The 576716-nt window shown below is 36.9% G+C and overlaps 4 protein-coding genes, 1 long non-coding RNA gene and 6 pseudogenes across 22 annotated transcripts; 6 read left to right on the forward strand and 5 right to left on the reverse strand.

Moving 5' to 3' along the window:
- Positions 1 to 30487: 30487 nt before the first annotated feature.
- Positions 30488 to 182124, reverse strand: LOC101707766 (uncharacterized). Of its 2 annotated transcripts, none has more exons than XM_087214228.1 (5): positions 181313 to 182124; positions 147726 to 147783; positions 32948 to 33065; positions 31903 to 32028; positions 30488 to 30800 (listed from the first exon to the last, which is right to left on the reverse strand). In XM_087214228.1, exons 1-4 carry the CDS (start codon positions 182122 to 182124, stop codon positions 31952 to 31954), a joined length of 1065 nt encoding a protein of 354 aa, XP_087070354.1. In that variant the 3' UTR covers positions 30488 to 30800; positions 31903 to 31951. The 2 variants fall into 2 exon arrangements, with proteins under 2 accessions (XP_087070354.1, XP_087070357.1); XM_087214231.1 differs by having other exon boundaries at positions 32922 to 33065.
- LOC110344516 (uncharacterized) lies at positions 83353 to 87252 on the forward strand. Its single transcript, XM_021238813.2, has 4 exons — positions 83353 to 83495; positions 84169 to 84312; positions 85299 to 85424; positions 86497 to 87252. The coding sequence occupies exons 1-4, from the start codon at positions 83367 to 83369 to the stop codon at positions 86971 to 86973; spliced, it is 876 nt and encodes a 291-aa protein (XP_021094472.2). The 5' UTR covers positions 83353 to 83366; the 3' UTR covers positions 86974 to 87252.
- LOC101707407 (charged multivesicular body protein 3 pseudogene) lies at positions 142949 to 143415 on the forward strand (annotated as a pseudogene).
- St3gal6 (ST3 beta-galactoside alpha-2,3-sialyltransferase 6) lies at positions 179317 to 252880 on the forward strand. Of its 11 annotated transcripts, XM_087214239.1 has the most exons (13): positions 181729 to 181830; positions 201123 to 201216; positions 205843 to 206012; positions 217848 to 217947; positions 220886 to 220963; positions 223388 to 223491; positions 224463 to 224526; positions 241191 to 241286; positions 244268 to 244306; positions 244449 to 244635; positions 244733 to 244870; positions 247384 to 247536; positions 248939 to 252880. In XM_087214239.1, the coding sequence occupies exons 4-13, from the start codon at positions 217859 to 217861 to the stop codon at positions 249023 to 249025; spliced, it is 1035 nt and encodes a 344-aa protein (XP_087070365.1). In that variant the 5' UTR covers positions 181729 to 181830; positions 201123 to 201216; positions 205843 to 206012; positions 217848 to 217858; the 3' UTR covers positions 249026 to 252880. The 11 variants fall into 11 exon arrangements, with proteins under 11 accessions (XP_004858012.1, XP_004858014.1, XP_021094452.1 ...); XM_004857955.4 differs by lacking the exons at positions 181729 to 181830; positions 201123 to 201216 and adding an exon at positions 179317 to 181358; XM_013077079.3 differs by lacking the exons at positions 181729 to 181830; positions 201123 to 201216 and adding an exon at positions 181240 to 181420.
- LOC147830416 (serine/threonine-protein kinase 38-like pseudogene) lies at positions 224543 to 236488 on the forward strand (annotated as a pseudogene). Its single transcript, XR_015452368.1, has one exon. The product of XR_015452368.1 is annotated as a serine/threonine-protein kinase 38-like pseudogene (transcript).
- Dcbld2 (discoidin, CUB and LCCL domain containing 2) lies at positions 236773 to 345988 on the reverse strand. 6 transcript variants are annotated; one of them, XM_087214219.1, is made up of 16 exons: positions 345478 to 345988; positions 327197 to 327424; positions 295155 to 295292; positions 279345 to 279396; positions 277265 to 277337; positions 276847 to 276980; positions 274989 to 275029; positions 273533 to 273748; positions 272388 to 272512; positions 267601 to 267751; positions 266502 to 266588; positions 266241 to 266366; positions 263202 to 263295; positions 259365 to 259414; positions 258368 to 258505; positions 236773 to 237429 (listed from the first exon to the last, which is right to left on the reverse strand). In XM_087214219.1, the coding sequence occupies exons 1-16, from the start codon at positions 345674 to 345676 to the stop codon at positions 237377 to 237379; spliced, it is 1905 nt and encodes a 634-aa protein (XP_087070345.1). In that variant the 5' UTR covers positions 345677 to 345988; the 3' UTR covers positions 236773 to 237376. The 6 variants fall into 6 exon arrangements, with proteins under 6 accessions (XP_087070345.1, XP_087070348.1, XP_087070333.1 ...); XM_087214222.1 differs by lacking the exon at positions 236773 to 237429 and adding an exon at positions 253665 to 254291; XM_087214207.1 differs by lacking the exon at positions 236773 to 237429 and adding an exon at positions 253665 to 257570.
- On the forward strand, positions 293253 to 294194 carry LOC101705590 (solute carrier family 25 member 36 pseudogene; annotated as a pseudogene).
- A 140-nt stretch (positions 345989 to 346128) lies between the features above and the next one.
- On the forward strand, positions 346129 to 350929 carry LOC110344517 (uncharacterized). Its single transcript, XR_002387122.2, has 3 exons — positions 346129 to 346364; positions 349525 to 349739; positions 349899 to 350929. It is a non-coding gene; the product is annotated as an uncharacterized LOC110344517 (long non-coding RNA).
- Positions 350930 to 399809: 48880 nt separating this feature from the next.
- On the reverse strand, positions 399810 to 400716 carry LOC110344521 (large ribosomal subunit protein uL18 pseudogene; annotated as a pseudogene).
- A 31391-nt stretch (positions 400717 to 432107) lies between these two features.
- On the reverse strand, positions 432108 to 434471 carry LOC101708134 (elongin-A pseudogene; annotated as a pseudogene).
- Positions 434472 to 531109: 96638 nt separating this feature from the next.
- Positions 531110 to 532261, reverse strand: LOC101708478 (vacuolar protein-sorting-associated protein 36 pseudogene; annotated as a pseudogene).
- Positions 532262 to 576716: the final 44455 nt, after the last annotated feature.

The following is a 576716-nucleotide window of genomic DNA, read 5'->3' on the forward strand; positions in this document are numbered from 1 at the left end:
CCAGGAGCAGGGAATGTCTGTCCATTTTTTGATATCATCTTCAATCTCTCTTTTCAAAGGGCTATAGTTTTCAGAGAAGAGGTCTTTGATTTCTTTTTTTAGGTTGATTCCTAGGTATTTCAGTTTTTGGATGCTATTGTGAAAGGAATTGTTTGACCTGTTTCTCTCTCAGTGAGTCTGTCATTCATGTAGAGGAAAGCTATTGATTTTTGTGTGTTGATCTTGTATCCAGCTACTCTATTGAATTTGGCTATTAAGTCTAGAAGACTTTTGGTGGAGTTCTTGGGGTCTTCTATATAGAGTATCATGTCATCTGCAAATAAGGACAATTTGACTTCTTCATTTCCTACCTTTATTCCTTTTATTTCTTTCTCTTGTCTCATTACCATGGCTAATGTTTCCAAAACTATATTGAACAAGAGTGGTGATAGTGGACATCCTTTGATTTTAGTGTGAAGGATTTCTGGTTTTGATCATTTAGTATGATACTGGCTTTGGTTTTTCATAGATGACTTTTTATCAGCTTGAGGCAGAGACCATCTATTCCAATTTTTTGTAGGGTTTTTATCATAAATGCATGTTGGAATTTGTCAAATGCTTTTTCTGCATCTATGGAGATAATCATGTTTTTTGTCCTTGGCTCTATTGATATAGTGTATTACATTGATTGATTTGCATATGTTGAACCATCCCTGCATCCCTGAGATGAATACCACTTGATCAGTGTGTATGACCTTCTTGATCATCTTCTGCAGTCTGTTTGAGAGTATCTTATTAAGGATTTTTGCATCTATGTTCATTAGTGAGACTGGTCTATAGTTCTCCTTTTCAGTTGGGTCTTTCTCTGCTTGGGGGATCAAGGTGAAGCTTTCTTCCAGGAATGAATTTGGAAGTATTGCTTCCCTTTCAATTTCATTGAAGAGTTCAAACAGTAGTGGCAACAGTTCCTCTCTAAATGTCTTGTAGAATTCAGCAGTGAAGCAATCAGGACTTTTCTTAGTTGGTAAGATTTTAATTACACTTTCAATTTCATTGGTTGATATTGGGTTGTTCAAAATTTTTAGGTCTTCTTCATTCAACTTTGATAATTCATATGTGTCTAGGAATCTGTCCATTTCTTCTGTGTTGTCCATCTTATTGGTGTACAGGTTCTGGAAGTAGGTATTGATGATACTCTGGATTTCTACTGGGCCCATTGTAATTTCACCCTTTTCTTTCCTAATTGCATGGATTTGGGCCTTTTCTTTCCTTTTTCTCATAAGGTTGGCAAAGGGTTTGTCAATTTTATTTATTCTTTTGAAGAATGAACTCTTGGTTTCACTGATTTTTCTGTATCATTCTCTTAGTCTCCATTGCATTGATTTCTGCTCTGATCTTTATGATTTCCTCCCTTGTATGAGCTTTGGATTTGTCCTGCTCTTCTTTTTCTAGAAGCTTGAGGTTTGGCATCGGGTTCTTTAATTAGGCTCATTCTGTTTTCCTAATATGCATATTCATTGCTATGAATTTCCCTCATAAGATTGCTTTCATTGTGTCCCATAGATTCCGATATGTTGTATTGTCATTGTCACTTAATTGAAGGAACTGTCTGATTTCTTCTTTAATTTCCTCTGTGACCCATTGGTTATTCAGAAGTGTGTTGTTCAATTTCCATGTGTTTATGAAATTTTTTGAGTTTCTTTTGCTATGGATCTCCAATTTCATCCCACTGTGGTCTGATAATATACAGGGAATAACTTCAATTCCTTTGCACTTACTTAAACATGTTCTATCCACAAGTATGTGGTCTGTTTTGGAGAACAACCCATGTGCAGCTGAAAAGAATGTGTATTCTGATTTTGTGGGGTGGAAGACTCTGTAAACATCTGTTAAGTTCATTTGTTCAAGAGTTCGATTGAGTTTTAGTGTTTCATTACTTATTTTTTGTCTATTTGATCCTTCTATTTGTGACAGTGCGGTGTTGAGGTCCCCCACTACTATTGTATTAGTGCATATATGACTTTTCATGTCCGTTAGTATTTGTTTTATATAGTTGGGTGCATTAGTGTTTGGTGCATAGATATTTATGATTGTCATCTCTTCCTCTTGGATTCTTCCCTTTACAATGATGTAATGCCCTTCTTTGTCTCTCTTAATCTGTGTTGGTTTGAAATCTACTTGATCTGCAAAGAGGATAGCTACTCCTGCTTTTTTTCAGGTTCCTGTCACATGCAGTATTGTTTTCCACCCTTTAACTTTCAGTCTACGAGTTTCCTTTTGAATGAAGTGTGTTTCTTGTATGCAGCATATTGTTGGATTTTGCTTCTTGACCCATTCTGCCAGTCTATTTCTTTTGATTGGTGAATTGTGACCATTAACATTGATGGTTATAACTGATATGTATTAACTTACCACTGTCATGACTTTTTCTTTTTGTTGGATTCTCCCCCTTTACATTTAATTTCTTGTCATAACAGATGGGTTCATTCTGCTGTGATTCCTGGGGTTGTGATCAATCCTCACTGGGGGGATGGTTTGGTGTTCATGAAGTTCCTAAGGTGCTCTTTGTCATAAAAGTATCTTATTTCTCCATCAATTTTGAAAGATAGTTTTTCAGGGTACATCAGTGTGGGTTAGAGGCTGCTTTCCTTGAAGGCTTTGAATCAGTCACTCCACACTCTTCTTGCCTTGATGGTTTGCATTGAGAAGTCTACTTTGATTCTGATGGGCTTTCCTTTGTATGTGATTTGTTTCTTTTCTCTCACTGCTTTTAGAACTTTGTTCTTCTGTTAAGTTCCTGGAATCTTAACAATTATATGCCTATATGTAGATTTTTTTTTTTAACAAGGCTATTTGGAGTCCTATATGCCTCTTCCCCAACTTATTTACAAAAAAATTTGTTTCCATCTTTTCTTCTTTTTTTTTCTTTTTCCTTTCTTCCTTCCCCCTCCCTAGTTCACCTTCCAAATTGAACATTTCTTCCTATATCACAATGTCTATTATACATTGTGGTCCTTATTTACACTTTTGGTTTCTCACATCACAGAAACAATGATATATTTACACATTTGTGTCCAATTTATTTCACTCGAGGATGCCCTCAAGGTGCATCCATTGGCAGACAGGCAGGTCTTTGGATGCCCTACTGAGGTCACGAGTCACACAGAACCTGCCGAATCAGCCTACACCCTGGCAACAATCCACTGAACACCCCAACCCCCCTACCCCCACTCCTCTGTACAGCTACCTGGTTCCACACTGCAAAGCTACAAAGACGTAGAGGACACTGGACCACGAGACCATAGTACTGAGCCCTGCTACTCCCAGCCCAGAGGTAGGGGGCTTCTGAGACACCATCCCACTGCTCCTGGTCCAGAGGAAGGGGCTTCCTGGCCACCATCCCTCCCGCTGCTCCCAGCCCAGAGGAAAGGGCTTCTGGGCCACATTCTGTCCCACCGCTCCTGGCCCAGAGATAGGGGCTTCTGAGCAGCCATCCCACTGCTCCTGGTCCACAGGAAGGTGATTCCTGGCCAACATCCCTCCTGCTGCTCCCAGCCCAGAGGAAAGGGCTTTTGGGTCAGCATCCCTACCGCTGCTCCCAGCCCTGCTCAACCTCTCCCAGCTCAGAGGCGGTAATCTGTGCAGATGCCAAAAGCACCCCCCCAGTTGAAATGAGAAAGCACATAAATAAGTCTCAAAACCAGACTTCCAGATCACCTACAGCAACCTCAAAGGGAAATGAGATGGAACACTCTGATACTCAACCACCTGGACCCAATGAACTGGCAACAAAAGGGGATCTGGAAAAAATGAAAACAGAAATAATTTCTCAGATAACAGGAGAAATTGTGCCCCTAGTGCAAGACATGATTAATAAATCTAGAGAGGAGCTGAGGATCATGATGGTATCCCAACATAGGAAACAGATGGAAATAGATTTCCAGGACAAGAAAACCTCTACTGAAAGTCTACACAGCAGAATGAGCCAATGTGAGGACAGAATTGCAGATATAGAAGATAAGATTGCAATTAGTGACCAGGAAAAGAAAAATTGCTTCAAAATTGTGAGGGAACATGAGAAATCAATCCAGTAGCTGCTAGATGATGCAAAGAAGAATAACATAAGACTGATTGGGCTCAATGAAGAAACAGGAGAGAGTGCAGATGACATAAAAAATCTCTTCACAGAAATAATGGCAGAAAACTTCCCAAGCATGGAAAAAGAGCTTGACATACAGATAAGTAAGGCATATAGGACTCCAAATAGCCTTGATAAAAAAAATCTACACATAGACATATAATTGCTAAGATTCCAGAAACACAACAGAAGAACAAAGTTCTACAAGCAGTTAAAGAAACAAATCATATACAAAGGAAAGCCCATCAGAATCACAGCAGACTTCTCAACACAAACCCTCAAGGCAAGAAGAGCTTGGAGTGACATATTCCAAGCCCTAAAAGAAAACAGCCCCCAACCCAGATTGATGTACCCTGCAAAACTATCTTTCAAAATGGATGGAGAAATAAGATACTTTCATGACAAAGAGCACCTTAGGAACTTCATGAATACCAAACCAGCCCTCCAAAAAATTTTAGATAATATCCAAGGAAGAGAAAATGAGGATCACAACCCCAGGAAGCAAAGCAGAATGAACACATCTGGCATGACAAGAAATTAAATGGAAAGGGGGAGAACCCAACAAAAAGAAAAAGTCATGGCAATGACAAGTCAATGCATTTCAGTTATAACCATCAATGTTAATGGTCTCAATTCACCAATCAAAAGAAATAGACTGGCAGAATGGGCCAAGAAGCAAAATCCAACAATAGGCTGCATACAAGAAACATACTTCATTCAAAAGGAAACTCATAGACTGAAAGTTAAAGGGTAGAAAACAATACTGCATGTGACAGGAACCTGAAAAAAAGCAGGAGTAGCTATCCTCTTTGCAGATCAAGTAGATTTCAAACCAACACTGATTAAGAGAGATGAAGAAGGACACAACATCCTTGTAAAGGGAAGAATCCAAGAGGAAGAGATGACAATCATAAATATCTATGCACCAAACACCAGTGTGCCCAACTATATAAAACAAATACTAATAGACATGAAAAGCCATATATGCACTAACACCATTATAGTGGGGGATCTGAACACCCCACTGTCACAAATAGATAGATCAACTAGACTAAAAATAAGTAGTGAAATACTAGAACTCAATCAAACTCTTGAACAAATGAACTTAACAGATGTTTACAGAGTGTTCCACTCCACAAAATCAGAATACACATTCTTTTCAGCTGCACATGGGTCATTCTCAAAAATAGACCACATACTCACACATAGAACATATTTAAGTAAGTGCAAAAGAATTGAAGTTATCCCCTGTATATTATCAGACCATAGTGCAATGAAATTGGATATACATAGCAAGAGAAGCTCAAAAAATTTCATAAACACATGGAAATTGAACAACACACTTCTGAATAACCAATGGGTCACAGAGGATATTAAAGAAAAAATCAGACAGTTCCTTCAATTAAGTGACAATGACAATACAACATATCGGAATCTATGGGACACAATGAAAGCAGTCTTACGAGGGAAATTCATAGCAGTGAATAATCATAGTAGGAAAACAGAACGAGCCCAATTAAACAACCTGATGCTGAACCTCAAGCACATAGAAAAAAAGAGCAGGACAACCCCAAAGCTCATACAAGGGAGGAAATTATAAAGATCAGAGGAGAAATCAATGTAATGGAGACTAAGAAAATGATACAAAAAATCAATGAAGCCAAGAGTTGGTTCTTCGAAAGAATCAACAAAATTGAGAAACCCTTAGCCAACCTTATGAGAAAAAAAGGAAGGAAAAGGCCCAAATCATGCAATTAGGAATGAAAAGGGTGAAATTACAACAGACCCAGCAGAAATCCAGAGGATCATCAATACCTACTTCCAGAAACTATATGCCAATGAGATGGACAACACAAAAGAAATGGACAGATTCCTAGATACATATGAATTGCCAAAGTTGAATGAAGAAGACCTAAAATTTCTGAACAACCCAATGTCAACCAATGAAATTGAAAATGTAATTACAAACTTATCAACTAAAAAAGCCCAGGCCCTGATGGCTTCACTGCTGAATTCTACAAGACATTTAGAGAGGAACTTCTGCCACTACTCTTTAAACTCTTCAATGAAAGTGAAAGGGAAGCAATACTCCCAAATTCATTCCTGGAAGCAAGCATCACCTTGATCCCCAAAGCAGAGAGGGACCCAACTGAAAAGGAGAACTATAGGCCAATCTCACTAATGAACATAGATGCAAAAATCCTTAATGAGATAATGGCAAATGGACTGCAGAAGATGATCAAGAAGATCATACACCCTGATCAAGTGGGATTCATCCCAGGGATGCAAGGATGGTTCAACATACACAAATCAATCAATGTAATACACTATATCAATAGAGCCAAGGACAAAAACCGTATGATTATTTCCATAGATGCAGAAAAAGCATTTGACAAAATCTAACATGCATTTATGGTAAAAACCCTACAAAAATATTGGAATAGAGGTTGCTACCTCAAATTGATAAAAGCCATCTATGAAAAACCAACAGCCAATATCATACTAAATGGTCAAACACTGAAATCCTTCACACTCAAATCAGGAACAAGACAAGGATGCCCACTATCACCACTCTTGTTCAGTATAGTTCTGGAAACATTAGCCATGACAATTAGACAAGAGAAAGAAATAAAAGGAATAAAGATAGGAAATGAAGAATTCAATTTGTCATTATTTGCAGATGACATGATATTCTACATAGAAGACCCCAAGAACTCCACCAAAAGTCTTCTAGACTTAATGAGCAAATTCAGTCAAGTAGCTGGTTACAAGGTCAACACACAAAAATCAATAGCTTCCCTCTACACACATGACAGACTCACTGAGAGAGAAATAGGGCAAATAATTCCTTTCACAATAGCATCCAAAAAATTGAAATACCTAGGAATCAACCTAACAAAAGAAATCAAAGACCTCTTCTCTAAAATCTATGGCACTCTGAAAAGAGAGATTGAAGATGATATCAGAAAATGGACAGACATCCCCTGCTCCTGGGTAGGAAGGATTAATATAGTGGAAATGGCCATACTTCCAAAACTACTATACAGATTTAATGCAATTCCAATTGAAATCCCAGCAGCATACTTCATGGACCTTGAGAAAATAATCCAAAAATTCATTTGGAACAAGAAGAGACCCAGAATAACAAAAGCAATTCTAGGTAACAGAGACATGGCAGTGGGTATCACAATCCCCAACCTTCAACTATACTACAAAGCTACTTTGATAAAAACAGCATGGTACTGTCAAAGCAACAGACCTGAGGACCAGTGGAACAGATTAGCAGATACAGAAACAATGCAGCAACAGCCATCTCATCTTCTATAAAGGAGACAAACACCCTCACTGGAGGAAAGATAGTCTCCTTAATAAATGGTGCTTGAAAAACTGGGCTTCAACTTTCCAAAGATTAAAACTAGACCTATATCTCTCACCATGCACTAAACTAAAATCAAAATGGATTAATGATCTAAATATTAAAATAGAAACTCTGAACCATTTGGAACAGGGGTTAGGTAGAACAATTGAAGGCATTGGTGTAGGAAAAGATTTTATGAACAAAACCTCAGTTGCCCATGAACTAGCACAAACAATCAAAAAGTGGGATCTCTTCCTATTAAAAAGCTTCTGCACAGCAAGAAAAACCACTAGCACTGTGAAGAGACAACCGACAATGTGGGAAAACATCCTCACCTTCTCTTCCTCTGACAAAGGTCTACTATCTTGAATCTATAAAGAACTTAAAAAGATCGACCTCCCAAATTTAAAGACCCAATCCAAAAATGGGCATCTGAAATGAACGGGCATTTCTCAGACAAAGAAGTAGAAATAGCAAATAAATACATGAAAAAATGTTCACCATCACTGGTCATTCGAGAGATGCAAATGAAAACAACACTGAGATTCCACCTCGCTCCAGAAAGAATGGCTGCTATCATGAAATCAACCAATAACAAATGCTGGCGGGGCTATGGGGAAAGAGGACCCCTGCTCCACTGCCAGTAGTAGTGTAAACTGGTGCAACCACTGTGGAAATCAGTATGGGGATACCTCAAAGAACTAGGACTGGAAATCCCATTTGACCCCGCTATTCCACTGCTCGGGATCTTCCCCCCAAAATTAAAAGAATCATACCACAGTGATATATGTGCCCATGTTCATAGCAGCACAGTTTGTGACAGCTAAAACTTGGAAACAGCCCAAATGCCCATCAGCTGGAGACTGGATAAAGAAAATGTGTTGTTTTTTTATAAAATGGAGTACTACTCAGCCATAAAAAATGGGAAATTAGAGACATTTATAGCTAAGTGGATGCACATTGAGGCGATACTCAAGTGAAATAAATAGGGCACACATGAATAAATACCGAATAGTTTCTCTGGTGTGAGAAACTGAAAGTGTAAATAAGGACTAAAATATATAATAGGTAATGTGAAATAGGAATAAAAGGGACAAAGGGGAAGGAAGTGGGAGGGCTAGGGGAAAGGATAGGAGGGAATGGGATTATTATGAGAAAATGAAAAAATAGGAACAAAATCTTTGTAAATAGGGAGGAATGGAGGGGTTGAAGGGAGGGCTGGGCAAGGGTGAAAAATAAGAACCAAGAGAGATTATGTAAAGTTGCAAATTTCCAATGATGAATGTCATTATATTGTATACCTGAAATGTACCAATGATTAGAATGAATAAGTGATAATGCAAAGTAGGAAGAAAAAGTCCAAAGGGGTAGGGGTAGTGTGAGGGGCAGGGGAAAGGAAAGAAGGGAAAGGAAAAATGATGAAAAATGGAAAAAATGGAAATAAAATCTTTGTAAATAGGGAAGGGTGGAGGGGGTGAAGGGAGGGCTAGGAATGGGGACAAAATAAGAACCAAGATGCATTTTGTAAAGGTATAATTCCCAATGAGAAATGTAATTGTGTTGTATACCTAAAATGTACCAATAAAAGAATTTATCCAAAAAAAAGTGCATCCATTTACTGAGAAATATCTCATGTTTATCCTTCTTTATAGCTCAGTTTATCCATTCATTGGTTGATGAGATTTTCAGCAGTTTCAAAGGTTTAGGTAGTAGAAACTATGCTGCTATAAACATGGGTGTGCATAGCTAGAATATAAAAAGAACTCAAAACAATCTTACTCCCCAAATTTATAGGCTCACTCCAAATATAAGCATCTGAAATGAATATGCTTCTCAGATGAAGAAGTGCTAATGGCAAATAAATACATGAAAAAATGTTTCACATCAATGGTAGTTTGAGCGATGTAAATTAAATCAATACTGAGATTCCATCTCACTTTAGAAATAATGGATATTATCAGCAAATTAACCAATAATAAATGCTGACTGAGCTGTGGGGAAAAGGAACCGTTTTCCACTGTTGTTGGGAGTGTACACTGGTGCAACCACTGTGGAAATCAGTGTGGCAATTCCTCAAAAATCTAAAATTAGATATTCCATTTGTCCCAACTATTCCCTTTCTTTAATTCCTAAAAGAATTAAAAGCCTCATACCACAGTGATACATATGATTTTGCAAAATTTGAGGAGAACCAATCAGGCATTTCATATAAAGTCCCTCAACTAGAATTTACCTTGTGGGACTGCAAAACCTCATAATCGTAGAATTCTTGTAGCCCCGACAGTAATTAAATGTGAGTTAATGATTAAAAAGCTTGTTAGTTCTGGGAAGCTAGATAAAATCTGTAACAGACATGGAGTTATAAAAGTAAATTACTCAACTCCTTGTTTGTCCGGAGAACGGATGTTCCCAGACCCACTATCTATAGGACAATCCATCAGTACGTGACGGTCGTGACCATTAGTGTGTGTGTGTCTGCCGACCATCAGTAAGTGACGGTCGTGACCATTAGTTTGTGTGTCTGCCGACCATCAGTGTGTGACGGTCGACCACTAACCTTTGTTCCTTTTCTCTCAAATCTACATGTTAACTTCCCCCTCAACCCCCTATAAGAACAGCCTCAGACTCTGAGCCAGGTGCCTCTCTAAGCTACTGTGCTTTGGGAGTGCCATCTGGCCAGACTAATAAAGGTCTGTTTTTCTTTCCAACTTGTCCAGTGTGTTCCCTCCCAGGTGTTCTTCGCTGCAGTCAGCTCCTCGGAGCGTTTGGTAAGGCCCATGGTCTTACACCTTGTTTTTCTTGTTATTGGATTAAAATAATGGATTTTAGAGAAGAACACCACAGAGGTAAAATCCTATTTTCATCACATTATATCAATAGTAAAAAATATCACAACAAATAATAAATGTTGATACTGATGGTGACCATCTGGCTACCTACAGTAGTTATTAGCCAGATTTCCCAACTGTAATATAATCCACCCATTTTGCACATTGTAGTAATGAATGAAGTCTCTCTCCAAAGCTCATATTTAAAGAGTGAGGAGTTACACACCAGTTCTTTAAAGGCAATTTACCTATATCAGTTATTTTGAATCCTTCTCCATAGGAACTTTATTTATTCATCCCTTTTCATTTATTTTTCCAAAATTTATTATCTTGATCTTCTGGACATACATTTTATGTCTTTGATTTTAGCCAAATATTAACTTGCTAATTTTCTGGCTCTGATCTCAAAAACTTCACCCACTTAAAGAAAAAGAAAAAAAAGAATCAATGCTTGGCCTATGTTTTAATTGATTTATTCAGGGCACTAGATTTTGGAGTTGAATTTACCACTGAGTACCCAAACAAGCAAGCAGATAGTCAGATGATAAAGGATTTGGTGAAAACAGAAAGGTCTGGTGTCATGTTCAGGGAGGTGATTGTGATTAAATCCAGACCTGCATCGCATTATTGAAGACTGTTAAACACGAGCCCAACAGAAGTTAAAATGATGAAGGCAAAGTTAAATCAGTAATACTGAAATGGGGGAAGAGAAACTCCAGTACAGAACTGAGCTCCAATACAGAATACATAAGAAGCAGAGAGGTAAGTGGATGGAAAATACTAAGAGGAGACACTGAGGCAGGGGAGAATTCTGGCTGAATCAGAAGAGGGCATGCCAAGGGGTGATTCACTGACTGTGGGGAGGAATAACTGGTAGCAAAGCTGATCGGGTATTTAAAGTGGAGATTCTTGAAAAACAATTTATAGCATTCATTGCAAAAACTGAATTTTACAAAAAATGTACACAGAGGAGCTTTTGAGAAGATTTAGAAGCAGATAAAAATTTTGTCAATCTAGAATTTCATATGTATTCCCTACCAATTATATGTACAATACAACATATATGCTTGATGACATAAAGACATGTAAATAATACTTTAATAAATATGCCAAAAGAACAAAAAAATTTCTTTACAGTCATATAATCATTTTATTCATGAAATTTAACATCACTTACTATTTACTTCATGTAGCAGACACTCCTGTCTAGTATTAGCAGGCTATAGTGGCTTAAGCTTCTCGCCCCTCCATAATTCGTCTGTGTTACACTGGAAGTAGCAGAACTTGGCTGAGTTCACTCCTACTCAAGGTCAACTGACTCCAACTAAATTTTTCCCCTCTGAAATAACCATTTGTTCTCTTTAGCAAAGATATGCCTGTATCCTCATTTTACAGTCCTGCCTGCTTGATACTTGCTATCCATAGGTGTCCCAAGGCCTGCCCAGCTTCCCCCACTTCCCACACTTGTAATGAATAAACACTGAATGTCCTGGAAGTTCTTTGTCTTTGCTGCCCAGAGCAGCTTAGATCAGGCCAAGACTCAGTTTCTGTGTGCTTCTTTTAATTCCCACTTTCCTATCTCTTGGAGGTTTTACTGGCTTGCAGGAGGCCAGGACCACTGCAGGGGTCTCTGGTAAGGTCCCCTTACCCTCTCCCTATAACTTCATATTCAAATTTTGTCAATGATCCTGAAATTGCCTCCTAGAGTCATTAATTTTTTATCTAGTATTCAATTACTGGTCACTACTTTTATTTATAATCACATTTTGCTTCCCATCAAGTAGAAGAATCCTCTTTTCTTTTTGCCTTTACCAGTAATTAAGTTTTAGTGTTTGATCAAGTGTTTCATAAAATATCCTGTAAGTATATATCTTTTTAACATTTCCTTATAACCAGAATCAAGTTAAATATGGCAATAGTAGGTGTGCTATGTCTTTGTACACCCTAATAGACTCCTAATATCATTGTTAGAGCAGATTCTCAGGTTCATAACTTCATTAGACAGTGATCCATACATCTTTCCATGGTTGAGATAACTTGTTTCTTTGCCGATTAAAATTGAATCCATAGGGTGAGACACTGCTCTGTGAATTTCCTGCTCATCAGTAATTATTAAGTACTACTGAAAATATCCATTGGCAAGCCTTCCTTGACTCAAAAATTACATTTGGAGGTAAAAGAAGTGATATTTTTTCCAATTATTATATGATTTTATTTTAAAAAGAAGTTTTCCCAGGGTCTTTTTCATCAAATATGCTTAAAATTTTACAACAGTTTCCGATATGTAGAAAATTACAAAGTGTAATGCATTCTCACTCATCACAAACCATTTCCATATATTATTGATATTTTAAGTTCTTACATTAATTGTCTTTGTGAAAATAATAACCCAATACTGATAGGCTGTTAGATTCTAAAGTTTATAATTTATTTTAGTTTCCATGGTTCATATTTAATATTCTTTTGTTAGACAATTCATGTGGAATATCATGTTATATCTCATAATATCTATTCAGATTCCTCTCTCTTTTTTTTTTTTTGTACTGGGGATGGAACTCAGAACCTTGTGCTTGCCAGTGTCAGACTTTATTGATGATTATAGGTTTTTGGAAGGTTTTGAAATCAGAAAGTATAGATCTCTCAACTTTGGTCCTTTTATTCAAGAGTGTTTAGGCTCTTGTGAATCCCTGTAAATTTTAGGATCAGATTGTTAATTTCTGTAAAGGAGCAAGCTGAGATTTTCAGAGGGATGACACTGAGTCTGTAGGTCAGTTTGGGATATATTGTCATTTTAACAATATCAAACCTTCTGATCTATGAATACATATATCTTGCCATTTATTTATATTGTCTTTAATTCCTTTGAAAATTTTTTTCTTTAAATTTGCATTTATTTTGTTAAATTTGTCCCTAAAATCTTTTGTCTTTTTGATGCTACAAAAAAGTGAATGATTTTCTTAATTTCATTTTCTGGTTTATAATAACAAAGATATAAAACACAAATTACATATCCTGCAGTTTTGCCAAACTTGTTTATTAGTTTTAATGGTGTTTTAGTTGCCTCCATAAGATGTTCTATACATAAGACTATGTCTTCTGCAAAAAGATATTGTTGTTTTTCCATCCAATATGGATGTCTTTTCCTCCACATTCTTCCTAATTGTTCTCTCTAAAATCTTCACAGTACAATGTTGACAGGAAGCTGCAAAGGCAGACATGCTTGCCTTGTTTCCCATTTTAGGGGAAAAGCTTTTGGTCCTTTTACCATTGATTTGATGTTAACTGTGTTTCACATACTATCCTTCATCATATTGAAAAAGCTTCCATGTATAACTAGCTTGTTTCATGTTTTTCTTGTCAGGAAAAAATGGTAAATTTTGTCAAATACTTTTTCTGTATCTTTTGATATAATCACTTGGTTTTGACTTTTAGTGTGCTGGTATGATATGTTATGTTGATTGCTTTTTAAATGTTCATTTACAGACTTGTATAGCAATATTGGAATATTTTCTACTTGGTTGAGGTTTAGAATCCTTGTAATAGTTGTTGCATTTTGTTGGCTAATATTTTTTAGGGTTATGAATGTATGTTCATAATAATTACTGCTCCACTATTTTCCTGTTATTTTTATCTAATTTTGATGTCAAGGTGATACTGTCCTCATTAAATGAGGTGTAGGTATTACAACCTTATAATTTTAGAGAGAGTTTGCAAATAATTGATGTTTACTCTAAAAATCTTTGGTAGAAGGCATTGGTGAAGTCTTCTTGGCCTAGTTGTTTGCTTGGAATATCTTTTAAAATTCTGATTAAATCATTTTACCTATTATGGGTATATTCAGATTTTTATCCATTTCATAGCTTTTTCATTTTGCTGGCAAGGACTTATTCACAGTATTTTTTTAATGTGCTTCATTTCTGAAGGATCAAGAATAATGTCACCTCTTTTATTCCTCAATTATTTCAAAACTTCTCTCTTTTTTTCTTTGTATTCCTAATAAATGATCAGTCTTATAAGTCAATTTTTGGGCTTATCAATTTCCACTATTGCTTTTTTATTCTCTGTCACTTTAATAGTTATTTTATTCTTTTTCTTTCTTTGGTTTACTTTGCCCATGTTTTATTTAATGGAAAGTTTAGCTACTTTTTTCAGCTTTTTCTCTTCAGAACATAGTTACACTTATAATGGTAAATCCCCCAATCAGCACAATTTCTCCTGCATCTCATTTGGTAACTAGGTGGTGCCTTCACTTCCTTCTATCTAGGACTGCGTCAACCTTCTTGTATGATTTTTTCTTTGAAACAATGATTATTTAGGAGTGTATTGTTGGATTTCCACATATTTGTGAGTTTCTCATTGTTTTCTACTACTAATTTCTAATTTTATTCCGTTATAGTCAGAGGACATAGTTTTTCATTCAAAATTTGAGTGTCCTTCCTATCTTCTGTCTAATTTTTGTATTTTCAGAAGTAGAGCATTGACGTTTCCAACCATGATTATAAAGTAGTTTATTTCTTCCAATTTTTCCCATCAATTTTTCATGTGACCATTAACAAAAGAGTAGAATTAGGATAAAGGGACCTAGTGAAGGAATACTGATAGGTACAAGGCCCAAAATGAAAAATAAAAATTAATTATTCAATGAATCAAGAATAGAAGTGCTTGAGGGCCGGGGATTTAGCTCTGTGGTTTCGCCGCCTGCTATGCAAGCGCAAAGACTTGAGTTCGATCCTTGGTACCAAAAAGAATAGAAGTGCTTGCTTTAGGGATAGTACAAGAAGATAAATGAGTTCAAATGATGAAGAAGTAGGAATATCAATGTTAAGTAATTGCTGTAGTTTGGACCCTCCATGTCTCCCAAAAGCCAATGTATTTGTATTAGAGTTCACCAGAAAAACAAAAATCAAGATTTTAAAGATACACCATTATTCAAAGTATTTATTAGGTAGGCTTATATGTCAGAAGGGGAATGATCCCAGTGGCTGTCTGAGGAAGCAGAGGCAGAAGAATGCAAAATGGCCATCTGTGCACTAGAGAGCTGGAAGATGCAATAGCAGTCAAAGGTCCAAGACCTGGAAGCTAATTGTAGTCACTGCTGTGAGTCTATGTTAGAAGACCAAAGACTGGAGACCAATGCCCAAAGACAACAGTGAAGACTACAGCTCACCCACTTTTCTCCACAAAAAGGGGAAGATTTACTTCTTTCTTCCCTTTATTTTCTGTCCAGGCTACAAGCTTATTTTGTTTTTTTGTTTGGTTGATTTTTGCTTAAATTCTTTTATTGCTACATTTTAGGTATACAATACGTTTACATTTATCATTGGGTGCTTGTATCTGTACATGATGTATCTTGGTTTTTATTTTTTCCCCATTACCTGTGTGCCCCTCACTCCTCCAACCTTCTGTATTTACATAGACTTTGTTACCATTTTTTTTCTTTTCTCATAATTTTTCCTTTCCATTCTTTCCTTTCCCAATCTCCTCCCACCACCCCTACCCCTTTGGACATTTTCCTATTTCAAAGTATCAATTATTAGTTATTAATCCTTTTCCTCCTTATTTACACTTTCAGTTTCTCACACTAGAGAAACTATTCGGTATTTACACATGTGTGTCCTATTTCACTTAAGAGTATGGCCTCAATATGCATTTATTTAGTTATAAATGACTCCAGTTTCTCATTCTTTATGGCTGAGTAGTATTTCATTTTATAAAAAAAAAAAAACCCCACATATTCTTTATCCAGTTTCCAGTTGGTGGGCACTTGGGCTGTTTCCAAACTTTAGCTATTAAAAAACTGTGCTGCTATAAACATGGGTGCACATATATCTTTGTGCTATGATTCTTTTAATTCTTTTGGGGAAATACCCAGCAGGGGAATAGCTGGGTCAAATGGGACCTCTAGCCCTAGTTCTTTGAGGTACCTCCACACTGGTTTCCATAGTGGTTGCTGCAGTCTGCACTCCCACCAACAATGGAGAAGGGTTCCTTTCTCTCCACACCCCCACCAGCATTTGTTATTGATTTATTTCTTGATAGCAGCCACTCTTTCTGGGGTGAGGTGGAATCTCAGTGTTGTTTTCATCTGCATCTCTTGAATGACCAGTGATACTGAACATTTTTTCATATGTTTATTTGCTGCTTTTACTTCTTTGTATGAGAAATGTCTGTTCATTTCAGATGCCCATTTTTGAATTGGGTCTTTAAATTTGGAGGGTCTGATTTTTTTCAGTTCTTTATATATGCTAGATAGTAGCCCTTTGTCTGAGTTACAGCAGCTGAAATTTTTTTCCCACATTGTATTTTGTCTGTTAGCACTGTTGGTGGTTTCTCTTGCAATGCAGAAGATTTTCAATTAGATGAAATCCCAGTTGTTGATTCTTTCAGCTAGTTCCCATGCTACTGAGGTTTTGTTCATAAAGTCCTTTCCTATGCCAAAATCTTCAGGAGTTCTACCTAATTTACCTTCCAGCAAGTTTAGTGTTGCTGTCTTAATATTTAGATCTTTAATTCACTTTGATCTTAGTTTAGTGCATGGTGATAGATATGAGTCTAGTTTTTTTTTTCTTAAATTCTTTTATTGGTACATTTTAGGCATACAACACATTTACATTTTTCATTGGGAACTTGGGCCTTTACATGATGCATCTTGGTTGTTATTCTTTCGACATTCCTAGCCCTCCCTTCACCTCCTCCACCCTTCCCTATTTACAAAGACTTTATTTCCATTTTTTCAATTTCTCAGCACTTTTCCTTTCCCTTCTTTCCTTTCCCCTGCCCCTCCCACTACCCCTACCCCTTTGGACCTTTTCCTCCTATTTTGCATTATCAATTATTCATTCTAATCATTGGTACATTTCAGGTATACAATATAATGACATTCATCATTGGAAATTTGCACCTTTACATAATCTCTCTTGGTTCTTGTTTCTCACTCTTTCACAGTCCTCCCTTCAACCCCTCCATTCCACCCTATTTGCAAAGATTTTGTTCCTAATTTTCCATTTTCTCATACTAATCCTATTCCTTTCTTTCCTTTCCCCTAGCCCTCCCACTTCCTTCCCCTTTGCCCCTTTTCTTCCTAATTCACATTACCTATTATACATTTTAGTCCTTCTTTACACTTTCAGTTTCTCACACCAGAGAAACTATTCGGTATGTATACATGGGAGCACTAGCGTTTGGTGCATAGATATTTACGATTGTCATCTCTTCCTCTTGGACTGTTCCCTTTACAAGTATGTAGTGCCCTTCTTTGTCTCTCTTAACCAGTGTTGGTGTGAAATCTACTTGATCTGCCAAGAGGATAGCTACTCCTGCTTTTTTTCAGGTTCCTGTCGCATGCAGTATTGTTTTCCACTCTATAACTTTCAGTCTATGAGCTTCATTTTGAACTAAGTGTGCTTCATGTATGCAGCCTATTGTTGGATTTTGCTTCTTGACCCATTCTGCCAGTCTATTTCTTTTGATTGGTGAATTGAGACCATTAATGTTGATGGTTATAACTGAAACATATTGACTTATCATTGGCATGACTTTCTTTTTGTTGGGTTCTCCCCCTTTACATTTAATTTCTTGTCATCCCAGATGGGTTCATTCTGCTTTGCTTCCTGAGGTTGTGATCCTCAATGTCTGTTCCTAGGATATTGTGTAAAATTCTTTGGAGTGCTGGTTTGGTATTTATGAAGTTCCTAAGGTGCTCTTTGTCATGAAAGTATCTTATTTCTCCATCCATTTTGAAAGATAGTTTTGCAGGGCACATCAATCTGGGTTAGAGGCTGTTTTCTTTTAGGTCTTGGAATATGTCACTCCAAGGTCTTCTTGCCTTGATGGTTTGTGTTGAGAAGTCTGCTGTGATTCTGATGGGCTTTCCTTTGTATGTGATTTGTTTCTTTTCTCTGACTGCTTGGAGAACTTTGTTCTTCTGTTGAGTTTCTGAAATCTTAATAATTATATGCCTGTGTGTAGATTTTTTTTGATCAAGGCTATTTGGAGTCCTATATGCCTCACCTATGTGTATGTCAAGTTCTTTTCCCCTGCTTGGGAAGTTTTCTGCCATTATTTCTGTGAAGAGATTTTTTATGTCATCTCCACTCTCTCCTGTTTCTTCATTGAGCCCAATCAGTCTTATGTTATTCTTTTTTGCATCATCTAGCAGCTGTTGGATTGATTTCTCATGTTCCCTCACAATTTTGAAGCAATTTTTCTTTTCCTGGTCACTAATTGCAATCTTACCTTCTATATCTGAAATTCTATCCTCACATTGGCTCATTCTGCTGTGTGGACTTTCAATGGAGTTTTTCATGTCCTGGAAATCTATTTGCATCTGTTTTATGGATTCCATTTCTTTCCTGTTTGGATTCCATCATGTTCCTAAGCTCCTCTCTAGATTTATTAATCATGTCTTGCACTAGGAGCACAATCTCTATTGTTATCTGAGAAATTATTTCTGATTTCATTTTTTCCAGATCCCCTTTTGTTGCCAGTTCAGTGGGTCCAGGTAGTTGAGTATCAGAGTGTTCCATCTCATTTCCCCTTGAGGTTGCTGTAAGTGATCTGGAAGTCTGGTTTTGAGACTTATTTACTTGTCTTCTCATTTCGACTGGGGTGGGGGGTTTCCTGTTGGTGCCTGTGCAGCTCACCTTCTCTGACCTGGGAGAGGTGGGACAGGGGCCGGGAGCGGTAGGAGGTATGCTGGCCGGGAAGACTCTTCCTTTGGGCCAGGAGCAGTGGGACAGTGGATAAGAAGCCCCTTCCTCTGGACCAGGAGTGGTGGGATGGACAGTGGCCCAAAAGCCCTTCCCTCTGGGCCAGGCGTGGTGGGACAGAGGTGGCCAGGAAGCCCCCTCATCTGGGCAGGGAGCAGCCAGCTGGATGATTGCCCAGAAGCCCCTTCCTCTGGACCAGGAGTAGTGGGCCAGCAGCTCATGGGTCTAGTTTTAATCTCTGGAAGGTTGAAGTCCAGTTTTTCCAACACCATTTATTAAATAGGCTATCTTTCCTCCAATGAGGGTGGTTGGTTCCTTTGTCAAAGATTACATGCCTGAGTATGTCTGAAGTGATTTCTGCATCTTTTGATCTATTTCACTGATCCTTGGGTCTGTTTCTTAGCCAGTACAATGCTGTTTTTATCACAGTAGCTTTGTAGTATAGTTTCAAGTTGGGTATTGTGATACTGCCAGCCATGTCTTTGTTGGCCAAAATTGCTTTTGCTATTCTAGGTCTCTTCTGGTTCCAAATGAATTTTTGGATTGTTTTCTCTAATTCTGTGAAGTATATTGTTGGAATTTCAATTGCATTGCATTAAATCTATATAGTAGTGTTGGAAGTATGGCCATTTTCACTATATTGGTTCTTCCTACCCAGGAACAAAGGGTGTCTTTCCATTTTCTTGTATCCTCTTCTATCTCTTTTTTCAGAGTGCTGTAGTTTTCAGTATACAAGTCTTTTGTTTCCTTTGTTAAGGTGATTCCTAGATATTTCATTTTTTTCGATGCTATTGTAAAAGGAATTGTTTCCCTAAATTCTCTCTCAGTGAGTCTATTTGTATATACGAAAGCTATTGTTTTTTGAGTGTTGACCTTATATGCAGCTACTCTACTAAATCTGTCAATTAAGTCTAGAAGTCTTTTGGTAGAGTGTTTTGGGTCTTCTATGTAAAGTATCATATCATCACCATGTAATGACAGTTTAACTTCTTCCTTTCCTATCTTTATTCCTTTTATTTCTTTCTCTTTTATTGCTGTGGCTAATATTTCCAGAACTAAATTGAACAGAAGTGGTGATAGTGGGCATCCTTGTCTTGTTTCTGATTTTAGTGTGAAAGTTTTAAGTTTTTGACCATTTAGAATGATGGTGGCTGTTGGTTTTTCATAGATGGCCTTAATCAGGGTGAGAGAAAGACCTTGTATTCCAATTTTCTGTCTTGTTTTTAGCATGAATGGGTGTTGGATTTTGTTGAATGTCTTTTCTGCATCTATTGAGATGATCATATGGTTTTTGTCCTTGACTCTGTTAATATAGTGTATTACATTTATTGATTTATGAATATTCAACCATCCTTGCATCCCTGGGATAAATCTGACTTGGTCAGGGTGTATGATTTTCTTGATAACCCTCTGTATTCTGTTTGCCAGTATCTTGTTGAGGATTTTTGCATCTATGTTCATTAGGGAGATTGGCCTGTAGTTTTCTTTTTGGGTTGGTCTTTCCCTGGTTTTGGAATCAAAGTCACACTTGTTTCCAGGAATGAATTTGAAAGCCTTGCTTCCTTTTCAATTTTCTGGATGAGTTTAAAGAGTAATGGTGATAGCTCTTCTTTAAATGTGTAGAATTCAGCAGTGAAGCCATCAGGACCTGGGCTTTTCTTTGTTGGTAAATTTTTTTATTATATTTTCATTTTCACTCATTGTAATTGAGGTGTTTAGAATTTCTATATTTTCTTCATTTAATTTTGGCAATTTGTATGTATCTAAGAATGTGTCGATTTCTTCCATGTTTTCCATTTTATTAGAGTACAGGTTCTCAAAGTAAGAACTGATGATCCCCTGGGATATCTGCTGGATCTGTTGTGACTTCACTGTTTTCATTCTTAATTGCATGCATTTAAGCCTTTTCTTTGCTCTTTTTGATAAGGTTGACTAAAGTTTTATCAATTTTATTTATTCTTTCAAAAAACCAACTCTTTGATTCATTAATTTTTTGTATCATTCTCTTAGTCTCCATTGCATTGATTTCTGCTCTGGTCTTTATAATTCCCTGTCTTGTATGAGCTTTGGGTTTGTTATGCTCTTCTTTTTCTAGGAGCTTGAGGTTCTGCATTAGGTTATTTATCTGAGTTCTCTCTGTTGTCCTAATATGGGCATTCACTGCTATGAATTTCCCTCGTAGAACTGCTTTCATTGTGTCCCATAGAGTCCTATATGTTGTACTGGCATTATCGTTTACTTGCAGAAACTGTCTAATTTCTTCTTTAATTTCCTCTGTGACCCATTGGTTGTTCAGGAGGGTGTTATTCAATTTCCAGGTGTTTGTGGGATTTTTGCACTTTCTCATGTTATTGATCTCCAGCTTTATTGCCCTATGGTCTGATAATATACAGGGACTAATTTCAATTCTTTTTTTTTTTTTTTTTTTGGTGCTGGGAATCGAACTTGGGTCCTTGCACTTGTGAGGCAGGTGGTGGAACCACTGAGCTAAATCCCCGGCCCAAATTTCAATTCTTTTACATTGACTTAGACCATCCTATGAGCTAGCACGTGGTCTACTTTGGAGAATTACCCGTGTGCAGCTGAAAAGAATGTATATTCTGATTTTGTGGGATGGAACACTCTGTAAATATCTATTAAGTCCATTTGTTTAATAGTTTGGTCCAGTTCTTGAATTTCATTGTTAATTTTTTGCTGGATGATCTGTCTGTTTGTGACAGTGGGGTCTTGAGGTCCCCCACTACATTTGTATTAGTGCTTATTTGGTTTTTCATGTCAATTAATGTTTGTTTTGTATAGTTGGGGACATTGGTATTTGGTGCATATATATTTAGGATTGTCAACTTTCCTCTTGGATTGTTCCCTTCACAAGGATTTAGTGACCATCTTTGTCTCTCTCAATTAGTTTTAGTTTGAAATCTACTTCGTCTGCAAATGAGATAGCTCCCCCTGCTTTTTTCTGGGTTCCTGTCACATGGAGAGCCATTTTCTATCCTTTTACTTTCAGTCTATGAGTTTCTTTTTGAGTTAGGTGTGTTTCTTGTATGCAGCATATTGCTGGATTTTGCTTCTTAATCCATTCTGTCAATCTACTTCTTTTGATTGGTGAATTGAGGCCATTAACATTGATACTTAAAATTGATAGATATTGACTCATCCTTGACATGATGTTTTACTGTTGTTGGCTCATTTCTTTTTCCCCCTTTCCCTTTAGTTTCTTACCTTGCTTGGTGGCTTCCCTCTGTTGAGCCTCATGGAGTTGTGACCTTCATTACCTTTTTCTAGAATATTGCTTAGAATTGTTTGGAGTGCTGATTTGGTGTTCATGAAATTTCTCAGGTGTTCTTTGTCATGGAAGTATCTAATTTCCCCATTGATTTTGAAAGATAATTTTGTAGGATACAACAGTATAAGTTGGAAGTTATTTTCTTTTAGGGCTTGAAATACTTGTCTCCAGGCTCTCCTTGAGCTGAGAGTTTGTGTTGAGAAGTCTGCTGCGATTCTGATGGGCTTTCTTTTATAGATGATTTGTTTCTTTTCTCTAACTGCTTGTAGGATTTTGTTCTTCTGTTGGGTTTCTGGGATCTTGACTATTGTATGTCTAGGTGTAGATTTTTCTTGATCATGGCTAGGTGGAGTTCTATATGTCTCATTTATCTGTATGTCCAATTCTCCACTTGTATCTGGCAAGTTTTCTAGTATTACTTCTGTGAACAGATTTTTAATGACAATTGTACTTTCTCCTGTTTTTTGATGGACTCCTATCAGTCTTATGTTATTCTTCTTTGCATCATCTAGCAGCTGCTGGGTTGATTTCTCTTGGTCCCTTACTATTTTTAAGAAATCTCTATTTTCATGGTCCTTCACCACAATCCTGTCTTCTATATTTGATATTCTATATTCAGATCCTCTTAATCTGGAGTGCATACTTTCAATGGAGTTTTTAATCTCCTGAATATCTGTTTGAATCTGTTTCATGGGCTCTATTTCTTTCTTATGTTGGTCAGTCATGTTTTCCATTTCTTTCTTATTCTGGGCATTCATGGCTTCCAGCATGATTCTGAGCTCATGTATTTTTTTTTTTATCAGTTTCTGTTCTAGAGCCTCTAATCATGACTTTCTCTCTGCTCACCATCTCTTTAGTTATCTGGGAGATTATTTCTGCTTTAAATTTTTCTAGACCTCATTTATCTGTTTTGTTACTTCCTGTCCTATCAGTTCAGGGTGTCCAGGTGGTTGATTATCAGACTTTTCCACCTCATTTTCCCCAGAATTTGCCTTTTGTGGGGTGGAAGTCTGAGTTTGTGACTTGCTTAAATGTCTTCTCACTTTTGGGGGGGCACTGTCCTTGGTTTAGTTCATGGGTTGATACTTTGAAGTTGTTTATTGTAAGTATCTTTGTTGATGTATTAAGAACACTAATGGAATGAATATTTCTCAGAGGTGTCTTCCAGATATAGCTGGTCTTTAGGTTTTGGGTCTCTATTGGTTCAATGTAATACACTCTATCAATAGAGCCAAGGACAAAACCCATATGATTATCTCCATAGACACACAAAAAGCATTTGACAAAATCCAACATGCATTTATGATAAACACCCTACAAAAAATTGGAATAGATGATCTCTACCTCAAATTGATAGAAGCCATCTATGAAAAGCCAACAGCCAATAACATACTAAATGGTCAAAAACTGAAAGCCTTCACATTAAAATCAGGAACAAGACAAGGATGTCCACTATCACCACTCTTGTTCAATATAGTCCTGGAAACATTAGCCATGGCAATTAGACAAGAGAAAGAAATAAAAAGGATGAAGACAGGAAATGAAGAAGTCAAATTGTCCTTATTTGCAGATGACATGATACTCTATATAGAAGACCCCAAGAACTCTACCAAAAGTCTTCTAGACTTAATAACCAAATTCAGTCAGGTAGCTGGTTACAAGGTCAACACACAAAAATCAATAGCTTTCCTCTACACAAACAACAGACTCACTGAGACAGAAATAGGGCAAATAATTCCTTTCACAATAGCATCCAAAATACCTAGGAATCATCCTAACAAAAGAAATCAAAGACCTCTTCTCTGAAAACTATGGCACTCTGAAAAGAGAGATTGAAGATGATATCAGAAAATGGACAGACATCTCCTGCTCTTGGGTAGGAAGGATTAATATAGTGAAAATGGCCATACTTCCAAAACTGCTATACAGATTTAATGCAATTCCAATTGAGATCCCAGCAGCATACTTCATAGACCTTGAGAAAACAATCCAAAAATTCATTTGGAACAAGAGACTCAGAATAGCAAAAGCAATTCTAGGTAACAGAGACATGGTAGGGAGTATCACAATCCCCCACCTGCAACTATACTACAAAGCTACTGTTATGAAAACAGCATGGTCCTGGCAAAGAAACAGACCTGAGAACCAGTGGAACAGATTAGAAGATGCAGAAACAACTCCAGACTCACTCAGCCATCTCATCTTCAATAAAGGAGCCAAACACCCTCACTGGAGGAAAGATAGCCTCTTTAATAAATGGTGCTGGAAAAATTGGGCTTCAACTTGCCAAAGATTAAAACTAGACCTATATCTCTCACCATGCACTAAACTAAAATCAAAATGGCTTAAAGATCTAAATATTAAAATAGAAACTCTGAACCAGTTGGAACAGAGGTTAGGTAGAACCCTTGAAGACATTGGTGTAGGAAAAGATTTTATGAACAAAACCTCAGTTGCCCGTGAACTAGTACAAACAATCAACAAGTGGGATCTCTTCTTATTAAAAAGCTTCTGCACAGCAAGAGAAACCACCAGCAGTGTGAAGAGACAACCCACAATGTGGGAAAAATTCTTCACCTGCTCTTCCTCAGACCAAGGTCTACTATCTTGAATCTATAAAGAACTTAAAAAGATCAGACCTCCCAAATTTAAAGACACAATCTGAAAATGGGCATCTGAAATGAACAGACATTTCTCAGACAAAGTAGAAATAGCAAATAAATACATGAAAAAATGTTCAACATCACTGGTCATTTGAGAGATGCAAATGAAAACAACGCTGAGATTCCACTTCATTCCAGAAAGAATGGATGCTATCATGAAATCAACCAATAACAAATGCTGGCAGGGCTGTGGGGAAAGAGGAACCCTGCTCCACTGCTGGTGGGAGTGTAGACTGGTGCAACCACTGTGGAAATCAGTATGGAGATACCTCAAAGAACTAGGGCTGGAAGTCCCATTTGACCCCACTATTCCACTGCTGGGGATCTTCCCCAAAGAATTAAAAGAATCATACCACAGTGATATATGTGCACCCATGTTCATAGTAGCACAGTTTATAATAGCTAAAAGTTGGAAACAGCCCAAATGCCCATCAACTGGAGACTGGATAAAGAAAATGTGTTTTTTTTATAAAATGGAGTATTACTATAGTATAATGGAGTATACTACAATGGAGTACTATATGGAGTATACTATACCAATGGAGTACTAATGGAGTATACTATAATGGAGAACTAGTATACTATAAAATGGAGTGCTACTCAGCCATAAAGGGGTTGAAGGGAGGGCTGGGCAAGGGTGAAAAATAAGAGCCAATAGAGACTATGTAAAGGTGCAAATTTCCAATGATGAATGTCATTATATCGTATACCAAAAATGTACCAATGATTAGAATGAATAATTGATAATGCAAAATAGGAAAAAAAGGTCCAAAGGTGTAGGGGTAGTGAGAAGGGAAGGGGAAAGGAAAGAAGGGAAAGGAAAAATGCTGAGAAATTGAAAAAATGGAAGGGCTGGGGATTTAACTAAGTGGTTCTGGTGCCTGCCTCACAAGCCCAAGGACTCAAGTTCAATCCCCGGTACCAAAAAAAAAAAAAGAAAAGAAAAAAAGAAAGGAAAAAATGGAAATAGTGTCTTTGTAAATAGGGAAGGGTGGAGGGGGTGAAGGGAGGGCTAGGAATGGGGAAAAAATAAGAACCAAGTTGCATTATGTAAAGGTACAATTCCCAATGAGAAACGTAATTGTGTTGTACACCTACAATGTACCAATAAAAGAATTTAATAAAGTGAAAAAAAACCCATCAGAGCAGAAGTCATTGCAATGGAGAGTAAGAGAATGAAACAAAAAAATCAATAAAGCAAAGAGTTGGTTCCTCAAAGGAATTAACAAAATTAACAAACCTTAGCCAACCTTATCCAAAAAGGGAAAGAAAAGGCCCAAATCCATGCAATTAGAAATGAAAAGGGTGAAATTACCATAGACCCAGTAGAAATCCAGAGGATCATCAATACCTACTTTGAATACTTACTTTGAGCCAGTAAGATGGAAAACACAGAAGAAAAGGACAGATTCCTAGATACATATGAATTACCAAAGTTGTATAAAGATGACCTAAAAGTTCTAAACAACCCAATATCAATCAATGAAATTGAAAACATAATTAAAACCTTACCAACAAAGAAAAGCCCAGATCCTGATGGCTTCATTTCTGAATTATACAAGACATTTAGAAAAGAACTATTGACACTACTGTTTAAACTCTTCAATGAAATTGGATTGGAAGCAATACTCCCAAATGCATTCCTCAAAGCAAGCATCACCTTGATCTCAAAGGCAGAGAAAGACCCAACCAAGAAAGAGAACTACCGGCCAATCTCCCTAATGAACAAGAACACAAAAATCCTCAATAACATACAGTCAAACAGAATCCAGAAAATCATCAAGAAGATCATGCAACCTGACCAAGTAGAATTCATCCCAGGGATGCAAGAATGGTTCAACATACACAAATCAATAAATATAATACACTATATTAATACAGCCAAGGAGAAAAATCATATATCTCAATAGATGCAGAAAAAGCATTTGACAAAATACAACACCCATTCATGAAAAAAAAAATCTTCAGAAAATTGGAATAGATGGTCTTTATCTCAACCTGAAAAAAAAGCCATCTATGAAAACCGACAGGTAGCATCATACTAAATGGTCAAAAACTTAAATCCTTCACACTAAAATCAGGAACAAGACAAGGATGTCCATTATCACCACTCCTGTTCAATATAGTTTTGGAAGCATTAGCCACAGCAATCAGACAAGAGAAAGAAATAAAAGGAATAAAGATAGGAAATTAAGAAGTTAAATTGTCATTGTTTGCAGATGACAAGATATTCTATATAGAAGACCAAAAAACTTTACCATAAGTCTTCTAGACTTAATAACAAAATTCAGTAGAGTAGCTAGATACAAGGTCAACACATGAAATCAAAAGCCTTCCTGTACACAAACAACACACTCAGTGTGAGATGAACTGGTAAAACAACTCCTTTCACCACGGCATCCAAAAATATGAAATACCTAGGAATCAATTTAACAAAAGAAATCAAAGACCTCTACTCTGAAAACTACAGCACTCTGAAAAAGGAGATTGAAGAAGATATCAGAAAATTGAAAGACATCCCTTGTTCCTGGATAGGAAGAACCAATACAGTGAAAGTGGCCATACTTCCAAAACTGCTATATAGATTCATTGCAATCCCAACTGAAATTCCAACATACTTCACAGACCTTGAGAAAACAATCCCAAAATTCATTTGGAACAAGAAGTGACCTAGAATAGCACAAGCAATTCTAGGCAACAAAGAGAAGGTAGGGGGTATCACAATCCCCAACTTGAACCTATATTACAAAGCTACTGTGATAAAAACACCATGGTACTGGCTGAAGGACCAGTGGAACACACTAGAAGTTGTAGAAACAACTCTAAATATACTCAGCCACCTCATCTTTGACAAAGGAGCCAAATACCCTCACTGAATAAAAGATAGTCTCTTTAATAAGTGGTACTGGAAAAATTGAGTTTCAACTTGCCAAAGATTAAAACTAGACCTATTTCTCTCACCATGCACTAAACTAAAATCGAAATGGTTCAAAATTCTTAATATTAAAACAGAAATACTAAACAGGCTGGAAGAGACATTAGGTAGAACTCTTGAAGACAGTGGCATAGGAAAAAATTTCATGAACAAAACTTCAGTCACATGTGAACTAGCACAAAGAATCAACAAGTGGGATCTCTTATTAAAAAGCTTCTTGCACAGCAAGAGAAACCACCAAGAGTGTGAAGAGACAACCTACAATGTGGGAAAGAAATTTTACCAGCTGTTCCTCAGAAAGGTCTACTATCTAGAATATATAATGAACTAAAAAAAAATCAGACCTCCCAAATTTAAAGACGGAATCCAAAAATGGGCATATGAAATGAACAGATATTTTTCAGACAAAGAAGTAGAAATAGCAAATAAACATATGAAAAATGTTTAATGTCAGTGGTTATTCGAGAGATACAAATGAAAATAATGTTGAGAGTTCACGTCACTCCAGAAGGAATTACTGCTATCAAGAAATCAACCAATAACAAATACTGGCCTGATTGTGGGAAAATGAAACCTTTCTCTCCTGCTGGTGGGAACGTAGACTGGTGCAATCACTGTGGAAATCAGTATGGAGATTCCTCAAAAAACTAAAACAAAAATATTTGACCCAGCTCTTCCCCTGCTGAGTATCTTCCCAAATTATTTTGGGAATTCTTTTACAAGAATTATACCACTGTGATACATGTGTACCCATGTTTGTAGTGGCACAGTTTGTAATAGCTAAAACTTGGAAACAGCCCAATTGCCCATCAACTGGTGACTGGATAAAGAAAATGTGGGGATTTTTTTTATAAATTGGAGTGCTACTCAGCCATAAAGAATGAGAAACTAGAGACATTTGTAGCTAAATGGATGCATATTGAGGCCATACTCTTGTGAAATAAATAGAACACACATGTGTAAATACTGAATAGTTTCTCTGGTGTGGGAAACTGAAAGTGTAAATAAGGATCAAAATATAGAGTGGATAATGTGAAATAGTAAGATAAGGTCCAAAGAGGAAGGGGAAGTGGGAAGGGTAGGTGAAAGAAAAGGAATATATATGAGAAAAGGAAAAAACAGAAACAAAGTCTTTGTAAATGAGGAGGGGTGGAGTAGTTAAAGGGAGGGCAGGGGAATGGGGAAAAAATAAGAACCAAGATATATAATATAAAGGTACAAATTCCCAATGATAAATGTCAGCATATTGTATACCTAATATGTAACAATAAACTTAATGAAAAAAATAAAAATAAAAATAAAGTGAGGCTATTATGTCATCTGCCAAATAATGGCAAAGAATGCTCTGGAGCTTAAAAAATGTTTTTCCATTTATTTTTTATATCTAGGTTTGAGGTGAAAGCTGTTATTATTCTATGAGTTTTACATTTTTTGAAACTAATATCTTCTACAGGGAACTTTCTCAGTGCTCTAAAATTTTACAGTAGGTCTAATTTTTCTTTCAATTTTTGTTCTTCCCTGGAGCCCTTTTTCACTCTTCTTGCTAGAACTACATTTCTTAACATTTTAAATACCATTTCTTTATTCTTTTGGCTAAGAATTTCTGACAGTGCTTCTAGATTGCTTCTAGCTGTGCTCATTTGAATATTCTGTTTGTCAACATCAACTTTTTCTAAGATGATTGACAGGTTCTTTCTTAAGACCACATGTCTTCTTTCAAACAAGATTCACCTTTATGTCTAAAGACATTAATTATAATATTGTGCCTCAATTTCAGTGAATGTTTTCTTATTGGAAAGGTTTCATACATGTTTCCTCTCATCAAGTTTAAGAAGTGCCACTGTTATAAATTAACAGAATATACGAAAAAGCGCTTCTCTAGATAACTTACATGAATTAAGTCACTTAAATCTATTGTTCATGTACTATAAACATCACTTTACAGAGTATTAAACTTGGCCAGTAAAGACATAAAAACACACTCATGTCTGTGGAGCTAGTAAGTTTTGGAACCAGAACAAAAGGATTGTTCTGTACTTCCCAAGTGCTACCCTGAAAAACCTGAGCTAAGCTTACAAACTCAGTGTTTTCTGTAGAAGTAATTTACATAAGTATTTGCTAGTTGGCTTTTAGTAGAAGGGTTAGGAAAGCCATCCACTAAACTGCAGTGCATTAATTGCTTCTGAGTACAATCCGACCTAGGATTGTACATTTATTTCTACCTAGAGCTATGAAAGGGCACCTGGGTTGCAGCTGCCCATCCATTTTGCATCCTTCAAGCGAAGGTTACATTTCTATAACAAGAACTTTTGTAACTTTTCTTTGTATTTAATTTAAAGAAAACCTCACTAATTTGTAAGCTTATATAAACAAATGAGGTAAGAACATTGAGATTTAATGTGAACCACATAGTTTATACCGTATTCATTTGTCCTGGTTGAATTTACCAAATCTTGAGTATCATCTGAGTTTGGGGGGAAAAAGGAGGGAACTTTTTGTTTCTTTATTCATTTATGTCTAATGTACCTCCTCTCCCTCAGGTGGCTTTCTTCAATCCCACATTGGTGGAAATAACCATTCTCTTACACGTAATTTTAATGCAACACGTATTTATTTTTATGGACCATGAAAATTAGGAAAATAGAAAAGGAAGTAGTTTTTGGGAAAATGGAAATGATAAAGACTATTATACAGCCAACTTGGAGGTAGAATACAATGGAAAGACTTGCTGTGCTGCCCCCCGATGTTAAGTGTCTTCACCAGATACAGATGCCCCAGCAGGATTTTCAGACTGTCTTCTCTGCCGGCTGTATTCTTCTAATTTCTTCTGAGTTGAAATATGGCATTCCAGAAATTTTTTGCACTTTTCCTGTTTAATCAACAACTCCTCAACAAATTCTACAAGCTACAGAGGGAAAGCAGGAAAGGTGCCATGTTAAGGAACAGGTGTGCAATGAGAAGCAAATTATCCAATCTGTAGCAATTGACTGGACTAGCAGTCCCCAGAACATGTCAAAAATACAAAATCTCAAAAATTCTATCCAAGACATACTAAATCAGTATCCGCATTTTAAAAAGAGACTAGAGGTGATTCATATGCATATTGAGATTTCAAGAGCTCTGATCAAAGACACTCAAGACATCTAGGTGAAGTATAGGCTTTCATTTTCAATGAATGGTCAGCTATCTCATCAAAAATATGGATTACTTTAAGAAATAAGATATTACTACATTGATTTTAAACCTGTTTCTTTGAATCATATTGAGATTATGCTGAGCTGCCATACACCATTTTCAAAGATTTAGCTATAAGTGGTCTGCCATAAGACCTCAGTATTTGTATCTCTTCAGAGCTCCTTGGAGAGTCTAATTTCTAATAAATACAGTTGAGAACTTTTGTACTATGGCATTTTACTTACTTTGACTTCCTGAGAAGCTAGTGAGCTGTTGCAAAGGTAGTTACCACTTTGAGCTGGAGTGTTGACCACCAACCAGGAAGGCTGCACAGCCGTCTAGTATAGTAGGTGACCATGCATATCTATAGTCACATTCTAAGACAGTGAATCTCACACTGTGCTAACAGCTAGCAGCAGCAGTACATTGGAACTTATTAAAAAGGCAAATTTTTCATCCATAAACAAGCAAACAAATCAAAACCACTGTGAGTAGATTCAGCAGTTCATTGTAATAATGGCTCCTTGTGATTCTGGTGCTCAACAAGTTTAAATATTTCTGGGCGAGGAGACCTCCAAGCCAGCAGCAGAACATTTACTTTGTTCAATCTTCCAGAGTACATTATTCTTAGAAAGTTTTTGCTATCTTGTATTGAGTTGAATGTTTCCTTACAAAGAACCCTCACATCCTATCCTCAATCCACATCTTGAAATAAGTTGCTGTACTTGCTTGAAGAGAAATAAGCATATATTGGGTTACCCACTGTCTTGGACCTATTTTCCAGAATCACAATGTTGAAAACTGACATAACCTATTAAAACCAGTTTACTTACATGAGTTTCACCAGCCTGAGAAGCTGAGGTTTTCAGGTCTTCTATGCTCCTAGTTAAGTCTTCCTCTAGATTCAGAACATATGTTAGACCTTCTTCTGGAGTTCTCAGGTGACCTATATTGGCCCTCTGTTGAAAAAGACCAGGAAAGTCAATTTCCTATCTTGGACACAGGATTGTTACATCCTACTTCCTCAGTGGATGAAGACTAGGTTAGTTTCCAAGTTTTACAGCAAGATGGCATCAGCTAAAAATCTTAAACACCAAATCCTGAGTCCACTGCACATTCTCTGAATTAATTAATATAAGGTAAGTAGTGAACATCAGAATTATAAAAAGATTCGAGATAAATTTTATGTGCTACAAAGCAAAGCTATCAAGGGCATATATATATCACATCACAATTGTGTATACACTCTTTCCATTAAGGTGGTGGCTCAGTTCAGCTCTTAGCAGCCATTTACATCTATTCATAAAGCTGAAGCTTAATAAAAACTTTTACATAAGCCATCTAAGCAATGATGCAGTACCTCTTAGGCTCCGATTTGGGTTTGTTTTTTTTGGAGTGTCTGCTACAGGAAAAAAATTTGGACCTTGAAGAGAAAGGAGTATTAAATACTTGTACCTCAACCTGATTAGTGATTGGAAGTAGGATGCAAATGGCTCTGGGAAGAAATCATGGTTGTATTCCTTGTCAAACTATACAACATTGGAGCTTGAGTTCCACTGACAGAGGATCTGATTCAATAGGATTGGAGTGGAATCAATAACTTTGCATTTCTCATCATCCCCACATGTTAATATTGCTGATTCAGAGAGTACACTTTGTTTAGGTCATTGAGAAGAGTCAAAAACATTTTTTGCCTAAATTTAGTCAAATACATGTTGATACTTGCATCCTCTAAAGCTTAGTTCTAAGAAGCTCACATAAGACCATGGGTATCCTAACAAGTTAGTCAAGAGTGAATTATTTTTCAGACGTGACAATGGCTTCATAGAGATCACAGTAAAATTATAGTCACCTGAATAAATGGAATACTGTCCATACCCGTACGTCTTCTTAGAAATGTGAAGAAGTCCCTTGATTGATCTCTCTTCATTTCAGATACATCCTCAAAAAACATGGCAAAAGGAGGCATTCCTGTCGGTTCTGTGAAGCAGTGGGCCTGAGACAGAAATCAGAATGAGAGAAGGAGACTGAGGTGAAGGGAAGGCAATTTTTAACCTGGGAACCCTGCACAGGCTTACTGTGCTCAACCAGTGCTTATCCAGAAAGTGACTTTTGTGGGTCATTCTCAGGTGCTGTTTGTCCTTTGACCCAAGAAGGCTCTGACTGTTTTCCTGAACTCTGATTACCTCAAAGATCAGTCACCCAGATTCCAGGATCATAATGTCTAATCTTTGCAAATGATTACACTTAAAGGGTCAGATTTAATAACCTACTTGCTAGCACATCTATCAGTAATTGTGTAGATTCATAAAACCAGCAAAAAATAAGTGATATTTTAAACAATCTATTTCACTAATTCTAACATATTTACATTAATTACGAAATAGCATATAGATTTACATTTGTTTGTTCTGTCTGCCACCACTCTTTGATATGCATAGAATTTGTGGTACACAGTGGAAGAAGTGTAAGTCTCTATCATAGCTCAGAGTTGAAAGAGCAATTGTGCCACAGATTGGGAAAACTTAGTCACTGAGTTGTTGTTACACCTTTAAGCAGACCACGGATATGGTCATGACAACTTCTAAGGAAATAGCAAGTGTAGCATCACCCAGATCAGAGCTAAAACCTCCCTGAAGGTTGCTCAAGAGCCCATACTAACCAGAATTAAATACACATCACCGATATACAACTGGTAAGCTGCTACATGGTTAATACCACTTTCACATTCTGCAGGAAAGGGTTTGTGGCGCCGAGGTGCCATTTCAGTTTAGGAAAATCCAGACGTAAAATGTGCCACCCACTGACCTACAGGACTTCTTAAATACTAAAAACAGATAGGGAGACCACTTCCTACTGCCAGATGAAATTTAATCCAGCTGAGATTAACAGCTAGTAATCTACCAATGAGAACCTTGTTTTTGAATAAAATAAACATTCTCACCAGAGAAAAGGATGTTTTTAAAAAGAAGAATGAGGAGCTTAATCTTTCTAATTACCCTACTCAGTAGTCTGTCTTCTCATCATTTTTCTGACTATGGTTTGGAAAGGCTATGATATACTTCCAGAATGCAGAAAAATATCAACTGAATAGATACACTACCTTTAATTTTTCCCTTTCTTAAAAACTATCATACAAACCATGCTAGAACCCATGTTGAATCTAAAAGGATGGACTAAATTACAATCTCTCTTTATAAGGGATCTACAACCCCTGCATAATATCGCAACACAAATAATTGATCTTTAGAGAGGATACAATGGAGTTGTGAAAGATCAAAATCATTTTATCTGAGAGAATTAGAACAGATTTTATTGATGAATTGGAATTATTAAAAATTGGCCTTGAAAGGTAGGCAAGAATATAGGAAAGTGGAAATGGAAGAAGCATTCCACTCAGAGACAAGGCACACAGGCTGCAAATACAACAGGAGATGGTAGTTTCTCTAAATTACAGTCAGACTGCTCCAGCTGGGAACATTGTGAATCCTTCCTGAAACAATCTCCCAGAAATCTCTAGATGATGTTACTTGCCTCTTTGGGGAGCAAGAATTTTTTACCTATTTTGGTATTCCTAAAGCTCAAAATGGGCAATATGTAGATAATATGTGCTGAATCAACGTTGATAAAATGAAAACCTATTTTACTTTTAAGTACTGCATAAGATTTTCCATAAATCTGGTGGATCTCTGCTTTGGACCAACCCAAGTGTGGTTCGACTGAAGTAGAAATTACAGGTTTCCAAAAGTCTCTCTAAGAGGTAGTGAGGAGGGAAGCAGTCTGGCAAAGGAGAGCTCATCCTAAGCAAAGGAGCAAGGGATTTAAAGTTTGCAACAATCAAAAAGATGAGGTCATCAAAGGGAAGGGAAGACTATAAAAATGGCCTGTGAGTTGTCATTTTTACTTCTGGCTCCACACAGACCCTTCCCCCAACTTAATTTATGTCTTAATCTCAGTAAGAAAGGAGTGTTTTAAGACAATGCTTCTCAGACCTTAGTTTGCATATGAACCAACCACCTACATTTTAGTTAAGAAAAGTTGGGCCCAGCATGGTGCATTGATAGCTATGCTGCCAAATGGTGCCTATACAGGGACTACACCTTAAAAATCAGAGTTTAAGTGTATTCATAGAAAACTATTTCAGTAAAATGTATGTAAGACACCAATGGCTGTGCCAGGGCAGCTGTAATAAGAGAAAAGGGGTAATTCTTCAGAAACATTTGCATTGTCTTTATGTTCAAGCTCTGTGGGACTCTTATGGCCACATCCTAGGGGACCCTCTATGCTGGGGCCCTCTGCAATATCTAACCTACAAAGTGCAGAGCAAACAAAGAGGTAAGAAAATGATAACAAATCAGGTATTAACTGATTTTTCTCATAGCATGTGTGAAACTTAGCCAAACTTCTCCACCCCAAACTATAACAATCTTTTTTAGACTACCATTATCCATGAGCAAGAGGGACATGTGCCAATAAGATCTGGATTATTGAGATAGGGCGTGGCTTAGACTGGGTGGGAAAGAAGGTATGGCACAATTCCACAATCTAACCAGAATGCCTCTTCAAACCCAGTATGTGGAGTTCACTCAGGTTCCTACCACGTGTGGAAGAAATGAAAGGAAATGAAGTCGTTGAGAACACGCCATCATGCCTCTTTACAGAAGTCTGCCCACACACTTTGGCTTTAGGGTGTACTTTTATTTTATTTTGTTTTTCATTTTTCCTCTCTTTTGCTCAGTCCAAGCTAACTCTGCAGAATCAGTTTCTCCCTTACCTTCATTTTTAGTTTATCCTACTTCAAGTAAATGTGAAACTTTGGCACCATTTTGCTAATATCTTTTAATTCTTTGTTTGACACAGAAAGAACCTTGAAACTCCTAGATGTCAACACTCCAAACCCTAGTTATATTATGACTGTTACAATGACAGAATCTATAAGATGGTAAATCTTTAAGTATATATTTTCTGTACTGGGACATATTCTGACAGTTTGGATATTTCTGCATAATTTATAAGATGATTCTATGCAAACATTTAATGATTTCACCATTCTATATGGGACAAACACATAACTGAATGCATATAAATGAAATATTAGTGATATTGTGGTAAAATATTAAGAAATACTGCTATGTAAACACTTAACAACTACTTCAGCAATATGTAGAAAAAAGAAAGTAAAGAAATGCATTATCATTAGTAGCAGTTGTACTAGTGTTGTTACCAGAGTTTTAGGGCAAAAGCTTTGGTTCTTGGAGTCTCACAATACCAGACTTGGCCACCCATCCCATAATGCCAATCAGGAGATGAGCAGAGATGAAGGGCAGGAAAGGAGTTTTAAATCAGCCTGGCCATTCTGTGTAGCACAGATAAAGGGATTACAGTTTGTGTTTAGAGAGCTGACTGAATCTTTAGCTTTACAGAAAAGGAGGCCAGAGGCAAGGTTTGGGGGTTTGCAGAGTTGCCAGGTTTGCATAGCTAGTCCTGTAGGTTAACTAAAGTCTGCACAATAGGTACCTCAGTACTAGTTCTGTGAGTTTCTGGGAGATTTGTCATTTCCTGAGAGGGCAACTCAGTTCTGACAAAAAGATGAAGGCTTCTAGTGTTAGGAGGAAGCCTCAGTTCCCATAGGGTAATTGTTCCCCCATGGAGGGGAGTGACCTCATCATGGAGTGGACTGTGAGGGTCTATTTTTCCTGAAAATTCAGGTGACTTCAAATTTAGGAAGATGACTGAAAACTTCTAAATACGACTCTTGGAATATGGAACTGGATGTTGTAAGATCTGGCAGTTAGATGTCCCTTTCAATTCTGAAAATTACTTTCGGTGTGCTCCTCTTGGTGTCCTCAATCTTGAAATGCCTATAACACAGACACTTCATAAATGATTACATGGCTGCATTCACAGATGAGCAGGTGTGTATCCCAAAGTTTTAAAGTAATCAAGGAGATATATAAAATGAAAGCAGAGATAAATAAATTGAAGGCAGAGTTGTGGAACTTTATTCCACATTTAGTTAGTTATGCACTGGGCAGCTACAGGCCTTTCCCCTAAGTTGCTGTTACAATATGGTAGCTTTACAAATGATTTTTTCGTTTCTTCTATTTTCCCTATTTTTCAAAATTTATATATATATATATATATATATATATCATTTTGAAAAAGGAATTTACTTTCTAAAGAAGTAGTACAATGCCTCACAGAAGCTCTACAGATGAATTTACGATGTATACTTTGTTCTAATTACAAAGGTAATGCATAATCATTATAAAATATTCCAATATTAAACATACAATTTGGAAAGTAAATACCTATGGAAAACTGCTCCTCCCAGATAATCAAGAGAATGAAACTAAGGAAGCTAATTAGTCAGTTATTAAGCCCTCTGCCCCTCTGACTGCAGATCTGGAATGATGGCAGACTCCCCCCTGCCCATGGCCCAATCTGCACTAACATATTGCCTAAGGGAGGTGGCTGGGGGTGGTGGGTAACAGCTTTCCTAATGCAAATACAAAATGAGAATGGGATTCATGCCCTCCTACAATTTGAAGTCTACAAAGAGATCTGAAAGAATATCAGAGAAAATGAGCCAGCTAGCCCCTTTACAAAAGAGCTGATTACTGCTTTAGCTAGTCAGTATTGCATGGCCCACTGGGATTGGAATGCCTTAGCAAAGACCTGACTAGAAGCCTTTCCATATTTGCTATGGAGAACTGAGTTTGATGATCTTTGTGAAGAATAGGCTGCTCAAAATATGTTTGCAAGTGTACAAATCACTACTCAGATGCTACAAGGAAGAAGGCTTACACCATTGTTCAGGCCCAGCTTTCTTCCCCACAACAAGCTTTGGAACAATGCACTTTTGTCGAATTACAGGACTGGGATGGCATTCCTGACTCCATCCAGCCCCCAGGGTCATTTGTAGAGATCAAGCAGGGCTTATAGGAGCCCTTTGTGCAATTTATTGACAGATTACAACAGGCCATCTGAGGTAGGTTAGCCATCTACAGGCCATGGATATTCTTTCACTTCAATTTCCCTATAAAAATGCTAGTAGGGACTGCTAGGATATTAAGAAACATATTCATGCTCAAGCTCAGGCTGTTAGGGATCTCAAAAAGGCATGTCAATTGGTGAGTACAAAAACACATAAAGCTAGGGATTTTGCTGCCACCATGTGACCTCCTCCTAATAAAAGGGAAAATGCTGCTTGCTTTCAATGTGGAAAACCTGGTTACCTTAAAAAATGATTACAGACAGAAGAGAGGGGGATCTCCACCTGCTGGGCCCCAGGCCTTTACCCTTGCTGTAAAAAAGGGAACAACTGGGCTAATCAATGTCATTCTAAATATAATAAGGATGGCAAACCCTCTCTCTTCTGGGAAACCCCCAGTGGGGCCTTACCCAGGCCTCACAAATAATGGGGGTGATGGCCTTCTATCAGAGGAAAAACAACCATCCTTTTACTCCGTATCAACACTCTGAGAAGCAGGGAAGTATCAGATTGGATTCGCTCTTTAGAATAGAAGGTAGATGGAGAGGCCCCTCAAAAGGTCCCCATGGGAGTTTTCAAACCCCTTCCAACTGAGACAATAGGATTCATTTTGGGAAAGTCTGGACTAAATGTTTGAAGAGTAATGATAATTTAAGGCATTATAGGTGCAGATTATCAAGGAGAAATTATGGTATTAAAGTAAGGAGAGGGAATATAAATTTTTACTCCTGGAATAAAAATTACTCAATTCCTCCTCTTGCCATATGGGGTTCATCAGCCTAAAGAAAAGGTGAGCAGAAATCAAGGATTCAGTAGTTTTAAAGGTATGATTGGGAGATGAAATAGAACCTCTAAATGATACAGAGGAAATATGATATTTCCAACCTGTTAGCTACCTGATACACCAAGGTCGTATTCTCTACAATCAAAGAATGAATTCTAGAAACAATGGGAGTTAATAGTAGGAAATGTTTATTGAAAGTATTATAGACAACTAAGTTAGTTAGAAAATATTATAACACACTTAGGTAGGGCTGGGCCCTCAATACAGAAGACATATTTACTAAAGGCCAGGACTCAAGAAAAAGAGGAATTACTATACCCACATACATCCTCTAGGGATGGATAGCTGTGATTGATTTTCTACATAGGTATTGATCACCTTGGGTGGGAACCAAACCCTCCCTAGCCCATTGCTTCCCAGAAAATCTTTGTATGCTCATGCCATGTACACTTGCTACATGACTTGGTTCTTCATTTGATCCCCATTTAATCAATATTACCCAAGCAACTATATTTGTAATATTATTGGTTGACCATAGTTTTGTTCCACCTCACACCCACCTTGTGATTACACATTGGATGAGTATTACCTGAGTGAATATGCTCTCTTGTTTTGGTACTGAGGATCAAACTCGGGACCTTGTGCTTGCAAGGCAGGCAGAAGAACCACTGAGGTAAGTCCCCTGGCCCAAAAATACTTTTAATCTTATTAGTTGATGATAGTGTTGTTCCACCTTGAACCCAGCTCACCTAATAGCTTTGCTCAACGAAACACCCTTGAGAAGCTGGGTTGGAAGGCTAACCACTTTCTGGACCCACTTCTGTCTCTGTTAGAAAGAAACTATCTTTCCCTCAATAAGTTCTTCCTACTCTTAACCTCCATTTCAATTTTAGAGAACACAAACTTGGCATTTCAGATATTTAGCAGATTGGGTGTTATAACATTTCCCTTAGGTCACACAGAACACGCCAAATCAGCCCACTGCAGATAGGCAGGTCTGTGCACACCCTACCGAGGTCCTGAGTCATGCAGAAGACACCAAATCACCCTGCTGTAGACAGGCAGCCACCTGGTACCACACTACAAAGATGCAGAGGACACCAAACCACTAGACCAAGGTACTGAGTCCCGCTGCTCCCGGCCCAGAGGCAGGGGCTTCTGAGCCACCATCCCACTGCTCCTGGTCCAGAGGAAGGGGCTTCCTGGCCACCATCCCTCCTGCTGCTCCCAGCCCAGAGGAAAGGGCTTTTGGGCCACCTTCTGTCCCACTGCTCCTGGCCCAGAGGAAGGGGCTTCTGGGCCACCATCCCACCCACCACTCCTGGCCCAGAGGTGGGGGCTTCTGAGCCACAATCCCACTGCTCCTGGTGCAGGGGAAGGGGCTTCCAAGCCACCATCCCTCCCGCTGCTCCCAGCCCACAGGAAAGGGCTTTTGGGTCACCATCCCTACTCCTCCTCCTGACCCCTGTCCCACCTCTCCCAGCTCAGAGGAGGTAATCTGTGCAGGCGCTAATAGCCCCCACCCCAGTCAAAATGAGAAAACAAGTAAATAACTCTCAAAACCAGACTTTCAGATCACCTACAGCAACCGCAAAGGGAAACGAGATGGAACACTCTGATACTCAACCACCTGGACCCAATGAACTGGCAACCAAAGGGGATCTGGAAAAAATGAAATCAGATATAATTTCTCAGATAACAGGAGAAATTGTGCACCTAGTGCAAGACTTGATTAATAAATCTAGAGAGGAGCTGAGGAACATGATGAAATCCCAACATAAGAAACAAATGGAATCCATAAAACAGATGCAAATAGATTTCCAGGACATGAAAAACTCCATTGAAAGTCTACACAGCAGAATGAGCCAATGTGAAGATAGAATTTCAGCTATAGAAGATACGATTACAATTAGTGACCAGGAAAAGAAAAATTGCTTCAAAATTATAAGGGAACATGAGAAATCAATCCAGCAGCTGCTAGATGATGCAAAGAAGAATAACATAAGACTGATTGGCTTCAATGAAGAAACAGGAGAGAGTGGAGATGACATAAAAAATCTCTTCACAGAAATAATGGCAGAACACTTCCCAAGCAGGGGAAAAGAGCTTGACATACAGATAAGTGAGGCATATAGGACTCCAAATAGCCTTGATCAAAAAAATCTACACATAGGCACATAATTGCTAAGATTCCATAAACCCAACTGAAGAACAAAGTTCTCCAAGCAGTCAGAGAAAAGAAACAAATCACATATAAAGGAAAGGCCATCAGAATCACAGCAGACTTCTCAACACAAACCATCAAGGCAAGAAGAGCTTGGAGCGACATATTCCAAGCCCTAAAAGAAAACAGCCCCCGACCCAGACTGATGTACCCTGCAAAACTATCTTTCAAAATGGATGGAGAAATAAGATACTTTCATGACAAAGAGCACCTTAGGAACTTCGTGAATACCAAACCAGCACTCCAAAAAATTTTACACAATATCCTAGGAACAGACATTGAGGATCACAACCTCAGGAAGCAAAGCAGAATGAACCCATCTGGCATGACAAGAAATTAAATGGAAAGGGGGAGAACCCAACAAAAAGAAAAAGTCATGGCAATGACAAGTCAACACGTTTCAGTTATACCATCAACATTAATGGTCTCAATTCACCAATCAAAAGAAATAGACTGGCAGAATGGGTCAAGAAGCAAAATCCAACAATAGGCTGCATACAAGAAACACACTTCATTCAAAAGGAAACTCATAGACTGAAAGTTAAAGGGTGGAAAACAATACTCCATGTGACAGGAACCCCAACAAAAGCAGGAGTAGCTATATTCTTTCCAGATCAAGTAGATTTCAAACCAACACCAATTAAGAGAGATGAAGAAGGACACTACAACCTTATAAAGGGAAGAATCCAAGAGGAAGAGATGACAATCATAAATATCTATGCACCAAACACTTGTGTATCCAACTATGTAAAACAAATACTAATGGACATGAAAAGTCATATATGCACTAATACAATTGTAGTGGGGGACCTCAACACCCCACTGTCACAAATAGAAGGATCAAATAGACAAAAAATAAGTAATGAAATACTAAAACTCAATCGAACTCTTGAACAAATGAACTTAACAGATATTTACAGAGTCTTCCACCCCACAAAATCAGAATACACATTCTTCTCAGCTGCACATGGGTCATTCTCCAAAATAGACCACATGCTAACACATAAAACATGTTTATGTAAGTGCAAAGGAATTGAAGTTATCCCCTGTATATTATCAAACCATAGTGCAATGAAATTGGAGATCCATAGCAAAAGAAACTGGAAAAATTTCATAAACACATGGAAATTGAACAACACGCTTCTGAATAACCAATGGGTCACAGAGGAAATTAAAGAAGAAATCAGACAGTTCCTTCAATTAAATGACAATGACAATACAACATATCGGAATCTATGGGACACAATGAAAGCAGTCTTACGAGGGAAATTCATAGCAGTGAATACGCATATTAGGAAAACAGAATGAGCCCAATTAAACAACCTGATGGTGAACCTCAAGCTTCTAGAAAAAGAAGGGCGGGACAAACCCAAAGCTCATACAAGGGAGGAAATTATAAAGATCAGAGGAGAAATCCATGCAATGGAGACTAAGAGAATGATACAAAAAATCAATGAAGCCAAGAGTTGGTTCTTCGAAAGAATCAACAAAATTGACAAACCTTTAGCCAACCTTGTCAGAAGAAGGAAAGAAAAGGCCAAATTCCATGCAATTAGGAATGAAAAGGGTGAAATGACAACAGACCCAGCAGAAATCCAGAGGATCATCAATACCTACTTCCAGAACCTATATGCCAATAAGATGGACAACACAGAAGAAATGGACAGATTCCTAGATACATATGAATTACCAAAGCTGAACAAAGAAGACCTAAAAATTCTGAACAACCCAATATCAACCAATGAAATTGAAAATGTAATTAAAAACTTATCAACTAAGAAAAGCCCAGGCCCTGATGGCTTCACTGCTGAATTCTACAAGACATTTAGAGAGAATATGCTGCCAGTATTCTTTAAACACTTCAATGAAATTGAAAGGGAAGCAATACTCCCAAATTCATTCCTGGAAGCAAGCATCACCTTGATCCCCAAAGAAGAGAAAGACCCAACTGAAAAAGAGAACCATAGGCCAATCTCACTAATGAACATAGATACAAAAATCCTTAATGAGATAATGGCAAACAGAATGCAGAAGATCATATACACTGATCAAGTGGGATTTATCCCAGGGATGCAAGGATGGTTCAATTTAGGAAAATCAATCAATGTAATACACTATATCAATAGAACGAAGGACAAAAACCATATGATTCTCTCCATAGACACACAAAAAGCATTTGACAAAATCCAACATGCATTTACGATAAAAACCCTATTTATGATAAAAAATTGGAATAGATGGTCTCTACCTCAAACTGATAGAAGCCATCTATGAAAAAGTAACAGCCAACATCATACTAAATGGTCAAAAACTGAAATCCTTCACACTAAAATCAGGAACAAGACAAGGATGTCCATTATCACCACTCTTGTTCAATACAGTTCTGGAAACATTAGCCACGGCAATTAGACAAGAGAAAGAAATAAAAGGAATAAAGATAGGTAATGAAAAAGTCAAATTGTCATTATTTGCAGATGACATGATACTCTATATAGAGGACCCCAAGAACTCTACCAAAAGTCTTCTAGACTTAATAACCAAATTCAGTCAAGTAGCTGGTTACAAGGTCAACACACAAAAATCAATAGCATTCCTCTACACCAATGACAGACTCACTGAGAGAGAAATAAGGCAAATAATTCCTTTCACAATAGCATCCAAAAAACTGAAATACCTAGGAATCATCCTAACAAAAGAAATCAAAGACCTCTTCTCTGAAAACTATGGCACTCTGAAAAGAGAGATTGAAGATGATATCAGAAAATGGACAGACATCCCCTGCTCCTGGGTAGGAAGGATTAATATAGTGAAAATGACCATACTTCCAAAACTGCTAAATAGATTTAATGCAATTCCAGTTGAGATCCCAGCAGCATACTTCATGGACCTTGAGGAAACTAATCCAAAAATTCATGTGGAACGAGAAGAGACCCAGAATAGCAATAGCAATTCTAGGTAACAGAGACATGGCAGGGGGTATCACAATCCCCAACCTGCAACTCTACTACAAAGCTACTGTGATAAAAACAGCATGGTACTGGCAAAGAAACAGACTTGAGGACCAGTGAAACAGATTAGAAGATGCAGAAACGCCACACACACTCAGCCATCTCACCTTCAATAAAGGAGCCAAACACCCTCATTGGAGGAAAGATAGCCTCTTTAATAAATGGTGCTGGAAAAATTGGGCTTCAACTTGCCAAAGATTAAAACTAGATGATGCACTGAACTCAAATCAAAATGGATTAATGGTCTAAATATTAAAATAGAAACTCTGAACCAACTGGAACAGAGGTTAGGTAGAACCCTTGAAGACATCAGTGTAGGAAAAGATTTTATGAACAAAACCTCAGTTGCCCGTGAACTAGCACAAACAATCAACAAGTGGGGTCTCTTCTTATTAAAAGGCTTCTGCACAGCAAGAGAAACCACCAGCAGTGTGAAGAGACAACCCACAATGTGGGAAAAAATCTTCACCTGCTCTTCCTCAGACAAAGGTCTACTATCTCGAATCTATAAAGAACTGAAAAAGATCAGACCTCCCAAATTTAAAGACCCAATGCAAAAATGGGCATCTGAAATGAACAGACATTTCTCAGACAAAGAAGTAGAAATAACAAATAAATACATGAAAAAATGTTCAACATCACTGGTCATTCGAGAGATGCAAATGAAAACAACACTGAGATTCCACCTCACTCCAGAAAGAATGGCTGCTATCATGAAATCAACCAATAACAAATGCTGGTGGGGCTATGGGGAAATAGGACCCTGCTCCACTGCTGGTGGGAGTGTCGACTGGTGCAAGCACTGTGGAAATCAGTATGGAGATACCTCAAAGAACTAAGACTGGAAGTCCTATTTGACTCTGCTATTCCACTGCTGGGGATCTTCCCCAAAGAATTAAAAGAATCATACCACAGTGATACATGTGTGCCCATGTTCATAGCAACACAGTTTGTAATAGCTAAAACTTGGAAACAGCCCAAATGCCTGTCAACTGGAGACTGGATAAAGAAAATGTGGGTTTTTTTATAAAATGGAGTACTACTCAGCCATAAAAAATGGGAAATTAGAGACATTTATAGCTAAGTGGATGCACATTGAGGTGATACTCTTAAGTGAAATAAATAGGACACACATGTGTAAATACTGAATCGTTTCTCTGGTGTGAGAAACTGCAAGTGTAAATAAGGACTAAATGTATAAGAGGTCATGTGAAATAGGAAGAAAAGGGGCAAAGGGGAAGGAAGTGGGAGGGCTAGGGGAAAGGACAGAAGGGAATGGGATTAATATGAGAAAATGGAAAAATAGGAACAAAATCTTTGTAAATAGGGAGGACTGGAGGGGTTGAAGGGAAGGCTGGGCAAGGGTGAAAAATAAGAAGCCAGAGAGATTATATCAAGGTGCAAATTTCCAATGATGAATGTCATTATATTGTATACCTGAAATGTACCAATGATTAGAATGAATAAGTGATAATGCGAAGTAGGAAGAAAAGGTCCAAAGTGCTAGGGGTAGTGGGGGGGTAGGAGAAAGGAAAGAAGGGAAAGGAAAAATGCTGAGAAATGGAAAAAATGGAAATAAAGTCTTTGTAAATAGGGAAGGGTGGAGGGCGTGAAGGGAGGGCTAGGAATGGGGAAAAAGTAAGAACCAAGATGCATTATATAAAGGTACAATTCCCAATGAGAAATGTAATTCTGTTGTATACCTACAATGTACCAATAAAAGAATTTAATACATTTAAAAACTAAATAAATAAATAAAAGAAAAGAAAAACTAAAATAAAATTGAACAACACACTTCTGAATAACCAATGAGTCACAGAGGAAATTAAAGAAGAAATCAGACAGTTCCTTCAATTAAGTGACAATGACAATACAACATATTGGAAACTATGGGACACAATGAAAGTAGTCTTATGAGGGATATTCATAGCAGTGAATATTCATATTAGGGAAATAACGTAAGTTCAAGTAAACAATTGGATGCTGAACCTCAAGCTTCTGGAAAAGAACAGCAGGACAAAACCAAAGCTCATATAAGGGAGGAAATTATAAAGATCAGAGCAGAAATCAGTTCAATGGAGACTAAGAGAATGATACAAAAAATCAATGAAGCGAAGAGGTGGTTCTTTGAAAGAATAAACAAAATTGACAAACCCTAAGCCAATCTTATCAGAAAAAGGAAAGAAAAGGCCCAAATCCATGTAATTAAGAATCAAAAGGATGAAATTACAATGGACCCAGCAAAACTTCAGAGGATCATCAATACCTACTTCCAGAACCTATACGCCAGTAAGATGGAAAACACAGAAGAATTGCACAGATTCCTAGACACATATGAATTATCAAAGTTGAACGAAGAAGACCTAAAAATTCTAAATAACCCAATATCAATCAATGAAATTGAAAATGTAACTAAAACTTACCAACTAAGAAAAATCCGGGACCTGATGGTTTCACTCCTGCACTCTATAAGACATTTAGATAGGAACGACTGCCACTACTGTTTGAACTGTCCAATGAAATTGAAAGAGAAGTAATATTCCCCAATTCATTCCTGGAAACAAGCATCACCTTGATCCCCAAAGCAGAGAAAGACCAAACCAAAAAAAAGAACTATAGGCCAATCTCACTAATGAACATAGATGCAAAAATCCTTAATAAAATACTGGCAAATAGAATGCAGAAGATCATCAAGAAGATCATATACCCTGATCAAGTGGGATTCATCCCAGGGATCCAGGGATGGTTCAACATATGCAAATCAATCAATGTAATACACTATATCAATAGAGCCAAGGACAAAAACAATATGATCATCTCAATAGATGCAGACAAAGCATTTGACAAAATCCAACATGCATTTATGATAAACACTCTACAAAAAATTGGAATAGATGGTCTCTACCTCAATCTGATAAAAGTCAACTATGAAAAACCAACAGCCAACATCATGTTATATTGTCAAAAACTGAAATCTTTCACACTAAAATCAGGAAGAAAACAAGGATGTCCACTATCACCACTCCTGTTGAACATAGATTTGGAAACATTAGCCACGGCAATTAGACAAGAGAAGGAAATAAAAGGAATAAAGGTATGTAATGAAGAAGTCAAATTGTCATTATTTGTACATGACATGATACTCTATACCCCAAGAACTCCACCAAAAATCTACTAGACTTAATAGCCAAATTCAGTGAAGTAGCTGGATACAAGACCAACACAAAAAGATCAATAGCTTTTCTGTACATGGACACCAGACTCATTGAGAAATAGAGCAAACAATTTCTTTCACAATAGCACCCAAAAAACTGAAATACCTAGAAATCAACTAACAAAAGATATCAAAAACCTCTTCTCTGAAAACTATAGCAGTCTGGAAAGAGACATTGAAGATGATATCAGAAAATGGAAAGACATCCCTTGTTCCTGGGTAGGAAGAATCAACATAGTGAAAATGGCCATACTTCCAAAATGGCTATGTAGATTCAATGCAATGACAATTGAAATTCCAGCAGCATACTTCATGGATCTGGAGAAAACAATCCAAAAATTCATTTGGAACAAGAAGAGACCTAGAATAGCAAAAGCAATTCCAGGCAACAGAGACATGCCAGGGGCTATAACAACCCCCAACATGAAACTATACTACAAAGCTACTATGAAAAAAACAGCATGGTACTGGCAAAGAAACAGACTGGAAGACCAGTGGAACCGATGAGAAGATGCAGAAACAACTCCAGTCACACTCAGCCACCTCATCTTCAACAAAGGACTCAAACACCCTCACTGGAGGAAAGGTAGCCTCTTTAATAAATGGTGCTGGAAAAACTGGATTTCAACTTGCCAAAGATTAAACCTACACCTATATCTCTTACCATACACTAAATTAAAAATTGAAATGGATTAAATTCTAAATATTAAAACAGAAATGCTGAATCAGCTGGAACAGAGGTTAGGTAGAACTCTTGAAGATATTGGTGTAGGAAAAGATTTTATGAACAAAACCTCAGTTGCCCGTGAACTAGCACAAACAATCAGCAAGTGGGATCTCTTCTTATTAGAAAGCTTCTGCACAGCAAGGGAAACCACCAGAAGTGTAAAGAGACAACCCACAATGTGGGAAAAAATTTTTCACCTGGTGTTCCTCAGACAAAGGTCTACCATCTAGAATCTATAAAGAACTTTTTAAAATCAGACCTCCCAAATTTAAAGAACCAATCCAAAAATGGGCATATGAAATCAACAGCCTTTTCTCAGACAAAGGAGTAGAAATAGCAAATGAACATCTGAAAAAATGTTCAACATCACTGGTCATTCAAGAGATGCAAATGAAAACAATGCTGAGATTCCACCTCACCCCAGAAATAATGACTGCTATCAAGAAATCAACCAATAAAAAATGGTGTCATGGCTGTGGGAAAGAGGGACACTGCTCCACTGCTGGTGGGAGTGTCAACTGGTGCAATCACTGTGGAAATCAGTATGAAGATACCTCAAAGAACTAGGGCTGGAAGTTCCATTTGACCCAGCTATTTCCCTGCTGGGTATCTTCCCCAAAGAATGAAAAGAATCATACCACAGCGATATATGTGCACCCATGTTCATAGCACCACAATCAGCCCTATTGCCCAGCAACTGGAGACTGGATCAAGAAAATGTGTTTTTTTATAAAATGGAGTACTACTCAGCCCTTAAAAATGAGAAATTAGAGACATTTATAGCTAAATGGATGCACATTGAGGTGATACACTTAAGTGAAATAAATAGGACACAATTGTGTAAATACTGAATAGTTTCTCTAGTGTGAGAAACTGAAAGTGTAAATAAGGACTAGTGTAATAGATAATGTGAAATAGGAGGAAAAGGGGCAAAGGGGAAGGGGAAGTGTGAGGGGTAGGGGAAAGGAAAGAAGGGAATGGAGTTAATATGACAAAAAGAAAAAATGTAAACAAAGTCTTTGTAAATAGGCAGGGATGGAGGGGTTGAAGGGAGGGCAGGGGAATGGGAAAAAATAAGAACAAGGAGAGATTATGTAAAGGTCCAAATTTTCAATGATGAATGCCATTATATTTTATACCTAAAATGTACCAATAAAATTAATTTTAAAAAGACTTGGGGAACAGGATTCACTGACATTTTCCAGGTCAATCTTCTCTATACAGAAAAAGTCAGGCCTGCTCTGACTCAGTTTCCTTTCTGGTCTGATCTTGGATGCAGGAGCAAGTTGTCTCACTAATTTGCCATGAGCATGAGAAAAAAAGACCTCCTTTCCTGGTCTCATTTATGATCTTTCCCTGACACTTTACACTTTCCTTATAGAGGCATTTAAATTTAGAGAACAGAAGGATCTCTAAAACTGCCCCAACCTTTTCCAACTATCCCCCTTTAAGCCCATAGAAAATGAGCATTTTGTTATCACTGAACACAAGAAATTATCTTAGGTGAAGAATACATTCAGTTTAAGGGAGAACTTGAACTTTTTCTCCCTCCCCCCCCTTATAGGTCTGGTTTTCATCATTTATTTGTGTAGGGGAAGAAAATATCTTCACTAATAAATTGTGGGTTTTAAAACTTTTACTATAAAGTTTTAAAAAAGGACCCGAGTTCAATCCCCAGTACCAAAAAAAAAACCTATGTAATGATATGGGGGTTGGGTAGGGAGCTTAGGCTTTTATTTGGACTTTTTCTCTCTCCTGGTAAATTACAAACTCCCCCTAAGCTGTTTTCGAATTCACTGGGAGTTAATTTTAGAATTACCTTGTAGTGAGTTCCTCCCTCTAGGAAGTCAGGCTGAGGCAGTTTGCAACAGTTTGCCTTTCATGAAGGAAAGTAGCAATCAGCTAGTGATTTACACTTGTATTTTGTATACACTAGTTACAATGAAATGGGCTTTTAGCCTTTCCCTTATTTGTGTGTGTGTGTGTGTGTGTGTGTGTGTGTAGGAAACTGATAAATATGCCTTTACTAACATTTGAACTTTGGCTGCTAGGCAATGAGTATAATTTTAACCTGTGAAGCTTCAGAAACACAAAAATTTTAGATTAAACTAATCTAAGTGAAAGGACTCACTGGAGATTGGGTAACTATTTCTCACAACCCTTGGGCTAAAACAGGGATGGTTTTCTTCTTATACATTCCTTTTAATTATGCCTAAAAGTTCAGTTCCCCTCCTGAGGAGAAATATTTTATCTTATTTAAATGTTGTAGTTTTCCCCAAGTCACTATTTTACACTATATAGTCTCTGGGGGCATGTTTTGTGAAAGATTAGAGATTCACTCTGGGCAAAGCTCTTGATCTTAATCATCTTTCTGCACCTGAGATGGTTATGATTTAGTTCTCATTCCATAACTAGAGTTACTCTTCTGTCTTTTCTCCACTGCCATGCCCCTGAGAAATGCAGTTTTCAATAGTGTTTGGACCAAGGAAATTCTCTCCTCTATGACTGCTCAATTTCAGGGCCAAGCTTCCAGAATAGTGAGTTTCCCTTCCCTGAGACCCTTCCAGGGTGAAGCTGGCCTTCACTTATCTCTGGACCATATTTTAAAAACTGGTCTAGATTTAATCCTGAAACTGTCAAAGAATAAATGTAAAAGTTTTAGTCCATGTTTATCTGCCTTTCAGTCCCTAGGCAGAACTAGAGATTAACTCCTCTTATTTCCCTCTCCCCTCAATAATAATGTTGATGGTGTTTATAGCACAAGGCAGACTTATTTTTATAAAACAGATAAGTTCATTGATAGAATGAAACATTCCTAGGGAACTTCATGAGTTTAACAACAATTTTAAACAAAAACAGGTATTAAAAATAGGCACAACCTCAGTCCCCAGAGGACTGACTCTCTTGCCCTGATTTCTCTTCAGAACATCTTGCCAGCTGGTCATTATTCTCAAAGATATGTTAACTGAGTTTCTGAAAAGAAAAGGCCTGTAGCTAAGTATGGTCCAAGAGTCACAGGCAAAATGGGAAAAACTGTCATAAGTAGACATCTGCAACAGGACAGATTAGACCCTTGGCAGGCCTTCTTTGCCTACTATTTAGAATACATACTTAGCTCCAGAGTGCCACCTAGTCTCTTTCTACACCCAAACCTGGCTTACACACCCACCCCTAGAAATAGTTAAAATTACACTATAACCATCTGTGCCTCTAGAGGGAACAATTACACGTGGCTATCAATACAGCAGTTTTGCCTATCAGCAATGACTTTCCAACAACTCTGGCTATCAAAACAACATTAAGGGGCCTATATAGCTAGATATTTCAATCCGATAAACCAACAGCCCAGGCAGGGCTCATCTTAAAAATGTCTTTGCTTTCACAGACGTAAAAGATTTTTATTTCCTCTGATTCTTATTACAAGACATCTCTGTTAATTGACCTACAAAAGTTCTGACTAGTCTTATTTATAGTTACAAACCTAAAAATTGTGAAAGGTTTATTATAATTCAACTTGGCCAAATACATCCAGGTGTACTCTTGCTTTACAAACAAGTTGTTTTATATGTGTTTGTCCATCCATCTGTCCAATCTGTCTTATGGCTGTTTTGTTTGAGCTCAACAATTTTTTCTTTCTTTCTTTTCTTTTTCCTTTTTTGATTTAAAAATATTTGCCTATAACTTAAACTGACTTATAGAAAAATGTCATTGGAGTTAAAGACATGGTTCCACCTAAGTGCTAGCTGATCAAAATGATGTCAAGACTGGTTTTACAAATGCAATGCATATTGGTGTGTGTGTATAATAACTTGGGAATCTTTCATTGGTCAAGAATAATGTGTTAATTGTTAGGATCTATTTCTCATGGGTCATCTAAAAATTTGTTGTTAATTAAATGGGGACCTTTAGGCTTAGAGAAACTGCTGGACCAGACTCCTCTTGGTAAATAAAGGAGCAGCTACCTGGAAACATTTTGTTCCAGCCTTTGGTGACAAAAGTGGCCCCAGCCAAAAAAATCAAAAAAAAAAAAAAAAAAGTGGCTCCAGTAATTTCCATAGTTTCATGGGACATTCACTCCAATAAGAAGTGCTAAACATATTGTTGTGATATGTTTACATTGGGCATTGTCAAAAGGTTTTGTTTTCTGTGGGTAAAACAATAAGGTTTTATTAAAAGATGCTCAGTAAAAAACTGAATTAAGGCACAAAGTATTTCATATAGCTGTGATACTCATTATTGCTAATTTCATGATATACTAAATGTATTCATGCCTTCCAGGTGTACAGGTCTTCTAAGATATAAAACCAGGTTTATTTATGTTGATAACCTTTTTTGAGACTCAGATATCTGTCTTTCTCTTGTGCTCCAACTATTTGTGATAAGAGGTAAATGTAAAGCCAGCATGACATCACCAATTTTTCTTTAAAAATTTATGTGATGTGTACATTATATGTATCACTACACTTAGGGATGTTCAGGCATCAAATAGTCCAAATAATGTCACACACTAAAAATTAGAGGCTAGACATTATAAACTTCTAAGGTACATTCTCTTTAGATGGAATTCTATTTAAGGATAACAGATTAGGTGAGAGTTTTCTTTGTGTCACTTAATATCCTGTGATCAGACAGAGATGTTTGACTAAAAAGGCTATTCTATACTAAGACAGACATTTAAGTGTGTTACAAAGATAATGTCATTGTGATTGTCATGCTAAAATACTGTGTGGCTCTTGATCTCAAATTTTTTTCATAAACTTTATAACTGTTGTCTGTTAACATTCTGCAGAAATTCAACTAGTAAAATAACCATGGTTGATAAGAAATAACAGTCATCTAGCTATATTTTATATTTCAAAGTGCTTGATATCCAGATAAAATTATAATAGTTAAGCCCACTGCCTCCACTGTAATAATAATGTCACTGATCTTGTCTTCTGGCTGTTCAACAACTAAAGTTTAGAGACCAGAACTAGAAAGGAAACTAGGTTAAGAGGACAGCTGTGGTCCTGGCCCTCCAAGGTCAATGAGAACCCAAGACATGAGAAAATCTTTTCTACAGGGTCCTATGACTTTGGTGAGTAACTTACCTCAGATAAGACAAGAAAGGAAACTGAGGCAGAACAGGCTCAACATTTGCTCTAGAATGTACTGGAGGATTGGGCCAGATTGCCTCAGTGAAACCTCTCCTCCAAATCTTAAGAATGGTTGCTGGCCTACAGCCTTTTAATTGGCAAATGGAGTCCCATGATTTATTAATAGGCATGTAAATATTTTTTCTGGTACCAGGAATTGAACTCAGGACCTTACACCTGCCAGGAAGGAATAGCGCCACTGAGCTAAACCCCCAGCTCGACATACATTTTTTTTGGTACCAGAGATAAACTAGATTTCATAAAAAAAGACCCATTTTATAGCATTTTCTAAATTTACCCCGTAGTTAGTATCAAAGTCCACCAGGTGGTGCTCTAAAATTAATTTTTTCCTAGGGCTGTTTAACCACAGAAGTCACAAGTCAAACAGGTCAAGTGAGTCTAAATGCAGCATATACAAAACGGAAATAAAATATCACTTTCTCTGATGGGACACATCCTCCAATGTTGTCAACTTAAATAACAAAAGACATGCATAAAAGAAATAAGGCATTAAAAACTCAAGACATTAGTAAAGACTCAAGCAATTAGTAAAGGCAATATATAAAATTTAAAGATGATGATTTTTGATTACCTGAGGGAGTCACAATGCAGAATTTGTGAAACAAAAGCAAACTTACCTCCTTCCAATTATCTCTTATTTCGGTGGGGCATTCAAGATGATACAGGGATGATGTAGGAGATAAAATAGGACCTCCAAATGATATAAAGGAAATATTATAATTCCAACATTTTACCTGTCTGATATGTCAAGTTCGTGTTCTCTAAAATCAAAGAATCAATTGTAGGAACAACAGAGGTTAAGAGTAGGAAATGTTTATTGAGAGGACAGTGCCTAAAAGGCAGGAGGGATTCCAAATGGGTAGCTGAGGACCCCACTTTTCAGGGGAAGTTTTATAGAGCAAACACCACATTGGTACAATGTAGGTTAAAGCTATGAACAACCAATGAGGTTACAAATATAGTTGCTTAGATACTAGTGATCCAGTGGGGGAACAAGTCACTTAACTAGTGGACATGGAAAAAAACCAGAGACTTTTTCTAGGAAATGATGGATCCAGAGGTCTTGGTCACCCATCAGGGTGACTGATGTCTATCTAGACTTCATTAGGCCAGGTGTTATCATTTATCTTATCCTTTGGGGAAATATGCAGGCCTGGTTATTTCATATTTATCTTAAGGCCTGGTCTCCAACAGATGCATCTCTAGCCAGGGTTATAATGTGTTTTCACCTTTTGTGCTGCCTCTGTCAAGGGCCAAGCCCTATCTTACTGCCTATAATATTTCTACCTAACTTAGCTGTCTATAACAGTAGCACTGGAGATCTGGGGGTCTATTGGGCCCAGTCCATCACAACCTCTAGACCTACTTTGGCTTTTTAGATAAAAAGTAAAACCTTCCTAGGACTCCTGGACACGGGAGCAGATGTTACTATTACTGCAAAAACATAATGGCCCCAAACTTAGCTTTGCCAAAGAACTTCCACTGGGTTGATGGATGTTGAAAATCAGTCTTTCATGCTCCAGAGCAGTGCCGTTCTTTCTGTGACTGGCCCAGAGAGAAAGACAGCACTCATCCAACCATATATGCTTATGTACCTATTAATCTTTGGGGCAGAGAACTACTACAACAGTGGGTTTTTTCATTAAGTAATCCATCTTTTCTGTAGGTGCCACTGCTGTTACTCCTCTTTCCCTCATCTGGCTCATGCAGGAGCCAACCTGGCTTGAGCAATGGCCACTAAAAGGGGAGAGATTACACCAAGCTCACCTCTTAGTAGAGGAGCAATTACAACAGAGACATAGAACCCTACCAGAGTCCTTGGAATTTGTCATAACAAAAATTCAGGGGAATAGGACTATTGCATGATCTCCATGCGATCAATGCAGTCATAACCTATGAGGGCTTTGCAGCCTGGGCTCCTTTCCTCATCTATGATTTCCTCAAGACTACCCATTGATAGTGATTGATCTAAAAGATTGTTTATTTACCATTCTTTGGTCCCTTTAGGTTGCTAAAATATTCCTTTCACCCTTCCTTCTATCAAAAACTCAGCTCCCACTCAGAGATTTCATTGGAAACTGCTGTCCCAGTGTATGCTTAACAGTATTACTATATGTTAAACTTTTGGGGCTCAGGTACTAGCACCAATCAGACAACAGTGGCCTTAAGCAATTATTTTTCATTTCATGGGCAATATCTTGTTGAGTACCTCAGACACCTTGGAGCTTTTAAGGTTGTACCATCAACTGCTAGAAAAGTCCAAAGTTTTAGGCTAGTTGTAACATCTGATAAAGTACAAAAAACCTCCCCCTGAAATTATTTGCATTGCATATTAACAGAGCATACTATCAAGGCCCCCAAAGTACTCTAATAGGAGGGACCAATTCATACTTCAAATGTTTTTCAAAAAATTCTAGGTGATATTAATTAGCTTTATCATGGTTTAGGGATTCCAACTCACCAACTGACACACCTATTTAATATTCTTCTGGGTGATCTTACTTTGTCTTCCTGTTGTACCTTAACCCCAGAAGCTGAAAAGTAATTATGGCTAGTGGAACAAGCTATTTAACAGCATCAACTGGATCATATAGATCCACAATTTCCTAAACTACAAACTCATTTTTAAAGGAAATGAAAAAACTAATGCTTTGGTTGTGTTTCCTGCTTTTGATGAAGCTCATCTCTCTCATGAACTCTTGGAGCAAAACTGGTATGCTCTTCATAAAGATTTTGCTTTAACAAAGATTCAAGCCCAAAATATTATTCAAAAATGCTCCTCATGCCAAAGGGTGGGGGCCACTGTCCTCCACAGGGGTTAATACCTGAGAATTGAGACCTAATCAAATTTGACAAATGGATGTTATTCATGTCCTTTGTTTTGGTCTTCTATCATATATACATGTCTATCCTGATATTTATAAGGCATGATACATTCAACTGCACAGTAGGGAAACTACTTGTCATGTTATTTGCCATTGTCTTAGCTGCTTTGCTCACTATAGTCTCCCTAAGAAAATTAAGACAAATAATTGCCCTGCATATGCTGGTTCCTGTTTTCAGGCTTTTTGCAAGCAGTGGAATATTTCCCACACAACAGGTATCCCTTACAATACCCAACATCAAGCACTTGTTGAAAGAGCTCACCAAACCTTAAAAAACATGCTAAAAAAACAAAAAGGGGTATTTTATGGGGTTACAACAGCAACAACAAATGAGAATACATAAAACTATGATGACTCTTAATTTTTTCAGTCTTAATGATCAAGGTCACACCCCTGCAGAGCAAGCAAGGGACAATATATATTACCCAAGGTCATGCCTCCGTGACCCACACAGACATACCCAGGAGTGTGCTAAACTAATCTGTTTGGCATTTCTTAATGCAATAAAGTTGAAATACCAGGATAAATGGTCACAATATATTCCTTGTCAATGTCACACTCAAACACCCTCAAACATTGAAATCATACTGAATCACCAAATAGGGACAATAGTAAGTTCATAATTTCACCTAACATAATACTACTATCCTGTTTACAATGAGAAACACAATATACACTTCTCCAAAGTCTCAACAGTTGAACATTTGTCCAAGTCTCTTCTGAGGCTCAAGGCAAACACTTAGCTGTGAAAATGTAAAAATCACAAACAAGTTACTTAATCCCAAGATACAATGGCACAGGATAAACATTTCCATTGCACAAGGGAGTAGAAAGGGGATAAAAAAATAATCCAAAGCAAGGCTGAACCCAGCAGGGCAAACATTAAGCCCTATAACTCTGTGTCTGCTACTCAGGGTTTATCATGTTGAAATGTGAGTTTCAGAGGGCTTGGGCAGCACTAGCCCTACAGATTTGCAGGTTGCAGATTATATGGTCTCTTCCTTGGGCTGGCTTCATTCTCAGGTTTCAGCATTAATCAGCTGACTTTCCATGTTTCTGGCATCTCTGACTTCCTGTGGTCTACATTGAACATTTAGCTTCATTCCGAAGCCTCACATAGTGTCCTCTTGGGCACTACTTCCCAAGCTTCTCTGGCTTTCCTTTAAAATTTAGGTAGAAGCCTTTCTAATTCCCTAACTCTTAAATTCTGCATACCATAAAACCAGCATAATGTGAATGACACCAAGGTTGGCTACTAGCTCCAGCAATAGCTGGGCCCCTTGGGACCATGGCTGCAGCAGCTTCTCTTTGCCTGATGGCTGAACATGGTAAGGGAATACCAGGAAATTAGTTCCCTAGGAGGCCCTTCTCAAGCAAGCTTCCCAAAACTTACTTCTCAAGTGAAAGGTTTACACTTTTGCAACCTTAACCTGAGAAGGATAGGGTCATCCCTGCTGATTCCTGAAATTTCCTCAACCCATATTTCTTCTTGTTCCTGTACAAAGTACTTGCTTTCATTGAATGGTATTCATCTCTTTAGAAGCCATACCTACTATGGCCCCAGCTATACACATAATTTCTCCTGGGCCAAAATTTAATTTTTTCAAATTTTCTGCTCTGTCTTTTGCCACAATTCTCATTATAAATCTGGCTAAAAGCAGCCAGCAGTACCTATGCCACAGCCTGAATGCTAAGCTGTCTTGAATTTTTTTCCACTAGATTAATTAACACACTACCCTTGATATCAGTCTCAAACATGGGCTAAACATAGAAAAATTTTCTGTCAAAGTGTAACACACATGGCCTCTAGTTCAAAAGCTAATGTAGCTCTTGTTCCCCACTGAAACTTTCTGAGCATGGTTTTAACTGTTCACATTCTTATCAGCACTATAGTCATCTGAACTCTTACCAGAATCATGCATTTTGCTCTGCCCACTTTAAGGCTATTCTGAATCTTTCCAAACTCCTCTCACAAACCAGTTCCAAAAGCTTCTAAACCACAATCTCAGGTACACTTTACTGCAATGACTCTACCTTTCTGGTTCCAATATTCTGTATTAGGCACCTTTCTTGTTGCTTGACAAGATACCTGACACTTAACAACTTAAAGAAGGATAGATTTAATGTAGCTCATTGAGGGGATTCATCTTCAGTCAGCTGACTCTAAGGCAGGAGCGTCATGGTAAAATACATATTCAGTTCAGAGTGGCCAGGTTGCAGAGCAGACAACAGCACCAGAGGAGAACGGGAGATATAGTACCCCAGGCCACCTCTCTATTGTCTACACAGACACACTCAAAACCATGATTTTCCAATCTGCTAGGCATTTCTTAATCTGATGAAACTGATGTCAGGATTAATGGTCACAGAAACACACAATTCTATAAAATTAGTATGTATTAAAAATTGCCATAAGTTATTGGGTTGTTATTAAAACAGAGAAGCTGATTATATAATTCACATGGGGACAAAGAAAACTAAATCAGTGTCAAAAGAGAACATGGGAAAATTTTATCTATTGTGCATTAAAATTTACCATAAACCTGCAGACACTAACAGTGAAGTGGTGGGATAAAAACAGACAGACATATAATTAGAGCAGACTATAATGTGCAGAAATAGTCAGTGAATTGATAAACATACAGTTCTGATAAAAATGGAGCTAAAGTTAATATGGATAAAATATGATCTTCTTAATAAATAATGTTTGGTTAATGAACTAATCATTCTGACAAATAACCAAAAATTTAGTGAATTACAAAAAATATAAATACACTACAATTATTTCAGAATTTAACACAGGTCTCACACAGCTAAAATTGAAATGTTGAAAGAGCTGAAAGCTTTAGGAGAGAATCACTTCCTTACCATTCCCAGATTTGGCAGGCCACTTATCTTTGCAACAATAATCCACATTAACACATGACCCCACTTCTCTGTATTTTCAAACTCAGCAACACTGTATCTAGCTATTACTTTCTAGACCCATCTCCTTCTTACCATATCCTAGAATGGTTTTATAAATTTAAAGGTACTTTTTTTTGCGGGGGTGGGGGTTACCAGGGATCAAATTTGGGGCCTTGCACTTGCGAGGCAGGTGGTGGAACCACTGAGCTAAATCTCCAGCCCCCTAAAGACACTATTTATTAGATTGGGTCCACTCTAATACTGCAAGATAACCTCCCCATTTTGAAGTCACATCAAAAGTCTTTATCACTGTGGAAGGTAACATACTCACACTTTCCAGTGATTAGGGCAGGGACATTTTTGTGAGCATATCATTCTGCCTACCACACACAATTATTCATTCCTACACAAAAAAATAGGAAATATTCCCCTACCTCTCATACACACAAGGGAATTCCAGTTGGGCTGTAATTGTAAATGTGAAAATGAAGAATAAGGTTTTAGAAAAATATCTTCATGATATTGTGTTAGTGAAAGATTTCATAATCATAACAAAAAATAACAATGAGAAATATTTTTAAACATTTAAGATTTAAAAATAGACTTAGATTAAAGCCAAAATTTTCTTTTCATCAAAAGATCCTATAAAAAGAGTGGAATGCAAGCCATGAAATGGGAAAGGTATGTGTTGAATACACCATCAGTGAAGAAACACATCCAAGTTTTAGTTCCCCAGAAAGAAGAACTCAGAAAAGGACTTGGGTGGAAGAGCTTTTGGGGATTCTACTCTGTGATATACTTCATAATGAAGTAAGTAAGTAGACAGCCACCAAATATAGAAAAAAGAGGTCTGAAGAGTAACGGCTAATATTTTTTTAATGTTTTCTAGGCATAAAGCTTGGTGCTAAGCATATTTTTTATATCAGTTAATGGTTAAAGCAGGCACAAGAAATGGAAGCTACATTCCTTGTGTCTAGACAAATGTCTGTAACTTAATAAAGTGGCCAAGAGAGGATTCAAATCTTGAATGCTGCTGCTAAAGCCTGTGTTCTTACTTGTGACACTATACCACTCATGATCTCCCTTACATAATTTCCCTTATTTAAAACCTCCCATTTAGGTTCAAGAAATAATAATTAAGATAATAAATACATGGGAAAATAAAAAATAATTACAAAACTTCATTCATCAATCTAGATTTCATAGAGGAAATGGTGATGGGAGAAATCAAAGGGCTAAAGAATGTTTAAAAAAACTTCTCTTCACCACAGTACTTACTCAAGATCATATTCCTGCTGCAGCTATCAAGCATTTTAGAGTTTGGCAATGAAATGTACAGATTACAGGACCTCACCTTCATGATCCTTCTCTCAATATCCAAATGTAATTCCTGAATGACCTTCTTCTAGCTGAAGGACAAGTTGGTTTTGCTTGTTAGATTAGTAGTTCTGTTTCTAGCCACTGGATCAATCAAACTGAAATCAAACTGAAACCATGTTCCTTTATGAAGCAGACAGCAGGAGCCTTCACACTAGAAACATAATTTTTTCCTACATACTACAGCAGCTTGTAGAATCAGGAAGAGATGATCAAGAGATGGCCAGATTAGACAACAGATCACTACAGAAGTTTTGTTGCTCCTGCAGTTATTTTTGTTATTGCTGGCTGTGTCATGGTAGTGGTAAATGCATTTATGTGTGTGTGCACTTGAGTGTGTGTGTGTGTTTGCAGAAAATATGTGTAGGAAACTGCAATGGTATGCTCTCATTTTAAGAAATGATTACCTGTACCAATTCATAAAATATGGACACTATGGTCACTATATTTTTCTTTCTTAAATTCTTTTATTGGTACATTTCAGATATACAATACATTTACTTTTATCTCTGGGAACTTGTACTTTTACATAATGTATCTTGGTTCTTTTTTTTCCCCATTCCCCTACCCTCCCTTCAACTCTTCTACCCCTCCCTATTTACAAAGACATTGTTTCCATTTTTTTCCTTTTCTCGTATTTTTTCCTTTCCTTTCTTTCCTTTCCTCTACCCCTCCCACTTCTCCTTCTGCTTTGGACCTTTTCTTCCTATCTCACATTATCAATTATTCATTTTAATCCTTATTTACACTTTCAGTTTCTCACACCAGAGAAACTATTCAGTATTTACACATGTGTGTCCTATTTATTTCACAGAAGAGTATGACCTCAATGTGCATCCATTTAGCTACACATGTTTCTAGTTTCTCATTCTTTACGGATGAGTAGTACTCCATTTTATTAAAAAAACACATCTTCTTTATCCAGTTTCCAGGTTATAGTCACTTTTAAGAAAACACAATTTCCTTTCTCTTGAAAGGACAATTTTCTTTCTCCTTGCTATAGGGTGGGCAAGAGAAATATTAAAAAATATTATTCATATATTTGCTTTGGCATGTGTATTTAAATGGACCAAAAAAATCAACATTTCTTAGCTGAAACTTTACAAAGGGCAATAGAGGTAATAATGTATTTACGAAGAATTTTTTACATTTGCAATTAGGACTCCTGGAAAACTATTCAGACAAAAATACTAATAAATTCCTATCTCTTGTTCATTTTATTTTCAATGAAATATATTATGAATACACATGCTGCTCTCATCATTTTCGTATCACTGGAACAGAATACCTGACACCAAACTTAAAGAAGGAGTGGTTTATTTTGGCTAACAGTTTCAGTGGATTCAGTACATAATCAGCTGGATCCAGGACAAAAATGGCTTTGTGGAAGAACCTGAAGAAGAAAAATTGCTTACATCAAGGCTTTCAGAAAGCAGAGAGACAATAGAGACAACAGGTACAAGAATACACCTTCGCAGTTCCCACCCTCAGTGACATATATCTGACCAGGCCCCACCTCCTAACAGCTCATTCAACTACTGAACCATCAGTGGGTGAATACACTAATGATAAATAACATCTCCATGATATAATCACTTTCCATACACATGAGAAATTTGTGGGGCATTTTAGATGAAAACCATGGCAATATGTAGTCATTACCAAGTGAAATTACTATGCTCACTACTTCACAAAGCCTATTAAAAGTGAGTGATATAGACGTGTGCCATGGCTCCCAGCATAGAGGAGGCTTCTGGGTAGGTGTGCCACTGCTCCCAGCCCAGAGGAATCTTCCAGATTGGCGTGCCTTGGCTCCCAGGCAGGAGGAGGCTCCCAGGTAGGCATGCCACAGATCCCAGTTTAGAGGAGCTTCTGGGTAAGCATGTCATGGCTCCCAGCTGAGAGGAGACTTCCAGATTGGTGAGCCATGGCTACCAGGCAGGAGGAGGCTCCTGGGTAGGTGTGCCACAGCTCCCAGCATAGAGGAGGTTTCTGGATAGGCATGCCATGGCTCCCAGCCCAGAGGAGGCTTCCAGATCAGCATTCCATGGCTCCCAGACAGGAGGAGTCATCTGGGTAGGTGTGCTGCAGCTCCCATAACAGAGGAGGTGAGCCTTGCGGGTGCGAGGAACACCCCCCTCCACATCAAAATGAGAAGACAGGTAACAAGCCACAGAATCAGACTTCCAGATCACTTACAGCAACCCCAAAGGGAAACGAGATGTAATACTCTGATACTCAACCACCTGGACTCAAAGAACTAGCAACAAAAGAGGATCTGAAAAAAATGAAATCAGAAATAATTTGTCACATAATGGCAAAGATGGTGCCCATAGGGCAAGACATGATTAATAAATCTAGAGAGGATACAGATGAAATGATAGAGGAGCTGAGGAACATGATGCAATGCCAACATAGGAAACAAATGGAATCCATAAAACAGATGCAAACAGATTTCCAGGAGATTAAAAACTCTATTGAAAGTCTATGCAGCAGAATGAGCCAATGTGAAGACAGAATTTCAGATATAGAAGACAAGATTGCAATTAGTGACCAGGAAAACAAAAAATTCTTTAAAATTTTAAGGGACCAGGAGAAATCAACCCAGCAGCTGCTAAATAATGCAAAGAAAAATAACATAAGAGTGACTGAAGTCAAGGAAGACACAGGAGAGAGTGCAGATGATTTTAAAAAACTGTTTAAAGAAGTGATGGCAGAAAACTTCCCAAACAGGGGAAAAGAATTTGAAATACAGACAAGCAAGGCATATAGGACTCCAACCAGCTTTGATCAAAAAAATCTACACATAGGTATATAATTGTTAAGATTCCAGAAACCCAACAGAAGAACAAAATTCTACAAGCAGTTAGAGAAAAGACACAAATCACATACAAAGGAAAGCCCATCAGAATCACAGCAGACTTCTCAGTGCAAACACTAAAGGAAAGAAGAGCTTGGAGTGATGTGTTTCAAGCCCTAAAGGAAAACAACCTCCAACCCAGATTGATGTACCCTGCAAAACTATCTTTCAAAATGGATGGAGAAATAAGATACTTTCATGACAAAGAGCACCTTAGGAACTTCATGAATACCAAATCATCACTCCAAAAAATTTTAGACAAAATCTTAGGAAAAGAAAATGAGGATCACAACCCCAGAAAGCCCACCAGAATGAATCCAACAGGCATGATAAGAAATTAAAACCAGAGGGGGAGGATCCAACAAAAAGAAAAAGTCATGACAATGATGACTCAATATGTATCAGTTATAACCGTCAATGTTAATGGTCTCAACTCACCAATCAAAAGAAATAGACTGGCAGAATGGGTCAAGAAGCAAGATCCTACAATATGATGCATACAAGAAACAAACTTAATTCAAAAAGAAACTCATAGACTGAAAGTTAAAGGGTGGAAAACAGTACTCCATGTGACGGGAACCAAAAAAAAGCAAAAGTAGCTATCCTCTTTGCAGATCAAGTAGATTTCAAACCCACACTGATTAAGAGAGACAAAAAAGGACACTATATCCTTGTAAAGGGAACAATCCAAGAGGAAGAGATGACAATCATAAATATCTATGCAACAAACACTAGTGTGCCCAACTATATAAAACAAATACCAATGGACATGAAAAACCATATAAGCACTAATACAATAGTAGTGAGGGACTTCAATACCCCATTGACACAAATAAATAGACCAACCAGGCAAAAAACAAGCACTGAAATACTAGAACTCAATCAAACTCTTGAACATATGAACTTAACATGTGTTTACAGTGTTTCACCCCACAAAATCAGAATACACATTCTTTTCAGCTGCACACAGGTCATTCTCCAAAAGAGACCACATACTTGTTCATAGAACATATTTAGGTAAGTACAAAGGAATTGAAGTTATCACCTGTATATTATCAGGCCATAGTGTGATGAAATTGGAGATCAACAGCAAAAGAAACTGCAAAGACTTCATAAACACATGGAAATTGAACAACACACTTCTGAATAACCAATGGGTCACAGAGGAAATTAAAGAAGAAATCAGACAGTTACTTCAAATAAATGACAATGACAATACAACATATTGGAATCTATGGGACACAATGAAAGCAGTCTTATGAGGGAAATTCATAGCAGTGAATAATCAGATTAGGAAAACAGAGCGAGCCCAATTAAACAACCTGATGCTGAACCTCAAGCTTCTAGAAAAAGAAGAGCTTGACAAACCCAAAACTCATATGAGGGAGGAAATTATAAAGATCAGGGCAGAAATCAATCCAGTGGAGACTAAGAAAACAATACAAAAAAAATCAATGAAGCCAAGAGTTGGTTCTTCAAAAGAATCAACAAAATTGACGAACCTTTAGCCAACCTTATCAGAAAAAGGAAAGAAAAGGTCCAAATCCATCCAATTAGGAATGAAAAGAGTGAAATTATAACAGACCCAGCAGAAATCCAGAAAATCATCAATAACTACTTCCAGAACTTATACGCCGATAAGATGAAATACACAGAAGAAATGAACAGATTCCTAGACACGTATGAATTACCGAAGTTGAATGAAGAAGACCTAAAAATTCTAAACAACCCAATATCAATCAATGAAATTGAAAATGTAATTAAAAACTTACCAACCAAGGGAAGCCCGGGTCCTGATGGCTTCACCACTGAATTCTTTAAGACATTTAGAGAGAAACTATTGCATCTACCTTTTAAACTCTTCAATAAAATTGAAAGGGAAGCAATACTCCCGAAATCATTCCTGGAAGCAAACATCAGCTTGATCCTCAAAGCAGAGAAAGACCCAACTGAAAAAGAGAACTATAAGCCAGTCTCACTAATGACCATAGATGCAAAAATCCTTAATAAAATACAGCAAATAGAATGCAAAAGATCATCAGGAAGATCATATACCCTGACTTAGTGGGATTCATCCCAGGGATGCAGGGATGGTTCAACATACACAAATCAATTAATGTAATACTATATCAATAGAGCCCAGGACAAAAACCATATGATCATCTCAATAGATGTAGAAAAAGCATTTGACAAAATCCAACACGCATTTATGATAAAAACCTTAAAAAATCAGAATAGACAGTCTCTAACTCAATCTGATAAAAGCCATCTATGAAAAACCAACAGCCAATATCATACTAAATGTTCAAAAACTGAAATCCTTCACACTAAAATCAGCAACAAGACAAGTATGTCCACTATCACCACTCCCCTTCAATATATTTTTGGAAATATTAGCCACAGCAATTAGACAAGAGAAAGAAAAAAAAGGAATAAAGATAGGAAATGAAGAAGTCAAATTGTCATTATTTGCAGATAACATGATACTCTACATAGAAGACTCCAAGAACTCCACCAAAAGTCTTCTAGACTTAATAACCAAATTCAGTAAAGTAGCTGGATACAAGGTCAACACACAAAAATCAATAGCTTTCCTCTACACGAAAAACAAACTCACCAAGCGAGAAATAGGGCAAGCAATTCCTTTCACAATAGCATCCGAAAAACTGAAATACCTAGGAATCAACCAAACAATACAAATCAAAAACCTCTTCTCTGATAACTGTAGCACTTTGAAAAAAGATATTAAAGGGGATATCAAAAAATGAAAAGACATCCCTTGCTCCTGGGTAGGAAGGATCAACATAGTGAAAATGGCCATACTTCCAAAATTGCTATATAGATTTAATGCAATCCCAATTGAAATCCCAATAGCATACTTCATAAACCTTGAGAAAACAATCCAAAAATTCATTTGGAACAAGAAGAGACCCAGAACAGCAAAAGCAATTCTTGGTACTAAAGAAAGGACAGGTGGTATTACAACCCCCAACTTGAAACTATACTACAAAGCTACTGTAATAAAAACAGCATGGTACTGGCAAAGATGCAGACCTGAAGACCAGTGAAACAGGTTAGAAGATACAGAAACAACTCCAGACACACTCAGCCACCTCATCTTTGACAAAGGAGCCAAACACCCTTACTGGAGGAAAGATAGTCTCTTTAATAAATACTGCTAGAGAAATTGAGTTTCAACTTGCCAAAGACTGAACCTAGACCTATATCTCTCACCATGTACTTAACTAAAATCAAAATGGATTAAAGATCTAAATATAAAAACAGAAAGGCTGAACTGGCTGGAACAGAGGTTAGGTAGAACTCTTGAAGACATCGGTGTAGGAAAAGACTTTATGAACAAAACCTCAGTTGCCCGTGAACTAGCACAATCAACAAGTGGGATCTCTTTTTACTAAAAAGCTTCTGTACAGCAAGAAAAACCACCAGCAGTGTGGAGAGACAACCCACAATGTGGGAAAACACTTTCACCAGCGGTCCCTCAGACAGAGGTCTACTATCTCGAATCTATAAAGAACTTAAAAAGATCAGACCTCCCAAATTTAAAGACCCAATGCAAAAATGGGCATCTGAAATCAACAGACATTTCTCACACAAAGAAATAGAAATGGCAAATAAACATGAAAAAATGTTCAACATCACTGATCATTCGAGAGATGCAAATGCAAACCACACTGAGATTCCACCTCACTCCAGAAAGAATGGCTGCTATCATGAAATCAACCAACAACAAATGTTGGCGGGGCTGTGGGGAAAGAGGAACCCTGCTCCACTGCTGGTGGGAGTGTTGACTGGTGCAACCACTGTGGAAATCAGTATGGAGATACCTCAAAGAACTAGGACTGGAAGTCCCATTTGACCCCGCTATTCCACTGCTGGGGATCTTCCCCCAAAGAATTAAAAGAATCATACCACAGTGATATATGTGCACCCATGTTCATAGCAGCACAATCTGTAGTAGCTAAAACTTGGAAACAGCACAAATGCCCATCAACTGGAGACTGGATGAAGAAAATGTGGGGTTTTTTAATAAAATTGAGTACTACTCAGCCATAAAAAATGATAAATTAGAGACATTTATTGCTAAATGGATGCACATTGAGGTGATACTCTTAAGTGAAATAAACAGGACACACATATGTAAATACTGAATAATTTCTCTAGTGTAAGAAACTGAAAGTGTAAATAAGGACTAAGAGGTATAATAGATAATGTGAAATAGGAAGAAAAGGGGCAAAGGGGAGGGGGAAGTGGGAGGGGTAGGGAAAAGGAAAGAAGGGAATGAAATTAATATGAAAAAATTAAGAAATGGAAAGTCTTTGTAAATAGGAAGGGATGGGGGGGTTGAAGGGAGGGCAGGAGAAGGGGGAAAAATAAGAACCAAGAGAATATGTAAAGGTACATATCTCCAATGATGAATGTCATTATATTGTACACCTAAAATATACCAATAAAAGGATATCCAAAAATAAACAGTGAGTGATATAAGTTTTCCTGAGAATGCAGTAAGGTTGCAGTCATTGATTCTTTATTCAGTCAGAAGTCTGTATTCTGTTTGAAAATTCTAGCTTTACATGCTTTATCCAAAAATATATTCAATGAATTTCAGGTGTGTAGAGAACAATTTAGAAAAACTGCACATTTCTTAAATTTAAAACACAAATTTCAAATAACTATTTTGTTAATTTAATATTATTTACTTAGTGCATATTTATAGTCCATAATGACTACATTCATTGTGGGAAGTTGGTATATATATATATATGGCAGATAATATATATTTTCCTCTTCCCTTCTGCCTGTCCCCAAACTATGGGTCCTCTTCCCTTTTGCAAAATATCTATCTCCATGTCTCCATCTATCTTTAATTTGCTCTATATTACTTATATTTTGTGTTTCTCATAAAAGAAGTCATATGATATTTAAGCTTGTGTGTCTGATTTATTTCATTTAATATTATATCAAAATGTGCATCCATTTTCCTACAAATGACTCCAGTTTATCCTTCTTTAGGGTAGAGGAGTATTCCATTGTGTATAAATACCACATTTTCTTTATCCATTCATTTAGCTATTATAAATGTGCTGCTATAAACTTGAGTATGCATGTATCACTGTAATGACAACTTTAACTCTATCAGGAAGATACCTATCACAAAATAGCTGGGTCAAATAGAATTTCTAGTTTTAGTTTTTTAAGAATGTCCATATTAGTTGGGCATGGAGGTGCATGCCTGTAATCCAAGCACTTGGGAGGCAGAGGCAGGAGGATTGTTGTGAGTTCAAGGCCAACCTAGGCTACATAGCAAGACCCCATCTCAAAAACAACAACAATAACAACAACAAAATAATATGCACGTTGATTTTCATACTGGTTGTACTAGTTTCCATTCCCCCCAATGATGTAGAGGAGGTCTTTCTACTTACAACCTCATAGTGTTTCTATTCTTTGATTTATTGATGATAGCCATTGTTTCTCAGTAAAATGGAATCTCAATGTTATTTTCATTGGCATTTTTCTCTATTATTTTTGCCAGAGATGTTAAATAGTTTTTCATGTATTTATTGTCCATTTGTATTTCTTCTGTGAATTGTCTATTCATTTCAGTTGCCAATTTTTTGACTAGGTCTTTTATATTGAGGGGTCTAATTTTTTTGAGTTCTTTATGATGCTATTTCTTTTCCAATTGGGATTCTGTTCAGAAAATTCTTGGCTATATAAAATGACTGCAACATGTTTACCTCTTTTCCCTTCCAGCAGATTCAGTATTAAGTTTAAGATTAAGTATTTCTGTTTTAACATTTATTTATGTTTTGAGACAGGATCTCACTATGTAGTTTGGGCTGGTCTTCAACTCAGGATAGCCTCAAACTCATGGTGATCCTCCTGACTCAAGCTCTGGAGTGCTAGGATTACACGCATGTGTCACCATGCCCAGCTTCTTTTAACATTTAGATCTTTGATTTATTTTTATTTTAGTTTAGTAGATGATGAAAGTTATTGGTCTAAATTCAATCTTCTGCCTATGTATAGCCAGTTTTTCTGGCACCATTTATTAAAGAGGCCTTCTTTCCTTCGTGATATATATTTGGCCCCTTTGTCAAAGATGAACTGATGAATGTGGCTGGAGTTGTTTCTGCATCATATATTCTGTTCTACTGATGCAAATGTATGTTATTGTGCCAGTACACTTTTTGTACCAGTCATACTGTATCTTTATAGTATAACTTGAAGTCTGGGATTGTGATGTCTCTTGTTTTGCTCTTGTTATCCACAATTAACTTTGCTTTTCTGTCTCTCCTGGTCCCAATTTTAGAATTGTTTTCTCTATTTCTGTGGGTAATGGTCTTGGTATTTTCATTGGGATTGAGCTAAATTTATATTGTTTTATAATTATGGCCACTTTCACAATATTGATTCTGCCCATCCAGAAACAGGGCATATCATTTTATTTTCTGGTGTCTTCTATCTCCCTTTTCAGAGTATTCTAGGTTTTGTTACAGAAGTCTTTCACTCAGTTGGTTAGGCTAATTCTAAATATTTAAATTTTGTTAATGCCACTGGGAATGGCATTGTTTTTATCATTTTCTTCTCTATGGCTTCTTTCTTGGTATACAAGAACCCTAGTGATTTTTGTATGTTGATTTTATATCCTACTACACTACTGAATTTGGTTGTCAGTTTTATGAATCTCTTGGTGAAATTTTTGGGTCTTATATGTACAGGATCATGTTATCTGCAAATATAATAATTTGGGTTTCTCATCTCTACATATATCCCCCTGATTTCTTTCTGTTGCCTGATTACTCTGGCTAGTACTCTGAGTACTATGTTGAAGAGGAAGGATGATTGTGGAATCCTCTTCTTTTTGTTGATTTTAGAGGCATAGATTTTAGCTTTGACCCTGCTTCTGTTTGTGAGATGGATTTTACTTACTGATTTAGGTATGTTGAACAATCCTTGCATCCCTGGGATTAAGCTTACTTCCTCATGATATGATTTTTTTAATAATTTGTTGCATTCTGCTTGACAGTGTCTCACTGAGAATTTATGACCCTATGTTCATTGAAAAGAATGGCTTGTAGCTTTCTTTTTTGGTTGGGTGCTTGTCTGGTTTTGGATTCATGGTAATGCTAGCTTCTGTGAATGACTTTGAGAGTACTCCTTCCCTTTTAATTACATTAAATGGTTTGAACAACATTGGCATTAGAATATCCCTATAGTTCCTGTAGAATTCAGTGGTAAGTCCTGGACTTATAGTAGTTGGTAGGATTTTTATTACTACTTCAATTTCATTACATGTTATGGATGTTTGTTGATTTTTTTTTTTTTTTTTTTTTTTTTTGGTACCGGGGATATGGGCTTCACAGCTTTTAAGTTCCTTCTTAGGATTACTTTTGTTGTGTCCCATAGGTTCTAGTATGTTGTAGTGCAATCATCATATGATTTTAGAAACTGTTAAACTTGTTACTTGATTTTTTCTGTAACCCATTGGTTATTCTATAGTATATTATTAAGTTCCATGTGCTTGCATAATTTCTGTGGTTTCTTTTGCTATTGATTTCTATTTTCATTGTGCTGTGGTATAATAATATGCATGGGATAATTTTGATTCTTTTGCATTTACTTAAGCACTCTCTATGGGCTAGTACTGGTCTATTTTAGAGAAAGTTCCATGTTCTTCTGAGAGGAATGTGTATTTTGTTGATTTGGGGCAGCAAATTCCGTGGATATCTATTAAGTTCATTTGTTAAAATGTTTGATTCATCCAAAGTTTCTTTGTGAATATTTTATCTAGTTGATGGATTTGTGACAGTGGGGTATTAAGGTATCCCACTACAAGTGTTTTGATGTTTATATGATATTTTAAATCTAGTAGTGTATTTTTTAAAATTAAGTTTGTTGCACTGCTGTTTGGTGGATATATGTTTATAATTATTATCTCTTCCTGTTGAATTGTTCCTTTAACCAATATGTCATGTCCTCTTTGCCTCTTCTCATCAATTCTGTCCTGAAGCCCACTTTGTCTGAAAATAGGATAACTACTCCTTCTTCTTTTCAGGCTCCTGTTACATAGAATATTGTTTTCTATCCTTTGATTTTATTCTATATGTGTCTTTTTGGAATAAATCTTTTCTCATTTACAAGTGAATTTTGTTTTTGATTCATTCTTTGAATGTGTTTTATGATGGGGGAGTTGAGACCATTCACATTGAGAGTTGTTACTGAAATGTATTAATTAATTCTTGTCATTGTATTATTTTCCTGCTGTTGATTACTTTGTTACCCCTTCTAATTAACTAGTCAATGAGACTTGTGTATTCATTCTGTTAGATTCTTTGGCATTCTTGGTTTCATTGTCTCTTTCTAAAATATCTGTGAGGATTTTTGGAATGCTGGTTTGGTTGTCAAGAATTTCTTGGTGTGTTTTGTCATGGAAAATCCTTACTCCTCCATAAATTTTGAAATATTATTTTGCAGGATATATCAGTCTTGGTTGGAAGTTCTTTTCTTCTGGTGCTTGAAACACTTCATTCCAAGCTCTCCTGATTTTTAAGATTTGTGGTGAGATGTGTAATTCTAATGGGTTTACATTTATAAATGACATTGCTTTTCTGTAGCAACTTTCAAGATTCTGCCTTGTGTTGGATTTCTGAAATTTTTGACTGTGATGTTTTGTGGAAAAGTTCTTTTCTGATCATGGCTATTTTTGGTTATACATGCCTCACTGATTTACACGTTTAATGCTTTCCCCATATTTGGAAAGTTTTCTGCTATTATTTCTGTAAATAGGTATTTTATGCCATTTGTGCTATGTTCTAATTTTTCACTAATTCCAACTGATGTTTGGTTAGTGTTCTTTGCATCATTGAACTGTAGTTGGATCTATTTCTCACATTCTCTTATTGTTTTTAAGGTATATTTTAGTAATTGGTCACCAGCATGAACCCTAGTTTTTAGTTCTGACAGTCTGTCTTCACATTGGTGACTTCTGTTGCCCATGCTTTCAATAGAAAGTCACTCCTGCTCTATGACTGTCTCCTGTGGTCATCTCCCATCCAGTCCTATAACAGGGTAACAACAGAAACCCAGGAGTACAGCCTATCTGAAGTTGCTGTAGGCTCAGTAGCAAACAATTAACCCCTTCCCCAAATAGCTTCTGATTAAATACTCTCAGATATGACAAGAGCTGTACTGGACTTCTCCCCAAACTCTAGCCAGCCTCATAGCAAGAGTCACTTTGAAAGTAAAATGCCACACTCTTTTTTCCATTGTAATGACTTTGGGCTTCTCTTGAAGACCAGCACTTCCAGCCTGATCTGATGTCTCTCCCAGCTGCTGACCCTCTGGTTTTTCCCCACATCAGTGGAGGTCAGTAACCCTCTTAGGAGCTGGGGTGAGCCTTCCAGACTGCCTCATTCTTTTTTCTCTGCTCTACTCTATCTCTCCAGCTTCTTCACAGTTTCTAGTCTTCTCAACAACCCCTTAACTCCCAGAGATTCAGCTCTTTCCTTCTCTTCACCAAATTGTTGTCTTCCAGGCATCTTGATTTCAGTTTCCAGGGAAGTTACACTTTGCTGCCAGTATAGACCTGGCCATCTTTATCTTGGTCCCTAAATGAAAAATATTAATAATATAAATAAGATTATTTGCTATTTATCTAATTTTGTATTTTGTTCCATATATCTTTATTTTTCACTAGAGAATATCCCACATAATAATTACTTCTGTTTTTTGTTTGTTTGTTTGGAAGTGACAGGGATTACAAATAGTGCTTGATGCAGGCTAGGCAAGTGCTACACTCTTAACCCTAAAAGTCATTTAATGTAGAACTTTATAACCCCAATTTTAAAATACATAAATCTCCCTTTCATACAATTATACTATAGCTTGTAAATATTTCCAAAATATGAAAATAGTCATAAAATGTAAATATGATGAATTATTAGGAAAAATAGCTCCTTGAGTTCTTAGTCACATCTATTATCATGTACCATTGATCACTTACATGGTAATAGATAGTACACAGCCATGAAATGTGGCCTCAGGCCTGAGAATAAATATACCATCAGACCTGAGACCAACAAATAAGTCTTCCCATCTCTTGTCTGTGTATAGTTGTCCAAAAAATTATACAATAAATCATTCAATAAAACTACACTTTGGCCTGCCATGGGGTGGAAAAATGATGTGAACTGGCTTCTCTGTTAACTATCTGCTCAGAGTGAGCATTCAACCAATTTACAATCTATATCTTTTTTACATGAATTACTATTTAATAAGATCTCCATCTTTTGGTTTATGGCTAGTGGTTTCTTGAACTGACATATAGGAATATGAATTTATTTCTTATTACATTTTATCATTTTAGTTTCAGGTAATTTAGCCATCTGAGTTCTGTTGACAGTTGGTTCTGTCATACAGTATACTAATTAGCACTTCCAAACTTTTATTTGCAAATTTGATAAAAATGTAAACTCTATTCATGCAAATCATTGTCTTACAATAGATAAAAGAAAAGAGGATATGCTTGAATACAGTGAATACTATGTTTCTAAAATCTTTTGCTAAGTTGAATCCAATCCAATAAATGATGCTTGAATTTCAGGTAGCATTTGGCCTAACTATATTACCCAGTATAAATTTCTGCACCTTTCCTCCAAGATTTAAAAGTATTTAATTGCATTTTGGAATATCTCTACAGTATTTTCTAAACCATCTCAATAGTTTCTCCTCAATAGTTTCTTCTGGAAAGCTTTATTTCTTTTTCTTTTTTCCTGATATGGGAGGATTGAACCAGAGGTCTTTGTACTGACCTACATCCCTAGCCTTTTTTATTTTTATTTTTTATTTACACTATATTGTTAAGTCACAAAACTGTACAGACTGGGCTCCAACTTGCCATCCTCCTGTTAAAAATATGTTCCAACACATCTAAAAACAATTACTTATTTCAATAAAGAACAAACTCACCTAGGCATAACCACATACTCTGATCTACATCATCTATGTATTTTTTATTCAGTACCACTCTACTTCAATTTACCTACTACTTCTTATTACTCTGCTAGTCCACATAGGTTTGTCTATTAATATTTGAGTTTCGTTTATATATATTTCTCTTCATTATACAACTTTAAGTATTCTGTTTTTGCTCTGTCCTTAGTTAACATTGCACTTTTTGTCCTATTAGTTTGTTTCTCTTACCCTACCTTGTTTTTCTTGGTCAAAAACTTCTTCACGATGTAAACACAACATATACTTCTCTCCCTTCAGATTCTTTTTTCTTAGTCTTAGCTTAAATTAGCATACACAGAAACAAGGCCAAGATAGCTGAGTCCCTACTGGTCCTCACAATTTCCAAATAACCCGAACTGTTTGTTCCTGGGGAAGGCCACAGGTCCTGATTCAAGTTTGAGGAACTTCTAGGAAATCCAAACCATTGAATCACCCCACAAAACATCCCAGGCAGTGTTGTGCTTGACTCCCCCCAAGCTATAGATGCACCATGCAGCCAAGGAGCCCTGTCCACTCACCATTCTTTAGCCTGACAGTTACTCTGACCCAGGCACAAGTGTGACCTGGCCTCAATGTGTTACTCAAACATTGAGAAATGCCCCTCCCCTGCTGGGGGGGAGTACCTCAAAACATCCATCTAGGCCCTTCAGAAGGACCTAACCCTGACGTGGCCCTCAAAACTGCTAATATCCTTAACCTCCACTACTGGTTATGCTTCAATTTACCCACAAAGGGTCACTAGATGGACGCTGCCAGCTTGCAACCCACAGAAAATTATAGACAGTCCATGCCCAAAGTTGGGAGCTTAATGTTCAGGAATGTTTGCCAACAATCCACCCAAGAATGCTACATATCAGCTATCAGAACAATCACAAATAACCCTGAACCTTAGGCCTACAGGGACTGCTGACATTGATTAAAGTTGAGGAAGGAGGAGGTGGGCCTCTTGGGCCATGGTATCACTGTCCCAGAGCACCAAGGAGCAGAGCTCTCCCAGTGCCGAGGAGGTGAGCCATGGGGGTGCCAGGACCCCCCCTCCCCCATAGCTATGCCAAGCCATTACCTGGATCCATACCAAAGAGTTGCAGGGGGTCATAAAGGACATTGTTCTGAGCTCCAGAAGATAGAGCATAAGTGAACAACAGAAAGAGGGCCTCTCAGAGGCACCTTGATGAAAATTAAAGCCCACCAGAAAACTGAAGAAAATCTCTGCAATAAAGATACACCAGACCACCTTAGTTGGAAGAGCAGTGATGTGGACCAGAGCGATTTGGCTACAAGCAGATCCTAGCCAGGGCTCTGCCCCAACACCAGAGCTGGGGCACACTGGCCCAAGCCAAGGGCCTGCCTGGAAAAGAGCTGCACAGACACACAAGCAACAGCCAGAGATTCACCCCAATATCATCAGTAAGTGCACAAGACCCTATCCAGAAGCTTGCTCACACAACAGGAACTAGGGTGCACAGCCCCCAGCCAAAGGCCCTCCCAGACAACAGGTACATATGGGCCCTAGCCAAAGCCACACTTAGATACCATCCCAAGTGTGCACAGGTCCCAGCCAGAAGCCCATCCAAACAACAGGTCAGCTCAGGGATCCAGAAGGCCACCTTTTTGAACCTAGGAATTAGTATACTGGTGAGCAGCAGAGTAAAGGCTATTTGGTGGCTTCCTGAGAACTGAAGACCACTGGGCGAGCAAAAAGTTGCCTCAACAAAGGCAAAGTAGGCTGCATCTGTTGAAATGAGAAGACACGTAAATAAGTCTCAAAACCAGACTTCTAGATCACCTAAGGCAACCCCAAAGGGAAATGAGATGGAACAATTGGATACTCAACCACCTGGACTCCCTGAACTGGCAACGAAAGAAGATCTGGAAAAAATGAAATCAGAAATCATTTCTCAGATAACAGCAGAGATTGTGCCCATAGTGCAAGACATGATTAATAAATCTAGAGTGGACAAAGATTTAAAAAAATAGAGAAGCTGAGGAACATGATGGAATCCCAACATAGGAAACAAATGGAATCCATAAAAGACATGCAAACAGATTTCCAGGAGACTAAAAACTCCATTGAAAGTCTATGCAACAGAATGAGTCAATGTGAGGACAGAATTTCAGATATAGAAGATAAGATTGCAATTAGTGACCAGGAAAAGAAAAATTGCTTTAAAATAGTAAGGGACCATGAGAAATGGATCCAGCAGCTGCTAGACAATCCAAAGAAGAACAACACTAAAAAAAGAATAACATAAGACTGATTGGAGTCAAAGAAGAAACAGGAGAGAGTGCAGATGACATAAAAAAAACTGTTCACAGAACTGATGGCAGAAAACTTCCCAAGCAGGGGAAAAGAACTTGACATACAGATAAGTGAGTCATATAGGACTCCAAATAGCCATGATCAAAAAAATCTACACATAGGCATATAATAAAGATTCCAGAAACCCAACAGAAAAACAAAATTCTACAAGCAGTTAGAGAAAAGAAACAAATCCCATACAAAGGAAAGCCCATCAGAATCACAGCAGACTTCTCAACACAAACCATCAAGGCAAGAAGAGCTTGGAGTGATGTATTTCAAGCCCTAAAGGAAAACAGCCTCCAACCCAGACTGATGTACCCTGCAAAGCTGTCTTTCAAAATTGATAGAAAAATAAGATACTTTCATGACAAAGAGCACCTTAGGAACTTCATGAATACCAAACCAGCACTCCAAAAAATTTTACACAATATCCTAAGAAAACACAATGAGTATCACAACCCCAGGATGCCCAGCAGAATGAATCCGTCTGGCACGACAAGAAATTAAATGCAAAGGGGAAGAATCCAACAAAAAGAAATCATGACAATGATAATTCAATATGTATCAGTTATAACCGTCAATGTTAATGGTCTCAATTCACCAGTCAAAAGAAATAGACTGGCAGAATGGGTCAAGAAGCAAGATCCAACAATATGCTGCATATAAGAAACACACTTAATTCAAAAAGAAACTCATAGACTGATAGTTAAAGGGTGGAAAATAATACTCCATGTGACAGGAACCTGAAAAAAAGCAGGAGTACCTATGCTCTTTGCAGATCAAGAGGATTTCAACCCAAAGTCTGAAACACTTCTGGTCCCAACAATTTCAGATAAGGCATATCTTATCTGTGGTAATATCCTCTAAATCTTGATACTGTAATTTAAAAAGTGTAAAATTTATATTGTGTAACAGGAAGAAAAGGTCTAAAGGAGTAGGGGAAGTTGGAGGGGTAGAGGAAAGGAGAGAAGGGAAAAGAGAAAATATGAGAAAAGGAAAAAATGGAAACAAAGTCTTTGTAATTAGGGAAGGGTGGAGAGGGTGAAGGGAGGGGAAGGGAATGGGGAAGAAAATAACCAACATACGCCATGTAAAGGTACAAGACCCCAATGATGAATGTAACTGTATTTTATACCTAAAATGTACCAATAAACTTAATGGAAAAAATATTTAAGAATAAATAAAGTTGAGGAAGTTACAAGGACATTCCACTGAGTAGTAAAGGCATGTCAGAAATTCTCATAGCTCCACATCTTTCCTTAGGCTGCTCAAATCTCAAGTGAAACTTCCCAGCCTGGACCAGTGGCAGAACACAGTATATTCAATGGAAAATGTACACGAATATTAGAAAACCAGTGACCATATCCTGTAATTCAAAAGTAAATTCATCTGGTTACCAAAGGTGATACATCAAATCACTTTTGGAGATCCTGGAAAGCTTGTTCTGCACCACTAATGAAACACAGAAAGCAGTGGGTGACTCTCCTGGCTGATTTGGCCTGGAACATGGTGCAGTCTCAGTTCAGCTCTGTGGAAACCCAGATGTGTGCCAAGTTGCACAACTTCTAAAGGTGAAGCCTATGTGTGGGTGGTGTTTGCCATTTCCTCCCAGACTTAGGAAATGGGGAACAGGGATAATAGTATTAACTCTGTTGAATGTAGACAATGATGCAGTTGCCTAGGTTCTTTGTGATTCTTTGCCTTTTGTACTTATAAACACAAAATTATGTATGGATATGAGTGTATTATAAAATGTAAGCTGTTGGTCTGAAAATATTTTCATGTTGCCTACAATATCCCTTTCATAGTTGGTCTATCCTATGTCAAACACATTCAGTCATTTAGCTGAAGCCAAGCTTCCCAAACTTCTCAAATCTTCAAATTATTTTAGCCCAGTGTAACATACATAAACTGTTCTAGACAATGTTTCTGTGATTGAAGACTCCTGATCCTGCCCTTGCACCTTGCTTTGCCATCTCTTCACTGAACACTGAGGTAAATCACAGCTGCCTTAGGTTTTGCAATGGTTTTTTGAAGTCACTGCCATCCTTTCTCATGAGCTATCTCTGATGCCAGTGTATAGTTCATCCCACACCAGAGGTTTCTTGCTGTCTAGAAAAAGAGTGGCAAATACTTTGCATAAATTATCATCTTCTAAGAAAGAGCAAGGCATTCAGACCCTGGGACATGGGTGATGAAATCATACCTGTCAGTTCATCCCAGGGTGTGTTCTACTTTAATAAGAACAAAATCCTTCCTTCCACTCTCACACCACCATAAATCCAGAAGATGTCTATGACTGAAGGTGTGGGGTTTCTTTAACCCAGAAAGTGGTTGTGCAGCAGGCACCAGCTGGGTCACCCGTGATGTGATTCAGTTCTGACACTACCTGGAACCCAGTCCTCCAGAACATCTAGCAACCAGCTCTAAACTGGAATTATCATGCCCCCCTCTTTGAGTTCAATTAATTTGCTAGAGCAACTCACAGAACTCAGGGAAACACAGTTCCTGGTTTTGATAAATGGTACAGATGAAGGAATGTGCAAGGTGATGGATGTGGGGCACAAAGTTTCCATGCTTTCAGGAAGAACCACCCTCTGGGAATCTCCATATGTTCAGCTGTCTGGAAGCTCTCTGAAACCTATCGTTTTGAGCCTTTTATGCAGGCTTCCCTATACATGCATGATTAGTTGAATTATTGGCCCTTGGTGATCAACAAAACCTTCAGCCCCTTTCCTCACCCTAAAGGCTGTTGGAGGGAAGTGGAAATGTCCCAGTATTCTGATCACACCTTGGTTTGCTTTATGATCAGTTTCAACCCAAAGCTACCTAAGGACTGTCAGACATTAGTGACCTCAGTACCATGCAAAAACAAAAACAGCAATAAAAACACTTATTCCAGAGATCACAAGGAGTTTAGGATGAGTGTGTGATAATGGTTGTCATTATCATATCCACAAGCAGGCCGGGGATTTAGCTCAGTGGTGCTGCTGTCTGCCTCACAAGTTCAAAGTCCCGAGTTCAATTGCCAGTACCAAAAAAAAGGAGGAGGAGGAGGAGGAGGAGGAGGAGGAGGAGGAGGAGGAGGAGGAGGAGGAGGAGGAGAAGAAGAAGAAGATATCATACCCACAAACATCCTGCTCTCCGTAGTAGGTCAGGGTGAAGCTCCAGAGCTACTTCCTATAGTGTGCCCACAGGCTGCCTCTGAGTGTTGTCCTTCCTAATATTGAAAAGGCAGAAAAGAACACTCCTGTCCCCTACCCCCAGATTTCACTACTTTCCACTTCTAAATTTTACCAGGCAAGGATGCAATCTAGGATTAATTTAAAGTGGCTTTTTGTTTTCATCCACCACTCATCTTTTCCTTGAATAAGGAAACACATTGCCCAAAGATATGTTTTATGCCTTGAGGCTGATAATTATAGAATAGATTCATCCAAAATATGACATTCTGCATATTGTTGTTTTATTTAAAGAGTAGCAGTCTTCAAAGAAAATAAAGAAGATGAACATAAAGAAGGTAAAAGAAAGGAAAATCACCAATATTTTCTGTGTTTTAAGACAAGAGCAAGGTCAAGTACGCTTTGCCAGCTCTTTGTATTCATTAGTTCCTGACTACTTAATAGTTACCAGCATTCAGAAAAGTAAGAATCAATGCAGCCTGCAAAATCTCTAAGTTTACCTTCTAAAATGCTGCTCTTTCTCTGGCACTTGCTTGTGCTGCTAATGGCCTGATCCTCAAAATATAATGAAAGAAGGGGACTAATGATTCATTAAAGTAAATTGATGGTTTGCTACTAATGCTTATCCAATAGATCTTATACAAAAGAACTGGTAATGAATGGATTAATAACACCAGGAAGTTAGACAGACTTAACCCCCTAGATAAGTGTTTTTTAGTCACAGTTGCCTAGAATATGTGTTTCAAATGTAAAGCCTTAACTTAGATTATTATTGTTTTAGAATTGTCCTGCCTTATGGGCAAAAAGCTGTTTAAATCATAATAAAGGAAAAATCCATTTTATTTGGGACTTTTTGTATATATAAATGGTTTGACTTATGGCTTTAAACATTTTTTTATTTGTGTGAAAATGTTTGTTAATCTAGGCAATAGTTATCTACAGAAAAATGGAGCACATAATTGTTTTTCATATAAAAGAACTATTTTCCTCCCACAATTTAGTCACCTGAATTGTCCTGAGATTATTCATAAAAACCAAAATCTCATGACTAAAAAGAAGCTAGTATTCTAAAAATATATTTATTATATATTGTATAATATATATATATGTTTTATATAATATACATATTATGTAAGTTTTTCTTTTCCTGAAGTGTGTATATATTGTTTTGGTGGACTCTGTATATATGAACTACAGTGTTTGGCACAGGCTTTAGGTTGTACATTATATATATAATGTATATACATCTATATATTACATATATAATATATAAACTATATATATCTACATCTATATCTGTAATGTTGGAGTATTTTATAATAATCATCTACTATATTTATAATTAGAGAAGAAGAAAATATCATAAAGGCAGTGAAACTCCTATGAGGGAAAGGCTTTGTGTTAATTTTCTATAAAGGTATCTGATAGGTTTCTTTTTAAAATGAAAAAAAAAATATGATTATATATTATGGAAAATAGAAAAAGGAAAAAAATTACTTCTAAATCTACCATACTAGCACAACTATTACTGATGATGATGTAATTCTTTACTTTTATCTCTGTATATTAGTAAAGTTATTTTTAAATGGTTAGATAGAAACATTTCTTAATAATATTTTAGCACAAGAATGTTAATATTTTCTGTATAGGTTTTAGTTGTATATTTTTGCCTAGATGGAATAGTAGAATTATGGAATATTTGCAATGGAATAATATTATAGATCATCCAGAATATCAAAAGTCCCGTATATCTCTTATTAAGTAAGGCATATAGGTTAGAAATTTAGTATCTTATAGACTGGGTCATAAGTATAATAATAATCCAGATTTTATTGGTACTTGTCCTTATTGCCCATGTAGACTATACCAGTCTCCTTAAAAAATCCCCATAATGTAGGAGGAACAGGACTTTGGCTAACATTACACACATACTATGAGGAAAATCAGTTAATTTTATGCTCAGTTATTATTTTCTTTCCTCTTTCCTGCTCTACCCTTCCAATGCTAGATTGTTACTCTCATGCTAGATGCTGAAGAGGCCCCAGCACTGCAGCCACCAAGAGGATGCTGCCAGGAGGGTCCTGAAAGCTTAGACATCAAGGTATTATGAATGCTTCCTTTTTCTCTCCCTATACCACTTCTCCAGCACTACCATTGCTGTCTTACAGAATTTTTAATGAAATAGCTTTTGAGGAATGTATTAAAATTTGTTACTCAAGATGTAGTTCTTGGATAGGTAGGATTTGGCAGAACAATTAGAAATGCAAATTCTCGGGCTCCACACAAAAGAGTAAAATTTTTGGAAGCCTCAGGTGATTTATATGCAAACTGGCTTGAAAAACAAATTTCTTGGGCCGGTGATTTAGCTCAGTGGTTCTGCCACCTGCCTTACAAGCGGGAAGTCCCTGAGTTCGATCCCCAGTACCAAAAAAAAAAAGAAAAACATAAATTTCTTAAAACATCTCTCTGTTTCTGAGATTTATGCATAAATTCAAATTGAGACAAGGACTCTGTTGAGTCAGAAATAAAAAGTAACAGCCCGTCTTACATGCATCCCTTCCCTTTGATGTCCTCATGTTTTTGACTCTTTTAAACTTTAGATGCTCAGCTCCTTCATTAGAAAGATCTCCCTCAGCTGGCTCCTCATTCTACATTGTCTTTTACAGAGACTTTTAGACACCTGTCATTTCTCCTTCAGTTCAAACAGAGATGGTTCAAAGCAAACTAGAGCTCCACCAGATTTATGGGAAATCTTGTGCTTTACTCATATGTAAAATACATTTTTATTTAATCAGCATTGATTCAGTACATATTACCCACAAGCATCCTATCATGGGATACAAGTAAAACAATCCCTACTTTCCAAGGAGGCAAGGGAAGGGGCATGCATGAGACATGTAGGGACCTCTGAGAGAAAGTTTGAGGAAGGAGCCCAAAGTTCTTCAGCTGGAGCAACCTGGCTGTAATTTAGGGAAACCACACCTCCTCTTGCATTTGCAGCTGGTGAGGCTATTTTCCAGGTGGAAAGCCTTCCTCCATTTCCAATTATTTACCTTCTTCCCACCTTCCCCTCTAAGGCCAATTTAAAGTGCTAATTTATCAATGAAATTTGCCTTAATTCCCTCAGCTGTTATGATTTTGGTACTTCAGAACTCCATCCTACCTCTCTTAAGATGGAGTATGTGTGTTAAGATCTCATAAAAGACAGGAGGGTCCTCATTAATAGAGTATATTTTAGCCAGTTTTCTTAGATTCACCAGAGTCTAACATGCTGTGCCATCATTTTTAAAGGAAGGTAAAAAACACAGATAATACTGTATATCCATTTTCTTAATGCTTTACTATTTATGAATAATATCAGATTTCTCAAATCTTTCTAGAGAGAACATGAGAAGGAACACTGTATATTGCCTGGGACAGTTAGCAAGATTAAACCCCAGCCCTTTTCTCTAACATCCTTTTCAAATGTAGGATTATTTTATCTAGACACAATATCCTCATCTACAGATTAGTGGCTGTTAATCTCAGGTGGATGGGATTTTATCTCATTGTAAGAAGTGGGTTGGTGATACTAATGTTAGTATTTAAGAAGTCCTCTACATAAGTGGATAGCACGCTACGTAAGTCAATAGCACTTATTATGGCTGCTTCTTCCATAACTGAGATGGAATACGATGAGGACCTAGGACCTATTTCTGAAGAGTGTACAACTGCTATTAACCATGTAATATCTTACCAGATGTTTATCAGTGATGTGTATTTATCCATGGTTAGTATGAGTTCTGGAGCAACTTTGAGGAAGGTTTTAGCTCAGATTCAGTATTGATATATTTACTATCTTCTTAGCAGTGGTCATGGCTGTATTTGTGATCTGTTTCGAGGGATAACAGCAATTCAGTAGCTAGGGTATTGCCAATTTGGCACAATGATTTAAAATTGTGATTGTACATTATAAAGTATGATAGAATTACAGTTCTTCTAGTGAATTTCCAAAATTATATGGAAATCTGTGGTGGCAGATAGAATAAAAAATTTTACACCTTTGTGCCATCTTATAATGAATGTAGATGTGTTAGGTTTACTGAAATAGATTTATTTTACAGTTTTACTTAAATTAGACTGTATGTCTGTTATTGATCTACACAATTGATGGATAAAATGCTAGCATATAATTTAATAAATTTGACTTTTCAGAAAGTCATAATATGTAAACATTAGACACTAGTGTGTTAGAATCTGGATGGCTGGTCTTTAAGGTTATCTGTGCTCAGGAAGACAGCCACATACTTTTGGGGTTTAAGGGACAAACAGAACACCCAACAATGACAAAAGGAGGTACTTTCTGGACAAATATTGAAATAGCAAAGTGAATTTATGTGAGACTTTTGTATCAAAAACAAGCCTTTCTTACCCCATTTGCTCTTCATTCTAACCTCTCTCAGGCTTGCTCTTATGCTGAAGAGAAGGAAATGCCTAATTTTGTCATATTCTTTGAGGACCAGGCTGAAGTGAGGAGGTACCAAGCAAAACGGTTCCTAAGATATCTAAGAAATCGTAAGAGTACTATCTGCCTTCCGGTTATTCAGGTGACTATAATGTGCTGTGATGTGCTCCATGAGGCCTTTGCCAAATATAGAAAATAATTAATGTCTATCTAATTTTTTAGAAAACTCATGGTTGTACATGGGCTCCTTAGCAATTGTGCTTGAGCTCAAGCATGTGCCAGTATCTTTTTGGGTAAAGTTTTGCCACTAAATACATACTTGGCTTTTCTCAATGAGCTACAAACTGATGGTCCCTGAATCAGCAGAATTACTACTTGGGAATCAGGAGAAATGCAAATTCATGGATACTGCCCCAGGCCTATGGAATGAAATTCTCTGTGGGTAGGGTCCAGGTAGTTGTGTCTAACAAGATCTCTGGATGAGAATATTCTGTGTAGTTTCAGAAGCACTATTTGCATAACTTCTTTCCAGAGCTGTTAGCACCCTTTCCAGATCACTAACTTAATCCAGGCACAAGTTCTAGTATTTAATATAAATCTCACCTCAATGTCCTGAAAAAAATTTCATCATTGGGCTGATACTCCAAAGAATCAATCTGTATTTCAGCAGGGAAAATTAAATCCAGAACAGCCTTACTTATATAAAGTTTTTTTAAATTCCATCATCATTACCAGACGTTATACCTGTTAATAATAGAATTGAACCATTAGAGAACTCCAAAGCTAATGACATGTGTGTATATCTCTCTCTCTCTCTCTCTCTCTCTCTCTCTATATATATATATATATATATCATATATATCATATACTTATAATATACCTTTGGTACCTTTGCTTTGTAGTAGATTAAAATCCCCTGTGGATCTTTAAAAACTCCTAATGCCTGGGTCACAGACCATCCAAACTAGTTCAGAGTCTGCAATTGATCCTGGTATCAGACTTTAAAATTCTCCGTCAATTCCAGTTCACTACAAAGTTTGAAAACCAGTTGACTGTGAACTTACTCATCATTCTACTGGAAGTAGAATGTACCAATGTAAAACTGAATCTTTTACTCCTCTCCAATAGGTGCCTTATTTAGATAAATGGGAAAATGATGAACAAGCCCTCAAATCTGCCCTGAAGGCAGAAATTGAATTAACAAAGATTCTGGAAGACCTGCAGACTGCAGCTTCTCAGGCTGTAGATACTCATGTGAGTTATCTTGGTTTGACAAGCAAAGTCATTTCTCACTTCTGGATTCTAACTTGCTTCTGGGAAATGGGCCTGAGGTAATGAATCACCCAATATGTCCTTATTTCTCTCCAATCAAGTAGAGGAAATTATTTCAAGAAATGGGTTTGGGATGGGGGTGGAGGTGTTAGGGATCCAGGTAAGGAAAAATGCAACTTTATGAACTCAAAGCAGGACAGGAAAATCTTCCCAGGAGTAATGCATCCTCAAAGATTGAATGAAATAGTTCTGTTGTGGACTTGGAAGTAACCTTGACTAGAAATATTTAAGCTCAATGTGCACCAGAATCATTTGGAGCGCTTACGATAACAACTATTGGGATCCACCTTCAGAAGGTTGATTCATTTGTTTGTGTATGGGAACCAAGATTTGTGCTTTTTACAAGTTCCGGTGAAATGATGCTGCCAGCTGGGACCACAGTTTGAGGTTCATGGCCCTGCATTATGAAAGCAAAAGTAGGTATTAATGAACACCTACTCTACTTTAGACTGCTATACAGTCTTCCTGGTTATTGGTGAACACTCCATCTCAAAGCTTCCTAAGAAATCAAAATGAAGAATTGCCCTAGTAAAAAAATTCTGAACCCTAGTTAGACATTAGACTCACTCAGGAGCTCTGAAAAGATACAAATGTCTAGGCTTTATGCCAGGCCACTTGTAGCTAAATCTTTGAAAATAAGATATAGCAACTCTGCAAAATCTCCAAAACATTCAAACAGGTTGCAGAACTATTGCAATAGTAGCTTGTTTCTTGAAGAAATTTGTGCTTTTGATGAGAAACCCTAACATTCATTGAGAGTAAATGCTTGTATTCCCCTTCAGGTCTTGCTTGAATCTTTGATCAGAGCTCTTGCAACAAATATATATGAATCACCTTGCCTCTTTTTAAATGGGAATGGTTACTGAGTAGCCATAGAGCTAAAGATTCTGTAATTTCTGTAACATGTTCTCAGGAATGCTGGTTATTGGATTGCAATTTGTCTCATTACAGACTTTGTCCTTAATGTGGATGTTTTTCTATTTCATTTCTGTAGCTCTTAAAGTTCGTGGAGGGGTACCTGATCAAACAGAAAAGAAACACCACTTATCTGGAACGTGAAATCACTTATCAGAAGCAATTAGAAGAGCTGAAGGAACAAGAGCTGAGGGAGCAGCAGATGAGGGAGCAACAGATGAGGGAGCAGCAGATGAGGGAGCAGCAGATGGGGGAGCAGCAGATGGGGGAGCAGCAGATGGGGGAGCAGCAGATGGGGGAGCAGGGCCCAACAGCACAGGAGATGGGGGGACAAGGCCCAGCAGCACAGGAGATGGGGGGACAAGGCCCAGCAGCACAGGAGATGGGGGAGCAGGGCCCGGAGCAGGGCCCGGAGCAGGGCCCAGAGCAGGAGATGAGGGAGCAGGGCCCGGAGCAGGGCCCAGAGCAGGAGATGAGGGAGCAGGGCCCGGAGCAGGAGATGAGGGAGCAGGGCCCAGAGCAGGAGGTGAGGAGCAGGGCCTGGAACAGCAGTTAAGGGAGCAGGATATGAGGGAGCAGGGACCAGAGCTGGAGATGAAGGAGCAGCAGAAAAGCAGCAGAAAAGCCTATCTGGAAACCTTGCTGGAGCCCCTGGCATAGGCATGTCTAAAGACATTTAACTTCTGAGGGCAGCATTGGAAGTGTTCCCAATGAAGTTGGTCCCCAAATTGCCTATTTAAGAGTCAATCATTTCCATCTGCCCCCAAACTGTTTTCCTTTCTATTTTCCTAATGTTCATTGCTGTGCATGAAAATAAATCTGTTTTGCATGACAATTACGTGTACAGTTTACTGAAAGAAAGATTAATTCCACTGGTGTGAGATTGGTGAAAGCTTCCCGAAGCAACATAGGTGACATCGAATTTTTTAAAAATCTCCTACCTTATTCTGTCTCTCCAAACAGCAACTGAGTTTTTGTAAATTTAATCAGGTAAAGGTAAGTATAATAGAAATTAAGTTGTGAAATCTTAAATTTCAATGTTTTTCCCTTATTTGTGTGTGTATTTTAGTTTGCAAAGGAGTGTTTTCTTCAAATTAAACATAAGCATTCTTGATATAGAAATAGTGACCACCTGAAGGATGGAAAATAGATGTGCAGCTGTATTCCAGGTGCCCTTCTGCAGCCCAAGGTGGACTAAGTAGACAAGAAGATTGTAAACAGAGGCAATTAATGTACTACAGCTTGACACCCCTCGAGCCTCTACTGTGAGCCAACTAACAACTACCTGAGTAATTCCATAGCAACTAATGAGCTTGCAAGCTCAGGTCAGACTTCTCAGAGCAAAATGTGGCAAGTAACATCAGGAAAGAAATGGGGGTTCTATGGCAATGTGTTCTGGCTCCAAAATTTACTAGTTTTATGGCCATGAAAAATGACCTTTTACTTTCAAGTTGCCTCTGTTTATTAATCTATAAAATAAGGCTAGTAGTACTTCAGAATTAACAACAAAATTGAGTAATAAATATTTTTGTTGCCTATTGTGCATCCTTTTTTTAAGTAATAATGCAAAATAAAATGGAAACACAAACTTACTGACAGACTTCCCTCCAATTTAGGTTGGCGGTTGTATATAATAGCTACCTTCTTTCCAACATCCCCCTACTCCCACCAAAAGAGTAACCTAATATTGCTCTCCTCCTAGCAACTAGTGATGTCACAGGCTCCTCCAGCCCCTAGCCACTACCTCACTCAACCTCACCTCAGCTCCTACAAGCTCCACCCCCACTGCTATAAAAGGCACTTGCTGTTGTGGCCATATCGCTTTTGTCTCCCCTTTGTTCAGAAACCACCTGGCAGTTCTGTTCCCCTAATAAAAGCTTGTGGCTTGGTCTGGAATTGGTTTTCAGCCCTTTTACCTGACACTTACAAGAAAAAAAACTTTAATTAAAAAGTAGGAGGACACACGCCTGCAATCCCAGCACTCAGGAGGCTGAGGCAGGAGGATCGCTGTGAGTTTGAGGCCAGCCTGGGCTCTATAGTGAGTTCAAGTCCAGCCTGAACTACATAGCAAGACCCTGTCTGAAAAACAAGTAGGGGGAAATGGTAAGGGACCTTGTCTTGAGAGTATAACAAAAGAGTAGAAAGTAGGAAAGAACTCCAGCTTGGGCAGCTGGAAGGGCCACACTGGTGAAGAGGATCAGACTGACCCATGAACAAAGAGAAGGGATGAGTTTTATGTGTAGGTGGTGGGGTGGTTCTGGTTGATCATTATCTCAGTCCTGGTTTCAAAACTCTGGAATCCTAATGGCTTGAGGGATGGTTCTGTTTCTACAGAATGATTGTCTGTCTGTAGTGGCTTCTGTCAAGTTTATACTTTTCCTGGAATCCAGGTGACCACAGCTTCGGTACAATGGCTACTGACTTCTGGGCATAGTTGGGCATCCCTCCATGTTTTGGTGTCCTCAGTCTTGAAGAGGGATGAGATCATGTGAATCTAGGGTTTATCAACCTTGTTTTGCCAACTTTTAGACAGACAATCCCCAAATGATTAACATAACTATATGCAGAGTTGAGAAGGGATTTGAACCAAAGTTTTAATTTAACAAAATACAAAATAAAGGTCATAGTTTATTCTACTTTTAGTTACCTGTTGGGCCTAAGGGAAGAGTTGTGGTTTTGTACCACAAACAACCTTGAAGTAACTGACCATCCCAGAAGAAAACACAACCATGATTTCAATGATTAACAGGCTATGGGCCCAGGAGTCTGCTCATTCCTCAATCCTATACTGGTTTGTCTAGAATAGTATCTGCCCATATTATGTGTTGTCAGTTTCTATAATAATGATACTTCTTAAACCTGAGGGAAGTCAATACGAAAGAAATACTACTTCCAATAAGGAAACAGCTCACTGACATTAAGGCAGAATCTTAAAATATTTACTATCTTTAAAAAGAAAGAAAAATCTTGGAGCCAAGCACACCGGGAGGGCACCAGAGAGAGGTACTGAGTCACCAGAAGCCCCGTCCCATCCAGCCCATGCCAAACACACCCTCAGGGAACAGCCAGAAGGTGAGGATCCCTCACCACTGGCCACAACCACTTCAGTGATCCACTTAGCCACATGGGTGCCTGCAGGACACCCCCTGCCTCTGGCCTCTTGGCTGTACTGCTACCTGGTTCCACACTACAAAGACACAGGGGACACCAGACCACCAGACTAACATACTGGGTAAGTTGGAGGGATCATCACCTCCCATCAGAACCTGAACTATCTTCAGGGGAGGGGCAGCTGGAACCTGCAGTACAACCTTGCAGAGTTCAACCCTACAGAAGGACAGGAAGCTCCACTTGAGACTTGCAGCCAGAAATCTGCTTGAATCTCATGGTTCTGTGACTGGCTTGCTAAGACTCATTGAATTATAACTGCACACTGCTCCCCACGTTGTCTATTGTGACAGCAGAGACATACCCTGAAGGAGTAAAAATTTTCTCTGAAAATTTTCCCTGACATACCCTGAGGGAAAAAAAATTTTCATTTTTTTTTTTAATTTCTAAAATTATTATTATGGGGGTTTTTTGCTCTTATTTTTAATTTTTTTCCTATCTTTTCAATTTTTTATTTTTCTCTTCTCTTTTTCTTTCTTTTCTCTTTTGTTTTTCTCTCTCTCTAACTCACTCTCTTGCTGTCCCACATTGTTCTTCATCTCCCTTTTTGTTCCTGTTCTGACCCTAATTCAGATATCGTCTTTATTTTTCTTTTATTTTCTTTTATTCTCTTTTCCTTCTCTCAACTGTGTCCTCTGGCTGAACTGTTAACCTTCCCCTATCCTTCTATCTACTTATCCCTCCCTCCCCAACTCCTTCTAACTTCCCATCCCGAAAGGTAAAGTTGCTATATTGAAGAGTTTATTCACTATAAACATATGTTGGGTTGGTCCTCAATTTTGATTTAATTCACACAGTTAAAGGTGATAGATTAATAACTACCACAAAATGTCATTTTCTAAGAGGTACTTGATGCTTTGGGGTTGCTGATTGTATAACTTGGGCTAAGGCATTGTTATTGATCTAGTCAGTGGTCCTTCCTGGTATAATGAAAATGAGACAGCCTCAGAGGCATGAGACTCAAAACCTAAAAACCAGCTATATCAGAAAGACACCTCTGAGAAACAATCATTCCATAAGGGTTCTAATTACAAGCAACAAAGATACTTACAATAAGCAGTTTTGAAGTATCAACCCAGGAATTAAACCAAGGACAGTACCAAAGGCAAAAATGAGAAGACATTTAAGCAAGATACAAACTCAGACTTCCACCCCACCAAGGGTAAATTCTGGGGGAAACGAGGTAGAAAAGGCTGATAATCAACCACCTGGGCACCCTGAACTGACAGCACAGGAAGTAACAAAACAGAAGAATGAGGCTCTAGAAAAATTCAAAGCAGAAATAATCACCCAGGTAATTACAGAGATGGTGAGCAGGGTGAAAGACATGATTAGAGGCTCTAGAACAGAAACAAATAAAAAAATAGATGAGCTCAGAAACATGCTGGAACCCATAAATGCCCAGCATAAGGAAGAAATGGAAACCATGATCACCCAACATGAGAAAGAAATGGAATCAATGAAACAGATTCAAACAGATATTCAGGAGATTAAAAACTCCATTGAAAGCATGCACAGCAGATTATGGGAATCTGAAGATACAATATCAGGTATAGAAGACAGGATGAATTTAAGGACCATGAAAACAGAGATTTCTTCAAAATAGTAAGGGACCAAGAGAAATCAATCCAGCAGCTGCTAAATGATGCAAAGAAGAATAACATAAGACTGATAGGAGTCCAAAAAAAAGCAGGACAATGTACAATTGACATAAAAAAACTGTTCACAGAAGTAATAGTTGAAAACTTCCCAAAGATAGAGAATTAGACATAAAGATAAGTGAAGCATATAGAACTCCACCTAGCCACGATCAAAAAAAATCTACACCTAGACATATAAGTCAAGATCCCAGAAACCCAGCAGAAGAACAAAATCCTACAAGCAGTTAGAGAAAAGAAAAACATCACCTATAAAGGAAAGCCTATCAGAATCACAGCAGACTTCTCAACACAAACCCTCAAGTCAAGGAGAGCCTGGAGTGAAGTATTTTGAGCCCTAAAAGAATATAACTTCCAATCTAGACTGTTGTATCCTGCAAAATTATCTTTCAAAATCGATGGGGAAATTAGATACTTCCACAACAAAGAATACTTGAGAAATTTCATGAACACCAAACCAGCACACCAAACAAGTCTAAACAATATCCTAGAAAAAAACAATGAGGGTCACAACACCATGAGGACTAACAGACTAAAGCCACCAGGAAAGTCAAGAAACTAAAGGGAAAGGGGGGAAAATAAGAAAAGAGCCAACAACAATAAAACATCATGACAAGGATGAGTCAATATCTATCAATTATACCTCTCAATATTAATGGCCTCAATTCACTAATCAAAAGAAATAGACTGACAGAATGGATTAAGAAGCAAACTCCAGCACTGTGCTGTATACCAGAAACATACCTAACTCAAAAAGAAATACATAGACTGAAAATAAAAGGATGGAAAACAGTTCTCCATGTGACAGGAACCCAGAAAAAAGCCGGGGTAGGTATCTTATTTGCAGACAAAGTAGATTTGAAGTCAAAACTAATTAAGAGAGACAAAGATGGCCACTACATCCTTGTGAAGAAAACAATCCAAGAGGAAGAGATGACAATCATAAATATATATGCAACAAATACAAATCCCAACTATACAAAACAAATATTAATGGACATGAAAAACCAAATAAGCACTAATACAATTGTAGTGGGGGAGCCCAATACCCCACTATCACAAATAGATCATCTAGACAAAAAATTAACAATGAAATTCAAGAACTGAACCAAGCTATTGAACAAATGAACTTAATAGATATTTACAGAGTATTCTATCCCACAAAATCAGAATATACATTGTTTTCAGATGCACATGGGTCATTCTCCAAAATAGACCACATGCTAGCTCATAGGACATGTCTAAGTCAATGTAAAAGAGTTGAAATTACTCCCTGTATATTATCAGACTATAGGGCAATAAAACTGGAGATCAATAACATGAGAAAGTGCAAAAATCCCACAAACACCTGGAAATTGAATAACACCCTCCTGAACAACCAATGGGTCACAGAGGAAATTAAAGAAGAAATTAGACAGTTTCTGCAAGTAAACGATAATGCCAGTACAACATACAGGACTCTATGGGACACAATGAAAGCAGTTCTATGAGAGAAATTCATAGCAGTGAATGTCCATATTAGGACAACAGAGAGAACTCAGATAAATAACCTAATGCAGAACCTCAAGCTCCTAGAAAAAGAAGAGCATAACAAACCCAAAGCTCATACAAGACAGGAAATTATAAAGACCAGAGCAGAAATCAATGCAATGGAGACTAAGAGAATGATACAAAAAATTAATGAATCAAAGAGTTGGTTTTTTGAAAGAATAAATAAAATTGATAAAACTTTAGTCAACCTTATCAAAAAGAGCAAAGAAAAGGCTTAAATGCATGCAATTAAGAATGAAAACAGTGAAGTCACAACAGATCCAGCAGAAATCCCAGGGGATCATCAGTTCTTACTTTGAGAACCTGTACTCTAATAAAATGGAAAACACAGAAGAAATGGACAGATTCCTAAGTATATATGAATTGCCAAAGTTAAATGAAGAAGATATAGAAATTGTAAACACCTCAATTACAATGAGTGAAAATGAAAATATAATAAAAAAATTTACCAACAAAGAAAAGCCCAGGTCCTGATGTCTTCACTGCTGAATTCTACACATTTAAAGAACTATCACCATTACTCTTTAAACTCATTCAGAAAATTGAAAGGGAAACAAGGCTTCCAAATTCATTCCTGGAAGCAAGTGTGACTTTGATTCCAAAACCAGGGAAAGACCTAACTCAAAAAGAGAAATACAGACCAATCTCTCTAATGAACATAGATGCAAAAATCCTCAACAAGATACTGGCAAACAGAATACAGAGGGTCATCAAGAAGATCATACACCCTGACCAAGTTGAATTTACCCCAGGGATGCAAAGATGGTTCAACATTCATAAATCAATAAATATAATACACTATATTAACAGAGTCAAGGACAAAAACCATATGATCATCTCAATAGATGCAGAAAAGGCATTCAACAAAATCCAACACCCCTACATGATAAAAATGCTACAGAAAGTTGGAATAGAAGGTCTTTATCTCAACCTGATTAAGGCTATGAAACACCAACAGCCAACATCATAATAAATGGTCAAAAACCGAAAACTTTCATGCTAAAATCAGGAACAAGACAAGGATGCCCACTATCACCACCCCTGTTCAATATAGTGCTGGAAATATTAGCCACAGCAATTAGAAAAGAGAAAGAAATAAAAGAATAAAGGTAGGAAAGGAAGAAGTTAAACTGTCATTATTTGCTGATGATATGATACTTAACACAGAAGACCCAAAAAAACTCTACCAAAAGACTTCTAGACTTAATTGACAGATTCAGTAGAGTAGCGGATATAAGGTCAACACTCAAAACACAATAGTCTTCTTATACACAAATAGCAAACTCACTGAGAGAGAAATTCGGGAAACAACTCCTTTTACAATAGCATCCAAAAAAATGAAATATGTAGGAATCAATCTAATAAAGGAAGCAAAAGACCTCTACACTGAAAACTACAGCGCTCTGAAAAAAGAGATTGAAGAGGATATAAGAAGATGGAAAGGCATCCCTTGTTCCTGGGTAGGAAGAACCAATATACTGAAAATGGCCATACTTCCAAAACTACTGTATAGATTTAATGCAATGCCAAATGAAATTCCAACAATATACTTCACAGAACTAGAGAAAACAATCAAAAAATTCATTTGGAACAAGAAGAGACCTAGACTAGCAAAAGAAATTTTAAGCAATGGAGACATGGCAGGGGGTATCACAATCCCTAACTCGAAACTATACTACAAAGCTACTGTGATAAAAACAGCATGGTACTGGCAAAAGAACAGACCTGAGGATCAGTGGAATAGATTAGAAGATGTAGAAACAACTCCAGACATACTCAGCCACCGCATCTTTGACAAAGAAGCCAACCACCTTCACTGGAGGAAAGATAGCCTCTTTAGTAAATGATGTTGGCCCCAGAAAGAATGGCTGCTATCAAGAAATCAACCAATAACAAATGCTGGTGTGGGTGAGGCAAGAAAAGAACCCTTCTCCATTGCTGGTGGGAGTGCAGGCTGGTGCAACCACTATGGAAATCAATATGGAGATACCTCAAAGAACTAGGACTACAGGTCCCATTTGACCCAGCTATTCCCCTGCTGGGTATCTACCCAAAGGAATTAAAAGAATCATACCACAGCAATATATGTGCACCCATGTTTATAGCGGCACAGTTTGTAATAGCTAAAGCGTGAAAGCAGCCCAAATGCCCATCAACTTGAAACTGGATAAAGAAGATATGGTTTTTTATAAAATGGAGTACTACTTAGCTATAAAGAATGAAAAATTAGAGTCATTTATCACTTAATGGATGCATATTGAGCCCATACTCTTAAGCGAAATAAATAGGACAACCATGTGTAAATACCAAATAGTTTCTCTATTGTGACAAACTGATAGTGTAAATAACGCTTAAAGTGATTAAAATGAATAATTTGAAATAGGAAAAAAGGTCCAAAGATGTAGAGGTTAAGGGAAGGGAAGGGGAAAGAAAAGAAGGGAAAGGAAAAATTATGAGAAAAGAAAAAAATGGAAATGATGTCTATGTAAATAGGGAAGGGTGGCAAGAGTGAAGGACACACAAGTAATGGGGAAAAAATAAGAAGTAAGATACATCATGTGACTTCCAAAACTGCTATATAGATTTAATGCAATTAAAATTGAGATCCCAGCAGCATACTTCATAGACTTCGAGAAAACAATCCAAAATTTCATTTGGAACAAGAAGAGAATGAGAATAGCAAAAGCAATTCTAGGAAACAGAGACATGGCAGGGGGTATCACAATCCCCAACCTGCAACTCTACTACAAAGCTACTATGAAAAAAACAGCATGGTACTGGCAAAGAAACAGACTTGAGGACCAGTGGAACAGATTACAAGATGCAGAAACAACACCAGACACACTCAGCCATCTCATCTTCAACAAAGGAGACAAACACCCTCACTGGAGGAAAGATAGCCTCTTTAATAAATGGTGCTGGAAAAATTGGGCTTCAACTTGCCAAAGATTGAAACTAGACCTATATCTCTCACCATGCACTAAACTAAAATCAAAATGGATTAAAGATCTAAATATTAAAATAGAAACTCTGAACCAGTTGGAACCCTTGAACACATCGGTGTAGGAAAAGATTTTCTGAACAAAACCTCAGTTGCCCGTGACCTAGCACAAACAATCAACAAATGGGATCTCTTCTTATTAAAAAGCTTCTGCACAGCAAGAGAAACCACCAGCAATGTGAAGAGACAACCCACAATGTGGGAAAAAAATCTTCACCTGCTCTTCCTCAGACAAAGGTCCACTATCTCGAATCTATAGAATTTAAAAAGATCAGACCTCCCAAATTTAAAGACCCAATCCAAAAATGGGCATCTGAAATGAACAAACATTTCTCAGACAAAGAAGTAGAAATAGCAAAGAAATACATGAAAAAATGTTCAACATCACTGGTCATTCGAGAGATGCAAATGAAAACAATGCTGAGATTCCACTTCACTCCAGAAAGAATGGCTGCTATCATGAAATCAACCAATAACATGCTGGCAGGGCTGTGGGGAAAGAGGAACCCTGCTCCACTGCTGGTGGGAGTGTGGACTGGTACAAGCACTGTGGAAATCAGTATGGAGATACCTCAAAGAACTAGGACTGGAAGTCCCATTTGACCCTGCTATTCCACTGCTGGGGATCTTCCCAAAAGAATTAAAAGAATCATACTGCAGTGATATATGTGCACCCATGTTCATAGCAGCGCAGTTTGTAATAGCTAAAACTTGGAAACAGCCCAAATGCCCATCAACTGGAGACTGGATAAAGAAAATGTGGTTTTTTGATAAAATGAAATACTACTCAGCCATAAAAAATGAGAAATTAGAGACGTTTGTATTTAGTGGATGCCCATTGAGGCAATACTCTTAAGTGAAATAAATAGGACTCACATGTGTAAATACTGAATAGTTTCTCTGGTGTGAGAAACTGATAAGGTAAATAAGGACTAAATGTATACTAGGTAATGTGAAATAGGAAGAAAAGGGGCAAAGGAGAAGGAAGTGGGAGGGCTAGGGGAAAGGATAGAAGGGAATGACATTAATATGAGAAAATGGAAAAATAGCAACAAAATCTTTGTTAATAGGGAAAACTGGAGGGGTTGAAGGAGGGCTGGGCAAGGGTGAAAAAATAAGAACCAAGAGAGACTATGTAAAGGTGCAAATTTCCAATGATGAATGTCATTATATTGTATACCTAAAATGTGCCAATGATTAGAATGAATAATTGATAATGTAAAATAGGAAGAAAAGGTCCAAAGGTGTAGGGGCAGTGGGAGGGGCAGGGGAAAGGAAAGAAGGGAAAGGAAAAATGATGAGAAATAGAAAAAATGGAAATAAACTCTTTGTAAATAGGGAAGGGTGGAGGGCATGAAGGGAGGGCTAGGAATGGGGAAAAAATAAGAACCAAGATGCATTATGTAAAGGTACAGTTCCCAATGAGAAATGTAATTGTGTTGTATACCTACAATGTACCAATAAAAGAATTTAATACAAAAAAAAAAGATACATCATGTGCAGATACAAACTCCCAATGATAAATGTAAATGTATTGTATACATAAAATGGACAAATAAAAAAACTTAAGGAAAATAAAATAAATAGTGTTGAAAAAACTGGATTTGAACCTGCCAAAGATTAAAACTAGACCCATACTTATCACCATATACTAAACTAAGATCAAGTGGATTAAAGATCTAATAATTAAACCAGAAACACTAAACTTGCTGGAAGATAAGTTAGGAAGAACTCTTGAAGACATTAGCATAGGAAAAGACTTTATGAAAAAAACCTCAGTAGCCCAGGAACTAGCATAAAGAATCAACAACTGGGATCTCATCTAATTAAAAAGCTTCTGCACTGCAAAAGAAACCACCAACAGAGCTAAGAGACAACCTACAATGTGGGAAAAAATTTTTACCAGCTGTACCTCAGACAAAGGACTACCATCTAGAATATATAAAGAACTGAAAAAAATCACACATCCCAAATTCAAAGACCCAATTCAAAAATGCGCCTCTGAAATGAAGAGACATTTCTCAGACAAAGAAGTAAAAGCAGCAAATAAATATATGAAAACATTTTTGAAATCACTGGTCATTCAAGAGATGCAGATGAAAACACCACTGAGATTCCACCTCACCCTAGAAAGAATGGCTGCTATCAAGAAATCAACCAATAACAGATGCTGGCAGGGCTGTGGGGAAAGAGGGGCACTGCTCCACTACTGGTGGGAGTATAAACTGGTGCAACCACTGTTGGAATCAGTATGGAGATACCTCAAAGAACTAGGGCTACAGGTCCCATTTGACCCACCTATTTCCCTCCCTTCTGGGAATCTTCCCCAAAGAATTAAAAGAATCATACAACAGTGATATATGTGCATCTATCTTTATAGTGGCACAGTTTGTAATAGCTAAAGTTTGGAAACAGCCCAAGTGAACATCAACTGGAGACTGGATAAAGAAGATGTGGGTTTTTTTAAATAAAATGGAGTACTACTCAGCCATAAAGAATGAGAAACTAGAGGGATTTATAGCTAAATGGATGCGTATTGAGGCCATACTCTTTTTTTTTTTTTGGATTAAATTCTTTTATTGGTACATTGTAGGTATACAACACAATTACATTTCTCATTGGGAATTGTACCTTTATATAATGCATCTTGGTTCTTATTTTTTCCCCATTCCTAGCCCTCCCTTCACGCTCTCCACCCATCCCTATTTACAAAGACTTTATTTCCATTTTTTCTATTTCTCATCATTTTTCCTTTCCCTTCTTTCCTTTCCCCTGACCCTCCCACTACCCCTACACCTTTGGACCTTTTCTTCCTATTTTACATTATCAATTATTCATTCTAATCATTGGCACATTTTAGGTATACAATATAATGACATTCATCATTGGAAATTTGCACCTTTACATAATCTCTCCTGGTTCTTATTTTTCACCCTTGCCCAGCCCTCCCTTCAACCCCTCCAGTTTTCCCTATTAACAAAGATTTTGTTGCTATTTTTCCATTTTCTCATATTAATGTCATTCCCTTCTATCCTTTCCCCTAGCCCTCCCACTTCCTTCCCCTTTGCCCCTTTTCTTCCTATTTCACATTACCTAGTATACATTTAGTCCTTATTTACACTTTCAGTTTCTCACACCAGAGAAACTATTCAGTATTTACACATGTGTGTGCTATTTATTTCACTTAAGAGTATTGCCTCAATGTGCATTCACTTAGCTATAAATGTCTCTAATTTCTCACTTTTTATGGCTGAGTACTACTCCATTTTATTTTTAAAAACCACATTTTCTTTATCCAGTCTCCAGCTGATGGGCATTTGGGCTGTTTCCAAGTTTTAGCTATTACAAACTGTGCTGCTATGAACATGGGTGCACATATATCACTGTGGTATGATTCTTTTAATTCTTTTGGGAAGATCCCCAGCAGTGGAATAGCAGGGTCAAATGGGACTTCCAGTCCTAGTTCTTTGAGGTATCTCCATACTGACCTCCACAGTGGTTACACCAGTTTACACACCCACCAGCAGTGGAGCAGGGTTCCTCTTTCCCCACAGCCCTGCCAGCATGTTATTGGTTGATTTCATGATAGCAGCCATTCTTTCTGGAGTGAAGTGGAATCTCAGCATTGTTTTCATTTGCATCTCTCGAATGACCAGTGATGTTGAACATTTTTTCATGTATTTCTTTGCTATTTCTACTTCTTTGTCTGAGAAATGTCTGTTCATTTCAGATGCCCATTTTTGGATTGAGTCTTTAAATTTGGGAGGTCTGATCTTTTTAAATTCTTTATAGATTCGAGATAGTGGACCTTTGTCTGAGGAAGAGCAGGTGAAGATTTTTTCCCACATTGTGGGTTGTCTCTTCACACTGCTGGTGGTTTCTCTTGCTGTGCAGAAGCTTTTTAATAAGAAGAGATCCCATTTGTTGATTGTTTGTGCTAGTTCATGGGCAACTGAGGTTTTGTTCAGAAAATCTTTTCCTACACCGATGTGTTCAAGGGCTCTACCTAACCTCTGTTCCAACTGGTTCAGAGTTTCTATTTTAATATTTAGATCTTTAATCCATTTTGATTTTAGTTTAGTGCATGGTGAGAGATATAGGTCTAGTTTTAATCTTTGGCAAGTTGAAGCCCAATTTTTCCAGCACCATTTATTAAAGAGGCTATCTTTCCTCCAGTGAGGGTATTTGGCTCCTTTGTTGAAGATGAGATGGCTGAGTGTGTCTGGCATTGTTTCTGCATCTTCTAGTCTGTTCAGCTGGTCCACAAGTCTGTTTCTTTGCCAGTACCGTGCTGTTTTTATCACAGTAGCTTTGTAGTAGAGTTGCAGGTTGAGGATTGTGATAACCCCTGCCATGTCTCTGTTACCTAGAATTGTTTTTGCTATTCTGGGTCTCTTCTTGTTCCAAATGAATTTTTGGATTGTTCTCTCGAGGTCTATGAAGTATGCTGCTGGAATCTCAATTGGAACTGCATTAAATCTATATAGCAGTTTTGGAAGCATGGCCATTTTCACTATATTAATCCTTCCTACCCAGGAGCAGGGGATGTCTGTCCATTTTCTGATATCATCTTCAATCTCTCTTTTCAGAGTGCCATAGTTTTCAGAGAAGAGGTCTTTGATTTCTTCAGTTTGGATATTCCTAGGTATTTCAGTTTTTTGGATGCTATTGTGAGAGGAATTATTTGCCCAATTTCTCTCTCAGTGAGTCTGTCATTGGTGTAGAGGAAAGCTATTGATTTTTGTGTGTTGACCTTGTAACCAGCTACTTGACTGAATTTGGTTATTAAGTCTAGAAGACTTTTGGTGGTGTTCTTGGGGTCTTCTCTATAGAGTATCATGTCATCTGCAAATAATGACAATTTGACTTCTTCATTACCTATCTTTATTCCTTTTCTTTCTTTCTCTTGTCTAATTGCCATGGCTAATGTTTCCAGAACTATATTGAACAAGAGTGGTGATAGTGGACATCCTTGTCTTGTTCCTGATTTTAGTGTGAAGGATTTCAGTTTTTGACCATTTAGAATGATATTGGTTGTTGGTTTTTCATAGATGGCTTCTATCAGTTTGAGGTAGAGACCATCTATTCCAATTTTTTATCGTAAATAGGGTTTTTATCGTAAATGCATGTTGGATTTTGTCAAATGCTTTTTGTGTGTCTATGGAGAGAACAATATGGTTTTTGTCCTTGGTTCTATTGATATAGTGTATTACATTGATTGATTTGCATATACTGAACCATCCTTGCATCCTTGGGATGAATCCCACTTGATCAGGTTGTATGATCTTCTTGATGATCTTCTGCATTCTCTTTGCCATTATCTTATTAAGGATTTTGGCATCTATGTTCCTTAGCGAGATTGGCCTATAGTTCCCTTTTTCAGTTGGGTCTTTCTCTGCTTTGGGGATCAAGGTGATGCTTACTTCCAGGAATGAATTTGGGAGTATTGCTTCCCTTTCAATTTCATTGAAGTATTTAAACAGTAGTGGCAGGGGAGCAGTTCCTCTCTAAATGTCTTGTAGAATTCAGCAGTGAAGCCATCAGGGCCCGGGCTTCTCTAAGTTGATAAGTTTTTTATTACATTTTCAATTTCATTGGTTGATATTGGGTTGTTCAGAATTTTTAGGTCTTCTTCGTTCAACTTTGGTAATTCATATGTATCTAGGAATCTGTCCATTTCTTCTGTGTTGTCCATCTTATTGGCGTATAGGTTCTGGAAGTAGGTATTGATGATCCTCTGGATTTCTGCTGGGTCTGTTGTCATTTCACCCTTTTCACTCCTAATGGCATGGATTTGGGCCTTTTCTTTCCTTTTTCTGATAAAGTTGGGTAAAGGTTTGTCAATTTTATTGATTCTTTCAAAGAACCAACTCTTGGCTTCATTGATTTTTTGTATTGTTCTCTTAGTCTCCATTGCATTGATTTCTCCTCTCATCTTTATAATTTCCTCCCTTGTATGAGCTTTGGGGTTGTCCTGCTCTTCTTTTTCTAGAAGCTTGAGGTTCACCATCAGGTTGTTTAATTGGGATCGTTCTGTTTTCCTTATATGCATATTCACTGCTATGAATTTCCCTCATAAGACTGCTTTCACTGTGTCCCATAGATTCCAATATGTTGTATTGTCATTGTCATTTAATTGAAGGAACTGTCTGATTTCTTCTTTAATTTCCTCTGTGACCCATTGGTTATTCAGAAGTGTGTTGTTCAATTTCCATGTGTTTATGAAATTTTTCCAGTTTCTTTTGCTATGGATCTCCAATTTCATCGCACTATGGCCTGATAATATACAGGGGATAACTTCAATTCCTTTGCACTTACTTAAACAAGTTCTATGTGTGAGTATGTGGTCTATTTTGGAGAATGACCCATGTGCAGCTGAGAAGAATGTGTATTCTGATTTTGCAGGGTGGAACACTCTGTAAACATCTGTTAAGTTAATTTGTTCAAGAGTTTGATTGAGTTCTAGTATTTCATTACTTATTTTTAGTCTCGTTGATCTATCCATTTGTGACAGTGGGGTGTTGGGGTCCCCCACTACACTTGTATTAGTGCACATATGACTTTTCATGTCCATCAGTACTTGTCTTATATAGTTGGGTGCACTAGTGTTTGGTGCCTAGATATTTATGATTGTCATCTCTTCCTCTTGGATTCTTCCCTTCACAAGGATGTAGTGTCCTTTCTCATCTCTCTTAATCAGTGTTGGTTAGAAATCTACTTGATGTGCAAAGAGGATAGCTACTCCTTCTTTTTTTCAGGTTCCTGTCACATGGAGTATTGTTTTCCACCCTTTAACTTTCAGTCTATGAGTTTCCTTTTGAATGAAGTGTGTTTCTTGTATGCAGCATATTGTTGGATTTTGCTTCTTGACCCATTCTGCCAGTCTATTTCTTTTGATTGGTGAATTGAGACCATTAACGTTGATGGTTATGACTGAAACGTATTGAATTGTCATTGCCATGACTTTTTCTTTTTGTTGGGTTCTCCCCCTTTCCATTTAATTTCTTGTCATCCCAGATGGCTTCATTCTGCTTTGCTTCCTGGGGTTGTGATCCTCAATGTCTGTTCCTAGGCTATTGTGTAAAATTCTTTGGAGTGCTGGTTTGGTATTTATGAAGTTCCTAAGGTGCTCTTTGTCATGAAAGTATCTTATTTCTCCATCCATTTTGAAAGATAGTTTTGCAGGGCACATCAATCTGGGTTAGAGGCTGTTTTCTTTTAGGTCTTGGAATATGTCACTCCAAGGTCTTCTTGCCTTGATGGTTTGTGTGGAGAAGTCTGCTGTGATTCTGATGGGCTTTCCTTTGTATGTGATTTGTTTCTTTTCTCTGACTGCTTGGAGAACTTTGTTCTTCTGTTGAGTTTCTGGAATCTTAACAATTATATGCCTATGTGTAGATTTTTTTTGATCAAGGCTATTTGGAATCCTATATGCCTCACTTATCTGTATGTCATGCTCTTTTCCCCTCCTTGGGGTGTTTTCTTCCATTTTTTCTTTGAAGATATTTTTTATGTCATCTCCACTCTCTCCTGTTTCTTCATTGAGGCCAATCAGTCTTATGTTATTCTTCTTTGCATCATCTAGCAGCTGCTGGATCGATTTCTCATGTTCCCTTATAATTTTGAAGCAATTTTTCTTTTCCTGGTCACTAATTGCAATCTTATCTTCTATATCTGAAATTCTGTCCTCACACTGGCTCATTCTGCTGTGTAGACTTTCAATGGAATTTTTCATGTCCTCGATAATCTATTTGCATCTGGTTTATGGATTCCATTTGTTTCTTATGTTGGGATTCCATCATGTTCCTGAGCTCCTCTCTAGATTTATTAATCATGTCTTGCACTAGGTGCACAATTTCTCCTGTTATCTGAGAAATTATATCTGATTTCATTTTTTCCAGATCCCCTTTTGTTGCCAGTTCATTGGGTCCAGGTGGTTGTGTTTCAGCGTGTTCCATCTCATTTCCCTTTGGGGTTGCTCTAGGTGATCTGGAAGTCTGGCTTTGAGTCTTATTTATTTGTTTTCTCATTTCAACTGGGGCAGGGGCTTCTTAATGGCTGCCTGGGTTACCTCCTGTGAGCTGGGAGAGGTGGGACAGGGGCCAGGATCACCACTAGGGATGGTTACCCAAAAGCCCTTTCCTGTGGGCTGGGAGCAGTGGGAGTGTTGGTGGCCGGGAAGCCCCTTCCTCTGGACCAGGAGCAGTGGGATTGTGGCTCAGAAGCCCCTTTCTCTGGGCCAGGAGCAGCGGGACAGAAGGTGGCCCAAAAGCCCTTTCCTCTGGGCTGGGAGCAGCGGGAGGGATGGTGAATGGGAAGTCCCTTCCTCTGGACCAGGAGCAGTGGGATGGTGGCTCAGAAGCCCCTAACTCTGGGGCTGGAGCAGTGGGACTCAGTACCTTGGTCTGGTGGTCTGGTGTCCTCTGCATCTTTGTAGTGTGGAACCAGATGACTGCCTGTCTGCAGTGGGGTGATTTGGCATCTTCCCCATGACTTGGGACCTCGGTAGGGCATGCTCAGACCTGCCTGTCTGCAGCGGGCTGATTCGGCATGTTCCATGTGACTTGAGTCCTCGGTAGGGCATGGGCAGACCTGCCTGTCTACAGCAGGGTGATTCAGCATGTTCTGCATGACTTGGGACCTCGGTAGGGCATGCACAGACTTGCCTATCTGCAGCAGACTGATTCAGCATGTTCCTTCTGACTCAGGACCTTGGTAGGGCATAGGCAGACCTGCCTGTCTGCAGCGGGGTGATTCCTCCCCTGATCTTTATAATTTCCTCCTTTCTATGGGCCTTGGGTTTGTCCTGCTCTTCTTTTTCTAGAAGCTTGATGTTCAGCATCAGGTTGTTTAATTGGGTTCACTCTGTTTTCCTAATATGAGTATTCACTGCTGTAAATTTCCCTCATAAGACTGCTGTCATTTTGTCCCATAGATTCTGATATGTTGTATTGTCATTGTCATTTGATTGAAGGATCTGTCTGATTTCTTCTTTAATTTCCTCCATGACCCATTGGTTATTCAGAAGTGTTTTGTTCAATTTCCATGTGTTTATGAAATTCTTGTGGTTTCTTTTTCTATTGATCACCAATTTCATCACACTATGGTCTGATAATATACAGGGGATAACTTCAATTCCTTTGCACTTACATAAATATGTTCTATAAGTGAGTATGTGGTCTATTTTGAAGAACCACCCATGTGCAGCTGAAAAGAATGTGTATGCTGATTTTGTGGGGTGGAACACTCCGTAAACATCTGTTAAGTTCATTTGTTCAATATTTTGATTGAGTGCTAGTATTTCGTTGCTTGTTGTTTGTCTAGTTCATCTATCTATTTGTGACATTGGGGTACTGAGGTCCCCCGCTACTATTGTATTAGTACTTATATGATTTTTCATGGCCATTAGTATTTGTTTTGTATAGTTGGATGCACTAGTGTTTGGTGCCTAGATATTTATGATTGTCATCTCTTCCCCTTGTTCTCTTTACAAGAATGTTGTGTTCTTCTTTGTCTCTCTTAATCAGCGTGGGTTTGAAATCCACTTGGTCTGCAAAGAGGATAGCTACTCCTGCTTTTTGTTGGGTTCCTGCTGCATGGAGTATTGTTTTCTACCCTTTAACTTTCAGTGTATGAGTTTCTTTTTGAATTAAGTGTGTTTCTTGTATGCAGCATATTATTGGATATTGCTTCTTGACGCATTCTGCCAGTCTATTGTTTTTGATTGGTGAATTGAGACAATTAACATTGACTGTTATAACTGATAGGAATTGAGCTGTCATTTTCATGACTTTTTCTTTTTGTTGGATTTTCACCCTTTGAGTTTAATTTCTTGTCGTTTCCAGTGGATTCATTCTGCTGGGCTTCCTGGGGTTGTGATCCTCATTGTCATTTCCTAGGATTTTGTCTAAAATTTTTGGAGTGATGGTTTGATATTCATGAAGTTCCTAAGGTGCTCTTTGTCAGGAAAGTATCTTATTTCTCCATCAATTTTGAAAGGTAGTTTTGCAGGGTACATCAATCTAGGTTGGAGGCTGTTTTCCTTTAGGGCTTGAAATACATCACTCCAAGCTCTTCTTGCTTGAGGGTTTGCATTGAGAAGTCTGCTGTGATTCTGATGGGCTTTCCTTTGTATGTGATTTGTTTCTTTTCTATCTTTGCTTGCAGAATTTTGTTCTTCTGTTGGGTTTCTAGAATCTTAACAATTATAGGCCTTTTTGTAGATATTTTTTTAACAAGTCTAGTTGGAGTCCTATATGCCTCGCTTATCTGTATGTCAAGTTCTTTTCCCTTGCTTGGGAAGTTTTCTGCCATCACTTCTGTGAACAGTTTTTTTATGTCATCTGCACTCTCTCCTCTTCCTTGACTCCAATCAATCATGTTATTCTTCTTTCCATCATCTAACAGCTGCTGAATTGATTTCTCATTGTCCCTTACAATTTTAAAGAAATTTTTCTTTTCCTGGACACTAATTACAATCTTATTTTCTCTATCTGCAATTCTGTCTTCACATTGGCTCATTCTGCTGCATAGACATTCAATAGAGTTTTTAATCTTTTGGAAATCTGTTTGTATCTGTTTTATGGATTCCATTTGTTTCCTATGTTGTGATTCCATCATGTGCCTCAGGTATTTTTTTTAATCTGTGTCCTCTCTAGATTTATTAACCATGTCTTGCACTATGGGCACAATCTCTGCTGTTGTGTGAGAAATTATTTCTGATTTCATTTTTTTCAAGATCGTCTTTTGTTGACAGTTCAGGGAGTCAAGGTGGTTGAGTATCAGTGTGTTCAATCTCATTTCTCTTTGGAGTTGCTGTATGTGATCTGGAACTCTGGTTCTAGGGCTTGTTTATGTATCTTCTCATTTTGACTGGGGCAGGGGGAGTCTGGTCCTGGTGGCAACTGTGTGGCTCACCTTCTCTGGGATGGGAGCTGTGCAACACCTACCCAGATGCCTCCTCTGCACTGAGAGCTGTGGTATGCCTACTTGGAAGCCTCCTCTGTCCTTAGAGCTGTGGCACATTGACCTGGAAGCCTCCTCTGTGCTGGGAGCTGTGGCACACCTACCCGGAAGCCTCCTCTATTCTGGGAGCTGTGGCATATTAACCTGGAAGCCTCCTCTGTGCTGGGAGCTGTGGAACACCAACCTGGAAGACTCCTCTTTGCTGGGAGATGTGGCACGCCTACCTGGAAGCCCCCTCTGCACTGGGAGCTGTAGGATCTTAGTATTGAGAGCCTGAGCTTCACTTTTTTCAGAGAAGAAGTCAAAAATTTTGCTTTTAAAAATTTAAAATGGAATTCATAATCTACATTATCAAAAAAGGTTAATTTCTAAAGGTTGAGAGAGGAGTGGCCTAGTCTTGAGACAGGGCTGTGGTAGAAAAGAATGCAAATGGGAGAGCCTGGAAGGAAGCTCCCCCACTGCCATCCCAAGCTCCTAGGACAGAGAAGCTGAGCCAGTCCAAGCACCCAGAAGGAAGCTCCCCCACCACCATCCCAAGCTCCTAGGGCAGAGAAGGTGACCCAGTCCCAGAACCCGGAAGGAAGCTTCTCCACTGCCATCCCAAGCTCCTAGGGCAGAGAAGCCAAGCCAGTACCCGCACCCAGAAGGAAGCTCCCCCACCACCATCCCAAGCTCCTAGGGCAGAGAAGGTGAGCCACGTGGGCACCAGAAGCACCCCCTACCCCCGTGGAAATGAGAAGACACATAAATAAGTCTCAAAAACAGACATCTGGATCACCTACAGCAACCCCAAAGGGAAACAAGATGGAACAATCTGATACTCAACCACTTGGACTCTGAACTGGCAACAAAAGAGGATCTGGGAAAAATGAAATCAGAAGTAATTACTCAGATAACAGCAAAGATTCTGCTGATAGTGCAAGATATGATTAATAAATCTAGAGAGGACACAGATAAAAAAAATAGAGGATCTGAGGAACATGATGTAATCCCAACATAGGAAACAAATGGAATCCATAAAACAGATGCAAACAGATTTCCAGGAGATTAAAAACTCCATCGAAAGTCTGCACAGCAGAGTGAACCAATGTGAGGATAGAATTTCAGATATAGAAGGAAAGATTGCAATTAGTGACCAGGAAAAGAAAAATTGTTTTAAAATTGTAAAGGAACATGAGAAATCAATACAGCAGCTCCTAGACAATGCAAAGAAAAATAATATAACACTGATTGGAGTCAATGAAGAAAGAGGAGAGAGTGCAGATGACATAAAAACACTGTTCACAGAAGTGATGGCAGAAAACTTCCCAAGCAAGGGAAAAGAACTTGACATACAGATAAGTGAGGCTTATAGAACTGCAGCTAGCTTTGATTAAAAAAAATCTACCCATAGGCATATAATAGTTACGATTCCAGAAACCCAACAGAAAAACAAAATTCTACAAGCAGTGAGAGAAAAGAAACAAATCACATACAAAGGAAAACCCATCAGAATCACAGCAGACTTCTCAATGCAAACCCTCAAGGCAAGAAGAGCTTGGAGTGCTGTATTTCAGCCCTAAAGGAAAACAGCCTCCAACCCAGATTGATGTACCCTGCAAAACTACCTTTCAAAATTGATGGAGAAATAAGATACTTTCCTGACAAAGAGCACCTTAGGAACTTCATGAATACCAAACCGGCACTCCAAAAAATTTTAGACAACACCCTAGGAAAAGACAATGAGGATCACAACCCCAGGAAACCCAGCAGGATGAATCCACTAGGCATGACAAATTAAATGCAAAGGGGGAGAATCCAACAAAAAGAAAAAGTCATGACAAGACTTTTAAAACTTTTAACTTTATCTCCCTAATGAGGGTATAATTCAATCTTGTTATTGTACTGATTAGTATTTTTCTGATTCTAGATTTGCACACATTTCCCTGTGCTGTACTGGCTATTTATCATCTTCTTATGTCTACTTTTTAATTGGATTATCTATTAATGAGCTCTAAGAATTCTTTATATATTCTGGTCATAGGTTATATGCATTGTAAATATGGCCTGTTTTAGGACTACTTTTCATTTTAATGATGTCATTTAAAGTTCTAAATTTTGATGGAATCTCATTTTTCAATTTTTTTCTTTTATACATCATGTCTTTTGTACACTAGGTAGTTCTTGACTACCCTGAATTCAAGTTATTTTCATGTATGGAAATAAAGGGTTGAGGTTAATTTTTTATATATAGATACCAGGTGTCCTAGTGCCATTTGCTGAAAACACTATCTCTTCCTTGGCTCTTGAATTCAGTTTATATTCTATAAAAAGCTAATGTTAAATAATCTTTCAAAACTCATTGGATCATATATGTGTGGTTCTATTTGTAGATTCTCTGTTTTGTTCCAATGATCTATATGTCTTTCCTTACACCAACATTACCTTGATTACTGTAGCTTTAGAAGAAGTCTTAAAATTAGGTACTAAATGTCTTCCAACACTTTTTTTTTTAACTTTGCTGGGTCCTTTGTACTCCTACATAACTTTTAAATTTCAATATCCAATTCTTCATTTATAGCAAGTATACACAGACCTGAATTTTTATATATACCTTGTGTCTTCTAATCCTGCTAAATTCAAATACAAGTTCTAGGGGCTCCTAGAGATTTCTTAGTATTTTCTCTGTAGATGATCATTTCATCTACATATAAAGATTTTGCTTCTACCTTGCCAATCCTATCCTAATTGTGTCATTTTATTGCCAGACTATTTTGATTTGGGCCTAGGTTTCAAAGTTTAATGGACAGATAAAGAGTAAGCACATCTGGCCTTGTTCACCACCTTAAGGAGAAAGCATCGTATCTTCTCCATTCATATAAGGTGTTCTCGCTGGAAGTATGGAGTACATGTCTTTAATCTGTTGAGAAGGTTCTGTTCTACTTCTGGTCTCCTGATAGCTTTTACCATGAACAGCTGTAGAATTTAGTTCAATACCTTTTTCTCCAACTAGTGACAGGATCATATGGCTTTTGCCTTTCCTCTGTTTAAATGATGACTTTTGGGGGTGGATCTTCCAATGCTGAACCAACACTGCCATCCCTATAACAAAACCACGTTCTACCTACTGCTAGATCTGACTTCTAATAGTTTGTTTTGTTAAACAAATTTCTATCTATGTTCATACTTTTTTCTTCTATTATCTTTATCCAGTTTTAGGATTAGCATAATGTTGAGTTCCTAAAATGAGGGGAGAAGTGTTCCTTCTTTTTTCTGCTTTAGTTGTTTGATATAATTTATCAGTTAAAATGTATATGAGCCTGCTGTTGTCATATAGGTAGTTTTTCAAGCTAGGAATATACTTTCTTTAATAGGTGCTATTCAAATTTTATATTTCCTCCAGAGTTAGTTTCATTAATTTTCTTCCAAGGTACTTCTTAGACGTTGTCAAATTTATTTCAAAACAGATTTTTGAAATATGCTTTCTATATCCTTTAAATTCTGTAAAATCTGTGGTAATGTCTCCTAGATCTTTATATTGTAATTTTAAAAATGTATAATTGATAGTGTGTAACAGGAAATAAAGGTCTAAAGGAGCAGGGGAAGTGGGAGGGGTAGGGGAAAGGAAAAAAGAGAAAAGAAAAAATATGAGAAAAGGAAAAAAATGGAAACAAAATCTTTGCAAATAGGGAAGGGTGCAGGAGGTGAAGAGAGGGCAAGGGAAGGGGAAAAAAAGAACCAAGAAACTCATGTAATGGTACAAGATCCCAATGATGAATATAACTGTATTTTATACTGAAAATGTACCAATAAACTTAATGGGGAAAAAAATAGAATGCAAATGGTGCCTTTTGAAGGGAAACCTCATTCTGGCACAGGAGATGTGGTTTCTGGCACAAGTTGTGGTTCCTTATTATGAAGCATGAGGTGGAATACAAGGTTCAACTTGGACAACAAACATTTTGCCAATGACAATGATATAGACAAGGCCAGAGGTCCATTGTCAAATTACCAATAAGCATCAGGATTTCCACAGAATCCTGAAATAAAATTAGATTTTCCACCAAGTAAAAATTGGATTTTCTTCCAACTTTGATGAGAATGTATACAGACAACAGATTTATAATTCTACATTTCTCTTTGAGTGCATTGAGTAAAACATGTTGACTACTCTCCCATTCCAGCTGCATTCAACTTACAGTATGGGTTCCCAGACTCACTGTTGAGAAATGCTATTAGGTTCTACTTTGCCTTCAGAAACTGCTTTCACAAGGGATTATCTGGAAAGTAAAGACAGATATATATAAGATGTATTTTCTTTCTTTCTGAGTTTGCATGATTAGCTTCAACATCTAGATTAAATTAGACATTGTTTAAGAAGTAATTTGTGAAAAAAACTTTGGAGCCAGAAACCAAACTAACAAGTTTTGACACTTTGAAAAGTTGTTTACTCTATCTTGGGCTTGGTATTTTCATCTTTAATTCCCTCATGAAATGAAAATAAAATGTTCCTCAAATGACTTATATGTTCAGATATATAGCATTGGATTGAGCTCCTAGCTGAATGTGTGCTAGGAGGTGGGGCCTGGATGGAGGAGGTAAGTGACTGGGGATATAACTTTCCAAGGTACATCTCTCTCTGGCTCTTTTTCTATTTATTGGATGATACAGCATTAAACACCTCTCCTCTGCCATGCCTATTCAAGGGTGTTTCTGCCTGAGAACCAGCCAGCCATAGCCTGAACCCTCTAAAACAGTGAGCCAAAATAAACCTCCCCTGCTTATATTTTGGGTGTCAGGTATTTTATGTCAGCAATGGGAAAGCTAACTAATACAATTGGATTCTCTGTCTTATTTTTTTTTTATAAGGAACACTTTACATATAACTTTTGCTACTCTGTTCCTCACTTATTTACTATACTAAAGCTATTTTCTGATTGAAAAGAAGTTTCTAAATCTAATGTAGCCCAATTTGTTAATCTTGTTCTTTATAGTTAGTTTAAGAAAGAACAAGGGATGGTTGCAGGGGGAGGGAAGGGAAAAGGGAATTAAAAATAGAGAATCAAATAAATAATGTAAATGGTGTAGAACTTTTTCATTGGGAAGGGGATCAAGAGTTGAAGGAGCAACAGAGCAGGGAGAGGAAGGGACACAAAAGAATTAAGATGTTACACACTCTCTACAATATAACAATTACATAGTGCAACCATATCTAATAAAACATATAATAAAAAAGAAATCATTCTTTATCCCAAGACCATGAAAATATTCTATGGTTTCTTCTAAAAGCTTTACTTTTTAACATTGGTATTTAGTTCAAATCCACTTTGAACAGGTTTTTAATGGTGTTATAAAGGGGTCAGGATTCACCTTTTTCTCCATAAAGAGACTGAATGGATTTAGCATCTTTTATTTGTACAGAATATTTTTTCCTCATTTCAAGCAATGCCACTTCTCATTATTCTGGGCTCCCTGTAGGTGTGCCCATGCCACTCATTAAGCTAGTTTCCCATTCCAGTAGTCAGTTATCTGCTATTATTCTTAACTGCTTCAACATTCTGTTAAGTATTGATGTTTGGTACTTAAAATTCTCCAACTCTTTTTTTTTACTTTTTCCTTAAGATTATCTTGGCTCTTCTTGGCCTTTGCATTGCAATGTACATTTTTAAATTAATTTGTCAATTTTTTTTACAAAATTAATTTGAGCTTTAATTGTAATTGCATTTGATCTATAAATGAACTTAGAAGTTTTACCTATTGAAAATGTTTAATCTCTGGTATATGATCATGATTTTCCTTCTATTTATTTATACCCTCTTTAGTGATGCTCAATTATATTTTATAGTTTTGTGTATAGAACTTCTTTCATTATTTAGTGTCTAGATTATGAGTTTTGAAAATTTTAACTTCAAGATTTTATTATTAAAGAATATATATTCATGTACTGGTTCATATCCTATAATCTTATAAAACTATTAATTTTTACAGTTCACTTGCAGTAGATTCTTGGGGGGGGGTGTACATACATACCACTTACTTATTTCTTCCTTTCTAATCCTTACAGCTTTTTCTTAATTTGTCTAAAGGTTAGTTCTTTCAGAATAATGTTTAATAGAAACAATAACAGTAGGCATTACCGTTTATTTCTGAAATTAGGAAAATGCTTCAAATTTCTCCAGTAAGAATTATGTTTGTGGTAGATTTCCTAAAGTTATCATTTTATTAGATAAAATTCCTTTCTATTTCTAGTTTTCTAATAATTTTCATAATGAATAAGCATTGGATTTTATCTCATGCTTTTTTGTTTCTATAAATGATTCTATGATTTACTTATTCTGTTAATGTAGTAAAATACATTGGCAGCTTTTTCTTTAAAGCTAAATCAATTTTGAATTCCTACAGTATATCTCCACCAACTTATAATGTATATTTCATGTATATTTTCATGTATATTTTATTGATAGTTTTTAAAGAAATGTTTGCATCTATGACCATAAATGAAATTGTCATGTAACTTTTTAAAGCTTTTCTCTAGTTTAGTATTAAAATTGTTTAAGTTTTATAGAATGAGTTTCACCTCTTTCTCTAAAAGAGTTTACATAAGAACATTCCTGTATTGGTCTGCTTTTCAAATACCTGACAAAATACCTGACATATACAACTTAAAGAGGCAAAACTTATTTTGACTCACAGTTTCAGAGATTTCTGTGATGGTCAGCTGGCTCCAAGGCAGAAACATCATGGAAGAGGGTATGTTGGAGGAAAGCTGCTAACCTCATGGTAGCCAGGAAGCAGAGCATAGTGGAAAATCCAAGAAGGGACCAGTGACCAGATATAGTCCCCAAGGTCGCACTCCCATGACCCATTTTTCTGTAACTGGACCCCATCTCCTAACAGCCTATTCTGGTATGAACTCATGGATTGGGTTAAATCATGGGTGAGATTAACAGGCACAGTCCTATTTCTTCCTTATTTGGAAGAATGTTCCACTGAAGCCACATAGACCTCGAATTTTACTTTGGCAGAAAGGATTTTAATTACTGACTCAAAAATTCAATTTCTTAAGTTTATATTAAGAACATTTGTATTTTCTACTTCTTATTGCATACATTTTGATCTGTTTTGATTTTCTTTATGTTTGTCTATTTCATCCAATTTATCAGATTTATCAACATAAAGTTGTTTAAAATATCCTCTTATGATGTCTTTAATATTAATAGAATTTATAATGATAGCTTCTTTTTTATTCTTAATATTATCTATGGCTTCTTTTTCCTTCGTCTGACTTAGCAGAAATTTATCAATGTTATTATTCCTTTCATTAATTTCTGCTTTTGTTTTATTTTCTTCCTTTTACTTTCAGTGCGTTTTATTTGCAGCTCTCTTTCTAACTTCTTGAAATCATGATTTAGTTAATAGACATTTTTAATGTTTGCAGTCAAAGCTATAAATTTCACATTTAACCATGACTTTTTTCTAATTAACAAGTTTTGTATATTTTTATTTTCCCTACCATTCAGTATAAACATTCTCTAACATTTATTATTTTTTAACATAGGTGTTATTTTGAATTATACAGCTTAATTTCAGAACTTTTGGAAATATTCTTTTCTTTTAATAAGTTTCTTTCAAAATTAGCTTTTTGAGGGCCAGGGATTTAGCTCTGTGGTCCTACCACCTGCCTCACAAGCACAAAGTCCCAAGTTTGATTCCTGGAACCAAAAAAACCACAATTTCTGGGGCATTCTTAGGCCGGGGATTTAGCTCAGTGGTTCCACTGCCTGCCTTGCAAGTGCAAGGTCTCAAGTTTGATTCCTGGTACCAAAAAAAATAGCTTTCTGAGATATAATTTAAGTACAATAAAATGTACACATTGTAAATATGTGGTTGAATAAATTTTGATAAATATATGTACCTGTGTAGCCACCAACAGATTCAAGATACTATACATTGCCATCTACTTCAAAATATTCCCTCATACACTTTTGCTCATATCTCTGAACCCAAACACTATTGTATATTCTACAATTATAGATTAAGATGTGCATATTTAAGAAATTCATATAAATGGAAATATTAAGAATTTTATCTTCTGTGGTTTGACTAATTTTGTCAATATATTTTGAGGGGTTCATCTGCTTTTCTTTATTTCTTTTTTTTATTTTCTGCATGTACTAGCAATTTCTTCCCTTTATTCCTGAGAAATATTCCATTGTATGTTTATATCATAATTAATTAATCCATTTACCTGTTGATGAGCATTTGGGATTTTTTTGACTTAGGGAGATTTTGGAGAAGAGGGCCAATAAATGGGGGAGGGATTTAAACAGAATTAGATGTGTTCTGTACTTGTACCAATTCCCTATGAGGAATGTAATCATTATGTTCTCCAAGTATGTACTGATAAAGAAAAAATTGAAAGAAAAGAAAAATGGTATGAGCATTTTAAATATACATTAGTGTATTTATTCTTCTGCATATATTTCCATTTCTCTTCATTAATGTGAAACTGCTGGGTAAAATGGAGCTTAGTTAAGTAACTACCTTTTTTTTCCCAAATTCATTGTACCATTTTATATTCACACTCTATGAGAGTTCCACCTACTTCACATTCTCACCAACACTTGGTTATTGTCATTCTACTAGTTTTGTGGTCTATCATTATGTTATTAATTTATATTTATTCTGATGACAATAATAGTGAGCATTTTGCCTGTCCTTGTTGATTACTTTTATATGTTTTTGTAATGTGCTGTTGAAATCATGTATGCATATTTTTTAATTGAATTGTTATTCAGTTTTAAATGTCCTTTATACTATGTGTTCTTTCATGACTTTATATTACATTGTAAAGAGCAGTTTTTAATTTTGGTTAAATCCAATTCATACCTTTTATTTCTTTTACACATACTTCATTTTGTGTCCTGTGTATGTAAGGGAATTTTACCTGCCAAAAGTCACAAGGTTCTATTTTCAAAGAACAATTTTAAGAAATATTCACAGATTTTTAAGCAATATTTTAAAGAAATATTCACAGATTAGTTTTCTATATTTATGTTGGGTTTTGTCTTCCATTGTGAAACAATTTTTAACTACAGAGTGAGGCAAGAGTTGAAATTTAAAAAAAAAAAAAAATCTCACCTGCCCAGATACCATCAGTAAGTACATGCAGGCCCCACACAAAAGCCTACCCAGACACCAACAACTCAGGTGTACAGCCCTCAGCCAAAAGTCTTCCCAGACAACTGCCTACCTTCATTCTGAAGCCAAGAATTGGTGCAGTGATGAGCAATAGAGAGAAGGCCTCTCCAAGACTTGTTGAGAATTGAAGACCACTGGAAGAGTAGAGTCACCTCAATAAAGGTGCAACAGACAATCAGTTGAAATGAGAAGACACCTAAACAAGACTCAAAACCAGACTTCCAGATCACCAAAAGCAACTCCAAGGGGCAATGAGATGGAACAATCTGAAACTCAACCACCTGGGCTCCCTGAACTGACAACAAAAGAGGATCTGGAAAAAATATAATCAGAAATAATTTCTCAGATAACAACAGAGATGGTATCCATAGTGAATGACATAATTAATAACTCTAAAGCAGACACAGATAAAAAACAATAGAGGAGCTCAGAAACATGATGGAATCCCAGCATAGGAAACAAATGGAATCCATAAAATAGATACATACAGATATCCAGAAGATTAAAAACTCCATTGAAAGTTTACATGGCATAATGAGCCAATGTGAGGGCACGATATCAAATATAGAGGACAGGATTGTGATTAGTGACAAGAAAAGGAAGATTTCTTAAAAGCAATAGACCATGAGCAATTGACCCAGCAGCTGCTAGATGATGCAAAGAAAATTAACATAAGACTGATCAGAATCAAGGAACAGGAGAGAGTCCAAATTACATTAAAAGAACTATTCACAGAAGTAATGGCAGAAAACTTCCCAAGAGGGGGAAAATAATTTGACATACAGATAACTGAGGTATGTAGGACTCCAACTAGCTGTTATAAAAAAATATCTGCAACTAGGCATATAATACTCAAGATTCCAGAAACTCAACAGAATAAAAAAGTACTACAGAGAAAAGAAACATGCCACATACAAAAGCCCATGAGAATCACAACAGACTTCTCAACACAAACCCTCAAGTCAAGAGGAACCTGGAATGAAGTATTTTAAGCCCTAAAAGAAAACAACCTCTAATCCACATTGCTGTATCCTGCAAAACTAACTTTCAAAATCAATGGAGAAATACCATACATTCATGACAAAGAAAACTTCAAGAAATTTATTAATACAAACTCAGCACTCCAAAAATTTTTCCAAAATATCCTAGGAAAAGACAGTGAGAGGCACAACCCCAAGAAGCCCAGCAGAATGAATCCATCAGGCAAGACAAGAAATTAATTGCAAAGGGGGAGGATCCAACAAAAGAAAATGGTCATGACAAGGATAAGTCAATGCATATCAATTATAACCATCAATGTTAATGGTCTCAATACACCAATCAAAAGAAATAGACTGGCAGAATGGGTCAAGAAGCAAGATCCAATAATATGCTGCATACAAGAAACACACTTGATTAAAAAAGAAATGCATAGACTGAAAGTTAAAGGTTGGAAAACAACACTCCATGTGACAGGAACCCCCCAAAAAACAGGAGTAGCTATCCTCTTTGCAGATAAAATGGATTTCAAACAAAAACTAATTAAAGGAAAAAAGTAGGCCACTACATGCTTGTAAAGGCAACAATTCAAGAAGAAGAGATGACAATCATAAATATAAATGCACCAATTAGTAATGCACCTACCTACATCAAAGAAATATAAATGGACATGAGAAATTAAATAAGCACTAATACAATAGAAGTGGGGGACCTCAATACCACACTGTCACAAATAGATAGATGAACTAGACATAAAATAAACAATGAAATACTAGAACTAAACCAAACTCCTGAACAAATGGACTTAATAGATGTTTACAGAGTAATCTGACCCAAAAAGTCAGAATATACATTCCTTTCAGCTTCACACAGGTCATTCTCAAAAATAGAGCACATATTAGCTCACAGAAAATATTTAAGTAAGTGACAGGAATTGAATTTATCCCCTGTATATTATCAGACCATAGTGCAGTGAAATTGGAGATCAATAGCAAAATAAACCACAAGAATTTCATAAACACATGGAAATTGAACAACACACTTCTGAATAACCAATGAGTCAGAGAGGGAATTCAAGAAGAAATCAGACAGTTCCTTCAATTAAATGACAATACAACATATCAGAATGTATGGGACACAATGAAAGCAGTCTTACGAGGGAAATTTACAGCAGTGAATACTCACATTAGGAAAATAAAGCAAGCCCAATTAAACAAACTAATACTGAACCTCAAGCTTCTAGAAAAAAGAAGAGCAGCAGAACCCAAAGCCCATAGAAAGGAGGAAATTATAAAGATCAGGGGAGAAATCAATGCAATGGAGACTAAGAAAACAATACAAAAAATCAATGAAGCCAAGAGTTGTTTCTTTGAAAGAATAAACAAAATTGGCAAACTCTTGGCCAACCTTATCAGAAAAAGGAAAGAAAAGGCCAAATCCATCCAATTAGGAATGAAAAGGGTGAAATTACAACAGACCCAGCAGAAATACAGAGGATCATAAATACCTACTTTCAGAATATATATGCCAATAACATGGAAAACACAGAAGAAATAGACACATTCCTAGACATGTATGAATTACCAAAGTTGAATGAAGAAGACCTAAAAATCTAAACAACCTAATATCAATCAATGAAATTGAAAATGTAATTAAAAACTTACCAACCAAGAAAAACCCAGGTCCTGATGGCTTCACTGCTGAATTCTAAAAGACATTTAGAGAAGAACTACTGCTACTACTATTTAAACTCTTCAAGGAAATTGAAAGGGAAGCAATATTCCTGAATTCATTCCTGGAAGCAAGCATCACCTTGATCCCCAAAGCAGAAAAAGACCCAACCAGAAAAGAGAACTATAGGCCAATCTCAATAATGAACATAGATGCAAAAATTCTTAATAAGATACTGGCAAATAGAATGCAGACGATCATCAAGAAGATCATACACCCTAACCAAGTGGGATTCATCCCAGAAATGCAGGGATGGTTCAACATACACAAATCAATCAAGGCTGGGCTGGGGATTTAGCTGAACCACCTTCCTGGCAAACGCAAGAACCCAAGTTTGATCCCTGGTACCAAAAAAAAAAACAAAAAACACCAAATCAATCAAGGTAATATACTATATCAATAGAGCCAAGGACAAAAACCATATGATCATCTCAATAGATGCAGAAAAAGCATTTGAAAATATCCAACACACATTTATGATAAAAACCCTACAAAAACTGGAATAGACAGTCTCTACCTCAATCTGATAAAAGCCATCTATGAAAAACCAACAGCCAATATCATTCTAAATGGTCAAAAACTGAAATCCTTCACACTAAAATCGGGAAGAAGACAAGGATGTCCACTATCACCACTCCTGTTCAAAATAGTTTTGGAAACATTAGCCATGACAATTAGACAAGAGAAATAAATAAAAGGAGTAAAGATAGGAAATGAAATTAAATTGTCATTATTTGCAGATGACATGATACTCTATATAGAACACCCCAGGAACTCCACCAAAAGTCTTCTAGGCTTAATAACCAAATTCAGTGAAGTAGCTGGATACAAGGTCAATACACAAAAATCAATAGCTGTCCTCTACACAAACAACAGACTCACTGAGAGAGAAATAGGGCAAACAATTCCTTTCACAATAGCATCCAAAAAGCTGAAATACCTAGGAATCAACCTAACAAAAGAAATCAAAGTCCTCCTCTCTGAAAACTGTAGCACTTTGAAAAAAGAGATTGAAGAGGATGTCAGAAAATGGAAAGACATCCCTTGCTCCTGGGTAGGAAGGATCAACATAGTGAAAATGGCCATACTTCCAAAATTGCTATATACATTCAATGCAATCCCAATTGAAATTCCAGCAGCCTACTTTACTTCATGGACCTTGAGAAAATAATCCAAAAATTCATTTGGAACAAGAAGAGACCCAGAATAGCAAAAGCAATTCTAGGTAACAGAGACACGGCAGGGGGTATTACAACCCCCAACTTGAAACTATACTACAATGCTACTTTGATAAAAACAGCATGGTACAGGCAAGGAAACAGACCTGAGGACCAGTGGAACAGATTAGAAGATGCAGAAACAATGCCAGACACACTCAGCCACCTCATCTTTGACAAAGGAGCCAAACACCCTTACTGGAGGAAAGATAGCTTCTTTAATAAATGGTGCTGGAGAAATTGGGTTTCAACCTGCCAAAGACTAAAACTAGACCTATACCTCTCACCATGCACTGAACTAAAATTGAAATGGATTAAAGATCTAAATATTTAAACAGAAATGCTGAACCGGTTGGAACAGAAGTTAGGTAGAACTTTTGAAGACATTGGCGTAGGAAAAGATTTTATGAACAAAACCTCAGTTGCCCATGAACTAGCACAATCAATCAACAAGTGGGATCTCTTCTTATTAAAAAGCTTCTGCACAGCAAGGAAAACCACCAGCAGTGTGGAGAGACAACCCACAATGTGGGAAAAAATTTTCACCAGCAGTCCCTCAGACAAAGGTGTACTATCTCGAATCTATAAAGAACTTAAAAAAAATCAGACCTCCCAAATTTAAAGACCCAATCCAAAAATGGGCATTTGAAATGAACAGACATTTCTCACACAAAGAAATAGAAATGGCAAATAAACATGAAAAAATGTTCAACATCACTGGTCATTCAAGAGATGCAAGTGAAAACAATGCTGAGATTCCACCTCACTCCAAAAAGAATGGCTGCTGTGAAGAAAACAACCAACAACAAATGCTGGCAGGGCTTTGGGGAAAGAGGAACCCTGCTCCACTCCTGGTGGGAGTGTCAACTGGTGCAACCACTGTGGAAATCAGTATGGAGATACCTCAAAGAACTAGGACTGGAAGTCCCATTTGACCCCGCTATTCCCCTGCTGGGTATCTTCCCCAAAGAATGAAAAGAATCATACCACAGTGATATATGTGCACCCATGTTCATAGCAGCACAGTTTGTAATAGCTAAAACTTGGAAACAACCTAAATTTCCATCAACTGGAGACTGGACAAAGAAAATGTGGTTTATTTATAAAATAGAGTACTACTCAGCCATCAAAAATGAGAAATGGGAGACATTTATTGCTAAATCGATCCACATTGAGGTGATACTCTTAAGTGAAATAAATAGGACTCATGTAAATACTAAATAGTTTCTCAATTGTGAGAAACTAAAAATGTAATAAGGACTAAAATGTATAATAGATAATGTGAAATAGGAAGAAAAGGGGCAAAGGGGGAAGGGGAAATGGCAGGGGTAGGGGAAAGAAAGAAGGGAATGGAATTAATATGAGAAAATGAAAAAAATGGAAACAAAGTCTTTGTAAATAGGGAGGGATGGAGGGGTTGAAGGGAGGGCAGGGGAAGGGGGAAAAATAAGAACCAAGAGAGTATGTTAAAGTGCATATCTCCAATGATGAATGTCATTATAATGCACTGATAAAAGGATGTACAAAAAAAGAAAATTATTTTTAATCAAGTATTTAGTATTTTTATATTAAATTTAATTTCTGATACCTAGGAGAGTAATTTCTCTCTCCTCTTCCTTCTCCTCTCCTCCCTCCGTGTTTCACTCCCTCCTGCAGTATTTTGATAAATTAAAAACTTGGTCATTCAAATTTTTTGCCATTGTTAGCTGTTCATTATACATTTTAATTATTCATTTAGTTGTTACTCTAGAGAATATTGTGTGAATCTTTGACTTGTTAAAGGATAATACAAAGTAGTAATTATATCACTCCCTGAGGAACACAACATATATTTAGAGGACACTTTAACATGCTTCACTCTTCTATATTGTGTCCTTTGTGTTATTGTTGTAATGGATTTTATTCTCATATATATTTTTAACCTTTCTATAGATTATTGTTTTATAATTTTGCACTTATTTAGATTTACCCATGTATTTATCCTTTCAATTCTTTTATTTCATTGTTTCTCTTTGTACTTCTTATTTCTAACTAAAGAATTCCCCATTAGTATTACTTTAGCATGAGCTAAATCCCTGGCCCTAGCATGAGCATATTAGTGAATAATTTTCCTATTTTTTAAAAAACTGAAAATATCTTTATTTCACTTTGACTCGAGAAAGTCATTTCTAATGGGTACAGAGTCTGAGTGCAGTTATCTTTTAGCTCTGACATTAGATATTATTTTGATTCTTACAGCTTCCTTTTTTGGGTTGAGAATTTAAGTGTTAGTCTTACTGCTACTACTTTTGAAGGTTATGTACCTTTTTCCTTTACCTTGTATTAATATTTTTATTTTGACTTTGATTTTTAGCATTTGTGACTTAAAAATGACATCTACATATTGTTTTCTCTGTATTTAATTTGCATTAGGCTTACAATTACATTTGTGAGCTAGATATTATATGAGATCCAGCATCCCCCTCCTTCTCCTCTTCCTACTTCTTCTGTGTTGGGGGTCAAACCCAAGGCTTTGTACATGATGGTCAAGTGCTCTACCGCTGAGCTATACCCCTGGGCCCTGATTGTATCATTTTATCTTCAGATTTTATCTCTGCTCCATCCATTCTCTTCTTCCTTTTTGTTCTCTTAAAATTTCAACTACATATGTGTTAAATATTTTTACTGTATCCCATGACTTATATTTTTAAATAGATGTTTTTAAAATTTTTCCATCCTTTTTTTATCTCTGTGCTTTGTGCCAAATACTATTCTCCGGGTCTATCTTCCAATTTATTAATTCTTTAATCAATTGCATCTAAACTACTTCTACTGACTTTTCAAATTTAGTTATAGAATTTCAATTTTAGAATTTCCATTTGAAAATTTTACAAACATTTTAAATTAACATATAATAACTACATATTCATGGTGTAGGTGTGGTATCTCAATACATGTATGCAATGTGTAATGAACAAATTAGAGTAATTAGTGTATGTTACCTCAAACATTTTTTTATTTCTTTATGTTGAAAACATTGACATCTTTCCTTTTAACTACTTTGAAATGCCAATAATAGCATCATAGTCACTATACAATGTAACAGTAGAACTTAATCCTACTATGGATATCTGTTCTAGTACTCATTAACTAGCTCTTCTCTACCTCACCTCCTCCCTACCCTTTTTAAGCCTCCAGGAACTTCTATTCTGTCCTCTATTTCTATGAGACCAAATTTTTTTAGCTTCCACATATTAGTAATAACACGTACTGTGTCTTTCTGTGACTGACTTATTTTACTTAATGTCCTCTTGCCAGCGTTTCAATCTTTTTATGAATTAGTAATGTTCCATTTTGTATATATACAGTTGTTATTATCCATTCACCTATTGATGAGCACCTAGGCTGATTTGACACCTTAGCTATTGTGAATAGTGATTTTTTTCCTTTCCAGTTTGGATACATTTCTTTCTCTTTTCTACTTTCCCTGAGTGAGATTTTGGTACTATGTTGAATAAGAGTGATGAAAGTGGAAATCTTTATTTTTTCCAAATATTTGAATAAAATCTTCAACCTTTTTCTCCATTCATTGTAATATCATTTGTGGGTTTGTCCTATATGATGTTTATTGTGTTTAAATGCTTTCCTTTTTACCTCTAATTTGTTCAAATATTTTTATCATGAAGCCATGATGAATTTTATGAAATGATTTTTCTCCATCTATTGAGATCATCATATGGTTTTTGCCTTTCAATTCTGTTAATACAATGTATCATATTTATTGCATATGATGAATCATTTTTTCATCCCTGGGATAAATTGCTCTTGATTGTAGTATTTTGAAGTGTTTGGTAAAATTCAGCAGTAATGCCATTGGGTGCTGGACTTTCTTTGAAGGGAGACTTTTTAATTATTGCTTCAGTCAAATTATTCATTATTAGTAGATTTCTTATTCCTTCTTGACTCACTCTTGGTGAGTTATATGTGTCCATAAATTTATCCATTTCTACTGAGTTTTCCAATTTGTTGGTGTGACGGTTAAACTTGTCAATTTGATTGGTTTGGGAGCTACCTAGTAGACTACTCACCTGCAGTTCTGCATATGTCTGGGTGGGTCATGGAGGCACAGCTTTGGTACTACACATGGTGTGTGGTCCCTTCCTCTCTGGCACTGTTCCTCTTCTCTGCTTCCCAGCTGCCATGAACTAAGCAGTTTTGCTCCTCCATCTCCTCCACCAGCTATGGACTGAATCTCTTCAAATTGTGAGCCAAATTAAGCCTCTTCTCCTTAAATTGGGGATGTCAGGTATTATGCCCATCACAGGAAAGCTAATACAGTTGGTGTATCATTATTTATAGTAGTTTCTTATGCTTCCTTGTATTTCTGTAATATCCATTGTAATAACTCCCTGTTCATCTCTGCTTTCATTTCTTTGGGTCCTGTATTAGTTTTTCATCATTGGGACTAAATAATTGACACACCTAACTTAAAGAAGAAAAGGTTTATTTTGGCTTATAGTTTCAGAAGTTTCCATCCTGGGTCAGCTGGCATTAAGGAGAAATGCCATGGCAGAAAGCCATGGTGGAAGATAGCCCCTCAGGTCATAGGTGCTGGAAACAGAGAGCAAGGAAGTACCAGAGAGAGAGGAAAGTGATGAGGAAGGTTTATGCCTTCAGTCACTCACCTCCTCCAAACAGACCTCATCTCCTAAGAGCGTAATCAGCTATGAACTTATCTATGAATTAATCCACTGATGAGTTTACTGCTCTCATGATCTAATTGCCTTCAGAGAGCTCTGCCTCTGAACAAACAGACTTCTGGGAGATATTTTAAATTGAATCTACAAGTCATATATTGCTTTTCCCTCTTTGTCTAACTAAAAGATTTTCCATCTTGTTTATATCTTCTCAAACAACCAACTTTTAATTTGCTGATCTTTTTGTATTGTTTTTAAAGTCTGTTTTATATATTTTGCTTTGATCTTTCTTATATTTTTTCTTCTACTTATATTGAGGTTAGTATTTTTTTTTCGTTTTTGTTTTTAGTACTTTGAGTTGTCTATGTTTGGTTTCTGAAACATTTCTACTTTTTGGTATAGGTTCTTTATTGATATGTACTGACCATTAGTAATACTTCTGCTGTTTCTCACAGTTTTTAATATGCTGTATCCATTTTTGTTTTAAAAAACTGTTTAAATTTTCCTTTAAATTTCTTCATTGACCATTGGTCATTCAGGAACAAGTTGCTCAATTTCCATGTATTTATATAGTTTCTAAAAGCCCTCTTGATTTCCAGTTTTATTCTATTGTGGTCAGATAAGATATATAATATGATTTTGACTTTTTTAAATTGGTTGAGATTTCTTTTATGGTTTAACACTTGATGTATCAAAAAATGGTTTTGTATAGTGATGAGAAGAATGTGTATTCCACAGGTATTGGATAAAATGGCCTGTAGATACCTGGTATGTTCACTTAATATATTATGTAGTTTAACTTTAATGTTTTTGTTTTTCTGTCTGTATGGTCTGTCAATTGCAAGAAGTACAGTGTTGTAGTCCCAATTACCCTCCCACTTAGATTTAATAATATTTGCTTTAAATATTTGGGTGCTGCAGGATTGGGTGCCAATATATATAGTAGTGTTATATCCTCTTGTTCAATTGCTTCCTTAATGATTATATAATGCTTTTTTTTCTCTATTTCTAATTTTTGACTTAAAGTGCATTTCATCTAACATAAGTGTGATTATTCCTGCCTATCTTTGGTTTTCATTTGCTGGATACCCTTTTCCCTCCCTTCCTTTCAGTCTATATGGCTTCTTCCAGGTAAAGTGAATTTCTTGTAAACAACATATAGTTGAATGACTTTTATTAAAATCCCCTCAGTCACTCTACATCTTTTAACTAAGGAATTTAATTTGCTTACATTCCAGATTATTGTTGGTAAGCATGAACTTACTCCTGTTTCATTGTTTCCTGCTTGTTTTGGCTTTTTAAATTTCTTCCTCTCTTACTGCTTATATTTGTGGTTTGATGACTTTATATACTAATAAGTTCTGTTTCCTTCCTCTTTCTCATTTGTGTATCCACTTTATCCATGAGTTGTACACTTTTGCATGTTTTCATTATGGTAATTATCATCTCTTTACCTCTAGATTTGCAGCTCCCTCAAGGTAAAAATGTCTTATGTGGTAAGAAGTAGGTCCTACAGAACTCTAAAATTAATGATATTTAAGATTTCTAAAGCCTTTGCTAGGAAAAATATATTCATATATTAATACTTATAATGGCCATTTATTTTATTTGGTGCCATAAATCACCATTGATGTCATTAAAGCCAGTTGATCTCACTGTGCAAAAGAAAACAAAATATCCACCCAAAAATGTCAATACTATTTATTTTTATTATTTTTGTAATATTTTTGTGTAAAATGTGGCATAGTCAACAGCTTGATCAAAATTTATACAATCAAAAGGCAGCAAGATGTATTTTACTAGTTTGCAAGGCAGAAATCACAACAGATTACACAGTTAAAATACCTTCTAGGCACAGGGTTTTCACAGGAAGTTCTAGGCTAGTAGACCTGAAGAGACAAAGGATGTGGAAGGAAAGCAGATATTGTTACTCAATAGTTCTGGGAAATAGTTCAATTAAGGTCAAATCACACCCATTATTTACTATGTTAAGATTCAGTAATTACTATTTAATAATCTTTCTTCCAATTTAGAGGTATAGAAGTCTTGAAAAGTAGAAAACTTAAGAAAAACATTTTGTTAAATTTTAAAATTAAATTTAAAACAGTTATAGGTTTTTCAAATCAGCAAATGTGCATTTTGGTTTCAAGTAACAGAATATACTGCTAAAAATGGCTTTAAAATATTACTTTACAAACAAGAAGTTTGAAGGAAAATCTTTTCAAATTTTTTAGAGCAAATTTTCCATTGGATATTATTCATTGACTATAGTTTTGTCTCACTTTGTTCCTGCCTCACCTCATACCTTTGCTCCATAAAAACCCTCTGAGAAATGACATCCTGGGCAACCCACTTTTTGGGTGTTTCCCTCATCCCTCTGAGGAATGAGCTGTCTTTCCCTCAATAAATATTCCCTACTCTTATTCCTTCATTTCTAAAATTCATTCTTTGATTTTAGAGAACATGAACTCGACATTTGGGATATCTAGCAGGTTGGGTGTTATTCTGATTATTTCATAGATTCTAACGTTTTGTTTCATAGACTCTGCACAGTGGCTCATTTAGGTATTATCTTAAATTTTGCATCTTATTCCTTGCAATTGGGTATGCCTTGATTTTTTCCTCTGTGCATTGTCTTGTGTTAAAATTGCTTTTTATTCCAGTTTTGTATATGCTGCATTTGGCCTTAACTGCTAATGTTGCTGAATTTACTAGCATTCTTTGTTTTATAAAAACAACATGGTTAGGAAAAAGTTGTGTTAGAGTACTGCCTAGTGCATTTTAATGGTAACTACAAGTAAATTTAGAAAATGCTGTAGAATGGATCTTTTTTATGAAACCTAGTTTATGTTTAAGAAATATAAATGCCTATTAATAAATCATGGGACTCCATGATTTCTACCAGAGAAGAAAGAAACTGAAGCTTAAAGACATGACTGTGAACAGGTAATTCTCCATAAATATTCAGCCAGACAAGACTTGTTAGACACACCCCTAAACCTGATTTGACCTTCTTCTATGATGGTAGTTCCTTCATGGAAAATGGGACAAGAAGGGCAAAGTATGCAGTAGCGACTCTATATCAGACACTGGAAGTTCCTCACTTATGCCTAGGACTAGTGACCAGCAAGCAGAATTCATAGCTCTGACCAGGGCTTTACAATTCAGTAAAAGAAAAAACATCAATATTTTTTTCCTTAAATTCTTTTATTGGTACATTTTAGGTATACGATACATTTACATTTATCATTGGGTACTTGTACCTTCCTGTACATGATGTATTGGAAGGGTGGAGAGGGTGAAGGGAGGACAGGAAATGGGGGAAAAGTCAATATTTATACTGATTCAAAGTATGCTTTCCTTGTATTGCATGCCCATGAGGCCACATGGAAAGAAAGAAAGTATCTGACAGTCAATGGATCGCCCATAAAGCATCATAAGGAGATAGATGAATTTTTATCATCTGCCTATATGCCCTCCAAAGTGGCTGTAATTCACTATAGAAGACACCAAAAAGAAGTTGATGAAGTATCTCAAGGTAATCTACTGGCTGATACACCAGTAAAAGAAGGTGCTTGAGGACCCCCACAGGCTCTCCTCATTTAGGAAGGGTCCCTTGATCATACTTGACCCAAAAATTCTGTCAGAAATCAAGTGGACTCTCTCCCATAATTGTTCCTAATTGTGCTAACCAATAGAAAAATATTGTCTTTACATCAAAACTGTCCCATGGAGAGAGACAAGACCCACCAGATGGCCTGAAGTTATTCATAGGAAAGGGACTTTCTCAGGCAATACAACAGATAGCTAAGACATGTGAGCTCTGCCAAAAGAACAATCCTGGGATGTGAGGGCAATCTGCCTATGATATCTGTCACTCCATTGATCACCAGGGTTGATTTGGCTGATCTGGCTGATTAGGCAGGTGTCCCCTTCCTCCTTCACTACTCTATTTCATCCCTCCTGAAGCTATGCATTTGGTCAAAGAGGACAACCACCCTGGGTAGAGGAGGACCATTTCCTCCATCAAGGGTATATAAGTGGCTGAGTTCTCCTGCTAGAAACTCCAAACAAGCTCTCAAAAGAACAATCCTTTTAACCAGACCATAGCTTCTCCAGGCATACAGAGACATGGTAAATATCCTACAGAAGATTGGCAACTTGACTTTACTTATACACCAAAGAGTAAGAGACTTTAATACCTATTGGTCTGGGTAGATACTTTCACAAACTGGATTGAGGTTTCTCTTTATAGAACAGAAATGGCAATAGGAGGTAGTAAAGGTTTTGGTTTCAGAAATCATCCCCAGATTTGGACTTCCTAAGAGCTTACAGAATGATAATGACCCTTCCTTTAAAGCAACAGTCACACAGGATGTCTCTCAGGTACTGGGCATTCTCTATCACCTTCACTTTGCCTGGAGGTCACAATAGTCAGGAAAGGTAAAAAAAAATTAGACCCTAAAAAGACATCCTCACAAAATGTGTCAGGAGACTCACCCACAGTGGCTTCACTACCTTTAGTTCTTATCAAAATAAGAAATACACCTCAATTTCTAGGCCTCAATCCATTAAAATGCTTTATGGATGCCCTTTTTTCATGAATGATTTTCCCTTCAATAGAGAAACAGGTAACTTACTAAAAAATGTCACTTCACTGGCTAAATTCCAACAGACTCTTCAACAGCTAACGGAAGCTCAGCCTTGAGAAAGAAGATATCCCATATTTCAACCCAGAGGTTTATTTAGTACTGGTAAAGTCTCTTTCTTCATCATCTCTTTCCCTAAAACCAACTTGAGAAGGAACATACACCATGATCCTGTCAACTCCATCAGCTGTCAAGGTAGCAGGCCTAGACTCCTGGATATATCACACCCAACTCAAGCCTTAAGAACCTGAAACCATTGTGGAGTGTTAGCCAACACCTAAATACTCCTGTGAACCCATTAAAGACTTAAAAAAACTCTTATTTAAAAAGAGAACAAAGGCTTCAGATAAGTAATCTAAGTTGTCACTCTTAGCCTATTGACTAATCACCTCATCACTTAAAGAGAATTCCTTTCTAAGGTGAGCACAGGAATATGTAGAGTTATTACAACAAACATCCTATGTGGCCTATTCCCCTTGTCAAGTACATCAGGGCTTCCTTGGTGGGTATCCCCACTTCAAGGAGATGATTAAAATAAGATACAAGACTATATTGGTGAGACAAGGAAGAGTTCTATGGTTCATAGTGCAGCCCACCATTACAAGGTAACTGAGTGGCTTATAAACTACACCTTTAATGACCCTGGTCATAATCAAATTTTTTCTAACAATGCCACTGAAGCCTCTCTACAGGATGAGGAACAACAACCATAGATATCAAGATGCCTATTTTCAGATATGGGATGACTATATATGGTTAACCTGCACTATAGAACATCTTAGTAGAAAGGGCACCTTATATTTGGAGCAGAAAAATCACTCCTATTCTCATTGGCCTAACTCTACTAAATACATGGGATGGACACCACCTGAGCAGTGTATGTACATAATAACTTTACAGACTGAAGATTGGTTTACCACAAACTGGTTTAATCACCCTACAATTAGAGAGGAAGCATCCAGTGGCACTCATTGGTCTTATGGAACCAACTTGTGCCCCTTGATACCCCCTAGATGGATAGGGAGATGCACTCTGGGATTTGTGTAGTTACATGGCAGGAGTTCAAAAGCACCCACAAACCTGCAAACTTACCCTACCTACAATATCAATTGTCCAGAAGTATGTTTCACTGGTATGAGCACTTAGCTTCTACCTTATCCCTTCCCTAGGGTTAGAAGATGTCATACAACACATTGACACGTTAACTAATTATACTCTGTGGGCCTTAAATGACACCACAACTGGTCTCTCGATCCTGAATAAAATAGTAAAATTAATGAGGCAAGCCATCCTTCAAAATCAGATGGCATTAAACATTCTAACTGCAGAACAGAGGGTACCTGTGCAATTATAAAAGCTGAATTTTGTGAGCAAATTCCTGATCCCAATAGCTGTTCAAGATATTAAACTACAGGTTAATGCCATGTCAGATTTTGAAATCCCTTGGACCTTCCCCCATCCTCTTTGTGGGAGGCTATTACTGGTTCCTCCTGGTGGAACATTTGTTGGTTATATTCATAACAATCTTGTTGATCTTATTATTTGGCCCATCCATTCTTAACTATTTCTTTGGCCTTGTCTCCTCCAGATTTAAAGCTATACGTCTACCCATGGTGAGAATAACTGGCATCTATCAAGGGCCCCTAGATAGACTCTCTATAGAGTATCTCTGATTGCCAATCATAACTATGACCCTCGTCTGCCAAAAGAAGCTAGAACAGTCTTCACCCCCTTGCCCCCTAGGGGCAGTTAGGGGTACTTTTTCACAGGGGGGAATATTGTAGACAGCTAAATTAGATACATTGTAGGCAGTTAGGGGAGGGCCCTCTAGAGAGCCAATACAAAAGACAATTGAGACACATTTACTGAAGGCCAGGATTCAAAAAAGAGGAGCTACTACACTCATGTACTTCCCCTAGGGATGAATAGCGGAATTGATATTCTAAATAAGTATCAATCTCCCATGTGGGGAACCAAAACCTCCCTAGCCCATTTCTTCCCAGAAATCCTTGTTCAGTCCATACGTGCTTCCTAAATGACAATCGTCCCCATTTGATCCCCATTTAATCAATATTACCTAAGCAATTGTACTTGTAATCTTATTGGTTGATCATAGTTTTGCCCCATCTCATGATTTTCCATTGGATCTTATTAGTTGACTATAGTTTTGTCCCACTCTGTAACTGCCACACCTCATGGCTTTGCTGCACAAAAATCCTCTGAGAAATGGGGTCTTGGGCAACCCTCTTTCTGGGTGTCCTCTCCTGTCTTTTCCTCACTAAATATTCCCTAGTCTTAACCTCCACTGTTTCTAGAATTCATTCTTTGATTTTAGGGAACATGAACTTGGAGTTTGGGATATCTAACAGGTTGGGAGTTATAGTAGTTCCCTTATTTTGATTCTTTCCCTTATTTGAATTATTTGGAGGTCCACATACCATATTCCCTATCTCAGTAAGTTGCAGAACAGGGAATTTGAACTCAGGCATACCTGATTCCCAAAACAGCATTCATAATGTTATTTATTCAGCAACTTTTGGGAAAAATAAATTAAAATCCAAAGGAAGAGGCAAATTCATAAACACAGAATTAGCTAAGTTAAGTAAAACCAAACAAACTGAACCAAATGAAAAAAATCTTCATTTAAGTAGGGACCAAAATGTATAATAGATATTGGGAAATAGGAAGAAAATGTTCAAGTGGAAAGAACAAGGGAGGGGGAGGGAGAAAGGAAGAGAAAAGAAAGATGGAAACAAAGCTTTTTTAAATAAGGAGAGGAAGAGGGCTTGCAGGAAGAGAAGGGGAATGGGGAAGAAAAGAATTATTATGTTTCATGTGCAGATACAAATTCCCTATGATGAATGTGATCATTATGTGAATCTAAAACGTACAAATAAAATTAATTTTTAAAAAAGTAAATAAGTAAAGACTATAAAAGTAAATAAAATGGTAATAAGAAGCATAAGTTATAAAACTAAAGAACCTCTTGAGAATGTTGTTTGAATAGACTTTCAGAGAAGAAAAGCAAATAATCTCACTTTTGCTTTTTCCTTTTTTGAATAATTACAAATAAAGAAGATAAATAGAAAACAAAAACAAACCCTGAATTTTTGCAGGTAGCTATAATGGATATTTGGATTCATATATGTGGATTTAAAGCTATAGTTTATCATCATATTTTTAGTAATCAGTCAGCAATTAACTCAATTTATATCAATAACTATGGCTTACTCTGATACCCTGTTTTTCATAATTCTTGATCAGGCTTATTCTGTTCTTTGTAATTTTTCATCAGCACTTCCCACGTTTGTTCTTGGCAAGGCCTCTAACAAATACAATTAGCTTCCTTCTTCAACATTCCTCAGGAAGGGTAGATCAACTCCGATTCTGCACAGTACTCACAGTATAAAAATCTCTCAATGTGAGTCCATTTGCCAATAGAAAATTCTGTGACATACATACAAATATGTGTATATATACTGCACTTCTTATGACAGCTTTGGTCCATATCCTTAAATAAGTGACAATAACTGTCTTTTGTTTTAAAGTTATTGTGAAAACATACTGTGAGGCCTAACTAACTCCATTTTAAAGTTTGACTCCATCTTAAAATAAGACAGTGAAGTGGCCTTGACATAAATTCCACTTCACTGAAGTCAACTATTCCCCTAGTCTCCTTTGTGCCCATAAAATAATGATAAAATGTCCTTGCTGTGGGACAACAGATAAAAAAAAGAGACACAGCTCCTAACTCAATCCTCTGTCTGCCCAAAAAACAGATGCTCCTGGGCCCATTATCTATAAAACATTCTGTCAATGTGCTGATTGTTCCTTTTTCCCATAAACTCTACATGTAGCCACCCCTCAACCCCCCCCCCGATGTACACCCCATGCTTGCTAAATATCAACCAATCATGTAACTGCTAAATAGAATATCCCCAAACCTTGTGGTAGCCACAATAAAAACCCTGCTGGTTTAAAATTCGGGGCTCTCAATCCTGATCTGCTGCATCGGTGATGGTTGAGTGCCCCTGCTCGAGCTTGAATAAACGACCCTCGTGTGTTTACATCGGAATCGGTTCCTTGGTGGTCTTTGGGGACTATGCGATCTGGGCACAACAATACAGTATCTGTAGGTATCAGCAGTTAAATGGAACACATGAATAAAATGGAGAAGAGGGAAGGAGTCTCCTAAACAATAAATTCTAGAATAGACCAGAAAATATCGCAGAGCAAATATTTTTGCCCAGCCACCAACTAAGCCAGACTGTGGTCACTGATTGCATCACTACAGTTTACCTTCTCAGAGGACACATCCTTGTCCCTCTCCACTTGGGGATTTGGGTGCTGATTTTAAAGTCACAAAACAGTTTCAGACAAAGGGCTTTCCCAGAATTTCCTACATACCTCCCCTTTCAATGTCCATTCCTCATCCCCCACCCCGCCCCATCATACTGGCCTATAGTGGGGGAGGAGATTTGCTCTGGAGAAAAGGTTACAAAAGAACAAGTTTCCTCTGAATGAAGTACAGCAAGGCCAACTAGGAAATGCTGCTGGCAGCTATCCCCATAAGATCAGACATACTCAAGTGCTGATAGCCTGGGAGAAGAGAAATCAGAGTCCCTCAGAGAGCAGTAACACCCACAGAGCCTCTGTTCTCCCTGCTACATCCTTTGCCCTGGACATTAGGGCCTGTACTAGGACAGTGAATAGGAAAGTGTTTCTCAGTCTGTCTGGCCAGGCCAAGATAATGTGTTGGACAAGGTTTTATGATCCCTCTTTACCCACCTCTGGAAGAGACAGAAAGGTTCATAAGTTTGCTTGGCCTTGATTTTTATGACTATCAAGAAAGAAGTTTTTTTTTTCCATTCTAAATGTGTAATAGTCTCATTTAACACTTAAATCATAATCCAGTGCTATAAAGTTCAGGAGAAAGATGACTAAATGAAGATGTGAAATATATATATTTAATAACTATATATTTATTTAATATATATTTAATAAACCACAAATGTAGCATATATATTTATAAAAGTTATAAGTTTTATAAACTTTTAAAAATAAAAAGGGAAGACTTAGAAAGTAAGTAACAGACCTAGTTTTTATTCTGGTTTCCTTCTGTCCAAGCAGAGTAACACAGGACAAATTGGCTACCTTCTTTAAACACTCACTTTCTTCATCCTTAAAATGCAGGTGGTGATATAAACCTCAAAGGGATGCGAAGGTTTATGAGACAAAATGTCCATCAAGTGTACAGCACAGAGTAAGTGTTATGGCTTATATATCTAGATGTTCTCTCAAAGCCTCATAGGTAGGGCTTTGGGGAGTGACTGGATAATGGGTGTGTGATACTGGATTATACCATGGACTGGTTTAGTGTAATCCTGGGTGTAGGTGATTTTACTGAAGAGGGAAGACCCACCCTGGGTATGGGTGGCACCAATGAATAGGCTTGGAGACGGGATTGAATAAAAAGAGAAATTAGAAAGAAATCTTGCTGCTTCCTGCCTGCCTTCCTGTAAACTTTTTCTCCTCTTCCATGACCCTCTGCCATGCTGCCCTATCTTGGAGTTAGCCAACTATGGACTGAAACCTCTACAAATTGTGAGCCAAAATAAACCTTTTCTCCTTTAATTTATGGGTATTGGGTGTTTTGTCCCAGCTAAAAGAAATTAAGACAGTAACAGCAGAAATATTAGTTACTTTCACTTGCTCTAATCTACCAACACCAAAGAACAGATTTGTCTTTCAACAAATCAATAAACATGTAAATAAGGATCAAAATGTATAATTGATAATGTGAAATAGGAAGAAAAGGTCTAAAGGGATAAGGGAAGTGGGAAGGGTAGGGGAAAGGAAAGAAGGGGAAAGAAAAAATATGAGAAAAGAAAAAAATGGAAACAACGTCTTTGTAAAGAGGAAGGGCAGAGGAATGGGAAAATATAAGAACCAAGATACATCATGCAAAGGTACAAGATCCCAATGATGAATGTAACTGTATTGTATACCTAAAATGTACCGATAAACTTAATGAAAAAAACATTATCACTATTCTACTTTATAATCTAATTGATATAGGGACAGATTAGAGGTACATAAACAAAAAACTCAGATCAAGGTCCAGATGGCTGACAGTGGTAAAATCATTACATTCATCTGTGGCCAACATTATCACATGCTTTATGGCTGACAGTTGTAAAAGTATCACATGCTTATCATGTGCTTAAAAAAAGTACTCTACTATATCTTTATGAAAATGTTACACTTACTGCATGCTTAAGAAATCCCCAAATGATCTTGTCCCTCTTCCCTTAACAAAAGTTAAGACCCTGATTGACCTAACCCACATCGATCAGCAAGACAGTTTACCCCTATAAGTATAGGTACAGCTCAAACTCATTGGGTATCTGGAGTGTGATGCCCCCTATCTTGTAGAACCACTCTGCTGCTAAGATAGCTTCTCTTCTGCTTTCTCTGCATTTGCCACACTCTATTTTTTATTTTTATTTTTTTGATACCAGGGATCGAACTTGGGTCTTTGGGCTTGTGAGGCAGGAAGCAGAACCACTGAGTTAAATCCCTGGCCCTGCCACACTTTAAATAAACTTTTGCTTTGCAGTGTATCAGTCTTGACTCCCCTACTTTTTGCTAAGAGCCCCACTCCTTCATTCTTCACCAGAGTGAGGACAAGAACCCAAAGAGAGGCAGAGGGTCATTATGGGGGACTCCTAGCTTCCTGTTGTCAGAGACTCCCACAGGATGCAACATTGAGATATAATGTAATATCACACTGAACAAAATGAGAACAATACAAGAGTATTCATTAAGGAATCAATTGTGTAATATGTCCTTTCAGTTATTTAATTACAATTGCTGGAAAAAATGAAATAAAAATAGATTAGTAAGTTCTTCCATCAGGCAGCCCCCTTCGATTTTATAGAACCTCCGATGTATTCTCTGCAGTAAGAAGTCTAGGTGGAGATTAATTATATAAAACCTTTATTTACATGTGCCATATAAAAATAGTCTGAGAGGTATACTTGATGATATTTTAAGGGTGCTCCAAATAAAGTCCTACTAATCTCTGAGAATTAACACAAACTCTACTTCAAAAATTGAAAATAGAAACTAACTCTTTAAAAGTTCATGTGAGAATTAGCCTCTTCTTCTAACCCTCTTATAAATTTATGACAATTTGCTCCCACCTTTGGCCATCATAATGATTGTAAAAGTATTTTACATTGATAAATTTTTCCAATACTTGTTCAAAATTTTAAAACATCAAAAAGTTATGAAATAGTCTTTAAGCTCTCCCCTACTCCATTTCACTAAAGAAGCAGATACTCTACCAAACACCAAGAACCACAGAAAAAATAGAGAAAGAAAAGTAGAAAAAAGAAAAATACAGATCTTCCTTTGCCTCACAGATTGAAATTCTATAGGAAAAAAAACAATAACATATCAGATTTCCTAACTTTGTCTTTTACATTTGGGGTAGTTGATGAAAAATCATTTGCATTTTTGAAGATATTTTCATATGACTCATGAATCAGGATCCTCTTGTCCAGCTCATAAAATAGATGTTATTTGCCATCTCTTTAGAAATACTTTAATTTTAATTAATTGTGTTGATGCAATTTAGATATACATTATGATCACTTTCATAATATGGAATTTGTACTTGTACATGGTATATATTGATTCTTATTTTTTCCTGTTCCCCTCCCCTCCCTTCAATCCCTCTTCCCCTCATTATTTACCAAAGTTTTGCTTCCATTTTATCTTTCCTTTTTTTCCCCCCTTCCTTCCTTTCTCCTTCTCCCTTCCCTAGCTCCCTTTTTCATTTGAACATTTTCTTCCCATTTCACAATATCTATTATACATTTTAGTCCCTATTTATACTTTCAGTTTCTCACACCAGAGAAACAATGTGATTAGAAATTATTCTTTTAGATATCTCTGGAAAATTTTTCCATACCCTAGAAGATTACAATGTTTTTCCTGAGAATCAGACAAATTAATAAATATAACTGAAAGATAAAAATTACCACCTGGATATGAACTAAATAAATAAGCTCAGTCAAAATAAGTAAGAAAATAAAAATTGTATGTTACACTTGTTATATGCCAGGTGCTGTTCAAAGCATTTCATAATTAATTCATTTAATCTTCACAACAGTCCTCTGGAGTAGGTATAAATGCCCTCATTTTGTAGATAATAAAGTGGTGGAGAAGTAAAGTTACTTAGTCAAGGTCACAGAGCTAGTAAATGGTGAAACCAGGTTTCAAACAGGCAGCCAGACTGTCCTCAAGCCAGAGTTCCATCCATAACAGGGCTGAATTTTGAGCAAAAGTAAAATATTTAGTGTAAATAATGAAGTATTTTGTTAAACTGGATTTTTTTTTTTATTTGAGACAAGGTCGTGCTATGTAGTTCAGGCTGACCTTGAACTCTCAATGTAGCATAGGTTGACTCTGAACTCATGATCCTTCCACCTCAGCCTCCCAAGTGCTGGGATTATAGGGGTGTTCCAGCACACTCACTATTAAACCAGAAATTTCTTTAAATGTCAATACAGTGCTGTAAGCCTCTCTTGAAAGTAAATTCATCTAATTCCTTTTACACATTTTATGTTATGTACCAATTATATGTGTGCATGTGTATAGTATTAGTATTCTCTCTAGAGAAACCGAATAGAAACAGAACTAATAGAATACAAGCATAGATAGATAGATAGATAGATAGATAGATAGATAGATAGATAGATACTGTAAGATTTATTTTAAGGAACTGTCCTATGTAATCATGGAAGCTGGCACATTCAAAATCTACTAGGTGAGTTATCAGGCTGCAGATCTGGGAAAGCAGATATTGCAGTTCAAGTCAAAAGGGCATCTTAGATTTATATCTTACTTGGGAAAGATAAATCTTTTGTTCTATTTAGGCCTTCAACCAATTGGATGAGCCCCACTCATTACAAAGGCAATTAATCTGTTTAACTCAATTCTTATCATTTGAGTAATCATTAAAAAATCCTCTCACAAAAATAGGCATTATTATATAAAAATTTGTTTCACCACATATTGGGAACTATGATCCAGTCAAGTTAAAACATAAAATTACTGTATATATAATATATACACATCTATTATATACTTTCTCATTATTTAAATAAACTCTTTTCCTTAAGGATGGAAAATATTTTTGTAGTACTTCAAGATTACAAAGAGGAACATTTGAAATCACTGTTCAAGGGCTAATGATATAGAAAGCACTGGATCAAATTCTATCCTGATCACTGGACATGTGTAAGAATTTGTTTTAGGAATAAGTTCTACCAGACTTTGTGAGGATTCACCTTTCTTTTAAAGCCGGAGGACAAACAAAACAAAAATCAGATTCATAAGGATTTGCAAGTGAAATGATATATTTATGTATAAGATCCCTCCCCAGTAGGTATGCATGTTCCTCAGTAGGTCACATTCTAAATGAGCCACAGCTGAAAACAGGACGGTCAACATGACATATGGACTTCTATGGTTTTTAAAGGAAGGATAACCAGAACACACACACACACACACACACACACACACACACACACACACACAGATTAAATGGTTTAATTAAAGCCATGTGATTTCTACCAGACCATTTTGGGTACCCTTAGCAACAAGAACTTATCTACAGCAATGATGCCAACAGAACACTCTTCAGAAAATACCTAAATAACACATGGGGTTTCAAATGCAATATATTAAAACACATATATTCTCTTTATAATTTTAGTATAAAATAAAATATAAAAATAAATATTCATATCGATGCTTTCCCTTGTGATTGTAAACCAGTCACTTTTCATACATAGCATGAACAAGAGGCTAAGAGAAGAGTGGGAGGTACACAGCATGGAGGGCTTGAGAATGGCACCACTGCTCTTTTGTTTCACTGTATATTGCTGACCTTATGTGCCTGGTTAAGTGGCTTTGCATATTCTGTACCTGCAAGTCTGAGACACACTGAATGTGAGGAAAAAAGGGTAGCTACTTAGTTGAGTTTGTAGTTTTAATAATATACCTGCAAGAAATAGAGATAAAATATTATTAGAACAAGCTTTTATTTTCTAAAAGAAACTCCAGTATCTTCTGGCACAACTGAACATTTATTATTTAAAATATCCCAGTCAATGAAAACAATTTAAGATTCATTAAAACATATTCAATGTTTCTCTCCTAGCAAGGAATTAAGGTACCCATTAAAATCAAAATCAAAATAAATGTGGGAAAACTAAGAGGTAGGCAAGGACCAAAGGCAGCATTTGCCTGAGGATAGCTGCAGACTATCCTTGGTGACTTTCAATTTCTGGTGACTTTGAGTTTCTATGATAGAAGATAAAGTTCAGAAACCTTGAAAATTTGATGAGGAATACCAACTACATGAAGCTCAGACACTATGGTATGTGAACAATGCCCCCCTAAAGATGTCCATGTTTTAATTACCAGTACATTTGGCCATATTGTTACATGGCAAGTGTGGTGGATTAACTAATGGTCAATATGTAATGCCCAGTTGAACTAAATCAGCATGGTTTGGCGTGGAAGACCAACCTGAGGATTGTTACCAATAGCTGTAAAAAGAGAACCAGAGGGGAAGATCATGGGCTGTTGATTTGCTAGGAGAAGCTTGCCGTGGATGGTCGTCCTAATGTGAACATGGCTGTTCTCATCAGAGGAGGAGCTTGGGGGCCTTGCTGTCACTGGGAATGGCTGCAGTTCTTGTCAGGGGAGCTCTGAACTTCACCATGAGCATCACTTCCTGGCTCCAGTGTAGATCCCTCAGCCTGGTGGCACAAATCCTTCATCCCACCAGCATAGGTTTTCTGGCTTCCACCACTGGCCTTTGGGCCTTCCAGATGCAGATCCTCAATACAGACAAGCATGAGACATTGTTGTGAGCTGTAGGCCACTGGCTAGACTTGTGGAGGACATTACCTTGGACTCTTAAGCCTTTAGCTGTACTTGTGTGGGACATTGTTGTGGAATCTAGGCCCTTGGCTGGATTCTTTGGGCCTCTAGTGCGTGGTTAATCTCTTGCACTCCTTTGTATTTGACTTTTTGAGTAAATATCATAAAATAATCCTATAAATTTTGTGTCCTGTATTAAGTATATCCCCTTGCTAAAACCCTGACTACAACAGCAAGAGAGGAGTAATGCTGCAGGTGAAATTAAGGTTGCTTATCAGTTGGCTTTAGGATAAAAAGATTTTTCTGGATTATCCAGGACCCAATGTAATCACAAGGGCCCTTTAAATATGGAAGAAGACAGAAGGAGAGAATCAAATAGAGATTTGATGATGCTGTACTATTGACTTTGAAAATAGAGAAAGGACTTTGTGCTAAGGACTGTATTTGACTTCCAGAAGCTGGAAAAGGCAAGGAAATAGTCAAATAGCCCCCACAAACAATGTAACCCTGCTTACACTCTGATGATTTTAGCTCAGACTTCTGACCTCCACAACCACAGTTGGTGATAATTTGTTCCAATAGCAATAAAAAAGTAATACAAACCCCAAAGAAAAATATATTCCAGAACATTTTCATTATAGTATTGTTGAGAAAATTATGGTTCTGAAGATAGTAGAAAATTTTCTATAATAAATGTGGAGATGAAACACATACAACTATACCCAGTCTACACAGGGGTTCAACAAATACAAACATTCCTTATAGAATCAGAAGTAATGAGATGAAAAGCAGCACCCTACTCTGAGAAAGACAGGGCAAAGTTCATGAACAATGCCATTTGCTCTTAATGGAAAAGCTGAGTCACTAACCTGAAGCATATACATTTCTTCAGTCATTCTGCAGAATTCAAAATCTCATAAATAGAAATAGATGTCCCTGCCTGTAGTGAATTCCTTCCTTGTCTTTCAGGTGCTTTGATCATTTACATCAAATGGAAGAAATGATTTTTGTAGGTGAAGAAAATGATGCCAATTTCATGGCATCCAAAATATGAATGATGAGGCTTAAATAAGTGCTGAAGCTCTGGATGAAAGAACTGAAGATTCCTTCTGAGTCTTTTGCTGAAAGTGCCACTGCTTCCATAACCCAAGACATGCTTCTCTTCTTTGAAATCCATGGATATTTGGTAACACAACAGTGACTACATAGTTTAAAATTTCTCTTTCAAGAAAAGCCTAAGATTGTGTTTCTGAACACTTTTGTTAGAGAAAAGATTTTGTGGTGGATGCTATAGAGACTTCAAAACACTGAAGGACAGCCAAACAGTAGCTAGATTCAGAATGGTTCAGTGTTGGGGGTGGGGCTGTGAGCTGGAGTGTTAGCAGGAGAAACAGTATTTGCTTAATGCAGTGCTATGAAACAGCAAGTTGCATTCTCTTTCATGCCCTTACCCTTTATCTCTGTCCCTTGTCCAGTAATCTGGAACTAATATGGAGCACTGTTAGCTTTGTATCCTCCTCTTAGCTACTCTGAGAAATATCTTACCTGGATAGATCTTCTGTTTTTCTATCCTCACATCTCACCCATTATGATTTTCTCATTCCTCTGCTTCCACTTCCAGCTATTTTTGCCAGAAAGAAGTTCATAAACTAATACATGGAGGATATTGCATATAAATGATCCTGGAATTTTCCTTCCACCACAAAGGAAATAAGGTCCTGATGACTCAGTATCTCTCCTTGGCACACTTTCCCTGACTCAAAGGTTGTCTTTGTCAGTACCAAGTCAGTTCCAAGAATGTAAGCTGAAAGGTGGAAATGAAGGTGGAACATGAGAATTAAGAAAATGAAAAGGACAGAGGTTAAATTAATCTTCCAAACAAACAGGTAAAAGCATTCTGGAAATTTTTAGCAAATGAAAGTTGCTGAAGTAGTGTGAGTATGGGATATTTGTGGAAAAGGGAAAAAAGTGAAAGAATTCGCGCTGGGGTTAATTTAAAAAATCAACTTTAATATATTTGAAAAGTACAGCTGGGGAAGTTTCTCAGTGGTAGAACACCAGCCTAGCACCCATGAGGCTTTGGATTCAGCCTCTAGGACTGGAAAGAAAAGGTACAAACATTACAGCATAATTCCATCTTTTTATACTTTCATTTTTATTACTAATGGATATTTGATGTGGGCTTTTGTGAATGATACTTTATACATGATGCTTTATATATAAACCTTATGGTTAAGTTACACACTAAGTTACACATTAATGACCTTATCTAGATTGCACAATTTTATCAGACACTCCCACTTTTATCATTAAAATTTTTACATCCTGGAAACTTCAGTCTTTATCAAACTGGGAAGGTTGGTTAGCCTAAATCATTAATGACTAATACAGGCATTTTGAGTTATGTTTCCTGGGAGACCAGTAAGCTCTTGGGTTTCCTAAGAAAGCCTGCAGAGAATAAAGGAGAAACTATGATGAAATTTGCCCTTCAGTGGTATTTACAGAGATACTATCTTTTTTTCTAGTTGAAATACAAACACTTAGGGTAACTTCTAAATACCTCCTAAAATTTCTGAGGCGCTGACTTAGGATTTAAATATTTCTTTCTTTCTCCTGTCTGCAAGAAAAGACATGTACAGCATTCAGATGAAGAAATAATCTGGGGGAAAGACTAAAGAAGGAAGAGGAGAAAGAGAAGGAAGATAAGCATCAGCCACCCTTGTCCAGGTGACTGCCCATGACCTGCCTGGGCACAGAGAAGTGAGAGGCAGAGGACCAAGAGAGTTTAGTTTGCCATGGGGCTGTTTGGAAAAATCCACAAGAAATTTCCCAAAGAACTGGTCAGTTAACTGTCACTGAAGATAATAAAATAAATGAGCATTGTTGACAGGCAAATAAGAGATATTAAAAAAAGAAGAGTAAATGAAATAATCTGTGAAAGATGCTGCCAAGCAGGGTGAGAAGGATGACTGTGCAGTTCTGGCCAAGGAGATGTTAGGTCAACAAAGGCTGTGAGCAAGTTCTATGCATCTACAGTGCACATCAACTCTGTGCTCATGGGGATGAAGACCAAACTGTGGTCTTGCAAGTGGCCAGTTCTCTGCAGAAGAGCAGAGTGATGAAGGCCAGGCAGTCTCAAAGATGCCAGAAATCCAGGCCATCATGTGGGTGCTGTCCATAGAGATGATAAAGTCTGAGATTGGAGTACACTTTTGAAAGCACAGATGATTAAGAAGAAATGGAAAAAGGGCCGGGGATTTAGCTCAGTGGTTCTGCCGCCTGCCTCGCAAGGTCCCCACTTCAATCCCTGGTACCAAAAAAAAAAAAAAAAAAAAAGAAATGGAAGAAGCTGGAATGGAAATTGACAAAATCCTGTTTGAATGTACAACAGAGGCCATGAGAAAAACACCCTCTAAAGTGACTGATGCCTATTCTGAGGCTGAACCTAAAGTAATGGGTGCTTCTGAGGTGAACAGGAGAAAGAGGCCCTGGAGCCCATGTGAATTCAGCTGACCACGTTCTACTGCTAAGGTGAACATGCCAAGTACATATGCACAGGACTCGGAAGAGCTGCTATTACATGTATCTCTTGCACTACACCTCTGTCACAAGGCAAAGCATTTTGGAGGAGATTCTGTGCTAATATCTTTTCACTCTCCTAAGAGCTTTTGGGATCTCAAAGAGATTGTTTTTATGAAGGTGGTGTAATTAAATGCATCATTTTCAAGAATATAAATAGCCAACGTACCTTTGGGACAGGGCAGAGAAATCCTTTTTTCAATTTTTATTTGTCATTAGTACATATTTGCAAATTGCATTCCTCATGTGGCATTGGTACATGTATATAACACACCTTAATTCTTTTTTATACCTTCCCCTGCCATCTCTTGGTTCCCCTCCCTTTTGCAAAAGAGTGATCTCCCTGTCTCCTATTACCTATCTTTTGTTTGCTCTTTATTTATATTTTGGGTTTCTCTTATAGAGAAACCATGTGATATTTAAGCTATGTGCCTGATTTATTTTGCTTAACATTATGGTCTCAAGATGTGAACAATTCCAAATGGGTTCACTGCCTGAATGTTAAAAATTCCATACATTTGTGTGTTATTTGTGTGTTTGTGTATGTGTGTACAACACTATATAAGTGGATTTTAGTAAATTTCACCTTTAATACTTGGGGGAAAAAAGATGAGGAGGTGAAGAGCACAAAGAGGGCAATAAAGTAGGATGACATAAAGTGTAGTGTGTGTGTGTGTGTGTGTGTGTGTGTGTGTGTGTGTGTAAGCCAGTAGGTCCTGACTTAAAGCAAAAGTTCCAATTGGGGGTGATTCTACCCTCCATGGGACATGTGGCAAGGTTGGGGATATTTTTTGTTGTCACAACTGGAAGAGGCACACATTGGTATCTAATACCAATGTGCTAAACATTGAATGCTGCTAAACATCCTACAATGCACAAGATTGTCTTCCATATAAATGAATTTTCTTGCCCAAACTATTAACAGCACTAAGGCTGAGGAATTCTAACCTAAAGGAATGAATTAACAATGGACTAGCACAAGCCAGAAAAGTGAATAGGAAGAAGGTTGGGGATTCAGACTTCTTATCTGTTCCAATATATGTATCTATATAAATATTTATATAGATATGTATTGTATCTAATATATAATGTATACATTATATACATAATATATAATGTATTCTATACATGTATATACATATATAGAATACACATATATAGAATATATAGATATATGTATGTGTGTGTTTTACTTTTCTCTCATGCTGAGACAAAATACGCAACACCCAAAGTTAAAGGGGAAAGGTTTTATTAAGCTGACAGTTTGTAGAGGTTTCAGTCAATAATCTGCTGGCTCGAAGGCAGAGTGGCACATGGATGGCAGAGGGGATCACAAAGGAAAAACAGTTTATGGTGCCCACATGGTAGCAAAAGCAATAAGGGAACCTTAACAGCATCTTTCTGCCCTTTTTATCTTATCCAGAGTACCAGGATTAGGGTGGTACCAAACCAATCAATGTACGTACTGGTTTAGTAATCACTTAGTGATTACTAAATAATCAACCTATGACCGCATGAGGCTTTGAGGGGACATCTAGACCCAAACCATAAATATAAACATATATATAGATATATATATGAGAATATATTTTAGATATATATACTTAGACATATCTAAATTACATATAATATATAACATATGTAATATGTATATTTAGATATATTTTAGATATATATATAGAAATATATTGAGACACATATATTTAGATATATAGATATATTTAGATCTATATTTTAGATCTATATATAGATTTAGATAGATGTAGATATTTATATAGAGAATATATTCTATATATTCTATAGATACATATTTAGATATATTTTAGATATATATAGATATATTTAGACATATATATTCTATATTTAGATATATATATTTAGATATTTTTTAGATACTATATTTAGACATATTTAGATATGATATATTTAGATTTTTTTTAGTTCTATATATTTACATAGATATAGATATATACTTTTAGATCTATATATTTATGTAGATATATTTAGAATATATGTATAGAATATATAGATAGAATATATATATGTATATATTCTGAAAAGCCTTTTACTGATGTGTAAAGTGGTAGGGCTGGCACATAAATAGAATATTAAAAGAAATAAATAAAAAGGAAGACACAGATGCCAATCTCTTTTATCTGTCCAGGTTTTGGATTAAAACATTTGATACAGAATATAAAAATATTTTTCTCCAAGTTTTTCTAACATTAGGACAAAGGGTGGTACCCCAACTAAATCAGAATCTATGACATAAACTGTCAAATTGAATCAGCAGTTAGGAGAAGTGGATTTCATCTTATGAACATCAGAACCAGCTGATTCACTTACTCAATGCACATATGACATTTCTCCTGCCAAGATTCTTGAAAAAATTGGGATGCAAGATGAACATGCTACACTGCAGACAGGGACATCTATTTCTATTTATATATGTACACATACATAGAAAGTGGCACATTAACCTTTAAATGTTTTATTTAAAAGATTTAATAAGAAAAAAATTCTACCTAATTCCAGTATTTGTTAATTAAACCAAAATACACAAAACCTAAAACAGCTAGAAAAGTTCATATGTGGGTTAAACTATGATCTTTGCAGTTTGCTTTCACTGGTAGTCAACTTTCCACTCATAATTATCTAAACATAATCTAGATCATTTACACATTTATAACATTACATTCTCTTTAAATTAAAACCTGTATCTTCCTATTCTTAGATTTTATTTTTTACTTTTTAAACTTAAACTTTAAAAACCAAGACACAAACACACATATTACCCTAGACCTTCTCAGGGTCAGGATCATGATTATCATCACAGTCCTCCTCCTCCATATCTTGTCCCACAGGGAGATGCTGAGGGGCAAAAGCATGCACGACCTGTGCTCGCCTATGATAACCCTCCTTTCTTGTAGAATATCTCCCAAAAGACCTACTTCAGGCTGTTCCACAGTTAATTTGTTGTTTTATAAGTAGAAGTACACTTTCAAATAATGATAAAACATATAGCATAGTAACTATATAAGTCAGTAACAGCCATTTATTATCAAGTACTATTATGTACATAACTGTATGAGCTACAATTTTATTTGACTTACAGTGAAGTAGGTTTGTTTATACCAGCATCACTACAAATTCATGGGTGATGTATAGTGCTACTGATATAAGGCATACGATATAGGATATTCAAATAATCCAGATAATGTAAGGGAAATATAACTCCCAACTTGCTAGATATCCAAAATGCTGAGTTTATGTTCTCTAAAATCAAAGAATGAATTCTAGGAACAAATGGAGTTTAAGAGTAGTGAATATTTATTGAGGGAAAGATGGCTCCTGCCTGAGGGGCAGGAGGGGACACTCAGAAAGTGAGTAGCCCACTAACCCCATTTCTCAAAGGTGTTTTGAGCAAATCCATGAGGTAAGGTGGGCTCAAGGTGGGACAAAACTACAGTTAACTATTAAGATCCAATGGGAAATCACAAGGTGAATATGAGGTAGGGCAAAGCTATCATCAAACAAATGAGGAAGCAAGTCATGTAGCACGTATACACAGAATGAATAAGGATTTTCTACAAAGGAAATGGGCTTGGGGGTGGGTTAGTCCCCCACCCTGGTGATTGATACCATTTAGACTATCAATCACTGCTATTCACCCGTAGGAAAAGTATGTGGGTGCAGTAGTTCTTTTTTGAGTAAATGTGCCTCAATTATCTTCTGTGCTGAGAGCCTGGCCTTGCCTAACTGGCTTATAATATTTTCTAATTAGCTTAGCTATCTACAATAGTGTGATGTTCCAAGGGTTACAATATCAGAAAGCAGTAGGGATTTTTCAGCTCAATTATAATTTTATGGTATATGTAGTCCATTGCTGACTAAAACATTGTTATCTGGTGCATAACTTGTACATAATGTGCCCATCGTACTTTGTAATGTATGTATGGTAGATACTCATGAAGGATGTGCATTATAACTTACTTTGTTCTTGTGGCTGCTGATGGTAATAACCAAAGGTGTGTGCATCTTACACAGCTCCCTGAAAAGGGCAAATATTGTCAGTGATCACCTGGTAAACTCATGTTCTTTAGTAATTTTCCTGACCCAAATTTCCCATTAGGACCATTTCAGTAATCAATACTGCCACTTAATATTGCCATAATCCTTTGCCATTTATTTTAATACTGGTTAGACAACAAAGACAATATTTTTCTTTATCTAGAGATTGATATTTTGTATGTTCTGTATATATATATGTATATATATATAAAAGAGTAAAAACTGCAAAACACAGGAAATGTTCTTTTATGAACCACCACTAAGTACTGACTAAATGATGAAATAAATTTTCTTATAACTAAACAACAATATGGCAGTATACATACATATTTAGAACAGTCACACAAAAACAGGTGGATGAGTTTCTTTGCTCTTAACTGAGATATACTTTGGTTAAAAATCTTCCATTGTTAATAAGAACCACTTGGTTTTATAGTGCAGAGAACTATCCTGGATCTCCAGTAGGTAAGATAATTAGATAATTGCTCACAGCCTAAATCTCAAGGCCATTTATTGAAGGCTGCCAGATCAGAGGAGAATCCCTGGCATGTAATAGACCAGAAAAGTGCCTTGCTCCAGGATCCAGGTAGTATTGTGCCCAGCAGGAATCTGGATGTAGGCTTGGCTGATCCCTTGCTATTTCTGGAAGGCAGGATGCAGTGTGTTGATGGCTTTTCATACAGCCTCATGGCAACATCAGAAATGCAATAATCTTCTCACTCAGTATTAGGAATTTAATTTACTACTCTACCAGAATCATGGGAGGAGGAGATCCAACATGGCTGATTAGAAAGGGTGGTGTATTAGAAATACTCAGAGAAGAGACACTGAAAAATACAGGTACTCTGAAAAGGAGGAGGCAATCACATGAAGAAATGGAAAATCAACCTGAAAGACAATCCATCTAGATCAAACCAAGCATCTGGGTTGTTGAAAAGGGGAAGCTGCACTGCATTGGGGGAGCAAGCCATTTTGTGAACATGCATACCTATTTTTGTAGCAAAACTCATAATAGCTAAATCTTGGAAGTAGCCTATGTGTCCATCAGCAGATGAATGGATAAAGAAAATATATTTATATGCAATACAATACTACTTTGCTGTAAAGAAGATCAAATTTGAATCATTTGTAGGAAAATGAATGCATCTTGAAATCATAATGTTAAAGAAATAAATCAGACACACAAACTTAAATAGTGCATGCTTTTTCTTATGTGAGAAACTCAAAATATATATAAATTAAAGAGCAAAATAAAAGATGGGTAAAAGGAAACGGAGATAGATCTACTGCAAATGGGAAGGGGGGCAAGAGATGGAGGGAGGGGGAGAGGAGGAAGAGGAAGGAGATGTACATGAATCAAACACAATAAAAGTAGTCACTGTGTAGCACAAGGATGTACAAAAACAAAACAAAACCCATGGCGGGAAAGCAGAGTTTGAAAGAACCAGTCTAAAAAGGAACTTCCAGCCTATGTCTGTATTTGGAGACAATCAGAAACTACATAGCCAGTTTCTCATATATTTACAAATAATACTGACCCTGGTAAACCATTTTCTGAGAACAACTCCTCTGCTGTTGATCCCAACGTGAGTGGTTTGTTTGGTGGAATTTTGGTTTGCAAGCAGCTAGTTAAAATAGAATGGACAGTTTAATCATTATGGGGTGGGAGTGGAAAGGCATCACTGCCCTTTCCTTCCTCAGGGCTGGTCAGACCAATTGTTGGTTGCTGGCAGCAATTTCCATGCTGTGTCCACTCTAGAGAAAGTTTGCATCTATCCATTATTTTCCAATCCTGTCTCCAAATTCTACCCAGCTAACTCCCTAACTGCCCTAGGGTTTCTCTTTCTAAAAAGATGGTTATTTAGATTAGCTAAAGCAGGCATGGGTCTAGGGAGGTAAATCTTTAAACAATTTATACTTTAAAGGAGGAATTTTTTTAAATTAGGAAGGAAAAAGGAAAAAAAACAAAACAGGCTTTGCTCATGCAAACATTTGATAATTGCACAGCTGTTCTGTCCTTCTGCTAAGGTGGAAACCAGCTGCTTTTCTACTCTCCCTCAAGCACTCTGACAGCTGTCCCCTTTCCATTGTCTTCTTTTATATAAGGCTGGAGATAAGATTACGTGAATATAGGGACAAATTGTCTACCTCTTAACTCGGTTATGATCAAAGCTATGCTTTTCTTAAAATAGCTATAATAGGTATTGCTTTGCAACTACTTCCTTATTTCATCCTCACAGTTAGCCAGTGAGGAAAATGTATTATCTTCATTTCATAAATAAGGAAAATAATGCTTAGGTTCTCCACTCAAGTCACCTCTCCAACTTCAAGGCCTAGCCTCAAACCAGAGGATTCCACATCTTCACCTCAAAAGGGTGGCTTTGTGAAGAACAGATTTCCAGCCAGTCAATCCTCATTGACTAAATGGGGTAGAACTAGTGGTCTGTTTTTAATAGATGTCTCTGATGAGACAAGGGTTTAAATCCTTTTACTACTCCTCTACATTTTTATACGTTCTGCTTAGCCATAGCCCTTCTAAAATTCTTAGTTCTGCTTAATCACCTCTCCCACTTAGTTCTCAGAGCACATTGCTCTTGTGACTAGTGTGTTAAATTATCCAGTAGCTACCTGGTCCTGAGGCAACTGGGACAGGGGAATATTGGCTTGGAGTGTAAGACTCCTATAGAAGAAAGGTAGATAGGAATATGGGCTCAGAGTCAGTTACTTTGCATATGCAAAGTATGTTCTGTCTATATTTAGGAATTAGCTAACCCTGAGAAGACCTGTGTTTTCCCAATGGGTGAGGCCCCAGATGACAGAGCAACAAAAATACAGAAAATGTATTTTGCATTGTTTATTCCTATAAATTCCCAATAGATCACTGAAACACAGATGTAGACTTCTAGAAACCCTCAACTCCTAACTGAAAAAGGGCCTAGAAGAGACAGGAACATTTCTTCTTGTCTCAGACTATGTAATTAAGGTTGGACTTGACGTGCTTCCCTAGACTTGGAAATAGCAGATCAAATTTTCCTATTCTGTCCAGTTTTTAAAGAAAAATATCTCTGTAAAAGTGGGGTTTTTTTACCAACATTCTCAATAAACTTTGGCAAGGATATGGCTTAAAATGAAACTATTCATATGTAAATGTGGGCACAGGATCTGTAAGTTCCTTAAAGAGAAGCAATATGAGAAGAGAAAAGCATGTCACAATTATCTCCAAGTAGCTGTGCCTGTCTAAAATATAAACTGGGCCAGTAAACTGTTTTAGCTCATTCTAATCCAAAACAAGGATGAGATGGAGAGGCTAGAAAAATAAAGTATGGGAGTAAGAGATTGAGGTGATTGTAAGGTATTTAGGGGAATATGCTCCAAAAAGGACAGTCTTTTTTTGACTGCATACAAGAAGAAATATTGTTAAATAATCTTTCACTGCAGCCTCCATCAATTTTTTTTGTTGTCATTGACATATTTTCCCATATCTTGGCTAAATTTTTGCAATAGCAGAAATAAAAGCAAAGTTTGTTAGTATAGAGTTTAGTGAATACTTAGAAACTTTGAAATCATAGAATCTCAGAGCTGTAAAAATATTAGGATTTAGAAAACTAATCATTTATTTATGCATGCATTAATTCTACAGGGTATGTTACAGTTAATACAGGCAATTTGTTCTATTAGCAAATACTTTGTGGTATTAATTGTAATGGAGGATTATGTACCTAGCCCTCTAATGCTATGTATATTGATCCAAAGATACAATTGAGGATGTTTTTTCTTTTAGTCCAAGAGAAAACACTGTAAAACAAACAAACAAAAAATTATCTTACAGAATCTCTCTTTCACCTGGAAATCAGGCTAGTAATCTTCCTTTAAAATTAATTCTCAAAGCCAGCATTTTGATAACAAAATAGAGAGCTGATGGTTGTTTTCTGTGAAAGCCTGGATTTTCAAAGTTCTATGTTGTCTCTGGGTCACTGGGATACACAGAATATGCAGAAGGCTATAAGAACAAAAAAATATGGCTGACATTAACATCGAATGCATTTGAATTCTTTAGATACTAATATACTAAGTAACATTATAATATGATTCCAGGTCTGGATAACTTAACAGCACATATACCTCATCAAGAATCCAGAGATCTCTTCTGTCTTCTTGACCAGCAGTCCTCATGCTTGCTTATTCTCGGATAGGTGCCTGACTGTTTCAAGTTGGATGCCACATCTTCAGGCATCACAACCTTGTGCAGCAATGTCTCACAGCTGGACGAGGGGAAGAAATAGCACCTGCCCTCTTCATTTATCTTTGTGAGAGATAAAGGCCTTCCTCTCCTATCTCAATGCCATTTGTGTCACACGCACATTTTTAACCTAATCAATGACAAAGAGTATTTATCACGGTTGGCTCAAATAAATTCTGATTTACACCCTTGGGGCTGGAGAAAATCTCATCCTCCCTTAAAGTTTATGGCCCAATGATTCCTGAAAATACTTGGGTTTCTTCTTCTTCTTTTTTTTTTGGTACTAGGGATCAAACTCAGGACCTTGCCCTTGTGAGGCAGGCGGCAGAACCACTGAGCTAAATCCCTGGACCAACACTTGGGTTTCTACTGGGAAAAGTGAAAGGGATAATGGATGTAAGGTGGATGGCCCAATTAAGAAGGCTTTGGTGGGCACTGATACATAGAAAAGGGTTTATATCATCATCAAAAGATTTTTTTCCCCTTTGGAAATGTTATTACTCACAAGTACTTTCAAATACTGAGATGGATGTTGATTTTGTCATTTATACTTTAGCTTGGATATTTTTCTAGATAGAAAAATATTTTGTTGTATCAAATTATCCACAGTATTAGAAGACAGCCCTCATGTGACCCTTAAGCCTTTTCCTCCCCAGTCTTAAGCCACTCCCATGATCATGTCTTCTCCATGCCATCCTCTTTTCTCCAGAACTTTCAGATTACATGAAACACAAAGTTCAAGACTTTGCTCTAGAAAGCCCTTTCAAATTTTTGTTGTCATTAAAATTTCCATGTTGCGAGTATAGTGCTCTCGCTCAACTCTCTATGCTAGTTAGTCTGCCAAAAACTATCATAACACCTGTTTAATACTCACAAGAACCTTATAATAATATGTTACTGTTATCTCAACTACAGATGTGACAAACTGAGGCACAGAGAGACAGTAATTTTCCTTGGCCATACAATGTAGAAATGGGGAAGCAAGGATCCAACACCAGATTATTAGACTTGAGGGCCCTGGCAAAGAGCTTCATCATATCCCCCTGTCCCCATAGTTGTCCTTGCCCACTGTCTATTGCATAGTGATCTTTAAGAAATGTGAATGAATGATTCCTGGTCATTCTCTTCTGTATTACACCATTTATCTTGAAAATATAATGCCCAGTATTGAAAATAGCGCTCCATGTATTTTTTAGGAGTAAAGCATTAAATATTTATTCATATTTAATATGGGCATCAAACAATAATTAGAAAATAATTTGTTATTAAAAATGGTTAATAACCTACTATTTGAAATACCTGATCATCTAAGTATATGAAGGTACAGTCACTCTTTTGCAGCATACACTTTCCTGTGGGAGAAGATTTAAGATATATAATGAGTAAAGTGAAAGAGCAAATACATAATTTGTGTACCCTACACAGCATTATCTTATTTTTGTAGACCTATGGAAATTCCTTCTCAATGTTTTTCTACACTTTTGGGATTTTTCTATTAGCATTAATTGTATTAATTGTGCATATTAATGGGATACAGTATGACATTTCAACACATGCATGCATAATTGCGCACTGATCAAATCAGGGTAATTAGCCTCCCCTCTTATCATTTCTTTATGTTTGGAGCCTTTGAGCTCCTCTCTTCCTCTTCATAAAATACACAATAGGGTACTGTAAAGTACAGGCCTCCCTCTGTGTTGCCCCATACCAGAACTTATTCCTTCTATCTTTTATTCCTTCTATGTTTTGGCACCCATTATCTAACCTTTCTTTATTCTCTATATTCTTCACACTCACCTGTCTTTATTAAATCTCAAGTAACTTATAGGCTGTGGATTTAGCTCAGTGGCACCGTGTCTGCCTCGAAAAGTCCTGACTTGCAAGGTCCTGAGTATAAAAAAAGTCCCCAGTATGAAAAAACAAAAAGAGAAAAAAAATTGTGTCAAATAACTTTTGACTAAAAAACACAAATGGCATATGTGAGAAATAATGCTCCCCAAGATATCTACATCCTAATCCCCAGAACCTGTGAATATTTTACTTTACATAGAAAAGGAATTGTGCAGATTCGATTAAATATCTTGAGAGGCAGCGATTATCCTGGATTATCTAAGTGAGCTAGATTTAATCACAATGTCCTTATAAGCAGGAGGCAGAAGGGCCAGTCAGAGATGGATCTGAGGATGCTATGCTGCTGGCCATAATGGTGGAAAAAAGAGCCATGAGCTAAGGAAAGCAGGTGGTCTTTAGAAATTCAAAATGGCAAAGAAACAAATTGCTCCCTAGGGCCTCCAGAAGGCACACAGACTCGCTGACATCTTGATTGCTCATAAAGTATCTGAACCTCAAAATATTTTGAATTCCTATCATCAGTGAAAGAAGGAGGTTTTAAGCTTCAAGTTAACAGATCTTGACCATTGAGGACATGAAATATTTATTATTTACTTTTGTCTACTTGTAATTTTACATATTACAAACACCCTAGCCCTGTTATTCCTTCTGTGCAACATGGATACTATCTATCTCACAGTCCTTTCTAATAATTATTTTAACCTAGTAAGTAGGTTTGTTTAATCCTTTAAACCATGCTTTTTAAAAGTGTTGCTCATGGGCCCACAGCATTAGCAACATCAGGAAAATTATTAAAAGTTAAATTCACCAGACCACATCCTAACTCCACAGAATTAGAAGCCCTGGGGTAGTGTCCTGTAAACCACATCAGATCCTGTAAGAATGGATTTACACTCCCTGAATATGAACACTGAACCTTAAGTCACTGTAGGTTTAGTAACTATTTACTATATCAATTTAGATACTTGCATCGCATGTGCCATTAACATGGTGATTTTATTCAAATAAAGTAACTTGCCAAAAAAAAAATAACCTGTTTGGAGCTTTGCTAGGTGATCTTAGTTAGTATTAGAGCCCCAAAGGCCTTTTAGGGTAACTCACTTCACACCTGTGGCTCATAATCCTTGGAAAGAATTTTCTTCTGACAAATATTGAGTACAAGCATGCCTTTTTTTTTTTTTTTTTTTTAAGATAGGGTCTCACTGTGTATTTCAGGCTGGCCTTGGACTCACTATGTAGTGAACTTGCAGCAGTTCCTCAGCCTCAGCCTCCCAAGTGCTGGGATTACAGGCAGGTACCACCACGCCAGGCTCATGCATGCTTTACTTTACGCAAAGACAAGAATACAGGTAATGAAAAATCTTTAAAGGAAGAAAAAACAGGGCAGATTATTTTCTGTATAAAGCAAATCACCAATGCCATCTTTTCTGAAGCTCCTAGTGAGACCAGGGGATAAAGGGACAAAGTAACCCGAAGGCAAAGTGAGAAAAGCCTGGAGGGAAATTGGAGCTTCAGAAAACGAAAAACTAATAAAACTTGCTAAGGAAAAAAAGACTGATAAGCAGTGGCAAACTGCCTTTTGCATGTCCACTGTCCCTTTTGTCTGCCCTCTTAGACCTGAACATAGCTTCTAAATTCAGATGCTTCTTTAGCATCCTTTTGCCTTCCTTATCTGGTGAGGGCTTTTCTCTGTTCTCTCTAATAAACCACACCCAGTCATTCCTTAGAGCCTGTTGTGTCCTATTGCCCTGTTACTTCAATTTTTGTTGCCTCAAAACTAAAACCCAGAGGGAGAGAAAAGAGAGAGCTGGTAACATCTTTGGTGCCCAAAGTGGAGTGTGTCTTCTTTATGATAAGTGTAGCAGAACAGCCAGATCACACACCCACTCTCTTTCTCTGTCCCTTTATAGAAACCTAAGAAATGGTAGGCACTCTGCCAGCCAGTTAAAAAGCTTATTAGAATGGCTGCTACTCTAGAAGCAGAGGACAGGTTCCCCAGCACCTCCTGGTTAATCCCCCACTGAAACCAGTGGGAATGTTAGCCAGACAGAGAGCTGAATTCCTTTCCAGTGACAGATCTCTGGTTGCATGGAGCTGGTGAAAGCTGGAAAGACAACTGTGAGGTCCTGGGCAGGGCTACTTCCTGGTGGGTACTCAAGGGCCACTGGGTGGAAGCTGTGTCCTGACAGCCCAACTGGGTTTCCAGCAGAGAAATCTCCATGTACCTGTTGTCCTCACCTGTCCTAGTGAGGTGAGAGGTAAAGTGTCTTAGTGTTCTTCAGGTATCTCCTTTCCCAGGGTGACCTATGATGACTGTCAGAGCCTCCTCTTAAGCCATTAAGATTTGAGCTATAGCTTTGGGCTTTTCTCTCTCTGTTAGTATGACAACCCCCCCCCCCCCCCCGCCCACCGCCTTCAGATATGTCTTGATAGATTTACTGGGTCCAGAACAGGTTAGGATCCTAGCCCATATTTCAGGTTACCCTGGTCCCCAATGTCCTTACTGTTTGGGCCCCTACCCTAACTCTCACAGAGCCAATATCTAAAAAAATACCTCCCTAGATACCCCAAGAAAGATTTGCTAGGACAAAGGTCAAAGTTACAGAAGAGTACCCCCAGGACATTTTATTATTCCAACTCACTGAAAGTTGGCAGTGTTCAGGGGCAGAGTTTGGGAACTTGCTTGACCCCTTTGCTTAGAGTCCAGAAAAAACTGCTATTTCTCTTTTCTGCAGGTTAGGGCAAAAAAAATAACCTCATGAGGGCTTTCTGTTGCTCCTGCATCCTCAAAATTCATTCAATCCAAACCCATCTATCCACTACAAGGATCAGGCCCTGAGGACGCCCTCCTGAGATGGCACATTGACACTGAGCGCACATAAGGTCGCAACTAAGGTCAACTTGCCCCACAGAGCAGGAATCCACTTTCTTGCTGTCTTGAGCAGAGAAAGAGAAAATAACAAAATATATAAAGTGGCATCCTTATCGTCTAACCTTTCTTATCAAAGAAAAACCACTAGAAGTCAGGAAACTTCCTGTTATTACCCTGTTGGTTGCCTGCATCTGCTAACAAAAGTCTGTTACTGCAGTACCTCTAATACGGGGAAACAACTATCAAAAGAATAGTTTACCATAGTAACTCTAATACAGAAGAACAGCTGTCAGGAAAGCAATTTACTGGAGTAGCTCTAGTCCAAAATTAAGATAAACCATCAGTCTAACCCTTTTTTAAACAGTTCTTGCTTTTACTATATAAAAGGGTTTTTCTTTCTTTCTCCTTATGTAACTTTTACTGGTGTTAACTTATTACAAAAGATCTCTGTGCTAACTGGTCACCCCTAAAAAAAGTTCTGACAAGTCTCTTTATAGTTATAGACTTATAACTATAGCAGATTATTATAGCTCATTTTGGTCAATTCATGTAAGAATGCACTGTGATTTAAAGGTAATTATTTTGTGTGTTCTGTGTTTTTTGTTTGTTCATTTAAACTAATTAAGGTACCTACATGTGATTTGTTAAAGTTTTTGAAGCTCATGTAAATTTTTTTTATTTTTGTCCTTGTAAACTTTTTTTTTTAATTTTTTTTTTTTTTTTGGGTACCGGGGATAGAACTCGGGTCCTTGTGCTTGCGCAGCAGGTGGCAAAACCACTGAGCTAAATCCCCGGCCCTTGTAAACATTTAACTCTTTTGAGCCTTCCATAATATACCGGTTATATGGGTTTTTAGAAGTAGCCAAGTTCACTTAAAACATTACAAGATGAGACCTAATGGGCATAAAGCTTACATAAGACTTACAAATGAAAGCCTTAAAGTTTGATAACATAAAGGTTATATATAATTTACATCAATGTATATGTTTATATATGTAAATTTCACATGTATGTTCTACTTAAAACAGCTTATAAATAAGTAGACACTCATAAAATTTGCCCAAATGATTTTTGGTTCACATAGCTTAACAGTGCAATAATTTAAATCAGTAGCTAAAAAAAAAGATGTCTTTAGAGTTGGCAACAAGTTTTATCAGCCTGTTAGCTAATCAAGATAAAAAATGATTTTTATGAATACAAATGTCTATTATTATCTATATATAATAATTTAAGTGTTTTTCCTGGTTAAAAAATTATATTATAATATAATATATAAATACATATATTTAAATCTTAAAAGGTGCTGTTATAATTTGTTTCTCATAAGTAATCTAAAATAATTGTTAAGATAAATAAGTAGCCCTGAATAAACTGCTGGACAAGACTCCCTCTGTGGCTAAAAGACCATCTGCCTAAACCAGTTTTTTCAGTTTTCTCCAACCCACCAATGAGACTTTACAGGGTTTTTTCCAAAGTCTTATGGTGATACACTCGGTTGCGGCTTATATCTAGATGTCCCCCCCAAAGCTTCATGCACTCATAGGTGGGGCTTTTCATACATGGCTGAATCTAGGGTGTATAAAAATGGATTAAAGGCATGTGATAGCTAAATTAGTCCACTGATTTGGTTATACATAGTTCTGGGCGTGGATAATGGGAATGCCTACCCTGGGTGTAGGTGGCACCAACCAATAGGCTTGTAGCCTAAATGAAATAAAAGGGAAAAGGAAGCTCACTGGTTGCTGCCTCCTGCCTGCCTACCACAGATTGTTCCTTCTCTGTCATGTCTCACTGTTATGCCACCCTGCTTTGAAACTTCTGCAATCTGTGAGCTAAAATAAATGTTTGCTCTTTGAGTGTTGGATATTTTGTTCCAGCAATGAGGAAGTAGCTAAATTAAACCCCAACAAATGTTATTAAATATATAATTATCATATATTTAAACTGGTTATAATTAAAAAGTTAAGTTTTTGATGTATAAAACAATAAGGCTTTCTTAAGATATTAAGATGGTCTTAGTTAAACTTACAAAACTAAATTTAAAAACACAGGTTCTGTGTTATACTTGTTTCTTGTATTTTCCATTGCTAAACTTTCAGTACCCAAAATTAACTTTTAAAAGTTGAGGGCCGGGGATTTAGCTCAGTGGTCTCGCCACCTGCTGCACAAGTGCAAGGACCCGAGTTCTATCCCCGGTACCAAAAAAAAAAAAAAAGTTGAATCAAATGTTGTCTTATAAAATGGTTTCAATAATCAATATACAACTGGTTAAACAAATAACTATTATCTTAGTTTATAACATAACCTATGTATCATTATAAGTTTACTACATACAGAGTAACTGACTGTTCTCTTTTACATAATATAGATTGTCCTTAAACGTATAAAATGATCAAAATTTGGCATCTCTGTAAGTTTGATCCTGCCATTTAAAACTTGATCTACATTTATTTGCTTTGATTAAACAAATATTTTGTTATTGTATAAATAAGACATGCTTACATATTGGATAATAAGTCTATTTGTGGTCAACAGCACTGTTTCCTAGATGTATAAGACCTCTGAAGATGTTCCTTAATTCTTGTCAGTATAGTAAACTTGTTTAAAAACTTGTCTATAAACTTGTTTAAAAAAATCCAAATTCTGCATTAAGTGTAAAAATTCAGTAAATATAACAAAATTCCTATGTATAACTGTGACACTAATTACTGCTAACCTTATGGTATATTAAATGTATTTGTATTTCCCAAGTGAAAGGCCTTCAAAGATGCAAAGCTAAAAATCATCTTATATACTGGTGAGTTCCTGAATAAAGTTGCTTATGGTGATAAAATCTTCTTTAATTGCTATGGGGTTGATTTATGGTTGTTAAGTGGCATCTCCAGACTTTTTCAACCCTCTGTAAGTTCCTTATATAGGTCACAGGTCCCTATATATAAAGATCTTTAGGGTAAATTATTTTTTTGTATTAAATTCTTTTATTGGTACATTGTAGGTATACAACACAATTACATTTCTCATTGGGAATTGTACCTTTACATAATGCATCTTGGTTCTTATTTTTTCCCCATTCCTAGCCCACCCTTCCCTATTTACAAAGACTTTATTTCCATTTTTTCCATTTCTCATCATTTTTTCCTTTCCCTTCTTTCCTTTCCCCTGCCCCTCCCACTACCCCTACTCCTTTGGGCCTTTTCTTCCTATTTTACATTATCAATTATTCATTCTAATCATTGCTACATTTTAGGTATACAATATAATGACATTCATCATTGGAAATTTGCATCTTTACATAGTCTCTCTTGGTTCTTATTTTTCACCCTTGCCCAGCCCTCCCTTCAACCCCTCCAGTCCTCCCTATTTACAAAGATTTTGTTCCTATTTTTCCATTTTCTCATATTAATCCCATTCCCTTCTATCCTTTCCCCTAGCCCTCCCACTTCCTTCCTCTTTGCCCCTTTTCTTCCTATTTCACATTACCTAGTATACATTTAGTCCTTATTTACATTATCAGTTTCTCACACCAGAGAAACTATTCAGTATTTACACATGTGTGTCCTATTTATTTCACTTAAGAGTATTGCCTCAATGTGCATCCACTCAGCTATAAATGTCTCTAATTTCTGACTTTTTATGGCTGAGTAGTACTCCATTTTATAAAAGAAACACATTTTCTTTATCCAGTCTCCAGTTGATGGGCATTTGGGCTGTTTCCAAGTTTTAGCTATTACAAACTGTGCTGCTATGAACATGGGTGCACATGTATCACTGTGGTATGATTCTTTTAATTCTTTTGGGAAGATCCCCAGCAGTGGAATAGCAGGGTCAAATGGGACTTCCAGTCCTAGTTCTTTGAGGTATCTCCATACTGATTTCCACAATGCTTGCACCAGTCTACACTCCCACCAGCAGTGGAGCAGGGTTCCTCTTTCCCCACAGCCCTGCCAGCATTTGTTATTCGTTGATTTCATGATAGCAGCCATTCTTTCTGGAGTGAAGTGGAATCTCAGCATTGTTTTCATTTGCATCTCTCGAATGACCAGTTATGTTGAACATTTTTTCATGTATTTATTTGCTATTTCTACTTCCTTGTCTGAGAAATGTCTGTTCATTTCAGATGCCCATTTTTGCATTGGGTCTTTAAATTTGGGAAGTCTGATCTTTTTAAGTTCTTTATAGATTCAAGATAGTAGACCTTTGTCTGAGGAAGAGCAGGTGAAGATTTTTTCCCACATTGTGGGTTGTCTCTTCACACTGCTGGTGGTTTCTCTTGCTGTGCAGAAGCTTTTTAATAAGAAGAGATCCCATTTGTTGATTGTTTGTGCTAGTTGATGGGCAACTGAGGTTTTGTCCATAAAATCTTTTCCTACACCAATGTCTTCAAGGGTTCTACCTAACCTCTGTTCCAACTGGTTCAGAGTTTCTATTTTAATATTTAGATCTTTAATCCATTTTAATTTTAGTTTAGTGCACGGTGAGAGATACAGGTCTAGTTTTAATCTTTGGCAAGTTGAAGCCCAATTTTTCCAGCACCATTTATTAAAGAGGCTATTTTTCCACCAGTGAGGGTGTTTGGCTCCTTTGTTGAAGATGAGATGGCTGAGTGTGTCTGGCGTTGTTTCTGCATCTTCTAATCTGTTCCACTGGTCCTCAGGTCTGTTTCTTTGCCAGTACCATGCTGTTTTTATCACAGTAGCTTTGTAGTACAGTTGCAGGTGGGGGATTGTGATACCCACTGCCATGTCTCTGTTACCTAGAATTGCTTTTGCTATTCTGGGCCTCTTCTTGTTCCAAATGAATTTTTGGATTGTTTTCTCCAGGTCTATGAAGTATGCTCCTGGGATCTCAATTGGAATTGCATTAAATCTATATAGCAGTTTTGGAACTATGGCCATTTTCACTATGTTAATGCTTCCTACTCAGGAGCAAGGGATATCTGTTCATTTTCTGATATCATCTTCAATCTCTCTTTTCAGAGTGCCATAGTTTTCAGAGAAGAGGTCTTTGATTTCTTTTGTTAGGATCATTCCTAGGTATTTCAGTTTTTTGGATGCTATTGTGAAAGGAATTATTTGCCCTATTTCTCTCTCAGTGAGTCTGTCATTGGTGTAGAGGAAAGCTATTGATTTTTGTGTGTTGACCTTGTAACCAACTACTTGACTGAATTTGGTTATTAAGTCTAGAAGACTTTTGGTGGAGTTCTTTGGGTCTTCTATATAGAGTATCATATCATCTGCAAATAATGACAATTTGACTTTTCATTACCTATCTTTATTCCTTTTCTTTCTTTCTCTTGTCTACTTGCCGTGGCTAATGTTTCCAGAACTCTATTGAACAAGAGTGGTGATAGTGAACATCCGTGTCTTGTTCCTGATTTGAGTGTGAAGGATTTCAGTATTTGACCATTTAGTATGATATTGGCTGTTGGTTTTTCATAGATGGCTTCTATCAGTTTGAGGTAGAGACCATCTCTTCCAATTTTTTTGTAGGGTTTTTATCATAAATGCATGTTGGATTTTGTCAAATGCTTTTTGTGTGTCTATGGAGATAATCATATGGTTTTTGTCCTTGGCTCTATTGATATAGTGTGTTACATTAATTGATTTTCATATATTGAACCATCCCTGCATCCCTGGGATGAATCCCACTTGATCAGGGTGTATGATCTTCTTGATGATCTTCTGCATTCTGTTTGCCAGTATCTTATTAAGGATTTTTGCATCTATGTTCATTAGTGAGATTGGCCTACAGTTCTCTTTTTCAGTTGGGTCTTTCTCTGCTTTGGGGATCAAGGTGATGCTTGCTTCCAGGAATGAATTTGGGAGTATTGCTTCCCTTTCAATTTCGTTGAAGAGTTTAAACAGTAGTGGCAGCAGTTCCTCTCTAAATGTCTTGTAGAATTCAGCAGTGAAGCCATCAGGGCCCGGGCTTTTCTTAGTTGATAAGTTTTTAATAACATTTTCAATTTCATTGGTTGATATTGGGTTGTTCAGAATTTTTAGGTCTTCTTCGTTCAACTTTGGTAATTCATATGTATCTAGGAATCTGTCCATTTCTTCTATGTTGTCCATCTTATTGCCGTATAGGTTCTGGAAGTAAGTATTGATGATCATCTGGATTTCTGCTGGGTCTGTTGTCATTTCACCCTTTTCATTCCTAATTGCATGGATTTGGGCCTTTTCTTTCCTTCTTCTGATAAATTTGGCTAAAGTTTTGTCAATTTTGTTGATTCTTTAGAAGAACCAACTCTGGCTTCATTGATTTTTTGTATCGTTCTCTTAGTCTCCACTGCATTGATTTCTCCTCTGATCTTTATAATTTCCTCCCTTGTATGAGCTTTGGGGTTGTCCTGCTCTTCTTTTTCTAGAAGCTTGAGGTGCAGCATCAGGTTGTTTAATTGGGATCATTCTGTTTTCCTAATATGCATATTCACTGCTATGAACTTCCCTCGTAAGACTGCTTTCATTGTGTCCCATAGATTCCAGTATGTTGTATTGTCATTGTCATTTAATTGAAGGAACTGTCTGATTTCTTCTTTAATTTCCTCTGTGACCCATTGGTTATTCAGAAGTGTGTTGTTCAATTTCCATGTGTTTATGAAATTTTTTGAGTTTCTTTTGCTATGGATCTCCAATTTCATCGCACTATGGTCTGATAATATATAGGGGATAACTTCAATTCCTTTGCACTTACTTAAACATGTTCTATGTGTGAGTATGTGGTCTATTTTTGAGAATGACCCATGTGCAGCTGAGAAGAATGTGTATTCTGAGTTTGTGGGGTGGAAGACTCTGTAAACATCTGTTAAGTTCATTTGTTCAAGAGTTCGATTGAGTTCTAGTATTTCATTACTTATTGTTAGTTGATCTATCTATTTGTGACAGTGGGGTGTTGAGGTCCCCCACTACAATTGTATTAGTGCATATATGACTTTTTATGTCTGTTAGTATTTGTTTTATATAGTTGGGTGCACTAGTGTTTGGTGCCTAGATATTTATGATTGTCATCTCTTCCTCTTGGATTCTTCCCTTTACAAGGATGTAGTGTCCTTCTTCATCTCTTTTAATCAGTGTTGGTTTGAAATCTACTTGATCTGCAAAGAGGATAGCTACTCCTGCTTTTTTTCAGGTTCCTGTTGCATGCAGTATTGTTTTCCACCCTTTAACTTTCAGTCTATGAGTTTCCTTTTGAATGAAGTGTGTTTCTTGTATGCAGCATATTGTTGGATTTTGCTTCTTGACCCATTCTGCCAGTCTATTTCTTTTGATTGGTGAATTGAGACCATTAACATTGATGGTTATAACTGAAATGTATTGACTTGTCATTGCCATGACTTTTTCTTTTTGTTGGGTTCTCCCCCTTTCCATTTAATTTCTTGTCATGCCAGATGGGTTCATTCTGCTTTGCTTCCTGAGGTTGTGATCCTCAATGTCTGTTCCTAGGCTATTGTGTAAAATTCTTTGGAGTGCTGGTTTGGTATTCACGAAGTTCCTAAGGTGCTCTTTGTCATGAAAGTATCTTATTTCTCCATCCATTTTGAAAGATAGTTTTGCAGGGTACATCAATCTGGGTTGGAGGCTGTTTTCTTTTAGGGCTTGGAATATGTCACTCCAAGGTCTTCGTGCCTTGATGGTTTGTGTTGAGAAGTCTGCTGTGATTCTGATGGGCTTTCCTTTGTATGTGATTTGTTTCTTTTCTCTGACTGCTTAGAGAACTTTGTTCTTCTGTTGTGTTTCTGGAATCTTAACAATTATATGCCTATGTGTAGATTTTTTTGATGAAGGCTATTTGAAGTCCTATATGCCTCACTTATCTGTATGTCAAGCTCTTTTCCCCTGCTTGGGAAGTGTTCTGCCATTATTTCTGTGAAGAGATTTTTTTATGTCATCTCTACTCTCTCCTGTTTCTTCATTGAGCCCAATCAGTCTTATGTTATTCTTCTTTGCATCATCTAGCAGCTGCTGGATTGATTTCTCACATTCCCTTATAATTTTGAAGCAGTTTTTCTTTTCCTGGTCACTAATTGCAAGCTTGTTTTCTATATCTGAAATTCTGTCCTCACATTGGCTCATTCTGCTGTGTTGACTTTCAATGGAATTTTTCATGTCCTGGAAATCTATTTGCATCTGTTTTATGGATTCTATTTGTTTCTTATGTTGGGATTCCATCATGTTCCTGAGCTCTTCTCTAGATTTATTAATCATGTCTTGCACTAGGGGCACAATTTCTCCTGTTATCTGAGAAATTATTTCTGATTTCATTTTTTCCAGATCCCCTTTGGTTGCCAGTTCATTGGGTCCAGGTGGTTGAGTATCAGAGTGTTCCATCTCATTTCTCTTTGGAGTTGCTGTAGGTGATCTGGAAGTCTGGTTTTGAGACTTATTTATGTGTTTTCTCATTTCAACTGGGGCGTGGGGCTGTTACCACCTGCACGGATTACCTCCTCTGAGCTGGGTGAGGTGGGACAGGGGCCGGGAGCAGCGGTAGGGATGGTGACCCAAAAGTCCTTTCCTGTGGGCTGGGAGCAGTGCGAGGGATGGTGGCCGGGAAGCCCCTTCCTCCGGACCAGGAGCAGTGGAATGGTGCCTCAGAAGCCCCTCCCTCTGGGCCAGGAGCAGTGGGAGTGATGGTGGCCTGGAAGACCCTTCCTCTGGGCCAGGAGCAGCAGGACAGAAGGTGGCCCAAAAGCCCTTTCCTCTGGGCTGGGAGCAGCGGGAGGGATGGTGACTGGGAAGCCCCTTCCTCTGGACCAGGAGCAGTGGGATGATGGCTCAGAACCCCCTACCTCTGGGCCAGGAACAGTGGGACTCAGTAACTTGGTCTGGTGGTCTGGTGTCCTCTGCATCTTTGTAGTGTGGAATCAGGTGGCTGCCTGTCTCCAGCGGGGTGATTCGGTGTCTTCCGCGCCACTCAGGACCTCGGTAGGGTGTGCACATACCTGCCTGTCTGCAGTGGGCTGATTCGGCCTATGTTCCGCGCGACTGGGGACCTCGGTAGGGTGTGGGCAGACCTGCCTGTCTGCAGCGGGGTGATTCTGCATCTTCAGTGCGACTCAGGACCTCAGTAGGGCGTGCACAGACCTGCCTGTCTGCAGCGGGCTGATTTGGCATGTTCCAAGACTGGGGACCCTGGCAGGGTGTGGTAGGGTAAATTCTTGAATAAAAGCTGAACTGTTATATACAACTCCTTTTCCCTGCCTTCCTGATCTGTTGATAAAGATTAAAGTAGCTACTGGAACAAGGATACTTGTTATGGATATAAACAATAGATCTCTGTGTGTGACTGACAAAGATGCCTAGGCTAGTCATGACACAAAGTGAGACAGGCTGTGGCCTAACTTCTGTTTGGCATGGGCTGTACATGCAGTGTAACCGTGTAATCCTAAAATAAGGCAGATGGCTCACACAGCCTGATCTAAGGAGATCTATACAGGATCCTATCTTTTTTCTCTTTTCTTTCTCCGTTTATCTCTCCCCAAATGTATATAAGAGAGATCTTAAAGTGCATACAAGACATATAATACATCATAAATGCTTATGAATAGCTCAATATTTGTCCCCAAAGTGTCACCTTTAGAATTTATTTAATAAACCTGGGCCAATTTAGAAGATTGTAAAAAGTTGATTTTTCTCCAAATATAAGTTAAAAGAGTAAAAAGCAAGGCTTCAAACTCAGCTTTATAATGAGAAAGATAATAAACAAATACATATCTAACTAAGTACAGCTCTTTTCTGTGACAAGATATTCAAAATTAAAATAAAAATTTAAATATACTTTTAGATATAAAAACCTCAATGGTTCTAACCTAATAATGTCGACATAATTATTATGCTCCTAATTTCAAATTTTCCCTATTAAACTTTATGGCTGTTACCTAATTATAGCCTATAAAAATTTGACTTTTAAGACAATCATGGTTAAAAACAATAACAGTTTTCTGGTCGTACTTTATATTTAAAATACATAATATCCAGATAAGGTCAAAATAGTTAAACCTACTCTTCCACTTCAGTACTGGTGTACTGGTGACCTCCTAGGTGTTCAAAAACTGAGGCTTAGTTAGGAACCAAAGCTAAAAAAGATAACTGAATTTAAAAATCAGTCAATATTATGGTTCTAGCCCTCCAAGGACAACAGAACATGAAGAGACCTCACTATAATATTCTACAACTCAGGTGAGTCACCCAACCTCCTGAGCAGGGAGATTGTTAGACGCCAGAGGACAGGAGTCAACCAATGTACACTGTGCTAAAAGGAGGTCGCCAAAGAGAAAAACGTCTCCCATGATTCCAAGAAAAGCCATACAGTCAAGCAAGACCATGACTCATGCTGGCAAATGACACTGACAGGAGAGCTAAAAGGCTCTGCACATGGTCCCAAAAGTAACCCTGAGGAGGCTTCAATGACCTTAATAATGGTGGGAAGTTAATTTTGATTAACACAAGTCTCACTTTAACTTGGTCTTAAACACCCAGCAAAAAATTATAACCAACAAGATATATAAGAATTAATAGCAATTTAGTGGACCACATGGCACAGACACCATGCCGTGCAAGGCATCTGAATCCCCACAGCAGAAGTGTCAGGGGGAACATAAAGGGCATGGTTATGAGCCCCAGAAGATAGAGAAGAAGTGAACAACAGAGAGGGCCTTTCTGATGCTCCACAATGAAAACTGAAACCCACTGGGAAAGTGAAGAAAAACTCTTCAATAAAAGCACATTGGCCCATCGTGGTTGGTATTTGATTATGAACTCAAACAAAAGAAGCAAAAGACCTCTACACTGAAAACTACAGCACTCTGCAAAAAGAGATCAAAGAGGATATAAGAAAATGGAAAGGCATCCCTTGCTCCTGGGTAGGAAGAACAAATATAGTGAAAAATGGACATACTTCCAAAACTGCTATATAGATTTAACTTATGTCAATTGAAATTCCAACAATATAGTTCACAGAACTAGAGAAAACAATCCAAAAATTCATTTGGAACCAGAAGAGGCCTAGAATACCAAAAGCAATTCTAGGCAACAGAAACATGGCAGGGAGGATCACAATCTCCAACCTGAAACTATACTACAAAGCTACTGTGATAAAAACAGCATGGTACTGGCAAAGAAACAGACCCGAGGATCAGTGGAATAAATTAGAAGATCCAGAAACAACTCCAGACATACTCAGCCACCTAATCTTTGACAAAGGAGCCAACCATCCTCACTGGAGGAAAGGTAGCCTCTTTAATAAATGGTGTTGGAAAAACTGGATTTCAACCTGCCAAAGATTAAAACTAAACCCATACCTATCACCATGCACTAAACTAAGATTGAAGTTGATTAAAGATATAAATATTAAGACAGAAACACTAAACTTGCTGGAAGATAAGTTAGGTAGAACTCTTGAAGACATTAGCATAGGAAAAGACTTTATGAACAAAACCTCAGTAGCATGGGAACTAGCATAAAGAATCAACAACTGGGATCTCACCTCATTAAAAAGCTTCTGCACTGCAAGAGAAATCACCAACAAAGCTAAGAGACAACCTACAATGTGGGAAAAATATTTAGCAGCTGTACCTCAGACAAAGGGCTACTATCTAGAATATATAAAGAATTTTAAAAAATCAGACCTCCTAAATTTAAAGACCCAATTCAAAAACAGACATCTGAAATGAACAGACATTTCTCAGACAAAGAAGTAAAAGCAGCAAATAAACATATGAAAAATGATCAACATCTCTGGTCATTTGAGAGATGCAGATGAAAACAATGCTGAGATTCCACCTCACCCTAGAAAGAATGCCTGCTATCAAGAAATCAACCAACAACAAATGTTGGCAGGGATGTGGGGAGGAAGCAAGCCTTCTCCATTGTTGGTGGGAGTGCAGACTGGTGCGACCACTATGGAAATCAATGTGGAGATACCTCAAAGAACTAGGGCTGGAGGTCCCATTTGACCCAGCTATTCCCCTGCTGGGGATCTTCCCCAAAGAATTAAAAGAATCATACCACAGTGATATATGTGCACCCATGTTTATAGCAGCACAGTTTGTAATAGCAAAAGCTTGGAAACAGCCCAAGTGCCCATCAGCTGGAAACTTGATAAAGAAGATGTGGTTTTTATATAAAATGGAGTACTATTCAGCCATAAAGAATGACAAACTAGAGACATTTATAGCTAAATGGATGCATATTGAGGACATACTATTAAGTGAAATAAATAGGACACACATGTGTAAATAGCAAATAGTTTCTCTGGAGTGAGAAACTGAAAGTGTAAATAATGATTAAAATGAATAATTGATAATGTGAAATAGGAAGAAAAGGTCCAAAGGGGTAGGGGAAATGGGAGGGGTAGGGGAAAGGAAAAAAGGGAAAGGAAAAATTGTGAGAAAGGAAAAAATGGAAACAAAGTCTTTGTAAATAGGGAAGGGTGGAGGGGGTGAAGGGAGGACAGGAAATGGGGAAAAAAATAAGAACAAAGATATATCATCTAAAGGTCCAAGTACCCAATGATAAATGTAAATGTATTGTATATCTAAAGTGTACCAATAAAAGAATCTAAGGAAAAAAAGAATTAATAGTCATTTAGATTAAATATACACAGGGGGCCCCTGCTGACCGTCTCTAGCTACACCTGCAGTTTGCCACTATTATGATTTAATGAGGCTAAAAAGCCACACCAATAGCTATAAAAGTTCTACATTCAATGACACAAGTAGGTCAGTCTCACTACAAAATCACAAAACATTGTCCAAATTTTAAATCCCAGACACTAGGCCAAACAAAAAACTAATTTTGGAGCCAGGGATTTAGCTCAGTGGAATAGTGCCTCCCTGGCAAGTGCGAGGTCCTGAGTTCGATCTCTGGTACGAAGAACAACTACAAAAACAAACTGCTTTTGTCCATCTCATGCATATAGGACAAGACCACTGGTTATATCTAGAAGGAAAAAAAGCTAATTCCCCTGTAAATAAAGTAGACATCAATCAAAACAGTGGCTATTTCCCTTTTAGATCCTCACAGGGACAGCTGTGGCCCAACTGGTCCGAGTATGTATCACACTTAGAACATTAACTACCACAGAGAGTTTAAGCCCTTATGCTGCCTTCTACCTCTCCGTCTCCCTGTCCTTTCAACACCTGTTTTCACTTGATCTCTCAACATACCATACATAAAGGCTGAGGCCATCTTCGTCTTCTGTGGCACTCAACACATTCGTGCCTGCCTACCAACTAGACAGCTACATGTACTTTAAGGTATCTATCCTCTTCTCCCCCCAGTATACCTTCTTAATGGCTCCTGGCTGGTTCCGGTTCTGGTCAAGGTGATAGCTTCAGAAAAATAAAAAAGGGCAATCCAATTTATTCCCTGATAAAATTGAGGATGACAATGGGGACTAGTACAGGGTTAACAGGTGTTACCACATCACTCACCTACTTCAACCAACTCTCTCTTGATCTTGCTGATCGTCTATAACAAATGGCACAGAGCCTAACAGCCTTTTGATTCACTAGCAGCAATGACTCTACAAAACTAGAAGGGACTAAACCTCCTGAATGCCAAAAAGAGGGAATCTGTGTCTGTTCCTAAAAAAAGAATTGGTGTTTTTACGTCAATCAATCTTTGAAAAATACAGCATGTACACATAAAAGTAAAATCAGACTCCCTCAGTTGGTATCTGAGCCCTACTAATTAGTAACCGAACAATGCCCAACAAGATTTTAACTATAGTGCTCCCTGGATATCTAAGAGTGATAGGTTCCAGGAGCCCTGCAGATACTAAAATCTGCAGAAACTCAGTCCCTTACATAAAGTGACATAGTATTTGCACATAATATACATACCTCCTCCTACCAGTATATACTTTAAATCATCACTAAATTACTTGTAGTATATAAGGTAACTTAAATGCTATATAAAAGATTGTTCACTATATTTTTTAGGCAACAGTGATAAAATCAAGTTTATATATGTTCACTACAGAGATGGTTACTTTTCAGATATTCTCAATCTGCAGTTGATTAAATTTGAGATGTAGAATTTGTAGATATATAGCTTTAAAGCTACAGATGGTAATACAAACAGATTATCTGATGAGATACTCCTCCTAACTTCTACTTAGGACCCTTAAATAGACCTCACAGTGGTGGGCCCTGACTAGTGTTCTGCCAGTTAAAAAGCAACTAGAGCTACCAATGCCTCCACTTCCCTACCTGCAGTTAGAGTCACCACTGTAGAGTGGGTATGGGGAGGAGTTGAGACCAGGGATAAAAGGACATAGTACAAGGGCATTAGTAACCTGAAGACAAGGTGAGATAAGCCTGCAGGGAAATTGGAGCTGCAGAAAACAAAAAAGTAATAAAATCTCCTGATGACAAAAAGACTAACAAGCAGTGGAAAATCTGCATTTTGTACATTCTCTACCCCTTCTGTCTGCCCTCTCAGACCTGTACACAAGCTTCTAAATTCAGATGCTTCCTTGGCATTCTCTTGCCCCCCTCTTCTAGTGAGGGCTTTTGTCTGTTCTTTCTAATAAACCACACCCATTTGTTCCACCCTGCTTGCTGTGTCCTCAAAACAAAAACCCAGAGAGAGACTGGGAGAGGGAGAGGGACTGGTTACACTAGGAAATTATTTCCTCTTGTTTCTACTACATTTTTTTTATGTCTAATACTCTGATAAACAGTATTGGTGTATATATCTGCTATGGTTTGAATCATTATGTCCACTCTCGAAAAAAAACTTAACTCCTAAAGCATAGGAGGCCTTTGGGAAGGGAGTACATCCTGAGGTGGCAAAAAGATAGAAATTTATTTCAGATCTTAACCTGAATTAGGACTAGAATTCATTTTAAGATTTCTGAACTAAAACACAGGTTAAAAAATAATGACTAATTACATTAAGCACTTACATAATAAAATGTAGAGAATGCTGATACATGTGTGTTTCCAAGAACAATAAAATGATGATTTTATCTTAAATCTGTCATTGCAAGTTTTCCATATAATTTTTTTTCAAACTATATTTCTAATAAACTGATGCTGGTCTCAAATCTTCTATATTCATGATTGATTTATTGAAAGGATACCAATTCTTGGTTTTCTTATGTAGAGAATCAAATCTACAGCAATTTTGTTCAACCATTAGGTCAAGTTAAGCACCTTTCTTTATTGCTGCTTTTATCAGCCCCATTCATATATTAATATATAATATGTACGGCTAGTGCAGCGGCACAGTTTGACTTTGTAAGACTGAGGGCCTTACCAAACGCTCCGAGGAGCTGACTGCAGCGAAGAACACCCGGGAAGGAACACACCGGACAAGTTGGAAAGTAAAACAGACCTTTATTAGTCTGGCCAGACCGCACTCCCAAAGCAAAGTAGCTTAGAGAGGCAACTGGCTCAGAGTCCGAGGCTGTTTTTATAGGGGGTTGCAGGGGAAGTTAGCAAGCAGAACTTACAGAAAAGAGAAAAAAAATGTTGATGGTCAAAAGATGTTTGCAGATTGTCTTATAGATAGCTGTGTCCAGAACATCGGTTTCGGACAAACAAGGAGATGGGTAATTCACTTAGGAACTCTATGTTTGTTACAGACTTTATCTTGTGTTCCAGAACTAACAAGCATCTTTAACTATTAACTCACATTCAATCACAATTGGGGCTAGGAGAGTTTTATGATTACAAAGTTATACAGTCCCACAACTTCAATCTTATTTGCCTAGGAATCCTTTGTTCTTGGAATTCAGATTAATATCTTCCAATAAAAAACAATCTGGGGAAGTCTACTCAATTATAAAAGCAAGCACAGTAAAACCTTGGTTTGTGAGCATAATTTCTTCCAGAAATATGTTTGTAATCCAAAGCATTTGTATATCAAAGTGAATTTCCCCACAACAATGGAAACTCTGATGATTCGTTCCACAGCCCAAAAATATTCATATAAAATGATTATAGTACTGTAATATAATTCAAAATAATAAAATATAAAATATAAATAAAATAAATTAACCTGCACTTATCTTTAAAAACCTTCATGGCTGGTGTGAGGGAGACAAGAGAGAGGAAGCTTATTTTGTAGGAATCACTGCTATCTATTGGCTCAATAGAATCTCTTTCTTTTCGGGGAACTTTAACAAGGAACCTATTTAATGACAATTGCTTTGGCCTCCTTTTGAGGATTTCTCAGAAATATGACATTGTATTACTGTTAGATTTATTGCTCGCACTGCTACAACTTTATTCAGGTGGTGCTTTTTACCAAAATTTTGCCCTGTTTCCCATATTTTACACATTTCCCCAATCTCATTTGAGGTGAGAGATTCTTCCACCTTTTTCTCGTCTCCCCTGCAGATGAGATCTTCCTAACTCCTTGCTGTTGTGACAATCACCCACAATCTGAGGGAGGTGGGGGGAGGAACCATTGGCTCAGTTGCAATCATGTGATGCTCAGTGTCACTATTACTTACATACTCATATTGCAAGATATCACTGATTTATCAATTTAAATTTTATTAGAAATGTTTTCTCATCTTGCAGAACATTCACAGAACAATGTACTCACAATCTAAGGTTTTACTGTATTAAACCCTGTCTGAAATAACATTTACAAAAAGAAGAGCTAGGAAGGTACACAAGGCACTTCATCAGACTCTATTTTCACTCAACAGGCTATTCCTGGATGGAGCTTTATTTTTAAGGACAGTAAGAAACCATACTTTCTTCTAGAAAAAAATTTAGAAATTTTAATGTAATAAAAAATTGAAATTTAGTATGAAAATTTTAAAAAACAAACCAAAGACATTAATGGGTCATGATTTTATGAAATTCAGAAACTTGGAAGTTAATCTGGATTTATCCTTATTTTTTATTTCTTTGTATTATCTCAATAATATCTACTTACCAGGTTTGTTACTATTTAATAATGATTGCAAACCCTTTTTCTCAGTGCTCAATAACTACACACGATTCTGTTTTTATTTTCCAGCCTGTGGATTAAAATTTGGACTATGTGACAGATTTTCAGTGGCAAAACTCTTGGCTTTAATGAGCCCAGGAAAATTCAAAATATTCAACTTTATATCTAGTAAAAACTTTTATCTGTTATACAAAATTTTATGATTCCAAAGTCAAAAACTTATTTGATTTGTTCAAAATGCACTGATTTATCATATGATAACCACAGAGGCATACAACTGAATCTTGGGTGTTACCATCTCTTTCTCCAAGCAAAAATAACTACACATGCTTCTTTTAGCCACTAAGGCAGGAATATAGGTCTTTCATTTTATGAGATAATAAATAATAAAATGATGATGCAGATTAAAGTCATCAGTGTTTAGCACTTTTGATGCACTGCAGATAGATGCTTGGATGGTCAGTACACCACTACGTAGTTCACATACTTGTCACAATTAATAGTCAATGCCATAAGGCAATGGAGGGTTTGGAAAGACTGCTACCCAGATGGCACAATGAGCATAAAAATTTTTGAAATGTTTATAAGAAGATATAAAAGCTGAAATAAAACAGATTACTGGTTTAAGTCACTGGTAATAATTGCCAGTTTTAACCTTTTACTTGTAATTTAAATCCTCACAACTGGTGTCTTAGTTTGGGTTGCCAAAGACACATAAACTGGTGGCTTATAAACAATAGATATTAATTCCTCATAGTTTTAGAGGCTGAAGGTTTGGGCTTAGGGCACTAGCAAAGTCTGGCTGTGGTGAGGGTTTTATTCCAGGCTGCAGACAGTTGTCTTCTTATATCTTTATATGGTAGAAAGAGAGTCAGAGAGGTTTCTGGGGTCCTTTTTATAAGGGCATTAATTTCATTCATGAGAGCTCCACTTTCATGACCCAATTACCTTTCCAAGGCTCCATCTCCTAATCCTATCACATTGGGAGTTAGGATTTCAACATGCAAACTTGGTGGGTGGGGAAAGTTGAGCACATTTTAGTCACTGCAAGTGGTTCTACCTATGGCTCTTTCTCCTTGATACTGGTACTCTTGTATCTATAACATCCTGTAATATAATAAATAATTCCCAGTAAGGAATAAAAATGAAGAATTGAAGTATTGCATTTGCATGGTCTTAGGAAACTGTGTTTCCTCTGTAATAAGCCTGATGTCTCTAAAGTTACTGTTAATGTCATTACACTTAACCTTAAAATGGGATCTATCTCCAAAAGTGAGTTCAGGTGTGAAAGAGCATTGGCTCTGCCAGGAGGAATGATAACTGGTGTCCTGAAGAAAGGTTTCAGTACCAATATTCTATATATACCTGGGGAAAACATTTTGGTTTTAAGGAACCAGAGTCCTAACAATGGAAACTGGAAATAACTATAATTCCACTTCAGTTGGCAGCTTGAATCCCATTCATAAAAGACTAAATAGGAATTTATATGAGTCTCATTCAATTTACTGTGTATGTAAATGTTTTTCTGAAATGTCATACTCCAGAATAATAGACATTGATTTTTCTCATGTGAATCATTTCCTGAAGACAAAGGTACTGTGTCATGGGTATAAAAAGAGGGGTTTAGCACTTAATCTCTCCTAGTTTTGATACAAATTAGCTCTAGACTTTTAGGCAAATTATGAAATTTCTCTGAGTTTTCAATTTCTCATCTGGAAAATGGGGATAATGGTAATTAGTACATATGGTTGCTGCATGTAATAAACAATATAATCTTCATAAAATAATAGGTATAGCCTCTGGCAGGGATATAAATGTGAATTCACATTTGCATCTTTCCCTTGGGGACTAGCCATGATATGCATAGATTGGTGGGGGCCAGGGGCCAGGCCCCAGGCCTGGCAGTCTGAGGCTCAGTGTTGACTTGCAGGAGGAACAGTATACAAAAGGTTACAGACTTCCTGACTGTGGGAAAGCTGTAATTACAGATCTCCTGAGGCAAGATAGCATCTGCTGAGGGTAATATAAAATGCAGTCATCCAGGTATGGGGGGGCCCCTTGAGATGCCGAACTTGCTCCTTATTTTATTACCCTAATCTTACTGCAGTCTTCCTGGAAAAGTACACTACCACCCTCCATGGTTCTTGCTGAATAATAAAAGGAGGTCTACTGTGGAGTTCATTGAGCCTATCCACTAGAGGCAGATTCCTCTGGGCCCCCATTGCCTATTGAATATTGTCTCTGTCTCTTTCTTTCATTTTCTGTCATCCTCCATACAGGTAGTCAGGGGTCTGATCAGCTCCTGACATCTTTCCAAAGATATTCCCTTATTTCTTTTTCCTATATCCTCTGCTTATCTTCAGTAAGGGCAGAAAGCTGGAGAGGTCTGAGTATGCACAGGTAGTGGTTCTGATGGAATCCCCAGCACCAACTTTACATTCCATTGGTGTGGCTCAGTCTCACAAGCAGCCTTCATAAACATCCTTGTGGTAATGTGAGAATTCCTGCAAGTTTTGCAGTAGATGAATTTCTTTAATTTTGAGGTTGAGTCTAATAGATATCCAAAACACTGTCACTGACAAGGTTCTGATGAAAATGGTGCAGACACCTCTTCATGACGCTAGTTTTTATCACTGTTTATTCCCAGATAAACAACCGACTCTCCTTTCTCAATAAAGAAAGCTCAATTTGACACGTTACTAAGCACTGACATGACAGATTTCCTAATATAAAAAATGATTTGAAAAACCTATCTTCATTTTAGTTAAAAGTCAATAGGTGCTTTTTGTGAAAAATCAAACATTCAGAAATGTTTTTACAAATACTCATGAGTGAAATGGGGTAAATCTGACTATTAATGACATGAGAGACAAAAGTGCAAGCTAAAACTGTTTAGCATAATTGACAGACTATGTAAATACCCAGCATTATAAGGGTACCTGTATTAATTTGACAGATGACCAGTCATGGGACTGGAATACAAATGAGAAGAGAGACTCCACAGACACATGGGAAGGGTAGATAACTCCCTCCTCTCCTGGGAGCCAGGAACAGGCCATAAACAGAAACAACACTCCAGACCTCTCTCACCTTTGCTATCAGTGAATAAGAGCTCTGAGAAAGCTGCTCCATGATGTAGTCATTTTGGAGACTGGCCCCACAAGACTCTAAAAAGAGTCCAACCTTGTCTCAGTCTGTACAGGGAGCTGCTCAGCAACTAGGATTCCTTCCTGTGTTGACCAAGGTCACTAGGAGCCACATAAAAGATCCTGCATTCTTTTCCCTCCTCCTCCTCCTCCTCCTCCTCCTCTCTTCTAGGTTGCTGTTGGCTTGAGGCCAAAATGTCCTCTGAGGAGGAAAGTTAAAGAACTTTAATTATGAGCTTGAAATTCAAACCCCAAACAATCTTGTAAATTTGACAGCAATCACCAAATTGCCCTATAAGAAGGAAGTACCACTTTACACTTTCATGAATAGTTTTCCAACACCTTTTGAGAGAAGTGAATCTCATTAACCTTTTTATGTTTTGTCAATCTTATTAGGCTTATTATGAAAGGACAGTGAGATTTTTGCCCATGCCTATGAACTATTTGTATTAGTTCTATAAATTGTTTGTTTATGGCCTATCTTAGGCACTTTTCTCCTAGTACCTAGGACAGAATACCCAACACCTATAACTTAAAGGAAGAAAGGTTTATTTTGGCTTATATTTTAGAAGTTTCAGTCTTTACATAGCCATCCAACCAGACCCTTAACCTAATATCAAGGCAGCTATACCTCCCCCATATTCAATCACCTTCCAAAAGCCCTACCTCGTGTACATGATAGTCTTGGGGATCACTCTTGATCTAAACCATAACATGGCCTGTCTTATTTTAAAATGGGTTACTTCTTTTATAGATTCACAGGAATTCTTTATATATCCTGGATATTAACCATTCAAAAAATAAAGTTGTGTCACTTAATTGCTGGTATGGATTCCACCATATAAATGTTCCCCATGCATATATGTTTGGACTGTCCTTATCCCTTGACCCTAGATTATCCTCTAGGCTGTGGGAAAAGAGTAAATATAGACCCTGGGACTTATCTCTGAACCCCTGATAGGAGTGGTAGAATATAAGGACTATCATTTGTGAAGTGAAAAATAAGCTTCTTTGTAGATTTAATTTTTTTCATTTTGTAAAGTGCAATCCTGGGAAAAACCTCTCAATGGATATTTATATATGTAAAATATAGTTGAGACCTTGCTCTGAAGTGGAGATACTGGAGACATATGGTGCTGGTTGAAAGAACACAATTGATTTTCATGAATAGTTTTTATAGAGTTAGGCAGGGTCATAGCCCTAAATTAGGATTTTGATCTGTTAGGCAGGGTAATTTATTCTTTTTGAGGTGAATGTGTTCATTAAACAATTGCTTACAGGAGCTAAAAATGCAAGACAGCTAGAAGACTTAGCAGACAGAATCTTCATCATGATTCAGAGAAAGGGTTGTATATAAACAGGATTAACTTGGTCAAGTTCAGAAGTTCAGTTAAAAAAAAAAGATGACCTGAAGGTAGAAGAGGGACTTAGAAAAGGTGAAAGAGAGAGGGGAAGGAGGAAAGAAGGGAAGACAAGAGAAGGCAGAAGAGGATATGATCAAAGCATGATATATGCATGTATGGAAATTTCAGTGAAAATCTATTAATTTGTACAAGTGATATGTACTAATAATTGTAGGGAACAGGGGAAGGGGATGTTACCAGAATCTCTGCAGTAAGTCCTAGTCTCCTGAGAGCCACGGCAGCACATGGCGAATGACAGGAAAGGTAGACAAATGAGACTGAGAAGAAGCTGAGCTTTGGGTCTGATCAGTGCGGCTCTAGGCGGCAAAGACTAGAAGCCCTAGCTTGCAGCACCTTTTATTTAGTACACTGGAAGAAACAAAAGTAACAAATGAATATGTAGATTTCAGTATCACACTGGGATGAACAAGGTGTAACAAAAGACTAGGTGGGGGCGGCGGAAATCTAAGAACAATGAGGAACTATGCAGATGAAGATTTGGTTCCTCCTAGGGCATCTCCCACAGGTGTGGTCTTGTCCTGGAGGATTACAGCATCATGGGATCATTGAGATCTCCCTTGTGACCTGAGGCCAAAATGGAATTATGTCTTGGAGTGTTATAGCTGGCCTGTAGGCAGGAGAACTAGGCCTACTCAAATGATTTTTCCCTAGAATTATGTAGCATTGCTCCCAACAAATAATTATAATAAAAACTGACCAACCTCAACCTTAAGCAATGTTAAAAACACAAAATAAAACTTAAAGAATTATTAACTCTTAAGGGTAGGGTATAAGAAAGTACAGTAGATTCCTGTCACTTCACACAGCAGCTATCTTCTGTTCTGGGGTTCACCAACTAATCTGCTATCATTTCTCTGCTGAGAGGACACTCAGGAGCAGGTCTCTCCTCCAAGGATAGACATTCTTAACATCAGCCTGCCAGGAAAGGCTGTACTTGGGAAAAACATGAGAATTTGGAAGGCAAGTCCTACATGTGGGATGAGGCAGAAATACTACATTCTGGGCCTTCCTTAGAATTTGAGTCTACAAATACTTAACAGCACTATTTTTTTTTTTTTTTTTTTGGTACCAGGGATCAAACTTGTGTCCTTGCACTTGGGCAGCAGGCAGGCAGTGAAACTACTGAGCTAAATCCCCGGCCCTTAACAGCACTATTGAGTGTGTAGGAAACCTGGCTTTTACCTGTATTCATGTATTCATAGGCCACATCTCATGAAATAATTTCATTTTATTTCAAATTGTTATCAAAAACAAGCATAGCCATCAGGGCCAGCATTATATGTACACTGCCTCAATACTATGACCTCAGAGGACTTTCCATTAGCAAAGTGTCCCCTTCACCTACATGACTCATCCTTCTTACATTATTAGAACAAGTCTACAAAAGGACTGAGATATATATTATATATTTATGCACATACAAATGTATGTGATTATATATAATTATATATTTACATTATGAAAATATTTTTTCCCAAAACAACTACCAAAAACATGAACACACAGAGGGTCAACAATCTATAATTCCATTACCCTGCTTAATCCTTTGTCAGGTTCCCCTGGGAATTTAACATCTTTTGATAGTAGCAACTATGCGTCTATATAATAATGTACCCTCAGTTTAAAAAAATTAATGTTAGACAGATCAAAAGCCCCTGCCACAGAAAGTGGCACAATGGCAACACTCTGGAAAGAATGTTGATTCTGATATCTGGCACTTGCATTTGAATTACAATTTTTTCATTTCTACAAGATTATTCTGGCCAGCGGACTTGGTCAGAGGGCAGCTGACTCATTCTGGGCAATGACTGTTACTTCATATTCTTTGTAAAATAAATCTACATTTTACTTTTTGAGTTGATATAGTTTTGTGACAGGCAATGTGCCTAGTATTTTATCACTGTTTTAATTCTCCTAATAACCTCTAAAATAGGCTGTACTGTCTCACTTCATAGTGGATAAAATGGAAGCGCCCAGGAGGGGGAGCCCCTTGCCTAAGGTCACACAGCAGGACGGGTTATAGTCCCACTAATTTAGGTGAAACACTGTCCCTACTGTCCTCCAGAATGCAAAGAAGCACTATCATCACCTACATGGCCACTTCCCTTCAGCACATTTCTTTGCAGAGTCAAAAAGTCTAGGAGCCAGAAGAGATGAGAGGAAAAATATATTTAATTTTGAAGACATAAACAAGGAAAGGACAATTAGGAACCCAGTGAAAACTAAGAGAGCAAGAGAATCTCAAGAAAAATTACCCAGATGGTCAAATTCCTTAAACGTTATTGACTAACCTGATGTCCCAAGAGCTATGTTTAAAATTACAAAATCTGTGTGGATCATGTCAAAGGCAATTTGTAGAAAAGACAAAAAATATGAATAATTTAAGCCCGTTCAGTGCTTTGATTAGTAAAATCAGGATCCTAACAAGTCCTGACTCCTAGAGCTGTTGTTATAATTAAGATAAATGCGAGAAGGTTGATCACAGATGAAGTACTTTGTTGCAGTGTATGCTACTTTGTCAGCTTTGAATTTGTCCCACGTCCAAAGTCAGGAGGTCTCCTCTGGTGGAGTCATTTGATGGCACAGGATTATGTGCTCAGTGCCCAAAGGCTTAGAGCTATGAATTGAATGTTTGCTAGGCAATGAGTTATTTGAAAAACACTTAAATTTAAAAAGCATTCAGAGCCATCAAAGTATGAGGAAATTATTAATATAGTAGACTTTTCCCTAGAGAAAGCTTCTTCAGCAAGAAAAAAGAAAACAAGAAAGAAGAAAAAAGCGTGTCTCTTCATCCAAACTTAACAGCTGCTTCAAAGGAAAAAGCACTAACGGACTCGTCCTTGAAGAGCACAGCCTGGAAAGTCGGTAGCTGTCGGAACGCCCCTCCCCTAGGACCAAATTTAGACTCCGCGAGTGGCAGACGGTCCCGAGTGCCACCGCTCGTGAGCCGGTCTCCGAAGCGGGGAAGAGAGGCCCCGGCCGCCCCTCGCTTTCGCTCCTACAGTCTTCCAAACAAACCAGGCGAGATGGGAGTGCCTTCTTGGCTGTGGAAATCGATCCTCCTACCTTGTCCTGAAGTCACCCGCCGTCTTTCCTCGGCCCTCCCTTCGCGGTAATTTTCCTGTCCGGGACACTCGGCTAGGGCGTGGGTCTGGTGTCCGCCCCGCGAGAAAGGTAGGGGCTCGGCCGCACTCCTGCCTCGCCGCCCTGGGGCATGGTGCTCCCCGCAGCCTCGCTCTGCACTGCACCTTTCTGGGCGAACTCGGGCGGCCGCGGAGCAGGAGGAGCCTCCTGCCGCCCGGAAGGTGCCGTGAGCAGTCCCGGCGGATCCGGGAGCGGGCGCGGCGCGCGGCGCGGGGGCGCGGGCTCCTCAGACTGCAGCGGCCCCCAGCAGGTCTCCGGGGAGGACTCGCGCCCGGGCCATCTTCCTCCGGCTTCCGCCAACCGCACGCGGGCCCGGGGACCCGTTGCGACGTGCCGCGGGAAAGGCAGCAGCTGGAGCGAGCGGCGCGGGCGGGCGGAGAGCAGCCGCCCCGGCCACGGAGTCCCGCAGCCTCTTTAGTCTTCTCGCCTGGGCCTCCGCGGTAACTCTCCGGACGGCTTCGCCGAGGGCTTGCGTGGCTGCAGAGAGGGAGGCTGGGGATGCAGGGAGACTGGGTTCCCGACCTAGGCCCTGTAGGCCTGGGGTCCGCACTGACCAGACCTTCGAGCTTTTGCGCCTCCGAGGCTGAGCATTGGGAGTAGGGGCCACGAGCCCGGATGCACACGCCCTGCCAGTCCTGGGGCTCACTGCAAACACAGACGTCTTGAAGCCGCGGGGCGCAGGAACCCCCGAGCCCGTGGGGTGCTCGGGGGCGAGGCCCAGGAGACTTCCCCATCCCTGCCAGAGTCCTGGAGCTGCCCGAGAGGACCAGAGGGGAGGGCACCCCTTTAGGACAGGACCCTCTCCAGGTTGTGTGCTCAGAGGCGGGGAGGGGTGGTGGTGGTCATGGTTCGCTATTGTTTTCTTGTGTAAGGGTTTGTAGTCGTGGAGGGATGAGTGAGGTCTGGAAGGTTCTCAGTTTTTCCCATTAAAGTTTTTTAAGAAACCCATCTTCCCACCACAGTACAATTAAACCTAACAAAGAAGGCACTGAGGCTGTTGGGGTCGAAGGGTGGCTGTAAGAGAATTGCTATGTTTGAACTACCGTTAATTTTCAAGATAATGTCGAGAAGAAACTTGTCATTTTGTGATTTTTGGCTTAGGAGTTCCTGGCGAGTATCAGCCGTTTTCCTGTGTGCTGTCATTTTGTCATAAAGGAAAATCTATAAAAAGCGATTTCCAGAAACCTAAAACGAACCCAAACCACTTTTTTTAGGATCTTCAGTGGAAACAGGAGAAGGAGGAGGAAGTGGGAATTGGACAAGCCGCGGGTGTTGCCGTTCACAGGCAAGGTTTAAAAATTGTGAGAGAGGTGGGTCTGGGGAAGCCATAGCGAATGATAACCTCTCAGAGCCACATAGTCTTAAATTAACACGTCATGTTTGCTTTAAGAGGATTAGCTCAGTACTATAAGTAGATAGATGGGAACTTCAGATCAGCTGGAAGCTCTTTCTCCTCTTTGTTTCTGGTACCCCATGTCCAGGCCCCACAATTCTTGGTCAGATCTCCTATGGCCGCCTCTATGTCTCCTAGCCAGAATATTTTACTTTTCACTCTCCAAATTTCCTCTCTCTGCTGCAGATCGTAGAACTATCTTTTTGTTTACATGGAGATGTTAAATACAGTATTTGGAAAGGCCTAATCAAGGTGCCAGATTTTCTTCACTTGGAAAGAACGCTGATTTAACATTTGTAAATTGGCTTGTGTTGTTTCCTTTTCCATTTATTAAGGACTGCTTTTCAAATCAAGATCTGGTGAAAAGACACCCATAGATTATTAGTTTGTCTTTAATAAGGCTGACTGCCTTTAAAGCACTTTGCATAATGGCTATATTGGTTTTAAAACTAGGAAGTGTTTGTATTTCCCTGACCTCCCCTTATAATGTGGAATGGGGAGGGTGGTCATTCACTGTCTGATAGAGATTTCCTTGAAAAGTTTTACATAGTCTCAGAATGTGGGACCCATTCCATGTCTTGATGTAGTGGTCCAGTTAAATGGGAATGCACTTTTGACATTTCAGTAGATTTATTGGAAACACTTAATTTGTTCTTCTGTCCCAAATCAGTAAGAAGAAAATTTTGAGGCTCAAAAGAATAGACAGTATTGTCAGAAAAGTGCCACTAAGAGACATCAGTCTAGCCCGAGGCATTGGAGCACATCTGGAATCCCAGGTACTCTGGAGCTTAGACAGGAGAATCACAAGTTTCAAGGCAAGCTTGGCAGTTTAGCGAGACTTTGTCTCAAAATAAAAATAAATAAGTAAATAAATAAAAAGAACTGGAATGTATCCCTATGGTAGAGCCCTTCCCTAGCATGTGCAAGACCCTGATTTCAATTCCCAGTACTGTAAAAATGGAAAATAAATAAAAATCAATCTCTCATGAAATTGTAATTCTCTAGTTTCTGATTCTAGAACTCAGTGACAGAGGTCTGAATTTCACAGCCATTTTCTTCTGTTGTTCTACATTATAGAACAGAAATGAATAATGCCACGCTTCCTACATTCCCCTGATAACTATGCACACTGCCAAGTGGTATCAATGGGAGCTATGATTTCAGCTAGGGTTGAGGACCAGCATCTGTTTTAACATGCACTGGTAGATGTTTACTGAGGTGAAAAAAGCATGGAATGTATATATGGTACCCATTATGATCCCATATGTGTTGTCATAAGTCATTTCTTTCTTTAATCTTTCAACAACTTTCAGAGACAAGAACTTTTAGCCCCATTTCCTAGCTAAGAAACTGTGTCCTAAGTTAAGCCACTTAAAATGGATAACATAAACGTCTGTCTCCTGTCTTATGCTTTTACAGGACACTTTCATAACATATATTCTTTTTAAAATTTTCCAGTCCTTGTGCATCTGTTTCTTTTTTGCCTTACACACACACACACACACACACACACACACACACTCAATTTATAAATGCCTTGATTTGAATATACCTTCCTAATTACTTCTCAAGCTGAGCTTCTTAAACAGGTGATTTGCATACTTTGCCTCCCTTTCCTTTTTGCAGCTTCAGACTGTCACTAATTAGCTTCTATCTTCTGTATATTTTTGATGTGCTACTTAGATATGCTGTGTTTGGCCAATCCAGGAGATTATGCTATCTCTAGGGGTTTGCATTTCAAAATACCTTTCTTCCTGAATATATTTTCACTGACACTCCTACTCACCCTTTAAGAGCCAGCTGTATCTTGCATGGCAGAAGTCTTTTCAGGGCTATATTCCCATCTCACAATTGAGATAAACCTCTTTCTCTTGTCTGTTCCAACTGCAGTGGATAATACATCATAGTTTCAAGTTAATCCTTATGGGTTAAAAATATATTTGATTTGGAATGAGCTTTGTGGATGCCCTAGAATGTATGCCTTGGGGATTATATTGTTTCAGTAGCATACTGTATTTATGGTTCCATAGTAGGTTGTTAGAAACACAGTTCCCTTGCCATTTAGGGGTAACAGGAGCTTTCTCCCCTGACAGTGATCCCTTAACAGAAATGTAGCCATAGTATCTCATACTTGATCAGGAACTTGCCTTCCCTATGGTCAGACTAAGAATGGTTGAGGGATTGAGGTTATAGGGATTTTTAAAAGAGAATAAAGAGTAGTAGGATCTGCTTTATCCCCCATGTCTGTATTTCTCTTCTTAGAGAGCTTTTGGTCATCTAAATAGGAATGGTTAGCTTATCTTTTACTGCCACAACTTTTTGGTCTAACAGCAGGAACTTTCTTTTTTTTTTTGGTACTGGGGATCGAACTCGGGACCATGCGTTTGCAAGGCAGGTGCCGGAACCACTGAGCTAAATCCTCGGCCCAACAGACGCTTTCCTCTTCCTGGACTGTTGAGAAAGAGGGCAAGGAAATCAACCAGCCCTTAGGAAATTTTTGTTACCATAAATACTGAAGAATTGAGTAAAAATGTTCTCTTCTCCCCTGTTCTCTCTTTTTCCCTCTGGTATCCCATCCTGGGGTAAAGTATGCCAAATGGTATCATTGTTTTTCTGTAGCATCAAATACTGGGCTTTGAAGAATTTTTTAAACACTTTTCATCTGATTGGGAATGGAAAGATCTTTAGATAATGAGAATAGGCCTCTAGATAAGATTCAAGAAAGCTGGAGACTGTGCAAAAGTTACAGGGTTACTCTCCTTCCACAGGCTGTAGAAGCAGGCCTGGAATTGGTACACTATGGGTCACTCTGCTGGAACTTGGGGCAACATTGGAGCAGAGATTGGTTTCAGGGTGGATTTGGGTGACTTGCTACATGGTCATCTTTAAGGTGGGATAAATTTATGGCCAACAAGTATTTACTGAGTATCCATCATATAACAGGAGATGTTCTGGGGGTCATGGAGGAGTGTGTGGAGTGTTGAATCAGACAGACAAAGCTCTTGCTCTTATAGCTTATGTTTTGATGGGAATCAGTCAATTAATGAGTTAGAAGTAAATGAAGCAGATTTCTGGTAGAATGAGTTTTGCAAAGGCAATGCAATGTGAAAGTGTGTTAGAGGACAGATGAAGCTAGGACAGTCAGCTTCTTTGAAGAGATGACACTTGTGCTGAAGTGTGATTGATGGAAAAGAGCCAGTCAAGTGAAAAGCAGAAGAAAGAGCATTCCAGGTAGAGTGAATATAATTGCAAAAGTCCTAAGGCATGAATGAATTCGGGGTGTTGAAGGAATAGAAGGTAAGTGTATGGAAAGAGTTGAAGAAGGAGAGTTTCAAAAGGGGCGCAGGAAGAGAGATAATCATATAGAAGGGAGGCAGATTTTTGTAGAGTCTTCAAACCTTGGAAAGGAGTTGGAATTGTATCCTAGTTAAAAGTGGGTTGCCACTGGAGACATTTAATTAGGGACTGGCTGACACGTCACCCAGTGGACAGTGGGCTTCACACACACATACACACACACACACACACATGCAGTTTTTACCCTCACTTGGCTTTTCTTGTTCATTGGCCAGCACTGATTTCTCCCTCCATGTCCTAGGCCAGTGCACTGGCATAGCCACACACAAGACAAGGGCTGAGAGGACCCTGGGCAGTATTCCGGGATCCTCTGAAATAAGCCAATATACCTGCTTAATTTCACCTGCATGCATAAAAGTCTGTATTACTAGCTTTGATTTCTCAACTGCTTTTCAGACTGAATTATCTAGTATCCCCATGAAGTCTTTGGGTTGGCTAGTAACATCTGAAACTAGATATCAAAAATTGTCTAGTCAATTCAAATCACAGAATCAATTTGCAAGACAATTACTTTTGCAGGAGGCAATATTCAGAATAATCCAAAGGCCTTGCTTCTTGCTGATTCCTGCTCCTTTTCCCTTTAAAATTTTCTTGGTCATCTATCATTGGAGGTACAGATTCTGATTATAGCACAGTTTCAGTGGAAATGTACAGGACTCTTGTAGTATTTGTCATGGGCATATACTATGCATGAGAATTTCATTTCTATCTGTCTTTATATGATCTTTATAGAATAAGAGTACTGTACCACAAAATTGCCTGAAATTTATTATTTCTGTTAAACTAGTAGTGCTGGTTTGTCAGAAATGAACAGAAGTTCTAGCATTGGATCAATTATTCTTTGATTCCAAGATGTCTCATCATCAGAAATATATTCTTGTCTGGGGAAGACTGGAACAATTTTTAGAGAGAAAATTGTTTTGGGGATTCTCATTCCTTAACTTGCATACTTAACTCACTATTGGCTTTTGTATTCATTTTATTCAGATTTATTAGCATAAAATCTAGATACATTTCTGTTTGAGGGGACAATGATGATGTCTTATTATAGATTGAAAAAACATTTGTGAGACAGCTCAACTAATGTCCATTGATTGGCTTACAGTGCCAATATATTTTCTCAGTTGCAACATTATTATAATGCTCATCATGCATTTTTATAATTATTATGATTATTAGCTTGTCATCACAAAAACTTTACCCATTGGAAAAAAGAGTTCATCCCTATGGATTTGTATATATTAATTAAAACTCTAGGAAATTTTTTTTCTTTCTGAAAAATTATAATGTGCTTATGCTGACAAGGGGGAGATTGATATATGTCAGTTAGTAATCTCAGATTTGTTTTCACATAAGGCAAACTTTCAGTACAGTTTCATAATTCTTAATCCATGGTAATATAAGTGGGGCTAGTCTAGTATATGGCTATGTTGCTGAGAAAATAAGTGTGCCATGAATGTGAATAACAAAATTATTTCCCTCTATAAGGGAACCTTTATGTCCATTGTTTTGTACAGATCTTTTCAAATGCTTTTAAGTCCAAGATTTCATTGTTTTAAGTTCCAACTGCTTTTTGTGGTATTTCTTATTTATATCAGATATTTATCAGATATTTCATATGTGAAATATCAAATATTTCTTATTTATATTAGATATTTTGTATCTGAAATATTATCAGATATTTCTTATTTATATTAGATATCAGATATCTTATTTATATTAGATAGATTTATATTAGATATCACAATCTAGTATAAGACACAAATAAATGTTGAGGGATTAAAAAGCTGGCCTTACCAGGACTGCTGAGCAAGGAAGATCAGATAGAAGCTTGTGACAGAAGGAAGAGAAAGTGAGGAGATGGTTCAGGTGAGCTGTAGGCCCTTGCTAAGAATTGGAATGAGTGTTTCTCACAGAGAATGATGTCTACAGAGGGCATCCTCAATACTGTCTGTTTACTTTTTTTAATTCTAAGAAAAAAATCTACCTTTTTAGATTTGTTTTTTCTTGTCCTGCAAGAACAAGAAATTATAGAAACATAGTGTTTTTGTCTTTGATCTGATTTCATGAGCTCACCTTCCCCTATGCCATCAGATTTTAGTTCTCTCCAGTATCAGCCTGTTTCTGACCTTGGTAGAAGTTTCTTCTTAGAATATGTTCTGGCATAAATGTTTCAGCCACAACTGGAGAAGGAAATTTCAAACACTTTTATTAAAATTTTGTGCAACTCTTTAATATATGAGTCCTTAATATTACAGACCAGAGGAAGCAGAGATAAAGAATATGTACATTTTTTGTGATCAGTATAAAGCCAAAGATATATAAAAGATTAGATCATAGCTCTTTTTTCTTTAAATTTATCAACTCCCTTTTGTGGATGACTGCCTACATTTAAAAATTGGAAAATAGTTTATCCAGTTGGATTTAGATGAGAGTAGTGAAATGATTATCCAAGCATTTAAGTTAAGGATGAATAGATTTTCAACTGCTTTCCAACAACAGCAAATCACTTAATTTATAATTGTATGTAATTGTTAGAGTGTGATAGTTATGAGACCTTTCAGTTGTAAATGATGAGATAAAGAACACTGTTATCCAAATACTTTTGATATTTGGGGCCAGTATTTTAGGTAAATGTCAAAGGAATTTAATTAGTCCTGCTTTATCCCAGCTATGCTATTGAACTGTAGTTGAATTCTTTGATAACCAGAATGTAAGGAGATAGCTATGCTTTTTGATCATAAAATAAATCTTTAGTAGGCATTGAATTATTTAGAGGACAAATCTGTTTCACTTATTGTAAACAAAAACCAAAAACACTAGTTTTATAAATTTGGTGGATAGGGCTCTTCTGCTTTAAAAATAAAATAAACATATGCTTATAAAAATCTACTTAAACTCTGTGCCTGTGAACATCAATGTTGCTATACAGGTACCTTCATAATAACATTTATCAAACATGATTTATGTTATTGTATTTTTTTTATCTGCTCAGAAATCCAGAAGATTTTTTCCATCAATCATTGAAATTTTCTGCTATCCTAAGTTAACTTTCTTTTTCCTCTCCCATTTGAGCCTGGATCCATAGGGCCTTAGCTTGGGCTGTACTTTGACATTCATGGCCTTTCTCTTTCCATTTCACAACCCAGCCAAGCCAGATTATAATCATTATTCAGTTTTGAGCTTCATGGGCTATCACTGCATGACCCTTAAAAAGTTACCTAATTTCTCTGAACCCTACTTTCCTTATCTACAAATTTGCAATAATGTTCACAGTACAGTTATGATGATGATTAACAAGAAAACTTTTGTATTGGTAAGCTTTCCCTTTCTGGGACACAATACCTGACACCCCCAAATTAAAGGAGGAGAGATTTGTTTTGGCTGTTAGTTTCAGTCCACCATAGGTTTGCCGCAAAATAGAAACATTGTGGTGAAACGCCATGGCAGGGCAAAGATGCTTAGGGTGGTCAGGAAATAGACCAGGGGAACAGTGTTGGAGAGGCATGTTTGAGCACCAAATATAGAGCCTAAGGTCATGCATGCCTTCATGACCCAACCACACCCAAAAGTATGCTTTAGCAATCATGTGGAGGCTCCCAAACCAAATAAGTTGACACAAAGCAAGCTTAACCATTACATTCTATCCCTCGTCAATTTGACACCCAAATATATATCTTTAAACCATACTCAATCTCTAACCACAATAGCAAGTTAATTCCATCTAATATGTTACAATTATCCTGCATACAACCTACAATGCAATAAATTTTTCCTCAAAGTTTCAACAGTTCTACCATTTTTCAAAGTCCAAGTCAGTCTCTTCCGAGATTCAAGACAAACTCAGCTGTGAACCTTTTCACTACAAGGTAAAATGACACAGAGTAAACGTTTCCATTGCCAAGGGAGAAACAGAGGGATAGGAAAGAATCAGACTAAAGCAAGACTGAAACCCAGCAGATCAAACATTCAGTCCTTTAGCTCCATGGCCAGCATCAGAAGCACGTAGTGGTAAGATGTGAATTATAAAGGTCTTGAGTGGCCCAACACTATGGTCTTGCCAGTTGCAGCACACACATCCCATCTCTTGGGCTGACTCCACTCAGCCTGCAGCTTTCCTTAGTAGACTTTCCACATTTTTGGCATTTCTGACTTCCTAGTGTCTCCATTGTACCTTTGGCTTCATTCTCACAGCTGTACATGCTGCTCTCTCTCTGGCCTCCTGGACCTTCTTTGAAATCTGGGTGGAAGCCTCTCTGACCCTACAACTTTTGCATTCTGCTTACCAGTAAAACCAGCATCCATCACATAGATAATACCTAGGTCTGTCACCAACACAGGCAGTAGCCAGCCCGTCCTTGAACCATGGCCACAACAACCTCTGAATGCCTGGATGGCTCAGCATGGTGAAATAAACACTAGGAAATCAATTCCCCAGGCAGCCATTCTTGAGTGAAGGGCCCAGGAGCTCTCTTCTCAAATGAAAGTTTTGTGACCATGAGTGGGGTCTTACTGATTGCTGAGATGGCTTGAAGTTATCTTTCTTCTTGTCCCTATATAGAGTACTTGTTTTCTTTTTCATGGTGCTAATCTCTTCTGCAGTCACACCTTCTTTAGCTCTAATTTTACATGTAGTTCCTTTTAGACCAAAATTTAAGTTTTATAAATGTTTCTGCTTTGTTTTTTTTTGCCCCAGATTCTCACTATGAATCTGGCTAAAAGAAGCCAGCAATATCTATGTCACAGCCTGAATTCTGGGGTTGCCTTGACATTTCTTCTGTCAGATCAGAAGTCTTGATCTCCTACAAGGTCTTAGGACATGGGTACAGTGTCAACAAATGTTCTGTCAGAATGTAACACACATGGTCTCTGGCCCAATGGCCACCATCTTTAATCTCAGTTTCCTGCAAGTCTCAGGACATGGGCAAAATGTAGACAGATAATTCTGTCAGAGTGTAATACACATGGCCTCTAGCCTAATTGCTAATGAAATCCTCATTCCTAAATGAAGCTTCCCAAGCCTCTCTTTCACTGACCATATTCCTATAAGCATTCTTTTGCAAGACTCAGACAGGAATTGTCCATCAAGGCTCTACTTACAGCATTCTTAGATTTCTCGGTCCTGCTTTTCCAAACCTTTCCAACTCCTTCCACAAACCAGTTCCGAAGGTTTCTGAACCACATGACAAGGTGTAGTCACAGCAAAAACCCTATTTTTTCAGTATTAACTTTCTGTATTTATCAACTTTCCTATACCTGGGACACAATACCCGACACCCTCAACTTAAAGGAGAAAAGAATGAATATGGGTTATGCTTTCAGTGATTCGGTCTATGGTTGGCTGGCTCCAAGGCAGAAACATTCTAAAAGAAAGCCAAGGCATAGTAAAGATGATCAGTTCAGGGCCAGGGATTTAGCTCAGTGGTTTCACTGCCTGCTGTGCAAGCACAAGGACCCGAGTTCGATCCCCGGTACCAAAAAAAAAAAAAAAAGATCAGTTCGTGGCATCTGTGAAGCAGAGCAAAGGTACAGCGTCAGAGAGACAGGGTTGAGGGACTAGATATAGATCCCAAGGCCATACCTCCATGACCCACCTAGCTCACTCAGAAGTGTGCTTTACTAAATTCTGAGGTGGCACCTAAGCCAGTCAAGTTGATACAATCAACTTTTATCACCACACTAACATACATAGTTCAGCATAGTTGCTGCCAAATATTAAACATTTATTTAGTTATCTGCTGTTACTATTACTGTAGCTTTTATTACAACTTTTATTACAACTTTCTCAGCAAAACATTAACTTCAGAAAGCTTTCTGATTTATCTTATATAGGTCTAATTTTTCTTATCTGTTTTCTCTTACCACATGATTTCATTTTGGACTACATGTATCTACCAATGTTGTTGTATTTGTTTAATTATTCAGTGAATAGTAACAAATATTTGGACACCTATCATGCGCTGGACACTGTGCTGTTGTATAGGGATCCATGGACACACAGTGATACTGTGTCTTTGTGTGAGTGTATGTGTGTATGTGCATACATGTTTGAGTGGGGGTGGGGAAAGAAAAATCTTGGTTGAATAAGATTAGGAATTTTTCAAAATGAACCATGATTAAGGAATAAAAACTACACTTTCCAGATATGTACTTAAACAACTTGTGGTTTAAGGGTTTTATTGTTTAAAAATTTGATGGTTATAGTTAAGTCTATTCTTTTTTTTGGTACCAGGGATCGAACTTGGGACCTTGTGCTTTCAAGGCAGGCACCGGAACCACTGAGCTAAATCCCCGGCCCGGCCCATTTAAGTCTATTCTTGAAAAAGGATCATATATGTTTTCTTTCCTGTACTCTTTTTCATATATGTGCAGCATACAGGTAGAAAAGGAAGTCCTGATTTAAGAGCAGAATCCCAGTAGGAAGGTTGGTGGGAGAAAGAAGGGTAAGGACAGCATTCCAGGTAGCAGGAACAACATGATCAAAGGCACTGAAGCATGAAATAGTGCTGAGTAGGATTGAGAACTGCTCAAAGTTTATTGTCATTACAGGATAATATTTAAAGTCACACGTGTTAGGAGATGGAGGAAGGAGAGGCTGTAGGAGCCAGCTCAATCAAAGTTAAGGCTTATGGCTTATTTTCCTAAAGGCATGCACTTAAAGGAGGTAGGCCTACACAGCCAATTTATAGTGGGCAGATTCTGCCTGGTACTTCTAAAAATGGAGTGGGACTTGACATATGACATGTAACACATCTCCCTCAGTTGCTTTCCTCATAATAAAATGGTAAAAATGTAAGATAACATCTAACTGGTAATAGAGCTGTCATTGAGAGTTTAAAGGACAGAAATGTTAAGTATTTTCAACTGCTGAGCCAGAGGAATCCAAATGAAATGTGAATTTGACAAATGGAGGCAGCCAAAGAGAACTTCCAAGAGGACCACTACAAATTCTTGATTTTGAAACTTTCAATACTCGCCTAAGGAATTTTACACAATAGAAGGCCAAATGCTTCTATTCACAGCTTCATTTTGTACATACATATTTCATCATTTATATGTAAATTGTCATCAGTATTTGGCTTGTACTTATTTGCATTGCAGTTAAATTTTGGCTTCTTTTCTCTTTTCTATCCCTTGTTTTGATGTATTGATACATTATTCACAGTTTATATAATGTCTGATGTTAAGTTTATGAATTATACTTAAATCTGGAAAACTTTATATCTAGTCTTTACTTCCAAAATATGATTTCTACTAGGTCTTAGTATTGCCCAGTTGCTCCTCACTCTGTCTTTTGGTGATTTCTCTTTCTTGGAAATTAAGCAATAGGACGCAACACACCTTAACTATACAGCTTAAAATTTGTAGGGAAGAATTAAATGTGAAAGAAAAAAGCAGTGGAACTTATATGAACTATAATTAACTGAAAATGGAATCCAGATAAGAGGTCTTCAAGAAGGCTATGAAGACAAATAACAAAGCAGATGGGCTCAGCATATTTTCAGCACTGTGTAGGGCGGAATGTACCCTTATTATGGGTCTGTGCTTATCAAATAACTTTATAATTATCACTCATGTATTTGCCTGTAAAAATCACTATTTTGCCTATTCAAGTACATAGACTCCTTGGTACTTATATTCTTCTTGTAAGTGAATTCCTTTGACATTTCTAGTTACAAAGCAGCCTCCTTGGAGTTAACACTTCTCAGGTGAACTGTCTGAACCAGGCTGAGCTGCTGACTCCCAGCTATGTAACTCCTTGCAGATATTGCCTTCTCTAAAGTTTTCCTTGGGCTGTCAAGACTCCTATTTCTTGGAAAAATTATCTTCTCTAGTGTTTCATAAAATTTTTATGAAACTATGTCAGTGTATTGGGCAGCATTCACATCACTGGATACAATGCCCAACCCCCACAACTTAAAAGACGAGAGGTTTAATTTGGCTCAATGTTTCAACAAATTCATTCCATGGTTGCCAGGCTCTAAGGCAGGAACATCATACCAGAAGTGTACGGTAGAGCAAAGATGCTTAGTTCATGGTAGCTGTGAAGCAGAGCAGCAGAACAGTGCTGGAGAGGAATGGGCTAGGGACCACATGTAATACCCAAGATTATGTCTCCATGACCCACCCAGATATACCTACTAAGTGTTTCTTAATCCATTGAAGGTAATAAATCAGGATTAAAAGGCATAGGCAGACATATAAGTCAGTGCACAAACCATGTGACTGTGTCTCAATAAATTTCCTCACAGTAAACATACCCAGGTAAACTGCCTCCTGATGAGGAAATAGGACCCTACTGACCCATAAGGAGGGTACACGTTCCCATTTAGCCACTATGAGATTCCTCAGATGTAACTACTATTCTGACTTTTATTGCTATAGGTTAACTTTCCAGGTATTTTGAATGGTCCAGAGCATGTGGCTGAACAAAATTACTGGTCATTCTTGGAGGGTGTTACAGGTTCACTTACATGACCCCTGAGAAGAATAGTTTGAATGCCCTAATGCCCAGTACCTAAGAATATGACCTTATTTGGAAATGGGTTCATGTCAGATGTAATTATGTGAGTTAATGTGGTAATACTGGATTGGGGTGGGCCTTTATGCAGTGTGACTGGTATTTACATGGGGACATACACACAGGGAGACAGAAGATTGGAGTGATGCATCAAAAAGCCACAGAATGCTTGAGATGGCCAGCAAACTACCCAAAGCTTGGAAGAGGGATTCTCCTCTACACTTTTCAGAGGGAAGATGGTCCTGCAAACACCTTGAATTTAGACATTTAGATTAAATTTCCTAACCTATCCTTTCAGACCCAGACTGGGGCCATATCCCTCCTGTAGTTTTCCCCAGTTTGTTTGGTCTCGAATCATTTTTGATAGAAAAAAATTTCAACTCACTTTGTTTTTAAAAAGAAGTCCTTCTTTTTCAAGTAATGTGGCATGTTGTAAATAAAAGCTCCAGTCTGCTGCACTTAGGCATAGCAAATCTCAGTTCTAATTTGTAAAAATACAAAAGTCCACAGACCAAAGAGCAGCTCAACAATTAGATTTTCCTAGTAACAGAACTACACAGAGCTTGTTAGACCACAGGATGTACTTTTCTTTAGCGAAAGGCTAGTTTCAAAACACTTTACAAACTTATTTATTATTTCATTTTGGGCCAAATTTCTGGCCTTAGGCTCCAAACAGTTCCTGAACCTTGTGTGTCCTCCCTTGGGGACCTAGGAGCTCTGCTGGGGGCGGCATTTCTTTTCAATGCTTTTGGCACAGACTGTCCTTTACTCTCTGATGTCTTCAACCTACCATGACTGCAGAGTGGATGTACACTCCCCAACTTCTCCTTCCTTTTTCTGTGCTGAAGCCAGCTATTACTGCTCCCCCCTAATTATGGGAAAATCTTCAGAACATTTACAAAAACCAAAAACAGAAGTTTCAGAAGTTTAAGTGATGTTAGCTTTCATTTATGGTTTTTTTGCTGTTCCTTATTTTCTTGTTAGGAATCTTTCAACTTCTAGTTTCTAGTGTTTAGACTTGAGAAATATATTGATCTTTGGGGAGGGAAATTTAAGTTTTTATTTTCTGTTTAACATATATAGTTTATATAATTTAGAAGTTATAAAATAGTGAGCCTTCAACCTACAGTTAAGAGTCATGGGTAGGGCACATGAGTTTAAGTTTTGTTTAATTGTGTGCTTAGATGTGTGATTACAAGGACTTAGCTTTAGTATGTCGGTGCCCTTCCGGTTCAGTCCTTACATCCTGAAATTCCATAGCATATGATAAATGAGTAATAAATGTCAGTGATGGAGGAGTGGATGGGTAGATGGACAGGTGGGTGGATAAATATAAAGCTGCTACAGCTGTCAGCCCATTTTCTTACTAACTGATAAGATGAATTTTGGTTGGGTGCAGGGCATTGTCCTGAAGCCAGGGAGGGTTTTCTTCAGCTTAGGAGGATTTCTGGGGCTTAAACCAGGGATTTTAAAGAAATAATACCTTCTTGCCTTGCCTATGGAATGTGCTCGTACATTTTTCTACTCACTTGTGAAAGTAGGGCCAAATAATTGGACTCCATTGATTCTCAGTGCACTTACTGGAAGCTCATATTTCTTTTTTATTTACCTTCTTGGGAAAGGTATATAATTCTTTGGGAATCAGCTAGAAGAACGGACTTTTCTTCTTCTCTTTTTCAGAAGACAAATGCTTCTCTTCAATTTTTTGTATGTGTTTTCATGACTGGATTATTTTGTAGTATGAGGAACACAGGCATTAGTAAATAGTTATAAATATTATGAAATATTTACCTTTTGAGATGGTGTATTTTTATAGAAAATAATGCTAAAGGTATAGGAATCCCATAGATGAGTCTTCACATATTTGTAGCCCTAACTTCAGTTTATACTTGATAATAAACCTTGTTACAATGTCTTTGAGCTAAAAATTGCATTAATATATACAGATCATTATTTATAGTTACACCATTTATAGGTCTAACCGCTTCAAGATCAAAGACCTGTCATTTTATTTCTTTGTTTAACTGTCCATGAAGTAGGTGCTTCACAATCTTTTGATTCTAAAAAATTTAGTAACTTTTCTGTAATGTTTTGCTTGGATTATCTTCTGGCTAGAATACAGGATGAAAGATTCCAGAGAAGCCTTTGATGTGTTTTTCTACTTCAACAGGCTGATTCTTCTACCCAGTTTTGTTGAGGAGAAAGTGGTTGTAGTGAGTGTATTTTCTGCATTTACTTTCTCTTTAGTATATTTTGTTTCAACAGGATTACACACTCACATAAACTAGAAATTTTATATTCTCGTTTTAAATGGTTACTTTCTCTTTTCATAGATTCATAGTATTTTAAATATCTGGGTATTTTTATCAGTTGAATTACCAAAAGTTAATGTTTTAGATTAAAAAAACTGTTTAAAAGAAAAATTTCAATCTTAAAAGTATTTCTAGCTATTCTAGAGATTTCATGACTTATCCAACTGTTTTTACTAGATTGGGGAAAAGAGATTTGGCTTTAAAACAACAATTTAGATAAGCACTGCTCTGAAAACAATAAATGTCTACTCTAAGGATTGGATACTTCTCTTATATATTTATTTGATAGACTATTCTACAGCATTTAAGATGAATGAACTAGTCCTTTATGTATTGTGTGAATAGACCTTAAAGCCAGAAGTATTGAGTGAAAAATACAAATTTCAGAGTATTATGTATTTGCTACATTAGTGTTAAAATATCACTTGAAATAATTGCATATACTATATAATGTTTATGAATATATGTGTGTGTATAAATAAAAAATAGAGTGACTATCAAACTTATTTTGGTGTTAGTCTTATGGGAAAAGAGGAAGAGGGTAGGGAAGAGAACACAAAACTGTGTTTTTTAAAAAAAAAAACCAAGAAGGTTTGGTTATTTTGGTTAATGGGTTCATGGCCATTTAATATATTAACTTTTGGATATTTATGAATATTTTTGTATTAAAAATTCTATGCAATAATTCCTAATTAGATTTTTAACTAGTAACCATATATTTATCAATACTTTGAAAATGAGACTAAAGCTATTTAATATGCCTAATATTTCAGAATATCATTCTGAGAGAAATGAAAATTAACAGATTGAATATTGAACATGAGCAAACCTCCAAATTGACCTAGTTCCTAGAAAGTTGTAATTGCTTTCAGGCCACGAATAGACCCAGCAGCAAACTGTATGGACTTATATGGGGCCTTTATCTTGAGACCATGGATAAATCATCCATCTTCCCTAAGCCTGTCTCTCTGTCTGTAGAATGAGAATATTGGTGGCCATCTTAGCACTGTTCTAAGGATTATATGAAGTCACCACACATGGGAAGCCTGAAATGAAATAGGCATGTAACTAGGGGAAAGGATAGAAAGGAATGGGATTAATATGAGAAAATGGAAAAATAGGAACAAAATCTTTGTAAATAGGGAGGAATGGAGGGGTTGAAGGGGGGGCTGGGCAAGGGTGAAAAATAAGAACCAAGAGAGACTATGTAAAGGTGCAAATTTCCAATGATGAATGTCATTATATTGTATACCTAAAATGTACCAATGTTTAGAATGAATAATCGATAATGCAAAATAGGAAGAAAAGGTCCAAAGGGGGAGGGGTAGTGGGAGGGGCAGGGGAAAGGAAAGAAAGGAAAGGAAAAATGATGAGAAATGGAAAAAATGGAAATAAAGTCTTTGTAAATAGGGAAGGGAGGGCTAGGAATGGGGAAAAAAATAAGAACCAAGATGCATTATGTAAAGGCACAAGTTCCCAATGAGAAATGTAATTGTGTTGTATACCTAAATGTACCAATAAAAGAATTTAACAACAACAAAAAAAGAAAAAAATGACACAGGCATGCAACAAAGATTAGCTTTTCTTATTTTTATCACCATCCTATCAACAGCCTCATTTTATCCAAGCTATCATTTTCATTCTCACCTCAGAATTGTTACAAATGCTGCTTACTGTGTTTAAAATGTTCTTCTTTCTTTCTTTCTTTCTTTTTTTTTTTTTTTACAATATAATGACATTCATCATTGGAAATTTGCACCTTTACATAGTCTCTCTTGGTTCTTATTTTTCACCCTTGCCCAGCCCTCCCTTCAACCTCTCCATTCCTCCCTATTTACAAAGACTTTGTTCCTATTTTTCCATTTTCTCATATTAATCACATTCTCTTCTATCCTTTCCCCTAGTCCTCCTACTTCCTTCCCCTTTGCCCCTTTTCTTCCTATTTCACATTACCTAGTATACATTTAGTCCTTATTTACACTTTCAGTTTCTCACACCAGAGAAACTATTCGGTATTTACACATGTATGTCCTATTTATTTCACTTAAGAGTATCACCTCAATGTGCATCCATTTAGCTATAAATGTCTCTCATTTCTCATTTTTGATGGCTGAGTAGTACTCCATTTTATTAAAAAAACACATTTTCTTTATCCAGTATCAAGTTGATGGGCATTTGGGCTGTTTCCAAGTTTTAGCTATTACAAACTGTGTTGCTATGAACATGGGTGCACATATATCACTGTGGTATGATACTTTTAATTCTGTGGGGAAGATCCCCAGCAGTGGAATAGCGGGGTCAAATGAGACTTCCAATCCTAGTTCTTTGAGGTATCACCATAGTGATTTCCACAGTGCTTGCACCAGTCTACACTCCCACCAGCAGTGGAGCAGGGTTCCTCTTTCCCCACAGCCCTGCCAGCATTTGTTATTGGTTGATTTCATGATAGCAGCCATTCTTTCTGGAGTGAAGTGGAATCTCAGCATTGTTTTCATTTGCATCTCTCAAATGACCAGTTATGTTGAACATTTTTTCATGTATTTATTTGCTATTTCTACTTCTTTGTCTGATGGTTTGTGTTGAGAAGTCTGCTGTGATTCTGATGGGCTTTCCTTTGTATGTGATTTGTTTCTTTTCTCTGACTGCTTGGAGAACTTTGTTCTTCTGTTGTGTTTCTGGAATCTTAACAATTATATGCCTATGTGTAGATTTTTTTTGATCAAGGCCATTTGGAGTCCTATATGCCTCACTTATCTGTATGTCAAGCTTTTTTCCCCTGCTTGGGAAGTGTTCTGCCATTATTTCTGTGAAGAGATGTTTTTATGTCATCTGCACTCTCTCCTGTTTCTTCATTGAGCCCAGTCAGTCTTATGTTATTCTTCTTTGCATCATCTAGGAGCTGCTGGATTGATTTCTCATGTTCCCTTATAATTTTGAAGCAATTTTTCTTTTCCTGGTCCCTAATTGCAATCTTACCTTCTGTATCTGAAATTCTGTCCTCACATTGGCTCATTCTGCTGTGTAGACTTTCAATGAAGTTTTTCATGTCCTGGAAATCTATCTGCATCTGTTTTATGGATTCCATTTGTTTCTTATGTTGGGATTCCATCATGTTCCTGAGCTCTTCTCTAGATTTATTAATCATGTCTTGCACTAGGGGCACAATTTCTCCTGTTATCTGAGAAATTATTTCTGATTTCATGTTTTCCAGATCCCCTTTTGTTGCCAGTTCAGTGGGTCCAGGTGGTTGAGTATCAGAGTGTTCCATCTCATTTCCCTTTGGAGTTGCTGTAGGTGATCTGGAAGTCTGGTTTTGAAACTTATTTACGTGTTTTCTCATTTCGACTGGGGCAGGGGGCTGTTAGCACCTGCACGGATTACCTCCTCTGAGCTGGGTGAGGTGGGACAGGGGCTGGGAGCAGCAGTAGGGATGGTGACCCAAAAGCCCTTTCCTGTGGGCTGGGAGCAGCTGGAGGTATGGTGGCCCGGAAGCCCCTTCCTCTGGACCAGGAGCAGTGGGATGGTGGCTCAGAAGCCCCTCCCTCTGGGCCAGGAGCAGTGGGAGGGATGGTGGCCCGGAAGCCCCTTCTTCTGGGCCAGGAGCAGCGGGACAGAAGGTTGCCCAAAAGCCCTTTCCTCTGGGCTATGAGCAGCGGGAGGGATGGTGACTGGGAAGCCCCTTCCTCTGGTGCAGGAGCAGTGGGACAACAGCTCAGAAGCCCCTACCTCTGGGCCAGGAACAGTGGGACTCAGTACCTTGGTCTGGTGGTCTGGTGTAGTCTGCACCTTTGTAGTGTGGAATCAGGTGGCTGCCTGTCTGCAGCAGGGTGATTTGGTGTCTTCTGTGCGACTCAGGACCTCGGTAGGGCGTGCACACACCTGCCTGTCTGCAGCGGGCTGATTCCTTTTTTGTGTGTGTTGATAATGGCGATGGAACTCAGGACCTTGGGCTTCGGAGGCAGGTGGCGGAACCATTGAGCTAAATACCTGGCCCCAAATGTTCTTATTTTCTGCCCTGTTTCATCTGATTCACTCTTTCTCATCTTTCCCTACTTATGTCAGTTCCAACAGTTCCTAATTATGCTACAAATGTAATTTGATAATTGCTCATGAATGACTTGCTAATGTCTGCCTCTCTTCCTACAACAGTGTCTGGCATCAAGTAGACTTTGGGAAACTCTTTGTTGAATAAATCAACAAAGTTACTGTAGAAGATGTCCCATTTGACCCAGCTATTCCCCTGGTGGGTATCTTCCCCAAAGAATTAAAAGAATCATACCACAGTGATATATGTGTACCCATGTTCATAGCGGCACAATTTGTAATAGCTAAAACTTGGAAGCAGCCCAAATGCCCATCAGCTGGAGACTGGATCAAGAAAATGTGGTTTTTTTAGAAAATGGAGTACTACTCAGCCATCAAAAACGAGAAATAAGAGACATTTATTGCTAAATGGATGCACATTGAGGCGATACTCTTAAGTGAAATAAACAGGACACACATGTGTAAATACCAAATAGTTTCTCTAATGTGAGAAACTGAAAGTGTAAATAAGGACTAAGAGATATAATAGATAATGTGTAATAGGAAGAAAAGGTGCAAAGGGGAAGGGGAAGTGGGAGGGGTAGGAGAAAGGAAAGAAGGGAATGGAATTTATATGAGAAAATGAAAAAAGGAAACAAAGTCTTTGTAAATAGGGAGGGATGGATGGGTTGAAGGGAGGGGAGGGGAAGGGGGAAAAATAAGAACCAAGAGACATTATGCAAAGGTGCAAATTTCCAATGATGAATGTCATTATATTGTATACCTAAAATGTACTAATAAAATAAATTTTTTTTTTAAAAAAGGAAAGGTTCCAAGAGACTGAGGGAAAGATGAGAAGGGAAGAGAAAGTAAAAAGATTTAAAGTGTGTCATCATGTACCTAAAGTGTGTCATATGCCCACAAGGAATGTAAACATTATATGTTGTAAACGAGAACTAAAAATAATAACAATAATAAGGAAAATAGGGAAAGGGGATTTAGAGTTGAAGAGAGGGAGAAGGGTGGGGAAGGAGAATAAAAAGGCATGCAGATGTGTTATGTACGTTACCTACTCCCTAAGATCAATGTAAACTTCATGTAATGCAAAAATGTACTAATAAAACTAAATTAAATTTTAAAACTAAAGTGTAACAGCAGGCAAAAAAAAAAAAGAAAACAGTGTTCAGAGTTTAAAAAAAAAAAAAAACGAATGAATTTGGGTTTTTGGTTTTTTGGTGCTGGAGATCAAACTCAGAACCTTGCACTTGTGAGGCAGGCAGCAGGACCACTGAGCTAAATCCCCAGCCCAAAAATGAATGAATTTGAAGCCAGCAAGTCCTAACACTTTAAGAAGCTGAGGCAAGAGGGTCACAAATTCAGGCCCAGTCTGGGAAACTTAATGATTTAATGAGACTCTGTCTAAAACTCCAAAATAAAAAAGGGCTGGGGATGTAGCCTAGTACAAAGGCCTTGGGTTCATCCCCAGTAGTAGGGAGACAAATTGAATCACTCAATGTATTTTGCCTTAAGGATTAACCTGATATTAGGAAATAAATGAAAGATTATATGATTTTATAAAGTATGTATGCCATATGCATTTGTTTATTTGTGATAATAAATCATAAAGTATCCCAAATTCAGACTCACCTCTCATATATAACTTGGTTTTAGGAGGTCATCTGATATGTAGTGGTATAAATATTGTTACATATTTTATTTATTATAGAAAGCAGGATAGTTTTCAACACTGAAGTCTTAAGCCTGATATCTGCTCGTCTGATTGTTTACCTCAATTCATTTCTTTTTATCAGGCACAGAAGGTTAAATTCTGGATTGTTTCTCAAATATGAGAAACCTATAATATACATAGTTTAATGAGCAAAATAAGAGTTGGAAGTAGACTCTGTGGAGATGGGAAGGGAAACTTTGAAGGAAGGGGAGGGCAGGGAGAGTAAAAATGATCAAAACACAGTATGTGTTTGTACCCATTCTCCAGATGACTGTAATTATTATGTATCACAAACATATACCAAAAAAAAAAGTGGGAGAGTTAAGGAAAAAGCAAGACATGATACTTCAAAAGGGCCAGAATAATCTAGGCTTGCTTAGAATAAACTGATAGGATTGTTTGAAAGGGGCTTTGATAAATCAAATGGAATGTTATTTGTAACTTATAAGCAAAGGCAGAGGGGGATTTTTCAGGGTCAGGGAAAGGCAGGAAACTGGTTTCCTTTTATTTTTTATTTTTTGCGTTGCTGGGAATTTAACCTAGGACCTCGGGCATGTTAGGGGCTTGAACACTGAGCTATACCCTAACCCAGCTGGTTCCCCTTTACTTGTAGGATTATTTACTCTGAGAAAGAAACATAATGCTTTCAGTTTTGAGTATTCATGTATTCGAATATCAATATATTTCTCAGGAAAGTTATCACATAGAATTGTGAACTAATGGAAAGCTGACATTTATTCGATAACTTGAGGAGCAGAGCAAAATATGACTAAGCTAGAAATGAGAACTTTCAAAGCACTGAAGGAATTCTGATCCAGATGGATGGTAGGGAGATAAAATGCCAGGGCTAAGAAAATGATGCAAAGCCCTATACTGACAAAGACTACAGTTGCTGACCTTGGGAAACTTTCCTCATTCCTTTATAGACACATAGTTTTATGATGGAATGACTAGGAAATTTTACATTATGGTTTTTTTTATATCCTCTTTCTGTTAGATATAAAGCACTGAAGTCATAAATTCATTCATTATTTGTTGTCAGTTATGTTCCAGGCTTAGAATAAGAGCACCATTTTTTTTAATGGAAGTAAAGCATACCTTCTTTGGAATTATATAAAATTACTACTTATGATCTTAGAGGTACTCCAAAATACCAGGATACCATGCTTTTTGAGACTTGGAATGAGTGAACTCACAAACCCTGTTAATAACTCCTTTATTTGTCTATTAATCCTCTTCCCTAAAATCAAGGCTGGAAAGGACTCTTTCCAAAACTCTATGTAAGACCATACCTTGAGAAGCACTAGTTTAAATAACAGTCTAGTGTTCTTGTTCGACCTATGTGCACAGACCTAGCTGCATTGCAGTGCCTGGGAGCTTGCTGAAAATACAGATAATCAAGCCCTGCTTCAGACCTGCTGAGTCAGAATGTCATCCTAACAATATGCTTAGGTGATGCCAGTGGTCACTGAAGTTTATTAAAAGCTGCTCTGCAAACCTCTGTCAAGTGAGACTTAGAACCAAATATCTTTAGTAATGAGTGACCCACTATCCAGCAATACAAATTGTCATTTTCTTTAAGCAGCATAAATATTACCATAGGAAGTTCTTCCTAGTACTGAGTTCAAAGCCACCTCCTTGAAATTTTCATTCACAGGCCTCGGCTTACCCACTTGGTAGCCTTCAGGACCAGGCTAATTTTTCTTCATGAAGGCTCTTAAACATGAGACAGGGCTTATCTTGTTTCATCCCTTTATTCTAGATATAACTATATTCCTGTTCCCCTCCTGGTATGATACTGAGTTTTCTTTAACAACTTATTCAGACATAATTCTAAGGGACTCTTCTAACTTTAAAACTGTGATCCTCTACTGTAGTTAATAAGAAGTAGTAATGGATAGAAGATGGTTGCAATCAGGAACTGTAGTTCTGTACATTTAGGGAGAGTAATTCTGATGTGTATAATTTATCATGATTAATCATTTCTTTAGGTCAAATTCTGTCTCATGGTGAAGACTTCTGTAGTATAATAGTAGCCCCTAAGGAGGATCACTTTACTTCTAATTTCTAAGTGGGTCAAGTACTTAGCACTTTAAAAGTGGGACGTATAGGAATAGTAAAAAGAGTTTTATGTTTTCTACACATTTTACATGTATTCAGTTTAAGAAAAAAATCCCCTGTAATACACAACTTATATCAGTTGATTTTGTTTTTTCTTTAATGACTTTCAGTAATATCATACATAATACATCTAACAGAGAACTATTCAACTTAATATTTTCCTTTGTTTTTCTTACTTGGTGGAATCAATTTTTTGCATGTTACTACATGATCTTCATAGTAACCAAACAATCATTTCCCAGTTTAGGATATTAGAGTTCATAAGTGTCTTCTGAAATGAAATATTCACCATCTGTTTGTCATTCTTTTAAACATTTGTGGCCTAAGAATTTTTTGAAAATACAAATATCTTCTACTGTCAGAAAAGAGCATGCAACGTGTCAGGGTGAGTTTTGTGTGAGAAAAGTTATAGTAGGAACAGTTTGAGAATTTTTTAAAAACTTTTTCTGCCCGGGAAATGGACCATAGCACATTCAAACACTACTTATTCCTCTCAATAATTTACCCATGCTTTCTTTCTGCTCACTTTCTTCTGTATATTTTTACTCTTCTCAACTTGTTCATTCTCCTCTCTCACTTCACTTTCTCTTCGATTTCTGAGAGCAGTAGGTCCTTCTCTCACCTCTGCATTTAACAATAAAGCTGTGTTACGTGTGGAGAGAAGCCAAAAAATAAGACAGACGCTTCTTTCGTTACTGGTTTGTTTTGAATTAATTGAGCTGGATGTGTTATTTTTTTCAAGGAGATTGAGCTGGATTCTTTGGCAAACTAGTCATGTATAACAGTAATGTAATATGTGCTGTAAGTTTGGCTACTGGATTTTTTTTTGTTTGGTTTGGTTTGGTTTGGTTTGGTTTTAGTGATTTCATCATCCTGTAAGGAGATCAGAAATGTGTTTATTAAATAATTTTTTCATTAACATTTTTAATGTCTATAAATTGTTTGTGAGTGGCTTAACCATTCTTCTAAGTATGCTATCTTTGTGTTTCATTTCAGCATTTCAAAGTGAAGAAACAGCACAACCCTGGGTCTTGGATTATTTCTAGTAGAGAGGACTCAGTAGTTCAGCAAACATCCTCTTAAGTCTTCAAGTCTGGCCCCTCATTACCATATTTTTCACCTTCAAAAACAGAGGGCCTTTGAGAAATAGATTCCTAAAAGTGCAGGTAAGCAAAGGCAACACTATTGTGTCAGATCCCTTACCATGTAAGCTTGAACATTTGAAAGGTACTTGTATGATGTTTCTTTCTCTAAAGTCCATTTCTATATGCCTGATATTTTCTTCCCTCACTGGTTTTACAGGTTGTCAGAAGGCCTCTGAAATTGCTAATATAACCAATCAATTCCTCTTCAGCATATCCCAAAGTCAAGCTATAGAAATTTTTTGATTTTTTGGTATGGGGATCAAACTCAGGACCTTGTGCTTGCAAGGAAGGCATGGCACCGCTGAGCTAAATCCTCAGCCCTAGAAATTTTTAATGTTATTTTTATTCTTAATTTGAATGGGCCTTCTTTGCTAACTCTTCTAGGCCAATATAGAAGCAAGGTGTAATAGTACTGTGAAAGAGCTTTGCTCTCTCTGGGTCTTGTTTTCTCAAGAGAAATAATTCCAGTTCTCTCTGTCTTTAAATGCAGCAATTAACAGTAATTCCATTAAAGTACCCTAATGTAACTTTTAGGTTTATTATTTGTATTATCCCTAGAGCCTTGTGTAGTAATTTCAGATACCAATTTATTAGTTTTATTCCGAGAAAGCTCTAGAATAAAACTTTCCATCAGGAATTAGCTACATTTTATTCTTGAATCCATGTAGTCTTTTCAATTCATTAAAGTTCATCTAAGAACAAATATTCTACTAGCAAATTTTATATTTTACAGTCTCGTTTGGAGGTCTTTTTGGACACATGTTGACTGAGAAGATTTTTCTTTAGTGGTATTGGCAAATTTGGATATTAATAATGGTCTTCGAATTTAGTCCTTGGGAAATTCTTAAGCTCTTGCTTATTCACATGGAGAATGTTTGTGATGGTTTCAAAGCCCTTCCCTAGCATAGTCCTTGGCCACTGCATTTGCAGAATTCTTGAACACTATGAATCTGGGCTGCAGGGAGGGCTAGATCCTCAGATTTCCTGCTGCCAATAACCTATTAATTTAATGGAATCTGAGCTGTAGTCATCTTGATATATGGAGCAGCCTTTCCAGTCAATCTTTACATATTCTGGAATTGAGGAAATGGAAGTAAATTTCCATTACTGCGGTAGCGATAGGATGCGGACAAGGAGCATGGATTCTGGCGTATGTGGGTTTGAGTACCAGTTCTGCTGCTTACTGTGTGGATATGCTTGGGCAGGCTGTAACTTTTCTGTGCTTAATGTCTCTGTCTGTATGATAGGGATGAAAATAGTGCCATTTTAAAAGGAAGTGTTAAGGATTAAAAGAACTTTATATCTAAAACATTTGAAACAGTTCTGTCATAAAATTATTCAAAAAAATTTTATCATCATGGGTTACACAGTGTTGATTCTTCTGCCTCATTCTCAGCCTAGGGCCGAGAAATGTTCCAGTCTTTAATCTTTTCTCGTAAAACATTGCTGACTCACACAGTATTTGCTTCTAAGCTTATGACATAGTATTTGAATCCTTCTCAACATTATAATGGATCTTAAATATAAGATGAAACCTATTTTCCAATTCAGATTAATTATAGAGTTCTTGGTTTTATTTCTTGCGTTAAGACATAAAATTGAAATGCTGATTATAAATCTGGATCTATTATTTGTTTGTTTTTCCAAAGTCTCAGTGTATTTTTATGAAAAGCATTAATAGATGTGGTATCTATAGCCAGAATAGAGTCTGTTTTGTCAAAGAATTACCGCTATTTTGAATGCCTTTCATTTTATGTTTAGATGAGTAAACCTTCTTGTTACAGATACTTTGAAATGTCAAAATTAATATGTAATAAAAATAGCTACCAATGTAATGGAAATTTATTTTTTGATGCTATTATTAGTACAATGACACAAATTCTTTAAGATCTTTACGAGGATATTTTGAAGCTAGTTTTTTAGTTAAGACTTGGTGTATGGCCTGCTAATCTTTCAGTAGTTTTAAAAGAAAAATTAAAACAAGATTAGAAGAGTGTGCCACTACTTAAGTGCTTTGTATTTACTACTTACAATAGCTCTATTAGGTAGTATTATTATTCTCCAGAGGAAACCAAGGTGTATAGAGGTTAAGAGAAATCCCAGGGTCATACAGTTAATTAGTCAGAGGAAGAGCTGAGACTCCAACTGAGGAAGTCTGATTGCCAAGCAGGCAATCCTAATATCTAAAGAATAAATTGCATGAAGGAGGAGAAGGAGGATGTAGAGAAGTACTGTAAATAGAAAGACCAACCAAATGTGAGGCTTAGTGATTTTATAATTATTTGGCAGACAAGGGATTTTGAAGGTTTTTCTTTGTGATGGTTGATAATATGGGATCTGTACTTTGAGAGTTTTATGACTGATCTAGCACCATGGCTGATTTAAAGGGAAGACTAGAGATTGTTCCAAGTAACTAAGTGAGAAGTAATGAGAATGTGAGCTTTGGAAACAGTATTAATCCCTGAGAGCACCTATATTTAGGTGGGTAGAGAAAGAAGAGATCTAGAAACATAAGTACAGCAGTTCATGAGACCTTGGCTAGTGTGGTTTAGGAATTGAACACCGTAGAGATCAGAGAGGACTGGAACAAAGTAAAGACGAATTGGTTTAGCAATATGAAGTCACTCCTTTATTTCCTTGTTTATTTACTCATCAAATAAGTAAGTACAGTGGTACCTTGGTTTATAAAGTTCATTTGTTTTATAATTTGGGGGAAGATGGCTCTATTTTTGTTTGTGTGGGAAAAGTGTCTGTCACCTGATGCAGAGTTTGTGAAAAGAAGCAAAATTTTGTTTGCAAACCACTGAATGCCAATGGAAGCATTTGTGAACCAAGGTATTACTGTACTGCTGTGCCCTCAAGCTGAGATAGGAATTGTACCTGAAGGGAATCCACAAAAGGATGCTCTCTTGTTGTGTTAACTCTATGACTTAATGGCAAGATCACCTTTACAACTTTTTAAAATTTTTTATAATTCCTGGTGCCTCTTCTGTAATATAGTACATAAAACCTCACTGTGTCTAAATGCCTTCAACTCTTGCAGACTTTCTAGCTCTACAAACTATAATTCATAGATTCAAGTTATAAATAGCAATAATTGGCCAGTGATTCATTTGGCACTTTTAGGTGAAACAGCAGAATCAAATGAATGTCCTATAAGTACATTGTAAAGAAAGAAGTCCTACATATTTCCTCACAAAAATAGCAGTGGTGTCATAATGATATTGGTAACAGAGGGAGGGATAAAACTGGAAATGTTATAGGAAGGACAGTGTCTGGGGAACTTCCAGTGAAACCAAAAATAGTCCCTAGAATTTCCTTAGGGAAATTTCTCTCAAAGCCATTTATTTTCAGAGACTCTGGCTACTTTCTTCAGAGAAAATTCTATTAATTGGAAATTTTTAAAAGGTCAAGCTCTAAAGACTTAAAAGATATAGCATGGGAATTAGAATGATTTTCTACTCCCCCTCCAAAAAACCCTGTATTTTCTGTGGAACCTGGTCCTCTTCATGGGATTAATTTCACTCTTTCCTGACCTTCTCAGGCAGAATTTCTCAAATGCACAGATCACCTGGGGATCTTGTTAAAATGCAGGTCCTGAATCAGTAGTTCAGAGAGTGGTATTGAGATGTTGTGTATCTACCACCTTTCCAGATACCAATGCTGTTGGCTCATGGGCCACACTTTGAGGAGAAGGGTCTAAAATATTTTGCTCTATTTCTCATAACAGGTCATCATTTTGAATTAGCATATCGTGGTAACATGGTTCATGAACTTGAGGTGAACTGGTCAAAAACCGAATTGGATGAGAATGGAATCAAATTTACCCCCTAAGGTCAACATTGAACCTAACCATTGAATTTGATTCACTTCTCATTCAGTTTGGTTTGTGACCAGAATCAAGGAAGAATTAAGTTTGTGAACTGAGGTACCACTGTAATTTGGCTCTTTCAACAGACTGTGAACTCTATTCTCCATATCCTAGAGTAAATATTAATTATGCCTTATGTACATACATTTGTAACCTATTATTGATATTAATAGGTTGAGATTTTTATTTGGTCAGTTATATTATTCAGTAGTGTCAATAATTTGAATCGTTATAGATAGGGTTTTTTATTGTTTTAAATGAGAGATTAAAAAATATGTTTTTCAGAAATAGGCACCAAAACATAAAGTTAAACTTACATTTGCTTTGTGACCCATGAAAATGTATGTCCACCTAAAGAACTGTAGTTGAATGTTCAGTGTAGCTTTATTTACACTAATGAAAAACTGGAAAGAAATCAAAAGCTTATTTTCTAGTAAATTGATAAATTGTGGTATAGCCACTTAGCAATGGAATGCCACTTAGCAATAAAAAAAATGAACTTCTTATATACACTGTAATGTGGACTTTTTAAAAGCATAATGCCTGCTGAAAGGAGCTAGAAATAAGATACATACTGTATGATTAAATTTATAAGAGTTATTAACAAAAGCAAATTATAGGGATAGCAGATCAGGTTGCTAGGGGCCAGGGAGTAGGGAAAAGAAGTTTATTACAGAGGAGCAAAGGAACTATTTTGGGTTAAAGGAAATGTTTCATATCATGATTTTGGTGATTGTCATATGATTATATACATTCTCCACAATTCAGCAAACTGTACACTTGAAGGTAGTAAATTTTACTACATAAACAGTTCATCTCAATGAAGTAAATTCTAAAAATAAGCTATAGTCATTACCTAATCAGTGTGATATTAAGGAAGTAGAGAAAATTTCCACTAAGAGAACTGGGTCCCTGGGAGAAAACTTGAATAAACGGAAGGTGCATAAGTTCCCTTGAAAGCTTCCTTATTTGCAATGGGGCTGAATCTAAAGAGATCTTGAAAACAGGAACTCTAGTTCATTTATTTTTAGCATGCAGTATAGTTGGTCTTAGCTGAATGATTTTTGTGTATCCAGCTGTGCTTCTAAAAAACAAAATTCTGCTGAAATGTCATTTCTGCCCTCTTAATATTCTTTGTAGTGAGCGTACCCATTTTCAGGGGGAAGATTTGGTCATCTGTTTTTTTGTGTGTTTTTTGCAGTACTAGGGATCGAACTCAGGACCTTGCACTTACAAGACAGGCACAGTGCCACTGAGCTAAATCCCTGGCCCTGGTCGTCCGTTTTTGCCGAGTAGGCTTGGATTCAATTAGATGAATAGATCTGTCTACATATGCTCAATATGAAATGTGGCAAAAGTACCGGCTTTCTTGACAGACTGAAAGAGAAGGGTGTGTGTGGCTGCATATCATTCCATTAGCTGAAGAATTGGGGGAGGCAAAGAAAAGAAAGTTAATTATGTATGTTCCCTTTCTGTCATGCTGAAAGAAAACAGCTATGTTCTTAGCAGTCGGTCAGATTTATACAGCTGGTTCAATTTTTTGAAACTTCTCAAATCTATTCTTGGGAGGGAGGCATAAATCAAATTATAATTTTCTATTAATTTATTAACTCGTGTCAGAGTTTTTTTGTCTTAATTTATATCATATTACAATAGTTATAACTTCAGATTTAAATTAAGCTTTTTGGCTATAGGAGTATATATCGTTTAATTCTTCATTTGTTATTCATTTTTTCTTTAATTATGGACTACTGAGAATTTTCAGATCCTTGCGCCAGAAAATTTCAACCACCAGACTACTGATTCCTGAATTTTTGGGGGTAGTATGGGTGGGCGGAATGGAGATCAAACTCAGGACTCTGTGCTTGCAAGGCAGGCAGCAGTACCACTGAGCTAAATCCCTGGCCCCTGATTCCTTAATGTTTATCTCTTTAATTGTGAGCTGAATAGTTTTACATATTTTAGTGTTTCTAATAAGTGTATTTAGGAAATGTATACATTTAGCAGATATCATTCTTTGTTTATTTTGGTGCTGGGGACTGAACCCATGACCTCTTGCATGGAAAGCCCTACCAGTGAACTACATCTCAGCCCCCCTTTTTTATTTTTAAAAGGTATTATTAAGTTAAATTCATACTGTTATAATGAAAAATACATTACTTATAGTTTTGCATAGTATGCAATTTTAATATGTGGGGTTTGAAATTAGATCTTAGTTTGAATTCTGGCCACTGCTTTGAGTATTAAATATCTCTAGCTTGGGGGTAATAATACTCTTGATTTAATTATTATGGGCAAAAGGGCTAGTACTGCATTGGCATTTACTAAGTGCTTATGGAACTGTGCTATTATTTACATGCTCATCACTTTCAGGGCATGGAACTCCTTGATATATAAGAGGCTACTTTCACACATTTGGGCCATCCAATTAGTAATAAGGACTATACTTTTGAAAAGGAATGTGAGGGCCAGGGATTTAGCTTAGCACCTGCCTGGCGTGTGGGAGGTCCTGGGTTCAATCACCAGTACCCTCACCCCACAAAAGGATTGTGAGATGAGAAGGACTGAGGCCTTTACATCTGTTACTGTGGGATCCTGCGCATCTGCATTAAAGCTTGGGCTTTGTGAAGATGGTGAGGTCAAAAGGCTTAAATTTAGAGGACCTTTGGGGCTTGACCGAAAAATAAGACATCAATGCAGAGCTAAATCTAGGGGTCTTTTGTTCTCTCTTTGTTTACACAGCTTTGTGATTACAGAGAATAATCACAAACTGAGCACTATAAGTGCAAAGAGGAGGGAGGGCAGGATGTAAGATCCATGGCTACATCCCAGTCTTGAGTGTATCTTACTGTGAGCTGAGGACCAGGAGAAACCTTAATTGAAGAAAGTCTCTTGGATGGCTGAATGGACATAGGTGTCAGGAGGGCAACTTTGTAAGGATGGAAAAGTGAATTATGAATATGGGCACCTGGCTAAGGGGGAAAGTTGTGATTGAATTCTATCTGCTGCCATGATAATAGAAATATAGGTATCCACAGGGCTGTGGGGAGCTAGACTACATGTTCTTTTCTAATTTGCACAAAGTGCAAGTTATTTGGTATTATTATTATTATTATTAAACAGTAGCACATTGGGTATGACAGAAGACTAGTAGAAACATTATGTCCTGTGTGTCACTGAGGAAATAGAAAGCAGAAGAAGGATTTGCCACACAGAGGATGGGGACTTGGTTTAAGATCCTAGTCACCAAAAAATTAGAAATTTGGCTGTAGAACTGCTGAGGTGGCTAAGAAAAGAAGGCAGATCTGAGAAAGCTATGATACAATTTAAAGACCCTCCAGCTGGAACCCACTTTGAGTGGATGAGATGTCCAAGGTCAGCATGGACTCCTCAGGAACCTTGCCAAATTGTTGAGCTGCTAGTCCACTGCTCTTTGGGTTCCCTCTCCTTGGACCAGGATTAATCTCAGAGCTTGGGGTGGCTGAACCTGCAACTAGGCATTTGGGAACACCTGCACCAGATCAGGAAGAAATGGGACAGAGAATCCAGGCAGGAGGTGTTAGCATCTGAAAAAAAATGCCAACACTGTTTCTTCCATGGTGTTGTATGATACTGGTTGAGATAACCACAGGGTTGGTGTATATGGTGAGTGGAACAATATTTCCATAATTGTTACTGAACATGTTTTTTTTTGTTTTTTGTTTTTAAAGCTGATTAGAAAAACAAGTTCCCTGTGGTTTGAGAAAGCATTAGGAAAGCCTGAAAATAAAAAATCTGGCCATTTTTCAAGTGTCGCTCCATAATGTTTGTTTTTATAAACAATGCTAGCATTGTCTAGGAGGAACAGATGATTCAAAACAGGATTGGGAGTAATAGTTTTATTTCAGCAGAACTTGTATTATAAACACTATTTTCTTTCCATTTTACCTGTTGACATTGAATGGATACTGTTTAAGGAGATGGTGGAACTGACAAATTAGAGAAATATGCTGTAATGTGTAGTCTGGTATCAAAAGGATGGGCCTATGCTTATTTGTGGAAACTTAACAACCAGGAAAGCTGGTATGGTACAAGGGACTCAGATCTGGTAGATATGGATTGGAGACCTGGTTCTGCTGCTTGTCAGCTTATTATCCTACTCAGATCTTCAGTTTCCTTATCTCTAAAATAGGAATCAGAAGTTTACTACTTCTCTCAGAAGGTGATTATTGGGATGATATGAGACAATATGCCTGAAGCATTTATTGTATGCTTTGGCACATGGTAACCATTCATATGCCTCAGTCATTCAAATCAGCCATTATTCATTGAGCATTTATGGTTAAAAAAAGTTAATACAAAGCAAGGTCTGTAACTATATTCAATATCTTTCTACTTAGCATCTATGTGTGACAAGTACTGTTAGAAGCACTGGGAAATAAAGTGATAGAGAAGACAAACATTGCCAACTCTCATGGTACTTGAAGTATTGTTGGATTACCTATGGTAACATGGTTTAGGTCTCTGTCTTTCTTTTTTTTTTTTAGGTCTCTGTCTTTCAGCAAATACATTAATTTTTTCCCTTTCATAGTTTTGTAATATATTCAAGAGCACTGATTCTCACATTTTTATTTGCATAAGAATCAAACTGAAAGATGCTTGAGGGGCCTCAGAATGTGCTTTTTTTTTTTTTTTTACTTTTAGACCTGATCTGTCTATGTAGTTTAGCCTGGTCTTGTGTAGCCCAGGCTGGCCTCCAATTTAGAGCAATCTTCCTGCCTCAGCCTCCCAAGTGCTGGGATTACAGACGTGTGCCACTCACATGTGGCTAGTAACGTTCATGTTGATAACCTTCTTCCTACCCTGCTGTTGCTAACCTTTGAACATTGCCCTAGGGTATATTCCCCTTCAATGTTACCTGAGTTTACTCTTCCAAAACTGTGGGCACCAGGATTACCGTAGGAAGTCTTACATTAGAATCCTTTGGCATGGGATTTAGCTCAGTGGTGCCGCTGCCTGCCTCGCAAGTGTAAAGTCCCTAGTTCAATCCCTGGTACCAAAAAAGAAGAAGAAGAAGAATTCTTTGGGGTACCCTTTCATGTCTTTTATCTTAAGATAACAGGATGACACCAGGAATAGAACTCTAAAAAAATTATCAGACTGTAAGTCTATTTTTGTCTCTTATGAACTGTGTGATCTGAGACAGCAACAGAAACCTTCAGTTTCCTCATTCATCAAAAGAATAACACCTGCACACACATTTGACATGCTTATTGTGAGCCTTATGTGAAATGCTGGACACACAAATTTATTGTGAACTTTAAAGCTCCACACAAATAAAATATATTTTTATTATTAAAGAGGAAAAAATCCTGTTGCCATGATTGAGTTTAATTTAGCATACATAGGTTATTCATAACCTGGTATTCATACACTGATTCATACACTGATATTCATACATATCAGAGTTTGAGAAGAAATGAACATTTGACTTCTGCCAGAGGGTTCTGCTCTCCTTCATTGTCTTACACGTACACTTTAGAACAATAAATGCTTTTTGATAAACTTTGTAAAGAATGTTGTAGAGTCCCTGGTTGGAAGAGCATCTGTAGCTAAAAAGCTGACATCTGTCATGATCAATGTCAGTATCTTAAAACTTGTTTGTTTTGGTAATTAAAGCTGTATTTTTAAAAGCATGTAGCCTATGTTAAATCAAACTGTTTTTTCTTTGAATGCTTTTGCTCAACGCAAAGTGGTCATTTCATTTATAGAATCATATTTTGAGAATTCATTTATTTGTGGAAGGCTTTTTCTGTGAGCTTACAGAGGAACCAAATATGTTTATCAAAGGATATCCTGGCTGGCCCTGGTCTACTTTGCAACATGAATATCAAAGCTTGGATATAACCACGAAATGCTAGAGAGTGGTGAAGCTTCCGAAATTTTTTTTAGTTGTTGTATGCAGTCATTTTACTTTTTGAAGGAAAAAAGTATGTTCTTTCATACTGTTTTTGCTTTCTTTACATATTAGTTAATAAAAAATAACAAAATCTGCACCCATAACTCTGTGCCCTATAAAATCATAAATTGCCCAAGTAGTATGTTTTAGGGGCAGATAAGCAAATTGAAGTACAAATAACTGCCTTCTTTCTCTAGGGCTTTACACACTGTCTTAGACATATATTTTACTCTTTTGCATAGTCTTATCTTAGATGTAGATATATTTTTTGAAAATTTGCTGATAATGGTAACTTGCACCCTTGTTTGCTATTTGCATAAATTACATTATTCTTAGTAGAAAATTAAATGTTTAATTTTGAATGTTTAAGCAAGTCTTTGGTGATTGTTTTGGCCTGTGCTAAATTGGCTTCCATGACTGGATAATAACCCAGTGAGGTAGAGGGTGTGCTCTCAGTTATAAACATGTGAGGGTACTCAGGTTTGAAAAAACCAAATCAATTGACCTAAGCACCCTCGCCCCCAAGCCTCATGTGGATTTGGGCTCTGAATCATGTTTTCTGATTTCCAACCAGTGCTGACTCTTCATGGGAATTATATACACTAAAGTAGAAGTATGTGCAAACTAAGGTTTTCTTATTTAACTTGCTTATTTATTTGTTTTCTCCTAACATAGCCTTCATTTTTGACTAATTTATTTTAGTGGCATCTAGTAGTGATGACTACATAGAGTAATTGTTGACAGTAAGAGAGAAGCAACACCCAGTCTCAACTAGAAAATCACTGCAGTTTAGGATTGCTTAACACATAGCTCCATGCCCTGGTTTGGTGCAGTCTGAACTCTGAGAAGCACAGCACAATTGTGATATTTGTTAAGATGACCCTATATTATCAAGAAAAGCTGGGCCAGGGATTTAGCTCCGTGGTTCCGTTGCCTGCTTCGCAAGCTCAAGGACCCAAGTTCGATCCCTGGTACCAAAAAAAAAAAAAAAAGAAAAGCTTCAGTTTTGTTTGGTGTATTCCACTTATGATGGCAAGGGTGTGGTTTTAAGTGTTCTGTTTGAATTTATTTACCATTAAAAGGGAGGCGACATTACATTATTTGAAAATATATCCAGCCAGACTTGTACTTCGTCAGCTGAAGTGCCTTGATTAAAGTTAAGAGACATGGATAGGAGTGAGTGGAGTGATACATGCAGTTGTTTAGATGAACCAGAAACTTGATAAGCAAGGCAGGGAATAGTATCACTGTATAAAGTCACATGCACAAAAATAGAAAATCTACTACAGGAGCTGTTTTTGAAACAAAATGGGGAGACTAAATGCACATTTTAGAGGTTTTAAAAAAATATATCCTATAAAGATTTTTTTTTTACATTTAATTCTAGAGAGGATTGTATATCCTGCCAGATTTTTGTCTGTCTGCAAATGTATAATGAACAATATCATCAATTTAGTATCAAAATAAGCAAGTAATTTGTTGAATATACCTGTATCAAAAGATCTGATAAGTACATCTTGAAATATATAGAAATTGAGTATGTAGGAAATATTTTTTAGTAGTATTTTGGTTAGTTTCTCAAAATCAGGACTCTAAAATTACATATATAACATTTGAAAGTCAGGCACTAAAGAAATGTTTATTCACATCTGAAGGTATGTACTCTCTATTGAGAGCAAGAAAATGAATATTCGTCATTGTTTCTGAAAAAAAAGTTTTAGATATAGAGTAGATGTGTAAAATTGTTCTGAAGGAATTTTTTTCTTTTTTATCTGACATGGGAAAGTAGTAAAGAAAGCCCCTAGCTTTGAGACCACAGAATAACTTATTGTTCTAAATGTACATCATGTTGTAGTAAGAGGAGAGACAGAAAAAAAATATTCTCTTTCTGTGCATTTAATATTTTCAAAGTTACAAGTCTGTCATTTTTCTTCCATTCTCTTCTATATGTTTATTTGCTGTAATTTATATGTATTTGATTCATTTTAAAAATCTATCTGTATGATAATCTTCCCCTTTGGTTTGAACTTCCCTCCTTGTGTTTCAGGTGGGCCAGCCATGAGAGGGTACCTTCTGGCCATATTCCTGAGTGCTGTCTTCCTCTATTATGTGTTACACTGTATATTATGGGGAACAAATGTTTATTGGTAAGTTTCATTTTTGCTACTTAAACATAATTCCCAAATTAGTCGTTCCATATACACGAATGACATTGGAAGGACATATGTAAAGAAAAGAAAACATTGAAACATTATAACATTTGAAATCTGTTCTAGTTTTCTGTTATAAATTGGAGTCCTCACATTCCAGTATCCTATAGATTGTATCGCTAACAATTTCTTTTTTTATTTTGGCAGTTCTGGGGATTGAACCCATAGCTTCATGCATGCTAGGCAAGTGATCTACTGGGCTACATGCCCAGCCCTTTTATTTTATTTTGATACAGGGTCTTGTTAAGTTGCCCAGGCTGGCCTCAAACTTAGTATCCTCCTGCCTCAGTCTCCTGAGTAGCTAGGATTACAAGCATGCATCACAGGCATGAGCCACAGGCACACCCAGCTATATCTCTTAACAATTTAAAAACTGAAAAGTAACCACTTGTTTTTATGGACTATTCAGTGAAGTAGTAGTGCTGAGCATCTTTGGAACATAACAGTCTCTAATTATATACAGTAAGTCCCCAACTTGCCAACCTTCAAGTTGTGAACTTTGACAGATATGAATGGACCTTGCATTATGAACATTTGTAGATCTGAACAAATCATGAAAGTAGCTCATGTGTCTGCTGGATGTTATCACAGTTGTGCTGCTGTGTGTTTACTATACAGTGTGATGTGTATAGTAGTTCAGTACTGAGTCAGAGCCCAGGATGTCCAGAAGCAAGAGGAAAAGCAGTGGTGATTCAGAGAGGACTGCTAGGAAGCACAAAGCAGCATACATTGTATATTGTGTCAGAGGTGTGTAAGACTCACTTTTTTGGACTTAAAAACATTCTCCTGGAATGGTACTTGGTTGTAAGTCAGGGACTTACTGTAATAGTTTGTTAATGAGTTAATAGAGTAATTCTTTGACTCAGGGGCATTTGACTTTTAGAGCCTAAAGTGCATGGATAAGAGAATGTTGGTAAAATACACATACTATAAGTTAGTTTCCTTCGTTTAAAAATATTTGGTAATTGATGTATGCCTTTTAAAAAATAGCTTTGACTTAAAATATCACTTAGAAAGCTTGGAAGAGGCACAGATAATTTTACTGCAGAGAAATCCTCAATAAATTTTTTTTTTTTAACCCTCATCCTCATTTTCAGTCCTTTGGCTGGAAATAGCTTTGATGAGCTTTAAATCCTAAATTGATGGCAGTACAAAATCAAATCAAAATAAATCACATGACAACTTCCTGTCTTAGACAAAAGGTCAGTGTTTTGGGTCAGTGTTTCAATAGCAGATCTTGGATTATTTTTTTGGCTTATACATACTAGATAAAAAAATTGATGCTTCTGTATTTAATCTTATCATTAAAAAATTGTAATGCTTTTCATGGAAGACAGCTAGGCAAATTGAGACCAGGAAAAAAAACCAATAGCAAGTGGATGACTGGGTTAGATTCTAAAGTTTGAGGATTTGGACCTCCTAAATATTGTGCTAGAGAACTCTGAAGTCTGATTATACATTCAGTGAGTACTACACCACAGGGACCTGTTTGTCCATCTGTGCCATATCCTGTCTTTTCCACAGTTGGCAATGGAAGACAGAAATGAAAGCGCAAAGCTTACTAGATTGCTGCTTTCCTGTAGATCCTATTGATTGTCACAGGGAGAATGATAAAAAGAAAATAATATAGTGGGTCTGAATGTAACAGTCATTTGCCATCAGAATTTGAGGAATGCCCAAACTGACCAAACACATTATTCCATTCACAGAGGTAGCCTAGGGAATGACCTCAAATAAGTGTTTGCACCATGAACTTGATTCCTTAAAACTGTTTATGACAGATAATTATCTTTGCTTTAAAAAAATTACCCAGTTTGTCTTCTCAGTATCCTAAAACAATCTGTCTTTTATGTTTTAATAACCTTAAAAATCAAATAATACGTATACCTCATTTTGTCCTCTAAATATAATTCAGTGTTTGTGGTCTGATGTGCAGGTTCAGCATATTTGTATGTCTTCCTTAAACATAAACCAAGGGGTCCTTGCCATTTGTGGCATTCGTATGAGATGTATTCCTGGATAAGAACTTTACAAGCCTCACAGTTTGGAAAACTAGTAGTTCTAACTATGGAAATTTTTGTATTTATAGTATTGAAAAATTTGTCCATAAAAGGTTTATTTTTTTTCCTTCAATTTGAACCCTGATGATTATAGAAGTGATATTGTTTAGGTTTTTAAAATACTAATATTTACATAATTATCATCAAAACTTCTCATATTAAGCTCTTATTCTCTTTTCTAAGTCTGGATCTTGCCTTCCCCACCTCCTTCATTTATTTTTGTTGTTGTCCTCTGCGATGTTTCACAATACCCTTTTAAATTGTGGAGACAAATAATCCATTCAGGAGTCACACAAGGCCTTAACCTATGCCACAAATAGAGGAGAGTTAGATAAGACTCAAAATGGCGTGATCTGTGGAGCTCCCAAGATCACAAGGCATAGGTCTGTTGAATCTGCTCAGGTCAGGTGTTTCTGTGGTGTTTGTAAGTGTCCCCAGGCATGCCATGAAGGATGCCAACTATTTGCACTTAGGGTATGATTGGTTTCTTGGGGTTTCAAGGGCTTTTTAAAATGGAGCTTGATTTTTGACTTCCACAGTGCAGTAACCCTATCCTTCTCTGAGAGTCCTTTGAATCATTTCTGGTGGAAGAGACACCCTGGCTTTTTCCACTCTCCTTCCCTTATACTCACAAAATGTCAAATGTGTAGAACTTGGAGAAGGTCCTGTGAAATCTCAGGGCTACAAGGAGGAGTTTTATTCTCTGCCTGAGAAGCCCATTAGTGGCAGCATGGAGTAGGTTCCCAAGGCATTTGCTTCCATTTGGGCAGGCTTCCCGGTTCTGGTTTCTGACTAACACTGTTTTTGTCTCCTAGGGTAGCACCTGTGGAAATGAAGCGGAGAAATAAGATCCAGCCTTGTTTATCAAAGCCAGCCTTTGCCCCTCTCCTGAGGTAAAAATACATCCTTCAGACTATAGCATGCAAAATGTCCTGATCATCTTCCTCATTTGTTTGTCTTTTTCATACAAATCTTAGCAGTGTAAAACAAATACCTCATATTTAGAAAAGAGCTTGAATGTCTTGTCTCTTTTTATGCTCTTAATCAGTGCTCTGCATATATTTTAAGAAAAGGAATTGGAGAACTCAGTCAAACCATTATTCTTTTCACACAGGTGAGATTAAACGGGTCTATTTGTATCGATCATAAAAGAGCTAGTCTTTAGAGTTTTATCTTTCTCCTGTTTCTGTGCTATTTTTCACCCTTATGGTTCTGTGGTTCCTTTTTCCTTGGGTCTAGTTTAAACCTTATGATTAGGAATTTTCTGATTTTTACCGACTTTTGGTAAATACATAGATTCCAAATGATTAATCTATGTACACTATATAATGACTGTTCATTGTGGTTGTCAGGACTTGTAAATGGTTTACTTTTCTATCCATAAATATTCTTTTCCTGGGCCGGGGATTTAGGTCAGTGGTTCCGGCGCCAGCCTCTCAAGCGCAAGGTCCCGAGTTCGAACCCCGGAACCAAAAAAAAAAAAAAAAAAAAGCTATTCTAGAATCCAGGTACTCTATTGCTTTAGTGGAAAAGATATTTTTCTTTCTGAGAAACCCCCCCAAAATTAAATTATTTAAAAGAGTGATTAGCAAGTATGTAAGTCTGCAGTTTAAGGGACAAGTAGATTTGTATTTGCCATGTGAACAGTATTCTTTGCAGACAGTATCCTGGAGTGTGCCTCTTTCTCAGAAATAAAGGAAACCTAGGAGCAATTAAGAAGCTGTGCTCAAAAACCTAGAATGGCTTTCCTTAGAATTAGGTTTACCTCCTGGACATTGCAGCTTTGTTATCTAAGGGTTAGTGACACCAGACAAGTTACTTTCCTCTCATAGCTTCATACCTTTTTAGAAATAGCTTTGACTTAAAATACCACTTAAAAAACTTAGAAGAGGCACAGATAATTGTACTGCAGAGAAATCTTCTATAAAAATTTTTTTTAACCCTCTTTCTCATTTTCTGTCCTTTGACTAGAAATGGCTTTCCTCTACATAGATTAGTTCACCTCACTTACCTTATTAGACATTTGTAGGAATAACAATTCCAGAATATGATATAATATGTTATAATAAGCTAACCTGTAATATATACAATGTAATGTAATTGTTACAGATAAAGTTAACACTTTTTGAGCCCTTGCTATGTCTGAGACATGGTGCCTTGTTTATCACATTATTTTATTCAGAAATAAAATGTCAGTCACCAAGGACAAGATCTGAATGGAGAGACACTGATCATTAGTTATCATCATTATCAGTCTCTCTAACTCCAAAGAACAACAGTCCTTTATTGGTACAGTGATCTCTGCTCTGATTTTTCCCAGAAAGTCTTCTCTCAAGCTTGAATCAGGTAACCTGATACTTTCTCTTCCCAAAGCAGATCCTGAACTTAAGGGACCAACATTGATAGAGAAATGACCTTTGCAGGTTGGCTGAGCCCTGTAGCTGCTGTCACTAGCACAACTGAGATCTTGGACTTGCAGCCAATTTGGGGGAGGACCACATTTCCTTCACTTGAATGCAGTATCGGTTCATAATTCAGCTCTGCAAATATTAAGCTCCTATTATTTGCCCAAGTTTAATGGCTCATGGGCAACTAAGCCAGAATAAAACTGAAGCTATTTCACTCCTACTCTACTGCTGTTTATTTCAATTTTGTCCTGTCTGAAGGCCCAGAACCAATCTGATATCCACTTGTAGGCTTCACACAAAGCACAGAACTGATGTATCAGGAAAGATGGGATGTGGGAGCTGGGGTAAGGATGAGCTAGGTCTGTCCTGCAGCATGTGACCAGAGTCTAGTCTTCTAGTGGGTGAAAATGGCATTTTTAACATGGGCTTTAGAACCCTTCTCTTTACTCAGATTCTACTTCATAAAAATTGATTTGGAGTTGAAATTCATTCAGTTATTTGCTACACATGGTACTTTGTAGCAAGCACTAGAAATGAGGCAAAACTCCCCAAAAGCAGGGTTTTTCCTAGGTTCATCAAATTTCTTAATACTTAATTTAATGGCATTAGGAAAAGGCTGTGTTCTAGTGGCATCTAACTGTTAATATATTTTTGCTTTTATAATTGATATTTCATATATATGGTAATTTTGGAAATTATTAACACTCGGAAAGTATTTCCATTCCAGAATATAGTTCCATTGCATATCCCATTCTATACAATTTAAATACTGTTTTAAAGCATTTTTCAAGAATTTTAAAATAATTATTAAATATGGTGTGTATACTACAGTTATTTTCAACTGTGATCTTAAAAGCCTGAAAATATAGTAGGTATTTGATGTAATCATTCTTCATCCTTTCTTGTCAGGTTTCATCAGTTTCACCCTTTTCTGTGTACAGCTGATTTTAAAAAGATTGCTTCCATTTATGGTAGCGATAAGTTTGATTTGCCCTATGGGATAAGAACATCAGGTCAGTAGTATTATTCTTACCCTGCCCTGTTAAATTTGAGTGGTATTTGATGAGAACCACGTTTATATAATTTTAAAGCATTTTAATCTTTCTCCTTCCTAATTATTCCTAAGGGATATTAATTTTGAAATGAGATGAAAGGAATTATATTTTAAAGCATAAATATGCACTTTTTGAGGCAGTATGGAATCAAAGAATAAAAAAGGCACATACTTTTGTTGTCCTTGAGAAACCCTTTTACTTTATTCTGCCCAGTTGTGACTTACGTGAGTTCTGATGCCTTGCTATTCTAGTTTAGAATTAGTAGCTCATCCTGACAGTTAACTTCTTCCCTATCGCACCTTTCACCTCTTTACCTGTCTTATTTCATCATTAATCTTTAGCTCTTGATCAGTGTTTTAATTTAATCTGGATTTTTAGTTTTGTTTTATTTAGAAAGAATTAACCCTCTTCTAATGACAAAAACACTTTCTTCTGCTCACTGAGAACTAATTGGCCTTATATAGCTTTAAGTCCTGGGTTTTGGAGTGACCTTAAAAACCCAAGAGGTGACAGGACTACAGTGTTGTGATTTTTATTTTTTCAACTAATCCTGGTTTTTTTTGGTTTGTTTTTAGTTTGTATTATTAAAATATTTTGCAGAGGATTTGACCGTGTAATTTATTTAAACTTACTGTTGACTTCTATTTTAATGTCAATTTCAGAATTATCTGATATCACTAGTTTTTCTATTACTTTTTATGATTGGTTTCAGATTAAGCCCCTTATTTTTTTTCTGAGACTTTTGAGAGATATCTTTCGAGCATTTACCATTTTGAATGTGCTTATTTAGTGGTGTGGGCTCATTGTAGTTGCATCATTGACTTTTCACAGATTAAAACTAACTGGAAATGGATTTGTCAGGGAAGGAGCAAGATGAATCTAAGAAGCCATGATTACCGTTTATTCACAATCTTCTATTTGTTTTCTAGTGGAATATTTTCGACTTGCTCTTTCAAAACTTCAGAGTTGTGATCTCTTTGATGAGTTTGACAAGTGAGTTTATTTCTTTTCTTCTGACTTTTAGCTTTAGTTAATAAGGTGGTTCAAAATATGTGCCACAAGAGATGTAAAGTGTATTTACTTAGGAAAATTCCATAGCATTTTGTGCATAACTAAAACTTGTAGAATAGTTGTTTTTGTTCTTATTACACTTGAAATAAACTACAGAGTTAATTTAGAAACTGCATAACTGGTTAACTCAACATTCTCCAGAGTTTTACTGATGACCAGTACTGTTCTCAAGCCATTTTAAACACATGTTCATCTTTTCTAAGTTGTTTCACCAGAACTATTATATATACCCTCTGTTAATTAGCAGACACCTTCTGTCATGGGCTGTTTCCATATGTTCCCATGTGTTTTCCAAACTACTACTGAAGATCCTTTTTGTTTCATTTGTTAAAGGTTGATTATTAGATTTTTGAAGCAACTTTACCTTTTTTATTCAGAATTATATATTTTTTTTTAAATTTTATTTTATTGGTACATTTTAGGTATACAGTATAATGACATTCATCATTGGAAATCGGCACCTTTGTATAATCTCTCTTGGTTCTTATTTTTGCCCCTTCCCCTGCCCTCCCTTCAACCCCTCCATCCCTCCCTATTTACGAAAACTTTGTTTCCATTTTTTCATTTCTCATATTAATTCCATTCCCTTCTTTCCTTTCCCCTACCCCTCCCATTTCCCCTTCCCCTGTAAATGAGGACTAAAAGGTATAACAGATAATGTGAAATAAGAAGAAAACAGAATTATATATTTTTTAAAAAATCAAGCAGCTTGCTCAGATATAAATTTTATGACTACAAAAGCAACTTAATTCTTAGAAAAATTTACCAGGATGGCCCCATAGAAATTGGATTGCCAAAGACAGAATACTTTCAAGTAAGTTTTTTTTACAGAGTTGGATACAATCGCTTTTTGGCTAAGATCAAGTGCAGAGGTGGATACAAAGTTTTAAGCTACACTTTAAAATTTGACCAGTGGGCCAGTATGAGCATGTTGATGATCTATAAATGTGATCTACTGAAAAAAAGGAAGTGGTAGAATTTTGCCTCTTGCCCAAGAATATGTAGGTGCTGCTTAGTGGGCGCAGAAAGTAGGGGTAGTGGACAAAGAAAAAAAGGGGAGACTAGAGAAGTATTAGACTTTGTTTGGGTCTATCTAATTTTTTATCTGTAAGGCACTAAGATTAATGAAGGGTAGATTTTGTAATGTGGGTTGATTGATTTTAGTTTCTAATTTAAAACTATCCACCAAATCAGTTGCAATTTTGATTGTATATTATGAGCAACCTAATGTTCCAGCCTAATGTTTTACGTAGCTCTATTTTATAGAGGTTTATTTTATGTAAACCTTTGGCATATGTGCTTTAGATCAATTCTACTTTTGTAAATGGAAAAACTGAGGCTAGGGAAACATACACAGTTTGTTAGAGCTTGTAAATGCTAGGGCTAGGATGTGAACCTAGGTAGCTCCAACTCCAGTGAGTTATCAGTGAGAAGTGCTATTCATTAAATATTTGTAGCAAGTATCTACAAATAGTTTGTAAAGATCCCTGGTGCTATAAATGTGAGCTCCTATCAGCTTCTTCAGGGTATGTGACTTGAAGCTTCCTTCTTGCCTAGTTTTTATGTCAGAATTAGACTGTGCTTTATTTAGTAGCTTCTATAAACTTCCTCCTGTGGTGTTCAGCCACTTGTGTGTGCCTTGGCCAGACTGTTTCCTCCCTGCTTGCTGGCTGTGTGTAGCTGTTCCTTCCCCTTTGCCCCTTTGCCACTGAGAGTACCTCCACTTTACCCCATCCTGTGTCCATTTTTTCATCTCATATTTCATCCCTATGATGTATTCTTCCTCTATCTGGGCACTACCAGAAAGGCTCAGGCATTTTTGTTGTTGTTTTTCAAATCTGAATCCTTTAAGATTCTGCCAGACAGATGTAAGTTTCAGCTTTGTTCAGATATCTTGAACAGTATGCGTGATGCCCTCAGCTGGGATAGATTCTACTGTAAATGGGAAAACATGAGTTACCAGTTATATTTACAAGATGTAGGGTTTCCTCTTTCTCATAGTTTTCATATATACCTGAAGTCTGATGATAAACACTGAAGGGCTGGCTCAGCAGTTTTGTGGTCACCAGGGAACCAGGCTTCTCTCTGTTGAGACTGCCATTCTATCTTACGTGGCTTCCTCCTTATAGTCGGTGTGATAGCTGGAGTTTACTGCCAGCAGGGAGGAGCAAGGGGAGAAGGACATGTCCCAAACTTTGAGACTTTTCTTCCTCTTTAAGGTCATCTCCCAGAGCTCATATATGACACACAGCCAGTTGGTATCAACTATTTTTTTAGTTTATTTATTTATTTATTTATTTTGAGCCAGGGTCTTGCTATGTAGTCCAGGCTGATCTTGAGCTCACTATATAGACCAGGCTGGCCTTGAACTCATGGTAATCCTCCCCTCTCAGCCTCCTGTGTGCTGGGATTGCAGGTGTGCACATCCTCCCCCAGTTTGGTATCAATTTATGAGAGGTACACTTCTTCCCATTTCAGTATTCAATACCCTCAGGGAGGAAGCTTAAAATCAACCATGGGGAGAGTGTTTATACTATGGGATTTAGCAAACTCTACAAACCAGTGCTTCTCCCATTCCAACTTTCCCCAACAGAAATAGTTCTTAAACATGTTTAGCAACCACTGATAATAGATATCCCATTGGATAGGACTTAATCACAAGGTCATAGCTAGCTGGAAGTTGGGTAAGAAAATATTGTCTATTCCAGGTGACTATGTGTCCACCTTTAAAAACAATGTGTCCTACTTTAAAGGACAAAGGAAATATGATTGAGGGACAGCTAGCTATTTATATCAGTACTCTCCATTCATTTCTCTGGTCCCTATTTGTTTCTGTGTTACTAAGAGAATTCTGAAGTCAATTAAGTAACTGTTCTGTAACAACTAAAGTTGATGCATCCTTTTTATATACTGCTGCTGTTGATTTCTCAGTTTGGGTTCCTCTTTTCTTCAAAGCACAGCTGAGACAAGGCTACAGTGTTCATTAAAGATAGAGGATATTTTAGGGGAATTGAAATACAGAAAAAGAGTACTTGAAATATGTTCATATTCCAAGGTCATGAGCCTTCCTGGTTGTTCATGTACTCCCTAGCACCATCCAGCTCCCTGGTCCCAGGGATATTGCTCTTTCCTCAGTGAAAAGCATGAAACCAGAGCTCCCACTACCCCCAACTGCCAGCATTCCATTGTGAAAGTGTACCATATTTCTTAAAGAATGCTTCTGTCTGCTGCATAAATGGTTATACAGTAACCACACATAAATATCTTGCCTAAAGGAAACACCTGTGTCAAGTCAGTTGCAGATTCCATTACATCAGCATCAGTGGAACTGGGTTAGATTGGTTACCAGCCAATCGAGGAGCATGCCCTTAGAAAACTTTTAAAACAATTAGACATTAATAGTCTATTAAAAACAGTCCTAACTTTATAAGGAATATCAATGCCTGCATTCCTACTCTTATCACCCTGCTGTTTTTCAAGATTTTTACATTGCAGAGGAAATTGAGGGTAAGAGGAAGCTGTGAGGACATAACTGAGTCATATGTGACAAAGGCCCAGGTACAGCACTACCTGTTTCCTACAATCTGTTGTGGTCACATGTTAGCTGAAGTTATAGAAATTGTGCTACAAATGTCATAGCAAATGGACATATCCAATGGAATAACAATATTCAGGACACTGATTTCTAACTTCATGGAAAGGGAAAAACTTAGATCAGAGAGGTCAGATTACTGGACCATGTTGCCAGAAGTAGGAGAACCAAAACAAGTAGCCAGATCTCTACCCATGACCTCTTGTACAGTAATTTAATTGCTGCAAGTAATAGTTTCCTGAGTAAAAGTTATTTATTACTGCCTAAATTGCATAAGTATGTGGTTTCAGCTCTGCATATTTGTGGTACCAGCTTGCAGAGTCCCCTGCTTGTTCTAACTGTGGATTGCCCAATCCAAGGGAGTGCCAGTTCTCACACAGTTATCTCAGTGATGCTTTCTATATTTGGACTGTGTACAACCTGCACATCTGTATGGTTGTGTGATTGAATTAGTGGCTCCCTGATGTTAGGGCTCCAAGGTAGTTTTTCTTTATCTCTCTTTTACTCTGAGTTGCAAGATGGCTGCAGCTGCTCTAACTTTATCTTCACACATTAAGCAGAAAGAAAAAATGTGGGTAGAAAGTGTTCTACTCCCACCATTCTTTTACCCGGGACAGAATCTCTTTAAAAACACCTAACAGACTTTCTTATTATTTTCTTTCCCGGAATGAGTCACATGACTATCTCTAGACCAATCATTGGCTGAGGAAATGAGATTACCATTGTAGGCTTACAAAAAGCAGGGCTCTACTACAAAGCATGTGGGGTAATAGGTATCGGGAATATGACCAGTAGAATCTGTGATAGATTGTTATACTGAAGATGGAAGGATGTGTTTTAATATATATGATGCTGCCGAAGGGAAAAATGAATGTCTAAAGCAGTCAGAAAAGAAGACACATCATAGATCATTTGAAATGGACAACTCAGACTTGCTTTCTCTGTATTGATGATGTTGTTTCCCTTCACATAGGATAGTAATTTGTCTGGTTTTGCCTGACTTAATGAAAAACATGGCTTTCGGGGCTGGGGATTTAGATCAGTAGTTCCGCTGCCTGCCTTGCAAGCTCAAGGACCTGGGTTCGATCCCCGTTACCACAAAAAAAAAAAAAAAAAAAAAACCAAAAAAAACCCATGCCTTTCACTGAGGGAAGAATAATATTTTGTCACTATTATTTCAGTGGCTTTTCAGATTTTCCATTAGCAGGTGTTCAGGCATTCTGGAATTATTTTGTTTTCTGAGTGAGAAGCTTGGGGCTTGTGCATTTCTTTGTTTATTTCCAAGTTGGAGTACATTACCTGCTTTTCCAGATACAAATTAGGAAAATGATTTCTATATACTTTAATGTAACAACTAACTGATTTCTAAAATACCTGTGAATGGAAATAGTTTGGATGGGAGGATAAAGAGATAAAAATGATATTATTCTTGCCTCTAGGGACTCACACTTCACTGTACTGTATGTTTATAAAATTAATTAATTAGTAGTAATTAAATATGGCGAGGTTATACAGTTACCTGAGAGTAGCTGAAAGTTGTTGCTTCACACCTAAGGAGACAGGGGTAGCCACAAGCCCAGGCAAGTGCATGGCACCAAGGAAGAATCAGTCCTTCCTGCTTACGGTCCACAGCAGGATGGTGCCCACTAGTCCACCTGGGCTCAGGGTAAGGCAATCCTGCCCCTTGATTAGAAGAGTGGCCTCCAGCCTTCAGTGGAGGAAAGGTGTTACACTATGGACCATAATTACAAGTACCTATTCCTACCTGTTCTTCAGTGCAGGTTATCTCATAGGAATAGCTGTTATTTCAGTTCTGCCCTCCCCAGCAGTTTGCAGCCTTGCTTAGCATTCCCAGCTGGGAGATGGAGCCAGCCTCAGGAGGTTCAGCCTCTGAATAGCATTAATCTCACCCTAAGGTTATGGAAACACCACACAGGCTATGAGTGTGGGAATTGCTCCCTACTGAAGAACATTCATGGGATGGATTTGGTAATAATACCCTGAGAGAAGAGTTTAGTTAGACCCTGTCTCAAAATTTTAAAAATGACAGGGGATGTAGTTCAGTGTGAAGGCCCTGGGTTCAATCCCCAGTAAAAAAGTATGTGTGGATACACACACACACACACACACACACACACACACACACACTCAACAGTGCTCTTCTTTCAGCCATTGACCCACAGAGTCCTTGATGAACTTGGCTTCTTGGAATCGGGATTGAAATCAAACTTGCTTATAAAAACATCTAGAGATAGAGTACTTTCTTAGTTAAAAACAAATAGATTTGAACAATTACATACTTCAAGAAAAAATACATTGTAACATGTGACACATCCATGATATATTGTTTCTAGCACATTTTCTTAGGACAGTGCTCACCCCCCAACCTCCTCATCCTGTATCCCTGACACCTATGAAAATGGTACTTCTCATTTTTTTCTGATGAAATAAACACTGGTTTTACCATGTCCTTTGAGAGCTGACACCCCCCTAATTAGATGAGGTACTTAAATTCTATAGTAAACTTATAAGAGTACAGGAATGTGTATGCTTTTTCGGCCTGATACAGGCAGTGCTTAGATCTTTTAAATAGCTCCTTCATTCTTGAATTCACTATCTTTAAATATTTTAAAGCATTTGTGCAATTTTGCTACTCATTAATTTCCTAAAAGCCTTAAGGTCTTGAGCTCAGCTGTTTTGCTGATTTCATGGTTCTTAAACTGTGTTTTCTCTACACTTCCCAAAAAGAGCCCTGAAAGGACAATCTGAACAAACTTTTTTTTATGGATTTATCTCCTAGAAAAGGACATGGTTTATTTGGAAATTTCCCCAGGTCTAGTGAGCTGGTGGTAAGAACTAGGAGATAGGCCATTTCACCATTCCCAGCCCAGAGGAAGAGGCTTCTGGGCCGCTCTTCCACTGCTCACAGCGCAGAGGAGGTGAGCCACAAGGGCACCAAGAGCACCCCCCCACCCCCACCCCCCCACCCCCCGTCGAAATGAGAAGACACATAAACAAGCCTCATAACCAGACTTCCAGATCACCTACAGCAACCCCAAAGGGAAACGAGATGGAACACTCTCATACTCAACCACCTGGACACCCTAAACTGGCAACAAAAGAGGCTCTGGAAAAAATGAAATTAGAAATGATTTCTCAGATAACAGCAGAGATTGTGCCCATAGGGCAAGACATGATTAATAAATCCACAGAAGACACAGATTAAAAAAAATAGAGGAGCTGAGGAACATGATGGAATCCAAACATAGGAAACAAATGGAATCCATAAAACAGATACAAACACATTTCAAGGAGATTATAAACTCTATTGAAAGTCTAGACAGCAGAATGAGCCAATGTGAGGACAGAATTGCAGATATGGAAGATAAGATTGCAATTAGTGACCAGGAAAAGAAAAATTGCTTCAAAATTGTAAGGAACCATGAGAAATCAATCCAGCAGCTGCTAGACAGTGCAAAGAAGAATAACAAGACTGATTGGAGTCAATGAAGAAACAGGAGAGAGTGTAGATGACATAAAAACAACTGTTCACAGAAGTGATGGCAGAAAACTTCCCAAGCAGGGGAAAAGAACTTGACATACAGATAAGTGAGGCATATAGGACTCCAAACAGCCTTGATCAAAAAAAATCTGCACATAGGCATATAATTGTTAAGATTCCAGAAACCCAACAGAAGAACAAAGTTCTATAAACAGAGAAAAGAAACAAATCACATACAAAGGAAAGCCCATCAGAATCACAGCAGACTTCTCAACGCAAACCCTCAAGGCAAGAAGAGCTTGGAGTGACATATTCTAAGCCCTAAAGGAAAACAGCCTCCAACCCAGACTGATGTACCCTGCAAAACTATCTTTCAAAATTGATGGAGAAATAAGATACTTTCATAACAAAGAGCACCTTAGGAACTTCATGAATTCCAAACCAGCACTCCAAAAAAATTTAAATAATATCCTAGGAACAGACAATGAGGCTCACAACCCCAGGAAGCAAAGCAGAATGAATCCATCAGGCACAACAAGAAATTAAATGTAAAGAGGGAGAAGCTAACAAAATAAAAAAGTCATGGCAATGATAAGTCAATACGTATCAGTTACAACCATCAATGTTAATGGTCTCAATTCAACAATTAAAAGCAATAGACTGGCAAAATGGGTCAAGAAGCAAAATCCAACAATATGCTACATACAAGAAATACAATTAATTCAAAATGAAACTCATAGACTGAAAGCCAAAGGGTGGAAAACAATACTACAATACACGTGGAACAAGTGGGATTCATCCCAGATTTGCAGGGATGGTTTAAAATACGCAAATCAATCAGTGTAATACACTATATCAATAGAGCCAAGGACAAAAACAATATGATTATCTCCATAGATGCAGAAAAAGCATTTGACAAAATCCAACACGCATTTATAATAAAAACCCTACAAAAAATTGGAATAGATGGTCTCTACCTCAATCTGATAAAAGCCATCTGTGAAAAACCAACAGCCAATATCATACTAAATGGTCAAACACTGAAATCCTTCACACTCAAATCAGGAACAAGACAAGGATGTCCACTATCACCACTCTTGTTCAATATCATTTTGGAAACATTAGTCCTGGCAATTAGACAAGAGAAAGAAATAAAAGGAATAAAGATAGGTAATGAAGAAGTCAAATTGTCATTATTTGCAGATGATATGATACTCTATATAGAAGACCCTAAGAACACCATGAAAAGTCTTTTAGACTTAATAACCAAATTCAGTAAAGTAGCTGGATACAAGGTCAACACACAAAAATCAATAGCTTTCCTCTACACCAATGACAGACTCACTGAGACAGAAATAGGGCAAACGATTCCTTTCACAATAGCATCCAAAAAACTGAAATACCTAGGAATCAACCTAACGAAAGAAATCAAAGACCTTTTCCCTGAAAACTATGGCACTCTGAAAAGAGAGATTGAAGATGATATCAGAAAATGGAAAGACATCCCTTGCTCCTGGGTAGGAAGGATCAATATAGTGAAAATGGCCATACTTCCAAAACTGCTATATAGATTCAATGCAATCCCAATTGAAATCCCAGTAGCATACTTCATAGACCTTGAGAAAACAATCCAAAAATTCATTTGGAACAAGAAGAGACCCAGAATAGCAAAAGCAATTCTAGGTAACAGAGACATGGCAAGGAGTATTACAACCCCCAACTTGAAACTATACTACAAAGCTACTGTGATAAAAACAGCATGGTACTGGCAAAGAAACAGACCTGAGGACCAGTGGAACAGAATAGAAGATGCAGAAACAACGCCAGACACACTCAGCCATCTCATCTTTGATAAAGGAGCCAAACACCTTCACTGGAGGAAAGATAGCCTCTTTAATAAATGGTGCTGGAAAAATTGGGCTTCAACTTGCCAAAGATTAAAACTAGACCTATGTCTCTCACCATGCACTAAACTAAAATCAAAATGGATTAAGGATCTAAATATTAAAATAGAAATGCTGAATCACCTGGAATAGAGGTTAGGTAGAACTCTTGAAGACATTGGTATAGGAAAAGATTTTATTTTTTTATTTTTTGGTACCAGAGATCAAACTCGAGTCCTTGTACTTGCAAAGCAGGCAGCAGAACCACTGAGCTACATCCCCGGCCCTGGAAAAGATTTTATGAACAAAACCTCAGTTGCCCAGGAACTAGCACAAACAATCAACAAATGGGATCTCTTCTTACTAAAAAGCTTCTGCACAGCAAGAGAAACCACCAGCAGTGTGAAGAGACAACCCACAATGTGGGAAAAAAATCTTCACCTGCTGTTCCTCAGACAAAGGTCTGCTGTCTAGAATCTATAAAGAACTTAAAAAATCAGACCTCCCAAATTTAAAGACCCAATCTGAAAATGGGCATCTGAAATGAATAGACATTTCTCAGACAAAGAAGTAGAAATGGCAAATAAACATGAAATAATGTTCAACATCACTGGTCATTGGAGAGATGCAAATGAAAACAATCCTGAGATTCCACTTCACTCCAGAAAGAATGGCTGCTATCATGAAATCAACCAATAACAAATGCTGGCAGGGCTGTGGGGAAAGAGGAACCCTGCTCCACTGCTGGTGAGAGTGTAGACTGGTGCAACCACTGTGGAAATCAGTATGGAGATACCTCAAAGAACTAGGACTGGAAGTCCTGTTTGACCTAGCTATTCCCCTGCTGGGTATCTTCTGCAAAGAATTAAAAGAATCATACCACAGTGATATGTGTGTACCCGTGTTCATAGCAGCACAATTTGTAATAGCTAAAACTTGGAAGCAGCCCAATTGTCCATCAACTGGAGATGGGATAAAGAAAATGTGATTTTTTAATAAAATGGAGTACTACTCAGCCATCAAAAATGAGAAATTGGAGACATAGCTAAGTGGATGCACATTGAGGTGATACTCTTAAGTGAAATAAACAGGACACACGTGTAAATACTGAATAGTTTCTCTTGTGTGAGAAACTGAAAGTGTAAATAAGACTGCGCGGGCCCCGCCTCCTGGGGGCGGGACGAGGCCGGCAGGCGGGCGGCCGTTGGGTGAGCCAGGCTGGGCCGCCAGGTGCTGTGGGCAGTTTCTGTTACTATGGCAATGACGGCAGGGACTACAACAATCTTTCCTATGAGCAACCATATCCAAGAAAGAGTGACTGTAGCCAAGCTCACACTGGAGAATTTTTACAGCAACCTAATTTTACAGCTTGAAGAGAGAGAAACCAGGAAGAAGAAATTAGAAGTGGCCGTGGAAGAAGAAGGCTTAGCAGATGAAGAGAAAAAGTTACGCCGATCACAACATGCTTGCAAAGAAACCGAGTTCTTACGGCTCAAGAGGACTAGGCTTGGCTTGGATGACTTGGAGTCTCTGAAAGTTATAGGAAGAGGAGCTTTTGGAGAGGTGAGGCTAGTCCAGAAGAAAGACACAGGCTGTGTCTATGCAATGAAGATACTGAGAAAGGCTGATATGCTTGAAAAGGAGCAGGTGGCACATATTCAAGCAGAAAGAGATATTTTGGTAGAAGCAGATGGTGCCTGGGTGGTGAAGATGTTTTACAGTTTTCAGGATAAGAGGAACCTTTATCTAATCATGGAATTTCTCCCTGGAGGTGACATGATGACCTTGTTAATGAAGAAGGATACCTTGACAGAGGAGGAAACGCAGTTCTACATTTCAGAGACTGTTCCAGCCATAGATGCAATCCACCAGTTGGGTTTCATCCACCGGGATATTAAGCCAGGCAACCTTTTATTGGATGCCAAGGGACACGTAAATTATCTGATTTTGGTTTGTGCACGGGATTGAAGAAGGCTCACAGAACTGAATTCTACAGAAATCTCACAACCCACCGAGTGACTTCTCAATTCAGAACATGAACTCAAAGAGGAAAGCAGAAACCTGGAAGAAGAACAGAAGGCAGGTGCCATATTCTACAGTTGGGACACCAGATTACATCGCTCCAGAAGTTTTCATGCAGACTGGTTACAACAAACTATGTGACTGGTGGTCCCTGGGAGTGATTATGTATGAAATGGTAATAGACTATCCACCTTTCTGCTCTGAAACTCCTCAGGAAACATACAGAAAAGTGATGAACCGGAAAGAAACTCTAGTATTTCCTCCAGAAGTACCTATTTCTGAGAAAGCCAAGGACTTAATTCTCAGATTTTGTATTGATTCTGATAACAGAATTGGGAATAGTGGAGTAGAAGAAATAAAAGGCCATCCCTTTTTTGAAGGTGTAGACTGGGGGCACATAAGGGAAAGGCCGGCGGCAATCCCTATAGAAATCAAGAGCATTGATGATACTTCAAATTTCGATGACTTCCCTGAGTCTGATATCTTACAGCCAGTGCCAAATACTACAGAACCAGACTACAAGTCCAGAGACTGGCTTTTTCTCAATTACACCTACAAGAGGTTTGAAGGGTTGACTCAGCGTGGCTCCATCCCCACTTACATGAAGGCTGGGAAATTGTGAAGGAGTTCCACCATGCCCACAACCATGAGCACTCAGGTAGCTGCACCCTGGGCCTGCTCAATGCAGATCTCCAGACCCTGAAGTCTCCTAAGGATGGTGGTGCTCACTGGCGACAGAGGAAATTCTGCAGGACTAGGGTTTCTAAGACTGCTACAGGAATGGGTTGGCAGTGCCAGCTGGCTTTTTAAAAAAATATTTTATTATTTTTGTTAACTTTATTATACGAAGGTACTGGAATAAAAGGAATGTACATCCCCATCTGACTACCCTGCCTGCCTGTGTAGTGAGGTCCATCCCGCCTGTGTGTGCTCTCGCTTTGAACTGGGACTCAGAAGAGACACAGCGATCTAATGCAGTGTTGGCCAGCTGTAGGCAGCACTGCAGCACTGCTGTTTCTCTGCAAATCTTATGGGTCTAGATACATCAGTAAAAGCCATCTTCCACAGCTGGTGTTAGAACATTTGCCCTATTGGTTTGGACACCTGTAGAACATATCTGAAGACAATTTCTGTAATGCTTTTAAGAAATTCAAAAAGAAATACACTGGTTCTTTAAAAATAGAATTTATCATCAACTTACTACACAAACTGCACAATAGGGAGTGAAAAGTTTCCATTAAGGTTTTTCCTTTGCATTCAGAAATACCGATGATATACATAGTCTGTGTACTCATAGGGAGATGTACTGTATTACATAAAACGTAAAGTTGCTTTGTGACATGAGGACTTTTTTTTTTTAACAAGAAGACATAGCATTATTTTAATTTGATTATGTTGAGTTGAATTTCAGAAATGACCATGAAGGCTGCTTTTAGAACCTAGTGTATTTTTATTAAGCTATTTTTTTAAATGTCAAACTTCTGATCATGTAAATAGATTTGTAAGAACAAGAACTATTTACTTTGGTTTTCTAGAAAGTTGTTATATATCATGCCTGGTTAGCTTTTCTTTCTTTTGGTGAAAAAGTTTCCTTTGATAGTACTTGTATTACTGTGCCATTGTTTTCTTCTGCTCCAGATGTACCAAAGATCTTGGACAAAGTAGATGCTCACGGCGGGGTGGGGTTGTACTTCCCTGCGGGAATGCTGTGTCCAGGCGGGACAGGTCTCTGGTGGAGACCCACCTGTCTGGCCGTGCTGTCATGTGGCTGCATCACTGGTCAGTGCCGATGGAATTAAGACAGTCCTTGCAGGCCAGGGGGTTGCCTAGGAGATGGGGAATAATGTCAGCATCAAAGTCTTTGGGTATTTCCCCAAGAAATTATCTTTTCTTGCTCAACATTTTAATTCTAAAACAACTTTCCAGGATGTGGACTTCGTACATTCCAGTTGAGGAATTATAGTTTATTGAAGAATGGCCTCATTTCTATCTTAACTATTTGTTAATCGATAGAATTACAATTGGTCTGTGATCGAAACCTACAATGATGGTTAATTTGTAACAGTGTCTGTCTAGGGGGAGGATTACCTAGGAACATGGTGCAGAGCTACAGGAACTTTTATAAACGCTGCACTGGGTAATGCCACAGTGTATCAGTGAGGCCACAGGGCGTCCTTTCCTTTTGATTGCTTCAAGTATTTGTTGAGTCCTTATTTTGTTCATCTACTGGCTCATCTCTATTTTCCTAGTCTGGATCATGTGGTTGTGTATTTAGAAGGAGCTAGGAAAACTCTGGGGTTATCTCAGTTTGACTAACCTTAACTACCTTTTATTAAAAAAAGAAAAACATCTTTAATGCCTGGTGGGGTTTATGAGATTTTCTTGCTCCAGCTCATCCTGTTTAAAGGGATTTTAATTAGTAGAGGTTCCTGGCTATTGGACACATTCAAAATGAGTGTTTTATGTAAATTTACTTTCTCTTTTAAAACAGGACTGCTTTGGTAGTGTGGTAATGAACAGGTAAGATATGAAGGAATTGTAACATCCTCTGGTTCAAGTGCAATAGCTATTCTGGTACAGAAAGTATCGTTAATTCAGGTGGACTGAGAGTATTTCAGATTAGTGTACAGGAGCTGAATTACCCAAGTTTACTTTTTAATTCATAGGAATGGGGCATTTTATTTTCATTTCCCTCATTATTATCAGAAATTGGAAATGGATATGATTTCTTGGCAGTGGGAGGGACATTGTGGGAAGTTTGTTTAGTCTATTTCTTCCTTGGAGTTAGAGTGATCCACATCTTCAGGATTTTTCCTCATCAAAAGCATTGCTTAAGTGCCTGTCTAAAAGCAGTGAAAGACTGTGTCTGCCCTTTGGAAGCTAAGATTTGATTCTTGATGCACATTAACTAGATGATTTGCAAAGGAACCTTGAGGTTTACTTTTCTCTATTATACATTTCCCATATTTCAGGTGAATAATTTAAATGATAAAACCCTGACATTTTCTTTAAATTAGACTCTATTTTGAATTTTAAAAGGTTTAATATAAACAATGTGAATTTTTTTCCAAGTATGTAGAAAGCTTGTAAAATTCAGATTTATTGGTTTCCGACTTAATGTAGACTGACTGTTTTATTAAAATCTTTTATATTAAAGCAAATTATATTTTCTTTTATGCATTTATTACCATAGCTTTAAATCTTTAAATGTATTAAAGCATTGTGCTCTCTGGAAATATAGAATTGCTTTTTTTTTTGGTACCAGGGATCGAACTCGGAACCTTACTCTTGCAAGGCAGGCAGTGGAACCACTGAGCTAAATCCCCAGCCCATACAGAACTGCTTTTTAGCCAGCCACTTCTAAATGAAATATATAGCTGATCTAATAAGCTAGTTAGTTTAATGGAAAAATACCAAATGGGGAATATCAAAAGTGTTCTTTCCTGAAGCTTAAGATAGGGTTTCATTTATTTCCGTAACAGCATACTTTTTTGTTTTTCAAACCCTTGCATATCTTTGTATAAAACTGTAAATTTTAAAATCTTTAAGTATATTTACTTTTGGTGTTTTAGTGTACAAAACCTCTTTAGACAATCAGTCTGTACTGGTAAAAGAAACACCCTCTATGTTTTGATGGTCTTCAAACACATTAATAATTGAGATTTTAATCCATAGAGATCCCTCACTACTAGAACCATTCTGTTATTAAAAATTCAGAAATTCAAAATGACTGTTTGCTACAACCATCATTATTTGCTGTTTTATTTAAAATTTATTTTTTCTTAGAAGTGCACTTATTTCTGGAAAATCTTAATGAAACAAACATTTAAAATAAATATAAGACAGTTGGGACTATTAAGAGACATTTCATGAGAAATTAGAGACATTTATAGTTAAATGAATGCACATTCAGGCCATACTCTTAAGTGAAATAAATAGGACACACGTGTAAATACCGAATAGTTTCTCTAGTGTGAGAAACTGAAAGTGTAAATAAGGACCAAAAGGTATAATAGATAATGTGAAATAGGAAGAAAAGGGGCAAAGGGGAAGGGGAAGGGGAAGTGGGAGTGGTGGGGAAAGGACAGAAGGGAATGGGATTAATATGAGAAAATGAAAAAATGGAAACAAAGTCTTTGTAAATAGGCAGGGATGGAGGGGTTGAAGGGAGGGCAGGGGAAGTGGGAAAAATAAGAACTAAGAGAGATTAAGTAAAAGTGCAAATTTCCAATGATGAATGTAATTATATTGTATACCTAAAATGTACCAATAAAATAAAATAAGAAAATAAAAAAATTTAAAAAAAGATATTTCAGATTTTTTATGATAATGTGAGGGGATATTGCTGCTTTAAAGAAAAACGTAATAAAAATATCTTAGTTATATTTTAAAAAGCAATATAATCCAGCAGTTGTCTAGAAAAATAATCATCATGCTGTTGAATCCAGCATTTCCAAAATTGTTTTGGTGGTATGAGGGCTTTTTCATTGTAGGTAAGACAAGAATAAAAACTATATTTACAAAAAAAAAAGTGTAAATAAGGACTAAAAGATATAATAGATAATGTGAAATAGGAAGAAAATGGCCAAAGGGAAGGGGAAGTGGAAGGGGTAGGGGAAAGGAAAGAAGGGAATGGAATTAATATGAGAAAATGAAAAAAAGGAAACAAAGTCTTTGTAAATAGGGAAGAATGGAGGGGTTGAAGAGAGGGTAGGAGAAGGGGGAAAAATAAGAACCAAGAGAGATTATGTAAAGGTGCAAATTTCCAATGATGTATGTCATTGTATTGTATACCTAAAATGTACCAATAAAATAAAAAAAATAAAAGAACTAAGAGACAGATGGGCAACGGCCATGCCTGTTGAGAGCCAATGTTTTGTAATTCATTGTTTTCAGTAACAGGAAAACTGCCTTTGTGTCTCACTTTAAACCTCTTTGCTAGGAAAACGGAATGAACTTTTAATTTTTTGTTTAAGCTTCAAGGACTGGTTTGGGCAATTGACTATGTCTGGAAAATGAAAGTGAGGATGGGCAGGGTACAGAAACTGTCCATTTTCATACTTAGGACATAAAACAGAAAGCCAGAGATGGGATCTCAGAGTAATGTGTAACATTGGTTTCACCAATGTGTCTTTGTGTGCAACAAAACACACTGGTATTTATCAACATAGAGACTCATAGGTGGAAGGGTGTTTTTGTACTCTGAAAGCTTGGATCCAAATGCTAGTTCCACCTCTTAGGAGTGTGACTCTGACATGTTACATAATATTTTTCTGAAGTGATATCTTCTTTTGTGTATGAGAATAACAGCCTTATCTTAGTAAGTGATTATGAGAATCAAGAGAGAGAATGTGTATGGGCTGCAAAGAGTGGATACTTATTGACTGATACAATCTTCCTATAGAATATTATTTCTTAAATCTTGTATATTTCTAATACATATCTAGATCCATAAGTTATAACAGCTCTTTTTCTCTTGTGCAACAAGTGAAATTTGGAATAGAGTTCCAGAAAGTAGAAACAGATTCTTGGAATCACCCCATTTTGTAAAAGATTGTTTAATGTCTTTCATCTATTTACCCAACAGTGAACCATGTAAAAAATGTGTGGTGGTTGGTAATGGAGGAGTTTTGAAGAATAAGACATTAGGAGAAAAAATTGACTCCTATGATATAATAATAAGGTAAATAATATTTCTGTTTGTTCAAAAAGTGTGTGTTTCCTGTGTTAGGACAGCTGTGTTTTAAAAGTTGCTTCAATTTGTTTATGTACTTGGTTACACAGTCCCTCTCTTGGTTGTTGCCTAGGGTGAGGCTAGATTTTAGGTTACTGATTTAGCAAATACTAGATGCTCTTATTATTCCAGGCATATGTCTCACCATAGGATAACAGAGGAAAAGAACAGTTGTTTTGTTCCCTGTGGATGTTCTAACATTCTAATGAAAGGATGAAAATAGTAATTAAATATATAAAAAATATAATAAGTGCCACATAGAAAATTTTTAAAAATGATAGTGAATGAGTAATAATTTGGGAACCACTTTAAAGAAAGATTTTAAAGCTGGACCTGAGTGACCATATAGTATCAACAATATAGAGATTAGGGAGGTCCATAGTTCAAGAAGAGAGAATGTTTATTTCATGTCCTCAGGAGGATATAATCTTGCGGTTGAAAGAAGCTGCAAAATCCCAGTAGTGTTAGAGGACAGCAAGGTGGGGTAAGAGTGGTATAATTGGAAGCTGAGGCAGGCAAGGAGCAGGCTGTGCAGGATTAGAATCTTGGCTTTTAAGTACAGCAGGACACTTTTAAAGGTTTTTAAGCAGAGAATAATACAATCTGCTTATGCTTTACAAATATTCTATCTTCAACACCATGTAATGTGAGGGATAAGGGATGAAAATGAAGCATCCTTTTAAATTGCTCTATTCAGGTTAGAGATGATGGTAGCTTGGGAGAGCATTGTCATGGGAGAGAAGTAGGTAAGTGGACAGACTGGAGATATATATATATATATACACACACACACACACACACATGAGGTTATTAGGATTTGTTGTTTTATTAGTTATGAGGAATAATTGGTATAAAGGAGCCAAGGATGCCTTCTACTCTGTGATTAGCTTGAGACTGGCCTGAAAATTGTGTAATTTATTAAGCTGGGGAAAACTTGTGTAGGAGTAGGTAAAAGGAAAAATAAGATTTCTATATTAATATTTTGGATTTGAGGTGTTTATGAGATATGTAGCAGATAGGTAGTTGGATAAAGTTTTGATAGTGTGCAGCCCATGAGATATACATATTTCAACCATGGATCTGCTAAGATTCCCCAGGGAGAAACAGAGACAGACAGATGTGAGGGCCCAGGACAGAGGTTTGGAGCTCAACACGTAGAAGCTAACCAAAGAAAACAGAGTGAGCAAAAGAGATGGAGAGTCTAGTGAGGTAGGAAAAAATTCAGGAGAAGATGATCATAGAAGCCAAGATAACGAAGTGTTACAAATCAGAGAGGATTAATTGGGTCCCAAATGTAATGAGAAGTCATGCAAGACAAGGATAGGGAGGAGACAATGGATTGTCAGCTTGAAGCTATTGTCACTCTGAACAAAGTATCCCAAGACAAGAATGAGAGAGAAGATAAGAAGAGAGGATGGGATATGGAGGAAGTGAAGAAACTACTCAACTCTTGAGAAATTTAGCTCAGAAAAGTAGTTAAATAATGAGCTGGTAGTTGGAGATGGTTACAGAAAGGAAGAAGGATTTACTTTATTTTATGAAGATAGGAGATGCTAGAAAATATTGTTAAACATGAAAATGAGTAGCAAAATATATTGATATGATAAAAGGGAGGAAGTTGGATGCAAAGTACAGTGTAGTTTTTTGGTTTTTTTGTTTTGTTTTGTTTATTTTTTGGTAGTGGGGATTGAATGGCCTTCACACTGAGTTACATCCCAGATCTTTTTTTATTTTGAGAAAGGGTCTCATAAAGTCAGTAAGTTGCCCAAGTTGGGCTAGAACTTGCCAACCACCTGCTGGGATTACTTGTCCCACCATGCCCAACAGGTGTAATTAATATTTTTTAATGGAAAGAAGAGCCCAGACTGTGGTTACAGCTGCTAATATTCCTTTAGATGTAGTGGTGGGAAAATAAAGATGTTTCTATTTTCTCAATGAAAGATTTAGATAAAGTCATCATTGGGCCCAAGTATATGTGTTAAGAATAGCTATGAATAGTCTTCTGTAGGAAAGCTAGCACACTGGGATAATGTTAGGGTGACCTAGCAGTGTTTGAGCATTTTTCTGGGCTGTAAACTGGTTTCTGCATAGCAAGGTCACCTTATTTCCTATAATCCATTTTGAGGAAGCTAGGATAATTTATTCACAAAATATATTTGAAGCATTCACAAATTTCTGTACCTATGAATGCCTAAATCCGATCATTTAGCACAGTGATGAAGAAATTTTTAGAGCTTTCAATGATAACAAACAGCCTGCTGCATGCAGCACTTGTGCTGTAGGCTCGCCACCATTAATTTAGAGCCTTGGTAGGAAAAAACTACTTGTACATTTTGAAAGTCATCTCAAGTGTTAAGACTGTCTTGTATTACACAGTCAGTGACAAAGGATAAAACAGGATTTATCCTCCTAGGGGACACTGTTTTGGAAACAAAGCATTCCTTTTTTTTCAGCATGACTATAGTATGTACCTAAATAGAGCATGTCTAACCTTGGCTCTGAGAGTACACAAACCTAACAGTAGATCCTTTGCAGTTCTTTGATTCCCCCTAGCAATAGATGTTCATCTAGTTTTGCTGAAGTGTAATACAGCAATTTTATATGGTTACTTCATTTCAGAGCACAATTTTGATAGGTCTTTAGGTCCAACCTAAATGATTCTTCTTGCCTGTCACTTAGATACATGTCCATGTGTGACAAGATTGTGAGACTATGGGCAAATAACTATCTTTCTGGATTTCAGGCCTCTTAACTATAAATTGAAGGTTTGTGTGGTTGTCATCCAAGGTCTCTATTAACTCTGGTATTCTGTGGTTCTGTGTTCCCATTGCTTATGTAGTCTTCAGTTTCCCTAGAATTAGGACTGAATTGTCATTGCCTCCATCATTAGTTTTCTAATACAAATTAATGTTTCTCCTTTGATCAAACAGCTATTTCATGAAAAGGAAATTCTTCATACATCATTATATGTAAGAGGTTGATCAGTTGCCATGTGGCTTCAGAACACAGACTAAATGGCTATTTGTCTAATTCTGAAACCACTGAAATTTTTGATGGAAATGGCTCATGCTCCACTTGGTCTACATATCTTGCATGTTTTACTACCCACAGAATGAATAATGGTCCTGTTTTAGGACATGAAGAGGAAGTTGGGAGAAGGACAACCTTCCGACTTTTTTATCCAGAATCTGTTTTTTCAGATCCCAATCACAATGATCCTAATACTACAGCGATACTCACTGTTTTTAAGCCACTTGACTTAAAGTGGCTGGTGGAATTGTTGACTCGTGGCAAAATAGTAAGTTGGCAAAATTGATCTGCCTTTAGATTACCTTCAGTATTTTCCCCTTTAAAACATAAAAGACAACCATAACTTTCTATATTCTTTATTTCAGAACACTAATGGATTTTGGAAGAAACCAGCCTTAAACTTGATCTATAAACCTCATCAAATCAGAATATTAGATCCTTTCATTATCAAGACAGCAGCTTATGATCTGCTTCATTTTCCAAAAGTGTTTCCCAAAAATCAGGTATGTATGTATCTTGCCATGGTTTCAAACTAAAGATCTTGCTGAGGTAGGAGAGTGGGTCTTTGGAGCTTTCAAAAACTATTCAAGAATCTTGGCTCATGAAGTAGTATCTAAGGGCTACATCTGAGTTATGTAAAATTAGATGTTGCTATTATCTTTTGTGTTTTTCATGTTGCAAGGAAAACCACCTTAAGCAGAGGGATTTTTGCCCTTGCACAGCCTTCATGGGGTTTCTTTCTGAATGTACAAGTGGCTTATCTCTTATAAACTCATTTTAAGTGTTATGCAAGTAGAATCAGACTCTGTGGGCTGGTTGAGCAGGTTTGTTTTCAGAGTAGCAGAACTGGCCTCAGGACAAGTGCATAGGTTTTAGGCTAAGGAGGATTGTCTGAAGCACTCTGTATTATTAGGAAGCTTCATATTACTATAATTAAATACTGAAGACAGGCTTCTTAAGAAGAAAAGTTTGTTTAGATTCAGTTTTGGAAATTAAAGTCCAAGACTGAATGGCTCCATGCTTTGGGGCTCTGGTTATGACAGCACATCTTTATGCATGTCATAGTGAGTGCTCACATTTGAAGCCTAGAAATAGAAAGAGGAAGTCAGCTGAGTCCCACAATCCCTTTTGAGGGTAAACCTCCCAATAGTGCCACCCTGGAGACCCAGATTTTACATATAGTCCTTTGGCAGGACACTTCCAAACAACAGCACACTCTGCTAAAAACATCACAAGGAAAGTCAAAGGATGGTGAAAACACTAAGGTGGTGTAAAAATATTTCTGAAGGTAAAAAGAAGTGCGGGCATTAAATTCTCAAGTGAACAAAAGTTGGAAGATGACATAGAATCAAAGAAGTTTGTTTCATTTTTGTGTGCCGAAGGAACTGATTCAGGAGGAAAATTTTTATGACAAGAGGAGAAAGTCGAAAGTAGAAGTAAAGCTTTTTGAGAAGGGATGTGTGGAATATATTAATTAGTGAAAGGATTGGCCATAGGCACAAACAAGGATATCTCATCCATTAAGAGGAGGGAGTACTGTAAATATGGGTAAAGGTGCTTGTAAGATGATAGATTTGGAGTTGGGAGTGACACAGCTCTTTTTTGACTGCTTTCATTTTCATAGAAAAGTAAGTATTGAGTTGTTAATTTAAAATAGGAAGACTAAGGTGTTAGAGGCAAGGAAATTACAAAATTTTCATGTTGGAGTGTAGGAATGCAAATCTGTCAGGCAAGTATAATTTTTTGCTGGACATACTGAGAGCCCACTTGAGATTCTGGTCATAAGTTTACCATTTGACCAGGCAGACATATTTTTCTCTTGGTGTATTCTGCTGCTTAGTTGTAGGTACGGTATGATTGGGAAATTAAGTTTCACCAGGTTTAAGGATCTGTCAGGCACTTTTATGGGTGATGGGTCCAAAATTAAAGATGAACATAGGGGTTATTTGTAACTATGGGCAAAGGACTCTGAGGTGTGAAGAAATGAACTGAAGGACCTAAAAAAGAGCAAGGAGAAGGAAAAAATGATGGGATCAATTTCTTCTGTAGCAGATGCCAAGGGATTGTGGTGGAGTTGTAGTGTGTGGGATAAAGGAAAGGTTAGGGGAAAATGAATGCTGTTAGGCTTTTAGATAAGATTGCCTCTTGGAGTTCACTTGATTTTATTGTGCCCCCCCCCTTTAAATCATAAATAATCATGAATTTCCATGGGATCCTTGAATTGTTAAAAGCTTGAGATATCTTTTGTCTTTGAATGGTATCCCCATGAGAATTAACACTTCTGCATTCCGAGAACATTCTGTCATATACCTATTATATGGGTTTTCAAGATACATGAAGAGGAAAAGGGATGCTTGTTTTTCCTTTTTGAGAAAATTGATCCAATTGAAGATGTGATATTTAGTTACCCATCTAGAATCATTGTATAATCAGATACTTATTGAAATTGCTTAGTCTTTTCTAGAGCTAAATTATTAAGAGAATAAAGTTAGGTATCTTAAGGCTTATATGAAGCTTTCTTTTGTAATCATGCTGCGATCTCTTACCAGTCAAATTAAGTTGTCCTTGTATTTTATACATCTCAAACTTCCCAGGGTTTTGCTTTTCCATAAAATGCCTCATTCATGTTTTTACAAAATATTGCAGCAATATTCTCTTCCTTAAGTCTCCTTCCCTCTTCCTTTTTTCTTGTACTGGGCTTTGAACATAGGACCATGCAAGTTCTAGGCAGTGCTGGACTACTGAGCTCTATCACCAGTTTTTTTCTTTTGATGCCTGTCCTCTGAACTAATATTTCAGCTAAGTTTTATTTGAAAAGTTTCTAACATTTCAATTACAGTTTATATTTTTTTCTGTGTTAGGGATACCATTTGGAGCTTTGAGTCTTGGGATATAGTTTAAATATTTTTCACTTGCTTAATTGTTCAGAAATTATTTTCTATAAAACTAGACCAATCGAATGTTTGGAAACAAGTATTTCACTTGGATTTTTAAAAAAATTTTATTTCCCCTCTAGAAACCCAAACACCCAACAACAGGAATTATTGCCATCACATTGGCATTTCATATATGCCATGAAGTTCACTTAGCTGGTTTTAAATACAACTTTTCTGACCTCAAGAGTCCTTTGCATTACTATGGGAATTCCACCATGTCTTTGATGAATGAGGTAATTATGCATACCATTTAATGTTATGTACATATACTTTGGTATCATTTTTAATCTTAGTTGTCAAAAAGCTCGATATTTTTCCCTTACCCTCTCATTTTACTCAGAGAAAATTTTGAAGGGTTGAGGGCTTCATGGAGGTGTTACAAAAAGGTACTCAGGGCTGAAACTAGGACAGTAACTCCCTATTTGTGGGCTTTAGAGCCTTGGGAAAACCTTTTGGTTATTGCCAAATGTCATCAAACCCACATAGGGACCAAGACTTATTTAGGACATAACTTTTGCACCAATTAAATATAAATCATACTTTTCTATTTAAATCTGTTTTGAGATATGTAAATTCATGAAAAGCACTGCTATTCTCATAATTACTCTCATGTATTTTTTTTTTAATTACGTAGACAAGACAGTCTAGAATGGTGGTGAATCTTTAGCTTTCAATGATAGTAGCCAGCTGCAGTGGTCTAGAACAAGGGAACCCCATAAAACAATCTTTGTCTATGAAAGGTTTGCAAACCTTCTCACTAGATCATGTTTCTCTTGAATAGAGATCAATACTGATAAATGTGATCCTGAGGATTTTAATTGAATGCAAAGGAGTTTCCTATTTTTTAATTAATATGAATGATTTGCTGTAAAGTATATGACTACGTTTCATGAAATCAGTCCCTTTAAATAATCCCAAAATACTGCATAAGCTGAGGAAGTGGTATCATTCAGGCTGGATTTTAATAATGGCTTTTGTCCCTCCAACCTTCCTTCTCCCCCTTGATGTAAGACAAACACTTTAGTAGTTCAATAATTGAAAGCCTAGAAAGGCTCATTTATTCTCAGCCCTAATTTTTCCGGTAGTGCTTGTGGTATTTCAAGAGTCACAGAAAGAATAGGATATTAAAACAACTTCTTGAGAAAACATAGGGTCTCCATCAGTAGAACAAAATTTTTATTTCTGTGGTGCTGGGGATCTAAGTCAGGGCCTTGCACAAGTTGGGCAAACATTCCACCATTGAACTATACCTCTGGTCCCAAAAATTTTAAAACACATGTCTTAAGCTGAACCATGCTTTTTGATAGTTTCTCATCTCCACGTCAGTTTATTTTTTTAAATGAGTTCCAGGTGATGCTTTTATAAAACTTCCATTCTGACTTAAAATTTTGATCTCCAGATTTATACCACAATTCAAGACGCCTGAAGAAGCCTTTTAATGACAGTTTAAGAGGATGGGTAGGCTTTAGGGAAAGCTCTCACACAAGAATAAGTAAGGCAGAGATTAGGAAGGTAACAATATTCATGTGACTTAACGTTTGAGGTTAGTATGGAACTTTTAAGATACAGAATATTCTGTTGTGTTAATATTCTGAGATTTGAACAGAAATGGTAATCTTATTTTTTCTTCTTTAGAATGCATATCACAACGTGACTGCAGAACAGCGCTTTTTGAAGGACATTATAGAAAAAAACTTTGTAATCAACTTGACACAAGATTGACCCTACAGACTCAGATTATGCTAACAGTATTAGTTTTATTTTTATATTGCAATTTTTAGTTTATTTTTAAATGTTTGATGAACTTGTCATATAATTATGTATATTGTCTATTGCTGTCTGGTGATTCATAACCACCAGCTTAATTTCTGTGAATATATTTATGAAAACCAAGAAATGTTTAGTTATCAGGGCAATAAATTTTGATTGCATTGTGTTTTTAAAATAAGCTAGGTTTTTGAGGTGTTTTAAAACATCTTCGTAGTTATTTCATCCTAGACTTTTCAGAGGATGTGATTTTCTAAGCAAGGAGTTAATTCACAATTTTGATTATGATGTGACATTTGGAGAGGTATATTTGATTAATGTAAAAGTACCAGGTGGGAAGGTGGCATATGATTATGCCTTGATATAGTAAACTGTAACCACTTGGCTGGAGAAGTCATACTGCTCTCATTTTCCCCCCTCTGCAGTTAATCAAATCATGAATGTGATGAGTAGTAATTTGGTAGAAGGAAGAATTTTTTTTTTTAAGTTAAAGGATATAGAGAAAACATACAATTCTGGATGAGGAAATAACAACTTAATTATCAAAGTCTGGCTGGTTTGCATTATTTTTAAAAATTTAAACTTTTTACAAATGTCCATGGGACAGTGGTGGCAAAAATATACACCTGAATCAGGCTGTTTGTTGATATGGGCATTAAGCAGGGATTCTGAATTTAATGTTGCAACTCGCAGAGTAAAGAAAGGTGTTAAGTTTATTTCCCTGGTTGGCAGAAGTACGAATCAAAAGATGGCCCACTGTGAATGATGCCTGATATTCCATGGCTTACTGTTGATGAGGGGATTCAGAGACTTAGGGAAAAGGGAATGCTTGAGTGGATTTGCCATGTTAAACCTAACCCGCTACACTGGGATGATCTAGAAAATGTACCCTTCACTAACACCTTGAGAAACAAATTTGTGAGGGGAACACCAGCATCCTTGAAGAGCCCCATCATTGCTCTTCTGTGTATGCCAGATCTTGTAGTGGAGATCACGGTTACTGACCTGGGATATTTAAGGGTAATGGGTTTGATTTGATCTTGGAGTGGGAGAAATCAAGTGGAAGCACTTAAGCACCAAAGGAAGGATACATACACCATAAATAGACAGCAGAAGCAGAACAATGATCAGAATGCTCTGACACGTGTAAGACCTATGGCATTGGCTGATTAGCCATGGTGTTCCTAAAAGTGAAATAAACGGCAACCCTAGAAAATTTTTTACTAGATTTATGTAATTGAAAAAAATTTAGGGCAAATGAACAGAAACTTCGTTCTAATCATAGTAGATGGGAATCACAGCTCCTCAAGCAGTCCTCGGATTTAAGCCAGTTTACAGATGCAGAACCCCTTAAATGAAGGGAGGCTGTCCCCTTGGGACTCACCTCTTGGGTGACCCTCCTGCACCAAAAACTTATACAGTCAATCCTTCTACCATCCTTCCCCAAAAGGACCTATGGGCTTTTGCCTGAGTGACTGTACATTAGGGGAAGGGAAATGATCAGACATTGCCAGGGCTACTGGACACTGGGGATATGTGGCTCTCCAGTAAGTGTTAAGGGCCTATGGAGGTTAGGCAATCAATGGAGTTTTAGCAAAGATCTGACTCTGTCTAGTGGGTTCTTGAATCCATCCTGCAGTCATTTCCCCTGTTCCAGAATACATAATTGAGATAGATAATACTTAGTATTTTGAAGAATCCTCACATTGGTTCTTTAACCTGTAGTGTGAGGGCTATTATAGTTGGAAAGGCCAAATGCAAGCCATTAGAGTTGCCTTTGCCTGATAAAATAGTAAACCAAGAACATTATTCCTGGAAGGATTGCAGAGACTATCAAGGACTTGAAGGATGCAGGGGTTGTGGTCCCCAACACATTTCCATTTAATTCTCCCATTTGGCCTGTGCAGAAGAGATGAATCTTGGAGAATGATGGTAGATTACCATAAACTGAATCAAGTGGTGACTCCAAATGCAGCTGCTGTACCAGATGTAGTACCCTTGCTTGTGCAGTTTAACACATTTGATACTTGTTATGCAGCTGATTTGGCAAATGCCTTCTCCGTACCTATCCATAAGACCATCAGAAACAATTTGCTTTCAGCTGGCAAGGCCAGCAATACACCTTCACTGTCCTACCTCAGTTACATTAACTTTCCAGCCCTCTGTCACAACTTAGTTCACAAGGATCTTGATTGCCTTTCTCTCCCACAAGGTGTCAAACTGGTCCATTGATGATATGCTGATTGGACCAAGTGAGTAGAAGATAGCAACCACTATGGATTTGTTACTAAAGCATTTGAGAGCCAGAGGATGGGAGATAAATCTAAGTAAAATTCAAGGTCCTTCTACCTCAGTGAAATTTCTAGGAGTCCAGTGGTGTGGGTCATGTGGAGATATTACTTCTAAGGTAAAAGAAAAGTTGTTGCATCTGGCTCCCTCTACAATGAAAAAAGAGGCACAATGGCTAGTAGCCCTATTTCGATTTTGAAGGCAGCACAATCCTCACATAGGTGTTTTACTCTGGGCCATTTACCTAGTGACTTGGAAAGCTGCTAATTTTGAGTAGGGCCCAGAACAAGAAGTCTCTGCAACAGGTCCAGGCTGCTGTGAAGGCTGGTCTGTCACTAGGGGCACATGATCCAGCAGATCTAATGGTGCTTGAAGTGGCAGTGGCAGGTAGAGGTGCTGTTTGAAGTCTCTAGCAGGCCCACATGGGTGAACTACAGCTGTGACCTTTAGGATTTTGGAGCAAGGCTCTGGCATCATCTGCAAACTACTCTTGCTTTGAAAAACAGTCCTTGGCCTGCTACTGGGCCTTAGTGGAAACTGAATGCTTGACTATGGAACACCAGGTTACCATGCAACCTGAGTTACTTATCATGAGCTGGATTATATCTGATCAGTCATACGGTTAGACATGCACAGCAGTAGTCTGTCATTAAATGGAAATGATGTATATGGGATCAAGCCAGAGCAGGTCCACAGGATACAGTGTTACATGAAGTTGCCCAGATGCCCATGTCTCCTACTCCTGTAACACTGCCTTGTTTCCCAGCATGCTCCTATAGCGTCATGGGGTGTACCATATGGTTCCGCACATTATGCAGGCACCACCAGTAATTGGACAGCTGCAGCATTACAGCCTTTCCAGGACATCCTTGAAGAACAAGGTGAAGGGAAATCTTCACAGTGGACAGAAATTCAGGTAGTGCACCTGTTAGTACGTTCTACCTGGAAGAAGAAATGGCCAGATGTGTGACTGTATAGAATCATGGGCTGTGGCCAATGGTCTGGCCACATGGTTAAGAACTGGGAACATGACTGGAAAATTAGTGGCAAAGATATTTTGGGAAGAGGTATGTGGGTAGACCTCTCCACATGAGTGAATGATGTAAAAAATATTTGCATCCCATGTAAATGGTCACCAAAATGTGACTTCACCACAAGGGGATATCACAAGAAATGGAAATGTTATGGCTTTTGTCTAGATAACCCCCCAAAAGTATCATACTCATAGGTATCGTACTACTCATAGATAGGACTTTTCTGAGGTGGCTGGATCTAGTGTGCATGATGCTGGGATTGATTCATGGTGCAATGCTACGGTTAAGTGTGCTAGGATTAAGGGTGTGAGTGCTACCTACCCTAAGAGTGGGTAGGCTGGATACAGAAAAGGTTTGTCACTTCCTTGCTTTTGCTGTCTTCTGCCTGCCATCAACTGTTTCTCCTCTGCACATTGCCTTGGAGCCAGGCAACTATGAACCGAAACCTCTACAAACTGTTGAGCTAAATAAACCTTTCCTGCCTTAACTTGTGAGTGTTGGGTATTTTGTCTCAGCAAGGAGAAAAGACAGAAGCTAACCTACATGAGCTCAAGAAGAAAATTCTTAAAACATTTTTTGCATGGCTTAATTTATCCACTAAATTGTGAATGTTTAAAAAAATTGTGAACATTTTTTGTTTGAAGTAAAAATAGGAAAGTTAAGGAAGATGAGAAACCAAGTAAACCCTTAAGAGTCAAGGTGGTTTTTTAATTTAAATAAAATCTTTTTCATATGGACATTTTTTACTGGGAAATACTGGTGTTAACTGACAACCCATCACTTCCTTAAAGAGAATATATAAAGGGTGAATATCACCTCTAGATCAGAGTAGAAATCAATGACATACTTCTAAGCAGTATAAGGGGGAGAAAACTAGTAGATGGTTTAACCCAGGTGAGATATTCATTATATGGATATGCCCCAGTTTCATTTGACCTTCTAATAACCCTGAGGTACTAGACTTAAGATCTAGTGGGACAGGGCTGGGAATTTAGCTCAGTGGTGCTGCTGCCTGCCTTGCAAGCGCAAGGTCCTGAGTTCGATCCCCAGTACCAAAAATAAAAAAATAAGATCTAGTGGGACATTTTTTCCACACCACACAGCCATGACTTGCAGCTTGGCTGCTAAAGTTGTTTAATATCAAACAGGAGCTAAAATCAGACTCCAAAAAGGATGGCGCTGACCATGGAAATAAAATCAAAAGAAGAATCCAACAGTGGCACTCTCAAATGTTGCAATATTGAGAAACCTGGCATTTTATGACAAAAATCTACAAACTTCAAGGGTGGTTTATTTAAGCCAAATAATCTGAGCAAGACACATATACACAATTTTTAAAAAACATGAACACAATAAAATCTTACTATACAATGTAAAATTCTAGCAACATATACAAATACTGAGTGACTACAGTACATGCCGAGGTAAGAAAAGTACATTCTAGGAGAATACAACTGACACCCAAACATTTTTACTTTCAATATGTATTTCAATACATGTTCTGTTTACACTTTTCCCAGTACCAAAAAGAAAACCAGTCACAAGTTGGATTAAATGAGAATTGGTACAAGAGTTGGCCTAAAAGTATTTCAATAACCACCCAACTCTTACTTGGATTGTTTGCAATTCAGCAACTTCAAGTTGAAAACCAAAGGCAGAGCTAATAACTATTTTCCTGGGCAGAGGCTGGTCATTTGTCTTGGTAGGGGTTAACCGAAAAGCTTTCAATGTTCCACATAATGTATTGGTTCTTCGTCTCGTTGGACACGGTGTTTCTAATAGCCCTTCTCCTCTCCAGATGACAATGTAGAACCAAGGCAAAGAAGCACAGCTTTATCACTTTCTAAAGCTTTGAGGCCATATTCATATTAAATGAGCTCATATTCTGCTTCTTGCCCCTGGGTGAGGGGAGAAAGGTAAACATAATGGACTTTTAATTCTGCATAAATTCTCTGCTTGGACCACTTTTATCAGCGAATGAATCCACTGCTTAATGCAAAGTGCAAATAGTGAAACATGAACTTAAATACCTGGACTAGACCTGGCACTTACAACAGGATCCATTTAGGTTTACAGCGTTTAATAAAAGATAAATCAGAAATAACAATATCATTAACTGTGCTGGTTCCTAGAATCAAGTAACAGGCCAAGTCAGCATAACTCTATGAAACCTATAGTGGTCACGCTTGCCAATCACTTCTGATTCTATTTCTGTAACTACTGTCAGGGGAAAAATAAAATAAACCACAGTGACTGAAGTCTTAAATGTTTCAAGCAAAGAATAAACATTCAAGGGAAATTTGTCAAAAATTGTTATATACCTTCACATTTTCGGTTGTTATTTGATTGTCTCCAAGGCTGTGTGCTGTGTTTGTGTGTGTGTATGCAAGTATATATATAATCTGATATAATCAGACATATAAATATACTACAAAACAAAAAATTAAAAAAATCTCTAAAATGAAAAAAACAACTAAAAAGTACAAAACTAGAAAAATGATTTGAATCAGGCTCAGCTCTTCTGTAAAGTAAAATATATAAAAATAGTAAAAACTAGATATTTTATTAAAATCATTGGCAGTTCAAGGACAGCACAGTGGCAATATGAATCAAGTGTTAAAATATGCATCATTTCAGAAAATTTGCCTCATAAAAAAAGAAACCAAGCTCCAAGGAAAAGCAATCAGGTCACACAATTACACAAAATATTAAGTTTCTTTGGGAAAATGAAAATTACTGAAAACATTTCTCTTAAAGCTTTACACAGGTACATGACTTGGGAATAAGTATATTTTCTGTGATGAATAAAAACAATAAAGCAACTGGTTTACTCCATTCCCACCTGAAAGGACATAGGTGCATTAATACATGTGCTTTACACATTCATATACGGTTTAACAGAAGTTTAGCAGCTGTGCTTTTTGTTTCAAGTATCTTGAAACAAAATATGCATTGATTTTTCAATGATTGAAATTGTGCCTCCAAGTTTGAAAAAGGAAAAGCAAATGTGAATAAAACCAACAAAATACTGGAGAAGGCCAGGAAGCTGCAGAAATAATTCATTTTTATGCAGTTTCTAGAATACAGTACTGGTATACTTACGGATGCATCCAAAATGAATACTGTTCATCTTTATTCAAATTTAGTAAATTCTGGCAACAAAATAATCTGGTGGCATTAAGTCAGAAGAAATGACTAGAACCTAATGGGAAATAGCTCTATTTCCTTACTATTATCTTTTATTTTACTCTTTACTTTTAATTTGATTTTTTTCATATGTACCTGAATCAACTCCACACAAGGAATGTAAACATTATGTACTGCAAACATGTACTAATGAAAAAAAATTTTTAAGTACATTTTTTACATCAAGTCTACCAACTAATATTCATGGAAGAAGGGATGTCAAATTTATATATTTTTATCACATAGTGAACTTACGTTGTCTTGCCGCAAAGTCTAAAGATGTTTAGACGTGGTTTTTGTACTATAGACTAATAAATGACGTTACATATGACTTCTCATTCACCCCATCTAAAACAAGTTCTGGGCAGGTCATAAACAAATGGTGGCTAAGAGTTGCTGGGAGGTATGAATTTCATTTGCTAGGATGCTATCCCCATCTATTCTTTAGGTGTGACACAAAGGACTACTCACAACTCTTACTATACACAAAAGGCACAAGCACATCGTACTGAAGGATATACACTGGATTTCTATTTCTTATAATAGTTTTACTGAGGAAAACAAATTAAAATTATTTGACTAAAACAACACATCTTGAGACTCAAGTTTTGTGCGTGTGTGTAAAAAACCAAAGAGGACAACTCTGGTCACTTTTTTTGGTTTTCAAGGTAATTTATATTACACTTCTGAGTGTAGAGGGAATCTTCTTTACAGCTTTTCTAAATTTTAAATTGCTTCTCTCCTGTTTCCACATAGAGATGTATACTTAAAGCCATCAGAGGATCTGATTTCATGAGACTGATAAAACAAGCATTACCTATAAAAAAAAACACTAATATTTTATAAACAAGAATGGACCCAGTCACAAAGGGCCCCAAGTAGAATAAGCACGAAGGAGACCAGGTCCTGTACCATGAAGTATTAAAGCTCTTTAAGAGTGCCATCAAGTGATAAGTTGGTCGCCCAGCTTATTACAAGTCACTTTCCTAGCCACCAATCTTCCTAAGACAGAGAAGTGTGTATAATCAAAACAATGTTATATCACCACTTTTTAAAAATCCAGGATGCAATATAGAAATAGAAAAGGGGAAAACATAATAGTACCCACCTTTCACAAAAGGAAAATTTCAAGCCATTAGATATTTCAAGAACAGTACCATGCATTATTGCCCATCAGGCTTACAGAACCAATTTGAGTTCATTAATGTACCTGCAGCATTGGTAATAAATACTCAGTGATTTTCAGTTTCTTTGAAGTGCATTATAGGGATCTTTTTCTGTATTAAAAATAGTGTTTTACAGTAGTAATAAACAAGTTGTTGAAAATTTAACAGGCAAGCAGTAACTGTGCAACAGTAACACCTTTAAAGCAAGATGGCAAGATAAGTAGTTTTCTGTATTTTGGCCACATTTTCTCAATCACTTCAGTGACAGATATGTAATATATTCTACATATTACTACCACTAATAATTTTTTTAAAAGGCCATGTGCTTTAAATTGATGCTTTGTAAAAAGCAGCATCATCTTCAAAGGATTTCTTTAAAAACATCATACTCCCCATCCCCTCTTGCTTCTGATACTTCCTGTGTGCTCTGTGGCACCTGGTACACCAATTCTTCTGGGGCAGCTGGCTTCCCACCTTTAGGGGTATCATACTGGGCCTGGGCTGAGGAGCAGCTGTCAGTCCTGGAGAGAAGTGTATTGTAAGTTCCCACTAAAGGGGGATGCTGGTTCCCTGTAGCTTTGAAAGTGGATGTAGAGGGCAGACCAACTGAGGCTGTGGGGTGTCCTGACATGTCCATGACAATTGGGGTTGCATATTCAGGCCCAGTGATTGGGAGTGGTTCAGCATAAGCATGATAAACTTCCTGCACTGGAGAGTTGTAAAGATCTAGGTCTGCATAACCTGCTTCTTTTCCTTCTTCTGGTTTAAAGGTAGATCTCTGATGAAGTGTACCCACAATTCCTCCCACAAGTGGTTGTGCATACTCTGTGGATGTCACAAAACACAAACAAAATGTTATCTCACTAATACAGCAATTCCATAACTTAAGGTGGCACCCACAAGTTGCACCAAAAACAAACATTTATTTATGGCACTATTGTTGCTATCAGTGAAGACTTATGGATTTCTCACCTACAAGAACCAACTTCATGAACTGGGGATTTAGCTCAGTGGTTCCACTGCCAGCCTTGCAGCGCAAGGTCCCGAGTTCAATCCCCGGTACCAAAAAAAAGAACCAACTTCAAAATTAAAGATGTTTTCTAGTATCTTAGAGTAATATGCCAGAAAGCTTTATTCATGTAACTCTGCATAGACTATCTGTATATGTTCTTTAGATTTACAGAGTACTTCACTAGAAAAGAAGCATTTAATTACTGGAATAAGTATTAGTTTTGGAAAATAATAATTTTTTTCCCTTTTCACATATAAGAAAATATTTAAAATGAATGTATACTAGGATAACAGGATACTATAAGGCTTTTTCTGTCTTTCCTGCTCTCCTCTTGTCACTGTTCCTTGCCCAAAATAAAACAAGACAAAAACAGTATTTTAAGTTAACACATAAAATTCCCAAAGCCTTTAGAAATAAATGGCCCAATTTTATGAACAGAACAAAGACATAGAAATGATTCTCTCAAGGTCGTCTTTTTTAAGTCTACCTTCAAAAGTTAATTCCTCTTTAACATGAAAAATATCAAAGATACTGTCAATTCTAAAACAGTTTACAGCAAACATAGGCAGTTTCTCCCTCTACCTACACTCAAAAGCTGCCACATAATTACCTGCAGAGTCAGTCTGTAGCATTGTGGTGACTTCTCTCGGATTTAAATGATTAACTTCACTACTGCTGTAGCGAACTGGGGTTTCCTCGTGTTCCACTGATTTGGCAGGGAGAAACTGCTTCATTCCTTTCCACCAACCTTCATTGTGATCATAAGTCAAAGAGACCATTTATTTGTATAACAGTATCTTCATATTAACCTTCATATTCAAGAGTATTTCTGCTTTGATAGGATATCCAGTGCAAGGTAGAACATGGTAATAAATACCTAAAACAAACTAGCCTTTATATTCAAGCTTATTTTCTGCATTGATAGAATATCCAGTGGAAAGCAGAACAGAGTAGAGATCTCTATCAAATGCATACGCAGAAATCACTGCTGTTGTATCCAGATAGTGTGTCTATGTTAAGGATTGTTTTAAATAATTTTTTCTCAAACAATACCTTCGAAGATTCACCCTGGGGAACCAGCAGCCCTGTGATCTGTTCCACCACTGTCCTTTTATACTAGCAGTAACATGAGGGGGGGGGCTGTCAAGGGACCTCTGATGTCACCTGTAGCAGTTCAAAAGAAGACTAACCATCACTGTAGAGATGGCAGACCCTATACACTATTATATTTTACTTAGTGAGCAGCCACAGCAGTGTGACAAACATACTTTGTTACTGGACCATGGCCCTTTGTTTCTTACTTAGCACTCACCAGACCACATAGAAACCTGGTCTCCCTTCAGAGGAAGACACATAGGACAAACCAGACAAGCTTTCCACAATAAAAAGAACACCATGTATCATTAAAAATCTGCACTTTCCACTTCATTACTGATTAACTAGAAGAGAATGCAGAAGAGTAAAAATAGTGAGAAGAGCATGCCATTTTTCTATCAGTATGGGGGAGCTGCATGGGCTAGAGAATACAATCCTCTTACACTACTGCCACCTGTAGTGGAGGGATTTCCCTCAGTCAGAAAAGAGATGAAAAAATCCACATGAGTTACCTGCCCGGTCCCAAGTAGGTAAGTCATAAGTGCCTTCAGTTTTTTTCTTTCTGGAAAAGTACAGAAAGAAATATTAGCAAACAGAGTGCATACTCTGGTAAGAAACCTCTGAAACTGAAGCATGAACACCTGAGTTAATAATTAGTCAAGAACACACATTTCTACTTGCTGATCTACCTGGGGGCATTCTCTACTTCATTTAACTTTTGGAGTTGCCATTGCTGAAGCTTCTAAGTTCTGGCTCTCAATAAATTTACCTTGTTACCCACCTATGATTCACAGGAAAGTGGTAGAGGAAATAAAGAAGGGCAAGTCTGTAGATTAAAAGATAATCAAAGACTAAGCCCTGACAGGAGAGCTTCTATAGGCAAATCATGTTAGGCCTGTTTTGGATTCAAATATAAATTTCATAAATCAATTCATTCAAAAAGTTCATAGTAAAAAAACTGGTTTCCTATTCTGTTGTTCATTTTTCCAATTTTCTGCTTTTCTTTTAGAGTCCTTTGCCCAAGAGAAGTTGGAAGTGTCTCAGACCCTTAACTGCACAGATGCCATTCCCTTCATATTTCAGCATGCATCAATGCTCTCACTAACAGTGACAAACGGCAAAGGGAGGAAAATGGTTCTCAAAGCGTGGGAGGCACCAGAGTGTGTGGAGAGTTCAGAGCCATCAAGTATAACAAAAAAGATTCTCCCCAGTCCACCTGTAAAAATTCTAATTTGTTCTCCCCAGGAGAAATGTCTCCCTCTATTAAGAATTACTATTGATCAAGAAGCTTTTACAAAAAAAAAGAAAGTGAAATACTTTCTGATTCAGTTTTGTAAATATAATTTAACTAAAATTAGTACTTTTCAGGCTAATGAGAAAGCAGAAATTATTCTTGTCTATAAGTGAGGGTAAGGCAGCTATATGATTTGCTCAAGATCATAAATTTGGCTTTCGTAAAGAGCCCAAGTCATTTATTTTTTACACGGGAAAACATTTATTTCTTATGTAAGGCTGTCTTTATTACTGATATTTAAAATTTCTTCATCTTTAAAGCATGACTGTATTTAAATTATTTCATTATCTCAAAATAAAGTATAATATAAATTTGTGGAAAAGATAAGAGGTGTTAAAGCTGGTAATAAAAAACTGGAATGGAAATGATAAAATATGATGGCTTATTAAGTAATTTTCTCCCTGAAAACCCTCTAGTTCAGCCCTGGGGCCCAAACCCTCCCCCCAGGGAGGGACCTGTTATAAACTAGGCTGGACAATAGGAGATGAGTTGGCAGGTAAGTGAGCAAAGGTATTACCACCAGAGCTTTACCTCTTTTCAGATCAGTGATGGCCATTAGATTTGCATAGTTAGGTAGGTTGCAGGCTCTTTGAATCATCTGGAAACCATCCCACTCACCCTCCCAACCCCCAGCTCGCACTGTGAAAAATCTGTCTTCTACCCAAGTGGTACCTAAAAAGGCTGAGGACCACTCCTCTAGTTACCCTACGATTTAAAAAAAAATTAATGTTTTCTACATGAAAGTGATAGTCTATATAACTAGGACAAAAATTAATGGCCTCAATACTAAAGGTTGAATACAAAGGATTTTATAATTAAATCTCAAGTGAAAAGCCTTCAGGTTGTTCGTTACGTTTAAGTGCTTAGAATAGTGGTTGGTGTGGGTTAAGGATTCAGTAAGTTGCAGCTGTTTTTATTATTTTTCCTCCTTCCTATTTTCCACAGCACCTTGATGGTATCTGTTCCTTTACTCTTTGTAGAGAAGCTAATAATCAGGAATTTCAACTACACTGTTGGTCTAATTCTCTAGCTTAGCCCTCTTGTCCTGAATACTAGACATGTATTCTGACTCCTTTTGGGAATCTGAATATTCAAGGGTCCTTTAATAAAACACCATCCCAAACTGATTTCAGCGGGCCAGGGATTTAGCTCAGCGGTTTCGTCGCCTGCTGCGCAAGCGCAAGGACCTGAGTTCAATCCCCGGTACCAAAAAAATAAAAATAAATAAATAACAAATTGATTTCAGGACCTAACTCCTGCCTCCCTCTCAAAAACTCCTCTCCCCTATCCTCACTCTCACACCTCTATGTTTTTACCACAATTGATTATATTTATGCATTTATTTATTATACCTTCATAGCAGGGATAAGAGAATAAGCTGTGAAGACTGGCCCAAAACTACTTTGCCACTTTCCAGCCAGTGACCTCAGGCAAGTTATATTGTTGGCTTTGTCATTATTATTATTGTTGTTCAGTTCACTGAATGCACCACATGCACTTTCCCCTCTTCCCTTTTCTGCAGCCCTTTTTGTCTCTTCCTTTCTTTACTGTCCTCACACTAACTCACTGGCTCTGCTCAGTCTTCCCAACACCATGAATCTGATATCCATCTAAGATGCTTCTCTAGCTCCCTCCTGTGACACAAATTCTGTACTCCATGCCAAAGCTGACAGTTTTCTGTACTGTATCTTTTCCTAGTCTATAAGCTTTGAGGTTCACTTCTGGATGGCTCAATACTTGGCACAGGGTAGCAGCCAAGGAGTCAAATATCTGTTGAATAATTGAACATATAAAACCATCTTCTTTCTCTACCAAACCTGCCCCTCCTGCTGTTATCTCAACTTGATATCACTACTGGTCTAACTGGACAAGACAGAAACCACAATCCACCCCAGATTCTTCCTTCTTTAGTACACAACTAGTCATGCATCCTTTTGATGGTGCTCTGAAACATCTCCCCTCCATCTCCTACCTTCCTTAGAATCAGTGCCATGTTTCTGCCAGGCCTAATTAGTTTCATAACTCATTTCTCTGACTTTCTTTTTCCTCTTCAATTAATCCAATTCACTTTTCATAAATCCTGTCACTATCCTTCTACAATCATATGATAGTATCACCTATGTGCTTAATATTCAATGATTATCCCATCCACAGAATAAAAGCTAAAGATTTCTATGGTTGGTGCTGAGGACTCCCTCATGCCAACCTCACAAAAGATAACTCAATATTCTGCCTAGACCCTATTTCTCTGTCTTTACTCAGGTAATTCCCTCAATTTGGGCTATTCTCTGTTGTAACCCTTTAAATGTCTGTGTCTCTCCAAATTCCAATGTTTAAATTCTAACCCTGCTATTGCCCTTGGAAAAGAGGCCTGAGGGAACCTGCTCACACCTCCCTCCATGTGAGGACAGAACAAGAAGGTACTCTTTGGATTAGAAAGGGGCCCCTCAATGGTCAGTAAATCTTCCAGTGCCTCACAGCCTCCAGAGCTGTGAGAAATAAAGGTTTGTTGTTTACAAGTCACCACATTTATGGTATTTTCCTCTAATGATCCAAACAGTCTATAACATCTATCTCTCTACCTTCCTCTATCTAGGCAACCCCAACTCCTTTAAGGTGAAATATGAGAATTTTCCTTTCCTGAAGAAAAGGCTTCAAATAAATTTGAATGGTTCTCTTCAGTACCAGTACTTCATGTATAGGATAGTTCCTTATTTTGTGTCAGGCAACCCTACTCATCACTTTAGTGAAATAAATTATCCTCTTTCTTCAGTAAAAATGACTACTATTTATTGTATCAGACATTGATCACATTACTGCACAAATTCCAATGTATAATGTAGAACTTAATATAAGAAAGGTACTAAGTAACTAACTGGGAATTGAACTTATTAGTTTTTAATGGGAATAATAAGAAATATATGTAGTTTTTATTCTAATGACTCTCATTCTCAAATGGGTAAACTGTTTTATCTTCTAAATTTAGTTTCTATTTAACACTGGAACACTCCCTCTGACCCCCAGAACCAATGAGGTGAACTACCTCTGTACTAACCTGTTTCTCCAATGCCAAGCACATACTAATATTAGGATAAGAGTAGTGAGGACCATGACTAGCACAGGGACAAGAACAGCAGCCAATGCTACATCTAAAATTATAAAAATTTAAACAATTAAAAAACCACATAAACATCAAAGGCATAAAAATTTTTAAAAATTAAAAAACCACATAACACAAAAGGCAGAAATGATGAGGAAAAAGACTGAAAAGATTTAGCCATATCATTGCTTAACATTTTCCTGTATCAACAAATAGCTTATCTATAATTTATGAAACCACACTGGGCATGAGTTAGCAATTGCAAAAAGTTTTACAGATATACCAATCATTCCATCTTTGTTTATGTTTAAAATTTTTGTTAAGTTTTATATCACCAAAATAAAATAGAAAGACAAACAGTAAGTAGGGAAAGTGAATTTTCTGCATATGTAATAATATGAAGAATTAACATAGGACTGTACAAGTCAAAAGCAAACACTATAATAGAAAAAATCAGTGGCGATCAATCATCAATACATTAAATAAATTAGCCTCATTAGTAATCAAATAAATGTAAGTTAAAACAAGAACAAAACACTATTCTTGCTTATCAACTTGACACATACTTAAAAGAACAACTAATTGTTGAAGAGAATGCTAAGAAATAGGTATTTTTAAAACATAGGAATGTAAGGTATATTTTTCTGATTGGCATTTTGAGGAAATATGTATAAAAACTTATGAGAGTTGGTAATTCTACAGCTAGAATTTATTCTTCCCATGAAATTAAGAAGATATTCTAAGATGCAGCATCAAAGATGTTAATTCCTATTTGTGCATAACTGGAAATAATCTGAATATCCAATGATGAGAGGGATTAAGTGAATCATGGTGTCCTCTGAATAGTAGAATATAATTTAGCACTTGAAAATTGTGTTATACATAATAGCAAAATATTTATAGATATAGGAAGGTAACAATAGTGTTAAACACAATAAAGCTGACCGGAAAAAAAGTGTGTATCAACAGTTCAGAAACCAACAAATGCTGAAGCTGGCCAGAACTTAGAAAACATTTAATACCTTTATCTTACCCTACTCATAAAGAATCCTGGGCCCTGGTACACAAAGTGAAATGACCAAGGGTACCTTGAATATTAGTTTCTTTCTTCATCCTTCAATCCCCTCCTAGCCATGAGGATGAGAACAGTGGCAACTACTGATATTCAGGTGGGGCTATGACCCAGATACTGCAGTGAGTCTAACTGCAACATCTTTTTTTACTCCTTTCATGCTGTATCCAAAAGAGAGGAAAAGACTGATGACAGAGGGTAGAGGCAGCATAATCAATAATGGCAGGGGGCTCTGAGAAGCCAACGGATGGGTGCCAGGGCACAGATGAAGTGATTACTTCCAGGCGGCACAAGGAACTCCCTTGATCAAGGCACTGAACAGAGGATGCATGTAAGTTTCTTGGCTCCTTAAGAAGTTATTTCCCTTCCAGTGGTTTCCACTTTTTTGCAAAGTTGGAGAAGTAACTGAGAGTGAATAAAGATCTCCTGGTCAAATGCTTGAAAAAAATATGGAGAATGTTAAAAAATAGTTTCAGTTGAGAACAAACAGAAGAGTTCACTAGCAAAATCTCAATGATCGCCAGCATACATCTGACCATGACATGACTTTCTCCCTGAAATCACTCTTGGCCTGAATGTAAAAATAGAGAAGGTGAAGTGCATAAAACAAAAATTATGACTCAGTCTATGAAACTCAATTCAGAAAAGTAAATGTGTTTTTTCTCTAAAATTTGTGAAACTGGAGAGAACAGTCAGGTTTAGATGAATGCCATGTGACTGAATCAGAGGCCTTAAAGTATCTGTTGAGGTTTTAAAAATTAATAAATCTATACATTACCATCTCAAAGAAAAGAAGGCAGGAGGCCTTCAACTGAGACTACCAGCCCATTCTCTGTTATTCCTTTTAAGGTTACAAGAATCCTGGCTCTGGAAGATTTTAAGGATGCTCTTAACCCTGAGATTTTGATGTTCTATAATCAAGATTTTAAGATGGAATGATACTTTAAGTGACTGTTCTTCCATCCAGGCATGTGGCCTGGGATCCTGCCTAAACACAAGACTTCTGCAAATTGGAAGAAGCTCTTTGGGAGATGTTGAGATTTCTTGCCGCTGAGAACTCTGCAAGTGATCTTTGTTAAAATTCTTCAAAAGATAAGAAAGAAATTGGCATGTGGTATGTCGAAGAAAGTTATCTGAATCTAGCCAATTTTTAGAAAATGAGAATGATTAGAGTTCCATGTGGCAAATGTTGCTCTAGATTAACTGCTTTCACTTCTCTCTACACTTTTGCTGAAAATCTGTATGCTTTTTATCTGTCCACACTGGTACTAATTCCCTTACAACACTGACAGTTTTTTTCCCTGAATTCAACTGAAATTTTTTTCAACAATTAGTAAAAAGAATATTTTTTCTATGTTTTAACTATGTTTTTGTACATTTGAACACCTTATTTCTCACTGGTAACACAATTTGAAAGTAAATTCTAATACTTTTGTACAATTTCAAATCATAATTATAAACTTAGAAAAAGAGATGAAAAATTTTTTGAGTACATTAACGTACTTTAAAAAAATAGTACTTAGTTTTCACCCAACAGTTCTGTTTCTGTTTTCCCTCTTTGCCACCAAGCTCCTTGTCCACTAAATTAATAGACCACTAGAGCAAAAAAACAAAGTGTTTGATTTTAGTGACTTCTAGAAATACTGTATTTCTAAGCCTGACACTCAGTATGTTTAGCTGGAAGGGGGAAAATATAAAAAGAGAAAGGCTATAAAACAGTAGCTGTCTCTAAATATTTAAATAGCAATTTAACATGGTCAGTGCAGCCAGTCTTTTCTCTAAAAAGTGCAATTAAATTTTTTGTTAAGACTTAAAAACTACAGTGGAAGGGAAAGAAACCAAGGCCTTAAGCTGGAAATGGTCCTGAAAGCATTTGTTAAAAACATACACTATAACAGGTATTCATTTTTGCATTCGCATACCTTTGGTTACATTTGGAGTTATGGTCGTATTTTTGATATCAGGAGTGACAGTTGTTTGGTCTGTCTGTGCAGGAAATTCATTACTACTGCGCGGTTGTAATGGCTGAGTAAATTTTGGGGCATGACCTTAAACAAGTTTTAGAAACAATTTTTTAATCTATACCTTAAGATGAATTTACTTCATAATGTTTAAATACACATATCAAAAATTATAGCACAAATCCAGGTACTAACAAGTTCTCACATTAGAAGCAGGCGTACCTTTGGCTACTTTGGGAGGGACTGTGGTATTTTTGCGGTCACTGTTCTTCTGAGGAGGTGGAGGTTGAGTAGGTTTTGGAGGACGACCTTGAAAAATGGTTTAAAAAATTTAATACATTTTGCTTTTAATAAACCATAGTTAAAAAACAGTAATGTTATTAAATTTTTGCAGTGATTTTTAAATCTCAGAATAAGTATAAATATCATATTCTGCATTAAATATACAATTATACCAAGATTTTTCAGTTTTTAGATAACTAAATCATCTAAAAATAATCTTAGGAAAATATTAAGAAGTGGAATGATGTTAAAATCTAACACTATATAGGTATCATCACAATTTGACATATTAATTATTTAATTAATGCAGTAATTATGGAGAACAAACTACACGTCAGGCATTGTGGTAGTTGTGGGGGATACAACTTTAAAATATTGTAAAATACTGTGAGAAGTTATTCTCACTTTTAGTTAATTCAAAGTGAGAGGTACTTAGGCCTCAGTTATGGTTCTAATCTTCAGTGCTTATAATATAGCACATGAGACCTGATTAAATTTATTAAAATTCAATCTAGATATCTCATAAGAATGATGCTACTTCTTTCACTTGTAATTATGGTAATAATTCTGATATGCAACTTTTTATTTATCTATTTTTTTGGGGGTACTGGGGATCGAACTCAGGACCTTGCACTTGCAAAGCAGTGGTAGAATCACTGAGCTAAATCCCTGGCTCTGTAACTTTTTAATATTATAATTTTTTACTTTTAAAAATTCCTATAAATGGTACTATAATTAAACACAAAAGTACTTATATTTTATTTATTACTTTCTCTGAGAATAGCAAAACCCATTTAACTCCCCAGTAGAAAGCATTTTTTGAATGTTCCCAACACAAAGAAATAATATATGTCTGAGGTGACACATATGTCAACTACCCTGATCTGATCATTACACATTATATACATGGATTGAAATGTCACATAAATGTATTTTCTATGTGTAGTAACACAAACCTAATTATTGTGTGTCAATTTTTAAATATTTAAAAATGAACAATCTATTGAAAATAACATGTTTTAAACGCATGTCTCTTTACCTTTAGGAATAAACTGACATCCGAGCAGTTCCACTTTCATGGCAATTTTCTGCTGCCATTGCATAGGGATCACTCTAATAAAACGTGCAGTAATTGGTGGCAAAAAGTTGTTACGCACATCCTGGTGATAATCTTTGTTTCCTTGAAATATCTTTAAAAAAAACCCAACAAATTTATTGATACTTTACATCAACAGAGGTCAAAGCTAACCTGCTCCACTTTTGCTCTGAGCCTTAAACAACATCTGTAAAGTATCACAATAAGAATCAATTTCTACAAAATAAACTAATAATTTTAAAAACTTTTCATTAAAAATTTATGAAATAAAAATATTGAATATAAAAATAATTCAAGAATTTAACAGGAGTGCTAATTTGAAACTCTGGAAAAGGGAAAAGTGTTTCAGTCACAAAGAAACAGTTTATTGCATTAATAAATTCTGAATTCTAGTCCTGTGGAATTCCAAATTATTTATATATATTAGTTTTATTTTTAAAATAAAAAGATAATAGATCATACAAAGTCTTACAGGAAATGCTTTGCTTGTGTACTTTTTGTTTGTTGGTACCGGGGATCAAACTTGGGTCCTTGAGCTTGCGAGGCAGGCAGCGGATCCACTGAGCTAAATCCCCGGCCCACTTGTGTACTTTTTATAATTGTTTTCAGACTGAAAGGGAACATATACTAGCTAATAACAGATATGTACCTCCACCTACTGGATAAACTCAATTAAGACAGGTCCCATATAATTCCAGTTTTCATTCATTACTTGCTGCTACCTGAACCAGACAAGTAACTCTAAAAAACCATTCTGTGGTCTAATTTAATGAACATAACTAAACAGCTACAAATGCATTCCATAAATAGCTCTCAGAGGGAACAAGTGACTTGTTCCCTCAACTATTTCTAGAAAAAAAAAATGATAGTATCTTAACACTGGATCTGCTGTTTATAAAGCATTTTCAGATAACTGATTCAGAAGCTCTTCAGAATGAAACAGGCAGGGCACAGAAAACTGACTCAAAGAATCTAGCGGATGGTACAATATTAAAGGCCAGGGCAGTAACTGTATCTGAGTTTTAATATTAAGTAGAGGGTCCCAACAAGCCATGAAGTGCCTTGCTTGATCCCTCCAGTCAAATCAACTAGGTAGCTTCTTAAGACCCATAATAAGTAGACACTGCCATAAAATCAAACTGGTATTTTTTTTTAATCAGCTAAGGTGAGAGCAAGTAAAGGCTTAATTTCCCAAATATTATGGCTATTTCTTCTTGGCTGATTCATGGAATTACAAAGTCTCTAAAGACATGCCAATATCCTTCATTTTCTAAAAGGTTTGTTTTGGAATTATAATAATCTTCACACTCACAAGCTTCCATGATTTTCTTCAATATTTCTCTGAAATGAAGACAATTATTTGTAGTCATATTATTAGAACAGGAACGAGAGCAAAACATTTTAGGACATAGAAAGTATTATGGCAAACATGTATCCCTCCCCCTAAAAAAGAGAATCAAGAGATGGGAGGAGTAGGAAGGGAAGTAAAAGGAGATGTAAGAGATATTAAGATGTATTATGTACATGTACCAATTCCCCACAAGGAATGTAAACATTATGTACAAGTATGTACTAATAAATAAAAAGAATGATTATAAGGTCTATATATTGTAATCTCAATTTTATAAAAGTCTTAAAAGAACAATTTTATAAAACAGTAAAAGTGATGTGCTATAGTCAGGTGTGTCATTAGCATAGACTAGAAATGAAATTTGAGTTTCTATTCTTCAAGGGACTTAAATCTTATTGGATATTACCAAATACATATATGGCATATTAGAAAGTAATAAATCATGCAAGTTGTGTAAGTTTATCAATCCTATTTTGTAAACATAAAACGAAGCTTGGTCTCTATCTGTATGTATGTACAGTATAGGCTTAGAAAAATCAACACACAGGGCTGGGGATTTACCCTGCCTGTTGCACAAGCGCAAGGACCTGAGTTTGATACCTGGTGCCAAAAATAAATAAATAAATTTTGGGCTGGGGATTTAGCTCAGTGGTTTCAGTGCCTGCTGCGCAAGCACAAGGACCTGAGTTCGATCCCCAGTACCAAAAAAAAAAAGAAAGTCAACACACAAATTATCTGAGATGGGGAGAGATGAGGAAGCAGATGGATGAATGGGAAAGAAAAATTGTTGTACTACATAATTCAATGTGAGAATTTGTACTTCTGCTTATGAAAGAGTAACAAGGACTGGATTTATTCTTTTGCAAACGTGAAAAACTGAGTAAAATACATGAAATAATGGTTCTCCAACATTGGACAACGGACAGCTTAAGGCAGTAATTGCACAGAAAAAGCAAACATATGAGCGCCGGGGATTTAGCTCAGTGGTTCAGCTGCCTGCCTCGAAAGTGCAAGGACCTGAGTTTAATCCCCGGTACCAAAAAAAAAAGCAAACAAATGAGAGGAGATCTGCCATCACCCAACTACTACCTAGAGAAAACTTCCAGGTCAGTGCAGAGATCCCAAACAGAGTCCGGTGGTTTCAGTTGAGAGACAAGAGCTCAGAAATAGCAAGGCCAATAAGCAGCTAGAATATGTTGGGCAGAGTTTAGGAAAGATGAGAGTTGGAGAGGGAAAGAGGGCAGAAGAAGGAGACTGAGACTGACTTTGAGGATCTGTGAGGAGTTTTCCCTTAAATCTTTAGTTACTTGTATAGAAATTACCAGTGGCCAGGAAAAGAACTACTAGCAGAATGATTCTCACAGACTCACAGATCTGGGAATACCTCATGCTGACAACCCGTAAAATGGAGATACTTCATCTTACCATTTTTTTTTGCCATTACCAGGGCTTGAACTCAGGACTTTGTGCATGCGAGGCAGGGGCAATGCCACTGAGCTAACTCCGCACCCCTACTTCATAATACATGGGACACTGAGTTGAATACTTAGAATAGTATTTTCTCAGTGGTGGGGAAAAATTAGAACTAAAAGTTGCTCAGGTCCAGCCCAGCAAAGTTTAAAAGTAAGCCTTAAAAAGAACAAATTGTTTTCCAATAGCTGAGCTGCATCAAAAATAAAGCGCAAAAATGTGTAATGGAATAATCACAATTTTAAAAATCTCGCACCAAGCAGTGACATAACAGCAAACATTAAAAACCGAACATAGTTCATAATGACTAGCAAACAATCAAAAATTACTAGGCATGTTAAATAGTATACTTAATCAATGTAAAAGGATCCAAGTATAACACATATGATAAAATGAATAAAGATATTAGAAGTTATTATATGCTCTATTAGTGAACTGTGAAAGATATTCCAGATTAATAGCAGATGTCTCATGAAAAACAATATAAATCAGAAAAGTTGACCAATTTATTCAAAGTATGGAAAGAAAAAAGTCAACCTAGAATTCTATAGCTAGGGAAATTATCTTCCAAAAATGAAGCAAAGTTAAGTTTTTTCAGAAATATATAATTCAATGCTGTTGGGTATCTACAATATAAGCATGGAATATTCTTGAAATTTTAAAACTTTTGGACTGGGGATTTAGCTCAGCAGCACAGCACCTCCCTGCCAAGTGTGAGGTCCTGAGTTTGATCCCTGGTACCAAAAAAGAAAAAATTTTTTGCACTTTTTTTCCACAAGTGTAACAAATATTAAATAAATATGGATGTGTTAGAATTAAGAACCACCAAGTTTATTATGTAAAGGTACAAATCTCCAATGATGTGTGTCATTATGTTGTATACCTAAAATGTACCAATAAAATTAATTTTAAAAAAAAAAGGATCACCAAGTTTGGAGCATTAAGCAGAAGACAGGTATACAGACAGTACTGCTACTTGCTTCAAAAGCTAGAGAGGCAACAAAGTTGAAGTTTACAAGATAAAAACAAGATAAGAAGGAAGGCCTTGAACAGTAGCACAAGAGTTTATATTATATAAAGATAATAAGGATACCTGGAATTTTAAAAAGATTGATGAGAAAAGTAGAAACTGAAGATTATGACCAAATGAAACACAAAATACAAAAGTGAAAATATCACATAGTCAAAACCAAACTTAGTGGGAAATTTCATTGGAAAATTCTGCTCATAGTTTCAAGTCTAGAGGGAGGCACCTATTTGCCTTGGGGACAGGATTTCCCCACTTAAAAGTCCCTGTGGTAGATCACAGGACAGAAGCCCAGAATAATTCTGCAGGTGAAAGGTATAAACATCTGGATGAGATCCATTTCTGCCTACTCTCCACATCTTATCTTTTCTCGCTCATACCAGCACTTTTATAATGTTTTGCTAAGTGAAAAAAAACTTCACAATTATCATTGGATGTTAAAGAAACACTTCAGGTAGGAAAACAGAAGTTCTGTAAGATAAAAGATGGTTAGCTGATCTTGATCAGATCTTCCAAGTATTTAAAGCACTGTATCCTTCACCTTTTTTGTCTTTTTACCTCTTGTCTACAGAGCAGAAATCTGGGAACAAGCTAAGTTCATAACGACAAGAAATTGCAAGTTGCTTTTTAGTATTTCTTAATGAAGTGGCCAAAAATTTCACTTAAAAATGCAGTCACAAAAGTTAGTAAAGTACTTAAAAAGGGATCTAGAATCAAGGGAGAAAATTTTTCTAACCAGAGGACAGGCAATACTTTACCTAAAATAACCAGAAGAGGGCAGAGGAAGACAAAATGATTAACGATTACATCTCCTTCACACAGCTGAACTTTTATGATTTTTGGCAAAGGCCTGTTTTAAAAAATACTTGGTAATCATTTTACCTTGTACGGCTCTGTCCTCCTCTCACTGTATGCAGTCCAATTCCGCCCATCATCACTATACTGAATTCTGTAAGCAGATACGTAATAATTGTGCTCTACCATGGTAGATCCAGTGGTGATAATGCCTGGAGAACAGTTTGTGTTAGTGCACAGGGTCTGAGTCCCAGAGTCATTCAGCATCAAAGGATGAGCACTTGAGTTGCACTGTACAAGTGTTTTTGCCTATTACTTCTATCACTAAATGCAAGTTTTCATCATAATAGGTATTAAATCTTTGGACTTGTTTCCTTGCAGAGACAGGGAGAATTATGGCTGTGCATTAAGAAAAGGACTATTCTATTTTTGCAGCTAATGTTCACATGAATATAAAATATATTTCAAATTCTGAGTTAAGAATGACTTTCTGGGAATGGGAAAATTAAGGGTGATGATTGATATTATTTTTGGTACCAAAGAAAAATAAATCTTTTTAACAAAATTATTTAAAACCAATCTTGGCCAATTATTCTGACCATTCACTGAGTTCTAAATCAAGTTTACAGCACATGTAGAACACTTGGTATTTATAGCACTTAAAATGGATTCTTCTTGGATATAAATTTCTCTTAATGACTGTAAGAGTTGATTATTGCAATGAAAAAATAAAGTTTTTAAGAACTAAGTAACAGCCAGGCATGTATGCTGGTGCCCACCTGTAATCCCAGAACTCTGGGAGGCTAAGGAAAGAGGATTGCAAGTTAGGACATCACCTGAGCAATTCAGAGATTTAGTGAGACACTGTCTCAAAATTAAAAAAAAAAAAATTTAAAGTCCTGGAGACACAGGTATAGCCTGGGTTCAATCCCCTGTACCACCATGTTTCACAAAACTATCCTGAGCCAGGAGTGGTGGCATATGCTTGCAATTCTAGCACTTGGGAGGCCAAGGCAGGAGGATCACTGTGAGTTCAAGGCCAGTCTGAACTACATAGCAAGACCCTGTTTCAAAAAATGAAATAAAATAAAATAAAATCCAAAAAATTGTCTTTAGTAGTAGCAGCATCAGTGAAGAAAAACTGAAACTATATAATTAAATTTTCAGTGACTTAATTTTCTATGAAAATCTTAGATGTTACCAGGTTTCCAAATAAAATCATATCTTTTAACCTGTTATTTTCTTTTCCTTATTCAGATCTATTTGTAACCACTGATTTTTATCAGTGGCCAATGAAGCCCAAGGAGGTCCAGGTTTTTTCAGTCTGGACTTTTCAGGTTTCCAACTGTTCTTCTGCCCTGTGTGGTCAGTCCACTCCAGTACTGATGATGCTGTTATTTGAGGGTCAGCAATCACACCAGATTCCATTCCCAATGTTCCATAACAACCTGAAAAAAAAAAATTTGGTTTCCAGATGTAAATTTAAAACCTATATAAACTTGGTTTCTGCAAACTTTCTATTACACAATTAGGCTAGTGCTTCTTGTATCCCTATCTTTGTGTATCCTTAAAAAACTTACAAATACATACCCTTCAATATCCATAGCAGATTGGGTCCAAGAGCCCACCTCCTGCCACCAAGCAGATAACAAAACCCACAGATGTTCAAGTCCCTTATATAAAATGCTGCATTATTAGCACATATCCAATATATATTCTTTCTGTGTACACTACCTCAGTTCATGCACTTAATTTGTTCTATGATTTTGGAAAAGATGGATGTTTGTGTTTGTATGGGAAACATGGCCACAGTTGTATTTGTCACCTCGCGTAGAGTTTGCAAACAAAAACAAAATTTTGCCAAATACTTTTCTTTGCAAACCATATTGATTGCAAATAAAAGCATTTATGAATAGAGGTACCACTTACTTTCAATCGTCTGTAGATTGCTTACAATGCCTAATACAATGTAAACAGTTGTTATACTGTATTATTTAAGGAGCAATGACAATAAAGTCTGCACATGTTCAGTAAAGATGAAATTTTTTTCCCTTAGTACTGTCAATGTGCACATGTGAAAGCATGGTTGCAGAGGGCTGACTGCATCTATGAGTAATAACTGTTAGTGTATGGAGGTGTATCACCAGCTCTCTGAGGCATCTACCAGATAAGTGGCCAACTTGCTCCTTTACCTCCTGGTTTTTTTTTTGTTTGGTTTTTCTGTGGTACTAGGGATTGAACTCAGGACCTTGCACTTGCGAGGCAGGCACAGCACCACTGAGCTAAATCCCCAGCCCATTGTTCTGGTTTTTGTTTACATGTAACACTCTCCATGAGGACTGTGTGTTTATTTTGCTTGGTGTTTTATCACTACCATAAGAACTCACAAATGAAAAGCTGCATTCAACAAATAATTTCTGCTACAAAAGTCATCCTCTCAGTGTCCATGGCCATACCACCCTGAACACTCCTGATCTCATCAAAGTCATCCTCTCTAAGGAAGCTTCCTGCTTACACAGTAGAAAAGATCCATTTTATTCATTGTGTAATTAGGTACCTGTTTTACTCAGTGTTGTTATGGCAAATAAGAAAGTGCAAAAAACCCAGCAGTGCCTGACCAACAGCTGGTGTTAGAAAAAATTAGCTATTATACAACTTACAATGTTAGAAATTCCATGAAAGGCTTACCACTTGTCTTAAATGTAAAAAGACTTGTAGATAAGTGTCCCCTGAAAAAGAAAAAGGTATTTTCTTATGATACTCACATAACACATGACTTCCTCATATTAGTGAAACTTACATGGCTAAAAATTAAGACAACTGATGTTCTTCAAAAGAGAAAGTCTCATTTCTAAGAGCAACCTTTGAAATCAGCATAAAACAACTTCTTCTATAAGAATTTAGTAGAACATGCAAGTATGTGTATATAACCTTTACTACATATTTTATTTCTTTTTCATAAAATAAATTAACTCCTAAAACTTTTCTATGAAATAGCAACTTTTGGTGAAAGAATAAAGGTATATTTTCAGAGAAAGAGGCTCATGTTTCTTATAGTAAAGAGAGGAAGAGCTACCAATAGACTGCATTCAGGGTGAGTTTCAGTATTAGAATGTAGCATCACTTCCAAATTTCAAAGGAAGGGCCAGAATGGGAGAACTGATGTGAATGAAAGAGCAAGACAAGTGAGAAGTTCACTAGATAGCAGGTCATAAGGCTCCAGGGGGCCTGGAAGAATAAAGTCCTCAATTACACTCTTGCATTTAACAAAATGTTAGAAGGGAATGTAATCTACCTGCATGTTTTTTAAGTATGAAAGAAAGAATTTACATACACAAAAAGTTCTTTCTAAAGGTAAAACAGGAGAAAGGATATATACAAAAACCTCAGAAGCCAAAAGAAAGGTAGCATAGTGAAACCATGTCTCGAAAAACCCAAAAACAAAACAAAAAAAGCCTGGCATAGTAGTATACACCTATAATCCCAGAACTTGGAAAGCTGAGGCAGAGGACTGCCAAGAGTTCAAGGTCAGCCCAGACTACAGAGTAAGTACAAAGACTGCTTGAACTATATAGTGAGACCCAGTCTCACAAAACAACAGCAACAACAACAAAAAAGAAAAACCAAAAAGAAAGGTAGCTGACTGGTGACTTTACAATGGGGATGGGGAGGGAAATGATAGCCTGTCCATGCATGGCTTCTTTGGTATGGCCAGTAGGCTAGGAATGGTTTTTACATAGTTAAAAAGCAGTGAATAAAGAATAAATAACAGATACATGTAGTCCATAAAGTTTAAACTATCTACTAGCTAGATCTTTACAAAGAAAGACTGCCAACTCCTGCTCTATCCTGACCTGGGTACAGACTATGCTCGTGTCTACTGAATGAATCTGGCTTAAGACCTCTGATGAAATGCTAGCTAGCTTCAGTTAGGCTTACTGTTGTCTACAGGACTGAATATACTAAGAGGCAAGATTTATAAATACACACTGCTGAGCACACTAAGAGGCAAGATTTATAAAAACACACTGCGTTTTTATATAATGTCAACTTCTGCTTCTGATGCCTATTCTATGTTCTATAAAACAGGAGAACTCTGTAAAATCCATGCAAATATATTCAGTATCCTCTTGGGATGGGAGAATCATAGCACTACTTAAGTGTCAAAATTTATTTTACACTCACAGAATTTCAATTGTCCTCAATCCATCCTGGTTTGCAAGGATTATAAGGTACACAACAGGCCTTCTGATCTTCACAATAAAGGAACAAATTTGGCAACAAACTTCTAGACTATTAGCCCAGATGTTTTTAAGACATAGAACACGAAGAAACAAATCACCCTTCCAAATGCTACTTTTTCGAAATAGAATAAACTAAAATAGTACAACACTGCCTATCCTTCTGAAAATACTTAAGACACTGAGAACACAAATGTTCTACTCCATAAATGTTACTTCACAAACATCTTCTAAGAGTGATCTTGGTGAGACTGAGCTAGTCTCCCATCCCCAGCAAGCATATTATAAATAGCATATATACTTACACCACAGATGTGACGTTGTTGGCCAAAGAACTTTCATAGTATGGGATGCCTTTACTAATTACAACACTGATTTGGCCACCCAACACATCCGACACTACTCCTGCATGTATACCAGCCACGCATAATGGTGAGGACTTGAGGAAGGGAAAAGAAAGTATTAGTTTGAATTTTCTTTTGCTATTCACAATGAAGACACTTCTACTTTCTGAGGAAATCAGTTGATCTGGGCAGTTCTCATAGAGTACTGATGCCATAACATTTTTTGCAGAAGAAAAAGAATAAAACACTGCCTATTACTAAAAAGAAATAATTCCTAAAAAATAAAAGGATAGAAACATATAACAAATACATATCTAAATATTCTTGAGTTTTTAAAAAGTTACATCACAACTTTAAAATAAGTCTATGTCCAACTTACATCTCTATATCCATGAGGAACTGTTCCAGATATCTCAGCAAAAGGAAGGAGACAACCAGGTGGGCAGTACTTACTGAAAAATGTAAACAAGTAAAAGTTTATGTAATGCTGTACTTTCTGGAGAAAAGTAAAAAACATCACAAATATTATTTTTCAATTCAATGTAACTAACTCGCATAATGTCACCACTCTGAATCACTTCAAAAAAGCCTCCTGAGCATTTTTTCCATCCACACATATTCAGCATCTTAAGCTATATATTTACAAAAAATGTTCTCACATTCTACATATTGCTTTATCTTACTTTGTAATGAATGGCAGACATATTTCTATTATAAGATCTATTCATCATAGTCCTCAGACTTATAGGAATGTCTATTATGCAGTCTGTTGAATGTCTGAGTACTGGGTACTGAGTTTAAAAAGGTTAACCAAACAAATATGGCCCTTGACATTGGTAAGTTTACATTCTGGTGGTAGAAAAAACATTCAGCCAATATACAATTATTTAGATTTTGATTCTGTCATAAAGAAGTCACTCTGAAATAATCAGGATAATTCTAATTAAATAAAAGTAATATAAATATTTAGTGAACTCACTATGTGTTGGACAGTATCTTAAGTGTTTCAGGTAATTCACAATTCACACAAGAATCCTTTGTGGATTCTTGTGTATTATTGTATGGATCCTGTGTATTATTATCCTAACTTTACAGATAATGAACAATGATGTACCCATGTATGTCATGGAGCCAGTAGGTAGCAGATGGCTTCTAGAGTCTGCTCTCTTACACAGGGTTCTGCATAGCCTCAGTGAGGGAACAGAGGTCTGATAAGTGAGGCTTCAGCAGTGAGGTGCCAGATATCACTGGATCAAGTGGTGGAAATGCACACCAATCACTACAAAGTGTGTGATCCTGAGGCAAGACAACTGGCAGCTGTCTGTAAGTGTGAATGGCCACTCCAGGCAAAGTACACTGAGCAAAAGGAAGGTCAAAGATGGTAAGGGACTAGATCATACAGAAGCCTTGTGGGAAAGGGGTATGGGATTATTTCTAAGTAAGTAAAGGATCTTGACAGTCTACATATGTACAGGATTGCAATGATTTGTGTGTGTACTCATGTTTCTCTTCAACTCTATATGATTATCTGGCTCCTTGGGGGGTAAAAATGTATAAGGAATCATGAGCAGAGGGTGGAAGGTCGTACAGTAGCCCAGCAGAGGGTTGCCAGCAGTTTGGGTGTGAGTGATGGTGATGGAGCTGAAAAGTAGAGGGAACCAGGGTTCATTACTCTTGCTAAACAGACTCCCTTGATGCAAAACAGGGCACTCTTCCCAGAAGAGAGGACCGACCATTCTTGAAGACAGAATAAGGTTCTTTGGGAATAGGAGCAAGTTGAAAGGAGGCTAATGAAATGGGTTTTGAAAGATGAGAATGACTTTGCCAAGCAGACCAGAGTAAAGTGGTTCCAAAGCAAGAGTTCTGACAGCTCACAGCAGTGTAAATCACTGTGGATGTATATGAGATTGGAAAAATGGCCCAGGGCCTATTCATGAAAGACTGATGAAGAAGCTATGGAATCTGAAGTTTTTATCACAATAAAGAGTTTCTCAACATTTTTAAGGAGGTAAATAATCAGTATGCATTTTTACAAACTACTTGGTAGTAGCATGAACAAAAAAAAGCTAGCAAAGATTAGAAATGGGAGATCAGTTAAACAGTTATCCTAGTCTAGGCAAAAGACAAAGGTAGAAAGCAGAGAAATAGCAGTAGAAATGCTACTTGGATAAGAACACCGAAGAATTCAGTTATAGCCTCCACCATGCCCTCCCCTTTCTTAAAAAAAAAAGACAGAAACAAATTTCTATTTTTAGCAATAGTTTTGTCAGATTTTACAAAGCAACTAGTTCTACTTTTAAAGTGTATAAAAATTATACTTGCATTTTGGAGAAGATCTAAATGTTAGAATTAAAGCAGAATTTGATTATGTGTCACACACTATATATTAATCTTCAGTATAACACAAGAAGTGGATTGAAACATTTAAGTGCACACACATGTCATAAATATGGCCATACCTGAATTCAGGTTCCAAAAAGTTGGATACAGTATCTAAACAAGTAATTAGATCTAGAAAAACAAAAATAAAAAAGCAAATTTAGTAATTCACACTTAGTGCTCTTGTTAAAAGACCAAGTACTACAGAAATCTCAAATTGTATTGATCTAAATTACAAATCTCAAAAAAAAAAAGACAATTACAAAATCTCAACAGCACTGAAAATGTTACAAATTTTTGTTCATCATAATTTCTCTCTCATTTGATATGTCTTAATTTCTGGAGCTAAGTCCCAGATACTGCTTTCAGTATTTCAGTTTCTCAATGCTGCTTTCTACTACATTCCCTCCTAGAAAAGAGCACACACATATAAGTAAAATCTGTATACTCTGAAATATGAATAAAAATTATATACATATAAATAAAATCTATATATATTCTATAGTCTATGTAATATATTCCCAAAGAAAAAAATATTTCATGGTTATTATGACTAAAAATGATTCTTTGTTGTTTATACACAAAGGTTCAATGACAAAAAAGTCAGTTTTGCAGCTCTGACTTCTAATCAAAATCTCAACACTTCATAACTTAGAAGATGCTGAATTCATCTAGACTTACAGAATCTCTGGACGGGCCCCCAAAATCTGTTTTATAAAATCTTCTAGATTATTCTTAAATATGCTTTAATTGGTGAAGTACTGCTCTAAAGAAAAAAAAACTTAAAATTTAATGCTTTCCATCCAGAAATCAGTACTTCCTTTATTTATTTATTTATTTTTGGTACCAGGGGTCGAACTTGCGACCTTGCACAGTAGAATCACTGAGCTAAATCCCTGGTGCTAGAAATCAGTACTTCTGAATAAAAGGTAGCCGGCCTCTAATGGAGACCTAATTCATCTGTATAAAACAGAATTTTGAATTTAAAAATTCCAATGGCTTCTTAGGAAAGAAAACAAAGTCCTCAATGCAGCCTACAGGATCTTGAAGTATCTGGCCCTGCCTTATTCTCAACTCTCGTTTTGTACCCACCTTGGTCTTTTGCCACCCTAGCCTTCCTCTGGATGCCCTGGCACAAGATGCTCTTTTACCCATAACCAAGGTGACTGTAATACTGCAACTTAAACAAATGTCTCTTCCTCACAGATACGGCCTTAACCTTCACAAGTCAAACCCCTTTAGCTCATAGTAGGCACTTATGTTTTGTTTGCTTTAATGAAAAGATGACTACTCTATGTTCTTAGAGTACCATGTGTTAAAACTTGATGGAATTAGTTATTAGCAATATCTTTTTTATAATGCCTAGTTCCTGGACAAAAGCTAAAGTTGTATCTTCACCTTTGTACTGTGAGCAGCAATTAAGAGTGTAGCACACACAGGAAGGTAAATCAGAGAAAGAATAGAAGTTTCTGATTGTTAGCAGGTTTGGCAAAGTTGAATCACTTACTAACACTTAGGGAGGAAAACTTGGAAGAAGACCTGAAGGCAATCACAAAATAGGTGATTTCACATATATACACTTGGCTGAAGAACCATGCCAAAGGAGCCAATACACTGATGAAGCAGATGGCAGCTGGCATTCTTACCACACTGCCAATATATAAATATTGTTATATTAACGGCCTCCCATCTATCTTATAATTTGAAGGAAATTAATTTATTATTCAGCTGAAATACTTTTAAAAAGTAAAGCATAATAACAGTGCTATACTAATACGATACTATTAGTATATACTATTTGAGAGCAATTATATGCATCAGTGTGTATACACCACAGACATTTGCATAAACAAGATAAATTTGTATTTTAGGAGTTTAAGAGGATACAAGCTTGAATAAGAGTTCACTATTACCTTAGCTGACTGGAAAAGTGACACATAAACAGAATTAGCCGCACTCTAGTTATTCCTGTCAATCTTTGCACAGTATCAATGAGAACCAATTTTCTACTTTCCTGCTGTATCAAAAGAATTTCCAACATCTGTGATTAGAACTTCAGCTTCGAAGATTAATATCCTGAAATGAAAAGTACCTGTGTGGTCCAGTATGGCATTTAAGTCACAAGATGACTACCAGCTGAAACCATTACCTTCAAGCCACATGCCAGAAAGTTGGTCAACAATGGATATATTTGATCAGAACAGCACTTTGTTAGTCATGCAGCGCTTAAAGTGCACAGTATGCCATACAAATGTGAAACTAATCAACCTTGCTCTCAAATTCCACTGGGCTTAAAAGATGAACTTAGGATGCAAACCGAGGGCAAGGAATTTAGCTCAGTAGCACCATGCCTGCCTTGCAAGCACAAGGTCCTGAGTTTGATCCCCGGTACTGGAAAAAAAAAAAGATGCAAATAAGAATTCAAATTCAATAGTTCAAGGAAAGCCAAGAAGACTGAAGGCAAGGAAAGGAAGCCAGCAGAACATACTTTGACATTTACAATTCCTCAAAAACAAAACTAACACATTAAGCAGGTAATAAGATGTTATTTGTCTTTTTTGAAAAACTTTTTCCAAGTAAACAGCCTAGTCTTCCAGAAAACTTGTTAAGACTCCAAGATAATAGGCACATCTAGAGAAAATGAGTACAGCTCAAAAGAAACCATCTACTTCAGAGACTTCAGATAGCAATGAATCAGACATTATCATAATCAATGGAATGGAATTAAACATTCTGGAGTCTAGAAATAAACCCTCAAATGCACAGTCAACTAAATTCTGATAAAGGTGCCCAGACATTCCAACTGGGTAGGTAGTTGGAGGTGTGTGTGAGGCACAGTCTTTTTAACAAACGATGTGGGGACAACTTTATATCCACACACAAAAGAATGAAATGGGTCACCAATTACGTATCATATACAAAAATTAACTCAAAGTGAATCTAAATTTAAGAACTAAAACTAAAGAGTTTTAGAAGAATCATTTTAAAAATGATTTTGAATTCTTATTTGCATCCTAAGGTGATCTTTCAAGCTCAGTGAAATTTGAGAGCAAGGTCAAATAACTAAATCTTGACCTTGTATTAAGCAGTGGTTTTATATATATGATGAAAAAAGCACAAGCAACTAAATAAAAATAATTACATGTTCATCAAAATTAGGAATTTTTGTGCCTCGAAGGCACCATAAGAAAAAGAAAACCCATGGAATGGGTAAAAGTATTTGCAAATCATGTTATCTGGTAAGGGTCTAGAATACAGAGTATTTAAAATATGACCTCAAAAAGACAAATGTGTATACATACAATAAAATATTATTTGGTCATGAAAAGGAATGAAGTACTGGTAAATGTTGTAACTTGGATGAATCTTGAAAACATGCACAGTGAAAGAAGCCAATCATGAAAGACCACGTAATATATGAACCGATACAAAAGGTTCAAAGGAAGCATACTGCCGAGGCAAAATGTAGATCAGTGGCTACTTAGGACTGGAGAGAATTAGGAAAGGAGAAATAGCTGGAGAGAATTAGGGAAAGAAAAATAGAAGTGACTGCTACTAATTATGCAGTTTCCTTTGAGGTGTGAAAGTATGCTAAAATTCACTGCGCTAATGATTGCAAAGCTCTGAATATACTGAAATATCAGTGAATTGTATACTTTGAGTATGAGAATTATATGATGATTTATTTGTTAATACAAATGCTATTAAATTTTTTACAATAAAAAGAAGCCATCATTACCTTTAATATCTACATAGATGGGGTTTTTTTTTAAAAGCCCAGTAAAAGACTTGGCAGTTCATTCAACAAATAGGTAATAAATATGTATTATGATGTGAGGTATTATTCCAGGGACTACAGATAAAACAAAGAAGAGACAAAAATCCATGAACACAGGAAGAATACTTCCAGTAGAGATAAGCGAAAAAAGACAATATTAATAAAGTAAAATATGAAGTGTTGGAAGGTGACAAGTACTTCAAAAAAAAAGGAGAGTGGTTAGAAAAGTTAAGAACTTGCAACCTTAAGTAAGGTTGTCAGGTTACACCTCCCAGAAAGTAACACCTGAATAAAACTCTAAAATGCATGATGGTGTGAGGGATGAGATAAGTAGATCTGAAAATAGGCAGTGAAAATCACAAAGGCCTGGGTGGAAGCATGCCAGGGACGTTGCCAACATGAGAAAGGAACACAAATAAGTGAAGAAGTCAAACAAGAAATTGGAAGCCAAGCCTAATCCTATGGGTCTTGGAGGTAAAGACATTTGGCAAAGCAAGATGGGGTTTCTAAAAAGATCATAGTAACTACTGTGTTGAAAGTAAACTTGAGAGAAAAGATCAGAAACAAAGATCAATAACGAATTTACTGTTGCAATTGGGTTAAACATTGATGGTAACGTGAACTAGAAAAGTGACAGTGGAACTTGTAAGATGTCGTTTTATCCTGACATAAGTATATATACATTCTGAGAAGTGGCAGATGCCTATGATTTGAGCCAAGAGAAGAGTCAAAGATAATGGTCAGGTTTTGGGAGCAACTTACAAGATGAATGTGTAAGTGCTTATATTATAATAAACACTGATAAAAAAATACTGATAAAGCAAACAATTACCATACTGAATCCACTTAAACATATCCTATAATCCCAGAACTTGGTGGTATGTTCAAAATGCAAGGCAGTATATAATTTACAATATTCTTAACTTAGAAAGAGCCTCTGTATAGGATTCTTTTTTCTCCCTTTAGTAATTTTAGTCAAATACTTAACACATTCAAGACTACAGAATATATATTATTACGTTAAATACTAATGGTACACTTCACATCAATGCACTAGACTACAGAAAATGGCAAGAGCACAAACCAGGATGCTCTCAAGGAAGCAGACTGGCACTCTCTTCCGTGTGCAGCCCAAAGAAGAAATAGCACCTACTGTGTCTATTCTACATGCCTTAACAGTAGAGTCTAACACAAGGGGAATGTAATCCTAATTCCCATAAAAAAAGCTTCTGACCTTACTCATTATCTGCTTCCTTACCCCTAGAAATTGAGGCAAGCTCACGAATGGATCTGAAGGTAGTATGAAGTGATTGTGACGAACAGCATGAAAGAATTACAAGTATAAAGGTAAGACAGCAACAACAGGATGAAAGGTCTCAGATGTTTTGTATTGAAGATGCTAACATCACATTTTTTCTGAGACAAGTCCAAATTCAGCAATGTTACTATTTCTGCAAACCGATAGATAATAGGGTTTTTTTGGGTTTTTTTGAGGTTAAGAGTAGGAAAATTTATTGACAGAGAGAGCTCCTGAGAGATGGGAAGCAGTAAGAAAGTGGGTTGGCTGAGACACAGGTTGTTAAAATTTAAGTACAATTTAAAAATATCCAACAGACCCAGGAGGTGAGCTGCGTAACTACCTCCCCGAGCACCTAGGAGCAGATCCCACTCCGCCTGGGTGCCAAGAAGGTGTCTTTCAGGCCCTTGTACCACTGCCCTAAGCACTGAGGAGCAGAGCGTCCCCCAGCAACAAGGTGAGGATTTCCCACCATTGAACCACCACGCCCAGCACCGTGGAGCAGAGCCCCCCTGGTGCTGAAGAGGTGAGCCTTTCTGACCATCAGACCACCGCCCAGAGCACCAAGGAGCAGAGCTCCCCCCAGTACTGAGGAGGTATGCCTTTCCAGCCACCATACCACCGCCCCCAGCGCTGAGGAGCAGAGCTCCCCCACCCAGGGCCAAGTAGGTGAGCTGCATGGGTGGCAACAGCAAACACACACAAACACACACACACACACACACACACACACACCCAACCCTGCTGAACTAAGAAGACACATAAATAAGTCTAAAAACCAGACTTCCACATCACCTAAAGCAACCCCAAAGTGAAACGAGATGGAACACTCTGATACTCAATCACCTGGACTCCCTGAACTAGCAACAGAAGAGGATCTGCAAAAAAATGAAATCAGAAATAATTTCTCAGGTAACAGCAGAGATTGTGACCATAGTGAAAGACATGATTAATAAATCTAGAGTGGACACAGATAAAAAAATAAGAGGAGCTGAGAAACATGATGGAATCTCAACACAGGAAACAAATGGAAACCATAAAACAAATGCAAACAGATTTCCAAGAGATTAAAAACTCCATTGAAAGTATACTCACCAGAATGAGCCAATGTGAGGACAGAATTTCACATATAGAAGACAGGATTGCAATTAGTGACCAGAAAAAGAAAAATCTCTTTAAAATACTAAGGGACCACGAGAAATCAACCCAGCAGGCGCTAGACAATGCAAAGAAGAACAAAAGACTGATCATAATCAATGAAGAAACAGGAGAGACTGCACACGACATAAAAAAACTGTTTACAGCAGAAAACTTCCCAAGCAGGGGAAAAGAACTTGACATACAGATAAGTGAGGCATATACGGTGCCAACTAGCCTTGATAAAAAAGAAATCTACACATAGGCATATAATAGTTAAGATTCCAGAAACCCAACAGAAGAACAGAATTCTACAAGCAGTTAGAGAAATGAAACAATTCACATACAAAGGAAGGCCCTTCAGAATCACAGCAAACTTCTCAACACAAACCCTCAAGGCAAGAAGAGCTTGGAGTGACCTATTCCAAGCCCTAAAGGAAAAAACCCTTCAACCCAGATGGATGTACCCTGCAAAACTATCTTTCAAAATTGATGAAGAAATAAGATATGTTCATGAGAAAGAGCACCTTAGGAACTTCATGAATAACAAACCAGAACTCCAAAAAATTTCAGACAATATGCTAGGAAAGGACAATGAGGATCAAAACCCCAGGAAGCCCAGAATGAATCCATCAGACACTTCAAGAAATTGAATGCCAAGGGGGAGAATCCAACAAAAAGAACAAGTCAGGACAATAAATAATTATCGGCTATTACCATCAATGTTAATGGTCAAAACTCAACAATCAAAAGAAATAGACTGGCAGAATGGCTCAAGAAGCAAGATACAACAATATGCTACATACAAAAAACACACTTAATTCAAACAGACACTCATAGACTAAAAGTTAAAGGGTGGAAAACAATACTCCATCTGACAGGAACCCAAAAAAAAGCAGGAGTAGCTATGCTCTTTGCAGATCAAGTGGATTTCAAACCAACACTGATTAAGAGAGACAAAGGATGACACTACATCCTTATGAAGGGAACAATCCAAGGGGAAGAGGTAAATATATATGCACCAAACACTACTGCGGCAAACTGTACAAAACAAATAGTAAGAGACATGAAAAATCAAATAAGTACTAATAAAATAGTGGGGGACCTCAATACCCAAGTCACAAATAGACCAACTAGACAAAAAGTAATCAGCAAAATACTAGAACTCAAACTCTTAAACAAATGAACTTAACAGATGATTACAGAGTGTTCCACCCAACAAAATCAGAATATACATTCTTTTCAGCTGTAAACGGGTGGTTCTCCAAAATAGACCACATACTTGCTCATAGAACATGGTTAAGTAAGTGCAAAGGGACTGAAGTCATCCCGGGTATTATCAGATCATAGTGTGATGAAATTCGAGATCAACAGCAAAAGAAACCACAAGAATTTCTTAAACACATGGAAATTGAACAACACACTTCTGAATAACCAATGGGTCACAGAAGAAATTAAACAAGAAATCAGACAGTTCCTACAATTAAATGACAATACCAGTATAACATTAGAATCTATGGGACACAATGAAAGCAGTCTTACGAGAGAAATTCATAGCAGTGAATACTCATATTAGGACAACAGAATGAGCCCAATTAAACAACCTATGCTGAACCTCAAGCTTCTAGAAAAAGAAGAGCAGGACAAACCCAAAGCTCATACAAGGGAGGAAATTATAAAGATCAGAGAAGAAATCAATGCAATAGAGACTAAGAGAATGATACAAAAAAAAATCAATAAAGCAAAGAGTTGGTTCTTTGAAAGAAAAAACAAAATTGACAAACTGTTAGCCAACCTTAACAAAAGAAGGAAAGAAGGGCTGGGGATTTAGCTCAGTGGTTCGGGCACCTGCCTTGCAAGCTCAAGGTCCCGAGTTCAGTCCCTCCTTCCAAAAATAAATAAAAGGAAAGAAAATACCCAAATCCATGCAATTAGGAATGACAATGGCATAATTACAATGGAGCCAGCAGAAATCCAGAGGATCATCAATACCTACTTTGAGAACCTATATGCCAATAAGATGGAAAATACAGAAGACATGGACAAATTCCTAGATATACATGAATTACCAAAGTTGAACGAAGAAGACCTAAAAACTCTAAACAATGCAATATCAATCAATGAAATTGAAAACGTAATTGAAAACTTACCAACTAAGAAAAGTCCGGGCCCTGATGGCTTCACTCCTAAACTCTTCAAGACATTTAGAGAGGAACTATTGCCACTACTGTTTAAACTCTTCAATGAAATAGAAAGGGAAGCAGTACTCCCGAATTCATTCCTGGAAGCAAGCATCACCTTGATCCCCAAAGCAGAGAAAGACCCAACTGAAAAGGAGAACTATAGGCCAATCACACTAATGAACATAGGTGCAAAAATCCTTAATAAGATACTGGCAAAGAGAATGTAGAAGATCATCAAGAAGATCATACACTCTGACCAAGTGGGATTCATCCCAGGGATGCAAGGATGGTTCAACATACATGAATTAATCAATGTAATACACTATATCAATAGAGCTGAGGACAAAAACCATATGATCATCTCAATAGATGTAGAAAAAGCATTTGACAAAATCCAACAAGCATTTCTAATAAAAGCCCTACGAAACACTAGAATAGGCAGTCTCCACCGCAATCTGATAAAAGCCATCTATGAAAAACCAACAGCTAAAATCATACTAAATGGTCAAAAACTGAAATCCTTCACACTAAAATCAGGAATAAGACAAGGATGTCCACTATCACCACCCCTGTTCAATAGTTTTGGAAAATTAGCCACAGCAATTAGACAAGAGAAATAAAAGGAATGAGGATAGGGAATGAAGAAGTCATACTGTCCTTATTTGCAGACATGATATTCTATATAGAAGACCCCAAGAACTCCCCCAAAAGTCTTCTAGAATTAATAACCAAACTCAGTGAAGTAGCTGGATACAAAGTCAACAAACAAAAATGAAGGCATTCCTATACATAAACAACAGACTCACTGAGAGAGAAATGGGGCAAGCAATTCCTTTCACAGTAGCATCCAAAAAATTGAAATACCTAAGAATCAACCTAACAAAAGAAATCAAGATCTCAACTCTGAAAACTATAGCATTCTGAAAAAAGAGATCGAAGATGATGTCAGAAAATGGAAAGACATCCCTTGCTCCTGGGTAGGAAGAACCAACATAGTGAAAATGGCCATACTTCCAAAACTGCTATATAGATTCAATACAATCCCAACTGAAATTCCAGCAGCATGCTTCATGGACCTGAGAAAACAATCCAAAAATTCATTTGGAACAAGAAGAGACCTAGAATAGCAAAAGCAATTTTAGGAAATAAAGACAAGGTAGGTGGTATCACAATCCACAACTTGAAACTATACTACAAAGCTACTGTGATTAAAAACAGTATGGTAGGGCCGGGGATTTAGCTCAGCAGTTCCGCCACCTGCCTTGCAAGCACAAGGTACCGAGTTCGATCCCTGATACCAAAACAAAAAAAAGCAGCATGGTACAGGCAAAGAAACAGACCTGAGGACCAGTGGAACAGATTAGAAGATGCAGAAACAACTCCAGACACACTCAGCCACCTCATCTTTGACAAAGGTGCCAAACACCCTCACTGGAGGAAAGATAGACTCTTTAATAAATGGTGCTGGAAAAATTGGGTTTCAACTTGCCAAAGATTAAAACTACACCTGTATCTCTCACCATGCACTAAACTAAAATCGAAATGCATTGAAGATATAAATATTAAAACAGAAACACTAAACTGGCTGGAAGAGAGGTTAGGTGGAATGCTCGAAGACATTGGCGTAGGAAAAGATTTTATGAACAAAACCTCAGTTCCCCATGAACTAGTACAAACAATCAACAAGTGGGATCTCTTCTTATTAAAAAGCTTCTGCACAGCAAGAGAAATCAACAGGTCTACTATTCAGAATATACACTGTTCTACCAACCTTCATGCACTGTTAAGAAAAAGTTCCACCCTATCTTCCGTAAGGCTTTCAATAATGAGACCTACTCATTTCCCTAAGCACTCCACCCACAGTGTCTTTTTCCCCCCAATTGTACTAAAGCTCCTTTCTACCACCAGGCCTTTGCACTTATTGTTCTCTTTCCTAAAATGTTCTGGTGTCCTTGTCTACCCTCAAATCTACAATTAATCCTTCAGTTTTGAGGTTTAAAGTGACTTCATTAGGACAGTGCTGCTCATCAGTCTTCCTTGCACCTCTCTGGCCTCCTATCTTAATGGCAAATAAACAGCCATTTATTTAAATGTCTTTTTTCCAATCCTATACTATTAGCTCCATGAAGGCTTGGTTGTGTCTGTCTTCATTCCTGCTGCTTCCTTAGGACCAAACATAGAGCAGGAAATAAGGCTTCAGAGGAAACAATTTTCCAATGAGCTCCAGCATAACAATGAATATTAGTCTACCTTGGATGAAATCACCACTCTAGCAATAAGACACAGTAACAACTCTTTGTGGGAGTAACAAATGAAGCAGCTGTTGAAGCAAGACCATTCACACGTTTATTTCCAAATACTCTAAATCTTCAACCAGATGCTAAGCTAGGGACATGTAGTGATGTTCCTTGAAAATATTAATGGAACTCATGTGGTAGCTAAAGTTTCTGGATGGAGACAATGTGAGGATCTCAACTGAAACCAACCAGTCTTCAAATACATGAATCATTACAAGAAACAATGAGTGAAAGGCCACACAAGAAGTAATGAGCAATTCAACCAGTGTTCTCTTGAATACAGGCAACTCACTTCAGTTCAAATGAAATAAATGCTTCACTGATAGGACAAGTCATGCAAAAAAATGAAAGACTTCAGGAATCAGCTGTGAAATGACAATTACCCAAGATGATTATCAATTTAGAAAATCTTACTATCCAGATGTTCCTTTAATTAAGTTTGGAAGTGAAGGATCATCTGAAATAGCAACAGAGCTATTTGAAATCTGGTACAGAGATTTATAAGTCTAAAGCATACTTATTCTGTTATTTGAAATCACTGTCAATCCTTTAAGTTTAATGCAGGTCACTGATGTTTCTGTGGGTCAAAAAACTCCATAATTTAAATATCTATGTAAGATCGTTTTTTCAAAACAAAGAGGATATTTATTTTCCAGAAGCCTTTAACATGACAGATAACAAGGAGAAAATGGGGAAAATATTAGTCAAACTAAATATTTAACTTGATATTGAGACCAAGATACTTAAGAAGTAAAATAGTTGATTTCTTATCTTCTCCTCTATCAATCTGAGATTTTCAAGGAGTGAAAGTGAAATGATGGTCATCTACTAGCATGTACATATTATCTATCCTACACTTTTAATAATATTTGTGTGGCATGGTCACTGTGAGTGTTTACAATGGTGGATGGGTGGGGCTAAGTACTATTATGTACCTAGTATGCCTATAGATACGACATGATTTGGTTTCCATAACTAACTCATTTATAGATGTGACCCATTGAGGTGAAATGATTTGCAAGAAGTCATCAGGCTAGCATGCAGAGAGAGCTTTGATTCCAGAACTACCTATAATATTCCTACAACATTACAGTGCTTTAGTTTTCCCAGATCTGTCAAAAATGTTAATTATTCTATTATTCCATCCAAATGAGTTTTCTTTTTTACTCTCTCTGGTTTTTTGTTTTTTGAAACAGAGTTTCGATATGAATTCAGGCTGCCTCAAACTCATTATGCTGCCCTCAAACTTGGGAGTGATCTTCCTGCCTGAGCCTCTGGGATGCTGTGATTACAGGCATGTGTCACCACACCTGGCTCTTTTTAAATTTCCTCTAAAAGATGTTAGTAGCCTTCATACCTTGTTCCACAGCTTATAAACTAAAGGAAAGCAGACTGCTTGCCACATAGAAAATTGCTCTCCTTCAGGCATCTTGTTATCATGACACACATGACAGTGTTTATTCAAACCTATCACCACAGAAGACAAGAGCTTACTTGGTCCTCAGTTATTCATGCTGCTCAACATTCTCACACCCTAGAGTCTTAATAATGTTCTCATTTATACGATATGTACTAAATGCTAATTCCTAATTTTAAATGTTGAACTTAATTCACTGTTGAATATAAACACAATCATGGATTCCTAATTTAAATGACTGCTTTGATATATCCTTGTACTAGCAACACTTTCTCACAACAGTACACTGAATAGCAGAGTGAAATGAATTTAATCCACAGCAGCCAAAACACAGGAGCTTTCATGCTGGTCATGCATTTTATCAAATAGATTCAGGGAAATTTTACAATCTATTCTACTCAGTAGCTTTGCTTTTAAACCCCTTAGATTCTAAACATTAACAATTCATGGGGCTGGGGATTTAGCTCAATGTTTTCGCCCCGAAAGGATCAGAGTTCGATCCCCAGAACCAAAAAACAAAACAAAACAAAACAAAAAAAACAATTCAGAAATGCCTCCTGTTTATTTTGTACTGTCTCAGCAGTTACCAAGGTGTTCCTGGTGTATGTATAAGGGCCTATTCTTGAAAAGCATGATAACATGGTTTTTAATACATAACTATGAAAATGGTAAACTGTGAATAAACTTTAAATTGATATGGTACCTCTTAATAATTCAGATTTTTAAACACTTTTTAAAGTTTATGCTTCAGTCTTATAAAAGTGAAAAGTTAGTATTTCTTCTACTAAGAAAAAGGAAGCATACGGGGTTTTCAAAAAAGCTAATATACTTTCGGAATTGTGAAATTGATGTATTTGCCAGATTTTTATATGTCTTATTCGCTGTTCTGTTCTAATTTCAGATAACAGCTAACTAAAAAAAATTTCATTTCTGTCAAAAACCGCAAAATGGGCTCCGAAGGACAGAGCCGAGCATGAGTGCGCGGCAGCGGGCAGGGAGGGCTGCGCGGGTTGCCCTCTGCAGCCGCGTCTCCGCCATCCCCTCGCCGTCCCGGGGCTTTGTACGTCTCCTTCCAGGACCGAAGCCGCCCGCAGTAGTGGGCAGCCCCAGGCGCGTCCCCCCTCAGCGCCCGCAGGACATGCTGGAGAGAGAATGAGCCAGAGGGACACGCTGGTGCATCTATTTGCTGGGGGAGAAGCAGAATAAGGAAGGATGCTAAAAGACATCTGTATTAGACCCTCAAAATAGGAGAAAATACTCAGATGTAAAAGGTTCACATACCTAAGGTCAAACAGCTTTTCATACATGTAAATGAGGATGTGGTGGCACAGTGGGAGCTATTCTGACATGTCCACTGGAAGTTGTAAAAACACGGCTGCAGTCGTCTTCTGTGACACTTTATATCTCTGAAGTTCAGCTGAACACCATGGCTGGAGCCAGTGTTAACCGAGTAGTGTCTCCTACAACCCTCCATTGCCTAAAAGTAATCTTGGAAAAAGGGCTTCGTTCCTTGTTTAGAGGATTAGGCTCCAATATAGTGGAGCTGGCCCCTTCCAGAGCAATATACTTTGCTGCTTACTCCAACTGCAAGGAAAAACTGAATGGTGTATTTGATCCTGATTCTACCCAGGTTCACATGATTTCGGCTGCAATGGCAGTTCCACTGTTCTGAGAATTGCGCTTTCAGAGCTTTCCTTGCACTGTTCATGAGCATTAACATTTAGCTTTGCAGTTTTTTAATACATGTTGATGAAACTGAATGGTCCAGTACAGACTCATTAAGGCATTTACTGTACATTTCTCCCAAGAAAAGAGTGAGATCTTGTCATCTCATGCTCACCATCCGCAGGTCACTTCCTGTAGAAATATGGACTAACTTAAACCTCGTTTTACTGCAATCACTGCAAACAACCCCATTTGGCTTATAAAGACTCAGTTACAGCTTGATGCAAGGAACCGTGGGGAAAAGCAAATGGGTGCTTTTGAATGTATCCATAAAGGGTATCAAACAGATGGACTTAAAGGATTTTACAGCGGCATGTCTGCTTCCTATGCTGGCATATCAGAGACTGTTATCCATTTTGTTATTTATGAAAATATAAAGCAAAACCTACTGGAATGTAAGACTGCTTCTATGACAGAAAATGGTGAACAGTCTGTAAAAGAAGCATCAGATTTTGTGGGAATGACGCTTGCTGCTGCCACCTCAAAAACTTGTGCCACAACTATAGTATATCCACATGAAGTTGTAAGAACAAGACTACGTGAAGAAGGAACAAAATATAGATCCTTTTTTCAGACACTGTCTTTGGTGGTTCACGAAGAAGGTTACGGATCCCTCTACCGTGGTCTAACAACTCATTTGGTGAGACAGATTCCAAACACAGCCATTAGGATGGCCACCTATGAATTAGTGGTCTACCTCCTCAATGGATAGCAGCACTGGCTGCCACACTGCAAGAGGGAAGACCAAAAGATTATAGTGGATCATGGAATATTGGAGTCAGCATGGTGGACAGAAAGAATAGTAGTTTGGGAACATGTACCATAATATGCCCAAGTGGAAGTTTGGTGAAGATAGCTATACATTACTTAGTTTTTCAGTAATGTGGAAAAACCTTAGCCACCTCTAAAGGAAATGCCTTTGGAAGCACTCCTTTGTCAAAATTGTCATTTCTTTACCGTGTCCACCAGATACAGTTGTGTTTTATTGACCTATAGCATTGAGAGTATAGTGTTTATTCCAAGAGGATTTTTCAAGTCTTCTAAACAAAGCCATCCTTAAATATGTACTGTACTGTAGATAACATAAATATTTAACTTCTGACTTTTAATTCCTGTAATACTGTAAGAAAACAATAATTGGTAGATACTCAGTATTCCCATTTTGCTGAGATGACTTGGCACAATATTTTAATTATTTGGCACCAGTAATCACTTTTTGACAACCAAGGAACTGTAGTCTAAATATCTTGTGTATTAAAATGTTTGAGTCTCTTCAGCTAACAGGTGCTTGATGTTTAGCATAATGTAGACTTCAAATTGTTACCATATAAAACTCACATAATACTTTGCAGATTAAAAAATTAACCAGTAAATTATTGATTCTTGACCATTTCAGTGACTTGAACGTGCTTATGGAACATGAATGAATGCATTTGTCTTTTCAGTAATTTACTAGTTTTGAACATGAATTATCATCTATCATACCTAGGTATCATTTACTTAAATTAGAAAAATTTACTGCTTCTCTTTACTTCACATTATGAATTTGGGCCTGAATTTATTTCCAGGTCAGTATAGATTACACTTATTTGGTAGAGAAAACAGTAATTTTCAGTTTGACCCTTAAAATTTTTTTGAAGGTGATACTAATATCTGGGACAAAATAAATACTATAGAAGAGGGGCTTTCTGCTGATTCAGCAGGCAGTGTTTTTAATTGACTTTTGTAAATGAACAAGGTGATTTTGATAAATTTATTCTGACCTAGTTTCCTTGAATGGTATATCATAGATTCAGGTTCATTTGGGTTAAATGTGCTAATAGGATATAGTTTTTAAATTTTACCATTGAGTCATCTATACCTTTTAATACTTTAAATGTATCATATGTATGACCCTTATAAAGATGTTTGCTGTAATACTGTTAGGAGACTTTGCCTATGGATATTGCTCTCCCGGTGTATGACACTTCTACAATTAAACTCCAGTGTGTTATTGAAAAAAAAAAACAAACAAAAACCTCAAAATGTAGAAGCCAATGCATAAGATGATAATTACCTTGTTTATTTATAACTGAGTATGCAGCAAAAAATCCTCGTCCAGAGTTATGGTCTCCACTCATGAACATCACTGTAATTTCATTATTTTTTGATTCAACTGAATGGTTCACTTTTAACCCCAGACCACAGTATTTACCTAGAAATGAAAGAAAAAAGTACATACTTGGTATGACTCTTGTGAAGTGAATATTATTTACAATATGGGCATTAAATTAGTAAAAATAATGAGCAGGATGATTTTTTTTTCCTTATAAATACTGAGTTTATTGTATTAAAATTTTCTTTTCAAGGCACACATGCAGTAGTGTAAATAACAGATACATCCTGTAATCTGTATAGGTCTACAGATTCTCAAACACCTCTGTGACATAATTTGGAAACATCCTCTGATATTTATCCATCTATAACTTCATATTAATGATTGTATATAGCCTTGGCTTGCTTTATTTTTTTGTTCCCTATTAAGTTTCCTGGTACATTATAGGTATAAAATACATTTACATACATCATTGGGATCTTGTACCCTTACATAAGTATCTTGGTTCTTATTTTATTTTCCCCTTCCCCTGCCCTCCCTTCAACCCCTCCACCCTTCCTTATTTGCAAAGGTTTTGTTTCCATTTTTTTCCTTTTCTCATATCTTTTTCTTTTCCCTTCTTTCCTTTCCCCTACCCCTCCCACTTCCCCTGCTCCTTTAGACCTTTACTTCCTATTACACAATATCAATTATACATTTTTAAAATTAAAATATCAAGACCTAGGAGACATTATCACAGAATTTAAAAGGATATAGAAAGCATATTTCAAAAATATTTTGAAATAAATTTGGCAACTTCTAAGAAGTACCTTGGAAGACAAATTAATGAAACTAACTCTGGACGAAATATAAAATGTGAATAAAACCCATTAAAGAAAGTATATTCCTAGCTTGAAAACCTACCTATATGATAACAGCAGGCTCATATACATTTTACCTGATGAATTATATCAAACATTTAAAGCAGAAAAAAAAGGGAACACTTGTCCCCTCACTTTAGGAAATCAACATTGTGCTAATCCTAAAACTGGATAAAGATAACAGAAGAAAAAAGTATGAACATAGATAGAAATCTGTTTAACAAAACAAACTATCAGAAGTCAGATCTGGCAGTACATAGAAAGTGGTTTTATTATAGGGACGGCAGTGTGGGATCAGAATTGGAAGATCCACCCCCAAAAGTCATCATTTTAACAGAGGAAAGGAAAAAGCCATATGACCGTCACTAGTTGGAGAAAAAGTATCAGACTAAATTCCACAGCTGTTCATGGTAAAAGCTATCAGGAGACTAGAAGTAGAACAGATGCTTCTCAACAGATTAAAGACATGTACTCCATACTTCCAGTGAGAATGCCTTATGTGAATGGAGAAGATACAATGCTTTCTCCTTAAGGTGGGGAACAAGGGCAGATATGCTTACTCTTTATCTGTCCATTAAACTTTGAAACCTAGGCCCCATCAAAATAGTCTGGCAATAAAATTACACAATTAGGATAGGACTGGCAAGGTAGAAGCAAAATCTTTATATGTAGATGAAATGATCATCTACAGACAAAATACTAAGAAATCTCTAGGAGCCCCTAGAACTTGTATTTGAATTTAGCAGGATTAGAAAACACAAAGTAGGCTGGGGATTTAGCTCAGTCGTTCCACCGCCTGCCTTGCAAGGGCAAGGTCCTGAGGTCGATCTCTGGTACCAAAAAAAAGACAAAATACAAGGTATATATAAAAATTCAGGTCTATGTATACTTGCTATAAATGAAGAATTGGATATTGAAATTTAAAAGTTATGTAGGAGTACAAAGGACCTAGAAAAGTGAAAAAAAACAAAAACAAAACAGTGTTGGAAGATGTTTAGTACCTAATTTTAAGACTTCTTCTAAAGCTACAGTAATCAAGGCAGTATTGGTGTAAGGAAAGACATACATATCATCGGAATAAAACAAGAGAATCTAGAAATAGAACCACACATATATGGTCCACTGAGTTTTGAAAGATTATTTAACATTAACATTTTGTAGAACATAAACTCAATTCAAGAGCTGAGGAAAAGATAGTGCTTTCAGCAAATGGCACTAGAACACCTGGTATCTGTATATAAAAAATTAACCTCAACCCTTTATTCCATACATAAAAATAATTTGAAAGGCTCTATGAACCTAAATATGAAAGCCTAAAAGTATAAAACTTTAAGAAGAAATTATAAGGGAAAATATTTATGAATTTAGGGTAGGCAAGAACTACCTAGGATACAAAAAACATGATGTATAAAAGAAAAAAATTGATAAATGAGATTCCATCAAAATTTAGAACTTTAAATGACACCATTAAAATGAAAAGTAGTCCTTAAACAGGCCATATTTACAACACATATAACCTATGAGCAGAATATATAAAGAACTCTTACAGCTCATTAATAGTCAACCCAATTAAAAAGTAAACATAAGAAGATAATATAGCCAGTACAGCACAAGGAAAGGTGTGCAACTCTAGAATCGGGAAAATACTAATCAGTACAATAACAAGATTGAAATATACACACATTAGGGAGATGAAGTTAAAAGTTTTAAAAGCCTTGTCATGATTTTTGCTTTTTGTTGGATTCTCCCTCTTTGTGTTTAATTTGTCACGCCCAATGGATTCATTCTGCTGGGCTTCCTGGGGTTGTGATCCTCATTGTCCTTTCCTAGGATATTGTCTAAAATTTTTTGGAGTGCTCCTTTGGTATTCATGAAGTTCCTGAGGTGCTCTTTATCATGAAAGTATCTTATTTCTCCATCAATTCTGAAAGATAGTTTTGCAGGGTACATCAATCTGGGTTGGAGGCTGTTTTCCTTTAGGGCTTGAAATACAGCACTCCAAGCTCTTCTTGCCTTGAGGGTTTGCATTGAGAACTCTGCTGTGATTCTGATAGGCTTTCCTTTGTATGTGATTTGTTTCTTTTCTCTCACTGCTTGTAGAATTTTGTTTTTCTGTTGGGTTTCTGGAATCCTAACTATTATATGCCTATGTGTGGATTTTTTTTTATCAAGGCTAGCTGGAGTCCTATATGCCTCACTTATCTGTATGTCAAGTTCTTTTCCCCTGCTTGGGAAGTTTTCTGCCATCACTTCTGTGAACAGTTTTTTTATGTCATCTGCACTCTCTCCTCTTTCTTCATTGACTCCAGTCAGTCTTATGTTATTCTTTGCATCATCTAGCAGCTGCTGGATTGATTTCTCATGTTCCCTTACAAATGTTAAAGCAATTTTTCTTTTCCTAGTCACTAATTGCAATCTTATCTTCTATATCTGAAATTCTATCCTCACATTGGTTCATTCTGCTGTGCAGACTTTCGATGGAGTTTTTCATCTCCTGACAATCTGTTTGCATCTGTTTTATGTATTCCATTTGTTTCCTATGTTGAGATTCCATCACGTTCCTCAGATCCTCTATTTTTTTATCTGTGTCCTCTCTAGATTTATTAATCATATCTTGCACTATGAGCACAATCTTTGCTGTTATCTGAGAAATTAGTTCTGATTTCATTTGTCCCAGATCCTCTTTTTTTGCCAGTTCACAGAGTCCAGGTGGTTGAATATCAGATTGCTCCATCTTGTTTCCTGTTGGAGTTGCTGTAGGTGATCTAGAAGTCTGTTTCTGAGGTTTGTTTATGTGTCTTCTCATTTCCGGAGCGGGTGTGTGTGTGCCTCTGGCACCCAAGTGGCTTAGCTTTTCTGTCCTAGGAGCGTGGAATGGCAGCGGGGGAGCCTCCTTCCGAGAGCTGGCTGGCTTGCTTTATTTTTTAAAGGTACCTATTTTTCCAAGTTTGTATATCTTCAAAACATAAACTGACATCACCAACTTTGTCCATATTACATGTAGAGCCAGTTTTCATCAGCGAGTATAGTTCTGGCCAAAATGTATTCTCAATTCACATTTACTCTTTCCAGATAGAGTTCATAGTGGCTCATTCACATTATGCCCCCATTGCCACATTGCGATTCACCTGCTTTCTATGAGTAGGATGTTTAGTAATTAAAAATTACATTACTCTGGGAAAAAAAACTTCAATAATTTATCAAATAATTAAAAGAAAAAAGTACAGCTATCACTGACCTTATAAAGATTCAGATTTTAGCTAACCATAAATAGTCTTTAAAACAATGAAGAATTTTTTTAAAAAATAAAAGCATTTCATACAGGCAGGTAACCACAACATTCTTAACAAGTCTCAGAAGTTCCTGATTCCTGGCCTTAGGGTATACCTCAAACTTTTTTGACCTACTCAACTTTTCTTGAGAACTGTCAGACTTCTGTTAAATCCTGTCCAATTAACACATTTTAACAACTCCAACTTCTGCCCACAGCCTCTTCCTTGAACTTCAGATCATACAAACAAGTGCTTGCCTAATTTCTACTATCTAACAGTAATGTAAAAAATAACATTCTCAGTACAGATCTAATGACACTAAGATAAAAAACAAAAAGAAAAACTAGGCAAGAAATCCACTGATAGATTACAAAATACATTTCCTTATGTGGCTAGTAATTTGTCTAACAAATTCTGACTAAAAACTTCCAAAAACTGCTTTAAGTTACAGTGGTATTACCTGATATAAAAGGGATACCATAATCATCAGGGAAATGGATAGTAAAACTAAAATCAGGTATCATGATAAACCCATACAATGGGTATAGTGAAAAAGACTGACAATGTATCAAGCACAGATGAGGATGTGGAGAAATTAGAACCTTTATACACTAATGTTTTTTTATAAGTACTAATACTGTAACAGGACTGTAAAATGTATAGACTTGATGGAGACAGGAAGAAGATTTGGAGCTGGAGGGATATAGGAGGGGAGGGAAAGGACAAGTAAAAAGAATTAAGATTCGATATGTATCCCAGTATCCCATAATGAATATATACATTGTGATCATAAACATGTACTAATAAAAATTTATAGAAGTTTGGCAATTTCTAAAAAGGATAAACATACACATATATAGGCTAGCAATTCACTTCTAGTCATTTACCCAAGAGAAACATTTACCCATAGAAAAACAATGCAAATGGTCATAATAGTGTTATTCATATCTGATTCAAACTGAGACAATCTGATTTACTCAATAGCTAATAGATACAAAATGTGGTGTATACCCATCCTAAAGACAACTACACAGTAATACAAAGGAAGACTGATATGTACAACGTGGATGAACCTGAAAAATATCATGCTAAGTAAAAGAAGCTATTTATATAATACTCATAGAAAAGGCAATGAAGCAAGTGATGGGAGCAGATCAGTTGCTGCCTATGGCTGGGGACACAGAGAGAATTTATTCCAAATGCACACAAGAAACCTTTTCGTATGACAGAACTTTTTGATATTGGATAAAACTTCTATAACTGGATTTAGGATGTTTGTACAGCTATATACATTTATTCTAACTCATCAAACTATATATTTTAAAAATGTGTGAATTTTATGGTATGTTAATTATATTTCAACAAAACTTACATAAAAAGTACAGATACTGAAACAATTTTTAGTGTGAGGATTCATCACATATTAATGAATTCATTGTCACTGTTTTCTGCAAGATAAAATATGTCACAGAATTAGATGCTATCACAGCTGAAAGACTTTTAAACATCTATTACAAATACCCCATTCAGCAGGTGAAAAAACTGAAAATCATACAGATAATTATATGGCCTAGTCAATCAGAATTTATGTTCTTATTGGGGAATGAATGTATCCTTCCCTAATCCTTATACTGTAAACTCTAATGTGATAATATTTGGGTTCTGACCTTCTGGGAGGAATTAGATCATGAGAGTGGAGCTCTCATGATGAGATTGTGTGTCTTTATAAGAACAGAATCAAGGAGTTGCTTCTTCTTTGCTGTGCCTCATGGGAGAACACAAGGGAAAAATCACCAGACGTAAAGCAGGCAGAGGGCCTTGATCTCAGTTTTTGAGCTTACATAACTATGGGAAATAAATATTTGTTCTTTAAGCCACCTAGTCCATAGCATTTTTGTTATAACAAAACAAAGATATAGCAATTCTTTCATGTCCTTTTCCTTCCCTCACCAGCAATGGAGTTTATGATGCTTCTCATGAGGCTGTGAGAAGCACCTAATAATGCCATGGCCTTCTCTCCTTTTGTAAGTGGACAACAGCAGTATTCAGGTCGTACTTCAAGGTTGACTGTAGTCCAGCTGTTCTTCCTTTCTACAGCAGCAACAACCCTCTTCCTTCTTCCTTCAATATCCCGTTGACAGTCTCATCCCTTAACTAAACTAGTAAATATTCTTGCTTGTTTTTTGGCATCATCTAAACATCTCTCAATTCTACTTAACTGCATTACTATTAAATCTATGCAGTTTTCTTTCAAGATAATTATTTGCAGAAATTGACCTTATTCTTTCTAGTCCACTCTATAAAACCATGTTTCAGCCAACATTTCCAAGAGTAGAGAAGTAGAATTGTGAAATTTAGCCAGGATTTTTAAAATTCATTATTCCCTAAAATTAAAAAGGTTTTTTCCTACCTATTGCTTAAATAAACTTTGTATTTTAAGTTTTATGTAAACATATGTAAAGTCAGCCAACATTTTTAGAAAGTGAGAACTAAGGCAAGACCGTTATCAGTTCAGACCAAAAAAAAAAATTGTGAAATGTCCAACACTGTTCATAAAATTTCATCCAGTATTCTTTCAAGATCTAATTCTCCAAAGCACTATTATTCTCAATTTTTAAATAATCAACCTTATGTCTAAGTGATAATTTTATCAGAAATTTTAGGAAAAGTGGAAAAGCCTGTTTGCTTTACCAGAGAATAACTGCTTTACCAGAAAATAATTCCATCTATCGATGGAATAACAGAGGTAAAAATGATATTCTATGCTACATATTGTTTTAGACATTTCTTTCTGTAGGCTGGTAATTATGTTCCCTTTTTCTGTAGTATACTCAGACTGGCCTAATGCATCTTACAAAGAAAAGGTCCTTAAGCAAAATTTCTCCCCTCACAAAGGGCAGAGAAAATACATGGCATGTCTAGTGGAGAACTGTACCAACAGTTTCATTTAAAAATTTAAAAGTGGTAGTGTGACCCTTTGATCATCATAAAAAAACTTGCAGGATACATTTTCAAACTAAGAAACAACAATCAAAAACAAATCTAAAAAAAACAGTATGGAATGCACTACCATACAGTGAAATGAAAAAAATCTCAAGTTTGATAACTGGATTAAGGTACTCACTACAAACTTTTTAAATACTTTTAGGTACAAATGAAAAAGTTCATATTTTATAAATACTTACCACATCATACAAAGGTGTCTTTAACCTCTAAATTGAAAATTAAGTACTCTGAAAAGGGAGATTGAAGAGATTATCAGAAAATGGAAAGATATCCCTTGTTCTTGGGTAGGTAGAACCAATATAGCAAAAATGGCCATACTCCCAAAATTGTTATACAGATTTAATGCAATCCCAATCAAAATTCCTACAGCATATCTAACAGAATTAGAGAAAACAATCCTAAAATTCATTTGGAACCACAAGAGACCTAGAATAGCAAAGGCAATTCTGGGCAACAAGAGCAAGCCAGGGGCCATCACAATCCCTGACTTGAAATTATATTGGAGTTACCGTGATAAAAACAGCATGGTACTGGCAAAACAAAAAACACAGACCTGAGGATCAATGGAATAGATAGAAAGATGCAGAAACAACTCCAAACACACTGAATCACATTATGTTTGAGAAAGGGCCTAAACACATTCACTGGGAAAAAAACCTCTTCAATCAGTGGTGCTGGAAAAACTGGCTTTCCACATGCCGAAGACTAAAATTAGAACCATGTCTCTCACCATGCACTAAAATAAAATCAAAATGGATCAAAGATCTAAATATTAAAACAGAAACACTAAATCTGCTCAAAGAGAGAATAGGTAGAACTCTTGAGCACTTAGGTATAGGCAAAGACTTCATGAACAAAACTCCCATCCCATGGAAAATAACACAAAGAATCAACAACTGAGATCTCATCCTACTAAAAAACTTTTGCACAGCAAAAGAAATCACCATCAGTGAAGAGATAAACCATAGAGAGGGAAAGAATTGTAGCCAGTTGTCCTTCAGAGAAAGGACTAATATCTAGAACATATAAAGAATTGAAAATAAATCAGACCTCTCCCAATTTAAAGACCCAATCCAAAAATGGGCATCTGAAATGAACAGACACTTCTCAGATGAAGAAGTATAAATGGCAAATAAATATATGAAAGAATGTTCAACAATACTGGTCATATGAAGGATGCAAATTAAAACACTAAGATACCATCTCACTCCAGAAAGAATGGCTATTATTAAGAAATCAACCAACAATAAATGCTGGAGGGATGTGAGGACAAAGGAACCCTTCTCCAACTTTGGTGGGAGTAGACTGATAAAACCACTGTCTGTGTGGAGATTTCTCAAAAAAAAAACAAAACAAAACTAAGATTAGAGGTCCCATTTGACCCAGCTCTTCCTCTTCTGGGTATTTTTCCAAAAGTATTAAAAGCATCATACCAAAGTGATATATGCACACACGTTTATAGTGACACAGTTTGTGATAGCTAAATCTTGGAAACAACCCAAATGCTTTATCAACTTATGAATGGGTAAAAAAGATGTGTTTTTTCTATACAACAGAGTACTACTCAACCATAAAGAAGGATAAACTCGAGACATTTATAGCTAAATGGATGTACTCTGACCACTCTTTAAGTGAAATAAATCTGACATTTGTAAATATCACATTGTATCTTTGACATAAGAAACTGAAAGTGTAGGGACCTAAATATATAATACATAACGTGACATAAGGAAAAATTGACCAAAAGGAAGGGGGAACTAGAGAGGGGAGAGAGGGAAAGGAAAAAGGAAAAAATGAAGGAAAAAAATGGAAATGGGGCTTTCGTAAATAGGGAGAGGAAGAGGGGTTGAAGGGAGGGGAAGGGAATGGGAAAAAAAAGATATATCATGTACAAGTACAAATTCTCTATAATGAATGTGATCATTATGTATATCTAAATTGTACCAATAAAACTGAATTTTTTTTAAAAAGTCTTTATAAGAAATGCATGTAGGGCCAGGGATTTAGCTCAGTGGTTCTGTCGCCTTGCAAGCACTAGATCCCAAATTCAATCCCTGGTACCAAAAAAAACCAACAACAACAAAAAAGAAATGCATGTATATCAATATTAGGGAATTCCACACTATTAAAAGTACTGTAAGAAAAAGAGGAAATACCTTGACGAAAATACATTTTGAAGCAAAACAACATGAAAACTTAAGAAAATTTTTTTATCCCTTTCACTGGGGAAAAATCATAAAAGTATCCGATACTGACATAGTAGTTTCATCTCATTATTTGCAATTATCTTGTCATGTGAATATGAATAAATTCAATCTGTGGTGGAAAAAAACATTTTTAAAACCACTTTTGTTAATGTGAAACTCAAAAGGCAGTGCTAAGCATGGATAATATTAATTTTTAAAAGAAAAAAGTATAATCACTAACTTTCTAGATACTTTCAAGTCTAATCTATACCAAGAAATAGGTTTCCTTACTGCTTACTTGCAGCCAACATGACTGTCCCTCTCACTTGGCTCCTACTTCAATTGCAGATTTCACCATATACAAGTAATGTAAGCACTTGACAAAATACTTTCAGGAAGGAAGAAAAATATTTATCTCTAACCTGGCAATGTAGTTGATTCTTTAATTCCAGATCCACAGGTTGGCCCTTTTATTTCTAAATCAACACAAAGCATTTAATTGCCAACAGCTGTAGGCTCTGGTGGTTCTCAGAGCCAGGTAAAATTCCCCAAGACGTCTCATATGATGAAAAGGAGGACTTTAAAAGATAGTTTGTGGCGCTGGGGTTTTAGCTGAGTGGCACCGTGCCTGACTTGCAAGCGTAAGGTCCTGAGTTTGAACCCCGGTACGAAGAAGAAAAAAAAAGATAGTTTATGGATACATACAGAAAATTACAAATAGACAAGTAAATCATGTGTCCTACTCACCATAAACACTGGTTTAGAAATGGCATCAACGCCCCAGGGAAAAGAAAAAAGTTTAAAAAATCATTAGTCATGAGGGAAATGTAATGCAAAAACACAATGAAGTACTACCACTTCACAACCACTAAGATTTCTAGAATTAAAACAACAGTAAAAACTACTGTCAAAGATGCAGGATTGTAAAATGTGCAGCCGCTTTGGAAAACTGTGACAATTCTTCATAAGGTAAAACACAGCACATGACTCAGGAATAGCCAAGAGAAATGTGAACATAAGTCCACATAAAAACTTATATAGTCCTTTGGTATCCCTGAGGGATTGGTTCCAAGATCATCCTCCACCGCAGATACCAAAGTCAAGCCCATTATATAAAACACTGTGAAGTAGAATATAATTTACAGCAAATCATCTTCCTATATTCTATCACCTTGTAAGACTTAATACAATGTAAGTACCATGTATATAGTTGTTACATTGTTTAGGGCTAGTCAGCTCCTTTTTTTCTTAGTATTTTCTATTCATTGTTTGTTTGAATTCGTAGATACAGAATTGCAAATACAAAGAGCGAGCTGTACACAATTGCTCACAGAACCATTGTAAGACAATTGTCAAGAGGCCCAACCAAGCCAGCATCCTGGGGTTCCAAAAATATAACAATCTTTTGGGACTAGAGTGAGCTGTGAGAATTGAGATGACCTATTTACAATTTGCTTAGAGAAAGTATCTGTTGACTTCCAGGGGAAGAAAAAGATATAAAACTCTCAATGGGAATAAATGCAAGATTTAAGTGGGTCATCAGTGTGGAGGCCTAGATGCTGGAGGGGGTCTGTGTACAAAGGAAGCTCAAACAGCAGTGAATCAGAAAGCTGAGAGAAGAAGCGGCTAAGGACTCCATGAAAGCACCAAGGGAGATTGACTTAAGAGTCCAGGAAGACACGGTAGGGGCTAGAACCAAATTCTCTAAAATAACCCATGCAAATGGATAAACTGTAGTTTAGGCAACGATTTCTTTTACCATGGAAATTTAAGTTTCCAGTTTTCCCATACGTTAGATAAAGATGTAACAGACTTGTGGCCAGATTCTCTGCTATGAAGTTATACAGTTCTCTTGCTTTCCAAAAGTTACACTACTTTAAACTACTACCATAAATATATAGGGAGTCTTTATTTCAAGGCAGCTTTGTTACTATTTTTCCCTGCCGCCCCCCCCATCCAACTCAGGACCTTGCACTTACAAGGCAGGCACAGTGCCACTGAGCAAAATCCAGTCCTATTTTTCCCTATTTAAAGTGTATTAAAAATCTATAAACTTTACAGCAAATTAGGAGAATATAAAGAGAAAATAATAATTATTCTTAGATAATTCTATTACATGGAGATAGTTACCAGTAACACTTTGGACATTACCTCTCTACGCCTCTGCTCTTTCTATCTGGTAAATGAACACAGAAATAGTATTTATCTCATAGGTTTATAATAATTGTTAAAAGATGTATATATGTGTACACACAGAGTATTGTTCAGCCTTCTGTTCATTAATCAATTCATGCAGTAATATATACCGCTACTAAATGACTTTCAGAAAGGCTGTACTCATTTATTCCGTCTCCTAACAATATTAGATATAAAAGAAACTGATTAATCAATTAGTGAATTAGTGACTAATTAGTGAAGCTAAACTTCTGTATCTTTAAAAACTTTTTCTAGTATGTGATCTTTTTATATGTGTCTAAGGTTTTTTTTTGTTGTTGTTTTTTTAAAGCAGAATGCCCTTTTTTACTTTTAAATATTTGCTTGTTACCTATATGGCAAAAGGATGATTTTTATGAGTCCTGACCTAATAAGGTAGGCCTTTTAAAAGCATGGTGTTTTCTCTCAATCCCCAGTACATACACAGGTAGGTGCGTATACAACACAAACACACACACACACACAGTAAATATATGGCATTTGCACATCTTAAAATGAAAAAGAACCACATGCACCTTGACATTTTGACTCTAAGTCACATGTTATACACAACAGTCAGTTCTGGAAGGACTGAGGATAATAGAAAGGAACACAATAAGGCTTTAAAAGGAAAACTTCGAGAATATCTTCATGACCTAGGAACGGGCAAAAATTGGTTAAACAGAATACAGAAAGCGTTGGAACTATAAAAGAAAATAATAAAAATGAACCACATTAAAATCCTATGTTTATCAAAATATACCAATAAGGCATCAAAATGGCAGCCTACAGAAAGGATGAAGATATTTGTAATATGTGTGTGTGTGAGAACCCATAACTAGAATACATACAGAACAAGTACAAATGAGTAAGGAAAAGATTACTCAATGGAGAGATGAGTGCCAAGGCACATGCCTACAGTTCCAGCTGCTCAGGAGACTGAGGCAAAAGAATCTGTTGAACCCAGGAGTTCAAGGTCAGCCTGGGCAGCATTGCAAGACCCTGCCTCAATCAATCAATCAATCAATCAATCAATCATATAACAAAAAATTATCCAATAGAAAAAAATGAATGTAAACAAACTTTTCACAAAGATAGTCAAAGGGTTAATATACATGAAAAAAGCACATCATTAACCATGAGGGAAATACAATGCAAACTATAAGGTGGTATCAGCATATACATACCAGAAAAATTAAAATCAATGAAATCCAAGAATGGTAGCTGGAACCTCTATGCACAGGTGGTGGGTATAAACTGGTACAACCATAAAAGCACACAGCAATATTTACTAAAGCTGAACCTTTGTAACTAATGATTCCCAAATTATTCTTCTAGATGTAGAAATGTGCACTTATGTTCATCAAAGGACAAATAATAGGCTGGGGATTTAGCTCAGTGGTTCTGCCACCTGCCTTGCAAGTGCAAGGACCGAGTTCGATTCCAGGTACCAAAAAAAAAAAAAAGGACAAATTATAAAACGTTCACAGCAGATAACTACTGAGAGCTGAAGATATTATAATTGGACATACCTAAACTTAAACTTTTCCTTACTGTGGGAAATTTTGATTGCTTCCAGTTTTCCTATATAGTGAATAATGTTAAGAAAACACCTTCGTAACACAACTTCTGTCTTTTAAAGTAGTTCCTTAGCAGTGATTCTTCAAGATTGGTATCCAAGTGAACTATACCAACTAATATATCCTTACTATAAAAAGTTTCAATTTCATCATACTCACAGAATGTAACATACTGAATTTTTAAAAACTTTAGTAATCTAAAAGGGAGTTAATGTATCTAGCAACTTTCCTTGCCCTTATAAAACTTCTACTTTAATAAGCGGTTTAAGAGTTATCCTATGAAAAACCAGCAAATTTCTAGGTACAATAGAGAAGAAAATATTGTTTCTGTCTCTTAATTAAATCTCTTTAAAGGTAGTGATTCACAATCCTGGCTCTTATTATGCTGATAGCTTCTTTCAGAATAGTTGGCAGTTTCTCATGCCAAGTATGCTAATATAAAAAGTGATGAGTCATAATGTGCTGACTTCAGCAAAATACCAAAACCAGATTTGTAAAACACACATAGCATACCAAGAAATTTTTTTCAAAGCTTTACTGAAAAACAAGGTTTTACTACCTAGGAAATACCAAAGACTTTGAACATTTCCTAGAAAGGCTCACAAAAATACACATTTGTGGATGGGCTCGGTATCAAATAACAGAGTAAGTTTCATTCAGTTAAATACTGATGAGAAATGGGAGAGTTCTCAGTTCTTCAATGATCTGCCCCAAAACATCTGAGAAAACATTTTGAAGTATCATTTATAGACAAAGTTTCAAAATATCTTCTCTGTTCTAGGCCATAAACCAGCCTCACTACTCCAGGGAATAAAGGTTCACCAAGATCTTTTGAGTTTTGTATGGGTTCTGTACTGTGTAATGCAATAGTCTCATAGGAGACTGCTGCATTAGGGACAAATTTCAAAGCAAGTTCAACTTCTCATCAAGTGTTCTCATACCAAGCATACACAGTAATCAGTGTGTTTTCAATGTGAACAAACATGAGATACCTCAGCTTGCCTTTGACTCATAGACTACGGCCTTTACTCACAGGCAATTCTGAAACTCTAACATCCATCAGAGAAGATGATTATCATTAAAATTAGATAACATTTCTTTAATTCTGATTTGTGGTAAATTACAGAAAATGTAAAATGTTAACAATTATGACAGCAGAGCAATACTCTGTCTTTACTTAAAAGAAAAACAATAAGCCATGCATGGTGGCTCATGGCTCTAAGCCCAGCACTCAGGAGGGCTGAGGCAGAAGGATCACTCCAAGTTCAATCCCAGCGTGGGCTATTTTTGAGTTCAAGGCCAGTCTTAATTACAAAATGAATCCTTGCTTTAAACAAAACAAAAAGACAAAACAGCAAAAAGAAAAAAATATATATATATATATAACTTTAATTTGACATAATTATTTTTATTAAGATTATAAGAAATAGAAACTCAAGACAAAAATTACTTCATTTTCACTGGGTTCATAAGTATATCCATACATTTCATGGGGTCTAAGAATCACAGGGTAAGGGTTAATGAAAGACTCATTATAAGGGAGATGAAGATTATCAAGATATCCTGTGCAATTAGAAAATAATGGAGAGGCTGGGGATTTAGCTCAGTGTAAGCGTGCCTGCCTCTGCCTGCCTCACAAACCCAAGGTGCCTGCCTCGGAAACTCAAGGTCCTGGGTTCAATCCCCGGTATCAAAAAAAAAAAGGAAAATACTGAAAAACAAAAAACAGAAAATCCACCTACAAATGAGAGCACTGACTATAGGAAAGAGATTTATGAATGTAGGATTCTAATTAGGACAACTTCGGTACCTACTTAGACGGAGAAGTAGGTGTAAAGTAATACAGGCCTACTTTGGAAACTACAAAGTGGAGGAAAAAAGCAAGAAGGGGATAAATGTAGGATTCTGAAAGTCTGCCCTTTCCTAACAAGAAGAAAAAACAAACAATCCCTCCCCCTCCTCAACTACTGTCTCTTCTCAAAAATAAATAAATAAATAAACCAAAAAACAAACAAAAAAGACAAGAGGGAGTTCAGCCAGCCCTGATCACATGAAAGCAGAGGTACAGCCTTAATCTACTTTAATAATATAAAAGGAAAAAAACCTTAGAAACCTAAATTTCAGTTTACAAAAACAAACTCCCAATGGCAAAGTAGGAGAAAACCGTGACATAACAGCCTAAATGTAATTAAATGCTTGCAATTAAACAAACATTTAGAATGCAATTAAACACACTGAAACAGAAATTCAGAAAATATGAACACTAATAGACAACGCAGAAAGAAATGAGTTGGCTGATCTTAGAAAAGAAATTTAAGAAAAGGACAAAATTACAAAAAAAATGAACAATGAAGATCATACTGTAAGGTACACAAGGAATGGATTTTAATGAAAACACGAAAGAAATTTAAAAGAAAAAAGGATAAAATGGCAAAGAAGCTCCAATTTACATATAACTGAAGTGTCTGAAAAAACGACACAAATGACAAATATTAAAACCAAAAAATACACAGAAAGGACAAATAGGATTCTGTCAAACTAAAGGCGTCTGCACAGCAAAGAAAATAAGAGATGGAAGTGACAGCCTATAAAAAGAGAGAAAATACATGCAAACCATCTCTAACAGGTAAGGAGCTAATATACAAAATATAGAAGGAATTCAACCTAAGAACAAGAAAACAAAATTAAAAGGGGGTAAGAAATCTAAGTAGACATTTCTCAAAAGAACATACACATTGCCTACAGGTATATGAAAGAGTGTTCAACATCACGAACCATAAGGGAAATGTAGGGGACTGCAATACTGATTATACCCAAAGTAGGCTGCAAGCAGTGCAGGCTATAAAGAGTTAAACCTCTCAAATTGGCTCACTTTAAGAAGTGAGTCTGACTGAAGCTTACATGACTTATGGAAGCACTTCATAAGCACCTCAGTAGCACATAGGTTAGTATAACCTTCCTGATAACAGCCACAGCTGAGACCAGAGTAATGGCTTATGAAGCTGTGGGGCTCAATGAGATTACACAGTAGATGAGGTCGGAGTAGCTCAAACCCAAATTCCATTCCCATGACTAAAACCCTCTTGACTACGACAAGGTTCTAGTTACAATCCCATATTTTGTCTATTCTGTTCCTAATTCGAGAATGCTTTGTCTTTTCCCATTATAAGCCTTGCCTACATTAGTGTATGCAGCAACTGCATAACTGCACACCCTCACACATAGTCCCATCCTCACAGGTAGTTTCCCTTTACCCCAATTGATTATCAGTAAAAATCAGTGGCTTGGACTGACCAGGGCCTTTGCTAGTTGCTCAGCATTGGCCGTCCTGGCTCCCCATTTCTCCATCTCTTTAGTACTCTCTTTCAGTTTTTCTTCAGCCTTGAATCCTACACTCGGCAGGAGACTGGAACCTACTGCAGAGGTTTCCGGTAGGCAAATGCAAATTAAAACCACAATCAAACAACACCTCATACCTATTAGAATGGTGATTATTAAAGATACAAGATAATTAGAGTTGGCAAGGATATAGAGCAATGGGAACCACAGTACACTACTGTTGGGAATGTAAATTAGAACAGCCACCACGGAAAACAGTATGAGGTTTTTCAAAAAGTAAAACTAGAAAAATCATATAATCTAGTAATATCCTGGTACTGTATATAGCCAAAGGAAATGAAATCAGTGTGTTGCAAAGATATAAGCACTTCTAAATTCACTGCAGCATTATCACAACAGCCAATATAGGGAATCAACCAATGTGCTCAGCAAATGATGAATGGATAAAGAAAATGTGGTGTATGTTGTTAGGAGCAATGCTACATAATTCTAGGGAAAAATCATTTGGTTAGCCTAGTTCTCTTGCCTACAGCCCAGCTACAGAATAACTCCAGTTTGGCCTCCGGTCACAATTGAGACTTCAGTGATCCAGTGATGCTGTGATTCTCCAGGACAAGAAACATCCTGGGAGAACAAACATCTGCTCAGTTCCTCCTTGTTCTTGGACTGTTAACATCTTGTTTACCCGAGATGTACTGAACTCTCTGCAAGCCTTTTGTTACACCTTGTTCATCCCAATGTGAACTATTGAACTCTCTGCAAGTCATTTGTTACATTTGTTTCTCCCAATGTACTGAATTCTCTGCAAGTCATTTGTTACGAGGTACTGAATAGAAGGTGCAGTAAGCTGGGGGCTTTTGTCTTTGCCGCCCAGAGCAGCACTGATCAGACCCAAAGCTCAGCTTCTTCTCAGTCTCATTTTTCTACCTTTCCTGTAATTCGCCATGTGCTGCCGTGGCTCGCAGAAGACCAGGACTCACTGCAGAGGTTCTGGTAACGTCCCCTTCCCGTCCCCTACAGTATGTACACAACAGAATACTGTATTTTCTTTAAAAAGAAGGACAACTGCCAGTGAAACTATGGATAAAAGTGGAGGACATAAGATGAAGTGAAATAAACCAGGAATAGAAAGATAAATACTATATTATCCTTTATATGTGAAACCAAAAAGTCTCAGACAGCAGAAGTACATTGTTCAATGGTTACCAGGGACTGGAATGGAGGAGGCCAATTGAGAAAATGTTGATCAAAGGACACAAAAATTGCAGTTATACAGGAGGGATAAATTCAAAAAATCCACTGTTTGACATGGTGACTATAGTTAATAGCAATGTATTGCACACTTGTAAACTGCTAAGAGATTTTAAGTATTCTCAGTACAAAAAAAAAGTAATGTATGTTAATTAGCCTGATTTACTGTCTACAATGTATACATAAAAGGTATGATCACAATATACAATGAATAAAAAATATACACAATGAACATTTACATTTTTAAAATGTATTACAGTAAAAGACATAGTGCCATTAACCCCCCTCAACATACTCTCCCTCACTTTAAACAGAATTATTCCATCATTCTCATCACTTTCTAAAGCAGTTCTGGAGGTCCTTTCACGTGCCTTTAGGAGGTGTGATCAAAAATACTATGAAAGCTGCTCCAATACGCGATCTAATGGAAAGATGGGCTCATAAAAACATGCTGTGCCCTCATCTACTTTATTCACTGGATCTGGGACTGTGCAACTTCTGGCTCTTTCCCAAAGTCAAAATGACATGTAAGGTAAACATTTTGAATTGATTCATGACAGTGCAACTGATGACACTTCCTGAACTGTTTCACAAAGTGGCAAGAAGGATGGGGTGTGTTCAAAGCGAGAATGAATATTTTGAGGGGGATTAATGGCAATGTGTCTTTCAGTGTAATAAAATTTTTAAATATTTACTTGCCATTCAAAATAGGAAATATTAAAACTGTAATTCAAGAAAATTTTCTAGAAACAAAGCAAGACCTGAAACTGTATATTGAAAGAGTCCACTGAATACTAGTAAAACCGGCTTGCAATGATCAACTTCAGCAGATATCCTTATTAAAGTATTAGACTTTAAAAGAAAAGAATCTTCTCACAATCTTTATACAAACATCAAATACCTTAAAGGACAAGAAAATTCAACTGGCAACAGACTTCTCAAAAAATATAAAGCAAGCCAATAATGAAAAATCATTTTTTTAAAAACTCAAAAAAGCACATTAAACAAGGATTTATTTATTTTTATTAATACATGTTTGCAGGACATGCTTACATTCCTTGTGTGGAACTGGTACCTATATATAACACATCTGAATTCCTTTTATTCATCCCCTTTCCCTCTTCTCCATCTATTGAAAGTACATGCAGCAGAAAGAACTAATGTGACGACAGAATATAAAACCTAGAAGACAGGATTGCAGTTACTGATCTTGAAAAGAAAGATTTCTTAAAATAGCAAGGAACCACGAAAAATCAACCCAACATCCGTTAGATGATACAAAGAAGAATAACATAAGATTTATCAGTCAAAGAAAAAAAAAAGATTCATCAGTCAATGAAAAAGCTGTAGATAGTGCAAATGACATAAAAAAACCTGTTCACAAAAGTAATGACAGAAAACTTCCCACGCATGGAAAAAAATAATTGATAAACAGATAAGTGAGACATAGTAATCCAAGTAGCCATATCAAAAAAAAAAATTCTACCCCAAGGCATATAATAGTCAAGATTCCAGAAATTCAACACAAGAACAGAATATTTTAAAAAAACCTTGTGGGCATAACACTGGGTTACTTACAACAACCTATCCCATATCCTTATACTATAAATTTGTACTTTAGCATAATGGTAGCCAACTGGGGGTCTCAGTAACTGTGTCTGGAGGATACAGAAAACCACCATTGTGTTTACCCACTTGGTACGATGCATAGCAAGGTGTGTCCACCTGTGTAAGTGTCAAACCTGGATTTTTATTCACATAATGCTCTAATAGATTTTCTGTATGTTGACCTAAGTATCATAGGAGGTAAAACACACCCACACTACACTTCTGTTATGAAAACATGTATTTTATCATAATAGATTGTGGGTATGTCTCACAGTAACTGCACGTGAGGAAGGGAAAACCCATCTGCACATTCACTCACTTGACAGACAACCTGCAAGGTGTGTACAGGAGACTGCAGAGCAGCAACAGGTGAGTTTTACCCATGAAAAGCTCATTGCTAAATTTCTGTGCATTTAGGATTTGCTTTAAAAACAGTTTCTTTTGATTTTTCTGGTAGAAGTAGCCCAATTCAGTAGAATGGCACATGAAAAACCAGATTTGCAAGTTTTAAAGGTCAAAAGTGAATCATCAGATTACCCATGCATGGATGATGATAATGACTTTGATGGTGTCCATAAGAGCCAAATTTCCCGTGACATTGAAATGGAGCAAGAATTGACTGACAGACACAGGGAATGCAGAACTCCTTGATTCAGATGATGAAGAAAACAGCAATGTGAGTGAATATTTGACAGTTGAAATGTTCCAAAATGGTCATACAATCAAATGGAACACTCCAATGTTAGAACTAGGCCCAAAAATACAATGAGGATCGTGGCAGGGGTGAAACCTTTGGACAGAATGCCAGCGCTCTCATTCAATGTTGGAAATTGTAAGAGACAACATGCTACAAGGTGTTGTGAAATACACAAAGGCTTAAATACAAATAAAACGTACTATATGCACAAAATGCCATATTCAAAAATGTATTTATTATGATACCTCACTAACTGAACTGAAAGCAATCATATGCCTGCTGTAGTTGGCAGGGAATTTTCATGGTAATCACAGGAATGTAAAAGACTTATGGAAAAGTGAGGGGTCAAAATATGGGATAAAAATGTATACCCTTGTAGATGCAAAACTTATTATGCTTTCAATTTAGAAATTTATCCTGGAACTGAGCAACCAGGTCCTTATTCACACAGTAATAAACCAAATGATGTTGTGAACAGACCTGTTGCTCCTGTCTTCCAAACTAAATCAGAATGTGATATCGACAACTGGTTTACCAGTTTCCAGTTGATGTTGCATTTGCTAAGAGAGCACAAGTTAATAAGTATAGGAAGTGCACACAGGAATGTAGCAGAAATTCCAAATGAAATATTATACTTTCAAAACAGAACCATATACTACAATCTTTGGATTTCAAAAAGATTCACATTGGCCTCGTATATGGCAAAGAAAAATAAACTGGTACTGCTGCCAACATTGTCAACATTGCTTCATGATGGGAATACTAATAGGGAAACCTCCACAAAACGGAAGCCTGAGATGGAAACTTTCTACAACAAAATCAAAAGCTGAGTAGATACTGATGAGTCATGCAGCAACTATGTCACTTGAAACACAAAGTATTAGCCAATGGTTGTGTTTTACTCTATGCTAAACATGTGTGGCATAGTCTGACAGTTTATAAAGAAATTAAGTGCAAAAAGTGAACAACAGAGAGAGGGCCTCTCTCAGGTTCCCTGAAGAAAACTGAAGCCCACTGGAAAAGTGAACAGAATCTCTGCAATAAAGACCACCATACATAGTAAGATGGAGGGATCATTACCTCCCATCGGAAACTGGACTATCCTCAGGGAAAAGGCAGCTGGAATCTGCAATTCAACCTTGTAGAGTTCAACCCTGCAGAAGGACAGTGAGCTCAACTTGGGACTTGCAGCAAGAAATCTGCCTGAATCTCACAGGTCTGTTACTAGCTTACTGAGGCTCATTGACTTATATCTGCACACTGCTGCTCATGTTGTCTATTGTGACAGCAGAGACATACCCTAAAGGAGGCCCTTCATTTTTATTTTGTATTTGTTATTTTCAAAATTACCACTGGTTTTTCATTCTTTTTAAATTTTTTTTTCTTTTTCTATTCTTTTAAATTTTTTATTTTTCTTTCTTTTCTCTTCTTTCTTTCTCTCTCCCTCACTCCCTTGCTGTCCCACATTGTTCTTCATTTGCCTTTGTATTCCAGTTCTGGCCCAAATTCGTATTTCTTCTTTATTTTTCTTTTCTTCTCTAGCTTGTGCCCTCTGGCATCACTGACAACATTCCCCTATCCTTCTACCTATCTATTCCTCCCTCCCCAACTCCTTCTAACTCCCCATCCTGAAGGGTAAAGTTGCTATATTGACGAGTTCATTCACTATAAACATATGCTGGGTTGGTCCTTGATTTTGATTTATTTCACAGTTAAAGGTGACAGATTAATAACTACCACAAATTGTCATTTTCTAAGAGGTACTTGATACTATTGTGTTGCTGCTTCTATCACTTGGGCTAAGGTGTTGTGATTGATCTAATCAGTTGTCCTTCCTAGTATAATGAAAATAGGACAGACTTAGAGCCATTAGAGACTCAAAACCTAAAAACCAGCTATATCTGGAAGACACCTCTGAGAAGTAACCATTCCATAAGTGTTCTAAATACTTCAACAAAGATACTTACAATGAACAACTTCAAAGTATCAACCCGGGAACTAAACCAAGGACAGTACCAGAAACAAAAATGAGAAGACATTTAAATAAGGCACAAACTCAGGCTTCCACCCCACAAAAGGCAAATTCTGGGGGAAAGGAGGTGAAAAAGTCTGATAATCAACCACCTGGACACCCTGAACTGATAGCACAGGAAGTAACAAAACAGATGAATGAAACTCTAGAAAAATACAAAGCAGAAATAATTTCCCAGATAACTTCAAAAGGTGGTGAGCAGAGTGAAAGACATGACTATAGGCTCTAAAATAGAAACAGATTAAAAAAACAGATGAGCTCAGAAACATGTTGGAAGCCATGAAATGCCCAGCAAAAGAAATGGAAACCATGATCGCCCAACCTAAGAAAGAAATGGAATCCGTGAAACAGATATTCAGGAGATTAAACACTCCTCTGAAAGCAGGCAGAGCAGATTAAGGGAATCTGAAGATGGAATATCAGATATAGAAGACAGGATTGTGGTTAAGGACCATGAAAACAGAGATCTCTTCAAAATAGTAAGGGACCACAAGAAATCAGAAGCTGCTAGATGATGCAAAGAAGAATAACATAAGACTGATAGGAGTCCAAAAAAACAGGAGAAAGTACAATTGACATTAAAAAACTGTTCACAGAATAGTAGAAAATTTCCCAAACAGAGGTGGAGAATTGGACATACAGATAAGTGAGGCATACAGAACTCCAACTAGCCATGATCAAAAAAAAACTATACCTAGACATATAACCATCAAGATCCCAGAAACCCAACAGAAGAACAAAATCCTACAGACAGTTAGAGAAAAGAAACAAATCACCTACAAAGGTAAGCCCATCAAAATCCCGGCAGATCTCTCAATTCAAATCCTCAAATCAAGGCAAGCCTCGAGTGAAGTACTTTAAGCCCTAAAAAAAAAAAACTTCGAACCTACACTGCTGTATCCTGCAAAATTATCTTTCAAAATCAACAGGGAAATTAGATACTTCCAGAACAAAGAACACCTGAGATATTTCATGAACACCAAACCAGCATTCCAAACAATTCTAAGCAATATCCTAGAAAAAGGCAATGAAGGTCACAATTCCATGAGGCCCAACAAAGGGAAGCCACCAGGCAAGGTAAGAAACTAAAGGGAAAGAGGGAAAAAATAAGAAATAGAAGAACCAACAATAGCAAAACATCATGATAAGGATAAGTCAATATCTATCAATTCTAACTCTCAATGTTATTGGCCTCAATTCTCCAATCAAAAGAAACAGACTGACAGAATGAATTAGGAAGCAATATCCAGCAATGTGCTGTATACAAGAAACACACCTAACTCAAAAAGAAATTCATAGACTGAAAGTAAAAGGATGGAAAACAGTTCTCCACGCGAGAGGAACCCAGAAAAAGCAGGGGTAGCAATCTTATTCACAAAGTAGATTTCAAATCAAAACTAATAAAGAGTTAAAGATGGTCACTACATCCATGTGAAGGGAACAGTTCAAAACGAACAGATGAAAATCCTAAATATATATGCACCAAATATGAATGCCCCCAACTATACAAAATAAATGTTAATGGACATGAAAAACCAAATAAGCACTAATACAATTGTACTGGGAGACCTCAAGACCTGACTATCATAAATAGATGGATCATCTAGACAAATAATTAACAATGAAATTCTAGAACTGAATCAAGCTATTGAACAAATGGACTTAATAGATGTTTACAGAGTGTTCCACCCCACAAAATCAGAACACACATTCTTTTTGGCTGCACTCGGGTCATTCTCCAAAACAGACCACATGCTAGCTCATCGGACATGTCTAAGTCAATGTAAAAGAACTGAAGTTATCCCCTGTATATTATCACACCATAGTGCAATAAAATTGGAGGTCTATAACATAAGCGCAACACTCCCACAAACACATGGAAATTGAATAACACCCTCCTGAACAACCAATGGGTCACAGAGGAAATTAAAGAAGAAATTAGACAGTTTCTACCACTAACTAAATGACAATGCCAGTACAACGTACAGGAATCTATGGGACATAATGAAAGCAGTTCTACACAGGAAATTCATAGCAGTGAATGCCCATATTAGGACAACAGGGAGAACTCAGTTAAATAACCTAATGCAGAACCTCAATCTCCTAGAAAAAGAAGAGCATAACAAACCCAAAGCTCATACAAAACAGGAAATTATAAAGACCAGAGCAGAAATCAATGCAATGGAGACTAAGAGAATGATACCAAAAAAAAAAAAAAAAAAATCAATGAATCAAAGAGTTGGTTTTTCAAAAGAATAAATAACATCAATAAACTTTTAGCCAACCTTATCAAAAAAAGGAACGCAAAGGCTCAAATCCATGCAGTTAAGAACGAAAAAGGTGAAGTCACAACAGACCCAGCAGAAATCCAGAGCATCATCAATACCTACTTCAAGAACCTGTCCTCTAAAATGTAAAACACAGAAGAAATGGACAGATTCCTAGACACATACGAATTGCCAAAGTTAAATGAAGAAGATACAGAAATTCAAAACACCTGAATTACAATGAGAGAAATTGAAAATGTAATTAAAAATTTAGCAACACAGAAAAGCCCAGATCCTGATGGCTTCACTGCTGAATTCTACATGACATTTAAAGAAGAACTATCGCCATTACTCTTTAAACTCATCCAGAAAATTGAAAGGGAAGCAAGGCTTCCAAATTCATTCCTGGAAGCAAGTGTTACTTTCATTCCAAAACCAGGGAAAGACCCAACCCAAAAAGAGAACTACAGGCCATTCTCTCTAATGGATATAGATGCAAAACTCCTCAACAAGATACTGGCAAACAGAATACAGAGGGTCATCAAGAAGATCATACATCCAGACCAAGTTGGACTTATCCCAGGGATGCAAGGATGTTTCAACATTCGTAAATCAGTAAATGTAATACACTATATTAACAGAGTCAAGGACAAAAACCATATGATCATCTCAATAGATGCAGAAAAGGCATTTGACAAAATCCAACACCCATTCATGATAAAAACCCTATAGAAAATTGGAATAGAAGGCCTTTATCTCAATCTGATTAAGGCTATCTATGAAAAACCAATAGCCAACAGCATACTAAATGGTCAAAAACTGAAAACTTTCATGCTAAAATCAGAAACAAGACAAGGATGCCCACTATCACCACTCCTGTTCAATATAGTTCTGGAAACATTACCCACAGCAATAAGAAAAGAAAAAGAAATAAAAGGAATAAAGATAGGAAAGGAAGAAGTTAAACTGTCACTATTTGCTGATGATATGATACTTTACTTCGAAGACCCAAAAAACTCGGCCAAAAGACTTCTAGACTTAATTCGGTAGAATAGCTGGATATAAGGTCAACACTCAAAAAACAATAGCCTTCTGGTACACAAATAAGAGACACACTCAGAGAGAAATTAGGGAAACAATTCCTTTCATAATAGCATCGAAAATAATGAAATATCTAGGAATCCATCTAACAAAGGAAGCAGAAGACCTTTATACTGAAAACTACAGCACTCTGAAAAAGGAGATCGAGGAGCATATAAGAAAATGGAAAGACATCCCTTGTTCCTGGGTAGGAAGTACGAATATAGTGAAAATGGCCATACTTCCAAAACTACTATATAGATTTAATGCAATGTCGCTTGAAATTCCAATAATATGTTTCACAGAACTAGAGAAAACAATCCAAGAAATCATTTGGAACCAGAAGAGACCTAGAATAGCAAAACCAAATCTAAGCAACAGAGACATGGCAGGAGGTATCACAATCCCCAACTTGAAACTATACTACAAAGCCACTGTGATAAAAACAGGATGGTACTGGCAAAAGAACAGATCTGAGGATCAGTGGAATAGATTAGAAGATGCAGAAACAACTCCAAAGATACTAAGCTACCTCATCTTTGACAAAGGAGCCAACCACCCTCATTGGAGGAAAGATAGCCTATTTAATAAACGGTGTTGGAAAAATTGGATTTCAATCTGCCAAAGATTAAAACTAGAACCATATTTATCACCATGCACTAAACTAATATCGAAGAGGATTAAAGATCTAAATATTAAAACAGAAACACTAAACTTGCTGGGAGATAAATTAGGTAGAACTCTTGAAGACATTGGCATAGGAAAAGACTTTATGAACCAAACCTCAGTAGTATGGGAACTAGCACAAAGAATCAACAACTGGGATCTCATCTCATTAAAAAGCTTCTGCACTGGAAGAGAATCCACCGACAGAGCTAAGAGACAGCCTACAATGTGGGAAAAAAATTTTAGCAACTATACCTTAGACAAAGGACTACTGTCTAGAATATGTAAAGAACTGAAAAAAATCAGATCCCCCAAATTCAAAGACCCAATTCAAAAATGGGCACCTGAAATGAACAGACATTTCTCAGACAATGAACTAAAAGCAACAAATAAATATATATGAAAAAATGTTCAACATCACTGGTCATTTGAGAGATGCAGATGAAAACAACACTGAGATGACACCTCACCCCTGAAAGAATGGCTGCTATCAAGAAATCAACCAATAACGAATGCTGGCGGGGGTGTGGGGAGAAAGGAACCCTTATCCACTGTTGGCGGGAGTATAGACTGGTGCATCCACTGTGGAAATCAATATGGAGATACCTAAAAGAACTAGGGCTAGAGGTCCCATTTGACCCAGCTATTCCCCCCCCGGGTATCTTCCTCCAAAAATGAAAAGAATCACACCACAGCAATATATGTGCACCCATGTTTATAGCGGCAGTTTGTAATAGCTAAAACTTGGAAGCATCCCAATTGCCCATCAACGAGACTGGATAAAGAAGATGTGGTTTTTAATAAAATGGAGTACTACTCAGCCACAAAGAATGAGAAACTAGTCATTTGTAGCTAAATGGATGCATATTGAGGCCATACTCCTTAATGAAATAAATAGGACACACATGTGTAAATATCGAGTAGCTTCTCTACTGTGAGATACTGAAAGTACAATTAAGGATTTAAATGATTAAAACAAGTAATTGATAATTTGAAATAGGAAGAAAAGTTCCAAAGGGGTAGGGGTGGTGGGAGGGGAAGGGGAAAGGAAAGAAGGGAAAGGAAAAGTTATGAGAAAAGAATAAAAAATGGAAACAAGGTCTATGTAAATAGGGAAGGGTGGTGGGGGTGAAGGTCGCACAGTTAATGGGGAAAATAAGAACCAAGATACATCATGTACTGGTACAAGCACCCAATGACAAATGTGAATGTACTGTATACCTAAAATGTACCAATAAAAGAATTTAAGGAAAAAAAAACAAAAGAAAGAATCTGATGCATAACTACTATTTTATGAAAATAAGTGCAAAATACCATAGAGAAATTTTCTTAGACGATTGGGGCAGAAACTCATAAAAGATAATTTACAGCAAAGGAAAAGCAAAATGTTTCTGCCCAGGGTACTATGCAAAGAAATTGTGATGCATACTGGTAAGCTGACAGTTGAACAGGCAGGCACAGCATCACAAAGACCTACTTACAACAACAGAAAAACTGAAAAGATATCAACTGTACCCTGTAAGAAAGGACAGGAAAGAGCTGGGGATTTAACTCAGTGGTGCTGTGCCTGCCTGGTAAGCATAAGGTCCTGAGTTTGATTCCCGTTACCAAACAAAAAAATAAAAACAGGATGGGAAAACAAAACATATGTGCTGTCAGTGTAAGTGCTACTTGTGTATGGAGCATACAGTTTTCATGTGTGAAGACTGCCTTGGATGTGAAAACTGAAGCAAAGATTATTTCTGTGGTTGACTTTTGTTTGTATTTACATTGCAGTCGACTTAACATTATTTCTGATGTTATCTTTTAGGTTTTGTAAGCAAATAAACAGCTGATGTGAAAGTGTTGCTTATTCTAAACACACAATACATATTAAGTATGTACAATACATAGTTTATTTTGATATTTTATGTTCCTGTTAACTACCTATTGTGTAACATAATAAGGACCTCCTGTTAAAACACCATGGCCAAGATGTCAACTATGTCCTACAAAAAAGTCAGGAAAGCAAAACACATGTGCTATCAATATAAATGATATATGTATATGGAACATGCTGTTGTCATGTATGAAGGCTGTCTTAGGTGTGATAATTGAAGTAAAGATTTCTTTTTTTGTAGAGTACTATTGGCATATTCATTGTAGTTCACATAGGAATTAATTTTTCTTTTTTTAGACTTTGTACACTAAAAAATTGTTGATGTTGAAAATTTTGATGCTTTTTAGAAAAACTCAATAAATAAGATTCAAAAAATGTTTTGATATTTTTTCCTGTTAAGTACTCACTATGTAATATAACAAAACTCATAAAATTAAAATTAATAATTCATCAATAGAAATATTCTAAAGAATAAACATATTATATACCCATTTTTATATGCCTTTATGACAAAATTGGCATTATGCCCTGCTTAAAAGCTTTTAGAGACAAGAAATCACCTATAAAGGAAAGCCCATCAGAATTACGGTAGACTTCTCAACACAAACCCTTAAGTCAATGAGAGCTTGGAGTGAAGTATTTTAAGTCCTAAAAGAAACAACCTCCAACCCAGATTGATGGATCCTGCAAAACTATCTTTCAAAATTGATGGAGAAATAAGATACTTCCATGATAAATAATACCTGAAGAAATTCATGACTACTAAACCAACACTCCAAAATGTTCTAAAGAATATTCTAAAAGGAGACAATGAAGACTACAACTCCATGAACCCCAACAGGAGGATGAATCCATCAGGCAAGGCAAGTAATTAAACAGAGGGGAAAGAAAGAGTACCAACAACAGGAAAATAACCTGGCAAGAATAAGTCAATACATATTAGTTATAACCATCAATGAAAATGGTCTCAATTCACACCAATCAAAAGAAACATACTGTGGGGCCGGGGATTTAGCTCAGTGGCACTAAGTCTGCCCTGCAGCGCAAGGTCCTCAGTTCGATCCCCGATACAAAAAACAAAAAAGAAAAACAACAAAAGAAACATGCTGGCAGAATGGATCAAGAAACAAGATCCAACAATATGCTGCATACCAGAAACACATTTAATTCAAAACGAAATTCACAGACTGAAAGCCAAAAGATGGAAAACAATACTCCATGTAACAGGAACCTGAAAAAAAAGCAGAAGTAGCTATCTATTTGCAGATAATATGGATTTCAAACCAAGACTAATTAAAAGAGACAAAGAAGACCACTATATCCTTGTAAAGGGAACAATACAAGAAGAGATGACAATCATAAGTTTATATGCACTAATATGAGTGTACGCAATTATATAAAACAAATATTAACAGACATGAAAGATCCAATAAGCACTAATACAACAGTAGTGGGGGACCTCAATACCCCACTGTCACAGGTAGATCAACTAGACAAAAAATAAACAACAAAATACTAGAACTCAACCAAACTCTTGAACAAGAACCTTTCTGCAGCTTTGTATTCAATCAGAGGGAATAAAGAGAAAAACATAATCTATGGAAATAAGGGACAGATAAATTCATTCAACACTTACACATGCCAGACACTGCTGTGTTTTATTTCATCTAACCCTGATAAGGTACAAAAGATGACTCTGCAGTCTGGACAGGTTCAGTGACTTGCAGGAAGGACTCACAGCAAGAAACTGCTGAAGCCATGACTATAGAACCTGTGAGCAATTTAAAACCTAATTCTAAAATTCTCCTATGTTACTATTTCACTCTAGTAAAAGTACCACTATTTATTATCCAAAGACAATTATCTTGTCTTCTTTTATTTAAAAAAACTTCACTATGATAATTTCCAAAACATCACAAAAAGAAGAGTGTGACAACTCTTATGTGCCCCATATGCAACTTGCCCAATGAGCCATCCTTGTTTTGTTTTTTTTCCCCCAAAATATTTAAAAATACATCCTAGACATTTTAACTGAACTTCAGAATGCTTCTAACAAATTAGAGTAAAAATAAAATTTTAACATTATCACATCTACAATAATCATTCTTTACTATCACTGCATACCTAATTCCTCTGAAAATTGTTCTGAGTATGTGTGAGTGAGTGAGTGTGTGTGTAATCTGCTAGGGATCAATCCCAGGGATCTACACACGCTAGGTGAGCACTCTACCACTGACCTGCAATCCTCAACATTTCCGATACCTTAAAAATGTCTTCTGTCAGTTAACTTAAATCAAGAATCAAACAAGAGCCAGGTGTGATGGTACACACCTATAATCCTAGCACTCAGGAGGGCTGTGGCTGGAAAATTGCTTTCAGTTCAAGCTTAGCCTGGGCTACATGAGCTCAAAGACAGCCTGGACTGCATAGTGAGATCCTGTCTAAAAAAAAAAGTTCAAACAAGACCCACACATTATTCTAGCTGGTTTGTCTCAATATACAATAGTTCCCCCATGAAACTAGGTCACTTTTTCTATATAGCTTCTATTTTTAGTTTAGTCTTTATAGTATAATATACTTCTTCATCTCCTTAAAATCCTGTAAAATACTTGACAATGCTGGGGCTCACCTTTTCTCAATGTTGTTTCAAGAATGCTCGGGTGAGGGCCGGGGATTTAGCTCAGTGGTTTTGCCGCCTGCTGCGCAAGCGCCAAGGACCTGAGTTCAATCCCCGGGACCAAAAAAAAGAATGCTCGAGTGTTAGTTCCCACCCTCTACTGCATTGTCAGGAGGCATTTACTATTTAGTTGTCTTTTACTGATATTATAGAAATAGTGTTTCTATATCTTCAGGTGATCTGAATTTCTAAAAGTTATCCAACATCTTATATTGATGGAACTATGTATGTGGTGATCAAGCTACCATGTTAATAATCAAGAGTTGATGAGAGACAAACAGAAGTTATGACTCATCAACCAGGGAAATAAAGCAGAAACTTTTCCTCTGGAGGATAAGGGGAGCAAAGTCAAAGTTCTGGCCAGAGGTGGGGAGGTCAGAGAATGAATGCAGTATGGCATTTAAAGAACAGGATCCTAGGTACCTAGTATAGCTCTGAAAGACATTTTCCATACTATCACCAATAAATGTTTCTAAACAAAGAAAATTCAAGAGTTCTTAATTTTTTAACATTACTTCACAAAAACTGCCTTATTAATCTTTCTGAATTTATTCCTTAAAAGAATGGTACTGGGGCCGGGGATTTAGCTCAGTGGTTTCGCCACCTGCTGAGCAAGCGCGAGGAACCGAGTTCGATCCCCGGTAGCCCCCTCCCAAAAAAAGAGAGAACGGTACTGATCTCTACGCTAAAGTTTCCAAACCTTGGCTGCAAAGTGAATTTTCCTGGAAAACTTTTTATCATACTGAAGCCTTAGTCTCACCCAAGCAATTCTAATTCAGCTGGTCTATGATTGGAAATCAGTATTTTGTAAAAAGTCTCCTTAGAAGACTGTATTATCTGGCTATAATTGATAACTACTGCTTTTAACAAGTAACAAGTATACCTATTTACTAAATACATAGTATGTGTCTAGTATAATTCTAAGCACTTTACATGTACTAGTTTCATCCCTGTTTTATAAATGAGAAATTAGAAAGGTCAGGTAAACTGCCCAAGGTCACAGTCAGCTAATGGCAGAATGAGGCTTTACTCCCAGGTAATTTGGATCCAAAACCCATGTTCTTGCTATACTGCTTCATAAGTATGAATTATGCTCATATTTCCTATTGTAAATAAAATGATTGAAGGAAAACATAAAAAATGAGATTTCTTCCTTCTTTGAAGTAGTGTAGCAGTATCCTGTGCAAAGAGACCAACATAGGCTTGCTTATTAGAAAAGTAAATAAAGTAAATAGACAAGAGCCTTTCTTTCCCAAAAGAAGATTCAAATTTGAGATTTCTACACATTTTCAATAATTTCTCACAGATCATCTCATGCAGCAGTTATTCAATGTTAAACATGAATCTGCTTTAGTTTTAAAACTTAAAGCAACAATGTACTACATATACATTTTTAAGAAAATGTCCTACCTATTTCTGTTCTGCTGAGTCCAATTCCATTATAAATTTTCAAGTAACTAAAGTGACAAGAATCAGTATCTTGAATGTCAACGTCACCCAATTTGATGCGAATTCGTTCTCCCATCTTGACACGGATCTCCCATTTGCAAACAGTGCTGTTGGGACAGGTCTTCGGATAGTTTATGGATGCAAAAGTTCCACTTTCAGGGCCTAGTACAGTGTGTCCACATCCATCACCTTAAAAAAATAAAGAGTGGGGTGATAAGCTGTTTTTACATCTTAAACTTATGAGCAATCAAGATTTTTTGTGATGATTTAAAAATATATATGACATCAGGTATTTTATACCACCAATATATCTTTACAGAAGATAAAACAAATGACATAGTTCTTAGCACATCTACTCACAAGAGCCAAGAAAAATCAAGTCAGGTTCAAATAATCACTGATTCGTCATATAATTTATAATTCAAAGAACTTTGCAATCTGAACAAATAAAAGTAAACACATTTGGGCGAGGGATTTAGCTCAGCGGTTCCACCGTCCACCCTGCAAGCGCAAGGACTACAGTTCGATCCTTGGTACCAAAAAAAAAAAAAAGTAAACACAATTTAGCAAATAGTTAAAATACATAAATACATCACAATGAATCTAACATCCAAAAGAATATCAGTTTATAGTAGCTGTTACATAAATACATCATAATGAATCAAAGATTCAAAAGAATATCAATTTATAGTTATTGTTTTGAGATAAACATAAAATATAAAAAACATGTGAGCAGCTTCATCTATTTATAATCACAAGCTTCTAAAATCTCTAAAAACCAGGATTATTTCTTAAAAACACTAAATATATACTAAAGATTATGCAGATTATTGATCCTATTATAGACTACAAATCATTCCTTTTGAAAGCAATTTTGAAGTTTAAATTTATATTCTTCTGAAATTTGACTGCTTTGTAGTTCCTCCTCCAAACACTTATTTTCCTATTGAATTAATACCTTATTAAAGATTAGGAAAAAATTACTTTTATATGATGGTAGTGGCATTATATGCTCCAGATATATTTTTCAACAACTGAATACAAAAATTTAGGTGAATTAGCTTATTGTTTGTAAAGATGAAATATTTGCATCCCTCATTTTATTGTAAAGTTTTTTTAGTGAGTATGCAGAAGGCACTGATTAAATGTTTATTTACAAGTTTCAGCTACTGCTTCAACTGTACTATTTATCATTAATAGATGGGATTCAAATGAATCTCTTTCTAATAACATGACAAATGTATTCTTTTAAAATAGTAGCATTTTCTCCTTAAAAGAGCTATGTATAATCATGTTTTGGAATAGTATAGTACTTACACAAAACGTTAAGCCTGACATTGCTGAGTTTTAACCTCACTATGGACTGTAAGAGAATTTTCTTTCTTTCTTTTATTTTTTTGGTGTGGTACCAGGGATCAAACTCAGGACCTTGCGCTTACCAGGCAAGTGTGGTGCCACTAAGCTACATCCCTGACCCTTGATTTATTCTTTTTAACAGAGCTGATATCATTTATTAGAGCAGATGAACTTTTTGTAAAAGCCTATACATAAAAAATGTTACACAGTATCTAGCAAGTAGTAGATGCTAAATAAATATTAATGGTATGAATAGGGAAAAATTATGAAAATGTAATCACAAACTAGTCTCAAGCTAACTTTAATGAAGGAACAAATTATTTTGATCTTGTGCTAATACTTAAAGGTCATACCATTTAATGACAAAGAACTTTTACTATTGAATCTATATTAGTATTCATCTTTGATCTACTTTTAAAGGCCAATACTAAAAATCTGGTTTCCTAAATGGCTGTCATACAAAATTTTACTTTTATTCCACATTACACTTTAGCTACCTTCTGTACCTGCTTTCATTTCATACAAAATAAATCTAAAGGGCTGGGGATTTAGCTCAGTGGTTCCTCTGCCTGCCTCGCAAGCGCAAGGTTCCAAGTTCAATCCCTGGTACAGAAAGAAGAAAAGAAAGAAAAGAAAGAAAGAAAGAAAGAAAGAAAGAAAGAAAGAAAGAAAGAAAGAAAGAAAATAGATATAGAAACTCAATATAAAAATATATAAGGGAAAAAGGAAATAAACGTGTGAGGTTTCATTCAATACACCAATGGATCTCTTTACAAATATGTAACAGGATATTCTACAATAGGAAAAGAAACCCACAAATTTTCCCTGGAAACACCTTAAATATCTCTGCTGGATATCATCTAAATTAAAAGCATAGGGATATACAAGCTTCCACTGTGAAAATAAATGAACTGAAAGATAAACAATCTTACTAACAATCATTAACAATTTTCCTTAGAGAGGAAAAAAAAAAACCGTGAGATAGCTTCTAACATTATAAAACATATGAAATGTTGTCTTACTAGAGGATGAAAATGTGCTTGCTGGAAGTATTTCAATCTTTAAAAACTAACCACTGGATAAACGAAATAGCTCAAAATATAAATGTGCTTTCTTTAGTAAACAGAAGTTAAGGCAGCTTTTAAAGTGATTGGAAGTGTTGAATCCCTAACTTTGCAATGGCAGATTATTTCATTTAATGTATACCCACAGGCAATTATTCAACCCAAGCTTATTTTAAAATGCACTTTACAAAAAGAGTACAAGTAGAGCATCACAGTAATTTTTAGATGTCTTTATGCTTCTGTTTATATTTGATTTTCAATGAATACACACAATGTTTCTTGTCCTTTATATCATAAAGCACAATGTAAGTTAAAAAATACTAATGAAAATAGGCCTTTTGCATCCATGCTGATGAAGAAAACAATTAAAATGGAGCTGTCTTTTTTTCAGAATTTTGTGTGGGGGACGGAGGGCATGAACAGTCCACAAGAAATGTGCCAAGAATGTTCCAAAATATGTGATGGAGTTCAGAGCTTCCTCGTCTTGCAAGCAAGCCAGTCTAGTGTAATGGACAATTACGAATATTCCATATTTCAAAGAATATAGTACTTAGTGAGTTCAACCTGATAGATAAATAATAATAGATAGCCGGGGATTTAGCTCAGTGGTTTTGCTGCCTGCTGCTCAAGTGCAAGGACTGAAGTTTGATCCTTGGCACCAAAAAAAAAAAAAAAAAAAAAAAAAAAAAAGATAAACAGATAAATAGATAAATAGCATAACTGTCTCCTACTGATACAGAGTAAATGCTTAGAATAGTCCGGTTTAAAAGAGGTTGTACATTCACTAGGCCAGCTAGCTTTGCATGTTTTTCTATTATTCTAAAGTGAGAAATATATTTTACTTCATGACCCTATACACTTCCGCATGCATATTCCTGACCCACTAAATGATTCCATGACCCACTAATGGGCTGCCACCTGCAGTCTGAAATATACAAAACCCATACTCAAAGGTCATAATGTTAAATTCTCAAATGAAGGAAAGACTCTGTCCTTTTACTTCTAAATTAACGTGTTTCCGGGTTAATTTTTACAGCTATTGAACCAAAAATACTTGAAATGTGACAAAATATTTAAAACTAAAACCTGGAAAAGATTCTTGATCAATAAATCATCTGACACACTTAGAGCAGTGTTTCCCAAAGGAGAGGTTCAAGATCCCATAAGAGTGATTTTACCTCCCACTTGGCAGTATCTAAACACATTATTAGTCATCACAAATGGAGAGGGAGGGATGTTGCTGAAATCCAGTTGAAAAGGCCAAGAATGCTGCTAAAATATCTTACAGTGAACAGGACAGTCTCCAGAACAAAGAAAGACAGGCTCTATACATGTAAATAGTGCTGAGTTTGAGAAGTGCAAACTTAGACCCAAAGTTAGGAAATATCAGGCTGAAGATCTAGTTTAGTTCTTGGCTCAGTCTCATTTGCCCCAAACAGTAATGCTGTTCTGCTCACTAAGGGACAACCCAGGGAATAGTTTTCTGCCAAAGGACAGCAGTTATGCTAAAAAGTTTTGTATTTCCACTCCCCAATTTTAAAACAAGTAAGCAGAATGCTTTGTTTTTCTTCAAGTTAAAGATGAAAAGAATTATTAGTCTTCAGATCTCAAATTATTTTTTCCTGGCATCAAGAGCTTTTAACAGAGAGAAAAGGGTATCAATAGGATCTGCAAATTTATTGATTAGTATTCTACGCTTGGAAAAACAATGATCTGTGACCAGGATACTTTCACTTACCATCACAAGGCAGAAAGTGACCAAAAACTATTACAACTAGGAAAACAACTTCCAAAATGCATGTCAGAGGTCCAGTTCTTACTCTCACCAATCAATCACTCCACCATACCATCTCCTTTTCCAACTATATCTTCACCACCATTCCCGTTAACTTCTTACTTCTTCTCCCCTAGATGGATTCCATTAGACTACAACTGATAATAAAGGACAGAAGGCTGTTAGTGTAATTTTTGAATTTTAATTTTATTCAGTGTAGGAAAAAACACTGAAATTTGATCTCATTGCTCCTTTGTTCAGATGTAGAATTTATCTAGGGGATTATGCATAGAACATGTGTTCACTTCCTCTGAACAGTGTAAGGTCACTGTGTTAAGCTAGATATAAATTTTGATATTGTTCTAGGAAAAGAATGCAATTTTTTAAACTACTTATCCCTAGAGAAAACAGAAAGAATATTAAACATATTCAAATGCCAATAAAATACAACTTAAAATGCAAACTTTTTGTAAACTATTCTAGTTAAATTTCAAATTAAGTGTTTTTAGATAAGAATGTTGTGCTGATACTGATTACATGTGGCCCTTTAGCCATTCATATTTTAGTCATATTACTAATAAATATGTATTGATTACTGATTTTTAATGATATGAACTCTGTGACTTGCAAAAATACTTCCTTTAACAGCAGCCAACATATATGCAGGAAGCTTGTACAAATATGTCAAAAAAGAAGAGCAATGTACCTTTCATTATAATTTTTAGAGCACTTTCAAGAATTTTGTTTTTATCACTGATAGTACTTCCTCTAAATAAGTATCACTTCTGTTATATCTTGTAATACATTAGTGAGAAGTTCCAATAAAATGAAAAAAAAAAACAGGAGCATTTGGGGAGTAGAAAAAAGTTCAAAAGAATTAAGTTGCAACAGTTAACTAATACATACAATTTCATATGGCTACAGTGAAGCTTTCAGTGTATTATTTGGTACTGTGAATTTTGAGGCCAGAAGTCCTGTAACTGAGGTTTATTAATTTGTGTCACTACATATCTCAAACAGATAACTGAAGCAGTACTTTAATTTCACTTAATGTCCCCTTTGTCCCTTCTAGTTTTCCTTCTTCTTAAGTTAATTTTACCTGAAATTAAAAGTTATTCTAGGGCCGGGGATTTAGCTCAGTGGTTCTGGCGCCTGCCTCACAAGTGCAAGGTCCCGAGTTCAATCCCCAGTACCAAAAAAAAAAAAAAAGTTATTCTAAGTTTACTTTTGATTAGCAGTAACATGGTTTACTCTTCTCCATCCCTATACTTTTTTGTTGTAGTAGTGGTGATAAAATAAATGTACCAGAAATTTGCTATTTTAAAACAGATTTTGTTTTTCAGAGCAGTTTTAGGTTCACAGAAAAAATTATGAAAGGTACAGAGATTTGTTATTTGTCATATACCCTCTAACTCCACACCTGCATTGGCTCCCCCATAATTAACATTTCTCACCAGAAGGGTGCACTTGCTACAACTGATGAATGTACACTGATACATCATCACCCAGAGTACATTACTTTGGATCACAGTTAATTCTTGATGTTAAGCATTCTAGGGGTTTATATAAATATATATGACATGCACTCATCATTAAAATATCATACAGAGGAGTTTCACTGCCCTAAAATTCTGTGTTCTAACTACACATCCACCCCTCTTGCCAAATATTTTTTTTTTTTTTTTGCATCCAGTTTTTCTTTGTCCAGAATTTCAGAGTTGGAATCATACTGGTATACAGCTTTCTCAACTTGGCTTTTTTTCACTTATGTTTTTACCTTCCTTTTTTTGTTTTTGTTTTGTTTTTTTGAGACAGGGTCTCACTAGTCACTATGTAGCCTAGGATGGCTTCAAACTTGCGATGTTCTTCCTGCCTTAGCCTCCCAAGTGCTGAAATTACATGTGTGCACCACCACACCTGGCTCCTTCATGTTTTTTTACAGCTTTATTGCTCTTTTCTTTTACTCATCTGCTCCTGACTTCAGTTACCATAAAATGCAGAAAGCTACAAGGTCCCCAGTCTCTCAAATTTGTTATCTACTGATAGTATTACAAACTTTTGCTCAGAAGTTCAACACCATTCCAAGTATTCAATGAATTTCCACATGCCAGGCTCTGTACTAGGTGCTAAGAACTGTACTGAAAAATGACAAGCAAAGTTCATGTTTTTATAGAATTTATAGAATAGTAATTATAGACATAGCAAGTAATTCCAGGAATGATGAATAAGTAATGAATGATTTATATATTGTATATGTGTCTATGTGTGCGTTTTATAAACAGCAGTTAACTAGATAGAAATCTTGGATGAGACAAGTGGCAAGCAGGAAGAGGAAGCAGACTTCAAGAAAAAAACTGTGATCATTAAGTTTGATACTGTCTTTAATACCTTTGAAGTTAGTCCTTGTGAGCAAAGGAAGCCCTTGTAAAGTTCTAACAGGTGTCTCACTCCTTTCTTCCCTCCCTGTAATCCACTGGCCACCCTCAGTTATTTTACTTAAATATTAAAAGGGATACAGGTCCCTTATTTGAAAATCCCTCAACTGCTCTCCACTGATATAATGAAGCTCAAACTCTTCAGGACACACAGTCTCTTATATTCTGGTCCTTGATTCCCATTCAGGTCTCAATGCCTCAGTTTTAACACTTCTCTGCTCCAGCTGTGGAACTACGGATGATCACACACACACACACACACACACACACACACACGTGTGCACGCAGACACACTCTCACCTCTGTACCACTGCACGTGCTAGCACATGCTATTGTATTTGCTGAGAATGCCTTCCTCTCATCCACAAGAAAACACTTGCTCAATGTTATTCTGTGTAAAACCTTTCTGAAGCCAGTCTTTCTCATCTCCGTTATCATAATCTCTTTACTGTACTTAATATGCTTAATTATGTATATCTATGTCAGTTTAACATACAAAGCTTTAATACTACTGGGAAGGCAACGGAGCCTATTCACCTTTACAGCTATACACACATAAACAAACATAGGAAGCTCTTACCACATGATATTCAATTTAAAAATAAATCAGGTCTTTTATTATGGTAGGCAAGAAATATATTCAAAAGGCATTAAAACCATTCATCTTTTGAAATCTTGGGAACTTAAACTCTATAATCCTGTATAATCTCAACTGGACATGGCTGAACATGGGGTTAACACCACTTATCTCACAGGCATTGTGTGGGTTCCAAAAAACTTTAATTCTACTAGATTTTGGGTTTTTTTGGTTTGCTTTGTTTTGTTTTGTTTTTTGAGACAGGGTCTCATTATGTAGTTCAGGCTGGCCTTGAACTCCCTATGTAGCCTAGGATAACCTTAAACTTGCAATGATCTTCCTGCCTCAACCTCTCAACTGCAGGGATTACAGGCATGTACCACATACCTGGCTGATCTACTGGATTCTTTACAAATATACCACTCTTCCTCCATGAAGACGCTGCCTCTATATATTTAATACCTGTTTTATCACGCTGGAAACTACCCTGCATTTTCCTCAGTTTTATATGATCTCATGCCCCATGGTTAACTGGCTAATTAATTGGCTAATTAACTCACCCTTCCTTTCAATATCTGAACCTTGTACCATAAAGAAAATCTCACTTTTTCTCCAGTTAGAGCTGCAAGCCTTGGAGACTGCAGGTAGCCATGATTCTTACCATGTAGAGAAAGCCAGACCGGGCCGGGGATTTAGCTCAGTGGTTCCATCGCCTGCCTTGCAAGGACCCAAGTTCGATCTCCGGTAACAAAAAAAAAAAAAAATTATCTTTGGGGGCTGGGGATTTTAGCTCAGTGGTTTCGCCACCTGCTACACAAGTGCAAGGACCCGAGTTTGATCCCTAGTACCAAAAAAAAAAAAAAAAAGAAAAAGAGAAAGAGAAAGAGAAAGCCAGACCAAAAGAAGTAAGAAGAATTAGGCTGAGTCCTTGGTTCTTGCGGCCCTGACTCTAACCCTAACCCTGCTTTCCCCTTAGCTTAAGTTGATCCAGCTTTAGTCTATAAATTACTCCAGAACCATTTCAATACAGTTCCCTTCTACATTAATCAGACTTGAATTTCTGCTCCCTGTAACCTCAAGAGTCCTAAGACATTCTTCCTCTACCCATTCACCAGAATGTCTCTCTCACATCTAGACAACCAGCTTCTACAATGCAGAGTAACCAGAAACAAGGGCATGCCAGGAGGGAAGTTAACCACGAACCAAAATGACCAGAAACAGTGGGCATCAAAGAAAGTTAAAATATACCAAAAGTTATAAAGTTGAAGGTCACAGCAAAGGTAAAAAAAAAAAAATGAGGGGCAAATGCAATAATAAGATGTACATGAGTGAGCTTTCCATTGCTGGATAAAATATAGCTTAAAGGATGAGAGGTTTCTTTCAGCTCACAGTTTCAGAGGTTTCTGTTCATGGTCAGCTGGCTCCAATGCAGAAACACCATGGGAAAGGAAAGCTGTCCACACCGTGGCATTTGGAAAGCAGAGAGATGAGCCTGACAAGAAGGGACAGGGGACAGACATAGTGCCTCAGTGTTATGTCCTCATGACCTATTTTCTCGAACTAGCATCCACCTCCTAATAGCCCATTCAGCTCTGAACTGATCAATGTGTTAATCCATTGATGAGGTTAGCACTTTCACAATCCAATCTCCAAGACTCTCTTAATCCAGTTAAACTAGCAATCAAGATTAACTAGCACAAGTAGTTTTGAGGTCAATTAAGTACAAATCCAGTGAAAAATCCTTGCTGTCACATTCTCTACTACATGGTCTGACTCCTCTCATTGACCCACAGAGAAACTTCCCAAAACAGTAACTGGTAAGATGCAAAGGATAGAAAAGTGAATCTCAGCCAGGCATGGTGGCAAGCCTATAATCCCAGTGCTTGGGAGGCCGATGCAAGAGGATTGTTCCAAGTTGGAGGCCAGCCTGGGCTACCTAGTGTGTGTTCAAGAGGCTAGCCTGCACTACAAAGTGAAATCCTGTCTCAAAAAAAAGTGAATTTCAGTAGAAAACAAACACTTGAAAATGGGAGATTTTAACTGCAGAGTAAGGAAAAGTGAAACAGTATTTTCACTTCATAGACTGACTCACTCATTGAACAAAAAATTTACTGGCTACATGAACAGTTTTGATGCCTATCCTCAGTATACTCTAAAAGGAGTTTAGTTATATATTTTTAAACAATTTAGAGTGGTTAAGTGGATCTCAAAATTTAACATAGCTAAATTTTTAAATCCGGTATACCTGAGGCAGAACTCTCTATACTTTCAAAGGTCACACATATACATACAAAACACAAAACTATGACAGGACAAAGCTCCCAGGTTTTTCAGACTAAACAAAAACCAAATCAAACAAAATTTAATGACAGTTTCAGTAAAGTAAAAGTCTGCTAGAGATTAAACAGGAGATTCACTATTAAGCAAATATCTACAGTGTGCCAAATGGCAGAAAAAAAATGTATAGCACAGATAAAGTCTCCTGGAAGTATATCACTGAAAAAAAGCAGAGATATAAGCTATCTGGAAAATAAATTATTGAAAAAAAATGATGTATAAAAGCGAGTGGTATTCTGTGTTTCCGGACACAGAGTAAAGCACCATAGAAGTGTAAGGCACCCTAAGACAACACTTCTATTCCCCGATGGAGTGGCCTTCTGGACAAAGTTGAAGACAAGGTTTCAGAATGGAGGAAAAAGGAAACAGGAAGCAAACTCATATTGTGCCAGGATAAGGAATGGGACAGGAGCTGAACTCCACAAAGCATAAAGGCAAAATGCTGTTGTTGACTAGTAATTCTCATTTGAGACTTGATGGGATAGTCCTCATTTGTGCATAGATTAGCCTAGCTCTAATCACAATGGCCACATGAGTTTCTCCAGTAACTGTAGCTATCCAGAAAGAGAGAAAGGAGACAGTGGAGACTGTCATATAGGCAGGTCCAAGTTGAGCTTTGCCAAGAACCAAGGTTAAGATAACTGTCTAAATGATGGTCTTAAGTGCTTGAGTTTAAAGAGGCAATAAACCCAGATGGACAAATGGACTTTTAAGTGAAAGGGGCATGTAAGGCTGATGTAGAAACTCCTCAGCCCCTTAATGGAAAGTCTCCCACAAGATGGCGCCCATCAACTTTTCCAGCCTTTATTTTTCATTACTTTCCTGATACCAGATTATTGAAGCTACCTAAATGCACCATAGAATGAGGCTTTGGACTCAGGCATACCCAGATTTAAATAACAGCCATGGTGAATTCTGAGATCTACCTACCACTCTAAGTATTTTTAAATATATAATTCATTTCTATTTAGAACTGAAGGTTAGGATTAAATCTGTGTAAATCAGTATATTTTTATATAATGAGTAAATCAGTATATGAATGAAAATTATGTCCTACTTTTCCTTACTGAGATAGCAAGGAAAAAAGAGATAGCAACTACTAGAACCAAAACCAGGGGCTCTTTTATAATGCTAAAATTGGCTATTTAAGTCCCAAATTGAAAGACCGGGTGGTGCAAAGAAGTACGCTGAATTTTGTTGGTGATGATTTAGCTCAGTGGTTTCAGTGCCTGGTGCGCAAGCACAAGGACCAGAGTTCGATCCCTGGTACCGACCCCCCCCCCCCAAAAAAATACAGCAATGCGGTTTAGTTCCTGGTTAAGAAGAGAGCTGGGAAAAACTGGGCAGATCATTAGGGTCTGAGCAAAAAACTTTTTAGGTTCAATAGAGTGTTCTATTCCTAGGGGAATGAGAAGCCCAGGCTCTTAAATTGACAAATACTTATAGCTTTGGCAATAACCAATCATTGTATGAAGCATATGCAAGGGGCTGATACCAAATAATGCACTCAGAGTAAGGGATTCATTTCAGAAAGGGGTTCTTAATATACACATTTTGAATGATAGATACCATGGTAAATATTAGAAATTTAAAAATGAGTAAGTCTCTACATTGATAAGAACGTATTCTTAAAATACAGTGCAGAAAGTACTATCTGAAGATGTGTGGCTGTTGGTTAGAGAGAACTCTTCATAGAGGTGATAATGCCCAAGAAGGGTTTTAAAAGATGTTTAAGAGAATACTAGGAAGAGAAGGAAAATAATTAAAAGCATTGCAAGTAGAGGAAATTGCATCAGGAGACAGAGCAGTACAGCGAATAAGGCAAAATGGCATGTGTCATCCTTAATCTTAATTACCAATTTGACCGGATTAAGAGACACCTAAGAGAATAGTGAAGCACACTTCTGGGCGTGTCTATGAGGGTGTTTACAGAGATGACTGGCATGTGAAACATAAAACTGAGGAGGGAGATCTGCCTTTTATGTGGGCAGCACCACTCAGTAGGGTGGGCACTTGGACGGAATAAAAAAGAAAGAAGCCAGAAGGCACTTGTTCTCTCTCTGCCCCTGGGTGCTATTAAATTTTGCTCTGACACAAACTTCTACAACGTTTCTGTCTTGCCATGAGCCTAAAAGCAATGGAGCCAGCTAACCATGGACTGAAACCCCTGAAACTGTGCGCCAAAATAAATCTTCCTTTTAAGTTTTCTCAGGGACAGAAATATGACTAACACAGCATGAAATTATATATTAGAGGAATAAAAAGTAGCTAAGTTTTATACCTGAACTATAAAGTGTAAGGGGTGCTGGCATGAAATTAGGACAGAGAAAACAAAGGGCCAGATTGTGAAAAAATTATACATGCAATATTTAAAGGAGTTTGGACTATATATTACAAGTCACAAAGAGATCCCACTATAGTAGGAACTATGGAGGGCAATACCCCAGTACAGTATGTGGGACCATGCTGGCCTACAGTAACCAACCAACAAATATTTGTCCAATAACTGGGCAGAGGCACAGGGCATGGGGCTCAAGGAAGAAACAGGGGGTCAGGACCAGAGGCTGAGAGGCTTGAAACTCATTGTAGTAGGGAGGATTGCCACACTTCCATATTTTCTTGACTCGCCTTGTACCTAGTCATTTGATCTCTTCAAATGCCTGCCATCCCTGTGGATTAGAAACCTACCAATCCTTCAAAGCTTGCCTACCTAAAATTACTTTATCGGTACGGCTTCCCCTGCTTCCCAAGCATTGTGAGCTTTCTCTCCCTTGATAATCTACATACTATGCATCTTCCCTTAGTTGTTATTTTATACATATATTCCTACTTGGACAAAACTACTTCCTCAACTGGACTAGATTCTCTGGAGACAATGACATTGTTTTTCTCTTCTGACTGTCCCAGTACCGTACTGTCATATATGTACACTCTCCTAAGAGCTCAAAGTTGCAACCTCTTCATGCTGATAGCTCTTAATGATAAAACAGTAAAGAACACCAATATCTTTTTTTTTAAATCCCAAACAATTCAATTTTAACTAGAAAGTTGCATGCATTCTACTCTACAAAAGGGAATTCTGGGCCCCTCTCCTTTACTGAAATTGTATATAGGAATCCTCCTAATAATTCAAATAATTAGTTAATTATTCTTTCAACTACATACACTTGCAGGTCCAGGATGATGTGGTAGGTAATACTTTAGAAGTCTTGGGAGATAACCTATTATCTCATCTGCCTCAATCAATGTGGACTATATTGGCATTCATTAAGTCAGTAGTTTATTTGAATATATTTTTGTCCTTGTGGATTTTCATTTAACTCAAATTATGAGGAAAAATGATCTAGAAAATTAGCATGACGTATATCACTAAACATTTTTAACTGAAATGTTTTATTAAAGATCTAATTCTGAATGACAAATTTAAAATGAAATGAAATAAAGAAAATGTTAATAGCAGCTCTGAATGCCTTCTGATAAAATTTTATATACTGAAATTTTTAAATTGCTATATATTTTAAGTATTATTTGTGTAAATTAGACTATAAATTTAACATGGTGTCACTGAATATAACATTATTAAAATTAGAACTACGTAAGATTATGTAGCTGCATGAATATGGAATAGAAAGAAGAAAAATTTTAAGTTGATAAATTAACAGGTAGAACTCTGTATGATTATCTAAGTTTTTAGTTTTACACTGTCATGTGTGAAACATTTAAAAAATACATACAAAGTGCTCTGATGCTGTTACAAAGAAACCCTATCTAGAAGCCACTCAAGAAAACCTGCCAGATCATCTCATTTTGTATCTCAACAATCACACTTTGGAAAAATTATCGTTATGAAGCTTTTCCCAGTCCTTCTACTCTTATGTCATCATTTCATTTCCCTGCAACTAATCTAGAAGTGGAAGCAGACATGGCCTATTTGCACACATTCAATTAATGCTCAATCTAACTACCTCAGTTTTCACATCTGAGTCATTTTGCTAGTGTAGTTCTTAAATTTAAAATATATCCTTATGTAAACCTAGCCTCCTCTCATTACACATGATCTGATTATGTCCTTTCAGAAATCAATCCATTCATCTGTCGCTTTAACTCTAGTACTGGTACTTGCATCAATTTCACCATCTTAAGATTTTTTTTTTTTCCATGTTGGTTGTTGGTCTTACAGAATGAAGCTCACGTGTTCAAAAAGAATTACCAACTCCAGAGGGAAATAAAGTTTTTGTTTTGCTTATAACATTGAGAAATTTAACTAAATATCATTTGTCTCTAACTTCATAATCATTTTTTCATTCATAAGTTTCAAAAATATGGATTTTTAAATCCAATCATTACCACACATGGAATGTGTGCTATGTTTCTAATTTTCACTGTGCAAAATTAATCAGAAATATAGCAGAAAAGGATGGTCTGATTTTTTTGCCTCTAAATAAAGCTATACATAAAAGTTCTTATATTTTATCAAACCAAGAAAAGACATTGAAAAATATTAGAAATAATTACAAATGTTTCTTTGTAAATAGGACTAAGTTTTTCATCACTGACAAAGTCACAAATAACTGTTCGAAAATTATTTCCCTGCATCACAAGTAAGTAAAGCTATTACATAATATTCTACACTTTTTTCACCTATTAATTCCAAATATAACTGTAGAACTGAATTATTCTTTTTATGAATGAAACTAATTTGTTTCATAAATTTATTAAATTAACAAAAATCAATACCTTCATAAATGTTATATTAATAGGTATAAACAAGTCAGTCTTAATAAGTGTTTAAAATTAATTTCCAGATATTTCACCACAATCAAATCACATTCCAACCCAGAGGGTAGGCCGGCATTCCATGAGGAATGAGCAAAGCAAGTTGCTAAGATGAAGAAACCTAAATTCCTAGCCCTAATGTAAACTGGAGACATAAATTCCACAATAGATCGACTTCCACTTTAAGTAAATTACAGTAGTAAATATACAAATACCATAATTTCACCAATTTAAGATTTTTAGACAGATATATAAAAAGGGTGTAGTGGCACATACTTGTAACTCCAGCTACTTGGGAGGTTGAAGCAGAAGGAACTGGAGGCCAACATGGCTAACTTAGCAAGAACCCCTCTCAAAGTAAAAAGTAAAAAAGGCTGAGGTGTAGCTCAATGGCAGCGAGCATCTTACCTAGCACGCACAAGGCTCTAGGTTCAATCTCAAGCACTGAAAAGTATGTATTTACAGAAAAAAAGTTTTCAAGAAGAGATTTTGAAGATTTCAAATTTAGAACTCAAAAATATATACATATAATCTATATCTAAAACACTAACATCAAACAGGTATAAAATAAGCACAATCTATAAATTAGTGAAACAAGAATGGTTAAAATATGTCACTACTGTGAATGGTCAACAAGTTTTCAAACCAATGATAAATTTTATTCTGAAACAAGTAAAAAGAAAAATCACTGTCAGCAGAAAATCTGATGAGGAACAGCAAAATATGGCACTAATTGGAAAGAAAGTAATATATTCTGCTGTAACTGTATATGGAATTAATTGGAATGAAGATAATATATTCTGCTATTTCAAATTGATGCTGGCAAAACTTTTAAAAAATAAAATAAACCAACCCTGTAGCACAGTTCTACCTGAACAAATACCTGATGTGCATTTCTACCTATGCTGGCTGAGAAAAAAAAAAATTCATCAGAAAACATTCTTCAGAGGCTGGGATTTAGCTCAGAGGTTCCGCTGCCTGCCTCGCAAGCGGAAGGACCTGAGTTTGATCCCCAGTACCAAAAAACAAAAAAATATTCTTCAGTTTATTTTTTATTCTGACCATATGCAAATATGCAAAAATTTGAAAAAGTGTAAGAACCCATAATTCTACCACCAAAAGACAACAGTTAATATATTTACTTCTATCTTAAAACGTCTTAAAGAGAATAAATACTACACCTTATACAACATGTGGAAGTTCACATTATTAAAAATTCTGTCAAGTATTTGAAAGCACTGCTTCTCATTTTTAAAGGAGATTGCTTCTCAGGTTATGTGAGAAAATATATCGGTATACCTTGAAGCAATCTGTTGGGCTGGTAAGACTGGGTTAAAAGGAATTCCATCTCAGACTGCATTAGGGTCCTTTAGGTAAGAAATGTACTTTTTAAAAATTAGGAAATTCAAATCCCACATAATTCCTCAGTTTTCAGGAATTCAGGATGATGTTTAACTAACTAGCCTTTAATTTACAAACTTGGTAACTCAGGATTAACGATGATCATTTATAACTAAACTGTGCTTGTCCTTGCAAAATTCCTGCATACTATCATTTCATTTTCATTAAGCTATGAAACAAGTATTCATTCTTGTTTGAACAATGTAGAAAACTGAGTTTAAGAGGGATTAAATGACAAAAATCAATTTTAAAAATTTTTTATCAATTTTTTAAAAAATCTAGTCTTTTAAAAGTGTTGTTTTTTAATAAAATGTACTACTCAGCCATAAAGAATGAGAAACTACAGACACTTATAGCTAAATGGATGCATACTGAGGCCATACTCTTTAAGTGAAATAAATGGGACACACATTTAAATACTGAATAGTTTCTCTGGTGTGAGAAACTGCAAGTGTAAATAAAGATCAAAAGGCATAACAGATAATGTGAAATAGGAAGAAAAGGTCCAAAGGGGAAGTGGAAGTGGGACGGGTAGAGGAGAAGGGAAAGGAATAAATATGAAAAAAGGAAAAAATGGAAACAAAGTCTTTGTAATAGGGAGGGGTGGAGGGGTTGAATGGAGGGCAGGGGAATGAGGAAAAAATAAGAACCAAGATGTATTATGTAAAGGCACAAATTCCCAATAATGAATGTCAGTGTTTCATATACCTAAAATGTACCAATAAAATTAATGAATAAAAAAATAGTCTTTTAATAACTATTGTAATTTTACTTTAGAAAGATGTGCTCCTCTACAATAATGTGTATATAAGAGGATGCTATGAAAGAATAAAATATTTGTTTAAATGCTCTGGCAAAAAAGTGATATAAAGCCTTTTAAAATGTGGCTATATTTCATGTCTGATTAGGCAAGAGAAAATTTCAAAGCAAGGCAAGGAAGGATCTAACTTGGGAAGGGAGACACATTGCTTTCTTCACTGCAAAAATTTTTAAAAACATGATGTAAACATAGACGTAGAAATAAGCAAAACAGGGTCTATTTTATGTAATCATACTCATTTCTCTATCAAGGTACCTTACATTCTTTATTTCTGGGTTTCCTTATATTTGAAATAGGGTATCAATACCTGCCTTCCTGGCTGTGATGAGGATTACTTGAGTTAATTTACATAAACCACTTAATCCAGTTCTGGACACAAAGGAAGGTCTACATTTTCAGCCTTACATAAACCTATTTCTCTTCACCCCCTACTAGAAAGAAATGCATGCAAAGACTCTAAAACTTCAACACAGAGTTTCACACTCAAAATGTTAAATATCGATGAAACCTGCATGCTAAGCATCTAAATTTCAAGTTACACTGTAGAAATGTGCTACAACATCTGTAGAATTCAGTTCACCAAAATACATTTTTTTCCCTCAGAGATTACATTTCCACATGGCTGTCAAAAGTTTCAGCATCTTCTCTATGACAGTCTCATGGCCATGATTGCATACTTTACTGAAAACCATATGACAGCAACATTAAGCTGCACTTAAACGTGGAGATCAATTTAAAAAAAAATCTTCCCAGCAAGAAGTAACAATCCAATCCTCATGCTTCCCACTGCGATAAAATGAGAAAAGTAAAGGAAAAATGTGTTCAATAGCTGATGCCAAACTGATTCAAAAATTGTGATACACTGCCTGACAACACTACAAAATAAAAAGTGCATTAGCTTTCCATTCTGATGATTATTCAATAAACAGTTTTGCTCGCTTCTGAGATGAGTTTTTCAAGGGCTGTAGACCCAAACAGTTGTATAACTTTCTGGAAAGTCTTACCCTTTTAATGTGCAACGCTGCATTTGGGGAACATCGTATGTTACCCTGGGTCACAGTGCTTGAGCAAGGCAATCTACACACAACTATCCTCAATAATAGCCAGGAACTGTAAAGAACATGTTCCGAGTCCAAGCTCAGAAATCACCACTGGGCCAGGGATTTAGCTCAGTGGTTCTGCCGCTTGCCTCGCAAGCGCAAGGTCCTGAGTTCGATCCCCGGCACACACACACACACAAAAAATCAAAACAAAACAAATCACCACAATCCTCTTATTCGCTAAGAACCCGGATCACTTTCATAAAACATAATTATCAGTCTTGACGAGATTTAAGATGCTATTTATTTTTCTTGCCTTCCTATTATGTCCATCTACCTATGTGGCTTAACTTTAGGGGTCCTATCTCCAAAAGTTTTTGCTCCCCAAAATTTCCCCAAGGATGGAGGCTTCCACTGCAGGGTGTCAGGTATCTTCTTTCCAGATAAATGATTGGCTTTGTAAAAACCTAAAAGCCGCGCCAACTCGGGAGACAGGAATGCAGAGCCCACCTTTGCAACTCCACCCCACGAGCGTCCTCGAGGTCTGGCCAAGCACGAGTTGTCCCGCACCTCCCCGCGTCTGCAGATCCGCCGAAGAGCTAAGAGATGAGGCGCCCCAGTGCAGGACTTCGGGGGCGGCGCTCTCCACGGGGACCACTCACCTTGCTGGGCCCCGGCGTCCTCGAGCAGCAGGAGCAAGATAAGTAGGAGCAGGAGGAACAGAGGCATGGAGGAGGAGTTGGAGCCGGGAGGGAGGGAGCGGGAGAAGGGGAGCGCGGCCAGGGCGGGGGCAGCGACTGCGGCCCGGACTCGAGGACACTGCGAGCTGCGCCTGGCTCTCAGCACCGCCCAACTCGCCATCGCGGCGACCAGCAGTCCGCCTGCATAGTGCGGGCGGCCGGAGCCCGGCGCGCCCCGGGGCCGCAGCACCCGGCCGGAGAGAGAGCACGCTAGAAAGCGAGGCAGCGCACGCCTCGCCCCGCACCGGGACCCCTCCGCCCCTCACCCCTCTTTCACCTCCTCCTCTGTCCCTTCCCTCCGCTCCCCGCCCCGAGACCCCAGGCGGGAGCGCAGGGGAGGGGAGGGAAGGAAGCCGGTGCTCAGGCCGCCAAGGGCGGCCGCGGCGGAGCAGAGGAACACGCCGCCGTTCGCGCCGTGCTCCTAGCTCGGACCCCAGCTCGCCGCGTTCGCCCGCGGCTGACTAGCTGGCAGGCAGGCCGGCCGCCCGCTCGCAAGTGCGCTGGCCACGCCTCCTCGGCCAGTTTTGACCAATCCATCCTCCACTCCGGTCCGTCACCTTCCTCATTACCCAATCGGCACGTTCTCTCCTCGGTCGACCCGTTAGCTCTCCGGCCCACCTCTTGAGCGCCACCGCCCCTTATCTGCCTCCTCCAATCGCCTTCGGCTTACAGCAGCGTGCCACCCGCCTCCCCCACTCCGAGTCCCGCCCCCAAGCTCCGGCCCCGGGGTGGTCCCCGCCCAGTTCTAGCGCCTGTTATTGTTGGGACTGGAGCCCAGAGTGATCCCGCTGAGGCGACGGCTTGCTCTGGTCAGTGACTTCCGGGACTTCCCCCATCCCGTTCTTTCCTTGTTCTTCGGGGCAGGCTTGCTCATCGCTCCTCCCGCCACACGTCAGGCCACTGCAAGGGGTGGGAAACCTGAATACTGGAAGACTTTAGGTGGGAGCTGAGGAAATTTTTTTTTTAATACAGGAGCGTGTTTCTTTTCTTTTTAAATTAAAACTACAGCCAGTTGTTGCAACAAACTCCGAGTTACAATATATGTAGGTTTTATTTTAAAATATGCATTTTCTGTTTCTTATGCCCTTTACTATGAAACGATGATGACCAAAAAAAGTGTAAAAATATTCATACCGCTAAAATAATTTAAACCTTTCTTTTGAACACTTATCCAGCCATGCCACGAAGTTGTTGAACCCCTGCTATTAGCAAACATTGTGTTGAAAGTCCTAGGAGTTGAAGCCATAACGCACAAATGTTTCCTGATCTGGAGTGGGAGGGAGATGGCATTACTTATAGCATGCAGGTTAGAATGAAGTAAGTAGGGATGAGCATCATAGGAATTTGATGGAGATTGTGAACAGACAGAATATTGAAAACAAAACAATCTCTAAAGAAGAATCCACAGGAATAGACAATGACTGATTTTAGAGAGAAGACAGGTGCCAACAGTGGTCCCTAAGGAGGATGGTATCATTAACAGAGGAAATTAGAAAGGTGGCACAGTTATATGGGAAAGGAAGTTGATTTGGGACATATAGGTGGTTCTGACTTTAACAGTGGTTCAATTCATGGGTTTTTCCTTTTACAGTGGTTCCAAAGTGATATACATTCCTGGAAACTATACTTCCAATATTGAATTTTGCTTTACCCTTTCTTGATACTTGACGCGGTAAGAAGCCACAGCTTCCTGTGAGCTACACATTCACAGGGTAAACAACTGATATGCGTCGGTGTACTATGTGACTCAGCTGAGATGTTTGGTAACTTAATTGTACTAAATGTATTTTCACCTTAGAATATTTCTGATTTACAGTAAGTCTATTGGGTTTATACCCTATCATAAGTTAAAGAGTATCTGTATAGAAGGTGAGATGCCAACTCAGCTAATAAGGGAAGTTGTGTAACAGTCAGATGGACGTTTTGATCAAAAGGTCAGGTTGAAAACCACATTGAAATTACAGGTGTCATGAACATGGAAGGGATTGATAGCTTGTAAAGGAATTTGGTAGTCATCTTTTTCAATCCCCTTTAAATTTCTCACCCAATAAACCTTTCTACCACATTCATCCAATAAGCATTTATTGGATAATTAAGAAAATTGGGAAGGTTCCAAGTACAAAGATAAAGTCTGTTATCTATTGACCAAAATACTCTAGCACTACTTCCACACACTCTCCCAGTTAGGTTGACTTTCATTGTCTATTTCCTTTCTTCTGCTCAGACCTTCAGGCACATGTTTCTAAATTACCTGAATTTTTCTTAAAAGAAACAAGGAGGGGATCTACCCAGAAGGAAGGGACAAGGCCCATGTATTCCACAAAAGGGGAAACCATAGCTCTTATCTAAGAATGAGATTTCCTGGTGTCCTTGAGAACACTAGGGAAACAAAGCAGAAAGGTGAACTGGAATGTCTCCCTGAGGTTTTAGGAAATGAGGCCCTGAAGCAAATGACTCATTAAGAATAGTTAGAGATAATAGGCCAATGCCATAATGAGGCTTTGATCAAGGTGAGCACAAAAAAGGGCAGGCTGGGCCAGGGATTTAGCTCCAAGGTTTGGCTGCCTGCCCCACCTGCTTCACAAGGCGTTCAATCCCCAGTACCAAAAAACAAAACAAAACAAAACAAAACAAAAAAAACCACATGGAATTTAAAAAAGGGCAGGGCTGGGGTAGGTGGCTGCTAAAGCAGGAGACCAAATTACTGATACCTATTGCTCCCCCAAAAGAATGAGAAAATTGAATAAAGCATCAGGAAAACAAAAGTGTGGAAGCAAAAAAGACACACATGGAAATTCCCTGGTGCATAGAAATTCTGACTATTGGTCCAACTTGTGCCTGGAATGAGTGACAAAAAACCAAACCAAACCAATTCAAACCAGGAAAGAGAAGAGATAAAAAGAAAAAAGAAAAAAATGCCCAGGGGAGCTTTATCTCCTGCCGTCTCACCAGGAAAATGTTATCAGAAGGTTGGTCCTAGCAGAATTCTTTCCAAGTTCTTGGTATCCTGAATAATGAATGAACAAGACATGCTGAAAAAGTACAGGGGATGTACACTTATTGAAGGTGGAAAATAAGTACACTCTGCAGAGTGAGAGTGTGCCAGTGAACAGATTCACAATAGCCCCGAGGATAGGGGAAAAAGGGTCTTTTGAATCTGGAATTCCTGAATTGGCTTCTCCCTCAAGTAAATAAGGCATTGAGATGGTTGTCCTATCAAAAACTCTTGGCCTGGAACCAGATTTAAACTGTCCAATTGAAAGATTATCTTGGCTTTGTGACCTATGTAAATAAAGAAGTGAAAATAGCATTTTTCTGATTGCTTCCATGTACATTGCTTAGGAGCTGCAGAGTCATCCTGGATCCTGTATTCTAGACATATGCCTTAGGTCTCCATGATTTTGATAGATTCTGCCCAGTTGTTTGACTGGTTTTGCCACAGTCCTAATCTCTTACCTTAGAACTAGCAATTCTAGTTCAGGACCCAAAGTGAGTACATCCAGGGAAGACACATCCTAACAGCCAGATGCCCCCAAAAGCAAGCCCAGGTCCCAGCTCCTTCCTACAGTGTCTCAAAAAGAAAGGCATTTTAGAGTTTTTCTTGAATGCAAGACCAACAGAGCAAACCCAAACTGAGCAGTATCTTCATTGTACATGAGTTCATTGACATGGACCAGGACTCTTAGCAATCCTGTTGACTACAGTATTGGTAGATGAATTATTTAATGCTTAGGATGTAGGCTTTGGGGAAGAATAGGGCTTCAGGAAAGGACTACATGGGATACTTAAATATAAAATACCAAGAATTAAAATGTGTATCATTTTAATCTATTTATTCCATGTTAAGATATTTAAAAATAAAAATAGATCCTCAACCTAAATTCTCATTCACCAGAATGTCCTCCCCTTTTTGTCTTCTTTCTCTTTCTTCCTCTTTTTCTCTTTTTTTTTCCTTTATTCTTTTAATAGACAAAGATTGGAGAAAAAGACTGGAAAAGAATGAAATTAATCTTTAGAGGACAGGGGAAATATGAAAAGAAGAGCCACACGCAGTAATTTCTGCTGTCAAATGAATCCCAGCTCAGCCAATTGCTAGAGAAATGAGAATGGAGGAAAAGCCCCAGGGGGCTGGTGCCTTTGCTTCTGTCCATGCAGAGACATCTGGATTTTAGTGGTATGATATGGTAAGAATCATGTGGCACCGTCATTGCTAGTAAATGTCTGTTAAGCATTAATAAAACAGAAGAGGCTCATTTAAAATGGCATTTATACTGGAAACCTTTGGTTGATGGTATGTAATGAATCACTAGTAGGCTTTATCACTCAGTGTGTATTTTTGACAGGGTAACAGAAAAAAGGAATGAAGAGAATTTACTTTTGTGATTTTCTGTGAGATGACAGAGAAAGAAGACTGTGGAAGTTCTGGGGAAATATTTCAAACTTCAAAGACCAGAACCCTAAAATCTGCTTACTGTCTCACAGAAGCATTCACTTTATCCTCTTGACTGAACAAATGTTTACAGCCAAGTTTGTTGCTGAATGTCTGAATTCTGCTGAAGACTTTCTTCCTTTCTGTGAATAAGAGTGGTTTGGATATATTTTTCTCTTTATCTCATATGCTTCTTTCAGCTAGACATTTCAGTTAAAACTCTCAGATTTATTACTCACAATTTTTAACATTTGTAAACTTTTTAAAGATATTTGACATATCAGATTTAGGGCAGAAGTGCTATAAACCCAATTTGTTATGAGGGTATTCAGTTTCTACTAGTGGTACTTAATTCTACTTTTCTCTTGTAAAATTAACATTTGTGTATGTCAATGACTCTTTTGATAATAAATCTATTTGTATCTTCATCTACTACAGCCATATCCCTGTCTTTTTCTCTCTCCATTTCCCATGGCAGTCTTTCCCACACCCTTGATTTTTCAAGAAACATGAGGAATTTAACCAATTCATTCTTTTGTGGATCAGAAGACAATGACTGCAGTCTAGATTTTGTTTCTGACAGAGACTTCAAAAAAATTTAATTAATGCATATAAAAACTGCCTTTTATAACATCAACATTATGCCTAGAAATTAGAGAATTAATAATACATGAATGGTTAACATAGCACTAAAATATGAATGAACATACTAGAGTATCTGGATAATATGATTTAGGTGTGCAATATTCTTGTATTCTTTCCTGTGAGACCTTTGCTGGCAAAACAGTTAAGAATTAAATGCACAGAGTTGAAATGCTGTTTGGGATCTTAAACTGAGTTGTTCATGAGATCATGGACACAGGTCCTGGATGAGACTCACATATCTAACTGCTGCTTGAAAGTGCTCTTAAACATCTAGCAAGGCTCCCAAACTCTAAGCCTCAGTTTCTTCATCCATAACAGAAAATAGTTGGATATTATTATAAGTTTAATTATTCTTCCAAATTTTTACTGTCTGCTGGTCTCTTTCATCTTAGATAAATTCTAAGTTCTGAATTTCTAAATTACTACCTAATGTTAGAAGGAGAGGGGAAAAAAGCTGATAACTGTAGAATTGGTCTTGAAATAATTGTCTTTACTGGCCAGAAATGTACCTTAAGGAGTGTTTAGTTTGAAAATGACTTTCAAGTAACTCCATCCAAGCAGAGCTTTTATGAACAGTTCTGTGAAGGAAGCAAACAAAGCCTTGGAATGGGAGAGGGTAACATTAAGAGTTGAGGGAGGTCAGAGATAAAGCTGGTCAGCAATGTTGCAGGAAGCTGGAGGTGCAGAGAGATGAGAAATAGGATTTCCTAGTGGTACAAATGCAAAATTGCCTTTAAAACTAGAGATAGTTGGGGTTTTTTTGGTACCGGGTATCGAACTCGGGTCCTTGCACTTCTGCAGCAGGCGGTGAAACCACTGAGCTAAATCCCCGGCCCTAGAGATAGTTAATAGGTAATTTTAAGGTATTTCCTGTATGTACTATTTTATAATTTTTTGTCTTCAGTACTGGAGATTGAACCCAGCGCCTTTGTACCAAGCAACCTTCCTAGCCTCTCCCTGCATTTTTTTCAAACAGGATCTCCCTAAATTCCTAAATTGCTAAAGCTGGCTTCAAACTTTTGATCCTTCTGCTTCAGCCTCCTGGAGTGCTGGGATTCCAGGCACACATGATCATACTCATTTATACAGTAATCTTTCTCTTACCTTCCTCCCAAATGTTCCATTAAGTTTACTACAATCACAGCCTTAATTAAGTGAAACTGAGCAGCAGAAAGGGGATAAAGTCAGGTTGCTGTCCAGTTTATTGTTTCTACATGGAAAAAAGGAGCATCCTTAGGAGAAATGAAGGTGGAGGTCAAAGATTCAGAGAAAGTAGACCACTAGAACCGAAGTTAGTTTGTTTGTTTGTTTGAGATAAGGTCTTGCTTTGTGTTCAGGCTGGCCCTGAACTGACTTTGTAGCTGAGGCTGGCCTTGAACTCTTTGCGATCCTCCCGCCTCTGCCTCTCAAGGCCTGTGCCATAGAACCAGAAGTTTTTTTATTTTTTTATTTTTTAAAATTTTTTGGTACCGGGGATTGAACTCGGGTCCTTGCGCATGCAAGGCAGGCACCAGAACCATTGAGCTAAATCCCTGGCCCAGAAGTTTTTTAAAAAAAAAATTATTTTTATTAGTATGTGCTTGCAGTACATAATGGTCATAACACATCTCAATTCTTTTTAAGTCCCCTTCCCTTCTCTCCCTCCCCACTCTTTTCATCTCTTGGTCTCCTTCCCATTTGCAAAAGATCTATCTCCCTGTTTCCTATTATCTATCTTTTATTTTGCTCTTTTATTTATTTACACTTTGGGTTTCTCATATAAGAGAAACCATGTGATATTTAACCTTTGTGTGTATCTGATTTATTTCACTTAACATTATAGTCTCAAGGTATATCCATTTTCTTACAGATAACTAAGATTTATCCTTTATAGCAGAGTAGAATTCCATTGTGCATAAATATCACTCCCCACTGTCTTGATAAGAAACTAGGTCCCCCCCCCCCATCTAGGTCAAAGTATTTGAATAGGTGACCACAGCCATCTAGAGTATTTGTGATCCAGGCAACTGAAATCTATTTCACTAGGATAAGCAAATAATATCTTTTTTTATTTTCTAAAAACCAAGAGAATAGGGACAGAATTTGAGTTTTTTTAAACAAACATAGATTACTTCTTTCTACTGTTCCTTTCAAATCCTATAAGTTTAATAAATCATCAAAATAGGAATATTTAAATAATAGCAAACCTTTAGAACTTCGGTGTTTAGAAGGAAACTTGAAGTGTTCCAAACAACAAAATACTTCATCTCCTTTGTATCACATTCACAGATGAACTAATGTTAGCCTGCCTAACACAGTAAGATATAAACGAGATGAAGATATATTATGCATTTTCATTTAAGCAGGTCTTTTTACTTTTGGCATTCTATCAACCATGTTTTGTGAAATGATAGATTGTAGATTAAAAGGAAATGATATATTATTCAGATTAACCTGACTTTCCATGAACTTTTGCATTAATAATCAGGTGTTAATACCAATATAAGTATTACATTTGACTGATATAATCATTCTGCTTATAGTTAACATACTGCACAAAAATGAAGATATGAAAGATTGATTGCAGACAGGTAACTCAAGGAGAGAAGCACTAGCTGATTCCCCCACCCCTGTTGGTTTTTATTTTTTCGTTTGTTGTTTTGTTTTTGTTTTTTGGAGGGTACCGGGGATCAAACTCGGGTCCTTATGCTTACGGGGCAGGTGGCAGAACCACTGAGCTAAATCTCCGGCCCTTATTTGTTTGTTTTTTAATTAAAGGACTGGTCATGCCTAGTGCTCATAGAATTTTGAGTAAACAGAACTATTTTTTTACCACATATCTCCACATATCTGGTGTTAATGGTGCTCCCTTGAAATCAATGTGTAGTCTCCATCTGTTGGTATGTAGTATATAAATATAATGAGTATATTTTATATAAATGGCTTATACTACTGACTTGACTAAAATGTAGGGTAAAAGTATGGGTTTTGTAAAAGTCGTAAATTCTTGAGTCATAAAAAATCATGTAGTACCAAATATTTATGAATATCCTATATATTTGGGACTCAGTTGAAAGGCACACTCATCTAATGACAAAATCTATTTGTATAGCTGTTGAATTTGAAATAGTAAGCATATTTTTCCAAAAATAAATTACCAGATATAGGAAATTCAGGACTCAATTTAGCCTTTTTTTTTCATTTGACATTACTCTCACATTGATAACTAATATTAAGAAAGCTTTTCATTATCATAACATAATATATTCATCCGTAAATATATTCACTGTAGGTAATATCCTCACCAGATAACCATATTGCATCAGTCTTCAGATTTTATTCTATAAAAATGGCAACACTGTATAATTAAATTGAAATTCTCTCCAAATGAACAAAACGAACAAACTCATATAGCCACTCATGATGCTTTATGACAGCCATCAATTTAGAGAAATTATACATGGCCCAGAATAAAATTTTTAGTACTATCTGTACCCTAATAGGAAACAAAATAAAACAAGCCATGTTTGAAGGTAAGCAAAAATAAACTCAAATCCCATCTATAATCTTATCTTCTCTTCTGAAAGTCATTTCCCAACTTGCATATCTATATATTTTGTGTGTAGAAAATTTTATTTACCCAGTATGATTTTTCCTGGTCCTGGAATGATTTTCATAAGTAAAAGTCTCATTCTATTCTATTATATGAAATACCATACATCTTTATTTATTTATTTTTTCCACTGTATACATTTATTAACCTTAAACATTTATTGACCGATAGAGAAAAGGAACTGTTTCTACAGCCCATCACTTAAAAACCTAAGCATGCAAAATTCACTTGGCTGTATTGGGTGTGTCGTATCCGAGGGCACTAATGTGCTGGCCAGGGCAGAGGCTGTGGAGAAGGGTGGCCATGGGGGCTGAAGGGCACAGGAAATAAGGTGGAGGGAGATATGGGAGAGAGGGCTGGGCGTGGGCTGGACAGCAGTGAACAGCTCACACCTGAGCCTCTGTATGTGGCGATTCCAGGCGCAAGACCTGAGGCAGAGCCTGGTAAACTGGGTGCAATGCGCCAGGGCTTGGGGTGGGGTGGGGGTTAGGACACTGACTAGGGCTGGAAGAGGCGGCGGCAGGCCCTCCTGGATTCCCTACCAGGGCTGAGGGGCTGGGGCTCAGGGTCTAGGATGGGGGACTGGGGCTCAGGGTCTAGGACGGGGGACTGGGGCTCAGGGTCTAGGATGGGGGGCTGGGGCTCAGGCTCAGGATCTAGCATGAGGGGCCGGGGCTCAGGCTCAGGATCTAGAATGAGGGGCTGGGGCTCAGGATCTAGCATGAGGGGCTGGGGCCCAGGCTCAGGATCTAGCATGAGGGGCTGGGGCTCAGGCTCAGGATCTAGCATGGGGGTCTGGGGCTCAGGCTTAGGATCTGGCGTGGGGGCCAGGAGCAGAGGGCTCAGTTGAGACCTGGAGGACAGCAGGGGCACCTGTGTGTGTAAGCTGGAGGCCTGGCCCAAGGGAGAGCCTATTTTCCCAGCCCAAATAATATAAGAGATAGCTAATATTCATAGAAGGTAGAGGGACTATCCTCTAAATGTCTCTTCACTGACTTGATGTAGTTAATAAAAAATAAGAAAACCAAGCTGAGCATAGTGGCACTTGCCTGTAGTCCCAGCACTCTGGAAGGCTGAGATAGGAAGATTTCCAGATCAAGCCCAGCTTGGGCAACTTAGTGACTTAGTGAGATCCTGTCTCAAGATAAAAATTTCAAAAAGGGTTAGGGATATATCTCAGTACGAAGGTCTTGGGTTCAATTCCCAGCATAAATAAATGAAGAAAAAAAGAAAGAAAGAAAGCCATATTTAAGAGGAAACAGTATGAATTATGCCCCCAAGATATCCTGAGACTATAAAGCAAAGAAACTCATCACGTTTTTAAATTGACTTTTAAAAAAGCATAAAAATTATGGGACTTAAGTTCATGAGCTATGGTTTAAAAGGAGCTACTCTACTGAGATAAGAATCACCTGGGGCTTTCCAAGTTTTGAGAACTCCTAGTGGAAACCTTGGCCTCTTAAGAGTGGTGGTGGGAAAAATGTGGAGAATAATTCAGTTAATAGCTTTCATTATTACAACTGGAATGTGTGAGTTCAGTAGAGTCTTTGGTGTTTTCAGATTTACATTTAAAACTTATATGTGTTGCTTCTGCCAACAAAGCTTTTGTCCATCCTAGATTATATATCTTCTCTATGCTTTCTTTGCTCTAAGTCTAAATGAAACACTTTGATCTATTACTGGAATGTCGTTGACCCAGTGCCCTCTCTATCACAATATTGATTCACAGCCACCAGGAGCAGTGGGCAGCAAGCCAGGCTACTGATAGTGTCTGAACCCTGGCAACAGGTCAAACATGGTACTTGCTTAATTGGCTCCTCTGTCTTGAGCCGGCAGATCGCCTGTCATAGTGAGTACAACTTTCTCATTGTAGGAATTAGCTGCACACAGTTTTCTGTCATCAAGATTTTTCAGGAAGCTGTTTGTGATGAGGTTGAGTTCCACTCTTGTAGCAAGTATAGAATCATACACTCAAATACTGAGATATTTCCCAGGATCAGCAGCAACCCCAGCCAGTGGAGGAGGGGAAGGGGATTCACACTCAGTGTTAGGCATTTTATACATGTATCATTGATGTCTCATGGGCTGTCAGTAAGGTAAGTAGAATTCAAAGACATGGACATACTGGTTTGCTGATTAGGTTAGGACACAGCTGGATTGAGACTCCAGGCCTCTCTAGTGAGAGTGCTTGTGTTTTTTTCCACTTGACTGCACTGTTTGCAAGTTATTGAGGAATTTTGCTTGCATCACTCAGCGACCAAGATTCTTCTCCTAGTTGGCAACAATCGAAATACATAATTAAAGATCATGTTTTTGGTTACAAAACTGTTATTTGGTACAAATGGCAATTTTGAAAACTGTGTTATTAAATATCCAATTTTATCTTCTGCGTTTTCTAAAATTTCATTTGAAAACTCAAGTCCTGAATTTCTGCAGGGTGTACAAGCCCAGTCCTGGAGTTCTGTGGGGTTGAATTACATGTTTAGAGAATGTACTATCATTACTCCTCATTATCTAATGTAGTCCTGAAAAGACTTAATCAGATATAATTAATTTCTAGTTAAATAAGTCAATTCATATAAATGCTTATTCCCCCCTAAAAATGATGTTAAAGTGACATTAGAGGAATTAAAAAGGTATGTACCAATAAGGAAAAGGCCCTGAAGAAATATTAGGCAGAAAAGCTGGAATTTAAGAATCTACCCTGTTCTCACAATTCCAAAAAAACAGACGACAGCATATAGCTAAAAAATTTAATTGGTCATTCTGAAATTTTACTGGGATTCTGGAACATTGTGCCATGTCAGTACTATTCTGTCCATGCTGCTCAAATTTTGCCTTGAGGCTGCTGGGGGTTTGAAATATGCTAGTTCTGATCAGTGGATGCTTCCATCCTCTAATCCTAAAGTCCCAAGACCCTGTTTGCAATTTAACAATCAGTTCCACGGTGAGCAAAAGTATGTGTTAATTTAGCACCACATTAATCTGAGAAGTAGCAGGCTAATTTCTACTGAGCCAGTTGGCCAAGATAAAAACATGAACTTTTCTGATGAAACATACAAGAATTGCATGACAAAATGAACTGGGTTCTGATGGCATTTTTTCTGAACCACCACTGGTAGGTGTTAGAGTCACCCTCAACTACTGTTACCCTAAAAGGGACAATTACTCTGTCAAAAGTTGTAGTGTTTGTGTATCTTATCCCATCTCATTTTGTTCCCATATTTTCAGCATAGTTTGCTACATCCAACAGCATGAAGTCTGCCTACACTTCTGTACAGTGTGAGTGAATGCACACGTAAACTATAAAGAATCACTGGAAATCATACATACAGCTTTACACTGCCGAATTCTCTTACCATATTTTAAAAATTTTTAGAGAGCCTCTTCTAGGAGCTTGAATTGTTTTTAAAGTAATCTGTTAGACCATTCTTTTAAAACCAGAGGGATCTTATGGTACAGGTTTATCTTAACTGTGAATGTTATCCAACGTGCACACTTAAAGTTACTGAATTGCTTGCTGCTAGAGAACACGCCTTTTTAAACATTAATTTTAGTGTTTTTTCCAGTAGCCAAAACTAGTGTTTTTTCCAGTAGCAGAAGTTTAACATTAAAGGTTGGATGAATAACCAGTGTATGGATAAAAGAATCATGATCCTTTTAGACTCAGAAAGTTTCTATTCTTGGTTAGATTACAGGTACCAAACTGTATTTCCAAGTTTTGCTCCTAGCTTATCTCCTCAGTCCCTTGTTTTTCTTTCTCTCCCTAAGATCTAAATATGTGTTGTGTTCCCAGGAAATGTCTTACCCACTACTCTAGGTTGAAGCATCTTACATAGTCATAGTGTAGTGATTTCTCTTTTCCTAATTTTATTTTTTTCTATTAAGTTTATTGGTACATTTTAGGTATACAATACAGTTACATTCATGGTTGGGATCTTGTACCTTTACATGATGTATCTTGGTTCTTATTTTTTCACCAGTCCCCTGCCCTCCCTTCACTCCCTCCACCCTTCCCTATTTACAAAGACTTTGTTTCCATGTTTTTCCTTTTCTCATATTTTTTCCTTTCCCCACCCTCCCACTTCCCCTTCCCCTTTGCCCCTTTTCTTCTTATTACACATTATCAATTCTTCATTTTTCTCCTTATTTACACTTTCACTTTCACACACCAGAGAAACTATTTGGTATTTACACAAGTGTGTCCTATTTATTTCACTTAAGAGTATCGCCTCAATGTGCATCCATTTTGCTATAAATGTCTCTAGTTGTCATTCTTTATGGCTGAGTAGTACTCCATTTTATAAAAAAAACACATCTTCTTTATCCAGTCTCCTGTTGATGGGCAATTGGGCTGTTTTCAAGCTTTAGCTATTACAAACTGTGCTGCTATAAACATGGGTGTGCCTGTATCGCTGTGATATGATTCTTTTAATTCTTTTGGGAAGATACCCAGCAGAGGAATAGCTGGGTCAAATGGGACCTCTAGTCCTAGTTTTTTGAGGTATCTCCATATTGATTTCCACAGTGATTGCACTAGTCTGCACTCCCACCAAGAATGGAGAAGGGTTTCTTTTACCCCACAACCCCGCCAGCATTTGTTATTGGTTGATTTTTTGATAGCAGCCATTCTTTCTGGGGTGAAATGGAATCTCGGGGTTGTTTTCATCTACATTTCTGGAATGACCACTGATATTGAACATTTTTTCATATATTTATTTGCTGCTTTTACTTCTTTGCCTGAGAAATGTCTGTTCATTTCAGATGCCCATTTTTGAATGGGGTCTTTAAATTTCGGGGGGATCTGATTTTTTTGAGTTCTTGATATATTCTAGATAATAGACCTTTGTCTGAGGAATAGCTAGAAAAAAATTTTTCCCACATTGTAGGTTGTCTTTTAGCTGTGTTGGTGGTTTCTCTTGCAGTGCAGAAGCTTTTTAATAAGATGAGATTCCCAGTTGTTGATTCTTTGTGCAAGTTCCCCTGTTACTGAGGATTTGTTCATAAAATCTTTTATGCCAGTGTCTTCGAGAGTTCTGCATAACTTATCTTCCATCAAGTTTAGTGTTTCCGTTTTAATATTTAGATCTATAATCCACTTTGATTTTAATTTAGTGCTTGTAAAAAATAGAGTTCTCATTTTAATCTTTGGCAGGTTGAAATCCAGTTTTTCCAGTACCATTTATTGAAGAGGCTATCTTTCCTCTAGTGAGGATGGTTGACTCCTTTGTCAAAGATGAGGTAGCTGAGTATGTCTGGAGTTGTTTCTGCATCTTCTAATGTATTCCACTGATCCTCAGGTCTGTTTCTTTGCCATTACCGTGCTGTTTTTGTCACAGTGGCTTTGTGGTACAGTTTCAAGGTGGGAATTGTGATACCCTCTGCCATGTCTCTGTTGCCTAGACTTGCTTTTGTTATTCTAGGTCTCTTCTTGTTCCAAATGAATTTTGGATTGTTTTCTCTAGTTCTGTGAAATATACTGTTGGGATTTCAATTGGGATTGCATTGAATCTGTATAGCAGTTTTGGAAGTATGGCCATTTTCACTATGTTGGTTCTTCCTACTGAGGAGCAAGGGCTATCTTTCCATTTTCTTATATCCTCTTCAATCTCTTTTTTTCAGAGTGCTATAGGTTTCCATGTAGAGGTCTTTTGTCTCCTTCCTTAGATTGATTCCTAGATATTTCATTTTGTTGGATGCTATTGTGAAAGGAATTGTTGCCCTAATTTCTCTTTCAGTGAGTCTGTTATTTGTGTACGAGAAGGCTATTGGTTTTTGAGTGTTCACCTTGTATCCAGCTACTCTACTAAATCTGTCAATTAAGTCCAGAAGTCTTTTCGCAGAGTTTTTTGGGTCTTTTACGTAGAGTATCATATCGTCAGCAAATAATGACAGTTTAACTCCTTCTTTTCTTATCTTTATTCCTTTTATTTCTTTCTCTTGTCTAATTGCTATGGCTAATGTTTTCAGAACTATATTGAACAGGAATGGTGATAGTGGATGTCCTTGTCTTGTTCCTGATTTTAGTATGAAGGTTTTCAGTTTTTGACCATTTAATATGATGTTGGCTGTTAGTTTTTCATAGATAGCCTTTATCAGGTTGAGATTAAGACCACCTGTTCCAATTTTCTGAAGGGTTTTTATCATGAATGGGTGTTGGATTTTGTCAAATGCTTTTTCTGCATCTATTGAGATGATCACATGGTTTTTGTCTTTGACTCTGTTAATATAGTGTGTTACATTTATTGATTTACATATGTTGAGCCAGTCTTGCATCCCTGGGATAAATCTGACTTGGTCAGGGAGTATGATCTTCCTGATGACCCTCTGTATTCTGTTTGCCAGTATCTTATAGAGGATTTTTGCATCTGTGTTCATTAGGGAGATTGGCCTGTAGTTCTCTTTTTTGGTTTGGTCTTTGTCTGCTTTTGGAATCAAAGTAAGACTTGCTTCCAGGAATGAGTTTGGAAGTATTGCTTCCCTTTCAATTTCATTGAAAAGTTTAAAGAGTAGTGGCAATAGTTCTTCTCTAAATGTTCTGTAAGATTCAGCAGTGAAGCCATCAGGACCTGGGCTTTTCTGTCTTGTTAAAGTTTTAATTACATTTTCAGTTTCACTGATTGTAATTGGGGTGTTTAGACTTTTTATAACTTCTTTGTTCAACTTTGGTAATTCATATGTATCTAGAAATCTGTCCATTTCTTCTGTATTTTCCATTTTATTAGAGTACAGGTTCTTGAAGTAGGTATTGATGATCCTCTGGATTTCTGCTGGGCCTGTTGTGACTTCACCTTTTTCATTCCTAATTCCATGAATTTGAGCCTTTTCTATCTGTTTTTTTTTTTTTTTTAATTTGGTACTGGGGACTGAACTGGGGACCTTGTGCTTGGGAGGCAGGCACCGGAACCACTGAGCTAAATCCCCGGCCCCGTTCTGTTTTTGATGAGGTTGCTTAAGGGTTTATCAATGTTATTTATTCTTTAAAAAAACCAACTCTTCGATTCGTTTTTTGTATCATTCTCTTAGTCTCCATTGAGTTGATTTGTGCTCTGATCTTTATAATTTCCTCCCTTGTATGAGCTTTGGGTTTGTCTTGCTCTTCTTTTTCTAGGCGCTTAAGGGTCAACATTAGGTTATTTCAGCTCGCTCTGTTTTCCTAGTGTGGTATCTACTACTATGAATTTCCCTCTTAGAACTGCATTCATTGTGTCCCATAGATTCCTGTATGTTGTACTGGCATTTTCATTCAATTGTAGAAATTGTCTAATTTCTTCTTTAATTTCCTCTGTGACCCACTGCTTGTTCAGGAGGGTGTTAGTCAATTTTTATGTGTTTGTGGAGTCCTTGTGGTTTCTTATGCTATTGATCTCCAGTTTAATTGCATTATGGTCTGATAATATAAATGGGATAACTTGAATTCCTTTGCACTTACTTAAACATGTTCTGTGAGCTAGCATGTGGTCTGTTTTGGAGAATGACCCGTGTGCAGCCAAAAAGAGTATGTATTCTGATTTTGTGGGGTATAACACTCTGTAGACATCTATTAAGTCCATTTGTTCAAAAGCTTGGTTCACTTCTATTATTTTGTTTCTGATTTTTTGTCTAGATGTTTGTCTATTTGTGATAGTTGGGTATTGAGTTCCCCCACTACAATTGTATTAGTGCTTGTTTGGTTTTTCATGTCCATTAATATTTGTCTTGTATTGTTTGGGGCATTAGTATTTGTTGCATATATATTTATGATTGTCGTCTCTTCCTCTTGGATTGTTCCCTTTACAAGGATGTAGTGGCCTTCTTTGTCTTTCTTAATTAGTTTTGGTTTGAAATTTACTTTGTCTGCAAATAAGAGAGCTACCCCTGCTTTTTTCTGGGCTCCTGTCACATGGAGTACTGTCTTCTATCCTTTTACTTTCAGTCTATGAATTCCTTTGTGGACTAAATGGGTTTCTTGTATACAGCATATTGTTGTATTTTGCTTCTTAATCCGTTCTGTCAGTCTATTTCTTTTGATTGGTGAATTGAGGCCATTTACATTGATGGTTATAACTGACATGTATTGGCTTATCCTGTCATGTTATTTTCCTGCTGTTGGCTTTTATATGTTTTATTTTCCCCCTCTCCCTTTAATTTCTTGCCTTGCCTGGTGGATTTGCTCTGTTGGGCCTTATGGAATTGTGACCTTCATTGTCTTTTTCTAGGATATTGTTTAGAATTGTTTGGAGTGCTGGTTTGGTATTCACAAAAGTTTTCAGGTGTTCTTTGTCACGGAAGTAGGAAGTATCTTATTTCCCCATCAATGTTGAAAGATAGTTTTGCAGGATAGATCAGTCTAGGTTGGAAGTTGTTTTCTTTTAGGGCTTGAAATCCTATCAGTCTCATATTATTCTTCTTTGCCTCATCTAGGAGCTGCTGGATTGATTTCTCATGGTCCTTTACCATTTTTAAGAGATCTCTCTTTTCCTAGTCACTGATAACAATACTGTCTTCTAATCTGATATTCTGTCTTCACATTCACTCATTCTGCTGTGAATACTGTTTCAATAGAGTTTTTAATCTCCAGAATATCTGTTTGAATCTGTTTCATGGATTCTATTTCTTTCCTATGTTGTGTATTCATGGTTTCCATTTCTTTCTTATGCTGGGCATTCATGGTTTCCATGAAGGTCCTGAGCTTATCTGTTTTTTTCTCTGTATCTGTTCCAGAGTCTCTAATCATGTCTTTCATTCTGCTATCTCTGTGGTTATCTGGGAAATTATTTCTGTTTTGAATTTTTCTAGAGTCTCATTAATCTGTTTTCTTTCTTCCTATGCCATCAATGCAGGGTGTCCAGGTAATTGATTATCAGACTTTTCCACCTCATTTCCCCCAGAATTTGCCTTTGGTGGGGTAGTTATCTGGTTTTGTGGCTTGCTTAGGTGTCTTCTCATTTCTGTTTTTGTTGTTGGTACTGTTTTTGGTTTAATTGCTGGGTTGATACTTCAATGTTGTTTATTGTAAGTATCTTTCTTGCTTATATTTAGAACCTTTATGGAATGATTGTTTCTCAGAAGTGTCTTCTAGATATAGCTGGTCTTTAGGTTTTGAGTTTCTAATGACTCTGGGGCAGTATCATTTTCAGTATACCAGGAAGGACAACTGATTAGATTAATCACAACACCTTTGCCCAAGTGATACAATCAGCAACAGCAATATCAAGCACAGTGCAGAAAATGACAGTTTGTGGTAATTATTAATCTATCACTTTTAAACATGTGAATTAAATCAAAATCGAGGACCAACCCAAAATATGTTTATAGTGAATAAACTCTTCAATATAGCAACTTTACCCTTTAGGATGGGGGCTTAGAATGAGTTGTGGAGGTAGGGATACATAGGTAGAATAGGGAAAGGTTAGAAGTGAGGCCAGAGTGCACGGGAAGATCATGCAAACTCTAGGAAGCTGTTGAAAAGAAGAGGAGAAGACAGAATGAAAGAACAAACACAAGAGCAGAACAACCTAACAGCAATAGGGTGGCTAGAAAGTGTATTTACTTTCCTTTCAAACTAATGACAATCAAGGGAAGGAAAAAGAGAAGAAAAGAAAAAAGAAAGAGAAAAACAGTTCAAATTAGGTCAGTAATAGGAAGAAAAAGGGAAAGAATTGAAGATCAAGGTGGGAGGGAGAGATTGAGAGAGAGAGAGAAAGAAAAGAAAAAAGAAAAAGGAGGGGGAAAAGGAAAAAATTTAAAAAGAGAAAAGAAAAACAGTAGATAAAAATTTTAAAAATTATTAAAAATGAAAGAAAAAAATTACTTTGAAAATAAAAAATAAAAAAAAGGGCCTCCCTCAGGGTATGTCTGTGCTGTCACAATAGACAGCGTTGCCAGGAGTGTGCAGATCTAAGTCAATGAGTCTCAGCAAGCCCCCAGTTGTCCCCTGAGTTTCAGGCAGATTTCTGGCTGCAAGGCGTAAGTTGAGATCTCTGACTTCCTGCTGGGTTGAACTCTGCAAGGTTCTACTGCAGGTTCCAGCTGCCCTTCTTCTGAAGATAGTCCAGGTTCTGATGGGAGGTGGTGGTCCCTCCAACTTACCAAATACAGTGGTCTGATGTGCCTTTATTGCAGAGATTTTCTTCACTTTTCCAGTGGGCTTCAATTTTCATCTAGGAGCCTCAGTGAGGCCCTCTTTCTCTTGTTCACTTCTGCCCTATCTTCTGGAGCTCAGATCAATGGCCATTCTGACCCACTGCCCCTCTGTGGTGTACATTCAGGTCCTGGCATGACCTAGTGGCCAGAGGCAGGTGTGGGAGGCTGCTGGTGCCCCACTGCTCGGCTCCTCCACTCCTCTGCATTGAAGGGTGGCACCACCAGATGGCCCGCACTCTCCACCTCTTTTCCTAATTTTAATGTATGCTGCCATTTTCATTAATTAGGTGCGTAGACACTAGAGTTGGATCCTCTGGGTTCACATCCAGTCTCTGGTTTCTTAGTCAACAAAATAGTGTTATTAATAGATTCTCATCAGAGAATTGTTGAGAATTAACAAGAAACACATATAAAAGCTTTAGTGTAGGACCTGATAGAGAGTTACTCCTTAATGAATGTTAGTCATAGATATAATTTTAGGTACCATTTAACTCTGTATCCATGTAGCAAATGTCAAGAATCTCTGTCATGACATATATGCTCAGTGATACATGATATACAACTGTGTCTTATAGCAGAGATCCAACCCTTTCTATACCAATCTGTGGCCTGTTAGGAAGGTGAGTGGCAAGTGAGCAAGCAAAGCCTCATCTGTATTCACAGCTGCTTACCATCACTTGCATTGTTGCCTGAGCTCTGCCTCCTATCAGACTACCTGTGGTGGTAGATTCTCATAAAAGTATGAACACTACTGTGAACTGCTTGGGTGAGGGCCCTAAGTTGTGCACTAGTTATGAGATCTAGTGCTTGTTGATCTGAAGTGGAGCTGAAGCAGTGATGCTGGTGCTGAGGAACAACTGCAAATGAAGGTTAACATCAGCAGAGAGATTTGACTGCCAGAGATCATAATAAATCAGTTGCTTGCAGACTCATATCAAAACCCTATCGTGAGTGGCAAGTGACAATTAAGCTGCATCTGGTGGAAGGCTTCATAGTGGCAAGTGAGTTGAGGTACTTCAATTGAATAACTGCCTCTGGTGGCAGGCTTTATGTCAGATTCTGTTACTTATTTTAGTCTATGCCTGGGCCATCCATTATTTTATGTACCACTTTTGTCCATAACTCTTTCCTGCACTAAAGGTTTGTCTTACAGCTTTGGTAAGCCCACACGCTAACCTTAGCTAAAATGAATGAAAAAGGAAACATCTGGAGAGCTTCTTTGAAAAGGGGGAAGGACCCAATGACGAAACAGCAGGAGACTCTAAGACCACCAACAAAAAGAAAATTGTATTTAAAAGAAAATACTGTACCAAGAGTTCTACTTTCATTGCAACAAATGAATCACATTCTCCAAGCCCACTTTGTGTAATATGTGGTGACTGGCTATCCAATGAAGCCACAAAATCTTTAAAACTACTTTGCTTGATTCTGCATTATGGTGAATTACATAATTTCATTATATATTACATTGTAATAATAGTAAATGTAATAGTAAATAGTAAATAATAATAGTAAATGTAATAACAATAGTAAAGTACACAATAAATGTAGTGTGCTTGAATCATCCCAAATCCCTTCCCCATCTGTGGAAAAACTGTCTTCTATGAAACTAGTCCCTGGTGGCAAAAAGTTTGAGGTCTGCTGTCTTACATCCTTACTTAGTCCTAGGGAGGAGTCACTCACTGTTTTCAATAACAGTTAATGAATTGATAAGATCACACATTAATGTGTAACTCAGAAACTTTCTTTTCGCCAATTTTCAGCTTCTCCACCACATTTTGTTATTGGTTAATGAAAAATATGCCATTCACTACTACTTACCCATCTAATATTCCTTTTGACTTAATGGAATTCTAATTTTATTTCAAATGGCAAAGTACCCTATTAAATACACATATATGTGCAAACTCTTTTACAGATAAAAATGGCCAAGTAACCCAGTTCTGGCAGATGAAATATAAAAATCCATCAAGAAAGTTTCCAGGGAAGTTTTTACAAAGGAGATAGACTTGTATGGCATTGGCCTTGGCTCTTCCTTTTTATTTCTACTGAGAACATGGTTGTGATATGCTGAGGTACGAGATGCACTTTGGAACAAAGACAGAAGGCCTATGATAAGGATGACAGGAGTAAAAAAATGAAAAAAGCCTGGATCATGATGATGTCCTAGATCTGCCATGTAATAACTTCCTATAAATACATTCATGTTACAGGAGAAAACAAAAAACAAAAATAAGCCCTGCTTAGTTAAGTGTACATAACCAGGTTTCTGTTATTTGTAGACAAATGCAATCTTCTGTGATCTGCTGTAACAAAACAGAAGGAAGTTTCACATTGAACACATTCTAAGATGATGTTTTTACTGAAAAAAATTTGTTTTAAGTTGTTTCAACAGTCTCTTTCATAGATGCTTAGTATAGAATTATCTATATATAATTAGTGTATAATTCTATATATGTATAGTAAGAGTGAAATTCCTTATACGCTGATATAATAAAACAGATCTTAAGTATCTAAAATATCTAACATATTGTCTTCATCAATATAGTTAGAAATAAATATGAATAAGTAATGGCTTCTGCCTTCAAGAAGCTTAATAATAATGACTAGGCAAATACCCAAATACATATATAAAATACAAAATGAGATCCAGCAAACACTATGAAATAGATGCAAATATAATAGGCAGAGAGATTGCATTTTGTTGCAGGAATCTGAAAGGATTCATAGAGGAGGGCTTGAAGAATGGTCAGGATTTCAGTAGGTCAAAGAAGAGAATCACAAGAACAAAAGGTGGGAACAGGCAAAGTATGATCTTAAAGAGTTACTCAGCCCCTGAGAACTGTCAAAATATTATTTTAGATCATTTTGACACTACGTTTACATTTTGAACCAACCACCTCTGACTCTTTTGTCGAGAAAAAACATTTTGTTTCTCTGTTTAGTTCTAGCAACAAAGGTAGAAACTTAAAGACATTGCACTTGGGGGCTATTAATGTAAATGTTCATTCCTTATTTGTACATACTGATACTAGGTATGAGAGATTGGAATATATGGGTTCATCTGTTTTTTCCCATGATGATTTGAAAGATGTCTTTTAATGATATCAGGATCATAATAATTGCAATCTCCTTGACTATCCTTGCCCACTGTATGTGTGAATGTCTAATTAGATTCCTTGTCAAGCAAAAGAGCGTTATACAAAGAAATGATAGAGCCTCTGAACTGATAAGAGTATCTACTTTGTGAATTGTTCCATAGTACAGAAGACATCCTCAATAAATCTTTGTTCATCACTTTATCTTTTTTATTTTAAAAATGCTGTCTATGCCATACTTTGTTCTTTGATGGTGGAATGGAGAGATTATTCTTGTTCAAGGCTACCAAGTAATTAATACCATGGAATAGTCTGCACATAACTACCCATAACCATCTTGAACATATCATCTGAATGATTGAACAGACTGTAAGTGTTTCAAAAAAGAAATTTAATGAAAAATGTACATATCAAAAATTTGGCCAGTATGGTTACACAGAAGCTGAAACAATGCTACTCTTGACTGTCATGTGAACTGTGTATACTGTACACTGTTTAGCTCTGAAGAATGGCATTCACATAGTCAAAGGAATGGTACTCTTGCTGCTGAGTGCTGCACAGCATCCATGGCTATACAGGCAGTGCCAGCCATTGTTTGGGTCTTTTTTGTGCTTCCCGTGCTTGAGTAGTCACCTTTCCAAATTTCCTTGTATGTGTCTTCTTATTTTCTTTGGCTTTTACATTTCCTGGAGACTTGGCAAGGGGATTCACTGGCAGCTCTGTTATCTTGGGTTGTTTTTGGCTGTATCCTTGAGTCCCTAGAATGTCCTGAAAACTGGCATGCATGTACCCATTCTTTGTTTGGAGATTAGTCAGTAAGTTTTCTGAGTTACTATTTTTTTCTTCTTTGGATATTCAGGACTTCCCCTACGTATGACTTTTGGCTTTAAAGAGAATAATATTTTGATTTTTAATCTTTGCACTAGGGTGAATATAATATATTGTCCACCAGGAATACTTTATATATGTGTGTGTGTGTGTTATACGTATTATTTTATGTACTATCTTAATATAAAGCACAAAGAATAAACATGATTATCTAAGAAGAATTATTGCTAATGACACTGGTGTAAACTGCAGCTGTCCTGGATACCTTGGTATCTGGCCTCCTATCCTTTCTCTCTCCCAACTGACAGACACTAGATTTACATCTTTAAGGGCAGATGCTATGTTTTTGGACTATTTCCACTCAGCAAATAAAAAGCCATTATCCTGCAGCCCCAAGGGCATCCTCACTATATTGCACTTCTGCTGGGACTTTTCAGAGTTTCCCATTCTCCAGCACCTAAACTGGTAATCTCTGGTATGACTGGAGGGGCCTAGAACCTCGCACTGGGGATAAAGCTAGTATCTGGTCTGACAAGGGCCTATGCCATATGAGTCATTAAATACTTTTCATATTACCCTCACTCTTTCCCTGTCTATCTACAAGTTCCTCTTTTCTCTATAATTTTCCTATCATTCTAACAGAGTCCAGTCCTAGGACAGTGAAGACACCCAAGCTTTAGTTTGCTATTTCATCTCTACACATACTGTGCCATATTCAATTTTTTAGATGTTATTTATACACGGGACATAAATAACAATATTTTTCCAACTCAAGGAGAAGAAGGTGTTTGAATTTGTTATCAGCATCACAGAACTGCAGTGTGATTAGTTACTTTAAGCAAGCAGCTTTGAAAGGAGAGCTCTGTCTCTTCACAATCACAGCATTGTGGAAAGATTATTTCTGTCTCTGATTCCACTCCCCTGCCTGGAATGTAGAAAAGAGGACTGAATACATGAATAAGATTAGAAAAACTAGAGAAGAGTTTCAAAGAGAGTTAGCATCAGTGGAAAGATGTCTTGTCTTTTGCTGAAAAATGCAATATCAAATATTTCCTATTAAGACATTACCAGGAGCAGTAGAAAATACATGAATTTTTTTTAATTGATGAGGAAAAATAATCTTTCTTTGGCAGCATCAAATATGAAGCCAGAAAAAACCTTTTTGCTATACAGCAATAATTTAAGGGTAGGATCTAGAATAAGAACCAACATTTTTATGCCTTTATATAAATTTGAGATCTGAAATCTAAAATCCTATAATTGAAAAGGACCTTTTTTGGAAATTGATTTCCTTTTTTTTTTTGTCATACACAGAACTATAAGGTGGACACAGAAAGTTTACAGATGTAATGGAGATGTACAAAAAACATATGTTCTAGCTGGGCATGGTGGTGCACACCTGTAAGCCCAGCACTTTGGAGGTTGAAGCAGGAGGATTGCTATGAGTTTGAGGTCAGCCTGAACTAATAGTGAGACCCTGTTTCAAAAAACCCCACCAAAACCCAAAACAAAACATATGTTCTAGAGCACTGGTGGTGAACCTATGGCACATGTGCTGCAGCCGGCTGTTTGTTATCACTGAAAGCTCTAAAAGGTTCACCATCACTGTTCTAGAGTAAGGCAGATCTGGATTCAAATCCTAATTTTACCCCTTGCTAACTAGCCTTTCTATATAGCAACTTCCTCATATTAGAACAAAGCAAATAATACTTTCCCTGTGAAGTTGCTGCTGACATTTAACAATTTAAAACATAGGCAAAATGCTTACTGGCTTCTACTCCATAGCAAGTGTTTAATAAATTTGTACTTTCTAATTTGGGATTTTTAATGCAGAGTGAAAAACTAAAAAACCCCATCTAAATAAAGAGAAAGGAAGGGTCAGTGTAGCCTGAAAGCTGGAAGAGTATGCACACATGGGCATCTATGGAGTATGTGAAGAGCTTGCCGAAGAGGATACGATGAGGGAAAGAGAAAGAATGAAGCAGGGACTCCCAGAGGAGGTATCAGCAGTCAACAGCTTCACACATTAGGTTAAAGCGAAAAAGCAACTTGGCATATTCATGAAGACTTTACTTCTCTGAATATCAAAATGATGTTTGTGGCAATTTCTGGATCTCATGTGAGAAGGAAAAAGGCATACAGTTAGAATGATTGAACCCTGATGGTTTGGTCTATAACCTGTTAGATTTATAGCCTTGGGGTCCATAGACTACTGGAGGAGTGATAAAAGTGCTTTGGAAGACACTTTGAATGCCTTGAAACTGCAAAATTTGGTGTATATTTGTGTTTTTTGGAAGCAGACTCCATTGGTTTGTTCAGATTTAACAAGAGTGTCTAGGAGCCTGTGTTATACCAATTATTAAATGCTTTTGATATAACCTCATCCTCAGCATTGTTTTGGGGTATATACTTGATATAGGGGTAACTTCATGGTCTTCTGCAGTAATTGGTTCAAAATCAGAGACTAGAAAAATAAACCTACTGTACTCATCACCCAGCTTTCCCTCTCACTCCTGAAGGGGAAAAGCTGCTCTTCCTCTAGACACATGTGTCTGAGGAAGCATATGGCCTAGCCTGGAAAGCAGCCTATAACCATGAGAAGAGGAATCTGACACTGTGAATGGAAATGGAAAGAGATGGAAAGAATTGACGTTCTCATATTGAGCTTCTGTTTTAATGATGTCCTGAAGCCTGGCATAACTTATTTGTGGGCTTCCTCTCCTGCAAGCTAATAAATGAGCTTATTATTTAAACAAATTTAAGTAGTTTTCTGTTATTTGTAGCCAAGAATAACTAAATGGACCCTGATGTTTGTGAACCAGTAGTTTACAATATATTGAAAGTAAGGAATCATAGAGAAACTTACACAAACTGTCTAATGTTTTAAAGCCATTTCAGTATAACATGACATATTTGTGTGTTTTTCCTCATCTGCATGGTTAAATAATTATGCTGTTCACTCAGATACAATTGTAGAAATGTTCTTGAAGGCTTTTATAGTTTTAAGAGGATGAAAGAGAACTACTGTGCCATATAAAAAGAAGTAGGAGTAAAAAATCAGGATGTATATGTGTGAGGTCTTTGATTAATTTTGATATTTTTTATTAATTTTGGACTCAACCTTTGATTATGATATATATATATTTTTGGGGGAGTGGACCTCAACCATTCAGAAAAACTGAAGTATGCAAGAAATGTGATTAGGAGGGTGTATAATACAACTGCCTCAAGGCATCATTGAGGAGGGGGCTGTCTATTTTTAGATCTTGATCTACAGTGCTCTAAGGGTGACCTTTTTGTTTTGATATTTCTCATAGGTGATTATGCTGCTTCCCTTTCCTGGGCAATTTATGATATATAGATACTAAGCCAGTTAGTGCCCTAGCCTTTGCAATTTGGAAAGATACAGCTACATCCTAATTCAAATTTTAGTGGTGCACTATCTACTCTACAGTAGATCTTAGCCAAAAGGCTGAGAAGCGATTTGCACTATCTACTCTAGATCTTAGAGATATGCACTCACTTGTCCAGTCTATAAAACCTTAAATAGACATATTGTCCTGCAGTCTCTACAGAACACTCTCATCTAAACCCTGTATTCTTCTCAGAGCCTACAGGTACTTCTGAATGTTCTTGTTTTAGTTACTTTCTCATTGGTGGAACAAAATACTACACAACCATAAGTTAAAGGAGGAAAGATTTTTATTTAGCTCACAGTTTATAGAGATTTCAGTCCATAGTCAGCTAACTCCAAGGTAGGGCAGCATGGCAGAGGGGCATGGCAGAGGAGAAACAGTCCATGGCATAGCAGGCAGGATGCACCCAGCAGAGAGCCTTCCTTTTCCTTTTTTGTTTTTTTTGGGGGGGGGGTTGGTAACAGAGATCGAACTCGGGTCCTTGGGCTTGTGGGGCAGTTGGCAGAACCACTGAGCTAAATCCCCGGCCATCCTTTTCCTTTTTTATTCCATTCTGGTTACAAGCCTATTGTTTGGTACCACACATACCAAGGGTAGCCCTTCCAATTATCCACACTCAGAGCTGTACTAAACCAACCAGTGAACTAAACTAGGTGTCACCACACCTATAATCCAGCCACTTCCCAAAAGCTCCACCTATAAGCACATGAGGTTTTGGTGGGGGCGGGGAACATTCAGTGATAATCCATAACAGCTGTCTATACCACTTTAGGTTATGAAAGATTTAGGAGGATGAGCAGAGTAATCTATGGCCCTCTAGTGGCTACATCTTCAATGCTGCTGTCACTATAAACTCCATGATTTGTAATGCTACTTTTTCCAACAGTCTAGACAGAAAGCCAGGCAAATGTCTATTCTACTCTCAGAACCCAAACTTAAAGGGAAATCAGAGAGGAATTCTGTAGGTCTGTCCTTGGCTCTATCCTATGTGCATTTTTACCAAAGACTTGGGGGTAATGCATTACTAGCATTCTTAGTATTCAAGATCGCAGATGGTACAAGGCTAGAAGAAATGGCTGAATGTATGTTAATACCTTCAAACACTTGTCTAGTTCTTACTATATTCATTCTTTTATGTGCTTCACAGAAACCAGCCCATTTAACTCTTATTTCATAGATGAAGGACTTGACACACAAGGACATCAGGTCACTTGCCCCAGATCACACAGCAAAGAAATGACAGTTGTGGTTTTAAGCCAGAAGATTGGCTTATATTCTCTTAACCCTATGTTTTGATGCCTTTAGCATGGTGGATAAGTTAAGCCAATAGAGTGGATTATTTAGATTTGCCAAAATAAGAAAACAGAAGGAAAACAAAGAAATAAATGACTGACTTTTATGTCTACCTGAACAAGGACAAGGGTTGTTAGTCATAACCTAGGTCTCAACGGTAGAGAAGTAGTAAGATATTCCCAAGATGGGAGCAAACTTTTGATTCAAGGGAGAATAGATAAATGTTTCATCATACTCTAGGTACTCTGACTCATTGGATAACAGCAGAATATTTTATCTAAGTCTTAGGTCAGATTTCATGAGCAACATTTTCAGTATCAAGATACCTGGGACATCAGCCAAAAGATTTTAAGTCCAGTGACTGCTTTATCTGAGGAGACAAAAGCTTTGTAGACAGACTGTGTAACACCAGTTTTCAGATATTATAAAAATCATCATCAGGAGGAGGTATGTTCTGTGAAGTGACAAGGATGATATCTCAGCTCAAAACCATATAGTACCATCTAAATATTTTAAGCCTTAAAAAATGTTCAAAGGCAATAAGCCGGCCTACTTCATTAAGGATTTCACTCTCAGGTAATAGAAGTTCCAAGAAGTATTTGGTCAGCCATTTGTTGAACATCTTTTTTCATTAGGAAATAATATCAATTGTAATATAATTTGAACAAAACTGTTTTAAGTTTTGGCTTTCCAAAGGTAGTTTTTAGCTAAAATGGAAATGAGTTTTCTTACAGTTGTCAATTGGAAACATCAAATTCGTATAGGCTTCTCAAAACTCATATTAGCACATACTGAAAGGCAATCTTACCAATAAAATATCAAAGAATAATGTTTAGTGAAGCTTCTAAATTGCTTCTCATGCACGTTGCAAAAATGTTGAAAACTCAATTTCAAATGGAAGTTGTCCTGCCACTCTAGTGTTTTTAGGTGCTTTTTCTTAGGGAAAATGTTGCAATAAATGAAAGTGTGAGTTAGATGGGTAGTAGTCCTATGTCTGAGGTACAGCTGCTCTCATTGTAGGTTGTCTCTTACCCCTGTTGGTGGTTTCTCTTACAGTGCAGGAGCTTTTTAATGAGATGAGATCCCAGTTGTTGATTCTTTGTGCTAGTTCCCATACTACTGAGGTTTGGTTCATAAAGTCTTTTCCTATGCCAATGTCTTCACGAATTCTAACTGACATTTTCCAACAAGTTTGGTGTTTCTGTTTTAATATTTAGATCTTTAATCCACTTCAATCTTAGTTTAGTGCATGGTGATAGTATGGGTCTTTGGCAGGTTGAAATACAGTTTTTCCAACACCATTTATTAAAGAGGCTATCTTTCCTCCAGTGAGGGTGGTTGGCTCCTTTGTCAAAGATGAGGTGGCTGAGTATGTCTGGAGTTGTTTCTGCATCTTCTAATCTATTCCACTAATCCTTGGGTCTGTTTCTTTGCCAGTACTATGCTGTTTTTATCACAATGAGAAACTGAAAATGTAAATAAGGATTAAAATGGTTAAAATGAATAATTGATAATTTGAAATAGGAATAAAAGGTCCAAAGGGGTAGTTGAAGTGGGAGGGGAAGGGGAAAAGAAAGAAGGGAAAGGAAAAATTATGATAAAAGGAAAAAAATGGAAACAAAGTCTTTGTAAATAGGGAAGGGTGGAGGGGGTGAAGGGAGGACAAGTAATGGGGAAAAAATAAGAACCAAGATACATCTTGTACAGGTACAAGTACCCAGTGATAAATGTAAAAGTATTGTATACCTAAAATGTACCAATAAAAGAATTTAAGAAAAAAAAGTTAGATGGCTAAACACTCTGGCAAGATGCCTTACACAGTGAGTGCACCTGTGATAATGAGGAAGAAAGAAAAGATTAATACAATTAGAGAGGCGACTTCTGAGTAACCTCAAAGAACATGTCTATGTTCACATGGTTTTGAACCTTGTCTATCCTAAGGTAGATGAAGCAATTACACAGATATGATGTCTTACCTTTGCAGCACAATGCATCCCATGTCTCTCAGTCTATTCATCATCATCAGTAAGTAGTGTTTGTGTTCAACATTGTCATACAGAGCTAGTTGCCAACTACCATTAAAAAGATATTCATAAAGTTATGTATTTAGGAGACAAAGCAAAACCGGTATTCACAATGTGTACTATAAAGACATCAAGCCATTAAGGGGAAAATCACTAAGGAGATCCTCAAAGATACTTTTGCATCAAAGACTATCTCCAGAGACCCAGGAAGTAAATGAAGTGATTATCTGTCACTCACGATTTCTTTAATCTGAAATGGAATCCACAATGACTGTGACCATGCTGCATAGCAACTTCCCTCTCTCTGTTTGCTATTTTACCTGCATCTCACATATTGATTGGAAAAGACTTTTTCTCTAGACTTTTTTCCTTGTAATCTGTTTTTATTCTTCAAAAACAAACAATAAAAATACTCCAAAATTTCATTACCAGAGACATATCCTCTAGTAAGCATCCTGCTTAGCATACTGTTAGCACTATTTCTGCCAACTTCTGAGAAAAATAATGAAATGTTTTAAATGTATTTTCTCCTCTTCTCATCTTCTCCTCCTTTCTCCTCTTCTTTCTTATTTCAAAATGAAAATTTCAATCTCAATCAGCTTTATAATACTACTAATAAAGTAGCATTTATATACTAAAACATTGGCAAAATTTTTGCCCTCAAAGAACCTCTTTTCATCTTGACAAGTTTGTGGCAACCTATATATGCTTGAATAAACTCAGGGAAAAGAAACCAGTTGTTTATGCCAACTCCATTAAATACTAGTTTAATTAGATAAAGAGCAAGGTGTGGTGGCCCATGCCTGTAATCTGCATCTGGGAGACTGCTGCAGGAGGACTGCAAGTTTGAGCCCATCCTGGGCAATTTAGTGAGACTGTGTCTCAAAATAACAATAAAAAGTGCTGGGATGTAGCTCAGTATAAAGGCCCTGGGTTCAAACCCCAGTACTGTAAAAAAACAAGTTAGATAAAACACAATCAAATCACATGATGACTAGAGTGAGAAATATTGATGTTTTATCTCCTTAATGCTTTATTGGTAAGTTTGACATCACTGAGAGAAGGGAACCTCCAGAGAACAACAGAAAACCATCTTTTCTGTTCTCATCTTGTCTCTTGTCTTTGTTCCCTTTTTCTTGGTGCTTTCTAACCATATGGGTAAGGGGAATTCACTTCCTTCTCCATCCTTAGCTAAAAGAAGGTTCAAGCTCATCATCTTTTTTTCTGCTCCAAAATTGTAAATTAGAGCAGACTGTGAAAAATATTGATATATTTTTTATATCTGTTATGGAAAAAATAATTACATCAGAGCTCATAGGTTCTTTTATTTTTTGCCTACAAAGAAATAATTGGTAACAGTAATATTTAATGTGTATTTTGTGTTTATGCATAAAGTTCTACATAAAGTGGATGTTATTTAATCCCTAATACTACCTGTCTTAATCACTTTCCTCATTGCTGAGATCAATACCCAACATACACAATTTAAAGGAGACATTTATTTTGACCCATGGTTTTTAGAGGTTTCAGTCAATAGTCAATATTCACTTGGCTCCAAGGCAAACAACAACAACAACAACAACAAAAACACAGTGGAAGGACTAGGAGGAAGAAAACTGCTCACATCATGATGACCAGGAAGCAGAGCAAGAAAAGGGAGGAGTCAGTGAGAAAAAAGTACCCTTCCAGGTCAGTCCCTAATGGCTCCCCTCTTCTAACCAGGCCTTACTCTCAAGAGCACACTCAGCCTCTGAATCCACTGAGGAGTATGGTACCAACCACTCTCCAGAAGTCCCATCTCCGTGCATATAAGAGCTTTGGGAATAAGTCTTGATCTGAATCATAGCATCACCCAATAAGGTCATCCATTTATTACTAATATCTCTATTTTACCAATGAAGAAATAATGGCAAAGTGAGGTTAAGCTATTTACTTAAGATTAAGCTATTTGCTTAAGATTAAGCAGCTCAGAATTTGCAGGGCTGGAATTAAATCCAAACCTTAATCATTCTGATTTTATTCCTTTTGATCAGAGCTCAGGCTAGAAATATTTTTTGTTTGTTTGTTTGTTTTTTGGTACTGGGGATCGAACTCAGGACCTTACACTTGCGAGGCAGGTGGCGGAACCACTGAGCTAAATTCCTGGCCCTAGAAATATTTTTTTTAAGAGATAATTGGTATGAGTCAAAACAAATTGCTATGGATGTTAGAAACCTACACAAAATGAGAAATTACCAGATGCACTGAGACATTAGCTCATCGGGTTGTTTGGAAACAAGAATTATAATTTTTATAAGCAAAAACCTCAAAGTATCTGACAAATATTGTCAAAGTAGGTGAGAACTTAGAAATAATAATCTTAGTCAATTTACCTTTTCAAATCTTCACAATTTGCAGATTAGCATTCTAACAGGAATGTTTTCTGTTAAATATTTTAAAGGTTAATAATAATTGATAACATTTTCTAGTTTCTTTCTGAAAAATTTGGAGATAGAAAACACTTTCTGAAATAATTTGGCGCATTATTTATCTTCAACCAAGCAATGATAAGAACAACAATCCTGAAAGTCATTTAAATTACTAGGTTCTTTTTTCAACAAGTATTTATTTGTTTTTTTTGTTGTTGTTGTTTTTTTGTTTTTGTTTTTGGTACCAGGGATCGAACTTGGGTCCTTGTGCTTGCACAGCAGGCGGCGAAACCACTGAGCTAAATCCCCGGCCCAAGTATTTACTTGTTGATGAACAGTCTGAAGAATTTTAAAGTGTATTTCTTGCCTTCATGGAGTCCACTAGTAAGAAAATTTGACATTCCCATTATACATTGGAGAACCTAATATAACAACATAGGACAACTGTATTTTATAAAATACTACAATAAATACTACAAAATACACTTGAAATCTCCTAATGCTAGATGCTTTCAAGTAGGAGTAGAATAATGTGGACCATTAATGAGAAGTTTCTTGAATCAAGTGAAATTGAGTTAGGACCTGAACATTGGACAAAATTGAGAGAGTAGTGAAGCAGGTACTAAGTTGTATGAAGACTGTGAGGAGGCAGTTGTGGTTGGAAGAAAGGAGTTGGGTAGATAAATGTAAACACTCATAGGCTTAGGGGTTTGGACTATATTGTATAGCAGTATGGAATTATGAGAAGCTTTAAAGAGATATTAAAGTGTTTTAATATGACAGGCAAGGTTATGGAGAATGGATTGGAAAAGGACAATATCAAGTTAGAAGAAAGATTAAGGGCCTGTTGTATAAATCCTGGTATGGGGCAAGAGATGTGAAGTAGGATGGCTTGTTCTAACTCCTGGAGGGGAGTCAGTCATAAAGTGAACTGCTGTCAGCACTGCTTCTGTGATGGTCATAATGAAATGGAGCCAAAACAAATTGTGTCTGAAGAGATAAAAGTTCCAGAGCTCAAAATTTAAGAAGACAAATATGTTCTGAGGTTATAGAGGCAAAGATGGGGGTGAGAACTAGAGATGAAGTTAAAGAGCTGAGTAAAGGCGAGATTTAATCAAGAGGTGAGGGACTCACATGAGAGCAAAATGTGGGGGAGCAAAGTTGTAATCAGGGTCAGAGTTTTCCTGTGGAATGGTCTGGGTTGTCCAAAGCTCTAGGTAGAGGATGCTCATTTCATGCTTTATTAGTCACCCTGAGCAGAGAATGGATAGACAGTCACTTCTCTGGCCTTGAAAACAATAGGAATTCTATTTGTCATTGACAGTAACTTTGTTGGGCATCAACCAGTCACAGTTTTAAGGGCTTTGTGAAAGCTAGATTGGTTCCAGGAGCTTTCTCAGGAATTTGCTCTTTTTTGACAGACTACTATCACCACAAGCTAGCTTTGAACCTCAGAGAACATCATAAGATGAGAATGGATTTAAAAAGTTGCAATAAAATCTAAAAATTAGAATTATATCATTTTACAGCAGAATCTTCCTAGAACCTCTTTATAATTCTCCACTAAAGCTCTAAACTGGATTCTCAAAAATAGCATTCTTTTGTCTTACAAGTGTTTTTATACCAACAAGAACACTTCTATGTTTATTTTTAGCATCAAATCTTCCCTTCCTCTTTTTATAAAAGTAGATTTGATTCATAGGCAAATGTTTAAAGTTTGCAAGAATAGCTTACCATGCACTTAATTTAATTTTTTACTGTGATTACATTAATTAAGGCATAAAAGAATTCACGACATTTATTTGTAGAAGACAGTATGTTTTTAAAAATCTAGACCTGCTATTTTGCCAAAAGTACACAAAAATTGTTTTCAATAATGTCATTGATCATGCCAGTGGGACTTTCTAGTCCAGCTAATAATACTATTTTACAGTTATAGACCATGTGTAAGTAGGTGTGAAATATTTAAAGAGTAAAATCTCAGGCTGAAGGAAGTCGTAGAGCATTTTGGGTTTGAGTTGGGGAACATTTTCAGGAGGCATGGAAAAAAGAGAAATTCTTCTTCACATCTGATTATTAACCAGGTAGAGAGGACAGGAATATTCTGCTATCAGATTTCCAGCCTACTGTAAGAAAATGAACAATCATAAAAACTAAGATGATAAACAAAGATTTATAAAAGATCAGGATATATTTTCTTTAGCTACATCTAGTTAAGCTTTTTATTAAATCTCTGGAAAGGAAGTAGCAGTAACATCAGGACTAAGGAAACATTAAAAGTTATTTTTAGTTTGTAAGATATGTATTTATGTTTATAAATTGGTGGAATTGTAATCTTATTCCATTATCAATGTAATTAGGACATTTAGCATTGAGCCAAAACCTTGGATTAATTTATAGCAGAATTTTCTTCAGAGAGTTGTGGTTCTCCTGGTTCATTTGCCTCACTCTTTTATCTCAGTAATTTGAGCTATAGGAATACCCCTAAAACCATATTAAGAGAATCAGTCACATAAATAGTGTCTGAAATCAAATGATATTTTTTCTCTACATGAGACCAAAACAATAACAAATCCTAACCAGTCTCTTTACTCTGGAGAATAAATTTTCTGCTCAAAAAAATAGCTGTGCATCCTATCTTGTTCTTATTTCAGTTTAAGTCATAAAATGAACTTTGAAAAGAATGTTACATGCCAGAGTACCCTGTCCTTATTCTAAACAGCTTTGGAGCACACTTCAGTAAATGTCAATTTATCATTCTTTGTATAAAATGTGATTCTTGTAGTTTCTTTGGAGGTATCTAACTACAATATTATTGCCATTAAGCCATTCTTTGTGTCTTTTTGTAGATACTGTAGGGGTAACAACAAATATGCATCGCCTTTCAATGTAAACCCTCAGACATTGCAATTTATGATAGAATTTTTGGCTTCTTTTTATAATGAAAATATAGAAGTGAATTGTTGAATCATCACCTCAGCGTACAAAGCAACTTGACACATTTCAAATTGTATTGATATAATTGACCAACTTAGTAGTAAGGTGTAGAGCTGATGTGAGAAATTTTCTAAAGAAAAAAATATCCTGATCTGGATGTGTCTGTATTGATGAATTAGATAATTTAAGGAAATAGCTTCACAAAGGTATCAGTGCACACACATGCCCAAGATGACAGAAGTATGTGAATCGCTTCTATTAAAATGGAGCCTGTTCCCTTAGGCTTGCAAACCATCAGGGATGATTTAAATGGGATGAATGAAAACACTTGTGCTTTTCTGGTTCAGAGCTGTAGAGAGGTTGCCACTACAATGTTGTCTCATTAGAAATTCTCATTTATTGAACTGTTTAGCTACATGCCCAGGCTATGTTGGATTCCTGGGGGTTGAGTCACATGTAGTGATTAATCAAGATGTGCTCTCACAGGAAGTGTCTATGGACAAGTTGGGTTACAGAAATGAGAAAAAAATGACTCAGGGTGAAAATTAGTGGTGAATCAAGGGTTATGCAAAGGAGGATATCTGCTAGTGAAAGAGAGGCACATGGGATATTTGGTTTTCCTGTCTCTGTACTTTATTAAAATTGATGAGGGAAGTTACTATAAGAGGGAAGTTATTTATACTGACTCCAGTATAAATTATTCCTCTGTGAAGAAATTATATGAAGTTTGAAAATAAGTATTCCCAACCTCCAACAAAGTAGGCTGAATTAATTGACAACAGTAATGTTCATGCTTGTCCAAGAGTGTATCGTTGAACTTGGTGTGCATCAATTTATTGTAATGACTGAGATGAGAAAAGCTGAGGCTTGACACACAAACATTACCAACTTATACTCACTGAAAAGAGTAAAAGGAAATAAATTTGAAACACTTTTGTACTATCAAAATAAATGTCATCTTATCTAATGATTATTTTTCCTAAAATCTTTTAAATCACAAATGTAATTGTTCTGGCAAACACAGATTTTATTGCCTATCCTTTTTTATTGACTGGGAATATAAAACTTGAAGTTTATAGAAATTCTATTTTTAATCTAATGTCATATAGCGATTGCTCAGAAGAAAATATAATTATGTTTTTTAAATAGAAAAGTTAAATCCTTTGAAAATTCATCAGTGATCAGCAGCTCAATGTACAAGAAGAAAAATATCTCTTAACTTATCTACAGAACATTATATAGTTTATTTTATAGCAGAAAAATTTTGGTAAAATCGCCCCATATGAAACCATATTTTCATTATTAGAATTCCCAAATGAAAGAACATGATCAGAGAGGAATGGCTGACTGGGAGAAATCCTAGTGTAACAGATAGTTTTTAGTAACTTAAAAATTTTAATAATACACATCACTTTTGAAGTGTTTTCTATTTGCCGTATGCACTGCTAAGTGCTCCATATGCTATATACTAGGCTTTGTGTCAAATGCTTCTTATTGAATAATCATAGAGTCACTATAAGGTTGGTGCAGTTATTGCTATGCCCCTTTTTCAGGTGAGGAAACAGACTATACCAAATGTCATAACATATTGTCTTGCACCTGTATCTGCCTAGCTCCAAAGTGTGTGCATATATGCAATGTTATGGAAATTGAAGCAAGAAAATCCCTTAGTTCTCAAGAGCAAGCAAATTCTGAAAACCAGAACAAAAAGAGTGAAAATTTACAGTGAATAACATACCAAATACTAAAGATATACATTTATTTCTATAATAAATTAAGTTTAAATTATGTCAACCAACATACTTTTACTTAAATTGTACAAAACCTATTTGCTGCCAAAGTATCTAGGATCCTTGTTAAAAATTGTCTAGTATTTATATCTGTGTAGAATCTTTTTGGCCTAAAAGTTTAGAAACCAGAAGCTCTGTACTAGAATCTTTGATATAGGTGGTTATTGTAAATGCAGGAAATGCAAAATCCTCCTTAGGGTTGATATCTGAGGCCATTCTAATTCAGAGGCATATTGCAGAAATACATGGTAGCTTTCATGTTGGCCATGTATTGGGCAGGCTGTTTCCTAGATAAAAACTTTAGAATGCAGAATCTTCTCTCTGTCTACAGGTTAAAAGAGTGGTACTTTGAATAAGTGATACTGAATAGTGCTATGTAGACCTAGTTGTTGGGGAACCTCTAAAAGGGATTCATTCAACTGATTCTTACTAGAGTAATAGTGCTATACTTCCTGAAAAGATTAATAGGTATTTAGGTTATTCCCAAAAAGATTAACTTATAAAGATAATACCTAATGGTAACTCAGGAATAATGTGATTTGTACCTCAACTTGTACACTATGGGCTTTCAGAAGAATATAAAGCCAAAATGTTATAATTCTGTTAGTAGGTAGGGACAAATGATGAAGGAAAAAGTTTGCTTTTCTTCTTTCAGAAAGCTTTTCGTGTTAGAGCTTGAGTTATCAAGTTTGGTTGGATTAGTCTTATCCTATAAATTGCATCTTCCTTTGAGATAATTTACAAGTATTCATGTTACAGACTTGGGATGGTTTTTATCCATTCTAATACACTTGTAAAGAAGCTTCTCTCTGACAGCTGGGTATTGCTAAGCTAATGCAACTGTCTGAGTTTATGGATGTAAATGGCCTGTGGTTACCTCATTGGTGTTGGCATGGCATCTTCCTATAAAAAAACCTCTCACTTTTTAAAGTCTCAATCAGCGGTCTTGGCATTGACTTGTTCCATCTTTCTACCCAAAATATTGATTCCAGCACCTGGAATTTGGAGGTTTTCAGTGAATTAGTATTATTATTAGATTATTTATCTTCAGTCATACTGTGGGAAAGTTTTATGTTTGTTTTCTTTCTTTACAAGAGAAAAGGATACTTTCTTCAATTGAGAAGCAAAAATAAACATCATGATTTTGAATATTAGGAAAAATAATGATTTTCTAGAAATTAATTTGTATATTTAGATAATAAAAAGTGAAAGACAACTTTGAAAACCACCATGATCTTTACATTTTTTATTTCTTTATCTTTGTTTCTTTTTTTCTTAAATTCTTTTATTGATACATTTTAGGTATACAATACATTTACATTTATCATTGGGTGCTTTTATCTGTACATGATGTATCTTGGTAAGTAGTTAAAAATATATTAAGAAACGAAGGGAAAGGAAAAATTATCTTTGTTTCTTAATATATTTTTAACTACTCACTGGATTACTCCTTTGGGTTATTCAGTTTGTCTGAGCAAACCCATTCCCTAATATTCCTACCTGCTGAACTCAAATTGTCTATAATTTTCAATGAGCTAGCAACCCCTGGCAAGCCATGCTCAAAGCCTTAGCAATATCTATGACCAATTTCTCAGTTTTTGTTCAAATTATTCAAAATTCATTGATGCCTACTAATTAGTCCTTTAAATAACATGTCTGCATTCATTCTGTTTATTCTTGCTTTTTCAATGCTATGTCACAATCCTGGTCTAGATTTTTATCACTTCACATCCATCTGTTGTCTTCTATTAACCTCTAATCATTTTAAGCTGCCATTTGCCTTTACCTAAAACAAATCTTTTGTTAATAATATCTTTTCTTCAATTGCCTTCAGTGATACATCTTTAAAACTGCTAATAAATTCAGAAAATGAACGTATTTTCATGAGTTTAAGGATATTGAATAACATTTGTTTAAAGAAAGAAAAAGATACAAGTAAGGCAGAAAGGTTAAGGCAACTCTATCTCAGAAGTATTGTAGTAGGAGGCTAGGGCATGGCTGGAACAGTTGGGCACAACCTACCAACTAAGGAGATTTGCTAACCATGGATGCAGAACAGAAGCACCGGAGCCCAACATGGGATCCAGCTAAGCCCTGCACCCAGTACCAATCCTCTGATAAGAGGAAACACCAAACCTACCATTTGATAAAAATCTTCTAGCATGAGATCAAATGGGACCACTTGGACCAACTATCAAAGAAGACATAAAGAGATGGCAGCAGTTGACTTTGGGGCCACTGCCCTCTTGTTCTTGCAGTGGTCCATTCTGCTTGGAGGACATATCTTCTCTCTTTTCTTAAAAGCATCCTTTTCTCCTTGAGAATTTTTTGCACTTTTTCCTCCCTTTTTTCTATTTCTTATTTCTACCCTAAAATAAATAGTCATTTTTCACATCCACTGATTTTCCTGACCAATTAACTGATTGGGATAAATAACCTAGAAAACAGTGCTGGGCCATACCTCATCCAATAATGATATCAAAATTTAGGGGAAAACATTCATCTAAGAATAAGAAAATCTGATACTTTTTTTGTACCTGTGTAAACTAGCCCAATGCCTACTGCACAGTAAATATTACTATTTATTTCATTATTTTGTTAATAATATCAAATATTCATTGATGGGCAATTAACATTGTTTTGTCAAGCTGATATGCAAAGTCTTCGGTCTTTATTTTATTCTACCCCATCTTTAAACAATATGTTCTTTCTAAATAATTTTCTTGGGTGGGCGATTTAGCTCAGTGGTGCTGCTGCCTGCCTTACAAGCACAAGGTCCTGAGTTCGATCCCTGGTACCAAAAAAAAAAATTGAGTTCTTTCTAAATAATTTTCTTATTTTTAATTTTTAAAGCTATATATATTTATGATGTACAACATGATGCCTTGAAATATGTATGATACATGCACCTCAAGGGGAATGACTAAATCAGGCAAATTAAACATACCCATTACTTACCCATGTGTCTTTTTTTTCTTTTTTGCAAAATCATATGCTTTTTAGTGTTATTAGTTTCTTTCCTGATGTTAACCCATCCTCTGAGCATTTTTTGTTTTGTTTTGTTTTCTTTGGGATCATCTTTGCCTTGCAGTTTGCAATAATGTCCTACCTATCTTTCTGTAGCCTCAGTCTCATTTAATTACCAGTAGTATGGCATTTCATACCACTTACAAAAATGAGACTAGATTTAAAAAAATACAACCATTTTCTTCTTAGCAGCTGGCATGTGAACCTCACTTATCCAAGGTCTCTATATGTATTTAGGAAAATATTCTCATGAATGTGGAAAGAGTTTCCTGTACAGGTATTAAAAACAAGGCAAAATAAAAGGGCAAAAATACCATGAGTGATAAGAAAACAGTAATAGTAAGAATCTGATACTTGACTAACTTTTTATTTTTCTACTTTTTTGACTTTGAGAAATAATGATAGGAAGGTAAAGGTAGAGTAACACATTCAGGAGGCTGAACAGAAGGATAGGGATTGAAAAGTCAAGCAAACTTGATGGAAATGACAAAGGGACTTAAAAACACCTATGTCTGATACTCTTGTCATTTCAGAAGGCAGCTATGCTCACCACTATACCACCAACGCTGACAATTCTTATCATTTCGGGGTTATTCTGTAATGTAAATTTTTTTTCTCATTGGCATCACCTTAACTTATTAATATACCCTATAACACCAAGGCATTGAGAAAGGTTAATTTGGGGAAAATTATGTAGAAATGATGCCTGGGTAATCTGCTGTGAAATCAGGATAACGTGAAACCTCAAGATAGTTGCAAGTCAAAAAGGTAGAAAAATGTGCTTGAAGCAGATGTAACCAAGAAAGCCACCTCACCCCTTTTCCCATGCTGCCATTGATAGAAGATAATCTGTTTCCTTTGTCTCTCCATAAAGATCCTTATTAGCAAGGACCTTGGCTTTTTACACTTCTTGCATTGTCAATAGAATATGAAACTCATATTATACATTCAAAAAACATCAATTTGAAAATTGAACCATTTTAATTGATTCAGAAAAAAAATTCCAGTATACAACGTGCTGTTTTGTTTGATTTTATATATTTGTCATAACTTGTAACACTAAAGATATTTCTCTAATATTTCCTAATACATAATTTAGCTTTATTCACAATTAATGTTTTCTGTCACTTGCTGGTAGAACTTAATAGGCTATCTATGAACAAATTAATAAGAATATAGATAAGAGGCTATACTGACTAGATGTTTTATATAGGTAGAAAAAGACATTTACTTTGTGAATAATTCAGGTCGTTGTTTAGTATTCATTCATATCTTGCTCAGTATAGTTCAATATCATTGTTCAGTAATTGATACTATCTAGGCTGTACTTAGCATTTTTTTGTTGCCACTTTTTTGAGGGGGCATGTCAGTGTTGTTTTGGTGAATTTCTCCAAGGAGCAGTTTATAAGAAAAACTAAAGATTAATGAACATGAACTTTCTTTAGTGATATGAGTAGATAGGAACTATGGGAAACAGACCTATAAAGAATGATGTAGTGGCTGCGGATTTAGCTCAGTGGTTCTGGTGCCTGCCTTGAAAGCACAAGTTCCTGAGTTTGATCCTTGGTACCAAAAAAAAAAAATGCAGTAGTGGTTAAGTCAGGTCCAGACTCTCCTCAGCCTCCAATGTTTGCAGCTAGAAGAATTCAAGTGACATATATAAATTTATTGAAATAATTGAGGCCAAAGTTTCATAATTCCCTCAAAAAGTAATATTCATCTACCATTTGGAGAAAGTAGTATTAAGCCATGAGCAAAAGGCAAATGAGTAAATTATGTTTCTGTATTTAAGAATTATATAATTTAGATTTAAAATCGAGTATTAATGTAGGCATTAAATTAATAATATTGCAAAGTACCCTAAGAGAAGCTCAAATAATGAGCTCCACGGTTCAGAGGAGGTCACTTCATTTCCAGTGGCTTGATGTGGGAACATGAGTTTAGGGCTGAACCTTGAAGTTGAGTTGGATTAATAGGTGAGTGTCAGGAAGAAGGGAAAAAGTGAGAGAGAATTCCAGGGAGTGAATTACATCTTTTGGCTGCCAACATCTGCAGTTTGCCTCTGACCACCACTGTCATTGAAATCATCAACCCTGGTTACTTTGTACTTTATAGCAACGGCTTCCTGAACAGGTCTCCCTGTCTTATCTCTTCTAATTTAACCTTGGAAATATATTGCTGCATATGTCATTCTACTACTAAAAGCCATTTAATAGTTTCTCATTGTGTGCCTAGGAAGTAAAGTCCGTATACAAGGCCCTTCATAATTTGACCCAATTCTGCCAGTGGTGATTTTGCACCCCTAGGGAACACTGAACAATGCAATGTTTGGAGACATTTTAGGTTGTCACAACTCAGGGAAGGTGATCTTGACATGTATTTGGAGAGGTCAGGGAAGTTGTTAAATATTCTACAACCCACAAGAGAGCCTTCTTCAACAAAGGCCCAAATGTCAATAGTACTGAGGTCAAGGAACTCTGATTTATGTAATATTGAATCAAATTGTGTGATTAGAAAAACAAGCATAACAGATTTAGGAAAGAGATCACTGACTCAAAAACAAAACTCAACTAGTGGCAATATAACTCTATGAGTATAGAGGCGAGTAGCTTATTAGCTAATTTTACATGTTCTATGCATAAGCCAATTTGTTTACAAAGGCTTGTTTGAACTTTTTAATCTAGAATGCTGCTTTAGTGGATGTCAATTAAGGAAGATTTTACTAAGCTTATACTGTATTTTCCCAAACAAGCTACCTATATTCCCATCAGCAGGCTTTTACATATATTCTTCTTTGTGTCTGAAATGTGCTTTTCTGCTGTTCCACCTGGCAAACATGCACTTATCTTTAAGTCCCAGTTTAAATATCACATTTAAGGGGAAACTTTATTTAGTTGTTCATACAGTCTACTGGTCTAATAGTTTTTTCATATATCACCTAAAATGCTTTACAGAGAACTGTAATCATTTATAATGTATGTTTCTTTTTCTTCTACAGTAAGTGAGCTTTTTGAAGACAGTTGTGTCTCATCTTTACATCCCCATGAACTATCATACTACCTGACACATAACAACCAACCAATAAATGCTGATTTAATAAGTGAATGAGAAAGGCTGTAAAGGATGTGTATACTAGAACAGGGAATATAGTCTAGTGGTGGCAAACCTAAGGCACACGTGCTACAGCCATCTGTTATTGAAAGCTCTAAAAGGTTTGCCATCACTCAACAGTCTTTGTGGATGGAAAGGAAAACATGCATGAAAGAATAGTAAAAGGTCAGGCTGCAAAGTTATTTGGGGGTTATATTATGGAGTGCCTAGAGTTTGTGACTTTTCTGGGAGAATTTAGGGCAAATAGAATATTTTTTAAAATCAAGAGGTGACAAGTTACACTGTAGAAATGTTAACTAGTAGAAATACTATAAAGTATTTGGTAATTACAAAACATTTCATCATTTAATTATAGTATATATGAGACTTATGTAAATATTATGATTGTTAGTGCTGAAAGGAGCATGTGAACTCAATCTGGGGTCATTCCCAAGGTTGGAAGGCTAATGAAAAGGAGGCGGTAGCATATCACTATAGCTATTCTACTTATCCCAGGGGATCTGTGAATTTTATTGAAGAATGGAAGTAGATCAAAATGAGGACTTCATGATAGAGAGTCTAGATAACCACTGGAAATGACCAAAGTCAGGCTTGGCTTAGATGGAAGTGTCTGTCTCTCTCTACATACAGGTACATTTTCTTGGTATATTCCATGGTGGGTATTACCATTGGTATCTAGGTTATCATAGAGCAACCTGGTAACTCTTATTTCTGCACACTTTTCTTTTTCATTTTCCTTTTTATAGCTACATTTGCTTTCCTTTGAAGTATCCCTCTTTTCTTTATATGGTCAATTGTAACACTTCTATATCCTACCTTCCCAGGATATGTTTGAACACTGGATTCGGGCTGAGAAAATCATTGTGCCACATCCACTTGGACAGTTATTAGTGACAGGGTGCACATATTGACCAAACCAGGCAATCAAAAGTCCTTCCCAGGACTTATGTTTAGAAGTGGAGAGGAATCACTTTCTTCCATTTAATGTGTAAAAATATAAGGATGTGGGCCTGAATTATCAATGGCTATCTTCCTCAATGCATGGCAATAGCCTGCATATGGAGTAGAAAGCAAAGAAGCCAACACACAAAGAGAAACAAACACCAACAGAAATGAGAGCAGAAGAAAGACAAACATCATGGTGGCACTGAGGTTCTGACTGGTCTCTGAATCATTAGTCACTGTGGCTTCTCCTCCAAATTTATGACCTATTTTTTATTTTTGTATGCTTTCTAACTAGATGAGTCAACTCATTTCCCTTTTAATTGATTTTTGTTGGATTGTGGTCATATATAACAAAGGAATTTAACTAATAAGCTCACCACTTATCTAAGGGTATAAGGATACAAGAAAGCATGCCTCTCATGGTCATCTGGGACATGAAATATGAGCTTTTATTGCTACAAAAAGTTTCTATTACTATTGACATAAAGTTAGGAATACTTTATTTTGACTTTTTACCATTTCTAAATTACATCATATCCAATATTACTAAGAATCAAAACATAAAATCTTTAGATTCTAATAGCCAGAGTTTGTCACAGTGTCTGACCATGGCAGCATAGAGGATGAATGATTACTCAGAGATGAGACTTAGTTAAATCACTGAGAGGCCCAGAGGGCCCAGCATTAGGGAGATTTCCAGGAGAAGCCCCAAAACCAAGAACTCTGGCTTTTATTTAGAATATCAGTGTAAGTAACAGTTTGGACAAGGAGCTGTAACAAGGCTAGGCAGGGACAATGGCCAGACACATGATTCACTCATCTAAATTTCTTATTGGTTAACCATTCACTTCTCATAGAACCTGCATGTTTTTGCCCCACAGTTTAAGCATTCACTCCACAGAGCCTGTGTGTTTTTGCCCTGCAGTTTAACCATTCACTCTTCACAGAACCTGTGTGCTTTTGTTTCATAATTTAATGATTCACTCCTTGGTCAAGTCCCCCAGAAGAGTTTGACATTTAAAATATGAATAAAAGTTTGCTCTTCCTTTGTATTACACCTCAATAGTGACTCACCATGTGCCATCATCACATAATCGTGCTGTCAGATCTGAATGTGGCTCCATTTGTTTGCACACTTAGGAACCACAGAGTCAGATTTTCTACCTGTTTTCCCACTCCCCAGTAGATGGTAAGGGAAAAAAGGACATGATAACTGCATCACTCACTCTGATTTGTAGAGCTATGCCTACAAGTTTTGAAATACAATTGAGTAGATACAATGAGTAGACTGGGGTGAGAGAATTTCTTTGGATGGTGATTTTGTTCTCTCTAGATAGATCTTTGCAGAATGTGTCCTTTTCTTTTTGTTCTTCAGTGGCTCTGAACTAGTCATTGGAGACCTATGCTCTCTTTGGGAATTTCTTAGCTTTCTCAGCCCATTCTCATTAAGGAAGCTGGAGATTCAGGACTTATTTTTTTGGTCTAAGGATATTTTCACCAAAGTTCTACTTTCTTTGGCAATTCAATTCACTAAGAGTAGGCATCTCAGTCATTCACCACAAGCAGATTTTGTGTCTCAGTTACCATATTAAGCTCCTTTTAAAACATGGTTCTCAGATCTGTTTTATTTCTATGCTCCTTCATGCCTTTACCTTGCTTGCTGTAGGCTGAGTTAGGCTATTGAGCTTCAATTGGAAGATTATACTCTTTTTGTTTGTTTGTTTGTTTTTTGGTACCAGAGATCGAACTCGGGTCCTTGCGCTTGCACAGCAGGTGGTGAAACCACTGAGCTAAATCCCCAGCCCAACATTATACTCTTAATCTGACCTAGCTAGAAGCATTTCAATCAACTAAGATTGTGTGTGTGTGCACACGTGCGTGTATGTGTGAAGCCCTTTAAAATCCTGTCTCTTACTTTTGAGGTATAAACATATTTGACTTTCCAGCCTACAAGGCCCTGAATTTCTAGTCTTTCCCTATGAGTCTGTCCCTTCCACCCTATTTTCAAAGAGTCAGTTCTTTGATTTTATTTCATTTTGGCAATACATTGCTAAAAGGCCACTAATATATAGTACCAAATCTCTGTTTTCCACTGAACTAGCTAAGTACCCATGTAAACTATCTTCCAAATGACTGCATATGATAGTTTTTCCAATTATTTTACTAATGCAAAGCATATACTCTCATTTCAGCTGCTGATATCAGTTTCTTTGCTGTTTACTTCCCTCTAAGAAAATTCACATATTTTAGGTTATCTTACATTAACACTTCACATGCAGGTACTAGTTTCTTTATTAGGATAATTAGTACTAGGGGCCGCAAGATATTCTGAAATCTCAATGTTAATATAATAGTGTTTTAGTATTGTTCACCTTACATGTCCGGAAAGAATTGGTGGACAGTCAATGGGGGAAGGGCTGCTTATTAGTTACTCAAAATAACCACCCTAATAGTAGCTCCCCCAGTCTGTAGCTATTGACTACCATATGAAACAGTTAATTGGCTTTTATAGGAGGAAAGGACTGGTGGAGCATGCCAATTCTTAACTCCTCAAGCCTAGACTTACAAATATTACTTCCACTCATGGCCCATTTACCTCGTTTATTTATTTATTTGGTAACGGAGGTCGAACTCGGGTTCTTGTGCTTTCAAGGTAAGTGGCGGAACCACTGAGCTAAATCCCCATCCCCCATTTGCCTTAAATATTGGCTAAGCTACTATTGTGTTAGTCAGCTTTCTCTTATTGCTCTTATTGTAACAAGTACTTGGTGCAGTCAGTTATAAAGATAGAGGATTATTTTGCTTTACAGTTTTGGAGGTTCCATTCCATGATCAATCAGTCCTTTTACTTTGGCCTTTGGTGGGAAGCACATGGAAGAGTAAAGCCCTTAACCTAATAATGGCTGAAAAACAAAGAGGGGGACTATGGTCCTAAAATCCCTTTCAAAGTCACCTTCTCCTAGGACCTAAATACTCTCACTAGGCTCCACCTCTTAAAGATTCCACCCAACTTCCAATGTGTCAATCTGGGGACTGAACCTTTCACACATAAGCCTTTAAGGGAACATTACAAATCCAAACTATAGCATGAATTGGGAATGTTTTCCCAAAAGGGGCTGAGAAACATAAGGAGCATGAAGAATAGTTGATGAGCCCTGTCTCTGCCCCTAGAAGCTAATGTACATGTAAGAAGATGACTAGGCATTAATCAGGAATATCCCACAGAAAAGCATCTGGTAGTTATTAGTTCTGCTCAGAAAAATTTCCAATTCACTATCCCAGTATGTGTACTTCTCTGTTTCCCAGGAGTTAGAATGGTCATGTTCCTTGACCATTCATTGCTTTGGGCAACAAAATGTTAACAGAAGGTATGTGTTTTTTTCTAGCTGGACTCTTGAAGCCTAGTATACAGTATGTTTGTATACTATCTTCCCATCTGCCTCAGGATGCAGCAGTGTTTCACTGCTTCATTAGCCTGGATACCCAAGTGAGGACAACTGGAAGCAGAGATCCAGCCAAATCACAATAGACACGTGATGAGAATGCAAAATAAGTCATAGCTTTAGAACACTGGGACTTGGGTTTATTACTGAAATATATTTCACTCAATTCTGATATTGTTTTTTCTCATCTTTCTCTCTTTAATGCCAGAAACTCAGTAAAGGAATTTCTAACTGATTTTTCTGTTTGTTTTACTACTGTTTTTCTTTGGTACCTCTGCATCCCTTTTATTAGCAAACAGTAGAATCAAATTTTCTAATAGTTCCCTTGGTACTATTGAAATCAGGGGCCAGTTTTAACCAAGAGTCAAACAGTGTAAGGGGAAGGACCACCATTGTGGCTCTCCTTATTCCTGCTTTCAAAGCAACATTCGTCTCTGCAAATTAATTTTAGCAGAAGATCTTTCAAACAAGAACACATTCATTGGTTCACTTTCTTGTTGTTTCTCTCCTTTCCTCATTGTCTCTATATTGTCCTTCTTTCATTTTATTGGAGGAAAACTCTTGTCATAAGACAACAGGACAAAGTATTAGATAATAAGTGAAGTGGCTTCATTGTAAGTCTGGCTTTAATTATAGGTAGAATTATATCATGACAAACTCACTAGATTTGGATTCAGGGAAATTTAGTTTTGAACTTTGTTTCTACTACTTACTAGCTGTGGGAATTTTAGTTAATTTCCTTCATCAGTAAAATGGGGTCAGTATGTGCTGGGTCTTCACAGTGTTGTTATGAAAATAAAAATATAATGAAGATTAAATATTATGTTTTTAAAGCCTCTTTTGCAATTATCATAAAAATCAAAAATATTGTTCTCATATAACACCTTTTAATATAACTTTTGTTTATTTGTATTAAATGTTTTTTGATATAACCTTTTTTTTATTTTGTATTTTTTGTATATCCTTTTATTGGTACATTTTAGGTATACATTATAATGACATTCATCATTGGAGATACGCACCTTTACATACTCTCTTGGTTCTTATTTTTCCCCCTTCCCCTGCTCTCGTTTCAACCCCTCCATTCCTCCCTATTTACAAAGACTTTGTTTCTATTTTTTCATTTTCTCATATTAATTCCATTCCCTTCTTCACTTTCCCCTACCCCTGCCACTTTCCCCTCCCCTTTGCCCCTTGTCTTCCTATTTCACATTATCTATTATACCTTTTAGTCCTTATTTACACTTTCAGTTTCTCACACTAGAGAAACTATTCAGTATTTACACGTGTGTCCTGTTTATTTCACTTAAGAGTATTACCTCAATGTGTTTTCATTTAGCAATAAATGTGTCTAATTTCTCATTTTTAGTGGCTGAGTAGTACTCCATTTTATTAAAAAAAACACATTTTCTTGATCCAGTCTCCAGTTGATGGGCATTTGGGCTGTTTCCAAGTTTTAGCTATTACAAACTGTGCTCCTATGAACATGGGTGCACATATATCACTGTGGTATGATTCTTTTAATTCTTTGGGGAAGATCCCCAGCAGGGGAATAGCTGGGTCAGATGGGACTTCCAGTCTTAGTTCTTTGAGGTATCTCCATACTGATTTCCACAGTGGTTGCACCAGTCTACACTCCCACCAGCAGTGGAGCAGTGTTCCTCTATCTCCACAGCCCCACCAGCATTTGTTGTTGGTTGATTTCATGGTAGCAGCCATTCTTTCTGGAGTGAGGTGGAATCTCAGCGTTGTTTTCATTTGCATCTCTCGAATTACCAGTGATGTTGAACATTTTTTCATATGTTTATTTGCCATGTCTAATTCTGTGTGTGACAAATGTCTGTTCATTTTAGATGCCCATTTTTGGATTGGGTCTTTAAATTTTGGAGGTCTGATTGTTTTAAGTTCTTTATAGATTCAAGATAGTAGACCTTTGAGGGACTGCTGGTGAAAATTTTTTCCCACATTGTGGGTTGTCTCTTCATACTGCTGGTGGTTTTTCTTGCTGTACAGAAGCTTTTTAGTAAAAAAAGATCCCACTTGTTGATTGTTTATGCTAGTTCAGGGGCAACTGAGGTTTTGTTCATAAAATCTTTTCCTACCCCAATGTCTTCAAGAGTTCTACCTAACCTCTGTTCCAGCCAGTTCAGCGTTTCTATTTTTATATTTAGATCTTTAGTCCATTTCGATTTTAGTTTAGTGCATGGTCTAGATATAGGTTTATATCTAGAGATATAGGTCTAGTGCATGGCCTACGTGGTCTATATTTAGAGATATTGGTCTAGTTTCAGTTTTTGGCAAGTTGAAACCCAATTTCTCTAGCACCATTTATTAAAGAGACTACCTTTCCTCCAGTGAGGATGTTTGGCTCCTTTGTCAAAGATGAGATGGCTGAGTGTGTCTGGAGATGTTTCTGCATCTTCTAATCTGTTCCACTGGTCCTCAGGTCTGTTTCTTTGCCTGTACCATGCTATTTTTATCAAAGTAGCTTTGCAGTATAGTTTCAAGTTGGGGGTTGTAAGGCTCCCTGCCATTTTTCTGTTACCTAGAATTGCTTTTTCTCTTCTGGGTCTATTCTTGTTCCAAATGAATTTATGGATTGTTTTCTCAAGGTCTGTGAAGTATACTGCTGGGATTTCAAATGGGATTGCATTGAATCTATATAGCAATTTTGGAATAATAGCCATTTTCACTATGTTGATCATTCCTACCCAGGAGCAAGGGACGTCTTTCCATTTTCTGATATCCCCTTCAATATCTTTTTTCAAAGTGCTATAGTTTTCAGAGAAGAGGTCTTTGATTTCTTTTGTTAGGTTGATTCCTTGATATTTCCGTTTTTTGGATGCTATTGTGAAAGGAATTGTTTGCCCTATTTCTGTCTCAGTCAGTCTGTTCATGTAGAGGAAAGCTGTTGATTTTTGTGTGTTGACCTTGTAACCAGCTACTTGACTGAATTTGGTTATTAAGTCTAGAAGACTTTTGGTGGAATTCTTGGGGTCTTCTATGTAGAGTATCATGTCATCTGCAAATAATGACAATTTGACTTCTTCATTTCCTATCTTTATTCCTTTTCTTTCTTTCTCTTGTCTACTTGCAGTGGCTAATGTTTCCAGAACTATATTGAACAAGAGTGGTGATAGTGGACATCCTTGTCTTGTTCCTGATTTGAGTGTGAAGGATTTCAGTTTTTGACCATTTAGTATGATGTTGGCTGTTGGTTTTTCATAGATGGCTTTTATCAGATTGAGGTAGAGGCTGTCTATTCCAATTTTTTGTAGGGTTTTTATCATAAATGCATGTTGGATTTTGTCACATGCTTTTTCTGCACCTATTGAGAGGATCATATGGTTTTTGTCCCTGGTTCTATTGATATAGTATATTACATTGATTGATTTGCATATGTTGAAACATCCTTGCATTCCTGGGATGAATCCCACTTGATCAGGGTGTATGATCTTCTTGATGATCTTCTGGATTCTGTTTGCCAGTATCTTAGTAAGGATTTTTGCATCTATGTTCATTAGTGAGATTGGCCTATAGTTCTCTTTTTGGGTTGGGTCTTTCTCTGCTTTGGGGGTCAAGGTGATATATGCTTCCAGGAATGATTTTGGGAGTATTGCTTCCCTTTCTATTTCATTGAAGACTTTAAACAGTAGTGGCACTAGCTCCTCTCTAAATGTCTTGTAGAATTCAGTGGTGAAGCCATCAGGACCCGGGCTTTAGTTGGATGGTAAGTTTTTAATAATGTTTTCAATTTCATTGATTGATATTGGGTTGTTTCGAATTTTTAGGTCTTCTTCATTCAACTTTGGTAATTCGTACATGTCTAGGAATCTGTCCATTTCTTCTGTGTTTTCAATCTTATTGTTGTGTGGGTTCTGGATGTAGATATTGATGATTCTCTGGATTTCTGCTTGGTCTATTGTAATTTCATCCTTTTCATTCCTAATTGCATGGATTTGGGCCTTTTCTTTCCTTTTTCTGATAAGGTTGGCTAAGGGTTTGTCAATTTTGTTGATTCTTTTGAAGAACCAACTCTTGGCTTCATTGATTTTTTGTATCATTCTCTTAGTCTCCATTGCATTGATTTCTTCTCTGATCTTTATAATTTCCTCCCTTGTATGAGCTAAGGGTTTGTCCTGCCCTTCTTTTTCTAGAGGTTTGAGTTTCAGCATCAGGTTGTTTAATTGGGCTTGCTCTGTTTTCCTAATCTGATTATTCACTGCTATGAATTTCCCTCATAAGACTGCTTTCATTGTGTCCCATAGATTCCGATATGTTGTATTGTCATTGTCATTTATTTAAAGGAACTGTCTGATTTCTTCAATTTACTCTGTGACCCATTGGTTATTCAGAAGTGTGTTGTTCAATTTTCACATGTTTATGAAATTTTTTGAGTTTCTTTTGCTATGGATCTCCAATTTCATCACACTATGGTCTGATAATATACAGGGGATAACTTCAATTCCTTTGCACTTACTTAAACATGTTCTATGTGTGAGTATGTAGTCTATTTTGGAGAAGGACCCATGTGTAGCTGAGAAGAATGTGTATTCTGATTTTGTGGGGTGGAAGACTCTGTAAACATCTGTTAAGTTCATTTGTTCAAGAGTTCGATTGAGTTCTAGTATTTCAGTACTTATTTTTAGTCTAGTTGATCTATCTATTTGTGACAGTGTGGTGTTGAGGTCCCCCACTACAATTGTATTAGTGCATATATGGCTTTTCATGTCCATTAGTATTTGTTTTATATAGTTGGGGGCACTAGTGTTTGATGCATAGATATTTATGATTGTCATCTCTTCCTCTTGGATTGTTCCCTTTACAAGGATGTAGTGTCCTTATTTGTCTCTCTTAATCAGTGTGGGTTTGAAATCCACTTGGCCTGCAAAGAGCATAGCTACTCTTGCTTTTTTTCAAGTTTCCGTTGCATGGAGTATTGTTTTCCACCCTTTAACTTTCAGTTTATGAGTTTCATTTTGAATTAAGTGTGTTTCTTATATGCAGCATATTGTTTTATCTTGCTTCTTGACCCATTCTTCCAGTCTATTTCTTTTGTTTGGTGAGTTGAGACCATTATCATTGATGGTTATAACTGGTATGTATTGAGTTATCATTGTCATGACTTTTTCTTTTTGTTTGATCCTCCCCTTTGCTTTTAATTTCTTGTCATGCCCAGTGGATTCATTCTGCTGGGCTTCCTGGGGTTGTGAACCTCGTTGTCTTTTCCTAGGATTTTGTCTAAAATTTTTTGGAGTGCTGGTTTGGTATTCATGAAGTTCCTAAAGTGCTCTTTGTCATGAAAGTATCTTATTTAACCATCAATTTTGAAAGATAGTTTTGCACGGTACATCAATCTGGGTTGCAGGTTGTTTTCTTTTAGGGCTTGAAACACATCACTCTAAGGTCTTCTTGCCTTGAGGGTTTCCACTGAGAAATCTTCTGTGATTCTGATAGACTTTCCTGTGTGTGTGATTTGTTTCTTTTCTCTAACTACTTGTAGAATTTTGTTCTTCTGTTGGGTTTCTGGAATCTTAACAATTATATGCCTATATATAGATTTTTTTTTGATCAAGGCTAGTTGGAGTCCTATATGCCTTGCTTATCTGCACATCAAATTATTTTCCCCTGCTTGGGAAGTTTTCTGCCATCACTTCCATAAACAGTTTTTTTAATGTTATCTGCACTCTCTCCTGTTTCTTCACTGACTCCAATCAGTGTTATGTTATTTTTCTTTGCATCATCTAGCAGCCGCTGGATTGATTTCTCGTGGTCCCTTACAATTTTAAAGAATTTTTTCTTTTCTGGTCACTAATTGCAAACTTATCTTCTATATCTGAAATTCTGTCTTCACATTGGCTCCTTCTGTTGCATAGACTTTCAATGGAGTTTTTAATCTTCTGGAAATCTGTTTGCATCTGTTTTATGGATTCCATTTGTTTCCTATATTGGCATTCCATCATGCTCCTCAGCTCCTCTATTTTTTATCTGTATCCTCTCTAGATTTATTAATCATGTCTTGCACTATAGGCACAATCTTTGCTTTTATGTGAGAAATTATTTCTGATTTCATTTTTTCCAGATCCTCTTTCATTGCTAGTTCAGGGAGTCCAGGTGGTTGAGTATGAGATTGTTCCATCTTGTTTCCCTTTGTGGTTGCTTTAGGTGATCTGGAAGTCTGGTTCCATGGCTTGTTTACCTGTCTTCTCATTTTTGATGTGGGTGTGTGTGTGTGTGTGTTTCTGGTGCCCGCGGGGCTCACCTCCTCTGTGTTGGGAGCTGCGGCACGCCTACCAGGAAGCCTCCTCTGTGCTGGGAACAGTGGCATGCCTACCCAGAAGCCTCTTCCTGCCTGGGAGCCATGGCACACTGATCGGGTGGTCTCCTCTGGGCTGGGAGCCATGGCATGCCGGTCTGGATGCCTCCTCTGTGCTGGGAGTCATGGCACGCCTACCTGGAAGCCTCCTCCTGCCTGGGCCTTGGCGCACCAATCTGGAAGTCTCCTCTGGGTGTGTATTAAATGTTCTTAAGGCTGAGGAAACCTATAAGTCATTTCTACCTGATTTCAGACTATATCCATTCTCCAGATCTGTTTACTCTGTACAGGATGTTTAGCGTAATTATACAGAAAGAAACTTTGTTGAAGCAATCGTTTTGAGAACAACAATTTGAACTAAATATCTAATATGGAATTTTCTCAGTCTAGATTATGCACTTAGTTACATTTTAGCTTTTGAACTTTATACAACAACAAAAGAGTAAAGGAAAGAATTGAAAGTACAAAGTTATGAAAACTTTGTGCCATTTACCAATAGGTGATTTAAGCACAACTAAAATTATAAATATTTTTCATTCTTACTTTCAATTCTTTTCACTAGGAAAAGGGAAAACTTGTAGCCAAGTCTTTTCTGTTTCTTTCCAGAGTCTTGTCTTTTCCCTTGCACTAATATGAATCATCCAGAGACTCTCGTGTCCCTAACTATACTGGAATGGTTGTTTTCTTGCAATTTCAAAGAATTTTCTGTCTCTTCTTATGAAATGTTCTCAAGGACCTTAAATAGCAAGTACTTATTGATGATTCTTTCTTTCTTTCTTTTTTTTTGCCTAATGAATAAGTTTATTGGTTGTCATCTGAAAAATCTGCATAGAAAATTTGATTTAACTCCCAGCATCCTGCTCCTGAGGTATGAGGAAGCTTGCCTTCTTTTGAGCTACTCTGTCTTTCTTCTGGGCAAGGGACATTTTGCGATGGTTCCACTTCTTCTTTTTAACTTCTCTCTTCAGCTTCTTTTCATAGACTGGATTCTCTTGTATAGTGGCATGAGCTTTCTTATACATCTCCTCCATCATGTCTGGAGTTACATTGTTCTTTATGTACTGAGAGAACTGTTTCTTGTAAGCATCTTCATTTTCTTCCATTAGGTAACACATATAATCAGTAATATTCTGACCTATGATGTGCTTCCAATGTACTTCTGCATTGAACTCCTTGCTTTCAGAATCTTAACCAGGGAATCATTTGGTACTGTGAGGGATAGACAAGCCTCCATCCACAGCACCCTTCAGAGCTCCAAAAACTTTATTGCCAGTTGTAGTTCTGGCAAGGCCTGCATCCAAATAGCAGGTGAAGGCACCAGGTTGACCATCAATGCTTTCCACATTGTATTCATCTCCAGTTACCTCCACCTGGCCTTCATAGAGCTTATCCATGCCAAACCTATTAAGAAGCCTACAGGCCAGCAGCAGGCCTGTACAATATGCTGCAGCATAATTTGTTAGGCCAACTTTCACACCATATTTTGATAGTTCATATGTATATGCTGCTCAGACTATCATATCCCCTTCAATACAGGCATAAGCAATCTGACAAATGATATCTCTGTTAGTTACACGAACTATCATCCTGTATTTAGGTGTGTTGTACTTATTTTTATCCTAGATCACCAAGTGTTTCCGAACATAGTAATCAGTTTTGCCCCCTCATCTTCTAAATTTCACTTGGTATCTCTTAAAAGTAGGCCTTATTCTTGACAACTTTAACAAACCCCATCCTGTGGAATAAAGACCCACTTATGCATCTCCTCACAGACCTGCAGGCCTAGCAGTGCTACTTGATGATTATTTCTAGAGAGCTAAACATGTTATTTCACTTTTTTTCATGTAATTTAAGGTAGATAGATCAGATCATTTTTTTTCATGTAATCTAAGGTAGATGGATGAGATCTCTTCCACTGCCCCTTAATGTCTATTGTCACCTCTTGTAGGCTTTCCTTCCTGCCGGATAGGCTGACTCATGTGGACCACATCATGGATCTCTACACCCTTTGTTTCTGATTATTTGGTCTGTTTGCCAATGGGGGGGGTTAGGGAGTAGATAGAAGAGTAGAGGGAGTGAGATCTTACAGCCTTCCTGCAAGGTCTCCTCCAGCTGGCTAAGTTCCTCCAACATAGATTCTCTCAAGGATGTAGGCACAACTCTGTGTGTTTCTGTATTGTGTCTACTCCTCTTAATGGCTTAGGTATTAGGCTATTCCTAACCTTTAAATATATGGCTCCCATAATCTATGACTTTGCAGACAGTCTGTAAATATACTCTCATGAAGTCATTCTATTTTGAACTACATCATCTATTTTCTCTTGGGACAGTAATTCAGTGGATGTCTCTATTTGTGCCTACTGTCCAAGTTCTTATTTTCTCTCTTATTATTGCCATGGGAGCATTGTCTATGCATAGTGTCTACTATGTAAGCTTGTTTTGTGTATTTTTTCTATTTACTGTTATGTATCTCTGAATCTGAAGTATGTTTCTTTTTTCCCTTTATTTTTAAATAATTAAAAACTTACAAAAAGTAGCAGAAATAGATTGGAGAGCTTTTGCCACACTGAAACATTTGAGCAAGTCAATGGTAAGAATCCCCACAACTTCACATATATGTGAATATTTTTTACAAGTAAGTACAATTTTCTGTATAATCACAGTAGTACCTCAAAGTCAGGCAACTAACATTGATAATTACTGCTACTTAAATCACTGATATCATTCAATTTTTGAAAATTTTCCTAATTATGTCCCATATAAAATAATTTATAATCAAATGTTGCAACTAGCTGATATGTCTCTGTTATTTCCTATAAAGGGAACAGTTTCTCGATTTTTAAAATTTTTATTTCTATTTTTACTTAGAATTTTGTCGTTATTTTCTAAAAAGTCCCTAAATTGGGTTTGTCAAGTCTTTCTTTATTAGATTCAAGTTGTGCCTCTTCTAAGGCTGGAATACCATACTACTGATTTTGTGCTCTTCTTGTTTGTTTTTTCCCATTAAGTTTATTGGTACATTTTCGGTATAAAATACAGTTACATTCATCATTGGGATCTTGTACCATTACATGAGTATCTTGGTTCTTTTTTTTTTTCCCCATTCCCCTGCCCTCCGTTCACCCCCTCCACCCTTCCCTATTTGCAAAGACTTTGTTTCCATTTTTTTCCTTTTCTCATATTTTTTCTTTTCCCTTTTTTCCTTTCCCCTACCCTTCCCACTTGCCCTGTCGTGCTCATCTTGTTACGTCTAGTTTCTTTTCTTTTCTTTTTTTTGACTTCTTTTACATCTAGTTTCTTGGTACATGCTTTCAATTTATCCTATTTCCATCATGTTAACTTTAATGATTTCTTTAGATGGTATCTAGCAGATTTCTCCACTTTACAGTTCAATTTCTCCTTGCCATTTTGTAGATAGTTGAGACTATGAATGTGTTTCATTCATTATCAAATCTATACTAATTTTAGCATCCATTGATATTTCTTGGCTTAATTATTACTAAGATGGTTGCCAAATGGTTGCTTCCTAATTTAATAATTTCTCTTGCACTTATTAACATTCTATTGTAAGGAATTTATTCCTCCCAATTTATTTTTCACTTATTCATATTAGAATAGGTTATGAATGCCAGTTTCTTTTCTTATTTTTCAGTACTGGGGATTGAACTCAGGACCTTGTGCTTCTGAGGCAGGCATGGTGCCACTGAGCTAAATCCCTGGCCCACAAATGCCAGTTTTTTTCAGTAGGTTATTATTAATACTGACACTCAGAATGTTCCAGATTTGCCAGTGAGAGCTCTTTCAAGCTGGCTCCATAATTGTTTTCACTTCTTATAGCCTTCATCCTCTCTCTTTTTTTTTTTTTCTTTAATTGCCTTTGCTTCCTGCTTGTCAGTGACATCTACTGGGTACACTCAAAAACTCTGCTTTTTTCATAGAAGTCCTCAGGTGATTGTGTGGTGCTGAAGAAGGAAAACTCAATAAATACTTCATTAAAAAAATAACATATCAAAATGACCTTTCACAAATTAAAACTCTTTTAAAAATTTTTTTTATTTTTTTGGTACCGGGGACCGAACTTGGGTCCTTGTGCCTGTGCAGCAGGCAGTGAAACCACTGAGCTAAATCCCTGGCTAGCACTCTTTTAAATAAGAATGTTTCCTTTGAGAACAGGACAATAGAATCTTTTAAAAGCCACCATTATTTATATGTCATTGCTAAAGAGCTTGCAAGTGCTGTGCTTCAATTTGAGAATAAATATGAAGATACAAGGCAAGATTTCAAACATAATTAATGATTACTCTAACAATATTCTTTCTTTAAAGTACATGCTGATGAATCACACTAAACATCATTTCTACTCTTGTCATTCATTTCCGTAGAAAGTTAGGGTGATTTATTACCTGAAACTTCCTGAGAATTATGAGACAGGGGTTCCAAAAATGTAAGAGGGATAAAATCATGGAGGAGCAAGCTGTTAAGTAATTATTCCATTATTCCGTAAATATAAGAAAGATGAGTATTTTTTTTGCAAGATTTGTACTTGGAGGTATTGCTTAGTAAAATAACCCAGAAAATTGCATGAGGTTTGGGGAATTTGGATATGAATGTTTTTTTCTTTATTCATAGAAACATCAGTTTGTCATGTCCTGTTTATGGAATGATGCATGGCAGAGGTGACAACACATGTCAGAGGCTGAGTAATGACACCTCCAAATCTCATTGGATAGTAAGTTGTGGAGAAACTCAAAGGAATAACCAATAGAATTTGCCTTATGGAGAATGTATGTTAAGTAGGGAGCCAGAAAAAATGTGAGCAGATAAAATTTTAGCATACTTAATGGTCTCTGAGGTTCACAAACCTGATATGTCATGTCAGTTTTGTCCTTAAAAGAAATGACCATGATTTGAAAAATGACCTACATTTTTCTTATTGTTGTTTCTTTTTTAAAAATTAATTTTATTGGTACATTTTAGATCTACAATATAATGACATTCATCATTGGAAATTTGGACCTTTACATAATCTCTCTTGGTTCTTATATTTTCCCCATTTCCCTGCCCTCCCTTCAACCCCTTCATCCCTCCCTATTTACAAAGACTTTGCTTCCATTTTTCCATTTTCTCATATTAGTTCCATTCCCTTCTTTCCTTTCTCCTACCCCTCACACTTCCCTTTCCCCTTTGCCCCTTTTCTTCCTATTTCACATTATTTATTATACCTTTTAGTCCTTATGTACACTTTCAGTTTCTCACACTAGAGAAACTATTTGGTATTTACACAAGTGTGTCTCATTTATTTCACTTAAGAGTATTGCCTCAATGTGCATCCATTTAGCTGTAAATGTCTATCATTCCTTATTTTTAATGGCTGAGTAGTACTCCATTTAATAAAAACACCACATTTTTTTTTATCCAGTCTCCAGTTGATGGGCAATTGGGCTGCTTCCAAGTTTTAGCTATTACAAATTGTGCGTCTATGAACATGGGTGCACATATATCACTGTGGTATGATTCTTTTAATTCTTTTGGAAAGATACCCAGCAGGGGAATAGCTGGGTCAAATGGGACCTCTAATCTTAGTTCTTTGAGGTATCACCATACTGATTTCCACAGTGCTTGCACCAGTCTACAAACCACCAGCAGTGGAGCAGTGTTTCTCTTTCCCCACAGCCCTGCCAGCATTTGTCATTGGTTGATTTCATGATAGCAGCCATTCTTTCTGGGGGAGGTGGAATCTCAGTGTTGTTTTCATTTGCATCTCTAGTATGACCAGTGATGTTGAACATTTTTTCATATGTTTATTTGCTATTTCTACTTCTTTATCTGAGAAATGTCTGTTCATTTCAGATGCCCATTTCTGGATTGGGTCTTTAAATTTGGGAGGTCTGATTTTTTAAAAGTTCTTTATAGATTCTAGACTGTAGGCCTTTGTCTGAGGAACAGCAGGTGAAAAATTTTTCCCACTTTGTGGATTGTCTCTTCACGCTGTTGGTGTTTTCTCGTGCCGTACAGAAGCTTTTTAGTGAGAAGAGATCCCACTTGATTGTTTGTACTAGTTCACAGGCAAATGAGATTTTGTTCATAAAATATTTTCCTACACCAATGTCTTCAAGAGTTCTACCTAACCTCTCTTCTGGCCAGTTTACTGTTTCTGTTTTAATATTTAGATCTTTAATACATTTTGATTTTAGTTTAGTGCATGGTGAGAGACATAGGTCTAGTTTTAATCTTTGGCAAGTTGAAACCCAATTTTTACAGCCCCATTTATTAAAGAGGCTATCTTTCCTCCATTGAGGGTTTTTGGCACCTTTGTTGAAGATGAGGTGGTTGAGTGTGTCTGGAGTTGTTTCTGCATCTTCTAATCTGTTCCACCAGTCCTCAGGTCTGATTCTTTGCCTGTACCATGCTGTTTTTATCACAGTAGCTTTGTAGTATAGTTTCAAGTTGGGGGTTGTAATACCCCCTACCATGTCTCTGTTGCCTAGAAATCCTTTTGCTATTGTGGGTCTCTTCTTGTTCCAAATGAATTTTTGGATTGTTTTCTCAAGGTCCGTGAAGTATGCTGCTGGGATTTCAATCAGGATTGCATTGAATCTATATAGCAGTTTTGGAAGTCTAGCCATTTTCACTATGTTAATTCTTCCAACCCAGGAGCAAGGGATGTCTTTCCATTTTCTGATATCATATTCAATCTCTCTTTTCAGAGTGCTATAGTTTTCAGTGAAGAGGTCTTTGATTTTTTTTTTATTAGGCTGATTCCTCGGTATTTCCATTTTTTAGATGTTATTGTGAAAGGAGTTGTTTATTCAGTTCCTCTCAGTGAGTCTGTTGTTCATGTACAGGAAAGCTATTGATTTTTGGTGTTGACCTTGTATCCAGCTACGTTGCTGAATTTGGTTATTAAGTCTCGAAGACTTTTGGTGGAGTTCTTGGGGTGTTCTATATAGAGTATTGTGTCATTTGCAAATAGTGACAATTTAACTTCTTCATATCCTATCTTTATTCCTTTTATTACTTTCTCTTGTCTGATTGCTGTGGCTCATGTTTCCAAAACTACATTGCACAGGAGTGGTGAAAGTGGACATCCTTGCCTTGTTCCTGCTTTTAGTGTGAAGGATTTCAGGTTTTGACCATTTAGTATGATATTGGCTTTTGGTTTTTCATAGATGGCTTTTTATCAGGTTGAGATAGAGACCATCTGTTTCAATTTTCAGTAGGGTTTTTATCATGAATGTGTGTTGGATTTTGTTGAATGCTTTTTCTGCATCTATTGAGATGATCATATGGTTTTTGTCCTTGACTCTATTGATGTAGTTCATTACATTTATTGATTGGCATATATTGAATCATCCATTCATTCCTGGGATGAATCCCACTTGGTAAGGGCTTATGATCTTCTTGATCATCTGCTTTCTGTTTGACAGTATCTTATTGAGGATTTTTGCATCTATACTCATTAGTGATATTGGCCTATAGTTCTCTTCTTCTATTGGGTCTTTCTCTTCTTTTGGGATCAAGGTGACGCTTGCTTGCAGATATAAATTTGGGAATATTTTTTCCCTTTCAATTTGGTTGAAAATTTTAAACATAGTGGAAATAGTTCTTCTTTAAATGTCTTGTAAAATTTAGCAGTGACGGTGTCAGGACCTTGGCTTTTCTTTGTTAGTTTTTCATTACATTTTCAATTTCATTGATTTGATATCAGGTTGTTTAGAATATTTAGGGCTTCTTTGTTCAACTTTGGTATTCATATGTATCTAGGAATCTGTCCATTTCTTCTGTGTTTTCCATCTTGTTGATGTATAGGTTCTCAAAGTAGATATTGATCATCTTCTGGATTTCTGCTGGGTTTGTTGTAATTTCACCCTTGTCATTTTAATTGCATAGATTTGTGTCTTTTCTTTCCTTTTTTTTAGATAAGATTGGGTAAAGGTTTGTCAATTTTGTTTCTTCTTTCAAAGAACCAACTATTGCTTCATTGACTTTTTGTATTGTTTTTTAGTCTCCACTGCATTGATTTCTTCTCTGATCTTTATAATTTCCTCTCTTATATGAGCCCTGGGTTTGTTCTCCTCTTCTTTTTCTAGAAGCAAGAGGCTGAGCATCAGGTTGTTCATTTGAGATTGCTCTGTTTTCATAATATGACTATTCACTGCTGTGAATTTCCCTCATAAAACTTATTTCACTGTATCCTATAGATTCTGATATGTTGTATTGGCATTGTCATTTAATTGTAGACACTCTTTTCTTCTTTAATTTCCCCTGTGACCCATTTGTTGTTTAGAAGTGTGTTGTTCAATTTCCATATGTTTGTGAAATTCTTGCAGTTTCTTTTGCTATTACTCTACAATTTCTTCATACTATCATCTGATATTCCTTTGTACTTGTTTAAACATGTTCAGTGAGCAAGTATGAGTTCTATCTTGGAGAATGATCCATGTACAGCAAAAAAGAATGTGTATTCTGATTTTGTGGGGTGGAACACTCTGTAAACATCTGTTAAGTTCATTTGTTCAGGAGTTGATTGAGTCTTAGTATTTTTTTTTGTATTAAATTCTTTTATTGGTACATTGAAGGCATACAACAAAGTTACATTTCTCATTGGGAATTGTACTTTTATATAATGCATCTTGGTTCTTATTTTTTCCCCATTCCTAGCCCTCCCTTCACCCCCTCCACCCTTCCCTATTTACAAAGACTTTATTTCCATTTTTTCCATTTCTCATCATTTTTTCCTTTCCCTTCTTTCCTTTCCCCTGTGCCTCCCACTACCCCTACACATTTGGACCTTTTCTTCCTGTTTTACATTATCGATTATTCATTCTAATCATTGGTACATTTTAGGTATACAATATAATGACATTCATCATTGGAAATTTGCACCTTTACATAGTCTCTCTTGGTTGTTCTTTTTCATCTTTGCCCAGCCCTCCCTTCAACCCCTCCAGCCCTCCCTATTTACAAAGATTTTGTTCTTATTTTTCCATTTTCTCATATTAATCCCATTCCCTTCTATCCTTTCCCATAGCCCACCCACTTCCTTCCCCTTTGCCCCTTTTCCTATTTCACATGATCTATTATACATTTAGTCCTTATTTACACTTTCAGTTTCTCACACCAGAGAAACTATTCGGTATTTGAACATCTGTGTCCTATTTATTTCACTTAAGAGTATTGCCTCAATGTGCATCCACTTAGCTATAAATGTCTCTAATTTCTCATTTTTTATGGCTGAGTAGTACTCCATTTTATTAAAAAACCACATTTTCTTTATCCAGTCTCCAGTTGATGGGCATTTGGGCTGTTTCCAAGTTTTAGCTATTACAAACTGTGCTGCTATGAACATGGGTGCACATATATCACTGTGGTATGATTCTTTTAATTCTTTGGGGAAGATCCCCAGCAGTAGAATAGCGGGGTCAAATGGGATTTCCAGTCCTAGTTCTTTGAGGTATCTCCATACTGATTTCCACAGTGCTTGCACCAGTCTACACTCCCACCAGCAGTAGAGCAGGGTGCCTCTTTCCCCACAGCCTCGCCTCCATTTGTGATTGATTGATTTCATGATAGCAGCCATTCTTTCTGGAGTGAAGTGGAATCTCAGCATTGTTTTCATTTGCATCTCTCGAATGACCAGTGATATTGAACATTTTTTCATGTATTTATTTGCTATTTCTACTTCTTCATCTGAGAAAGGTCTGTTCATTTCAGATGCCCATTTTTGGATTGGGTCTTTAAATTTGTGAGATCTGATCTTTTTAAGTTCGTTATAGATTCAAGATAGTAGACCTTTGTCTGAGGAAGAGCAGGTGAAGATTTTTTCCCACATTGTGGATTGTCTCTTCACACTGCTGGTGGTTTCTCTTGCTGTGCAGAAGCTTTTTAATAAGAAGAGATCCCATTTGTTGATTGTTTGTGCTAGTTCACAGGCAACTGAGGTTTTGTTCATGAAATCTTTTCCTACACCAATGCCTTCAAGGGTTCTACCTAACCTCTGTTCCAACTGGTTCAGAGTTTCTGTTTTAATATTTAGATCTTTAATACATTTTGATTTTACTTTAGTGCATGGTGAGAGATACAGGTCTAGTTTTAATCTTTGGCAAGTAGAAGCCCAATTTTTCTAGCACCATTTATTAAAGAGGCTATCTTTCCTCCAGTGAGGGTGTTTGGCTCCTTTGTTGAAGATGAGATGGCTGAGTGTGTCTGGCGTTGTTTCTGCATCTTCTAATCTGTTCCACTGGTCTGCAGGTCTGTTTCTTTGTCAGTACCATGCTGTTTTTATCACAGTAGCTTTGTAGTATAGTTGCAGGTTGGGGATTGTGATACCCCTGCCATGTCTCTGTTAACTAGAATTGCTTTTGCTATTCTGGGTCTCTTCTTATTCCAAATGAATTTTTGGATTGTTTTCTCAAGGTTTATGAAGTATGCTGCTGGGATCTCAATTGGAATTGCATTAAATCTATATAGCAGTTTTGGAAGTATGGCCATTTTCACTATGTTAATGCTTCATACCCAGGAGCACGGGATGTCTGTCCATTTTCTGATATCATCTTCAATCTCTCTTTTCAGAGTGCCATAGTTTTCAGAGAAGAGGTCTTTGATTTCTTTTGTTAGGATCATTCCTAGGTATTTCAGTTTTTTGGATGCTATTGTGAAAGGCATTATTTGCCCTATTTCTCTCTCAGTGAGTCTGTCATTGGTGTAGAGGAAAGCTATTGATTTCTGTGTGTTGACCTTGTAACCAGCTACTTGACTGAATTTGGTTATTAAGTCTAGAAGACTTTTGGTGGAGTTCTTGGGGTCTTCTATATAGAGTATCACGTCATCTGCAAATAATGACAATTTGACTTCTTCATTTCCTATCTTTATTCCTTTTCTTTCTTTCTCTTGTCTACTTGCCGTGGCTAATGTTTCCAGAACTATATTGAACAAGAGTGGTGATAGTGGACATCCTTCTCTTGTTCCTGATTTTAGTGTGAAGGATTTCAGTGTTTGACCATTTAGTATGATATTGGCTGTTGGTTTTTCATAGATGGCTTCTATCAGTTTGAGGTAGAGACCATCTATTCCAATTTTTTGTAGGGTTTTTATCATAAATGCATGTTGGATTTTGTCAAATGCTTATTCTGCGTCTATGGATATATTCATATGGTTTTTGTCCTTGGCTCTATTGATGTTGTGTATTACATTACTTGATTTTCATATATTGAACCATCCCTGCATCCCTGGGATGAATCCTACTTGATCAGGGTGTATGATCTTCTTGATGATCTTCTGCATTCTGTTTGCCATTATCTTATTAAGGATTTTTGCATCTATGTTCATTAGTGAGATTGGCCTATAGTTCTCTTTTTCAGTTGGGTCTTTCTCTGCTTTGGGGATCAAGGTGATGCTTGCTTCCAGGAATGAATTTGGGAGTATTGCTTCCCTTTCAATTTCGTTGAAGAGTTTAAACAGTAGTGGCAGCAGTTCCTCTCTGCATGTCTTGTAGAATTCAGCAGTGAAGCCATCAGGGCCCGGCCTTTTCTTAGGGGATAAGGTTTTAATTACGTTTTCAATTTCATTGGTTGATATTGGGTTGTTCAGAATTTTTAGGTCTTCTTCGTTCAACTTTGGTAATTCATATGTATCTAGGAATCTGTCCATTTCTTCTGTGTTGTCCATCTTATTGGCGTATAGGTTCTGGAAGTAGGTATTGATGATCATATGGATTTCTGCTGGGTCTGTTGTAGTTTCACCCTTTTTATCCCTAATTGCATGGATTTGGGCCTTTACTTTCCTTTTTCTGACAAGGTTGACTAAAGGTTTATCAATTTTGTTGATTCTTTAGAAGAACCAACTCTTGGCTTCATTGATTTTTTGTATCGTTCTCTTAGTCTCCATTGCATTGATTTCTCCTCTGATCTTTATAATTTCCTCCCTTGTATGAGCTTTGGGTTTGTCCTGCTCTTCTTTTTCTAGAAGGTTGAGGATCAGCATCATATTGTTTAATTGGGCTCATTCTGTTTTCCTAATCTGATTATTCACTGCTATGAATTTCCCTTGTAAGACTGCTTTCATTGTGTCCCATAGATTCTGATATGTTGTATTGTCATTGTCATTTAATTGAAGGAACTGTCTGATTTCTTCTTTAATTTCCTCTGTGACCCATTGGTTATTCAGAAGTGTGTTGTTCAATTTCCACATGTTTATGAAATTTTTTGAGTTTCTTTTGCTATGGATCTCCAATTTCATCGCACTATGGCCTGATAATATACAGGGGATAACTTCAATTCCTTTGCACTTACTTAAACATGTTCTATGTGTGAGTATGTAGTCTATTTTGGAGAAGGACCCATGTGTAGCTGAGAAGAATGTGTATTCTGATTTTGTGGGGTGGAAGACTCTGTAAACATCTGTTAAGTTCATTTGTTCAAGAGTTCGATTGAGTTCTAGTATTTCAGTACTTATTTTTAGTCTAGTTGATCTATCTATTTGTGACAGTGGGGTGTTGAGGTCCCCCACTACAATTGTATTAGTGCATATATGTCTTTTCATGTCCGTTAGTATTTGTTTTATGTAGTTGGGTGCACTAGTGTTTGGTGCATAGATATTTATGATTGTCATCTCTTCCTCTTGGATTGTTCCCTTTACAAGGATGTAGTGTCCTTCTTCCTCTCTCTTAATCAGTGTTGGATTGAAATCTACATGATCAGCCAAGAGGATAGCTACTCCTGCTTTTTTGGGGGGTTCCTGTCACATGCAGTATTGTTTTCCACCCTTTAACTTTCAGTCTATGAGTTTCCTTTTGAATGAAGTGTGTTTCTTGTATGCAGCATATTGTTGGATTTTGCTTCTTGACCCATTCTGCCAGTCTATTTCTTTTGATTGGTGAATTGAGAGCATTAACGTTAATGGTTATAACTGAAACATATTGACTTGTCATTGCCATGACTTTTTCTTTTTGTTGGGTTCTCCCCCTTTCCATTTAATTTCTTGTCATGCCAGATGGGTTCATTCTGCTTTGCTTCCTGGGGTTGTGATCCTCAATGTCTGTTCCTAGGCTATTGTGTAAAATTCTTTGGAGTGCTGTTTTGGTATTCACGAAGTTCCTAAGGTGCTCTTTGTCATGAAAGTATCTTATTTCTCCATCCATTTTGAAAGATAGTTTTGCAGGATACATCAATCTGGGTTGGAAGCTGTTTTCTTTTAGGGCTTGGAATATTTCATTCCAAGCTCTTCTTGCCTTGATGATTTGTGTTGAGAAGTCTGCTGTGATTCTGATGGGCTTTCCTTTGTATGTGATTTGTTTCTTTTCTCTGACTGCTTAGAGAACTTTGTCCTTCTGTTGTGTTTCTGGAATCTTAACAATCATATGCCTATGTGTAGATTTTTTTTGATCAAGGCCATTTGGAGTCCTATATGCCTCACTTATCTGTATGTCAAGCTCTTTTCCCCTGCTTGGGAAGTTTTCTGCCATTATTTCTGTGAAGAGATTTTTTTTTATGTCATCTGCACTCTCTCCTGTTTCTTCATTGAGCCCAATCAGTCTTATGTTATTCTTTTTTGCATCATCTAGCAGCTGCTGGATTGATTTCTCATGTTCCCCTATAATTTTGAAGCAATTTTTCTTTTCCTGGTCACTAATTGCAATCTTATCTTCTATATCTGAAATTCTGTCCTCACACTGGCTCATTCTGCTGTGTAGACTTTCAATGGAGTTTTTCATGTCCTGGAAATCTATTTACATCTGTTTTATGGATTCCATTTGTTTCTTATGTTGGGATTCCGTCATTTTCCTCAGCTCCTCTCTAGATTTATTAATCATGTCTTGCACTAAGGGCACAATTTCTCCTGTTATCTCAGAAATTATTTCTGATTTCATTTTTTCCAGATCCCCTTTTGTTGCCAGTTCAGTGGGTCCAGGTGGTTGAGTATCAGGGTGTTCCATCTCATTTCCCTTTGGGGTTGCTATAGGTGATCTGGAAGTCTGGTTTTGAGACTTATTTATGTGTTTTCTCATTTCGACTGGGGCAGGAGGCTGTTAGTGCCTGCACGGATTACCTCCTCTGAGGTGGGTGAGGTGGGACAGGGGCCGGGAGCAGCAGTAGCAGTAGGGATGGTGACCCAGAAACCCTTTCCTGTGGGCTGGGAGTAGCCAGAGGGATAGTGGCCGTGAAACCCCTTCCTCTGGGCCAGGAGCAGTGGGACAGAAGGTGGCCCAAAAGCCCTTTCCTCTGGACTGGGAGCAGCGGGAGGGATGGTGACCGGGAAGCCCCTTCCTCTGGACCAGGAGCAGTGGGACGACAGCTCAGAAGCCCCTACCTCTGGGCCGGGAACAGTGGGACTCAGTACCTTGGTCTGGTGGTCTGGTGTCCTCTGTGCCTTGGTAATGTGGAATCAGGTGGCTGCTTGTCTGCAGTGGGGTGATTCGGTGTCTTCCACGTGACTCAGGACCTCAGTAGGGCGTGCACAGACCTGCCTGTCTGCAGCGGGCTGACTCGTTGTCTTCCATGTGACTCAGGACCTCCGTAGGGCGTGCACAGACCTGCCTGTCTGCAGCGGGCTGATTCGGCATGTGTTCCACGTGACTGGGGACCTCAGCAGGGTGTGGGCAGACCTGCCTTTCTGCAGTGGGCTGATTCAGCATCTTCCACATGACTCTGTTTTGTGTCATTTGCACTCTCTCCTGTTTCTTTATTGACTCCAATCAGTCTTATGTTTTCTTTCTTTCTTTTTTTTTTTTTTGCATTACTGGGGATCGAACTCAGGACATGACACCACTGAGCTTCTCTGCATCACCTATCAGCTGATGGACTGACTTTTTATGGTCCTTTACTATTTTTAAGAACTTTTTCTTTTCCTGTTCACTAATTGCAATCCTGTCTCCTATGTCTGAAATTCTGTCCTCACATTGGCTCATTTTGCTTTGTAAACTATCAATGGAAAAAAAAACTATCAATGGAGTTTTTAATCTTCTGGATATGTTTCCATCTGTTTTATGGATTCCATTTGTTTTCTATGTTAGGATTCCATCATGTTCCTCAGCTCTTCTATTTTTTTTAACCTGTGTCTACTCTAGAGTTATTAACCATGAGTTGCATTATGGACACAATATCTGTTGTTATCTGAGAAATTACTCCTGATTTCATTTTTTCCAGATCCTCTTTCATTGCCAGTTCAGGGAGTCCAGGTAGTTGTGTATTAGATTATTCCATCTCTTTGCCCTTTGGGGTTGCCTTAGGTGATCTGGAAGTTTGGTTTTGAGATTTATGTGTCTTCTCATTTCAACTGATGCAGTGTTTGTTGAGGTGACTTTTTGCCTACCCAGTGGTCTTCAATTCTCAGCAAGCCACCGAGAGGTATTTTCTGTGTTGCTCACCTGTGCACCAATTCCTGGGTTCAGAATGGTGGCCTTCTGGATCCCTGTCCTGCACTATTGTCCTCACATGGTTCTGGATGGGGCCTGTGTACACTTGGGATGGTATCTGGGTGTGCCTCTCACTGAGTCCTGCCTCTCTGTGTAGCTGTTGTCTGGGAGAGCCTTTGGCTGGGGGCTATGCACCCAAGTCAGGCTTCTGGCTGTGTTCTGCACGTACTTACCATTGGCATCTGTGTGGGTCTCTGGCTGTTTCTTGCTCACTGGAGTAGCTCTTTTCCAGGTGGGCCTTTGGTGTCTGCTGGTGTTTGTGTGTGGCCCTGTGTGGAACCTGTTTGCATCTGCTCAGCTCTGGCCCCAGCAGGCTTCTCACTGGGATCTGTGCACACTTACCAATGGGATCTGGGCAGGCCTCTGCCTGTTGCTTGTGTGCCTGTGCAGCTCTTTTCAGAGTGGTGCTGTGGTTGGTATCTGTGTGTCCCCATGCAGCTCTGGTCCACCCAGGTTTCTCTCTGAGATCCTCCCTTAAGATAGAAGGGCTGGGGATTTAGCTCAGTGGTTTCAGCACCTGCCTCGCAAGAGCAAGGTCCTGAGTTTTATCCCCGGTACTAAAAAAAAAAAAAAAAAAGAATCTTACTCTCAGTTTATATATATATGGATGAGGCCTCATGGCCTCACTCTCTTGTTTGCTGGCAAGCCTGGTCAATCAATTCATTAAATCCCAGATGCAGTGATTGGTTCAGGGAAACATTATATAACCCAATGCAGGACAATGAGATCAGTTTTAGGAAGTAGTTGCACATATTTTCACTGGGATTTGTAAATGTAGGATGATGTCTAGGTGTTAGAAACCACCATGTAGGCAGTACCAGCTTGAGAATAGAGAGAAGAAAGTATGCTTTAGGGGAGGAAAAAAGACTAGGTGCTGAGGACTGCATTTGTGCTCTTTCACAGAATTTTTTAAAAGGATGAGTTTAGTTTTTTAAAAATATTACATTCGTGATTAAAAATAAGCAAAGGGCAAATATAAACTATGGTTTGTAAAGGAACAAATAGTAGCATTACTTGCAGGGTATTTGATGGAGTACCCTAATTTAATTATCATTATTTGTAAATTTAACTTTTTTTGTTTTTCCATTCTTATGCATGATGCTTCTCTTTCTCTTTTTCATTTATGTTCTTCCTCTCAATATATGTGGGTATTCTGCTTTTATTAAACCAGAGTGTTATCTTCTTGAAAGCCCATTGTTTCAATTAAGTTCACTCTTTTAATCATCTCTGAGCATATCCTAATTAGTTCTCCCAGTTCTAATAGAATTTTCTTTTGGAACAATGAGAAAAAGGGTAGTATGCACAAATCATGTCTCTGAACCTACATTTGCCTCTGTGTTTAGAAGTTGAGATATATTAGTGTCAATTTTTCATCACTTTAGACAATTTTCTTTGAAGAAGGACTACCAGCTGTTTGTTAGAGAATTATCCCTGCATTTTATGATTCTGTACAGGAAGCCCACATACGTTTTTTTTTTTCCTTTGGTACCAGGGATCCAACTCGGGACCTTGTGCTTGCAAGGCAGGCAGCAGTACCCTGAGCCCATATACATGTTAACTCAACTTTAAAGGCCAAAGGCCAAGGATAATCACTACATGAATTAAACTATTTTGCTACTTTGAATAACAAATATGAAGATATTTAAAAATATATAATCATATAATACTGTTGAAAAATCTGTGAGAGGCAAAAAAGCATTATAGATTATGGTTGTCTAATTCTTGTGCTTTGTGGTCATATGTAGTTCATATGTTCATATGAACTAACAACTTCAGACTATTCCCCAAATCCAGTCCAGTAACAGATACTTTGCATTCATAGAAAAAAGGGAAAAGGGGGCTTTTCTTCCTTTATATCTGACAGAAAGCTATGGTCTACTTCAAAAGGAAACATTATGGTCATTAAAAATAATCAAATGACTACAATTTTACCCAGTCATAGTCACCTTGGTTTGCTGAAAGTAGACTTGGTGGCTTAAACAACAGAAAAGTATTTCTCATAGTTCTGCAGGACAGAAGTCTGAGATCAGGGTCCCAACATGGTTGGGATTTGGGGAAGACTCACTCCCTGGCTTGCAGATAGCATCTTCTCTCTGTGGTCTCACATGGTGGAGACCAAGTAAGTTCTGGTCTCTTCCTTCAAAGAACATTAATTCCATCTTGAGGTGTCTCCCTAATACTCTCTCCTAAACCTAATAACCTCTCAAAGACCCCACTTCCATGTTGTATTGGGTGTTAGGACTTCAATATATGAACTTTGAGAGGACTCATTTAGTCTATAATACCATATTTCTACTGTTATGGTTTTCTGTATAAGACAACTATGGAGATCAATTTAAATGTAATTATCATATTCCACCATAACTGCACATGGACTTACTACTTTACTTCCCTTGGACTTTAACTAGGGTTATTACTAAAATTACTCAATTCTAACATTTGATGACTCTATTAAATTTTGGAGTTGAAAAGAATGAAGAAACTGATCTAATACATTTAATTTTTTAATGCGGTGAAAACTGTTAGAGGAAACATTTTCACTACAGTGTTTCGTCCCACTGTTAACAAGAAATATTATGAAATGAACATTACATTTTCCTCTGAGGATTCTCTTCTTAGCCATCACTGCAGGCAGGATGTACTGTTAGAGGGACAAACATGACCTCATGTTTCCTCTGCTAATATGAACCTCTGAGGAAGATGAAGCAGATTTTCCAAACAACTGGTTAAGGTTTAATAAAAAAGGTTTGATAAATAAAAAATACAATTACCACCCTATCTCACCTTCACACCCACCATTTGTCTTTGAAACTATGACTCATCTTTCTCTTAGTAAGTGGAATTGCTTTTAAAAGAGTACGTTGGTTAGCCACTCAGAAAGAATTTTTTAAAAACTGATGGCAGTGTTGTCAATTACTGTGTGAAGGCAACAAACTCTCCTGACTTTCCCAAGTTTGAGGGGACTCTGCTAAGTCTTCATGCTTTTTTTTTTTCAACGATAATGAGCTGGGATAAGTTAGTTTGTGTTGGGATGTTGTGTTGGGGGTGAAGTTCTAATGGTGATGGTCAGGACATTTGGATCTCCAGATTCCTCAATGAATTGAACCACTGACAAATTAAAGAAACTCCCCAGATTATAACTTGTTTAAGTTCATTAGGTTGTTTGAATCTGTGGGAAATAAAATTAAACAGGATCTTAAGATGAAAACTTGCAATATGAACTACTATGTTGACTGATCTTTCGCTTAAACAAAAAGGAAACATGGAAAGAAGAGAGAGTTGTTCAACTTTGTCAAACAAAACCCAAAACCCAAATTATAAAAATTTTTACTTCCGTAAGAAAAATGAAGTTTGAGATAATTCAATTATTGTTTAGATCAATAAAATTTATTTTATTCAACTTCTTTTGTATTAAACAGATTACTTCAGGAAATATTGACATAATTGGCTAGTCACAGATTTTATAGGTAAATATAAGAATCTTTTGTAAGATGTTAATTATTTTTTATAAAAATAAGTAATCTGTATGTCACAAAAATAATTGATAAGCAGAAGACATCTGGTAATATACATTATGCTCTTTGAAATGACAATCTAGCCAGTGATGGTAAACCTTTTAGAGCTTTCAATGATACAAACAGCTCATTGTGGCATATTAGTATAGGTTCAACACCATTGGAATCTAGGCAAATACAGCACTGAGGAGCTCCTACCCAGAGTGATGCAGTATTGTGGCAAGCCAGTATGCCAAGAGGGTTAAGCCAAGTCGAGATGATTTTTAAAGACCCAAGAAGTAAGGTCAATTATATCATTGAACAAAATTTGTGAGTAGGAAGCTCAAGGGGAGAAATCAATGTCCAGGAAGTGAATTTGCAACAGTAAGAAAGGGCTCCAAGTTTTAGAAGGGTGAGAGTACTATGAAAGCCATCAAAGCAAAAACTTAAGCAAAGGGCTTAAACTGGGAATGAATTACCAAATGGGTGGTGACTCAGTTTCACCAAAAAAGGTAGACCTTCTTTAAATTAGTTTGCAAACATTTATTGATGATTTTGTAAGTCACTGATATACTAAATTTTGGGGTAGAAAGGAAAATATGTTATAGTTGCTGTCCTTTAATTGCTCACAATTAGACCTGGGACATGAGTTTAAGAGTTAAGTAGGAGGAAGTGTCAGGATGATGAATGCTAAACAGAATTGGAACTACTTACACCTTTTCTATCACATATCAGAATTAGACATAGAGATGGCAAGTCAGAGGTAGAATTTCCAGATGAGGATCAAGTAATTCATATCTATGAGAAAAGAAAGGCTGTAGAGGTAAACAAAAGTCAGAGTTTGCTACTACTTAGACAATGTTTACAGGAATATATGGATGAATTTTCTCAGTCTTGGCTGATAGTGTATTTTCTTCCTCTACAGTCCATCTCTCTTGAAATAACCAGATAAAGAGCTGTAAAGATGGAGTTCTCATTTTTCTCAGCAAATAATGGGGTTTACATATTTAATTCATCTGACTGTCAAAGAGTATCAAGGAGAAAATAGTTAAAAGTAAAACAATCCTGTTGAGGTTGAGGAAAAGCTGTCCCAGAAAAAGCAGACATAATAAGCCATCTTTGCTATTTGCTTATTTATCTTACATGGGAAATCTTATTTTACTTACCTTTCAAGGAATAATTTAATAATTATATTCATATGTGATTTCTGTGTATATTTCTTTATGATTCTTTGCTAATACCTATTGTTTATACTAATTCTGAGGATGCAACCAAAACAAGCTTGTTATTTCACATGCTACAGAGTAGGATAACAAAACAATGTAACAGATACAAGTAAATTTATTTTTTCTAGTCTGCCAAGTATTAAGCCTATGCCATTAGTAAGGAATCTATTAGGAAACGTGCAATGGAAGCAATCAAATTGCTATTATTTGGAACAAAAATGTCCCCTAAAGGCTTATGTGTTCACAGGTGGGGTTTTTAGAAAGTGATTAGTTCATGAAGGATGCTTATTTTATCAGTGGATTAGTCCATTAACAAGTTCATAGCTAAATGTGTTGTTAGGCTCTGGGAACTTTTTGGAGGAGTTGGGACACTGGGGTGTTACCTGAAAGTGTGTATTCCTGTTCCCTATCCCTTCTTTTCTCTGCTTCCTGCTGCCATGAGGTAAGCATCTTTCTTCTGCCCTTGCCCTTTGGCCATGATGTTTCTGCCTTGGAGCCATGGACTGAAACCTCTGAAACCATGATCCAAAATAAAACTTTTCTCTTTTAAGTTAGGTATGTCAAATACTTGGTCCCTGTGACAAAAAGCTGACTAATATACAGTCCTAGCCTAGGAATCAGGAAACTAGGTTCCAAACCTTACCTTCTCATTCTTGTGATGCATTCTTAGCCAAAGCTGCTAATTGTTATCTAATTATTTCCTCAACTGTAGTGTGCTGAGGTCACGCAGATAAGTTTAACATGAAATGATGATGGCATACATACAATTTCTTCATATTGGAATCTATGGCTTTACCAAGTGTCATCATCTTTCCCTCATTCCCATATGATCCCTCTATTTTTCCACACTTTGTGAGACTGAACAACAGTTACTCCATTTTGTACTCCATTTTGTAATAGGGCCCCAACTTGTCTGCTTCTGTTATGGATCACCAGGTAGACATCGAGTTCCAGGGATGTGCTTGTTGTTGTGCCAGGAAGGTCTGTTGTGTTCCGTCATGCTTGCCCAACTCCATATCTGAATATGTTATCTTAAGAACAATCTGTAAAAGTTCCTTCTGCATTTCACTTTTGTATTTCTGCTTGCCAACTTCCCTCTAACATCTCCTATAAAAGGACGTCAGGCTCTGAGCCTCTCGCCTCTCTAAGCTAGGTGCTTGGAGACTGTCATCTGGCCAGACTAATTAAGGTCTGTTTTACAACTTGTCCGGTGTGTTCCCTCCTGGGTGATCTTCACTGTAGTCAGCTCCTTGGAGCGTTTGGTGAGACACACGGTCTTACACTTTCAACAACATGAAATAACATTTGATGTGGGAACTCTTGTTCAGAACTTTTTTCTTCTGTTTTCATTCAGAAATATTTTTGTTACTTCCTGCTATCTAGGAAACTGAGAATATAAAGCAGCTCTTCTTCCTGTTTCCTTGATAGTCCATGAAGAGGAGCTGGCTGCCATTTTCCTGGAGCATATGGCTTTGATTTTAGATAAAGTTTAATAGTATACAAGTTTTCCGCTCTATTTTCTTGTAATTTGGATTGATCAGAGAAAGGTGGTTTTTATGTAGGATGTCTTAATTTATACTCAGCAAGTTATTGAGGGACTTCTATGTTGAATTGTTACTTCTGTCAGAAACATATGAAATAAAATTTAAGAGTGTACAATTATTTAAGTTTTATAACTGAGAAATTAATGAGCTATTTTCCACCAAAATATCCCAAGGGCATACTGCCCTGATTATATATTTATTATTCTATTTTTCCTGTATGCATTTAAAGTAATAATGATTTTTTAGACTGCATCTCTATTATTATATTAAATATATGTTATGAACAACAAAGACCAATAGTATTTATTGAGAATCACAATTATGAGTCATAGATTTTAAATATTACCAATATTTTTAGCTCCATTGTAGATAAGTAGTCAAAGTTCAGAAAGGTTAAGTAAATTCACTAAGTCAAACCATTAGCATTTTTTCCTATAAAATTTAATGCAAATTTCACAATGCCTTGAGGCAAAATTCAAATTATAGCTTCAAAATACTGCTTGCCAGAGGAGGGGTCAAATTTGCTTGCCTTAAACGTACTTATTTTATTTTATTTTTTATTTTTTTGGTACCTGGGATCGAACTTGGGTCCTTGTGCTTTCGCAGCAGGTGCTGAAACCACTGAGCTAAATCCCCGGCCCAATGTATGCATTTTAAATGAGGAGATATTTTTATCTCCTGGCTTGGCATATATTCAGGTCTCAATAAATATAGAGTAAATGAAGAAATGCGTCCTGGTTGCATTAGGACAGAACTTTGTGAGTACTTCTGAAAGGCACTGGGGAGCTTTGTGGAGGTGTGTGCAGATGTGGCCACTTCTGAACTGACAATGACTGTTCATGAGTCTTCTGTGAGAGGAGGTGGTTTCCCACAGAAGGGGTGAGTAGTAAAGCCACAGAGATTTGTTTTTATATTTGCTAAACATAGCTTCTGGTAATATAGCAGGTTATTTTGTGGCTTCATCAATAAGGTATTGCCCAGGTGCATCACCACTTCTCAGTGCTACCTCTTCTGCTGGAGTGAAAACTTCCTGTTCTGTGGCGAGCAAAATTATGCCTTCACCACCAACTACCAACCCTGGCATCCAGATCACTAGATCACAGTAATGAGCAGAAGAGATAAGTAATATCTGCGAATCAATTTTTGATAGGATATAAGTAATCCTTTGATTCTGAAATGCTGATGTGTAGGATTATCTGAGCATTGTAAGGAATATAAAATTGTTACTATTTGCTGAATTAACAGGTGGAAGCTAAAGTTCTCTCTTTGCATGAGTCATATATTTTCTTTTATGAACAGTTTACTGACTTGATAAAGTTTTCTAATTATAACATATGTGAATATTATAGAAAATATAACAAAAACAAGTTGAAAAAATTCAACAGTAATAGACAATTATTGTTAGCATTTTGTAGATTTTCTACTAGTCTTGAAATTTTTTGGCAGTTGAGATACAGTACATACTTGTGCACTTCTTTCGATACATTTGATAATGTGAAAATACTTTTCTAATTTATTAAAAATGCAAAAAAATCTAAAAGATTTTGTACTTGATGTTATAATTATTCTCTATCTTATTATAAATTCTCATAAATATAAATACATGTTTACATAATATTCCTTTCAATTACTCTATATTATTATAAATTTTCATAGATGCATAATGTTTACATAATATTCTTTCCTATAGATTAGTAGTGTTTGTCTAAGGTTACATACTTGATTACTCACAGAACTAAAACTAGAAATAATTTTATTTTACTGAGGGCATACTCTAAGTAAATTTTGATTTTTATGTATTCTTGTAGGGCAATAGTAAATGTAGAATTGGAATTTTGATTAAAACTAAAATTATTCACTCTTAAAGAAGAACCTCATGTTCCATATATATTCTGCCTTTTAATTTTTTCATGCTTTCCACAAGATCATTCTTGAAGAAGTTGAATACAAGGAACAAAAAATATCAACAGTACACTCTAATGGTATTTATTTTGTCTGTTAAAGAACAGATCACCTTTGTGTCTATACCAGCTGGAATATAAGCAAATTTTAAGTGACAAAGTGAAATGATATTATGGCATGTGTTCCACATTTGTAGGAGTGACTTATGTTGTGGTTATAATTATAACAATCAAATCTATAGTTTGACTGTGAACATCAAGATACCCCACCCTAAACTTTTCTTGTCATTTTTTATAGATGAAGAAATAGGAATGTGGAAGACTAATCACTTGTTTGAGGTCAAAGAGGGAGATGATTTCACAGCTGGAATGTAAGCCTCAATACTTCACTGAATCCTTGGCTTTGTCCACAGGCCTAGTTTAAGGCATAAAGCTTTTCTCTTTCATTCTTTATTTTTTATTAAATTCTTTTATTGGTACATTGTAGGTATACAACACAATTACATTTCTCATTGGGAATTGTACCTTTACATAATGCATCTTGGTTCTTATTTTTTCCCCATTCCTAGCCCTCCCTTCACCCCCTCTACCCTTCCCTATTTACAAAGACTTTATTTCCATTTTTTCCATTTCTCAGCATTTTTCCTTTCCCTTCTTTCCTTTCCCCTGCCCCTCCCACTACCCCTACCCCTTTGGAGCTCTTCTTCCTATTTTACATTATCGATTATTCATTCTAAACATTGGTACATTTTAGGTTTACAATATAATGACGTTCATCATTGGAAATTTGCATCTTTACATAGTCTCTCTTGGTTCTTATTTTTCACCCTTGCCCAGCCCTCCCTTCAACCCCTTCAGTCCTCCCTATTTACAAAGATTTTGTTCCTATTTTTCCATTTTCTCATATTAATCCCATTCCCTTCTATCCTTTCCCCTAGCCCTCCCACTTCCTTCCCCTTTGCCCCTTTTCTTCCTATTTCACATTACCTAGTATACATTTAGTCCTTATTTACACTTTCAGTTTCTCACACCAGAGAAACTATTCAGTATTTATTCATGTGGGTCCTATTTATTTCACTTAACAGTATCGCCTCAATGTGCATCCACTTAGCTATAAATGTCTCTAATTTCTCATTTTTTATGGCTGAGTAGTACTCCATTTTATTAAAAAACCCCACATTTTCTTTATCCAGTCTCCAGTTGATGGGCATTTGGGCTGTTTCCAAGTTTTAGCTATTACAAACTGTGCTGCTATGAACATGGGCACACATATATCACTGTGGTATGATTCTTTTAATTCTTTGGGGAAGATCCCCAGCAGTGGAATAGCGGGGTCAAATGAGACTTCCAATCCTAGTTCTTTGAGGTATCTCCATAGTGATTTCCACAGTGCTTGCACCATTCTACACTCCCACCAGCAGTGGAGCAGGGTTCCTCATTTCCCACAGCCCCACCAGCATTTGATATTGGTTGATTTCATGATAGGAACCATTCTTTCTGGAGTGAAGTGGAATCTCAGCATTGTTTTCATTTGCATCTCTCGAATGACCAGTGATGTTGAACATTTTTTCATGTATTTATTTGTTATTTCTACTTCTTTGTCTGAGAAATGTCTGCTCATTTCAGATGCCCATTTTTGGATTGGGTCTTTAAATTTGGGAGGTCTGATCTTTTGAAGTTCTTCACAGATTTGAGATAGTAGACCTTTGTCTGAGGAAAAGCAGGTGAAGATTTTTTTTCCACATTGTGGGTTGTCTCTTCACACTGCTGGTGGTTTCTCTTGTTGTGCAGAAGCCTTTTAATAACAAGATATCCCACTTGTTGATTCTTTGTGCTAGTTCATGGGCAACTGAGGTTTTGTTCATAAAATCTTTTCCTACATCGATGTCTTCAAGGGTTCTACCTAACCTCTGTTCCAACTGGTTCAGAGTTTCTATTTTAATATTTAGATCTTTAATCCATTTTGATTTTAGTTTAGTGCATGGTGAGAGATACAGGTCTAGTTTTAATCTTTGGCAAGTTGAAGCCCAATTTTTCCAGCACCATTTATTAAAGAGGCTATTTTTCCTCCAGTGAGGGTGTTTGGCTCCTTTGTCGAAGATGAGATGGCTGAGTGTGTCTGGCGTTGTTTCTGCATCTTCTAATCTGTTCCACTGGTCCTCAGGTATGTTTCTTTGCCAGTACCATGCTGTTTTTATCACAGTAGCTTTGTAGTATAGTTGCAGGTTGAGGATTGTGATACCCCCTGCCATGTCTCTGTTACCTAGAATTGCTTTTGCTATTCTAGGTCTCTTCTTGCTCCAAATGAATTTTTGGATTGTTTTCTCGAGGTCTATGAAGTATGCTGCTGGGATCTCAATTGGAATTGCATTAAATCTATATAGCATTTTTGGAAGTATGGCCATTTTCACTCTATTAATCCTTCCTACCCAGGATCAGGGGATGTCTGTCCATTTTCTGATATCATCTTCAATCTCTCTTTTCAGAGTGCCATAGTTTTCAGAGAAGAGGTCTTTGATTTCTTTCGTTAGGATGATTCCTAGGCATTTCAGTTTTTTGGATGCTATTGTGAAAGGAATTCTTTGCCCTATTTCTGTCTCAGTGAGTCTGTCATTGGTGTAGAGGAAAGCTATTGATTTTTGTGTGTTGACCTTGTAACCAGCTACTTGACTGAATTTGGTTATTAAGTCTAGAAGACTTTTGGTGGAGTTCTTGGGGTCTTCTATATAGAGTATCATGTCATCTGCAAATAACGACAATTTGACTTCTTCATTTCCTATCTTTATTCCTTTTCTTTCTTTCTCTTGTCTAATTGCCGTGGCTAATGTTTCCAGAACTATATTGAACAAGAGTGGTGATAGTGGACATCCTTGTCTTGTTCCTGATTTGAGTGTGAAGGATTTCAGTTTTTGACCATTTAGTATGATATTGGCTGTTGGTTTTTCATAGATGGCTTCTATCAGTTTGAGGTAGAGACCATCTCTTCCAATTTTTTGTAGGGTTTTTATCATAAATGCATGTTTGATTTTGTCAAATGCTTTTTCTGCGTCTATGGAGAGAATCATATGGTTTTTGTCCTTGGCTCTATTGATATAGTGTATTACATTAATTGATTTTCGTATATTGAACCATCCCTGCATCCCTGGGATGAATCCCACTTGATCAGGGTGTATGATCTTCTTGATGATCTTCTGCATTCTGTTTGCCAGTATCTTATTAAGGATTTTTGCATCTATGTTCATTAGTGAGATTGGCCTATAGTTCTCTTTTTCAGTTGGGTCTTTCTCTGCTTTGGGGATCAAGGTGATGCTTGCTTCCAGGAATGAATTTGGGAGTATTGCTTCCCTTTCAATTTCATTGAAGAGTTTAAATAGTAGTGGCAGCAGTTCCTCTCTAAATGTCTTGTAGAATTCAGCAGTGAAGCCATCAGGGCCTGGGCTTTCCTTAGTTGATAAGTTTTTAATTACATTTTCAATTTCATTGGTTGATATTGGGTTGTTCAGAATTTTTAGGTCTTCTTCGTTCAACTTTGGTAATTCATATGTATCTAGGAATCTGTCCATTTCTTCTGTGTTGTCCATCTTATTGGCATATAGGTTCTGGAAGTAGGTATTGATGATCCTCTGGATTTCTGCTGGGTCTGTTGTAATTTCACCCTTTTCATCCCTAATTGCATGGATTTGGGCCTTTTCTTTCCTTTTTTCTGACAAGATTGGCTAAAGGTTTGTCAATTTTGTTGATTCTTTTTAAGAACCAACTCTTGGCTTCATTGATTTTTTGTATCATTCTCTTAGTCTCCATTGCATTGATTTCTTCTCTGATCTTTATAATTTCCTCCCTTGTATGAGCTTTGGGGTTGTCCTGGTCTTCTTTTTCTAGAAGCTTGAGGTTCACCATCAGGTTGTTTAATTGGGCTCATTCTGTTTTCCTTATATGCGTATTCATTGCTATGAATTTCCCTCGTAAGACTGCTTTCATTGTGTCCCGTAGATTCCGATATGTTGTATTGTCATTGTCATTTAATTGAAGGAATTGTCTGATTTCTTCTTTAATTTCCTCTGTGACCCATTGGTTATTCAGAAGTGTGTGGTTCAATTTCCATGTGTTTATGAAATTTTTTTAGTTTCTTTTGCTATGGATCTCCAATTTCATCACACTATGGTTGATAATAAACAGAGGATAATTTCAATTCCTTTGCACTTACTTAAACAAATTCTATGTGTGAGTATGTGGTCTGTTTTGGAGAAGGACCCATGTGTAGCTGAGAAGAATGTGTATTCTGATTTTGTGGGGTGGAAGACTCTGGAAACATCTGTTAAGTTCATTTGTTCAAGAGTTTGATTGAGTTCTAGTATTTCATTACTTATTTTTAGTCTAGTTGATCTATCTATTTGTGACAGTGGGGTGTTGACGTCTCCCACTACAATTGTATTAGTGCATATATGACTTTTCATGTCCATTAGTATTTGTTTTACATAGTTGGGTGCACTAGTGTTTGGTGCCTAGATATTTATGATTGTCATCTCTTCCTCTTGGATTCTTCCCTTTACAAGGATGTAGTGTCCTTCTTCTTCTGTCTTAATCAGTGTTGGTTTGAAATCTACTTGATCTGCCAAGAGGATAGCTACTCCTGGTTTTTTTCAGGTTCCTGTCGCATGGAGTATTGTTTTCCACCCTGTAACTTTCAGTCTATGAGTTTCCTTTTGAATTAAGCGTGTTTCTTTTACACGGCATATTATTGGATTTTGCTTTTTGACCCATTCTGCCAGTCTATTTCTTTTGATTGGTGAATTGAGACCATTAACATTGATGGTTCTAACTGAAACGTATTGACTTGTCATTGCCATGACTTTTTCTTTTTGTTGGGTTCTCTCCCTTTCCATTTAATTTCTTGTCATGCCAGATGGGTTCATGCTGCTTTGCTTCCTGGGGTTATGATCCTCAACATCTGTTCCTAGGCTATTGTGTAAAATTCTTTGGAGTGCTGGTTTGGTATTCATGAAATTCCTGAGGTGCCCTTCACCATGAAAGTATCTTATTTCTCCATCCATTTTGAAAGATAGTTTTGCAGGGTACATCCATCTGGGTTGGAGGCTGTTTTCCTTTAGGGCTTGGAATATGTCACTCCAAGCTCTTCTTGCCTTGATGGTTTGTGTTGAGAAGTCTGCTGTGATTCTGATGGGCTTTCCTTTGTATGTGATTTGTTTCTTTTCTCTAACTGCTTGGAGAACTTTGTTCTTCTGTTGAGTTTCTCGAATCTTAACAATTATATGCCTATGTGTAGATTTTTTTTGATCAAGGCCATTTGGAGTCCTATATGCCTCACTTATCTGTATGTCAAGCTTTTTTCCCCTGCTTGGGAAGTGTTCTGCCATTATTTCTGTGAAGAGATTTTTGATGTCATCTGCACTCTCTCCTGTTTCTTCATTGAGCCCAGTCAGTCTTATGTTATTCTTCTTTGCATCATCTAGGAGCTGCTGGATTGATTTCTCATGTTCCCTTATAATTTTGAAGCAATTTTTCTTTTCCTGGTCACTAATTGCAATCTTATCTTCTATATCTGAAATTCTGTCCTCACACTGGCTCATTCTGCTGTGTAGACTTTCAATGGAGTTTTTCATGTCCTGGAAATCTATTTACATCTGTTTTATGGATTCCATTTGTTTCTTATGTTGGGATTCCATCATGTTTCTGAGCTCCTCTCTAGATTTATTAATCATGTCTTGTACTAGGGGCACAATTTCTCCTGTTATCTGAGAAATTATTTCTGACTTCATTTTTTCCAGATCCCCTTTTGTTGCCAGTTCAGTGGGTCCAGGTGGTTGAGTATCAGGGTGTTCCATCTCATTTCCCTTTGCAGTTGCTGTAGGTGATCCGGAAGTCTGATTTTGAGACTTATTTACATTTTTTCTCATTTCGACTGGGGTGGGGGGCTGTTAGCACCTGCAGGGATTACCTCCTCTGAGCTGGGAGAGGTGGGACAGGGGCCGGGAGCAATAGTAGGGATGGTGACCCAAAAGCCCTTTCCTGTGGGCTGGGAGCAGCGGGAGGGATGGTGTCTGGGAAGCCCCTTCCTCTAGACCAGGAGCAGTGGGATGGCAGCTCAGAAGCCCCTCCCTCTGGGCCGGGAGCAGTGGGAGGGATGGTGGCCCAGAAGCCCCTCCCTCTGGGCCAGGAGCAGTGGGACAGAAGGTGGCCCAAAAGCCTTTCCTCTGGGCTTGGAGCAGCGGGAGGGATGGTTTCCAGGAAGCCCCTTCCTCTGGACCAGGAGCAGTGGGACAGTGGCTCAGAAGCCCCTACCTCTGGGCCGGGAGCAGTGGGACTCAGTACCTTGTTCTGGTGGTCTGGTGTCCTCTGCATCTTTGTAGTGTGGAACCAGGTGGCTGCCTGTCTGCAGCGGGGTTTTTCAGCATCTTCTGAGTGACTTGGGACCTCGGTAATGCATGCACAGACCTGCCTGTCTGCAGCGGGCTGATTCATTGTGTTCCATGCTACTCGGGACCTTGGTAGGTCATGGGCAGACTTGCCTGTCTGCAGTGGGCTGATTAGGCATGTTCCTTGAGACTGGGGACCTCGTCTTCTCTTTCCAAGCAGTGACTTTTGAGTACTAGCTTTCAGAGATTGATGTGACATTGAATCTAAGCTTTGTGTCTAGTATTTAGCAGAAGTAGGGGAGGAATTAATCTATCATTTGATATTCATTAGCATGCAAATAAATCCTTTCTGTGCACTGTAGAAGGAACTGAAATGATCATATTTACAACATATCTTTTATCAATGGCCTTAAATATCAATATTTCTTTGAAGAAATCACATTTAAAAGCTTTTTCACACATTTACAGACATTTTTCTTAGGATTAAAACCTCTTTTTACTGTCATTTTAACAAAAAGAGAATCATGAATTAGTTCATCCATTATTAACACCCATGTAATCTCTCCCAGATGTCTTAATATTGGTTAAAATATATACACAGTGTCAGATACATATATACAGAAACTTTAGATTTACATAGAAAATTGTAATCTCACAAAATCATCAATATAACTCTCACACATTCATTTCACATAGTAACATGTTGAGCTTTTTTTTTAAAGCTCTGGGTATTTTCCAGTTTTGGTGAAATCAGGAATGGATCTCATTTAATTATTGAAACTTGAATGTCATTTGACTAAAGGAAATAAGATCATTTGAAGTGTAATACATTTTTTTGTGCTGTTTAAAATAAACTTATTCCAAGTGTCTGTTTCTTAAAGGGACATAACCATTTTTTAAAGACAATAGTTGTTATTTGGTGCTAGGGATTGAACCCAGGGTCTGGAGCATGGTAGACAAGTACTCTATCACTAAACTACATCCTCAGCGTAAGACAATAATTATTGTTTGAAGGCTAAAGAAAGATTCAATGCTACCATATATTTATTGGCTGGAAAGATATCAGCTGACACTAATGGCTGATATACTGTGTTTTTCAGGCAATAAAATTTGAGAATATTTTCCCAACATACTAAACAGTGAAGAATATCAAACTTGGAATACATTTAAATTTCAAAACTGTTTACCAGTTGTAAGCTAAATTTGAATTTTGAAAATTATTGTTGGTTATGTTTCTTTTTCTGGATGTATTTTTTTACTGATTTGCAAAAGCTCATTTTATATTGATGATATTAACCTTTCTTATATTAAGCAAACAATTTGTTTAAATTTGCTGCCTCCATATTTATAATTTCTAAATTTGTATCAAACATCACAGTGATGTTTGTCTTCATGGATTCTCGATCAGGGTGATTTTGTACTTCAAGGGACATTCATCAGTGGCCAGAGACACTTTTGGTGTTCTCAAGTTGGAGGAGTATGCTGGGGGTATTTAGTGGTCAGAGCACAGGAAATCTTCTCCAAGAATCCTATGATGCACAGGTTGCTCCCTATGACAAAGAATTATCCAGCTCCAGATGTTGAAGTTGGAAATACCTGGTCTAAACAGGCATTGTCATAGTATATTTTTTTTCTAGTAGCTCCTCTACTTACAAAAGAGAATATGAAAATTTTCCCAGAATTTTCCAAGTAGATGTTTATTTTTTAAATATTTTCTAAGTGCACATAAACTGGTTGAGGAAAGCCAGATGAAGTCCTTATTTTTCTCTGATGAATCAAGATCATCATTATGATTTTTAAGAGGCCTTATAGAGAGAAGTTGTCAATATTTAAGATTGGCCCTCATATTAAATTCCTCAAACTAATAACACTCCTCTAGGAAACTTCCCTATTGAAATATCTTGACCTTCAAATAATTTCCAGCAACCTCCTCAAAGACTTCACTGTAGCAAGACAATCATTTGGCAAATTCATATATTTTTTCTATTGCAGGCATTAGTGTCAGAGGTTGTAAGTCCTTGTTCCTACATGACCTAGCCCTGCAATCTAGAGTGAATTATAGTAGTTTTTCTCCCCCATGCCTAATTTTATTAAAACATTTAATTTTTTTTCCATGTAATTTATTGGTACATTTTAGGTATACGATACAGTTACATTCTTCATTGGGATCTTGTACTTTTGCATGAATATATCTTGGTTCTTATTTTTTCCCCATTCCCCTGCTCTCCCTTCACCGCCCCCCCACCATTCCCTATTTCCCTGTTTCCATGTTTTTCCTTTTCTCATATTTTTTCTTTTCCCTTCTTTCATTTCCCTTTCCCCTCCCATTTCCCCTATTCCTTTAGATGTTTTCTTCCTATTTCAATTATAATGTATAATATCAATTATACATTTTGATTATTTACACTTTTAGTTTTTCACACCAGAGAAACTATTTGGTATTTACACAAGTGTGTCCTATTTATTTCACTTGAGTATGGCCTCAGTCTGCATCCACTTAGCTATAAATGTCTCTCATTTTTCATTTTTTATGGCTGAGTAGTACTACATTTTATAAAAAAAAAAAAATTTTCTTTATCCAGTCTCCATTTGATGGGCAATTGGGCTGCTTCCAAGTTTTAGCTCTTACAAACTGTACTACTATGAACATGGGTATGAATATATCACTGTGGTATGATTCTTTTAATTCTTTTGGTAAGATCCCCAGCAGAAGAATAGCTGGGTCAAATGGGACTTCTGATCCTAGTTGTTTGAGGATCTCCATATTGATTTCCACAGTGGTTGCACCAGTCTGCACTCCCACCAACAATGAGGAAGTGTTCCTTTCTCCCGACAACCCCGCCAGGGTTTTTTTTTTTTTACAATATGGGGGCAATATTTATTAATTAAAACTATGTCTTATAGTTTACAAAGATTCTAATTAGCAACAAAAGTATAATTAACCTTAAAATCCTCAGTGAGACTGAGGCTTCACGTCGTCTTAAGAATTCTGAAGCATGCTCCGGGCAGGGTTCGGGGCTGTGGCACACAGGGCCAACACCTGCAGATATGCAGGACTCAGAGCCTAAAAGTTTCCACAAAGCAAAAAATTCTGGTCTCCTTTGGAAGGCTCACTCCACAGTCCCCATTGTCCCTATCTCTCAAATTCCATCTCCAAGGCAAGTCCTCAGTTTATCATCTGGAGAATCTATTCTTGAAGGCTTTAATTGTCTTGGCCATCATCGGGGAATTTTCTTCACAGCCGGTTTTCTAGGATCATAGGAAAGAGTACTGCTGACCACTGGTGCCAAATGGGCACTGGTGGTACTGGGGCCATCATAGGCTGGCTCCTCCAGGCTAGAGTTAAAGTTGTTGCTACTGGTGGGAGTGTGGCTGCTTCCTGTGGTGTACGGGGCTGGTTTAATCTTGACTTTCTCATGGATAACTACTCCTCCTGTTCCAAACTTCTCCTGCCTCCACCAGACATCATGTGGTGGCTTGGCCACAGAGTTGACAAAGGCCATCTTTGCTTGTCTGCTTTCGGGCTTATTGGCATGTGCAGATTGGATATTCTTTGTTAGGACTCGTAGCCTCTGCTCTCGGGCATCCTGAAGCTGCAGGTACATCTCCCGCCAGGACTCATACTCTTCTGGTCTTTCTTCCTTAAAGTCTCAGTGACAATGAACTTTCCATAATTGATCTGTTTCTTCAATTAAAACATGATTGTATTCCTCTATGCGATACAGCTAGTCAGGTGTACACCTCTCCAAAACGGGTTCAAGAACGGAATAGGGGACTCCTCCCACTTCAACGATGGAATCAATGTTATTTTTGAGTACATGGATGCGCTGCTGGTGCAAAGTCATCATTTTGGGGAGATAGGCACACTTGGAACCAGAGTACACCTGCATCTTGGAGTTCATTCTTCACCCAGTGAATCCAGCTTCTTCTTCCTGGGGCGAAGAGAATGCTTTTTGCTTTGGCTGGGAGGAGGACATGAATTCAAAGGAAGGAAGTGGGTGGTAATTGGCCTGGATTGTGGGTAAATGGGAGGTCTGGCAACACTGGCAGTGCTTCAGTGGGGACCTTTCTCAGCCTGGCTGAATCGGCTCCAGTTGGCTGCAGCTTCTCAGATTTGTTTTCATTCACCTTGGGCAATTTCTGAACTGAGTCCAAGTTTTTACTAGTGCTTTTAGAATCACTTTTTTAAAGTCCTTTTTCCCCAGCTGCTGTGGTTGAAGTTATTACAATCTTCTTCTTTTTCTTGCTGGGCTGGTCATAGCTGAGTTATGATTCAAACGACATGGTGGGCTGCTCAAATTCATCATCCATGTATGCCTCCTCTACTTTAGGGAGTGAACCCAGTGACTTTCTATCCGAATTAGAAGTTTTTACTTTCCTTTCCTGAGCCTTGAGGTTGTTAGAAACCTTTTCTCTTGTTTTGGGTAGATCTTCCGCCCATTTTCCTGTGTCCAAGCCACGTGCACTTTGTTTGTTTTTGTCTGACTTGGTTTTCTTGGAGTCCTTATGCTTTGACTTTTTAAGGTGGTTGTCTGAAGCAACCTCCACAGAGGGTAAACACTTCTTTTTGAGGCTTCTGCCTTCTCTTTCCTTCTCTTTCTTGACAGCACTAGAGGGCAGTTTCTCCTTGGTGCTGTCCCCTGAGGGTGGCCTTCGGTTTTCCTCTCTGGAGAGGGTCTTTTGCAGTTTTTCTCTGCCCAAAGAGGACTTCTCATCACTCTTGGCTTCTCTGGAGCATTTCTCCTTATGGGAAGATTTGTGCTTCTTGTTTGGGTTCACAATCCCTTTCTCTCCCGGGGTTCACCCAGGTGTCACTCTTGGCTGACCACCAGTCTGTCCTGAAAGGCATTCCTGTGACCTTTTCCAGGTTTCTGATGTGGAACAGTGGGCTCGTGGTTCTCTTCTGGGGACCTGTAATGGTCTGTGTACATCTGATGAGGACTGCCAGAGGACAGAGGGGAATGGACATGGCCACAGTCAGAAGATTCAGGGTCTGAAGAGTATGCTGGTGATACTCTGAGACCCCTTTTTCTTTCTCCTCTCATGACTGTGAGACGCTTTGTGAGATTTTTCAAGCTCTGGGAGCTTTTTGTGTTTTTTCTGTCTGTGCTCAGGGCTATAGGATAGGCTGCTAGAAGCTTTCCAGTTTTCCTGGTAGTCCTCTTCCATCTCTTCTTCCCTCTGAAGAGCTTCCCAAGGGCCCTTTTGTAAACTGTTCCTCTCAAAGTCCTGTTCCTCAGCTTCATTGTTTTGTTTCACAGGCACCAGCTTCTTCCACTGGGTCACGAGTTCCCTGGCAAAGCTCCCAATTTGCTCGTGCTTTCGAAAGCTATAGTGTTTTCCCAACCCCAGTCTCCATAAGAATGTCTACTGTAATAGGTAAGGTGGAGAGTTTCTTCAAATATTTCAATAGCTTCTTGGGGTCCGGGTTCGCGGCCAGGCGTGCCTGCAGCTTCTCCACAACTTGGAGCGCCGACTCCCCCGCCATCGGTGTCACTGGCGCGGCCTCCTCGCTGGAACCGTGCTCCCATCACATCCTCGGCCCGCAGCTCCACCCTCCGTGCAGACCCGGCGGAGACGGAAGAGCCAGATGGAAGCACCCCTACGGTGCGCCGGGGTATGCCCACCAGGGTATGCCTACCAGGGCTGGGGCGCTCTGGCAGCGCCTCTCTGGTCAGCGGAACCCAAGGCTCGGAGACCTCGCCAGCATACACTCCTAGACGCACCCCTGCCAGCATTTGTTATTGGTTGATTTCTTGATAGCAGCCATTCTTTCTGGTGTGAGGTGGAATCTCAGCATTGTTTTCATCTGCATCTATCTAATGACCAGTGATTGAACATTTTTTCATATATTTATTTGCTGCCTTCACTTCTTTGCCTGAGAAATGTCTGCTCATTTCAGATGCCCATTTTTGAACTGGGTCTTTATATTTGGGGCATCTGATTTATTTTTAGTTCTTTATATACTCTAGATAGTAGACCTTTGTCTAAGGAACAGCTGGTAAATACGTTTTCCCACCTTATAGGTTGTCTCTTAGCGCTGTTGGTTTCTCTTGGAGTGCAGAAGCCCTTTAATAAGATGAGATTCCAGTTATTGATTCTTTGTGCTAGTTCCGTGCTACTGAGGATTTGTTCATAAAGTTTTTTCCTATGCCAATGTCTTGGACAGTTCTACGTAACTTATCTTCCAGCAAGTTTAGTGTTTCTGTTTTAATATTTACATCTTTAATTCACTTTGATTTTGGTTTAGTGCATGGTGAAAGATAGGGGTCTAGTTTCAATCTTTGGCAAGTTGAAATCCAGTTTTTCCAACACCATTTATTAAAGAGGGTATCTTTCCTCCAGTGAGGATGGTTGGCTCCTTTGTCAAAAATGAGGTAGCTGAGTATGTCTGGAGTTGTTTCTGCTTCTTCTAACTGTTCAACTGATCCTTGGGTCTGTTTCTTTGCCAGTACCATGCTTTTTTTTTTTTTTTAATCACAGTGGCTTTGTAGTACAGTTTCAAGTTGGAAATTGTGATACCCCCTGCCACGATCCTGTTGCCTAGAATTGCTTTTGCTATTCTAGGTCTCTTCTGGTTCCAGATGAACTTTTGGATTCTCTAGTTCTGTGAAATACGATGTTGAGATTTCAATCAGGATTGCATTGAATCTGTATAGCAGTTTTGGAACTATGGCCATTTTCACTATATTGGTTCTTCCTACCCAGGAGACAGGGGATATCTTTCCATTTTCTCATATCCTCTTTGATCACTTTTTTTCAGAGTTCTGTAGTTCTCAATGTAGAGGTCTTTTGCTTCTTTCATTAGATTGATTCCTAGATATTTCATTTTTGTGGATGCTATTGTGAAAGGGATTGTTTCCCGAATTTCTCTTTCAGTGAGTCTGTTATTTGTGTACAAGACGGTTATTGATTTTTGAGTGTTGACCTTGTATCCAGCTAATCTACTAAATTTGTCAATTAAGTCCAGAAATCTTTTGGCAGAGTTTTTTGGGTCTTTTACGTAGAGTATCATATCGTCAGCAAATAATGACAGTTTAACTTCTTCCTTTCCTATCTTTATTCCTTCTATTTCTTTCTCTTGTCTAATTGCTATGGCTAATTTTTTCAAAAGTATATTGAATAGGAGTGAGTGGTGATAGTGGACATCCTTGTCTTGTTCCTGATTTCAGTGTGAAGGTTTTCAATTTTTGACCATTTATTATGATGTTGGCTCTTGGTTTTTTTATAGATAGCCTTTATGAAGTTGAGATAAAGACCATCTATTCCAATTTTCTGCAGGGTTTTTATCATGAATATGTGTTGAATTTTGTCAAATGCTTTTTCTGCATCTATTGAGATGATCACATGGTTTTTGTCTTTGACTCTGTTAATATAGTGTATTACATTTATTGCTTTATGTATGTTGAACCAGTCTTGCATCCCTGGGATAAATCTGACTTGGTCAGGGAGTATGATCTTCTTGATGACCCTCTGTATTCTGTTTGCCAGTATCTTATAGAGAATTTTTGCATCTAAGTTCATTAGAGAGATTGGCCTGTAGTTCTCTTTTTTGGTTTGGTCTTTGTCTGCTTTTGGAATCAAAGTAAGACTTGCTTCCAGGAATGAGTTTGGAAGTATTGCTTCCCTTTCAATTTCATTGAAAAGTTTAAAGAGTAGTGGCAATAGTTCTTCTCTAAATGTTTTGTAGGATTCAGCAGTGAAACCATCAGGACCTGCGCTTTTCTTTGTTGGTAAAGTTTTAATTACATTTTCAATTTCACTGATTGTAATTGGGGTGTTTAGACTCTTTATAACTTCTTTGTTCAACTTTGATAATTCCTATGTATCTAGGAATCTGTCCATTTCTTCTGTGTTTTCCATTTTATTAGAGTACAGGTTCTCAAAATAGGTATTGATGATCCTCTGGATTTCTTCTGGGCCTGTTGTGACTTCACCTTTTTCATTCCTAATTGCATGTATTTGAGCTTTTTCTTTCCTGTTTTTGATAAGGTTGACTTAGGGTTTATTGATTTCATTTATTCTTTCAAAAAACCAACTCTTGTATTTGTTGATTTTTTTTTGTATCATTGTCTTAGTCTCCATTGAATTGATTTGTGCTCTGATCTTTATAATTTCCTCCCTTGTATGAGCTTTGGGTTTGTCTTGCTCTTCTTTTTCCAGGTGGTTAAGGCTCAACATTAGGTTGTTTATTTGAGCTTGCTCTGTTTTCCTAGTGTGGTCATTCACTGCCATGAATTTCTTTTGTAGAACTGCTTTCATTTTGTCCCATAGATTCCTTATGTTGTATTGGCATTATCGTTTATGTGTAAAAACTGTGTAATATTTCTTTAATTTCCTCTGTGATCCATGGGTTGTTCAGGAGAGTGTTTGTGGAGTCCTTGTGGTTTCTTATGTTATTGATCTCCAATTGAATTGCACTAAGGTCTGATAATATAAGTGGAATAACTTCAATTCCTTTGCATGTACTTAAACATGTTCTATGAGCTATTATGTTCTACTTTGGAGAACGACCCATGTGCTGCCAAAAAGAATGTATATTCCGATTTTGTGAGGTGGAACACTGTGTAGATATCTATTAAGTCCATTTGTTCAAAAGCTTGGTTCAGTTCTAGTATTTTGTTGTTGATTTTTTGTCTGGATGATCTGTCTATTTGTGACAGTGGCATATTGAGTTCCCCCACTACAATTGTATTAGTGCTTATTGGGTTTTTCGTGTCCATTAATATTTGTTTTGTATAGTTGGTTGCATTAGTATTTGGTGCATATATATTTATGATTGTTATCTCTTCCTCTTGGATTGTTCCCTTTACAAGGATGTAGTGCCCTTCTTTGTTTCTCTTAATTAGTTTTGGTTTGAAATTTACTTTGTCTGCAAATAAGGTAGCTACCTCTGCATTTTTCCAGATTCTTGTTGCATGGAGAATTGTTTTCCATCCTTTTAGTTTCAGTCTATGAGTTTCTTTTCGAACTCGGTGCATTTCTTGTATACAGCATACTGTTAGATTTTGCTTCTTAATCCATTTTGCCAGTCTATTTCTTTTAACTGGTGAATTGTGACTATTAACATTGATGGTTATAACTGATATGTATTGACTTATTGTTGTCATGTTATTTTCCTTTTGTTGGTTCTTTTTTATCCCCCCCCTGCCCCTTTAATTCCTTACCTTGCCTGATGAATTTGCTCTGTTGGGCCTCATGGGATTGTGACCTTTGTTATCTTTTTCTAGGATATTGTTTAGAATTGTTTGGAGTGCTGGTATGGTATTCATGAAGTTTCTCAGGTGTTCTTTGTCATGGAAGTATCTTATTTCCCCATCAACTTTGAAAGATAGTTTTTCAGGATATATCAGTCTAGGTTGGAGGTTGTTTTCTTTTAGGGCTTGAAATAGCTCCCTCCAGGCTCTCCTTGACTTGAGGGTTTGTGTTTAAAAGTCTACTGTAATTCTGATGGGTTTTCCTTTGTATGTGATTTGTTTCTTTTCTCTAACCGCTTGTAGTATTTTGTTCCTCTGTTGGGATTCCTGAATCTTGATTATTATATGTGTAGGTGTATATTTTTTTTTGATCATGGCTAGTTGGAGTCCTATATGCCTCACTTATCTGTATGTAAAATTCTTTTGCTCTGTTTGGGAAGATTTGTGTCATTAATTCTGTGAACAGTTTTTTTAATGTCTCTTGTACTTTCTCCTACTTTTGCATGGACTCCTATCTTTCTTATATTATTCTTCTTTGTGTCATCTATGAGCTGTTGGATTGATTTCTCATGGTCCCTTATTATTTTTAAGAGATCTCTCTTTTCATGGTCACTTACCACCATCCTGTCTTCTATATCTGATATTCTGTCTTCAGATTGGCTCAGTCTGCTGTGTATGCTTTCAATAGAGGTTTATTTATTTATTTTTATTTTTATTTATTTTTGGTACTGGGGCTCGAACTTGGGACCTCTTGCTTGCAAGGGAGGCAACAGAACCACTGAGCTAAATCTCCAGCCTTCAATAGAGTTTTTAATCTCCTGGATATCTGTTTGAATCTGTTTCATGGATTCCATTTCTTTCCTATGTTGGGCATTCATGGTTTCCATCATGGTCCTGAACTCATGTATTTTTTTTCAATCTGTTTCTTTTCTAGAGTCTTTAATCATGTCTTTCATTCTGCTTACCATTTCTGTAGTAATCTGGGAAATTATTTCTGTTTTGAATTTTTCTACAGCCTCATTCAGCTGTTTTGTTACTTTCTGTCCTATCACTTCAGGGTGTCCAGGTGGTTGATTATCAGACTTTTTCACTTTGTTTTTCCCAGAATTTGCCTTTGATGGGTTGGAAGTCTGGGTTTGTATCTTGCTTAAATGTCTTCTCATTTCTATTTTTGTTATTGGTACTGTCCTTGGTTTAATTCCTGGTTTGATACTTCGATATTGCTTATTGTAAGTATCTTTGTTGCTTGTATTTAGAACCCTTGTGGAATAATTGCTTCTCAAAGATGTCTTCCAGATATAGCTGGTCTTCAGATTTTGAGTCTCTAATAACTCTGGGGCAATCTCATTTTCAGTGTAACCAAGAGGACAACTGATTAGATCAATCACAACACCTTAGCCCAAGTGATACAGTCAGCAACACAATAGCATAAAGCACAGCTTAGAAAATAACAATTTGTGGTAGTTCTTAATCTATCACCTTTAACTATGTGAATTAAACCAAAATCGAGGACCAGCCCAAAATATGTTTATAGTGAGTAAACTCTTCAATATAGCAACTTTACCCTTCAGGCTGGGGGCTTTGAAGGATTTGTGGAAGGGATAAAGAGGTAGAAGGATAGGGAAAGGTTAGCAGTGAGGCCAGAGGACAGAGGAAGATCACATAAACTCTAGGAAACTGTTGAAGACAAGAGGAAAAGACAGCATGAAAGAACAAAGATGAGAACAGAACAACCTAACAGCAATAGGGAGGCTAGAAACTATTTACTTTCCTTTAAAACTAATGACAATCGATAGAAGGAAAAAGAGAAGAAAAGAAAAAGAAAGAAGAAATCCAAATTAGGACCAGAACAGGGACAAAAAGGGAGATGAAGAATATTGTGGGACTGTGAGAGAATGACAGAGTGAGAGAAAGAAAAGAGAAAAAAGGAAAAAGAGGAAAAAACAATTTGAAAAGAGTTGAAAAAAATTTTAAAAATAAGAGAAAACATAATTTTGAGAATAACAAATAAAAAATAAAAATGAAGGGCCTCCTTCAGGGTATGTCTCTGCTGGCACAATAGACAATGTCGACAGCATTGTGCAGATATAAGTCAATTCTCAGCCAGCCAGTGGCAGACCTGTGGGATTCAGGCTGATTTCTGGCTGCAAGTCCCAAGTTGAGCTCCCTGTCCTCCTGCACGGTTGAACTCTGCAAGGTTCTACTGCAGCTTCCAGCTGCCCTTGTCCTGAAGATAGTCCAGGTTCTGATGGGAGGTGATGATCCCTCCAACTTACCAACTGTGGTGACTTTATTGCAGAGATTCTCTTCACTTTTACAGTGAGCTTCATTCACTTTTCATCAAGGAGCCTGAGAGAGGCCCTCTTTCTGTTGTTCATTTCTGTTCAATCTTCTGGAGCTCAGGACAATGGCCTTTATGATCCCCTGTGCCTTTGCAGTGTGTGCACTGTGGGACCAGGTACCTATGCAGCCAGGAGGCCGGGGTTCGGGGTGTGTGTGTGCTGGGTTGGGGAGCGCTGGACTGGGGTGGTGCTGCGGGTGCCTGCATAGCTCAGCTGGGTGCTCCGAGGCGGGGTGGGGGTGGGGCGGGGCTGCAGCCCCAGTTCCACATGATTGAGGTACTCACTGTGAGGTCCTCACTGGTCAGCTGTCTCTGTTGCTAGGAGGCTAGGTGGGGTGGGGCCTAAAACATTTAATCTTAATGTGATATAACTGACATACAATAAACTGCATACACAGAGTGTACAATTTTATAAGTTTTGATATATGTATACATTTGCAAAACCTTTAACCCCATGAAGGAAACACATTCATCATCTGCAAAAGTTTCATTTGTCCCTAGTTCATCCCTCCTGCTTGTCCCTCCTTGCTCTCCCCCCACCTTGTTTTCAGGCTATCACTGATCTGTTGTCTGTCAGTATAGATGAGTTTGTATGTTCTAAGAATTTTATATAAGTATTTGAAAATGAATTTAAAATATATACATTAAAAGGGTTATTTGGACCCTGTTGATGAATTGCAGTGATTATTTTTCCTAGTATATTGAGAGATAACCTGTATGAAAAGTCTTTGTTTTTGTTTTTGTTTTTTGGTAGCGGGGATCGAACTCAGGATCTTGAGCTTGTGAGGCAGGCTCTGGAACTACTGAGCTAAATCCCTGGCCCAAAATTTCTCCATCTTTTTTCCAATTTTTTTTTTTTTTGGTACCAGGGATCAAATGTATGAAAATTCATTAAGAACCTAATCTCCACTTATCAAAAATATTGCTGAAATATGAGTTAAATTTTTCTTAAAATCTGACATCTTACTTTGAACATGTTTTTATCAAATAGAAAGATACTAAACAAACATGAAAATTGACCATGTCTAGCACCACAGAAACAATTAAAAGAGGGCACGTAATAATATCAACTGCCTAAATCATCAGCCATTTTCCTCACGTCTTTTAAAGCAACTGGTCTTCTCAGATTCTCAGCTTAAGGGAACTAGATCCCATTCCACTTGGAGAGTGGGAAGCAGTAGGAAAGAGAAAAATTACTCAGGAAGCATAAAGGACTTGGCTTTTTAAGTTGGATAACTGCCTAGCTCAAAATTAGAATAATGAACTGCCTTTCTTACCTGGATGAAACATTTCTCACATTTCAGATTTCAGCATTAGAGCACCCTTTTGGAAGGCTTCCATGTTTCTAATTAGTTGCTAGTAAAACACACACACTCACAAATCTGCTTCCCATAAGCTGTTTGATTTGAAAGCTATTGATTAACAATTACCAGCCAGGAGATGGGAGCAATCTCCTTTGATTTTTACTAGTTCACCTTTCTTAAATTGACTTTAAGAGCTTCTAGTCATGGTGCCCATAAGTGTTACATTAAAAGATAATTGTCAAAACTAAAATATTAAGCAACGTCTGGTTTCTGCATAGTTTTTAAACAGAAGGAAATCTGCAACCCTGGTAGCTTTTTAGTCTGTGTGAGGCTCAGCAGAAGCAAGACAGAGAAAGAATACGTAATAGGCAACTTTCCCCTTGAGCTTCCCCACATTCCTAGATGTGTGTGAGTGTCTAACCTTGGCCTTTATTGTGGAATCTTCACTATCATCAGAGCAGTAACAAATTTATCTGAAGAGCATTTTTTAAAACTAGGCACTTAATCTATCCTCTGGTAGACCTAACTTATTTGATTAGGTCTAAGATATTTTCAGGGGAAACTGGTTAGAGTAAGAATTTGACTTCTCATATCTCTTTATGGGGAAATTAACAAAAGTATATTTTTTCTAAAAGGCTCATTTCTTATCTTTTATAATTGAAAAATGAAAAAAATATTTTTCTGGTATCACTGAGAAATGCCAGAAGACCCACCCAAACCTCAGGCTACTTATTGCCTTAACTGCTTTTACATCACGTTCAAGTCTTAAGCATTTGCATTTAATACATGTTGATAAAAGCTGCCAGGTTGAAGGATGCTTGTCTATTTTACATTCCTCAGCTTGTGCAGGCATTTTTTTTCAGCTTCACATGCCTAAAAGGACAAAGGTCAAACCTCCTCAGCTGCAGATGAGGTCATCCTTGCTGATCTTCTGCAGCTGATCACAATAAAACATGGTCTCCCATGTGACCAGTCCTCCCCATTTAGGAGCAGTGATGTCATTTCTGCCAAGATAGGATGAGACATGCAACTTGTTTTAAATTGAACTACATAAATATTTCTTCTGACTTCACTTGTAATCTTTTATTTAACAGAAAGATTAGTTTGGTCATCATTTCAACTGAAAAAAGACAAATGGAATAGAGAAAGCTTACGTTTTATAAGTAGTCATTCAGAGCTGACTAATAGTCAGTTAGGCCCTATGAAATCGCCATCCTTCTCATTCAAAATGATTGAATATGGCAATCTTATATCACCCTAAAAATTTCAAAGTACCTCACCTAAAATGTCAGCAGATCTTAAATTCCAGCTTTGCTATTTTCTTTCTGGGTGACCTTGAAAATTTAGGATAACTTACTGAATCTCACTTTACTCAATTTTAAAAAAAATTAAGAATGTAATATGTACAACATTATAAGGTCACTTGCCTATAGGAAGCATTCAATACATGGTGTCAGTAACATAGGTACCTTCACCAAATCCTTTACGGTCAGATATGCTTCAAAATTCAGCACCTCATTTTAAAAAGGTATTATCATCCTTATACTTGGGGCTAGCTACATAATATACAGGGCACTGTTCAAAATGAAAAATACAAGTCCTCTTGAACAAAAACTTCTAAGGATTTCAAGATGGCAACAGGAGAGCTTCAGTCTAACCACAGAGCCTTTCTAAATGTGGGACCCTATGCTACCGCCTGGCTTACACATGATCTCAATATCTACCCACTATAGGACTGAGACAGAATTCAAGCACATTAACATTTCTCTAGTGAAGTATATGAATATGAATACCAAGAGGGATACATAAAGACTGTAAGTATCCTCCTGTCATTTCCAGTCAGGCCTACTACCAAATGAGTTTACCGTAAACTTATGATGAAAAACTTACAGATTTTAAAACTCTTTGGATTTTAGAATTCTAGATAAGAGCTTGTAGTGGGATTTATATTTTCTTTTCTAGATTATCTACTGGACATTTTTGTGAAAGATTTAAGGCCATTCAGAGAATATTGAAGCCAAAGGGGAATGAATTCCAATCTTGTTTTGATACATAGAAGTTCTGAGGCTTTAGGGAAAAAAGACTGGAGGGAGAGCTATAGTGTGATTCTCTAGGAGCTTAAGCTGTGGAAGAGGATAGATGAGAGGGAAACCAAAGCCTTGGTTTATTGGTAAAGGGATGGGCAGGAAGCTTCTAAAAACAACTACAAAACCTACCCTACATTTTGATTTCCCTCATTTGGAATCTTCCTTTCATGTGTTTTTTCTAATGTCTTTTCATTATGGTGTTACCAACTCTCATGTTAATGTTGCTTCTTTATAAATATGTTCAAAATGATGAATGTGCTTAGTGTATTTCTGCCTTCTAAGCACTTATACTAACTCTATGTTTGGATAGAATTTGAGCCTGAGCAATAATAACAGTACCAGTTATTGCAATTGATCATTTTGGTAAACAAAAGCAGTTGCATCCATGAATAGAACAGGTTTGGATTTGGACTCCTTGTTAGCATTTGTAATATATTTATCAGGGACTCTCTAGATGCATATTATCCATTTATGATGCAATACGGTGTTCTCTGGGGTGGGTAAGCAGTCATAAAAATACCAACTTATTTTCCTTACAATGCATAAAGAAATCAAAATGCTTTGATATATGTAATACTTATCATATTAATTATATAATTCTATTAAAATATAAAATAAGTGGGCAGAATTTTTAAATCTTAAAAGGATAGAATTTAATGGAAAATTGAAAAACAGAAATGAACAATAATAGATGTACAGACATGCACCAGGAAAAAAATACTGTATCTAAATATCCTTAGAGAATAAAGAATAAGATAGTTAATGGAAATGTTCTAGTAGAACATGAGACTATGAAATCATTTCAAGCATGTTGAATTGAAGAAATTTGGGGCAGGACCTATATTCCACTCATTTGCTTCCTAGAAAATGAGACTTCCTATGAAAGAAAGCATGACCAACTCCAATTATTTTTTGCATGCAGCATGTGCAATTGTATTATTCAATAGACGTTCAAAGTAGAAAAGTATCTTATGGCTGAAGATGTATCAAGAAATTTCCAGTTAAAATAAGTGGAATGTTGGAGTGAATGGAAATTTTCAGGGACAAGTGTATTTACCTTAATCTATCTGAATTATAGATTCAAAGTGCTTGAACATGTACAATTCATTTAATAAGCAGAAGTGAATATGAACAATATAATCATGGAGACTGAGAAAGGGGTGGATTTATTTGACATGAACTACACATGACTACTTTTCCTGTATGTGAGAAATTTGAACAAATTCCAAATTGTAAATCAACAGTACAAGCCTAACAATAAACCTTGTATAATAGTATCAACAATAACACATGGGATTTTAAATAATACCAGTAGGCTTTATAAAACAATAACATTTTATCATGAAATACTATTTTCAGGGTACAAGAGATCCTAACTCTACTAGGTGCCTAATGAACATCACACTTTACTCCTAATCCTGGAGAAGGATAGGTTGAAAGTTTCCTGTATCCACCCTTTCCTGAACTCAATCTGTACCCATTCACCTTTTCAGATAATTTTCCTTCATTCCTCTTTAATAAGGTTAGAAATTTTCAAAAACATTAGGAGCCAAGAGAGTAAAACAAACCAACTATCCAACCAACTGGACAAATATCATCCCTCTCCAATGTAAAGCATCTGCTTTGCAAAGTTTCTTATCCAAACTTGGCTGCATCCCATTTTATGTATCTATGCCCTTCAGTAGGCAACTGCTACCTACCTTTGACCTACCTTCCTGAGGGAATAAAGGAATCTTCACAGCTGTTGAACCTTTTTCTTATTTGGGGGGAAGGGTGAGGTGTCATGATTCCCTTCAAAAATTCTGTACTTACCTTTTAAATGAAGAAGTTCATGCTTCACATTGCCTAGAGATGTGGCATTTCTAAATATTTGTTTCTTTTGTTTCATGATCCTTCCTTTTTAACAATATCTTAGTATCATTTTAGTTTTATTCTTCAAAATTCCTCTCTCAGTTTTTGAGATTCCTCTCTGCCAATCCTGCTGTACAAATTTAATAAAAATACCTACACTTGCAAAGCACAAATTTTATGCCAGGCACTGTTCTGAATGCTTCACATATCTACTTATTCAACCTCACATTTCTAAGAGATACTTTAATGAATATTATCTTCATCTTAAAGATGAGGAAACTGAGTCAGAGAGAGGTTAAATCCTTTGTTCAAAGTTGTATTTCAAATAAGCAGTAGAGTCCTGGTTTCAACCCAAGCAACATGGCTCCAAAACCTTGTTAACTACTGACTGTTCAGCTCTCATCTGAGCAGACTTTTCCTTGAAAGCTTATTTTATTATGGCTTTTAGTCATGGATTATATAATTTCTTCATGTGTAGAAAGACTTCAATTCTTATAACAAAACAAAAACATATACTAAAAGTTGAACCTTTGTTAACTTCTTTGAGACAAGGTATTTTGTAGCCCTACCTATCACTATGGGCTTAACTTTCGTGTATCCCAAAAGACTCCCTTATATGTTATAAAGTATAATCAGATGATACAGTGAATGTTTAAAGTTAAGGGATGTATTACTTTTTTTTGAGATAAGGTCTTGCTATGTAACCCAGCCTGGCCCTGAACTCATGGTGATCCTCCTGCCTTAGCCTCCCAAGTGCTCGGATTACAGGTGTGTGCCATCACTCTTGGCTAATGCCTGTATTCACTTTGAATACATCCCATTATTCCTGCCACTTTCTGAAGCAGTTCTGGAAGTGCTTTTTGTGAGTGTCTTTAGTTGTGTGGTCATGACTGCCTCAATGTCCTGAATTGATTCAAAATGTTTACCTTTTATAATCTTTTAACTTTGAGTTTGAGCCAGAATTTACACAGTGCCACAGTATTTAAGGTGGATATGGACACACTAATGTTTTTATAAGCTTGCTTTTCCCTTGGATGGCATGTGACAGCAGAATTCACCATATTTTTTATCACACCTCATAAACACACTCACGAAACAAGACTTCCAGAACTACTTCAGGAAGTGACAAGAATGGTGGTATAAGTGTGTTAAGAATGAGGGAGAATATTTTGAGGGGGATTAATGGCAATGTGTGTTTTCTGTAATACATTTTTCCATATTTAAACACCCATGATATTTTTCAATCACATTTCATATTTTTGAGAATTGTTCTATATACATTCTATATTTAATTACACATTACTTCTTGTTCATGTGGGCCAGTTATCAACTTATTGCTTCTCTATCTCAAATTTACTCAATTCCTGCTATATAAAAAAGGAAGACATCTATGTAAGCATCTAACCTTCACAGTGAAGATATTGATGGGCTTTTCAGCAGAAGGTGCTAAAAGGACACAGCAGTAGGAAGGTGGGGTCTCCTGCTGTTTCCAGAGATTGCAGGTGTGGGGTAAGGATAAGTTATGCTCACCCTACCTCAGTCAAAGGCTCAGAATGTGTGGCTCCACCATGACCTCACAGCTCCAGCTGGGCTTAGTAATTAACTTCTTGCATCTTCTTGACACAGACACTGCACTCCAGGCCTCCTGCCTCTCTCTTCGGGTGCCCATATCCCTTGCCATTGGCTCATTCACACTCTACCTGTGCCTAGTAGGTTGCTTCTGTCTACCAGCATGCTGGCCACGGGCTATGTCAGGCCCTAGTCCCAGAAAGTTGCTTCTTGCTTGCCCAGAGACTTCAGAGAAGATGTGCTCCGGGCAAATCAGCTAACCTCTCTTCATCTGTTGGGCTATAAGTCACTTTTTCCAAGGAGGTCTGAAGTCAGTCTTAGGAAGCAGCATCCCTTTCCAAATATGAACTTTCCTGGGTGCTCTTTCTTTGGACCCTAGAATTGTTAAAGTATCCTACATCTACTCTTTGATTGTATTTTGATAATCCCTTCTATTAAGCTTCACCTATTTAAAGTGTTACATGATTTCTGACTCTTAATTGGACCTAAACTTCTGCATGATGTTTATATACAGCAAAACAAAAAAAAGTACACTTATTTCTCCTTATCTATGAGTTGTGCATTCAAGATTCAACTAAATATGGATGGAAAATATTTGGAAAAAATTGTATCTGTACTGAACATATATATTTTTTCTTGTGATTATTCCTCAAGCAATACATGATACAACTGTTTACATAGCACTTACATTATATTAGGTATCATAAATTGCCTAGACATTACTTAAAGTATATATTATGGGAGGATGTGTGGAGGTTTTATGCAAATACCACAATATTTATATAAGGAACTTGAGCATCCATAGACTTTGGTATTGTGGGAGGTCTTAGAACCAGTTACCACTGGACTCCATGGGACAATTGCATCATAGGTTCTGGTGTCAGACTGCTTCCTCCTTACTAAGAGTTTCCCTTCCTTTCTTTTCTTTTCCTTTCCCTTCCCCTTTCCCTTCCCTTTTTCTTTCTTTACTCCTTTTTTCATGATAGACTTTTACTTAATCTTCTCTCTGTTGCTGTAACAATACCTGAGGCTGGATAATTCTTCAAAATGGGGGTTTATTTCAACTAATGGTTCAGAAGTCCAGGAAATTGAGACTGGGCAGGTGTATCTGGTGAATGCCTCATGCTGCCTCAACCATGGAGGAAAGTGGAAGGACAGGCAGGTACAGGAAGAAGTGAGAAAACAAGGGTGTTTATAATAATCCACTGTCACTGTTATTGTGCCAGTCTCTGGAGAAAGAACTCACTCATGTGAGAAAGGATTAATCCATTCATAAGGGCTTGCATATACATTCTATATTTCATTACACATTGCTTCTTGTTCATATGTGCCAGTTAGCAACTTACTGCTTCTCTACTTCAAATTTACTCCCCAGTACCTGCTATGTGATAAAGGATGATATTCCTGTAAGCATCTCACCTTTTCAGTGAGGATATTGCTTAGTGTTTCAACTCCAACACTTCCTATGAGCTGTGCAGGGACCAAACTTCAACATGAGTATTGGTGGGGACAAATCTTATTCAAGCCATAGCATTAAATTTACCAAAAAAATGAGCTGAAAACTGATTTCCAAACCCTTTCGACCCTCCCTCCAGTTTCTCTTATATTATAATTAGCATCTTGCATTAATGTGGTACATCTGTTACAATTGATAAGCTAATAATGATAGATTATCATTAAAGTCTGTAGTTCACGTTTTATTTTACTCTCTGAGTTCTATATCCTATGTGTTGTCACAAATGCATAATGACATGTATCTACCATTAAAATGTCATACAGTGCTCTAAAAATTATCTTTTGTCTCATCTAGTCGTGCTTCCTCTGATCTCTTGAAGCCTTGAAAACTAATGATGTTTGCACTGTCTTCCTAGTTTGCCTTTTCCAGGATGTCATGTAGTTGGATTGATACAAAATATTAGCATGTCTTACTTAGTAGTATTCACTTAAGATTCTTCCATGAATTTTTGTGTCTTCATGACTCATTTCTTTTTATCACTGGATATTATATTATTGTCTGAATGTATCATCGTTTCCTTGTCCATTCACTTATTGAAGCATATTTTGGTTGCATCCAAATTTTGTCACTTATGAATAAGGCTGCTATCAACAGCAGAATCCAAAGTGCCTTCCCAAGTGACTGTATCATTTTGCTTCTCCTCCCCGCCCCTCTCCCTCCTCTCCTCTCCTGCCCTCCCCTCTCTTCTCCCCTCCCATCTCCTCCCCTCCTCTTCCTTCCCCTTCCCTCTCCTCCCTTTCCTCTCCTCTCCTCCCATCACCTCTCTTCTCCTTTCTGCATCTTCCCTCCCTCCCTCCCTCTCCTTCTTTCTTTCTCTTTCTTTCCTCCTCCTCCTTCTCCCCCTGCCTTCTGTCAGCTCTGAAGATGGAGATATAATATCATATTTCCATATCTCTCTTTAACACAAGGAGACTATCCTAGAATTCAGATTCACTTTCTTTTCCTGTGACAAAGTGGATTCTACTTTCTGTGATGGAGAGGCTTTAAAGCTGGCTTGGCAGGGAACTTCTTCAGGCCTAATGTCTCACAAGAAAATGAGTGCTCTCATTTATTCAGCACCATGGCACAGCTTCCCTTCATGAAATTAGTCTCTGCAGCAGTATTGGGAATGCTAGGAAAGAATCCCACAATGTTATGGTAATAAGCAGTAGAAAACAGCTAAACACTTTAAAATCCAAGGGCCCTGAAGGATGAATTATGAATGCCTATGTTAAGAGGCTTCTATTGAACAAAAGTAGCAAATAGTCTCTCTTTTTTCCCCCTCATTAAGTTTATTGGTTCATTTTAGGTATAAAATACATTTACATACATCATTGAGCTCTTATACCATTACATAAGTATCTTGGTTCTTATTTTTTTCCCCTTCCCCTGCCCTCCCTTCACCCCCGCCACCCATCCCTATTTGCAAAGATTTTGTTTCCATTTTTTTCCTTTTCTCATATTTTTTCGTTTACCTTCTTTCTTTTCCCCTACCCCTCCCACTTCCCCTGCTCCTTTAGACCTTTACTTCCTATTAAACAATATCAATTATACATTTTTAAAATTAAAATATCAAGACCTAGGAGACATTACCACAGATTTTACAGAATTTAAAAGGATATAGAAAACATATTTCAAAAATCTGTTTTGAAATAAATTTGACAACTTCTAAGAAGTAACTTGGAAGACAAATTAATGAAACTAACTCTGGACGAAATATAAAATTTGAATAGCACCTATTAAAGAAAGTATATTCCTAGCTTGAAAACCTACCTATATGACAACAACAGGCTCTTATACATTTTAGCTGATAAATTATATCAAACAATTAAAGCAGAAAAAAAGGAACACTTCTCCCCTCATTTTAGGAAATCAACATTGTGCTAATCCTAAAACTGGACAAAGATAGTAGAAGAAAAAAGTATGAACATAGATACAAATTTGGTTAATGAAACAAACCATTAGAAGTCAGATCTGGCAGTATGTAGAAAGTGGTTTTATTATAGGGATGGCAGTGTTGGTTCAGCATTAGAAGACCCCCCCCCAAAAGTCATCATTTTAACAGAGGAAAGGAAAAAGCCATATGATCCTGTCACTAGTTGGAGAAAAAGGTATGGGACTAAATTCTACAGCTGTTCATGGTAAAAGCTATCAGGAGACTAGAAGTAGAACAGAAGCTTCTCAACAGGTTAAAGACATGTACTCCATACTTTCAGTGAGAGCACCTTATATGAATGGAGAAGATACAATGTTTTCTCCTTAAGGTGGGGAACAAGGGCAGATATGCTTACTCTCCATCTGTCCATTAAACTTTGAAACCTAGGCCCAAATCAAAATAGTCTGGCAATAAAATGACACAATTAGGATAGGATTGTCAAGGTAGAAGCAAAATCTTTATATGTAGATGAAATGATCATCTACAGAGAAAATACTAAGAAATCTCTAGGAGCCCCTAGAACTTTGTATTTGGATTTAGCAGGATTAGAAAACACAAGGTCTATATAAAAATTCAGGTCTATGTATACTTGCTATAAATGAAGAATTGGATATTGAAATTTAAAAGTTATGTAGGAGAAAAAAAGGACCTAGAAAAGTAAAAAAAACAAAAAACAGTGTTGGAAGATGTTTAGTACCTAATTTTAAGACTTCTTCTAAAGCTATAGTAATCACGGCAGTGTTGGTGTAAGGAAAGACATATAGATCATTGGAATAAAACAGAGAATCTAGAAATAGAACCACACATATATGGTCCACTGAGTCTTGAAAGATTATTTAACATTAGCATTTTATAGAATATAAACTCAATTCAAGAGCTGAGGAAAAGATAGTGTTTTCAGCAAATGGCACTAGAACACCTGGTATCTATATATAAAAAAATAACCTCAACTCTTTATTTCCATACATAAAAATAACTTGAAGGGATCTATGAACCTAAATATGAAAGCCTAAAAGTATAAATCTTTAAGAAGAAATTCTAAGGGAAAGTGTTTATGAATTCAGCGTAGGCAAGAACTACCTAATATACAAAAGACATGATGTATAAAAGAAAAAAATTGATAAATGAGATTCCATCAAAATTTAGAACTTTAAATGACATCATTAAAATGAAAAGTAGTCCTTAAACAGACCACATTTACAATGCATATAACCTATGAGCAGAATATATAAAGAATTCTTAGAGCTCATTAATAGACAATCCAATTAAAAAGTAAACATAAGATAATAAATAGCCAGTACAGCACCAGGAAAGGTGTGCAACTCTAGAATCAGAAAAATGCTAATCAGTACAATAACAAGATTGAATTATACACTCATTAGGGAGATGAAGTTAAAAGTTTTAAAAGCCTTGTCATGACTTTTTCTTTTTGTTGAATTCTCACCCTTTGCATTTAATTTGTCACGTCCAATGGATTCCTTCTGCTGGGCTTCCAGGGGTTGTGATCCTCATTGTCTTTTCCTAGGATATTGTCTAAAATTTTTTGGAGTGCTGTTTGGTATTCATGAAGTTCCTGAGGTGCTCTTTATCATGAAAGTATCTTATTTCTCCATCCATTTTGAAAGATAGTTTTGCAAGGTACATCAATCTGGGTTGGAGGCTGTTTTCCTTTAGGGCTTTGAATACATCACTCCAAGCTCTTCTTGCCTTGAGGGTTTGCATTGAGAAGTCTGCTGTGATTCTGACGGGCTTTCCTTTGTATGTGATTTGTTTCTTTTCTCTCACTGCTTGTAGAATTTTGTTTTTCTATTGGGTTTCTGGAATCCTATTATATGCCTATGTGTAGATATTTTTTTGATCAAGGCTAGCTGGAGTCCTATATGCCTCATTTATCTGTATGTCAAGTTCTTTTCCCTTGCTTGGGAAGTTTTCTGCCATCACTTCTGTAAACAGTTTTTTTATATCATCTGCACTCTCTTCTTTCTTCATTGACTCCAATCAGTTTTATGTTATTCTTCTTTGCGTCATCTAGCAGCTGCTGGATTAATTTCTCATAGTTCCTTACAATTTTAAAGCAATTTTTCTTTTCCTGGTCACTAATTGCAATCTTACCTTCTATATGTGAAATTCTATCCTCACATTGGTTCATTCTGCTGCACAGACTTTCGATGGAGTTTTTAATCTCGTGGCAATCTGTTTGCATCTGCTTTATGGATTCCATTTGTTTCCTATGTTGGGATTCCATCATGTTCCTCAGCTCCTCTATTTTTTTTAATCTGTGTCCTCTCTAGATTTATTAATCATGTCTTGCACTATGAGCACAATCTTTATCTGTTATCTGAGTAATTATTTCTGGTTTTATTTTTCCTAGATCCTCTTTTGTTGCCAGTTCAGAGAGTCCAGGTGGTTGAGTATCAGATTGTTCCATCTTGTTTCCCTTTGGGGTTGCTGTAGGTGATCTGGAAATCTGTTTTTGAGGCTTGTTTACATGTCTTCTCATTTCCACTGGATGGGCGTGCTTCTGGCGCCCACGCGGCTCAGCTTCTCTGCCCTAGGAGCATGGAATGGTGGCGAGGGAGCCTCCTTCTCAGTGCTGGGACTGACTCACCTTCCCTCCCCTAGGAGCATGGAATGGCGGTGGGGGAGCCTCCTTCTGGGTGCTGGGGCTGGCTCAGCTTCTCTGCCCTAGGAGTGTGGAATGGTGGCTGAGGAGCCTCCTTCTGGGTGCTGGGACTGGCTCACGTTCTCTGCCCTAGGAGCATGGAATGGTGGCCGAGGAACCTCCTTCTGGGTGCTGAGCTAATAGTCTTTTATGGGGAAGAGCCAATGAGTGAACAGCTACCAAGGTTCCAGAATAAGCTTTGCATTTGGGGACTTGAGAAAGGAGTAAGTTGTGACTATGTAAGGAAAACTCTTATTTCCTGTTCACATGGAGCTGTTCTATAATTCAGCCTTCTGTGTCTCCTAAAGCCTGACAGCTCTCAGCTGACTCTTGTTGATCTCACAGCTTCCTAAATTGACTTTCCTGATCCCTCAAAGCAAATTTATTTTAGCAATAGAATAGCAAATTTCCTGCTGTTGAACATGATATAAATAAGAAAAATCAAGGATGAACATTCATCTCTTGCTTTCACAGAAGAATTATGAAAACACTGGTGGGAGATTTCATGTTTTTTCCTAGGAGAGTACTTCCCTCTGCTGGTGAAAGCCTGTAACTTTCTCCCCACTTAATACAGCATTAAAAGAGTAATCAACCAAGGTTGTTATTTCTGTAACCTAGGGAAATATTTGGCATTTTCTTGTGCATAATGTGTTTCTTTTAGAAACTGAAAAAAACCTCTGAGGAAAGCATGTGTTGCCTCCTTTTTAATTTTCTCACATATTCTAAAATTTCCTCTCCTAAACAGTTCTCTGGTATCTGGAGAGAGACTGCATTCATTTTACCAAATAAGCATAGCTCTCTTAGCTTGTGGATTTTCTCCCCAAAGAGCCCAACTAATTATAGTTTAGAAAGAAATTCTTTTAATGTTTATCCCTGAAGAGTCCTCTGTCTCCCCAGAGAATTACTGTTGAAGTTGTTTTCACAGAGGCAGAAATGATAGGTTTTTTGCATCCTCAAATTCATTTGATATAATAAGATTTTGTGATCTAAACTTGAGACTATTCCACAGAAAGGTTAACAAAATTCTGGAGAAAGTGTGTTGTTACAGTGCCTGACCTAGGAGTATCCTAGGGAAGATGTCTTACTAGATTCAAAGAGGATAACTAAGATGTAACATGGATAACATGGATATATCTGCATATTGGTAGGATTTTTGCATTGATATTTAACAAACTGATAAGGGAGAAAATGTAAATAGAAGAGGAAAAAGGCAATTGACTTTTGGATTAGACTCATCTCTATATTTTGATGAAACCAATGGGGTAGATAATCAATATGAAGTATTAGCAGCCAATTTTTCAAATATTACCTGAATACTATGGTACCTTAGAAAGATTGTGTCATGTAATCTATGCATTGGGCACACTAGTAATTATTCCAAACTCAATTTATTTTGACTGCTTGGGTATCTTCTTTTCATTCTATATGTGTCTGTGCTTTGAATATTCATTTTCTCCTAAATCCTACTTTAGGAAGCATTAAAAGATGCTTTTGAAAAAAAGTTGAAATTGTGCCTTTTATACAGATACAGAAGAACAGGTGTTAAAGACTTTATTCTTCTCATTTACCAATGAGGGAACCAGGCAGATGTTATAAAACTGGTTTAAAAGATAATTTGAAGAACAGACAGATTTATAAATCAGAAATATTGAAATGAATGTGCAAATGGAGATGAAATTGGTTTTCTGCAAAAGAGGAGGGGAAATCAAGTGAACCTCTGGACAGGAAAGAATTTTCATGTCAATAGACCAGAATTATTTTGGATTGTTATCACTTTTAACTTGAAGAGTAGCAAAATAGCTCAAAAATATAGAACAGTAGAATCATAATCCTGGATATGTCCACTGGGCTTAGTTTTCCAGTGAAAGCATAAATATTTTTCCTAAAGAGAAAATATTTTTTCTCAAGACCCTTTCCTTTATCTATATTCTTAGAAAACTGGCAGATCCAGGGGTCTCTCTGCAATCCCTGGTTTTCCAGATGAGATTTTTCTTCTTTCACACAGGTTTTAGTGAACTTAGCTAAAAATTTGCATAAAGCACTTGTGAGACAGTCTATAGTTAGAGGCCATTTTCTTCAATGGGGTTTTGTTTACTTATGTGAAATAATTTTCTATTTTTATTTAGCTTATATTTATTCTGCTCATTGATATTCATTTAGCAAATGTTTTTCACTCATATATGTATCCAGTGTCAAACCTAAGAAAATGTGAGTAGATGAAAGTCTATGTGTTTAATGACTTTGAATATAACATATATAAAGTATATTTTATAAACTTGGACAAGAATTATCACCATCTTTCTTTAAAGATGTTCTGAATCTGAAATCCACCCACTTGCTGGGCAGAACATTTAGACTCAGTTGTTATTTGGCTTTCTTTGGGTCATATGAAAGTCCCAAGGGCTTGCAGGGGAAAACTATCCAAGACTTTGAAATTTAATAGGTATTCTGGCTAGCTCATGTATGAAGAACATCTCTGCTTTTGGTTATTTTGGGGTTATCTTACAACTCTGCAGAGATAAAAGCTAATTTATAGAGACTGTAATGCTGTCTCTCTTGTGTTTAGTAAGCAAATGACTACTAATCATGGCAGTGCCAATACCAGTAAATTTAATCAGGCTGACAAAGAGTTGCTTTGACCAAACTCTACTTAGGCTCTTCTAATCTCTCTAGATCTTGACCTTCAGAGTCCCTGCATTGCTCAGTTGTGACATGAATCCTGTTAAGTCAGAACTCTCAACCTCAATATTTGATCATCTTTGATAGCTAATAAAATTTCTCATCCTTAACTGTCTCCCAGGTTATCTGATCACCTCAGCCTGCCTTCAGCAGAAATCCTGTTTGATCTGTATAGCTTGGTTCCCCCACGCCCTTATCTCTGAGTTTCCTCTAACTAGTTCTCTATCTGCTGGTCCACAGTCAAGTTCCTTACCTGTAGCTTTCTACCTGCCTGTGTTATATTCAGAATGGACTTCAGAAGTCTTTCCGCTGATTGATTAGGTGATTTAGGCACTTTAGTATTTTATTTAGCTCCTTTATTACTTTTGCTGTTGATGTTTTCACAGTTACTTAGGATCTTGTTTAGTCACTTGTCCAAACCTTTCCGTATTTTTGACAACTTTTATGGTTTTGTTTCCCCCTAAATAAACCCTAAATGAAATCTTGATCTTGAACTCACCTTAAGATTTCTGGGGGAGGGGGCTTGGGAAATCTAAGAATTTGTTCTCTCACTTTCTAAAAAGAGAGAAACGGAACTGATTAGGTTTATTTTTTATGTTGAATTGTATGAAAAGTCATTGTGAAATAAAGAAGATCCATCCTTCCTAGGGTATAGTCTATGGATTGTATAGATATATCAAAAATTGCATAAAGCTCATAGAAATTTATTAACACCTTTATTGTCCATGATATGTCCTACTATAGTGTTAATCATAAATTTATTATTTTAAAGTATTGTATGCCATGGAGCTAATAATGGTTTTCTTGTCAAATAAACTCTCATCAGATCCTTAACCACAGCCATTTTAAGTATTCAATTATTCACATAGGTTTTTTTTTTACTTCTCTTATTGGTACATTTTAGGTATACAATTCATTTACATTTATCATTGGGTGTTTGTACCTGTACATGATGTATCTTGGTTCTTATTTTTTCCCCATTACCTGTGCTCCTTTCACCCCCTCCGCCCTTCCCTGTTTACATAGATTTCATTTCCATTTTTTTTTCTTTTCTCATAGTTTTTCCTTTTCCTCTTTTCCTTTTCCCTTCCCCTCCCTTCACTCCTTCGTCTTTGGACCTTTTTTCCTAGTTCAAATTCATTCACATATTTTTTTGATTTACTCTAATTGTTCTCTGAATGTGTTTTCAATGAGTGTGGGGCAAAATGCTTCTTGATGGAATTGCTTAAGGAAACCATGCCACTGCAGTGAGTCAGGATTTCCAGAACTTTGGTGGAAAGGTGATAGGTTTGTAAAAGTGCTGATCCAGAACTTGAGTAGAACAAGAATTAATTACCTGGGATTGAAAGAACTGATAAAGGATATTTGTTTTGCAGGATGGTATCTGCTTGAAACAGTGTTGGTTCTTTAATTCTCTATTTTCTGGACATAAAGAACCTTTGTAGCTTTTCTTTTTAGGCTATGACTTAATAACTTCTTAGTAATTATTCTACTGTAGATGGAAATGAAACATCCTTTTTCCCCTCCTGATGCCTCTTTAATTCCAAAACTCTTTTTGAATATTCTTATTTCATAGCATTTTGACACAAATGGATATACTGTAACCAAATAAAACCTGTTGGTTCACTCCTGCCATCCTTGCTTCATCATGTAAATATTTTTGAGCTCTGCAACCAGAAGTCTTCTCAAATGTCTCACTTCTGGAGTCAGAAACTGGGTTTATAGTCTATTCCAAATGTTAATCTTTGTACTTCTTTTTTTTTCTGGTTTATACATATTCCCCCCATTAAATGTATGACTGCTTGCACATTCCAAAAAATAATACTGTTTACCAAGTCTCAACAGATGTTTCAGCTAGTCCTTAATAAACAAAAAGTGATCCAACATGAAATGTATTTTATTGTTCAAGAAAAACATTTCTGCCAGGAGTGGTGGTGTGTGCCTATAATCCCAGCACTTGAGAGACTGAGGCAGGAGGATTACCATGAGTTCGAGGGCACCCTGGTGTGGATAGTGAGTTCAAGGTCAGCCTGAATCAGAGTGAGACCTTGTTTCAAATTTTTTTTTTGTTTTTCTACAAATAAGAGGAGAGAATGACCAAGACCCTTTTCTTCATCAAATGTCAGCCAGGCCCCTTTAAGCCCCCTCGACCTAGACCTTCAGGGTCTGTCCTTATCAGATTATTTAATTGTAGCAAGAATCTTGCTAAATTGGTTAACCAAAGCTCTCAATCTGAATAGCTGATCAAATTACTCATTACTGTTCACACTCCATGTGATATCTGATCACTCTGGCCAGCTTTCAGTAAGACTCCTGTTAGGTCTATTTAGCCAGAATCCTCCCAGAACCCTGGAGGACTCTCTTTGTAATTTTCCATTCACTGACTCCCACCCTGCTCCTTGGTGATAAATCTCTATTGTCCATGTTGTATTCAGAAAAGATCCTGTCTCTAAACTGTTTTCTTTTCCCCCTATTGAAATAGTTCTTGATTAAAATTTGTTTTTTTATCACTTTAATATATAGCTCTGATTTACTTTAGCAAGATAGAGAATATAAATCCCTGGAAGCTGAATCTCCATTTGAACTGATTATTAGATCTGACAAGTCCCTTATTAATTATTGAGTGAAATAAAATTATTGACCTGTTCATTTAGTATTGGTATAATAATTATGATTTTGTTCTCTTTAAAAATATATCCTATTTCATTCCAGTTATTATGCTTCCCACTGAAACTCACATATCATTAGAAGGAGCCTCACTGCCTCAGGCAGAATGCTAATTCCTGGGAGGGCTGTAGTTTTAGGGATTCCACGTGATTGTGCACATTCTATAGTAGTTAACACTTGTTCATTTAAGTATGGCCTCTATGTGCATCCATTTAGGTATAAATGTTTCTAGTTTTTCTTTATGGCTGAGTAGTACTCCATTTTAGGAAAAACCCACATCTTTATCCAGTCTCCAGTTGATGGGCAATTGGGCTGTTTCCAAGTTTTGGATATTACAAACTGTGCTGCTATAAACATGGGTGGATTATATTGCTGTAGTATGATGTGTTTTCTATCTTTTGGGAAGATACCCAGGAGAGGAATAGCTGGGTCAAATGGGACCTCTAATCCTAGTTCTTTGAGGTATCTCCATAATGATTTCCACATTGGTTGGGCCAGTCTACACACCCATCAACAGTGGAGAATGATTCCTTTTCCCCACAAACCTGCCAGCATTTGTTAATGGTTGATTTCTTGATAGCAGCCATTCTTTCTAGGGTGAGGCGGAATCTCAGGATTGTTTTCATTTGCATCTCTCGAATCACCAGTGATGTTGAACATATTTTCATGTTTATTTGCTGTTTCTACTTCTTTGTCTGAGAAATGTCTGTTCATTTCAGATGCCTATTTTTGGATTGGGTCCTTAAATTTGGGAGGTTTGATTTGTTAAAGTTCTTTATATATTCTAGATAGTAGACCTTTATTTGAGGAACAGCTGGTAAAAATTTTTCCCACATTGTGGGTTGTCTCTTCTCTCTGCTGGTGGTTTCTCTTGCTGTGCAGAAGCTTTTTAATAAGACAAGATCCCACTTGTTGCTTCTTTGGTCTAGTTCATATGTGACTGAGGTTTTGTTCATGAAGTCTTTCCGTACCCCATTGACTTCAAGAGTTCTACCTAACGTCTCTTCTAGCTGCTTTAGTGTTTCTGTTTTAATATTTAGATCTTTGATCTATTTTGATTTTAGTTTAATGCATGGTGAGAGATAATAGGTCTAGTTTAAATCTTTGCAAGTTGAAACCCAATTTTTCCAGCACCATTTCTTAAAGAGGATATCTTTCCTCCAGTGAAGGTGTTTGGTTCCATTGTCAATGATGAGGTGGCTGAGTATGTCTGGACTTGTTTCTGCATCTTCTAATCTGTTCCATGGATCCTCAGATCTGTTTCTTTGCCAGTATCATGCAGTTTTTATCACAGTAGCTTTGTAGTATAGTTTCAAGTTGTGGATTTTCACACCACCTACCTTGTCTTTGTTGCCTAGAATTCCTTTTGCTATTCCAGGTTTCTTCTTGTTCCAAATGAATTTTTGAATTTTTTTCTCTAGTCCTGTGAAATATGCTGTTGGAATTTCAACTGGGATTTCAATGAATCTATGTAGCAGTTTTGGAAGTATGGCCATTTTCATTGTATTGGTTCTTCTTACCCAGGAACAAAGGATGTCTTTCCATTTTCTGATATCCTCTTTGATATCTTTCTTTCAGAGTGCTGTAGTTCTCAGAGTAGAGGACTTTTATTTCTTTCATTAGATTAATTCCTAGGTATTTCATTGTTTGGGATGCTATTGTGCAAGGAGTTGTTTCTCCAGTTCCTCTCTCAGTGAGTCTGTTTTTTGTGTACAGGAAGGCTATTGATTTTTGTGTGTTGATCTTGTATCCAAATACTTTACTGAATTTGCTTATTAAGTCTAGAAAATTTTGGTGGAGTTTTTGAGGTCTTTTATATAGAGTATCATGTCATCTGCAAATAATGACAGTTTAACTTCTTCATTCCCAATCTTTATTCTTTTTATTTCTTTCTCTTGTCTAATTGCTGTAGCTAAAGTTTCCAGAACTATATTGAACAGGAGTTGTGACACTGGAAATCCTTGTCTTGTTCTTGATTTTAGCGTAAAAGATTTCAGTTTTTGACCATTTAGTATGATGTTTACTGTTGATTTCTCATAGAGGACTTTTATCAGGTTGAAATACATACCATGTATTCCAATTATCTGTAGGGTTTTTATTATGTGTTGAATTTTGTTGAACACTTTTTCTGTATCTATTGAGATGACCATATGGTGTTTATCTTTGAGTTTGTTAATATAGTGTATTACATTTATTGATTTATGTATGTTGAACAATCCTTCTACCCCTGGGATGAATCCCATTTGTTCAGAGTTATGATCTTTTTGATCTTCTGCATTCTGTTTGCCAGTATCTTATTGAGGATTTTTGTGTCTATGTTCAGTAGGGAGATTGGCCTATAGTTCTCTTTTTTGGCAGGAGATTTTACAGTATTCACTACATTTTTTTCACATCAGTGGATATCATCATTCAGTCCTTTTATTCGCTAATTTCATCATTTTAAAAAATTTTCATTTCTTTAAGTATTAGCCAGTAATAGCACTCTTTTTTTTTCTTAAATTCTTTTATTGGTACATTGTAGTTATACAACACAATTACATTTCTCATTGGGAACTTGTACCTTTACGTGATGCATCTTGATTCTTCTGTTTTCCCCGTTCCTAGCCCTGCCTTCACCCCCTCCACCCTTCCCTATTTAAAAAGACTTTATTTCCATTTTATCCATTTCTCATCATTTTTCCTTTCCCTTCTTTCCTTTCCCCTGCCCCTCCCACTACCCCTACCCCTTTGGACCTTTTCTTCCTATTTGCATTATCATTTATTCATTCTGATCATTGGTACATTTTACGTATACAATATAATGACATTCATCATTGGAAATTTGCCCCTTTACATAATCTCTCTTGGTTCTTATTTTTCACCCTTGCCCAGCCCTCCCTTCAACCCCTCCAGTCCTCCCTATTTACAGAGATTTTGTTCCTATTTTTCCATTTTTTCATATTAATTCCATTCCCTTCTTTCCTTTCACCTAGCCCTCCCACTTTCTTCCCCTTGCCCCCTTTCTTCCTATTTCACATTACCTATTATACATTTTAGTCCTTATTTACAGTTTCAGTTTGTCACACCAGAAAAACTATTCAGTATTTATACATGTATGTCCTATTTATTTCACTTGAGAAACTAGAGGCATTTATAGCTAAATGGATGCACATTGAGGTGATACTGTTAAGTGAAATTTTTTATGGCTAAGTAGTACTCCATTTTATACAAAAAACCACATTTTCTTGTTCCAGTCTCCAGTTGATGGGCATTTGGGCTGTTTCCAACTTTTAGCTGTCACAAACTGTGCTACTATGAACATGGGTGCACATATATCACTGTGGTATGATACTTTTAATTCTTTTGGGAAGATCCCCAGCAGTGGAAGAGTGGGGTCAAATGGGACTTCCAGTCCTAGTTCTTTGAGGTATCTCCATACTGATTTCCACAGTGCTTGCACCAGTCTACACTCCCATCAGCAGTGGAGCAGGGTTCCTCTTTCCCCACAGCCCTGCCAGCATTTGTTATTGGTTGATTTCATGATAGCAGCCATTCTTTCTGGAGTGAGGTGGAATCTCAGCTTTGTTTTCATTTGCATCTCTTGAAAGACCAGTGATGTTGAACATTTTTTCATGTATTTATTTGCTATTTCTACTTCTTTGTCTGAGAAACATCTGTTTGTTTAAGATGCCCATTTTTGGATTGGGTCTTTAAATTTGGGAGGTCTGATCTTTTTAAGTTCTTTATAGATTCGAGATAGTAGACCTTTGTCTGAGGAAGAGCAGGTGAAGATTTTTTCCCACATTGTGGATTGTCTCTTCACACTGCTGGTGGTTTCTCTTGCTGTGCAGAAGCTTTTTAATAAGAAGAGATCCCACTTGTTGATTGTTTCTGCTAGTTCATGGGCAACTGAGGTTCATAAAATCTTTTCCTACACCAATGTCTTCAAGGGTTCTACCTAACCTCTGTTCCAACTGGTTCAGAGTTTCTATTTTAATATTTAGATCTTTAATCCATTTTGATTTTAGTTTAGTGCATGGCGAGCGATATAAAGTCTAGTTTTAATCTTTGGCAAGTTGAAACTCAGTTTTTCCAGCACCATTTATTAAAGAGGCTATCTTTCCTCCAGTGAGGGTGTTTGGCTCCTTTATTGAAGATGAGATGGCTGAGTGTGTCTAGTGTTGTTTCTGCATCTTCTAATCTGTTCCACTGGTCTGCAGGTCTGTTTCTTTGTCAGTATCATGCTGTTTTTATCACAGTAGCTTTGTAGTAGTGTTGCAGGTTGGGGATTGTGATAACCCCTGCCATGTCTCTGTTACCTAGAATTGCTTATGCTATTCTGGGTCGCTTCTTGTTCCAAATGAATTTTTGGATTGTTTTCTCAAGGTCCGTGAAGTATGCTGCTGGGATCTCAGTTGGAATTGCATTGAATCTATATAGCAGTTTTGGAAATATGGCCATTTTCCTTATATTAATCCTTCCTACCCAGGAGCAGGGGATGTCTGTCCATTTTCTGATATCATCTTCAATCTCTCTTTTCAGAGTGCCATAGTTTTCAGAGAAGAGGTCTTTGATTTCTTTTGTTAGGATGATTCCTAGGTATTTCAGTTTTTTGGATGCTATTGTGAAAGGAATTATTTGCCCTATTTCTCTCAATGAGTCTGTCATTCGTGTATAGGAAAGCTATTGATTTCTATGTGTTGACCTTGTAACTAGCTGCTTGACTGAATTTGGTTATTAAGTCTAGAAGACTTTTGGTGGAGTTCTTGGGGTCTTCTATATAGAGTATCAAGTCATCTGCAAATAATTACAATTTCACATCTTCATTTCCTATCTTTACTCCTTTTATTTCTTTCTCTTGTCTAATTGCCATGGCTAATGTTTCCAAAACTATATTGAACAAGAGTGATGATAGTGGACATCCTTGTCTTGTTCCTGATTTTAGTGTGAAGGATTTCAGTTTTTGACCATTTAGTATGATATTGGCTGTTGGTTTTTCATAGATGGTTTTTATCAGATTGAGGTAGAGATTGTCTATTCCAATTTTTTGTAGGGTTTTTTATCATAAATGCATGTTGGATTTTGTCAAATGCTTTTTCTGCGTCTATAGAGATAATCATATGGTTTTTGTCATTGGCTCTATTGATATAACGTATTACATTGATTGATTTGCGTATGTTGAACCATCCCTGCATCCCTGGGTTGAATCCCACTTGATCAGGGTATATGATCTTCTTGATGATCTTCTGTATTCTGTTTGCCATTATCTTATTAAGGATTTTTGCATCTATGTTCATTAGCGAGATTGGCCTATAGTTCTCCTTTTCGGATGTGTCTTTCTCTGCTTTGGTGATCAAGGTGATGCTTGCTTCCAGGAATGAATTTGGGAGTTTTGCTTCCCTTTCAATTTCATTGAAGAGTTTAAACACATAGCAGTCTTAATATAGGCTTGACCAGTATGTTTCCTTTTCCTGAATTTATCAGTTTTCTTGTATGTAATAGATTTTCAAAGTCTTTTGTACGTAAGAGACTCAATTATGATGTATTCAATTGTAAATACACATACTGATAAATACTGGAGAATGGGATAATAGGAAGAACATTTTTGCCATATTACCAGTTGGGGACAAGTGAATGATGCAGGGACACTATAAAGTTGGAATTATTTTAGCAATGATTCTAAAAGAATCAGCATTTTTATTTTATGGGCTTCCTAGTTCTGAAATAAGCCTGCAAATGAATATAATTACTATAAAGATACCCTGATGTATGAATAATAATTTAATAGTATATATGCCATTTAATGTACAGTGGAACAAAGATATGAAGCAGTCTTAGATTTATAACAAAACACAATAGCTCTGGCTTCTGAAGTAATATGTTAGCTGGGTTTTGTGGCATAAGACTCATCTTAGTGTTAGGTATTTGCTTCCACCAACTCCATTTCTAAAGTAGATTAGCAGGCATGAAATGTTTAACCATTTTGACAAAATTTGGAGTTTAAAGATTATATAATATGTTTGTTTCTGTTATAGCCTTTGCACCAGAAGGTGAGAACTATTTTTTTCCAAGTTGGAATCATTGCTCTCAGACCTTTGGAGTGCCCCAGAGACCAAAGATTTAATTTTTTCTGATTAAGGGTGTTAGAGGAGGATTTAGTGTTCTATGTACAAATAAGGACAAAGAGCTGAGGAGCTGAACTACTAGTAAGCCTTACAGAAGTCAGCAAGTATGTATGTGCTGCCCAAGGAGCACAGTGAGGTCATGACTTGAATTCTCCTCTTGTCACAAGTGGACGGTGTCCAGCCAGCCATGCAATCCAGTGAGGAAGAAACATTTCTTCTCTGTATACTTGAATGATTGCAGCTGCCACTCTCATTTTGCACTGACCTTCAGGTGGGTAAGTTTCCTACAAAGCTTTTGTTCTGTGCCAAGCAAGACAAAAGACCACAGGTATGTACACTTCCAGTCTGCAGGTGCTGCCTTTTACCTCCTTACTTCAGAAGCTTAGCCGGAATTATAATTTAGAGGCCACTTGCTAGATGATTTCATGACTGAAATGTTAGCCAGTAACTGAGTCACTGGTCATTAGGTGCCAGATGTTTATAACCCACTGTCCAATGGAAGTTTTGTTTTAAATAGTGGGTTGATGTTTTAAAAGATATTTGATTAATCTCCAGATAAAATCTTCCAACGATGTTTATGTTGCTACTTATTTTCATTCTAATGCTGAGGATGTGGAATGTCCTCTACTTAGTAAAATAGGCAGCATAATAAAAATGATAAACAAATAGATGGAGAGGGGTGATGGATCTGATAAGTCCTTAACATAGGAAGGGCTGAGTGGTATAATGAAAAGACTTATCTAATGCTATGTACAGTACAGTACTGGTTATGTGATATCTGCTGGCCTGGAAAAAATACACATGAGTTTTCTATAAATTCATTTGACATGGTACATATAGTAACAACTGTAGAAGAGGATCTAGGGATGGGGAGAGACCAGAATGAGGAGAGAGGATAGGGCAATAAAAAGGATACATATCTCAATACCCCATGATGAATACATGCTAATAAAAATTTAAAAAAGAAATACATTCAGATTATGCATCTTTAGCAAAAATGTCACACGTATGAGGCAATTTTTCACACCGTATTCGATGGCACATAGTCAATTTATTGTTGGAAAATAATTATTAATTAAGTGTATTTGGATAACTTGATTAAAGTTTTACCTACCATGCTTCTTTACTGCAGCATTACACCATTTCCTTTGGAACTAAATAGCATTTTGTGTAAAGATACTTTAAGTACATTATCCTGTTATGGATGAGCGAGTTTGAACAATAGAGACATGTCACACTCTGTGACAGATTCAAGCCCATTTATTATAGCCGGTGGCCGAGGAGGGATTAGAGCCCAGAAGTTTCCTTGGCAATGGGAAGCAGTTTGATTTCTCCTTTTAAATCATGCTTTCAGTTGGGGAGGGCTCAGGGGAGAGCAAGTGGAATCTTACAGAAGCAGAGCCATGCCAGATTAGCGGGGGTACAAGGAAGTTTCACACACTAGGTGAGCTACAAAACATCCTGCAAATGCAGCAAGTTTACCACCAAGCAGGATGTGGGGATTTGGGGTGCTTTGTTCAAGTGCAAGCACTTTGTTCAAGCACAGGTAGAAAATGGCATTGAGGCACAAGATGGAGTCAGATTGGCTATCACAATCTCTTCCATCATTTCCACTTATTCATTTATATCCCAAATAGTAATAATCTATTACTATCATTATATATTTCTATACTCATCTTCTCCCACAGTTGGCCAGAGGCAATCACGTCAAGCTTAATCCTTTACACATGACCCATTATTCTGTGAGTACTTCCTGAGTTTCTACGGTAACAAAATATGTTCATTTTGCATTTTCTTTTTCTCAACTTTGAAAGCAGGCTTTTGTGGAGGATCCCTGGTTCTTTTTTTTCTTCTTTGTATTAAATTCTTTTATTGGTACATTGTAGGTATGCAACACAATTACATTTCTCATTGGGAATTGTACCTTTACATAATGCATCTTGGTTCTTATTTTTTCCCCATTCCTAGCCCTCCCCTCACCCCTCTACTCTTCCCTATTTACAAAGACGTTATTTCCATTTTTTTCCATTTTTCATCATTTTTCCTTTCCCTTCTTTCCTTTCCCTGCCCCTCCCACTACCCTTACCCCTTTGGACCTCTTCTTCCTATTTTACATTATCAATTATTCATTCTAATCATTGGTACATTTTAGGTATACAATATAATGACATTCATCATTGGAAATTTGCACCTTTACATAGTCTCTCTGGGTTCTTATTTTTCACCCTTGCCCAGCCCTCTCTTCAACCCCTCCAGTCCTCCCTATTTACAAAGACTTTGTTCCTATTTTTCCATTCTCTCATATTAATCCCATTCTCTTCTATCCTTTCCCCTAGTCCTCCTACTTCCTTCCCCTTTGCCCCTTTTCTTCCTATTTCACATTACCTATTATACATTTAGTCCTTATTTACACTTTCAGTTTCTCACACCAGAGAAACTATTCGGTATTTACACATGTATGTCCTATTTATTTCACTTAAGAGTATCACCTCAATGTGCATCCATTTAGCTATAAATGTCTCTCATTTCTCATTTTTGATGGCTGAGTAGTAGTACTCCATTTTATTAAAAAAACACATTTTCTTTATCCAGTCTCCAGTTGATGGGCATTTGGGCTGTTTCCAAGTTTTAGCTATTACAAACTGTGCTGCTATGAACATGGGCGCACATATATCACTGTGGTATGATACTTTTAATTCTTTTGGGAAGATCCCCAGCAGTGGAAGAGCAAGATCAAATGGGACTTCCAGTCCTAGTTCTTTGAGGTATCTCCATACTGATTTCCACAGTGCTTGCACCATTCTACACTCCCACCAGCAGTGGAGCAGGGTTCCTCTTTCCCCAGAGCCCCACCAGCATTTGTTATTGGTTGATTTCATGATAGCAGCCATTCTTTCTGGAGTGAAGTGGAATCTCAGCATTCTTTTCGTTTAGATCTATTGAATGACCAGTGATGTTGAACATTTTTTCATGTATTTATTTACTATTTCTACTTCTTTGTCTGAGAAATGTCTGTTCATTTCAGATGCCCATTTTCAGATTGGGTCTTTAAATTTGGGAGGTCTGATCTTTTTAAGTTCTTTATAGATTCGAGATAGTAGACCTTTGTCTGAGAAAGAGCAGGTGAAGATTTTTTCCCACATTGTGTGTTGTCTCTTCACACTGCTGGTGGTTTCTCTTGCTGTGCAGAAGCCTTTTAATAAGAAGAGATCCCATTTGTTGATTGTTTGTGCTAGTTCACAGGCAACTGAGGTTTTGTTCATAAAATATTTTCCCACACCGATGTTTTCAAGGGTTCTACCTAACCTCTGTTCCAACTGGTTCATTGTTTCTATTTTAATATTTAGATCTTTAATCCATTTTGATTTTAGTTTAGTGCATGGTGAGAGATACAGGTCTAGTTTTAATCTTTGGCAAATTGAAGCCCAATTTTTCTAGCACCATTTATTAAAGAGGCTATCTTTCCTCCAGTGAGGGTGTTTGGCTCCTTTGTTGAAGATGAGATGGCTGAGTGTGTCTGGCATTGTTTCTGCATCTTCTAATCTGTTCCACTGGTCCTCAAGCCTGTTTCTTTGCCAGTACCATGCTGTTTTTATCACAGTAGCTTTGTAGTATAGTTTCAGGTTGGGGATTGTGATACCCCCTGCCATGTCTCTGTTAACTAGAATTGCTTTTGCTACTCTGGGTCTCTTCTTGTTCCAAATGAATTTTTGGATTATTTTCTCGAGGCCTATGAAGGATGCTTCTGGGATCTCAATTGGAATTGCATTAAATCTATATAGATGTTTTGGAAGTATGGCCATTTTCACTCTATTAATCCTTCTTACCCAGGAGCAGGGGATGTCTGTCCATTTTCTGATATCATCTTCAATCTCTCTTTTCAGAGTGCCATAGTTTTCAGAGAAGAGGTCTTTGATTTCTTTGTTAGGATCATTCCTAGGTATTTCAGTTTTTTGGATGCTATTGTGAAAGGAATTATTTGCCCTATTTCTCTCTGAGTGAGTCTGTCATTGGTGTAGAGGAAAGCTATTGATTTTTGTGTGTTGACCTTGTAACCAGCTACTTGACTGAATTTGTTTAAGTCTAGAAGACTTTTGGTGGAGTTCTTGGGGTCTTCTCTATAGAGTATCATGTCATCTGCAAATAATGACAATTTGACTTCTTCATTACCTATCTTTATTCCTTTTCTTTCTTTCTCTTGTCTACTTGCCGTGGCTAATGTTTCCAGAACTATATTGAACAAGAGTGGTGATGGTGGACATCCTTGTCTTGTTCCTGATTTTAGTGTGAAGGATTTCAGTTTTTGACCATTTAGTATGATATTGGCTGTTGGTTTTTCATAGATGGCTTCTATCAGTTTGAGGTAGAGACCATCTATTCCAATTTTTTGTAGGATTTTTATCATGAATGCATGTTGGATTTTGTCAAATGCTTTTTCTGCATCTATGGAGATAATCATATTGTTTTTGTCCTTGGCTGTATTGATATAGTGTAGTACACTGATTGATTTGCATATGTTGAACCATCCCTGCATCCCTGGGATGAATCCCACTTGATCAGGGTGTATGATCTTCTTGACGATCTTCTGCATTCTGTTTGCCATTATCTTATTAAGGATTTTTGCATCTATGTTCATTAGTGAGATTGGCCTATAGTTCTCTTTTTCAGTTGGGTCTTTCTCTGCTTTGGGGATCAAGGCGATGCTTGCTTCCAGGAATGAATTTGGGAGTATTGCTTCCCTTTCAATTTCATTGAAGAATTTAAACAGTAGTGGCAGGGGAGCAGTTCCTCTCTAAATGTCTTGTAGAATTCAGCAGTGAAGCCATCAGGGCCTGGGCTTTTCTAAGTTGATAAGTTTTTTATTACATTTTCAATTTCATTGGTTGATATTGGGTTGTTCAGAATTTTTAGGTCCTCTTCGTTCAACTTTGGTAATTCATATGTATCTAGGAATCTGTCCATTTCTTCTGTGTTGTCCATCTCATTGGCGTATAGGTTCTGGAAGTAGGTATTGATGATACTCTGGATTTCTGCTGGGTCTGTTGTCATTTCGCCCTTTTCACTCCTAATGGCATGGATTTGGGCCTTTTCTTTCCTTTTTCCGATAAAGTTGGGTAAAGGTTTGTCAATTTTATTGATTCTTTCAAAGAACCAACTCTTGGCTTCATTGCTTTTTGTATTGTTCTCTTAGTCTCCATTGCATTGATTTCTCCTCTCATCTTTATAATTTCCTCCCTTGTATGAGCTTTGGGGTTGTCCTGCTCTTCTTTTTCTAGAAGCTTGAGGTTCAGCATCAGGTTGTTTAATTGGGATCGTTCTGTTTTCCTAATATGCATATTCACTGCTATGAATTTCCCTCGTAAGACTGCTTTCATTGTGTCCCATAGATTCCAATATGTTGTATTGTCATTGTCATTTAATTGAAGGAACTGTCTGATTTCTTCTTTAATTTCCTCTGTGACCCATTGTTTATTCAGAAGTGTGTTGTTCAATTTCCATGTGTTTATGAAATTTTTTTAGTTTCTTTTGCTATGGATCTCCAATTTCATCGCACTATGGCCTGATAATATACAGGGGATAACTTCAATTCCTTTGCACTTACTTAAACAAATTCTATGTGTGAGTATGTGGTCTGTTTTGGAGAAGGACCCATGTGTAGCTGAGAAGAATGTGTATTCTGATTTTGTGGGGTGGAAGACTCTGGAAACATCTGTTAAGTTCATTTGTTCAAGAGTTTGATTGAGTTCTAGTATTTCATTACTTATTTTTAGTCTAGTTGATCTATCTATTTGTGACAGTGGGGTGTTGACGTCTCCCACTACAATTGTATTAGTGCATATATGACTTTTCATGTCCATTAGTATTTGTTTTACATAGTTGGGTGCACTAGTGTTTGGTGCCTAGATATTTATGATTGTCATCTCTTCCTCTTGGATTCTTCCCTTTACAAGGATGTAGTGTCCTTCTTCTTCTGTCTTAATCAGTGTTGGTTTGAAATCTACTTGATCTGCCAAGAGGATAGCTACTCCTGGTTTTTTTCAGGTTCCTGTCGCATGGAGTATTGTTTTCCACCCTTTAACTTTCAGTCTATGAGTTTCCTTTTGAATGAAGTGTGTTTCTTTTATGCAGCATATTGTTGGATTTTGCTTTTTGACCCATTCTGCCAGTCTATTTCTTTTGATTGGTGAATTGAGACCATTAACATTAATGGTTATAACTGAAACATATTGACTTGTCATTGCCATGACTTTTTCTTTTTGTTGGGTTCTCCCCCTTTCCATTTAATTTCTTGTCATGCCAGATGGATTCATTCTGCTTTGCTTCCTGGGGTTGTGATCCTCAATGTCTGTTCCTAGGCTATTGTGTAAAATTCTTTGGAGTGCTGGTTTGGTATTCATGAAATTCCTGAGGTGCCCTTCACCATGAAAGTATCTTATTTCTCCATCCATTTTGAAAGATAGTTTTGCAGGGTACATCAATCTGGTTTGGAGGCTGTTTTCTTTTAGGGCTTGGAATATTTCATTCCAAGCTCTTCTCGCCTTGATGGTTTGTGTTGAGAAGTCTGCTGTGATTCTGATGGGCTTTCCTTTGTATGTGATTTGTTTCTTTTCTCTGACTGCTTAGAGAACTTTGTTCTTCTGTTGTGTTTCTGGAATCTTAACAATTATATGCCTATGTGTAGATTTTTTTTGATGAAGGCTATTTGGAGTCCTATATGCCTCACTTATCTTATGTCAAGCTCTTTTCCCCTGCTTGGGAAGTTTTCTGCCATTATTTCTGTGAAGAGATTTTTTTATGTCATCTCCACCCTCTCCTGTTTCTTCATTGAGCCCAATCAGTCTTATGTTATTCTTCTTTGCATCATCTAGGAGCTGCTGGATTGATTTCTCATGTTCCCTTATAATTTTGAAGCAATTTTTCTTTTCCTGGTCCCTAATTGCAATCTTATCTTCTATATCTGAAATTCTGTCCTCATGTTGGCTCATTCTGCTGGGTAGACTTTCTATGGAGTTTTTCATCTCCTGGAAATCTATCTGCATCTGTTTTATGGTTTCCATTTGTTTCTTATGTTGGGATTCCATCATGTTCCTGAGCTCCTCTCTAGATTTATTAATCATGTCTTGCACTAGGGGCACAATTTCTCCTATTATCTGAGAAATTATTTCTGACTTCATTTTTTCCAGATCCCCTTTTGTTGCCAGTTCAGTGGGTCCAGGTGGTTGAGTATCAGAGTGTTCCATCTCATTTCCCTTTGGGGTTGCTGTAGGTGATCTGGAAGTCTGGTTTTGAGAGTTATTTACTTGTTTTCTCATTGCGACTGGGGCGGGGGGCTGTTAGTGCCTGCACAGATTACCTCCTCTGAGCTGGGTGAAATGGGACAGGGGCTGGGAGCAGCAGTAGGGATGGTGACCCAAAAGTTCTTTCCTGTGGGCTGGGAGCCGTGGGAGGGATGGTGGGCTGGAAGCCCCTTCCTCTGGACCAGGAGCAGTGGGATGGTGGCTCAGAAGCCCCTCCCTCTGGGCCGGGAACAGTGGGAGGGATGGTGGCCCGTAAGCCCCTTCCCCTGGGCCAGGAGCAGCGGCACAGAATGTGGCCCAAAAGACCTTTCCTCTGTGCTGGGAGCAGTGGGATGGATGATGACTGGTAAGCCCCTGCCTCTGGACCAGGAGCAGTGGGACGATGGCTCAGAAGCCCGTACCTCTGGGCCGGGAACAGTGGGACTCAATACCTTGTTCTGGTGGTCTGGTGTCCTCTGCATCATTGTAGTGTGGAACCACATGGCTGCCTGTCTGCCGCGGGGTGATTCTGTCTCTTCTACGTGACTCAGGACCTTGGTAGGGTGTGCACAGACCTTCCTGTGTGCAACAGGCTGATTCGGCATATTCCGCGTGACTAAGGACCTCGGTAGGACGTGGGCAAACCTGCCTGTCTGCAGCGGGCTGATTTGGCATGTTCTGTGAGACTTAGGACCTCGGTAGGGCATGCTCCCTGGTTCTTTTTGATGGAGAACTACATTTAAACGCCACAACCTGGATAATAGGTATGCTCATTGATTTGGGGTCTTAATGTTTACAAGTTCCTTCAGTAGTCACATATAAACATACAGACTCTTGGTGTCTGTGAGGAATTAGCTCCAGGACCTCCATGGATGCTCAAATCTCTTATGTAAAATGATATGGCATTTCCATGTAACCTATCCACATCCTCCCTTGTACAGTACTTTAAATCATCTTTAGATTACTTATGATAATACAAATTTAATACTACACTAAAGTATTTTTTAGGAAATAAGGTCAAAGAAATAATTGTGAACATTCAATACATATGCAAATTTTTTTTTTTTTTGTATCAGGGATCGAACTTGGGTCCTTGTGCTTGTGCAGCACATGACAAAACCACTGAGCTAAATCCCTGCCCTCAAATTTTTTTTCTAAATATTTTTGATCTGGATTTGTTTGAATCCATCTATGTAGGACTTATGGATATAGAGGGTCAACTGTATTAATCTTCATACGCTTACTTCTTTGCATCTTTAAAATCAGCTTTATTGAAATATAATTTACACACCATAAAACACCCTTTTAAATTATAGAGCTCAACAAGTTTTGACAAATGTAAACTATTTGTAGTTTTCTCTCCAGTCAAGGTATTTCCATTGCCCCAGGTAGTTCCCAATGCCCCTTTTTAGTTATTTTTTTCACCCCAGATCAAAGAGAGTCACTGATTGCTTTCTATAATTAAGCTGATTTTATCAGTTCTAAAATTTTATTAGAAAAAAATTATAGGGCATATACTCCTATGTCTGGCTTTATTTACTCATCACAATGTCAGTGAGATTCATTAATGTTATTGCATATATCTGTAGTTTGTTCCTTATTGCTGAGTAGTATTTAATTTATATGCATAAATTTATATGCATAAACCATTTATATGCATAAACCATGTTTATGCTGCCTTCTGTTGAGGGAGATTTGAGGTACATCAAAGTTTTGCTATTATAGAGGCCCACTGGAACACCAGTGGGTTGGGGGCACAGGCCCCAGAGAGAGGCCCTCCTGGACACCATCAGCAAGGGCACACAACCCCCAGCCAGAGGCCCATCCAGACAGCAGCACAGTGCAGGAATCCAGAAGGCCATCATTCTGAGCCCATTCTGAGTGGTGAACAGCAGAGAGAGGGTCTTTCTGAGGTTTGTTATAGAGAATTGGAGCCCACTGGGAGACCAAAGAAAGTTACCTCAATAAAGGTGCAGGAGACTGCAGCAGTTTGTGAGTTGTTGGGGTCAACACCCACTATGGGAACCAGATTTGTTGCAGGGGAAGGGTGGTTCAAACCTGCAGTAGAAACACGCAGACTTCAAACCTTAAGAAGAGGGTGCTAAATTCCAGCTTCACAGCCAGAAACCATCCTGAACTTCAGTGGACTATGGCTGGCTACCCACGTTTTCCACTGGTGACAACAGAGACATGCCTTGAAGGGGACATTTTTTTCTTCTTTTCTTTTCTCTTTCATTTCTCACCTTTCTTGTTCCTGTTTTTGGCCTGTTTTTCTCAATTCTTGTTATTTTTATAGGAGCATGAATATGGTTTCTAGTTTTCTTGTTGCTGTTAGTTTGTTCTGTTCTTGTTATTATTCCCTCCTTCTCTCTTTTCCGTTTTCACCAGTTTCCCAAAGTTTGCTTGATCTTGCTGTGTCCTTTAGCCTTACTTCTAACCTTTCCCTCTCCTTCTATTTCTCTACCCCCGCCCCCAACTCCTTCTAAATCTCTAGAGGACAAATTTGCTATGTTGAAGGGATTATTTAGTGCAAATATATTTCTGGTTGGTTCTAGATTTTGATATATAACTACGAATCTAGTTCATGCAATCAAAGGTGGTAGATTAAGAGTTACCACAGTTTGTCATTTTCTAGGCTGTGTTTGATGCTATTGTTGATGCCATTGATTTCTAGTTTCATTGTGCCGTGATCTGATAGTATGCATGGGATAATTTCAAATATTTTGCATTTAAGCATGCTTTATGGGCCAGTAAGTGGTCTATTTTTGAGAAAGTTCCATGTGCTACTGAGAAGAATGTGTATTCTGTTGTTGGGTAGAACACCCTGTAGATATCTATTAAGTTCATTTGTTTGAACATTTAATTTAACTTTAATATTTCTTTCTGTATGTTGATTTGTCTATTTGTGACAGTGGGATACTGAGCTTTTTCCACTATAATTGTGGTTATGTTTATCTGGTCTTTATGTCCAGTAGTGTTTGTTTTATGAACTTGGGTGCACTGGTGTTCAGTACATATATGTTTATAATTTTTGTCTCTTCCTTTTAAATTGTTCCCTCAACCAGTATGTACTGACCTTCTTTGCCTCTTCTTATCAGTTTTGGCTTGAAGTACACTTTGTCTAAAACTAGGATATTCGCTCCTTGTTTTCAAGACCTGGTTGCAGGGAATTGTTTTCTATCCTTTGATTTTTAGTCTATGAATTTATTTTTATATTAAATGTGTTTCTTGTACTCAGAATACTGTTGGATTTTGTTTCTTTTTAATTTTTTTTTCTGGTACTGGGAATCTAACTCAGTACCTTGCACTTGTGAGGCATGTATGGTGCCACTGAGCTAAATCCTTGGCCCCTGGATTTTGTTTCTTGATCCATTCTGCAAATCTGTGTATTTTGTTTGGAAAATTCAGACCATTCAAATTGAGATTGTTTTTTGCTGAAAGATATCAATTTATTCCTGTCATTGCATTATTTTCCCATTGCTGATTTCCTTTTCTTCCCTTCTGCTTAACTGCTCACCCTGCCTGGTGTATTCATTCTATTAGATATTTTGGCATTGTTGGCTTCATCATTTTCTTCTAGGATATCCTTAAGAGTCGTTTGGATTGCTTGTTTTGTGGTTGTGAATTTCTTAAGGTGCTTTTTTGTCATGGAAAGACCTTATTTCTCAGTAAACTTTGAAAGACTGTTTTGAAGGATGTATCAGTCTGGGTTGGAAGTTATTTTCTTTTCGGGCTTGAAACACTTCATTCCAAGCTTTCCTGGCCTTTAGAATTTGTTTTGAAAAGTTTGCTGTAATTCTAATGGGTTTATCTTTGTAAGTGATTCATTGCTTTTCTTTAACATCTTTTAAGATTCTGTCCTTGTGTTTTACTTCTGGCATTTTGACTATGATGTGTTGTGGAAAGTTTCTTTTCTATTCATGATTATTTGAAGTTATATATGCCTTACTTACCCATATATTAAATTCTTCCCCATATTTGGAAAAAGTTTTCTTTTATTGTTTCAGTAAACATTTTTTATGCCATTTGTGCTGTCTTCTGATTTTTCACTAATTCCAGTTGATCTTAGATTAGTCTTGTTTGCATCATCCAGCAGCTGTTGAATCCATTTTTCATGTTGCTTTTAAGGGTATCTCTGACTCGTTATGTCAGTCACCAACATCAGACCTGTCTTCTAGTTCTGACACTTTGTCCTGGTCATGTCTGCTCCCCATACTTTCAAAAATCCTCCTGGATTTTTGTTTGTTGCATTTTCATTAACTCTAATGCTTTGCTAAACTAGTCATTCATTTTTAAAACTCATTTTATTTAGCTCAGCCAGCTTTTTATTAGTGTTTTCTGTATACTTGCTGAATTTTTGTTTATTAAGCTCATTACTCATTTAATTATATCTTCTTTGAACTCACCAAGCACTTTATTGATCTAATTTTTTAAATCTCTCATTTTAATAATTCCACTGTGTTGCTTTAGATTTCCTGCCCATTGATGTCCCATAGGTCAGCTTTGGGGGAGTTGGGAGTTTTCAGAGGCATGTCTCCTCATGTTTTTCTTTTTTCTTCTTCTTTTTTTATGCTGAGTTTCATGGGTTTATAGTGGGAAGACTTTGTTGCTAGTATGGAGACCTCTTTAGTTGCTTTCTGCTTTTCAATGATGCACTTTTGGGATGGGTAACTATAGGCTTTTGTCTTTATCCCAAGATCCAACCATCTTTATTCATTTTGGAGGGGACAATGCAGTATAATTGGCCCAGCACCCAGTTCTCCAGGAATAGACCACAGTATTAAGGACACAGGGGCAACCAGATATTGGCACCGAGGGAAAGCCAGTTAATAGCAACAATTATGCTAACTTGGTAGTAACAAAATCAGCGATAGTAATAGCCTCAAAGACAACCTGAATATTGACATACTGTAAGAAGCAATATTGTACCACCTTGACCATAGAAAAGAGCTCTATAATTATAGTATGAACATGAAGACAAACCAAATATTGACATATAGTAAATATATACTTAGTGCAACAACTATACCTCCACTAAAAATAAAAAAGTATTCAACAATAACAGCATTTTTTTTACTATCTAAAGATTAATAAAGCTTAATGTTTATACTAGCAAACAGAGGGGCTAGGGAACAGGAGAATGCAAAAAGTGAAAATGAGAAAAACTAAGCAATGAAAGACAACAAGGTGGAAAGTGAGATAACGACAGCAAGGTAAAAGGAAATTAATAGAATGAGGTAAAATTACTCAAAAAGAACAAACAAGAAAAAGAAGCAAAGAATCAAATCAGTGGTCTCTGTGGTAGATATAAGCAGTGGGGTGGAGGTTCAAGTGGATCTCTGGGCTTATTTCTGCACTTTCAGATCCGTATGCCTCCGAAAGCCACACATGCTGAGTCTGGCCTCTTGTTATTGAGAGCAAGGTCCTGTTTCCTTCCCAGCCTGAGTTCTCAGGGTTCTATGCCTAGCTTTCACCCTCTCCAGGACTGGTCTTGTGCCTGTTTGTCGCCCAGTTACTGTGGTAGTGTAACACTGGAAAGCATGAATAGAAATTGTTCTGCAGTTGTACTTTGGCTCAGTTTTAAACAATTATCCCCTTTTCAAAATGGATTCTGATTATACCTTCTCAATTATGGCAGGAGCTGCACCAGATTTCTTATGCAATTTCAGCCTGCTGTGTGGAAGGAGTCACTTTTAAAGTAAAATCCCATGCTGTTTTTGCAGTATACAATAGCCATGAGCTTTTCTTGGGGCTAGCATTGCTGGTCCAGTTCATTGTTTCTCTGTGGAGCTGCTGAGCCTCTGGGCTTTCCTTCTGTCCCTAGGTATTGGTCTCTTTCACAATAAGGTCAGTAGGTTGGTTGACATCTCTTGCTGCCCTGTGGCAGGAAGAAAAAAATACAGGGTGGGCTCAGGGTTGGTAGGTGGCTATGGCCAGGGTGTGAAATCTAAGGGTACAGAGTTGGCAGGGGGCAAATGTGGCTCTGGCCAGTTTCAGGGTCTCTGGGTCCCTGGGTTGCCTCCTCTACAGCTGAGATTTCCTGCAGTCTCGGGCAGCTCTTTCCCTTCCTACCACCATGTGTTTTCCCTGGGTTTCCACCTTTCCATATTTGTACTGAGTTTTATTTTTCCTTTTAATTTTTTATTGTGTTAAAAACCACATGACATAAAATTTACCATTTAGTAATTTTTAGGCATATAGTTCAGTAGCATTAAATGAAAAAGATCTCTAGAACTTGCACTTATGTATCTGAAACTCTATACCTGTTAAATAATACTTACATATTTGGCCCTTCTCTTAGTCCTGGAAACCTCAATTCCTATTTCTGTTTGTAGTTACCATTTTTTGGCAATGAGAAATACGGTTTTTGTCTTTTTGCATGGTGTGTGTGTGTGTGTGTGTGTGTGTGTGTGTGTGTGTGTGTGAGACAGTCTTTCATTTGGCACTAATATCACTGATTTACAATCCCTGATACACATGTCTTCCTCATTCTTCTGGGCTCTAATTTTCCTAGGCTACACCGCTGCATGGGGACCCTTCTCACCCTCCCTGAGGTTTACATCTCATGCTAGAGAACAGCACTTGGAAGTCCACTTCACCCTGCTTGATGATAATCTGTATTGGGTAGTCCTCCTGCCAGGATGTGCTTCTCATTCTGCTTGGGATCTTATATCTCATGCTGGGTTGCCCTTTCCATTGAAAAGTTTTTTCTTTTTTTTTTTTTCTTTTTGGTACTGGGGATCAAACTCAGGTCCTTGCGCTTCCACAGCAGGCGGCTAAACCACTGAGCTAAATCCCCGGCCCATTGAAAAGCTTTTTATTCCTCTCAAGTTCTAATATTCTGCATCAAGCAGCCCTACTAATCCCTGGTTAGGAATCTGACCCCTCATATTCTACTCTACTCCTTCTATCCCTCATAGATGCTCTCCTGACATTTCTTGGGCTCTGATAACTACTGATGGGATGATAACATGCATAGATGAACTTTTTGCCCACTCAGACTAGGGCACTCTGCTCCACGTCCTCTGGCATAGATACCTACCTTGCACAGTCCATCTAATGCCTGTACAGTGGTTATTTTCAGGCAGGCAAAGGAAGGAGACTGAGGGAAAAGGATTTCTAGAGATCAAATAGATTGAAAAGGAGTTGGTCAAGAGACACCTTGTTCAAATCAAGATTCACCATTTTCTCCCCTGGCTAGCCTGTTTCTATCTGTGGCAATATTCTCCAACTCTTATACTCTTTGGTGAAAAAAAAGTATCAGTGAGCACCTGCTAAATGCTAGTTATAAATAATTTTATAAACATTTCACTAAGCCATGGGGGTTTCTTCACTATCCTAAGTATCTTAAAAACCATTTGTCTTGAACTGTAAAGGCTTGGGATCATGTAATGAAGAAGAAATTTTCCTTACTAAATATCATAAGAATGCTAACTTCTCCAGTGTGTTTGGCCCTTGGGGTGGGAATGGCTACCTTTCTTGTTGGACAAGGATTATATCTTGGCATCAAAAATCTATTTAAACTTTGGAAATAAAACATACTGATTTTTCTTCCAAGAACTGTCATTAATTCATTGTTTCATTAGACAGGTCTTGAAGTTTAGTTTTTCTTTTGGTACAGTGAGAACAGCATTTTTTATTGGCCAAAATAAGCAGCGGTCAGTGAAATAAAAAATTTTAAATCAAGACATGCTGAACTTTTTGGATGAAAACTTTTATGTAAGTACCAACTATTGATTTATTTCTAAAATATCATTATCTTTATTAGAAACACTCCAAAGGGCAAAATACTTTCATTGCTTTGGAAATTAAACCAGCAAATATTGGCTAAAGATGTAACTACCTGCACCATTTTAAAGACAATCATTCATGCCATTGACATTTGAAATAAAATAATCATGCAAAAATTGAATGTTTTGGTTATTTGTGATGGGAAAATACAGAGAATGGCTCCTTGGTCATGAAATTTAATAAAATAAGTAGGATTTTGTGGATAGTTGGAGAAAAACAGGTTGACCAAATTACCTCTGGAGTACTTTTACTTCATATTTTTTCAGGTTTATTTTATTCTTTCTTTTATCAAATAAAATACCAGAGTTTTAAAACTTTTCAAAAACTTGTAGCTTTTATAATAAACTATTAGTTCTGTTCTCAACAAGTCACTTGGCTCAGTTTCCTCTATACTACTGAGTTGAATGGCTTTGAAAGAATCACATTCAGATAAAGTTATCAATTGTTACAGTTGGCCTGAGAGGTCAGACAATTGAATAGAAAGCAGACTGAATAAGGTGTCCTGAGAATGGGGTTCATGCACCAGCTCTGTGGAATCTTAGCTATTTTCCCTTTGGACCTCAGTTTCACTTGTCCAGTGGGGGCTGATGATATTGAATCTATCTGCCTCAGGTTGCTTTATGTGGCACTAAGTAAATGCAAAAGCACTGTTTGAAATTTAACAATGCTAAATGATAGAAGACAATATAATTTTATTTAATTCCTTCACCATAATCTTCACATCAAGTGAATTCATCTTCATTCCCATATCTATTCCACTTTCCAACTACTCCTTTTCTCTTAGCACTGGCAACACTATTTCTCTACCCATACAGGCTGGAGATAAAGCAAGGATGACATGTGATAATAAGGTTACTGTAAAGCTTAAGTTAAGAAACATAGTTTGGGAACTATAATGATATTCACTGATATTAAAAAATGTATTTCTAACTACTTTCATGTGTGAGAAAAATGAGAATTTTAAATTTTTGAAATTGTGCAAAGCTGACGTGTTTCTTAATTCAATTTATTCCCTTTGAGAGTCACTATCTTAATGAGAATTAAGAATATTTTCTGTTTGTTTTTAGCAAATGTGAATGAGTCATTTTTTCATTCAGCATAGACAGTGTTCTAGTGCTGGGAATATTTCATATTTCCTAACAATCTAATACAAATTTATTTTTATGGAGTTTAAATTCTGGTAGAGAATATATGCTACATGCGATGAACATAATCAGTACATTTGAATATTCTAAGTGCTATGGACAAAGCAAAGCAGAAGAAAGGAAGAGTTGCAATTTGGAAGTGTAGTTAGCGTAAATGTCATTGAAAATATGAAGGAAGAGGATCAAAAGATGGGTGGAGAGGGAGAGAAAAAAGGGAAAGGGGATAAAAAAGGAATTAAGATGTGTTATATACATGTACCTATTTCCCACAAGGAATGTAAACTTTAAAAAGCTGTACTAGTAAACTAAAAAAAAAGCAAAGATGATCATTAAGACAAGGTGTTGAAGTAAATAAGTGAGCCATGTGACTATTTGGAGATATAGTCTCCAGGCAGAAGGCACAGCCTGTGCAAAAGTCTTGAAGTGGAAACAGACCTGTTATGTTTTAAGGTAGGTATTGGAAAACTACAGTTTGTGGGCCAATCTATCCTACCAACTTTTTTTTGTCAGCTCTGGGGATCAAAATTAGGGCCTCACATCTGCTAGGCAAATGTTCCCCTATTAAGTTGTATTTTGGCCCCCACCAACTGTTTTTATGAATAAAAATTTATCATTACACTACTATGCTCATTTGTTTCCTTATGATATATGGTTTCTTTTGTACTATAATTGTCTATCATTTCTTTATGTTTCAAATGATTTCTTTTGTGAGTAGTTGCAATAACAGCTCATATTTACAATAGCCAAGACATGAAAACAACCTAAGTATCTATTGATAGATGAATAGATTAAAAAATTGTGATATATATATATATATATGAAATGCAATATTATTCAGCCTTTAAAAAGATCTTTTGTAAAAGGGAAAGGGACCAAAAGATAGAGGGAGTGGAGAGGAAGGGGAAAGGAAGGGGATGAAAAAAGAATTAAGATGTGTTATGTACATGCACCATCTGCCTATGAGGAAGATAGTCATTATGTACTGCAAAACATGTACCAATAAATATAAAAATTTAATAAAGAAATCCCGCCATTTGTGACAACATGGGTGAACTTAGAAGATATTATATTAAATGAAATAGCAGGATAAAAGAAAAATATCGCAAGATCTTATATATGTAATCTAAAAAGTTAAAGTCACAGAAGCAGAGATGGTTATTAGGGGACTTAGCTCAGTGGTTTCACTGCCAGCTGCACAAACACAAGGACCCGAGTTCAATCCTCGGTACCAAACAAAACAAAACAAAACAAAACAAAAAAACTAAAGGGGTAGGAAATCGGAAAATATTGACCAAAGGGCACAAAGTTTCTGTTATATAGAACAAATATATTTTTTAGATCTAATTTATGCAATGAGGAATAAAAGCCTAGTAATTCTGTATTATATACTTGAAATTTGCTAAGAGAGTAATTTTTTTTTTTTTTGAGACAGGGTCTCACTGTGTAGTTTAGGCTGGCCTTGAACTCACTATGTAGTCCAGGCTAGCCTCAAATTCATGGTGTTCCTCCTGCCTCAGCCTTCCGTATGCTAGGATTACAGGCATGTGCCACTATGCCCAGCTTGAAAGAGTAATCTCAAGGGTTATGACCATAATAAAAGTTAATACATGAAGAAATGGATATGTTAATTAGCTTGATTGTACTAATCAGTTCATTATGTACACACATATGAAAACTTCACATTGTATACCTTGAATGCAAACAATTTTATTAAGTAAAATAAAGAAACAGCATTTTTCTTCCCAAGAAAGAAGGAAAAAATATCCACAGCCTTCAAAAACTAAGTTATTTATTATCTGAAAAATGTTGTAAAAATAGTTTGCCACTATCTGCTTTAGAGGCCAATGGCAGAGTGGAGTGAACAAGTAATAAATTCCTATTTTTTTCTCTTTTTTTGCAAAAGAAGAAAAAAGTTTACTTATTACTTATTCTTCCTTATGGTGGCAGTTCCTGGTAAGTTTACTTCAACTAGAAAAGTGCTTTATTAATATATAGATCTATTTTTAATAGACAAAATACAGGATTCCACTGTCCTTATTATCTTTATAGTGGCAATCACATTTAAATTTATTCTTTACATTTTACTTATTTAAAAAAGTCCAATCTTTCCCATTCAAAGACTATTAAAAAATAAATGGCGAACATAGTGTGCTACCAGAATAAGTCCAACAGGTGGCTGTATTTCTCAAATTATCAAAAGCAGCCCAATTGCCTGTTCTATTCAAATTTCCCTCTCAGTTTGCAGCTGTTGAACATTAATTATGGGATTCCAGGATAATTAATTTTATTACATATGGGTAAGCAGTGTGACAAAAAGAGAGGTCACCCTATGACTAGGATTATTTTATTGATTTTATCCATATCTATTGCTCATTCAACAGATTTCATGACCATTGTCCATAGCATCAGTCTGGTTAGGTACTCTGTGGTGTCCTCTGAAATTTCCTGGGAAAGCTACAGAAAAGTTATGAATCTATAGTTTAAGTGTAGTTCTGGATGTAGAACTGTATAGTAGCTGAGCAACTCTGGAAGATTTTTGGCCTCTTGTAATAATTTAATCAGTGAAAGATTTAATAATAATTCCTACTTAATAGGAGGTTTTATATAGAGGTTAGTAAAAGTCCTTCATGTATGTAAAGAACTCTTATACTAAGAGCTTTTATTGCTATACACTCTTTCTTCCTCTCTCAGATACTTTCTACATTTTATTCTATTCTATCATAAAATGTCAATTTTTTAATTAAATTCTTTTATTGGTACATTGTAGATATACAACACAATTACATTTCTCATTGGGAATTGTACCTTTACGTAATGCATCTTGGTTCTTATTTTTTCCCCATTCCTAGCTCTACCTTCACCCCCTCCACCCTTCCCTATTTACAAAGAATTTATTTCCATTTTTTCCATTTTTCATCATTTTTCCTTTCCCTTCTTTTCCCCTGCCCCTCCCACTACCCCTACTCCTTTGGACCTTTTCTTCCTATTTTACATTTTCGATTATTCATTCTAATCATTGGTACATTTTAGGTATACAATATAATGACATTCATCATTGGAAATTTGCACCTTTACATAGTCTCTCTTGGTTCTTATTTTTCACCCTTGCCCAGCCCTCCCTTCAACCCCTCCAGTCCTCCCTATCTACAAAGATTTTGTTCCTATTTTTCCATTTTCTCATATTAATCCCATTCCCTTCTATCCTTTCCCCTAGCCCTCCCACTTCCTTCCCCTTTGCCCCTTTTCTTCCTATTTCACATTACCTATTATACATTTAGTCCTTATTTACACTTTCAGTTTCTCACACCAGAGAAACTATTCGGTATTTACATGTGTGTCCTATTTATTTCACTTAAGAGTATTGCCTCAATGTGCATCCACTTAGCTATAAAAGTCTCTAATTTCTCATTTTTTATGGCTGAGTAGTACTCCATTTTATTTAAAAAAACCACATTTTCTTTATCCAGTCTCCAGTTGATGGGCATTTGGGCTGTTTCCAAGTTTTACCTATTAAAAACTGTGCTGCTATGAACATGGGCACACATATATCACTGTGGTATGATACTTTTAATTCTTTGGGGAAGATCCCCAGCAGTAGAATAGCGGGGTCAAATGGGACTTCCAGTCCTAGTTCTTTGAGGTATCTCCATACTGATTTCCACAGTGCTTGCACCATTCTACACTCCCACCAGCAGTGGAGCAGGGTTCCTCTTTCCCCACAGCCCAGTGAGTTCTCTGGCTGCAGGTAGTGTACTGTTTCAGTTTTCCATGATGACTGTAACAAGTTACCACAAATTTAGTGGCTTAAAATCAAATGGTTATCATTTAAGAAGTCCAATATAAATGTCTCTGGGATAAAAATCAACTGATTAGAAAAGCTGTATTATTTTCTACAATCTCAAGGGAAAAATCCTTTCCTTACCTTTTCTACCACTTGGGGAGCTTGGATTGTGGCCCCTTCCTCTATCTTCAAAGTAAATAATGTGGTGTCTCTTTGATCATTTTTCCTTTAAGGTACCTTTCTGGTACTGTATATAGAAATTGTTCTCTACTTTTAAGAATTCTTATAATTATATTGGGCCTATGTGGATAATCCAAACTAATACCCTATCTCAAGGCCTGTACCCTTAATTACTTATTTTAAGTTTCTTTTGCCTTGTAAATACACACATGAGTTCCTGGAATCAGGGAATAGACATCTTTTGAGGGCATTATTCTGCCTATTATATGGAGTTCAGTGTATAAATATCAAACTTAAATGTCAAAACAGTAAGCAAGTGACTTGAGGGAGACAGGCAGGGTGAAGACAGGCACATGAGCATACTGGCTTCATGTTGCCAGATATTTCCATATTTTAAGAAAAACTATATATCTGGATTATGTGACATATACTAGACTTTAAAATTTGAGAACTTGTCTTAGGCTGGTTTCCCAGAAGTAGACCCCAAGTTGAACACTGTTATACAAGTAGCCAATTTAAGAAGCCTTCCAGACACCCTGGGTAGGGAATGGGAGAATTAGAACCAGGAATGGGAAGAAACCCAAAAAGAATACAATGTCAAGCAAAAGTCCCATAGCCTGAACACATAGGAGACTCTGGGAACAAGATACATTTCATAGTTACTCCACAAAAAAGAATGGATTTGGGAGTTTCATAACTCTGCACTAGTTAGCCATTGGTTAATAGCCACCCTGGGGACAAGTAAACTTCCTGTTACTACATAGATGATTAAAACTAGTAATGCTCATGTTATTTCATTGCCTGGTCTAGTCTTTATATACCCCCAGACATCAGAATAATAACAACCGCTTAAGGTATCTGTATTACTATCTAACCACGCTATTTTTTTGTCTTTAAAAATTTTTAATTGACAAATATTGTATACATTTATGGGGTATATGATATTTCAATATATGTATCAAGGTGACATTTTATGTTAAGCTAATTAACATGTCACTTCACATATTTTTTATAGTGAAGAACCTTTAAAAGCTGTTCATTTAAGGGCCAGGGGTGTAGCTCAGCAGCACAGTGCCTGCCTGGCAAGCAAGAGGTCCTGAGTTAGATTACTGGTACAAAAAAAGCTATTCATTAACCAATTCTAAAATATCAGTTATTATTAACTATGTTACCATGTTGTGCTTTAGATCTTGAAAGCTTATTACTTCTGTCTCACTGAAATGTTATTCCCTTTAACCAACATCTCTTCATTCTTCCCAACATTCATCTCTCCACCTCCAGGCTCAGGGGTAGCTACTATTCTACTTTCTTCTTTTTGTAAGTTCAACTTTTTTTTAGTATTTCACACATAAATGAATCATGTAGTATTTTGCATTTTTGTGTCTAGCTTATTTGACCTAACATAGTGTCTTCTAAGCTCATCAATGTTGTGACATATGGCAAGATTTCCTTCTTTTTTAAGGCTATATATATATATTGAAAAATACGGTGAATGTTTAAATTATTGCAGTAAAAGACACATTACCATCAATCCTTCTCAAAATACTTCCTCTCACTTCTAACACAAGTGTCCCATCATTCCTGCCCTTTTCTGAAGCAATTCTGGAAGTCTTTTTCATGAGTGTCTTTAGTTGTGTTCTAGCTGCCTTGATGTTCTTAATTAATTCCAAACATTGACCTTTCATGGTCATTTTGAGTTTGGGGAAGAGCCAGTATCACATGATGGAGGATCCAGTGAATAAATGGATGAACAACAGCATTTTGTTTACTTCTTATAAAGACAGTCACAAAAGAAGACTTCTAGAACTGCTTCAGAAAGTAGCAAGAAAAATGGAATAATTGTTTTCAAAATAAGGGACAATGTTTTTAGGAAGATTGATGGCAAAGTGTCTTTTATTATAATCAAAGTTTTAAAGTTTAAACACTCACCATATATTTTGCCCACCTCTTGTATACTATATTTTCATTATTCATTTATTCACCAATGGACCTTTAGTTTGATTGAATATTTTGGTCATTGTGTATAATGCTGCAATAAACATAGGAGTACAGATATCTCTTCAACATACTTATTTCCATTCTTTTGGGTGTATCCCTAGAAGTGAGCTTGTTGAACACATGGTGCTTTCATCATTTTCCTCATTGTTGGGACACAGCACTAGACATCCACAACTTGAAGAAGAAGAGATTTATTTTGACTCACTTTTCAGTCAGCTGACTCCAAAGAAGAAACAGCATGGCAGAGGAGCATGGTAGAGAAAAAGCTACTCAACTCATGGCAATAAGGAAGCAGAGAGAGAAGGGAGCAGAAGGGAGAAAGATATGCATTCTAGGTCATGCCCCCAGTGACCCACCTCTTCCATCCAGGCCCCACCTCCCAACATCAAGTCAGCTATGTAATCCAATCATCTTCAATAGGCTCCCACCTCTGAGCTCATAAGGCTTTGAGGTGACATACATATGTAAACCAGAACATATGGTAATTCTACTTTTAGTTTTCTGGAGAGACCTTCATATTATCCTACACAATGACTATAGTAATTTACATTCCAACCAACATGTGTAAATGTTCCCTGTCTCCACAACCTTGTCAACACCAGTTATCTTTTGTCTTTTTTATTAGAGCCATTGTAACAAGTGTGAAATCTGATCATCCTAATTTTAAATATCCTTCTAAATTTGATAAAGCAGGTATGAAAGATTGTAGTAATGTCTTATTGGCCAGTAAAAGGCTTTATCATGTAACCTCTTGAACTCACAATTTATTATTGTAGAGAGGAGATGAGAAAGTGCAGGCTATTGCTGGTGAGAAAATTTTGGCACTCTCTTTGATCATTTCTTGGAAAACAACATCTGTTGTCTGAGATCAAGGTAGAACACTTTGCTACACAAAAGCAATGTCATCAGTGCTTTTGCTAGAGTTTCACAATGTAATATGGCTTCCTTTGAAATGATAGATTTTCTGTGACCTCTGAGATTCGCAACAAAGATGCTAATTTTTTCAATGTGACTTCCAAACCATTAGAAATAACAGGATGAATTAAAAATTATCATATATTCTAAGTCAACAAGCTAAAAAGGGAGTAACAGTGTTGGTGGGGGTGATTGATCCAGACTACCAAGGTAGAAATTGGAATACCACTTCACAATGTAAGTAAGGAAAAATACATTTGGAGTGCAGAAGATCCCTTAGGGAAGTAATGGTGAACCTTTTAGAGCTTTCAATGATACAAACAGCCCACTGTGGCACATGTGCCACAGGTTCATCACCACTGCCATAGGTCATACCATCTCCTATTATTAAGGTCAATGGACAACTATAACAACTCAATCCAGGCAGCATGATATGGTCTGGAGCTTTAGGGACAAAAGTATGAGTCACTCTGCTAGGTACAGAACAAAGCCCCACTGCGGTGCTTGCTAAAGGCCAAGGGAATAGTAGTAGAAGAAGATAGTTATAAATACCAGGTATGGCCATGTGACTAGTTACAAAAAGGAGATTTATAATTGTCATGAGTATTTCTTTCTTATGCTGTTAAATATTGTTTTACATATATACACAAATGTTACCAGATACTGTATCTTTGTTTTCTTTCTTTGTAGCCTACCATTGGTTGATTTATGATCAGTCCTTAAGGACTGCTAAATCTTCATTATAATATTTAAGTGATAAATGTCAGGAGAAGAGCAAATCTTACCAAAGAAAAACTTTGTATTCCAGGAAAGGAATTGCATTTTCATTTGTATGCAGGATGGTGGAATCACGTTTGGTATAATTATGAACTTGCTATTGTATTTGGAGATTAAATATGGCCTAAGGAGATGTGTCTTAAATTGACAAGGGGTGGATTGTGAGAAATAATAATGATATATCAATTTGAATAGATTAAAAAAGTCTAGTAGATTAGTAAAGCATAGTTGTGGGCCTTTCAGTGGATGATTGATATGTTAGGTCATCAAACTGAGGAGAGACCCACCCTGGTTGTGGCTGTCACCAACAAATAGGCTTGTGTTCTAGATAAAATAAAGATGAAAAAAAGAAGAAGTGTTCCTGTTTTTGAAGAGCTGTAGTCTTCACCATCATCTTTGGGCCTCAGTCTCCACATTTCTAGTTTCTTCAGCCTTCCTGCGCAGACTTGCTCTGGCAACTCTCCAGTAAGCTTCCAGGCCTTTGATCTTGGACTGGTGCTTCATCCTTGATTCCTCTTATTCTGCAGCTTCTGTCTTCTTGGCAGAGTAGCTGGTGGACTCTCCAGCATGCAGAGGGCCATTGTAGACCCTCCTACTTCTGATCCTGTAAGTCTACCTAATCAATCTCCTTGTATAATTTTTAAAAATTATCATACAGTAAAATCCACAGATAAATTGACTATTTTTTCAGAACAAGAAGGAACTAAGCTATTTGATATTTAGAAACACATTTAAGAATATTGATGATTGCTGTCATCTATTTCTATGAGATTTTTCAAAGGAATTTTGACTGTGAATAAATCTGATGAACACGTTTAGATATAAAGTAGTCTGATTTTTTTGGCTGCCTGAAAAGAGAAGAAAATGGCATTAGAAAGTATTAATAGACAGTTGAAATTTTGAGAAGCCAATGTTTTAATTTTATTTCATTGTTTGCGGAGATGAATACAATTGTAAAAAGAGAGGAATTGACTCTTTATTCTGCTCCAGGGAAGATGTGATGTTAGTTTGGGGAGAAATCTCATCACTAAAAAAAGATTATATGACTATGCATTGAAGAGTTTGATTCAATTCTGTTGGTCAATGCTTAGTCCAAAAATAAGCATATCTTTGCAATATTCTAGATGTCGCAACACTATCAGTGGGCCAACTAAACACTAGATTCCATATGGATACCTTTGTCTTGTAGGATTCATGTCATCATTTTTCATTTTAAAAAATGTCTTTTAGTTATTTTAAATGACCAATATCACATTCTAAGGCTACCAGTATTCTAACTTGAAAACTAGGTCATATATTGTCAGAAATATTTCTATGTTAAACTTTCAGAAGTTTTCCCATAAGGTTAATACTTAATACTATTTTACAGAGTAATGTTTAATAAATCATACATATATTTTGCTACTTTATATTTAATCTTTATATATTGGCATGAATATGCAAAATAATGTCTCAAATACTGTCACCTCTACCAAATAACCATGACAGAGATAGGGAAGGTGGCTTAGTCAAGAGCACATAGAATGTAGATTATTTGTCTAAAAATGGTGGTGGGGTCAAAAGGACACTAGTTTGAAAGTGTGGAGGCCTGATTATGATTTTTACTAGCATGTGACAATACATGAATGTTTTAGCCTCTGGATAACTATTTTCTCATCTCCAAAATGAGGAGCGTAGATTTAGAAAACTTTTGAAGTTTTTTCCAACTCTGACGTTTGCTTGATTCTGTTTCCTCCATTCAGACAGGCTGGAGACAGGTCAGGATGAGGTCACTGTCTCCTTTCTTGCTCAACTGATTTATTTATCTCACACTTGTTCGGCCATTTCTCTTTTAATTGTAGGAAATCCTAGCTGGTATCTTGGACTAGCAGGACCCTGTAAAGGAGGACATTGGATTGTCTTTTACTGAGTCAAGCTGTTTGTTCCACCAGCACCATAAAATCATCTTTTTGTTCCCACTCCAGAACTTTTGCTTTAACAACTAGGCAGTAAAGAAGATTGTTTCCAAGGTAACAGAAAACTATCTTTTCTCTGGCCACTTTCAACTGGTGTGTTCCTGGTAAGGAGCAGAAAGGAACTGACAAATTGGTTTCTGAAGGACATGAGATATACGGCTTTTTCTACTTCCATCAGCTGGAACACACTGAAGGGACTCTGTCAAGGGCTCTGCACTGAGATCACAGGTTAGGGCACACGCTTGCCCTACGGACATTCCTGTTTTCTAAGTAAAAATCTTTTTATTGGAATGAAGGGTTTGTTTAAACAGTTCAATATTGTGTTCACTGTAATTACATGTTTTATTTGGACTTTTCCTCCAAGCTTTTTGGTTCTGTGTTTTTGCTAGAACAATCTGTATGTTCTTTCTGAGCCTGATATTCCTTCTCATGAAAGGAGTTATGTGCCTTGTAGAGGAAGGGAAGGGAAGAGAAAGGAGGGAAGAGGAAATGGCCCACTTCTACTTTGTTCCCAGGTTGTCGTTTTCCTATTTTGGAGATATGTATCTGTCACATTGGTGAAGAGAATATGGAAAGAAGTGCCTAATTCATTCTCAAAGTTAATAAAAACAAATATTTCAGTCCAAAGAACCAAATATAGTCAAAGGAGACTTGGAATATATCCCAGAAAATCCTGGGTTTATAGTCATGGCTTTGCCTCTAGGCTTTCTTCTCTTCTCTTGGGGCCAGGTAAAGTATTTGAAAGCTGAGTGCTCCATCTCAAGAAGACAAAACAGTTGCTCAGCACATATACTTTGTTCATTGCTTAGTGCCAATTTTTTAAGTGAAATAAAATCATTTTATTTTAGAGTTGTGTAGTAGAGGTATCAATACTAAAGTGATATAGAGTGATGTAGAAGATATTAGAGAAAGATGTTTCATATCTTGTGACTTTCAACCTATGCACATTTAATATTTTGTATTGGACAATTGTTTGATTATGATAATGATGATGAAGATGATGGTGGGGTGTGTGTGTGTGTGTGTGTGTGTGTGTGTGTGTGTGTGTGTTGTGTCCTATGCACTGAAAAAGGTTTAGCATTTTCCCTGGACTTTACCCATAGATGCCAGTAGAATTTTTCACACTCCAGTAATGACAACTAAAATTGTCCCCAGACATTGCCAAATGTCCATGAGGGAACATGATCTTCCTTGGTTGAGACCACTGCCATATCTTGGAGAAATCTTGGTTTCCTACTATTCTGTCACATTTGGTAGAGCAGAGAATGTTCTCTCTCGCTCTCTCTCCCCCCTCCCCCTCCTCTGTGTTTGTGTGTAGTGCCAGGGATTTAACCCAGGGCCTCACATGTGGTAAACATGCATTTTTTCACTGAGCCACACCCCCACTCCTTAGCAGAGAATGTTCTTTCCTATGGGGAAACAAATTGATCCATTCAAAGTCAATTAATTGTAAGCCAGTGTTTCACCAAAAGTCCATTTACTAAAAGATCAAATATCAAATGACTTACTCACAAAATTTACCATATTTACTAAATTCATTAAAAGTTGGAGAATATTCTTCCTGAACATATTAAATATATTTTCAAGTATGTATACATTCATAAAAAATTTATGCTCAAATTCTTTACATGTATTCAGAAATAATACCCTTACATGTTTTTGAGAATAAGTAAAATTGGTAAAAAGAACCAATTGTTTTTCAGTGAATTGGTTTTCAGTGAAGCAATATCAGGGAACTGACTTAGAGTCCTACCATAGTATTTGAAATGCTGTCTGTCCTTGGAGGGGAACCCAGTTACCAGGAAGGTAACTCAGTAGACATGTTAAGATATATCTATTCAGAAGGATAAAACAGCAGATAATGTTGATATCATTTCTCTTTGTGGCAAAGAAAACTGAAAATCTCATCTTGGTTTATGTTTTATGCACAGATTCATAAACAAGTACAGTACATGTATCTGAAGTATTTTTGGTCATTATGGTTCCAATGCCTATATTAAAATAGTAATTTTGCCTGTTAGCTAAAGTAACAGTGTCTTCTCAGATGGAACTCTCCCTGTATGACCTCCTTCCTTGATATAATCTATATACTTTTTCCATATTAGTTATAAGAGTAGCATGATTTTACATTCTGGTCAGGAGAACTGATGCTATGGTACAACTATTGTATTTCAGTAGATGTACGGGCTTTTCATCTGGGAAGTTTATCGAGGCAGGATAAATATATGTAATTGAAAAGATGGATGGAGGCAAAGAAACATTCTAAAACTTTTCTTGTACAGAAATCCTCTAGAGTCCATCATTGCATTGTTTTCTTTGGTTTGACTACTGAAATTGAGAGAAGCAGGTCATGAAAATCAGTCTCTGGAAGACAGACTCATTATTTATGAAGAGGAAGGTTCCGGTGATTCCACTAAAATGTAAGTATCTATTTATACTTAAGCAAGATTTAAGGTGATCATATTACTATACCCGCCCCATACACAGTTTTGCTTTCTGTAGTTTCAGTTATCCAGCTACCTGTGTTCAATCATGGTCCAAAAATTATTTCACAAAAAATTAAAGAAATAAATTTTAAGTTTAAATTATGAACTGTTCTAAGTAGCATGATGAAATCTTGCATCATCTAGCTCTATCCCATCCAAGATGTGATTCATCCCTTTGTTTCACTTATCCATGCTGTGTATTTTACCTACTATTGTTGGTAGCCATCTAGGTTATAAGATTGACTGGTGTGGAATAGCAGTGCTTGTATTCAAGTAATCCTTATTTTACTTCATAATGGCTCCAAAGCATAAGAGTAGTGACATGAAAAAAAATAGTTGAAAAGAGACAGAAAGACTACAATCATATAACTTTTATTGTCATTTATTCTTATAGTTGTTTTCATTCTATTATTGTTCTTAATTTATAGTGATTGATGTATAAATTAAACTTTATTATGAGTGTGTACATATAAGAAAGAATGTAGTATATACAGGATGCAGCATTATCTGCAGTTTCAGGCATCTGCTGAGGATCTTGGAACACGCACCCAGATGAATAAGGGGAGACTATGTACTCAGCTGTCATCTTAGGAACATATTTAAGTGGGTGATGGAGCGTGCACACTAGACCATTTGAGCAAAGATTTCTGGGAAAATCCCAGGAGCCTAAAGCCACTAGATGGGTGACAGGAAATCAGATATGTCAACCAGCTTACATGGGTAGTAGAGATGAAAAGGGAGGGAACACTTCAACAAGAAGTATTATAAACAGACGCAGGTCAAATCTTTCCTCTTGATTTTTCACTTTTAAATTAGGGTGAGCCTGATTGGTAAATTAGGGTGAGCCTCGTTGGCAGATGTTTTTGGATGTTTGGAAGTTTGTTAATTTCACCATTATGCAGCGTTACAGGTTAGAACTGTCACAGAAATGTGTGCTTGCATTATTGTCTATACCAGCCATGAATAATTATTATGGTAAAATAAAAAGCTTAGACTTGGCTTTAGAAACCTCCTCATCAGAGCACTTTTAGGAGCTGCTACCAAATGACCAGGTTAGCACATGAGTTTACAAAGCTCACTTATTATCTCTGGTGATTGGAGGCCAAGATATATACCTACTATTATGGTTAAGTTATTACCTAATAAGTTTCTGGTATTTACTATTAAAAAATTTCTGTTAAAGCCAGATGCTTTTCTTTGTTAGTGCCATTGTTTGGCACATACTTTAGAGTACACTTTGCTGGAGATTAACCAATTTGGAATAATTTCCCTGGTATAATGCTTCATGTCATTTCTTTCACAGTATTTTAAAATCTCACATCTTTTATTTGAATATGAAGAACTTTATGCACTCAATAAATACTTGTTCATGTAAATTGATCCAATTTCTTACATCATCACTGGTGATAAATAATATTCAGAAAGTACAGCTCTCTACAACTCAATCCTCACTTTAATGAGATGTTCTACTATTTTCTCCTGAATGGGTGGACAAAAAGTCATCTTTCATGTAGAATACAGTGCCACACAATTATTCTTTTTTCTATTGGAAATTTGTACCTTTACATAATCTCTCTTGGTTCTTATTTTTTCCTCATTCCCTTGCCCTTCCTTCAACCCCTCCATCCCTCCCTATTTACAAAGACTTTGTTTCCATTTTTACATTTTCTCACATTGATTACATTTCCTCCTTTCCTTTCCCCTACCCCTCCCACTTCCCTTTCCCTTTTGCCCCTTTTCTTCCTATTACACATTATCTATTATACTTTTTAGTCCTTATTTACACTTTTAGTTTCTCACACTAGAGAAACTTCAGTATTTACATGTGTGTTCTATTTATTTCACTTAAGAGGATTGCCTCAATGTGCATCCATCTAGCAATAAATGTCTCTAATTTCTCATTTTTTATGGCTGAGTAGTACTCCCTTTTATAAAAACCCCCACATTTTCTTTATCTAGTCTCCAGTTGATGGGCAATTGGGCTGCTTCCAAGTTTTAGCTATTACAAATTGTGCCACTATGAACATGGATGCACATATATCACTATGGTATGATTCTTTTAATTCTTTGGGGAAGATACTCAGCAGGGGAATAGCTGGGTCAAATGGGACCTCTAGTCCTAGTTCTTTGAGGTATTGCCACACGGATTTCAACAGTGGTTGCACCAGTCTGCACCACCACCAACAATGGAGAAGGGTTCTTTTGTCTCCACAATCCTACCAACATTTGTTATTGGTTAATTTCATGATAGCAGCCATTCTTTCTGGGCTAAGGTGGAATCTCAGTGTTGTTTTCATTTGCATCTCTCGAATGACCAGTGATGTTGAACATTTTTTCATATGTTTATTTGCTATTTCTACTTCTTTGTCTGAGAAATGTCTGTTCATTTCAGATGCCCATTTCTGGATTGGGTCTTTAAATTTGGGAGGTCTGATTTTTTAAAAGTTCTTTATAGATTCTAGACTGTAGGCCTTTGTCTGAGGAACAGCAGGTGAAAATTTTTTCCCACATTGTGGATTGTCTCCTCACGCTGTTGGTGTTTTCTCTTGCTGTATAGAAGCTTTTTAGTGAGAAGAGATCCCACTTGATTGTTTGTACTAGTTCACAGGCAAATGAGATTTTGTTCATAAAATATTTTCCTACACCAATGTCTTCAAGAGTTCTACCTAACCTCTCTTCTGGCCAGTTTACTGTTTCTGTTTTAATATTTAGATCTTTAATACATTTTGATTTTAGTTTAGTGCATGGTGAGAGACATAGGTCTAGTTTTAATCTTTGGCAAGTTGAAACCCAATTTTTACAGCACCATTTATTAAAGAGGCTATCTTTCCTCCAGTGAGGGTTTTTGGCACCTTTGTTGAAGATGAGGTGGCTGAGTGTGTCTGGAGTTGTTTCTGCATCTTCTAATCTGTTCCACCAGTCCTCAGGTCTGTTTCTTTGCCTGTACCATGCTGTTTTTATCACAGTAGCTTTGTAGTATAGTTTCAAGTTGGGGGTTGTAATACCCCCTACCGTGTCTCTGTTGCCTAGAAATCCTTTTGCTATTGTGGGTCTCTTCTTGTTCCAAATGAATTTTTGGATTGTTTTCTCAAGGTCCGTGAAGTATACTGCTGGGATTTCAATCAGGATTGCATTGAATCTATATAGCAGTTTCCCCATTCCTAGCCCTCCCTTCACCCCTCCACTCTTCCCTATTTACAAAGACTTTCTTTCCAGTTTTTCCGTTTCTCATCATTTTTCCTTTCCCTTCTTTCCTTTCCCCTGCCCCTCCCACTACTCCTACCCCTTTGGACCTTTTCTTCCTATTTTACATTATTGATTATTCATTCTAATCATTGGTACATTTTAGGTATCCAATATAATGACATTTATCATTGGAAATTTGCACCTTTACATAGTCTCTCTTGGTTCTTATTTTTCACCCTTGACCAGCCCTCCCTTCAACCCCTCCATTCCTCCCTATTTACAAAGATTTTGATCCTATTTTTCCATTTTCTCATATTAATCCCATTCCCTTCTATCCTTTCCCCTAGCCCTCCCACTTCCTTCCCCTTTGCCCCTTTTCTTCCTATTTCACATTACCTAGTATACATTTAGTCCTTATGTACACTTTCAGTTTCTCACACCAGAGAAACTATTCAGTATTTACATGTGTGTCCTATTTATTTCACTTAAGAGTATTGCCTCAATGTGCATCCATTTAGCTATAAATGTCTCTCATTTCTCATTTTTGATGGCTGAGTAGTACTCCATTTTATAAAAAAACCCCACATTTTCTTTATCCAGTCTCCAGTTGATGGGCATTTGGGCTGTTTCCAAGTTTTAGCTATTACAAACTGTGCTGCTATGAACATGGGCGCACATATATCACTGTGGTATGATTCTTTTAATTCTTTGGGGAAGATCCCCAGCAGTGGGTATCTTCTTGTTCCAAATGAATTTTTGGATTATTTTCTCAAGGTCTGAGAAGTATGCTGCTGGGATTTCAGTTAGGATTGCATTGAATCTATATAGCAGTTTTGGAAATATGGCCATTTTCACTCTGTTGATTCTTCCTAACCAGGAGCAACGGATTTCTTTCCATTTTCTAATATCATCTTTAATTTCTCTTTTCAAAGTGCTATAGTTTTTAGAGAAGAGGCCATTGACTTCTTTTTTTATGCTGATTCCAGGGTATTTAAGTTTTTTGGATGCTATTGTGAAAGGAATTGTTTGCCCTATTTCTCTCTCAGTGAGTCTGTTGTTCCTGTAGAGGAAAGCTATTGATTTTTGTGTGTTGACCTTGTATCCAGCTATTTTACTGAATTTGGTTATTAAGTATAGAAATTTTTGGTGGAGTTCTTAGGGTCTTCTATATAGAGTGTCATGTCATCTGCAAATAATGACAATTTGACTTCTTCTTTTCCTATCTTTATTCCTTTTATTTCTTTCTCTAGTCTGATTGCTGTGGCTAATGTTTCCAAAACTGTATTGAACAGGAGTGGTGATAGTGGACCCCCTTGTCTTGTTTCTGATTTTAGTGTGAAGGATTTCAGTTTTTGACAATTTAGTATGATATTGGCTGTTGGTTTTTCATAGATGGTTTTTATCAGATTGAGGTAGAGACCATCTATTCCAATTTTTTGTAGGGTTTTTATCATAAATGCATGTTGGATTTTGTCAAATGCTTTTTGCTGCATCTATTGAGATTGTCATATGATTTTTGTCCTTGTCTCTATTGATATAATGTATTACATTTATTGACTTGCATATGTTGAACTATCACTGCTTCCCTGGGATGAATCTCATTTGATCAGGGTGTATGGTCTTCTTGATGATCTTCTGCATTCTATTTGCCAGTATCTTATTGAGGATTTTTGCATCTATGTTCATTAGTGGTAATGGCCTAAAGTTCTCTTTTTTGGTTGGGTCTTTTTCTGCTTTGGGGATCAATGTGATGCTTGCTTCCAGGATTCAACTTGGGAGTATTGCCTCCTTTTCAATTTCATTGAAGAGTTTAAACAGTAGTTCTTTTCTAAATATCTTGTAGAATTCAGCAGTGAAGCCATCAGGACATGAGCTTTTCCTTGTTGGTAAGTTTTTAATTATGTTTTTAATTTCATTGATTTATATTGGGTTGGTTAGAATTTTTAGGTTTTCTTCATTCTACCTTGGTGATTCATACGTATCTGTGAATCTGACCATTTCTTCTGTGTTTTCCATCTTATTGGTGTACAGGTTCTCAAAGCAGGTATTGTTGATCCTCTAGATTTCTGCTGGGTCCGTTGTAATTTCATCCTTTTCTTTCCTAATTGTATGGGTTTGGGCCTTTTCTTTCTTTTTTCTGATAAGGTTAGCTAAGGTTTTGTCAATTTCATTTATTCTTTTGAAGAACCAACTCTTGGCTTCACTGAGTTTTTGTACTGTTTTTTTAGTGTTCATTGCCTTTATTTCAGCTCTGATCTTTATACTTTCCTCCCTTGTATGAGCTTTGGGTTTGTCTTGCTCTTCTCTTTCTAGAAGCTTGAGGCTCAGCATCAGGTTGTTTAATTGGGCTCATTCCGTTTTCCTAATATGATTATTCACTGCTATGACCTTCCCTCATCAGACTGTTTTCATTGCATCCCATAGATTCCGATGTGTTGTATTGTCATTGTCATTTAATTGTAGGAACTGTGTGATTTCTTCTTTAATTTCCTCTGTGATCCATTAGTTATTCAGAAGTGTATTTTTCAATTTCCATGTGTTTATGAACTTCTTGCAGTTTCTTTTGGTATTGATGTCCAATTTCATTGCACTATGGTCTGATAATATTCAGGGAATGACTTCAATCCCTTTGCACTTACTTAAACATGTTCTATGAGCAAGTATGTGGTCTATTTTGGAGAAGGACCCATGTGCAGCTGACAAGAATGTGTATTCTAATTTTTTAGGGTGGAACACTCTGTAAACCTGTGTTAAGTTCATTTGTTCAAGTGTTTGATTGAGTTCTAGTATTTTGTTGTTTATTTTTTGTCTAGTTTATCTATCTATTTGTTACAGTGGGGTATTAAGGTCCCCTACTACTATTATATTATTGCTTATTGGATTTTCCATGCCTGTTAATATTTGTTTTATATAGTTGGGTGCTCTAGTGTTTAGTGCATATATATTTATGATTGTCATCTCTTCCTCTTGGATTGTTCCCTTTACAAGGATGTAGTGTCCTTCTTTGTCTGTCTTAGTGTTGGTTTGAGATCCACTTGATCTGTAAAGAGGGTAGCTACTCCTGATTTTTTTCGGGTTCCTGTTGCATGGAGTATTATTTTCCACCCTTTAGCTTCTAGTCTATGAATTTCTTTTTGAATTAAATGTGTTTCTTGTATGCAGCATATTGTTGGATCTTGCTTCTTGACCCATTCTGCCAGTCTACTTTTTTTTTCAGTCTATTTCTCTTGACTGGTGAATTGAGATCATTAACATTGATGGTTATAACTGATATGTATTGACTTATCATTGTCATGACCTTTTCTTTCTGTTGGATTCTCCCCCTTTGCATTTAATTCCTTGTCATGCCTGATAGGTTCATTCTGCTGGGCTTTGTGGGTTTGTGATCCTTGTTGTGTTTTTCTAGGATATTGTCTAAAATTTTTTTGGACTGCTGGTTTGGTATTCATGAAGTTCCTAAGGTGCTCTTTGTCATGAAAGTATCTTATTTCTCCATCAATTTTGAAAGATAATTTTATAGAGTACATCAGTCTGGGTTGCAGGCTGTTTTTCTTTGTGGCTTGAAATACATCATTCCAAGCTTGTCCTGCCTTAATGGTTTGCATTGAGAAGTCTGCTATAATTCTGATGGGCTTTCCTTTTTATGTGATTTGTTTCTTTTCTCTAACTGCTTGCAGAGTTTTTTTCTTCTGTTGGGTTTCTGGAATCTTAACTATTATATTCTCATGTGTAGATTTTTTTGATGAAGGCTATGTGGAGTCCTATATGCCTCACTTATCTGTATGTCAAGTTCTTTTCCTCTGCTTGGGAAGTTTTCTGGCATCATTTCTGTGAACAGATTTTTTATGTCATCTGGTCTCTCTCCTGTTTTTTCATTGACTCTGATCAGTCTTATGTTATTCTTTTTATTCATGTTATTCTTCTTTGCATTATCTAGGAGCTGCCTGATCCATTTCTCATGGTCCCTTACTATTTTAAAAAATATTTTCTTTTCCTGATCACTCATTGCAATCTTATCTTCTCTGTCTGAAATTCTGTCCTCACATTGGCTCATTGTGCTGTGTAAACTTTCAATGGAGTTTTTAATCTCCTGAAAATCTGTTTGTATCTCCTTTTTGGATTCCATTTGTTTCCTGCGTTAGGATTCCATCATGTTCCTCAGCTCTTCTCTTTTTTATAAATTTGTGTCCACTCTGGATTTATTAATCATGTCTTGCACTATGGGCACAATATCTGATGTTATGTGAGAAATTATGTCTGATTTCACTTTTTCCAAACCCTCTTTTGTTTCCAGTTTAGGGAGTCCAGGTTGTTGAGTATCAGATTGTTCCATCTCCTTTCCCTTTGGGGTTGCTTTAGGTGATCTGAAAGTCTAGTTTTGTGAATTGTTTATGTGTCTTCTCATTTCAGTGGGGTTGGGGGTGGGGTGGGGTATGTGTTGCTAGTACCTGCAAAGCTCACCTCCTCAGTGCTGGGTAGGGCTCTGCTCTTCTGGGTTGGGGCTGGTGGTACGGAGCCCAAAATGCTCAGCTGCTTAGCGCTGGGGGCCTGTGCTCCTCTGAGCTGGGGGCAGTGGTACGGTGGGCCTAAAGGCTCTTACACAATTATCCTTTTGCAGTTTTGGAGTTGGTCTATCATAATATATTACTTGATCATTTTTGGGTTTAGAAAAGCCAGGTTTTTCTGGTCAATTTTTTTTTTTGCTACAAGGGATCAAACTGAGGACGTTTCGCTTGCGAGGGAGGCAGTGGAATCAGTGAGCTAAATCCCCAGTCCAAGGCCAGGTTTTTAAGAACTTGGAAAAATATCTCTTATGAGTTTCAATTACATTGAAATCTCTCTTTCAGTATAAAATTTATAACTTTGGCCAAAACAGATTTCTTGTATTCTACATTCCCTCAACTTCTTTAGAAAATTTTTCTTAAACATATCAATGGCTATTGGCCTAATTTTGTAATCTTTTAAAGAAGATGGTCATTATGTCTTTATTCTGTACAAATATTCATCATGTATATACATACACGAAATACTTAAATAATTACTTCTTCTGTGATATATGCATATAATGTTCTCATTGATCTATGTCTGCCCCTGAATTGCTGTGTCCTTGTTAATTTTTTTAAGCAATGTGCATTGAACCTCTGATGAGGACCAGAAACTGGAATGAGGATAATAAGAAAAATGACACTGGAGATTGTGGCATTTTGTCTTTGTTACTAGATGCAGAGCAAACTTATAGTAACAATAGGCTAGTCGGCATCTCTTAACTTATGGACTGTTTGTTTTATGTCTTCAATGCATAAAAATTTAATACCCTATCAGGGTAGCCCTTATTTCATTATTTAGGTCATGTTATTTATTAATTAAATTCATTGTCAGCTAAAATCTTTTATATTCCTATAAGAGCTGACATTAAGCCACATTCTTTTTTTTCTTGAACTTGTACAATTGATTTTATTTTTATCCTAAGTACTGTTTCCTTTATCTTTATAAAACTTCATGTCATAACTTCAATCCCAGAAAGAATGTTTTGAATTCCTGTCTTGTTGATCTAGATCTCCAAAATATTGGTCTTCTGAAGATTTTATAAGCATACTTTTGTCTTCATATGAATCACTGGTAAACATGTGGACTAGGGCAAGACCAAACACAAGCTCTGAAGCACATTATCTTTGCAGTCAGGCACAAATCCCCCTAACTCTGCCAACACCTAGCTTACATTTCTTCATTTTATCTATAAGCTTTTTTCAAAGATGTTGTCAAATCCTTTGAGACATTCTCTTTAATCTAAAAGTTTTATTTCTCAAAATTATAATTGAAATTAACTTGGAGTAATTTTAGATTAAAACTGGGGAAAGGTTATTTAGTTACTAAAATGGTACAATCTGGGCATTGTAGCACATACCTCTTCTCAGGAGGCTAAGAAGGATCACAAATGTGAGGTCAGCCCAGGTAACTTAGGAGAAAACATGGTAAGCCCCTCTCTAAGAAAGACAAATCAGACTGTATACCAGAGAATGGATTCTAGAGAGGAAGCCTCTGACACAATCAAAGTAATAGGCAACACTTAATTCTTCCACTAAGTTATGCAGAGCAAAAATACAAGAGTGGAAGAAATTATGCCTGCCGAAAGGAAAAAGCTCATCATTTTTTCACTTTGATAAAGAATACAAGATAATTCAAAATAAAAATCTTTGGAAGGCCATCTAATATGCACAGTTTATAAAAAGAAATAATTTGAGTAATTTCCATTAAAATTTTGATAATATATTATCTCATGTAGCACTTAATGTAGAACAAGAGACATTATTTGCAATGTCAATTTCTCTTCAAAGAATAAATATGTTAGAAACTATTCTTTCATTTCTAGTATATTACTTCATCAACCTCCCCTTAGCCTCCCTTCTTTCCCCTTATCATTGGCTCTGCAAATAACCAAAGTTAGTCAGTCTATAGCTAAAAAATAATGTGCTAATTGAAGGCAGGGTAAGAAGAGGTTAGAGATGTAGAGGAAATTGGAGCATATAGGAAGGAAAACAGTGGCCCAAAGATTATCTGTCTAGCTAAGAGGCTCCAGGAAGAAGGAAATAAAGATTAATTGGTCAGTGAGGAATACAATGCAAAGAAAGCCAAGACAGTGTTTTTCAATAGAAGATGATGTTCAGGGCTGGGGATTTAGCTCAGTGGCCCCACACCTGCCTTGCAAGCCCAAGGCCCTGAGTTTGATCCCTGGTACCAAAAAATGAAGTGTTTGGATTTGGATTTGTTTACAATGAAATTATTGAAAACTTTATAGATTGATTGTAACAGATTTGAGGGGATGAATAACATTACAAGAAATGGTTTGTGATAATTAAGTGGATTAGAAATGAGTGGACTGATAGGAGGAACGACTGCATTAAATTGTTGATATTTGGACATGGTACAGATATGAAAATCAAAGGAAAGAAGAGGTTTGGTTAGCCTGAAAATGCTAGAGTTTTCCTCTAGATTTAATTTCAGAGGTACAAAGGCCTGGAAATGAAAAAGTTGGAATTGAAGGGACAAGAGGAAATCTTATTTTTAGGATAGAGGAAGAGAAGCCTTTTTCTCAGAGACTGAGTGAGAAAGATAAACAAGAAATCAAGGATAATTAAGCAAGATAATATCAGAGAACCTATAATTCAGAAAACCCTTGAAGAATAGTTCCCCTGATTTGAAGATTGACTTTGCAATATCTCCTTGTTAGCTCCATCCTAACTTTGCTAGTTCATCATCTAAGTGATGATAAATACCCATATTATCCCTTTTTACAAATTTCTGAAAATAACATTGCAAACAGCTTTGATTGAGGAGCACAGGCAGGGTGCTTAGACCAATTTACTGTAGGATCATAAATATGGAGTGAGTTAAAGGGAATTGGGAATTGTAAGAGAGAATCAAACTTTCACCTTTAAGAATTTATCTTTGGTTTTATCAAGTGTCTTATAAAAATACAAAAGTCCTATGGAGTTGACATTTTAAAAGAGTTGATCTTTTAAGTTTGGCTGCAAGTTGTTTTGTTTTAATAAATATTTATTGTGTTTTTAAAAGAATGTTTTCTTCCTTTAGTTCTTTTTTCCCATCTTTCCTTTCTCTCTCCCTCCTTTTCTCTCTTCTCCTCTTCCTTTTCCTTTTCTTTTCCTTCTTTCCTATCTTCTTTTCTTCCACAAACTATAAGACCTTATGGTTCCTAGTACGATATAAAGCCAGGAATACAAGGATGAATATGACTCCTCAAGTACACCGTAATGTAAAGGACACAAAAATATTATCCCAATGACAAATTAACAAAATTAATGGATGGCTGAGGTTTATTAGTCAGTACACTCAAACTCAGGAGTTGTACTAGAGGGTAGGAAAGAAGGACAGTGTCATTTGGAATATGCAGCACTAGTTAAAGAAAGGTGGTTTGAGAGGAGGAGCCTAGCAGGTAACTCCAGCTGTCATAGGGTAGCGGTCATAAGGTAAAATATTGGAGGCACAGAGGCTACTAGGTCTGTCTGGAACACTATAACTTTGGGTACCAGAAAGATAGCAATATGCCACAATGCCTAATTCTTGAACTTAGTGTCTTTGTACCTACCAATGAGCCATTAGCATACAACACTATGTGATTTGAACCCAGGATTAAAATAAAATATTTTCATAAATTTTGTCTCTACTTTCAAAATATAGTATCATAAATTTGCCAAGCTGATTTTGGAAGCCAGAATAGTCCACATAAATCAGTTTTAACTGGTGAGGTTTAGATTTAATCTCAATTAATAATGAACTTCAAAAGGGATGTTGTCTTTCCTCCAGCAGTTACTCAAATAAATACAAAGCATTTATGTTTTGATTCATCCCCAGGGCTCTCACTGTTAAGACACTGGAATTATTGTCAATGGCAAAACACAAAAGGCGAAACAGAAAGATCTTTTTTGCTAAACACTTCCCTTCTGTTCAATTTTAATATTTTCACAGAGCTATTAAATGTCATGTTTGAAGTAAATGTCATTGAAAATCCAGAGGCAAATTAGAAAAATAACATTTTAATTTAATAACAAAATATCTGCCAAGAACTGCATAAACTGGCAGAAAGAGAATTCTCTATACCATCACCCTCTTCCCATGTTCCCAACTTATCTGCTCTTAACACCTTTTCTCTTAATTCTCTAACAAGAACTCTAGTAACAATGCATTTAACCAATGGAAGGCAACCATCTCTACTAGCCTAGAATTTTATTAGTTGCTATAATTATAAAGAAAAAATGCTTTGTTTTCCCATAGATATCCTTCTTAGGACATGATGCAAGCCATCTCTCAGATTGGTGATTTGAGAACTTGCACACCATTTTTAGCAGTTGAGTTCTTTTTAAATGTCAGCAATGTACCTGCCAATACTCAGATTATAGAAATGGAGTACTCTAATTTTAGACCCTTTGTAAGGGACAAAAAATCTTTGTCACAAACCCAAATAATCTATGGTGAACAATGATTTTAGGTTATTTTCAAGGGATTATTGCAGTGCTCAGATGGACTGATTAATGATGAAAGCTAGCTCAACATATTGTTGATGATCCTTTGAAAATACTGATCTGATTGTCCCACAGATTGTCATGGGTTTAGAAATATCTGTCGAGCCAGGGATTTAGCTCAGTGGTGTGGCCGCCTGCCTAGAAATATCTGTGGTATGTGTTTTCTGTTACATCATAGCTTGATCTGCAACTTCATTTTAATAATGATTCTACCTAATTGTTTTAATACCTTCTACAGATTAGGGACTCTTATAAAGCAACCTTCAGAGAATTAGGAAAAAAGGACAAATATTTATCAGTAGCATCACCCATTAGACAACAGTCAATGCTTTTTAAAACTCAGAGACAAATTACAAAAGTAACAACTGAATTTATTAAGAAAAAATCTCTTTTGAACTGTACTAACTGGTGGAAGGAGAATTCTCTGTACTACCACCCTATCTATGTACTGTTAACTCACTTCCTCCCTACCCCACCAAAAACCTTTCTCATATTTTTCCAACAGAAACTAGTGACAGTGTACTTAACCACTGAAAAACAACTGTCCCACTGGCTCTTTGAGTTTTGTATAATCAAGAAGACTGAGAGACTGCTGTAGGAGGGCAGACACATGTATTGAAAGTCAATTCCCTGTTCCCAACACCCCTCATATGTCTGATAATCACTGTTGCATAGACATCTTCATAGAATTATGATTTCTTAATTAATCATGAGTCCATATAAAAAAGGATCACATAAGAGATATAAGGAGTTCCATAAAATTATTACTGAAAATATTTTGCACTGTAACTTAGTGCTTCTTAAGAATCATTTGGATACATTCTTCTTAGGTTTCAGTTCCAGGAAAATTTGTCTTTCCTAATTTTAAAAAAAACAAAATTAAGACTATTAATATCAAAATAACTCTAAAGAAACTGCAGAAGAAGTGGTGGAAATCTCATCAAAGATGTAAACCATCATGTTTATATTTTTCATTGTACTTTGGCTCTTGTAAACTCAGATTTATATTTCTGTTAAACTACAGCACTTATCTTTCTCTCATGTTGCTGGTAAGAATGATCTATCTTTCAATCATTCCCATTACTGGACACTTAATCTTTTGTTCTTAATATAATGTTGTTTCATACTTGTGTTTCTCGTCAGATCGTATAAATCTTTTGCCTTATAATGTTGTTTCATATGTTTTTGATTTTAAGCTTTGATTTGTTGTTTCATATGTCTTTGATTTTAAAAGGACCATAAGTAACAATTAAAAATAAAGCGACTTCTTTTTGTTCCATTAAAGACTGCTCAAGTCTCTAAGTTTTTTCTGACATTTCTCTTTCATTACTCATATTTAATAATTTGTATATTCTTTTATTTCTTTAAATATTTGTTGTATACCCTCATTGTACCCTCAGCATTTGCACTTATGGCATTTTAAACTTTCTTTATTGCTAAATTACTGAAAATTCCTCAACTGATGCTCCTCTTTCCAACCTCTTTTCTTGATGGTTCTTGTTTCTTCCTATCTATAAACAGGCATTTGTCACCATTGTGTTTCAGTTCCATTGTGAACTCATGATTTAAATGACAACAGACATTAAATAAACAATACTATGAATATATTGAATGAAGCAATATAAATGTACAGGGCATGACTGTGATCTAATGTAGGGTTTCTGAACCTCAGCATTGTTTACATTTTGTACCAGATAATTCTGTATTGTGGGAGACTGTCTTGTGTGCTGTAGGATGTTTAGCAGCATTTCTGGCCTCTGCTCACTCATTATGTGCTCCTGGCATACTCTCTTATGATAAACATTGCCAGATATTCCAGACATTGCCAGATATTCCATGTGATACAAAATTGTCCTTTACTTGAGACTCCTTCCTCAACACTAGTCTGGATGGGATGGGTAAATTTATTGTGGAAACATTTACCTGTGAATATGCCAGTTGGATTGAGAGATGAGGGATGAATTAGAATTAGTAGAAATTAGTGTTGGGGAAGAAACAGGGTAGGAAGTTTTGGAGATGGGAGGGGCCTCGGTGTTCTAGAAGGAATCCCCATACCTGCAAGACCCTGAGGTGGAAATGAACCTGGAATAGTCCAGGAACTGAAAGCCAGTATTAACTAGTACATAAAGTGTGCTCAGAGAGTTTGAGGGGCATGACTATTCTACTGGAGTAGTAGACTATGCTCAAAACCAAGAACAGTGGGAAACATAGCATCATTTTTAGTAGGAAAATGAGAAGATACTAAATTCAAACAAGATAATGACAGGAATTAAGATGCAGAAGACTGAGCCAATCATAACATTTTTAATGAATGAGAGTAGAACTTGGCAGATCTGTTGATGACTACAGTGAGAGATGTAGTTGGGATACAGCTATTTGGTTAATGGCATAAGCCTCAGAAGCAAGGTATGCATGTGTGGGTATGTGTATACAAATATATTACCTGTATATTTTCACCAAAGAGTCAGTTTTGTAAAAGCAATGGCCATAGAAGCCCTTTGTACAATGTTACTAACTTCTCCTGTTAACCTTGAAGCCCTAGATATGTGTGTGTTGGGCTGTTAGTAATGTACAGTGTCCACTGGAGAGGGCTACAGAAGATCTGTGTTCCAGAAGACAAGCAAAGACAAAGGCTCTATTATCGAGTGCAAGGACACAGAGTGTTTTCCTCCCAGGAAACTCATCAGGAGTTGCTGTTGAAGTAAAAAAAAATATGACTGGAATCTGGGGCTAGAGAGAGAAGAGGTACAGATTATTATAGAGATGATGGCCTTGTCCAGTTTAAATGTGTGTACATGGGCAATGAATAAGAAAAGTTTAGGAATATGGTGCATAATGAACAGCTCTAAGACTGTGTGTGTGTGTATGTGTGTGTGTGTGTGTGTGTGTGTGTGTGTGTGTGCTGGAATAATGGGCATTTGGATATAACAAAAAACCTAGAGATTTTGGTATCATGAAATAAATCTTGCCAAGTTTCCTTTATTAGTCAGCTTTCCTGTTGCTGGAGAAAATACCCAATCCTCACAACTTTAAAGAATAGAGGTTTATTTGGATCATAGTTTCAGAGATTCAGTCCATGGTCAGCTGGCTCCAAAGTGGAAGAGCAAAGTTGGTTGGTTTATGATGGCCAGAACCTGTGAACCTCTGTAAAATTAAACAATCAAGTTGTCTAATCCCATGATACAATTACAGAAGGTAAATATTCTCATTCTAAAATGGAATAGGAATATAAAAGAAGAGGATCAGAGCAAGACTGAAATCTAGCAGGGGAAACATTAAGTCCTGTATCTCCATATCCAGCAGCCAGAGTATAATGTGATAAGGTGATAAGTTTTAAATACTTAAGGGCTTGGCCAGACCTAAAATGGATTCACCACAAAAAGTCACCTAACTGTTTAATGCATTGCTTAGATACATATTACTTTTCCAGAACAGATACAGAGGAATATTATGTGGTATGTGAACTCAGGTTATGAGTCTGCCTTGCATTCACTATTTTGCTCATCTTAAGAGAATATATTGTCTTTGACAGATGACTCTGGGGTTGACACAGGTTGAAAATGTCAAGTCTTTAGATTTAGCAGCAGGCAGGCAAGAACCACTTTTCATGGGTGGAGTGGTCAGGAATTCTGGGAAGAACAGGGCCCAGCCAAACCACCAAGGAAAACTGTAAGGACAGTGGGTCCAACATGAGAGTGAAACGTGTCAGTAGGAGATGAGTATTATTCAAAAAAAATTTACCCCAGGTTTGTGGTTAAAAGTTTAAATTGTGAACAAGGAACATTTCAGAGTGAGCAAAATTTTAATTATCAGTAAACAGATTTTACTTCTATGTTCACAGAAAGGAGTTACACCTTTCCTCCAAACTTATATGGCCAAACCCTTAGTTGAAAATAATGGACAGAAGGAAAAGGGATTATGGTCTCAGAAAAGAAAAGACAGGCACTCCAAACATTCTCAAACAAAAATGTGCTTTATTTCTCTTTTGTGAAATGATAACATTTTTTGTCAAACATCCCCCCCATTACATAGAGGAGAGAGTTGATCACTATTTCCACCTCATCTTCACTTAGTTGCTCTTTGGCAATTGACAGATTTTTCCATTTCCTGGGTTGGGGTTGGGGAAAGTTGTGAACCAAGCACAAGCAACATTCTAATGAGGGTCTGACTAATGCCAAACATGGTGGGAAGGTTATTTTACTGTATATCCATATTCTATATATTTATTTCCAGCTCAGGTTCATTTTCACCTTTAAAAATAACAATGATGTATGCTGGGTCTTCAAGCTAGTCTGAAATTGACAACTGACTTGTTTTCACTCCAAGTTAGTTTTCCAGTTCTCATTGCCTCATTTAGTTTCTGGAGTCACAATCCAAATAGAATTCTGTGGCCACTTCAGAAATTACTAGCAATTTGGGATAGGCTTATTAGTATATTAACTGTGCCTTTTACATTCTGATGTTGTGACATCTTGAGACCTTGCCTACCTTGGAGGAACTGCTTTTCCCAGGGGTAGTGAATTGCTAGAGATAGCAAACAACTCTCCTTCCTAGCATGCCTTTTATATGGGAACCAAACAATCCAGAGGCCAAACCCCAACTGCCTCTTTTATAAGTCTCTTACACTTCAGGTCACTATCCATTTGCCATAATTACTCCAGGGTCAGGTAACTGAAAACTGGGACAGCCCCTGTAACCCAGAGACTTCTGAAGTTACCTAAACTAGCCAATCCTTAACCTGTTTTCACCATCTCACTTGTTTCTTTCTGCAGAACCATGACAATGGCTTTTGCCCCCAGTACCCCCATGTTCCTCTACCTCCTGATTATCTCTGGTGATTTCCTGTGTGATTCCCAATAGTATGGCCCCTTCTTCTGGGACTAGTGAGTGTATATACTCAAAGTAAATTGTATACAATACTAGAACAAGAGTTAATAAAGTTGTAAAGAAAAACCTAGATATATTTTGATGCTGTATTCATTAACCCTGAATTATTGTTAAAGTTTGGTTAATATAGTCATGGTTTTCTCATGCTCATGCAGAATTACCTCACTTGTCTTACTCAAAGTGAGTTATTTACCAATCTCAGATGTTTTTCAAATTTTGAGAGCTCCACTACATGTCAAGAATCCTGATGTTTTATTCAAGTTTTAATTATCCTAACAACCATATAATACTTTTATAAAAAAGGAATTTGTTTGGATTTTCAGTATCTTAGCACTTTGTCCCTATCTGATTTCAGTTGGAGAATGCAGAAAACCACAAAGAAAAGTTATATAGCTTTTGACCTTGGTAAAACGAGTCATTGTTTCTGCTCTTATGGAAAACTGTCTTTTTTTGAATACCCCTCTCAGTTCTTTTCCCCTTTCTTCTGGTATTTACTGTGCATTTCTGTGTGTTGGCTCTCTCGTTAATCAGATCTATCATATGGGGTGTATATACACCCTTCTTCCTGCTTAAAGGCTTAATTACAAAAGTTTTTCTTTACTAGGTTACCATAATTAAGCACATACTCTAAGTATTTAAAAATATACTCAACTACCAAATGGTTTTTACAAAGCCCAATGTAAATGACTTCCATTTTTTTAATAAAAAGCTTTTTGTATCAAAATGAAAATTTCCTAATATGCCCATATATAAAAATATCTTCTGATAACACCAAAATTTCTTTGTCTGTTCTTGAGACATACTTACATTATTTAATAATTCATTCATTGATATAATCTAGAAATTAATTAGATGTTTATAAGAGTTAATATAATTAACTCTTATGTAATTAACTCCAATATAATTGGCAAAGAACATAACATGTCAAGAATTTTCCATGTTATTGTATCATTAACAATTAGTAAATGTTCACATTGGTAATGGAATATTGTTCAGTACTTTCAGAAGCCAAGTTTATGTTCAGGAAGATATAACATAGTATAAGAAGGTACCATTGAAATTACAAATGCAATGAAGATAAATATAAGAGTTTAAAACAAGGAGTTAGTGTTACCTGTTATATTTTCATATAAAAAAACTAAAAGATTATTTTACTTTGTGAATTTATATCTTTACTCATTAGCATAGGATGATTGTATATTGCAAAACCAGAAATGAAACAAAAGCTATGAGTTACTACACAGTGCATATAATACACTAGTCATTTTTTTTTGAGGGGTGCTGGGGATCGAACTCAGGACCTGAGCTTGCAAGGCAGGTGCAGTGCCACTGAGCTAAATCTCTGGATCCACACTAGTCATTTTTTATCATGTCTTTTCTATTCAGTTGTCCGAGTTATCGTTTTACATTTAAAAAGATATGATAGATCACATGATCAATATAATTAAGCTAAAATATTATTTTGAATGTTAAATACACAAATTATTAAAAAACTATGCTTCCCCAAAATTTCATAGTGTGACTCTCCTTAAAGTTACACAAGAGGGGTAGCTTCATATTTTAAACAAGTGCCTACCAGTCTGCTATAGAACTTCGTCTTTATGTTCTTCATAAATTTTAGCCAAACAGCTACACAACCTTCTAAAAACTGTTCTGAGGGTTACTACATGTAACTCTAGATGGTTTGTGGAGATAAAAATGAGTGAAATGCAATCCTCAGCACACATATTTAATAATATAGATTTTTAGGGAGAGGATTGAGACAAGTATGGTTTTAACTGTAATCTTAGAGAAAATATGTCAAATGCAATAACAAGAAATAAAGTAAAGCTCATAGTTGTTTAAAGGAAAGAGAAATATCTGGCTTGGGAACTAATATGAATCTAATAGAAGAAAGAAGTAATACTTAGTTCACACATTCATTCATTTAAGAAATACAAGCAAGCATAAGATTTTAGGAGCTGGGTGGGAAAGGATAGATTTTCAAGAAGATGGGGAAAAGACTTCCAACAAAAATAAATAATATGAAGCAGTGCTCCTGAAGGATCACTCAAGTGATACATAATTTTGCACAGATCAGGAATTAGAGATTTTTTAATGACAGATTTGAGGTCTGATTTAGGAAAGTCTTGATTTTTCAGAACCAAGAGCTTCAATTTTATTCAGAGGTTTGCAGAGTATAAGAGATATTTATTTTGGAGAAAAAAGTTGATAATAAAGTATTTATCGAATAATTTGAAAGGTGAAGCTAGACTGAAATCAGAGATATTGAAACTGTTCCAGTACCAAGGTGAGAAATTGTGAAAAGCTGAACAATGTTGGGAATAGGAGCATAGTGGATGGGAGGTATGCGATGAAATTGTCTTCCATGTGTTACATATGAAAGTTATTTTCCTTCTTTTGTAGTCATATTTCTATGTACATACATACAATGCATTTACCTGACAGTGTTGGAAAAAATGTTTAATGTAACCACATTTTTCTTTTGTAAAATTAGGTCATTATCTACAAAATACTATATTGTTAGTAAAGATATTTTTTTTTGATAAAAATTCTACAAAATGTATACTTCATATCTTATATTTTCAATAGTTTCTTAGTGGCCATTGTACTGTTAGTCTGCTTAATATTTAGTAATTTTTTGTAAGTGTTCAAGGTCACTTTTAGTATGATATTTTGTGTAGTTGCTTATTGATGTATAATTTGCATATAATACAATTCACTACTTAAAATGTATAATATGATGAGTTTTGGAAAATATATATAGTCATGTAACCACCATCACAATCAAGATTTAAAAAATTTGCATCATCTCTCAAAATTCCTCATGCCTATTTGTGATCAATTTCTTCCTGTATTCTTTGCCCTGAAATAACTGGCTTATTTCAGTTTCTTTTCCCTAGTAGTTTGTTTTTTGATTACTGACAAGTGTTCTTTTTTTTTTTTCTTTTGGTCCCGGGGATTAAACTCAGTACTTTGCGCTTGCAAGGCAGGCTGCGGCCCACTGAGCTAAATCCTGGCCCAACTGACAAGTATTCTATTGTTTAATTCTATTACAGTTTATTTATTAATCAGTTCGTGAACATTTGGTGTTGTTCCTAGTTTGTGAGAATTATGAATAGAGCTTCTGTGAACATTCAAGTGTTAGTTTGTAGATGGAATTATGTTTTAATTTCTTTTTCTTAATTACATTTGAGTGAGACTATTGGATCATATGGCCAATTTAAAAAAAATTAATTTTATTGGTACATTTTAGGTATACAATATAATGACATTCATCATTGGAAATTTGCACCTTTACATAATCTCTCTTGGTTCTTATTTCTTCCCCATTCCCCTGCCCTCCCTTCAACTCCTCCATCCCTCCCCATTTACAAAGACTTGGTTTCCATTTTTTTCATTTTCTCATATTAATTCCATTCCCTTCTTTCCTTTCCCCTACCCCTCTCATTTCCCCTTCCCCTTTGCCCCTTTTCTTCCTATTTCACATTATCTATTATACCTTTTAGTCCCAACTTTAGGTTCATATGGCCAGTTTTATGAGAAATTACAGAATTGTTTTCCAAAGTACTCTACAATTTTGAATTTTTACTAGTACTATCTGAGAGGTCCAGTAGCTCCCTATCTTTAACAGCACTTCATATTAATTTACTTAACAGTCATTTTTTGTAAATATATTGTGCTAGCTCAAAATTTTAATGCATGTCCATAACGACTGTATTGTATTATACAACTTCTCATGTTCTTACTGGCCATCTGAATACCTTTTTGGTGATGTATATGTTCAAATACTTTTCCATTTTTTATTTAGTTATTCATTGTATGATGTTCTTAGGTGTACATTCTGAATACAAATTATTCATAAGATATGTGTCTTACAAATATTTTGTCTGAGTCTGTGACTTGACTTTAATAGTAAAATTTGAAAAACATCTGCTTTTTAAAATAAATGAATACATAAGCAAATATTAACATTTAGTGAAACATAAAGCAATTTGATATGAAGGAGAGTAAATAGGGGGCTACATTAGATTGGATAGTTAAAATAGACTTCTCTATAGAAATGATGTTCAAACTTAGATTTGAATCAGGGGAAATAGTATTTTGGGTTGAGAAGGTCATAAGTGGTGTAACAGTTATTATTAGGTGTCAGTCTAATTGGATTAGGGATGCTTAGATACCTGGTAAAGTATTTTTATGTGTATGTTTTGAGGATATTTAAGAAGGTTGGCATGTGAGTCTTTCAATCAACTGAGGCTCACCGGCTTTCAAGTGGGCAGGCACTGTACAGTTGACTGGAGGCCCGATAGTACAAGAGGCAGAGGAAAGGCAATCTGTTTCTCTGTCTCTTTCTCTCTTTCCTTCTCTTCTGTTTTCTTCTTCCTCTTCCTCTTCTTCTTTCCTCCTTTTCCTCTTCTTCCCTCCTCTCTCCCCCCTTTCTCCCTCTCTCCCTTTCCTTCTTTCTCCCCCTATCCCTTTCTCTCTCCCTCTCTCTTTCTAAGTTGAGAATAACCTTGTCCTTCCCACGGACATCAGAACTCCAGTTTCTCTGGCCGTTGGACTCTGGGACTTGCACCAGTGCCTTCTCTTACCTCCACTCACTGGGTTCTCAGGCCTTTGACCTTGAACTGAGATACACATCATCAGCTTTCCTGGTTCTGTGCTCTGGAATTTGGATGGAGTCCTGCTACCACTTTCCCTTGGGTCTCCATCTTGCAGATAGTCAATAATGGGTCTTCTTAGCTTCCATAATCATGTGAACCAATTCTTCCAATAAATCTTTACTCACCTATCTTGTCTGTCTGTCTGTATGTCTATCCTATTTGTATTGCTTTTTCTGAAAACTGAGCAATACAGACTTGTATAAACTTAACATGTTTGAAGTACAGTAAAAGATAAGCATATATGAAGCAGTTGTCAAGAGGAGAATGGGAGGTTGATGATGTTGGAAGGGAATTTGAGATTTGATCATATAAAACTTGTAGGTCACATAAGTGTGTTAATTTTTATTTTTAATGATGATGAAAAGACATTAGAGAGTTATGCATGGACTTACATGAACTGATCTGTATCTTAGGAAGCACAGTGGTTTCTGGGTAGAAAGTAGATCATAGAAGTACAAACATGTAAGCTAGCAATCCAGTGTGGAAGTTAAGGTAGTCCAAGCAAGTGATGATACTGATCTTGGCACACAACTCAGGCACAGGTAGCACTGAATTTGTTGAATGAATTCATAAAAATGAATAAACAAATGAATTAATAGGAAAATACTTCATACATTTGGAGACAGTTATTATGTTTCTTTGGGGCTTCTTTTGCACAACCTTTCTTCAACAGCTATGAATGTAATAATAGTGACATAAAGCATGAGAAAGCATGTTTAATAGGTTTAATACCTTTGCTATACCCAGTCACTGAATCAGTAGTATAAACTAGAAAAAACAATTAGAACAGGAGTTTTTCCCCCCAGATAAATATGTGTAGACAACATTTTTGCATATTTCATTTTCCTAATAAAACTCTGTTTACCATGTAATAGTTTAGAAAGCTAAAGCTTTAAAAAAGTATTTCCTTGATTAGACTGTTAGGGAGTGGAAATATATGTGAATGTTGCTTTATAAAGACTCTAAAGCTGAGATGAGCCCTGAGGTTGCTATGTGTATAAACCAAGCTTTAAAATCAGACACCCAGAGGAAGGGAAAATTTATTCTTTTTGCTTGAGCTGAAACTCCCATTTTCAGTCATGAGGCATTGAAGCTCCATGTTCTTGGACTTTTGACCTTAAACTAGGACTTACATCCTTAACTTCCTTGGTTCTCAGGCCATTTGATTTGGACTGAATTGCACCATCTACTTTCTGGTTCTCCAGCTTACAGATGTTATATCATGAGGCTTTTTGAATTTCATAATCATATGAGGCAATTCTCATAATGAATCTATCTATCTATCTATCTATCATCCATCCATCTATCCTATTAATTCCCTTTCTCTGGGGAAACCTGACTAACAAGCTGCTAACTTAAACTAGTGTCCCTTCCCTAGTCCTCTGCCTACTCTGGGCATACCACTCTCCCAGCTTTCCTTATTTTCTATTCATATAACAATGAAGACAGAAGTATAAAGTATCAGATCATGCTGGATCAAGCATTCAAGCTAGATAGGAAGATCTACCTGGGTATTCAACTTGTTAATATTTTATCTTCCATATCAGAGAAAGAAAAACATCCTTCCCCTTTTCCTAGGAAATTTACAAGACTGAGTTTTCAAAATTAAGGTCTGATCCACTACCTGTCATGGACTCTGCAGAGGGATGAGTTGGTGTTCTGTGAAAAGAGAAATGCCTAGCTCAAAATCTGTACACTCTGAGATGACAGAGAATCCCTACCCTTTCATTCCTACTCTATCTCTACTCCAGGACTCATCTCCACTCACAGCTGCTCTAAGAAGCATAACTGGGTTTAGAAGTTCCATACCCATCTACTGGACTGACTGCATTAGAGGCCACTATTGACTATAAAAATATAACTTAGAGGTTTCTAAATATTTTATTCCATAGAAATAGATCCAATGCTGTACTATGTATATTTGTTGACCAGATTTCTGATATATGTGTTTCAGACTGTTTTCAGGACTGAGTTATATGGGAAAGTGGAGTCCTCCTATAAAAACTATGAAATAAAATCTGAGTTCTATCCCCTATTTTACAGGACAAAAGGAAAATAAACAGGATCCTATATTTGATGGGTCTAACAAGTAGCCAATCTGTCTTTGCATTTTATTTGATAAATAAAAGATAATATAATATACATACCCCTTTCTTGACCATGGAAGTAGATGGTTTCCTAAAATTTCCCCAATTCTTCTATAGAATCTCATATGGGCTGGCCCTCCAAACTGTAAAATAGCCCTTGTTCTTCCCTGATCTGTGTAATCTACAATGAAATGTATTCAGCGTTAGAGTAGAAAGGATCTTCTGAACTTTCCAGACTTCTCCAGAGATTTGGCTGAAGTAGCAACATGTCATACAAAAGAAAGGTATTCTCCTCATTTGAGAATAATTAAAATAATTAAACAAATAAATCCTTTCTAAATAGTCTTGTGGTCTAAGATTTTTGCTTGTGGTACTTGCTGGTCTTAAAATTGGCTCACTTTTATTATATGTTAAAAAATCTTCCAAGGAAAATAAGAAATACAGTTCTAATTTTGTACTTGTAGAATTATTCCATTGGAAAAAATTATCCAAAGCCCTGGATAGGTATCCCAAACCAGCTGGAAGTCCAGAGCAGTGGGGACAGCACTCAGCCTGATGTTTTGTCTGTAGAATCTGAACTTTAATTTTATTTCTTCTAAATTTTGTTAGAGACATATGTTTTCTCCAAACTTTTCTTGGAGGGCATTTTTTAAAATTTGGTTAAGGATTATTTTTCTAGGCCTGCTCTAGAGAGTTCTGAGTAATTGATATAGAAAAAAATGTTGTTTACCCACTTACCTAGGTGTTTGCCCAATACTCCAGTCTTTCCTAAGATCTATGGAAATATATATTTCTTTGAAATCATAAAGAAAGCTGTGACTTATTGCCCACTAAAATGTTTTATAGGTGCATGTTGTTTGAAGGCTATGGTAGGCCCCAACTAAATTTCCATTTCTTCATGGAAATGAAATGAGAAATAAATTGAGTATTTGTAATACCCTAGTAGTTTCTATATTGGCAGCACTTTTTTCTCTCTCTTGGTATTCCTTAGGTGTGTTGGTTATTAATTTATTATTTCTCAGCTCCAAATCAATCCCTTTTTCCATATTTTTTATATTACGTGGTTTATATTTTCTCAATATCATGTTTTACCAAGATAGTTTCTCTACACAGTGTACAATGTATAGGGCAAAGAAGAAAATAATATTGCTGGAATACAGCAAGATTTTTAAAGTTCAGAGTTAAGACTCTTCTAAGAGAGAGAAAAGGAGCTATATTATTTATTTCTCATCCTTGGATTTCAGGTAAAAGAGCACTAAGGTTCACATGAAGTTGGTTTCTTCTGCTCTTCAACTTGCACAACAATCCTAGGGAATTCCTAGCTGTTTGCCCCCCAAATCTGTAATCATAACTCTCGGCATGTCTATACAGCTCTTTAATTCACCTTCAAAATCCACAGCATTTAAAAAAAAATTATACAGCTGCATTGTTTTAATGCCAGCCATGAAATCATCAAAAGAAAAAAAAACTAGTTGGAGTTTATATATGTCTTTTTTTCCCCTATGCTGAGGATGGAGTCAAGGGCCTTGTGCGTGGCCCTACCCACTCCTTTTCTTTTATTTATTTATTTCAAAAAATTCTTTTATTGGTACATTTTAGGTATACAATATGTTTACATTTATCACTGGGTGCTTGTACCTGTACGTGATGTATCTTGGATCTTACTTTTTCCCCCATTACCTATGTGCTTTTCATCCCCTTCACCCTCCCCTATTTACGTAGATTTAGTTTCTATTTTTTTCTTTTCTCATAATTTTTCCTTTTCCTTCTTTCCTTTCCCCTTCCCCTCCCACCACCCCTATTCCTTTGGACCTTTTCTTATTTCAAAGTATCAATTATTCATTTTAATCATTTTAATCCTTATTTACACTTTCAGTTTCTCACACTAGAGAAACTATTTGGTATTTACACATATGCATCCTATTTATTTCACATAAGAGAATGGCCCCAACATGCATACATTTAGCTATAAATGTCTCTAGTTTCTCATTCTTTATGACTGAGTAGTACTCCATTTTATAAAAAAATCCCACATCTTTATCCAGTTTTGATGGGTACTTGGGCTGTTTCCAAGTTTTAGCTATTACAAACTGTTCCGCTATAAACATGGGTGCACATATATCACTGTGGTATGATTCTTTTAATTCTTTTGGAAAGATACCCAGCAGGGGAATAGCTGGGTCAAATGGGACTTCTAGCCCTAGTTCTTTGAGATATCTCCATACTGATTTCCACAGTGGTTGCACCAATCTGTATTCTTACCAACAATGGAGAAGGGTTCCTTTCTCCCCATACCCCACCAGCATTTGTTATTTGTTGATTTCTTGATAGCAGCCATTCTTTGTGGGGTGAGGTGGAATCTCAGTGGTGTTTTCATCTGCATCTTTCGAATGACCAGTAATGTTGAACATTTTTTCATATATTTAATTGCTGCTTTTAGCTCTTTGTCTGAGAAATGTCTGTTCATTTCAGATGCCCATTTTTGAATTGGGTCTTTGAATTTGGGGTGTCCGATTTTTTTCAATTCTTTATATATTCTAGATAGTAGACCTTTGTCTGAGGTACAGCTGTTAAAATTTTTTTCCCACATTGTAGGTTGTCTCTTAGCTCTATTGGTGATTTCTCTTGTAGTGCAGAAGCTTTTTAATAAGATGAGATCCCAGTTGTTGATTCTTTGTGCTAGTTCCCATGCTACTGAGGTTTTGTTCATAAAGTCTTTTCCTATGCCAATGTCATCAAGAGTTCTACCTAACTTATCTTCCAGCAAGTTTAGTGTTTCTGTCTTAATATTTAGATCTTTAATCCACTTTGATCTTAGTTTAGTGCATGGTGATAGGTATGGGTCTAGTTTTAATCTTTGGCAGGTTGAAAGTCAGTTTTTCCAACACCATTTATTAAAGAGGCTACCTTTCCTCTAGTGAGGGTAGTTGGCTCCTTTGTCAAAGAAGAGATGGCTGAGTATGTTTGAAGCTGGTTCTGCATCTTCTAATCTATTCCACTGATCTTTGGGTCTGTTTCTTTGCCAGTACCATGTTGTTTTTATCATAGTAGTTTTGTAGTATAGTTTCAAGTTGGGGATTGTGATAATCCCAGCCATGTCTCTGTTACCCAGAATTGCTTTTGCTATTCTAGGTGTCTTCTGATTCCAAATGAATGTTTGGATTATTTTCTCTAGTTCTGTGAAGTATATTGTTGGAATTTCAATTGGCATTGCATTAAATCTATATAGTAGTTTTGGAAGTATGGCCATTTTCACTATATTAGTTCTTCTTACCCAGGAACAAGAGTTGTCTTTCCATTTTCTTATATCGTCCTCAATCTCCATTTTCAGAATGCTGTAGTTTTCAGTGTAGAGGTCTTTCGCTTCCTTTGTGAGGTTGATTCCTAGATATTTCATTTTGGAGGGATGCTATTGTAAAAGGAATTGTTTCCCGAATTTCTCTCTCAGAGAGTCTGCTATTTGTATATAAGAAGGGTATTGTTTTTTGAGTGTTGACCTTATATCCAGCTACTCTACTGAATCTGTCAATTAGGTCTAGAAGTCTTTTGGCTGAGTTTTTTGGGTCTGCTATGTAAAGTATCATATCATCAGCAAGTAATGACAGATTAACTTCTTCCTTTCCTATCTTTATTCCTTTTATTTCTTTCTCTTTTCTAATTGTTGTGGCTAATGTTTCCAGAACTATATTGAACATGAGTGGTGATAGTGGGCATCCTTGTCTTGTTCCTGACTTTAGCGTGAAAGTTTTCAGTTTTTGACAATTTAGTATGATGTTGGCTGTTGCACCCAGCAAGAAAGAACCAACCAGAGACCAATATTAAATACACACAGGAGTTTATTACCAGCTGGGACCCGAGCCAAGCATTGGAATCATGTCCAGACTGGGGGAGATTAACATATTTTATACACCTTTGAGGCCAGCAGTTTCTAGGCCCCCCTATGGGATAGAACTAGCAAAGCAAGCAAAAGGTACAGAAGCAGAATGCCCTGTCATTAGAACATTTGTAAAACAATAGTTGATTAATTGTTGCTTCTAAGAGACTCTCTAAGGGGAGGAGGTTTCTAAGCTTCTTCCTTCTGAGTTCATCTAAAGGGCAGGCAGGTGGGTCAAGCAGCAATATGGAGTCTGCCTTGCTAACTAGGGTCCTTCATTGGCTATTGGTTTTTCATAAATAGCCTTAATCAGGTTGAGATAAAGACCTTCTATTCCAATTTTCTGTAGGGTTTTTATCATGAATGTGTGTTGGGTTTTGTCAAATGCCTTTTTTTTGCATCTAGGTAGATTATCATATGGTTTTTGTCCTTGACTCTGTTAATATAGTGTATTACATTTATTGATTTACAAATGTTGAACCATCCTTGCATCACTGGGATAAATCCTACTTGGTGAGGGTGTATTATCTTCTTGATGACCCTCTGTATTCTGTTTGCCAATATCTTGTTGAGGATTTTTGCATCTATGTTCATTAGGGAGATTGGCCTGTAGTTCTCTTTTTGAGTTGGGTTTTCCTGGTTTTGGAATCAAAGTAACACTTGCTTCCAGGAAAGAATTTGGAAGCCTTGCTTCCCTTTCAATTTCCTTGATGAGTTTAAAGAGTAATGGTGATAGTTCTTTAAATGTTTTCTGGAATTCGGCAGTGAAGCCATCAGGACCTGTGCTTTTCTTTGTTGGTAAATTTTTTATTACATTTTCAATTTCACTCATTGTAATTGGGGCGTTTTGAATTTCTATATCTTCTTCATTTAACTTTGGCAATTCGTATGTGTCTAGGAATCTGTCCATTTCTTCTGTGTTTTCCATTTTATTAGAGTACAGGTTCTCAAAGTAGGTTTTGATGATCCTCTGGATTTCTGCTGGGTTTGTTGTGACTTCACCTATTTCATCCTTAATTGCATGGATTTGAGCCTTTTCTTTCCCTTTTTTGATAAGTTGTCTAAAGGTTTATCATTTTTATTTATTCTTTCACAAACCAACTCTTTGATTCACTGATTTTTTTTGTATCATTCTCTTAGTCTGCACTGCATTGATTTCTGCTCGGATCTTTATAATTTCCTCTCTTGGATGAGCTTTGGGTTTGTTATGCTCTTCTTTTCCAGGAGCTTGAGGTTCTGCATTAGGTTATTTATCTGAGTTCTCTCTGTTTTCCTAATATGGGCATTCACTGCTATGAATTTCCCATGTAGAACTGCTTTCATTGTGTCCCATAGATTCCTGTATGTTGTACTGGAATTGTCATTTACTTGTAGAAGCTGTCCAAATTCTTCTTTAATTTCGTCTGTGACCCATTGTCTGTTCAGGAGGGTGTTATTCAATTTCCATGTGTTTGTGGGAGTTTTGCAGTTTCTTATGTTATTGACCTCCAATTTTATTGCACTATGGTCTGATAATATACAGGGGGTAACTTCAATTCTTGTACATTTACTTAGAAATGTCCTTTGAGGTAGCATGTGGTCTATTTTGGAGACAGACCCGTGTGCACCTGAAAAGAATGTGTACTCTGATTTTGTGGGGTGGAACACTCTGTAAACATCTATTAAGTGCATTTGTTCAATATCTTGGCTCAGTTTTAGAATTTTTTGTTAATTTTTGGTCTAGATGATCTGTCTATTTGTGATAGTGGGATATTGAGGTCCCCCACTACAATTGTATTAGTGATTATTTGGTTTTTCATTTTCATTAATATTTGTTTTGTATAGTTGGGGGCATTCATATTTGGTGCATATATATTCATGATTGCCATCTCTTCCTCTTGGATTATTCCCTTCAGGAGGATGTAGTGAACATCTTTGTCTCTCTTAATTAGTCTTGGTTTGAAATCTACTTTGTCTGCAAATAAGATTCCTACTCCCTGCTTTATTCTGGGTTCCTGTCACGTGGAGACCTGTTTTCCATCCTTTTACTTTTAGTCTATGAATTTCTTTTTGAGTTAGGTGTATTTCTTGTATACATAATATTGCTGGATCTTGCCTCTTAATCCATTCTGTCAGTCTATTTCTTTTGATTAGTGAATTGAGGCCATTAACATTGAGAGTTATAATTGATAGATATTACCTCATCCTTGTCATGATGTTTTACTGTTGTTGGCTCTTTTATTTCTTTTTTTTCCCCTTTCCCTTTAGTTCCTTACCTTGCCTGGTGGCTTCCTTCTGTTGGGGCTCATAGAGTGGTGACCTTCATTGTCTTTTTCTAGGATATTGCTCAGAATTGTTTGGAGTGCTGGTTTGGTGTTCATGAAGTTTCTCAGGTGTTCTTTGTCATGGAAGTATCTATTGGTACATTTTAGGTATACAACACAATTACATTTCTCATTGGGAATTGTACCTTTACATAATGCATCTTGGTTCTTATTTTTTCCCCATTCCTAGCCCTCCCTTCATGCCCTCTACCCTTCTCTATTTACAAAGACTTTATTTCCATTTCTCATCATTTTTCCTTTCCATTCTTTCCTTTCCCCTGCCCCTCCCACTACTCCTACCCCTTTGGACCTTTTCTTCCTATTTTACATTATCGATTATTCATTCTAATCATTGGCACATTTTAGGTATCCAATATAATGACATTCATCATTGGAAATTTGCACCTTTACATAGTCTCTCTTGGTTCTTATTTTTCACCCTTGACCAGCCCTCCCTTCAACCCCTCCATTCCTCCCTATTTACAAAGATTTTGTTCCTATTTTTCCATTTTCTCATACTAATCCCATTCCCTTCTATCCTTTCCCCTAGCCCTCCCACTTCCTTCCCCTTTGCCCCTTTTCTTCCTATTTCACATTACCTAGTATACATTTAGTCCCTATTTACACTTTCAGTTTCTCACACCAGAGAAACTATTCAGTATTTATTCATGTGTGTCCTATTTATTTCACTTAAGTGTATTGCTTCAATGTGCATCCACTTAGCTATAAATGTCTCTAATTTCTCATTTTTTATGGCTGAGTAGTACTCCATTTTATTAAAAAAAAAAACACATTTTCTTTATCCAGTCTCCAGTTGATGGGCATTTGGGCTGTTTCCAAGTTTTAGCTATTACAAACTGTGCTGCTATGAACATGGGTGCACATATATCACTGTGGTATGATTCTTTTAATTCTGTGGGGAAGATCCCCAGCAGTGGAATAGTGGGATCAAATGGGGCTTCCAGTCCTAGTTTTTGAGGTATCTCCATACTGATTTTTACAATGGTTGCACCAGTCTGCACTCCCACCAGCAGTGGAGCAGCGATCCTCTTTCCCCACAGCCCTACAAGCATTTGTTTTTGGTTGATTTCATGATAGCAACCATTCTTTCTGGAGTGAAGTGGAATCTCAGCCTTGTTTTCATTTGCATCTCTCCAATGACCAGTGATATTGAACATTTTTTTCACATATTTATTCAATATTTTTACTTCTTCGAAAAATGTCTGTTCATTTCAGATGCCCATTTTCGGGTTGGGTCTTTAAATTTGGGAGGTCTGATCTTTTTAAGTTATTTATAGATTTGAGATAGTAGACCTTTGTCTGAGGACGAGCAGGTGAAGATTTTTTCCCACATTGTGGGCTGTCTCTTCACACTTCTGGTGCTTTCTCTTGCTGTGCAGAAGCCTTTTAATAAGAAGAGACCCATTTGTTGATTGTTTGTGCTAGTTCACGGGCATCTGAGGTTTTGTTCATAAAATCTTTTCCTACACCGATTTCTTCAAGGGTTCTACCTAATCTCTGTTCCAACTGGTTCAGAGTTTCTATTTTAATATTTAGATCTTTAATCCACTTTGAGTTTAGTTTAGTGCATGGTGAGAGATATAGGTCTAGGTTTAATCTTTGGCAAGTTGAAGCCCAATTTTTCCAGCACCATTTATTAAAGAGGCTATCTTTCCTCCAGTGAGGGTGTTTGGCTCCTTTATCAAAGATGATATGGCTGAGTGTGTCTGGCATTGTTTCTGCATCTTCTAATTTGTTCCACTGGTCCTCAGGTCTGTTTCTTTGCCAGTACCATGCTGTTTTTATCAGAGCAGCTTTGTAGTAGAGTTGCAGGTTGGGGATTGTGATACCCCCTGCCATGTCTTTGTTAACTAGAATTGCTTTTGCTATTCTGGGTCTCTTCTTGTTCCAAATGAATTTTTGGATTGTTTTCTCCAGGTCTATGAAGTATGCTCCTGGGATCTCAATTGGAATTGCATTAAATCTATATAGCAGTTTTGGAAGTATGGCCATTTTCACTATATTAATCCTTCTTACCCAGGTGCAGGGGATGTCTGTCCATTTTCTGATATCATCTTCAATCTCTCTTTTCAGAGTGCCATAGTTTTCAGAGAAGAGGTCTTTGATTTCTTTTGTTAGGTTGATTCCTAGGTATTTCAGTTTTTTGGATGCTATTGTGAAAGGAATTATTTGCCCTATTTCTGTCTCAGTGAGTCTGTCATTGGTGTAGAGGAAAGCTATTGATTTTTGTGTGTTGACCTTGTAACCAGCTACTTGACTGAATTTGGTTATTAAGTCTAGAAGACTTTTGGTGGAGTTCTTGGGGTCTTCTCTATAGAGTATCATGTCATCTGCAAATAATGACAATTTGACTTCTTCATTACCTATCTTTATTCCTTTTCTTTCTTTCTCTTGTCTACTTGCCGTGGCTAATGTTTCCAGAACTATATTGAACAAGAGTGGTGATGGTGGACATCCTTGTCTTGTTCCTGATTTGAGTGTGAAGGATTTCAGTTTTTGACGATTTAGTATGATATTGGCTGTTGGTTTTTCATAGATGGCTTCTATCAGTTTGAGGTAGAGACCATCTATTACAATTTTTTGTAGAGTTTTTATCATAAATGCATGTTGGATTTTGTCAAATGCTTTCTCTGCATCTATGGAGATAATCGTATGTTTTTTGTCCTTGGCTCTATTGATATAGTGTATTACATTAATTGATTTTCGTATATTGAACCATCCCTACATCCCTGGGATGAATCCCACTTGATCAGGGTGTACGATCTTCTTGATGATCTTCTCCATTCTGTTTACCATTATCTTATTAAGGATTTTTGCATCTATGTTCATTAGTGAGATTGACCTATAGTTCTCCTTTTCGGTTGTGTCTTTCTGTGCTTTGGGGATCAAGGTGATGCTTGCTTCCAGGAATGAATTTGGGAGTATTGCTTCCCTTTCAATTTCATTGAAGAGTTTAAACTGTAGTGGCAGCAGTTGCTCTCTGAATGTCTTGTAGAATTCAGCAGTGAAGCCATCAGGGCCTGGGCTTTTCTTAGTTGATAAGTTTTTAATTACATTTTCATTTTCATTGGTTGATATTGAGTTGCTCAGTATTTTTTGGTCTTCTTTGTTCAACTTTGGTAATTCATATGTATCTAGGAATCTTGTCATGGAAGCATCTAATTTTCCCATTGATTTTGAAAGGTAATTTTGCAGGATACAACATTCTAGGTTGGAAGGTATTTTCTTTTAGTGCTTGAAATACTTCACTCCATGCTCTCCTTGATTTGAAGGTTTGTGTTGTTGAGAAGTCTGGCCTGATTCTGATGGCCTTTCCTTTGTAGGTGATTTGTTTCTTTTCTCTAACTGCCTGTAGGATTTTGTTCTTCTGTTGGGTTTCTGGTATCTTATGTAGTATATGTCTATGTGTAGATTTTTTTGATCATGGCTAGTTGGAATTCTATATGCCTCACTTATCTGTATGTCCAATTATCTACCTCTGACTGAGAAGTTTTCTACTATTACTTCTGTGAACAGTTTTTTTCACGTCAATTGTACTTTTTCCTGTTTTTTCATGGACTCCTATCAGTCTTATGTTATTCTTTGCATTATCTAGCAGCCTCTGGATTGATTTCTGGTGGACCCTTACTATTTTGAAGAGATCTCTGTTTTCATGGTCCTTAACCACAATCCTGTCTTCGATATCTGATATTCCATCTTCAGATTCCCTTAGTCTGCTGTGCATTTCAATGGAGTTTTTATTCTCCTGAATATCTGTTTGAATCTGTTTCATGGTTTCCATTTCTTTCTTATGCTGAGCATTCATGGCTTTCAGCATGTTTCTGAGCTCATCCTTTTTTTTTTTTTTTTAATCTGTTTCTGTCCTAGAGCCTCTAATCGTTTCTTTCACTCTCCTCATCATCTCTGTAGTTATCTGGGAAATTACTTCTGTTTTGAATTTTTGTAGAGCCTCATTCATCTGCTTTATTACTTCCTGTGCTATCAGTTCAGGGTGTCCAGGTGGTTGATTATCAGACTTTTCCACCTTGTTTCCCCCAGAATTTGCCTTTTGTGGGGTGGAAGTCTGAGTTTGTGCCTTACTTAAATGTCGTCTCATTTTTGTTTCTGGTACTGTCCTTGGTTTAGTTCCTGGGTTGATGCTTTGAAGTTGTTTATTGTAAGTCTCTTTGTTGAGGTATTTAGAATACTTATGGAAAGGTTGCTTCTCAGAGGTGTCTTCCAGATATAGCTGGCCTTTAGGTTTTGAGTCTCTAATGGCTCTGAGACTGTCTCATTTTTATTATACCAGGAAGGACCACTGATTAGATCAATCCCAACACCTTAGCCCAAGTGATACTATCAGTAACATAATAGCATCAAGTACCTCTTAGAAAATGACAATTTGTGGTAGTTATTAATCTATCACCTTTAACTGTGTGAATTAAATCAAAATCAAGGACTAATCCAACGTATGTTTATAGTGAATAAACTCTTCAATATAGCAACTTTACCCTTTCTGGTGGTTAGTTACAAGGCATGGGGGTGGAGGAATAATAATTAGAAGGATAGGGGAATGTTGTCAGTGAGGCCAGAGGGCACAGGCAAGAGAAGGAAAGAGAAGAAAAGAAAAATAAAGAAGAAATATGAATTAGGGCCAGAATTGGAACACAAAGGGAGATGAAGAACAATGTGGGACAGCAAGGGAATGAGGCAGAGAGAGAGAAAAGAGAAAAGAAAGAAAAAAGAGAAAAATAAAAATTTTAAAAGAGTAGCAAAGAAGAAAAAATTTAAAAATAAGATAAAGTGGCAATTTTGAAAATAACAAATAAAAGATAAAAATGAAGGGCCTCCTTCAGGGCATGTCTCTGTTTTCACAACAGACAACATGGGCAGCAGTGTGCAGTTATAAATCAATGAGTCTCAATAAACCAGTCACAGACTCATGAGATTCAGGCATATTTCTGGCTGCAAGTCCCAAATTGAGCTCCCTGACCTTCCGCAGGGGTGAATTCTGCCAGGTTCTATTGCAGGTTCTAATTTCCTTTCCCCTGAAGATAGTCCACTTTCTGATCAGAGGTGAAGATCCCTCTAACTTACCAAGCATGGTGGTCTTGTGTGCCTTTATTGCAAAGATTCTCTTCATTTTTCAAGTGGGCTTCAGTTTTCTTTTTTTCCCATTAAGTTTATTGGTACATTTTTGGTATAAAAGACAGTTACATTCATCATTGGGATCTTGTACCATTACATGAGAATCTTGATACTTATTTTTTTCCCCTTCCCCTGCCCTCCCTTCACCCCCTCCAACCTTCCCTGTTTGCAAAGACTTTGTTTCCATTTTTTTCCTTTTCTCATATTTTTTCTTTTCCCTTTTTTCCTTTCCCCTACACCTCCCACTTCTTCTGCACCTTCAGACCTTTTTTTCCTGTTACACAATATCAATTATACATTTTTAAAATTACAATATCAAGATCTAGGAGACATTACCACAGATTTTACATAATTTAAAGGATATAGAAAGCATATTTCAAAAATCTATTTTAAAATAAATTTGACAACTTCTAAGAAGTACCTTGGAAGACAAATTAATGAAACTAACTCTGGAGGAAATACAAAATGTGAATAAAACCCATTAAAGAAAGTATATTCCTAGCTTGAAAACCTACCTATATGACAACAGCAGGCTCATATACATTTTAACTGATAAATTATATCAAACAATTAAAGCAGAAAAAAGAAGGAACACTTCTCCCCTCATTTTAGGAAATCAACATTGTGCTAATCCTAAAACTGGATAAAGATAATAGAAGAAAAAAGTATGAACATAGATAGAAATTTGGTTAACAAAACAAACTATTGGAAGTCAGATCTGGCAGTATGTAGAAAGTGGAAATTTATTATAGGGATGGCAGTGTTGGTTCAGCATTGGAAGATCCACCCCCAAAAGTCATCATTTAAACAGAGGAAAGGCAAAAGCCATATGATCCTGTCACTAGTTGGAGAAAAATTATTGGACTAAATTCTACAGCTGTTCATGGTAAAAGCTATCAGGAGACTAGAAGTAGAACAGAACCTTCTCAACAGATTAAAGACATGTACTCCATACTTTCAGCGAGAGCGCCTTATATGAATAGAGAAGATACAATGCTTTCTCCTTAAGGTGGGGAACAAAGGCAGATATACTTACTCTTTATCTGTCCATTAAACTTTGAAACCTAGGCCCAAACCAAAATAGTCTGGCAATAAAATGACACAATTAGGATAGGATTGGCAAGGTAGAAGCAAAATCTTTATATGTAGATGAAATGATCATCTACAGAGAAAATACTAAGAAATCTCTAGGAGCCCCTAGAACTTGTATTTGAATTTAGCAAGATTAGAAAACACAAGGTATATATAAAAATTGAGGTCTGTATATACTTGCTATAAATGAAGAATTGGATATTGAAATTTAAAAGTTATGTAGGAGTACAAAGGACCTTGAAAAGTTAAAATAAAAACAATTTTGGAAGACATTTAGTGCTCATTTTCAGACTTCTTCTAAAGCTATAGTAATCACGGCAGTGTTGGTGTAAGGAAAGACAGATCATTTGAATAAAACAGAGAATCTAGAAATAGAACCACACATATATGGTCCACTGAGCTTTGAAAGATTATTTAACATTTTATAGAATATAAACTCAATTCAAGAGCCGAGGGAGAGATAGTGTTTTCAGCAAATGGCACTAGAACACTTGGTATCTGTATATAAAAAATTAACCTCAACCCTTTATTTCCATACATAAAAATAACTTGAAGGGATCTATGAAACTAAATATGAAAGCCTAAAAGTATAAAACTTTAAGAAGAAATTCTAAGGGAAAGTGTTTATGAATTCAGGGTAGGCAAGAACTACCTAGTATGCAAAAAACATGATGTATAAAAGAAAAAAATTGATAAATGAGATTCCATCAAAATTTAGAACTTTAAATGACATCATTAAAATGAAAAGTAGTCCTTAAACAGACCATATTTACAATGCATATAACCTATGAGCAGAATATATAAAGAATTCTTAGAGCTCATTAACAGACAACCCAATTAAAAAGTAGATGGGCTTCAATTTTCATCAGGGAGCCTGAGAGAGGCCCTCTCTCTGTTGTTCACTTCTGCAGCTCAGAACAATGTCCTTTATGCACCCCTGTGCCTCTGGAGTGTGGACCCAAGTAGTTGTACAGCCAAGAGCCCAGGGTTAGGGTGGGGGGACTGTTGTCGCAGGAGCCCTTGTGGCTAAGCTGGATGCTGGTGGGCGTGCCTGAGGTTTGTCACCGGTTTGGTCTCCTGGTAGCAAGTGAGCTAAGTGAGCCAGACTGAGCAGGGTGCATTCAGCCTGTGTCTTCTATGCCCCCTCTCTCAGCTAAGCTGGAGGCTGGTCCCCACTCATTTTCTAAGGGTGTGTTATTTACTCTGTTGAAGACATGCTTAGGACTGCCTTGAAGAACCCTTAGTTGACCCTTGTACAACATTTTGTAGTTTGACATTTTGTTCCAGTATTGTTGGGCTCTTAAACTACCCTGTAGCAACCACCTCCTTCATGTACCCTCTGCCCCAAATGGGCATATCAGACACAGAGAAAAACATTTTTAATTCAGTGAACATCAAAGCAGTAATCTAACTTGTTCAAACATGCAGCTGCTTCTCTTTTTCTTCCCCCAAGAATTTAAATTCTCTACAAAATGGTTAGATAAGGCAATGAAGTTAAAATCCACCATGTTTCAAGTTAAACTCTGAAGGTTCTGCACAGATATAGAATGACTTTAAATTCATACTAACATTCATTTTTCTATATTTTCTTTACACATCCCAAATAAGCTTTCACGAGCATAATATGTAGGGAGTTACTTTAAAAGTTTTATATTATACTGTGAAGTGTATGAACACAAAGTATTTAAAATGCAAAACCTTTAGCTCTGTGTCATAAATAAATTTGGGTAAAATCATAAGCCTTCTACTCAGTCATCTCAGCAAAGATGGCTCATCTTTTCTGCAAGCAGCAACCTTTCCTTGGCCAGGAGAACAGACATTCCCACAAGCTTAGCAGTCTCTTCTGATGTTAGGGATCCCTTTTCTGAAACTGTCTCCAGGCCTGACTGAGGCCACCATTTCCTCTTCCTTGTGGGACTGAAGCTCAGTTACCATGATTACATTCTCAAACACCCAGAGGCTGAGAGGTAATTTCAGTACTTCTAGCATCTTGCACATGTTTACTAAATCTTCTGGTGAGAGCAATTCCATTCCTAGAGCTCAGTTTACTAAACAGTATACCTCTGTGAGTGACATTCTCCCTTGCTCCTCTTAAGGTGCCTGCAATATTTCAGCCATCTGTTTGGCCAGCTGCATGTGGTACTGTGTGCATGAGCTGTTGGTTTTCCTGGTATGCTATTACCATGTTCAGCAAGTAGGACTTAAACCTGATGGTCTCATCTTTTGTAATGTCACCTTGCTTTTCTTTAATTTTATTAACAATTGATTTTGATAATTCCACCATTTCTTTAGCCTTGATCATGAACTTGCTGATATCTTCAAAAGCTTCAGAAATGTTTTTGTCAGTTTCTTTTCTTTTTTCCTCCAGTTTCCTTTCAATACCTACAATTCCAACAGCCCTTACTCTTTCTGGCTGAGGTCTTCTATTTGTTTGTAATGACTGGGAAACTGGCATATTCTCCCATCTTCTCTGTGTCATTTCCTCTGACAAATGCCTATAAAACTCAATCTGGCCATGTTCTTTGAAGGAGACTTTGATATGAGTTTTTCTTACTCTGGAATGGGCCAGGTTCTTTCTTAGGAGGAACCAGGTACAGATGAACCACTATTTTGGCACTCTTCCCAATTCCAGCTGCCTGCTTCTTACTGAACACAATTTGGTACAAAGGAATGGCCATGCAGCACACATGATTTTTCTAATCTTTCAAAATCAGTTTGTGTGAACTAAGGAGGAGAGTCCCAGAATCAAGTTTTATCTTCTCCTTGCCATTGCACATGCACACCCTGCACAGCTGGATCACCAGGGTTTCATGGATCTCCAGGAGGTCGCTGGTCCATTTGAAGCGGTCCATCGCTGCCACTGCCCAGGTCTCTGCCAATCCCCTTTTTGCCTAGCTTTGTGGTTTTATAGCTGGAGTCCATAGAATTTCTCTTTTTCTGGTTGGCTCAGTGTTCAGCTTTATTGATAGAGGGAGCTGGAGGGATGCCACAAGACATAACAGAGAAAGGGCCATCTCTTTCTGGTTCTGGTGTGCTGTATATTTTCCTTTCATAATATAGGTGACTGTGGTATTTGGGAGGCTCAGTGACATTCACTCTGCAGAGAATTTTTCTGTCCCCCAGAAGACAATTTCCTGTAGAGAAGCTCTGGTCTGCTGCCACCCCAACAAACTTCTGCCTTTCTCAGCAAAATTCTGCCTTGGCCAGCAGGCCACATGTATACTGTCTTCAACAAGGTCTAACATATATACTGTTTGGGGAGGACAATTCTCTAATTTGTTACTTAGCTCATTGGGTGCTTTCCTTTTGCTCTAGAAGTAGTAGCTTTTCCTTTGTTCTTCTTGGATACTTTAGAGCCATCTTCATCTCTTTTAGTAGTTAAGCACCTTTTATTAATTCATTCACTACATTAAATTTTCCCTGCTCAAATTACTTATGTGGTTTCCATCTTCTTCTGACTGCATTCTGGGATTTAATTTCAATTTGAACGATTTTTCCATTTTCAAACAATATCATTTAGACTATTAGCATCACAAAATCTCCCCCTCCCCTTTTAAAAAATAAAATTTGGCAGAAATTTGTTACAGACACTGATATCTAATTCTCTTACATATCAGGGTACTGGAAGGATTCCCTCAAAGTTAAGCATATGTACAGAAATAATGCATGCCATTTCCCAGGGAAACATTCAATGGCTAGAACTCCAGTTTCCAACTTATTTTGCAACCACCTGTCTTTTTATTCATTTGCCTGCTAAATAATCTCTGCTAAATTAATTACCAATATCTAAGGCCTGCAGCAGTGATTGCAAAAGAGGGTCTCAAGGAATAAAAAAGTTAGATAAGGAAAATATTTGAGTACAATAAATTGATTAATGTCATGTTAAACAGTTTTTATTTTTTCCTTTGTAGAAATTCTGAATGTGTTTAATAGACTGATATACAATGTCAGTCACTAAAAATAATTCATTTTTCAAGATTTTTAAAGCCAAGGTATCCATAATTGCTGAAGCAAGTAAAAAATACGGTGGAAATTGAGCCCTATCAATTGAATGGTTTCATAAGCAAAAGTCACAAATCACTTCTGCTCACGTGTTCACATTGATGGGAATTCTTCCAGGTAATCTGAAGGAGAAGGGAGCTAATTTTCAGTGCACAATGGCAATATCTGCCACAAACTTTTATTACATTTATTAAAACAATAACATTATTAATATAAGCAGTAGTAGCAGCAAACAAAAATGAATTTAATTTTCACACATAATCTCATTTTATTGTACTTCTCAGATACTGCACTTTTACAAATTGAAGGTTTGTGGTAAACTTCATCAAGCAAGTACACAGAGCCCTTTTTCCAACAGCAGAGATAATTGTTATATTTTTTTAGGAATAAAGTATTTTTAAATAAAATTATAGCCTGTCCTGGGCCCTGCCCATGCCACAGTGAGGTCCCAGGTGCAGCTTGGAGCCCCGCCTCCATCTGGCGCTCTGCTCAGTGGGACCACCCAGTGCAAGCGGGGGAGCCAAGCAGCATGAAAGGCCCCCACCCCCCAACTCCATCCTGGACCCCACACATGCCATAGTGAGGTCCCAGGCATGGCTTGGAGCCCTGGCCCCTTCTGGGACTCTGCTTAGCTGGGTGGGTGCCTGCAAGGCCCAGTCACACTCCCCCCCACCCCCCTGCCTCTGGCCCCCCACCTCTTCTGCTACCTGGTTCCACACTACAGAGGCACAGGGGATTATAAAGGCCTTTGTCCTGAGTGCCACAAGATAGAACAGAAGTTAGTAACAGAAAGAGGGCTTCTCACGCTACTCAATGAAAACTGAAGCTCAGTGGAAAAGTAAAGAGAATCTCTACAATAAAGGCGCACCAGACCACTGTACTTGGTAAGTTGGAGATATCATCACCTGGGATCGTCACCTCCCATCAAAACCTGCACTATCTTCAGGGGAAGGGCAACTGAAACCTTCAATAGAACTTTGCAGAGTTCAACCCTGCAGGAGGACAGGGAGCTCAACTTGGGACTAGCAGCCAGAAATCTGCCTGAATCTAACAGGTCTGATACTGGCTTGCTGAGACTCATTGACTTGTATATGCACATGGATGTCTATGTTGCCTACTGTGACAGCAGAGACATACACTGAAAGAGGCCCATCATTTTTATTTTTTGCTATTTGCAAAAAAGAAAAAAATTTTTTTTCTCTTATTTTTAATTCTTAACTTACTTTTTTCTACTCTTTTCAAGTTTTTACTCTTCTTTCTTTTCTTTCTTTTATCTTCTCTCTCTCTCTCTCTCTTTCTCTTGCTGTCCCACATTGCTCTTCATCTCCCTATTTGTTCCTATCTGCACTGATTTCAGATTTCTCCTTTATTTTTCTTTTCTTCTCTTTTTCCTTCTCTTGAATATCATTAGTTTTAAAGGAAAGTAAATACAGTATCTAGCCTCCCTGTTGCTAGTAGGTGGTTCTGTTCACATCTTTGTTCTTTAATTCTGCCTTTTCCTCTTGCCTTTAACAATTTCTTAGAGTTTGTATGATCTTCCTGTGTCTTCTGGCCTCACCGCTAATCTTTCCTGATCTTTCTACCTGTCCCTCCCTCCCCAACTCCTTCTAACTCCCCACCCCAAAGGGGAAAGTTGGTATATTGAAGAGTTTATTCACTATAAACATATGTTGGGTTGGTCCTTGGTTTTGATTTAATTCACATAATTAAATGGGATAGATTAATAAGTACCACAAATTGTCATTTTCTAAGCTGCACTTGATGCTATGGTATAACTGATTGTATCATTTGGGCTAACATGTCATGATTGATCTAATCAGTTTTCCTTCCCGGTATAATGAAAATAAAATAGCCTCAGAATCATTAGAGTCTCAAAACCTAAACACAAGCTATGTCTGGAAGACAGCTCTGAAAAGCAATCATTCCACAAGGGTTTTAAACACAAGCAACAAAGATACCTACATTAAGCAATTTTGAAATATCAACCCAGGAATTAAACCAAGGATAGTACCAAAAACAAAAATGAGAAGACATTTAATCAAGGCGCAAATGCAGGCTTCCATGCCACAAAAGGCAAATTCTAGGGGGAAATGAGGTGCAAAAGTCTGATAATCAACCACCTGGACACCCTGAACTGGTAGCACAGGAAGTAACAAAGCAGATGGATGAGGCTCTAGAAAAACTCAAAGCAGAAATAATCTCCCAGATAAATACAGAGATGGTGAGAAGAGTGAAAGACATGATTAGAAGCTCTAGAGCAGAAACAGATAAGAAAATAGATGAGCTCAGAAACATGCTGGAAGCCATGAATGCCCAGCATAAGAAAGAAATGGAAGCCATGGTCACCCAATATAAGAAAGAAATGGAATCCATGAAACAGATTCAAACAGATATTCAGGAGATTAAAAACCCCATTGAAAGCATGTAGAGCAGACTAAGAGAATCTGAAGACAGAATATCAGATGTAGAAGACAGGATTGCAGTTAAGGACCATGAAAACAGAGATTTCTTAAAGATTGTAAGGGACCATGAGAAATCAATCCAACAGCTGCTAGATGATGCAAAGAAGAATAACATAGACTGATAGGAGTCCACGAAAAAACAGGAGAAAGTACAATTGACATAAAAAAACTGTTCACAGAAGTAATAGTAGAAAACTTCCCGGACAGAGGTAGAGAATTGGACATACAGATAAGTGAGGCATATAGAACTCCAACTAGCCATGACCAAAAAAATTCTACACCTAGACATATAATAGTCAAGATCCCAGAAACCCAACAGAAGAACAGAATTCTACAGGCAGTTAGAAAAAAGAAACAAATCACCTACAAAGGAAAGCCCATCAGAATCATGGCAGATTTCTCAACACAAACCCTCAAATCAAGGAGAGCCTGGAGTGAAGTATTTCTAGCCCTAAAAGAAAATGACTTCCAACCTAGACTGTTATAGCCTGCAAAATTATCTTCAAAATTGATGGGGAAATTAGATACTTTCATGACAAAAACACCTGAGAAATTTCATGAACACCAAACCAGCACTCTAAACAATTTTAAGGAATATCCTAGAAAAAGACAATGAAGGTCACAACTCCATGAGACCCAACAAAGAGAAGCCAACATGCAAGGTAAGACACTGAAGGGAAAGAGGGCAAAATAAGAAATAAAATAGCCAACAACAGTAAAACATCATGACAAGGATGAGTCAATATCTTTCAATTATAAATAAAAGTATATACATTGCCTTATTAAACATGATGCTACTGCACACTTAGTAAAGTACAGTATAGTATAAATAAATTTCTTTAAATAAGTGCATTTAGTAATACAGAATAGTGAGATTTGTTTTGGGAAAATGGTACATATACATAGCAATTCTTTTTTAAAAAATTAATTTTATTAGTACATTTTAGATATATGATATAATGACATTCATCATTGGAGATGTATAAGATGTATACGTTTACATAATATATCTTGATCCTTATTTTTTCCCCATTCCCCTGCCCTCCTTTCAACATCTCCACACCTCTCTATTTACAAAGACTTTGTTTCCATTTGTTCATTTTCTAGTGTTAATTCCATTCCCTTATTTCCTTTCCCCTACCCCACCATCTTCTTCCACTTTGCCCCTTTTTTTCCTATTTCACACTATCAATTATGCATTTGATCATTATTTACACTTTTAGTTTCTCACACCAGAGAAACTATTCAGTATTTACACATCTGTGTCCTATTTATTTCACTGAAGAGTATGGCCTCAATGTGCATCCATTTAGCTACAAATATCTCTAATTTCTCATTCTTTATGGCTGAGTAGGACTCCATTCTATTTTTTCATATTTTATTAATTTTATTGGTACATTTAAGATATACAATATAATGACATTCATCATTGGAAATTTGCACTTTACATATTCCATCTTGGTTCTTATTTTTTACCCATTCCCCTGCCCTCCCTTCAACACCTCCACCCTTCTCTATCTACAAAGACTTTGTTTCTATTTTTTCTTTTCCTTATATTTATACCATTCTCTTCTTTCTTTTTCCCTACCCCTCCCACTTACCCTTCACCTTTGCCCCTTTCTTCCTACTTTACATTATCTATTATACCTTTTAATTCTTATTTACACATTCAGTTTCTCACGCTAGAGAAACTATTTGGTATTTACACAATGTGTGTCCTATTTATTTCACTTAAGAGTATCACCTCAATGTGCATCCATTTAGCTATAAATGTCTCTAATTTCTCATTCTTTATGGCTGAGTAATACTCCATTTTATAAAAGCAGCCACATTTTCTTTATCCAGTCTCCAGTCAATGGTCAATTGGGTTACTTCCAAATTTTAGCTATTACAAACTGTGCCACTATGAACATGTATGCACATATATTTCTGTGGTATGATTCTTTTAATTCTTTGGAGAAGATACCGAGCAGGGGAATAGCTGGGTCAAATTGGACTTCCAGTCCTAAATCTCCATACTGATTTCCACAGTGCTTGCACCAGTCTACAGTCCCACCAGCAGTGGAGCAGGGTTTCTCTTTCCCCACAACCCCAACAGCATTTGTTATGGGTTGATTTCATGATGGCAGTATTATATCTGGAGTGAGGTGGAATGTCAGCATTGTTTTCATTTGCCTCTCTCCAATGACCAGTGATGTTGAACATTATTTCATATGTTTATTTGCTATTTGTACTTTGTCTGAGAAATGTCTGTTCATTTGAGATGCCCATTTTTGGATTGGGTCTTTAAATTTGTGAGGTCTGATTTTTAAAATATTCTTTATATATTCTAGATAGTAGACCTTTGTCTGAGAAACAGCTTGTAAAAATGTTTTTCCACATTGTGGGTTGTCTCTTCACACTGTTGGTTGTTTCTCTTACTGTGCAGAAGCTTTTTAACAAGAATAGATGCCAATTGTTGATTGTTTATGGTAGTTCATGGGCAACTGAGATTTTGTTCATAAAATCTTTTCCTACACTAATGTCATCAAAGGATCTACCTAACCTCTCTTCCAGCTGGTTTTAGTGTTTATGTTTTAATATTTAGATCTTTAATCCAGTTTGAGTTTAGTTTAGTTCATGGTGAGAGATATAGGTCTAGTTTTAATCTTTGGCAAGCTGAAACACAATTTTTCCAGCACCATTTCTTAAAGAGGCTCTCTTTCCTCCAGTGAGGTTGTTTGACTGCTTTGTCAAAGATGAGGTGGCTAAGTGTGTCTGGAGTTGTTTCTATATCATCTAATTTGTTCCATTGGTCTTCAGGTGTGTTTCTTTGCCAGTACTATGCTGTTTTTATCACATTAGCTTTGTAGTATAGTTTCAAGTTGGGGGTTGTGGCACTCCCTGCCATGTCTCTGTGTCTACAATTGTTTTTGCTATTCTGGGTAACTTCTTGTTCCAAATGAGTTTTTGGATTGTTTTCTCAAAGTCTGTGAAGTATGATGTTGGAATTTCAATTGGGATTGCATTGAATCTCTATAGCAGTTTTGGAAATATAGCCATTTTCACTATGTTGATCCTTCCTACCCAGGAGCAAAGGAAGTCTTTCCATTTTCTGATATCCTCTTCATTGTCTTTTTTCAGAGTGCTATAGTTTTTAGAGTAGAGGCCTTTGATTTCTTTTTTTTTACTAAATGGTTTTATTGGTACATTGTAGGTATACAACACAATTATATTTCTCATTGGGAATTGTACCTTTACATGATGCATCTTGGTTCTTATTTTTTCCCCATTCCTAGCCCTCCCTTCATGCCCTCCACCCTTCCCTATTGACAAAGACTTTATTTCCATTTCTCATCATTTTTCCTTTCCATTCTTTCCTTTCCCCTGCCCCTCCCACTACCCCTACCCTTTTGGACCTTTTCTTCCTATTTTGCATTATCAATTATTCATTCTAATCATTGGTACATTTTAGGTATCCAATATAATGACATTCATCATTGGAAATTTGCACCTTTACATAGTCTCTCTGGGTTCTTATTTTTCACCCTTGCCCAGCCCTTCCTTCAACCCCTCCAATCCTCCCTATTTACAAAGATTTTGTTCCTATTTTTCCATTTTCTCATATTAATCCCATTCCCTTCTATCCTTTCCCCTAGCCCTCCCACTTCCTTCCCCTTTGCCCTTTTTCTTCCTATTTCACATTACCTATTATACATTGAATCCTTATTTACACCTTCACTTTCTCACACCAGAGAAACTATTCAGTATTTATACATGTGTGTCCTATTTATTTCACTTAAGAGTATTGCCTCAGTGTGCATCCATTTAGCTATAAATGTCTCTAATTTCTCATTTTTTATGGCTGAGTAGTACTCCATTTTATTAAAAAAAAAACACATTTTCTTTATCCAGTCTCCAGTTGATGGGCATTTGGGCTGTTTCCAAGTTTTAGCTATTACAAACTGTGCTGCTATGAACATGGGTGCACATATATCACTGTGGTATGATTCTTTTAATTCTGTGGGGAAGATCCCCAGCAGTGGAATAGTGGGGTCGAATGGGACTTCCATTCCTAGTTCTTTGAGGTATCTCCATACTGATTTCCACAGTGGTTGCACCAGTCTACACTCCCACCAGCAGTGGAGCAGGGTTCCTCTTTACCCAGAGCCCCACCAGCATTTGTTATTGGTTGATTTCATGACAGCAGCCATTCTTTCTGGAGTGAAGTGGAATCTCAGTGTTGTTTTCATTTGCATCTCTCGAATGACCAGTGTTGTTGAACATTTTTTCATATATTTATTCACTATTTCTACTTCTTTGAGAAATGTCTGTTCATTTCAGATGCTCATTTTTGGATTGGGTCTTTAAATTTGGGAAGTCTGATCTTTTTAAGTTCTTTATAGATTCGAGATAGTAAACCTTTGTCTGAGGAAGAGCAGGTAAAGATTTTTTCCCACATTATGGGTTGAGGCCTTTGATTTGTTTAGTTAGGTTGATTCCTAGGTATTACATTTTTTTGGATGCTATTGTGAAAGGAATTGATTGGCCCATTTCTCTCTGAGTCTGTTTTTTGTATGCAGAATGAGTATTGATTTTTGTGTGTTGACCTGTATCCAGCTACTCTATTGAATTTGGTCATTAAGTCTAGAAGACTTTTGGTGGAGTTCTTGGACTCTTCTATAGAGAGTATCATGTCATCTGCAAATAATGACAATTTGACTTCATTTCTTATCTTTATTGCTTTTATTTCTTTCTCTTGTCTAATTGATGTGGCTAATATTTCCAAAACTTTACTGACCAGTACTGGTGATAGTGGGCATCCTTGTCTTGTTCCTTATTTTTGTGTGAAGGATTTCAGTCTTGGACCATTTAGTGTGATGTTGGCTGTTGGTTTTTCATAGATGGCTTTTATCAGATTGAGGTAGAGATCATCTATTCCAATTTTCTGTGGGTTTTTATCATAAATGCATGTTGGATTTTGCCAAATGCTTTGTCTGCATCTATTGAGACAATCATATGATTTTTGTCCTTGGCTCTATTGATATAGTGTATTACATTGATTGATTTGCATATGTAGAACCATCCTTGCATCCCTGGGATGAATCTCAGTTGGTCAGGGTTTATGATCTTCTTCATAATCTTCTGCCTTGTAATTGCCAGTATCTTATTAAGGATTTTTGCATTGATGTCCATTAGTGATATTGGCCTATAGTTCTCTTTTTTGGTTGAGTCTTTCTCTGGTTTGAAGATCAAGGTGATGCTTGCTTTCAGGAATGAATTTGGGGCATTGCTTCTCTTTCAGTTTCATTGAAGAGTTTAAACAATAGTGGCAGTTGTTCCTCTCTAAATATCTTGTAGAATTCAGCAATGAAGCCATCAGGATGTGCACTTTTCATTATTGATAAGTTTTTAATTACATTTTCAATTTCGTTGATTGATATTGGGTTGTTTAGAACTTTTAGGTCATCTTAGTTTAACTTAGGTAATTCACACATATCTAGGAATCTGTCCATTTCTTCTGTGTTTTCCATCCTATTGGTGTATAGGATCTCAAAGTAGGTATTGACGATCCTCTGTATTTCTGCTGGGTCCATTGTAATTTTACCCTTTTCATTCCCAATTGCATGGATTTGGCCCTTTTCTTTTCTTTTTTTTTCTGATAAGGTTGGCTAAAGGTTTGTCAATTTTTTTATTCTTTCAAAGAACCAACTCTTGGTTTCATTGATTTTTTGTATCATTCTCTTTGTCTCCATTGCATTGATTTCTGCTCTGATCTTTATAATTTCCTCCCGTGTATGAGCTTTGGGTTTGTCCTGCTCTTCTCTTTCTAGAAGCTTGAGGCTCAGCGTCAGGTTGTTTAATTGGACTCGTTCTGTTTTCCTAATACAATTATTCACTGCAATGTATTTCCCTCATAAGACTGCTTTCATTGTGTCCCATTGATTCCAATATGTTGTTTTGTCATTGTCATTTAATTGTTGGAAATGTGTGATTTCTTCTTTAATTTCCTCTATGACCCAATGGTTATTTAGAAGTGTGTTGTTCAATTTCCATGTGTTTATGAACTTCTTGCAGTTTCTTTTGGTATTGATCTCCAATTTCATCGCAGTATAGTCTGATAATATACAGGGAATGACTTCAATTCCTTTGCACTTACTTGAACATGTTCTTTAGTGAGTATGTGGTCTATTTTGGAGAACGACCCTTGTGCAGCTGAAAAGAATGTGAATTCTGATTTTTGGGGGTGGAACACTCTGTAAATATCTGTTAAGTTCATATGTTCAAGAGTTTGATTGAGTTCTATAATTTCATTATTTTTTTGTCTAGTTGATCTATCTCTTTGTGACAGAGTGGTATTCTGCTCCCCCACTACTATTGCATTAGTGCTTATATGATTTTTCATGTCTGTAATTATTTGTTTTATACAGTTTTGTGCACTAGTGTTTGGTGCATATATTAATAATTTTCACCTCTTTCTCTTGGACTATTCTCTTTACAAGGATGTAGTGTCCTTCTTTGTCCCTCTCAATCAGTATTGGTTTGAAATCCATTTGATCTGAACAGAGGATAGCTACTCCTGCTTTTTTTGGGGGGGGTCCTGTCCCATGGAGTACTGTTTTCCACCAACTTTCAGTCTATGAGTTTCTTTTTGAATTAAGTGTGTTTCTTCATTGCATCATATTTTTGGATCTTGGTTCTTGACCCATTCTGCCAGTCTATTTCTTTTGATTGGTGAATTGAGACCATTAAAATTGATGGTTATAACATATATATTGACTTATCATTGTCATGACTTTTTGTTTTTGTTGGAGTCTCCCCCTTTGCATTTAATTTCTTGTCATGACTGATGGATTCCTTCTGCTGGGGTTCCTAGGGTTGTGATCCTCACTGTGTTTTCCTAGGTTATTGTTTAAAATTTTTTTGGAGTGCTGGTTTGTTATTCTTGAAGTTCCTCAGGTTCTTTTTGTCATGAAAGTATCTTATTTCTCCACCAATTTTGTAAGATAGTTTTGCAGGGCATTTCAATTCAGGTTGGAAGTTGTTTTCCTTTAGGCTTTGTAATACATTACTCCATGGGCTTACTGCCTTATGGGTTTGTCTTAAGAAGTCTGCTGTGATTCTGATGGGCTTTCCTTTGTGTGTGATTTGTTTCTTTTCTCTAACTGCTTGTAGAATTTTTTTCTTCTCTTAGGTTTCTGGCATCTTAACTATTACTTGCCTATATGTAGATTTTTTTTTTTTTTGATCATGGTTAGTTAGAGTTCTATATTGTCACTTATCTGTATGTCAGTTCTTTTTCCCTAGTTGGGAAGTTTTCTGTCATCATTTCTGTGAATAGTTTTATTTATGTCATCTGCACTCTGTCCTGTTTCTTCTTTGAGTCTGTTCAGTCTCATTCTTATTTGAATTGTCTATCCGATGTTGGATTGATTTCTCATGGTCCCTTACTATTTTAAAGAAATTTTTCTTTTCCTCGTCATTAATTGCAATCTTATCTTCTATATCTGAAATTCTGTCCTCACATTAGTTCATTCTGCTGCATAAACTTTCAATGGAGTTTTTAATCTCCTGGAAATCTAATTGCTTCTCTTTTATGGATTCCATTTGATTCTTATGTTGGGATTCCATTATTTTCTTCAGCTCTTCTATTTTTTTATCTGTATTCTCTCCAGATTTATTAAGTATATCTTCTACTATGGAAATAATCTCTGCTTTTATCTGAGAAATTATTTCTGATTTCCTTTTTTCCAGGTCCGATTTCATTTCCAGTTCAGGGAGTCCAGGTGTTTGAGTATCAGATTTTTCCATCTCATTGCCCTTTGAGTTTCTGTAGGTGATTTGGAAGTCTGGTTTTTGAGACTTGTTTAAGTGTCTTTTCATTTCAACAGATGCAGCATGTTGTGCCTTTGTTGAGGCAACTTTTTGCTCACCCAGTGTTCTTCAATTCTCAGCAAGCCACCGAGCAGCCTCTACTCTGCTGCTCACCACTGCACCAATTCCTGGGTTCAGAATGTTGGCCTTCTGGATCCCTGAGCTGACCTGTTGTCTAGGTGGGCTTCTGGCTATAGCCTGCATACACTTCAAATGCTATCTTGGTGTACCTCTCACTGGGGCCCCTATGTAGCTGTTGTCTGGGGGTCCTTTGGTTGGGGGGGGGTGTGTGCCCCAGTTCCTGTTGTCTGCACAGGCTTCTGTCTAAGGTCTCCATGCATTTATCTATGGTATCAGGGTGAGCCTCTGGCTGTTGCTGTGTGCCAATGTAGCTCTTTTCTAAGTGGGCCCTTGGCTGTGGCCAGTGTTATGGAGGGCCCCTGGCTGAAGCTTGTGCATTTGTTCAGTTCTTTTATGTGGGGGCCTATGCCTTGGGCAGGTGTGCCCCAGGCTCTGGGGTCAGGGCAGAGCCCTGGCTGGGATCTGCCTGCAGCCACACACCTCTGGTCCACACAGCTGCTCCCCAGAATCTACAACCACTTACCAATGTTATGGTGGACTTCTGAGTCAGCACTACAATTTATAAAAAAACACATTTTCTTTAGTCTCCAGCTGATAGGCAACTGGGATGTTTCCAAGTTTTATCTCTTACAAACTGTGCCACTGTGAACATAGATGCACATATATTGCTGTGGTATGATTATTTTAATTCTCTGGGAAGATACCCAGCAGGGGAAAAACTGGGTCAAATGGGACCTCTAATCCTAGTTCTTTGATGTATTTCCATACTGATTTCCACAGTGGTTGCACCAGTCTACACTCCCAACTGCAGTGGAGCAGTGTTCCTTTTTCCCCACAGCCCTGCCAGCATTTGTTATTGCTTGATTTCATGATGGCAATCATTCTTTCTGGGCTGAGGTGGAATCTCAGCATTGTTATCATTTGCATCTCTCAAATGACCAGTGATGTTGAACATTTTTTCATGTTTATTTGCTATTTCTACTTCTTTGTGTGAGAAATGTCTGTTCATTTCAGATGCCCATTTTTGGATTGGGCCTTTAAATTTGGAAGGTCTGATTTTTTAAAGTTCTTTATATATTCTAGATAGTAGACTTTCATTTGAGGAAAAGCTTGTGAAAATGTTTTCCCACATTGTGAGTTGTCTCTTCACATTGCTGGTCGGTTTTTTTTTTTTTTTTTTTTTGCTGTGGAGAAGGTTTTTAATAAAATGAGTTCCCAGTTGTTGATTCATTGTGCTAGTTCACAGACAACTGAGGTTTTGTTCATGAAATCATTCCATATGCCAATGTCTTCAGGATTTCTCCCTAATCTCTCTTCTAGCTGGTTTAGTGTTTATGTTTTAATATTTAGATCTTTAATCCATTTTGAGTTTAGTTTAGTGCATGGTGAGAGATATAGGTCTAGTTTTAATCTTTGGCAAGTTGAAACCCAATTTTTCCAGCACCATTTATTAAAGAGGCTATCTTTCCTCCAGTGAGGGTGTTTAGTTCCTTTGCTGAAGATGAGGTGACTGAATGTGTCTGGAGTTGTTTCTGCATCTTCTAATCTGTTCCACTGTTCTTCAGGTCTGTTACTTTGTCAGTACCATGCTGTTTTTATCACAGTAGCTTTGTAGTATAGTTTCAAGTTGAGGATTGTGCTACCCCCTACCTTATCTCTGTTGCCCAGAATTCCTTTTGCTATTCTAGGTCTCTTTTTGTTACAGATAAATTTTTGGATTGTTTTCTCAAGGTCTGTGAAGTATGCTGTTGGAATTTCAATTGGGATTGCATTGACTCTATATAGCAGTGTTGGAAGTATGGCCCTTTTAACTATGTCAGTTCTTCCTACCCAGGAGCAAGGGATGTCTTTCCATTTTCTGATATCCTCTTCGATGTCTTTTTTCAGAGTGCTATAATTTTGAGAGTAGAGGTCTTTGATTTCTTTTGTTAGGTTGACTCCTAGTTATTTTAGCTTTTTGGATGCCCTTGTGAAGTGAGTTGTTTCTCCAGTTTCTCTTTCACCAAGTCTGTCTTTTCTGTATGGGGAAGGTATTGATTTTTTTGTGTTCACTTTGTATTGAGCTACTCTACTGAATTTGGTGAAGTCTAGATGACTTTTGGAGGAGTTTTTGAAGTCTTCTATGTAGAGTATCATGTCATCTACAAATAATGATGGTTTAAGTTCTTCATTTCCTATCTTTATTGCTTTTATTTCTTTCTCTTGTCTAATTGCTGTGGCTAATGTTTTCAAAACTATATTGAACAGGTGTGGTGAAAATGGACATCCTTGCCTTGTTCCTGATTTTAGGATGAAGGATTTCAGTTTTTGACCATTTAGTATGATATTGGCTGTTAGTTTTTCATAGATGGCTTTCATCAGGTTGAGTGAGGTAGAGACTGTCTATAGCAATTTGTTGTAGCATTTTTATCATGAATAGATGTTGAATTTTGTTGAACACTTTTTCTGCATCTATTGAGATTATCACATTATTTTTGTCTTTGGCTCTATTGATATAGTGCATTACATTTAGTGCATTACATTTCTCAAATTGTTTATGTTGTACCATCCCTTCATCCCTGGGTCAATCCTACTCAGTAAAGGTGTATGATCTTCTTGGTGATCTTGTGCATTCTTCTTGCCAATATTTTATTATGCATTTTTGAATCTGTGTTCATTAGTGTGAATGGCCTACAGTTCTCTTTTTTGGTTGGGTCTTTCTCTGCTTTGGGGATGAAGGTGATGCTTGCTTCCAGGAATGAATTTGGGAGTATTGTTTCCCTTTCAACTTCACTGAAGAGTTTAAACAGTAGTGGCAACTCTTCTTCTCTAAATATCTTGTAGAATTCAGAAGTGATGCTGTCAGGGCCCAGGCCTTTCTTAGTTGGTAAGTTTTTAATTACGTTTTCAATTTCATTGATTGATATTGGGTTGTTTAGAATTTTTAGGTCTTCTTCCTTTAACTTGAGTAAATCATATATAACTAGGAATCTGTCCATTTCTTCCATGTTTTCTATCTTATTGGTATATAGATTCTCGAAGTAGGTATTGATGATCTGCAGGATTTCTGCTGCATGTGTTGTAATTCCACTTTTTCATTCCTAATTGCATAGATTTGCATCTTTTCTTTCCTTTTTTTGATAATGTTGGCTAAGTGTTTGTAAATTTTGTTTATTCTTTTGAATAACCCACTCTTTGCTTCATTGATTTTTTGGTATCATTCATTTTGTCTCCATTGCATTGAATTTTGCTCTGATCTTTATAATTTCCTCCCTCATATGAGCTTTGGGTTTGTCCTGCTCTTCTATTTCTAGAAGCTTGAGGTTGAGCATTAGGTCATTTATTTGAGATCTCTGTTTTCCTTGTATGGGTATTAACCACTCTGAATTTCCCTCATATGACCACTTTCACTGTGTCCCAAAGATTCCAATATGGTATATTGACATTGTAATTTAAGTGTAGACACTGTCTGATTTCTTATTTAATTTTCTCTGTGACCCATTGGTTATTCAGAAATGTGTTGTTCAATTTCTATGTGTTTATGTAATTCTTGTGGTTTCTTTTGCTAGTAATCTCCAATTTAATTGCAGTGTGGTCTGATAATGTACAGGGGATAACTTGAGTTCCTTCACATTTACTTAAACATGTTCTATGAGCTAGTATGTGATCTATTTTGGAAAATGACTCATGTACAGCTGAAAAGAACATGTATTCTGATTTTTTTGTGGTGGAACATTCTGTAAACATATGTTAAGTCCATTTGTTCAAGAGTTTGGTTGAGTTCTACTATTTCAGTGTTTATTTTTTGTCTAGTTGATGTATATTTGTGACAGTGGGGAATCAAGGTCCCCCACTACTATTGTATTAGTGCTTATATGATTTTTCATGTCTGCAACTATTTGTTTTAAACAATTGGGCACACTAGTATTTGGTTCATATGTGTTTAAGACTGTCATCTCTTCCTGTTGTTCCCTTTACAAGGATGTAGTGTTGTTCTTTGTCTCTCTTAGTCAGTGTTGGTTTGAAATTCACTTAATCTGGAAAGAGGTTAGCTACTTCTGCCTTTTGGGGTGGATTCCTGTTGCATGGAGTATTGTTTTCCACCCTTTAACTTTCAGTCTATGAGTTTCTTTTTGAATTAAATGTGTTTCTTGAATGCATCATATTGTTGGATCTTGGTTCTTGGCCCATTCTGCCAGTCTATTTCTTTTGATCGGTGAATTGAGACCATTAATATTGATTGTTATAACTGATATGTATTGACTTATCATTGTCATGACTTTTTCTTTTTGTTGGATTCTCCCCCTTTGCATTTAATTTCTTGTGCCTGATGGCTTCCATCTGCTGGAGTTCCTGGGGTTGTGATACTCATTGTCTTTTCTTAGATTGTTGTTTAAAATTTTTTGGAGTGCTGGTTTATTATCCTTGAAAGTCCTCAGGTACTTTTTGTCATGAAAGTATCATTTCTCCACCAATTTTGTAAGATAGTTTTGCAGGGTACATCAATATGGGTTGGAAGTTGTTTTCCTTTAGGCTTTGAAATACATGACTCCTAGCTCTTCCTGTCTTGAGGGTTTGTGTGGGAAGTCTGCTGTGATTCTGATAGACTTTCCTTTGTATGTGATTTATTTCTTTTCTCTAACTGCTTGTACAATTTTGTTGTTCTTTTGGGTTTCTGGAATCAACTATTATATGCCTATGTGTAGATTTTTTTTTAATCAAGGCTAGGTGGAGTCCTATATGCCTCACTTATCTGTACATCAAGTTCTTTTCCCCTGCTTGGGAAGTTTTCTGCTATCACTTCTGTGAACAGTTTTTTTTATGTCATCTGCACCATCTCCTGTTTCTTCATTGACTCCAATCAGTCTTATGTTATTCTTCTTTGCATTGTTTAGCAGCTGCTGGATTGATTTCTCATGATCCCTTACTATTTTAAAGAAATGTTTCTTTTCCTGGTCACTAATTGAAATCTTGTCTTCTGCATCTGAAATTCTGTCCTCCAATTGGCCCTTACTGATGTGTAAACTTTCAATGGAGTTTTTCATCTCCTGGAAATATGTTTGCATCTGTTTTATGGATTCCATTTGTTTCCTTTGTTGGGATACCATCATGTTCCTCAGCTCCTCTATTTTTTTTTAATCTGTGTCTGCTCTAGATATATTAATCATGTCTTGTACTATGGTCACAATCTCTGTTGTTTTCTGTGAAATTATTTCTGATTCCATTTTTTCCAGATCCTCTTTTGTTTTCAGTTCAGGGAGTCCAGGTGTTTGAGTATCAGATTTTTCCATCTCATTGCCCTTTGAGGTTGCTTCAGGTGATGTGGAAGTCTGGTTCTGAGACTTGTTTACATGTCTTCTCATTTTAACAGATGCAGCCTGGTGTGCTTTTGTTGAGGCAACTTTTTGCTCACCCAGTGGTCTTCAATTCTCTGCAAGCCACTGAGTATCTTTTTCTCTGGTGCTCACCACTGCACCAATTCCTAGGTTCAGGGTGGTGGCCTTCTTCATCCCTGTACTGTCCTGTCATCCAGGTGGGCTTCTGGCTGGGTTTTGTGCACACTTGGGATTGTATCCCGGTGTGCCTCTGGCTAGGGCCTGCCCTCCTACATAGCTTCTGTCTGGTAGGGCCTTTGGCTGGGGGCTGTGCACCCCAGTGGCTGGTGTCTGTTCAGGCTTCTGTATAGGGTCTGATGCACTCACCAATGGTATTGGGATAGGCCTCTGGTCATTGCCTATGTGCCTGTGCTGCTCTTTTCTTTTCAAGGCAGGTCTTTGGGGCTGATGGTATTTGGGCTGGCCTCTGGCTGTTGCTTGTGCAGCTGTGCAGCTATTTTCCAGGTGGGCCTTTAGCTGGGGCCTGTGGGCCCAAGCAGCAGTGGTTGGGGTGGGGCCCTGGCTGGATCTGCCTGCAGCCATATTGTTCTGGTCCACACCAGCTTCTCACTGGGGTCTGTGCACACTTACAGATGGTATCAGTGTGGGCCTCCATATAGCAATTCTTGATCACTTAATCCCATTACTCAAAAAAAAATGGATTTTTTGTGATGTTAGTAACCTAAAATTTAAAAATAAAAGTCATAGATGTTGAAATAATATGGCTGATTGCTTTATTGATTCTGCCAATTGGTTTATAATACTAGTATATGGGATGCCCCAATAAATCTGCCTTATGGTTTATCTCAAAAAGTTATTATTGAAAAATTTAAATTTTATCTGAATGGCTATAATGACATTAGAGGATATTACTGTTCTTTAGCTGTTGGAAATTATCTGAAAATCTTAAAAATTAATGATGGTTATGAGTTTTTAATATTTTATATCAGGCAACCTAATGTTTGATTTCTTGATTTCTTTAGGTTAATTCTATTTTATGGAACTCCTACCTTTTACATTTCTATCTTAGCATCCTAACTATGCTTTTGCATTAATACTGAGAACTCTGAACATTTACTGCTGTTATGTTTCAGGTCCTGAAATATTAGATGCAAATTGAAGTAATCTTGAAACTGGGATTCTAATTATAGTTAGTAAAAGTGTAAACTTAGTCAAATTCTTTAACTTTTGAGGGCCCTATTTTTCACTTATAAAAACACTGAATTTGAAATTGGTGATCTTTTAATTCTAGAATTTTTAATAAAGAGATTTTATATTTCAATTCCATATCATTTGTAGGAATGACCTTATAATCAATGTGCTAGAGCATATCTTATGTTATTTATTAATTCATTCATTCTATCATGAAGTATTTAATGAGCAACTACCTTATTGCCAACTACATATGTCTGCACATAAAGTAGCTAATTTAAACTAGATCTGTGACATCAAAAAGATTATAGGCTAGTACTAAGCCTTAACCATCTTCATCAATTAAAAAGGACCTGGTAAAACATATTATAACCATACCAAAAAACCTGTTTTTTCACTGAGATATGGTAGAAATTGGCTACTAATAAAACATAGTCACAAAGAGTCAGGAGTTTTTGTGAAGGTCACCAGAATAACCAGGATCTTTAGCTTTCAACAATTTGAATGAAAGGCCACTGTTGAGATCATACCAGAACATAGAGCAATGAAATTATAAACATGTAATCTTGACATGAGAAATCATCAACCTGTTCCAATCTGTCAAAATAATGTTACAATTCATAATTTAATCATTTGCAAAAATGTCTCCAGAGATACAAAATTAAGAAATTTATAATAGTGATGTGATAGCAGTTTGTTGATTATTAATAAAAGAAAATGTTCACATTTCAATTTTTAAATAATCAATTATTTTAATTATATAATTGACTCCGAGGATGTAAAGGAAAATATATTTCATCACTTGACTATTTGGATTTGTGAGTTTGAAGAAGGATACTTTCCCAGGGAAGTAACTGTTAAATGCTTGGGATCCATTTTAATGAAGGAATATGGACAGAGCTGCTATACTCTTTCTTTTAGGGAACTTTCACTGTGTGCAGAGGGTAGACTCATGCCATCGTTTGTTTCACATCAAATCTGCTTCATTTATCCTTCTGTGATAGGTAGTAGACCTTTACAAAGCACTGTCTTAACAAAGCACCCCACCCTGTGCCTAAAATTTCTCCCTCCTGGGGAAGATAAAGTGAGCCTTTGGAGAATATTTGGGGATGGTTACTTCCTATATACTTTTTAGTTCAAGAATGAGACATTGCCAGAAAGTTGATAATAGGCATGTCATGGAAGATAGAGATTAGGGGTCAGGTAGACACTAAATTTACAAGCATGGAGCAATATTGCCTCATACCTATACAGGAAAACATTCTCCTTAGGCAACTAAGTATTCACCTTCCTTTACTTTCTCTACTAGCTGAATGTAAATCATTATCTGTGTATATTAAGGATTCTGATCACATAATGCACATGCTGCAAAGGTGCAGGGATTAGCTCCAACTCCATCCCAGACCAACTAATTCATTTGGCAGATATTTATTGAATTTCTAGTATGAACTAGAACATGCTACACACTGAGGATATCATACTGAACAGGACAGACACAGAATACAATGAAGAAAGAGTCAAAACCAAATCCAATAAATAGGTAACTTAAATAATATCAGATTTAGATGAAATCTGTGAAGGAAATAAACAAGAGACAGAAAACAATAAGAGAGAGGAACAACATTTTTCGGTAGAAATACCTAAAAGGAAAGGCTTGCTTGTGGAGGTGACATTTTTGTGACATGCTTTAGCTGAAACTCCAGGGAAAAGATGGAGGTAATCATGTGAATGCAGGTGAAAGAGTGGTGAAGCACATGGAAAAAAATCTTTCTTTTTTTTTTGTGGTACCAGGGATTGACCTTGTGCTTTTGAGGCAGGTGGAAGCACCACTGAGCTAAATCCCTGGAACTGGAAAAAAATCTTTCAAGGTGGGAAAGACCTTGGTGAGTCTTTGGAGCTGAAAGCAAGCCGATGTAACTGGAGTATTGTGAGCAGGAGGAAGTATCAGAGAGGGGAGAAGCCCTGGCTGAGTCTGTACTGTGGGGCCTCAAAGGTTAGAAACAATTGAGGATTTTTAAGCTGGAGTTTAAGTTAATTTGATTTCTGTATTAAAACTACTATTGTTTCTGTGTTGGGAATGGACTGAAAAGAAATGAGAATTGCAAAATATGGAATTGTTAGAAAGCTGTTGTCCAAATCGAGATGATGTTGGCCTAAAGTGAAAGACAAAAAGTAGAAAGAGACAGGGGTGGATAGATATTTATTAGACGAGAGGACTGGACTACACATGTGAAAGGGACATGAAGACTGTGTCATGAGATATAAATGCATAATTCTTGAACATGAGGTTTATTCCATTCATTTTATAGATTAACCTGAAACCCAGAGAGGAAAACACTGTTTAGTGGGACTTCAGTATTAAAACATTTCTGATTTCCTCTGTTGCTTTTTTTTCTTACAGAACATTAGGAAATACAAGAATAAAATTATAGGTTACTCACTCAATTTCTTTAGGCATATTTTAAAATTCTAAAATAAACATGACTGTGATATCAAGTAAAATTTGATTAAATATGTTTTAAAATTCTAAAATAAACATGACTGTGATATCAAGTAAAATCTGATTAGATATGCTTGTCTTGGGTACTGTTTCATAAAGGAAAGGTAGAGCTTGAAAATTGACTAATTTTTTTGGAGGGGAGAAACAGTTTTAGACATATTTAGATGGTTTAAAACAACATGATGTACTCTAAGCTTAATTTCTGGAGTATCAAGAAAATAAAATTTAGTGGTCTAAATATGTAGATCTTCACCCTTACTGCAATGTAACAGCAAGATAAATAGGCAGAAAGAAAGTTACAGTTAAAGTTAGTAAAGACTGTTGCTGTCTTTGGCTATTCTTCCTGAAAACTAAAACTCCTATTGATAACTAGAACTGGAGCTGAGAAATTAGCCATTAGCAAATTGGGGAAAAGCTGAGGTGGATAAGAAAGTTATAGTGAGCACTTCATGGAACCTAGGAGGCAAGGATAGCCTTCTTTCATGAGCAACTAGCTAAATAAGTGTGGATTTTGTAGATTGTCTTCACTCTTGATATACAGCCATCTAAATCCACTGACTGAAAACCCTGTCTTAAAATTTCAAAGTACAAATTTTTCATAATTGTGGTCATAATTGTTCTTTTATTTGGCCAATATTTCTGCCTTCTCTGACCCCAAATAGTACCCTGCTTTCCACAAATGCTTGATTTAATTGAACTAACATCTTTGTTTAATTCAAAATGTGAGTAAATTCAGTAGGGTACAATTAGTCTCCGTCATTAAAAACAATGTGTTAGACAAATGGCAAACTATGAAAGTGAAAAGGAGGGCCTGGCATGATGGTGCATGCCTGTAATCCTAGCACTGGGGAGGCTGAGGCAGGAGGATCGCTGCAAGTTTGAGGCCAGCCTAGGCTACATAGTAAATATAGACCCAGCCTGAACTACAAAGTGAGACCCTGTCTCAAAAAAAAAAACAGTGAAAAGGAGAATAAATAATAATAAATAAACCTTGAATTATCCATGATTCTCTCATTTGGATGTGATCTTTGTTGTCAGTAGGCTTTTTTCTAACAACACTAATAATCATTTTCTTAAATTATTCATTTATACTTAACTACTTTCTATTCAAATTTGAGAAAAATAATGAAGCATTCTATCAGTCATAGAGGAAAATGTATATTAAAGATGAGAAAACCCATATTTCTAGGTAACTTGCAGCAGCTTAAGTACTCCAAGTTTTCTCTTTTCTTATGCAATCTCTTTCATATCCCCCCCATTAAGTTTATTGGTACATTTTATGTATAAAATACATTTACATACATCATTGGGATCTTGTAACATTACATGAGTATGTTGGTTCTTATTTTTTTTCCCCTTTCCCTGCCCTCCCTTCACCCCTTCCACCCGTCCCTATTTGCAAAGATTTTGTTTCCATTTTTCTCATTTTCTCATATTTTTTCTTTTTCCTTCTTTCCTTTCACCTACCCCTCCCACTTCCCCTGCTCCTTTAGACCTTTACTTCCTATTACACAATATCAATTATATATTTTTACAATTAAAATATCAAGACCTAGGAGATATTACCACAGATTTTACATAATTTAAAAGGTTATAGAAAGCATGTTTCAAAAATCTTTTTTGAAATAAATTTGACACCTTCTGAGAAGTACCTTGGAAGACAAATTAATGAAACTAACTCTGGAGGAAATATAAAATTTGAATAGCACCTATTAAAGAAAGTATATTCCTAGCTTGAAAACCTACCTATATAACAACAACAGGCTCATATACATTTTAACTGATAAATTTTTTTAACTGACACATTTTAACTGATAAACATTTAAAGCAGAAAAAAAGGAACACTTCTCCTCTCATTTTAGGAAATCAACATTGTGCTAATCCTAAAACTGGATAAAGATAGTAGAAGAAAAAAGTATGAATATAGATAGAAATTTTTTTAACAAAACAAACTATTAGAAGTCAGATCTGGCAGTATGTAGAAAGTGGAAATTTATTATAGGGATGGCAGTGTTGGTTCAGCATTGGAAGATCCACCCCCAAAAGTCATCATTTTAACAGAGGAAAGGAAAAAGTCATATGATCCTGTCACTAGTTGGAGAAAAATTATTGGACTAAATTCTACAGCTGTTCATGGTAAAAGCTATCAGGAGACTAGAAGTAGAACAGAACCTTCTCAACAGATTAAAGACATGTACTCCATACTTTCAGCGAGAGCGCCTTATATGAATAGAGAAGATACAATGCTTTCTCCTTAAGGTGGGGAACAAAGGCAGATATACTTACTCTTTATCTGTCCATTAAACTTTGAAACCTAGGCCCAAACCAAAATAGTCTGGCAATAAAATGACACAATTAGGATAGGATTGGCAAGGTAGAAGCAAAATCTTTATATGTAGATGAAATGATCATCTACAGAGAAAATACTAAGAAATCTCTAGGAGCCCCTAGAACTTGTGTTTGAATTTAGCAGGATTAGAAAACACAAAGTATATATAAAAATTCAGGTCTGTGTATACTTGCTATAAATGAAGAATTGGATATTGAAATTTAAAAGTTATGTAGGAGTACAAAGGACCTTGAAAAGTTAAAATAAAAACAATTTTGGAAGACATTTAGTGCTAATTTTCAGACTTCTTCTAAAGCTATAGTAATCATGGCAGTGTTGGTGTAAGGAAAGACATATAGATCATTGGAATAAAACAGAGAATCTAGAAATAGAACCACACATATATGGTCCACTGAGTTTTGAAAGATTATTTAACATTAACATTTTGTAGAATATAAACTCAATTCAAGAGCTGAGGAAAAGATAGTGTTTTCAGCAAATGGCACTAGAACACCTGGTATCCGTATATAAAAAGTTAACCTCAACCCTTTATTTCCATACATAAAAATAACTTGAAGGGATCTATGAACCTAAATATGAAAGCCTAAAAGTATAAAACTTTAAGAAGAAATTATAAGGGAAAATATTTATGAATTTAGGGTAGGCCAGAACTACCTAGTATACAAAAAACATGATGTATAAAAGAAAAAAATTGATGTGAGATTCCATCAAAATTTAGAACTTTAAATGACATCATTAAAATGAAAAGTAGTCCTTAAACAGACCATATTTACAATGCATATAACCTATGAGCACAATATATAAAGAACTCTTACAGCTCATTAATAGACAACCCAATTAAAAAGTAGACAGAAGAAGTTGATAAATAGTACAGCACAAGGAAAGATGTGCAACTCTAGAATCAGAAAAATACTAATCAGTACAATAACAGGATTGAATTATACACTCTTTAGGGAGATGAAGTTAAAAGTTTTTAAAGCCTTGTCATGACCTTTTCTTTTTGTTGGATTCTCCCCCTTTGCATTTAATTTGTCATGCCCAATGGATTCATTCTGCTGGGCTTCCTGGGGTTGTGATCCTCATTGTCTTTTCCTGGGATATTTTCTCAAATTTTTTGGAAGGCTGTTTGGTATTCATGAAGTTTCTAAGGTGCTCTTTATCATGAAAGTATCTTATTTCTCCATGAATTTTGAAAGATAGTTTTGCAGGGTATGTTAATCTGGGTTGGAGGCTGTTTTTCTTTAGGGCTTAGAATATGTCACTCCAAGCTCTTCTTGCCTTGAGTGTTTTCATTGAGAAGCCTGCTGTGATTCTGATGGGTTTTCCTTTGTATGTGATTTGTTTCTTTTGTCTCACTGCTTGTAGAATTTTGTTCTTCTGTTGGATTTCTGGAATCCTAACTATTAAATGCCTACGTGTAGATTTTTTTTGATAAGGCTAGCTCAAGTCCTATATGCCTCACTTATCTGTATGTCAAGTTCTTTTCCCCTCCTTGGGAAGTTTTCTGCCATCACTTCTGTGAAGAGTTTTTTTATGTCATCTGCACTCTCTGCTCTTTCTTCATTGACTCCAGTTAGTCTTACGTTATTCTTCTTTGCATTGTCTAGCAGCTGTTGGATTGATTTCTCGTGGTCCCTTAAAATTTTAGAGCAATTTTTTTTCCTGGTCGCTAATTGCAATCTTAACTTCTATATCTGAAATTCTGTCCTCACATTGGTTCATTCTGCTGTGTAGACTTTTGATGGAGTTTTTAATCTCCTGGCAATCTGTTTGCATCTGTTTTTTTGATTCTATTTGTTTCCTATTTGGGGATTCCATCATGTTTCTCAACTCCTCTATTTTTTTTTCTGTGTCCTCTCTAGATTTATTAATCATGTCTTTCACTATGAGCACAATCTTTGCTGTTATCTGAGAAATTATTTCTGATTTCATTTTTCTCAGATCCTCTTTTGTTGCCAGTTCAGGGAGTCCAGGTCATTGAGTATCAAATTGTTCCACCTTGTTTCCCTTTGGTGTTGCTGTCGGTGATCTGGAAGTCTATTTTTTAGGCTTGTGTACATATCTTCTATTTCCACGGGGGGGGGGTGCTTCTGGCACCAGAGTGGCTCACCTTCTGTCCCCTAGGAGCTTGGAATGGCGGTGGGGGAGCCTCCTTCCTGGCGTTGGGACTGGCTCACCTTCTCTGCCCTAAGAGCATGGAATGGCTGCAGGGGAGCCTCCTCCTGGGTGCTGGGACTCTCTTTCATATTTTTTATATAATAAATGAGGTCAGTTCAATAAAAAAGAGTAAAGTATACTAGACAAAGGAGACAGATAATAAAGGAATCCTATTCCATTTATTATCTTGAAATACATTTATAAATCTATTACCATATTTCATGTAAGTATTTCATGTTTGGTGTACATCTCATGAGTAAACAAATTAGATTTTTATCACATTAGATTCAAGCCAAGATCAATTAAATTTCTCTAAATTTTTATGTAAAAACACATGGGCATAGTCCTTATAGATTAATGCTATTATAAATTTACTTCATCTCTATTTTTATATCTGCTGGGAAGACAGTGGTGTTCAGTCATGGGATAAGCTACAAAAGCTTCACTTTAAACATTCAAGCAATATTTAGTAATTAAAAATAAACCTGTGAAACAGTACAGACCTAGGAAGTAATTTTATTTTATTTTTGGTACCGGGGATCAAACTCAGGTCCTTGTGCTTGTGGGGCAGGAGGCAGCACCACTGAGCTAAATCCCCAGACCCTAGGAAGTAGTTTTAGAAGTGAATCACTGATGAAGATCATAGCTAGTAGAGGCTTTGTTTCAATTGAAGTAAAATAATTGTAAAAGTTATGTGAAAATTTGATGTGGATTCATTTATAAAGCTCTTTAATATCCTGCTGAAGAGATTTTATATTTGGAAAGGGAGTGGAAAAAAGAGGAACTGGACTGCATTTGCAATAATGTATTTCTTTGGAAAAAGAAAAACAAAGAAACTGAATCAAATAAGCCAAATATATTTATTTTATATTGGTAGTGACTACCTGGGTGTTCATTTGAATTTTTACTATTTGCTTAAAATATTATCTCTTTAAAAACTTTAATGATTGTATTGTCATTATTGTGTTTTTTTCCTTTAACTTTCAGAAATGTATATTGAAATATGTTGAGAGGAAATTAACTGGGATTCTTTAAAATACTTTATTGTTAATAAGAAAACAAAAGTGATAAGATCATAAATAAAACACAATTTTGATATATATTGAATTCAGATGATAAATTAAAATGCATATAAATATTTTAAAATCACAAATGATACACTATCTTCACTCTGTTGGGACAAGGATGTTTATGTAAGCATAAAAAGGAAACAATGATAGATTAAGGAGAATAATGTATTTTTTCACACTGATTCTAGGTTTCTAAAAGGTTCATTTATTTTGCTTATATCAAATGTTCAAAAAGTTTAGTTAGCCTATTTTTGAAGATCACATAATAAAAGTACTGACAAATGATCCTCCTGGAAATTTTCAGCTCTTTGCTTGTGTAATTTCCACTGGTTTACTGTATAATTCTTCAACAATTGCTTGAGTCATTACCTCAACCCTACATTTCAGCCTCTTCCCTCCAAATGAAGACTGACCATGAGTCACCTGTTCTATGAGAAAGAACAAATAAGAGTATCAGTGATGGTGGTTAAGTGAGGGAAAATTTTGACAGGCATATTTGAAATTCTGAGAATATGGGGATATTCTCAGCAGATCAGAGTCTTGGTACTGGTGACCATTTATTTACCACATCAATGTCTGTGATTAATATATAGTTCAAACTAATTTATCAGAGCTTATCCAAAAAAATCATTCTTTTTCATCTATTTGCTATTTCCTTGTTTCTTCTTGTAAACTCCTGTCATATAAGAAGTTGCTATAATATTAGTTAGTTTGGTTCTTGGAATTTTTGTTTAGAAAATATTTGCACATAAAAATGAAAAGAATCTGTTATTTGGAAATAAGCACACATCTTTTATCCTGCCCCAGGCAGGATAAATCCTTTATTGTTTCCTTAATTTTTCCTATGTTCAGTGTATTTTGGACCTGACAATATTGCATTGTGTCCTGTGTTGGTGTTTCTGTTTTGGTTAACCAGACTGTGTTCAGGATTCAGAACTTTTAGCACCCATCCCAGTGCATGATAAATCAGTTATGGAAGCACAGGGTAGAAGTGAAAGCATTTCTACCCAAAGGCCCTGCTAAAGCTGTTGCATTCAATTAAATACAAATTCTGTCTTCAGTATTAGAATTTTATGTTTGAAAGTCAAATCTCAATTCCCTTTGTCTTTCTTTATATTCACACAAGCATTCTGCCACTGAGGTTACTTGTCCCAGCCATGTTGTCTAGCCCAAAAAACACATAGCGATTTGCAGCTCTCCTTCTGAGAAGCTTATTACATTCATTGGTTGCATTTGGAAGAATTTTGATGATTTCTTTGGGGAGGGAGGGATTTTTTGTTGGTTACTACAGAAGGGATTTGGGTTTTGGATTTTATTTTCATACTAGGGTTGGGTTGCTGAGCCGGAAATCAAATTAAAACTGGCATGTCTCTGTGGTTTCATTTGCTTTTCTTCCCGCCATGGGACAAGCTGGCACCAACGTCTTGTTTTGAAACCCTGAAATTCAAGCCTCAGAAAATCAGTGCCAATAGCGTGAGTTGAAAATTCTTGGTTTGAATTTCCATAGGATTGTGGGGACCCAAAAAGAAAGGTTGAATTAGAGTTTGTCTCAGCCACTGGTATCTTCTTCATGTAGGTTTGTCAAGGGATTTACACATAGCTTTATAAAATGTTTAAGGTTAAACTTGCAGTGGCATTTCACTGTGCAAAGTACCCTCTTTACTACAGAAATGCATGTGTGAAGGCCAAAAGAATAAGAAAACTTGGGTTGTTGTACTTTGAAGAAGAGTTTGGGGGTATTTTATAGAATGAATACAGAAAATTGGGACAGGTGAATTTATACAATGTGAATCATTGGGAGGAAGATGAATGAAGATTTTTAGAGGCATTTTGCTTTATATAAAAAGTAAAATTCTCTTTGGAAATGCTTTGGAAAGCATAAGTAAAGATTTAAATTACTTTTAAATTCCTTTTCATTTATAAAGCTTAAACTCTTGAAGAAGGCATGCTCAAGCACTCTGTGGATTAAAATGTGACATCTGTTTGGACTTGTCCTTGTGCTAAACAGCACAGTTCACCTAAAATCCTAGTTTCATATTCAGAAGTTTTAAAACATTTTTTCATTAGTTTTTCTTCAATATTAGATTTTGAAATTGGGACTATTGCCAATCCCTGTTAATGTAACAGTAGATTTAATTATATTTTCATTAGCTTTTATCAAATATTAGATTTTGCAATTATAAATATTTCCAACTTTAGGCTGTATAATATGTTGTTAATAAAGAATTCAGAATATTTCAAGCTAATTGTAATTGCAGCACAGTGGAATTCTTCTGTGTAAAAGCAAAGAACAGGTAAGAGACAGTGAACAGATACTTGGAATCATTAGACTCCTTGTACCACTCTTCTATATTTTTTTCAACAATACTATACATTAAACATATTTTCAGAATAGTCATAGACTATGAAATGTAGGAAGGAGAAATGAAGGGAATGATAACGCATCTACCATGTGGAAACAATAATCAACTGGATTGTCAAAAATGCCTAGGTCAAGTTAACTGGAAAATGACATGGGAAAGGAGTTATCCTTTCCAGATAAATTGCCTCTGGGTTCAGTATTTACAGTTTAATCCAGGTATAAATTTGAGAGGAAGAAAATTGATTTTGGTATTTTTGTATGGGTTAATAATTTTTCTTGGCCTTGGAAAGACTTATCTTTCCTCCATAGAAGCACAGAAGAATGACAAAGGTACATTTTTTGCCTAAAAAGAACCCACTTGGTTTATTTATGAGACAATAAAATCAGATTGAAAAGCTTTTCATGAAAGGTGGTCTGATGTGAAATGTAAAGCTTCTCTTTAGTATCCTTCAGCCTACAAACCTTTTATCCTCATCTCTTATGACATATATTTGAAGACACATACACCAACAAGAACAATTATGGGAGTATGAGCTATGGACCCATGTACATTCATATGATTTAACAGTGAAGGACACCAGCAGAAACTCTCAAATTAGGGAAGATTAAAGAAATATATCATAATGTGGCAGGTCTGAGAAATAGGTATTATAATCACATATCTGCACTCAATTTTATTAACTTTCTCTGTATATTCCACAATCTGACTCAGTGTAAATTCTAGTTCTTCCAAGCAAAGTACAGAGTTGGTGGTTTACTCCAAACTGACTTGTTAGTAGCTTTTGGAAGAAAAGAGCTTAACCAGAAACTGGAGAATGTTATTGTTTTATTTGGGAAAAATTAAAGACATCACTTTAAGTATGCTTAAAGTTTGTTTTTAATCAATACATTATAAAAATTACGATGTTTGAAAGGGGAATGAAAGAAGAAAGTTTCTGTTTATTTAGGCATTAGGGTAGTCTTGCTTTCCACATTAGTCCTTGGAGAGGAAGTGGGAAAAGAGTGGAAGTCACATTAATCATGCCTCCAGTGAGAGTGCCTGGCAGGCCCAATTTAAATTGTGTGCTTGACAGATAATATCATGGCGAAACTAGGCATTTTTTAGGTGAGTACAGAGTTTAATAAATTTCAGAATCAAAAAGATTTCTGAGAAGTATTAAGACTGAAAATAAGACCATGCTGTTCAACTGAAGAAAATAAAGTCAGAGAATCCTAACTTCCTAGCTTGAATGAAAGGGACATTCCAACTGAAGACAGTTCATCCCCAATTTTAGAAAAGACAGTGTCTCAGCTCTTACCCACAGGTGAATATTTACCCAATCTAAAATATCTTTAGAGAAAATAATTCTATTTTATTCTTCAATGAATAAAAATACCATTTTAAGGGTTTTTTCCTTTCAAATCTCAAATCTCTCCTACTTTAGCAGAGTTCGTAGTTAGCTGGTCATCCATCCTAGGTAATTTGGAGACAGAACACAAATAAGAACTTAGATTCTCTGGACATTATTATAAATGAACTGACAAAATTGAATTGAGAAGACCACTTTTTAGTTTTTAAATTCTCATTTCCTCCTAAGTGGTGCTTTTCTTGAAAACATATCAGAAATACAGCCAACCAATTGATTAGTCTCTAGCACCATGCCTCTCTGAGCTTGTGGAAGATCAAATAAGCTATTAGATGAAAAAGTGTTGGAGAATTCCAAAATTCTATTTGAAAGTAAATGATTATTTCAGTGACTCTGATCTTGATGAGTTGCTTCACCTTAGGGAAATCATCAGACCTTATAAGATCTCAGTGGCTTCATAAGAAAACGAGGAAGTTGGGTTAAATTACCTTGAAGGCTGCTTATGGTGATAAAATTCTGTGATTTCAAGACATTTACTTTTTCAGTTAATTCAAGTTTGTTCTAAAAAAAATCCCAAATGTACTTATTTCTGAAATAGTATCTTGAAGCCAGTGGTTTGGGATATTTGTTCTTTCAAGTCAGTAGGTCTTTCTTTTGAAAAATAATTTCTGTTCTCTTCTAACCTGGGTTCTTTAGGGTAAAAATTAAGAGTCTTGTGCTTTCTGTTTCTAGAAAGGGCCACACTTTCCTGGTGAAGAAGCCTCAATTATAGCCCAAACATAATCAGAATGATCTGGCAGAGTATATTGCCCACATTGTTCAGGATTTTCACATTCTATGCTGGTTTGGGAGATTGCTTTTTTTACAAAGTATTTTCCAACATCCCATTGCTCTTAATTGAACCCTGAAGGCTTTTCTTGGCACCTAATTTCTGCCCTCACTAAGTCTGGGAAGGCCCCTGCATGTGGGCAGAAGCTGTGCGCTGTTCAGATCCTTCATTCCAGGTTACCTCTGATTTTTTCTCTCAAGACTTGAGAGCAAAAAGAGATCATCTCCTGCTGCTTGACTGATACTCAAGCAGGATTTTCCAAGATAGAGATTGCTGGTGCATAAGGTTTAAAACAAACCTCACAATGGCTGCCAGGGAATGTGGTTTTGAGACTGAGGTTATACATTCACATCTCTGTTCCTCTTGGAGTCACTCTCCTGCTCTCTAGAGTTGGCTAATAGAATTAAATAAAGTAATGATTGATAATATTTTTCCTTTTTGAAATATGTCAGTATTTTTCAAGATTTTCAGGTAGATGGTTTGAAAGTTTTTCAAAGGTTTAAATGGTGACGAAGTTTAGTTTCTGATGGTTATATTTTTTTCTCATGCGGCTAGAAGCACATTTTTAATAAACGAACAAGTTTATAGGAAGATGAAAAAACTTTAATTTGTATATTTTCTTACTAGAGACATGGTATGGCACTGATGAATTTGGATTTTGTTATTGGCTAAGGATCAGGACATAGCCCACAAAACAGGAAATTACCTCAGAGCTCTGTAGTGGAATGAATAATGTGTGACATTTGTATAACTTACAGTTCTTCAGAAAAACGGAACCCACAGGGAAAAAAATATGTGATATATATATATATCCATATATTTTTTCTTTTTTAGCATCATAATTTAAGAGTTGGTCCATTTTGCATAATCTCTTCATAGTCATAATTGAAATTTTGAATAATGGCTACCGAGTACTGTATAATATAGATATATTATAGACTATTAAACATTTTTTGAATATTTCAAATGTTAACAATATTACAAATTATATGCATTGTTATATATAAATGTATTTCCCAAAAGTATTATCTTTTTTTCTTTTAGAAGGAATATCCAGAATTTTACTGATTCTTGAAGTTGTTATCAAACAATAAAATCATGAAAAACCTTAGGAATTATCTTAAGTAATCTGCTTACATTATAAATAAAACGTGAGTTTCAGAGTGCTAAGGAAAAATTTTAAAAGCATATTTTTCCTTTTTTCTTTTGAAATGATTATATCTGTAGACTAAAACAAGTAGAGCTGGGGAAGTTAGTACTCCCTCAAGCCAAAAAAGACACCAGGTGATAGTCTTTGACTACCCATTCACTCTGACACCCACACAACAGACTGCTGATGTGTCTGGTAAACATTGCTCTAAGACAAGTTGGGTGTCAGAAATCCCAGATCATAGGCCTTGGGAGTCCTTACATTTATGACTTTTCAACTAGCATGCCTCTCCCTTAGGTATTTTTTACCTCCCTGATGCATGAAACAAAGATACTTCCTTGTACAAGTTACTGTCACATAGCAGAAGCAAGGATCATATGCTAAGTGATCTAAGTCAGCAATGAAGGTTTGTGGGAAAAACTAGAAATATTACTCTGAGGTTGTTTTATATAGTCAGCAAAGCAATTTTTAAAAGTCTAGGTAAGGGTTAGGGATGTAGTTCAGTGGTTCCGCCGTCTGCCTTGCAAGTGCAAGGACCTGAGTTCAATTCTTGGTACCAAAAAAAAAAAAAAAAAAAGTCATGTAAGATTGTTTCTGTTGCTTGTTTTGTTTTCAATTTTATTCTTTTTTCTTATAATATATGGTTGCAATACATTAACTCTTACCCTATCCTCACAAGCAATGCAGAAAAGGAAAACAGACATTTTTCACCTCTTTTGGGGAGTATGTTGGAAGCACTGTGTACACATACGCTCACACTCACACAAACATTCAATACACAATGGTGAGTGACAAAATTGGTTTAAAAAGTAAAGGATATGGAAATATGAAAAAATAATTATACTCATCTTGAGGAATTGCTATACATACATACTGGGTCTTAATTATTTTTACTACCTGATCTCTTTCTTCTCCCATTTCCTCCTTTCCCTCAAAGCCACTAATTTTTCACTGCCTTTAGTTTCTATTGCCTTCCTGAATACAAGGAAGAACTTCCAAAATAAGAATTTGGCTATAATTGGAAATATTTTTTATCCATCCCTACTTTCTTCTTCATTTTTTTTGACTGTCAATCTCCCTTAGTCTTCCTCTCTTAATATTAGTCCTTCCTCTCTGACATTCTTTTTGTCATCAACACTTATTGATTCTAGGGTGGAAAATTGCACCTCTCCCTACCATTTGGGGGATAACATAGAAAGGAGATTGTTACAGTTTAGATCCAGATTGTTCTCCCAAAGCCTCATGTATTCAGAGGTGGGGCTTGTGGGAGGTGGCTGCAACATGGCGGCACTGTATTCACTGGTGGATTCATCCACTGGTGAGTTCAGCAGGTGAGTGGGCTGTTAAGAGGCAGAACATAGTTGGAAGAGGTGAGTCACTGGGGGCCTGACTTGGAAGGGTACATCTTGCTCCGCAGCCCTTCCCTTCCCTCTCTGCTTTTTGGTCCCCATGCTGTAAGTAACTGTCCTCCACTATGTCCCTTTGCCATACTGTTTTGCCTTGGAGCCAAAAATGGGCTAAACTGTGAGGTAAAATAAACTTATCTTCCTTTAAGTAGTGGGTGTCAGGTATTGTGTCTCAGTGAAGACTAAGACAAAGATAATGGGAGATGGAAAATTTCTCAATTTAAATTGGAGCCACGTGGCTTGACTATGAATTTGAACTCTGGATAGATGTGTGACTTCAGGCAAATTATTCACCTGTTTTTGCTTCAATTTCCTTATCTGTGAAACTGGCCTGATGTTATAACTTCCGGCACTAAAATGTCTGAGGATTAAATGAGACATTACAAGTAAGAAATGATATGGTACATAGAGATCTGTTAATATTTATCCCATTAATAATAAACTAATTATAGACTCCAAATTTTAAGTGCAAATATGTCCTAAAGTTTTAAAGTTGATCAGTCCTTCTTAAGATTCAATTGAATTATTTTTAAACAGTGTATTTAAGTTTTTTGGGCAAGTTTTATTTGCCTTCCTTGGATCTTCCTTGTGGTATCTCATCCAGCCCTCAAAACAACCTTACAATGTAGATCAATCATCCTACCCATGAGAAAAATGAGTCTTACTAAGATTACCTACTTTATTCCAGGCCATTCACATAGCTAGGGAGTGCTAGAATGGGACTCCTAGCCATACGTTTGGGTATACCTCATCTCAAATAATCTACAGCTATTATATTGGGGGAAAAGAATTTTTACTGGAACACAGAGAAGGAGGTGGAATTAGCAGTAAGAAATCTTGAAAAATAAACTCAGAGCACCCTGTATTTTTAACTTGAGAAAAAAGTGCTTAGAATGCCAAGAACAAACTGTCCATTTTTTGGTTGTGACTAGCACTATGAGGTTGCCCAAATGCCATGTGGGCACCTGTCATCTTCCCATGGTAAGTCTCCAGAAATTGGTGTTGTAGGGGTCATATTTAATACATCTGGGTAGTTTTGTTTTGGTTTTTTTGGTACCAGGAATTGAACTCTGGTCCTTGTGCTTGCACAGCAGGCAGTGAAACCACTGAGCTAAATCCTCAGCCCATACATCTGGGTAGTTTAAAAGGATAAGGCTTGTTAAGTGACAAGGACTGATAATAATTTAACTAGAGTTAAAAAAAATTGACTATAGATATAGGCATTAAATTAATATATACTTTAATTTTCCTAATAATCCTCAAATACCATTTCAAGCTTTGAAAACAATGAACATTTCTTTCTCAGTTAAGCTGAGCAGTTTTTCCTTTTGTATTTTCAAAACTCAATGTAGGATTCTTCTAAAATAGCTTTAAGAGATTGACATTCTAGCTATATTCTTTATAATATACTTCCTAAGACTCAGTTACATTTTTAAAAATAAAGTTTATAATTTCTCTTTTCTGACATCAATAGCACTTACAGATCATTTATCATATCATAAGCAGATAGATAGTACAGACTCATAGGAAGAACAGAGAGAATTGTGAAGACAGAGCCTAGCACAACTTCTACAACTTATATTGGGAAACCAATTTAAGCTCTCCAAAGTTCATTTTCATTGAGGGTGATGGGGAAATGATATAGGTCCTTCCCATCTCCCAGGGGTATAATGCCTCCCAGGCAAGTGGCTTCATTAGTATAGAAGTTTTTCATGAATTTTAAAGCTTCATTTATGGAAAAATAATCCCTTTTTTTAAATGAAATATTTGCCTTTTTCAAGCACTATAGGTGTCTTAAAATCAATAAGATATAATAATCACTCTTCTCTGAGAACTTAGCTTATAACAGGAGAAATACTAGTTACCCAAGGAACCTTAAATCAAGGCCTAAGAAAGATGCACAGCCAGAAGGAGGAAGTGCTACCATTAATGTCATTTCCATTGAAGTCATTGGTATAATCACTCATTTCTCAAAGAGAATAAATTCCAGAATGGTAGAAACCATGTCTTATATAATATCTTCACATTCCCATTCACATTCCCTTTATGAGTACCATAAAGATTAGTTATATGGAGGAGACCAAATAGAGAAGTGGGCTTAGCAACTATACCACTACATATATAAACACTCTATAAATCTCCTAGTCCATATATAAAGTTCCCTTGCTTCTCCTATGTCTTCCTGCTTTTGGACTTCAGAATGTCCACTGTATGAAACTAAATTAGTTTTCTTGGGCTGTATTCCTCACTCCTGGTGTCATGCTTATTTTCTCATAAATATTTCCAAAGACATTCCTGAAAGATATGTATAGTTCAGTTTTCCCAAGAAAAGTATGTTTCTCAGAAATGTTTTGGCAAGGTTAGTTCCACTTCTTTAAGTTTGTGGAAAAGGTAATTTAGTTTTTCTCGTTCACTTATCTTAGGACATCTTACAATAGCTTGTTATAGATATTTTGGTAATTGCTTGTACTAAAATCCCCCAAATCCTAGAGGACTCATCAAGAGGTCTGCTCCTGGGTTATATATCCTGTCACCTCCAAGATAATGTGGTTCATTGTTATAAAGTTGTTACAGATGGAGGAAGCAGCTGCAAGATGACACACTTTGTCCAGAAACTTGTTCTCTATGGTTTTACACCAAAATTGCTTTCTCTTCTGAATACTCAATTTTGTGCAACAATATCTTCTCCAAGTAACCCAAATACATTTTTAAGTATGGCCTAGCTTGAGTATTAAACTTGCCTGACTTCACAGAACACAAGACCCTGTATTATAATGGTCTAAAATATAGAAAGGGACTATTTGATCATTTACGGTATGTCTTGATCCTTTCATGCCACTTTAATATCATGGCTCCCTATAAATAGAGTATCAAACAAGTTTAAATAGCTGGATGTTTTCAGTGCATATGCATTTTGTTATGTTTGTCTATGCATGAGAAACATCATAAAACACTGGGGAAAGTTCCTTTCTCAGAAGTCAGGAGGACAAGATTCTAGATACATCTTGGCCACTTGAAATCTTATATTCTTACCAGTAATTGAAGAGAATTGGACTAAGTTCATGATGATTTTTCCAGAAGAACATTCTTTAGTGCTAATCACTTTTAGAATTAAATAACAAAATTGATTAATCACTTAGTCTAGGATGGGCAAGGTGTATTGAGAAAGTTTTGAATGGTAGAAAGCAGATTACATGGTGATTTAAGTAGGACGAGAACATTTATATGCATTAAAGCAAAGTCTAAGATTAGAAGTTCCAGTATAAAGAACATTTCAATTTGTCTTTGAGTAGGACTTTTGTTGTTGTTCCAGAATTGGAAACAAATATTGAGAGCTGGAACCAAGAGGACACTTAGAATACCCGTGTGCTAATAAGGTCATTTTATGTGTCCTATTGAGGCCAGACCTCAGGTCTTGTCAAAGGTGACAAAACTGGTTCTTACTCTAAACATCACTGTGACCACCTGTTTCAACAGGCAGAAGAATGGAGAAGATTGACAATGTTTAGAGTCTAAGCAGAGAGAGGTAGAACTTCTGCTTCCCTTCCATGGAGGAGGTAGATAGTGCTTATTCATGTAAACACTTTCTTCTTCAGTCAAGGAACCCAAAAGACTCACTCTTAGAGAGTGGAGAAGTCAGCCACACATGGAATCTGACATCTTGTTATCTGGGGGACTGACTTGCTATACTGCCCCTGTGTTGAATTGAGCAGAAGGAAAGGAATTGAAAAGTTAGGGAAAGACTGAGAGAAGGGACAGGAAGGGAGTAGGAGTGCACCTCACTCCAATTGTGTGTTGCAGGATGGATGAAAAACCTTCTTCCAGGCAAAGGTAACCCAGAAGCAAGAAACTATAAGGGAAGGAGCTTATGGGATTGAAAACAGCAAAATAAAACAAACTTCCCAGGATAGAATCTGTGCAGAATCTGGAGTACTACTCTGCTATAAAGAAGGTTAAATGTGAGTCACTGGTAGAAAAATGGATGCATCTTGAGATCATAATTTTAAGTGAAATAAATGAAGCACAAGTTTAAATTCCATTATTTTTCTTATATGAGAAAACCAAAATATGAATACATTAAAGAGCAAAATAAAAGATAATAGGAAACAAGAAGATAGATCTTTTGCAAAAGGGAAGGGGATCATGAGATGGAGGGAGAGAGGAGGAGAGGAAGGGGAGGGGGTATGTTTATGTATGTGTACAAACTCTCATGATGAACATAATTAATCATCATGTACTGCAAACATATGCTAATAAAATAATTTTTTTAAAAAAGAAGCCTACACAAGAGTTTTAAAAATGTGTCCATGAGAAAGCCGTAAGAAAAAATAATTTCACAGGGAGAAGTACTTTATCAAGAGATAGCCAAGAAACATTTGCCTACATTCTTCCAGATCTCCTCTCTGATCTCAAAGAGAAAGGGACTCAGAAAAGGGACAGGATAGATTTAATGGAACACTCTAAGCCCTTTCCTCATTCCACATTCTTTTGGCCACAGTTAACTTAGTAAAGGAAAGGGAGGATTTAAGGTAAGAGTTTGAAATAATCAACTAGATGTATCCATTTATTATTAATTGGACTTTTTGTTAGCTCAATGTGACTGTAAAGCCATAGAATCAGAATTAAAAAAATACAGTAGAGATTCTTTCTGATAGAGTGAAAGCAATTTTTTAAAAGGTTGAAAAAATATTTTTGTATCCTACTGAATCCAAAATATTAATTAATTTGACAGCGAAACAACAGGACACCCTAATGCTTTGATGCAGAATCTTAATTGTTAGAAACCTGAGCTTGTTGAAGATTATATTGAGTCATTACTCAGTGGATACATATCTACTTCCAGTTTCTTCAAATTGTGGAAATTTATGAAATATTAGCTTTCGCAGAAAAGAAAGGATGCTGGTCTGCTCTTCTGAATTATTTAAAGAAAATATCTGCGTATGCTTTATTAGGAGATAATGCTCTACAAATATTTTCATATTTTTGCATAATTCAGGCTTTATGACTAAATGGCAAACATGTACTGGAAGGTAGTTTGTACACTGCTGCAGGGAGGCTTATCTCCCCAGAGCAATTTGCTTACATTCCAGGGTCCAGTCCTTCCTCTCCAATCCCCAGAAACAATGTAGCTACATTCCAGATGAAGGTTTCTCTCTGGAGAGAAGACACCGGTGTTCCAGCCAGTCTACATAAGTTCAGAGTCATAATTTCAGAGTACTCTTGTAAAATAAATCCTACTGTATGCCCAGACAAACAACTGGCCCTTATCCAAGAGAACTGCGGGGCAACTGGGGCTAAAGTCTTCTATGAAAATAATCTGTCTATTCTCTGACTCAGAGAGCTCATATTTCCTGTTGATATAGGTGACAAATACTACATATATATTTGTAAATATATGGCTATGTAATGCACATATATGTGTGTAGTATACATATATTGTTATAAATGCCAATAGGATAAAGTTATTAAATATAATGGTGTTTGACAACTTTATCCTGCTGATGTTTATAAAAGTTGACATATGTAAGCAAATAAATAGTAATTGTTGATCCCACAGCAAATGTAAAGCATGTTATATTTTATTTCTACTGTTCTGTTTTCTTTTAGAAATTATTTTGACTGATGCTCATGGTTTAATTTGTTTGCTGAATAGAAGTACTTGAAATTGCATTTCTTTGGATGGTAATTATACATTTGAACATTAATCTTGTTTAAAAAATACACAGGTAATGACCTATTATTTTTTTTGTATTTTTCTTTCTTTTTTATTAGTGCATATTAATGGATTTCATTTTGGCATATTTATACATTAACATAAGTTCTTTGATTATTTTTATCCCTCTTTATTCTCTTTGCCCATACCTCTCCCTGCCCAGTCCTCCTGCTCTTCTATAATACTTTCTTTCTACATTCATGTTGTCTCCCCACCCTTGATTCTATATATGAGAGAAAACATGTCATTGCCTTTATGAGTCTGACTTAATATGATGATCTCCAATTCCATCCGTTTTCCTGAAAATAACATGATTATGTTCTTCTTGATGGCTGCATAATACTCCATTGTGTTTGTATAATACATTATGCTGTATATATTACATAATATAATAATGATATTATATACAGATATAGGTATATAAGTCCAATTTCTTTATCCAGTTATCAGTGGGTGGGTACCTAGGATGATTCCATAATTTGGCTATTGTGAAGTATGCTGCAGTAAGAATGGATATGGTATCTTTATACTAGTCAGACTTTAATATCTTCAGGTATATACCAGAGTGTCATAGCTGTATCACATGGTAGTTCTATTTTTAGTTTCTTGAGGAATCTCCATACTGATTTTCATAATAACTGTACTAATTTACATTTCCAACCAACAGTGCATATTTTTTCTTTTTCCCAGCATTCTAGCTAGCATTTATTATTTTTGTATTCTGGATGATAGACATTCTGACTGGTGTAAGTTGGAATCTCAGTGTAGTTTAGATTACACTCTCTGATGGCAGAAGATGTTGAATTTTTTTTTAATGTGGTCTTTGCCCATTTGTACTTCTTTTGAGAAGTCTGCTTAGTTCATTTGCCCATTTTTTGATTGTGTGATTTTTTTTTTTGGTGTTAATGTGTTTGAGTGATTCATATATTCTGGATATTAATCCTCTGTCAGAAGAGTGTCTGACAAAGAAAGATCTCCAATTCTATGGGCTGGCTTTTCACTCTCTTGTTTTCTTTGCTGTGCAGAAGCTTTTTAATTTGATGCAATCTCATTTTCCATCATTGCTATTATTTTCTGAGCAATTAGGGTCTTACTCAGGAAACCATTGCCTGTGCTCCTGTGCTCATATCTTGAAGTATTTCCCTGATGTTTTGTTCTAGCAGCTTCAAAGTTTCAGGTTTTATAGTTAGATCTTTTTTTTGTATTAAATTCTTTTATTGGTACATTGTAGGTATACAACACAATTACATTTCTCGTTGGGAATTGTACCTTTATATAATGCATTTTGCTTCTTATTTTTTCCCCATTCCTAGCCCTCTCTTCATGTCCTCCACCCTTCCCTATTTACAAAGACTTTATTTCCATTTCTCATCATTTTTTCCTTTCCCTTCTTTCCTTTCCCCTACCCCTCCCACTACCCCTACCTCTTTGGACCTTTTCTTCCTATTTTACATTATTGATTATTCATTCAAGTTGAAGTTAATTCAACAATGCTGAACTCTTACTTAGATATAAGGTACCATGCTGGATACTCAGACTCAAAAGATAAATGAGATATGGTTCAAAACTATGTGTGTGGGGTTAAGCTCTAGAAAAACTGAGTTCAATATTGCCTTTCTCTTCTTTCTGTTGCCATGACAAAATACCTAAGAAAAACAACTTTAAAGAATGAAAGATGAATTTTGGACCAAAGTTTCAGAGGTTTCAGTTCATAGTTGCTTGTGATCCCATTGCTTTGGGCCTGAAATGAGGACAAACATCATGGCAGACAGTGAATGGTGGAGCAAAGCTACTCACTTCAGGAAGCTAGGAGAGAGAATGATAGGGAGGAAAGGAGGAGGAAGGGCAGGGAGAGGGGCAGGTGCACGGGCAGAGTCTGGAAACAAAATATACCTTCCAAAGCTGTGCCCCCAGTGAACTACTTCCTTCAAATTAACCCCACTTCCTAAAATTTGTACCACCTCTCACTACCACCACCCGCTGAAGACCAAGCCTTCTGCACATGAGGCTTTTAAATTATTTTCTTTTTATTAATACATGATTGTGTTACATAATGATTACACTAATTGTGGGGAGTTGGTACATGTGTATAGTACATCCCAGTTCCCTTTTAGTTCTTTATCCCTCCATGCTCCTTCCATTTCTGGGTTCCCCTCCCATTTGCAAAAGCTCTATCTCCATTTTTTTTCCAATTCTTTTTTCATCCCATTCTTCTCCACTCTTGCCCCTCTCCTTCCTTCTCTTCTTTCATTTTCCATTTGACACAGTCTCCCTACTTCCTATTATCTATCTTTAATTTTCTCTCTTTTTTGGGGGATTTAAAAATTTTTAGTGTAATATAAATAGATATTGATAAAGAAAATATAAAAACGCTTCTATGAAAAACTGATTTTCCATAACAAACATAATTAAAGAAAAACAATGTTAATTATAATGTGCATCATGATTTCAAAAGAATATATTTTCAATTGAAAATCTATCTCTCAACTCATTTCCTAATAATACCATACCTCTTTTTTGAATAAAACATTTTAATTATAAACAAAGCATCTCATACTCAGTATAATTTAGAACAATTGTTTCCTATTATACATTTTGGTCCTTATTTACACTTTCAGTTTCTCACACCAGAGAGATAATATGATACACATTTTTTTGGTTCTAAATTTATTTAATTTTTGATTAATATTTTTTTGCTGAATTTGAAAATTTCATTTTTTCAGAGCTGCAAGGTCAAATAAACACATACATATTCACTCAGTCACTCATTCATTTTTTTTTTTAGTTCTTTTATTGGTACACTTTAGGCGTACAATTCATTTACATTTATCACTGGGTGTTTGTACCTATACATGATATATCTTGGTTCTTATTTTTTTCTCCATTACCTGTGCACCCTTCACCCTCTCCACCTTTCCCTATTTACATAGATTTCATTTCCATTTTTTTTTTCTTTTCTCATAGTTTTTCCTTTCCCTCCCTTCCTTTCCCCTTCCCCTCCCTTCACTCCTTCGTCTTTGGACCTTTTTTCCTATTTCAAATTATCAATTATTCATTTTAATCATTTTAACCCTTGTTTATACTATCAGTTTCTCACACTAGAGAAACTATTCGGTATTTACACATATGTGTCCAATTTATTTCACTCAAGAATATGGCCTTGATATACATCCATTTAGCTATAAATGACTCTAGTTTCTCATTCTTTATGGCTGAGTAGTACTTCATTTCATAAAAAAACCCCACATTTTCTTTATCCAGTTTCCAGTTGATGGGCACTTGGGCTGCTTCCAAGCTTTAGCTATTACAAACTGTGCCGCTATGAACATGGGTGCACATATATCACTGTGGTTTGATTCTTTTAATTCTTTTGGGAAGATACCCAGCAGAGGAATAGCTGGGTCAAATGGGACTTCCAGTCCTAGTTCTTTGAGGTATCTCCATACTGACTTCCACAGTGGTTGCACCAATCTGCACTTCCACCAACAATGGAGAAGGGTTCCTTTCTCTCCACAACCCTTCCAGCATTTGTTATTGATTTATTTCTTGATAGCAGCCATTCTTTCTGAGGTGAGGTGGAATCTCAGTGTTGTTTTCATCTGCATCTCTTGAATGACGAGTGATGTTGAACATTTTTTCATATATTTGTTTGCTGCTTTTACTTCTTTGTCTGAGAAATGTCTGTTCATTTCAGATGCCCATTTTTGAATTGGGTCTTTGAATTTGGGGGGTCTGATTTTCTTCAATTCTTTATATATTCTAGATAGTAGTCCTTTGTCTGAGGTACAGCTGCTAAAAATTTTTTCCCATATTGTAGGTTGTCTGTTACTCCTGTTGGTGGTTTCTTTTGCAGTGCAGAAGCTTTTTAATAAGATGAGATCCAGTTATTTATTCTTTCTGCTAGTTCCCAAGCTGCTGACATTTTGTCCATGAAGTCTTTTCCTATGTCGATGTTTTCAAGAGTTCTACCTTTCCCTTCTTTCAAAGGGAAAGGAAAAATGATGAGAAATGGAAAAAATGGAAATAAAATCTTTGTAAATAGGGAAGGGTGGAGGGCATGAAGGGAGGGCTAGGAATGGGGAAAAAATAAGAATGAAGATGCATTATGTAAAGGTACAATTCCCAATGAGAAATGTAATTGTGTTGTATACCCACAATGTACCAATAAAAGAATTTAATTAAAAAAAAGAGTTCTACCTAACTTATCTTCCAGCAAGTTTACTGTTTCTGTCTTAATATTTAGATCTTTAATCCACTTCGATCTTAGTTTAGTGCATGGCGATAGGTATGGGTCTAGTTTTAATCTTTGGCAGATTGAAATCCAGTTTTTCCAACACCATTTATTAAATAGGCTATCTTTCCTCCAATGAGGGTGGTTAGTTCCTTTGTCAAAGATGAGGTGGCTGATCATGTCTGGAGTTGTTTCTGCATCTTCTAATCTATTCCACTGATCCTCAGGTCTGTTCCTTTGCCAGTACCATGCTGATTTTATCACAGTAGCTTTGTAGTATAGTTTCAAGTTGGGGATTGTGATACCCCTAGCCATGTTTCTGTTGCTTAGAATTGCTTTAGCTATTCTAGGTCTCTTATGGTTCCAAATGAATTTTTGGATTGTTTTCTCTAGTTCTGTGAAGCATATTGTTGGAATTTCAATTGGCATTGCATTGAATCTATATAGTAGTTTTGGAAGTATGGCCATTTTCACTATATTGGTTCTTCTTACCCAGGAGCAAGGGATGTCTTTCCATTTTCTTGTATCCTCTTCAATCTCTTTTTTCAGAGTGCTGTAGATACTTACACATTTGTGTTCAATATATTTTACTTAAGATTATGATCACAAGGTGCATCCATTTACCTAGAAATGTCTTGTTTATCCTTCTTTATGGCTGAATAGTACTCTATTATATTAAAAACTCTTTTTTTCCCATTAAGTTTATTGGTACATTTTCGTTATAAAATACAGTTACATTCATCACTGGGATCTTGTACCTTTACATGAATATCTTGGTTCTTATTTTTTTCCCCTTCCCTTGCCCTCCCTTCACCCCCTCCACCCCTCCCTATTTGCAAAGATTTTGTTTCCATTTTTTTTCCTCTTTTCATTTTTTTCCTTTCCCTTTTTTCCCTTCCCCTACCCCTCCCAATTCCCCTGCTCTTTTAGAGCTTTTCTTCCTGTTACACAGTATCAGTTATACATTTTTAAAATTACAATGTTAAGATCTAGGAGACATTACCACAGATTTTACAGAATTTAAAAGGACATAGAAAGCATATTACAAAAATCTTTTTCAAATAAATTTGACAACTTCTAAGAAGTACCGTGGAAGACAAATTAATGAAACTAACTCTGGAGGAAATACAAAATTTGAATAGCACCTATTAAAGAAAGTATATTCCTAGCTTGAAAACCTACCTATATAACAACAACAGGCTCATAAACATTTTAACTGATAAATTATATCAAACAATTAAAGCAGAAAAAAGAAGGAACACTTCTCCCCTCATTTTAGGAAATCAAC

The sequence above is a fragment of the Heterocephalus glaber genome, unplaced genomic scaffold (assembly GCF_053883595.1).
Source record: "Heterocephalus glaber isolate CG9 unplaced genomic scaffold, H.glaber_assembly_v1.0 deba00000122, whole genome shotgun sequence".
Taxonomy (NCBI): Eukaryota; Metazoa; Chordata; class Mammalia; order Rodentia; family Bathyergidae; genus Heterocephalus; species Heterocephalus glaber.

Bases quoted from the DNA above. Each gene is read 5' to 3' on its own strand.
- Dcbld2 (XM_087214207.1), bottom strand. From the start codon at position 345,676: ATGGCGAGTTGGGCGGTGCTGAGAGCCAGGCGCAGCTCGCAGTGTCCT. The intron at 279,397-295,154 runs GTAATTATCATC...TTGTTTTTCTAG, and splicing joins CTCAGTTATAAATAAACAAG to ATCTAATTACTTGTTTAGAT. The intron at 257,571-258,367 runs GTAATTATGTGG...TGACATCCACAG, and splicing joins GCTACAGACTGACTCTGCAG to AGTATGCACAACCACTTGTG.
- LOC110344516 (XM_021238813.2), top strand. From the start codon at position 83,367: ATGGCTGCTTCTTCCATAACTGAGATGGAATACGATGAGGACCTAGGA. The intron at 83,496-84,168 runs GTTAGTATGAGT...AACCTCTCTCAG, and splicing joins GTGATGTGTATTTATCCATG to GCTTGCTCTTATGCTGAAGA. The intron at 84,313-85,298 runs GTGACTATAATG...CCTCTCCAATAG, and splicing joins TCTGCCTTCCGGTTATTCAG to GTGCCTTATTTAGATAAATG.
- LOC101707766 (XM_087214231.1), bottom strand. From the start codon at position 182,124: ATGGGGAAGTCTCCTGGGCCTCGCCCCCGAGCACCCCACGGGCTCGGG. The intron at 147,784-181,312 runs GTAGGAGGATCG...TGCCCTTTTCAG, and splicing joins GCGGGTGACTTCAGGACAAG to GGAGCTGTGTAAGATGCACA. The intron at 30,801-31,902 runs GTAAGTAAACTG...TTCCCTCTGTAG, and splicing joins CTCAGGCTGGTGAAACTCAT to CTTGTAGAATTTGTTGAGGA.
- St3gal6 (XM_004857955.4), top strand. From the start codon at position 217,859: ATGAGAGGGTACCTTCTGGCCATATTCCTGAGTGCTGTCTTCCTCTAT. The intron at 217,948-220,885 runs GTAAGTTTCATT...TTTGTCTCCTAG, and splicing joins TGGGGAACAAATGTTTATTG to GGTAGCACCTGTGGAAATGA. The intron at 244,636-244,732 runs GTAAGTTGGCAA...TCTTTATTTCAG, and splicing joins TGTTGACTCGTGGCAAAATA to AACACTAATGGATTTTGGAA.